General features: G+C 44.6%; 5 protein-coding genes and 2 long non-coding RNA genes across 16 annotated transcripts; 5 read left to right on the top strand and 2 right to left on the bottom strand.

The window, feature by feature from the left end:
- Positions 1-30,870: 30,870 nt before the first annotated feature.
- Positions 30,871-51,945, top strand: LOC133371328 (potassium voltage-gated channel subfamily C member 1-like). 2 transcript variants are annotated; one of them, XM_061598630.1, is made up of 3 exons: positions 30,871-31,064; positions 40,596-41,109; positions 42,500-51,945. In XM_061598630.1, the coding sequence occupies exons 2-3, from the start codon at positions 40,618-40,620 to the stop codon at positions 43,283-43,285; spliced, it is 1,278 nt and encodes a 425-aa protein (XP_061454614.1). In that variant the 5' UTR covers positions 30,871-31,064; positions 40,596-40,617; the 3' UTR covers positions 43,286-51,945. The 2 variants fall into 2 exon arrangements, with proteins under 2 accessions (XP_061454614.1, XP_061454616.1); XM_061598632.1 differs by lacking the exon at positions 30,871-31,064 and adding an exon at positions 31,077-31,752.
- An 11,991-nt stretch (positions 51,946-63,936) lies between these two features.
- Positions 63,937-117,188, bottom strand: LOC133371271 (uncharacterized). Of its 4 annotated transcripts, XR_009759294.1 has the most exons (8): positions 117,064-117,188; positions 110,103-110,299; positions 106,106-106,323; positions 105,774-105,856; positions 101,467-101,567; positions 99,956-100,111; positions 70,286-70,346; positions 63,937-68,956 (listed from the first exon to the last, which is right to left on the bottom strand). It is a non-coding gene; the product is annotated as an uncharacterized LOC133371271 (long non-coding RNA). The 4 variants fall into 4 exon arrangements; XR_009759293.1 differs by lacking the exons at positions 110,103-110,299; positions 117,064-117,188 and adding an exon at positions 109,041-109,860 and having other exon boundaries at positions 63,938-68,956; XR_009759291.1 differs by lacking the exons at positions 110,103-110,299; positions 117,064-117,188 and having other exon boundaries at positions 106,106-108,915.
- On the top strand, positions 63,982-75,328 carry LOC133371270 (potassium voltage-gated channel subfamily C member 3-like). The gene is made up of 3 exons (XM_061598492.1): positions 63,982-64,223; positions 66,277-66,809; positions 71,490-75,328. Exons 2-3 carry the CDS (start codon positions 66,318-66,320, stop codon positions 72,306-72,308), a joined length of 1,311 nt encoding a protein of 436 aa, XP_061454476.1. The 5' UTR covers positions 63,982-64,223; positions 66,277-66,317; the 3' UTR covers positions 72,309-75,328.
- Positions 117,189-144,231: 27,043 nt separating the features above from the next.
- On the top strand, positions 144,232-230,903 carry MSN (moesin). 3 transcript variants are annotated; one of them, XM_061598491.1, is made up of 13 exons: positions 144,232-144,450; positions 190,311-190,394; positions 210,735-210,830; positions 211,273-211,547; positions 214,037-214,120; positions 214,892-215,038; positions 217,000-217,096; positions 218,837-219,000; positions 220,699-220,829; positions 220,979-221,139; positions 224,263-224,355; positions 225,928-226,161; positions 227,584-230,903. In XM_061598491.1, the coding sequence occupies exons 1-13, from the start codon at positions 144,247-144,249 to the stop codon at positions 227,746-227,748; spliced, it is 1,935 nt and encodes a 644-aa protein (XP_061454475.1). In that variant the 5' UTR covers positions 144,232-144,246; the 3' UTR covers positions 227,749-230,903. The 3 variants fall into 3 exon arrangements, with proteins under 3 accessions (XP_061454475.1, XP_061454474.1, XP_061454473.1); XM_061598490.1 differs by having other exon boundaries at positions 144,237-144,473; XM_061598489.1 differs by lacking the exon at positions 144,232-144,450 and adding an exon at positions 144,852-145,115.
- A 14,561-nt stretch (positions 230,904-245,464) lies between these two features.
- LOC133371251 (adrenodoxin, mitochondrial-like) lies at positions 245,465-257,247 on the top strand. 2 transcript variants are annotated; one of them, XM_061598460.1, is made up of 4 exons: positions 245,465-245,744; positions 253,637-253,761; positions 254,632-254,761; positions 256,413-257,247. In XM_061598460.1, the coding sequence occupies exons 1-4, from the start codon at positions 245,569-245,571 to the stop codon at positions 256,531-256,533; spliced, it is 552 nt and encodes a 183-aa protein (XP_061454444.1). In that variant the 5' UTR covers positions 245,465-245,568; the 3' UTR covers positions 256,534-257,247. The 2 variants fall into 2 exon arrangements, with proteins under 2 accessions (XP_061454444.1, XP_061454445.1); XM_061598461.1 differs by lacking the exon at positions 245,465-245,744 and adding an exon at positions 249,117-249,336.
- Positions 257,248-264,253: 7,006 nt separating this feature from the next.
- Positions 264,254-375,792, bottom strand: LOC133371346 (rho GTPase-activating protein 20-like). Of its 3 annotated transcripts, none has more exons than XM_061598667.1 (15): positions 375,472-375,792; positions 333,578-333,660; positions 324,775-324,948; positions 308,251-308,400; positions 306,059-306,100; positions 304,460-304,544; positions 302,085-302,162; positions 301,497-301,563; positions 280,576-280,764; positions 279,499-279,671; positions 277,784-277,945; positions 273,298-273,407; positions 270,493-270,682; positions 269,349-269,466; positions 264,254-268,823 (listed from the first exon to the last, which is right to left on the bottom strand). In XM_061598667.1, the coding sequence occupies exons 1-15, from the start codon at positions 375,559-375,561 to the stop codon at positions 267,169-267,171; spliced, it is 3,366 nt and encodes a 1,121-aa protein (XP_061454651.1). In that variant the 5' UTR covers positions 375,562-375,792; the 3' UTR covers positions 264,254-267,168. The 3 variants fall into 3 exon arrangements, with proteins under 3 accessions (XP_061454651.1, XP_061454652.1, XP_061454654.1); XM_061598668.1 differs by having other exon boundaries at positions 324,775-324,945; XM_061598670.1 differs by lacking the exon at positions 375,472-375,792 and adding an exon at positions 337,492-337,568.
- A 172,144-nt stretch (positions 375,793-547,936) lies between these two features.
- LOC133371326 (uncharacterized) lies at positions 547,937-569,806 on the top strand. Its single transcript, XR_009759302.1, has 3 exons — positions 547,937-547,996; positions 569,207-569,303; positions 569,735-569,806. It is a non-coding gene; the product is annotated as an uncharacterized LOC133371326 (long non-coding RNA).
- The last annotated feature ends 6,910 nt before the right edge of the window (positions 569,807-576,716 follow it).

Raw genomic sequence — 576,716 nt, 5'->3', positions numbered from 1 at the left:
TGGTCTTCCCATTCATACTCATTTTCTATTCCTAAAAACATTGTTTACATGCTTATTGCAACAAAAGGATAATGACCCCAAACCTAACTGCTTTTCAGGCCAAAGTGTTGATGGTTCTGTCTTCCCTGGGATCACAATAACCTGAAACAATTAGCAACGTAGCACTTCAAACAAACTCAGTTGTTTACATGTCAGGCAATAAGATTCTTTTTCCCACTGTGGAAGAAGGAAGTAGACTGGTTGACATGAATATCCTCTTTCTGAAAGTGTGTTTTAATTTATTGCTCATAAACCTTGGTTACTGACAGCATGGACTTCAGCCAACAGGATACATGCAGGAGTTGAGCAACCTTCAGACCCACACAATAGCACTGCTGAATCACAGCAATCCTGGCCAGAAATAACCTCTGCTGTTCCATTCATCACCCCGTTCCAGTCTTCCAACCCAATGCAGCCATCTGCTATGCAAGGGAAATGGGCAATATCATGTGCAACAGCTCTTGTGTGTTGCAGAGCATATTGATTTAGTACAAGAAGTCTGGATGGTGCAAATGAGACCACTTCATGCATTCCATAAAAGCAGCCAGAGGGAAAGTGTGAATGACTTCCACTTCCTCTCCTCACACTTCTGGGTCCTCTGTGAAAAATAGGTATGGGCGTATCTCACATAACTTAGATGTTTTCCCCTTCTGTATTATTCCCATTACATGGCACCCAGAAGCAAAGGGAGGGGGAGCGTAAATAATTCTCTAGGATGGCTGAGGTCTTGCACTCATGGCCCCAGAGAGAGGTGAGGGAGGAAGCTCACCCCCCCACACTATGAGTCCTCTGTGGTTACTTGAAGGAAAATCACTTTTTGCATATAACATAACTGAATCACAAATGAAATTAAATGGAGGCTGCAATCCTAAGCATGCTGAATTGAAAGTTAACTTCATCATAATCAATAGCACTTGCTTGGCAGAAAATATGTTGAGGATGGCAGTGTTAATTTGGAATCTATAGTCCAGCTCCGCTTCCTCTTCCCTCCTGGGCCATCAGCTGTCTCTTCTTCATATGAGCTGGGCTGCCTGAGTTTCATTCTTCAAGAGGAGGCAATTGCTGCAGGGCTGTAGCTCAGTAGGAAGAGCACCTGCTGAAGATCCTCCGCATCTCTAGGTCAGTAGTGGAGTGGCAAATTCAGAAGTACAGGGTCCCTTCATAATAGACAGAGCCATACCTACAGCTATACAACCTTCTAAGATTACAGAATAATCTGGCCAGGCTCGAATGCTGCTTTCTGCTTCTCTGTCACTGTCACTATAGACTGTCCTTTCTCGCTGTCAAGAGATATTGCTTGAATTGCTGAACTCTGTGTCTACACGTTTATCTCCTGCTGCTGTCAAACTGCTTGAAGATGTAAATGCGATGCTATCATCAGGATTTCATGTCTCTTCTGCAATTATGGAATTCTCTCCACAACTTGTTTTGGCTTTTTGAAGTAGCAACTAATAAAGGGTTACTTGCAATTGACACTCAATGGTACTCTTCTCAGTGCCACACACACATCCTTTTCATGCTGGCTGCATTGTAAGATACTGGAGACGTAGGGACCCTGCTGGGACCCTGACTCCCCAAAAAGAAAGGGGTCTAAGACTCCCTGGAACCCTGGATGACTATGCCCTGTTCTAGCTTAGTCTTGAAAAACTCCTGTCTTGAAACCCTTGGAGAGTTGTGGTCAGTTAGTGTAGACAGAGATGAGCTATGTAGATCACACTTGCTGGAGTCTGAGGCAGCCCAATAGTAGAGGCTGTGGGCACATGCAGGGCCACCGCCAAAAGGTGGGCAGGTCGGGTCCTGGCCAAGGGCCCCTGCAGCCAGAGGGGCCCCTCATACAGGTGGGAGAGTAGTGCTCCCCTGCCACAATCCACAGCAAAGTCCCTGCCGCAGATTGCAGGGAGGGAGCTTCTAGGGCATCCGCCCATTCACTCACTCCACCTACCTCTATCTTCTGTCTTTTGCTGCTGCTCGTGCTGTGCACACAGGGCTGCCATCAACCAAGATGGTGATGGAGACTTCTTTAAGGGACTGATACCCCTACCGCCATCCTGGTTGATGGCAGACATGTGCACGCACACGTAGCGTACGGGCATGTGTGCCATCAACCAAGATGGTGGCGGGGGCATCAGCCCCTTAGAGAAGCCTCTGCCACCATCTTGGTTGATGCAGCCCTGCGCGCGCAATGTGGACAGCAGTAGGAGACTGGGGAGAGGTAGGTGGAACCGGCAGGAGCCATGTGCCCAGACAGGCTGGTGTCCAAGGGCCCAGTAATACCTGGTGCCAGCCCTGGGCACACAAGTTGCTTCAAAAGCAGTAAGAATGGTTTTTCTGGCTGCGTTTAGAAGCGACTCTGCCTTCGACCGGACGCACCTCACTGCTGACTTCAGATCCTTCAGGACCACCCACAGCAAAACGCTGGGCCAATCACTATCTCTGCCTGAGCCTACTGTAAAGCGTTTCCATTGGCCACACCTGGAAGGCAAATGGATTGATCTACCAATCAGCTGCAAAATCTGCCTTGAGCTGAATTTTTTTTAAAAGCTCACTTGAGCTGATCCTATCAGGTTTTAGAGTAAAAAGGGGTGGTGTTTGACTACTGTCATGTGCCCCCATCTTCAGAAAACAGAGATGGAGACACACTGGAACCAGCCCAACAGTAAGTATGCCTCTACTCTCTGTCTACGAAACAAGGCAAGCTTGCAAGGGGGTCAGTTGAGTAATGTGTGAGTTCTGCATCAAGTCAACTACCCTCTTTTTTATCTTACAAATCCCAACTTTCCTGATAAACAAGCCCAATAAATAAAGAAAAACAAAAGTGGCCATGAAGGGAGAAAGCCAAGAGGGGTGTGGGAGCTATCCAGGGTGTTGCGTAGTGTCAGACATACAATGTTCTGCCCGCTGGACACAACTCTTGGTTCTTGGGTAATAAGAGTGCTTCCTTGAGGCCATGGTAGCTGCTCTGGAGAAGCTGAGAGATGCCGAGAGGTCTCTGGCAGCAGTGTTTAGGGCATGGTCTCAGCGTCCCACGCCCAGGGTGATGGAGATGAGGGTCTCTGGGAAAGCAAGCATCACTTTGACAGTGTTAACTTACATGCAACTCTCAGCACATGGATTTCGAAGCAACACATCACATTATTAGAATGTTCACGTTATTATACAGCCACGAGAGTGTATTGTGTATTGTATTTACATCCACTTGTATTTTAACCTGTTTTATTATGCTGTACACCGCCCTGGGAGCTTATTGCTATAGGGCGGTCTAAAAATGTAATAAAATAAATAAATAAATAAATAATAGTCAGTAGGGATTTTTCGCGTTCTACCATGTTAAATGAAAGTACCCCCCCACACCCCTTTCTGGTGCTTTGTATAGTCCCAATTCAAAACACAAACTTACAAGGCTTACACTGTTGGATTAAGAATCGCTTGCTCTACAACTCTGGAAGTTTTCTTGGTGATACACAACCCCCCCACGGAGAATCCACAGGTTAAAGTGAAAAACGGGAGGAAAAAAAACTAGAAGCCGTTTGGACTTTTTTCCCTTGAAATTGACATAATCTGTTGTCCTTGATTACTACTCAGAGATGACTCTAACGTATCCCTAATCAATTGCCCGAGCTTGCCCCAAACACTGTACTTCATCTGAAGTAGGTTTCAATTTAAAAAACGGCATGGTTTACTTTTAATTAAGTGATTAAAAAATGCCTTAGAGTGGGTTATAACGTACCGCATGCGCAAAAGAAAGACTTCTTTCGTCTTACTCTTCCTCCCCCTCCCCTTCCAGTTACTTGGAGGAAGCAGGGGAAGTCTGCTCCTGTGATTGGTGGGCAATAGACATGTGACTCACACTGGCCTTCTGCTGAACTTGCTCTGTGTGATTAAGCAAGAGAGAGAGAGAGAGAGAGAGAAAATGGCAGAAAATGAAGGGAGAAAGCAGCAGGAGATGGGAGGTGAGTGGGAAAGAGTTAAAAAATGGGGGAAGGACTGTCTTTCTGTTCTTCTCCAGTCCTGTTTTAAAGCAATTAGGCAGGGCTTACTTAGGTATTACAGTTTTTTATTATGTAGGAAACTAATACTGATTTGTTTAAAATTAATACTGATTTTTTGCAATGACCAAGTTGTTTAACAATAAAGTATTATATGGGCTGTATGTATTTATACATCTGCAGTGTGTGTGTGTAGTCTTTCTAACAACTCTGTGATTGGGTTGGTGATTGGAAACCAAGACAACTCACAACAAGAAATAAATCCCTGTAAAATCCAACAACCAAAAAGCAAGAATAAACAGTTGGAAAACTGCCTAAAGAGGCATGATTCTGAATTTTGGGTTGGGTGAATGAAGTTTATTTATTATTTGATTTATATCCTGCCCTTCCTCCCAGTAGGAGCCCAGGACGGGAAACAAAAGTACTAAAAGCACTTTAAAACATCATAAAAAACAGACTTTAAAATCTATTAAAACATCTTTGAAAACATTTTTAAAAAGCTTTAAAAATATTTTTTTAAAAAAAGAAAAGGCTTAAAAAAGCAATTCCAGCACAGACTCAGACTGGGATAAGGTCTCAGCTTAAAAGGCTTGTTGAAAGAACAAGTTCCTTATCACTTGAGGCTGTAGTTCTCTGCACACTTCCCAGTTTAGTAAGCCCCATTGAATACATTGGGACTTGCTTCTGAGTAAACAAACATTGGATTGCACTATAAATATCTTTACAGATTGTGTAATTAATAAACATATTTGATAGTCATGTTTATATAAATATTTCTTCATACTGCGTCCCAATAAGTATTTGATTTCACACTATGGTTGTAGATGATTTTTTCTCTACATTTTAAGTGTGCCCTTCTTCTTTGGGGTGGTCATGGTACTCTGTTGTTTTCATCTTGAGGGGAGGATAGGCTGAGACATGGTGAGTAGCACATGGTCACCCAGTATACTTTATAGCTCATTTCCATTTTGAAAAATTAATTAAAACGATTTACATGCAGGCAAAGTTGATTAAGTAGATCAACACATTTAAAGCACATCCAACTCACATTTAAAGCCCATGACTTCGCCTAAAGAATCCTGGGAAGTGTAGTTTCCCCCTCACAGTTATAGTTCTCACCACCCTTAACAAATGAAAATTCCCATGATTCTGTGGTGGGATTCATATGCTTCAAATGGGTGTTGAATGTACTATAAATAAATGTTGTAGGTATGATGTGCATTCAAGAGTGAATTGCAAAGAAAATTTTTAAAAGATACTTTTTTGAACAGGGGGAGGGTTGTAGCTCATCGTTAGGGCATATGCTTTGCATACAAGGTCCAAAATTCAATTCCTAGAAAAGACTATTGCCTGGAATCCTGGAGAACCAATGCTAGTCCATGTCATGAGTACTGAGTTAGATGGTACAAAATGGCCTGAGTCAGTATGAGGAAGATTCCTTGGTTCCTAAAAGTGAGAAGAGACTCAAGGGCCACAGCGACTCTAACATTTATTGATGTATTTTTATTTGCAACATTTATATACCGCTTTAGTGTAAAAAATCTCAAAGGTGTTTACAGAAAGACTTAAATCAATAAAATTATTGGAAAAAGCGTTAAGGACAGATATTTTAAAAAGTTCAAAATAATAAAACCAACAATGAGTTAAAAACAGATTTAAAAACACAATAGCTTCTACATGCCTGGAGAGGCTTGCCTCAAGAAAACTGATTTTAGCAGGCGCTGAAAAGAGGCGTCTGCCTAATGTCAGTAGGCAAGGAGTTCCAAAGCATAGGTGCTGCCACTTTACAGGACTGATTTCGTACAAGAGCAGAACAAGTACTATGTGGCACCCATAACATGGAAAGCACAGCTTGAACTTGGCCTGGTAGCAAATCAGCAACCAATGCCGATTTCAGAGCAGAGGTGTAATGTGCTGATAGGATCTCACTCATGTCAGCAATCGTACTGCAGCATTCTGCGTTAACTGAAGTCCCCAGGTCAGGTTGTGCTGCATGGGGATTTCTGTGACCTTGGCTGACTGGCTGCTAGGATTTTTTTAGTTTGGGTTCTTGGTTATGAATCCTGACTGGTTGTGGGATGCTGAGTTTTCTGCCTTATTCATAGGAATCTTGTTGTGGTTGGTATGGTATTGCATTTAGGAAAGTGTTACTGGCTTTTGTGTTGTTGTTTTTTCTATTTGCATTTCACTTATCTTTAACCTCACTCTGTTACAGCCATAGAAGCAACAGCAGTGGTTCCATGTGCTCAAGACAACCCCCTTAAACCCACTGGTGATGCACCTTGTTGGTTGCATGACAGTTTGCCCAATAGTGGTAAAAGAGAATTCATATATTTGGAAGTGTGGCTGCAACTGTTGTTCCCAAGCTGCTGCTCATGAAAGTAGACAAAACCATGTGTGTTTTCTCTCTGTCCATTATTGCTCACTGGAACTGGGTTGGCTGTCAAAGTGAGTTTATAGCAGTCCACAGGGTAGACAGAAAGGGTAGAGAAGCTTCTTACTCTTACTCATTTCTCAGACCTCTTTCTGAAGGGTCAAATCTGTTAAGAATTTTGGAGCAGCCATGTTAAAAGATACGGGCAGGGCACTGCAGGCAGGGGGTTGCCAACCCTGTTTGGATATGGATGTCTTTGCAGAGGATCCATAGTCAAGGTTTACCAACATCACAAGCCATACTATATCTACTCAGAAGTAAGTCTTGTTGAGTTCTGTGGTGCTTAGTCCATTAGTAAGTGTGTTTAGAATTGCTGCCTTTGGGGACATCCATCTTTACTCCTGAGTGTTCCCATCTAACATCTCCACAACACTAGGCTCCTTTCTTCCTACAATGGCCTTCTGGTGACTGGCCTGGGGGCACTTAAACCCTTCTTGGCGAAAGCAAATGGGCTAGATTAAATGTTCCCTACCCGGGCTTCATATTTTAGCTAAGATTTCTGTCTTAATTTTCAATCAGAAAAATGTTTTTTTCATTGTATGCTCTACACAACTGTGATTGATGCTTAATGTATCATGCTTAATGGCAACACTAGGGCCCATCCCTGTGACATCACTCAGGAGTAGCTCCTCTGGCCCACCCCTGACATTTCAGGGTTTGGGATGCTTCTGACCTGGCAACCCTAATTCCCGCCTTCCATTGTTCTTAGCCAATGAGAGACACCACAGTTGTCCTGGAAAAATGAAGAATTTTAGTCTGCTTGCGTGCTGCATCTGCAGAATCTAGCAGGTTAGAAAACTGCACATGCCCACTTGATCAACACATGCAGCTGCTCCACCCCTTAGCCATACACTTTCTGGTTGCGTCAGCAAGGAGAAGCAGCTTTCATCTCAGTTGCCTGTTTCTCAGGATATGTGTCTTAAGTGGTGAATGCAATGGGAGGGTCTGCCTGTCATCATGGAGGGTGGAATAAAAGGGTTTACTTCCACTAAACACTCCCTCCCGTGAACAGATACAAGAAATAAAAGCAAACCTCTCTGTAGAAAAGGCAGTGATACTAGCATTTGCATTTTTCAGCCCTGTACCCACCTTGTTAAATGGTGGTTACTCCTAAGTAAAGTTGCATTGGAATGCAGCCTCGCTCACCCTGTTGCGTGACAGAGCCTCTGTTCAGCAATTCAGAAAAGGCTAAAAAGTATTTTTTGATACATACCCTTCTTCAAAATGACTGGCAGGCATCTCTCCACCAAAGATCACCCTACTTCCATCTCCCCAGGGATGGATATGTGTGTGTGTGTGTGTGTGTGCATGTATACCTATACGCATGTGTATATATATACATACACACAGAGTCGCTCCCTCTCTCTATGTATATATTCAATGCAGTGGGGGTGTAACCTTCCCCCCCTTAAGGCATGGAACAGCTACCCTGTCTAATGCTACCATAGCTTGCCGGGTCTCTAGAATTCACTGCATTTTTATTTTCTTTTTAAAAAAGAGGTGCCATCACCCAGGTCTCCATCATGTTCTAGCCTTTATCATAGAAGGCTCCATTTCCCCCCTCTCTGATCGGATATGTGAGAATCGGTGTACTAAAGACACTTCTTACATGCTCAGACATGCTCCCTTTAGATAAGATGATTGACAGAGCTGATAATATTGAAATCTTGATTTCTATTTGCATTAAAAGTTGTATGGTTTTTATAGTGCTGCATTGACTTGTTTTATGTTTGTTGTTTTTATTGTTTTTATGTTTGTAAGCTGCCCTGAACTCCGTTTTTAACAGTGGAAAGGCAGGATATAAATCCTCTTAATAAATAAATGTTCCATAATAGGCATTTAAGTTTGAAAATGAAGGATTTTTTTAAATCTTCAAATACTCCCCCAGTTTTTGGTGGTAATTGCTAGGCACAAAACAAAACTGGACAATGCAACTTTTAATATGATTAATTTGCCTAATCAGGACATTATTTGCATACTATGCAAATTATGCAACTAATTTATAATTTGCATAATATGCAAATCAGCCTGCCCGGATTTGTGGAATTGGAATAAGCAGCCCTACATGTGACTCACACTGGCCTTCTGGTCAGCGTTGCTCTTCCCCCGTGCTCTGTGTAAGGAAGCACGAGGGAGGAAATGGACAGCCAGACAGTTAGGAGAGAGAGAAAGAGAAAAATGGATGGTGGAGGGAGAAAGGCACAGGGCAAGGATGATGGAGAAGGCAGCAGCAGAATGGAGGTGAGTGACAGTGATGTGTGTGTGTGTGTTCCCACCCCCGCTGTCTCCCGCAGCCTGCTCTTTCCTCTGGCTCAGTCGCCCTGCCACCCCCACCTCCTATCCATAAATGGGTTTATAAATGACAAAAGCTCAAATACTTTTTGTTTGCAGTGTGTGGCTGTTTGACCTGTGCTCATAACATTGTTGTAGTTATTTTGAGATTGTATGAGACTCTTTGTTTGTAACACTTTAATCCTGAATTTAGCTCTTGGATCTCTCTCTCTCTCTCTCTCTCTCTCACTCACTCACTCACACACACACACACACACACACACACACGTGCGCGCGGATAGTGGAGCAGTGGGGAGGGGTGGATATAGTGCTGGAGAATGCATAGGTTGGGTTAGGTTTTATTATTATTGTTGAGATTTTTAATGTTTTAATATATTTGTATGTTTTTATTTTGTACATCACCCAGAGTGTCTGGACAGCCAGCCAGATGGGCGACTAATAAATTTAATAAATAAATAAATAAATAGGTTACAGCAGCCATGTTACAGCAACCCTGCAAAGTAGCCTGGTATGGCTGTACAGATATGGGGGGGGGCTGAGAGGGAGTTGTGTATGTCAACCCTGAAGTGTAGTCCAGTGTTGTTCAGTCTCTTGGTTTTGTGTTTTTTCTTTTTCTTTTTTGAAAAGAACTTTTAAATTGACTGTAGCAGCAGAATTATTTCTTTAATTTCTTTAATTTATATCCCACCATTCCTCCTAGAAGGAGCCCAGGGCGGCAATGGGTGGAGGGATCATTGCTTTCCCACTCATGGGAGAAAAGTAGAGGCTTCTTTTGTTTGGGTTGATGCTGGTGGTATAAATCCTTAAATGGGTTTATAAATGACAAACGCCCAAATGCTTTTTGTTTGCAGTGTGTGTGGCTGTTTGACCTGTGCTCATAGCATTGCTGTAGTTATTTTGAGATTGTATGAGACTTTTTGTTTGTAACACTTTAATCTTGAATTTAGCTCTTGGTTGTTTAATCTTAAATCTCTTTCACTCACTCACTATCTGAAATTAGTCCTGTGTTGAAGCCCCCATCTGAAACTAGTGGTGTGTTGGCCACTACTTTCCACTTTTGTGAAAGCCTTTGGTGTATAGGGAAGAGGCATTTTCATTTTCATCTTTTGCAGAGAACAGAAGGTCTTCATCAAACATTTGCAGTTAGTGTCACACCATATTACACTAATGAGGTGGCCAAGTGGTTTTTCTGTTTGTGACCAGTAGTGCAGTAGCAAATTAAAAAGTGCAGCGTCTCTTCATGATAGTCACAGCCATGCCCCTCCTTCTTTTTTTGCTGCTGGGTTGAGAATAAGATCCTTTTTAATGCCTTCTCCTATAACAACAGACGTCCCTAGCTCAGTGCTGACTGACAAGATTTCAGTTAAGGATCTCTCCCAGCCCTTATTGGAGACGCTGGGTATTGAATGTGGGGACTTTTGCATGCAAAGCATGTTCTCTGCCACTAAGCCATGACCCTCTTGTAAAGATAAAGGCATTCTTGATGGTAATATAACATTTAAAATACACTGCTGAACTATTTCTGTTACTGCTGGTGCTAATTTGCACAGGATCCCATCTCTTACCTCCCGGATTAAAAAGCAGGGAAATTCACTAAGAGGTAAAAAACCTTGCGGTTTAAGAATGTACCTATAGCCCACAGCTATTTCTATCAAACTTTAAAAAGCAGGGAAATTGGGCAGCTATAGTGAATGCACCAGGGGAGCAGGAGACCTGAACTCCTCTCTGAGATATTGGACTGCCCTACAAATTGGTCAAAATGCAAACACCATTTGGGTTGGTCTTTCACAGTCCAATCCACTTCCTGTGTAGCTTGGAAGAATTTGGTAACATGTGCCTCTGAGCATATGGTGAGTGGTGGCAACACCTGCAATCAGCCCAAATAACAGAAACAAGACATGTGCTGTGCTGATCTTGTTTTAGCAGGGAGGAAGCAACATTATTCAGACAGTTGATATCGTTCAGATGGTCACTTTGAATATGTCTGATTTCCTTTGCAATTTTAGTGAAGTTTCCTATAGGAAATCATTTTCTTTTGTTTCTATTTCTGCAAATATGTGAAGTACAGCCACACTTTGCAAAATTTACACTAAAAAAACTACAAACATAATAATGGCACTGACTTCTGCAGAATAGTCTCCAGTGGACCTCAGGAGTGTCTCAGTTTGCACAAGATAAAACAGTGGGAGGTGAAATATATTCTAACAAAATGCTAGGTGTGCTCTATGTTTTTAATTGACCGTGCCCACCTTGCCTTAAATTAAGTGGTTTAAACATAGCAGGCTGAAGACATGCATCCTCTTTTCCCCAACAGCTAGAGTCACTGCTGAAGTAGCAACATATTAGAATTAGTCTGATTTTACATCAAACTACAGTTTCAGATTCAACTATTAAAGCACCCAAAATAGAAATAGAAATTAACCTCCAATTTGAAACACAAAAGGCTCTCTTCACCATCATATGACACTGATCACTAAAAAGGCTTTGAAATTAATAAAGATAAATTTGACACAGGTTTCTGGGATGAATAATGAGGAAAATAAAATGTTCTAGTTTAGATTCTCTGTACAAATAGTAGTAACACAGAAAAGAAGCAAAGTAAGAAGAACAGCAACAAACATAGAAAAATATAATTCTCTATCTTTGGAGATGGCAGGTGTTGCTACCACTCACCATATGCTCAGAGGCACATGTTACCAAATTCTTCCAAGCTACACAGGAAGTGGATTGGACTGTGAAAGACCAACCGAAATGGTGTCTGCATTTTGACCAATTTGTAGGGCAGTCCAATATCTCAGAGAGGAGGTCAGGTCTCGTGCTCCCCTGGTGCATTCACTATAGCTGCCCAATTTCCCTGCTTTTTAAAGTTTGATAGAAATAGCTGTGGGCTATAGGTACATTCTTAAACCGCAAGGTGAATTATTAGTGAATTATTTATGGGGGAGTTATTTTCTCACTGTGAATTTGCCCTTTCAACTCTCCTGACCAGCGCTCAAGGGAAATAAAATGCTGTCACCTGATAAAAGAAAATCTTACCTGATGATGAATTGTATTTATGAAATCACCCCTCAAATCAATCAAAGTTTCCAAAGGCAAGAAAAGGTAATTAATCATTAAATAATGTTAGGATAAGCTGTAATTAAAATGAAATAAAATTCCAATGAAACCAACTGACAGAAAGGAATAAACTGTACAGCAGCCAATAAAGTCGTGGAAGCACATCGGTGCATGACGATCAACACACACACACAATCTTGACAGAAAAAGGCTTTGATCCAATGGCATGGATACCACGACAATTGGAAGTCTTTTATCTGCTGCAGCCTTCATCCGCCTTCACAGCCCTTGTAACATACACATTGGTACACTCCAGAATTGGCCTCCACAGTTACTGTTAAAGACCTTACCCTGGAAGACAATCATACTCGGTCATGAGTGATCGCCAATTAATGGAAGCGCATACCCCACAGAAAATCTGCATAAAAAGACTTCCACTATTTCACTACTGCCAGGCCTGTTCATTGAGAACAGTGCCATCTTAACCAGTTTATTCATCCTCACACAGCCCATTCCCAGCTCCAGACAAACATCCCAGGATGACTTGGCCACACCCACTTGTGATGAAAAGAGAAACCTGAGCTAGGTGGCAGCAGCATCTTGAGTGCAACCCCAGGGCTTTCATGTAGATGTCAAATAGCATGGGGGCAGCATGGGACCCTGGAGAGCCCCGCAAGGGGGACTCCAATCGAAGGAGCAACCCTCCCCCAGCACCAGCACCAGGAATCTCCCAGCATGGTATGCAGGAGCAGAATCATCACAGCGTGGTGCTCCCAGTCCTACAGCCACTCTGGAAGAAAATTAGGGTCAACCGAGCATCCCTCTGTCTCTCCCAGCAAAGGTCATCTGCAGTCTCCAGGCCAAACTGCAGCCCAAAGCCAAGTAGAAATCCCACCATTACTGCCCATCCTCAAATTACTCATTCAAAACCTGCAGAGATTTGTCAAGACTAGAAACCATAGCTTTGAAGAAAAAGTCATGGCTACGTCACCCCTCAGCTTGAAATTTGGGAAGGGGGGAGCACCCCTACACCTCTTTTAACCACTGCCTCTTTCACAGCAGCTGTGGTGACTGCCATTTCCCCCAGAGGTCCCCTTAGAGGAGGGTTGGCTAACTCTTTTGGGCCCTGGCCACTTCTCCAATGGACACTCTCATGCACCCCACACACCATGCAACTCCCCACTGCAGATCTCCCCCTCTCCACTCATCAAATGGTCCATCTAATGATTGGGGAGGGACAGTGTGCTGGGCTGGGTGGAGAGAGATTAAATGTTGTGTCCCTTTATTCTTCACCTTTTTGCCACTGGCCAGGGGTATGGGGATGTTTGGTTGGGGATCATGTCAGGCCCCCAGACCAGAGGTTAGCCACCTGTCTTAGAACAATCCTGGGTGATCATCATATAGTGTAATGCAGAGGGAACTTTGCCTCTGCCGCCGAGATTGCCGCACTTTCATTACCAGCCCCAGGAATCCCCAAAATTTGCCACCTGTGAATGAGGTGGCAAAACAGGGAGCAGCATTTTTGCTCACCCATCAAAAAGAAGCAGTTTCTTGGTTTTGGATGATGCATACGTCAGGACCAGACTTCGTCTTCAAAGAGGTGTTTCCCCCTCTGTGATGCTGAAGGGGCCTCCTGCTTAAGGTCAGGCCAAAGGGGGCCCATCTAGTCCAGCATCCTGTTCTCACAGTGGCCAGCCAGATGCACAAGGGAAGCAGGACCTGAGTGCAACAGCAATGCTCTGCCCACCTGAGATTCCAGGAACTGGTATTCAGAGGCATCCTGTCTCTGACAGTGGAGGTAGACTATAGTCGATGTCATCATAGCTAGGAGCCACTGAGAGCCCTGTCCTCTAAGAATTTGTCTAATTCTCTCTTAAAGTCATCCAGATTGGTAACCATCACTGCATCTTTGCGGGAGCAAATTCCATAGTTTAACTATGTGCTGTGTGAAAAAGAAAATTCTTTAATCTCCCCTGAATTTTCCCTCATTCAACCCAAATTGAGAGGGAGAAAAAAATTATCTCTATCCACTTTCTTCATACTCCTCGATTATACCCCTCTTGCTCACCCTTTTCTTCTCAACTGATGCCTGTGAACTGTAGGGTTTAATAAGAACTCATGCTGAACATTTTATTTTTTAAAAAATCTGCTGCCTGGTTAATTTTTGGAGTCTCTTTTTAATAGTTTAAATGGTTTTTAATCACTGATTATTCAACAAACGCTGCATCCCGACCACAATACCTGTTCTGCTAGAGCAGAATCATCCCCACAACTTCTTCTGTTCAAAAGTGTTTTAGGTTCTAAACCTCAAAACCTGTTTAGTTGGAGGTGAGCATCTTCTCCAGCGCTACTTCCAAGGCACACAGAACTTCTGTTCCTCTTGTGCTGTAGCAAGCCACCCTCTGCTGGATAAGGAGAATAATCTCATCTAAATTATCAATTTGCATAAAAACAGCTGGGAGAAGGAACTATCAAGCAATTGCAGGTCACAACATTTCATGCTCATGCACATTGGGGAACTGGGGTGGAGGCAGGGTTAATTTTGCCTCTCATCTTTGACCTTGAAGTATCCCTCAGCACATACAGGCAATTATATATTACGTGAAAAGAACTGCCTGGCAATAAACTTGCTCAGTCATCCTCTCTCCGTTGACATCAGACAACCCTTTTCCATCCATCCCTTTTGGAAAACAATTTACTAGGGCATACACTTTCATGGAGCATGGTTCAATGCATGCGCGTGCACACACACACACACAGAGCAAATCTGTTGAAGGTATTTTAGTCTCTTTGTTTTTTGTTGCAACAGGCTGTCACAGCTACCCCTCTGCTATAGTTGAACACATCTGTGGCGGCAGCAGAGACTGTGGGCTTATCCACACTGGAGCCTAACTTTGTACTAAAGAAGCTTATTTTACCATTGCAATAGCTTGTCAGGGTCCACACTTGTTGCTAACTTCACTGCTGCCACCAAGTGGATATCTTTATTTTTCTCTGGCCGCCTCCACTTAAAAGCCCTTTAACCTTCTCATCTTTAAGTGAGTCAACCTACCCCAACCGATGGGGCAGAGTGGTACAACACTCAGACCAAATCCAAACTATGCTTTTACTTAAAGTTTTCCATGAGGCAACAGGTTAAACAATTTTTGAGAAAATAATTTTAGGTGGGAAAGCCTATTTTACCCCTAAGAGCAAATAAAACCAAACAGAGATAAACATATCCAGCTGCACTCTTCTGCACTATTTCCCTGACTGAGCCAATACTTATCCATTTGCATTCCTCAGTTCAGCTTGTGGGTCCTCCCCGACTTGTTCCAGCTGCACTGTAACCCTTTTCAGTGCTCCAGCTCTCTTCAAGCATCCCCCATCACAGGAGTCTCTTAACAACTCTCAGCAACCTTAAAAAACTACAGTTCCCAGGATTCATAGAATCATAGAATAGTAGAGTTGGAAGGGGCCTATAAGACCTTCGAGTCCAACCCCCTGCTGAATGCAGGAATCCAAATCAAAGCATTCCCGACAGATGGCTGTCCAGCTGACTCTTGAATGCCTCCAGAGTCGGAGAGCCCACTACCTCTCTAGTAATTGGTTCCATTGTCGCATGGCTCTAACAGTTAGGTTTTCCTGATGTCCAGTTGAAATCTGGCTTCCTGCAGCTTGAGCCCATTATTCCGTGTACTGCACTCTCGGACGATTGAGAAGAGATCCCAACTCTCCTCTATGTGACAACCTTTCATGTACTTGAAGAGTGCTATCATATCTCCCCTCAGTCTTCTCTTCTTCAGGCTAAACATGCCCAGTTCTTTCAGTCTCTCCTCATAGGGCTTGGTTTCCAGTCCCCCGATCATCTTTGTTGCTCTCCTCTGAATCTGTTCCAGTTTGTCTGCATCCCTCTTGAAGTGCGGAGACCAGAACTGGATGCAGTATTCAAGATGAGGCCTAACCAGTGCCAAATAGAGAGGACCTAGTACTTCACACGATTTGGAAACTATATAGTTCTGTTAATGCAGCCTAATATAGCATTTGCCTTTTTTCCAGCCACATCACACTGTTGGCTCATATTCAGCTTGTGATCAATGACAATTCCAAGATCCTTCTCACATGTCGTACTACTGAGCCAAGTATCCCCCATCTTATAACTGTGCATTTGGTTTCTTTTTCCTAAGTGTAGAACTTTGCATTTATCCTTGTTGAATTTCATTCTGTTGTTTTCAGCCCAATGCTCCAGCCTATCAAGGTCCCTTTGAATTTTGTTTCTGTCTTCCACGGTATTAGTTATGCCCCCCAATTTTGTATCAATTGCAATTTTGATAAGCATGCTCTGTACTTCCTCATCCAAGTCATTAATAAAAATGTTGAAGAGCACTGGGCCCAGGACCGAGCCCTGTGGTACCCCACTCGTTACTTCCACCCAGTTTGAGAAGGAACCATTTATAACCACTCTTTGAGTATGATTCTGGAGCCAGCTGTGGATCCACCTGAAAGTTGTTCCATCCAGCCCACATTTAGCTAGCTTGCTTATCAGAATATCATGGGGCAGTTTGTCAAACGCTTTGCTGAAGTCGAGATATATTATGTCCACAGCATTCCCACAGTCTACAAGGGAGGTTACCCAATCAAAAAATGAGATGAGATTAGTTTGGCAGGATTTGTTCTTCATAAATCCATGTTGGCTCCTAGTAATCACTGCATTGCTTTCAAGGTGCTTACAGATTGACTACTTTATCATCTGCTCCAGAATTTTTCCAGGGATTGATGTTAGGCTGACTGGTCTGTAGTTTCCCAGTTCCTTCTTCTTGCCCTTTTTGAAGATAGGGACAACATTAGCTTTCCTCCAATCATTCGGCATTTCACCGGTCCTCCATGATTTCGCAAAGATAATAGACAGTGGTTCTGAGAGTTCTTCAGCCAGTTCCTTCAATACTCTAGGATGCAGTTTATCGGGCCCTTGAGATTTGAACTCGTTCAAAGTGATTAGGTATTCCTTGACCATTTGTCTATCAATCTCAAGCTCCAATCCTGCCCCTTCTACTTCATGTTTCCCGGAGGGGTCATAGACCCTTTTTTGGGAGAAGACTGAGCCAAATTGAGCACTTCTGCCTTTTCTTTGTCATCTGTTATAATTTTGCCATCCTCATTGAGTAGCTGCACCACCATTTCTTTTCTGTGTCTTTTACTATAGACATACCTGAAGAAAGCCTTTTTGTTGCTTTTAGCATCCCTCGCTAACCTCAGCTCATTCTCAGCTGTAGCCTCCTGACACCATCCCTGCAATTCTGTAATACCTGTCTGTACTCTTCATTCGTGGCCTGGCCTTCTTTCTATTTCCTGTATGTGTCCTTTTTTGTTTTCAGGTCATCTCTAAGCTTTTGTGAAGCCACATTGGCTTCTTCTGCTGTTTCCCCCCTTTTTTCCTTGTTGGAATTGCTTGCCATTGCACTTTTAGAATTTCCTTTTTTAGAAACTCCCATCCATCTTGGACTCCTTTTCTCATTCGGGTGGCTTGCCATGGAACGGTACTTACAATTGTTCTGAGTTTATTATAATCAGCTTTCCTGAAGTCCAGGGTGCGCATATGGCTTCTCTCAGCTTTTGCTTCTGTTAAAATCAAGAATTCAAGTATGGTGTGGTCACTTTCCCCCAGAGTTCCCGTAACTGCCACTTCATCCACCAAATCATCCCTATTGGTTAGAATCAAGTCCAGGATAGCTGATCCTCTGGTTGCTTCCTCCACTTTCTGTAGGAGAAAGTTATCTCCAACACAAGTCAGAAATTTCTTGGAGGGGCCGTGTTTGGCAGAATTTGTCTCCCAACAGATATATCAGGATAATTGAAATCCCCCATTACTGCTACATCATGCCTCCTCGAAACATTGGCAATTTGCTTTTCAAAAGTTAAACTCTCGTCCTCTCCATGATTGGATGGTCAGTAGTAGACTCCAAGCACCACATTCCTTTTATTATTTGCCCCATTAATTTTAATCCAGATAACTCTCGGTGGAGCTACCAAGCTCATCTTCCTGTATTTCTGTGCAGGGATATATCTTTTTAACATATAGTGCAACTCCACCTCCCTTTTTATTCCTTCTGTTCTTCTTGAACAAGTTATATCCTTCAATGGCTGTATTCCAGTCATGGGAGTCATCCCACCAAGTTCCAGTTATACCTATCAAGTCGTAATTGCCCTCCTGTATTAAGAGTTCAAGTTTGTCCTGCTTGTTTCCCATGCTCTGTGCATTAGTATACAGACATCGAAGACCATGTGATTTATGGCTTGGCTTCCTTACTACATTTTTCTGAGGACTGTGACTGGGCCCTATTAGAGCCGAACTCTCTGGTCCTTCTACTGTGCATAAGCCTTCATCAGTCATTACCACCAAGTTTACGTCTCCTTCCCCTTTAGGATTCAGTTTAAAGCCCTCCTGATGAACTTCTCCATGCTGTGGCCAAACACATTCTTCCCAGTCCTTGTGAGATGCAGCCCATCACTTGCCAGCAGTCCATCTTCCTGGAACCATAGCCCATGGTCCCAGAATCCAAATCTCTCACGTCTGCACCACCTTCGTAGCCATTCATTCACACAGAGTATTTTTCTTTCCCTTTCTACTCCTCTTCTAAGTACTGGAAGGATGGATGAAAAAACTATCTGGGCCTCAAAGTCCTTGAGTTTCCTTCCCAGAGCTTCAAAGTCTGATGTGCTTTCTTCATAGCTCCATTTGGCAGTATCATTTGTTCCCATATGGATGAGGAGAAAGGGATACCTGTCGGTGGGCTTGATGAGTGATGGCAACCTTTCCGTCACATCTCTAATCCGTCCTCCTGGTAGACAGCATACCTGGCGAGTCCTTGGGGGAAAGCCATGACTGTTTACTAGTGGAATGAATGTGGCCCCAATGCGTGGCAGCTGTGAAAAAGGCAAATTCCATTCTTGGGATCATTAGGAAAGGTATTGAAAATAAAACTCCCAGAGGAGGCACGATGACTATGCTCTTTTTCCATGGTCAGAGACAATCTGCTTCTGAATACCAGTTGCTGGAAACCGCCGGAGGAGAAAGTGCTCTTGCACGCAGGTCCTGCTTGTGGGCTTCCCGTTGGGACATCAGGTTGGCCACTGTGAGAACAGGACACTGGACTAGATTGTCTCCTTCTGGCCTGATCCAGCAGGCTGTTCTTACGTGAGTCATGGCAAGATCCTGGAGGGCAGCAGTAAGTTATGTGGCCTGCCCTGTGCCCCCTAAGCCAGCCTCCTGGTCTCAGGTACAGTGAAAGGCATTGCCCCATTACCAGGGTTCAAGTAAGGTGCAGCTGCCAGTTTGGCCAGCGTCAGTACTTGGAATAGGATGGGGGCACCATCCTGTTCTTTGCCTCAGGTGGCAACATATCTTGGGCTGACTGGCCTGGCATTGTGTGAATTTTATCCTCACAACAGTCTGGCAGAGGCAGCTAAGATGAGAGGCAGTAATGTCTGTGATTTGGTCTTTGACTACTCAATAAATCAAATGAGAATGACTGGTTTCAGTCAAAATGATTATACGATTGTGATGTTCCTCTGACCAGCACATAATTGGTTGCTTCTGACATTATTGCATAATCATATAACCTCTTCTTCCATTCAGATATGTGTGGAATTGTCTATGTAAGTGTAAGTGTACTGCCTTCAAGTCAATTCCGACTTACGGCTACCCTATGAATAAGGTGTTCATGAGGCTGAGAGGCAGTGACTGGCCCAAGGTCACCCAGTGAGCTTCATGGCTATGTGGGGATTTGAACCCTGGTCTCCCAGGTGATAGTCCAGCACCTTAACCACTACACCACACTCGCTCTCGGAACTGTCTATATTATCTAATTCACTAATAGGCAAAAAACCTTGCAGTTTAAGGATGTACCTATAGCCCACAGCCAGAGCTTGGAAGATTACTTTTAAAAAGTAATAAATTACAGTTACAGTTACATGGCCCAAAAAGTAGTAATTACCGTTACAATTACAATTGCTCTGAAAGTAACTGATTACTTTACTTTTCCTCCAAAGTAATCACTACAATTACATTTCAGTTACTTTAAAAAAAACGCCTACAAGGTGCTGGCCTTGGCTGCTACACATCTGAGTAGCCTAAAACAACATTAAAAATAAACAAACACATACAGAGGTAGTAGAATAATTATTTTTATTCATAAGATAGCAATGGTGGTCTCTCCGCTGGTAAGGGTGGTGGGGAGGGAGGCTGAGGCCAGTACTCAGATCTTTGCACGCCAAACCAAGTGCAACCCCCCCACTCAGCCAGCCAGCATAATCTCTCTCACTCAGCCAACTCCCGGACCCTGCCCTGCCACCAACTAAGGAACACTCACCCAAGCAAACATTTTCCCCTGAGATGCAAAAAAGTTAAAATACTGCAAATGCAGCACAGTAGCCAGACAGGGTGGTGGAGGCCACTTTGTGTGCCAAGTGCAAACACAGTATGCGCTCTCTCTCTCTCTCTCTCTCACACACACACACACACGCACGCACGCACACACACACACACTGTCATCTTTCACCTCCACAGTTCTTTATCTCCATTCTGCTGCGGCCTCCTTCTCCTCCTTTATCCATGTTCTTGACCTCCGGTTCCTTTTTCCTTCCACTCCATTCTTCACCACCACCATCCGTTTTTTTTAAATAATTGTTTTCGCTACTCCACCCCGTCTCACTCTCTGCCTCCTCCCTCATTGCCTCCTGCCCATCCACAGAGCATGAGGAAAGAGCGACAATGCACAGAAGCCCAGTTTGAGGCACATGATTTTCATCCACAAATCAGAGGAGCAGAAGACTTCCCCTGCTCCCCCCCAAGTAATGCCCAAAAGTAATTCTGGAAACGTTACAATTACTCCACAAAAGTAGTAAAATTACTCCTAGTTCTATTACAATCAAAATGTAAAGGAATTACCCACTCGTTATTCAAAAAAGTAATGAATTACAAGTAATTCGTTGCTTGTAACTAGTTACTTCCAAGCTCTGCCCACAGCTATTTCTATCAAACTTTAAAAAGCAGGGAAATTGGGCAGCTATAGTGAATGCACCAGGGGAGCAGGAGACCTGACCTCCTCTCTGAGATATTGGACTGCCCTACAAATTGGTCAAAATGCAAACACCATTTGGGTTGGTCTTTCACAGTCCAATCCACTTCCTGTGTAGCTTGGAAGAATTTGGTAACATGTGCCTCTGAGCATATGGTGAGTGGTAGCAACACCTGCCATCTCCAAACATAATTATATTTTTCTATGTTTGTTGGTGTTTTTCTTACTTTGCTTCTTTCCTGTGTCACTAATGTTTCTACAGAGAATGTGAACTAGAAAATTTTATTTCCCTCACTGTTCATCCCAGAAATCTGTGTCAAATTTATCTTTATTAATTTCAAAGCCTTTTTAGTGATCAGTGTCATATGATGGTGAAGAGAGCCTTTTGTGTTTCAAATTGGAGGTTATGTCCTATTTCTATTTTGGGTGCATTAACAGTTGAATCTGAAACTGCAGTTTTATGTAAAATCAGATTGATTCCAATATGTTGCTACTTCAGCAATGACTCTAGCTGTTGGAAAAAAGAGGATGCATGTTTTCAGCCTGCTATGTTTAAACCATTTCATTTAAGGCAAGGTGGGCACGGTCAATTAAAAACATTTTGCTAGAATATATTTTACCTCCCACTGTTTTATCTTGTGCAAATTGAGACACTCCTGAGGTCCACTGGAGACTATTCTGTGGAAGTCAGTGCCCTTATTCCACAATTATGTTTGGAGTATTTTTAGTGTAAATTTTGCAAAATGTTGCTGTACTTCACATATTCACAGAAATAGAAACAAAAGAAGATGATTTCCTATAGGAAATGTCACTAAAATTGCAAAGGAAATCAGACATATTCAAAGTGACCATGTGAACTATATCAACTGTCTTAATAATGTTGCTTCCTCCCTGTTAAAACAAGATCAGCTCAGCACATGTCTTGTTTCTGTTATTTGGGCTGATTACAGGTGTTGCCACCACTCACCATATGCTCAGAGGCACATGTTACCAAATTCTTCCAAGCTACACAGGAAGTGGATTGGACTGTGAAAGACCAACCCCAATAGTGTTTGCATTTTGACCAATTTGTAGGGCAGTCCAATATCTCAGAGAGGAGTTCAGGTCTCCTGCTCCCCTGGTGCATTCACTATAGCTGCCCAATTTCCCTGCTTTCTAAAGTTTGATAGAAATAGCTGTGGGCTATAGGTACATTGTTAAACCACAAGTTTTTTTGCCTATTAGTGAATTTCCCTGCTTTTTAATCCAGGAGGTAAGAAATGGGATCCTGTCCTGTGCAAGTTTGCTGAGAATGGATTGATCATTTGCATGTTTATTGAGTTCAGTGGGATTTGCTCCCCTGCAATCATGCTTAAGATAGGTGAAACGGACCACAGAGGATGGAGAGGGAAGGAGGAGGGAGGGGACGAAACACAGAGGGGAGGAGGGGGTGGGAGCAGGCAGGAGGGGGAGAGGTGGAGGACAGGTTTGATCATTTGCATGTTTATTGAATTCAGTGTGATTTACTCCCATGCAATCATGTTTAGGATAGGTAAACTGACCAGGTGGGGAGGGAGGGAGGGCTGGAGTGGGCAGGGGAGAAGGAAGAAGGAGGAGGGGATGGGAGGGGGAAGGGAGAGGGGAAGGAGAGGAAAAGCAGGTCTGATCATTTGCATGCTTATTATTTTATTATTTATTATTATTATTATTATTATTTTGTTCAATTTATATACTGCCCACAGCCCGAAGGCTCTCAGGGCAGTGTACAACATAGCTTATTGAGTTCAATGGGATTTACTCCTATGCAATCATGGTTAGGATAAGAAAAACTGACCATGGGGAAAAAGGGGGGGAAAGGAGTATATTGGAGGGGGGCAAAGGAAGGGGGAGAGGAGGGCAGGTTTGATAATTTGCATGCTTATAGAGTTCAATGGTATTTACTTCCATGCAATCATGCGTAAGATAGGTAAAACTGACCATGGGAAGAAGGGGAGGGGGAGGAGGGGATTGGAAGGGGATGGGAATGGGGAGGGAGGGGCAAAGAAGGAAGAGGGAGAGGATAGGAGGGAGGAGAAGGGAGGTTGGGTTTGATCATTTGCATACTTCTTGAGTTCAGTGGGATTTATTTCTATGCAATCATATTTGAAAATGGAAATGGACTGCCTTCAAGTCGACCAGACTTATGGTGACCCTTTGAACAGGGTTTTCATGGTAAATGGTATTCAGAGGTGGTTTTAGCATTGCCTTCCTCTGACGCTGAGAGGCAGTGACTGGCCCAAGGTCACCCAGTCAACTTCATGGCTGTGTGGGGATTCGAACCCTGGTCTCCCAGGTCATAGTCCAACACTGACCCAGGGGAGGGGCAGGGAGGGGAAGAGGAGGGGGAGGGGGGATATTAGGTGGGTGGGCACTGGGCAGAGGGGAACCCCCTTTCCTTTCCAAATGGAAAACCTTGGGGAAACCTTGTGAATACCATGGAAGACAAACAAAGGGACCTTGATAGGCTGGAGCATTGGGCTGAAAACAACAGAATGAAATTCAACCAGGATAAATGCAAAGTTCTACACTTGGGAAAAAGAAATCAAATGCACAGTTATAAGATGGGGGATACTTGCAAGAAGGATCTTGGAATTGTCATTGATCACAAGTGGAATATGAGCCAATAGTATGATGTGGCTGCAAAATACGCAAATGCAGTTTTAGGCTGCATTAACAGAAGTATAGTTTCCAAATCCCGTGAAGTATTAGTTCCCCTCTATTGAGCACCGGTTACACCTCATCTTGAATACTGCATCCAGTTCTGGTCTCCGCACTTCAAGAAGGATGCAGACAAACTGGAACATTCATTACATTCATTACATGCCACAGGGGGTTTGGAGCAAGTTTAAAGCAGACTTTTTGGAATCTATTTGTGGCGCTATCCTGAAGAGCAGGTGTTTAACAAGCAACAGTAAGAGTCACATGATGACACACTGAACATTTAACAGACATACATTTTATAATATTTATTGATAAATCACCTAGTATTTAAAGGAAAGGACTGAATTTAGAAGTTAAAGGCTGTAATTCTATGTTCACTTTCACTTCAGGAGTAAGCTGCAATAAACTCAGTGGAACTTACTTCTGGTGGTGTGTGTGTGTGTGTATGTGTTCCCACCCCTGCTGTCTCCCACAGCCGGCCCTTTCCATTGGCTCAATCGCCTTGCCCCCACCCGCAGTCTCTCCCACTGCCTGCCTTCCCCACTCACTGAATCTAGCTTGAGGGAAGGAAAGAGTCAAAAAATGGGGAGGGGGAGCTTTGAAGGACTCCTCAATTTTTTAAAAGTCTATTCAGAAGCTCTGCTCCACTTACCTGGGAGTAAGCCCCACTGCATTCAATGGGACTTACTTCTGAGTAGACTTTTTAAAAAATGCAGAGTCCTTCAAAGCTCCCCCCCATTTTTTGACTCTTTCCCACTCACCTCCATTCTGCTGCTGCTTTCACCCTCCATCGGCCATTTTCTCTCTCTCTCTCAGCAGAAGGCCAGTGTGAGTCACATGTCTCTTGCCCACCAATCACAGGAGCAGACTTCCCCTGCTTCCTCCAAGTAACTGGAAGGGGAGGGGGAGGGAGAGTGAAACAAAGAACTCTTTCTTCTGCACATGCGGTACATTATAACCCACTATAAGGCATTTTTTAATAAATTAATTAAAAATAAACCATGCCATTTTTTAAATTTAAACCTACTACAGATGACATACTGTGTATGGGGCAAGCTCAGGGATTTGATTAGGGATACCTTACAGTAATCTCTGGTTTTTAATGAATTTCAACAGATTATTTCAATTTCTCAAAAAAAAGTCCAAATGGCTTCTAGGTTTTTTTCCTCCCATTTTTCACTTTAACCTGTGGATTCTCCGTGGGGGGGTTGTGTATCACCAAGAAAACTTCCAGAGTTGTAGAACAAGCGATTCTGAATCCAACAGTATAAGACTTGTAAGTTTTTGTTTTGAATTGGGACTATACAAAGCACCAGAAAGGGGCATGGGGGGTATTTTCATTTAACATGGTAGAACGCGAAAAATCCCTGCTGACTATAGTATACAGCCACTCTTGTGGTTGTATAATATATCTGGGCCACCATAACCATCATGTGCAATATTATCTCAATATCTGTTAATGGAAGCGGCTTCTTCCCTGCTCCACAGATCGCCGAAGCTCCCCTCTTTCCTCCATGGGTTGCCAAAACTCCCCCTTCCTCCTCACAGGTCACCAAGGCTCCCCCTTATCCCCCCTTGAGTTGCCATGGACCACCGAAGCTCCTTCTTCCCCCCTCCAGGCTGCCAAAGTTCCCCCTGTCCCATGGGCCAATGAAGCTCTCCCTACCACCCATGGGCTACCAAAACTCCCCCCTACTCCCCATGGGCCACCAAATGCCCCCTTACCCCCTACAGGTCACCATGGGCAGCCAAACCTCTCCTGCCCCCTCACAGGCTGCTGAAGCTCCCCCCACCCCCCACTGGTTGACAAAGCTGCCCCATGCATCAACAAACCTGCCACCCAGTCTCCATGCTGGTGCTCCTGCCACCGCCACTCAGCCTTTCACTCAGCCTCCTGCCTAGGCTGCTGAGGTGTAGGCCATGGCCACCGAAGCACAGGCTGCGTAGCTTGACAGTTTGCCCCGCCCCCACCTCCAGGATGTGACGTCATGATGGTGTGAACACTTGCATTTACATTATACAGCCACAAGAGTGGCTGTATACTATAGCCAGTGTGGATTTTTCGCATTCCGCAATGTGTTGCTGTACTTGACATCTTCACAGAAACAGAAACAAAAGAAAATGATTTCCTATAGGAAACTTCACTAAGATTGCAAAGGAAATCAGACATATTCAAAGTGACCATCTCAACGATATCAACTGTCTGAATAATGTTGCTTCCTCCCTGCTAAAACAAGATCAGCACAGCACATGTCTTCTTTCTATTATTTGGGCTGGTTGCAGGTGTTGCCACCACTCACCATATGCTCAGAGGCATGTTACCAAATTCTTCCAAGCTACACAGGAAGTGGATTGGACTGTGAAAGACCAACCCAAATTGTATTTGCATTTTGACCAATTTGTAGGGCAGTACAATATCTCAGAGAGGAGTTCAGGTCTGCTGCTCCCCTGGTGCATTCACTATAGCTGCCCAATTTCCCTGCTTTTTAAAGTTTGATAGAAATATCTGTTGGCTATAGGTATGTTCTTAAACTGCAAGATTTTTTGCCTATTAGTGAATATATATATAGTAGGTTTTGAGTGTAAATTGTGCACAGTGTTGCTGTAATTCACATATTCATAGAATCATAGAGTTGGAAGGGGCCTTGTAGGCCTGTCTACCCTTCAGGTTCTTGTTTGCATTACCAGATGAGATGCAGACGTCAGGTTTGCTTACAAAGAGTTAAAATTTATTGAGTTCACTTACAAAGCATACAGCCAAGTATTCCCAATAAAAGTGGATCAACCACACAGCTCTGCAGTAGCTGGTGTCAGACTGAACACTCATACTGGGCACAAGAGACACTTTTATAGCATAAAAGTTGGCATACAAACTGATATGATTACATACATGAGTGATGACTTTAAGGCATCAAAACATTACATCATGGCACCTGCTACATATAATTGGCTATTCTGACCTTTAACAGGACACCTTCAAAAGCAGACTAATTGCTAGAGAACTATATTATCTTAACATAGATAACAAACATCCTGGCATCCTCCCTTGGCAAACTATTTGCCTACCTTATCTTTATCTCTATCTTTGCTAACAAGCACACCTATACTATCTCATCATTGACCGTCCCTTGACCCATCCACCTGCTTAGGAATATGACATATTCCTAAGTCAAGTTACATCATACAACATAACAACAACTGATAGGCACAACCTCTAATTGCCTAACGGGGCATTAACTACTCCAAAACCTACGTTATCTTAGTTAACAAGGTACCTTCCCAGCATCACCCTTGGCAGGGCATCACACCGAATGCTCATTAGGAACCCTAGATTAGACTCCAGGTGGCTCTGAGCTAATTCTCTAAGATGGTTAAGAATGCTGGGGCCTTAAAGGGGATACAAACCTTTAGGCTAACAACAAATTTACTGGCTATATTGGCTAAAAGCTATACTTTATATATTTTGCTGACACAGGGTATAAATTGCCATCGAGTCCAACCCCCTGCTCACAGCAGGAAATCCACAGCTAGAGCATCTCCTGCAGATAGCTGTCCAGCCTCTGCTTGAAGACATCCAGCGAAGGGGATCCCACCACCTCCCTAGGCAGTTGGTTCCATTGACGAACTGCCCTTACTGTCAACAAGTTCCTTCTAATGTCCAATCTGAATCTACGCTCCTGCAACTTAAAACCATTAGACCTAGTCCTACCCTCTGGGGCAGCAGTGAACAAATCTGTACCCTCCTCTATGTGACAGCCCTTCAGGTACTTAAAGAGTGCAATCATGTCACCCCTCAGCCTTCTCTTCACCAGACTGAACATGCCAAGTTCCTTCAACCTTTCCTCATAAGACTTGTTCTCCATACCGGCTATCATCCTCATCGCCCTCTTCTGAACCCGCTCCAACTTGTCTATATCTTTCTTAAAATGAGGCGCCCAGAACTGAACGCAGTATTCCAGATGAGGCCTGGCTAATGCAGAATATAGTGGGACTATTATTTCCCTCGACCTGGAAACTATAGTTCTGTTTATGGAGCCCAAAACCACATTTGCCTTTTTTGCCGCAGCATCACACTGCTGGGTCATGTTCAACTTGCAATCCACTACAATTCCAAGGTCCTTCTCACACGCACTACTGCTAAGCCGGGTATTTCGCATCCTGTACCCATGCATTTTGTTTTTGTGGCCTAAATGCAAAATCCTGCATTTGTCTTTATTGAGTGTCATTTTATTAATTTCAGCCCAATTTCCTAGTCTATCCAGGTCCTTTCGGATTTTATTCCTGTCTCCCATTGTGTTAGCTATCCCTCCCAGTTTCGTATCATCCGCAAACTTCATAAGGCTTCCCTCAACCCCATCATCTAAGTCATTGATAAAAATGTTGAAGAGTATCGGCCCCAGGACAGAAACAGAAGCAAAAGAAAAGAAATTACCATAGGAAACCACGAAAATTGCGAAGTAAATCAAACATATTTAAAGTGAATATCTGAACTACATCAATTGCCTTAATATTGTTGCCTCTTCCCCTTTTTTATTGTTGCTGAATAAGAGCAACATATCACATGGCTTGTTTCTGTTATTTGGGCTCATTGCAGATGTTACTACCACTCACCATATGCTCAACCATATGCTCAGAGGTACGTGTTACCAAATTCTTCCAGCTTCACAGGAAGTGGATTGGACTATGAAAGACCAACCCAAATTCAGTTTGCATTTTTACATAGGTATAGGAAAGTACAATCTCTAGAGAGGAGGTCAGGTCTCATGCTCCCCTGGTGCATTTACTATAGCTGCCCAATTTCCCTGCTTTTTAAAAAGTTGGATAGAAATATGTTTATTTATTTATTATTTGATTTATATCCCGCCCTTCCTCCCAGCAGGAGCCCAGGGCGTCAAACAGAAAAGCTAAAAACACTCTAAAACATCATAAAAAGACCTTAAAATACATTAAAACGAAACAACGTTAAAACCATTTCAAAAAAGCTTTAAAAACATCTCTAAAAACAAAAAAAGAGTTAAAAACATATTATTAAAGAAAACATATTAAAAGCAATTCTAACACAGACACAGACTAGGATAGGTCTCAACCTAAAAGGCTTGTTGAAAGAAGAAAGGCTTCGCGCCTGCCTAATATTTACGTGGAGGGAATTCCACAGGGTAGGTGCAGCCACCCTAAAGGTCCGTTTCCGATATTGTGCGGAATGGACCTCCGGATACGATGGTATCTGCAGGAGGCCCTCACCTGCAGAGCACAGTGATCGACTGGGTATATAAGGGGTAAGATGGTCTTTCAGGTATCCTGGTCCCAAGCTGTATAGGGTTTGTATACCAAAACTAGAACCTTGAACTTGGCCCAGTAACAAATGGGCAGCCAGTGCAATTATTTCAGCAGCGGGGTGATATGTTGGCGATACCCTGCCCTAGTGAGCAGTCTCGCCGCTGCATTTTGCACCAGCTGCAGCTTCTGGACCAACCTCAAGGGCAGCCCCACATAGAGCACATTACAGTAATCCAGCCTGGAGGTTACCAGCGCATGGACAACAGTGGTCAGGCTATCCCAGTCCAGAAATGGCCACATCTGTCTTACCAGCTGCAGCTGGTAAAAGCCAGTCCTAGCCAGGGAGGTCACCTGGGCCTCTAGCGACAAAGATGGATCCAGGAGCACCCCCAGACTATGGACCTGTTCTTTCAGAGGGAGTACAACCCCATCCAAAGCAGGCAACTGACCAATTATCTGAACTCGGGAACCACCAGCCCACAGTGCCTCCATCTTGCTAAGATTCAGACTCAGTTTATTGGCCCTCATCCAGCCCACCACATAGTCTAGGCAGCGGTACAGGGCTTGCACGGCCTCTCCTGATTCAGATGTTATGGAGAAATAGAACTGGGTATCATCAGCATATTGCTGACACCTTGCCCCAAGTCTCCTGATGACTGCTCCCAGGGGCTTCATATAGATGTTAAACAGCATGGGGGACAAGATGGTACCCCGCGGCACCCCACAGCACAACTGCCAGGGGACCAAAAGATAGTCACCCAATGCTATTCTCTGAGAGCGACCTTGGAGATGTGTTGGCTATAGGTATGTTCTTAAACTGCGAAGTTTTTGGGTTTTTTGCTTATTAGTGAATTATACTGCTGAAATGAGGAAACCATGAGGTAACCAGGAGTGGATTTTTGTGTGCAAGATCTGTGAGCTCAGTATTGGTACTCAAAATAAACTCCCAGGCTCAGAATTGTTTAATAATTCTAAAGCCCTTTTAGGTGTTCAAAAACAATGCGGGGGGGGGGAAGCAAGCATTAGCCCTGAATTGAGTGCAAAAGTCAAAAGAGAGGTTCTAAGTAAACCTTGTCATCAGATAAGAAGATCCTAATTAAGTTCAGCTGAACACACTGCTGAGATTCCCACTTCTGACTTTAACTCTCACCATGGCAAGGTTAGAAATGGAGCCAGCCAATATATGCAGGGAGATTGAGGACAGGGCTCGTGCATGCAACATCCTGACTCCTCTCCCCAAATTTAAGTCTTTCTCAGAACACCTGAATAGGGCTTAAGTGTGTATCTTCTGGCCCAGGCTCAGGTTTTTTGGTCTTGAGGTTCTAGGAAAAATCAAACCAGATTCCACAAGGCTGAAGCCTGCCCAGCCCTGCCCTGGCAGCAGACCACAACAACCCAGTGCTGTGGGGCTGTATGGACTCAGTGGGCCACCAGTTATGATGCTGACCTGTTTGAGGCCTTGCACCCAGCTCCTGGCTCTCCACAGGGTCATCACATTGACAACCAACTGCAATCAATGGCCCAACTGGAAAGGTTCACAGAATCTCATGTATGTTTTTCCCACCCCTAAATATATTTTATGGAGACAGTAGTGATGCTTATTTTAATTTGATTGCCATGTGGGGGGGGGGTCTGAAGTCCTCTTCTCATAACTGCAAACAGAACACAAAGTACAGCCATTGCAACAGATAATTCCCAGGGTGGCTTGTCACTGACGGGAAAATAAAAAGAATGTAGTGGAGGGCGGGGTGTGTGTGTGTGTGTATGTTGCTTAACATTGGCCTGAAAGAAAGCAGCCACAAAAGAAAGCAAACTTCCACCCTTTTTTCTGTATTTTTTTCTTTCTGTCTTCTATTGCATAACATTCTAGCACTCAGGTCTGCCAAGAACATGTGAACCCCGCATATTTCCAAAGCACCACTGGCCTTTGAGGATCTAGTGGGAACAATGGGTGGCACTGCAGAGGGACAGAATATGCTGTTCAAAGCCCATCTGGCCTGTTGCTCACCATCACACCCGAGTGCTATTCACCAGTAAATGGGGGTTGACTGTTTATAGGACGAGGGGAGGGGAGGGACAGCTCCTGTGGTGTTTCTGTTTTATAGGCTAGCTTTGTTTTCTGGCATCCATGAGCCACAAGCTTGGATTTAAGCCACAGAACATCCTGTTTTCCCTTCTACTTGTCTCTTCTCTTGCTGACTGGTCCTTCTCAGGGTCCTACAAAACTGCCTTACGAAACGCAAGGTAAGAATGAAAACTATTGCTTCTTGAGCAGGTGAAAATGTGCAGAGTAGGATGTGGACTGTGCAAAGCTAGTGACTTCTAAAAGAGACAGGCACAGATGAGAGTTCAAGGTGGGGCATTTTATCAGTGCAGGGGAGCAGCTTTCACTAGGTGCAGGTATGCAAAACTGTTTGGGGTTTGCAAGAGTTGCAGTAACACAAGCATGCAACAGCCCCAGTGGGAAGTGAGCGAGGAGGAACCTGCTGCTTGGGAGGGTAGTGTCAGAAAAGGATCCATTATGGATCCCTTTTTTGTTTATGTAGGACAGGACAGGACAAATATCTTCCTCATTTATATTATTAATGAAAACCTTTTACACTCAGGTGAAGAATTTGCCATCTCAGATATTGGATGAGGTTATTTGTTTACCTGTTCACAGTCCACACACCTGTATTTTTATGTTTAGGCTACTTTTAAAATTAGGATCCACACTGCAAAGTTTGTGATGGTGAACCATGAATCTGTTTTATTTGATCATTATATGTGCAATGAATGTGCTTTTTCTGTAAGGAGGATACCTTTCTTACATCTCTCTACTTGTAATTTTTTGTGTTCCTTCCGGAATGGCAATGGCCTTTGGACAAAGCAATGAATAATACTGCTGTCGCTGGGAGTCTCTGTTACAAGAACACATTATTTAACACAAAGCGTGAGTGATCCAAGATCCAGGCACAACACTTTACTTCTGGAATTCCATTTCTAATTCAGTGTTTCTATTTGGTCATGAATTCATTCACTTTACAGATGCAGTTCTTCCCCTACAATGTAATAATTGCTCAAAATTTTGGAATAAAATTATGTAGTTGGTTTAACAGAAAGAGGGGGAGACTGAAAATGAGGGGTTTGGGATGGGGAGAAGAACTGGCAATTGTGTTTTTTTTAAAAAAAATCTCAACAAGAATTTAAGTAACTAGTGAATAATTATTTAGTGAAAATGATTAATAAATTGGTTTAATTTGTATCTTCTTTTCTGAATGATTGTACTGACTGTTTTCTGGATGGGAATCTGGAAGGGAGACCATGGTACAATCCAGTTAAACAAGAGTATAAAAAAAGGAATTTCTTTACATAAAATTTGCATATGTTAATAAATATGACAAGATGCCAACTTAGCAATAATTACGATAATTTAAATAGGAATATACTCCATCTTGCCACAGTAGAGAAGCCTGCTTAAAAGCCCTGCTGCTCCCGCTTCCTGGGGTTTTTGATTTTTAAACTAGACTTGGACTGGACTGCCCTGCAAACAGAGGACTCTCCTCTGTCTAATAGGGCACATGGCCACCCTAATGGGACAGCCCATCTGGATAGCTCCAGTGCTGCACTGGAGTGGAAGTACATTCAGGGTTAAGAGTGCAGCAGCACAGTGCAACAGTTAGAGTCTTTGAGGAGGACCTGGGAGCCTTTAGTTGAAATCCCAGGTCAGCCATGGAGGTCAGTAGGGAACTGTCTCTCTGTCTAGCCTCCCTCATAGTGTTGCTGTGATAAAAATGGGGGGGGGGAGTGCCAGCCCTGTAGCCAGCCTGCTTGTTAGACTGGGCAGCCACATTTCTAGGTGGGGCATTTTGAGGAGGGAGGCATATAGCTTCAGCCAATCTCCCCCCTTGCTGATGGAGAGGATGTGAGCACCAGGGGAAGGGGAAGGTGTCGGGCCTGCTAACTTACATATAAGGTCACGTTAACAGAAAATAGTATGAACACCAGGAATTAAATGATTGGCATATTTTTCTGTTTCATAAGAAAAAAGGATGTTAAGGATATCGTGAACTAGGGAATACCAAAAGGTATAAAACAAACAAAATAGCTTATGCTACAACTAAGAAGTTTAAAACTAGTGGGGAGCTTGTTTTCTCAAACAGTTTTAACCTTGTATAATGACGACACCAACACAAAAACAAGATTTAGAAACAGACTGAGAGCACATTGCAGTGCAACCATAGTCGAGCAGTTCGGGCAAGTGGTGTTGAGAACAATATGCATAATTTTCTTGTTGAAGTCAAGGAGATCAAGTCCTTAACTGTGTAAAATGTTTGCTGCATAATAGACGGGCAGAGCAATCCAACTCATGGGGAGCCGGCTGAAGGGGGGCTGGTGGAGGAGGAACTGGTCAGAAAGTCCGCGGCATCCATTTTTTCATTCGGGAGCTGCTGGGCCAGCTGAACATGGGCTCCACCCAGACCTGCTTGCAGGGACCGGAAAGCAAAAGCCGGCTCTCACAAATATCCCTACCGAGTCGTAAGCCCTCTCCACAGACTTCCATTGAAATTATTTTCTTAGACCAACCTTTTCCCAGAGTAATTTTGGCCCAGATCGGGACCTGCAGGAGTACTCTGAATGGGAGTTGGGTGTTGCTTAAGCCCCCCCTTGGCCCCGCCTCCAACATGGTGCCAGAACATCCCTTTTCCGGGCCTTATGCCGGCTTACACCAGCACCCTTCCCCAGATGATCCCTGGCTCAGCTAGTATGGTTCTGGCTCCACAGCAGCTGAGCGGGGCTTCTGCCAGTGGAGCCTGGCAGAGCTAAGACTCTGCCGGCTTAGCTAGAGGTCTGCCATATCCAACTCCCCTCAGTAAATATGTGTTGGACTGTGTCCTTCATTTCATAAACTTATAAAAATGCTTGATAACAATGCGTTCTGAGTGGTAGATTCACAATACGCCTTTTTAGAAAAATGCATAGCACCTAAAAATCATATTTTAGAACAGTTGCAGCTTTTGGTTTTTCCTAGAATTAAAGTAATGTAATTTTTTTGGGGGGGTCAAAATTAAGGTTAGCTGTCCTTCCTTTTTCAAATGGGGGTACCTACCCCAAAATCTGCTCTGGGCCAGGACAACTCATATACCCCAGGAAAGGGGAGGGTGTCCTCTATGAGATGCCATTGCGTTCCGCCTGACCCAGAGCTTCTGTTGGGCGCAGGGCATGGAGGTGGGCATCTATGCAAAACCAAAGCAGAGAAAAATACACATGAAAAAATAAGTAACTGGGTGTGTCCCAGAGCTTGGAAAAGTTACTTTTTTGAACTACAGCTCCCATCAGCCTAATCCAGTGGCCATGTTGCCTAGGGCTGATGGGAGTTGTAGTTCAAAAAAGTAACTTTTCCAAGCTCTGGTGTGTCCACCCCAAGATCTGCTCTGGGCCAGGACAAATCATACAGCCCAGGAAAGGGGAGGGTGTCCTCTATGAGATGCCACTGTGCCCGGTCTGGCCCAGAACTTCTACTGGGTGCAGGGCACGGAGGAGGGCATCTACATGAAACCAAAATAGAGAAAACCAGGAAGGGAAAAATAAGTAACTGGGGGTGCCCACCCCAAAATCTGCTCTCGGCCAGGACAAATCATATACCTCAGGGAAGGGAGGGTGTCCTCTATGAGATGCCAGTGCATCCCATCCGGCCCAGAGCTTCTGCTGGGCACCAGGCACACATGGATGTATCAATGCAAAATCAAAATGGACAAAAACACGCAGAAAACAATAAGTAACTGGGGTACCTACCCCAAAATCTGCTCTGGGCCAGGACAAATCATGCACTCCAGGAAAGGGGAGGGTGTCCTCTATAACATAACAGTGCATCCTCCCTGGCCCAGAGCTTCTGCGGGGCGTGGGGCGCGGATGGGGGCATCTATGCACGCCCAAAATGGACAAAAATGGACAAAAACATCATCTATGAGAATCCATGGCTTCCTGACTGGCCCAGAGTTTCTTGTGGGTAGAAGGAGTAGATCTGAGCAACTATACACATCAAGATATTTAAATAAGGTGGGGGGGAAAGGATCTGGTGGTGCCCACCCCAAAACTTTCTTTGAAGTACCATAAATCATACACATATTCATACAGGAGAAGGTCCTCTGCAAGATGGCACTGGTTCCAACCCAGTTACCCAGGTCAGACCTTCTTGTTCAGTCATGGCACAGACAAGATCTTTATCATTTCTGATTTTAGAGTGTTTTTAACTGTATTGAATTATGCATTTTTAAACTTTTGTGATCCACCCGGGAACGTTTTAGTTAACGGCAGGGAATAAATCTAAACAACACCAACAACATTAATTTATGTATCAGAAGAATTGCCAAAATATATAGGAAAGATTATAAGGAACTTGGATGCCCATCCCAAAATATGATTCGGGGCACCACAAATCATAATTCCACACATCAGGGATACTGTCTTCTATTAGATGTGGTCCATGCATAGTTTAGAGTCTCATCTATGAAATTACATCTTTATGCTTCTTGAGTGAATCATTGTCTGGTGATCTGGCCAAGTTTCCTTCTGCCATGGCACCAGATAACACACAGTCATACTTTGAGAAGAATTGTTGTGCATTTGATTTATTATATCTCTAAATAACTTACTACATATATATATTATATTTCTCCAACAGGTAACAACCAAGTATACAAATGAACACGTAAACAAGTGCAGACTTAATTATTTTAAAAAAGAAATAAGGAAGTCATTCTCAGAACTGGTAAAACAGTAAAAAACTTTTTTCTTAGAAATATATTAGAACATTTTTGCAGTTTACAAAATCAACACCATTCCACATGGGCTGGAATTAAACAATTTCACCCATTCGAAATAATCTCCTGGTTTTCAATCATCTCTGAAATAGTAGGAGATTTAGAAGAGCACCTTCTAAATTGCACATTGCACATCATCGTTATTATTTGCTCTTTTATAGCCTCATTGCTACAATATGACTTGGATTACTATTTTTCTTTGTGAAGTCTTGGAACAACTCATCTGTTGCACAAACATCGCTACATCCTGTGTTCTGAAGTTCCCTAATTCCATCGTAGAAGTTCCAATCACTTGCATTTCCCAGATTGTGGAAAGAAACAAAGTGATTTCCAGTGTTGAAAGTTATCCTTACCACTTTGTACCTGGAAATCTCCGGCATCTCACAGAGGACACCCTCCCCTTTCCTGGGGTATATGATTTGTCCTGGCCCAGAGCAGATTTTGGGGTAGGCACCCCCAGTTACTTATTTTCCCTTCCTGTTTTTCTCTATTTTGGTTTTGCGTAGATGCCCTCCTCCGTGCCCTGCGCCCAGTAGTTCTGGGCCAGATGGGCACAGTGGCATCTTGTAGAGGACACCCTCCCCTTTCCTGGGGTATATGATTTGTCCTGGCCCAGAGCAGAGTTTGGGGTGGGCACACCCAGTTACTTATTTTTTTCCTGTATATTTTTCTCTTCTTTGGTTTTACATAGATGCCCTCATCCATGCCCTGCGCCCAACAGAAGCTTTGGCAAGGTGGGACACAGTGGTATCTCGTAGAGGACACCCTCCCCTTTCATGGGGTGTATGATTTGTCCTGGCCCAGAGCAGATTTTGGGGTGGGCACCCCGAGTTACTTATTTTTTATGATTTTATGACATCATTATGTATTTATGATAATATCAGAAGCCTGATTATTTTGATTGCATAAGTATATTGTTATTCTTGATGGGGAGAGTCCCCCGATCACAGTGATATATCATACAGGGTACCCCAACATATATTTTGGGGTTCAGAGACATGTGAAGTTTGACTTGAAGTTGCTGTAGCTGTCAACTTTTCTTCTTTTTTAGTGTTTTGAACTTTCAAGCAAATAAGGAGCTGGGAACTAGGAACCAACTTCAGCAACGTGACGTACACACTAGGTGGCCAGCCAGCTAACCATAGTGTGCACAGCAGTGTTTCTATTCCTCTAGGGCTGTTTTCATCCTTTGCCAAATACTCAAGGGAAAAAAAATACCCACTATGATTATGAGCATAGTGAGAGCTTTAAAAGAGTAAAGAGTCACTTAGATATTTTTTTCAGATCGCATTAAGTTATGTCTTTATTTTACCCTTTAGTAATAAGCACCCAATCTTGCTCTGTTCATCATAATAACTGTAGAATAAATAAAATCTTACAGCAGGCAAACTAACATGGTTCTTTATTGCTGTCTGTGACTTGTGAGCTGAACTCCAGTTTAAAGACGAAGCTTTTTCCATCGCGATGGGAGTTTAAAGATCACACTTCCTACCTTCCAATCGCTGTTTTCCGTTCACACTGAAGGGAAAGTGTCAATCACACAGCTTCCTAATGACCACACCCTCTTAAGGTCAAACTATCACTTCCTCTGATTACCTTGGCAACTGAGCATGCTCAGTTTGTTCCAGAGTAAGTTTCATAAAAAAAGAAAAAATCCTCAAGTGCAAGTATTTGCAATTTCAGAATCCAGCAGAAATACAAGTATTTGTTTGAACAATGTTATGCTTTCTTTTGCACAACTTAGGAGGGAAAGGGAAAAAAACACAATTTGCAGCAGGCTTGCAGAATGGGAGCCAGCAGGAAATGACATAACAAGGGGAGGAGGAGGGAGCAGGCGCGGACTCACAAAAGCATCGCAGCTAAGCATCTACAAGCTCCTAGAGATGCGAACCACAGACGGTTTTTCCTTCCCTTTTCGGATAAAGCTTGGATTTATTTGCTGCGGATTAAAAGCTAAAAGCAGTGGGAAGCCTTCCCTTTGCCTCCTATGCCATGTGATCGCTGCGAATTAAACTGGCATGCAAGTAGAACCCATCTCACATTAAATTGCCATGTGAACCGGCCCTAACTCTAGCCCATAATACACAATTATCATATTTAACTCTTCAAGGGTCACATTACTATACTGGTTGTGTGTTTTTTCAAGATCACTTAAGTAATTGTAGAGTGATTGCGATCATGAAAAATCCACCCTCAGTCAGGGAAAGTCTTGAGTGAGCAAACTTTGGGGGGCTTTTTCAGATGAGGCTTTTGTTGTGCACCTGCCCTGCCTTATTCGCTGAATTTTTCAGAGGGTCCTATTCCTAATTTGCTCCTTTTCTTCAAACAAGCTGTAATTCCTTAAAAGGAGGCTGTTATTGTCTGTCATGTCACAAATTAGAAAGACAGTTGTATTGGCAATGGAATATGTTTATTTTGAAAATTAATTTTAACAATTAAAAAAGAAAGACAATTTCTCAAAACAAATCCTGGGGGAGACAGAGGACAACTCTAGGGGGGTGCCCCCATTTGCCACCCCCCCCCATGGCCACAGGGCTGGGACATGCATGTTGCCTTGAGGGAAAGTGGGAAATAATTGTAATTAGGCATTAATAAACAGGGCGGTGAAGTCCTTGTCGGGGGGCAAGTGCTCAGATCCTAAACGCCCCGAAGCCCTGAGTGGTTGCAACTGTCTGGCATCCTCCACAGGTCCTGACTCCTCCTCTGTCCCCAAGGGCAGAGGCTCTTTAACTAAGAACAACAAAAGGAGAAGAGTTTGCTACACAGCAGGGAGGGCAGATGTGGGAGAGGGCCAGTGAAGGGACACGCAGGAGGCTGAGCAGCTGCAGTCAATCCGATGGTGCAAGCTTCTGAGGCGAAAATGCACATCTGCAAAGTCACAAACTTCCGCACTCTGGTCGCCTGGTTGCTGGTGCTTTGCAAAATTAATGTCTGCACATTTTTCTTTCGAGCCCTGTTGTGAACAGAACTGAAAGAAAAACAACCAGAGATGCCTTCAGGATCAAGGCAAGAACAGGAGGTCAAACTGTGGATTCATGGAGGCAGTGCAGCCCACTGATCAGAGCGCTGAACTCTCAGACCTCTGGATCCAATTTTTTATTTCCAGCGTTTATATGATGCCTTTCAGGAGACTCACATGAAAACATAAAATACAAATACACATATAAATATGATGGCAAAACTAAAAGCAGCCACTGAAAGCAATACAAACCCAGCACAACACTTAAGTTAAAACAGGAGAGAGTCAAAGCAGACTAGGGATGTGCTAGAATTCCACCCAGTTCAGACTGGTACCAATTTTTCCATTAATTTGCTTATTTGCTAGTGTTGCAGACCGGAGTTTTATGTCTTGGTTTTCAACAGATATTTTTGGATTTTTTTAAAAAAGAAAAATCTGCATCTAAAATATTGATATTAAATAGATATTTTTGTTGATATTTCCTTCAATTTATTGACATTTCCTTTAACAATATTGCTATTTCCTTTAAAAAACATCGATAGTAATATCAGATTTTTTCCAAAGAGAAAAAAACGGATTGCTTAAAGCAAACTCAAATCAATACCAGCCTGTTAGGTCAACGGAATGCTTTGGAAAGCTTTTGAACTGGCAGCGGCCAATGGATCCCAACGCTAAAGCAGACACAATTCAAACAAATATAAACCAACCGTCCTTTTCTTCTTCATATTTTATAGCACTTTGATCCCTCTTGTTGTCTTGCATCTCTCTTTGCACTTCCACTATCAACTGATTCTGTCCTCTGTACCCCAACTCTGGTGTCCATTCATCAGTCCCTCAACTCGCCTTCTCTCATAGTTCCATTGTTTGTTTGCAAATCTTTCCAATGTAAGCCACATCCTTCTGCATTCAGTGCCTGATGTGGGGGTCACATCATCCATGCTTTCCATGGCTCTGGCTTGGTCCTGACGGCGATATGAGTTCTGAACTCTCTCTACCCAGGGCGGGCCAGTAAAAGACCCTTCCTCTCCCCCAAGGGAGGCATCCCTCTTTCACCAGGCGGACAAATGCACAATTCAAGGCTTACTTCTGCCATAGAATCATTGGCCATAATGACAAATCTTCATGAGGTATACTTAACTCTGTGTTCAATTATGTCCTTAATGGTTAGAGCGGGGTGGCAGACAATCTGCTGCCCTGCAGACATTCTGGACAAAAGTCAGCCCCTGGGACATCTGCAGAGGGCCAGGTTGGTAAAGGTTGGGTTAGAGCAGGGTTGGGGAACCTGTCTCAGCCCAAGGGCCACATTCCCTTTTGGGCAGCCTCCTGGGGGCCACATGCCAGAGGCAAAACTGGGCAGAGAGACAACTGTAGATTTTACCTTTGTACCGCAGCTAGTCCCGTCCCTCAATGCACCAAGATCTCAGGAGGATCTTGGAATACTCCAGGATGGCTACCCTCTGATAGATACTCTCCTTGTCAATCATATATTCCACCCCCGTAGGTCACAGGAGGTCATGACTGGTCCAGGCTGGGATGTGACTTTCCACATCCGCAATGGTGGTTGCACTGACTTGATAGCTGTGCCCCCAGGACAGGTTATGTGATCAGCTGATTTAGGCAGGTCAACTCTATAATCCTCAGTGAACAAACAGGTAAAAACCTGCACCCCCATACTATCCCAGTACTCCATAGAAAGTTCCAATCCACATTAACAGTCCAGGACTGCGAAGTCTAATTCCTTCATGGAGGGCCACATTTGACTCCCGTGCCTGAGGATAGAGTAAGCCTAGAGAGACCCAGGTTCAACCCTCCCTTCTCCCCATCATCTATTTGGCTCACGGGGGGGGGGTTCTTGGGCCAGTTGCTGTCTTGCACGCCTAACCTAACTTACAATAGGATATGTAATCCAACCTATCTTGTCCAAAACACTGGCTTCTAAAACAGTATGGTTTTTAAATGACTACACCTTGTCACTTCCCCCTCCTGACAGATTGATATGTGTTTTTTTGCCAGGCTATCACAAGGGGCCTGAAATATGAAAGCCACCAGAGAAAAGATCACCTTGAACATTGGGGGAGTCCGATATGAGACTTACCTCAGCACTCTCCAAGCCTTCCCTGGAACCAAACTATGCCGCCTCACAGAGCCCCAGGCTTGTACCATGTTTGAATACGATCCCAACATCAAGGAATTCTTCTTTGACAGAAACGCCCATCTCTTTGATGAGGTGCTGAACTATTACAGGACCAAACACCTCCACTGTCCTCAGGATATCTGCCAGTCTGTCTTTGAGGAGGAGCTGGTGTTTTGGGAGATCAGCGATGCGGTCCTAGCTCCCTGTTGCTGGCAGAAGCTGAGTGACATGGAAAGCCAACAGGAAGACTACATCCTCTGGGATGACAAGAAAGACACAGACAACCAGGGCCTCTTGGTCCAGGGAGAAAGAAGAAATAATAGCTGTAGGGCCCGATGGCAGCCTAAGATCTGGGCCCTCTTTGAAAAGCCTTTGTCCAGTTTAAGTGCAAAGGTAAGCACAAGTGCATTTATTTCAAACAGGGGGGGGAACCTGAGGTCCTCCCAACAGTGGTGGGCTTCAACTCCCTGCCCAATGGATATGTTGGCTGATGGGGGTTGGAGTCCAACAGCATCTGGAGGGCCAGAGGGTTCTTATCTCTGGTTTAAAACAAAGATACAGAGAGGCAGAGGTGGCATGTTGCAAAATGGCTCCACTGTTAATCATATGTTGCATTATGGGTGGTCTTTGATACCTACAGAGGTGGCGTGTTGCAAAATTGCTCCACTATTAACCATATGTTGCATTATGGGTGGCCTTTGATACCTGCAGGAGTAGGTGTTCAAGGTGTTCAAGAAGTTCAGTCAGTGCTGCTTTTCCTGGCATTGGCATGCAGTGATGACATTTACCTGTTGAATTTTTTGCCTGTCATGCAATCACTAAAAGGATAGGAACACTACCAAAAAACAGGGGGACCACCACGGCACTTTGGGGATTCTGCGCATTTTGCTTGTCTCTCAGAGTCAGCACTCCTTGCCGTGACATTTCTGGTTTCAGCAAGACAACAAGAATCAGAGTCATCCATCTCTTCACCCACATTGCTTTTTGGGAAACACCTAGATAGCACAGTGGACAGGATGTCAGACTTTAGCAGAAGTTCATCGGACACAAGCTTGTTAGCCAGGTTTGGGCAACATGGACTTCTCGCCTCAGTTCCCCTTTCTCTAAAATTGGGCATAGCAATGAACTTTCAGGTTTGTTGTGAATATAATCAGAAACACAGAGAGTAAATAGTTTAGCCAGTTAAAAATGTTATATAAGCGATTGCTGAGAATATTAACGATCTGGAGGTTGTCTTGCTCCTACCTCTTAGATAAAATTCTTCTGATTCTCCTACCAGACGGGAGAAGAAAAGAAGCTGTTTGGAACACAACAGACACACACAAACACCAATAGCCTGCTTGCCCCCATCTCAGTTCAGAACTTTTGCTGAAGACTATACTCAGAGCCCAGGGTGCTGAACTCTGCACCAGACATCAGATCATGAGCTTGCACTATGCAATCATACAGCCCTGTCCTTAACTTGGAGCACCTTTGTGGCCCTCAGGGAGTTAAGGTGACAGATGGAGCAGTTCCTTCTTGGTGGGAATCTAGGACAGCCTTTCCCAACATGGTGCCCTCGAGATATTTTGGACCAGCTGCAGCCAGCACAACAGTATGACCCTGAGGTTCATGGGAGCACGGCCACCCTGGCTGGAGCGGGTAACAGTTTTTAGCCCTAAATATCTAGAGGGCACCAGGTTGGGGAAGGCTGTCCTAGTGTGTGAACGGGGTGGAAATGGGGTTCTGCCTGCATGCAATGCTCACAAACCAACTTGGTGACAGCTGCACTTTCTCTCTGCAGTTCCTGGCTGCTGTTTCCCTGCTCTTCAATATTGGGATATGCATCCTTTTCATAGGGAAGACGTACAGAGAAACAGAATTCTTTCACACCATAGATGTTTATCATAGCAACAGTAACACCACCTATCTCCGTGAGGCCAAATTTTTGTTTCACAAAAGGTTCCCTTACTTCCTCTATCTGGAACTTTTCTGTGTCCTCTGGTTCCTGTTTGAATTTTCCTCACGACTCACGTTCTGCCCAGAAAAAAAGAAATTCTTGAGGAACCCTCTGAATGTAGTTGATTTCCTTTCCCTATTTCCAGTTTTCATTGAGCTTTGCTCACCTGAACACACCTGGCTAGGTTTATTCCGTGTGCTGTATATCCTTAAACTCCTGAAGATGCTTAAGATCATTGAAACCCCTTTGATGTTCAGAGTCCTGTCCTACACATCCAGGTCCATCCTGAGAGAGGTCTTCATCTTCATGACGATTTTTGTCTTTGAAGTTCTTTTCTTTGGTGTCCTCATTTTTTATTCAGAGCTGATTGAAAACAGTGCAGAAACATACTTTGATAGCATTGGTGCTTCCATTTGGTGGGCAGTCATCACTTTAACCACTGTCGGCTACGGAGACATGTACCCTGTTGGTGGATTCTCCAAAGTGATAGGAGCCTGTACAGCCCTATGTGGAGTGCTAACCATTATTGTCCCAATCCCAATCTTTTTCAGCAAGTTCAAGGGCTACTATGATGCTGCCATAATCAAGGAGAAGATGAAGAGGAAACAAGCACCAACACAACCATCCTGAGAACTCTAGAGTGCCATGTTTCCAAGTTGTTTGTGGGAAGAAGGAACAGGCTTCCAAATAGCTCACACAACATTGCAGACGCTTCCGCTTACTCCATGCAAAGTATAGCTTCCCATTTGAGCAGCTCATTCCTCTGCGCCAGCACTCCAGCGGCTGACCCGCATTTTCAAAGAATGTCTCCAGCCTACAAGGTCTTCATTCTCATGATGTTTATTGACTTCAAGCCCTTTTGAAATCTTTTGAAAGTTTCTTGCCACCTTCAAACTCAGGCTGTCTCACAACCTCATTTTCTCCCCCCCCCCGCTGCCGCAAATGTCCACAGTTGAGGCCAGAGGTGGGAAGCCCAGGTGCTGCTGGCCTCTCGCCCATCCTTTGGGATTCTGTCCAGGCCATCACACCCCCTGCCAAAGCCCTGCTCCATGCCCTCCTTCCCCTGGCCAGAATGTGCCCCTGAACTGTGACAATGGCTCTTGCTTGCCTAGACTGAGCGCTGAAGATGCACGAGTTCCTCTCTGTCGGTGTTCTAGGCCTGAGCATTCTGATCAAGTGCACGGTTATTAATGCTGTCACTTCAGCCCGGGGGGGGGCGAGACTTAAGAGTTGCCAGCCATATTTTATAGTTATGTATTTGAGTAAGCATACACTGCTTTCTTTCTCCAAAGAAAGAAAACCTACAGTGGCTAACAATACAAGCAAAACACAACTATTTTAATAATATCGGGGGGGAATTGAGGGGGGGACATTCAACAGGATATAATGGTAGCTGCTGCTGCTGCTGCTGCTGCTGCTGCAACGATTAAACAATGCAATCCTAGACATGACTACTCAGATGCAAATCCCACTGGTTCAGTGAAGCTTCTTCCCAGTGGATATAGGATTGAAGCCTAAGACACATGAAATGTAAATCCAGAAACTACACCCACAAATTCCTATGGCAGGCAAATAGTAAGTTGGCAGTATATTACTTGCCTGAAACCCAAATACATCCATACTTTCAGCCCCCACAACTCAAATGCAAAATACAGAGGAAGGAGAGCTTAAACCCATCATTTCAAGGTGGCCTCCTAAACTATTACAGTGCCTTGCAAAAGTATTCAGACCCCTGACCAATGCTCTCATATTGCTGAATTACAAATGGTACACTGTAATTTCATTCTGTAGGATATTTTAGTTTGAAACACTGAAACTCAGAATCAATTATTGTAAGATGACATTGATTTTATGTTGGGAAATGTTTGTAAGAAACATAAAAGACTGAAACATGTTACTTGCATAAGTATTCAACCCCCACACATTAATATTTGGTAGAGCCACCTTTTGTTACACCAACACTTTAAGTCTTTTGGGGTAGGTATGTACCAGCTTTGCACACAATGTCAGAGGGATTTTGGCCCATTCTTCTTGGCAGATTTGCTCCAGGTCTTTCAGGTTGGTTGGATGTCGCTTGTGGACCACAATTTTCAAAGAGCACCACAGATTCTCAATGGGATTGAGATCAGGACTTTGGGCCACTGTAGGACATTCACCTCTTTGTTCTTGAGCCACTCCAGTGTTTCTTTGGCCTTGTGCTTGAGAACATTGTCCTGCTGAAAAGTGAATTTCCTCCCAAGCTTCAGGTTTTTAGTGTACTGAAGCAGGTTCTCTTGCAGTATTTCCCTGTATTTTCCTCCATCAATTTTTCCTTCAATTTTAACAAGATGCCCAGTCCCTCCTGATGACAAGCATCCCCACAGCATGATGCTGCGACCACCATACTTCACCATAGGGATGGTGTGTCTTGAGGCATGGGCAGTGTTAGGTTTGTGTCACTCATAGCACTTTGAGTTTGGGCCAAAAAGCTCTATCTTGGTCTCATCTGACCACAAAACCTTTTCCCACATCGCAGCTGGGGTACTCTCATGCTTTCTGGCAAACTACAGACATGCTTTGAGGTGGTACTTCTTGAGTAATGGCTTCTTTCTTGCCACCCTCCCATATAGCCCAGTGTTATGCAGAGCTCTTGATATGGCTGACTGGTACACCATTACTCCACTCCCAGCCACTGAACTCAAAGTGATTGTTGGCCTCCCTGTGGCTTCTCTCACAAGTCTCCTCCTTGTTCGAGCACTGAGTTTTGATGGACAGCCTTTTCTTGGCAGTGCCTGGGTGGTGTGATGCAGCTTCCACTTCCTGATTATTGATCCAGCTGTACTCACTGGGATATCCAAACATTTGAATATTATTTTGTACCCTTTTCCTAATCTATGCTTTTGTATTGCATTATCTCTCACTTCTGTAGAATGCTCTTTGGTCTTCATTTTCCTTCAGACCCACAGCCTGACCAATGATCTTTCAACGGTGGGGCTTTATCCAGGGTTGTGGAGTCGGTACGCCAAACCTTCGACTCTGACTCCTCTATTTTTCTACTGTCCGACTCCAACTCCAACTCCACCCAAAATTGCTTCCAACTCCACAGCCCTGGAAAGGGCTGTAAATGTCTTTTTAAATTGGAAGCTCTCATAGGAGCATTTTTATCGCTGCCTGAATATGCGCTGATCTTGGCATCACAGCATTTGTCTTCATCTGGGTCCTGTGTCATACACTGACACACAAAATGTTTTCCATCTTGAGTTATGGTGAAATGCTCAACTACAGCTGACTTCATGGGAAGCTTCTTTGACATTTGGAATTTATATTTTAAAAAATGTGTCAATCAAAATTTATTTTGAAGCCAGAGTTGGAGTCGGTACAATTCTACCGACTCCAACTCCACCCAAAATTGCTTCCGACTCTGACTCCACGAATCTGACTGTTGCCATTTTTTTTTGTTTCTTACAAACATTTCCCAACATAAAACCAGTGTCACCTTACAATAATTGATGTTGAGTTTCAGTGTTTCAAAATAAAATATCCAACAGAACAAAATTACAATGTACCATTTGTAATTCATTAAAATGAGAGCATTGGTCAGGGGTCGAAGTACTTTTGCCAGGCACTGTAGTTCATTCTCTGAGACTGAAACCTCTGCCATCTAACTGGAGAGGAGCAAATAGAAGACCCACATCTGAAAAGGAGTGATTCCCACTCCAGGTTGGGTATCAAATGATGTCTAATGGGTGGCCCTCTCCTCATTCAACCCACCAAGGCACAACATGAAAAGAGCTAGTGTTAGATTCTCAGTGTTTAACCTCTTGTGTTAACAGAAAACAGTAGAAATATTATTTTTAAATTTTTATTTTAATTGAAAGATGATTCTACATGTACACATGCTTAAAAAGACTACCGCAGGCTCCAGGAAGCCTCAGATTTATTTATTTTAGGGAACAAATTATATTCCAAAAATAACATTTGTAGCATGAACAAATCTAAAGAGTATATCCATAAATATATAAAAATGCATGATAACATCTGATCCCAGGTGCAGGTGAAGAGGAGGATTTCTATGGTATATTTTTGTGTTTTTCTGGCATTTAGGCCATTTCTCAACTCTGGATTGCTGTCACCTTACTTGAATAAACCGTTTATGAGTCCCATGTCTGTGTATACCTGGCTGGGACTTGTGTCTCACCGTCTTTCCGATTTAACAAAAGAAATGAAGTTGCTCCAGGTTGTTGAGAAAGAGGGTAGAAATTGACTCCCATTCCAGTGCATGTACACCTCTCTCTTCTGAAAACGGGCAGAAGACACTAGTCAAACTCTGCCCCCTTTTTACTGGTGGGATCAGCTTGAGTGGGGTTTTTTAAATTCAATTTTAATTAATTTTTAATTTTGCAACTGGTCAGCAGATCAACCCATTCCCCCTCCTGGTGTGGCCAATGGAAACACTTTGATCTGGAGAGTAGTGTGTTTATAGCCTGAGTCTGTTGCGTTTGGGCTTCTTAGTGTCTTAAAGTGGCACCTTGGTTTCTCTGTTTTTGGTGTACCTGCTCTGGATGTTCAGTCCCAAAGCATTTTTCCAGTGCTGTGTGATAATCAAAGATGTTGCCACAAACATAAACCTAATCCCTTTGAAGGTGCTTCCACATCTTCACCAAAGAAATCTGGATAACAAGCACAGGCCGGGGTTTTTAACCATGGTGTGGCAGATAACGATGCTCATCTCAGCAATAACATCCTCCCAAAACATATCTGCCAGACGACATTGCCACCACAGATGGAAGTAGCCACATTCTCTCCAGCAGTCTGCTGATCCCCCTCCCCAGATGCAATCCACGTGCATTGGGAAGAGTACCAACATAAGCCTCCGGCTTGCTGTCAGATGTTTGCTGGGTTCTTGTCTTGAATTTGGTGCTTTACACTGAATAGTGTCCCTCCAGGGAGCCACAATTGGACCCAAAGGCCTGGTTTGTAGGTAATGATATGCCATGCACTAAAGCTTCCTGTTAATGGGCAGCTTGCACCAGCTCCTCTCCTCCTGGGGCTCCAGCAGAGAAAACAAGCCAGAGCATGACTTTAGCAATATGTGCATTCCAAAGAAACCATGAGGTGCATCAGGTGCATTACAACCATGAGTCTCAAGGGAGTGGGGGTTTGTGGGATACCAGCCAGGGAAGCACAAAGGATTGTGGGTATTTTACTGGCAAATCATAGGAGGTGACACCATCAAGGTTCTGGGCCAGCTACATGTGAAAAAGCTCAGCATTAAGCAAGTTTCTTTTTTAAAAAAGGTGCTTGACGTAATGCTTAGTTTGATCCTCAACACTTAAAAAAATGTGGATCACACCAAGACCTCTAGGTACTGAAACCTCCGTTTGGGAGAAGATGACTACATACTTATAGGGAAAAGCAGAGGTTTGAATAATTAAACCATAAAAGATATGTTGTATTTTGCTTTCACGCTACACTATATTAAAAGTAATAATATTTGTCCATTGCAAACGTCTGCAATAAATTTTGCTTCACATATCTCAGGGCCAATCTAGATAACATTAATTGAATAAACGCAATTAACATTCAGGGTTTTGTTGTTGCTGTTTAGTGAAGAAGTAAATGAGGGTTTGGGAGGGGGAATTCAACACTTTCTCTCCCTGCCATGCCCCTTACAAAAGCCACCTCTCTGCAAACCAGCTATTTTCATTTCAAGGCAAACCTTCCGTGGCACCACCAGACCTGGCACTTTATAGAGCCACACAAATGACAGAAACAGCTCCCTGCCCCAGTCAGCCTACCATCTAAGAAGAAAACTAGAGGTAACGGCTGGCATGACCCTGGAGACCAGCAGTGACCAGGATGCTGACTCAGAGCCACAGAGTCATGGACTAAGGAGCCCTACCAGATTTCTGGCTCTGAGCCTGGTGCTGGTGATCAGGGGGCCACTGAACCAGAGGGTGGTAGGCAGGAGCCCAGTACACCGGGGCCAGGACCCTCAAGCCAGAGCACCTTTCTCTAGGAGGGGAACCTTTGGGGCCCAGTGGGCCAGGTCCTTATGGGCTGTGATTGACAGGTGAGTTGTCCTGTCCAGCTGTCAAAATCCCTTGTGCAGCACTTCCCAAGCACCCAGTGAACAGCCAGTTGGTTGTCAGGTGCTTGGAAACCGCAGCGCAAGGTCTTTTCCAGCCATATGCTTAGTGCTTGGAAGCCAGGGCAGGCAAAGCACTTCCCAGTGTGCTTGAACTCACCATCTGTTGGCTGATGGCTGCTGAATTCAATCAGTAGCAGGAAGCGGTTTGCTAGAAACCCGTGCTAAAGCAGTGTGTGTGTGTGTGGGGGGGGAATTGCACTTTAGCCACAGTTTCAGTGCAAACCACTTCATGCTGTTGGAGCAAGGCACACTCTTTCCACTCATCGGGACAGGCAGTGGAAGAGGGCCTGGCTCCAGCAAAAGAACTGGGAGCTCCCTGTGAGTACCTATGTCACTACCTCCCCCACATCTGACATCCAATATGACATTGGGTGGGGGGCAGATAGGCATTGTTTGGGGGAAACAGACTCCCAGACCAAACTGAGACCCTGGTGGGCAACGTTGGCTCGGGGGCTGGAGGCCCAAGGATTGCACGACCTTCCCACAGAACCTTTCCAGTCCAACAGCAGAGGAAGTGCACCGCGTGAGGTGTGTGTGTGTCATGAATTCAGGTGGGCTGGAGGGAGAGGCTCAAAGGGTCTCATTTCATTTCCAGCCCTTGTGGAAGCGCATTGCTCACTAGGCGCTCTAGATGGCGCTGCATTGCCCTGCGGGCTCCTCCATGGGACCAGAAGAAGACAATGGCAGGAGCAGCCACGTTCCCCCCCCCATGCGGAGGTCGGGGTCTCATTGTTATTTACATTAAAAGCATGGACTGAGTAGAGCTGAACCCTCCCCCTCACCCACCCGCATCACTTTTCTCCTCACTTAGCTTGGATGATGGAAGCAGGGGTCAAGGGTCTGAAGTGATGGAACATGGGAGAGAGCAGGCTGTCTGCATGACTGCGGCAGAAGGATGAACAAATAAACATGGCCGTCACTGCCCTGTGTAGGGTTGCCAGGTCAGAAGCATCCCAAACCCTGAGATTTCAGGGGTGAACCTAAATGATGTCATAGGGGCAGGCCTAAGTGATGTCACGGGGGCAGGCCCAAGTGATGTCATTAAGCATGATACATTAAGCATCAACCACAGATGCTTGGAACATACAATTCAAACAAAAACATGTCTCTGATTGGAAATTAAGATAGAAATCTTAGCTAAAAGATGGAGCCTGAGTAGGGAACATTTAATCTAGCCTACTTGCTTCTGGCAAAAAGGGTTTAAGTGCCTTCAGGCCAGGCCAGTCACCAGAAGGCCGCTGTAGAAAGAAAGGAGCCTAATGTTGTGGAGATGTTAGATGGGAGTGTTGGGGGGGAAAATGACTTAAGGAAGAAATAAAGTTGATTTCGGTTTATTTGCCCCTGACCTGAGCCAAATCCCAAGAAGCTTTGCAGAAAGCTGAATCCACACTTTCCCATGTTCATTGAGCTTTAACAGGAATGTGTCAAAGGATGAATGCCATTTTACCCCAGAAGAATGTGGATTGTATTTGTTGTTGATCTCTGTCTTTGTTTAGATGTTCTCTTCTTAGTTGTTTTAAACATCCTGGCACCAGCTCTTATCTCAAGGCTGTAGCTGTATGCAAACCTGATTTACAAAGGGGGCAACATGTCCCTGGTATATTTCTCACCTCCTCCTTTTGCTCCTTCCCCTCTTCTGACCTCTATACTGCCATGGAGTGTTCTTTATGTTTTATGACGTTTACTCCCCTGACCTGTAACCTCTCTGTGAAGGTATATAATCTGGACTCTTTCAGTAAACGGGGTTCCCATCTCTGGAAAGCATCTTGCTGGATGGATTGGGTCCCCTTTGCAAAGGTACTTGTTGTCGTGTAAATTCCTGGCCTCTGGCAGCGGGTTATGATTTCTCAGCTCCGCAGTCTTCCTGGGGTGAACGAGAGGTGAGTAAGGTTGTGGACAGCTTGTGGTTGGGTTTGGACCTAACAGGAGCATTCGGGAGTAAAGATGGATACCCCTGAAGGCTGCAATTCTAAACACACATACTAAGGGACTAAGCCCCATAGAACTCAATAGGACTTACTTCTGAGAAGATATAGTTTGGATTGTGCTGTTGGTAAAGCTTGACTAGGGATCCTTTGCAAAGAGATCCATATCCAAGCAGGGTTGGCAACCCCCTGCCTGGAATGTCCTGCCCTTATCTTTTAACATGGATGCTCCAAACTTCTTTACAGATTTGACCCTTCATTTCAGAAACAGGTTTGAGAAATGAGTAAAAGTAAGAAGATTCTCTGCCCTTTTCTGTCTACCCTGTGGGCTGCTATAAACTCACTTTGACAGCCAACCCAATTCCAGTGAGCAATCATTGACAGACAGAAAACACACTTGGTTTGGTCTACCTTCACAGGCAGTAGATTGGGAACAACAATTGTAGCCACACTTCCAAATATGTGAATTCTCTTTTACCACTATTGGGCAAGAAACAAACTGCCATGCAACCAACAAGGTGCATCATCATCAGGTTTAAGGGGATTGAGCTGAGAACATGGAAACACTGTTGTTGCTTCTATGGATGAAAGGGAGTGTAGTTAAAGATAAATGAAATGCAAATAGAAAAGAAAAACAAAACACAGTGATGATTTCCTAAATGTAATACCATACCAACCACAAGATTCCTATGAGTGAGGCAGAAAACTCAGCATCCAGAACTAGTCAGGATTCCTAAACAAACACAAAAGCAAAAAAAATTCTGGCAGCCAGTCTGCCAAGGTCACAGAAATCCCCATGCAGCACAACCTGACCCCAGGGCTGCAGTTAGCGCAGAATGCTATGGCACGATTGCTGACATGAGTGAGATGCTGTCAGCGCATAATATCTCTGCTCTGAAATCAGCACTGGTTGCTGATTTGCTACCAGGCCAAGGTCAAGCTGTGCTTTCCATGTTACGGGTGCCACATAGTACTTGTTCTGCTCTTGTAAGAAATCAGTTCTTTAGTGTGGCAGCACCTGCGCTTTGGAACTCCCTGCCTATTGACATTAGGCAGACACCTTCATTGTACTCTTTTTGGCACCTGCTAAAAATATTATTGTTTAGGCAAGCCTACCCAGGAATGTAGAAGCTATTGTGTTTTTAATCTGTTTTGAACTCATTGTTGGTTTTATTATTTTGAATGTTTTTAAATACGTCTTTAACTGTTTTTGCCAATAATTGTATTGTTTTAATTCTTTCTGTAAACCGCTTTGAGATTTTTTACAATAAAGCAGTATATAACTGTTATAAATAAAATACATAAATAAATTCTGGAGTCACTGTGACCCTCGAGTCTCTTTCCACGTTTAGGAACAAAGGAACAATTGTTCAATATGCAGATATAGAGAAATTACTAGGAGAGATGAGACCTACCACTTGCCCACTTGACCCTTGTCCATCGTGGCTTGTAAAACAAGCAAGAGGGACTTTGGCTACTTGGGTCTGCGGAATAGTTAATGCCTCCTTGCAACAGGGTTTCTTCCCAAGTTGCCTTAAAGAGGCATGTGTAAGACCTTTATTGAAAAAACCCTCCCTAGACCCTTTATGTTTGAACAATTATCGGCCAGTCTCCAATCTGCCATTTCTGGGTAAAATAGTGAAGCGTGTGCTGGCTACTCAACTCCAACGGTTTCTAATCAAAACGGACTACCTTGACCCATTCCAATCTGGTTTCAGGCCTGGCCACGGGACTGAAATGGCTTTGGTCGCCTTGGTTGATGACCTTCAGAGAGAACTAGACAGGGGGAGTGTGTCCCTGTTGGTTCTCTTGGATCTTTCTGCGGCCTTTGGTACCATCGACCATGGTATCCTTCTGGACCGTCTATCCAGGTTAGGACTGGAGGGTACTGTTTTGTGCTGGCTTCGCTCCTTCCTGGAGGACCGGTCCCAGAGAGTAAGACTAGGAGATTCCTGTTCACCCCCTTGGCCTTTGACCTGTGGGGTTCCACAGGGTTCTGTCCTATCTCCACTGTTATTTAATATCTATGTAAAGCCGCTGGGTGATGTCATCCGGGGATATGGAGTTCGTTATCACCAATATGCTGATGACACTCAGCTTTATTTCTCCTTCCCGCCTGATGCCAAGGAAGCCGTCCTTCCCCTGAACCAATGTCTGTCTGCAGTGATGGATTGGTTGAAGGCAAACAAGTTGAAATTAAATCCAGATAAGACAGAAATGCTCTATGTCAATCGTGGGACTAATCTGGCAATGGGGAATTTACCTATGTTGGATGGGGTTACACTCCCCCTGAAGACCCAGGTTCACAGCTTGGGGGTGCTCCTGGACTCTGCCTTGAATCTGGAAGCCCAGGTCTCGGCGGTCTCCAGAAGCGCCTTCGCCCAGCTAAGGCTGGTCCGCCAGCTGCGTCCATTTCTGGAGATGCCTGAATTGACTAAGGTGGCACACGCCCTGGTTACATCCCGGATGGACTACTGCAACGCACTCTATGTTGGGCTGCCCTTGAAGACTGTTCGGAAGCTAAAATTGGTTCAACGTGCTACAGCTAGGTTGCTGACCAGGGCTAGTTTTCGTGTTCACAGGACTCCCCCGTTACAGCAACTTCATTGGTTGCCGATTTGCTTCCGGACCCAATTCAAGGTGCTGGTGATGTCCTTTAAAGCCCTTCACGGCTTGGGCCCTGTCTATCTGTCCGATCGATTGTCTGTTTACAACCCCCCCGTCCTTTGAGATCCGCTAATGATTTTCTTCTTACAATTCCGCCAGTTTCACTAGTTTGTCTTTCAGGGACTAGAGACAGAGCATTCTCAGCTGTCGCTCCTAGACTCTGGAACTCGTTACCTGTAGACATACGTTCTGCCTCTTCGCTTTTGTCATTTCGCCGCCTGGTTGAAACGTTTTTATTCCAGATTGCATTTAATTTAAATGAATAATTAGAGTTTTTAAGTATTGGATTGGGCTTACTGTGACCTCTAAATATAGAGATTGTAATTTTATTGCTGTATTTGTGCTTTTATCTACATGTTTTATTATATTGTTCGTCGCTCTGAGTTTCTGTGAAAATAGAGCGGCTTATAAATATTTTTAATAAATAAATAAATAATTATACCAAGTCAGGCCATTTGGTACCATCTAGCTCAGTACATGGACTACCATTAAGTCTCCAGGCTTCCCGGCAATAGTCTTTTCCAGAGATTGAATTTTGGACCTTTGCATGCAAAGCATATGCCCTACCACTGAGCTACAGCCCTTACCCTGTTTAAAAAAGTATCTTTTAAAATTGTTCTTTTCAATTCACTCTTGAATGCACATCATACCTAGGGCAGATCCACACCATTCATTTAACACACATTTGAAGCACATGAATCATACCACAGTATCATGGAAACTGTAGTTGTTAAAACCAGTTGGTCATTGAGAACTATAACTGTGAGTCGGAAACTACATTTCCCAGGATTCTTTAGGGGAAGTCATGCGCTTCAAATGCGAGTTGGATATGCTTTAAATGTATTGTGTGGATCTACTTCATAAACTTTGCCTGCATGTAAATCATTTTAATTATTTTTTTCAAAACGGAAATGAGCTATAAAGTGTACTGAGTGACCATGGGCTACTCACCATCTCTCAGCCTATCTGCCCCTCAAGATGAAAACAACAGAAGGGAACCATGAACATCCCAAGGAAGAAGGGCACACTGAAAATGTAGAGGTAATAATGTACTACCATAGTGTGAAATCAGATACTTATGGGAACATAGCATGAAGAAATATTTATATAAGCATGACTGTCAAAGATGTTTATTATTTACACAATCTATAAAGATATTTATATGGTAATCATATGTTTGTTTACTCAGAAGCAAGTCCCGATGTATTCAATGGGGCTTACTCAAACAGGGAAGCGTTTGAACTGCAAACTCATGTGATAAGAAACTTCATTCACCCAAACCAAAATTCAGAATCATGCCACTTTAAGCTGTTTTGGAACTATTTATACTGGTTTTTATGGTTATTGGATATTAAAGGGATTATTTCTTAGTGGGAGCTGCCTTGGTTTCCAATCACCAACCCTACCTCACAGAGTTGTTGGAAAGACTCCATATACATACACACACTGCAGATGTAAAAATACATACACACCCCATATAATAGTTTATTGTCAAACCAGTTAGTCATTGCAGAACATTTTTTAAAAAACCAGTATTAGTTTCCTAGATAATAAAAACTGTGCTACCTAAGTAAGCCCCACCTAATTGCTTTAAAAAATAGGATTGGATAGGGAAAGATTTACAACACAAACACAATTCTTTGCTATGTTCACTCAAAAATCACATTAATTTACTAACCATGTCTACTCAAAAATAACTCCTACTGAATTCAGTAGGGTTTAATCCGGGTATGTGGGATTAGCATTGCAGCATTACTCCCAGAAACACAAGTTTTGGATTAAAGCTTCATCTTGGGAAGGTTTTCAAAACAGTGCCCTCTTCAACAGCCCAGGAAAATTTAAACTTACTTGACTCCTGCACACAAGAGAAAAAAAGTGAACACTATATACTTATCCAATTTATAAGATTTTCAAATAGGCAAGACAAAACAACCATTTTCTAGCATTGCCATGCTACTAGCTACTAGTCTAGCTCTAGCAGCTGCCTGGAGGTCAACAATCCCTTGTCAATCACTTATTCCCTGACTTCACTTATTGGCTACAAACCAGAAAGGGCGGGATTAGAGCAGCCAGCTATGAGCTGATTTAACCGAAGTTGCGGAGGGGGGGACAGCTGACATTTTGGTGTATATCTCTTGAGCCAGATCATCATCACCATCATCATCAAACAAAATTCAAATAGTCAAACAGTAAGTTAAAGAAAACATATCATTAAGAAATATATAATAAATTGAAACAATACCCTTACAATTCATAATAAGCTCTTTGTTTTGAGTTGTCCCAAAACTACCTATTTGGTAGTTTTACCCAAAAGGTCCACCTATTACAGATTTCTTGGATTTTGCTTTTCTAGCCAGAACTATGGCACATTTCATTAAACGTCTCCATACTACATTTTAAACAAGACCAGGCACCCATATTGCTTATGCTAGCTATTCTCAATAGGACCAATGAATTTGATGCTTTAAGTAGCGAAAAGGCAAAGTGAAAGTGACAGAAAACTCTGACCTTGTTTCTACAAACACTTGCAGCTTCAAAGTGGTAAGCCACACTAGTCAGATGTGCAGCGCCTACACACAAGTGAAATGGTAGCCTGTCTTCAGTCCTACTGTGCTAGGGCCCGGGCCTAGCATTTGGCTACAAGCAGTAAGAAAAGACACTGGCATTGCCTAAAAATAATCAAAACAGAAAAAGTTATCTGAAAGGGAATGGTGTGTTTTAATGAGAGGTTGTGTACACACAGCTCTTTTGTTTTGACACAACTCTGCCAAGAGATTACCAGCTACTTTCTGTAGTTGTGAAAACCAGGAGTAAGGATTTTGTGTCGTCACAGGTAGATTCAGTTCAGCAAAACTGCGCCTTATAGTAAGAGGCATTTTCAAAGCATCCTATGAAAGGCAACTAGCACTTTCTATTTATTTATTTATTTATTAAACTGTATACCGCCCCATAGCTGAAGCTCTCTGGGCGGTTTACAATAACTAAAAACAAATATCATTTAAAATACATCTTTTAAAAACAATTTAAAACACACTTTAATTTTTTTTAAAAAAAAACAATTAAAAAAAACACATGCTAAAATGCCTGGGAGAAGAGGAAAGTCTTGACCTGGTGTCGAAAAGATAACAGTGTTGGCGCCAGGCGCACCTCGTCACCAATATATTTCCATAATTTGGGGGCCACCACTGAGAAGGCCCTCTCCCTTGTTGCCATTCTCCAAGCTTCCCTCAGAGTAGGCACCCGGAGAAGGGCCTTTTATCTTGAATGTAGTGTACCGGTGGGTTCGTATCGGGAGAGGTGTTCCATCAGGTATTGTGGTCCCAAGACGTGTAAGGCTTTATAGGTCAATACCAGCACCTTGAATCAAGCTCAGAAACATACAGGCAGCCAGTGCAAGCGGGCCAGAATCAGTTTTATATGTTCGGACCGTCTGGTCCCTGTTACCAATCTGGCCGCTGCATTTTGCACAACCTGCAGTTTCCAAACCGTCTTCAAAAGAAGCCCCACGTAGAGTGCATTGCAGTAATCTAATTTGGAGGTTACCAGAGCATGGACAACTGAAGCCAGGTTATCCCTGTCCAGATAGGGACGTAGTTGGGCCACCAACCAAAGTTGGTAGAAGGCACTCCGTGCCACCGAGGCTACCTGAGCCTCAAGTGACAGAGATGATTCTAGGAGAACCCCCAAGCTATGAACCTGCTCCGTCAGGGGGAGTGCAACCCCATCCAGGACAGGTTAGACATCCACCATCCGGTCAGAAGAACCACCCACTAGCAGCATCTCAGTCTTGTCTGGATTGAGCCTCACTTTATTAGCCCTCATCCAGTCCATTGTCGCAGCCAGGCACCGGTTCAGCACATTAACAGCCTCACCTGAAGAAGATGAAAAGGAGAAACAGAGCTGCGTGTCATCAGCATCCTGATGGCAACGCACTCCAAAGCTCCGGATGACCCAACGGTTTCATGCAGATGTTGAACAGCATGGGGGACAGAACTGACCCCTGCGGAACCCCATACTGGAGAGTCCAGGGTGCCGAGTAATGTTCCCCAAGCACCACTTTCTGGAGGCGACCTGCCAAGTAGGAGCGGAACCACTGCAATGCAGTACCTCCCACTCCCAACTCAGCCAGTCTCCCCAGAAGGATACCATGGTCGATGGTATCGAAAGCCACTGAGAGATCAAGGAGAATCAACAGAGTCACACTCCCCCTGTCTTTCTCCTGGCAAAGGTCATCATACAGGGCGACCAAGGCTGTTTCCGTGCCAAAACCAGGCCTGAAACCCAACTGAAATGGATCCAGATAATCAGTCTCATCCAAGACTGTCTGGAGCTGGCCTGCAACCACTCGTTCCAGGACCTTGCCCAGGAATGGAACATTTGCTACCTGCCTATATTTATTAAGGTTTTCTGGGTCCAGGGAGGGGCTCTTCAGGAGTGGTCTCACTACTGCCTCTTTCAGGCAGCCAGGGACCACCCCCTCTCGCAGAGAGGCATTAATAACCTCTCTGGCCCAGCCGGCTGTTCCATCCCTGCTAGCTTTTATTAGCCAAGAAGGGCAAGGATCCAGCACAGAAGTGGTTGCACAAACCTGTCCAAGCACCTTGTCAACGTCCTCAAGCTGCACCAACTGAAACTCATCCAAGAAATCAGGACAAGGCTGTGCTCTGGATACCTCGCTTGATTCACCTGCTATAACACTGGAGTCTAAGTCCTGGCGGATGCTAGAGATTTTATCAGAGCTTGGAAAAGTTACTTTTTTAAACTACAGCTCCCATCAGCCCCAGCCAGCATGGCCACTGGATTGGGCTGATGGGAGTTGTAGTTCAAAAAAGTAACTTTTCCAAGCTCTGGATTTTATCCTGGAAGTGCCTAGCAAATTCATTACAGCAGGCCTCAGATGGTTCTACCATGTCCCTGGGGCCAGAGTGTAATAGCCCCCGGACAATTCTGAAGAACTCCGCTGGATGGCATATTGATAATTTGATAGTGGCCTGAAGAACTCCGCTGGATGGCATATTGATAATTTGATAGTGGCAGCAAAATATTGTTTTTTTTCTGCCCTCACTGCCCCTAAATACAGCTTAGCATAGGCACTTACCAGTGTATAATTGCATCCACTAGGAGTTCGTCTCCATCTGCACTCAAGCCGTCTCCTATATTGTTTCATCGCTCTCAGCTCTGGGATATACCATGGAGCCGTATGAGCTCTACACAAGAGCAATTTTCAGGAGCAATCATGTCAACCACCTGGGTCATTTCTGTATTCCACAGCTCGACCAGGGTTTCGACAGGAGCGCCAGCCCTATCAGCTGGAAAACTCCCCAGAGCCCTTTGGAAACCATCCGGATCCATTAGTCTCTGGGGGCGGACCAACTTAATAGGTCCCCCACCCTTGCAGAGGGGGAAAGCCACTGTAAGTCTAAACTTCAGCAAGCAGTGATCTGTCCATGACAGAGGGACCGATGTAAGGCCCCCCACATTCAGATCACCAACTCCATGTCCAGTTGCAAAAACCAAATCTAGAGTATGCCCTGCTACATGTGTTGGGCCAATGGCATGTTGCAACAGTCCCATGGTTGTCATGGAGACCATGAAATCCTGAGCCGCCCCGGATAAGGTGGCCTCGGCATGGATGTTGACATCCCCCAGAACCAACAGTCTGGGGGATCTCAACAGTACACCTGAGACCACCTCCATCAGCTTAGCTAGGAAGTATGTTGGGCAGCTGGATGGGCGGTACACCAACAGAATCCCCAGTCTGTCCCGCTGACCCCACATAAGGGGCAAACACTCCAGACCAGTAGCCACATGGACAGGGTGCTTACAGAGGGAGATTGAGCTCCTATAGACCACAGCAATCCCCCTCCCCGACCCTCAGGTCTACCCTGATGCTGAACCAGGTACCCTGGTGGGCATAGCTGGGAGAGACTGACTCCTCCCTGCTTACCCACCCAGGTCTCGGTTATACATGCCAGATCGGCTGCCTCATCCACAATTAAATCATGAATGAGGGAGATCTTATGCACCGATCTGGCATTTAGGAGCAGCATCCGGAGGCCTGAGAGCTGGCTGATAGGGCAACCAACAAACCTGCGGGTGTGGGGAGGACCGGAACAAGGCACAGTCGTTAACTGCCTGGGCTGTGTTCCCCTTACCTGGCAAGTCCTCCTCACAAAGCCATATCACTACACTAATTGGGCCCCCCTCAAATCTCCCCACTTGGCTCTGAGTCCTTCTGACATCCTTCCCCAGCACCACCAGTGAAGCTCTCACTTGTGGCTACCAGCAGACAGGAACGTCAGGTTTTCTTCTTACCCCTTTACAGCTCTAGCACAGATCTCACTAGATCTCACTGCTAGGCAGCACCACCAGTCACTTTCTGTAACCCAAACTCCCGAAGACTTTGCCTAAGTCTCTCTATAGCTTGTTACTTTGTGACTGTGTGCCTATGCTGTTCCCAACCCCCTTGTATCTTTACATTTAAAGCGTACAACTCTGGGTTGCTCTGGATACTTGACTTGTTACAATCTCTCTCCTCACCACTGCCACCATTAGATACAGTTTCTGTTCAGCCTTGGTAATTACCTTGCCCTCCCTTCTGGTCTGTATATTCCCCCAGCCAAGGATCAGGCCTTTGGTATACCAAATAAGTATTTATTAAATATCAGAAATAACAAGATTACTTAAGGAATGTTTCACAAGCATATGGTTTCACCTATATTCTGTTAGGTACTTGACTTTTTACTAATTGCCTCAGAACTCCGACTCACTCTCAACACCACCACCTCCAAACCTCCAACCTCTCTCTCAGCCTCTCTCAAAGACACCCCCTCAACCACAACTGTCATTCTTCCATTTATACTCCCAGCCATTCAAACGCTCAGCCAATCATCCAGCATTCTATTGCTCGTGTTCTCCCCCCTCCTCTTTCACTCTACTTACCATATATCTTCTATTTAAACAGCACCATATTTACAATATAAGCAGGAACATCACAGTCCTCTCTCCCAGGCACATGACTCAAGATCTATAGCGCTCTTAAGCAGTCCACACCACACTATTACACTTAGTACAAAATCACCTAGAAACTTAATTTTAAAAAAAATCAAAGCAGAGAGTCCAGTAATTAAAATGACTCACCTGGAGAACCTGGAGAGGACCCCCAAAATCCAGAGTCTCTGGGTGAAAACCAGAGACCTAGCAACCCTAGCTCTGTGCCATGGAGTGCAAGACTGACAAGAGAAGTCAAGCCAAGCATCTTCTGGGAAAGCAGAGTCAGACCCAATAGAGGTCAGTGCTGCCAGGACTTTGGGTCAGCTCTTAGAGGGGGCTACAGAGGGATGGTGTCTCAGCAGACCTGAAACCATCTGAAGCCTTATGTAGGCTGACAAGGCCCATGCTACATTTGGCCCATCTCCCTGGAGGAACGGACTGTTTTTATTAAAGAGCTCTTGGCAATTTTGACTCTGGAGCAAGGCTGGGGAATGGGGAAGTGGATTTTCTGTTGGGGATGCATCTCCTGAATCTGAAGACAAGGTTTGGGCCATACCTTCTGTGATCAGGAGCTAGTGACTACTGCCCCATGTGGTGAGCCCTGTCACTGCAGGCTCTCAGTAAAATGCCAGGAATTGCAGACCACTGTCCCATCTGGCAAGTTATGTCTTCTGGGCTGGCTCTGTCCAGGCTGGCCATTGGTTCCTCCTGGGTAGAAAGGACTACCCAGAAAAGACTGGGTAGAATCCTGGGTAGAGGATTTCCTGTGTCAGCAGAACTTTACTGTAGTAATAAGGTCTAACTATGCTCTAGTGCAAAGGAATAGAGTTCTTCCTATCAATGAATGTGGTGTCCACAGCACAGTCTTGTCCTGATTTCCTGGATGAGTTTCAGTTGGTACAGCTTGAGGACATTGACAAGGTGCTTGGACTGGTGCGTGCAACCACTTCTAGGTTGGATCCTTGCCCTTCTTGGCTAATAAAAGCTAGCAGATCTGGAACAGCCGGCTGGGCCAGGGAAGTGATTAATGCCTCATTGTGAGAGGGAGTGGTCCCTGGCCACCTGAAAGAGGCGGCAGTAAGACCACTTCTGAAGAAACCGTCCCTGGACCCAGAAAATTTTAACAATTATAGGCCGGTAGCTAATGTCACATTCCTGGGCAAGGTCCTGGAACGAGTGGTTGCCAGCCAGCTCCAGACACTCTTGGATGAAACTGATTATCTGGATCCATTTCAGTCGGGCTTTAGACCCGGTTTTGGCACGGAGACAGCCTTGGTCGCCCTGTACGATGACCTTTGTCGGGAGACAGACAGGGGGAGTGTGACCCTGCTGATCCTCCTTGACCTCTCAGCGGCTTTTGATACCATCGACCATGGTATCCTTCTGGGATGACTCACTGATCTAGGAGTAGGTGGTACTGCTTGGCAGTGGTTCTGCTCCTACTTGGCGGGCTGTCTCCAGAGGGTAGTGCTTGGGGAGCATTGCTCGGCACCCTGGGACCTCCAGTATGGAGTTCCGCAGGGGTCAATTCTGTCCCCCATGCTTTTTAATATCTATATGAAGCCGCTGGGTGCGGTCATCAGGAGCTTTGGAGTGCGTTCCCATCAGTATGCTGATGACACGCAGCTCTATTTCTCCTTTTCATCTTTCTCAGGTGAGTCTGTCGATGTGCTAAACCGATGCCTGGCTGCAACACTGGACTGGATGAGAGCTAACAAACTGAGGCTTAATCCAGACAAGACTGAGATGCTGCTGGTGGGTGGTTCTCCTGACCGGATGGTGGATGTTCGACCTGTTCAGGATGGGGTGGCACTCCCCTGAAAGAGCAGGTTCGTAGCTTGGGAGTCCTTTTAGAACCATCCCTATCACTTGAGGCTCAGGTAGCCTCGGTGCCACGGAGTGCTTTTTACCAACTCCGGCTGGTGGCCCAGTTACAACCCTATCTGGACAGAGAGAGCCTCGCTTCAGTAGTTCATGCCCTGGTAACCTGTAAACTAGATTACTGCAATGCACTCTACGTGGGGCTGCCTTTGAAGACGGTTCGGAAACTACAGCTCGTGCAGAATGCAGCGGCCAGACTGTTAACGGGGACCAGACGGTCCGAACATATAACACCAATTCTTGTCCGCTTGCATTGGTTGCCTATATGTTTCCGGGCCCGGTTCAAAGTGCTGGTTCTAACCTACAAAGCCTTACACAGCACAGGACCACAATACCTGATGGAACGCCTTCCCCGATATGAACCTACCTGTACACTATGCTCAACATCGAAGACCCTCCTCCGAGTTCCTACTCATAGGGAAGCTCGGAGGGTGGCAACAAGAAAAAGGACTTTTTCAGTGGTGGCCCCCGTCTTATGGAACAATCTCCCTGAGGGGATACGCCTGGCGCCAACACTTTTATCTTTCCGGCCCCAGGTTAAAACTTTCCTCTTCGCCCAGGCATTTTAATATGTTTTAGCATGTGTTGGAATTGTTTTTTACCTCTTAAATTTTTTAAAACTTTTTAATGTGTTTTAAATTGTTATTATGTGTTTATTGTATTTTTGATGTTAGTCTTGTGAACCGCCCAGAGAGCTTTGGCTATGGGGCGGTATATAAGTTTAATAAATAAATAAAATAAATAAATAAACGGTGCAGAGAGCATGCCAAGTGGGAGGCCACAAGGAAGGTGAAGAAGTGTTTGTCTTCAGGCCAGGAGGAGGGCTTGGCCCTTTAGAACCACCATCTTCAGGCCAAGTGGTGGAATTTGGAAGAGGTGGACTGGAGAAAGAGTCCAGAGCAAGTTGCTTGCTTACAGCTGTCCATGGTGCCCACAACCACCAGCCTAGCCTGTCTTGCCGCCTTGACCCCTGGGTGCCTGATCCAGATGGGCCAGGAGGATACAGGGGATGCATTGGAGCACGTAGCGGAGGATCTTTCCTGCGTGGAGCAGTCCAGGCCTGTGATTTGGGGGAGGAGGGCAGAGAGAGAGAGAGGTAGCAATCCGTATGTGCTCTGGGCAGCATAAAAGGCCACAAGGGATAATGAAGAGTTGTTTGAGGGAGCAGAATGCAGAGTGGTGGATCCACAGGGAAAAAGCAGAGGGCAGAGAGGAATGGCTCTAAACAGTGAGAAAAGGGAGTTTGCACTGGCTGCAGAAGGCATATATTCCACCTTCCCTCCAAGGAGCTCGAGATGGGCTCTGTGATCCCCCCTTCCCCGTGTTTTCCTCACAACAAGCCTGTGAGGTGGGTTAGGGTCAGGGTGGCTGGCCCAAGGTCACCCAGTGAGCTGTGTTAGGCTCACACCTGAACGCCACTCATATGGGAAACATATGCTTTACTTCCATATTTGAAATCCAGGGCACCTCAGAGCCAGTTTTAAAACTTTGGATGTGAAAATGCCCTGATTTTTCCATCTTTACCCAGGAGCTGTCAGAGAAAGGCCACAAAGTTGGGCAGAAAAGACAAGAACAAAACAACTTGTTCTTGCTTGGTTCCCCCCCACCCCCACCACTTATTGCATAACAAATCTAATTTGAAGGGAGCCAAGAATGTGAACTCTGTCGATTTCCAAGAGGCCAGCGCTCTTTGAGGAGCCGTGGGTGGCAAGGAAGTTACTGGCTTGTTTAAAGAGGTCCTCTAAAGAATAGTCAGTTGTTGCTGATAGGAAAGTATGTGGGGGGAGCCAGGGGGGCTCAAACAGCTTTTCTGTTGGATTGGCTGGCTTTGTTTCCTGGCATCCAACGGCTCCACACTTGGAACTGGGCCCCCAAACATCCTGTTTTCCATGCCACTGGCTTCCTCCCTTGCTGTCTGCCTGTTCTTCCCTTTCTCCCTCTGGCCACCCACTGCTGCCTCAGGAGTGTAAAGGTAAGGACTGACGCTGCTGCTTTCCCTCTCAGGTTCTTCCCATGCTTGTGTGGGGCTTGGGTGCCGTGTGCTGTGGTACAACGGTGGCATTTTGCACTTTCAAGCAGATCAGAGAAAAGGGGGTGATGACAGGCGAATTTTTGGTTTGGAGGGGTGGTGAGAGAGACAGATAAGAATGAGGCAAAATTTGCAGTGATGGCATCTGCTGAATTCTGAGGGCTGTCTCAGTTGTTCGTCTGGTATGACCACTGCAGGCACAACTTTTTTGACACATATGTCCATGTGCCAAGGGATGCACTCAGGCCTATACTGGCTTTCCTGTTCATGAAAAAGAAATATATGCAGTCTTCAAGTGTGACCATAATCATTTATTGATTTACATTATGTATATACTGGAAGGCCAAATGAGATGGATTGATTCCATAAAGGAAGCCACAGACCTGAACTTACAAGATCTGAACAGGGTGGTTCACAAAAGAAGCTATTGGAGGTTGTTGATTCATAGGGTCGCCGTAAGTTGTAATCAACTTGAAGGCACGTCTCTCTCACACACAGAGAGACACAGACAAACACACACACGGAAAGGTCGCTGGATGGCGTACAATAAAAGGTTTTTTTTAAAAAAATACAAAAGTCCATAAAATCTTTAACCAGCTTCCATGCATCTTCCTACACAGAGGAGTGTTCTGTGCACTTTCCACATAAGAAACACTTCTGGACTACAAAACTCTTAAATCTGTGCAGACCTTTGACGTTTGCAAAGCAAAAGATGCAATCATTTTCACTGTTGGTTCCATGTGCTGAATGCCGAGTGCTGTTTCAGAAGCATGTAAACAGTTGGTCACCTGGTATGCTGATTGGGCTGTAGATGTGCCACCGATGCACCCAGGCCAACTGTAGCTTCCTGGTGCATGCACACACCGTGGAATGGTATACAAAAGATGCAGAACCCATTTTGACTGCTGGACAGGAGAAAGCTTTTGTGCTTCACAGGCAGAAATCAGAAGGCTGTATCAAAGTTGCGATTTCCACTGAAATTTTGCCAAAGTGGAAAAGACAAATTTTACTTTTCCTCCTCAGGCAAAACATCTGCAGGAATTTCCAAGGAAACAGCAAAAGCCACCAATGATGATGCTACCAATATTTTCAAAGAGGATTCAGTGTGCATCCTTAAGTAGCAACTACATTTAATCCAGAATGAAAGAAACGGAGGCACCTGCTCACGCCATTTTTTTAAAAGCCCAGGGTTTCTACATAAAGGTGCTGTTTGCAGTAAGCAGCACATTTAGGGGCAAATAACAGCTGGTGGGAAGGGGGGTTGTCAGGAAACTGGCCCAAATCAGAAGCATTTTCTGAAACAGAAGTCTGGACCTGCTGTTTCTTCAGAATAAAAGTGGCCAGTTGTAGCAGACTTTTTAAAAAATGTGAGCGACATAACTGGTAGGTTAGAGCATCCAACAGGGAAATCTCCAGTTGGGCTCTCACCTCTGCCATGAACTGACCAGGTCCTCTTAGGCAAGCTGCATTCTCTCTGCCGCAGCTCTCCCATCTGTGGTAACACCGATCTACCTTAGAGGGCTTTTGTAAGCTTTGCCCCTAGATAACATGTATCCAGCGTGTTTCAGTCCATGCATTGTTGTGGAAGGTGCAAATTTGGTAGGTTCACCTTTAAATGCAAACTGAATCAAATTTCTCCCCCCTTCCCTAAATGAATCCCACTAAAATCACTGGGACTTACTTTTGAGTAAACATGAATAGAATTGGATGCACTTTTGAGGTGCATTTAACAGTTTGGAAGCTGTTGCCAGCAAAAGAAGATTATAATGTATTCTGCCTGGGAGGTGGCTGTTGTTAAACCATGCCAGGCAGGCATTTGAAGGTGCACCGCGGCATTATGTGGCTGGGAAAGTTACCCCCAGACCACCAGCAACAACTGGCAGAACTGTGTGTGTGTGTAGTTCTCTGAAAAGTTATTGTATTCAAAATGATAATTAAACGACTGAAACTTGACACTGAACTTCCCTTCTGTTTGGCTCTTTCTGTTTTTTCCCAGATCCCTAAGAGGGGCCAGCTGGTTCATCATCCAACTGACAAATGGAGGCATCCACAGGAAAGATCGTTTTGAATGTTGGAGGCGTTCGCTACAAAACGTACCCCAGCACGCTGCAGGCCTTCCCAGGGACTAAGCTGTGCAGTCTCACAGAGCCCCAGGCCAGCACAAAGTTTGACTACAACCCCAACACCAAGGAGTTCTTCTTTGACAGAAGTGGCAGCCTGTTTGGGCAGGTGCTCAACTACTACAGGACCAAGCATCTCCATTGCCCCACAGATGTCTGTAGGTCGGTCTTCGAGGAAGAGCTGGCATTCTGGGAAATCCCAGGCCCCCAGCTGGCCCCCTGTTGCTGGAGGAAGCTAAGTACGAGAGAGGGCCAAGAGGAAGACTTTGATGTGGGCGATGTCAGTGAGCAAGAGGCAGGCCAGGGCCTCCTGGGCCAAGCGGATAGAAGGAATGGCCGGCGGTGGACTTGGTGGCGGCCCAGGTTATGGGATCTCTTTGAAAAGCCTTATTCCTCTCGATGGGCAATGGTAATAACATTTGTTCCAAGATGGGCTCTGTGGGGGGGGGGGGGAATGTTAGGTGCGGCCAGAGGGAAAAGTGGGTGAGGTCATAGTTGGGAGGGAACTCTTCCCTTTGCACAGCAGGCCACATTTGACTGACATGCACAAGTCAAAGGGTTCCCTCCTCAGAGCCGCCAAGGAAGTGACACCATCACAGTTGCCACACATTCCAGCTCAGCAGAAACACTCAGGGGGGGCGTGGTCTAGGGCTGAACTGGTCTTCGGCCCCCATCCCCGCTGTAAGAGGAAGATGCACGCGTAGCTTCGCCTCCCCTAGTTTTGTCCACACAACAATCCTCTGAGGTAGGTGAGGCTGAGTGCTATCAGTTGCACCCATTCTGACTCTCTCATGCTAGGAGTTATTTTCTACAAGTAGTACTAGGCAATAAGTGAATGCTAAAGAATCGCCCTCCCCCACCCCCAGGAAAATGTGAAAACTTTGCAAAGAGGGTTAGGCCTGTCTCCTGCTTTGCAGGAGCTGAAGACCAGGGGCCCATTAAGAATTCACTGTATAGTTAGCTTAAGGTGCAATGGTATACATTACTCAGAAGTAAGACTCTTTGTGCTTAATGGGGCTTACTTCCAGGTAAGTGGGTACGGGATAGCAGTCTAGGCTTTGGATTTGGGCTGGCATTGGGAAAATCAGGGTTCTTGTGCCTATAATAGGTGCATGGCAGGCAAAAATTCAGTAGGTTAAGCCTTTTCCAGTATGGAAATACAATTATGGGGGAAAGCTCCACCAAGCCTGGACTCTTTCTAATTTTGTGTTATGCCACACACCCCATGGCAGCCATTTTGTGACTGGCACCCACAGCACTCTCTCACGTACCCACTGGGCCATATGATTGTGGCTCTTGCTATGGAAGCAGCCTCAGGGTTGACACGGTGGGGCCTGTGAGCTGGCTCCTTTCACAGAGCCATAAGCAGGATGCAGAATCAACCACAGGAAGCTGGGAGCTGACTGACTGCCCTCCACAGACTGGACTTCCTTGTTGTCCCACGAGCACCACAGATAGCATCAGTCTCTCTCGCTATCTCATTGAAGGCCATGCCATCATTTCAAGGCAGGGCACACGATGAAACAAAGTAAAAGAATAAACTACAAAATTCACATTAAGGGTTCAACCAAAAATTAACAGAAAAACAAAAAAATAGAAAACAGAAAAGTACAATAATAGGATCATAGAATCAGAAGGGGCCTCTAAGGCCATCGAGTCCAACCTCCTGCTCGATGCAGGAATCCAAATTAAAGCATCCCCCAACAGGTGGCTGTCCAGCTGCCTCTTGAAGGCCCCAGTGTTGGAGACGCCACCACCTCCCTCAGTAATTGGTTCCACTGTCGTACCGCTCTAACAGTTAGGCAGTTTTTCCTGATGTTCAATTGAAATCTGGCTTCCTGTAACTTGAGCCCATTATTCTGTGTCCTGCACACTGGGACGATTGAGAAGAGTTCCTGGCCCTCCTCTTCCTCCAGTCTTCTCTTCTTAAGGCTAAACATGCCCCGTTCTTTCAGTCTCTCCTCATAGGGAGCACTGATTCCATGATGCTTAAAAGCCAAGTCCAGAGCAGACTTACATGGTCCAAGGCAGAGCTTGGAAAAGTTACTTTTTTTGAACTACAATTCCCATCAGCCCCAGCCAGTATGGCCACTGGATTGGGCTGATGGGAGTTGTAGTTCAAAAAAGTAACTTTTCCAAGCTCTGGTCCAAGGTATGGACTTCCTGCCCTTGTGGGATCGCCAATGTGCCCTCTAAGCAGCTTTCGCCATTCTGGTGACCTCCAGTCTCAGCATCATGAGGTGCAAACATGGCTGCCTGCACTACTAGCACAGTAGAACACTGGTCTTCTCAAAACAAGTGTTCAAACAATATGTGTCATTAAGGTGCCAGGGGTTCTGTGAGCCTCTGAGTAACATGAGGGACCACGTTCCTGGTGGGATGCCTTTGAGAATGTCTAGAAACAAACAGCCAATCTAGAATGATGAAGGCGAGGCTTTGCCTGGAGTGCTCTTTTCTCTGTACTTTTACTGGTTTAAGGTGTATTTATTTCCAGGCTCAATTCAAAGTGCTGGTTATTACCTATGAAGTCCTAAAAATGGTTTAGGGTTAGGATATCTGAAATGGAAAGGCAGGAGAATTAGAATGAAGGTGATGGGTTTGCTTCTCACAAGCTCTTCTCATAGCCAGTCCCACCCTCCCCCTGTTCCAAAAGGTTCTACTGCAAAGGGGAAGAGGAGGGGGTTGGTGGAAGCAGCAGAAATCTCTTCTTAAGGTTGGGAGGGTCACACTTATCGGAATTTAATTTTAGGAGACTTTTAATTAGGCAGCAGAACTTTGATCTGGAAGCACCTACAAAGCTTCCTTATCAAGGACTTTCTCTGGTCCTTAATGGGATTAAAGAACGGGAAAGAATGAACCAAGCTAGCAGCATTCAGTTTTACATGCTTCTCACCACAAAGGATTGAATCAGAAGCTTTCAGAAACTATGGGCAGAGACACGCTTACTGTTGTGCTGGCTCCAGTGTGTCCCCACCTCTCTTTTCTGAAAACAGGGGCACATAACGCTAGTCAAACTTGGCCCCTTTTTACTCTACAACCTGGTTGGATCAGCTCCAGTGGATTTTTTTTTTTTTAAAAGCAGCTTCAGGCAGATTTTGCAACTGATTGGTAGATCAACCCATTTGTCTTCCAAGTGTGGCCAATGGAAACAGTCTGCTACAGGCTCAGGCAGAGACAGTGATTGGCCCAACATGTTGCTGTGGGCGGTCCTGAAAGGTCTGAAGTCAGCAGACGGGAAGGGAGGTGCTTCCAGTCGAGGGCAGAGTTGCTTCAAAACACAGCCAGAAAAGCCACTCTCACTGCTTTTGAAGCGACTAGAGGGCCCACAACCTATATTTCCCATGCTGCCAAGAGGTAATGGATTGCTACTACTTGCCCTCAATCACACATGCACATGAATACCCACACATGCGTAGGTGTACTTGGCAGACATACACAATGAGGTCTTAAGATCAGAGTCACGTGCATCATAGGGAGATTTGGGCAGATCCACATCATATATTTAAAGCATATCCAATGTACATTTAAAGCACATGACGTCCCCCAAAGAATCCTGGGAACTGGTGGTTTCCCCACACAGAGCAACAAATTCCCAGCACCTAACAAACTACAGTTCCCATAATTCTTTGGGGCAAACATCATGTGCTTTAAATGTGTGTTGGATGTGCTTTAAATGTATGGTGTAGACCAGCCCTAAACACTGCACAGTAGTCTGCTGGGGAATTAGTGCCGAGACAGACCAGATAAACAGTTTTATTACAAATTGGGATATTGATTAATATGCAGGTTACAGAATCCAAAAGGATGAACCAAGCAAGCAGGATTCAGATCAGACCAGCAGCTTACTTATAGGTGCACCAGTCTGAGATTAGAGGAATTACTCACCAAAGTTGGGACAATGCAGGGAGTGTTGCTGACACTAGCCAGACCACTGAGCTTCATGGATCTAAGGAGGGGAATTAGATAAGGACACGTCAAGTGGCAGCAAGTGTGGCTAAACTTAGAAATAGGGGAAAGAGAGTAACAGCAGCAGTGGCATCAGAAAGAGAAGCTCCAGCTGTGGCTAAGAAGAGCCCAGTGGCTGGACCAGGCCAAAGGGGCCCCAGCTAGTCCAGCATCCGGTTCTCACAGTGGCCAACCAGATGCCTCTTCTGGGCAGCCCCCAAGCAGGACCGGAGTGCAACAGCAGCAACTCTCCCCACTTCTGAGGACAGAAAGACATTCCCTGTTCTGCCGGTTCCAATGTGTCTCCATCTCTCTCTCCTGAAAACAGGGCCACGCGGCGACACTAGTCAAACCCCACCCCTTTTTACTCAAAAACCTGGGCTCCTGCTGGGAGGAAGGGCGGGATACAAATTAAATAAATAAATAAATAAATAAATAAAAAACTGGCCAGAGCAGCTTGAGTGCATTTAAAAAAAACAAAAACCCCAGCGTCAAAGGGATTTCAAAACTGATTAGCAGATCAACCCTTTCCCCCTCCAGGTGTGGCTCATGGGCAGGCAACTGGTGTGTCCACCACAGCCTGTCTCTCCTAGAACCTGAGAAAATGGGGGGGGATGCTGTGTCCTGCAACCAGCCTTGGCTTCAGTCCCCAGGCTGGTTGCACTGGGGAGGTGGAGCTGGCACAGCACATGTCCCTGTCATTGGCGGCATTGAGAGGCTTTCTTGAGAGGGGAAACTTCCCTGAGATTCTCAATGACATTTGGGAAAGGGAAAAACAATTACAAAGCAAGCTGGGGATGTGGGGGCAGCTTGCCCATCAGTGCATGAAACAAGAGCTGGAAAGAAGGACCCGGCTCAGCACCTGGTTGTGCCCCTTTCCCTGGGGGTCCATCGGCACCCCTCCTTCAACTAGGTCGGGAAGACTCTGAGGATGTCAGAGGTGCCACCATGGGAAGGAAGGACCTCCCTCTTTGGGCCTACTGCCAGAGTGGCTCTTGTGGGCTATGCCATAACCACAGGTCAGAATCGTGTATGTGAACCTCAGGAAAGTGAAGGTGAGAGGAGATGGTGGCTGGAAAGGGGGAGGGGCTTTGGTGTTGGATGGTCCCCACCAGCGACAATCAGTCCTCCTCTTTCTTTGCAGGGTCTGGCAGCCACTTCCCTGCTGTCCACTGTCACTATCATCATCCTTCTTTGCGTGGAATCCAAGGCATTTGACCATTTCATCATCCAAAACCACACTGATGGAGATGGCCACTACTACCATCACTACCACCACGTTTCCAGTGTGTCCTCATACAAAGTGGCCCCTTACTTCCTCCACCTGGAGCTTTTCTTCATCCTCTGGTTTATGTTTGAGTTTTTCATACGACTCACATCCTGCTCAGACATAAAGAAATTCCTGAAGAACCCCCTGAATGTGGCTGATTTCATCTCCCTGTTCCCGGTCTTCATCGAGCTCTTCTCACTGGGACATTCCCATGAGGAGGGTTTTCTAGTATGGTGGCTGGGCTTGTTCCGGGTGGTGTATATCGTCAAACTCCTGAAGATACTCAAGTTTGTGGAGACCCCCCTGATGCTGAGAGCCCTGCCCTACACGTTCAGGGCTATCCTGAGAGAGATTCTCATCCTCATGATCATTTTTGCCTTGGAAATCCTTTTCTTTGGTGCCCTCTGTTACTATGGAGAGCTCCTAGGCGACAATCTAGACATGCAATTTCATAACATTGACTCTTCCTTTTGGTGGTCAGTGAATACTTTGACTACTGTAGGGTATGGAGACATTCTTCCTATCAGTGTATTTGGCCGAGTGATCGGAGCCTGCACAGCCCTGTGTGGAGTGCTAACCATTATTGTCCCAATCCCAATCTTTCTGATCAAGTTCAAGAGCTATTATGATGCTGCCCTAATCAAGGAGAAAAGGAAGAGGATGAGGAAACAGGCACCAGCATTGCCATCGTGAGACCACCACGGCCCCAGAGGGGAAGTGGAAACACGCTCCCAAATAGTTCACTCCACATTACAGAAGCTTCAGCTTATTTGATGCAAAATATGTACAGTATATTCCCAATCGAGCAGCTCAGTGCCTCTGCTTGTAGGGAATGGCACTCAATCTGCCTGCACAACTAACTGAAGAAATCTGCTGTAGAATAAATCCCAGCCTTTTCTGCTTTGTAATCAGAACAATAGATTTGCTGGATCACGGACATTTTCAGCTCTTGTTGCCAAGAAATGTCCTATGAAGCAGCCAGTGAGTGTTGTCAACAACAATGTAAAGCCACCCTGGGCCAAATCTGAAATGGATCCATCTATATCCAAGCGGCCCAACAATATCTTAACGAGAGCCGTGCTGATTTTTTAATTAACTATTTGTTAGGCAAGGGGGAGCAAATGAAACATTCCTATCAGTTTTGCGTGTGTGTGTGTGTGTGTGTGTGTGTGAGAGAGAGAGAGAGAGAGAGAGAAAGAGAGAGAGATCCAATTATTTTGGGAGGGGATTGCCGCTTACTTACTTAACCTTGCAACAGGGGTGGGGTGCCTGTGTTGTCCAGATGTTGCTGGACTACAATTCCCATCATCCCAGACCATTAGCTATGCAGGCTGGGATTGATCTGAACTCTAGCACCACTCCCCTGTTCTAGGATTTTTTTCTATCTGTCAAAAAAAGTATTGTGTGGTTCACAGTGGTGCAGTGGCTGCTGGTGGCTCCGTGTCAGTGGGGTAGTGGAATCCACACCAGGTTTTAGTCTGAACCAAGGAGCTGTCCAAGGTTTTTCAGCTTCAGCAGCTTGGACAGGTCCTAGAAAGTTTAGACTAAAACCTGGAGTGGATTCCATTGGCCCAGTGACATGGTTCAAAGCTCTCTCTCTGCCTTGGTTGGGAGCGACATCGCATCAGATTGCATTGTGCTATTCCCAACATGGCATTACAAGAAGTGTGCTGGTGGGAAGTAGCATGAACCCCTCTCCACAGCTACCTGCCAGTAAAGATGGGGCAGAAACTGGATTCAGTTCACATTTAAAGCTGTTTGTAAAGTTCACAGCAATCCTTTGAAAGTCACACTTATCTGAAGTTTGCAATGCAGTTCTCCAATCAAACAATGCTTACAAAAATGCATATATTAGGGGAAAGTGATTATAAAAATGAATATATCAGTGAAAATAACATACAAGAATAAACTATATTAGGAGAAATTGCTTGCAAAAATCTGTACATTAGTGAAAACTGCATGCAAAAATGTGTTTAGTAGGAGAAATTCTAACTAAAATGCTCAGAATTTTAATGATTAAGAAAAAATCACAAATTGCTGCAGAAATGTGGAGAACTAAATTTAAGATTAGAAAAATGAGAAACTGTGAGAGCCAAAATGGGCAGAACCTTCTATCCCTCCCTACCAGCCACAGCAAGATAAGTGCAGCCTCCTCCAGAAAATTCCAGAGAAATTTATCCCCTCCCCCCATAATGCAGCAGATATCCCACACAGAGACATATTTTACATGAGGGAGATGATTTTGGGAGGTGATTTTGGCTCAGCCTTAATCTTAACCATGGTGTGGTAGAAAAGTTTTGTTCACATTTTCATTCATGAGGATAACCAAAGAATTTTAAAGTAGAAAGTGACAGAGCAACTCTACATTTTAATGTTGTTTCTCTTTGGAGTTTGTATGTAAGGGCCCAGACTTGCCTGAGCACATGCGTTTCCGTAACTTTTAACTCTTGCTGCAGGTGATGCTGACTTTGCTTAAGTTCAGGCCAACCCCAATGAACGGTTTTGGGGACCAAATGCACTTGCAATCCCAGGGACCCAGGCCATTATATCCACTAAAGGGAAGGGAAAATGCGTTGCAAAACTACTATACAGAAATTACAGTGATGCAGATCTGGGGATCTTCCCATGATCTGGCCCAGAGGCAGCAAGGCAGCAGGGGAGGGGAAGAATTACTGGTACCAGGATGGTCACTGCCTGATGGGAGCACCACAGAGTCTCCACCCCTGCCCAGCAGTCAGGAGGTGCAGTTCAGCCACATCTGGAGGGCCACTGATCTGGAGGTTCACCTTGCACAAGATGCTTAGGCAATGACAAGTCAATCATGCTAATGTAAGATATGCAGGTTGTGACAAGTTTCCCTGCACAATGGAGACATGCAATATGTAATTGCCTCAAAGTTAACATGAGAACAAACCAAACACACGCATTTTCCCAGCCTAATAAGGCCCAGTTAAGGTTGTTGCCTTGAGGTGGGGGTGGGGGTTTCAGTTACCTTGCTTATGAAACATCTGAAACTTGGACATAAATCTTAAACAATCTTTCTTTTTCTGATCAAGAAGCTAGCAGATATGCACTTGTTTCACTCAAGGTGTTGGGCCAGTAGTATGCCATAATTAGCTCATTTCATGGATATATAGAAAACAGAAAATACATTAATTATTATGTCATGATACTGTTTTATTGTTATGTTGTGTTTTTGTACACTGCTTAGAGATTTTTAAATATTAAGCAGTTTAGAAATGCTTTTAAATAAACTGTTAATTTGGCCTTGGTACCCTGATCTTGTTAAGATTAAAATATGATGCATGCATTTTGTTTCCAAGCTTGCGTTTTTAAAAAATGATAGTTGTCTGATGGGTATTCAATTTATTTCAATATATTTAGCAGGATTTATGTTACTCTGAAATAACTTTTGATTAAACATAGCAATTTTTATATCAATTGTCAATTAATTTAGAACATGAGAGAGATGTGTAATGTATGTAATTAACAGAACATTACATGAGATATGTTTCAAAAGTATATAAAAAGACAAGCTGTTGATATTAAAACCTGGAGTTTTCTTGTGGAACGTTCACTACTCTATTTGCTTATGGAGATCTGGTCAGACACATTTATATTACAAGCTTTGCTTACATCTCTGTTAGGATTGCATGCATTTTTGTGTTAACATCACGATTAGGCTTTTTTCTGCAACAGGATTAAGATTTTGCTAGTAAAGAGAAATACTTTTAAACTGGCTTGTCTCAGAAAGAATACTTCTGTGTGCCTAAGTATTTTTATTTGGAGATAGCTGTATGTAGTGACTTTTTGCAATTTGTTTACTGTGCAACCCAGAGCTTGCTAACTACAAGGATGTATTAAAAGGGGGGATCCTCATATAGGGCCTGATCTGTCACAGGATATACTATGGGCGGGTTCACATGTGCATTGCATACCCATCCCCTGGTGGCTATAAGGCCTAGCAATGTTGAAACAAATACATATCCATAAACATAACTTTCACATCACCGCAATGCTTTCAGTGGAATCTGTTGACACATTCAGATGCCACTCATCTGGCATGCATGTTCATTCCTCCATTACTGTAATGCTTGGCATGTGTGAATGGACCATGATAGACATCCTAATACTCACACACTGATAGAACTTTCATATCGCCACATGAGAGTGGCATCTGATTGGCCACTGAGAGAACAGGATGCTGGGCCAGGTGGGCCTTTGGCCGGATCCAGCACCTGGGCTCCCTTATGAGACAGCATCACTGGTATCTGTTCATATATTCCTTTGCCAATCATCAGAGCTCCTGGCACAAATTTCCTCTCTGCACAGATCAAAGACATGAAGAGAGAAATCTGACTGCATGCTGCTGCTTCTCCTGTTGGAAGTGTTGGGATGCAACTCAGACTTGGCGGGCTTGCATGAGGTTAAAGATAGAGTGGGAACCTCCAAGATTCCTAGGCTGTCTCACTGTCCTTTGATCTCCATGCTGACCTGATTAGAAGACTGATACTCCCAGGGCTGCTGACCACATTTCCAGTTTCTTTCTTCTTCTTCTTCTTGGGAGAGGAGATGTATTCCTTTTGCCTCTCACCAGCAGCATGGAAGCAAAGATCGAGCATGGCTCTTTGCATCTCCAGCTTAGATGGTTAGTACTAGGAAGTCTTTTCTTACAAGTAAAACAAGCTTTCTAATTTTCCCTAAGCCTAGAGTCTCAGTGTGATTCTATCCAGGGAGAGGTGTGCTACTTCAGGTAAAGATTTGCGCACACACTGCTCAGCTATTGGTGCTGTCAAACTACTCTGCCTAACATCCTCTTCCATGTATTTACTCTAAATGTGGAGACAGTCTGACATGACCTCACATGTATAACAAATACGTGTAGAGGAGACTTGAGATACATCCATGCATTTGTGAAGCTGTCAGGAGAGATTATGGCTCAAACTGGGTGCCTTTGGATTTGTGTGTGGCTGCCCCATGTGGTGGTCCACAGCACTGCACATTGCATCATCTATTTGCTTCAGCCCATCCAGACTGGTCATTGGATCCTCCTAGACAGAAAGATGTCTAAGAGGGCTTCCTGCTCCAGCTGAACCTTGCTTGAGTGACATGATCTCCCTGGGCTCTGAAGTCTTCCTGTATCCTTCGGGTTTTCTCCAGTCCCAACTTCTGGCTTGCTTCTTGATCCTGCCTCCAAGGTGACTCACTTTCTCTCCACAGTCTTGATAACTGGCTTGTCCAAGGCCTCCCTATTCCTGGCTTGTCACCACAGCCTCTGTCCATGGCGCAGACCCAACAACAAGCAGTCTCAGGGGGCGGGGTGTACTTTGCACACCAGGGAGTGAGACCCTCCCGTCCTCTGTTCAACCCATAATGAACAAACCCAGATTTACCTCCTGGATTCTGGGGCTGCTCAAAAGAACACAGTTAAGGTACAACATAAAATTATAAATTATATAAACATAGATTTTTAATTTTCCATAGACTAAAATGAACAGTGTGAATAAATATAAGGAAAGCGCTTCTTTATTCCACTTGTAGGCTACTGCCAATTAAAAATAAGTGCTCCTAAAAACATAATGAATGTTTTTATTTTTAATTGCCAGTAGCCTATAAGTGGCATAAAGAAGTGCTATTCATTTTAGTCTATGGAAAAAATTCAAACATTCTGTTGATATAATTTAAAATTGTATTTGTATTTGTTTCAGGGTTGTGAACTTTTTTTCCTTTGTGTGCATTTCTGGGCTGCTCCAGAGCACAACAGGGCCCTTTCCCAAAGCCAAGGGAGCACCCAAGGGGGCAGCTCTTCTCCCGTCTCTCTCATGTCAAGCTGGGCAATTGGCTGGACCTCAATGAGGAGAAGCATTTTCCCAAAGCTGCCTTCCACAAAGACCAGAGGAAATGGAGACTGAAAGAAGGTCCATCAGGCACACTTGGAGAAGGGAACCTGCTATCCCATTCCCAAGCAGACTCCTGCCTCAGAGCTGCCAGGCAGCAGGGGAAGAGCCTGGCCACAGACGGGAGAGTTGCTGAGCACAGAGGAGGGCAGGAGAGGCTACACAGTGCCCCTCCAGATGTGCTTAGACTCCAGCTCCTGTACTCCCCAGCTGATATGGCCAATGGGCAGGAATGATGGGACTTGTCATCCAGCAACATCTAGAGGGCCACAGATTAGCTCTACTGGCTACTGGTAAAAACCCTACAGAATGCCTGAAAGCAAGAGAGAAGCCACAGCATGGTGGCCAGGGGGGATGCGAGGCAGGCCCACAATTGTGCCCTGCTGTGGTTCAGAGGGGGGGATTATTCCGCTTGCTTCCTCTTTCAAGGCCAAAGGTACTCACCCGAAACAAACGCCTGGCTAACAGCACATCTTGTCCCTCTTAGCAATGTGTGTCTGTTCACAAATATGTGAACACTTCTGTTTACAGAAAGCGTCCCTGTAGATAACCCCCCCACTTCTGAGATTTGATCGTTCACACTCCAGTTCTCTTAGACGAAATCTGCAGTACAGACAATTTCTCAGAATGAGACAATTGTTCTTCAGAAAAAAACTTTTTTCCAGAATCCACAATATTAAGCAATCAAATCTTTGAGAGAGACCTAAAGAAGTGGTAAACAGCGGCCTCAAGAGGGCAGCTGAGATGATAACATGCAATTATCTTTTAGTAAAAGGCCAAGAGAAATCTTCCAATTGCCTAAATTGTAGTTTGACTTTCATTTATGTAGCCAATATTTTGCAGAGGAGCATCCGGAGATTTTCTAAGGGATATCAGGATGTAAAAAAAAAATGATCTAATTCAAAAGAACTAAAAATATGAGTTAACACTCACTTTAAGGAAAAAGGATTTCATGCATCAACAGGTTTTACCTGGAGCTACCAGAGCCGGTGTGGTGGTTAAGGTGTCGGACTACGACCTCGGAGACCAGGGTTCACATCCCCACACAGCCATGAAGCTCACTAGATGACCTTGGGCCAGTCACTGCCTCTCAGCCTCATGAAAACCCTATTCATAGGGTAGCCATAAGTCAGAATCGACTTGAAGGCAGTACATTGACATTCACCAGTCCAGTAAGTTGCAATTCATGTGGCCATTATGACTGACGCAAATATTCACTAATAGGCAAAAAACCCCTTGGGGTTTAAGAACCCCAAGAAGGGTTTGCCTATAGCTAACAGATATTTCTAACTTTAAAAAGCAGGGAAATTGGGCAGCTATAGTGAACGCACCAGGGGAACAGGAGACCTGACCTCCTCTCTGAGATATTGTACTGCCCTACAAATTTGTCAAAATGCAAACACAATTGGGGTTGGTCTTTCACAGTCCAATCTACTTCCTATGTAGCTTGGAAGAATTTGGTAAAATGTGCCTCTTTTAAATTTGTAGGGCAGTCCAATATCTCTGAGAGAAGGTCAGGCCCCCTGCTCCCCTGATGCATTCGCTATTGCTGCCCACTTTCCCTGCTTTTTAAAGTTGGATAGAAATATCTGTTGGCTATAGGTATGTTCTTAAACCCTAGGATTTTATTTGCCTATTAGTGAATTTCTCTGGTTTTTAATCTGGGAGATAAGAAATGGGATCCTGTGCAAGTTTGCTGAGAAGGGATTGATCATTTGCATGCTTATTGAATTCAGTGGGATTTACTCCCATGCAATCATGCTTAGGATAGGTAAAACTGACCATGGGAGGGGGGAGGTAGGGGACAGGAGAGGAAAGGAGGAGGGGAGGGAAAGGAGGAGGGGAGGGGATTGGAAGGAGAGGGGGAAGGACGGGCAAAGGAAAGGGTTGGGAAGGAAAACATTGTGAACAGATTTTCTCAGGGTTCCCCCCACCTTTTTATTCTACAGCAGGCACATGTAGCCTCCCACCAAATTTAAACCAAAGCTGTCCCTGGCCACATCAATACCAGACTGTTATTTCACTTTAGGCAGTCATGGCTTCTCACAAAGAATCCTGGGAAGTGTAGTTAGTGAAGGGTGCTGAGAGTTGCTAGGAGATGTTCTATTTCCCTCACAGAGCTACAGTCAGAGCTGCTGACTATTAAACCACTTTGCCCACTAGAGCTGTCAGAAATAGAAGTCTCCATTCAGCACCCTTCACAAACTACACTTCCCAGGATTCTTTGGGGGAAGCCATGACTGTCTCAATTGAAATAATGTCTGGCATGGGTGTGGCCCCGATTAGCCAAGCCAAACAGCTGTCAGTCTGGCTTTTAGAACACTGATAGTCAGTTCTTACTGAGCATGCCCAGCGCTATAATACATGTTAATGTTAAATTTCTTAAATTAAAAATCAGCCAGGCATTTTTAAACTTTTAAACTTCAGAAGATGAAGGTCAGAGTATGGGGCAAGGTCAGTAATAGGATTACAGCTACTTTGTGAACATGGCTGATTTTTAATTAATCTCAAAAAATCATGACAGAAAAATGTCCAATAGGGGGTCTGGATTTCCCCCCCTCTTGTTTCACATTTTGAACTCTGGATTCTCTCTGACTGTTTTGTGTATCACCATGAACATTTAGAGGGTTGTTAAGCAAGCACTTCTGAGTTCAGGACTGTAAGTTTTGTACGGTTTTGTTTTGAAATGAGCTTATAGGAAGCAGCAGAATGGCATGGGGAATATTTTCAATTTAAGATTGCAGAATGCAACAAATTCATGCTGGCTATAGTATACAGCCACTCATGGCTGTTTAATACACATAAAACGACAGGTTTCTGAACAACAGGTGGTACCCTATAAGGTCATTTCCTACATGACATCAGGGGATGGCATGGTAGGGTTGTGCTATTCCCCTGAGCTCTGTCCAGCTGAGTCTCTGCTGAGTGTCTGCAAGGACACCCCAGTATGTACATGCTCGTGGATCCAATCTGGCACTCCTGCCAGCATGTTTGGGCCAGTTGGCATCACCACCACCTCCCCCTCTCTGTCCTGGTATGCTGCAGTGATTCAGGGGAACAGCACCCCCACCCCTCTCTGTGGCACCACAACCAAAGGAGCTGACATCCCCATAAGATATTTTATGGGGATAAAACATCCAGGATGCTAACAAGAAGACTAGGAGAATGCCTTTGCAATATAAGGTTCAAGGACAGGCAGAGGATGATTGGTGCCCTCCAGTTAGCCACTTCTGAGACAGCAGGATTACAGTTCTGGGTGGCTAGGAAAGCCAATCAAGCAAATGATTTCTTGTTACTTAAAAAAAGAGAAGTAGTGGATTTTGAAAATCATAGCCCCGCGAGATCTGAATGAAGTATTAGATTCCCCCTGCCCCATGTTAATAATTTTTAAGACTATGTCAGGTAGAAGAGTTGTAAGATAATACTTCATAGGAAATTGGGAGTTCAGTTTTTACTGCAAAACTGCAGTTTTTACCTAGAGCAAATTATATAATTGGCTATGTAGTGATGTTCCCTAACCTTTTTACTAATGATGATATTTGAGTTTTTTGCCTAAAGTATTCATTCGTGCATTTTGCTGTGTTTCCCCTAGTTTTGTCTTGCAATGACGTTAAAATGGATGGTTTTAAGCTGTTTGCAAGGAAACAGGTTAGTTATTGTGTCTGTTACTGTATATGGAAAAAGCAACATTGTCAGAGTTACTGTCAAGAGTCTTTATGAGAATGACGTTAATAATGGAAAGATAATGAGGATTGTATAAATATGTGACTTTTGAGATTGCATTTTAAAGGTTTTCTTCAATGTTTTAACTACAGTTTATTAATTGTAGTTTTGTCTTTTTTTCTGGAATGGCCCTTTTGGCCCAAAGCACATTGGGCATAAATAAAAAATGTTGCTCTTCAGCATCTTGGAGACTGATTCTCCTGCTTTGAAATTTCCATCGGATGCTTCCTGTTTCCTCCTTTTCATGGGGAATCCATTTAACAATGTTTATTATTAAGCTTCTTTGTGCAAGCCACTGACGACGCACAATTGAGTCTACATGGCTGTTTCCCCAAAAGATGCATGAACTTCTGCTAATTTGTGACCTCCTCATCCAACCAGGCTTTTCCCACCCATTGATCTAAAAGTAGCCTTTGCCAACCTGGTACCCTCCAGAAGTTTTGAACCAATTCCCATCAGCCCCAGCCAGCATGAGTTAGGGCTGATGGGAGTTGTAATCCAAAGCATTTAGACTACACCAGGTTGGTGGAAGGTGTTTTGACATCAAGGACCCAAAAGACAGAATGACCAGATGTTCAGGCAGACAGTAGCAAGAAGGCAATATGCTGGAAGTTCAGTCACCTACTAGTGATAGACCCTGCTGGCCTCCCTGAGTGACAACGTTGTCTGAACAGAGGGATGGCAACCTGAAACCAGGAGCTTTATAGCTGATGGTGGAACCAGATTGGCCCTTTGGCATTGTCTGACTTTCCTCCCTAGCCAGGAGTAATTGCTTGTAGCTCCCACCTCTGGCCAGCCAGCCTAGACGCACAGGAAGAGGGGAACTCAGGGCCTTATCTGCAGGACTCCTGGTTTGAACCTCATAATAACCAGCAATGGACAACTGCTGCGAGCAACCAGACTGTATATGAAGAAAAGGTTGTCTGACTCGGTCGCCAAGAGCAAGTGAACATGGTGCATGTCCAGCACAAAATTCCTCTGTATGAGCTGAGAGGCAGAATGAACCACATGGACACCTGACATTACAAGGAGGCAAAGGGCTGGCTCCAGCAGGTGGGAGGAACGGGGATCCCCTTGGGCCCCAAGACCAACAAAAACTCCACCCCCTCCATGCTCCAATAGCACAGACCACCCATGAAAGCCAGAGGCACCCTAAGAACATAAGAAGAGCCTGCTGGATCAGGCCAGTGGCCCATCTAGTCCAGCATCCTGTTCTCACAGTGGCCAACCAGGTGCCTGGGGGAAGCCCGCAAGCAGGACCCGAGTGCAAGAACACTCTCCCCTCCTGAGGCTTCCGGCAACTGGTTTTCAGAAGCATGCTGCCTCTGACTAGGGTGGCAGAGCACAGCCATCATGGCTAGTAGCCATTGATAGCCCTGTCCTCCATGAATTTGTCTAATCTTCTTTTAAAGCCATCCAAGCTGGTGGCCATTACTGCATCTTGTGGGAGCAAATTCCATAGTTTAACTATGCGCTGAGTAAAGAAGTACTTCCTTTTGTCTGTCCTGAATCTTCCAACATTCAGCTTCTTTGAATGTCCATGAGTTCTAGTATTATGAGGGAGAAGAACTTTTCTCTATCCACTTTCTCAATGCCATGCATAATTTTATACACTTCTATCATGTCTCCTCTGACCCGCCTTTTCTCTAAACTAAAAAGCCCCAAATGCTGCAACCTTTCCTCGTAAGGGAGTCGCTCCATCCCCTTGATCATTCTGGTTGCCCTCTTCTGAACCTTTTCCAACTCTAGAATATCCTTTTTGAGATGAGGCGACCAGAACTGTACACAGTATTCCAAATGCGGCCGCATTTGTTCTTCTTATGTTCTTATCCCTATTCCCTGATTCGCCTTACGACTGACCAGGAGCACCTCTGTCTTGTCTGGATTAAGCTTCAATTTGTTCACCCTCATCCAGTCCACCACTGATGCCAGACACTGGTTTAAAACCAAGACAGCTTCCTTGGAATTAGGTGGAAAGGAGACATAGAGTTGGGTGTCATCAGCATACTGATGACACCGAACCCCAAACCCCCGGACAACCTCTCCCAGCGGTTTCATGTAGATGTTAAATAGCATAGGGGATAAAACTGAGCCCTGAGGGACCCCACAGGTCAATGGCCAAGGGGTTGAACAGGAATCCCCCAGCACCACTTTCTGGGTTCGTCCCTCCAGGAAGGAATGGAGCCACTGCAAAACAGTGCCCCTAAGTCCCATCCCAGCAATGCGGCCCAGAAGAATACTATGGTCGATGGTATCAAAAACCGCTGAGAGGTCCAGCAGAACGAACAGGGATACACTCCCCCTGTCCAGTTCTCTGCGTAGGTCGTCCACCAAGGCGACCAAAGCCATCTCCGTCCCATAACCAGGCCTGAAACCAGATTGAAATGGATCCAGATAATCTGTTTCATCCAAGAATCCCTGGAGCTGGGAGGCCACCACACGCTCTATTACCTTACCCAAAAATGGAATATTGGACACTGGCCGGTAATTATCCATTATGGAGGGGTCCAGGGAGGGCTTTTTTTAACAAAGGCCTTACAACTGCCTCCTTTAGGCAACCTGGAACTCTGCCTTGGTGTAAGGAGGCATTAACCACTCCCCCCACCCACTCAGCCAGTCCCTCTCTGGCACTTTTTATAAGCCAGGAAGGGCAAGGGTCTAGCAGACATGTGGTGGCTCTCACCTCTCCAAGGATCTTGTCCACATTCTCGGGCTGTACAAATTGAAAAGAATCCATCATTACTGGACAGACAGGAGCCAAAGTTACATCCCCTGAGACTGTATCAATTATAGCGTCTAAGTCGGAATGAATCTGAGCGACTTTATCTGCAAAGTGCTGTGCAAACTCTTGACAGCGGGCATTTGCCACTTTCCAGTCCTCAGGCACGGAGGAGGACCTGAGGGACAAGTTACATATTTTAGTTAGCAGATCAGCAATTTCACATCTGAGTTCTTTGAGAACTCTCGGGTGGATGCCATCCGGGCCCGGTGATTCGTCAGTTTTTATATTGTCCATTAAGCCTAGAACTTCCTCTCTCATTACCACTATTTGTCTCAGTTCCTCAGAATCCCTTCCTGCAAATGTTGGTTCAGGTTCAGGGATCTGCCCTATATCTTCCACTGTGAAGACAGATGCAAAGAATTCATTTAGCTTCTCTGCAATCTCCTTATCGTTCTTTAGTACACCTTTGACTCCCTTATCATCCAAGGGTCCAATCGCCTCCCTAGATGGTCTCCTGCTTTGAATGTATTTATAGAATTTTTTGTTGTTGGTTTTTATGTTCTTAGCAATGTGCTCCTCAAATTCTTTTTTAGCATCCCTTATTGTCTTCTTGAATTTCTTTTGCCAGAGTTTGTGTTCCTTTTTATTTTGTTCATTCGGACAAGACTTCCATTTTCTGAAGGTAGGCTTTTTGCCTCTAAGAGCTTCCTTGACTTTGCTCGTTAACCATGCTGGCATCTTCTTGGCCCTGGCAGTACCTTTTCTGATCTGCGGTATGCACTCCAGTTGAGCTTCTAATATAGTGTTTTTAAACAACTTCCAAGCATTTTTGAGTGATGTGACCCTCTGGACTTTGTTTTTCAGCTTTCTTTTTACCAATCCCCTCATTTCTGTGAAGCACCTGTTCATGGAGCTTAAAGTAGCTGTACCTGAAATGATTAATTCAAGGGCAGGAAGAGAAGACAATAGAGATAACAGGCTTTCATGGCAGGGTCAGAGGAAATGAAAGGGGAAAAAGTAAAGATCTAATAATCCCATCTATTTACAGTGACTGCTACTGACTCATTCTATTTCCCACATAGACAAGACAGTTTTTTGAACTACATCATAAAGCTGCCTTCATGCAACAATTTATAAAGGCTGACATCAACTGTCCCATAGTTGGGAGGGATTTATTGGATTCCCCCCCACCTTTTAAAAAAAATAATAAAGTAACTATGCTACCCCCATCATTTTGGGAGAAGCTGAGAGATGTGGTCGAGCCCCCAAACAGACCTACAATACCTGCTCAGAAGGCAGGTATCATCTTGCTAGGCATAGTAAATTTAGTTTGGAACCAAGTTCGATGGTCCTTCAATTCATAGTTGCTTTTGGTTCAGTGTGGAGAGTTGCAACATTCCTTGCTACGTTAAATAGAGGCGTTCACCAGGTGCAGGAATCATAATGGCTAGGCAAGAATCTTTCGACTTGAGAGTCCTATCATTTAATGTCAGTGGTCTTGGCAATGTTGTGAAACAGGCCTGAATAGAAGCGCTGCTTAAACGAAAACGACCAGACGTGCTGCTACTGCTAGAAACCCATCAACATTGCAAGCCTAAAGTTAAATTGCTCAAGAGCTCTTGGCTAGGCAACCAGTATTATGCTCAGGTACCTCCAAGGCACGAGGTGTAGCTATACTGTTGGCCAAAACGTGCCCTCTTTGGCAGATCTCTTTGGCAGATCCACAAGGGCGCTACCTATTTGTCAGAAGCTCACTTGGTCTGCTTCAGCTAATGTTAGGCTCAATTTATGGCCCCAAAACAGAGCAAGAACAATTTATAAAAGATGCTGTCTCTCAACTATTTCATCAAGGAGCAATCATCCTAGGAGGTGATTTGAATGCATGCCTCGATAAAACCATTGCTAGGAGCACCCCTATAGCGAAACCCACAAAACAAGGATCAAGACTAAAAAACTCTTTAGCAATCATGGCCTGATAGATACATGGAAGGAGAAACATCCTACCACACATGACTACACATTCTTCTCTTTCAGGTATCAGTCTTTTTCATGCATCAATTACCTATTCGCATCAACAGATTTATGATCTCACAATTGGCCATCGATACCATCACAGTGTCTGATCACGTGCCAGTTTTGCTAGACTTTGGCTGGGCAGATTGTACCAAGAGATCTTGAAGATGGTACTTCCCAACGGAGATACTTGCTGATGCAGTATCTCGAGCCAACATTAAACAGGTGATACAGCATTACTTCCAGGAGAATGACACACCAGGCATGGGAACACATGTACTATGGGATGCAATGAAGTCAGTGGCACGTGGCCATAGCAATAATGAGAGAGTCAGATTGAGAAAAATACGAGAAAGCAAAACAGAAGTATTAATAAAATATATAGGTATTCTTGATGACATTTTAAAAAAACATTGTCTAAGAAGGTCTATAGTCAATTAGTAGCAAAAAGCACAGAATTACAATGCCTGGAGACAGGGAAAATTTACACTCGAATGGCTCACACCAGAAGTAAGTGCTATGAGTTTGGGGATAAGTCCTCTAAACTGTTGACCCATGCACTCAAAAGGAAGCACTCAAGAAACATATGTAGCATATACAATAAAAGGGGGGATCTGCTCTCAAACCCTAGAGACATTATGCAGGAGTTCATGAACTTTTATACCTCCCTGTACTCCTCAGATAGACCTGATGTCACTGCTATACAAAAATATCTAAATGCTACTAAGATAAGCCGACTGCCAGAGGAGCACAGGGAATTCTTGCAAGGTCTAGTGTCTGAAGATGAAGTGAGAGGCATTAAAAACAACAACTCAAGACTGGGAAGTCTCCGGGGCCTGACGGCTTCTCAGGAGAATTTTACAAAGCCTTCAGTAATGAGTTAATACCTTGGCTCACTAAACTGCTCAATGTCATATTATCAGGGGGCAGGATACCAGAAACATGGCAGCACTCCAGGCTTGCAGTGGTATTGAAACCAGGCAAAGACCCCACTATAGTAGGCTCGTATAGACTGACATCCTAATCAACATAGACACAAAATTATTGTCTGCAGTTATGGTAGCTCGTTTAAATGTGTTTATTGGGAACTATATCTCCCCAGACCAGATGGGTTTCATTCCGCAATGTAACATAGTGGACTCCATTCAAAGGGTGTTATTAAACATAGTCCATGAGATTACCAATAAGAAAATGAAGGCAGCCCTGATATCGCTATATGCTTTTAAGGCCTTTGATAGGATAGAATGGAGCTTCCTAGAATGTTATATGACATGAATTTTGGGGAGAAATGTTTACATCTCATCCACCAGTGTTATTCAGAGTCAAAGGTGATAATAGGCATCAATGGGCTAGACTCCTCAAGTATTAAGCTTTGTAGAGGCACAAACAAGGGGTGCCCATTGTCACCCCTGCTGTTTGCACTTGTTATTGAAGTACTGGCAAATAATATTAGATCCCATACGGAAATAAACTGAGTGTTAGGGGAGTAGAGCACAGAATTAATTTATTCACCGACGACATGCTCTTAATGCTGAGAGACCCACTGAAGGCTCTATCACCGTTAAAGACAGTCCTAGAAGATTTCCATAAAGTGGCAGGCCTGGAAATTAATTATTCTAAGTTGCCAGTCCTCCCTCTAAATATGCCTAAATGGGAGAGATATCAAATTTTTGGACCATCCATTGGGGTTCCATGCTATATTTTCGTTACCTTGGAGTAATTATTCCAAAAGACCTCAACCAATAGCATGGAAGAAATTTTGGTAATATTTACAATTAAATGAGTTATATTCTTGGAAATGCCTTAATCTCTCCTGGTTAGGAAGGATAGCGGCGGTCAAGATGTCTATTCTTCCAAAATATTTTTGTTCCAAACCCTGCCTATCCACATAAAAGACAAAAGTATAAACACCTGGCAAATGCTACTCAATGATTTTGTTCATTGTGGAAAGTGTAGCAGACTTCTTAAATCTGCATTATATAGACCGAAACAAAGGTGGTTTAGCTATGCCTAATCTACAGCTATACTATGATGCATTTCAATTAAACCAAATGATACATATCATCAATGGAAATATATCCTGTGGGTTCAAATCAAATTAATTCCAAGACAGCCCCCTCTCCAAGAAGTTCCCTTTTTACATCTGTCATGGGCAGCCATTCATAAAATAGTAACCCAAGCAAACATTTTCCCCTGAGATGCAAAAAAGTTAAAATACTGCAAATGCAGCACAGTAGCCAGACAGGGTGGTGGAGGCCACTTTGTGTGCCAAGTGCAAACACAGTATGCGCTCTCTCTCTCTCTCTCTCTCACACACACACACACACGCACGCACGCACACACACACACACTGTCATCTTTCACCTCCACAGTTCTTTATCTCCATTCTGCTGCGGCCTCCTTCTCCTCCTTTATCCATGTTCTTGACCTCCGGTTCCTTTTTCCTTCCACTCCATTCTTCACCACCACCATCCGTTTTTTTTAAATAATTGTTTTCGCTACTCCACCCCGTCTCACTCTCTGCCTCCTCCCTCATTGCCTCCTGCCCATCCACAGAGCATGAGGAAAGAGCGACAATGCACAGAAGCCCAGTTTGAGGCACATGATTTTCATCCACAAATCAGAGGAGCAGAAGACTTCCCCTGCTCCCCCCCAAGTAATGCCCAAAAGTAATTCTGGAAACGTTACAATTACTCCACAAAAGTAGTAAAATTACTCCTAGTTCTATTACAATCAAAATGTAAAGGAATTACCCACTCGTTATTCAAAAAAGTAATGAATTACAAGTAATTCGTTGCTTGTAACTAGTTACTTCCAAGCTCTGCCCACAGCTATTTCTATCAAACTTTAAAAAGCAGGGAAATTGGGCAGCTATAGTGAATGCACCAGGGGAGCAGGAGATCTGAACTCCTCTCTGGGATATCGGACTGCCCTACAAATTGGTCAAAATGCAAACACCATTTGGGTTGGTCTTTCACAGTCCAATCCACTTCCTGTGTAGCTTGGAAGAATTTGGTAACATGTGCCTCTGAGCATATGGTGAGTGGTGGCAACACCTGCAATCTCCAAAGACAGAGAATTATATTTTTATATGTTTGTTGGTGTTCTTCTTACTTTGCTTCTTGTCTGTGTTACTACTGTTTGTACAGAGAATCTAAACTAGAACATTTTATTTTCCTCATTATTCATCCCAGAAATCTGTGTCAAATTTATCTTTATTAATTTCAAAGCCTTTTTAGTGATCAGTGTCATATGATGGTGAAGAGAGCCTTTTGTGTTTCAAATTGGAGGTTATGTTCTATTTCTATTTTGGGTGCTTTAACAGTTGAATCTGAAACTGTAGCTTGATGTAAAATCAGACTAATTCTAATATGTTGCTACTTCAGCAGTGACTCTAGCTGTTGGGGAAAAGAGGATGCATGTTTTCAGCCTGCTATGTTTAAACCACTTCATTTAAGGCAAGGTGGGCACGGTCAATTAAAAACATAGAGCACACCTAGCATTTTGTTAGAATATATTTCACCTCCCACTGTTTTATCTTGTGCAAACTGAGACACTCCTGAGGTCCACTGGAGACTATTCTGCAGAAGTCAGTGCCATTATTGTTTGTAGTTTTTTTAGTGTAAATTTTGCAAAGTGTGGCTGTACTTCACATATTTGCAGAAATAGAAACAAAAGAAAATGATTTCCTATAGGAAACTTCACTAAAATTGCAAAGGAAATCAGACATATTCAAAGTGACCATCTCAACGGTATCAACTGTCTGAATAATGTTGCTTCCTCCCTGCTAAAACAAGATCAGCACAGCACATGTCTTGTTTCTGTTATTTGGGCTGATTGCAGGTGTTGCCACCACTCACCATATGCTCAGAGGGACATTACCAAATTCTTCCAAGCTACACAGGAAGTGGATTGGACTGTGAAAGACCAACCCAAATGGTGTTTGCATTTTGACCAATTTGTAGGGCAGTCCAATATCTCAGAGAGGAGGTCAGGTCTCCTGCTCCCCTGGTGCATTCACTATAGCTGCCCAATTTCCCTGCTTTTTAAAGTTTGATAGAAATAGCTGTGGGCTATAGGTACATTCTTAAACCGCAAGGTTTTTTTCCTCTTAGTGAATTTCCCTGCTTTTTAATCCGGGAGGTAAGAGATGGGATCCTGTGCAAATTAGCACCAGCAGTAACAGAAATAGTTCAGCAGTGTATTTTAAATGTTATATTACCATCAAGAATGCCTTTATCTTTACAAGAGGGTCATGGCTTAGTGGTAGAGAACATGCTTTGCATGCAAAAGTCCCCACATTCAATACCCAGCTTCTCCAATAAGGGCTGGGAGAGATCCTTAACTGAAATCTTGTCAGTCAGCACTGAGCTAGGGACGTCTGTTGTTATAGGAGAAGGCATTAAAAAGGATCTTATTCTCAACCCAGCAGCAAAAAAAGAAGGAGGGGCATGGCTGTGACTATCATGAAGAGACCCTGCACTTTTTAATTTGCTACTGCACTACTGGTCACAAACAGAAAAACCACTTGGCCACCTCATTAGTGTAATATGATATTACACTAACTGCAAATATTTGATGCCCCTGCATCATCAATGGGTTTAAGGGGGTTGTCCTGTGCACATGGAACCACTGCTGTTGCTTCTATGGCTGTAACAGAGTGAGGTTAAAGATAAGTGAAATGCAAATAGAAAAAACAACAACACAAAAGCCAGTAACACTTTCCTAAATGCAATACCATACCAACCACAACAAGATTCCTATGAATAAGGCAGAAAACTCTGCATCCCACAACCAGTCAGGATTCATAACCAAGAACCCAAACTAAAAAAAACCTAGCAGCCAGTCAGCCAAGGTCACAGAAATCCCCATGCAGCACAACCTGACCTGGGGACTGCAGTTAACGCAGAATGCTGCAGCACAATTGCTAACATGAGTGAGATCCTATCAGCACATACCGTATATTCCGGCGTATAAGATGACTTTTTAACCCAGGAAAATCTTCTCAAAAGTCGGGTGTCGTCTTATACGCCGGGTGTCGTCTTATAAGGCGGGTGCTGAAACTTCCAAGCCTTTTGCACGATTGGGCTCAGCAAACAAGGGAAAGAATGAGCCGCAGCTGCGGGCTCTAAAGGCAGTTGCGGTAGGCTTAAGATGCCGCAGACGAGCCAGGGGAGGCGGAGCAACCCCCCCAGATAGGGGCTCTGACACAGAGCCGCAGCTGCAGACTCTGGAGCTGCCGTGAAAAAGGTAAAGTGGCAGCAATACTGAGAGCAGCAGCCGCAAGCTCTCAGTTAATTCTAGGTGGCTTGCTGAGGGGGGGGAGAACCGCAGCCGCAGTCTCCCGTAACGTCACTGAGCTTCAGGAGGCAAAGGAAGCCGTATGCACAGGCTTTTTATGTAGGGATGGGAGAGCCACAGCCGCGGTCTCCCGTAACGTCACTGAGCTTCAGGAGGCAAAGGAAGCCGTATGTACAGGCTCCTTATGTAAGTAAGCCGAAGAAGTCAGGAAAAAATGCCGCGGAGCGGGCCAGGAAGCCGCGATCGCAAGCTCCTGATTAGAGCTCCATCAGCCGCCAGAGAACAAAAGGAGCCGCAGCCGCAGCCTCCCTGAAAGCCGTAGGCAATTTACTGGGGGAAAAAACGAAAGGAGCCGCAGCCGCGGTCTCCCTGAGAGCCGTTAGGGAATTTCCTTCCTTTCAGCTTTAGAGTGAATTAGGAAAAGTTTAATCCACTTGCACTGTTTTATGTTTACATGTTTGATGACAAACAGCCTTATGTTTGTAAGTGACAGTTTTCCTGCTAAGTACCTGCATGTCATAAGCAGGGGTAGTCTTATACGGCGAGTATATCCCAAACTCTATATTTTAACTGGAAAAGTTGGGGGTCGTCTTATACGCCCAGTCGTCTTATACGCCGGAATATACGGTAATAACTCTGCTCTGAAATCGGCATTGGTTGCTGATTTGCTAAAAGGACAAGTTCAAGCTGTGCTTTCCATGTTATGGGTGCCACATAGTACTTGTTCTGCCCTTGTAAGAAATCAGTCCTGTAAAGTGGCAGCACCTATGCTTTGGAACTCCTTGCCTATTGACATTAGGCAGACGCCTCTTTTCAGCACCTGCTAAAATCAGTTTTCTTGAGGCAAGCCTCGCCAGGCATGTAGAAGCTATTGTGTTTTTAAATCTGTTTTTAACTCATTGTTGGTTTTATTATTTTGAACTTTTTAAAATATCTGTCCTTAACGCTTTTGCCAATAATTTTATTGTTTTAAGTCTTTCTGTAAACACCTTTGAGATTTTTTACACTAAAGCGGTATATAAATGTTGTAAATAAAAATACATCAATAAATGTTGGGGTCACTGTGGCCCTTGAGTCTCTTCCAAATTTTAGGAACCAAGGAATCTTCCTTATACTGACTCAGGCCACTTTGTACCATCTAACTCAGTACTCATGACATGGACTAATATTGGCTGTCCAGGATTCCAGGCAATAGTCTTTTCCAGGAATTGAATTTTGGACCTTGTATTTATTTATTTATTAAATTTATATACCGCCCCATAGCCGAAGCTCTCTGGGCAGTTTACAACAAACAAAACCAGTAACATACAATTAAAAACCACATATCAATTAAAATAAGTTAATTATACAAATGTTAAGACATAATTAAACACATATTTTTTTTTTTCAATAATTTTTATTCAGATTTTCATAAAACATACAAGACGAAATCATAAAACATTCGAAGACAAAAAACAAAATCAAAAATAGTTAAACAAAAAGAAAAAAAGAAAAAAAAAACAAAAATAAAAAATAAAGAGTAAAATATTGACTTCCCATTTGTCAAAGATCAAATCAGTTATAAGTCTATAATATATAACAATCCTGTCTCTTAAGTCATATTATAAAATCACTTTCCTCCAGTAGTTATCTTACTTAATCATCAAATCTCATAAACATTACTTTATTCTTTCCACAAAAAGTCAAAGAGAGGTTTCAATTCTTTAAGAAATATATCTATCAATTTTTTTTTCCAGATAATTAAACACATATTAAATGCATATTAAATACTAAAATGCAGAAATGCAGAAATGCTAGAATGCTAAAAAGCTAAAATACTAAAATGCCTGGGAGAAGAGGAAGGTTTTTACCTGGCGCCGGAAAGATAATAATGTTGGCACCAGGCGCATGTAATCAGGAAGAGTATTCCATAATTCGGGGGCCACCACTGAGAAGGCCCTTTTTCTTGTCGTCACCTTCCGGGCTTCTCTCTGAGTAGGCACCCGGAGGAGGGCCTTCGATGCTGAGCGCAGTGTACGAGTAGGTTCATATCGGGAGAGGCGTTGCATCAGGTATTGTGGTCCCATGCCATACAAGGCTAAGCATATGCCCTAACTATGAGCTACAACCCTCCCCCTGTTCAAAAAAGTATCTTTTAAAAATTTTCTTTGCAATTCACTCTTGAATGCACATCATACCTACAACATTTATTTATAGTACATTCAACACCCATTTGAAGCATATGAATCCCACCACAGAATCATGGGAATTTTCATTTGTTAAGGGTGGTGAGAACTATAACTGTGAGGGGGAAACTACACTTCCCAGGATTCTTTAGGCGAAGTCATGGGCTTTAAATGTGAGTTGGATGTGCTTTAAATGTGTTGATCTACTTAATCAACTTTGCCTGCATGTAAATCGTTTTAATTAATTTTTCAAAATGGAAATGAGCTATAATAATAATAATAATAATAATAATAATAATTTAATTTTTGTGTCGCCTATCTGGCCAAAGCCACTCTAGGCGACGTACACAATTAAATTCCAGTAAAATACAATTTAAAATACAATTTAAAATACATAGCAATACAATACAGTCGACAATAAAGGATTAAATTACAGCATAAAACAGTATGTAAACAACGGGCGTTCAGTAATAGTGATAAAAGCTTAGCCCACCCCGGAGGTCCCGAAGGCCTGTCCAAAGAGCCAGGTTTTTAATGCTCGGCGGAATGCATCCAGGGAAGGGGCATGTCGAAGATCGAACGGGAGGGAGTTCCAGAGAGTGGGGGCCGCCACTGAAAATGCCCTCTCCCTAGTTCCCACCAACCTAGCTGTTTTCGTTGGTGGTACTGAGAGAAGGCCCTGCGTGGCTGATCTAGTCAGGCGGCTAAGTTGGTGGTACTGGAGGTGCTCCTTCAGGTAAACTGGGCCGAGACCGTATAGGGCTTTAAAGGTTAATACCAACACCTTGAATTGGGCCCGGAAAGCAACTGGAAGCCAGTGTAGATGAACTAACACCGGCGTAATGTGATCACGGCGGCGGCTATTTGTAAGCAAATGGGCCGCCGCATTTTGTACCAGCTGTAGTTTCCGGGTCGTTTTCAAGGGTAGCCCCACGTAGAGCGCATTGCAGTAGTCCAGTCGAGAGGTGACCAGTGCATGCACTACCAGTGGGAGCTGATGAGCAGGGAGGTAGGGTTGCAGCCTCCGTATCAGGTGTAACTGATACCAAGCTGCCCGGCTCACTGCCGAAATCTGAGCCTCCATGGACAGCTTGGAATCAAGAATAACCCCGAGGCTGCGGACCTGATCCTTCAGGGGCAATCTTACCCCATTGAGTTCCAGGTCAACAATACCCAACTTTCCCGTCACCCACAAGCAGTACCTCGGTTTTATCAGGATTGAGCTTCAGCCTGTTTCTTCCCATCCATCCACTCACGGATTCCAGGCACTTGGACAAGGTCTCCACAGCCAACTCCGGTGAAGATTTAAACGAGAGATAGAGCTGCGTGTCATCAGCATATTGGTGACACTGCAGCCCAAATCTCCTGATGATGCCACCCAGCGGTTTTAAATAGATGTTAAATAGCATGGGAGAGAGAATAGAACCCTGTGGCACTCCACAAGTGAGAGACCAAGGGTCTGAAATCTCATCCCCCAATGCTACCTGTTGATGCCTGTCAGAGAGAAAGGAACGGAACCACTGTAAAACAGTGCCTCCTATTCCCAACCCTCCCAGGCGATCTAACAGGATACCGTGGTCAACGGTATCAAAAGCCGCTGAGAGATCCAGGAGGACAAGGAAGGTGAATTCTCCCCTATCCATAGCCCTCCTCATATCATCAACCAAAGCGACCAAGGCTGTTTCAGTACCATGTCCAGTCCTGAAACCCGATTGGTATGGATCCAAATAATCCGTTTCCTCCAAGTGTGCTGACAGCTGATTTGCCACCACTCGCTCAATGATCTTGCCCAAGAATGGTAAATTCGAAATAGGGCGAAAGTTGTTCAAAACTTGGGGATCCAAGGAGGATTTTTTCAAGATAGGTCTTACAATTGCCTCCTTGAGGGCCGGTGGCATTACACCCTCCTTCAAGGATGCATTTACCACCACCCTAATCCATTCGCCCAATCTTTCTTTACAGTTCACAAGGAACCATGATGGGCCAGGATCAATCAGACAGGTGGTAGGCTTTACAGTTGAAAGTACCTTGTCCACATCCTCAGAAGGAAGAGGCCGAAACAGATCCCATAAAACCGGATTGCAGCTGGCCAACTCAGGATCATCTACCGCATCCACGGCGTATGGAATCGAGTTCTTTAGATGTTCGACTTTATCCGCAAAGTGCTTTGCCAATTTGTCACAGGAAGCCTTAGAATGTTCCAGGGGTTCCTGAGCGACTGGACCGACCAGGCTTCGGACCACCTGGAACAGCTTCCTGGGACAGCACTCTGCGGATGCAATAGAGGCAGCAAAGAAATCCTTCTTTGTTGCCTTTATTGCCACCTGGTAGGCAGCTATTGCTGCTCTAACCTGTGTTCGGACATCTTCAGAATGGGATTTCCGCAACTGGCGTTCTAGTCGTCTGACCTCCTGTCCCAGACTACGCAACCGGGGTGTGTACCACGGTGCTGTCTGAGTTCTATTCAGGGGGAGAGGACGTTTCGGAGCCACCCGGTCTAATGCACTGGTGATTCCCTCATTCCATCACCAGTGTTTCGACCAGGCGACCTTCAGCAGGTTCCAATTCCCCAAGGGCAGTCAGGAATCCATCAGGCGCCTGGGGCGGACCATTTTAATAAGTCATTTACCCCTGCAGAGGGTGTGTGGCATTGAGAGAACAAAGTTCACCAGATAGTGGTCTGACCATGACATGGGGGTCGAAGAAATAGCCCCCAACTTCAGACCACTCCCCTCCACTCCCAGGACAAATACGAGGTTGACAGCATGACCGGCTACATGTGTGGGCTCAGTATTACTAAGGCACAGTTCCCAAGAAGCCATGGTTTCTAGGAAATCCCGAGGGGCTCCAATGAGAGTGGTCTCGGCATGCACGTTGAAGTCTCCCAATACTAACAATTCTGGGGACAGCGTTCGTACATCCAAGACCACCTCAAGCACCTCGGTCAGGGAGTCTGCCGTGCAGCGGGGCAGGCGGTACACAAGCAGGATCCCTAAACTGCCCTTCGGGCCCAACCTCCAGTACATGCAGTCAACAAACTTGGTCCTTGGGAGCGGAGGCCTGGTGAAGACCAGAGACTCCTGGTAGATGACTGCCACACCCCCTCCCCGCCTTCCGACCCTCGGTTGCTGCGCATAATGGAAACCTGGTGGACACATGGCCCCAAGAATGGGTGCTGAGGCCTCGTCCAACCAGGTTTCTGTGATACACACCAGGTCTGCACACTCATCCAGAATCATATCATGGATGATAGATTTTTTTGCGTTACAGACCTGGCATTACACAGCAGCAGTCGAAGGTCGGTAGGAATCCTGCGTCCCCCAGTTGACTTCTGGGTTTGGGCAGACCCGGAACAGGGGATGGATATTACGCATCTATCCCTTGTTCCTCTAACCTGACGTGGTCCTCCCCTAGCATCAATCCAGTGCCTGCTGCCCAACCTTGGTATGACTTGGTCCCCATCCTTCTCTGACACCTCCCCCCTTGGTTTACACATGCCCCTATCCCTGTTGCCTGGAGGACAGGCCTACCCTACTAATAACAAAAACAAAAAACAAAATCCACCACAAACCCCCGGAGACTGCTCGCTGCTCTATTAAGAATGCAGCACTAAAAATTCAAATCCCAAAATTCTCCACATCCATACATTCCAGTATTTAAATGTGAATCAAAATTATTCACACTCATACAATCAACCTAATGTATTACTACACAATCATACATCAATCACCCAGCACACTATTTAATTTTATGGCTATACTAATAACAGATGGTATCAGTGCCATGCAGATAGCCGTTGTGATGATAAAACCCCAATAATGCCAATGCGAGATGGTATATGCATCCAAAGCCAGCCAGCAAAACAGACAGCAACGGCCAGCAGGGGGCAACAACAGCAACAATGGCTGTGTTGGTGACGCAAGGTCGTGATGAAGATGATCCGGGTGGCGACACGACCCACAAGATGGGGCAGTGGCGACGACAGTGACGGGATGACGATAAGGCCCCGACGTCTCGAACAGCGGCAAAGCCAGCCCATAGATAGTACAAAGTCACAGCGATGGCACCCAGCAGCGACACAGTCCGTAATAACAGCTGCAGCGTCTGCAGCTCTCACATAAACAAGTGGGCGGCGACGACGACAGCACACCCGGCGAAGGGGCGGAGTCCTAGGTAGCGACGAAGCACACCAGCGGGCAGATGGCAACAGCGGCAGCCCAAGGTTGCACAATAGTCTTCCGTAAGCGGCCGTAAGCACAGCAACACCCGCGGCGGCGACGACACAGCCCACAATGGCGACCGCGGCAACGAGAAGCACCCGCACACAAGCAGTGATGTCCACGGGTAACATTCACACGCAAGCGGCAGGCGGCGGCTGCAGTGGCAGCACGAGGCCGTAGTGATGATGATCCTCCGGGTAGCGGCACAGCCCGTAACGGCGGCCGCGGTGCCGGGCAACGTCCGCACGCAAGCGGCAGGCGGCAAGAAGCAGCGCCAGCAATGTAGAGCCGCAACAATACCCCAGCAGTAACACGGCAGTAGGGTCGCGACGGCACCAGGTAACAGCAATAACAGGGGCGACAGCAATTAGATGATAATAAGAGGCGGTGGCATAAAGTTGTTTAGGTCTTTTCTGCTTTCTTTCTTAGAAGAATTGCGGAGCTCCCAACTGAGCGTCCGTCTCAGCCGCCATTTTCCTAGGCAGTATAAAGTATACTGGGTGACCATGTGCTACTCACCATCTCTCAGCCTATCCTCCCCTCAAGATGAAAACAACAGAGTACCATGACCACCCCAAGGAAGAGGGCACACTTAAAATGTAGAGAAAAAATCATCTACAACCATAGTGTGAAATCAAATACTCATTGGGACGCAGTATGAAGAAATATTTATATAAACATGACTATCAAATATGTTTATTAATTACACAATCTGTAATTGATATTTACAGTGCAATCCAATGTTTGTTTACTCAGAAGCAAGTCCCAATGTATTCAATGGGGCTTACTAAACTGGGAAGTGTGCAGAGAACTACAGCCTCAAGTGATAAAGAACTTGTTCTCTCAACAAGCCTTTTAAGCTGAGACCTTATCCCAGTCTGAGTCTGTGTTGGAATTGCTTTTTAATATGTTTTAAGCCTTTTCTTTTTTTAAAAAAATGTTTTTAAAGCTTTTAAAAATGTTTTCAAAGATGTTTTAATAGATTTTAAAGTCTGTTTTTATGATGTTTTAAAGTGCTTTTAGTACTTTTGTTTCCTGTCCTAGGCTCCTACTGGGAGGAAGGGCAGGATATAAATCAAATAATAAATAAACTTCATTCACCCAACCCAAAATTCAGAATCATGCCTCTTTAGGCTGTTTTCCAACTGCTTATTCTTGCTTTATGGTTACTGGATTTTAAAGGGATTTATTTCTTGTTGTGAGTTGCCTTGGTTTCCAATCATCAACACAATCACAGACTTATTGGAAAGACTCCATACACACACTGCAGATGTATAAATACATACAGCCCATATAATACTGTTAGGTTATAAATTCAAATGTGCATTTAACATCATAGCTATGCCTTGCCTCTTGTTCACGATAACACGGGAAACATTAAGGAGCAGCACCAAGGTGGCCTTAACTCGACTTGAGCCTAAGATGTCGGTTTATTTCCCTATGACACAACCCTTTTGGCATTCCAGTGGCTCACAGAATAAAAGCCAGTTTAAGCTGGAAACTTCCCCTCCCCACTCTTCCCGTTTACTCCTGTTTCACATTGAAGTTTATTGCTTCGCTTATAGTTGCAAAAATAACATGTATTATACTGTTTAAGTTCTCCTGTTACCCCACAATCCGCTACATGCAAGTCTAGCAATATTAATTTGTCGTCATTCGAGAAGCGCCCGGTTAATCGCTAAGGGCTCCAGCTCAGCATTTCTTTCCCTTTCTTAGAGCGCTTATCTCAAGGGCATGAGAAATACGCATACCCATATTCTGAAAGATGTTTTGATGTTTCTACTTATTGTTCTCCCTCTGCAACCCTTCACCTCCGGTACATGTTTTTCAGTTATGATGACAATCAAATGTTTCTTTGTAGTTCATGACGCTTCTCCCCATACTGTAACTTTCGGGGTAAAATCTATATATTCTCTGACCTATCAAATAAACGGGTTCCCAAGCTGACCTGCCTTTGGGCTAGTAAGTATTGGGTTCCCCTTTGCAAAGGAATTGTGTCTTGCTTGCTTGATCTCTGATAGTGGGGTAAATTGCTCACTGCTCCGCACCCCTCCCAGGTGAATGCGAGTTGAGGAGACAGAGATGCCTCGCGTGTTGGGTTTGTGCCGAACAATACTTTATTGTCAAACCACTTGGTCATTGCAAAAAATCAGTATTAATTTTAAACAAATCAGTATTAGTTTCCTACATAATAAAAAACTGTAATACCTAAGTAAGCCCTGCCTAATTGCTTTAAAACAGGACTGGAGAACAACAGAAAGAAAGTCCCCCCCCCATTTTTTAACTCTTTCCCACTCACCTCCCACCTGCTGCTGCTTTCTCCCTCCATTTTCAGCCATTTTCTCTCTCTCTCTCTCGGTTCCTCAAAGAGATTCAAGCTCAGCAGGCCAGTGTGAGTCACATGTCTGTTGCCCACCAATCACAGCAGCAGACTTCCCCTGCTTCTTCCAAGTAACTGGAAGGGGAGGGGAAGAAAGAGTGAAACAAAAGAAGTCTTTCTTCTGCGCATGTGGTACGTTATAACCCACTATAAGGCATTTTTTAATCACTTAATTAAAAATAAACCATGCCCTTTTTTAATTGAAACCTATTTCAGATGAAGTACTGTGTATGGGGCAAGCTCAGGGATTTGATTAGGGATACCTTACAGTCATCTCTGAGTTGTAATCAACGACAACAGATTATGTCAATTTCAAGAAAAAAAGTCCAAATGGCTTCTAGGTTTTTTTCCTCCCGTTTTTCACTTTAACCTGTGGATTCTCCGTGGGGGGGTTGTGTATCACCAAGAAAACTTCCAGAGTTGTAGAGCAAGCGATTCTGAATCCAACAGTATAAGACTTGTAAGTGTTTGTTTTGAACTGGGACTATACAAAGCACCAGAAAGGAGTGGGGGGGGGGTATTTTCATTTAACATGGTAGAATGCGAAAAAGCCCTGCTGACTATAGTATACAGCCACTCTCGTGGCTGTATAATACTTGTTGAAGATAAAACGGAAAACATTGATACCTTTTGTTGGGCTTGGGAAGATTTTATTTATTTATTGTATTTGTATACCGCCCCATAGCCGAAGCTCTCTGGGCGGTTTACAGCAACTAAATATGACCTAAACATTTGAATAGAAGAAGCTAAATGGAATAATCTATGGTCATCTCCCCCCCCCCCCGAAAACAACATCCGCCCGAATACAAGAGGCAACAATTAAAACACTATTAAGATGGAACTGGACCCTAGTAAGACTCTTTCACATCACAGGTCATGTGTCACCTTTATGTTGGAGGGGATGCAGTGAACGAGGAACATTAATGCATTTATGGTGGCACTGAGGGGTGGTGTCTGAATTTTGGATGCGTATCTTCACTGATGTATCCCAAGTGACACTTCAGAATGTAGTTAAAGATCCATCGTTGGCACTGATATCTTTAAAAAGTGATTTGAATTCTAAGGTAAAACATAGGGAGCTGATTGCTTTATTGTTTACTGCAGCCCATATGGCAATAGTAAAGCGCTGGAGGGATCCTATGGGGGCCTCACATTCAGGCTGGTTAGAAAGAGTGTGGGAGATTGCACTGTCGGAACTCTTTACTCAGTATAGAAGGGTGGTCTGTGGTTTAACAAAAAATGACAAGTTTGAGAAAATATGGTCTCCCTTCATCAACTTTGTTAACAAAAAAGAAGGGGCCATTCGTCCGCGATGTACACATGGGACTATGTGGAGAGGTTATGAACATACATTCTAATGAAAATGTTGGTGTTAGTAAGATGTTCCAATATGAGTGCTGTTCTCCAACAAATTTATTTAATAACCTTACCTCTTTAAAGAACCACACTGCATAAGTTTATCCTTTATGTTTGGTTGTTTATTCGAGAAACGCATGTACAAGATAAAATAATTTGCTGTATGTTGTTCATCCTGAAAATAAAAATATTTGGAAAAAAATACTGTGTGAATTTCTCCTAATATAAACATTTTACAATTTAATTTCCCCTAATATAATGCATTTTTGTAATATATTTATACGGACACTGTACCCTAGTTATGTGCATTTTTGTAAGCATTACTTGACTGGAGAACTGCATTGCAAAATTCAGAGAACTGTTGTATTTCAGTCTGCGTATAGTTTCAAGAAGTGATAATTTCAGGGCTTCACCTTTAAATGCCAACCAAAACAAATTTCTCCCCACAGCAATTGCCTCACAGCCACTGGCATGGACAGAACACAGCAGGATGAATACACAAAAAAACAGCCAAGTCCCCAATAGCGTGGTGAGTCGTTTGCGGTATACTTGGCGGTTACAGTGGATGCACAATGATTTACTAGCACCAACAGTGGGAGCCCTCCACCCCTCTGGAAGCAGCTGCCATTGGGCTTTCAGCCCCTGCCGCTTGGTACATGGCCACTTTTGCCCAGCAGAGGATGCTCTCTGACAGCCTAGGAAAGCTCACTCTGCTATTTCTTGCTGGAGGGGGGAGGCGGCAGGCAGAGACCCTGGCCCTTCTCCCGTGCACTCCTATTGCAGCCTGGAGGCCTCCAGATGTTTTGGACTGCAGCTCCCATCAGCCCCATCACCACATGGCCACAGCAGCCAGGGTCAATGGGAACTCTAGGTTGGGGAAGAAGGCTGCAGCTGCTCCATGATTTCAAGGAAAATGTGATTTATATTGGTGCTCGATTTCCCTGTGTCTCAAACTAGTGCCACAGGTAGTGCCATTTATATGAGGGTTATCAGTCACTTAAGGATTTCTAGAGCAGCCTTTCCCAACCAGTGTGCCTCCAGATGTTGTTGGACCACAACTCCCACCAGCCTCAGCCAGCATTGCCAATGGTCAGGAAGATGGGAGTTGTGGTCCAACAACATCTGGAGGCACACTGGTTGGGAAAGGCTGTTCTAGAGGCTTAGTCATCTACCTTTAAACTGATCAATTTAAATAAATTTGCATATTACTAAAATCTCTATTGGTGCTTTTTGTGGCTATTGTAAAAGGATTTGAGAACTCACAGTTCCTTTCTGCTGCTCGTTGTTAGTGACAAAGACTGTCACTGGGCTGCCACCCTTAACACACTCACTAGAGATTAAGCTCTAGCAGGCACAGCAAGACTTACTTCCGTGTAAACTTGCACAGGATTCTGCTGCACGTTTTCTTTGTCATTCCTGTAGCCCAGAGTGGCTAATCCATGTCCCTCCAGAGTTTGAACTGCACCTTCCATCAGCCCCAGCCAGCATGGACAACGGCAAGGGTCCAGTAACAGCTGGAGGGCCCTAGAGCTTTCTCTCACATCAGCACCCAGAAAAGTACTCATCTGTGCCCAAGGGGTTTCCAGCACTCCTGCTGGCCTCATGACCAACAGCTGGTAGAGCACAATCATTTAGGGCACTTTGAAATTTCACCTCCTTGTCCTGGCTGGAACATCTAGATAGCCAATCTATGTCAGGATAGTTGAAGTCACTCGTTGCTATATTTCCTAGTTTTCTGATGCTTCCACAGTTTCATTTTCCATCTCAAGATCTCCCTTGGCATTCTGATCAGGGGCTTGGGGTGCGGTAACACCACCAGCCACAATGATTCTTTGGAGGATTCTGCCTTTTTGGAGGTTTATGGCTTGCTGAATTCAATGCCCTCCTTTACGTATAGAGCAACACCATCTCCAACACGTTCTTCCCTGTCCTTGCAATTTAGTTTTTATCCAGGGATAACTGTGCCCCTCTGGTTTTCTCTGTTCCACCAGGTTTCCATCATGCTCACTCTATCAATGCTAGACCAAGCACTCCATCTTGGCACATAGGCTCCCATCATGCACTCTGTCCTCCATGCATGTGCAGCCACGTACAGGCCAACAAAACTTTGTGCACATTGAATGCCACCACATTGCTGTGAAGAGCTGAAAAGCCTCCCCACAACCAGGGCTGTGGAGTCAGTACGCCAGACCTTCGACTCTGACTCCTCTATTTTTCTACTGTCCGACTCCGACTCCTTCATAAATGGCAAATGTATATTAACTAGTAATAACAAATTTACTGTAGTAAAATGGTAGCACAAGGCATTTCATCACCACCACGTGAATCATCAGGCTAGATTGATAGAACATAAAATATATTTGATTAAAATTTCTGAACAAGAAAACTTTCCTAAATTCCTATGAAAGTTTTTATTTTGAAGCCGGAGTCGGAACATTTCTACTGACTCCCGACTCCACCCAAAATTGCTTCCGACTCCGACTCCACAGCCCTGCCCACAACAGCATGCTAAATGTCAACACACTCAGCACGTGCCATCTACAAATGGGTGAAATACTCCTTACTTCCTGTTCACTGCTGTTGCCCGTTTACCTGAAGGAAACTATTTATTTATTTGATTTATATCCCGCCCGTCCTCCCAGTAGGAGCCCAGGGCGGCAACTTCATTCTATTATCCTCTCCCAAATGCTGGCTTTTGAAAATATCATCAACCAACAGCAATTGCTTCCTGTCCTGACTAGATTTCCATCTCATCCATAGTTTGTTTGTTTGTATTTTAAAAAAGATGGATTTGCACAGGCTCCTCATTGCTACTTCCCGGGTTTTATCCATGGCTGAAGCTCAGTTGGTCAGCATGAGAAAGTTATCAAATGCCTTCCCCCGCAGGATCCATTTGGCCCTCTCCTTTTACTGTTTCGATGACCCATTAGAACTTTCCTGTTCCACGTAGCAAGAGAACTGGCTTGTTACCAGATAAATTTAGAGGCGTGCACCACCCACAAGATTCAACTTGTACCTGTAGTTTTGGGAAACAGCCCAGTCAGTTTTGGAGCCACTCTAACTTTCCAATTTGACTTGTTATTCTGGAGGACTGAATTAGATTTGTAAAACACAAAGCTGTTTTTCCCTTATTCATTATAATGGGGGATCTAAAAACAGCTAAAAGTGCTTGTCATTTGCAGATATGAAAATTTCAGGCATAGCAGCCCCTCCAGAGCAGATGAAGCCTTCCATATTGTAGACAGTTAGATTAGGGGTTTTCACAGAGCGCACCTTGAAAGTTTGATTTGTTTAAAACAAAGGAAAAGTCAATTAACTTTTTCATTTTCAGTTGGAATTTGATGCAATTTGCAGGCAGTGTCCCCACTTCTGAGAGGAGGAAGTCCGCCAAATTTCAAAGTGATCTCTGTGCCGGTTCTCTCAAAAGGAAAGGCTGCCATTTTGAGGTGGGGGAAATAGAAATCGTAACAGGGTGAGAATGGTGGAAAGAGGGAGGGATCCTAGGGGCAGACCCAGCACCAGCAGGCAGCCAGGGGCCCCTCCTTAGTGTGGGAGGGTGAGACTCCTGCTCGGTGATCTGCAGGGCCTTGGCTCATGCGACCCCACACTGCCACAGAGTGCAGAGCAGGAGCTCCCAGGCACACGCACCATACAAGAGGCGCAGGCTTAAATAAGACCGCCCTCCCCACCTACCTATCGCATTAGCTGTGTGCACATTCCTGACATCACCCTCAGGGATTGATGCCCCCGCCACCATCTTGGATGATGGCAGACATGCATGTGCAGCACACACGGCCTGCACACTGACCCAGGAAGGAGTGTTGGGGTGTATGGTGCTTTGGGCCTGGGGCAGGTTGATGCCAAAGCCCAGGAGAGCCTGAGGTGGAAGGAAGGTCACCTTCTCTGCAGCAACTCTTTTGTCCCAAGGATCATTGGGGGGGGCTGTTCCTCCCCAGTCCCCACAGACCATTGGGTCTTGTCCCTGTGGGAGTGCTCTCCATTGATTGGCACAGGGAAAGGTGTGGGATGGGGCAAAAGAGACCCTGGGTCAGCAGGAATGATTGGGGTGGGGAAAATGTCACCCTACCTGCACGGGCCCTCTTAATCCAAGGGTCTTTGGTGGGGAATGGGCTGCTGCTCCACCACCACCCTTCAATGACTTGCATTGGAACAGGCATCGATCAATGTGAAGAACAAGCTGTTTTTATTCCCTCTCCCAAATCCCAAATGTGGTGTAGTTGTTTGAGTGTTGGAGTATGACCTGGGAGACCAGGGTTCGAATCCTCCCACAGCCATGAAGTGCACTGGATGACCTCGGGCCAGTCACTGCCTCTCAGCCTCGGAGGGAGGCAATGGTAAACCCCCTCTGGATACCACTTACCATGAAAACCCTATTCGTAGGGTCGCCATAAGTTGGAATTGACTGGAAGGCAGTCCGTTTCCCAAATCACTGATTGAACTGTCCTGGAAAAATAAGTCCCTGTGATTAAAAGCCAGACCTGTCAGTCACATAAAGATCTCTCTTCTTCTTCGCTAAACAAAGCACTCTGGTTTTTAATTTGCTCATTAGCTTAAATCCATACTTTATTTCCATTGTGTTCAGCAGAGGTATCTTTGAAGATACTTAGGCTCGTTTACAAGCCTAGTTTCGAGCTTCTGGCTTTATCCACCATTGGTGTTTTATTCTTTGTTGATTATTATCTTTATTTTTACCTTCTGTTGATGTTTATTTTTATTCTTTTCTTTCGGCAAGCATTTGTCTTGCTGAACACATCATTTGTCTGCAGTAGACCATCATTTGAAGATGCTTTTAAACTGCTCTGTCTGTTTCCGGTTGTGTGCTGTTGATTTATTCATTATGGACGGCTTAGTTTTTAATTGCTGTAAACCAGAGAGATGCAAATGCCTTGGAAGGGAGGAGTAAAAGTTTTCTAAACAAACAAGCAAACAAAGAGATGGTTACTGCAAAGGAGGCTTGTTAAAACATCACCAAAATATAGCTGGGCATGAATATTGCACCTGACCGTTTCAAGTCTTCCATATTCCATTTCATGAACTAGAGTTGTGTTCTTAATCCTGCGTCCCTGGACAGTGAGAAGTTCTGGTTCTAGAGAGATTGCTTTCCTTTGGATGACAGAACATGTTAGAGACATATGCCTGCGGTAGGCTCTCTCATGCAAAGGAAAGTAGCGCATCCGTTGTCATGCTTTATTTACAAATACAGCACTTGGAGACAGATGCAAGCAAACAGCACGGCTACCACCTTGCATCAGGTCCCCCAATGTAACCACGAGATGGATCAACGTCAGCCTTGATGCAACTCAACCCTCTCTCCCTGGGTTTCTATTTATTTATTTAAACTGCAGCTGGCTCCCACTTACTTCTTGACTTCTCTCTCCAAATGCTGCAGAGAAGCTGCAAGATACCTAAAGACCATATCGTCTCATTAGTTTCCATTACTGAATCATCAACTGATCATTTCTTGTGCTACTTTTGCTTGTATGGGAAATTTGTTCCATGTGAAGGAGCCATGCAGCATGTCAAACTGCAGGTGGCGACAATGTATTGGAATGGAAAAATGCTCCCGCACATGAAAAACAAACGCACGCATTTAAGAGAGGGAGTTTCCAACAAGGCCCTTCCCTTGGTGTGCTAGTTAATATTATTGTGCAGGGAGGTTTATATATATCTCATACAGTAGAGCAAATAAATACGTGATCATCTCCTGCGGTCTGAAATTGTACAGCTTCGCAGGAGTGGCACTGTTGGTTGTGCTCTGCCAGAGGAATTGTGCGTGGAAGCTGACAGGGTTGTTGTCAGGTGGGGATGGTCCCAGTTCTGCTTCCAGAGCCAGCTCCCTCTGGATCTCTTGATCTGGTGACATTTCATGCTTCCGAAGACCACCATGACTGTGGGGTGTTGTTGAGGGGCTTCTGTTTGGGTAAAAGTTTAATTTCTGATGGTTGGGTTTTTGTTTTGCTGTTATTGGGATTATGCTTTTGTATTTTATTGTTGGATTTTATCAGAAATTGTAAGGATGTATCATTTTATTGTATGTTTTAATGATGTTTTTGTTAACTTATTTACCATTTGAATTTATTTCTTACAGCGAGTTGTGTAATTTTTTTTCTGTTCATGTTGTGAGCTGCCTTGTGCATAAACTGTTATGGAAAGGCGGCATACAAATAAACTATTGTTATTATTATTATTATTATTCCAAGATGTCCCCTCCTCCTCTCTCAGACACATGAGCTGGAGAAATCCTCCCCTCAGCCTCTCTTTGCACGGCAGCCAATGAACTGGAAGCATCACGTCTACTGCAAGAGAGAAAGAAGTCTGGGCAAGTTCTAGCCTACAGATACAAACATTAATTTGTATTAATGTAAGGGCTGACAGACAAATGCTCAGAGCAAAATTGGAACCCAGTGATGCAAATCTAAGTGCATGAGTTTAGTGTGCAATACGTAGAGAACAGTTCCTTGTTCCAGCTCTATTTAAAATGTACTAGATAACACACTCTGCTAGGTCTAGAACATACATTGCCTCTCCCCAGGAAACTGCTCCTCTCAGTTCATCCCAGGTCTCCTTTGATCATGCCCAAACAATTCCACCGTTTCACACCCACCCGCAGTATTGAAGAAGTGATTTTTGCCAAAGCAGCCGCAGGGAGGGGCAAGGGGGAAAAACCTCTCTCCACCTGCTGCAGACCCAGCCCTGATTGCCTCCCCACCAGTAGTATAGTAAAGCCCTTAACGGCATCGGACCGCAATACCTGGCGGAACGCCTCTCCCGCTATGTACCTACCCGGTCGCTGCGCTCAACGTCGAAGGCCCTTCTCCGTGTCCCAACGCATAGGGAGGCACGGAGAACGATAACTAGAACTAGGGCCTTCTCAGTGGTGGCCCCCGAACTATGGAACGCCCTCCCTGATGAGATACGCCTGGCGCCTTCTTTGTTATCTTTTCGGCGCCAGGTAAAGACCTACCTCTTCACCCAGGCATTTTAAAAAAATTTAAATTTGAATTGAAAATTGAAAATTTTTAATTATGTTTTACTGTGTATTGTATTTACATCCACTTTTATTTTAACCTGTTTTATTATGCTGTACACCGCCCTGGGAGCTTATTGCTATAGGGCGGTCTAAAAATGTAATAAAATAAATAAATAAATAAAATAGTGGCAATTCAGACGTGCACAGCCCCTTCATGTTAGTTACAGCAACGCCCCCCCCCAATTTTTTGCTGTTGGGTTGAGAATGAGATCCTTGTTAATGTCTTCTCCCACAAGGACAGATGTCCCTAGGAACCAATAAGTGTGAAAGGGGAGTGTTAGCTGCCAAGAAGAGTCTTCTCAATGACTTACCTCCTTTCACTGTGATTGGCTCCAATCAGCAGGAAAAGGCAAGGAAGCATGCTATAAGACTCTTCACAGTGGCTAACACACTCCCCTTTCATGCTGATTGGCTCATAGGATGCTGAAAAGTCAGGGACTCTTGCTCCCAGAAAAGTGAAGGGTCCAAGCCCCCCCCCAGACACCCTAGATGACTACACCCCTGCCCCCACCCTCCCCCAGCACCAGGCCCTTGCAACTAGACATGCATGATATGAAATCACAAAGCCGGGTATAACTTTTTTAAAAAAGTAAATACATATCTATCAACACGGCTTGCAGTTGGGTCCTCTATTCTCCAACTATGTCCTGTCGAGTTGCGCCACACAAGGACGACGTCGGCCTTGCCAAATGAAGGCCCCAGCTCGGATGCCTCTGGCCCTCCTTGCCAGCGGGCGGGTGGAGGGCCCTCTTCAGCCCCGAAGCCCGGCTGGGCATCCCCCGCCCACCGAAGGACAGGCGCACTCACGCCGCGTGGGGGAGCCCCGCGCTCCCATCTGCCGTGGGGACAGCCCGGCTCTCTCCAGCCCTGCACTTCCTCGCCGGCCCGCCCTGATGCCTCCGCGCGCTCCTGCCCTCCCCGCAGAAGGCATCCCGCGGCAGCTGGAAGAGGCGTCAGTGGCGGGGCCGCTCGCCCTCCCAGCCGAGCAACGCGCCGGCGGCAGATACAGCCACGCCGCGGGCGGCGCTTCCACGCTCGGTGGCCCCGTCCGCTTCCCTTCCCTTGGCCGGCCCCCAAAGGCCCCCCGCAGCAAGGGACGCCGCCACGTTGGGGAGGAAGCGGGAACCGTCCGCCGCGCCCTTCTGCCGTCGCGGAGCTCTCCGCCTGCCCCGAGGAGCAATGGGGCCGGCAGGGCCGGGACATCCTCCAGGGCGGCACCTCTCCCTACCCTTCCGCGAGGCGGCCCCGAAGCGCGGCCCGCCGGGGCGACAGCGGCAGGCAGTTGCGCCGCGGGGAGGGGGAAGGGCGGGAGAGGCGCACTTTGGGGCAGCCCCCCCCATTTCAGGGGCGCGTCACGACGGGCCGGCAGAGAAAGCGCGGGAAAGGGCGTGGCCTCGGCCTGGAGCCCCCCCCCCCGTGAGGAGGGAAGGGAGGCTCCCGGGCCCGGCGCCCACTCCACACAGCCGGAGCAAGGGGAGGGGGTGTGCTCAGGCGCTGGGTTGCCCTTTTGTTTGGATGAAAGGAAAGCAGAAAACGAAGGAAAGGCAATGTCAGAAGAAAGGAAATGAAAATATTAAAGATACCAAAAAATAAAGAAAAACGTCTGGCTCCTAGCAACAACAATAACTCGCCATCCGTTTACCTTACGGCTACACTAACCATCACTGCAAGCATCTGGAGCGGAGCCGATGCGGAGCCCTCCATGCAGAATCGACGTCTGTAGGAAACATGTTCAGATGTCATCAGGGCACCGATGCCTTTCCAGGCTCAAAGTATAAGTCTCTTATCCACCGTAAGGGCTCACAAAATGCCCTTTTGTTGTCCTGCTGTAAATCCCCATACTACAGGAATGTGATCTAAAAGTGCACAAACATCTGCAAACATCAAGGACTTCGCCAGTACAAAATTAATATGGATACCAATTTCAGAGCAGAAAGAACATGTCACTAGACAAGCCCACATCATAAGCCTCAACGAGGCATTCTCGGCATTACACCCACAACATCTGTCTGGACTGATCAGTGCCTTCCTCTGCAAATGTCCTGCTGTTCAATATACTTATTTTTTGTTGAATCAATCTCAGCTGCAGATCCAAGGAAACATTCCATATAGATTCTAAAGCAACTTTCCATTTATAAACAACTGTTACGGGTTTCACTTCCTGTAAAAATCTAGTAATTACCTCCAGTAATTTAGGAGATGTCAAAGCACTCAGCGCAGATGGGCCTTAAACAGATACTAGCAAATGTTGCAATTGAAGATGTTGCCATTCCACAGTCATTGGAAACTGATGTTTAAGTTGTAAACTAGGAAATGACAAAAATTCTCCATCGGAGCCTATCAGCTGATCTAATGTATATATCCCACATTCAACCCATTTCTTCCACAAAAATGCTCAGGCCCTCGGCTGCCATTTAAACCCCCTACAATGACCCAGACCTGTCTTTGCACGGAGGCAGTGTGGGAAATTAAGATGGCAGCCCTGATGCTCTCGACTCTCACGGAAGCTCACCAGAGCCCACTGATGGGGGAGGGGTTCCACCAGAGAGCAGTATGCTTTCAAGCCTGAATTCTGTTCGTTCCTTATAACACAGAATTTTCATGTGGAAAGAAAAAAATGCAGATTGATGTGCAATAAGACAGAACAAATTTAAAAATGTACACATGCAAAAAACCACAAAATACACAGAAGAAGTCACTACCCAAATTTGCAAAGGAAAATGAAAAGCACTGTGCCAAGCAGCTGAAATGAAAACTAGCAACACAATGAAAACTAGCAAAATGACTCTGAATCACAGAATAGATAAATATATTGAGAGGCCCAAAACGTGGGACCTGAACCAACATGTGACAATACAAAATGCCACAGGGAATACAGTAACATGAAAAAATACACAAAGATGACAGGCAATGGAAAACAACACAATAATACAAATATGACAGTTATTCTGGATTGTTAAACTGTTTCAATGCTTCTTCACACATTCATAATATTCAAATTTCATAAGAACATAAGAAGAGCCTGCTGGAAAAGGCCAGTGGCCCATCTAGTCCAGCATCCTGTTCTCACAGTGGCCAACCAGGTGCCTGGGGGAACCCCGCAAGCAGGACCCGAGTGCAAGGACACTCTCCCCTCCTGAGGCTTCCGGCAACTGGTTTTCAGAAGCATGCTGCCTCTGACTAGGGTGGCAGAGCACAGCCATCACGGCTAGTAGCCATTGATAGCCCTGTCCTCCATGAATTTGTCTAATCTTCTTTTAAAGCCATCCAAGCTGGTGGCCATTACTGCATCTTGTGGGAGCAAATTCCATAGTTTAACTATGCGCTGAGTAAAGAAGTACTTCCTTTTGTCTGTCCTGAATCTTCCAACATTCAGCTTCTTTGAATGTCCACGAGTTCTAGTATTATGAGAGAGGGAGAAGAACTTTTCTCTATCCACTTTCTCAATGCCATGCATAATTTTATACACTTCTATCATGTCTCCTCTGACCCGCCTTTTCTCTAAACTAAAAAGCCCCAAATGCTGCAACCTTTCCTCGTAAGGGAGTCGCTCCATCCCCTTGATCATTCTGGTTGCCCTCTTCTGAACCTTTTCCAACTCTATAATATCCTTTTTGAGATGAGGCGACCAGAACTGTACACAGTATTCCAAATGCGGCCGCACCATAGATTTATACAACGGCATTATGATATCGGCTGTTTTATTTTCAATACCTTTCCTAATTATCGCTAGCATGGAATTTGCCTTTTTCACAGCTGCCGCACACTGGGTCGACATTTTCATCGTGCTGTCCCCTACAACCCCGAGGTCTCTCTCCTGGTCAGTCACCACCAGTTCAGACCCCATGAGCGTATATGTGAAATTCAGATTTTTTGCTGCAATATGCATAATTTTACATTTGTTTATATTGAATTGCATTTGCCATTTTTCCGCCCATTCACTCAGTTTGGAGAGGTCTTTTTGGAGCTTTTCGCAATCCCTTTTTGTTTTAACAACCCTGAACAATTTAGTGCCGTCAGCAAACTTGGCCACTTCACTGCTCACTCCTAATTCTAGGTCATTAATGAACAAGTTGAAAAGTACAGGTCCCAATACCGAACCTTGAGGGACTCCACTTTCTACAGCCCTCCATTGGGAGAACTGTCCGTTTATTCCTACTCTCTGCTTCTTAACCAATTCCTTATCCACAAGAGGACCTCTCCTCTTATTCCATGACTGCTAAGCTTCCTCAGAAGTCTTTGGTGAGGTACCTTGTCAAAAGCTTTTTGAAAGTCTAAGTACACTATGTCCACTGGATCACCTCTATCTATATGCTTGTTGACACTCAAAGAATTCTAATAGGTTACTGAGACAGGACTTTCCCTTGCAGAAGCCATGCTGGCTCTGCTTCAGCAAGGCTTGTTCTTCTATGTGCTTAGTTAATCTAGCTTTAATAATACTTTCTACCAGTTTTCCAGGGACAGAAGTTAAGCTAACTGGCCTGTAATTTCCGGGATCCCCTCTGGATCCCTTTTTGAAGATTGGCGTTACATTTGCCACTTTCCAGTCCTCAGGCACGGAGGAGGACCCGAGGGACAAGTTACATATTTTAGTTAGCAGATCAGCAATTTCACATCTGAGTTCTTTGACAACTCTCGGGTGGATGCCATCCGGGCCCGGTGATTTGTCAGTTTTTATATTGTCTATTAAGCCTAGAACTTCCTCTCTTGTTGCCACTATTTGTCTCAGTTCCTCAGAATCCCTTCCTGCAAATGTTGGTTCAGGTTCAAGGATCTGCCCTATATCTTCCACTGTGAAGACAGATGCAAAAAATTCATTTAGCTTCTCTGCAATCTCCTTATCGTTCTTTAGTACACCTTTGACTCCCTTATCATCCAAGGGTCCAATCGCCTCCCTAGATGGTCTCCTGCTTTGAATGTATTTATAGAATTTTTTGTTGTTGGTTTTTATGTTCTTAGCAATGTGCTCCTCAAATTCTTTTTTAGCATCCCTTATTGTCTTCTTGCATTTCTTTTGCCAGAGTTTGTGTTCCTTTTTATTTTCTTCATTTGGACAAGACTTCCATTTTCTGAAGGAAGACTTTTTGCCTCTAAGAGCTTCCTTGACTTTGCTCATTAACCATGCTGGCATCTTCTTGGCCCTGGTGGTACCTTTTCTGATCTGCGGTATGCACTCCAGTTGAGCTTCTAATATAGTGTTTTTAAACAGCTTCCAAGCATTTTCGAGTGATGTGACCCTCTGGACTTTGTTTTTCAGCTTTCTTTTTACCAATCCTCTCATTTTTGTGAAGTTTCCTCTTTTGAAGTCAAATGTGACCGTGTTGGATTTTCTTGGCAATTGGCCATTTACATGTATGTTTAATTTAATAGCACTGTGGTCACTGCTCCCAATCGGTTCAACAACACTTACATCTTGCACCAGGTCCCGGTCCCCACTGAGGATTAAGTCCAGGGTTGCCGTCCCTCTGGTCGGTTCCATGACCAACTGGTCTAGGGAATAGTCATTTAGAATATCTAGAAACTTTGCTTCTTTGTCATGAGTGGAACACATATGCGGCCAGTCTATGTCTGGGTAGTTGAAGTCACCCATTACTACCACATTTCCTAGTTTGGATGCTTCCTCAATTTCATATCTCATCTCAAGGTCTCCCTGAGCATTTTGATCAGGGGGACGATAGATCGTTCCCAGTATTAAATCCCTCCTGGGGCATGGTATCACCACCCACAATGATTCTGTGGAGGAGTCCGCCTCTTTGGGGGTTTTGAGCTTGCTGGATTCAATGCCTTCTTTCACATATAGAGCGACTCCGCCACCAATACATCCTTCCGATATAGTTTATATCCAGGGATAACCGTATCCCACTGGTTTTCTCCATTCCACCAGGTCTCCGTTATGCTCACTATATCAATGCTCTTCTCTAAGACCAAGCACTCCAGTTCTCCCATCTTGGTTTGGAGGCTCCTAGCATTAGCGTACAGGCACTTGTAAGCAGTGTCTCTCTTCAAGTGTCTTTGGCACTTGTGGTTTGGCCTGTGGTAATTTTGCTCTTCTGAATTTATATCCTGTGCCCCTGCTCTCACAATGCCTACTTCTAGGCCTACCCCTTTTAAAATTTCATCATTTCTTTCGTTTTTATCCCAGGGGGGAGGTTTATTCCGAACCGGACCTTCCTCAGCTCCTGTTGGGTTTCCCCCCTCAGTCAGTTTAAAAGCTGCTCTGCTACCTTTTTAATTTTAAGTGCCAGCAGTCTGGTTCCATTCTGGTTCAAGTGGAGCCCGTCCCTTTTGTACAGGCCCGGCTTGTCCCAAAATGTTCCCCAGTGCCTAACAAATCCAAACCCTTCCACCCGACACCATCGTCTCATCCACGCATTGAGACTGCAAAGCTGGGCCTGTCTGGCTGGTCCTGCGCGTGGAACCGGTAACATTTCAGAGAAAGCCACCTTGGAGGTCCTGGCTTTCAGCATCCTACCTAGCAACCTAAATTTTGCTTCCAGGACCTCACGGCTGCATTTCCCCATGTCGTTGGTGCCAACGTGCACCACGACCACTGACTCCTCCCCAGCACTGTCTACCAAACTATCTAAATGACGGGCGATATCCGCAACCTTCGCACCAGGCAGGCAAAACACCTTGCGGTCTACACGCCCATCACACACCCCACTGTCTATGTTCCTAATGATCGAATCACCCACTACAAGGATCCCTCCACCCCCTGGAGATATATCCTCGTTACGAGAGGATAGCTGCTCATCCCCCAAGGAATGGGTCCCTTCTAAGGGATTGTTTCCCTCTTCCTCAGCTGGATCCTCTCCTTTCCGAGACTATCATTCTCCATGATAGCAGGAGAGCTATCATCGTTGGAGTGGGACACAGCTATAACATCCTGAAGGCCTCCTCCACACACCTCTCTGCCTGTCTCCGCTTTTCCAGGTCCGCTACCTTGGCCTCAAGGAAATGAAGTCATTCCCGGAGAGCCAGGAGCTCATTGCACCGAGAGCACACCCACGACTTCTGTCCAACAGGCAGATAGTCGTACATGCTGCAGGCGGTGCAAAACACTGGAAAGCCCCCACACCCCTGTTGGCTTCTTACCTGCATAGTTTTGTTTAAGGTTTATTACGTCAATGGGTTGGAGACTGCGGTTTAGTTGAGGTTAGGGAACAGACGGGCAGAGTGGGGGGCCCTGCCGTCCTCGTTCTGCTGCCGAACTCGCTCTGCTGCTTAACTGGCCTTGACGCTTTGTCAGCTGGGGCTCCCTCTAGCTCGTGGAGCAGGCTCCCTCGCTAGGGTGCTCTGACTTTATATGTGTGGCTGGTTCCTCCCAGCTACTGCTGCCAGCCAATGATGTGTTACTTGAGGCTGATGGCTCAACTATCAGCTGGGGCTTAACTCTTTAGGATTATCTCAGGGTTCCTTCCTTTGAAGGCAGGAAGGCAGGCTTCCTTCCTGAGCGAGGGGCGGGGCTGTTTAAGCTTTTGGCTGCTTTTAATCTAAGCAAGGGGCTGCGACTTCCAGGCAAGTCTTTTTTGTTTGTTGTTTTCCCACCTAGAACAGCCTGACCTTTCTTTAACCTAGGGAAACAGAGCTTGTGGTTGTGTTTCAGGAAGGCTAAAGCTGCCCTTTTTAGCAAGGATTGAGCTGACTCTCTCCCTGTATGTATCGGTGGAGCTTCCTTTTCCCCCTTCTCTCCAACTGGAATTTAGCCTTGTTTACAGTGTCCCCTGAAGCTTTCCTGCTAGGGTGGTGTTGAACACTAGCTTTCTATAGGCTTCCTTCTCCTAGGATCTGTCTCCTAAGATATAGGTTCTTTCAGGATTTGGCTCCTAGCTCAGGATGACCTTACGCTGCCCTTATTGCTTATTGCTCTGAGCTGTTTTAATTCAATTAAATAATGGAATAAATGGGAGCTACTTACCCTCTTTTCGCTCTGCTGCTTAACTCGCCTTGATGCTTCGTCAGCTGGGGCTCCCTCTAGCTCGTGGAGCAGGCTCCCTCGTTAGGGTGCTCTGACTTTATATGTGTAGCTGGTTCCTCCCAGCTACTGCTGCCAGCCAATGATGTGTTACTTGAGGCTGATGGCTCAACTATCAGCTGGGGCTTAACTCTTTAGGATTATCTCAGGCTTCCTTCCTTTGAAGGCAGGAAGGCAGGCTTCCTTCCTGAGCAAGGGGCGGGGCTGTTTAAGCTTTTGGCTGCTTTTAATCTAAGCAAGGGGCTGGGACTTCCAGGCAAGTCTTTTTTGTTTGTTGTTTTCCCACCTAGAACAGCCTGACCTTTCTTTAACCTAGGGAAACCGAGCTTGTGGTTGTGTTTCAGGAAGGCTTTTTAGCAAGGACTGAGCTGACTCTCTCCCTATATGTATCGGTGGAGTTTCCTTTTCCCCCTTCTCTCCGACTGGAATTTAGCCTTGTTTACAGTGTCCCCTGAAGCTTTCCTGCAAGGGTGGTGTTGAAAACTAGCTTTCTATAAGCTTCCTTCTCCTAGGATCTGTCTCCTAAGATATAGATTCTTTCAGGATTTGGCTCCTAGCTCAGGGTGACCTTACGCTGCCCTTATTACTTATTGCTCTGAGCTGTTTTACTTCAATTAAATAATGGAATAAATGGGAGCTACTTACCCTCTTTTCGCTCTGCTGCTTAAGTTGCCTTGACGCTTTGTCAGCTGGGGCCTTGATACTTCGTCAGCTGGGGCTCCCTCTAGCTCGTGGAGCAGGCTTCTAGCAGCCAGCCTTGAGTCTCCCACAAATATCTGTTAAAAATGTGAGAAATTTTACCCACATATAAGTATATGAACAGTAAAGGTATTCAAACAGCAACATATTCAAAGTGAAAGTATATAAATACTTCCACTGAAGAGAATGCAATGTATATAAGTTGCCAATACTGTAACTCAATCACTGTCTTCTTGTGGAGGCAATTTGCCCTACAATTACATAAATAATTAAATATAAAGAAGCCAATCAATAAAACAACTAATTGTATGTGTGATAAAACATCTAACCATTTACATACCTCATGGAGAAAATAACCACTTCTAATCGGGAGAGAAGCAAACCCTGCTCTGAACCAAGCTGAGATCTCGGCTGTAATTATGGTATAATCAAGGTCAGCTACTGGCAACAGTGAAAGAGAGCAGGTAAATACTACTGGTGTAGATGATTATAACAGGAACCCAAATGAATGTATGCGAGGAAAAACAAGCCACATTACACTGGTCCAACTGCAGTGTTGAACCATGATAAGAACATGAGACACTGCAATAACTTGAAAAATGCAATTTGCCCAAAAGAATTATTTTAACAATACAATATGAGAATTTAAAAATATTTTAACAATATACATATAGTATGAAAATTTAAAGGACGAAATACTGGCAAGTACACAATTTACAGAAGCACAGACAAATCCAAGCAATCATTGAGACTCCCAGGAAATAGGAATTTGTATATCCAGAAGGCCTCTCGTTTAAGTAAGATGTCTGTGAGTGAAACCCTTTTATAGAGAGAAGGTTGCACCCGTTCCAAAGCCAAAAATCTTAACTCTTTAGGTGAATGTTGATATTGATGGAAATGCATAGTAAGCGGAGCTTCCAAAAAGTTGGGTTTTAGGCCTCGTTTTGGCACAGAAACAGCCTTGGTTGCCCTGCATGATGACCTTTGTCAGGAGAGAGACAGGGTGTGTGACTCTGTTGATTCTCCTTGATCTCTCAGCGGCTTTCGATACCATCGACCATGGTATTCTTCTGGGAAGACTGGCTGAGTTGGGAGTGGGAGGTACTGCATTGCAGTGGTTCCGCTCCTACTTGGCAGGTCAGCTCCAGAAGGTGGTGCTTGGGGAACATTGCTCGGCACCCTGGATTCTCCAGTATGGGGTTCCACAGGGGTCAGTTCTGTCCCCCATGCTGTTCAACATCTACATGAAACCATTGGGTGCGGTCATCCGGAGCTTTGGCGTGCGTTGCCATCAGTACGCTGATGACACACAACTCTATTTCTCCTTTTCATCTTCTTCAGGTGAGACTGTCAATGTGCTGAACCGGTGCCTGACTGTGACAATGGACTGGATGAGGGCTAATAAACTGAGGCTCAATCCAGACAAGACAGATGCTGCTAGTGGGTGGTTCTTCTGACCAGATGGTGGATGTCCAACCTGTCCTGGATGGGGTTGCACTCCCCCTGAGGGAGCAGGTTTGTAGCTTGGGGGTTCTCCTAGAACCATCTGTGTCACTTGAGGCTCAAGTAGCCTCGGTGGCACGGAGTGCCTTCTACCAACTTTGGTTGGTGGCCCAGCTGCACCCCTATCTGGACAGGGATAACCTGGCTTCAGTTGTCCATGCTCTGGTAACCTCCAAGTTAAATTACTGCAATGTGCTCTACGTGGGGCTGCCTTTGAAGATGGTTCGGAAACTGCAGGTTGTGCAAAATGCAGCGGCCAGATTGGTAACAGGGACCAGACAGTTCAAAAATATAAAAATGATTCTAGCCCACTTGCATTGGCTGCCTGTATGTTTCCGAGCTCGATTCAAGGTGCTGGTTCTAACCTATAAAGCCTTACACGGCTTGGGACCACAATACCTGATGGAACACCTCTCCCGACATGAACCCACCCATACACTACGCTCAACATCCAAGGCCCTCCTCCGGGTGCCAACTCCGAGGGAAGCTGGGAGTCTGGCAACAAGAGAGAGGGCCTTCTCAGTGGTGGCCCCCAAATTATGGAATGATCTTTTTGACGAGGTGCGCCTGTCGCCATCACTGTTATCTTTTTGGTGCCAGGTCAAGACTTTCCTCTTCTCCCAGGCATTTTAGCATGTGTTTCTAAATTGTTTTAAATTTTTAAAATTGTGTTTTAAATTTTTTTTAAAAGATGTGTTTTAAATTTGTATATTTGTTTTTAATGTTTTTAGTTACTGTAAACCACCCAGAGAGCTTCAGCTATGGGGCGGTATACAAATATAATAAATAAATAAATAAATAAACAAACAACAGATTTAAGAATGTACACATGCAAAAAACGACATAGAGAAAATGGACTCAGAAGCAAATCTGATTGAATCCAAGGGGCTATTTCCTAGTGCACCCGTCACCAGCCAGATGCCTTCCAGATGTTTTGGATCTCCCAGCATCATGCAGCCATGCTAGCTGGGGCTGATGGGAGCTATGGTCCAAAACAGTCCTGGAGGGTGCCAGGTTGGCAAAAGCTGCAATAGTGCATTGGATTGCACTGCTGGCCTGCCAATGCTAAAGTGAAGAGGACTTCCATTCAAATATTACAAGCTGCTCCTATACAAAGAGCACCAAAACTTTTAATTATGTTTTACTACTTTTTATGGACTTTGTTTTAATAGTGGGAAGCAATATATAAATGTAATAAACCCAACCTTGAAAATGGATAGCCCATTTCTCCCACTTCCCGCTCTTTCACACACATCTGCACCTCCCATCCACCAACGCTTGCTTTCCATTCAGCTTTCTATCCCCCTCCCCCCTTCACACATGTTCCCCAGTCAGGATTGGGCAAGGACAGAGGGATCTTTTTCATTGGTGATCACTCGTGGCCAAGTAAGGTTGTCTTCCAAGATAAGATCTCTAACAGTGGGTCCGTAAGTGACTGTGGAGGCCAATTCTGGATCCGCACAGCCTCCCACAGTGAGGACATAGGTTTCCAGATGGAAGATGGTCGCGATGAGGATTTGTTTGACGTGCCTTCTGCTTAGCTCATTTGTCCCGTTTGCCCTGTACTCGTGCTTCTTCAAAGTCCATAGAACCTTTGATAATAGCCAACCTCCATTTGGGACGCTCATGGGCCAAGGCTTCCCAGTTCTCGATGTTCATGTTATATTTTTTTAGATTCGCTTTAAGAACATCTTTAAACCTCTTTTGCTGTCCACCGATATTCCATTTTCCATCCTTAAGTTGGGAGTAAAGTAGCTGCTTTGGAAGACGGTGATCAGGCATTCGAACAACATGGCCAGTCCAGCAAAGTTGATGTTGAAGGGTCATTGTTTCAATGCTGGTAGTCTTTGCTTTTTCCAAAAACACTAACATTAGTCTGTCTGTCTTCCCAAGTAATTTGCAGAATTTTCCGGAGACAGCATTGGTGGAATCTTTCAAGAAGCTGGGAGTGGCGTTTATAGATGGTCCATGTTTCACAGGCGTACAGTAAGGTCGGTAGTACAATGGCTTTGTAAATAAGCATTTTGGTCTCCCTGCAAATATCCCGATCCTCGAACACTCTATGCTTCATTAGGGAGAATGCGGCACTCACAGAACTCAGACCATGTTGAATTTCAGCATCGATGTCAGCTTTTACAGAGAGATGGCTGCCAAGATAGGGGAAGTGATCAACGTTCTCCAGTGTCACACCATTAAGCTGCATTGATGGTGCTACAGAGGGACTAGTTCACACCTTTTGATTAAACATATTGGTTTGTTTGATATTCAGTGAGAGCCCAAGCTTTCCATATGCTTCTGCAAAGACATTTAGGGTAGTTTGAAGATCTTTCTCTGAATGTGCGGAGACCACATTATCATCGGCATATTGAAGTTCTACGGCAGAGGTTGACATTACCTTACTTTTTGCTTTCAGCCTACTGAGATTAAAAAGCTTTCCCTCTGTTCGATATATGATTTCCACACCAGTAGGAAGTTGCCCCTCAGTAAGGTGTAGAATCATAGCAATGAAGATAGCAAATAAGGTAGGAGCAATGATGCATCCCTGTTTTACCCCTGATCCAACTCTGAATGGATCACTCTGAAAGCCATTGTTATCCAAAACTGTTGCTGTCACGTTGTCATGAAGGAGTCACAAAATATTCACAAATTTATCAGCGCATCCAGTTTTCAGAAGGATGGTCCAGAGAGCGGTTCGATTCACAGTATCAAAGCCTTTGTCAGATCAATAAATGCCATATATAAAGGTCGATTCTGCTCCTGGCATTTTTCTTGAAGCTGTTGTGCAGTGAAGATCATGTCCACTGTCCCCCTGGAAGGCCAGAAACTATTTTGAGATTCTGGGAGAACATCCTCTGAGATCGGTAAGAGGCGATTTGAAAGGATCCTTGCAAGGATTTTACCTGCGGTAGCAAAAGCAGAGATACCTCGATAGTTCCCACAATCTGTTCTATCACCCTTCTTAAAAAGGGTGATAATTATGGCATCCCTAAAGTCTTCCGGGATCTCCTCTCTCATCTAGATTTTTTCGATGAGCTTATGAAGTTGTTTTGTGTAAATTCAGGCCCACTTTCTTTAAAGATTTCAGCAGGAATCCCATCAGGTCCACTAGCATTGTTATTCTTCATTTGATTGATGGCTCTACTGACTTCATCTAAATTAGGGGATACTGCAAGTTCGTCTCTAGTTTGTTGTTGTGGAATTTGCGAGAAGACCTCACCAGCCACAACAGAGTAACGATTAAGGAGGTCATGGTAATGCTCTTTCCAGCGCTGTGCAATAGACTCTTTATCCTTAAGAAATTTGGTACCATCCATTGAACGTAAGGGATTTATACCATGATTTGTCGGTCCATAGATGGCCTTTGTGGTATTAAAAAAGCCCACGCATTGTGAGCATCTGCAAAGTGCTGGATTTCTTGAGCTTTCTTTATCCACCAGGCGTTCTTAAGTTCTCTAGTTCTTCTTTGGACCTCAGCCTTTGCACTGGCATAGATTTTTTTCTTAGCAGCACAGTTAATGCCTTTCTGCCATGTCTGGAAGGCTTTCCTTTTCTTGTCGATGATATGTTCAATCTCACTCTTATTCTCATCAAACCAGTCCTGATGTTTCTTAGTTTGGTATCCAATAGTTTGTTCACATGCTGCAATAGAATCATAGAATCATAGGGTTGGAAGGGGCCTTGTAGGCCATCGAGTTCAACCCCCTGCTCACAGCAGGAAATCCACAGCTAGAGCATCTCCCGCAGATAGCTGTCCAGCCTCTGCTTGAAGACATCCAGCGAAGGGGATCCCACCACCTCCCTAGGCAGTCGGTTCCATTGCCGAACTACCCTTACTGTCAAGAAGTTCCTTCTAATGTCCAATCTGAATCTGCGCTCCTGCAACTTAAAACCATTAGACCTAGTCCTACCCTCTGGGGCAGCAGAGAACAAATCTGTACCCTCCTCTATGTGACAGCCCTTCAGATACTTAAAGAGTGCAATCATGTCACCCCTCAGCCTTCTCTTCACCAGACTGAACATGCCAAGTTCCTTCAACCTTTCCTCATAAGACTTGTTCTCCATACTGGCTATCATCCTCGTCGCCCTCTTCTGAACCCGCTCTAACTTGTCTATATCTTTCTTAAAATGAGGCGCCCAGAACTGAACACAGTATTCCAGATGAGGCCTGACTAATGCAGAATATAGTGGGACTATTACTTCCCTCGACCTAGAAACTATAGCTCTGTTTATGTAGCCCAAAACCGCGTTTGCCTTTTTTGCCGCAGCATCACACTGCTGGGTCATGTTCAACTTGCGATCCACTACAATTCCAAGGTCCTTCTCACACGCACTACTGCTAAGCCGGGTATTTCCCATCCTGTACCCGTGCATTTTGTTTTTGTGGCCTAAATGCAGAATCTTGCATTTGTCTTTATTGAATTTCATTTTATTAATTTCAGCCCAATTTTCTAGTCTATCTCGGTCCCTTTGGATTTTATTCCTGTCTTCCATTGTGTTAGCTATCCCTCCCAGTTTTGTATCATCCGCAAACTTCATAAGGCTTCCCTCCACCCCATCATCTAAGTCATTATAAAAATGTTGAAGAGTATCGGCCCCAGGACAGAACCCTGTGGCACTCCACTCGAAACCTCCTTCCAGTCCGAAGCAGAGCCACCGACGACCACTCTTTGAGTACGGTTTTCCAACCAGTTGTGAATCCACCTGACAGTATTTCCATCTAGTCCGCATTTGACCAGTTTGCTAATCAAAAGGTCGTGGGGGACTTTGTCAAACGCTTTGCTGAAATCCAGATAGATGACATCTACAGCATTTCCACCATCTACTAAGCTAGTGACCCGATCAAAAAAAGAGATGAGATTAGTTTGACAGGACTTTTTCTTGACAAACCCATGCTGACTCCTACTAATCACAGCATTGTCATCTAGATAGTTGCCAATGGACTCTTTTATTATCCGTTCTAATATCTTTCCCGGTATTGAAGTCAGACTGACCGGCCTGTAATTCCCCGGATCTTCTTTTTTACCCTTTTTAAAGAGCGGGACGACGTTTGCCCATCTCCAATCCTCCGGCACCTCTCCCGTTCTCCAGGATTTCTCAAAGATGATGGCAAGAGGTTCCGAGAGTACATCTGCAAGTTCCTTCAATACTCTGGGATGCAGTTCATCAGGCCCTGGAGATTTGAACTCATTTAGGTTAACTAGGTATTTCCTGACTATCTCCTTATCAATCTTGAACTGCAATCCCGACCCCTTACTGAGATTGCTACCGATGCAAGGTTGCACACTGTTCCCTTTTGGGGAGAAAACGGAGGCAAAATAGGCGTTGAGCAGTTCTGCCTTTTCCTTGTTATCTGTCAACATTTTGCCATCCTCATTGAGCAGCAGTCCCACCATTTCCTTGGTCTTTCTCTTGCTTCAAACATATCTGAAAATCCCCTTTTTGTTGTTCCTCGCTTCCCTCACCAGCCTCAGCTCATTCTGGGTTTTAGCTTTCCTTACGCTATTCCTGCAAGCCCGAGCCGCTCGTTGGTACTCTTCCTTGGTGATGCGTCCTTCCTTCCATTCTTTATACATGCTCTTTTTTATTTTTACCTCCTCCACCAGTCTTCCGTGTAGCCACATTGGCTTTTTCCAATGTCTTCCGTTTTTCTTCCTCTTTGGAATTGTTTGCGATTGCGCTTTTTGTAATATGTTCTTCATGAACTCCCATGCGTCTTGGGCTCCCTTTTTCTTTAGTTTATCTAGCCACGGGATCCTACCCATCATTTCCCTGAGCTTGCTAAAATTGACTTTCCTGAAATCCAAGGTCCATATTTGACTATATTCTTCTTTGGCTTTTCCCAGAATCACGAATTCCAGCATTACATGGTCACTTTCCCCCAAGGTACCAACCGCTTTAATTCCCGTGACCAATTCGTCCCTGTTAGTTAAGATCAGGTCCAGGATTACCGATCCCCTTGTTCCTTCTTCTACTTTTTGAAAGAGGAAATTATCAGCAAGGCCCATCAGGAATTTGTTGGAGGCGTTGTGCTTCGCAGAGTCTGTCTCCCAGCAGATATCCGGGTAGTTGAAGTCCCCCATCACTACTACTTCTTGCCTCCTTGAGATTTCAGAGATTTGTTTGAGAAAGACCTCGTCTACCACCTCTTCTTGGCCAGGGGGTCTGTAGTAGACACCTACTACCATGTCGGTTTTATTTGTTTCTCCATTTATTTTTACCCAAATGGTCTCTATCGGACCACTTTGTTCGCTCTCTTGGATTTCCATAGAGGTGTATTTGTCTTTGACGTATAACGCTACTCCCCCTCCTTTTCTGTTGCTTCTATTCTTTCTGTAGAGTTTATATCCTTGAATGGCTATTGTTATGAGCATGGGGGGGAGCTGGAATGGATGATTTCTGTGGGTCACCTTTCCAGCCTCTGATTTGGAATCCTATGCCTGGGAGGCTGGCTCTGCTAGCCAGATGAATCTCCTTTGTTAATCAAATAGAGTGGCCAGGTAGTTAATGGGCCTGTTTAATTGCCCTGGCAACTGGTGAAAGGGCTAGGAAGATCCTTTTGTCATTTTAAACTCTACTGGAGGAGAGTCTCTCCCCCCCACTCCTGGGCGGGCAGAAGTGTGTTTGTAGTTGGTAGTGTGTGTTCGGGACAGAACTAGGGCTGCAGGCATGCGGAGAGGCTGGCTCCCTGCATCGTGGCGATAGGATGCCCCTGCACCTAGATGGAAAAGCTGGATATTAGACTGCTGATGCCTTGAACCCCTCCATCCTAAGCTCAGGTTGGAATGTGTGTAAATAAATAAACCATATTTCATAAAGACACCGCAGTCTCCGCTGACCTTCTTCCCAAAGGAAACCAAACCCTGGATGGGCACAGGGACCCCCTGAAATCTCACTGCTCGGAGATTGGGGGAGGCGCACAACACTATATTCCAATCATGGGAGTCATCCCACCAAGTTTCTGTTATCCCTATGAAGTCATATTTGCCTTGATGCACTAAGACTTCAAGCTCCTCTTGCTTGTTTCCCAAGCTCCGTGCGTTGGTATATAGACACCAGAAGTCTCTTTTGTCCTGATTGGGTTCCTCCATTAATATACCGTGAGCTTTGCCATGCATCCCTTTCTCTCTCCCAGTGTCTCCTGTACCCTTCAAATCCTTGCGTTTACAACCCGCTGTCTTTGGATCGGTCTTTAAGCTATCATCTCCATCCCCCAGAGGCTTTAGTTTAAAGCCCTCTTGATGAGTTTTGCCATACTTCTGCCAAAGAGATTCTTCCCAGTCCTTGTGAGGTGAATCCCATCTCTTGCCAACAGTCCCCCCTCCAAGAAGCTTAGACCATGGTCCCAGAATCCAAACCTCTCCCGTCAACACCATCTGCGTAACCAGCTGTCCTTCAACAAAGGGGAAAGGTATGGGGAGCTGCCACCATTGCCGACTTCACAGCCCCCCATGTCTGCTGCCTGAAATTGCCTCCTCACTCTACCCAATTAATGGCAGGGGCATCAGAAGGGCTATGGGGGGCCCATCTAGTCCAGCATTCTGTTATCTCAGTGGCCAGCCAGATGCCCCAATGCGAAGCCCACAAGCAAGGCCGGAGTGCCACAGCAGCACTCCCCCCACTTGTGCTGCCACGCAACTGGCATTCAGAAGCATGCTGCCTCCATGAATGCACTTCCACACAGAAGCCACCCAAGCTGGTGGCCGCCACTGTTATCTTGTGGGAGTGAATTCCACAACTATGCAACTATGTGGAGAACAGGGTTACCAGGTGTCTGGTTTTTGGCTGGAGTTTCTGGCTTTTCAGGGTCCCCTCTGGGTCTCCAGGTAACTCACCTTAATCTCCAGACTCTCAGCTTCAATTTAAAAAAAATTAAGTTTCTAGGTTGCCAATAAATGAAGCCAGGGTTGTGATTTGTTGACCCAGGCAGAGCCTACTTAATTGCAACATCAGGAAATGGTGGCTTTGAGATCTTCAGTTTCAGTAAGAATATGGCTTAAAGTTTTTTTTTCTCTTGTGTGCAAGAGTCAGACCCTGGGCTGTTGGAGAGGGCAGTGCTTTGAAAACCTTGGCAATATGAAAGTATTTAATCCAATACTTGCTTTTCTGGGAGTAAAGCAATGCTAATCCCATGTACCCCATTGAATTCATTAGGACTTACTTTTGAGTAGACATGGTTAGGATTGTGCTGTAAATTAATGGGACATTTGAGTAAATATAGCAAAGAATTGTATTTGTGTTGTAAATCTTTCCCTCTCCCTCCAATCCTATTTTTAAAGCAATTAGGCAGGGTTCACCTAGATATCACATTTTTTATTATGTAGGAAACTAATACTGATTTTTTAAAAAATGTTCTACAATGACCAACTGGTTTGACAATAAACTATTGTATGGGGTGTATTTTTACGTGTGTATGTGTGTATGGAGTCTTTCCAACAACCCTGTGAGGTAGGGTTGGTGATTGGAAACCAAGGCAGCTCACAATAAGAAATAAATCCCTTTAAAAACCAGTAACCATAAAACAAGTATAAACAGTTGCAAAACAGCTTGAAGTGGCATGATTCTGAATTTTTGGGTTGGGTGAATGAAGTTTATTTATTTATTTTTATTTATTGTTTGATTTATATCCCTCCCTTCCTCTCAGTAGGAGCCCCGGGCAGCAAAGAAAAGCACTAAAAACACTTTAAAAATCATAAAAACAGACTTTAAAATATATTTAAACAAAACTTCTTTAAAAACATGTCTTAAAACTTTAAACACTTTTTTTAAAAAAAAGAAAGAAAAGGTTTAAAAACATTAAAAAGCAATTCCAACACAGACATAGACTGGGATAAGGTCTCAACTTAAAAGGCTTGTTAAAAGAACAAGTTCCTTATCACTTGAGGCTGCAGTTTTCCCTGGTTGAATAAGCCCCATTGAATACATTGTGACTTGCTTCTGACTAAACAATCATAGGATTGCACTATAAATATCTCTACAGGTTGTGTAAATAATAAACATATTTGATGCTAGTCCATGTCATCAGTACTGAGCTATGTGGTACCAAATTGGCCTGAGTCCGTATAAGGCAGATTCCTTTGTTCCTAAAAGTGGGAAGAGACTCAAGGGCCACAGTGACTCCAAAATTTATTTATGTATTTTATTTACAACAGTTATATACTGCTTTATTGTAAAAAAAATTCAAAGTGGTTTACAGAAAGAAAACAATAAGACATGTATTTAAAAATATTCAAAATAATAAAACCAACAATGAGTTAAAAACAGATTTAAAAACACAATAGGTTTTACATGCCTGAATAGGCTTGCCTAAACAAATATGATTTTAGCATGTGCTGAAAAGAGGCGTCCACCTAATGTCAACAGGCAAGGAGTTCTAAAGCGTAGATACTGCCACTTTGTTGTTGTTATGTGCCTTCAAGTCGATTTCGACTTATGGCGGCCCTATGAATCAGTGACCTCCAATAGCATCTGTCATGAACCACCCTGCTCAGATCTTGTAAGTTCAGGTCTGTGGCTTCCTTTATGTCTTTTCTAATGAATCATGTCTTCTCATTATGTGTCCAAAGTATATGTGTCCAAAGTCAGAGGAAGGCAATGGTAAACCACCTCTGAATACCTCTTACCACGAAAACCCTATGAACAGAGTATCCAAAATGCTGCCACTTTACAGGACTGATTTCTTACAAGAGCAGAACAAGTACTATGTGGCACCCATAACATGGAAAGCACAGCTTGAACTTGGCCTGGTAGCAAATCAGCAACCAATGCAGATTTCAGAGCAGAGGTATTATGTGCTGACAGGGTCTCACTCATGTCAGCAAACATGCCGCAGCATTCTGCATTAACTGACTGGATGCCAGGATTTTTTTAGTTTTGGTTTTCGGTTATGAATCCTGACTGGTTGTGGGATGCTAAGTTGTCTGCCTTACTCATAGGAATCTTGTTGTGGTTGGTATGGTATTGCATTTAGGAAAGCATCACTGTCTTTTTTCTTTTTCTGTTTGCATTTCGTTTACCTTTAACCTCACTCCCTTACATCCATAGAAGCAACAGCAGTGGTTGCATGCGCTCAGCTCAATCCGCTTAAACCCATTGATGATGCACCTTGTTGGATGCATGGCAGTTTGTTTCTTGCAAAAAAATTCACATATTTGAAAGTGTGGCTGCAGTTGTTGTTCCCAAGCTGCTGCCTATGAAGGTAGGCAAAAACCATGTGCGTTTTCTCTCTGTCAATTGTTACTCACTAGAATTGGGTTGGCTGTCAAAATGAGTTTATAGCAGCCCACAGGGTAGACAGAAAGGGTAGAGAAACTCTTAGTCATCTCTCAGACCTCTTTCTGAAGTGAAGGGTCAAATCTTTAAAGAAGTTTGGAGCAGCCACGTTAAAAGGGCAGGGCATTCCAGGCAGGGGGTTGCCAACCCTGCTTGGATATGGATGTCTTTGCAGAGGATCCCTAGTCAAGCTTTGTCAACAGAACAATCCAAAATATATCTACTAAGAAGTAAGTCTTGTCGAGTTCTATGGGGCTTAGTCCCTCTTAGTAAGTGGGTTTAGAATTGAAGCCTTCAGGGGCATCCATCTTTACTCCCGAATGCTCCCATCTAACATTTCCACAACACTAGGCTCCTTTCTTCCTACAGCTGCCTTCTGGTGACAGGCCTGGCCTTAAGGCACTTAAACCCTTTTTGCCGAAAGCAAGTAGGCTAGATTAAATGTTCCCTATATACCAGAGCTTGGAAAAGTTACTTTTTTGAACTACAACTCCCAACAGCCCCAGCCAGCATGGTCACTGGATTGGGCTGATGGGAGTTGTAGTTCAAAAAAGTAACTTTTCCAAGCTCTGCTATATACTAGGGTTGCCAGGTTCATGAACTGAGACTGATCCTGTATCTTTAGGAGAAGAGAAAGTCAGCCAAATGCAGGTGTTCTTCCAACAGTGTAATGGGAAAAACCACAAGGTGGAATTCTCCCTTCCCCCTGCACAACTTTTAAACATACAGAAGACCTCTTGGCTGCCAGGCCTGGCCTCCAAGATTTTTCCCATTACAGTGTTGCAAGAACACCTGCACTTGGCTGACTTTCTCTTCTCCTAAAGATACAAGATCAGTCTCAGGGATTGAACCTGGCAACCCTATTCCCTACCCAGGCTCCATCTTTTAGCTAAGATTTCTAGCTTAATTTCCAATCAGATATTTTTTTTAATTGTATGCTCCAGGCAACTGTGATTGATGCTTAATGTATCATGCTTAATGACATCACTCGGGCCCGCCCCTAAAATCTCAGGTTTTAGGATGCTTCTGACCTGACAACCCTAGTGGAGAAGCCCCTGCCTTTTTTTGGTCTGGAGACTTCCACCACTTGCCTTCACTGGATGCCCCCCTTCAGTTCTGGTGCCATGAGAGAGGGCCTGCCAGCAGGATTCAGCCTTGAATCTGCCTGCGTGCCAGAACTGCTGGAACGAAGAGCAAGAAACCCTCTTTAGGGAGCGAGGACTGAGCTACTGCTCATACGCACTCTGCCAGGATTCCCAAATTGCCCTCCTTTGCTGGGGTCTTAATTCGTGACCATCCCACCTGCTTCTTTCCCATCCAGAAGAGGGCCCAGCTTCCTCCCCCCACCCCTTGCCACACAGGGCCTTAGCTAGCCTTCTGTTCTGCCCAAGAGTTCACTAGGGCAGCAGTGCCAGGATTTGTTCCAAGACAGCCTTCAGGCGTTTCTTTTGCTGCTTTCTTAAGAGGAGCCAGAGAATCCGGCTTGGCCTGGCTGTCTTAGAATCCCAAAGGCAAAATGACCCCCAGGAGAAAACAATGGCCTGCCTCTAGAGATAAAAGGACCTTCTCTCCAGCCCTCATTCTCGCATGCAGTTCAGACTGAGCAACTCCCCTCTGCAGAAGGCCGGGTGGAACTGTTCCAGCAAGGCCAACTCCTCTGTCAGGGCGAGCCTTTCTGCAGGAAATTATGTAAGGGTGACCAGGCATGGTGTTTGTGCAGCACATGCTGGCCTGCAAATGATTTAATTTGTGCAAATGTCCCAGGGTGGGTGAGGAGGAACTGCAGCTCTTTTCAAAAACCGATACAGACCCTTAGGCAGTAGGAACACCTGCCCCTAGCCAAGTACTGTGTGTTGAGATCAAAGCAATCAACTCACAACTGAAGGCTTCAACTGAAGCACAAAAGGATCTGTGCTGCAGCTTATTAAATTAAGACTGATCATAATTAGTATCTATCTGTGTATCAGTTACTGAGTGTTCAAACCGCTTCATATGCATTATGTTTGCAATCATTACAGCAGCCTCCTAAGGTAGGCTAGTATTGTTTCTCCCCAGAGGCTGAAGCAGAGTGTTGCCTGAAGCCACCTGGGAGGGAAACATGTGAAACTCCAGGGCACAGGGCTTACGCTCACAATCACTGCACTCCACCAGCTCGCTACGACGGACAGCCTTCATCAAAGAACAGGACTTAGTACGCACAAACACCATATAAGGAGGCAGACCTGTCTCTGGAATGTACTGCTTCAGACTGAAGGTGGTGACTCACATGACTGAATGTGCTTCCAAACGGAAATTCCCCATACACAGAAAACTAGCATTTCAGGGAGAAGACTGCCTTTCCCATAATATGCTAATATTTAATATGTAGGCATTTTATTTTATTTTTGTAGGAGAAGCATTCTGTCATCCACCTGCAAACTGAAGTAGTGCCATTCAAAAGCACGGTTTCCACCTCACTGGCTTCTTTGTGAGAGCTGGGCCTTAGCTGGGCACTGCAGTCCATATATTGCTGCTTACATTCGCTTCATATCACACAACAAAAGGAAGATCCCCACATTATTATTGCAGATTGTCCCCTTCTTGTTATGTTGTAGCATTTGGAGGGCATCTGCACATCCAAAAACAAGGAGTATATAATATGCACCTCTGCCAGAGTGATCAAAAAGATGGCATGGGGCATGGAGGTGATAGGCTGGAACGAGCTTGCCTTTCCCATAACATGTGGAGCAGCCCTCAGGCTGGTTTTGCATTTCCTGTCCACACTGCACCCAATTATATCACAGAAGCAGACACTACTTATTTGGACATGAACAAATTGGCACTCATTGTAGTGCCACACCCTCTGTAATGAAGATGGGTCACGTGTGCACAAGTGTTTCTCTAGTGAAGGCCACCACCTTAGGTGCTTTCCCATTTCTGCACTGCAGCACACCGACGTCCCATCACTGCTGCAAGCAAGTATGTAGATACAAGGCAATCTGCAAAGGGATTACCTCTCAGCTCTCTGAATGGGAGAAAGATGATTGCATTTTGCATAACTGAGTCCAGTGTAGAAGACGTTGTTTCAACACGTAAAAAGAACTTTAACTGCAAGAACTAGTGTCTGAACTTCTGTTTTTTCTTCTCCCTCCCCATCCCTTTTCCCTTATGTGTCATGTCTTTGAGATTGTAAGCCTGGAGGGCAGGGATGATCTTGCTATTGATCTTTGTAAACTGCTCCAGGAGCTGTTTTGAGTTTGCTTCAATAAACAGATAAATGTCTCCCTTCTATATACAGCTTTGTAGAGCCTCCTTTTGGATCCTTGGCAAATATCTGGGTTTCTTATCTCTATTTAGAGTGCTCCAGGGCAGGGCATTGTCCTTTACCACATTATCATTCACTCTTGATTATGCCATAATCTAGAGCAAATAGTGCGGTGCTGGAACTGAATGAGAGTCAACAAACAAAGGATAATAACTGGCTGTGATTCCTGCTCTCCGCTTTGTTGATTTTCCCTAACCACAGCCAAACAGGGGAAGGGAAACGCGCACACACAGCCCAAAGATAAGACTTTTTTCTCTGGGCACCTGCCTGCCGCAAGGATTTTTCAATTATTGTCACCAAATTAGCGCAAACCCAGAAGCCCCAAGCTGCTTCCATAAACATTTGATTTTAAGTTCTTACATTTATATCCTGCCTTTGCTTGTTATGGGAGCTGGTGGGGGTAGTTCCAAAGGGTCTCCCATTGAGGAATTGGCCAGATCAAGACCTGCTGAGCTTCGGCAAGGTGGGGCCCTCATCTGCCTTCAGGGCATTTGCTGGAAAAAGTTCAGAACATGCTCCTAAACACGATGCCTATGTGGGCAGTACATATATGGGCATGCACTCCTCATAACCCTTTCTAAGAGTACCTTACTACACGAGGAGAGGGTGGCCCTCCAGAGGCTGTTGAGATTCCATATCCCATCAGCCCCAGCCAGAATGTCCAGTAGTCAGGATGATGGGAGTTGTAGTCCAAGAACATCTGGACGATGCCGTACCTTATGAATGCTCTTTATTTGTATCTTACAACTTGCCAATGTCTGTAGTACTAATAATAAAAATAAAATGCAAGTGATTGTCATTTACTTTTGGATTTGGAATGGCTCTGTCTGTGACTCTGGACTTTGCATGTGTTGGACCCAGTCTAGGGTCCAAATCCTAACTTTCAGAACATCCCTATACTCCAGGGATGCTGGGGGAGATGTTGTTGCTATGCTGGCAGAAGAGTCTCCCTATCCCTCGGGGAGGAGGAGGGGAGCATCCACAGGAAAACTGTCCAAGGCCACCAGTCCGGGACTGCACCAGTGAAAACACCCAGATACAACCTACACATAGAGAGAGCCGCTGAACTCAGGGCAATGCTGCCATTTTCCTAGCACACGTCCCTGCTTCACAACATGTAAGTGGTTCTGGAACCCCCTGCCCCCTCAGCCCTCGTGACCCACAGTCAGCAAGAACCTGCTATGGGCAGCAGAGGTCCCATGCTCTTCACCACCACAATATTGGTACATCACAAACAAAGAGAAGGATGGATTGCCTACACAACACAGCACCCACAGAGCTCCCTCTGTGGCACCTCTGCTAAAACATCTTCACTGGCTGCCCATGTGCCACCGGGGCAAGCAACTCAATGTGTACTGATATGCAAAGTCCTCAACATGTTGGGTCCAGGATACCTTAAGGTCCGCCTGAGCCCTTATATCCCAGCCCCATCACCGAGATCATCCAGAGGAGCGCTCTTCATTGTCCCGTGTTGACTTACCTCCACTAGAAGTCAGGCATTTAGTGTCACTAGTCACATGCTCTTCCAGCAGAGATTCGGCAAGCATCCTCACTGCTAGCCTTCAGACAGCTCCTGAAGACTTTTTTACGTTGACAAAGCTGTTCAGTTGTTTAAACTTTGAAAAACTTTTTATTATTCTGTATTGTTTTTATGGTATTTTATGCTTTTTGCACTTGTAAATGTTGTACACTGATATTTTACACTAGGGGTTGTGCCCCCACTTGCTCCACTAGCCAAGTCACAGCTGCCATGGTAACCCTTTGCATTTCCCTTTCCCATCCCTTGCAACCACTAAGCTCTCTTTTCACCTTCCCGACCCCATTTCTGAACCCACTTCTCTTTTCTTCTATTCTGCAGCCCCACTTTCACCCATTTTCACCCCCAATCCCAAGCCTCCCCTCCCCCCTTTTCTGCAACCCCTCTTGCACACAGACCACCCACATAGCAACCTCTGCCTCCTACCACCCATTGCAACACTAATTCTTTTCACTTTCTGCCCAATTAGGAAGCTTCTGTTCTTCAGCCCCTTGTATGCCTCTTTTCATGGTCACCCTCATCCCCATGCCGCCTCCTCCCTCCTTTCTGGCAACCCCCTTTGCTCCTCCTTTCTACCTTAACCCGCATTTCCTCCCTCCTCCCCCTCAGACTACCCGTTTCCTTGCCTTCTCCCCCTCCTACTCTGCAGTCCCCTTTGCACACATGCCCCATTTTAAACAAGGGCAGGGATAAGAACAAAGCAGGGATGGAGAAACACTGAGGAGAAAAAACTTAATTTTTAACAATGCAAGATGGGAGCTGGGAAAGGCTATGTTATGTTAGCTTCTGCACCGTACTCACCTCCACTATTTCTCCTTGTTAAAACTTATTTTATATATAAAAAACACTCCTCCATGTTCCTTCCTTCCCTCTCCTGTTGTTTTAAAGCACCACTTCCGCCCCCTTATTGTCTCTCTCTGTCCTCACTGCTTTGCCAGGATCTCAGTACTGGTGGAGGATGCACAGACATGGTCTGGAGGCCGCATCTCTGCTTTGCTTTGCTTTGCTCCTACCCCTCCATCACTACGACATTCTTACGCACACAGAGTATAGGAAATAAGGGGTGGTCTATAAATATTTTAAAATAAATGAATAATCACATATAACAAAAGGGGACACAGAGGGGCGTTTAGTGGCATAGCACATGCTTTGCATGCAAAAGGCCCCAGTTCCGTTTCCAGCATGTCCCAAGTGGGGCCCAGAAAAGACTCCAGGCTGAAATCCTGGGGAAGTCTATGCCAGCCAGCCTAGACCAAGATGAGCTGACTTGGTATAATGCAGCTTCTCCTCCCACGCTTCCCTAAGTGGAATATGCTGTTGTTGGGGTGAATGTTGCTGTTGTGTTTCTGTCGGGAATCCTAAATGAGATAATGCATGCTGGAGTTCAGGCAGAGAAGAATTAGCAATGTGTTGATGTCAAGTGCCACAGTGCCTCCGTAGCTTCCCCTCATGAGCTATAAGTGTGCATGACAGAGGCAGAGAAATATAGCTCCATGCTACACACGGGGCGGGGGGGGCTATATACTGGTGCGACATTTTTGGTTGCTGACTTACACCATGTGCTATGCTGTCATGCAGCAGTTGCTGATTTTAATTCCCACCCTTCCTATTGTACTCAGCGGAAGGGGAAATCTTCCTACCATGGTTGGGTCCTGGAGGAGTACAGGATATGGTGCTAAGTGTGCCTTGCACTCTCCTGTCCCGCCCCATCCCGAACGCCACCCTCTTTTAGCTGTTCTGCTGGTTATCTGTCATGGCGCCAGTGCATTGCGCACTCCCCTGGCACAGCCATATCCTAAAGCCCATCAGCTGGTGGAGTTCAAACAGAGGATTTCTCTGTTAATCAAGGATTTCAGTTGAGTGGGTCAATTGGATAAATTACTGCCCCTGTGCCACAATTTCCACCTGTAATATGGGAATAATTACAATCTACTCCCAGGTTTGTTGCGGAGATGGAATGTATTAAAGATGACAAAAGCACTCTGCACTATTAAAGGCTTATTATAAATGATAAACCATAATAGAATGGTGATGTTTGAGATCCCCCATTTAATGCACCCTGGGTTATTCCTAGTCCTCCTTCTTGCCTATAGTAAATTAGTCCTGGCAGTAGTTCATTTACCATCAATTCCAGGTTGGCAATGACTGAAATCACCAAGTATGGCCTAATGCATGTGGAATTGCTCTATGGGGTCCAGCTGAACAGTGGGCTAAACACTGGCTGCTCTCAGTTACCTCCATGATGCAGCTGGAAGGGACTGGAGTTGAGCCTTTCTCTCACAAGATGGCCTCTTTATCTGTCACTTCCGTTTGGCTCAATGGACATCTTTTTATGGAAAAACGGTTGGAATTTGCAGAAGCCAAAGGGTTCATTTTTGAAAAATGTGCTCCAAAAGTCTTTTTCTGTCTCTCACTGAATGTAACTGGCAACTCCCAAGTTATTTTTAACTTTCTAAAAATAGACTCTCAAGTCTCAGACATAATGAATGGAGACAAACGTTTGGATGGGAATAAGCAGGAAGGGATGACGTGCATCTGTAGGTAGTGATTAATGGCAGCAGAGTCAAACCACTGCAAATGTGACCACCTCGGGGAAAAGCCTACTTTTAATTTTTTAATCTTTGGACCTTTAAATCCAGTCTGATTCAGTCATTGTGCTGAATCTCAGTGCAATCTACTATGGCACTTGTGCTTTGGCTAACTGCTCTTATAGTTAGAAAGATATTCCTAATGTTTGGCCTAAATCTCGAAACAGGAAATATACTTTAAAACTTCGGCAGTGTGGATAGAGGGTTTGACTTGGATGGGAAAAAAATCTAGATTCAAATACTTTCTAAGCCATAAAGCTCACTGGGTGATCTTGGGCTAGTCATCACCTCATTCAGCCTGTCCTACTTCACAGGACTGTTGTGAGGATAATGGCAGAGGCAAAGACCCATATATGCCTTCCTGAATTTCTTGGGAGTGGAGATGGGCTAATAATGGAATAGAATGAAGGATCCATGTGAACACTGGCTCTAATATTGTTTCTTATGTTGCCCCCTTTTTTCCTGACACAGCTCCTGTGCCTTTTAATAGCTGTATGCCACACAAAATGTCATCAGGTGTTGCTTTCCCCCTGCAGGAGGAGTTTAATTTCTGCCTGTTAAAGGTGCAGAAGCCAAGGGAGAAGGCTCCCGCACCCACTTTCTTCCAGGGCTCAAGGGTGTTTGTTTTTGTTTTTTGTTTCCACTACAACACTGAAAAGCATTCCCAACCTTTCACCTATTTATTTATTTATTTGCTCAAAGGGAGCTACAAACAAGCTGCTTACCTTTTTTAAGGTTAAAGGTGCATTGGTGTTACCCAGTCATCCCTGGAAGGTCCCTAATGGAATATAAGTCAATCTCTTTTCAAAGACCAATGCCTTAAAAGCCAATTGTTTTGATTCCCAGGCAATGTTATTTAATCTGCATCACCTACTTGAGAGATGTCACTCAAAGGTGGCCTCAGCAAGCCAGCTGTAAAGAAGTGCAGCTTTTTATTTTGCAGTTTGAAGACAACTGCAGGACCCGGCCTCCAGCTCCTGCAGAATCCACCCAGGGACAAGCACAATATCACAGACGGCCATTCAGAAAGAGGCACTCAGCACCAGACGGAGCAGAATTCCTTCTCTGTGCCCCCTGAGCTGCAGAGGCTGGGGCATCATTGGGATGCTTTGCTGCTGCTAATTGCCCTGTTTTCTGCTAAGGACATGAGCATAGCATAGGTGCTGAGAGACTGGTTCAAACAACCAGTCCAGTGACACAAAGATATCATGACGTAAGTTTTCACCACTCATTGTCCACCCCCCTGGTGAAATTCACTATTTCCAGGGGGGGCAACTTGTTAAAATCCCCCTTTACATTCCTGTTCACTGGAGTCTAGTGCAGCCCAGTACCTGATTCACAGCAGCCCTCCTAGCCTAACTGATTGCAGCAGACGTTGTGGTTCCAAAAGTGAGCATGCTTGCAAGAGAGCCCAGCTCTGCTCCTGTGAGGGGAGCCTCTGCGGACCAGCATCTCAGCCCCGACATCAAAGCACTGAGGTAAGCAGCGAAACAAGCAGTTAGCACTGTTGTTAGCTTAGCAACAGAGCGAGGAGACCTGGGCTGTAAACCTTCCCCTGCCCAACCCCATTTTTCCATAACTCAACTTTCTAAAATAACAACAAAAATTATGGAGATTGAAAGCCGGGGGGACACATGGGACGGACTATTAACTGTATGTCTGACCATTTAACTGCTGGATGAAAGTCATGAGTTTGGAATGAGTGAAGTGCTACATTTTATTCTCTTTTTATGAATCAATACATTCCAAGCATATAATAGTAAGATAAGAAAAAAAGGAGAAACTTACTAACAGACTTATTCCGCTTGCAACTTTAAACAACGACTGTATGTTGTTAAGCAAAAACTTCAAGCAACAAATGCGTTTCTTGTTTTCCCATTCCTTCTAAGAACAGCAAATCCCTACCCCCAAAACACCCCATTTTGGGGGGGGTCCTCCTGACTACCACTGGGCTGGCATGGATACTGCTGGTGGCAGCTGCCACCTGCCTGTGATTTGGGGGGGGTGCATTGGGGTGCTCCTTGCCAGTGGGCTCTCCTGATGGGGATGGGGCTCCTCCACCAGCAGAGGGAAGCCGTCCCTGCACCGAAATGCCCTCAACCCCAGCACAAGTTAAGCTCTACTCAGTCACATGACCCCTGATTTGAGCAGCAACCCAGTCCCAGCGAAAGAGGTTGCAGAGGCACCAGCTACGGAGCCAGGCCAAGTTCAGGGCTTTGAATTAGCTGCTGGAGATCAGACTGCTGCACCTGTGGGTGCTAGACAGGCCTCAATCCTCCCCCCACAGAGCTCCCCACACCACCGGGACCTGTGGGGTATCTTCCTCCAGCGCCCCATTGCTCCTGCTGTGCAGGGCATGCTGTGGGCGGGGAGCCCATGGAATGGAGAAGGAATGCTAGTCTTCAGGCCCTTTAAAAATATGATGGCTTCACAGGGGAGCAGAGCCTAGACAAAAGCTTAAAAGATCTCACTCTGCTCTCGTCCTCTGTAGGAAAAAGCAGCGTACTTGGGCCTGCAACGCCTGCAGACTCCGACCTCGCACTTGAATGTGACAATTGGGGTGTTACTCTTGGAGGAAGAAGGGTGGTGGCACGCACTAGCCTCCCTGCCCAGCACTAGCCTCCTCCAGCACCAGCCCTCCTTCTGTTGAGCAGAAAGCTCTGAAGGAGGGCTCTCCAGGCCTGGGGGTGCACGTGTTTCAGCACCTCCTCACGACTGGGAAGCCTGTCCGCTCAGGGCTCCTGGTCATGCAAACGTTTCTCAGCATGTTCAGTTGAATACGTGAAGAATCCACTTCAGATCTTTCTGCTCAAAGTGGGAAGGCCAGGGGTGGAGCCAGTGTGCACAGGGACCTGGGGAGTGGGGCTAGCCAGTTATCTCAGTAGGGCTTTCTTCTTAGTGTGATCAGACTTCCTATGTCTGGAGCAGTTATGGGGGGGGGAATAGTAAGAAAATGTCAGCTAGAACACAAAGAGGACTCTGGTGTTTCAGTACAGTATTACGAAACCAACTGAAGTATACAAAGACATGACAGGAATGTAGCTACCTTGGTGACTGACAGTGGGCAAACTCTGCCCAGGGAAATTCCAGCACTCAATGGAGAGCAAGCCTAGTGGAATGGCCTAGCTCAAGGCTGCAGTCCTAAATGTACCTACTTGGACAGCCTTTGCCAGCCTGGCACCCACCACACTTTGGGGGCATGTTCTGGCCATGCTGGCTGTGTGAAGAGGCCTGGGCAGGAATCTGAGTTGTAGTCCAACACTTCTGGAGGGCACCAGACTGGGGACAGCTGTACTAGAGAGAGGCCCATTGAACTCAATTCTGAACACGCATGTTTAGGAGCATGTTGTCAGAGACTAAGGTCTAAGTTGCAGGCAAATGTCAGTAGCCTGGTGAGCTCTTTAAATGCAAGAAAGCTGCCTGAAAGTGCAAGGACAGGGGTAACCTTTCCTCAATCAAAATTGCCCCCAAAGTGGCCTGCCCTGCAAGGGGATTTAGATTGGGTAAATACACATCTAATCGCCTCCGCCTGCTCTCAAGAGTGAGTTGAGAATCTTCAGTTCAAATATTGCCCAATTATGAACTCACCAGGTGCCCCAAGCAAAGCATCCCCTCTTGGCCTTCGCCCCTTGCTTCCAGTGTGGGGCAATAATCCTGACACATCATACATACAGTGATGCTGTATGAATTACAGAGCACTCTGAAAATCTAAGTGGCATTATTATAAGAGGTCATTATAATAAGAAGTGTATCTCTAGGGAATTGTTCATATATGTCCAACAGCAGGCACTTATTTTAAAATGTTAATTTAAATGCATACATAATAAATTTCACATTTGCTGCTCATTGCTGAGCTCATTAGAAATAACCTTCAGATTTAAAACAGGTTAGCGACTGTAGAGCCAAACATCCACCCTGCAGGGCATCAGCTTAGGCAGTGCTTGAATTCGAGGTGAGAAAATAATGTTTCCTTTCACCAATGTATATTCACAACGCACTTTTGCTACCTGAAAGTTCTAGTGACTTAAAAGTGTCTGTATATGAACTTGGCTGCATGTACAATTTGTTAGTGGAGAGGGGGATCCTCTTGGGGTCCTCAGCAGACAGCGAGTATGCTGAGTGGGGCATTCTTAGTGGCGGTGTCCAAATTAGGGCTGTGCTGAAACCTGCTCTCCAATTTCTCAAAATTGTTTTTCACTTGCCACAGAATTTCTTTAGAAGATTTGTGGGTGTGGGGTTGACCTTATTTTATTATTTTTATTTTTAATTACATTTCTATCCCACCTTGCCTCCAAGAAGCTTCTGGTAGCACAAACAGTTTCCTGAGTGGGGATTTGAACCCTGGCCTTCCAAGTTTTAGTCTAGCACACTAACCATTGCACCACATTGGCTTACTTATTGTTCCAAGGTGGCTGTGAATGGTGTGCACCCATTAAACATTTCTCCAGAGTGCTTCTGTGTCCCTGACTGCCTGTGCTTCCTGATCCAAAAAACCCATGGGAGCAGTTCCCTTGTTATGTCTTCCTACTGAAGTGTGGGAAATTGGGGGAGGGTAGCTTCCAATTGCCCGGGATCAGTGTGCTTAACCGATTTTGTTTTTAGGATAAGTCCTTCCTTTTACAAAAATCTGCACACATCTATTGAAAAATAGAAAAGGCCACTTAAAAATTAAGTATGCAGAATCCCTATCTTCTGCACTTACAGACAAGCCCGGCCGGAGACATTTTGGCCAGGAACATGAGGAGCTGGCCTTACACTGTGTCTGACCATTCTCCTAGTTTTCAGGTGGCATGGGCACCTGGGGAAGTTGCAGAGTACAGACCATCAGAGATACGATTTGGGCACTCTCAAGCGTGGGAAAGCTAAGTACCCCCCTACACACAAACAAATCCTGTGCCCCACATGATAATTTATTCAAAAAATTCTCTCCCCTTTGATATTTTTCATGTGCAATTTATTTTCTCTTTAATTGATGGTGAATGGCTGGGGAAAATGCAGATTTTGTTGGCATGCCACAAGCCCAAACAGTGGAATTCTTTACTCCACTGACATTCTAACCCAGTTTCCCTGTTATGCTATCCATGTGATTAAGATCATGTGGTGAATGAGGCAGCATGTGCTGGCATCACCCCGGCAGCACACCCACGCTGCCTACATCATGTCTGGGTCCTGAATGAGAATCATGGGCGTAGGGGTAGCAGAGGACAGAATGGCTGGGACAGGACAAGGGTATAGAGCCACATTCTCTCTCCATGCAAGCTTAATGGTGTGTAAGAAATACTGCCCAAATAGGTCTCCTTGCTACTTCTAAGTAATCCCTCAAACAAGTCCTATTCAGGTGGGCATTTCATCAGGGTACTCCCTGAAGCAACTTGAAAAGGTTCTGACTTATGCTGTTGTTTTTAGATGCATTTATAGTGTTTTGCTGTATTTGAGGCTGTCTTATTTTGTAATGGTTGTTAGCAGATATGTGTTTTTAATAACTAAGGCTGCAATCCTAACCCTGATTACCTGGGAGTAAGCCTCACTGAATTCAATATGACTTCCTTCTGAGTAGACATGGTTAGGATTGTGCTATAACTAAGTAACATTTGCCCTCTTGGGCTTATAATACCCAAGACTGTTGTTATGGAGTACAACTCACTCCTTGTGTTGGGTAAATCATGCAGAGCATTTGCATGCATGGGATCCCTGTTAATAGCATTCGCTGGCAGAGTGCAGAAACTCAGTTAGTGCTGGCCCCAATTCACCGGGATGCCAATCCCTGTAGTGAGTATACCACAGCTCTTGATGACAAGAAAGAGGGCAGAGGGATTGCCACTGTAGGACACACGTGGAAGTACAGCCCTGCTCTGCTGTGACATTGCATTGTAACAGTAGTATTTCCGTGTTATTAGGTAATGCAATCATATGCAATGTAATCATAGTGTGGGGAAGGGGTTGCTCGATGGGCTGTTTGCTCATGAGTAGTCCAACCACTAATCAGCCAGGATGGTCTGCAGGGGGGGCCGATGAAAGGCTGCATGTTTCCAGACTGCTCTGGAAGGTTTATGAGCCAAAGAGTGGGGAAGTAAAGAAACAGGTGCAGGCCACTGCAGGGAGGCCAGTGGAATAGATGGGGAGTGGTAGACTGCCCCCCCCTTTGCCCTCTGCATGGCTGCTCTGGCCTGATGGGAAGCCAGAGAAAGGAGCAAGGAGCAGTTAACCTAACCTCTGTGACACACAAAGCATTATTGCATTGCACTCACTGCAGAACATTGCCCTGATTTTAGAAGAGAGGGTACCGTTAGGGCCTGGGCAGCAAAGCAGGCAGAAGATACTGATAATTTCCCCAGCACTGTCCAGGAAGGGTATGTCTCTGCTTCAGAGGAAGCCTAAATACAGAAATGAGGAATTTGCATCTCTCTGAAGCAAAATGGTTCTTGCCCAAAGCAGGCTGAAGTGAAGCGGCCCCCAATCTGAAATACCAAAATGAGTTTTTTTCCTGGGCACAACTTTATTGTCATGCAAGTGGAGGATGACCTAACTAGAGATGTAGAATTTCTGAAAATGTTGAAGCCATGAAACAATACTGGGATTTCCCCCCTCAAAAATAAACGGAAATGTTGGGAAAACTTGAAATATATGCAGTTCTTAAATTTCTTGTCAGTTCTGAACTTCACTACTTTAGGTACATAAAATGCATTAGAGATATCTTAGTACATAAAACTGTTACATTTATAAAAAATATATAAATGATTTACCTCATGGTTCTATCTACACATGTCTGCCTAGAAGTCCCACAGAGTTCAGTGAGACTAATTCCAGAGAAATGTCTTTAGGGTTGCAACCTTAGTTTTATGCAAACATACCTTGCTGGATCTTAAAGTACCCAACATCTCCTGGTTTCTGTCACTTGGGAAAATGGTTGTTTAAAAAGGTTATTCCCTGTTGTCGCCATTATTGCCACTGGTTTGTGTGCCACTTTTCCATAGTAAATCATGTTCTGAACAGTGATAATTATCTGGACAGTGGAAGGCACCAAATTTAGTTGTATGGAGTAAAAATCTATGACGCTGAGGTAGTGGAGGTCTTAGCATGGGACTTGGGGGGGAGATGTTCACAGCCACACCAGGAGCAGAAGGGCCCCAAATGCAGCAAGGCTGGCTCACCACATTTTGAAGATGCACCTAAACAAGTCTCTTTGCCCCCCCTCCCCTGGTTAGGTCATTAAGTGCAGAGTTTAAAATTATCTAACTGTATCACTGAACTGAGGGAGTCACACTTCTGGATGAAGTGGACTCTAATTCACAAAAGCTGATGCCACAATACATTTGTTGGTCTCCAGTTTTTGTATTTTCTAGCCGTGTGTTTCTCTCCCCCACTTCCCAGGGCTGGGCACACATTGGGTGCACCCCACTGCATGGTGGGGAACCATCTCCCCTCCTCACCCCAGAATGCAGGGTGCAAGCAGAAGGCAGGACAAGGGGGCTGATACAGTAACCAAGGTCTCCTGAGTACAGGGGCGCTTCAGCCGGAGGTACTGACCGGAAAGGGCCCTTTGGGGGGGCAGGGATTAACATTTGTTCTAAAACTTTTTTCCATTTAAAGGTCATTGCATTTATATATATTTATAAGCCGCCCTGAGTTCCAGTTTCGAAAAAGGACGGGGTAAAAATAAAGTTTCATTCATTCATATAGGTGTGTTTGCCAATGGAAATGGAAATGAACTGCCTCCAAGTCAATTCCGACTTATGGCGACCCTACAAATAGGGTTTTCATGGTAAGCATATCCAGAGGGGGTTTACCATTGCCTCCCTCTGACTGGCCCAAGGTCATCCAGTGCGCTTCATGGCTGTGGTCGTAGTCCAGCCCCTTAACCACTAGGCCACACCCGAATAAAATGCGTTTTCGCGGAAACGGAGATTTTTTTAAAAGCCCCAGGGCCCATGGGTGAAGCAGAGGGATGGAGACGGGACCGGGGGAGTGTCAGATGGGGCTGGTGCGACCCAAGTTCAAGGCCCCACTTGCCCATGAGGCGCAGTGGGGTAGCCTCAGTCTCCCTGCTCAACCTACCTCGCAGGCTTGTTGTGAGGATACAATGGAGAGGGGACAAGCCGTGTGCCGCTTCTTGGGAAAAGCGAGATGTAAATGTAAGATACGTCGTTCCGTTCAAGTAAGCAGGATTTGCTTTAGTGGAGGGGAAACTACCGAAGCAGGGCGGGAAACTGAAGAGGAGGATTTCGGAGGAAGTGCCCAGGGAAAAGGCCCCCGCCCCGCGGGGCTCTGGCCTGGTGCTTCCTGGCCGTTAAGGAGAACAGGAAGGCAGGTAAACTGCTTCTGAGTAGGGAGGCTTCATTTAGCAGGCGTGGCTAGCAGCCCTTGCCCGGCCTGTTCTTCCTCAAGAATCGGGTTTACTCGCCGGTTGGAGCCGCCTAAGCCAGCGGCCGCGGCCCCCCTCCTGAAGCCCGGCTGGGGAAGGCGGCCTTTCCGTCGGGCGCGTCCCCCTGAAGCCTCCCCTCCGCACGCCCCGGCTCCCTCTCCCCTGCCCCCCCCCGCGCAGGCAGGGATGAGGTGGGCGGGGGCCGCGTGGCGCCGGGAGGGAGGAGAGGGAGGGAGAGAGAGCAGGCGGCGGGGCGGGGGCTGCGCTGCGCCAGCCCCGAATAAAGGCGGCGCGCTTGGCGGGCCCAGGAGGCTGCCGGGCGGGGGAGACGCCCAGTCATTCGAGCCCGTTAGCAGGAAGCGCCCAGCAGCCGCAGTCGCCGCCCCGAGGGAAGCCCGCCGAACCGCCCAGCCTGCCGGCACCATGCCGAAAACGGTACGTGGCGCCCGCGGAGAGCGCTCGGGGTTCCTCCTGTGGCGTCTGTCTCGGGGGCGGGTCGCCCCTTCTCCGCCGAGGGCCCTTCCCAGTTCAACCCCACCCCCCGGCCGGACCCGCTGCCGCTTCGCCTTGCCTGCCGTCGCCGCTCCCTTGGCTAGCTGTGGGGCGAACGGGCGGGGAGCCGGGCGGGGAGCCGGGCGGGGGCTCAAGCCAAGGTGGCGGATTCGGCGACTGGGCGGGGGCACTCTCTCGGGGTCAGGGGGCTCCGCCTGCTGCAGGGTCGCCTTGAGCGCCCTCGCCGGCCCGCGCGCCCGCCCTCCGATCTGCTGCGGCGCCCGCGCCGTGGCGGACAGGAGCGGCCCCGACTGCCTCGGGCAGGCGGTGGAGGCTTCGGACCACGCCCAGCTCGGGCCTCGGCTCGGCAAGTGCTCCGCCGCGCGCGGCTTGTGGAGGATGCGCTGGCGCGGGGCTTCTTTGTCGCCTCCTCCCCCCGGGGAGATGTGGGGCTCCTTTCCTCGGGGAAGCCTCCCGCCCCAGGGGCCCTCCTCCCGCCGAGGGTCGCGCCTCGCTTTGCTACTGCCCGCCTGGAGGTGGGCGCGGCGTGGACAGGGCAGGGCAGCTGACAGTGGGCAGAGCCTGCGGCGGCAGGAGTGAAGCGAATGGCCACTGCTGCTGCAGCGACACGCTTACCCAGACCCATTTCCTGGAAAGCGAAGTAGCAAGGCTCAGAGAGAATTACCTTTCCTGAAAAACCGAGGACAGGCTGCAAACCTATGCCTGCTTCCCTAGGACTAAACCCCGAAGGCCTCGTGAAATATTTCCTCTGAGGAGACCTGCGCAGAGGAGTACTCCGCATATCCTGTCAATAATACTCATTATTTTGGTGGCTGGAGGCAAAACGGGACAGGTACCTCTTGCACTTGAGCTGTGAAGAAGAGCACCTTGGGCAGGTGCACCTTTTCTTCACAGCCATTATAGTTGCAGGAGCCACATATTCTGTTCTGCATCTGGCCACCCTCATACACACAATTCTTGCTTTTATTTCTCTCTTCTCCCTCCTAAAACTTCAATCTTATGCATGTTTGTATGATGGCTGCATTGAAGTCAGTGGGACCTATTCTGAATAGACACAAGTAGCACATCCGGCTGTGCAAAATTCTATGAAACGTAGATGTGCTTAAGCCCCGACCGAATCAAGGGAGCTGAGGTTGCAGTCCTATATGCACTGAGAAGTATCCCATTGAACACAGGCGGACTTCTGACCTGAGTAAACACCCTAAGATCGCATTCTTTATTGCTAGGTCAATGCCAATTTCCATGTAAGTTAAGCACACATCTCCCTTTCAGTGGATTGCATCCAGTGATAATATTGCAAGATGTTAAAACCATTGATAATGCTGCATGATACTCATTTGCAACTAGATGATCTTCTACAGTGGCATTAGCTGTGCTTTGGAACTCCCGGCCTGTAGACGTTAGGTAGGCACCCTGGCTATTCTGTTGTAGATGCCTGCTGAAAATCTTAGTTTCAGAAAGCAATTTAAGTGTCCATATTTGTTTTTTAAAGTTTTGCTTATTTCATCTGTATTCTATCAATTATTTCATTATATATATGGCTTAGAGAGTTTTCTGATGAAGTGGTCTATAAATCTTTCTAAAGAAAAAATAAAATGAGACATTTTCTTGGGGAGACAGCAACCTATTCAGAGATGAAAGAGCAAACTCCTCCCCAAGATGCAGAAGGATCCTCATTTTGCAGTTAAGTAAACGTTTGGATACAAATCCAGTTCTAAGAATGCACTTTCAGATACAAATGACATATTCTTCTAAAATGCAAAACAGAAACATCAGAATATATTAAAGGAATAAGTTCACTTAAGGCCCCTAAATTCTACTGAGAAGAATATACACAGATCCATCAACATGAGAAATTCAGCAAAAACAAGCAGTTATAAATTCATCTTTTTAAGCAGGCACACAAAATAAAGAGACGAACCCAGTCTTTACGTATGGATTATGATATTCTCTCCCCACTTCATGATTCTAAGACTTTTTTAGGAAATACACATTTATTTTATAAAATAGTGCTCTCCCTTCACCTTTCTCTTTTTAAAATTTTCTGATCCAAGACAGTTATTTACAAATGAGAAAAGGGGGTGGCAGGGTTTAGTAGAGGTGCTGCCCCTATCTTAAGTGTGGCATGAAACAATGGCTGTGCTTTAATATCCTCTAAGCAGGAACAAAACATGGATGGTTGGTTCATAATTTATACCAAGAATACCAACTGCAGACATACAGTTGCAAGCAATCTCTTACTCACTAGGCTTTAACAATTAACTCAAACTGGTCACAATAATAATTTCTGTTCTCTCTATCCTCTTCCCTTTGAGGATATAAGCAAATTTCTTAAAATTCTGCAAGTTTGGGTGGAGTCGGAGTCGGTAGAAATGTACCAACTCCGGCTTCAAAATAAATTTTGATTGACACATTTTTTAAAATATAAATTCCAAATGTCAAAGAAGCTTCCCATGAAGTCAGCTGTAGTTGAGCATTTCACCATAACTCAAGATGGAAAACATTTTGTGTGTCAGTGTATGACACAGGACCCAGATGAAGACAAACGCTGTGATGCCAAGATCAGCGCATATTCAGGCAGCGATAAAAATGCTTCTATGAGAGCTTCCAATTTAAAAAGACATTTACAGCCCTTTCCAGGGCTGTGGAGTTGGAAGCAATTTTGGGTGGAGTCGGAGAGTAGAAAAATAGAGGAGTTGGAGTCGAAGGTTTGGCGTACCGACTCCACAGCCCTGGCTGGAGCTGGCTTTTTAAAAAATCCTACAATCCCACTCTGGCCTTAGATCGTTTGGGAGAACTTCTAATCTCACTCAGTTGCATTGGGAGACCTGAGGGTGGGGCCTGCCATGTCTGAACCCTACTCTCTGTCCATTGGGATGCACTGTTTCTAGGCCAGTGGGCTTTGGGAATGGCCAGTCAGTTTGCCAGCAGAGAATATTGGGGAGCACGGTCCTCCAAGGGGGGAAGCCAAAGAGCTTTAGGTCTAGCCTTGGGCTGCTGCATGGGGTTTGAGTGAAGGAGCCTCATTCCTCCAGGGTTGAAGCTTTTAGGGATCTTTATTTCAAGACCAGTCAAGCTTTTTTTTTTTTTAAAGGATAAATGAAGGTTTTTCATTTTGTGTGCGTCCAAGTGACACCCCAGGGTGTCCCTTGCATTGGGCTCGGGAAGCAGGAGTGGAGATGTGGGTGGTGTGGACCTGGGTTGGTATATGGCGTTGGAAAGGGCTGCGGCTCGCTTGCCTGGAAAGGAAGAGCCACTGTTTCTTTCTGAATGAAGTTTCAGAAAATTATGTGACTGAAATTAATTTGTCAGTTATAAAATGCATCTTTGCAGCTACCAGTAAAATAGGCTTTTGTTGCTAAAGTCTTGTGTGGGTCTTCTCATTTTCTTGTAATTCATAATTCATTTCTCTTTTTTGAGTTGCTGCAGAGCTTTGCCTCAGCTTGACTCAAAAGTATTTCTTGGCTAAGGAGGGTCCCTGTGCCTGAAATGCTGAGTTTGTCAAGTCCAGGCTTGACTTCATTCTGAAAGTGGGTTGCTAGATGTGTCTGAGGAAAGGGCCTCTTGGGGTAAAAAATAAAAAGTTTCTATTACAAGAAACATTGTAGTCTGTTGATATTTAGTTTCAGTTAAAAAACATCTGGGGAAACAAAATGGTTAGAAACCCTAAGGCAGTTTTTTAAATAAGCTTGTAGCATAGGAGAGTAAGATTTTTTTAGAAGTAGAAACGATGTGGTGCATATATCTTTAAAATAATGAATGCATTGTGAATTAGTTGCACCTGACTTCTGGGAAAGATCTGTTTGATTCTTTCATCTGAGGTTGCCTTGATTGTACAATAGGTTCTTTAAAAAGGGGCTGCTATTTGATACTTTTTTTCTGATGGCATATAACCTTTGCAATGAGATCAATATACGATTCCTTCAATCCCCTTAAGAAAAATTGTTGCCAGTTTGGCAAACAAAAAAACCAAAAAGAGAAAAAGAGAGTAGCTTCATTCTTTCAACAGCGGGCCTTTTCTCTATGTCCTTTCTTAGCAACAAGTAATTTTTAGAACTTGCATCACCCAGTGACTAGGAACGCACTCCTGGAGTTGTTGCTAGTTATGGCAACTGTCTCTAGACATCCAGCGATTCAGATGAATGTTGGAACAAGGTGTCACTTCCTGTTTCACTTGAGAGGAACACCTGGTTGCTCCTCCCCTCCTTAGGTGCTTGTGCTCAGAGACAGCTTTGTCACAGGTAAGAATTTAAGTAGCTACATATGGATGTTGGAGGTGGATTTAGGAGCCAGATGCTCATACATGTGGACATGTAAATTGGATTAAATATTTAGCTTTTTGGAATGAGTTCATGACCTGCTACCCAAATTCCTTCTTTTGTGTACCCAGATTCCCCCTTTTTCTTTCTTAAGACATTGTATTGGGAGATCACTTTTAGATAACTGTGTGGAACCCAGTAAACCTGTATGATGTAGTTGTTAAAGGGGGTTGCTAGACAGCATCCTGGGAGCCTAGATTTAAAATGGATGCTGGCACCCAGGTCAGAAATGCTTTTCTAGACTTGTCGTTACATGCAGTGACTGTATGGATGTTGCATCCAGTTGAGCTGGGCTAATCGTGGCCTGCTGTATAATTAGAATTCCTATCATCTACTCCCTAGTTTCATTTTACGTATGGAAGCGGGACTATCTTCCTTAGAGACACGAATCTGGTGCTTGAGAATTAGTACTTGGCTTAAGCTAATATTTAGTCCTATTGGCCTGGCTCTGCATATTTTGCAGGATAGATTTCATTCTTCATGGGAAGTGATGCTTATTAATAAAATAACATCCTTGGGGTTCTCAATCCCTGCAATTCTAATCATGGGCTTTTCAAAAGCGAAAGAGCAAATTCTACAACGTGTCAAAGATCTGGATCTTCAACAACATCTGGTTCTCATTAACAAACACTTATTCAATCCTAACCCCCAATTCCCAATTAAATCTTTTTAATTTATCTATACCGAAGTATAGGAAGGCATTTATGTGGGCAAGGTTAAACTGCCTTCCAAACGCGATTTTGATGGGCAGATACAACAAAACACCTTATAGTGATCGGTTGTGCCCTTGTAATGCTGGGGAGGTTGAATCACTAAACCATGTCTTTTTGCATTGCTCTTTTTACCATGAAATTAGAAACCTTTTGATTAAGCCTCTAATTATTTCCCTGCCAGGAAGAAATGAGGCTTTTTACATTAAATATCTTCTTGCTGGCCAATCTGCTCATATCACTGAGTCTGTAGCCAAATTTTGTGCCATAAGCATTTCCATCAGGAAAAGTCTATACCCGTTCTCTTAACAGAATCGAATACTGATCGGTTCCACCTTATATATTGCGAAGCGTTATATATTATATACTAGTTATCTCCATAAGTAACTGGCTATTGAACATTGTAACTAATCTTGTCTTATTACCTTTATATAATAATTTTTAAACTTATATTTTAATTGTTTTAACATTTTGTGTGTTTGTATGCATTTTTACTGGTCTTTGACCGTAATAAACACTACTACTACTACCTATCATCTACTACAACTATTATATGTCTGGTGGTCATGAGTGTGCAGTTTTATTTAAGAATTCAAGAACTATGTTGCTGATTCACGTAATCCATCTGCAAGAGTCCCAGAAACCAACAGAATACAAGGTGGACTGCCATGTCGCTTTCTGACCACCCATGGTTTATATAGGTGACTTAAGCTTAGCTATGAGAGTTGGCCTAAATATGTGTGGTCATTACTTGATTTATCTATAGTTGAGCCTGCTTCAGTCTCATAGGGGGTAAAATGTGTGGGGAGAAGAGCGGCCTTGTGGTGACAGGCCCCAACCCAATCTAGTGCATTCACTTTGCCCCACATGACAAAGGCTTTGGCAGAATGTGTGACTTACCCAGCATGTTAGGTGTGTGATGGTGCATTCATGTGCAGCCTGGCAAAGGCAGTGTTTTAGATGCTTATGAACTGGCATGGATGGATTAACCCTCTTTAATGATTAGAGCAGCATTTCTCTTAACAGTGGGCTGAGGACTACCAGTAGGCCTCAGGCTGCCTTCAGGTGGCCCTCAATGCTGCAGCCGACTCTGTGCCTTCTCACTCATCCACCACTCTTCCTGGCCGTGGTGTAGCCTTCTGGCTTGTATGTATGTGCGCGCGCACACACACACACACACACACACCTCCTGCCCTTCCTCCCAGTATCCTGCCCTTCCTCCCAGTAGCCAGCACCAGCAGCTCCCCATGTGCTAAATGCAGGTGGCTGGAAGAAAAGGAAGTCTCCCTCCTCTAAGAGGAAAGGACCAGGACAAGTGTTGAAGGAAACTGGAGAAATAAAAGGTTAATTTTTATAATACTGTGGTAGGGAATTGAAAGGGAGGATATGAGAGAGAAAAAGCTGGTCTAGGAGGAAAAAGTGAATGTAAAAGTTGAGGGGAGGAGGAAGGAAAGAAATGCTTTGTGAGGGAATAGAATATAAATTAAGTGTGAAAGGGGAAGGGAAGATGAAATGTCAGGGGATGGGTATTTTCAGTGAGAAAATATAAAATTGAGTGCCTTCTCCACTTAGAGGCTCTAGCAAATTCTGCCTGAAATGGAGAAGCTGAGTCACTTCCAGAGCCAAAACTTGTACTTAGCTTGAAGAAAGCTGATCTATGGAACTTTGCTTCCTTACCGTAAGTAAATTGCTGTTGCAGAGAATGTGGCAATTTCCAATGAGGGATTAGTTATCAATAAAAATGATGTCACTAATTGCCACCTGGTTAGTTCATGCTCCAGGTGGAGCAAACTGTGAGTTTTGTATAGTCCCATCTCTTGCCGAAGATACAGCAAACATGGGATTTTATCAAACTCTACTCTTAAAAACCAAAACAAACCATCACTGATGGCATTGTGGATACTCCTTTTAAATGTAAGCACAGCATCTTGGCCAGCTTCATCCCCGGGCCTTCACAAGGTAAAAGGGAGAAATGGTTCTTTCAAACCTGTCAGGTGATGTTGATTTGTATGTGTCTAAATCCAACAGCATGTCTTTCTGTAGTTGGTATGGGTCCAAATATACACGCCTACATAGTCTAGCATCCCACCCCCCAGATCAACACAGCCAAGAGTTCGTGCTTACATCTGGGCTGTGTGAGAGTACAAATTTCAGATGCATGCATCTTAACACCTGCAGTGTGCAGCTGGTGGCAGGAAATACACATTTTTGTGGCTTTAATAAAGTCTAAACCCTGAAATTAAATCTTAGTCAATTGACTAACTTAACATATGAGTAAAAACAATAATTCTTAAGTGAGTAGCATATTGCTAGTGGTATCACTTTTGTTTTTAGGTCATGCATGCTTGTGTCATCACAGGAAGATAAATTCCCTCCTTTCTGTGTGTTTGCGTGGGAAGAATACCTCTTAAAGGGGTGCTTGTCACCTGATCTTCTTTTACAAGTAATTGTATTAAAATGTTAATTAAAAGTCTGCTAAATTTTATCTGATTGATCTAACATTGCAGCTGTAATAGCTCTATAAATATGCTTCTGCAATCCTCCCTCTGAACTGCTTGTTAATAAATACTGGATTAGAGGCTCCTTGTTGCTTATCCTAAGGTGCAAGCCTAAGAGGGCTGCCTGCCTTTTTTTTTCTATGGGGCAACTCTGTAGCTGTCCGGAGGCTTGCTTCTGTAGTTTCCAGAGAATGGCGGGAGCAGAGACACCCTGGAAAACAGCCGATAGGCAGCCATGCACTGGCATACCTTAGGCATGCAAAGTGTTGTGGGGAGATACAGCCAAGGAGCACACATGACTGACTCCTGCATGACTTGACTGAGAGGGGCTGTTTTGCTGGCTGAAAAAGTGGGTGTGTTCTTGTGCACAAGTACAGTAGAGGAGATTTCTTTCCAAGTTCAAGTGAATACAGCCTTTGTTTATGTGGTGGTGCTTCTGGCTGATTGCTATTAAAGCAGTAATGTGTTGTGCTGTGTATGACTTTAGAGTCTTATCGTATGCATATTTTGTCACAAAGAAGTCCCGCTAAATGTACCTAGGACTGGAATCTTTTCAGCTGCAGAATTGTGTCACATTTGCAGATGATGATGGTGTGTTCTTAGAATTTCCAGTTCTGATCTTGCTCCATTTGTAGCTCCGCCATGCATGCAGTGTATCCTTATTTGGCCTCTCTTCTTGACTTCTTTAGTTTGGGACAGGCACATAAGAGAAATGCAACAAGCTTCTTTTTAGCCACAAACAATGGCGTAGTTCACATCATACTAAGCCACAGTTTGTTCAACATAACTATGGTTTGAATGTGCAAACTCAAACCAGCAGACTAACTGTGGTTTGTTTTCTGCCAACATAATATGAAGCCATGGTTTCGTGTTAGCTTATGAACCATAACTTGTTTTAACTGGTTTGGCATGGTTGAACCCAGCAGCCTTGTTTAACCATAATATGTTTGCCCCCTTTGCCCCCAATGCTTACCAAGCTACAAGGGTATGAGATGAGAGCTGCTGGAGAACAAATCAAGCTTTGAAGAAACAAGCCATGACTTGTTTGTTCATCTGTGAGATAACTCGTGGTTTGTTGAAAAAACCATAGTTAATCCATCATCATCACTGTTTATTTGCATGCTGCCTTTCCATAGCAATCTATGCTCATGGCGGCTCACAACATGAAAAAGAAGTTATACAATTCACTGTTAGAAAATAAATTCAAATAGTCAATAAGGTAAGAAAAACATCTTTAAAAACTTACAATAAATTGATACACCCTTATAATGCCTAATAAGATCCAACAATAAAATACAGAAGCATAATCCCAATAACAGCAAAACAAAAAACTGACCAGCAGAATTAAATTTTTCCCTAAACAGAAGCCCCTAAGCAACACCCCACAGTCAAGGTGGTCTCTGGCATCTTAGGTTAGTGATACCTTTTGTAGCTGCAGTCAGCCAAGGCCCCATCCTGCCAGGCAAGGTGGAAAGAGGCCAGCAAGCAGGAAGAGGGTCTTGCAGTCAAAGTGGTCTCTCCAGACACAGTGTCTTTGTGTTAAGTGTCACTGCAGACTCTGTGGGCCTTTCCAGGCTGCAGTTCTTGATGCAATAACTGCATCTGTTAACAAGGAACCCAGGCATGTTCACTCAAGGTAGCGCTGTGATTGCAGGGACATTGAGCCTTCCCAACGCAATCCTAGCACAATATCTTTCTTCATTGACTGTTCAGATGATCATATTTGTATATAAATTAAATAAATAAATAAATAAATATCTCTGCTGAATAAGCCAAAATATGAACAAGCCTTTTGCCTGTGAATGCAGCCTCTTTGCCCTTCTCTTTGTGTGAGCCAGTCAACGATTTCTATTAATGGTAGTTTCCTGTTTTGTCCAAACTGAGAAACTATGGTCAACAGCTTGAGAAGGAAGGGTGGCATATAAGAACAATTTAAAAAATAAGTAAGTAAAACTGAGTTTCAAGATTTGGCTGAAATGGGGAAATGGAAGACTTCCATAAACTTCAAATTGTAATAGAATAAAATGCAATATATAAGATAAAAGAAGCAATGAAATTATAACGAAAAATCAATATTGAATATTTAACGTAGGCATGCCATGGACCACCTGAATGAAGCTTGCGGACCACTGGTGGTCTGTGGATCACAGTTTGGAAACCTGTGGGATAGTTCATATCTCTGCTTAGTCAGTCAAAGACCTACTCTTTTTAACAGTTCCTAAGTTTGGAAGAGCTGGCATGTTTTAACATTTTACCTTAAAAGATGTTAGAAGGCAGATTTGCCAAAGTTCCTAGTAAGGACAAGTGTTGTCCATGTAATCAACTGAAACTTGAAATAGTTTCCCATGTGTTTTTTTACTGTAGATTTTATCAAGTGGTCAGAGAACATAAAATCTAGCCCCTTATGAAGCAGTTTCCCAATCGATCCTTAGAGAGATTTTCTTTGAGGGATTCAATAAATTCATTACTGAACCGGTAGCAATATTTCTGAATGCAGTCATATCTCTTAGACATTCAGTGACTGTAAACTCTTAAATCCTCACCTTTGTTCTTTTGATTTTATAATTATGTATTTATCCAGTTGTGTACTTTTTAATGGTTAGCTAACCACTATAAAGTTGTTGTTAAGCCAAGGTTTGATCATCCAAACATTCCACTTTCTCCCCCAGACCTGGCCATCTAAAATACCCATGTAACAATGAATGCTGGGTGGCTGCATGAGTGTTGAAGGTGTCTACTCTAAGGGTGAGCTGCATGCAGCAGGTCCTCAGTTTACATCTCTTTCTACTTTTATTCTCTACCATTAGTAGGGCTGGAACATTTTCAGTTTCTAAAAGTATACTTTTTTGGGATGCTGGTAGTAAAATGTGCATTAATGAATGCTATTGAGTTGTCATATTGCAAAATACTGACAAATACCCCCAAAAAGTTTCCACATAAAGCTTAGAATTTGTTTGAATATGTCACTTAAAGTGCTCTTTATGACTCTCACGTTTGCTTCCTCCACCCTTTTAAGTGTTCCATTTCAGCTCTCTCTGTGTGTGGTTGAAACTTTTGCCAGAAAACATTCTGATTCAGAATTTTCTGGAAAAACACATTATGATCCTAATGTGAGCTTATTAAGTCATACTGCTGTATCTCTGCAGCCATAGCCCTTTATCTGTCTGCTTTACGGGGATAACCCTGAACAACTCAGCAGCATAGTGTTGGCCAACACTCGAAAGAGCTACAAGTAGCTTTGTAATGCCGCTAAAGTGGGAGAATGTCTGTGGCTAGTGATGCAGCACCTTCCCATGCATGGAACACTGGCCATGACAGTGCACCTGTGACTTCTATTTCCAAAATGCTTATTTATTATTTATTTTGAGTATTTTAACCCAATCTTCATCTGGAAAGGTTCCCAGAACAGTTTTTAATGCAGGGCTGTGGAGTCGGTACGCCAAACCTTCGACTCCGACTCCTCTATTTTTCTACTCTCCGACTCCACCCAAAATTGCTTCCAACTCCACAGCCCTGGAAAGGGCTGTAAATGTCTTTTTAAATCGGAAGCTCTCATAGGAGCATTTTTATCGCTGCCTGAATATGCGCTGATCTTGGCATCACAGCATGTGTCTTCATCTGGGTCCTGTGTCATACACTGACACACAAAATGTTTTCCATCTTGAGTTATGGTGAAATGCTCAACTACAGCTGACTTCATGGGAAGCTTCTTTGACATTTTGAATTTATATTTTTAAAAATTTGTCAATCAAAATTTATTTTGAAGCCGGAGTTGGTACATTTCTACCGACTCCACCCAAAATTGCTTCCGACTCCACGATTCCGACTCCACAGCCCTGTTTTAATGTACAGTCAAATTAGAAAGTTGTTAATGTTTTGGGCCAAGGTCAAATGATGTCTTAAGACAGTTCTGCTAATGTTCTTCCCGTTTGGTTTACAGCATGTGGCCAGCATCTATTCTGTATTGACTCTGGCAAGTTACTATTGGTACACGTATCTGGAGGTGGATGAATGGGGCATTGAACGTAGTCCATACATAACTGCCTTTTTATTATAATTCTGTAATGAGAATGTGGTGATGGAGTCATAGCTTAGTGTTGGGAAATGTGCTGTTTTGCGTTAAGAGTCCAGGTAGAAGGAGCTGTGTAGGTTGGCAAAGAGATGTCTGCCTGGGACCAGTTTGAGCTACTGCCTGTAGAAGTAAATCAGGGTTAGCCAAGGTGGCTTCCTCTAGGTATTTTCTATGTTTATTTATTTAGACAATTTATATACCCCTTATATTTAAATGAAACTCTAAGCAGTGTACAACATAAGTTGAACATTTTAAACAGCAAATACACCCCACACACACACACACACTACACAATCTATAAAATACAGTTGCTACCTCCAAATCCCATCGGCCCAACCTGGCACGGCCAGTGGTCGGGGGTGGTGGGAGCAGCAGCCCAGCAGCATCTTCTGGAGGGTACCGTGGTGGTGCCCCGATGTAGATGGCACTGCTTCCAGGGATCACTGGTCTGAAGCGTGGTATGAAGCTGTATGGCAATTTCATGTGGTTTCTCAGGCTTTCTCAAATGCCTGGTCAGGGCTATTGAGAACTGAATTTGTTTGGGGCCATTTTTGAGTGAAATCAGCATCCTGAATTCAATTGCCTTCTGATATGTTTGGCATTTTGCAACTCGGCTGTGGAAGCCTGAGTCTCCGGACATTACCCCATCAGCCCCCCCCCTTCTTGTGGCAGTTTTAGGAACCTGACCAGTTCTGACTCTGGAACTCTCCTGCCCGGTCATGCTGATTTCTCTCTCCCATTTGAATCTTGTCGGGTTCCTCACACAGAGGAGTGTCATTCGGCCTGTCAATGGATGAAGCGGAGCAGTAGCCTTGGTTCGCTGGCCTGCCCCTTCCCCTTGGCAGGAAATGAGGCAGCTGCCTCAAGAGGAAGGTCTGCGCTTCAGACGTGTCGCATGAAGCTGCACTGCTGCTCAGCTTGCAGCAGCTTGTCTCTCCCATGTGCTTGACAGGAAGTGGGAGCTCTTCAGCCAAAACTTTGCGCGCTTTTAAGTGCTTAGTCAGTTGATTTGTGCCTCACAGTTTCTCTTCTCCTTTTTTAAATATCCCAACCCTTTTGTGGTTTGATGATCTCTGCTCCATACTGCAAATCCGCAGGCAGCTTGGAGACTCCCTCTGGCCCCCGTCCAGAGTTTGAAGGGAAACTGGTGACTAAGTGCTTCCTCTGAATGACGTAGGGTCCTGGACCTTTCCCTGACTTGGTACAGCTCAAAAAAGGCCTTATTTGGCTGATTTGTTCTCTGCCCGTTCAGCTAGGCCCTCCCTGGATTTGCACAATAGAGCTGCTGTTATCGGCACTGAATCATCATCACCTTCAGGTTGGAGCCGCAAGGCCTCCTTTGAGAAGAGCTCTTGAGTTCCCCACAACTTTATTCCATTACAGGCTCTGCTCTCCCTAATGCCAAGAGCCGTGTTGGATAAGACTGAAGGCCTCTCTGGTCCAGCACCCTGTTGCACACAGCAGCTAACCAGGTGCCTTCTGGGAAACAGCAGCGCCTAAGGAGGAAGCACTTCCCATGATCACCCTCTTCATAAGCTACCACTGCGATTTAAAAGAGAATCCTGCATTTATGTATTATTTTTCACTTACTCTACAGCCACCTTGGAGGCTTGTTATCAAGCAGAAAGGTGGAATTGAAATGTTTTAATAGTGGCTCTCCAGCAGGGCCTGGTCTCAGTATGCTGCCTAGATCCTCTTAACTGAAGGGGCATACTTTTTTTTTTTTTAAAAAGTTAAAAGTATGCACTTGGTAAAATACTTCAGCAGGCTCAAAACAGATTCCCATTCCTATGCTTGATATTCCCTTACATTCTTCTTCAAAGGCCAGGGGTTTCTTTTCTCTCTGGCCCAGCTGTGCCTCTGTCCTGCAATGTCACTTTTGAGAACAAGGGCAATAACCAATATAGCTCTTGCAAAACTGCAGCCTAGTAGGTCTTTTGGTGTCTTTGTAAAATGAGTTCACAGTGATAACTTTTTAATTTATGTATGTTTATAGGCCACTCAGTAACAGAGTTCTTTCAGTGGCTCACATAAGAAAAATTCTCAACAAACACAGTAAAACAAAAACAACACCAAATATGATCGGAGAGATCAAAGGAAATGAAGAGCAGAAGATTAGAAATATTCAGCAGAGCTAAAGCCTAGTTTGAGAGAAGTGATAGAATTGGAAATTTGAGATCTTGGTAGAAAGTACCTGGTACAAGGAAACCCCCACCTCTCTGAATTTTCTGACTTGTCATTTCATTCTTGTTTCTTAATAAAACAAGCTCCCCTTTTTTTCCAGTGGCTTAATGAGATGAGAGTGCTAAAATCTAGGTGCTGTTTCAACAGAGAATATAGGCTGTGGGCTAACTTGTGAGGCTGAAGTAGAACTTACTAGCAGACAACACTTTTTAGCTAAGATAGATGCTTGTATCTACGTGCACCTCTTTACAAATTATACTTGAAGGAAAAAGTAAACTAACTTTATTGTGTTTCCCTACCTGATTACCTGGAAGCTATTTGAATATGTCTTAGGTGAGCAGCTGTGTTGTTTTGCACTTAAGGATGCATTAAACCCTTCTTCATCTCTTCTGGTCTCAGTGTGCAAACTCTGCTTTCTTGCTAGTTTTGAATAGTTGCAGCTTGAAAAAGAGCTGCATTCTAATTTGTGGCTAAGCCGCCTGTTTGACCAAAAGTGGCTTCTCCCTGGTTCATTGTGGGTCATCCATAGCTCCTTGTGTTCAGAGTTCTGTAGTGTCCTATTCAACACATGGAAGTACCACCACACACTATGCAAGGGCAATATTTGACTGTCAAAAGCAACTTGCCGCCTTGTCTCTAGCAGTGTAGTTAAAAGTAACCTGGCTCTGTTTCTGCCTCTTGTTGATATGAAGCAAAAGGTCTTGAAGATAACCATTCTGAAGATAACAATGAGGTGACTAATGTCAGTGAGATAACTTCTCCATTCTTCTGTAGAGTGCTGTCTTGGACAGTCACAAAGGGTAAACATGCTGGTTTTAGTTTCCTCAAGGCTGCTTTCAAAGGTGATGCAATTAATCCTATTATCCCCCAATAAAAAGTTGGGCATTACAGCAGCGGTGGGAAAATGTGCATCAGAAAAGGCTTCTTAAATTCTGCAAGCATAAGAACCATTCTCTGCAACCAGCTTCATGTTGCAATCTTGCAGGTTTGTGTCTGACTTGCGAAGTAGGAGAAGTTGCTTTCTGATGGCTACAGTCTCGGTTGTTGGATGAGGTTCAGCATTGCGAACCCTCATGAGACCTGAAACAAAACAACTGTTAATACCTTTGATTTGCACATTACCTAAACTACCTTCTTCTTGTTGTTGTTATGTGCCTTCAAGTCGATTACGACTTATGGCGACCCTATGAATCAGCAACCTCCAAGAGCATTCACTTGTTGCGCGCAGAAATCCAAGGTTCTTCTAGATTATAGTTCTTAATTGGAGGGAAATAGTGAAAACTGATATGTATAAAAGTGTTAATTGTAGCAGCACAGACATTAGGAATAGGAATCACAAGGTCTGTTTTCAGGGCCTGTCTGGGCATGTGCACAAGGATTACAGGCTGCATGAAGACTCCACAGCTTCCCTAGGTGGAAAGCAGAGCTACTTGAGTAAGAAGACAGATTTCTTTTCTGGAGGTACTGCATCCTGCACTTGTGTGGTAGTAAACCATAGCTGTAGTGTTTAGACCCTGCCTCCATGGAATGCTTATTCCTCCTACCTTGCAGGTGATGAACTCTTGTCATGTTCAAACTCCCCTGGGGAAGCTTCTCTTCCATTGTGGATCTCTTCTCTCTGAGGATCCCTGGATAAACTTCCAGAGTTCCCCAGAGCATTGTTCTGAGAGAGAGAAAATGCTGAACATGAGACAGCAATAGAACACTTTCCAGGCAGACATGATCTGTCTTGGGGCATTAGTAACTACTGTACTTGTTGTCCCAAAGCAGGGTACATTATCAATAAAGTGACATAACATGAGACTATCAGTAAAGCGATATAAATAAAACATTTGCACACCCATGCAGCAAATCAGCTACATTCAAAAGCTTGCGTGAATATGGTGCTATAGGAGATGGCTAAAGTATGAGTGGCTGGCCTGTGGTAGAGGAAGAAGACACATGCAGTACTCCAGAACCAGAGGAAGGTGGGCTGCGGATGGTGTAGTCAGGCCTGAACGTCCGTCTGCTTGCCCTGTTGCTATGCTGCTGTTTTGTCCCCACTCAGTAGACTAGAAGCAGCCTTTGCCAGCCTGGTGCCCCCCAGATGTTTGGATTACAAACATCCCACACAGTTGGCCACACTGGCTGGGGCTGATGGGAGCTGGAGACCATAAACAACTGGAGGGCACCATGTTGGCTACTCCTGGGGTAAAGGAACTCACCTGGCAGGGGAGATACCTTGACCACGAAAGAGGTTTTTTCCCAGGATGAGGCTCATCCATTGCACTCCGGGTGCACCGACCCCTGCGATTTCATGCTGGTGAGGAGGCGGGGAAAGCAAAGAGTGCGCCTACGGGCACCGTTGAGAGTGATGGCTAAACTTGCCTGTGGGTGGACTAGCTTCTGGTCTGTAGGGTGATATGCTGAGCTTTGGTCCTTCCCAAATTGCATGGTTTTGGTTTATCACTCCTGGTTTGTTCACGCCATGTCTTGTTTCTCAGTAGTGCAGTCACAGCTGGAGTTGGGGAGGTGCAAAACACCCACATTCACATTCACATTTAAACTATAGTTTAGGTTAATGATTGTTCAAAGTGATGAGTGAACCTGGCTTGAAAGTCCTCCTTATTTCGGTGGGATAGTGAAGTGTGCACTTTTAATTTGCTCACTGAAATAACTGGGTCTTAACAGTGCTTAGACTTAACTCCAGCTTGGACATTTTGTATGGGGTCTAGATGCTGTGCAGATGCTGCACCCTCAACTCTACCTGCTCCAGTTGCAGCCCATTTACTCTCCTTAGTACAACAGTGAGGCACTGAAGGCTGAGCCGTTCCCTCCTTGCATTTTCCCTCTACCCTGGGGTTCCCGTTCTTAGTGTGTGGAAACTCTGGGAGCCAACTGTAACACCTGATGAAGGTACAGCATTCATAAGTGCCCACGTCCCTGTGCTCCAGGTATGTCTCTAGCCCAGTAGGCTCCTTTCAGTGCCAGTCCAGAAGCATCAGGTGACACAACCAGGTGCTTTGGTGCTTTCCTTTCTCATCCATCACTGGCACTGCTGCCACCTCCATTTCCTCTGGCAGTGCCACCAGTGCCATGTCCTCCTTCTCCCCCCTCCCCATTGTTTGCAGAGAGGATGCCACTCTTGTGGGGCAGGAGGATGAGAGGCAGAGAATCCCATGGGGAGGGGAGAGCATCTGAAGTGGCAGGTGGGCCTGTTCAAACAGGAAGCTGACCCTATTTCAATGCACATTTTAAAAATATGAAATGCTGAGAAGGAGCACCTTCCAGGCACTTATGGCAGAGGGTGGCCTGTGAAGGTGTTAAGAAAGTGAACTGTCAGGCCTGAAACTTCTAGCATTTCTGCCCCCAACACAGCAGAGATCTACAGCAGCCCAGCAAAAAGGATGGACCCAGGTGTCCTCTTTTTAAACATCACTATCTGAGGGTGCAGAACAGATTTAAGTGGGTGATGTTTGCATAAGCTTTGTAGGGGCCCAGGAAAAACTGTTTGAGTTTGTGAGTCCCCCCACCCTTGTGTGTGGTCTACATTGAGGTGGTTTAATTGGAGGTGGTGGCTTAATTGGAAATCTGCCTGCTCAAACAGTCCTGGTTGCTATAGCTTCTGTTGGCACGAGTAATGCTCAGTGCCCCTCTCTTCCCCTTCCCCGCCTTTGTGAATAATAGAGAATCAGGTTCATCTGTGACCGGATGAAAGACTGAAGCAGAGACTTGTAAATCACTTGTTTAAATACTGAGCTAATAAATCTCCCAAAGCCTCTGTTCTCCATTATGAAATTTCTAGAACTGGGTAATGTTGCGACCCTGCAGTTATATGACTTGTTGTTTCTATCAGTGAAGCTGAGAAGTGTCCCTCCTCCCATAAATGAACATTGCACTTCTAAAGGGAATATTGTGAAGCATAAACCATGCTGGATATTCCCCGGTTCCAATAACTTTGGGTTGATAAGAGAGTCCTTTCCCACCAGCTCAACCCTCCAAACTTGGTGCAGATATTTATCCCCACCCCACCCTCAGTCCTGGTGCCATCATGTCCCTGGCTGCGGCTTTTCTCCTTTCTGGATCAGTTGCATGTGTGATCCCAGCCAGTTAACTGGAGTCCTTCGTGTCCAGACAGACTTTAATAGAGTGGCACCACTAAGCCGGAAGGGGTTTAGTTGTGGACATCTGGAATTTGGTCATTTAGTGCCTGAGGTGTCTTGTGTGCACCGCCCGTCTAAAACTTGGTTGTTAGAGTGAAATGGTGGACAAACTGCACCTTGACTAAACCCTGGTAGGGCTTCTTTGTTGTTTACCGAAAACATTTTTACCCTCCTCTTCAGCTGAAAAAGGCTCCCAGAGTGGCATACAGATCAGTTAAAGTGATGGGAAGGGAGTAGGAAAAGAAGCAATCTTGCTTATCCATTCTTCAAAGGCACAGGGTTCTTGCAACCCCCTGCTGGGATGGGCTGAAGTTAGTAGCTGGTCTCTTGAGCAGAGCTGATGGAGAGCCTCTGCTTCCCATTTCTCCCTCTGCTGGTGAGGGTGGAGGGAGGAGCCCAAGAAGCCGACGGAGTGGCCCTGCTTTTCGTCTTCTCCCTCACTGCAGCCTGGTTGCCAGGGACCAGCTGACAGTGCTGTACAAGGCTGGATGTGGCCCAGTGACCACCAGTTGGCTGTCCTGTCGTCATCTGCCCCTCGCATCTCACCTAAGTAAAAATTAAAGAAGTGCAGAGGTGTTCATGATGGTTGGTGAGATGTTTGTCCCCTTGGTAAACCCTGACTCCTCTCAGCCTTGGGCAGACACTCTTGCATCAGCTAGCTTTTTTGTCATGACAGTTCAGCATTTAACTGGGGGTGTCTGTAGCCTAGCTGGGCTGATGTCTGCTTGGTGTGCCCCTCCTTGCTCTTATTTCTGACACTCTGGAAAGGCCTTGTGCTCTGATCACTCCCGACTGAGTGGTATTCTGTCCCCCTGTGGTGCAAAACCTGCAGAAAGCAAAGTACTGGAGCTAGTTGCATTGTATAGCTGGAAACTAAGCATTTAACCTGATCTGATTTATTAGTCTCATATATCGCTTTATACTGAAGAGTCTCAAAGTGATTTACAGCATATTAAAACAGTGACTAATAGCAATACAATAAAAATTCTAAAAACACATACTAAAGCCTGGACTGAGTGACTGTAATAACAATATATTTAAACCCGCCTGTATGCCCAGGAGAATAAAAATGTTTTTACCTGGCATTGACATGATGGTAAATTTGGTGCCAAGTGTGCCTTCCTGGGGAGATTGTTGAAGAGAAGGCCTATTCTCTGGCCACGGCCATCTGTGCTCCATTTGGAATTGAGACACAGAGAAGGGTCTCAGATGATGAATGCAGTGCCCAGGGAGGTTCATATGGGAGGTGGTCCTTTAAGTATAGGGTCCCAAGCTGTGTAGGGCTTTAAAGGTCAAAATCTGCACTTTGGAATTGAGCCTGGAAATGCAATGGCAACCAATGCATTTGGGCCAGAACTGGTGCTGTACGTTCACTTGTTTTTGTTAACTGTCTACCTGCTGTACTTTGTACTTGCTCTGCACTAGCGGAAGTTTCTGAACAACCTTCAAAGGCAGCTTCATGTACAGCACCTTGCAGTAATTCAGCCCAGGATTTACCACAGCATATGCAACTAAAGCAAAATTATCGCCATCCTGGTAAGGCCAAAGCCGAGTTGATGCTGGATCCAAGAGTACTCTGAAGCTGCTTATCTGCTCCTGTGGGGTTGGGGAGAGTGTGACCCCATCCAAAACAGAATGCATCCAAGGGAACCACAGTGTCTCAGTCTTGTTTGGACTGAGTTTCAGTTTACTGGCTGCTGTCCAGTCCTTTATGGAGGCCAGCCACCAGTTCAGCACATCCACTGTGATTGCTGCTTTAGCTTTAAAGGAGAAACAGTTCCGCCCCCCAAACCTTTTGCCTTTTGTATCTTCAAATTAGGGTGCAGGGTGAAAGGCTCAAGAGCCTCAATCCACAGTTGGGAAATACTCTTATTAGGAACAATGACAATGTCACAAAATAGTGAACAAGCTTTTTTAAAATTCTGCAGAAGACTTCATCAGGCTGAATGTTAAGCAAAGCAGCAGGGAGAGGGTAGGGAAACAACAACAATAAAACCCCTCAAATTGGCTTGATCAAGGTGTAAGATCTGCATTTAGACTTGGTCTGAAGATGGAGATTGCAGACTTCTGTTGGATTCACCTCTGCTTGGTGTTGCAGGTCTCAGGTTGCACTTAGGATTCTCAGCAAAAGAAGCAAATGGCTGACCCCATATTGCAAACTAAGTTCAGCATTTACCCAGAGATGGATTAGTATGAGGGAGGGGAGAATCCAGAATCCACAGTTGCCCTTAAACCTTTGCCTTTCAGGTTCCTCAGTGGCCACCATCCTAGGTGGGTGGGAAGCAAATGGATACGACACAACCACTTCTTGCTACCTACCCTACCTACCCTCCTTCTCTTCCCAGTAGAATTTTTTCCAGGCTAATGTCGATATCATATTTGTATGGAAATCCTCAAATAGCAAGTAGGCAACAGTTGTGTTTAACTTGATAAGTGTTTGACTTTATTTTTAATTTGCTCAGCCTTTCCCTTTTTGGTTGGACTTCTGTGATGCAAGTCTGAAAACAGGTGCGTAAAAGCTGACACAAGAACTCTTAACAGTGATTATAAAAATGGTATTTCTGACCATTGCCAGGAGAAATTGTCACTCTTCAAACTTCCAGCTGGATAAATTGTCTTTTGTTTTCACAGTGATTACTGAAGCACACTGCTTAGTATATGGGTTGAGTTCTCCAACATAGAATGTGGCTCTAATCTTCTGTAGAAAGCTTGCTTTGCCACAGTGTCTAGATTACTGGCTTGATACTGGCATATGTGTCACTTTGTCTAAATATGCCAAGGAAGAAATTTACTCTTGTTTCAGGTAGCCTTCATTAAAAAAAAAATGAACTGTGCAATTCACAAATTTGTCTCACTCTAGCTTGCTAGGACCAGCGTGTGGGGTGTCACTCCTTTACTGTCCTGATCAAGGCCTCTAGGTGGGCAACAATTAAAAATAATACAAAACAACATTGAATTGTACCATCTGAAGGGTTCTGGCATTCATGATGGGCAGCCCAACACAGTTAGCTTCGGCTGAAGTTGGCTTGCAGCAGGGTCAGTACAAGCTAAAAGCAGGTCATGTAGCACAGAACTAAGCCATGGAATTCACAGCACAAAATAGTAGCCACGACCATGTACTTAGATAGCCTTCCAAAAGGACTGGACAAATTCTGATGCCAGCTGTTAACCAATAACAGCTTGGTAAACCCTCTTGTCTTCAGTGGCAGCATATATCTTAAGCAACAGATGTAGGGGTAAATGGAAAGGTAATGACCTTAATCCATTCGTTAAGTTTCCAAAAGCATCTGGCTGGACATTGCTGGGAATTATCTGATTCAGCATGTTGTTGTTTTAACTATTACTGTATACTGTATAGCAGGTTATGCTGGTCTTGTTCAGAGAAAAAGTGATACCTAAGTTTTAAGCAATTCTTGTCTTTTGAATATAAGCAGAGTCTGCTGCGGAGTTATGCCAGTGGCCCATCTAGTCCATCCTCCTGTTCTCACAGCGGCCAATCAGATGCCCCAAAGTCCTGAGTGCAACAGCAACTCTCTCCACTTGCATTTCCCTGCTACTGGTATTCAGAATTCTGCTTTCTCCAATGGGGGAGGCAGAGCAGAGCTGTCATGGCTAGTAGCCATTCATTTTGCCTGAGGGAATGAGTGGATTGTTGCGACTTGAAGATTTTTGGGGTGCCAACTGTAACCTCAAACTTCTGAGAATCTCTGGATTGTGAATGTGTTGAGCTTTCCTGCCAGTGCAATTTCTTCTCTCTAAATGTGCTGGATTCACACAGGTGCTTCACTGATTTGCACAAGCACATGAAGCAGTGTGAATTATGTGAGGCAATCTTCTCATGGTTTCTGACATGGAGGCCATTCACTGCATATGTGAGCCTGGATTAAAGTGGCTTGTGATGTGACCCCACTTTTAGGGGAGTGGAGGATTATGGTGGTAGATCAAGTTTTGTAAGATGGAGAACCACGATAGAATGCTTGAACTCCTGCTTTACATGGGATGAAAATGAAGAAGTAATGCCTGTGGTTTGCTCTGAACTGGAGTCTTGCCCCACTCCTAGATTTGCTTACACTTGCGCACACACACGCACACCCAACCCAGAGCAATATAGCTTACTCTCTCCCTTTCCAGAGCTGCTTGTAGGAAGCATTTAGGGCATGTTCAGTGTGTGGAAGTGGAATCATAGCAAGGAATTGTAGGCAAAAGAAGACTTCATTAAACCCCTGAAATGTAAACTTTCTTAGGCATTCAGAGTACATTGCTGTATGGATGTCTGCATGAAGCCAATGCAGGGCAGAAAGGGTGTGTGGTAAAATAAACTGAAGACTCAAAAGAGAGCTCTTCTGCTTCAGAGCACCTCAGAGAGCTGTGGGCCACATGCTTGAATGTGGCAGTTGCCTCTGACTATGGTAGAAGTGAGAAGTACTGGGTCAAGTACATGTCTCAAGTAGCCAAGGCTGTGGGTGGGTGTAACTTTGGTGCAGGATTACACCCTATGCCACATCATACCACTCTTTTCCTGGCTACACTTCCCATGCTTTGACTGTCCCAAAATACCACACAGGAATGTAGACAGCTTCTGATTGCAGAAGGTGGTCTGGCAGAACACTTCCTCTTTCCAGAAAATGCATTGCCCCTCCCAGGTAGCCGCCAGGGCTCTTCCGGCTTGCAAAGTTTTGTACTGTATGCTTGATTGTATATGAGTCTCCCTTCCTTTCTTAAAAAGGAAAATTTGGAACTGTAAATGCTAGAAGAGTCTGGGAAAGAGACTTCTCTGGTATAACAATTTCTGGCTAAAGATATATTTGGAGGTGGACCTCATAGTCTGGGCAGGCCAGTGAGTAACTGTTAGTTATATCCAGGCAGTCTGGCTGTAGGGCAGTTACTCAGCAGAAGGAATGAGCCAGCCCCAGGCTACCCCGCCCTGGTCTTTGTCTTTTCTATGGGACATTTTAAGCTTGGCCTGAGAGCTGTTTTGTGGCTGTCAGTTCATCTAAGAACCCTTGTGTTAGAACAAATGACTCTGAAAACATTGACTTCTTTTTCTTTTCAGTTTTCAAAAATGGTTCCCTTTTTTTATTTGGTTGCATTTATATTCCGCCCTTCCGCAGAAAGGTGAGTCTCCTTTTAACAGACCTGTGAATTTTAAGGTCTTAACAGATCTGTAACATCTTTCTCTTAACCTGGTGCTGTCCTCCATTTTGGGACTGCAGTTCTCATCATCCCTGAACATTGACTGTTGCAGCTGGGGCTGATGGGAGTTGGAGCCCCAAAACATCTGGAGGACATCAGGTTGGGGAAGACTGGTCTGTAGCACTGCAGGGATATTTCCAGTCCAGCTGCCAGTTCCTTGTAATATCCCAAGTCTTCACTTGTAAATGTATGAAGTTGTTCTTCCAGACTGATGCTGTTGATAGGGATGTTGCTAAATCCTGTTTCTGTGGGGAGGAGGATACCAAGGGGAAAATTAGTATAGGCTTCCATCATTGCTATTTGTCCAAGTATGCATGCCTGTGCAGTCTCGCATCCATTTTGGACTTTCACAAGGATAAAAGCTGACCAAGAAGCGGTTCTTGCACTTGAAGGAGTGTGTGTATAAAAGGGTGGGCTCAGTGATGGGGGATCTCTGTCCTGTGCAGCAAAAGCTTTCTTTCTTTGCAATATGTGTGATGGGGTCTTTCCATAAAGATGCAACTATGCAGACTTTACTCATGACAGTCCTACTGACCTGAGCAAGTCTTACCTGCACCGTCTGGGCTACATGAGAGTGTCTCCTAGTTGATTTGCAGACTTCCAGGTGAATATAACCCCCCTCTTGCAGTATGTATCCCAAAGTTAAATATTTTGACCCTACTGAAGACCCTACACTTTAACATTTTTATTAATGACTTGGATGAGGAGGTACAAAGCATGCTTATCAAATTTGCAGATGATACAAAATTGGGGGGCATAGCTAATACTGTGGAAGACAGAAAGAAAATTCAAAGGGACCTCGATAGGCTGGAGCATTGGGCTGAAAACAACAGAATGACATTCAACAGGGATAAATGCAAAGTTCTACACTTAGGAAAAAGAAACCAAATGCACAGTTATGAAATGGGGGATACTTGGCTCAGCAGTACGACATGTGAGAAGGATCTTGGAATTGTCATTGATCACAAGCTGAATATGAGCCAACAGTGTGATGTGGCTGCAAAACAGGCAAATGCTATATTAGGTTGCATTAACAGAAGTATAGTTTCCAAATCGTGTGAAGTACTAGTTCCCCTCTATTCAGCACTGGTTAGGCCTCATCTTGAATACTGCATCCAGTTCTGGTCTCCGCATTTCAAGAAGGATGCAGACAAACTGGAACAGGTTCAGAGGAGGGCAACAAAGATGATCAGGGGACTGGAAACCAAGCTCCATGAGGAGAGACTGAAAGAACTGGGCATGTTTAGCCTTGAGAAGAGAAGAATGAGGGGAGATATGATAGTACTCTTCAAGTACATGAAAGGTTGTCACATAGAGGAGGGATGGATCTCTTCTCAATCGTGCCAGAGTGCAGGACATGGAATAATGGGCTCAAGTTGCAGGAAGCCAGATTTTGACTGGACATCAGGAAAAACTTCCTAACTGTTAGAGCCATACGACAATGGAACCAATTACCTAGAGAGGTAGTGGGCTCCGACACTGGAGGCATTGAAGAGGCAGCTGGACAGCCATCTGTCGGGAATGCTTTGATTTGGATTCCTGCATTGAGCAGGGGGTTGGACTTGATGGCCTTATAGGCCCCTTCCAACTCTACTATTCTGTGATTCTATGAAAGATTGTTGCTTGTGGTTCTGGGAGCTGCTAAACCAGAGGCGGGGAACCTGTGGCCCTCCAGATGAACTCGTAACTCGCATCAGCCAGCCTGTTCAATAGTCAGGGATGATGGGAGCTGAAGTCCAGCAAGATCCATTGGGCTGCAGGGTTCTTATCCCTGTGCTAAAGAAAATGCATGCATGAAAATGAAGTGTGCTTCCTACTTCAGACAAACTCGGACATTAAGTCAATGATCTTAGAGCAGCCTTCACCAGCTGAGTGCCTTCAAGATGTCTTGGACTACAACTCCCATCAAAAACATCTGGAGGCACCAGGTTGGGCAAGGCTGATTCAGAGCTTAACCTGGATTCCTGACTTGATCAGGGGGTTGGACTCGATGGCCTTATAGGCCCCTTCCAACATTTGATTCTATGGTTCCCAGAGCACATTGCTTACTTCACCTATTTCCCCATGCAAAGCCCTTAAGAGTTTTATTTGTTCTTCCTTGCCCCATCACTCTGTTTTTAACTCTGTCTTGGCCAACATTGCACCCTCCAGATGTTTTAGACTACAACATCCATCTGGCCCAGCCTGCACAGATATGTTTGTCACCAGGCTAGCAAAGGCTACTCTGAAAAGTCTTCCCAGGATCATTTTAATTCCTACTTTTGTTCCTGTTTCTCTTGGCTTATATGATCTTAACTCATCATTGCTACATTTTAGGCAGTGATGTGGAATGGATTTATCCAAGGAAACATTTCTGTTTCATAAGTTCACTCGTAATGATGAAATTGATGCCAACTGCAAATACAATATTGGGTGAACTTGGCAGTTCCAAAATGCTTGCCTTGTTTATTAAATGCAAGTAAAATAAACATGCTAAATTGCATCACTCGCTAGGACATCAGAAAAATTTCCAATGAAAACTGAAAATTTCACAGTACAAATTATCCTGTTCAAATTAGGTTAATTTGCTTAGGAAAATTTATTTATTTATTATTGCATTTACATTCCACCTTTCCTCCACAGAGCTCAAGGTGGCATGCATGTTTCTCCCCTGTTTTATCCTCACTACAACCCTGTGATGTAGGTTAGGCAGAGAGGGAGGGACTGGCCCAAGTCACCCAAGTGAACTTCATGGACGAGTGGGGATTTGAACCTTGGCCTCCCAGGTTGTAGTCCAACACTCTAACCATTTTGCCCCAGTGGCTCTCTGTGTGTCTGGGAAATTCTCCAGAAAACCTGCATTGCTTTTTTTAGGGCTTAATTAGGCTTCTCAGTGAGTGTTCAGCTCCATCTTTTGCTGAGGACAGACATATGGGGTTGGGGGAAGATGGTGGGCAGGAAGTGTGCTTTGTTTCCTCTTTCCTCCAGGCCCTGCTTTTCCTTTACATGACATGTAGGTTAGACCTTGCATCAAGCCTGGCCTCCTTCTGTTGCATTCCAAGATGAAGTAACCAGGCCAAGACTTGTGGCTTTTATCAAGACTGTTGCACGCCTCCACTAAATGTCAGCACTGAGTGAATCTTGCTTGGGTCTCTTACTTGGCAGAAACTTCCGTGGGACATGAAGGGGCTGCCTGGTACGGCAAGAGGACACATGCCATGTCATTTTGTTTTCCTACCCTCTCATCATGGGTCTGTGCCACCAGAGAGTCTTTCATCTTCTGAATCCACAAAAGAAACCATCTTCACCTGAACTTGTTCCCTTAACTTGGTGGGAAATGTTGCGCATGAACCTGAAGGCTGTGCTGAGGTTTGGCATACAGAATTGGACTATGAAGTTGTTTTGTCTGAGGGTGAATTGGAACGTCTCTGATGAAAGGCAGTTTGACACCTCTTCCTTAAATATTCTAGGGGGGTTGTTGATCTTTCTAATGGTGCTTAAATGATGGCTTATTCTGCAGGGAACCCCCTGAGAAGCTACCAGTCTCTTCCTTTCACATTAAGAATTTTCAAACTGCTGTGTAGGACGGCAGTCTGGTGTGACAGGAGTCCATCAGTGCTACTGAAACCAGATTGAAATAATTCCCTGATGTTTCAAGGGCACTCTATATTCAAGCTGGGGCATGGGGAATAGAACAAAGATTATTTCGCACTTCAGGCTGGCCTATTGCAGATGGGCTTGTCCCATATAGAAGATACAAAATGGCTTGCTATGACATTTTATCTTACCCATATTTTAGGATTTCCAGCTTCTCCAGTCCCATAGTTCTACGAGAAGCTGTAGTAGAAGGGCAGCATGGAAGAGGCATTATCTAGAGGAGGATTTGGTGGACTAGTCTGTATGCTGATGCTCTGTGCCAACTGCTGCTTGTCAAAATTGAAACGTGGCTTGCAGCTGTATCAGTTTTAGTGTCCATCCCTTAGGAAAGTACTGCAGGGGAAACGGCTATCTGGAGTTACACTTAATGTCGTGTGAAGCAGTCACAAAGTCAGCAGAGTGACTTTGGCCCATGTGTGTGAGCTCTGCACAACTGGCTCCAAAATAGCTGCCTGTGATCCCTTCTTGGATCTAGGGACTGGATATTCCTGAGGGTTCACTAATGCAGCTTTTTTTAAAGAGAACATGATTTGGGAGTTTTGTTTTCCTCACTTGGTGGGACCAGGAGCTGGAGACAAGTTTGTGACTGGACCTGGACCTCAGCTGTAGTGTGAGTTTTTTGGTTTGTCAACTTGTATGAAAGACATGCATACCAGCAGGTAGCACAGGAGAGAGGCTGAAGCAGTGGTCTTAACTACTTGAAGCAGCATGTGGATGCTTATTTCTTATCTATTCAACTTGCACTTGATTAAAAAAAACCAGTGGGGGCATACCTCTTAATTTTTTTTAAAGCAAGGCCAAGGATAGAAATTCTAAAAAAAGTCTTAAGAATTGCTCTGAGGATGGAGGAGGTGGAGGTGTTTGGGGTGGCTTGAGCGCTTGCTTTTTTGCACCTTTATAGGTGACATTTCCCCAGTTCAAATTGAACCATGCTACATGTTGCCAGAACCAATTTTTTTGTAGCTTGCCCTGGAAGTGTAAAAATGTGGTGAAGATGGTAGAATTTAATGAATCATGTTCTGTTTTTGCTCTTGAGTTTTCTGAATTTGGTAGTTGTGCAGCTTTGAGGCAAGATGAGAGGATCCCAAGGAATTGCTTGTCAATTTAAAGAGCTGCTTTCTTTTCTTTTCCTCTGTGTTAACCAAAATGTCATGCTCAACCTGACTTTTTCAAGCCGTTCTTTTAAATGTCTGAGTTTATATATATACTCCAAGCCCAAAGCGTCTGTAATCAGCAATGTTATCTCTTGAAACAGTGACAGGAAAGCAAGGGGAGGATGCTTGAATATTCTATTTGTGCAAAAGGAAATGGCAAAAATAGAGGAATTGGATCCTTACACAAGTTCATGAATAAGTGTTGCAATAAGCAGCGCCATAAATACTGTATATGAACTCAAGTGTCGCAGAGTACACCCTTAGCTGGGATAACCATGCTGCACCTTCTGGTTTTACGGTGCCCCTCCTGGCCAGCAGCAGCAGCATGATGAAAAGCAAAGCAAGAATGGTGGATGTTTCCATAATCCACAAAGTAAATTTACCCAGGATATGCTCAGTGAATCTGAGGCTTGAGAATTCTGAAGGGAGGGGGCTAAAGAGGCTATTTTCTAGGGTTGTACAAGCTCCTCCCCAATCCAGTTCAGGGCACAATTTGTCCTGGATCAATCCAGACCTGATCCATGATTCAGAAATCCAGATCTTGAGTACTCACATTCACTTGCATTGGGAAACCAAAACTGCTTTTTGTCTTTTTCATGTAGGTGCATGAAATTTGGAGGCATAATACCCTGGGGAAGGGATTAACCCTGCCAGGGTTTTTTAGCCACCTTAAAGTTTGCTTTTTTTAAGCACTGTGATTGGAGAGTGTTGAGTGAGATTCTAGCTCTGGATTGATAGCAAGAGCTATCAATTGGCGAAGTCCAGCTCCCCTCCCTACCCTGGTGTTCTCCTTATGTTGTAATTAACAATTTCAACTGTTAGGAGACAGGCTGTCTGACTTTCTTGGAGAGTATTGAGTGGACCCAGCTCACTCCAGAGCTGCCTGAACCTGATCTGGAGTGGCTTTGAATTGGCCCGATTCAGTTTGTGATTTGACTGGATTGGTTGCGCAGCCCTAGTAGTTCCCTGTGACTGGTGGCCAAACTTTTTTGGGGGGGGGGCAAGAGTTTCACCATAGCGCACCTTGCATGCATGGCAGCCTCCCATTCATCATGGAGTATTTTTGTCTCCTAGCCTGCTGAACCAGAGAGCCGGCAGCACAACAGAGGCCGAGAGTCATGCCGAGCCATGGGAGGGGCGCCATCTTGTGCTGCGTAGTGGCTGCAGGATGTCTGCTCATGCCCTAAGTATGGCTTGCAAAGCGTCTGGTCCCAACTGCTTAGTTAAACACAGGATTGTGGGATGCTGAAATCTGTACCAGATACTTGTGTGGTATTCATTGTAGAACACAGGACTCTCCACACTGGACTCTTCTGCACTCTTCCTCATGTTGCTTGATTCAGGTGTGTTTGTTTCTCTCTTTCTCATACCCCCCCCCCAAAGAGTCATGTCATTCTCTTTTTATCCTCTCCCCTCCAGTGGAGGTGGGCTACAGTAATTTTGTGCTGATGATCGGGGCGCTATGCTGACATTTCTTTCTTTGTGTCTAGTCCCATTTGCATGGGGTGCAACTGGAGACTCAGGCAGTTTTTGGACAATGCAACATAAATACTTGGGAGGCATGTCGCTGTAATAGGTTTGGGGAGTAAAGCCCCTGGTGTCCTCATGAATAAAATGCTAAAAATGTAATAACAGCACCCGATATCCATATTGACTTTTTCATTCTTCTGACAGTCAGAAGGCACCTCTTAACAGGATGTGTCTTGCTTCCTGTTTAGTGAGCAGGCTTTGCTGGCCCCTTAACCACATGGCTCTGTGCCGAGTGGAGATGGGCCAGGCATACATCAGACAAGTGGAACAAATGTTGCAAAAAGAGAGAACAGAACAAAAAAGCAAGCCAGCCCAGCAACAAACTAACAAATGCAATTTCCTTTTAGTTTGTGATGTACCCCTTTGTTTCCACCGCTAATATCCTTTGAAGCAACAGCAGTGAATAGTGGTGGTGTATGTTGCATTTATGTAGAAGGTCAGTGGTGAGGCATCTCTGCTTCATTTGGTCTTCTGAAGGGCTGGAGGTGTCCAAAGCCAGGACAGTCCTGTCTGATGGTTTTAGAGAGGTATCATAATATACCTGGAATTCCTTGACCCCTCTGAATCTTTCTGCTGGCTCTGCAAATGCAGAACTAACCTGTATCCCTTGTGGGTGAAAACAGAAGCATTTCTAGCCTCCCTTTTCATCATAAGCCACCTTGGGAGTTAAACAGACGATTTAAAAACAAATGTAAAACAAACAAAAATTGTGTATTCAGTCAAAACGAGCAGTTTCAAATAAAAGTTTGAGAAATGATCCAAACCAGCATTATTTTTACATATGTACATCTTTATCCCCTGTCATTTGTTCAAGGGTTACAATATTAAAATACAAAAATGAGTCAGAAGTTTAAAAATGCAAGACACCGTTCATTTTTTTTTAAAAAAAAACACTACCCCTCTATCTGTCACTATCTCTGTATAGGTCAGTTTCTCTCAAATATTCAAAGGGTCTGGAGGAAAATGAAGGTCCCAAACAATGGAAAGGTGCTGAGCATGTGTTTTTGCTGGGTGAGAGACTGGTTGGTGTGCAGCTTGTGTGTTCGATGGCTGTGATTAGAGGTGGGTTAAAGGGATTGTGTGTCTGGGCCAGGCATAGGGGAGTGGGACTGCCATCCCTCTGAGGGTGGGGAGAGGGAGATACGGTGGTAGATGAAAGTTGGCAGGGGGCAGGAGAAGGGCTAGTGACATCCAAGCCCTCGCCCTCTCTGCTTCACACACCATATCTCAGAATCTGGCCTTGTGGTGGTTTTGTTGCTAAATGCCAGGTCTCTCCAGAATAAAACATCTATCATCCAAAATTGGATTGTGGATGAAAGGTCCAACCTGGCATGTATAACCGAGACCTGCCCTTTGCTAACCCAGCTGTGTCTGCCTGGGTACTTGATGCAGCATCAGTCTAGTTCAGAGGGGTGGAATGTGTGGGTCTCACTGCATCTGAGCTCAAGGAACTGTTTGTGGTATTGGGCCAGAGAGTCAGGATGGTGATGTTGTTAGCGTACTGTTCACCCCGCTGCACTGAAACTTCCCTGACGAAGCTGGCAGAGGCAATCTCAGAGGTGGTGTCAGAGAACCCTTTCACAGCGGTGTTGGGGGACTTCAATATCCATGCTGAAGCTCCCTCAAATGGGCCAGCTCAGGACTTCATGGCCTCTATGACAACCATGGGGCTGTCTCGGTACATCACTGGTCCGACACATGTAGCCGGACATACCTTCGACCTGGTCTTTGCTGCAGAATGAATTGCTAATACTCCATCAATTGGGGGCTCATTGTGAGTCCACTCTCATGGATGGATCATTCCCTTGTGAGGTTTCGGCTGAATGCTTGACCTCATGCAGCAAGCAGGGGTGGGGTGGAGGGTCATTGAGATGGTCTGCCCTTGGAGACTTATGGAATCTGATGGACTCCTGAATGCTGGGGGAGATTTTCCAGATGTCATGGTTAGTGCTCCTGTCAAGGCTCTTGTCACACTAGAATGGTGAGATGTGTAGAGCCATCAACACGATCACTCCTGAGGGCCCCCACAGTCATTGTGGAACATGTAGGTCACCTTGGTACTATAATGACCTGTGTGCAATGAAACAGGAGGGTACATGGCTAGAGCGCAGGTGGCGCAAATGTCTGTCTGAACCTCTGAGCATGTGTGAGGTAACATTATCATACTTACCATGTGGCAGTGGCAAAGAAAGCCTACATCTGTTACTGCTGCATCCGCAAGGAGCTGCCCAGCAGAGCTTTTCTGAGTGGTGAATGGGCTTTTGCCATCTTGCCAAGAGACCATTGTTGTGATATCCTCAGACACCTGCTGCAGCAACTTTGTGAGGCACTTTAGGGACAAAATTGCTCAGATTCAGACTGAGTTAGAGCAAGTCTGGTGAAGGCACTGTGCACTGTCTGTCCCATCTGTTCTGGATCAGTTTCGATCACTGCGGCCTGAGGATGTGGGCAAGCCGCTTGAAGAAGTGCAGCTGACCATCTGCCCCCTTAACCCTTGCCTGTCTAGTCATAGGGAGCTGACTGGGTGGGTCCAGAGAGTGACCGATGCTTCACTGGAGGAGAGGAGAGTACCATCCATCTTAAAGGAAACATTGGTGCGTCTGCTCCTTAAGAAGACCTACTTGAATTCAGAAGTGTTAAATAACTATTGCCTAGAGGCAAATATCCCTTTTTTGAGCAAAGTTCTTATGAAGGTACTAGTGGTCCAACTTCAGGCATGCTTGGAGGAGACTGAATATCTGGATCCATTTCATGGCACTGAAACAGCCTTGTTTGCCCTGGTTGATGACATTTGTTGAGAGAGAGATGGGGGGAGTGCAACCATGCTTCTTCTTAAGAACTTAAGAAGAGCCTGCTGGATCAGGCCAGTGGCCAGTGGCCAACCAGGTGCCTGGGAGAAGCCCGCAAGCAGGACCCGAGTGCAAGAACACTCTCCACTCCGGAGGCTTCCGGCAACTGGCATTGCACAGCCATCACGGCTAGTAGCCATTGATAGCCCTGTCCTCCATGAATTTGTCTAATCTTCTTTTAAAGCCATCCAAGCTGGTGGCCATTACTGCATCTTGCGGGAGCAAATTCCATAGTTTAACTATGCGCTGAGTAAAGAAGTACTTCCTTTTGTCTGTCCTGAATCTTCCAACATTCAGCTTCTTTGAATGTCCACGAGTTCTAGTATTATGAGAGAGGGAGAAGAACTTTTCTCTATCCACTTTCTCAATGCCATGCATAATTTTGTACACTTCTATCATGTCTCCTCTGACCCGCCTTTTCTCTAAACTAAAAAGCCCCAAATGCTGCAACCTTTCCTCATAAGGGAGTCGCTCCATCCCCTTGATCATTTTGGGTGCCCTCTTCTGAACCTTTTCCAACTCTATAATATCCTTTTTGAGATGAGGCGACCAGAACTGTACACAGTATTCCAAATGTGGCCACACCATAGATGTATACAACGGCATTATGATATCGGCTGTTTTATTTTTAATACCTTTCCTAATTATCCCTAGCATGAAATTTGCCTTTTTCACAGCTGCCGCACACTGGGTTTTGACATTTTCATCGTGCTGTCCACTACAACCCCGAGGTATCTCTCCTGGTCGGTCACCGCCAGTTCAGACCCCATGAGTTTATATGTGAAATTAAGATTTTTTGCTCCAATATGCATAATTTTACACTTGTTTATATTGAATTGCATTTGCCATTTTTCCACCCATTTACTCAGTTTGGAGAGGTCTTTTTGGAGCTCTTCGCAATCCCTTTTTGTTTTAACAATCCTGAACAGTTTAGTATCGTCAGCAAACTTGGCCACTTCACTGCTCACTCCTAATTCTAGGTCATTAATGAACAAGTTGAAAAGTACAGGTCCCAATACCGATCCTTGAGAGACTCCACTTTCTACAGCCCTCCATTGGGAGAACTGTCCGTTGATTCCTACTCTCTGCTTTCTGCTTCTTAACCAATTCCTTATCCACAAGAAGACCTCTCCTCTTATTCCATGATTGCTAAGCTTCCTCAGAAGTCTTTGATGAGGTACCTTGTCAAACGCTTTTTGAAAGTCTAAGTACACTATGTCCACTGAATCACCTCTTTCTATATGCTGCTTGACACTCTCAAATAATTCCAATAGGTTACTGAGACAGGACTTCCCCTTGCAGAAGCCATGCTGGCTCTGCTTCAACAAGGCTTGTTCTTCTATGTGCTTAGTTAATCTAGCTTTAATAATACTTTCTACCATTTTTCCATTTTAACTGGCCTGTAATTTCCGGGATCCCCCCCGGATCCCATTTTGAAGATTGGCGTTACATTTGCCACTTTCCAGTCCTCAGGCACGGAGGAGGACCTGAGGGGCAAGTTACATATTTTAGTTAGCAGATCAACAATTTCACCTTTGAGTTCTTTGAGAACTCTCGGGTGGATGCCATCCGGGCCCGGTGATTTGTCAGTTTTTATATTGTCCATTAAGCTTAGAACTTCCTCTCTCGTTACCACTATTTGTCTCAGTTCCTCAGAATCCCTTCCCGCAAATGTTGGTTCAGGTTCAGGGATCTGCCCTATATCTTCCACTGTGAAGACAGATGCAAATAATTCATTTAGCTTCTCTGCAATCTCCTTATCGTTCTTTAGTACACCTTTGACTCCCTTATCATCGAAGGGTCCATTCGCCTCCTTAGATGGTCTCCTGCTTTGAATGTATTTATAGAATTTTTTTCTTCTTCGTGATGTCTCAGTGGCTTTTGATACCATTGACCATGGTATCCTTCTAGAATGGCGCTGGGTGGTGGTGGTGGAAGCACTGTACTTCATTGGTTCTGCTTCTACCTCCAAGGACATTTCCAGAAAGTGTTTATGGGAGACCTCTGTTCAATAGCATGGGAGCTTGGCTGTGGTGGCCTCAAAGGATCCATCTTGTCCCCTGCACTATTTAACATCCGTATGAAGCCGCTGGGAATGGTTGTCAGGAGTTTTGGAGTGAAATGTCACCAATACTTGGATAACACTCAGCTCTGCCTCTGTTCCATCTGAATTGGGAGAGGCGGTTGAGGTGCTGAACAGGTGTCTGGAGGCAGTGATGGGCTGAAAGTGGGCCAACAAATTGTCCTGAAAGGACAGAGATGTTATGTGTTCCATGTTTTCAAGTTCAGAAGATGGGAAGGTGGCCTGTTCTGGATGGGGTTGCACTCCCCCAGAAGGAGCAGATTCATAGCTTGGGGGTACTCCTGGATCCAACATTGTCACTGGAGGCTCGGGTGGCCTTGTTGACTAGGAGTGTCTATTTCCAGCTCTGGCTGGTTCACCAGCTATTACTCCTTTTGAACAAAGATGACTTCGCCACAGCACTCCATGTGCTGGTAACTCCCAGATTGGGTTATTGCAATACGCTCTTTGTGCGGCTGCCCTTGGAGATGATTTGGACACTTTAACTGGTGCAAAATTCAGTAGCCAGATTACTGATTGGGGTCCCCTTTAGAACTCATATAACCCCTGTTCTAAAACAGTTGCATTGGTTGCCAGTTCATTTCCAGACCCAATTCAAGGAGCTATGTTAGTGTTTACAGCACTAAACTACTTAGGCCCCATATATCTCAGAGATTGCCTTCTTCCCTGTTAAGAACAGCAGAGTGGTTTTTAGTAGTTTTAGTAGTTCTGCCACCTTCAGAAGCTCATGGGATGATGGCCCAGGAGAGGGCTTTCTATGTGGCAGCCATTAAGTTCCTTCTCTACAGAGGTGCATCTGGTACCTTCACTGTACAGTTTTTAGCAAAAGCTAGACAGACCTCTTTACCCTAGACTGCAGCATTTGAGATGGATGTTTTCAGGACCTCCCCTATTCCTGTGTATGTAATCGTTTTGATTGTTTTTAATACTGTATTTTAAATTTCTGTAACCCACCCTGGGACCCACTGTAGGATGCTAGTGGATCAGACTACCAAAGTTTCAAGGAGTGATTCTCATGTTCTAAAAGAAAGTTCAAAAGCATCTCTGGAATGAAGCTTCTAAAAGTTCTCTACTTCTGAAGTGTCTTTTGAAGTCCCTACTTGCATGTTCTGCTCCATTATAAAATTCCAAGGTGTGTGATTATTTCATTTTTTTCAGTGAACATGTCTACTTGGATGTAAGCCCCACTGGATTCAATGGGATGTAGGATTGCAGCCATAATGTGGCTTCCAGCTGCGTGGGATAGTTGCCCCAAATGACTGGCAGCAATAGCCAAGAAAAACTGAACATATTTATTTATTTATATCCCGCCCTTCCTCCCAGCAGGAGCCCAAGGTGACAAACAGAAATGCTAAAAACACTTTAAAACATCATAAAAACATTTTAAAAGCTTTAAAAACATATTTTAAAAAAGGGTAAAAACATATTTTAAAAAATATGTTAAGCAATTCTAACACACATGCAGACTGGGATAGATCTCAACTTAAAAGGCTTGTTGAAAGAGGAAAGTCTTCAAAAGGCCCCGAAAGATAGCAGAGATGGTGCCTACCTAATATTCAAGGGGTGGGAATTCCACAGGGTAGGTGCTGCCACCCTAAAGGTCCGTTTCCTATATTGTGCGGAACGGACCTTCTGATAAGATGGTATCTGCAGGAGGCCCTCACCTCCAGAGTGCAGTGATTGACTGGGTATATAAGGGGTTAGATGGTCTTTCAGGTATCCTGGTCCTAAGCTGTATAGAGCTTTGTATACCAAAACTAGAACCTTGAACTTGGCCCGGTAGCAAATGGGCAGCCAGTGCAATTCTTTCAGCAGCAAGGTGACATGTTGGTAATACCCTGTCCCAGTGAGCAGTCTCGCTGCCACATTTTGCACCAGCTGCAGCTTCCGGACCAACCTCAAGGGCAGCCCCACATTACAGTAATCCAGCCTGGAGATTACCAGTGTGTGGACAACAGTGGTCAGGTTATCCCTGTCAAGAAACGGCTGCAGCTGTCTTATCAGCTGAAGCTGGTAAAAGGCGCTCCTAGCCACAGAGGTCACCTGGGCCTCTAGCAACAAAGATGGATCCAGGAGCACCCCCAGACTACGGGCCTGCTCTTTCAGAGGGAGTACGACCCCATCCAAAGCAGGCAACTGACCAATTTTCCGAACTTGGGAACCACCAACTCACAGTGCCTCCATCTTGCTATGATTCATACTCAGTTTATTGGCCCTCATCCAGCCCACCACCAAGTCCAGGCAGCGGTCCAGGGCTTGCATGGCCTCTCCTGATTCAGATGTTACAGAGAAATAGAACTGGGTATCATCAGCATACTGCTGACACCTCTCCCCAAATCTCCTGATGACTGCTCCCAAGGGCTTCATATAGATGTTAAACAGCATGGTGGATAAGATGGTACCCCACAGCACAACTGTCAGGGGGCTGAAAGACAGTCACCCAATGTTATTCTCTGAGAGCGACCCTGGAGATAGGATCAGAACCACTCTAAAACAGTGCCTCCAATACCCATCTCACCAAGTCAGCCCAGAAGGGTACCATGGTCAATGGTATCAAAAGCCGCTAAGAAATCAAGTAAGAATAACAGGGTCGCACTCTCCCTGTCCTCCTGATAAAGGTCATTGTGACGTCCTTCCCTGGTTCTCCCTGTCAGGTTCCCACCTGTTTGTGGCTACTGCCTTTCACTAGGCACCACCAGGGACACTACCAGTCAGGACCGTCCTTTATATGTTTTCTCCACTCCGCTCTAGCACAGATCTCACTAGATCCCACTGCTAGGCAACACCACCAGTCACGTCCTGTAACCAATACTCCCAGAGACTTTGCCTAAGTCTCTCTATAGCATGTTACTTTGTGACTGTGTGCCTATGCTGTTCCCAACCCCCTTTATCTTTATATATAAAGCATACAACTCTGGGTTGCTCTGGATACTTGACTTGTTACAATCTCTCCCTTCACCACTGCCACCATTAGATACAGTTTCTGTTCAGCCTTGGTAATTACCTTGCCCTCCCTTCTGGTCTGTATATTCCCCCAGCCAAGGATCAGGCCTTTGGTAAACCAAATACGTATTTATTTACTAACAACAGGAAATAACAAGATTACTTTAGGAATGTTTCACAAGCGTATAGTTTCATATATGGTTACTCTTTATGTTTCTGTTCATATATATACTCTTTAAATATCAGCCAAATACAATCCAAACTTCCCTCAGAACTCTGCTAACCAACCCTCACCAAACGACCTCACTCCAACCAACTCAACAACTTCCCCTCCAACTCTCATCCTCATGTTTATACCTTCAGCCAGCCAGCCACTCAGCCAATCATCATCCAACATACTTCACCTTCTAACCCATGTACTCCCCCTTTCTCTCTCAGTCAATTACCATACATCACCTAATATACCTGCACTTACCATATTTACAGATGCTTAACCTACAGGAACATCACAGTCATCCATCAGGGCAACCAAGGCTGATTCAGTCCCATAACCAGGCCTGAACCCAGACTGGGATGGGTAAAGAAAAGCTGTTTCATCCAAGAGTACCTGCAATTGCTGCGCCACAACCCTCTCAATCACCTTCCATAAGAAGGGGATATTTGCGACCGGTTGGTAGTTGTCACAAACCAATGGGTCCAGGGTGGGCTTTTTCAGGAGTGGTCGGATCATTGCCTCTTTCAAGGTGGCTGGAACTGCTCCCTCCCGCAATGATGTGTTGACCAGACCCCCTCGGCAAGCTTTAATAAGCCAAGAAGGGCAAGGGTCGAGAAGACACGTTGCTGGCCTCATCATCGCAAATGATTCTCATTGGCATATTGATGCTGAAAGAGTATTGGCAGGATTAGGACAGTGGTGCAAGTTAAGGAATTTTTAGATACTTAATGGTCTTACAGGGAAGGAGCCATGTATGTTACTTTAGCTGTGAAGCACATAATCAACATTTCTTCCCTCCTGTCATTTCATGCTTTGCAACTGTTTTCTGTGTTCCTGATGTATCAAAAAACAAACAAATTAATCAATGATAATGATGATAATAAAATATATTCTGAGCATTTGCAATTTAGCATTTTAAACTAGCACCCTTCCTGAGTGAGCTCTCTCCTGCTTTCCATGCAGCTGAAGGAAACGGTGGCTGTCAAATGAAGCTGGTCTGGAGATGCTTCCCAGGTGGCCTAGTAGTGGCTTGAGCATGTTTTCTGCTGGTTGCAACAGGTCATGCTTGGAACCCTAGAAGGGCCTTCTGTCTCCTGATTAGCTTAGGGATAAGAAAAGCCCCCCTTCAGTGGAGGTTTGGTTTAATTAAGTGTAATCCCTTCAGCAATTGCAAGCACTTTCATATGACCTATGTCCAGGCTTTCTTTCTTGACACACAAAATACCAAGGAGAGTTGTGGAGAAGGGAAACGGCTGTCTCTGGACAAGGGGCCAGATGTCTGTAAGTATTCCCAGAGTTCCCAATCTGGGTGGGCAGGCCTTTCCCCTTTTTGGAAGGCTGGAAGGTCTTGGGGGAACTGGGTGTCATTGCACTTCCCCCATCAGAAGCATGCAAGGAAATGATTCTGGGGCGGGAGTCCATCCCTGAGTGGCTCTTCAGAGCTCTGCTGGCTTCATGAGACATATTGTCTGTGGAGGGGAGAGTCCTACCAAGCAGACTTTGGGTGTGCCTTGAGTTTGGGCAAATGTGGTTCTGGCTGCGAAATGAGTTCCATCTCTATCTATTTAATGGAGGCTGCGACTGTAAGCCACATAACCACATGAGCCTCTAGCTATTTGAAATTGTTCTCCGAGTGTTGTGTTTTCAGTGTTCCTGTTGTGAGCAGGAACGAGTATTTTACATGCACTCCTCTCTACATACAGGGGATTCCCGTGCTGTGGCCTGGATCAGACCAGTGGCAGGGGTGGGGGTGGGTCCATCTGGCCCTGGGCCTGTTTTCCTGGGGTAGCCAGTGAGGTGCTTCAGTGCCAGTGAGCAAGGTTGGAAGGCTAGCCCTGGGCTCCCACTGGAGGAAGGGTGGGATATAAATATAATAAATAAATAAATAAAATAATAGTCTCCTTCTCTCAAATATCTAGTGTTTAGAGCCAGTGTGGTGTAGTGTCAGACTAGGCCTGGGAGACCAGGGTTCAAATCCCCACTTCACCATGAAGCTCACTGGGTGACCTTAGGCCAGGCACTATCTCTAAGCTTAATCTACCTCACAGGGCTGTTGTGAGAATAAAAATGGGATAGGGAGAACTGTGTTTACATGCCACCTTGAGCTCCTTTGAGGAAAGGTGGGTTATAAATGTAATAAAAATATAGAACGCACTTCCTCCGTACATGGAGGTTCTGTCATAGCTAATAGTTCTTTATGGACTTAATCTCTGTGTATTTAAAATTATGCTAGAAGCCATCACCAGCTAGTGTGAAACACAGTCCATCCTAAACCTACTCTCCACCGGTTTCATGGGGTGACCAGAGTTTTACAATTAGGGGACAGAGAAATGGAAGCTCTTATGTTATTGTGAAGCACGGAGTGGGTTTCTGTCCTCTTGGGGATTTCCAAACAATGCACAATGTCATAGAACTTCCATCATGTGCACCTTTCTACCCCCCCCCCAGCTCTCTAGGGTTTATTGGCCTGCGCTCATTCACTTTGTTGCAGCTGTGCCATCCACCATGGAGGCTTGCTCAGCGCTTGCCTGGAAGGTGAGGCGCTGCTGCAGCGACACCCGTGTGATGTGGGAGAAGCTGAGGAGGCCCTTTGCTGGCTCTGCTGGGTTTTAGGATTGGCAGGCACTCTTTTTGGGCCATGCAGGGCTCTTTCCAGAAACCTCACAACCCTTAATATACCACTGCAGGAGCAAGGGGAAGAGGACAGTTTGGACAGGCCAGCTCCCACTCACCTCCTGCCCAGAGGGCCATCAAGATGACCTGCCTTTTATATGAATGGGGCTTGGCTAGCTGTTGCTGTTTTGCTGCCTGCCTTCTCTCTCCCCCTCTTCCCCCTCCCCCAAATAGTTTGAGAGTCAGTTCCCATTTGTCTTTGCTGTTTGTGGCTTAAGCGCCAGCAGCTGTGTATGTGTGGCAGGTGGGTGTGGAAAGCATATGGGGAATGCAGGCATTTTTTTGCAGGCCCCGCACCAAATAGACTTAGCAGATAGTGGTACCAGGCACCATGCAGCACCCGCTCTCCAGTTAGATACTGCTAGGAGGCTGTGGGGAGGGGGAAATGCTGGGGTGGGCATGGTACCTCACACAACTTTGCAAGGCTGCACATTCGGAAGCAATGCTTTATGCCCCTGTGTCATGTCCCATCTAGGGTGGGCACTCAAGGCTGTGTAGAAGGCCCGGTTCTCAGCATGGTGATGTCCTTGGCTGCACAAAGCTCTGAATAGCCTATTGCAGAAGCAATAGACTCACCCCTTGCCCCTCCCTGCCCTACAAGGGACATGAATGACGTTACAGTTGCTCACCAGGAGGACTGCAGGAGGAGTCCTTGTTTCCTTCCCTTTGGGTGTGCATTCAGAGTTGCTTTGGCTGGTGATAATTATTTGTTCCTCTCCTTGCCTTGAGACTTGATGATGCTCTGAATGAGGGATTGTTCCCTGCCCCATTTTCTCTTCTGGTCAACAGATTTTGCACACTTTATATTGTTAAAGGACTTGCTGGCTCAGAAAGAAGTGCTGTGTACCCCTGTGAATCGTTAACTAGTTTAAATGACAGCAGGTAAGACTGCTAGACTACTATGGAACAATTTTTACTTTCTGCATTACAGTAAACTATAAATGTGTTAACACTACCAGAATAAAAAAAACACTGTTCCTTCCCTGAATTCAGGCTCTTTTAGGTTTCTTTGTACTTTTTTTAAAAAGTTGCTATGGTTTGGGGGATAGTGCAGAAAATGGGAGACAAGAGCTTGCCTTTAAAAGTGCCAGATGATAAAACTTCTAGCTGGTGACTTCAGTGTCCCAGCCTTTGCTTCCTGTACGAGTCCATATGAAAAAAGTAAACTAATAGACAAATGCGTGTACTGTATGGATTCATACAGTACTCTCTGCTTTCTAGCTTATAATGCTTTAATGAACCTTTGAGACTTCCAGAAGGACAGAGGTTTTGAAATGGGATCTCATGTTGCAGATATACCTGTCCAGCATTATGCTTCTTGGCTGCACTGTCGAAAGAAGTCGGAGAGGCAGGAATGATATTTGTGGAAGGTTTGTGGCCCTCCAGGTGTTGTTGGACTCTAGCTCCCATCAGCCCCAGCCAGCATAGCTGACAATCAGGGATGATGGGAACTGTAGTCTAGCAACAACTGGGGGGGCCACAGGTTAGCTATTCCTGTGCTGAAATGATTGTTAAATGCTTTTGATGATGTCTGCTGTTATAAAAAGTATGGTCTAGAATCTCCAGGAGATATTAAAGAGCTTTGAACACTATTGTTATAACCGTGTAAGGTAGACCCATATTTTGAGGGGGGGGCGGAATCACCAAGGCCACTTACTGAGTTACTGGCAAAGTCCAGAAGTGAATCATGGGCCCTCCCATATTGTAGTTCAGTCTCTTGGCTGCTGCAATGTACTTATGCTCCTTAAGATGTGTTTTAAATTCCTGAGGCAGGATTGCAAAGTATCCATTGCCAAAATACTTGCTGTGTCTTGGTATACTTGAGCTGATTCTTAAATACCCTAAACACCAGGATGTTTTTATAGCGACAGTATTTTTGTCACAATATCTGCAAATTTAATTCAAGTATAAGCACACTGCATTTGCCCATAACTGCATTTGCTTTGTTGTAACTATGGTCATCTTACAGATGAGCAAACCAACCATGAATATATAGCTGTCTGGTATGGGGTGGTCAAAAAGACAATGGAAAAGCAAGGTTTTTGGGGTTTGACATAATGCTAAACCATAGTTTGATCATGGTTCATAAGACAACAACAAACTTCATGACATCATACTGTGTTGTGTTGGTAGAAAGCAAACCATGGTTAGCCCTCTAGGCTGGGTTTGCATGTTCAAATAAACCACAGTTAGGCTAAACAAACCATGGCTTAGTGTTGTGTGTGAACTATTATGTGTTAACATTTCTGCAGTAGGGGCACAAAAAGGTGTATGTCCAGTAATGACTGGCATCTGGGCTGCTGCAGAGTTTGGGAGGGAAACTTCTCCTATTCTGACCCCCATTTTTTTTGTGCACTTTTCTTCTTTTCTGTGTATGATTGATCTCTGGCATAGCAGCCCCTTCTTTTAACTTGCGTGATTCTTGCAGCTTCTCATCAGTAAGGCCTGTTCTGCTGCCAAAGTGTGTTCCGTTGAATGGAGAGCGAGACCAGCTTGAGTGTGGCAAGGTTTGCTTCTGCAAAGACGTTGGTGGGTCAGAGGGACTCATGTGATACAGGACTCTTACTGTTGTTGAAAGTGCATAGTAGGTCTCCCTATGGAAGGCTGGGCAGGTGCCAAAGGTGGCTGGAGCCCTTCTCAGGGTGAGCCAAGGACTGGATGCCAATTTTTGTGTTGCTTTCCAATCTATCTCTTTCCCCTGAAAGCTCTTTGCTCCAAGCATGCTGTGAGCTCATGTAACAGTTTTGCTCACGTTGAACAGCAGGTGCCAATTTGCAACAAGAGTTATTTCTCAGTGTTGAACTGAGAGAGGCAGAGATATTTTTCATTTATTGCCACGGGTGTCCCAAAAGAGTCAGTGTTGAGAATCTCTTGGCTTTGAAATTCTCAGGAGTTCTTCTGGTAGTCGAGCTTAAGACAATGTTGCATGCAATAAGATAACATTAAGCCTGCAATAATAATACTGTTAATGGCTGGTCTGGGTAACCCAACACTTGTTTTTATTGCCTGTATTGTGTCACATATATTAGTGTAGGCTGGCTCTCTGAAAAGCAACTTTGATTTCATTCTCTTTAGAAACAATAAAGTTTCTGTCTTGGGCACAAAGCATATTGGAGGTGAGGTTCCACAAGCGTAGATTCTAAATCGTATAAACCTTGGTGTAGCCCTCAGTTCTAATGGGATACTCTTGTGGCTGATCTCTTACAAACCCAGCCACAATGGTCAATCCAACTTCTTATGGAATGTCTGTGAAGAAACTGACTAGCATAAAGCAACCTTCCCTGGGTATGTGAAATTGAAAAGTGATTCACGAATCGTATTGGACAGTATCCCCCCTGCAAGAACAGCCTGTGGGTAGGAGAGCTCTAGAAGGGGTATTTGAAGGGAAGTGGGTGTCGTCCTGAAACTTCAGAAACGCTCTATATAGTTTTGCATGCCTCTTTGCTCATGTTGAAAGTCGGGTTGCATCTCTTTTGGCAACTGCCCAGGGCCGCCTAGGGAGGCCTACCTTGCCACATTAGCCAGAGGTGGAGTCCTACATCAGCTGGATGCCCTTGACCCACTGACAGCTTTGCAGTAACTTAATTGATCTTGTAGTACTGAGCTGCAGCTTGAAAAACCACTGAAATACACTCCTGTATTTGATGGGAGTGTTTTGCTTCTTTTACTCTTATTATTATTATTATTATTATTAACTTTATTTATACCCTGCCGTTTTTCCAAATTGGAACTCACGGCAGCTTCCAGATAAAAAACAGATACAATTACAACCTACCAAAGTTAAAAGCATATAATACATAAGTAAATAAATATAGACAGATATAATTAAAAAATGAACTCTAATTTAAAATAGCATTAAACTGTTTCTGATATTAAAAACCATAATCATAAAATCAGAATAATTAAAAAATAAACTGGCAAGAACAATATAACATTCTTTTGGGCCTATCCTTGGCCGCCTTTGGAATCAAAGGCTTGCTGAAATAAGAAAGTTTTTAACTGTCGGCGAAAGGACTGCAGGGAAGGCGTCAATCTTATCTCACTAGGGAGGGAATTCCAAAGCCTAGGGGCCACCACTGAGAAGGCCCTATCTTGTATTCCCACTAGTTGTACTTCTGCGGATGTAGGTATTGAAAGAAGGGCCTCTCCTGAAGATCTCAGGGTCCGGGCAGGCACATAGAGGGCGATGCGATCTGACAAATAGCCTGGACCCAAGCCGTATAGGGCTTTATAGGTCAGCACCAGCACTTTGAATTGTGTCTGGAAACAAACTGGCAGCCCGTGGAGCTTTTTTAACAGGGGAGTTGTATGGTGCCTGTAATCAGCCCCAGTTAACATTCTGGCTGCAGCACATTGTACCAACTGAAGTTTCCGAACAGTCTTCAGAGGCAGCCCCACGTAGAGCGCGTTACAGTAATCTAAACGGGATGTGACTAAGGCATGTGTCACCGTGGTCAAATCGGACGGGTCAAGGAATGGGCGCAGTTGGCACACTAATCTCAAATGTGCAAAAGCCCTCCTGGCCACTGCAGAAACCTGGGAATCCAAATTTAAAGCTGAGTCCAGGAGCACACCCAAACTGCGAACCTGTGTCTTCAGGGGGGGTTATTTTCTCATTTTTGCAGGTTTATTTTCTCATTCTTTGAAGTGCTTTCATTTAGTGCAGCATTCCCCAACCTGGTGCCCTCCAGATGTTTTGGTCATGGTGGCTGGGGCTGATGGGAGATGCAATCCAGAACATCTTGGGGGGCACCAGGTTGGGGGAAGCTGATCTAGTGCATCATCAGATGTATCTCTGAGATGATGGGCTTCAGTCTTCCAATAAAGAAGGTATTTTGGCTAATGCTGTTAGATTAACGCTAATGGATTTTGTGAGGTGTCCTAGATTTTAATTCCATCCTCACCTTTATATTCCAGATTAGTGTGCGAGTTACCACCATGGATGCTGAGCTGGAGTTTGCCATCCAGCCCAACACAACAGGGAAGCAACTGTTCGACCAGGTAAGATGAGCAGCCAGAACTGTATCCACTGAAACATTTTTTTTGGTGTGTGAAGTTGATATTGGTTGATGGGGAATTTTACAAAGTGACGGATATAATGTGTGGACCATCCTTTGGTATTAAGACTACAACTCCCATCCCAATGGCCAAGGAAGATGGGGGTGGTAATCTCAGCAACATCTGAGGACCCAAGGTTGAAGAATGGTGGCCTGGTAGGCAGGGGGCTTGAATACCCACCTTTGGGCAGCCAGTCACAACATGCATGGTGAGGTGCAAGGTAACATTCAGCAATATGACTGGAGACCATGAAAGACTATTTTTGGTACTCTGAAGAACATGTGAGACCTGGTTTTCACATAATACTTTTTTCCGTCACAGAGACTAATCCTTGGGCTGGATTCAGTGCTAGTCCTACTCAGAGTAAACCCATTGAAGTTAATAGGCATGACTAATTTGGGTTCATTAATTTCAGTGGGTCTACTGTAAGTAGGACTTAATGGCATACAACCCCTTATTTCAGAAACCAGCATTGAGTACATCATTAGCCCTCAGCTGCTGGGTTGGCACCTGATCTGAGTTGATCAGGATGAAGTGGGTGAGCAGATGGAAAGTGAGTTTGCACTGGGTCAGCTTTCATCCTTTCATAACACCTGAAGCAGCGCCTGCCAAAGCTCCCTCTTACACAGCTGTTAAAAACACAAGAAGCTGTCCTCTTTTGAGGGGTGTGCAGGAGCCATAGCTTTGTGGAGCTGCGTGTGAGTTGTGTGCAGAAGGTCCAAGGTTAGTCACCACCATCTCCTGCCAAAAGCAAGATGGCAAGTGATGAAGGAGATCATTCCCTGCCTGAGACCAGTCACTGCAGACACTACTGGCCTGGATGGATTTACAGGCTGACCTAGTGCGAGGCAGCTTTCTGTGTCCCTTAAATGTTTAATGTTCTGATCAAAAGTGGATCTCATAGAGCAGGCCTAGGTTAAGGTGGGTCTCAAGTCTGAGAAGCTTACAGCCCCTACGATATACCATGTCCCCCTTGCCTGCTAAGTGCAATCAGTTCTTCTTCCAAGCAAAGGTGGCAGGCTGTGTGCACATATAAACTTACTTTTGTTTTTATTTTTGTTCTGCTCTTCCTTCAGGAAGTTCAGGGCAGCTTACATGGATCTCCTCCAACCCATTTTGCCCTCAGAGCAACCCTGTAATATTAGGGTGAGAGATGGTGACTGGCCCATGGTCACCCAGTGGGCTTTATGACTGGGTACAGATTTGAACTCAGGTCTCCCTGGTCTTCGTCCGACATGCTAACCACCACCACCACCATGCTGTGGCTCTAGAACTTAAGTTTAAATCCATAGATAAATCAACAAATGGAGGTCCCTGAGTCAAACGATCTTATGGAGGAATCCCACCCTTAGCTACTGGCATATAGGCAATCCCTCACATGCCCCCCAATCCAACAACAACAAGGAGTGGCATGTGCTGCATTCTGACTAGCCAGCAGGCATCTTTGAGAGGGCAGCTTGGGGCAGCTGGCTAAGGTCCTTCCATTCCCAAGTGGCCCCCCCAGCAAAACACGTTGTTAACCAGCAATGAGATCAGACAGGGGACCCTCATTCCGTGTGAATGTTGCTGGACTTCAGTTCCCATCATCCCACCCAATGACCCAGCTGGCTGGAGCTGATGGCTGTTGTAGTCCAAAATGTCTAGAGGGCACCAGTTAGAAACAATTAGGCATCCTACCATGATGGCAAACTCCCCCGTCTGTCTTAAAGGTCTGGCCGAGTGGCTTCTCCTGATATGATGTATAAAATGGGTGTGACTCACAAGGAAGCCTTAAGACTCCTCAGAGCTTTTCTTTTCTTTTCTTTTCTTTTGATATTCTGGTTTGTGAGGAAATAAGTTCATTGTGGTTAATCTACTCATAAAACAAACTCTTATTTGGGGCTAGTAATGCTTTTAATTCTTGGACCTCAAGCTTTGCTCTCAAACGCTAGCCCAGGATAGTGCACTAGTGCAGTATGGTAATATTCCAGCAGAGCTGGTTCCTGCATGTTTAGTCATAGAACTGAACGTGTGAACCAAATGAAAAGCACACTAGTATTTCTAAGGTGAGGTTGACAACCCCTGTGTGTGGGGTGACCTAGATGTGATTGGGATGTGAGTATTCATGTCTTTGCGCATTTTTGCACCACTTTTATTCCACTATGGAACTGAGGGTGATTCATGGGGTTCCCATCCATGTGCTGACCAGACCCTTCCCAACTTAGCTTCAGCAAGGTGTCTTCCCCAAGTGTGTCAGACCATCCCCTAAGTCTTAAAAAAAATTTTTTTTTAAAAAAAGTTTTTTAATACATGCAATAACAAACACTAAATTCGTACATATACAGTGTTTAAAGAGACAGGGAGAGTATCTCCTGAATCAAAAGTGCCTAAGTCTTTAGTCCATACTCATGAATGAATACATACATTGCTGCTATAGTGTTTGTTATTGCATGTATTACAGAACTTTTTCTAAAAAAACTTTTTAAATTTTTTTTGCATAAATTGGAATTGTAATGACCACATACCCTAACTTTCTGTAAGACACAGTTTTTATTTTATTTATTTCATTCCATTTCTATACCGCCCTTAGCCAATGGCTCTCTGGGCGGTTCACAGCAAGGAATAAAATACAATATTCAACATCTGTTACGGTTGATTTTGAACTTCAGATCCTAACATTCAGACCATCCCCTAAGACCATATAAAGCGGGGTTGGGCACCCGCAACTCTCTAGCTGTCACTGGACTACAAGTCCCACCGGCCCCAGCAAGATTGGCCAATGGGTGAGGGGATGGGCATGGTAGCTCAGCAATGTATGGAGGGCTACATGTTCCCCATACCTGACACACAGTCTCTCTCGGTCTTATCAGAAGGGAACAGGTAGGGAGCTTCCTCTCCTTGCTTCTCTAATAAAGAAGACTTGGATCCACCTGTCCGACCTCCTTCCACAAACACAGTTGCCCCACATCATGTGTGCAGGTCATCAAGTGACCAGTGTACGTTTGTCTAGTCATTCTAGTCTCCCCAAATGGTTTGACTTGCCAAGAGGCAGGAGAAAAATACTTAATAAGACTTCTAGGTTGTCTCAACACACAAATTAAAGCAGAATTTACAAGTTCAAAACAAGTCCACAAACCATTTAAAAAATAAAAATAAAAAGTTAAATTACAACAGCAGTAGCAGTAGATAGCAGATGCCGACCGTGAAAGGCCTGGGTGAAGAGGCTTGTTTTGTTGAGGTGCGCTATGAGTGTCCTTAGGGTGGGACTGGCAGTGCGATTGGGTCCTGGTTTTGACAGATGAAGGAGAATGAAGACAACCTTCCCCAACCTGATGCTCTCCAGAAGTCTTGGGCTGCAGCTTCCACGGGTGCAGCCAGCACAGCTGTTCTGACCAGGATTGACAGGAGTTGCAGTGCAAAACATCTGGAGGGCACCAGATTGTGGAACGCTGATCCAATCATTCAAAAGGATGGATAGCCAAAACCTTTGTTCTGTGCAAAGGTTATCAGTGGGCAGAGGCTTCACACAACTTTTGAGTGTTGTTCTGAGTTCATTGTCTGAATAAAATCTTCATGTGAAAATAAATATTGGGCCTTCCTGCATAAAAATGTATGTTCTTGGGTTTTATTTTTCCGTCCTTTTGTGTCCTATTTACACACAGCTGTAGCAATATTGTCTCTTCCCTAATATTTTCTCCTTGCATCTGTCTAAACAGAGGCTTGCTTTCAGATAGGGATTATCTATGATGTGATCTGACAGTTCTTTAAAGTGTCCTTAAGTGGGCCAAGAAGGTTCCCACTCCTGCTCTAAAGTAAACTGTTTCAAGTGTGTAGAGACCCAAGCATGCCTCTACCTCAGCTGTCAGAATGCTTGCCTTGGCCCTAAGAAAAGTCTTGCATTTTGTCTGGAATGTTTGCAGCGTTCAGGCCACTTTACCCTGCACTGTCTAAATGGCTGTCCTTTCTGTATAGGAAATCCATGTTAAGCACAGGTGGTGGAATGAGGAGCTGCACGCTAGTATATTTCCTCCTACCCATGATGAAGCCACTGTAATGGTGCCTCTTACAAGGTGTGCATAATTGTTGCCAGCTTCAGATCTCACCTTCTTTGAGAAGAAGCTGGTTTGCTTCCAAAGTGATTGACATGAGGCCACATGATTTCACTGCTAAAGGAAAAGATAAGAGAACTACTGGCAGAAATTCTGTTTGGAGCCAGGGATGCACAAGAGAGAGTCTCGCTGCTTTCCAGCAACATTCACTGCTATCAGTCTGAGATGCGCTTAAGGGGCTATCAATCTTTAGGGCATGAAACCACATGGCGCTTGATGATGATAATGGATTGTATCATGTGCCCTGACTGTTGAAAGTGCTTCACATAGCACAGTTGTGTAAAACTGGCCAGAACTGGCCCTGGATTGTGAAGGGGTGGGGACTGAAACTGTCTTGGCCAAGGCCAGCTTGAGTTTGTCGCTTCGGTGTGACCTGGACAAGGGACTCCTTTGTTCATGCCTCACATAGCCACAACTGTCAAGGTCTTTAAAACCCTGGGTTGCCTACCAGAGTTTCCAGGAAAGGGTTTGACCTGGCTGCAGTGGTGCCTGCCAAAAGAGGCCTCAGGTGAAGGGAGTGTAGCATAGGTTCTCCAGGGCGAGAATTGTTGGGCCCTTGAGGCATTGGTGTTGGTGGGCTGATGTCTCATGTATGGCCCATGAGCTTGCCTTTCTCTAGGGGTGGGAGGTGGGGAATCCAGCAAGCTGCTCTTACACCAGTGCCTTGATAAAGAATCTAGTCTGTCTTTTTTCTAATGCTTCCCTGGAATTCAGCAACTGTCTCTGGACAATTGCAAGTGAAGGAAGTTGATTTGTAAAGGAAATACCCCATTCAGCTCTGGCCACAATGGGAAATAAAACTGATTGTTCCATACTTTATTTTTGCTGCCTGACTGAATGTTCTAGCATGCCCAGGCTGCCCTGTGGCAGTAAAAGAAACATAAAAACAGTTTGACTAACAAACTCTTCTTTTCTCTCTCCATCGCAGCATTGTTGGAACCCTCTTTTTAATTCTGCAACTCTGCAAGACACACTGTAAAATTTGACTTCCACATTAATATAATGCAGGACTGAACTAAAATTATGCTGCTGGAAGCCGCAGATTTTGTGTCTTCCAGGCAATAAAATGGGCGTCTTTCCCACTTTTGTGTCAGGCTTGTGGCAGTACTCAACCCTCTACCAGTTGTGCTACAACTTATCTTAAGTAAAGGGGGTGGTGAAATATGGCAACCGGGTAGCTCTGTGCTTAAAATCCTTCGGCCTTGATTCAATGTCAGTGCTATTAAAATGGCTAACCGGCTGTTGCTGTTGGCTTGTGGTTTTGAAATATTGCTGTGAAATTGGTTTGAATAGAGGATCTATTTCTGTTCCAGATCAGTGAGGCTTTCAGAAAGTAGTAAGTCAACAAGAGTGCTACAATCAAAGTGAATGGCTCACTTTGAGTGATATTCTGTGTGAACCATGTGTATGTATGTGTGAATGGAAACCCTAGAATTGTCAGGCCCAGTTCATTCAACGAGGCTTTGGAACTTTACAGTGTTGCGATTTCTTCCCTACTGGGCTGGCTATTGTCTTGAAGGGTGCAAGCAATAGTTTCCCAGAAAAAAAGTTCCAGGTATCAGAAGCATGTGTTTCAAATGGACATCTTCATGGGGACAGGAAAGATGCTAAATCTCAAAATGAGTACCCCAAAACTGTGATCTGATACATGTATACTTCCTGGTGCAGTGATGATAAAAATCCTTGGGGGCATTTACACTAATGAAATTTAAATACTAACAAATATAAAGTGCTGAAGCAAATTAACATCTGACCTCAACTCAAATGTATAGTACCATTTGCAGAAACATAAAAAATGAATGTAATGAATGCCAGTTTTTAATCAGAAATCCAGTTATTACTGGGGACAATTCTGGGAAGCTAGAAGGAAATGGTTTGACAAGGGAGGATGAGGTGCTGAGTCCAGAATAGCCTTCCTTAATTTGGTGCCCCCTAGATGTCTTGGAGTGCCAACCCCCATCAGCTGTAAAGCAAAGCATGTGAATGTGATCATTACAAAGCAAATCATGCAAAGCAAGCAGAAGAAGAGGCAGGCTTCCAACAGTTTAGGAGTGGGAATGGGGGGGGGTTTTCCCTCAACTCCAAATCAGCAACTCCAGCCCTGCCAAGAGCCTTACATGATTGTTTACTAGGACTGGGCTCCACTTGCACTTGGACTGGTCTGGGGAAAAATGGCAGGAGGGTACTGCAGCAACATTACGGGTGGCAATAGCCACTCTCCTCTGTCTGGCAGGTGCTCCGGGAGATGCTTTGTTGTTCAAGCACCTGTGCAAGGATATATACACACAAGATTGCAAGCCAGTTGAGAACTCTTCCAGTGGGCAAGAATGCTCAGAGGGCACTCGCTACTTGTGACTCAAAGTCCATGCTAGGGATGATTAGGAAAGGAATTGAAAATAACACTGCCAATATCATCAAGCAAATCTGTGGTGCAACCACATTTGGAATACTGTGAGCTGTTTTGGTCACCTCACTTCAAAAAGGATATTGTAGAGCTGGAAAAGGTTCCGCTTGCAGCATTTGGGGCTTTTCAGTTGTAGAGAAAAGGCAAGTAAGAGGTGACATGATAGAAGTGTATGCAACTAAGCCAGGCATGGAGAAAGCGGATAGAGAAAACTTTTTCTCTCTCTCTCATAACATTAGAACTCCTGGATATCCAGTGAAGATGGATGTTGGAAGATCCAGGACAGACAAAAGAAAAGCAATTCTTCAGACAGTGCATGGTTGAACTATGGAATTCACTTCCAGAGGAGGCAGCGATGGCCGTGACCAACTTGGATGGCTTTAAAAAAGGATTAGACAAATTCATGGAGGAAAAGGCTCTCAGTGGCTGCCAGCCATGATGGCTGGAGGCAGTATGGCTCTGAATACTAATTACTGGCAACTGCATGAGGGGAAAGTGTTGTGGCATGCAGGTCCTACTTGTGGGCTTCCCAATGTCACTGTTGACCACAATGGGAACAGATGCTGGATGAGATGGGCCGCTGGACTGATCCAGCCGCAGGGCTCTTCAACTGACTGACTGAGATACTGCTAGTGGGTGGTTCTTCTGACCGGATGGTGTATGTCCAACCTGTCCTTAATAATAATAATAATAATAATAATAATAATAAACAACTTTATTTCTACCCCGCCCTTTTTCCAATAGGACTCAGAGCAGCTTACAACTAAAAACAACACCATTGAAACATACAGAAATATACAATTAAAATAGAATTAAACTATGAGAAAAATTAAAAACCATAAAATATATACATTAAAACAGCAGACAATTTAAAATAATAAAATCATATACTGTAGACACCAATCTTATGACATTTAATCTTGGTCGTTCTCTATCCCAAATGCCCGTTGAATAAAACAGTCTTTACTTGTCACCGGAAAGACGGCAAGGAGGGAGCTAATCACACCTCACTCGGAAGGGAGTTCCATAGCCTAGGGGCGGCCACCAAGAAGGCCCTATCTTGTGTCCGCATCATATGTACTTGCGAAGGTGTGGGGAGCACAAGAAGGGCCTCACCTGAAGATTTCAAATCCCGGACAGGTTCATGTAGGGAGATACGATCTGTCAAATAGCCTGGACCTGAGCCATATAGGGCTTTGTAGGTCAAAACCAGCACTTTGAATTGTGACCGGAAACAAATTGGCAGCCAGTGGAGCTGCTGTAACAGGGGAGTTGTATGGTCCCTGTAACCAGCCCCGGTTAGCACTCTGGCTGCAGCTCTTTGTACCAATTTAAGTTTCCGAACAGTCTTCAAAGGCAGCCCCACGTAGAGCGCGTTACAGTAGTCTAAGCGGGATCTAACCAAGGCATGCATCACCCTAGTCAGATCAGGCAGCTCCAGGAATGGGCGCAGCTGGCGCACCAGTTTTAATTGGGCAAAGGCGCTCCTGGATACAGCAGTAATCTGGGCCTCCAAATTCAAAGCTGAGTCCAAGAGTACACCCAAACTGCGAACCTGAGACTTCAGGGGGAGTGCAACCCCATCCAGCACCGGTTGAATCCCTATTCCCTGATCTGCCCTCCGACTGACCAGGAGTACCTCTGTTTTATCAGGATTTAATCTCAACTTGTTTGCCCTCATCCAGTCCATCACTGATGCCAGACACTGATTTAGGACCTGTATGGCTTCCTTGGCTTCAGGTGGAAAAGAGAAATAGAGTTGAGTGTCATCAGCATACTGATGGCACCGAACCCCAAAACCCCGGACAACCTCTCCCAGCGGTTTCATGTAGATGTTAAATAACATGGGGGACAAAACTGAACCCTGAGGGACCCCATAGGTCAATGGCCAGGAGGTCGAGCAGGAGTCCCCCAGTACCACCTTCTGGGTTCGGTCCTCCAGGAAGGACTGGAGCCACTGTAACACAGTGCCCCCAAGTCCCATCTCAGCAAGGCGGCCCAGAAGGATACCATGATCGATGGTATTGAAAGCCGCTGAGAGGTCCAGTAGAACCAACAGGGACACACTCCCCCTGTCCAGTTCTCTGCGTAGGTCATCCACCAAGGTGACCAAAGCCATCTCTGTCCCATAGCCAGGCCTGAAACCAGATTGAAATGGATCCAGATAATCTGTATCATCCAGGAATCTCTGGAGTTGGGCGACCACCACACACTCTATTATCTTGCTTAAAAATGGAATATTGGAGACTGGCCGGTAGTTACCCAGTAAAGAGGGATCCAGGGAGGGCTTTTTCAGCAGTGGTCTTATAACTGCCTCCTTTAAGCATGATGGAATTCTGCCTTGTAAAGAGGCATTAACTACTCCCCTGACCCAATCGACCAGTCCCCCTCTGGTACTTCTAATGAGCCAGGAAGGGCAAGGGTCCAGTACACAAGTGGTGGCACGTGCCGCTCCAAGGATCTTGTCCACATCCTCAGGCAGGACAAGTTGAAAAGAATCCATTTTAATTGGACAAACAGGCACCAAAGTTACATCCTCAGACGGTATCAATTTTAGCATCCAAGTCAGAGCGAATCTGAGCGACTTTGTTTGCAAAGTGCCGTGCAAATTCTTGACAGCGGTCTGCTGAGTGGTCAGAATTACCCTCATGGGGGCTGGAACTTAAAAAACCCCTAACCACTCGAAACAGTTCTGCTGGACGGCTCCCAGCAGATGCAATGGAGGCTGAGAAGAAAGATTTCTTCTTAGCCCGTACTGCCTCGGAGTAGGCCTTCAAATAGACTCTAGCCCGAGATAGATCAGCTTCGCTCTGAGTCTTCCACCAACGTCGCTCTAGTCCATGTCTGACACGTTTCATCACCACCAGCTCCTTGGAAAACCATGGGGCTGGTTTGGCTCCACTCCGAAAGAGGGGACGCTCGGGAGCGATCGTGTCCACCGCCCTGGCCATTTCTCTATTCCAGAGGTCAGCCAGGGTTTCGACAGGATCACCTGCCAGGGTGACAGGAAAATCTCCAAGAGCCGTCAGGAAACCATCCGGATCCATCAGCCTCCTGGGACGGACCATTCTAATCGGTCCCCCACCCCTGCAGAGGTTCTGAGTCCCAGTGAGTCTAAACCCAACCAGGTAGTGATCTGTCCATGACAACGGAACCACCGCGAGTTCTTCCACACCAAGATCACCGTCATCCCGACCAACACAGAAAACAAGGTTGAGGGTGTGACCAGCACATGAGTGGGGCCAGATACTACTTGGGACAGACCCATGGTTGTCATGGAGGCCATGAAGTCCTGAGCCACTCCCAACAGAGCAGTCTCAGCATGGATGTTGAAGTCACCCAGTACCACAAGCCAAGGGGACTCTAACACCAACCCCGAGACTACCCCGGCTAGCTCAGGTAGGGAGACTGTGGAGCAGCGGGGTGGGCGGTACACCAACAGAATCCCTATTCTGTCCTGGCCACCTAACTTCAAATACACACACTCGAACCCTGAGAACTGTGGGAGAGGGCACCTGGTCAGGGGGATGGTATCACAATAGACCACTGCAACCCCACCTCCCAGTCCCCCAGGTCTCGGCTGCTGCTGTACTGAAAAACCAGGTGACAAAGCTGGGAGAGATTAACCCCCCCCCCCAGCTTCATTCAACCAGGTTTCCGTAATACAGGCCAGGTCAGCATGCTCATCGAGGACCAAATCCTGGATGAGCATCGATTTTCCGTTCACCGACCTGGCATTCAGCAGCAGCAGTTTTAACCCAGGGGCACTGTCACCGAGACCATCCAGGTTGTTTGAGCAGGAGGACAGCTTGGGGGGTTATCAACAATTGGTTACACTCTACCCTCCCTTGATAGTATGGCTGTCTCCCTACTTCGTATCTCCCTCTGCCTTCAACAACATTAATGGCAGCCCCTGAAGGAGCAGGTTCGTAGCTTGGGGGTTCTCCTAGAACCATCTCTGTCACTTGAGGCTCAGGTAGCCTCAGTGGCACGGAGTGCCTTCTACCAACTTTGGTTGGTGGCCCAGCTGCACCCCTATCTGGACAGGGATAACCTGGCTTCAGTTGTCCATGCTCTGGTAACCTCCAAATTAGATTACTGCAATGCGCTCTACGTGGGGCTGCCTTTGAAGATGGTTCGGAAACTGCAGCTTGTGCAAAATGCAGCAGCTAGATTGGTAACAGGGACCAGATGCTTCAAACATATAAAACTGATTCTAGCCCACTTGCATTGGCTGCCTGTATGTTTCCGAGCTCAATTCAAGGTGCTGGTTTTAACCTATAAAGCCTTACACGGCTTGGGACCACAATAACTGATGGAACGCCTGTCCCGACATACACTATGCTCAACATCCAAGGCCCTCCTCCTGGTGGCCCCCAAATTATGGAATGATTTCCTTGATGAGGTGCGCCTGGCACCAACACTGTTATCTTTCCGGTGCCAGGTCAAGACTTTCCTCTTCTCCCAGGCATTTTAGCATGTGTTTTTAAATTGTTTTTTTTTTAAAGAAATTGTGTTTTTAAATTGTTTTTTGTATTTTAAAAGTTCTATATTTGTTTTTATTGTTTTTAATTGCTGTAAACTGCCCAGAGAGCTTCAGCTATGGGGCGGTATATAAATGTAATAAATAAATAAAACAAATACCAACACAGGCACAGACTGGGATACGGTCTCTTCTTTAAAAGCTTGTTGAAAGAGTAAGGTTGTCAGTAGGTGCCAAAAAGATAACAGAGATGGTCCCTGTTTAACGTTTAAGGGGAGGGAATTCCAAAGGGTTGGTGCCACTACACTAAAGGTCCATTTCCTATGTTGTGTGGAATGCACCTCCTGATAAGATGGCATCTGCAGGAGGCCCTCACCTGTAGAGCCCAGTGATTGCCTTGAGTATTCAAAATCAAATCCTTTATTGGCATTAGCCCAAGCTATTGCAATTGAAATATATACAGTGAAAACTAAAAAGCAGATATACAGCTTAATCAAATTTTCCTGCTAAAATTCTAACATTTATGTAGGATACCAATAAATAAAATCGATATATCCAAAATCCATCAACGTAAGAGAAATGAACAAGTAAAACTTTCAACTAAAATAGGTGTTGTATCAGATTAAAACTCAAGGTACTGTTATCTTCTTTCTCCAAACTCCACGAAAAGGAACAATGTAAAATTACAAATAAATTAGCTAAGCTACAGCAAAAGCTGATCCAAATACAGCAGCGCTGTCCACAAAATATAGGGAGAACTGCTGCTTTTCAAGCAACTCCTGCTATAAAGTCATCTCACCTAAATGCATAGTTAAAAGAGAAGCTAACCATGGAAATTCAGACTTGTAGATGCAGATTTACAAACTCAACCTTCTTTGGAACTTGGTTCAGTCAGTTACAAACTAGACAGTATGACCTCTAACCATTGGTTGAGTTATCGAGCTCTAACTCCATCTGAGTTAGCCAACCCTTCATTAGAAATTGGAAACAGCATAGATACCTTGGAAAGGAAGGTTCCTATTATAAAGAATGGGTGTGTTTTTTAAACAAGACAGGATCTCTGAGCAAGGTGGAGGCCGAGCCTTAAATAATGTAGGATTAAAACTGCTCTCATGGAATATAGCAGGATGGCATTGAAAACAGCATGACAAACAACTTGTGGATTTTATAAACTGTTTTGATGTTATACTTTTACAAGAAACATGGCACAATGAAACTATATTGCTTAATGGTTACAGATGTTAGTCTTTGGCAGCCACTTCTGTTAAGGGTGGGAGGGACAGCAGAGGTTTAGCTTGTTTTATTTCAGCTAACATGAAGGTAGTAATAACAGCTTTAACTCCTTTGCAGCTGCGGTTCTTATGGTACTTTCTGAAATCTGCCTAATACTGGTTAATGTTTAAATACCACCCTGCTCAAAAAAATCTAATGGATAACATTTGGGAAAAATTAGACAATTACATAGATTCTTTGGAATCCCTACATCCCACCACAGTATTCTTCATTGCAGGAGATTTCAATGCACGGATGGGAGTCGACGATGTAAATTTATATACCTACTACAATCAGATATTGGAATCAGATGCCTATCCTGATTGTGGTAGCTCGACTTTCCAAAGATCATAAATGCAACTATGCAGGATTCTGTTTGGCCCAACTAGTTAGGCGGAGGGACTTGCTAATACTAAACGGTGTGGCAGAATACACTCATTACTCCAGATTTGGAGGTAGTGTAATTGATTATATAGATATCTCACGAGTTATATTTAAGTATGTCATCCATTTTGAGGTAGGTTCCAGTGTAGAAGTGATCATCTACCATTAATTATGACATTGGCAGGTCCAATAAATAAGAACCTCTGCCTTCAATCTCAATTCAGTCTTAACACAGATTTATGTGCAACATCCAGTAGGAGAATTAAGTAGTCATCAGAAGTTGACTTAGCCTTGACTTATCTCTTATATACTGAGGATTTTTTAGCCATACACGCCACTATCTTGTCAGCCAAATCAGCTACTGAGGTTATGGACTTATTGAAAACTTTGATGGGTAAATTACAGGATCATTTAATCAATAAAGTTGTGAATACTACTCTAAGGAAAGCTTCAGTAACATCTAGCTGGTTTGATGGAGAATGCAAACAGGCTAAAAGCCAGCTGAGGAGGATCTATTGTAAATATAGGAACACTAATTCTGGTTCTTTGCTTATTGAGTATGTTTCACATAGGCAAAAGTATAAACTATTGATAAAGGGGGGAAAACAGCAATCTGAAAAACTTGCCTGGCAAACCCTAACAAAGGCTTCTAATGATGGGGATACTTTCCTTTTTTGGCATCCAATATCAGGTTTTTTTAGAGAACAGTTGTACAGCCCCATTGTGTGTTACTGGTCCCAATGAATGAAAGCAGTACTATCAATTAGTATTCCTCATCCACAGAATTAAGGGGGAAATTTACCGGATTGGCCGCCAGTTTCTGTAACCGATGTCAAGAACCTTATCTCACAGCTAAAGAACAATAAAGTGCCAGGCATTGACTTGTTTCCACCAGAATTTTTAAAATCTAACAATGACTGGTGGGCTCCTATGCTGGCAGTTACGGTACATTTTCATTTTTTAACTCAACAGGGCTAATGCCCAAGGATTGGGGTACTGCCATAATTGATCCTATATTTAAAAAAGGATCCAAATCTGACCCAGCCGATCAGTTTGTTATGTGTAATTAGTAAACTCTATGCAAAACATCTTCATAATAAATTAACTGATTGGATAACTGAGGAAGCTATTTTGGCTGATGAACAAGCGGGATTCAGGCAGGGCAGATCTACTATAGATCATTGCTTTGTTCTTAACCATTTAATTGATAACTATGCAAAAAGGAAATGAGGTGGCATATTATATGCAGCATTTATTGACTTGAAGGCAGCATTCGATTCAATCTCTCGTACAAGACTCTGGAAAAAATTACCCCTCTCATCTATAGATAAAAGATTCCTCTTTTACTTGGCTGAAGGTGCGATGTACTATAGACGGACATCTTACAGATTCTGTCTCGGTGACAAAAGGGGTTAAACAAGGCTGCCTTTTGGGCCCTGTATTGTTTAATTTGTGTATTAATGACATAGTTGAGCATTTAACATCTCCAGCCTTTCATGACCCCAAACTGGCTGTCTCTGTCTTATTGTATGCAGACGATGCTGTCCTTCTTTCTCAAACAAGAGTGGGCTTGAAAAGGCTGATGGGGGCATTCTCATTATTGCCAAAAAGAATACTTAGTGGTTAATTATAACAAAACTAAGGTTATGGCATTCTGTAAACGTCATAGCCCCCATAGATGGTTTCTGGACAACCAGCCAATTGAACAAGTTAGAGTTTTTAAATACCTGGGCGTAGTTTTTCAATTAATGGGCATGGCTACCCAACAGAAATATGTAAGTGAAAAAGCCCTACAGAGTAGTAAAGTCTTAATGTGTGTTTTTTTGCACAAAAGATGGCAATTTCATACCTCCAGTACTTGAGGTTTTTAAGGCTAGCACAATTACTGTACGGGATTCAAAACTGGGCTGACTGGAAGTTGTTCAGTCTAAATTTCTTAGACAATTTTTTTCTGTTCCATGCTGTGCTCCTAATTTCAAATGGAAGCTGGTCTTCCCTCTATTACTTTGCAGGCCTGGCTGAGAACGTTCAATTATTGGCTGCAGCTAAATTTAACTCCAACCGATCTGACTTCTCGAAATCTATATGACTCTCATGAGAGCAGCTGGATGAAGGCTGTCACCTTAAGGCTTTGCTCTTACGGTTATTCTCCACAGCAATTGCTAATCTTAGGACTGGCAAAGCAATAGCTCTAATTAAAAAGCGCCTCTGTTCTGCCCATGGTATAACAGCTTCCTGCTTACTTACCTTAATTCACCGGCACCTTATTTACAAAATCTAATAATCCTTAAGTATAGAAGAGCTTTTACTAAGCAAGATTGAACATAGTACCATCAGCCGTATTAGAGGGGTGTTTTAAACGAATTCCACTGGAAAAACGTTTATGCTTGTGCAGAGATGGTAGTGTTGAATAGCATGTTATGCTATTCTGCTCTTTCTATAGAGATTTGAGAAGTGAGCTGATTACCCCATTGCTGTTATCTTTCTCAGGGCGTTCAACTAACTTCTGTGTGGTTTTTCTTCTTGCAGACCAAGAACAGAGGGTGACAGAAATGTCTGCAAAATTTTTAGCAGGTGCCATTAGAACAAGACTTGGGTATATAAGGGGTAAGATGGTCTTTCAGGTATCCTGGTCCCAAGCTATACAGGGCTTTGTACCCCAAAACCGGAACCTTGAATTTAGCCTGGTACCTCATGGGCAGCCAGTGCAATTCTTTCACCAGCGGGGTGACATGTTGGCCAGTGAGCTGTCTCGCAGCCACATTTTGCACCAGCTGCAGCTTCCGGACCAACCTCAAGGGCAGCCCCACATTACAGTAATCCAGCCTGGAGGTTACCAGTGCATGGACAACAGTGGTCAGGCTATCCCTGTCCAGAAACAGCCGAAGCTGGTAAAATGCACTCCTAGCCACTGAGGAGCACCTGTAATTGCAGGATCAGCAGAAGGGCCCCATTCCTCAAGCCGCCAGGGCAGCACGCCAGCCTTTCCTGACCAGTGAAGTTGGCAGTGAAAGCTTCAAACCCTGTAGCTCCTCCCCATGCATTCTGTCTTACTCTATTACATTTATCTCCTCCCTTTTCAAGGAGATGTGATGTACATCATCCTTCCCATCTCCACTGTGTTCTCACAGGAGCCCTGTGGAAGATAGTAGCTCGGCCAAGGTCACCCAGTGAGCTTCGTGACTGAGCGGGATTTGAAGATGGGATTTCCAGATCCTAGTCCGTTGACCAACAACGTGGGAAGGGTTTGTAGCTTGGTGGAGGAGTGCCTGCAAGAGGTCCCAGATTCAGCTCCAGGCAGGGTTGGGCGAGGCTCCTGTCTGAACTCCTGGAGAGCTGCTGCCGGTCAGTGTCTAGACCAGCCTTTCCCAACCAGTGTGCCTCCAGATGTTGTTGGACCACAACTCCCATCAGCCTCAGCCAGCATTGCCAATGGCCAGGATAGATGGGAGTTGTGGTCCAACAACATCTGGAGGCACACTGGTTGGGAAAGACTGGTCTAGACACTGACTAGATGGACTAAGGGCCTGACGTGGCAAAAGGCAATTTCCTTAGTTTCGAATGTGAGGTAGAAATCCCACGTATGCGCTCCCTGCCATCTCCCACTCATGATTACCTCGGGGAGAAATCCCTTGTCCTGCGGAGATCCTAACTGAAATGGATGGGATTTCATTTTGTTAGATTATTGTTAATTGATATCCCATCTTTCCTCTAAGGAGCTCAAGGTGGCTTACATGCTCCTCCATTTATCCTCGCAACAACCCAGGTTAGGCTGAGAGACAGTGACTGGCCCAAGGTCACCTAGTGGGCTTCATGTCTGAGTGGGGATTTGCACCCTAGTTGAACATTCTAACCGCTACACCATGCTGGCTTTCAATGGGGCTTATGGAAGAGAACTTCCGGTGGATCGTGCTCTGTGGCCAGCTCCACACACTCTGTCCCTTAATGGGACCCACATTCTTCCCACCTGAGGGAGCCTCTTTACCTCGCCGCCTCGTGCTCCCTTGGTCTACGTGGGATAAGAGTCCTTCTGGGCTGCAGCCTCCAGCTGGGTGGCTGCTTCTGAAGCAGGGACACCTCCAGAAGCCACTGGCCTGAGGGAGGCCAGAGGCTGTTGGTGTGAGCAAATGTCCCCATTCAGATGGAAATGCTGCCTTGAGGACAGTGTGTCATCTTAGTCCTTTTGATCAGACCATTTGCCGCCCACCCCACGTGTCGCAGTCTGTCTCCAGCCATCATGCTCCAGCAAAAAGCTGATGCACTGACAGGCATTCCTGACTTCTGAATGTCAGACGAAACCTTTTCCTTCTGTGTGTGCATTCAGAATGACCTCCTCCCAGTCAGGACTGTAGAGCAGACCCCAAAATTATGTGCTGCAGGATGAAAATGTTGCATGCGAGACATTTTGTTAAAGGTCCAAGTATGGATTGAGAGAGGGAAATGTTTACAATAACTTAATGGTCTGGTCCAAGAGTGGAGCCCTAATATTCATCATTCATAGGAGTATATTCACTAATAGGCAAAAAACCTGCGTTTTAAGAATGTATCTATAGCCAGCAGATATTTCTATCTAACTTTAAAAAGCAGGGAAATCGGGCAGCTATAGTGAATGCACCAGGGGAGCAGGAGACCTGCCCTCCTCTCTGAGATACTATATTGCCCTACACATTTGTCAAAATGCAAATACAATTTGGGTTGGTCTTTCACAGTCTAATCCACTTCTGGTGTAGCTTGGAAGAATTTGGTAACGTGCCTCTGAGCACATGGTGACCTGCAATCAGCCAAAATAACAGAAACAAGACATGTGCTGCGCTGATCTTGTTTTCATTAAAACAGTTGATATAGTTCAGATTGTCATTTTAAATATGTTTGATTTACTTTGCAATTTTAGTGAAGCTTTGTACAGTAAATCATTTTCTTGGGCCTTCTCAATGTGATCCCCACTAATGAAACACTTTCTCCAGGGAGGTGTGCCGGACACCATCATTAGCTATTTTTAGGCACCAGGCAAAAATATTTCTGCTGAGGGAATGTATCCTGTGTGTTTTCATTAATCATGTGGGTATGTCTAATTAATCTTGTTGTGTTACCAGATCAAGACATGAGTTAGTCTTCAACTAAAACAGTGTCTATATGAAATGGTTGCCTTTTGGTATGAAAACATTCATTCTTTTGAACCTGGTTTTAAGGGAATTTGGAGGCACATTAGAAATACTCTTTTTGTAAACTGCCCTAGGAATAGGATTTGAAGGACATACTTTATGGTGAAAGGGCAGTGTAAAAATACGTGTCATCCTAGTAGTCTTAAAAATCATAGATTCTGGGACGGTCAGGGCAATAACCAGTAAAGTTAATGAGATATAATGCTGGATTTTCCATTTTTAGTTTGCCAGGTGATCCTGGGAAAATGGGCATGCCTGCCAGGATGACATTCCTTGGTTTTTCTCTTGACTGTGTTCTACTTTAATTATTTCTTTAAGAGATGGATTAGTTGCTCTTCAAAATAAAATCTTCCCATGGCAACTTACAACGCTAAAAAATATAATAAAAACTATACAGAACAAGCATGGCTGAAGTGTAACTCCCAGCAGGCACGGATGATGGCCAGAGATGATGGGAATTATAGTTTAGCAACAGAGGGCCAAAGTTTCCCTGTACCTGATACAGAATATCGAACAGAATACAATGTAATCATAACAGCAACAGTGTATTAAAAATCTAAATAATCATAACTGGGTGTTCTACAGTTGAACTAACAGACAGAGGCCACTACCCGTTACAGCCCTCGCCAAACGTAGTCCTCAACAGAGATGTTCTTAGAGCCTGCCCTTTACTATTTCAAGGAAAGTGGCGAGTGCACTGTGTGATTCGTCTCAGGAATTCAAGTGCAGCAAAATTGGACCCTGTGACAGCCATGCAAGTAAAGCAGCTGTCATGGGGCTCTTTGCTGCTATCGTAGCTTGTTTGGGGGCATCCTGCTTCCCTTGCGGTGGTTTGCCCATGAAGGCCCCATTATTGGCCAACTCGCAGGTATAAAGGGCTTTGTCTGGGCATCTGTGTTGAAGTGGAGAGCAAGAATATTGATGACTTGCGCTGCGAGCATAGGATAGTGCAGGACACAGAAAATCCAAATTCAGATCCGGAGGGCAGGACACGGAATAATGGGCTGAAGTTACCAAAAGTCAGATTTTGACTGCATATCAGGAAAAACTTCCTATTATTGCGGTATGACAATGGAACCGATGACCTAGGGATGTGGTGGGCTCTCCAACACCTCTTGGCATTCAAGAGGCAGCTGGACAGCCACCTGTCGGGGATGCTTTGATTTGGATTCCTACAATGAACAGGGAGTTGGACTCCATGGGCTTATAGGCCCCTTCCAACTCTATTATTCTATGATAGTGTGAACTGTGGGTGCTTGGTTTGCAGCTGAGATTTGTTTTTGTTTAGCTACGGGTAGCCAGGGGTGTAGTGGAACAGAAAAGAAACCACTTAATTTCCACAGCAGGGATGATGGGCATCATCTCCTGGGGTGCTATTTGCCAATGTTATGCATGCCAAAGAAAACGCTAACAGTTATCAAAGATAAAGCCACCAAATAAGTAGAGGGAAGTGGTAGGTTACATTAGCACGCACTGCTAAGGATTAAGCTGCCACTTCTACTTTTAAATATCTAATATGACGTGGGTGTGTGTGTAAAAGGAGAGAGTGCTGCATGGCTATGGGGGCTGTCATGAAAGGCGCCTGCACCTAAGAATTACCACCACCCCACTGTAATCTAGTACTAGCACTATTCACATAAAAAACAGTTATGAAGAGTTGGTCCTGTTGGGTTGTATTCAGCCAAGTCCTACTCAGAGGAGACCCACTGAAATTGATGAACATAAGTTAGTCATGTCTGTTAACTTCAATGGGTCTACTCTTAGGACTAAAATTGAGTACCACCCTATGCATTCAGTCTGCCTGCCTGTTCTTCTCCGCTCATGTAAATTGGGACTGCCAATCAGGGCTCCCAAATGCGTGAGAGGGCTGTATTCCCTTGTGAACAGCTGCCCGGAGGCTAGGGTCGGATTACTCTACCATAAAACCCGATTTCAGAATGCTGCCTTATTTGGAAGCAGGCCATTAACCTATCTAGCTCAGGCTTGACCTGCTGCCTGTGATCCTTTTAACGGGGAGTGCCTGGGACTGAGCTTCCTCTGCACTAAGCGTGTGCCCCACTGGCGAGCTATTGGCCTTCTCCTTAGACACCATCCTTTGCTTTGTAAACCGATGTCCTCACTGTGGGAGGCTGTGTGGATCCAGAATTGGCCTCCACAGTCACTTATGGACCCACCGTTAAAGACCTTATCTTCGAAGACAATCTTACTCTGCCACGAGTGATCACCAATGAATGAATAGTTGTTCTGGAAGGAGAAGAAAGAAAAGATCAGTGTCATTGTTGCTTGTAAACTCTTCCCCCTGAACTCTTAACACGGGTTTTGCTTATCAGCGCTTTTGCTCCCTGCTTTGCTGAATTTGCCTTTTCTTGTTTTAAAGCAATTGTATCTACCTGAAGGTAAGTCACCCCCTTCCTAGGTCACACTGAGCCCAAATCCAATCCCCTGTAATTGTTGTTAACGTGTGTGTTCCTCTGTGGTTTCCCCGAACAGGTTGTGAAAACAATAGGCCTGAGGGAGGTCTGGTTCTTTGGACTCCAGTACCAGGATACGAAGGGCTTCTCAACATGGCTGAAACTGAACAAAAAGGTACTGGTGTCTACATAGATCACCCTCTTATAGTCACACTTCTTTTCTTGCTGCCTTCCCCAAAAAGATGGATTCCTGCACTCTTGAGCTGTGGCCAGTTTAAGCATTTTTGCCTTTTTTTAGTACTCTCTGGATTGTGCTGAGCCTTGCACAACAGTAGGAGAGACCCCAGCACGAAAAGCCATTTGTGCTGTACAGAGAAATTGCTCCCTTAAACTCTTAAAAGTTGCCCTCTCAGGCTAAATACCCGGACTTCATAAAACAGTTTTGTGTTCATTTCTTTCTCGCAATGCAGTGTTTTCCACTCTTCTGTTTTAGTGTTTATCCATAGCAATTCAGCTAGATTGAACTCTGTGCTCTCATTGTAAATGGCAAATGTTCTTGTTCCAAACAGTTGTGGATGCAACCGTGTAATCTAGGTTGTGCTACCAATTCACTGCAGGTAACGGCACAGGATGTCCGCAAAGAGAGTCCGTTGCTTTTCAAATTCCGTGCCAAATTCTTCCCAGAGGATGTGGCGGAGGAGCTGATTCAGGACATCACGCAACGCCTGTTCTTCCTCCAAGTGAAGGAGGGTATCTTGAATGACGATATCTATTGCCCCCCAGAGACTGCCGTCCTGCTGGCTTCTTATGCCGTCCAGTCCAAATACGGTGACTTCAATAAAGAGGTGCACAATCCTGGCTACCTTGCCGGAGACAAACTGCTTCCTCAAAGGTACATCAAAGTAGTTAAAACCGAGGCTGTGTCACTTCATCGTGCCTTTTGCCATTAATACTTCTCCAGTGAGTTTAAACAGCAGTAAAGGTTGAGTTCAATAATAGTTCATAAAAATGCAGCCGGTGATCTTGGACAGGCTGCTCCTGACTAGGAGTCTGTCCACCCCTCACCCAGGGTTTTCTTAAGTGGACTCCGACTAGGGGTGGATCAGTCTGCTTGTTTCCTGTCTGTGCCACGTTCATATTTTTACCTATAATTCCCTTTTCTTACCTTGTGTGTGTGGAAACAGAAGATGCCTGTTTAAATCCAGGGATGATAAGAAGAGCCCTGCTGGACCAGACCCAAAGCCCATCTAGTCTAGTGTTCTGTTTATCAGTCACCAGGTGCCATTGGGAAGCCCGCAAGGGGCACACGAATGCAACAACGCTCTCCCACTCATGTTCCCCCGCCACAGCACATGGTCTCCAACAGTGGAGGTATTACACATCCAAATACAAGCTTACTGGCTGACCCTTTCTTGATCCGTGCTGCCAGTTCCTCACCCCCACCTCTCTGGCCGTGTGCAGAAAAGGCTGGGTTTCTCTTAATTGGTGCTGCAGCATGTAGGTTGGCATGTAGGGTGCTGGTGGGGAAACCAACAACCTCTGGGTGGCATCCAGTGCTAGTCCTACTTAGAGTAGACCCACTGAAATGAATGAAGCTAAGTTAGTCACAGCTGTTGAGTAGGACCAATACTGGATGCAACCCTCAGGCAAGCATGGAAGGTTCATGGGAAGGATTTGGCACCCCTCACTTGCTCACTGTTTCTTTTCCAAACCAAATTACTGCCTGAGTAGGAGGTTGCCTGTTGAGAGTCTCTCTCACCAGGGGGCTCTTGGTGAAGTGGATTGTCTAAATGTAACCAAAACATGGATTTTAAACTGCCAAGAACTGCTGCAACATTCAGAGAAGTGTAAAATCTGTTGGATTGCTATCTTGCAGTCAGCATATTAGTCCAAGGGGTACGGGTCAGGTCATTTCATACAGGAATTTGCAAAGATTGAATTCCTCAAGCATCCCAGCATATATCTTACTTCAAAAATACTTCTATGTTCGCCACCTTGTTCACTTCATAATATTGTCCCTCTGTGTACTGCTAGTAGTACAGGCTGGCACCTGAGGTCTTCTATCTGACTGCCTCACCCTAAAGCTCTTCATGAATTGTCTTCGGAGATTTATCTTAAGAATAATAGAGGAGAATGCAAATATGATGGATTGCGGTATTGCAAATATATGAAGGAGAACCATCCATTCTTTTAAGGATGCCTGTTGAGGGTTGTGTCCAGTGATGTTGCTTGTGCTGAATGAAGCCTCTTTAAGACTTAAGTCAGCAGAACAGGGAAGGAGGTGATTTTTGCTGATGCCCCTTGTATCACATCCTACGCAGTTCTGAAGGACCCCCAGCACTCCGAAGCGTGTTCTGGAGGTGCAGAGGGACTGCAGAGGAGAGGGCGATTTGACAAAAATGGCCTTCCTCCTGGTCCACTGATGGAAATGTCAGCTGGATGATGGGATGCAATTCTGGGTCACTATGTGAAAGGGAAAGATCCTCCGTGGCGCAGAGTGGTAAGCGGCGGTAATGCAGCTGAAGCTCTGCTCACGGCCGGAGTTTGATTCCAATGGAAGGAGGAAGTCAAATCTCCGGTAAAAGGGGTCGAGGTCCACTCAGTCTTCCATCCATCTGTCGTTGGTAAAATGAGTACCCGGCATATGCTGGGGGGTAAAGAAAGGCTGGGGAAGGAACTGGCAATCCCACCCCATATATATGGTCTGCCTAGTAAACGTCGCAAGACATCACCCTAAGAGTTGGAAATGACTCGCACTACAAGTGCGGGGACACCTTTACCTTTTTATGTGAAAGGGAACTGCAAACGTACATCACATGATTGAGATTCTGAAATGTGCTACAATGGGAAATGTTAGATCAGGGGTGGGGAACTTTGATCCTTGGGCCTAATTTGGCCCACGTGGTCTTTATCACACGTAAAGTGCTACGTGGCATCAGATCAGGGGCAGGTGGAGAAACAGCTCCCGATACACACCTTGGGAGTCTTAAAGTGCACTCCTAGTTGCATATTGGCAAGAGAGGCTGACTCTCGCCACCAGTCAGCTGGGATAGAGCACACTGCTAGGTTCTCACGGGGAACTTCATGGTGCAGCCGATCCCAGGGAGCTTGAAGTCAAAAGCATATCAGTGCATGTGACTGACTGATGGGCGACCCCCACCTGCCTGTCAAATTTGGCCTGCAAGAGGTAGAAGAGATACAAGAAGTCTGGCAATGTGGGCCTGGGGCACTTTTCTTATGTGAAGATAATCACTCTGCAAGGTGGTTTTTGTTGTTGTTGTTGAAACAATAGATCAGCCCACATGCTGATTTTGCCACAGTTTCACTTGTATGGAAGCGGCTTGTCACCTAACATGTTACTTGTTGCTGTTTGCTTGCTAGAGTTTTGGAACAACACAAACTCAATAAGGATCAGTGGGAAGAAAGGATCCAGGTGTGGCATGAAGAACACCGAGGAATGCTCAGGTAAGGTGGAAGTTACAGCAGTTCTTGGCTTGTGTTGCTGTGTAGACTGTCTTCAGTTTGTAACTGTAATATAGCTTCATTTTTAAATGGTCAAAGTACTTTGTGTAAATCCCTTCAATAATGATTTGACCAGGGAAGTCTAACCTGTGGCCTTCCAGATGTTGGTGGATTACAACGTGCATCAAGCAGGGGGTTGGACTCAGTGGCCTAATAGGCCCCTTCCAACTCTAATATTCTGTGAACTCCCAGCTCACCTAACAAACACATTGGCTGTGCTGGCTGGGAGTCCCAACAACGTCTGGAAGATAGCAAGTTGAGGAAGGCTGCAATAAACAAACCTTACAGGCTGTCTTTTCTCAAATCGAAGATATGGTGGATATAGGCAACTTGGTAACTCACTGTAGCTTGAACCACTTTCAAACTCTATTGAGTTTTGTAAGGATTATATTCCTAGAAGATCAATACAGAGAGAACTAAGCTTCTACATTCTCTTCTGTAAGCAAGTTGGGAGCAAAGAACTGAAGCCTTGTCAGAATTGCAAGCATTTGCCCCATTTAATTCTCTATTTCATCTATGAAGCATAATTTCAACAAGCCTTTTAAGTAGAGGCCTTTATCCCAGTCTGCATCTGTATTAGATTTTTTTTCAGATGTTTTTATTGCTTGTTGCTAACTCCCCTAGGCTACTTTGGGAAGAAGGAAGGGATATAAATTGAATAAATAATATTTGTTGAGCATTAAAGTTAAAATCTGTCTTCTTGTGTACGTTTAGAGAAGATGCCATCCTGGAATATCTGAAAATTGCGCAAGATCTGGAGATGTATGGGGTGAACTACTTCAGTATTAAGAATAAGAAAGGCTCAGAACTCTGGTTGGGTGTCGATGCCCTTGGACTCAATATTTATGAGCAGAATGACAGGTAACAAGATGATCCGCCAATCTTCCATGGGGGGGGGAGTCTTTTGGGTCAGACCAAGGCACGTCCACTCATCCAGCTGTCTTCCATCACTTGCCAGCTGACTGACTAGCAAGCTGACATCATAGCTTAGGTCCCAAAGATCTGAAATTATCCTTCCATACAGACCCTCTCAGGTGTTGAGATCAGCAGGGGGGTCCCTTTGGGTAGTTCCACCCCCTCGGAAGTTCAGGGGGTCGTGGCCGGGAGAGGGAATTCTCTGTGGTGGCCCCTAAACTGGGATACTTCCTCCCCACTGAGGTGTGTCTGGCAACTTCATTGTATAACTTTTAGCGAATGCTGAAGATGCACCTCTTTACCCTGGCCTTCCACATCTGAGATGTATATTTTTAGGACCCACCTTATTTTCTGTGATGTTTTTAACTGTTTTAATTATGTGTTTTAAAATTGTTGTAACTCATTTTATTAATTAATAATAAACAGTTTTTCATGTTTGTTCTCATTCTCTGGAATTCTTTACCTTGTTCGCCTTGGAACATGGAGATTATATTTAGGTATTATAGCTAATAGTCTTTGCTAGATCTACCAAGGGCGAGGTAAAGGTAAAGGTGTCCCTGCACTTATAGTGCGAGTCGTTTCCGACTCTTAGGGTGCCGTCTTGCAACGTTTACTAGGCAGACTGTTTATATGGGGTGGGATTGCCAGTTCCTTCCCCGGCCTTTCTTTACCCCCCAGCATATGCCGGGTACTCATTTTACCGACCACGGATGGATGGAAGGCTGAGTGGGCGAGATAGGTAGCTGCAAATCCTTTCTTGCCTTGGTAGAGTCTTTATTCAAACTGGAGAGAGAATGCTGTGTGGTCTACCAGTGATAACCTTGATCTGTCATTTGTTGGTTGTATAGCCCTGATAAATCCCTCTGAACTGGCTTAACAGGATATCCCAAGTATATTTACTTCCCTGCAAATGTGTTTAGGATTGCAACCTGAGACAAGGCTGGGAATCCTTTGCAGTTGGAGTACTATCATGTACTATCAGCTCCAGCCAGCATGCCCAGTGGTTAGGGATGATAGGAGTTGTAGTCCAACAACATCAGTGCTCAGTGATTATGACTTCCATATCCAGATCCAACCAATCCTTTGAATTTAAGCAAGTAATTTTATCAGGTTACATAGGCTTGTGATCCCAGAAAAAGAGTGAAGTGGGATATGTGTGTTCTGTAACAGCTTATCTGCTGGAGTCCTTCTGAGACCTCCTGATGTGACCCACATCTTCCGAACTAGCCCCTCTGTGCCTGTGCTTCACTGGCAATTGTTGTCCTATGCACTTCTGATCTCATGTGCCAGTATATTTCCTGTGGGCATGGATTTCAATTAATAGTACTATTCCTATTAGAGTAGGGACTACAGACACACACACCCAAATCCTTGTAACTTGTGCACATAACTGGTACACGCCCAGACTGTCTTGCTGGGTGTTGCTCTCTGGACTGTAACATTAAGTGCACAGTGTGAACATGACAGTACCGCATCCGCCAAAGCCTCCAGTCGTCGATTGGTAGTACTGTGTGTCTTTGTACCAGTACATGGAGAAATGCATTTGAACAAGATGGGAATCATGTGGAAAGGGTCTGCACTCTCCCTGTGGCCTTTGTTGCATTTTTAATGTGTATATTTTTCTCCTGACTCCAGATCCTATCCTTTTATTGAAACTGGAGATTGAATATATTGCTTCTGGCAATGCAGATAGCCACTGTGTTTGCATTTCACTGAGTACAAATTTAACATAAATTTTGTATCTGATTTTGTAAATTCTGAGCAGCATTGCTTTCCTCTATTTAGATCCACATTGATCACTTCAAATCTCTCACTGGAGTCAAACAGTTTGTACTATGTGAATGTAGGTAGGTTGTTGGACTGCTACAAATGGTGTAATTGACACAGCTTTCTTCCATCTTTTGCAGGTTAACACCAAAAATAGGATTCCCTTGGAGCGAGATCAGAAATATCTCATTCAATGATAAGAAGTTTGTTATCAAGCCCATTGACAAAAAAGCACCAGTAAGATAACATTCATAAATGTTAAATATTTTAGTAGAGCATCTATAAAAGTATGTAACTGAAAATCAGTAATTCAGGATAGTTCTGTTTTGCTCTACTTAATATATCCAAAATGCCAGTTGGTTATGATGGAAAATCCATTGATGCTGAAGCTAACATTAGTCTTCCCACAGTGGGGAAGGCTGCCTTAATCATCACATATTGGGTGTACAGCTAGCTTGATGGAGACACTTATGGTTGAAGAGCATTTTAAACAATCATCTGTGAAGAGTTTTCCACTTTTGGATTGTTGATAGACATTCCCACACACACAAGTCCATTGTGTTAGTTAAGTGTTTTCCTCCCTCCAAAGACCAGGTAAATTCACAGGATGTCTGAAACAAAAGTTAGAGAAGTGGTGTGTGTGTGTTTGCATCTGTAGGGCTGAATGAACAGCTAACTCTGAAATTCTGTTTGCTTTGATACTATTCAAATCTCTGGATTGCTGTTTACTGTTTAGTTGCAGAGAAGAATTGTGACTGCTCTGGTAGCAGAAATACTTTAGCGACATTTAGCTTATCCAAGCCTATGGCTCCTGAACCATCTGCTTTGCTTTTCTGGGTCAACAGCTATGCCAAAAAATAAAATACAGTCCCCTTGTTTTCAAAGAGCAGTTTCCCTGTGGCGAGGCATTTCACTCTGGAAGAGATGCCATAAATCTCTGTAAACCTTTGCAGTGATAGAGCTGAAAAGATGACTAGTTCCTGGTACTTGAGTGCCCTGTTGGATTGTAGGGAATCCACAAGGCCAAAATATTCAGGACTTGGGACTGAAGCCTTTGATTGGAGTTCTGGATGTCTCTGTGCTGCAGAGCTGAATATATTCCCTGCTCCTCTTGGGGATTTTGTATCTGTCAAATTATCCCTTTTTGGAGGGTATAGCCCACTGTTGGGGTGGGGGGCTGTGTTTGGAAGATTGCTCAGAAGCTGAAGAATGTTTGTAGCAGGCCTTTTTGATGAGATGAGTTGCAGAGAGCATAGCGTTCCCAGTCTAGTTTGCCTGCACTGCTTGTTTGCCTCCAGACCCGAGTTTAAAGTGCTAGTGGTGACCTTCCAGTTCTGAGGCTGTGTATGTGTACGCGCTCCTTATTCACACCCCTCTTTCCTTCTGCGTGTGATCGAAGCTCTACTGAGCATCCAATCTTTTTCAGAGGCAAGAACTGTGAAGTTGTGAACTATTTTCTCCCTGGTGGCACCAATAGTACAGCCTTTTTTTGGTGATGTGAAAGCCTGATCCCCCTTAAAGTTCTGTTTGATGATTAATTAGGGGTTCCGCTTCTGCTGCTGCTTAGATCTGATAATGACTGTGCTTTTTTAAATGGATGATAGGATAGCTTATTGTGTGTGTTAATGTTCAGTTTTTAGATGGTAATTAAAGTTGGTTGCATACAGCCATTCAGCAGAAGCATGGTCTAGGTATGGTTCAATGAGTGAGAAGGTTTGAAGGCCATCTATGATACTTTAATTTTAGACCAGCTTTCCAGTTTTGTCACCGTCTCAACTCATCAAAGCTAAGAATTCTTGGACAGCCCATTTAGCTTCTTTTTTTTTGTGCTTGGGGAAAACTTAGTTGAGGAAAATGCTTTATGAAATGGGGGTTATTGTGGATATACTTGGGGCATCAGCTACTTCTGAAGAAGAAAGGGAAGTGGCGTGGGTGCATTCATGATTCATTCTGTGCTTTCCCCTCCTTTCTGCAAAGGACTTTGTATTCTATGCCCCTCGGCTAAGGATTAACAAGCGCATCCTGGCTCTTTGCATGGGGAACCATGAGCTCTACATGCGTAGGCGTAAGCCAGACACGATTGAGGTGCAGCAGATGAAGGCTCAAGCCCGGGAGGAAAAGCATCAAAAACAGATGGAGAGGTGTGTACACCTGAGTGCAAATGTCTTTCTCAAGAGGAGCAGAGTGCCCCATGTTGTCAAACTGGTCCCTGAATGCTGGTTCAGTGCTGGGCTGGGGCACATGTTCTTTCCACATGCAAATTCTGCAGTGGAGATACAGTTAAGATCCCCCGGCGTGGCCCTCCAGTAGTCAGCTTGGAGGTCAGTGACTGAGAGGAGCATTTTCAGTCAGACCTGTTTTAGGAAATGTGGATAGAGACAGTGGCCCACCACCCCTCATTTCCTTCTCAAAGTGGGCCTGCAAGGAAGCTAGTTGCTAACCATTCAACTACATGGTGCAGATGCCTGACAGCATGCATGAGTAGTAGCTTAATGTGAAGTTAAGTATAGGAACGGGCTGGTAGGCAACAAAAAGCTTGGCTTGTATTTTTATGGTGCTGTGTTCCGTGGTCATCTTATTTCCAAGATTTTTGGCTACTCAAGGTTCATGGGGGATGGAAAAGAATACTTATGCTTACTGTGTAAACTTGGGTCTGTCCTACAATTTATCTCATAGGGATTTCCAAAGTCTGTGCTGGGACTCACTAGTGCATCTTCTCTGAGGGCCCAAAGTGTGCAGTGACAGAATAAGTTGCCATCTTGAATGCACCCACTACTTTCTGTTCCTGTGCACGCTGTTTCTCTTCCTTCTCCCACCATAACCTCAGCCAATAATATCGGCTGTGATATCACCCCAAAGGTTTAAGGGTGCATTGGGATTCCCTGATGCAGCCTGTGCTACTACAGATGATGGGGGGTGAATGCCACATCGTCATGGATCATTCCTAGCCCTAACTGGTGGAGGGAACGGCAAGAGACTACTGCAAACAGCATTACCCTGTAGCTGCAGGGAGGATGCCTGTAGGGGTGCAGAAGCTCCAACCTATGGGTCAAATTAGGCCCAGTATGGGTCACAAGTCTGTTTTTCCCCAACTACTCACATCTGCCCCACACCTGATGTCATATGTGGCATCAGGTGTGGGACAGGTAAGAGGCAAGTGCAAAGGAACAATTGGAAGCCTTAAAGTGTGCTCTTGATTGTCCCTTAGCAAGCAAGTCTCGCTGCCAGTGCTGACCAGCTGATTGGCAGTGACAGCAAGCCCCAGTGGTGTCAGCTGTGCTACGCAGCATAGCTGATCCCTGCATAAAGTGGGGCTTGCTGTCAGCCCTGACCAGCAATTTGGATTGGCTGTGCTGTGGTGTTCCCAACTGGAAATTCTACAGCATAGCCAATTCCTGCCCAAAGCAGGTTTGCTGTAAGCATCAGTCAGCTGATTAGTGCTTACAGCAAGTTCCACAGTGGGGCTTACTATAAGTCCAGTATTCCTTTGCATTGGATGCTGCTCTGCTGGCGTAGCGTGAACTGTGTCCACAAAGGAAAAATGTTATTTTTTGTGATGTCAGGTGATTGACAGGTGGGTGGCTCCCCTCACCTGCAAAATAGCCTGCATGGAAAAATAGCCCCGCCCCTCTTAGAGCTGCTTGAGAAAATGAGTGAAATGTGCCTCCCATTTCAATCCAGCATTAAAAGTTTGGGGAACACTTCCCCCCCCAATTTGCTCCAAGGTAAAATGTCTAATTACAAGCAAACTCCAACCCAGACGTTGTAACGGAGCAATCAGGCATGTCGGCCAGATGGGTTGGCCTTTGTATTCTCACTTGCATTTCCTCCCTGCTTAGAGCCCTGCTGGAGAATGAGAAGAAAAAGAGGGAGCTGGCGGAGAAGGAGAAGGAGAAGATTGAGCGCGAGAAGGAAGAGCTGATGGAACGGCTCAGGCAAATTGAGGAGCAGACGAAAAAAGCTCAGGAAGGTAGGGGGTGAGAGGACCTTGCTGGGCACTTGGGGACCCGCAGCAGCCTTGGGGACGGGCCTGCCTGCATGCCTGCCTGCCTGCCTACCTACCTACCTTGGAGGGGAGCTGTGGGCTGAGCTGCCACCTTCTTGCCTCCCTCTCTTTAGAACTGGAGGAGCAGACCCGCAAGGCACTGGAGCTGGAGCAGGAACGGAAGTGGGCTCAGGAGGAAGCAGAGAAGTTGGCGAAGCAGCGCCAGGAAGCTGAGGAGGCCAAGGAAGCCTTGCTGAAGGCATCCCACGATCAGAAAAAGACCCAGGAGCAGCTGGTAAGCCGGCTCCAGAGCTCAGCCCAAGTGGGCCACTCTGAGGAGATGACGCCAGACTGGATGGGCCAGTGGGCTGATCCAGCATCCAGGCCCTCCTTGAGTGTCTCCAGTGTGTGCCGCTTCCCCACACAAACGTGCCCCGAGTAGCTCACAATACAACAAACACAAAATATATTGATACGTCATTACTGAACAACAGGCTAAAAACCAATTCATTTCAAAACACAATATGGGAACCCCAATGAAGTATTTATTTTGATAACTAACATAATCATATTTTAAATTCATTAGAAAATAGGCACCACTGATCATTAAAACCCATATCAACTGATGTTATTTATGTTAAAAAACTATAAACCAGAGTCATATACGCTAAAACTTTCCACTGCAAAGGACATAACTAGCAGCTGGTTCCTCAGAAGGGCAGGAAATGACAACCAGATTCGGAGCATGCAGCAGCAGGAGATGATCTCTCACATGCACCACCCCCCTCGTACTCTGTTGCTGTTGGAGCCGTTAAGTACAGCACCAGTGGTGGTGGTGGGGACTTATGTTTTAGTCCTTTCCCTTGCACTCTGGATGTTCCTTTTTCTTCTCCCTCATTGTCCAAGTTTCCTTTTTTGGAGCTCTGCTTCATACAAAACCCCAACCTATGTGGCATTTGAGAGTAGCAGAACAAGGGACAGGACCAGTGCCCTTTGGAGCTTGCAGTCCAAATGGTGGTGATTTGGGAAGGAAAAGAGATCATGGGTTACTAGAAGAGGGGCATGAGTAAATGCAAGGGCCCTTTGTTTGGGAATGAGGGCTAAGGGTCTTTGTGAAAGGAAAAGGCGGGAAGATGCTTTATAGGACATGCATTGACCAAATGTGGGGTTGCGAGGAAAACCCACAGCCAAATCATGGTTGCAGTCATGTGGGGGAAAGAGGAAGCTGTACTTTATATTGAGCCAGAGTGGCTGTTGCTCTATTAAGCTGTTGGCTCTCTGGGCTGTGGGTTTGGCTATTCCCTTCCCCCTCCTGCTAATGAAGAGCCGTTAACTCAAGGCCCTGGGAACTGAGCAGAAGCAAGCGGGTGATCCATCACTCTGCTTCAACCCACCTTAGTCTGATGTTCAGGCCTCCAAGCTAACAGACATGCTGTTGAGGTTAGGCCAGTGTGTCAACACACCCATTGAGGTGGCTTCCTTGTTACAACAATCTGAAGTCTTCTGCATAGGACCTGTTAACCCCCCCCCCACCCATAAGCTAGCTAGGCTGGGGGTTTAAAACTTTTTTCACCTCAATGAATGGAAATAATCTTGAGCAGAAACTCGCCTCTGATTGAATGTTGGGGTAAGACTTGTAAGAGAACTAATGCTCTTCTACAACAATCTTCACCAACCTGGCACCCGCCAGATATTTTGGACTGCAACACCCATCAGTCTCACCCAGCACAGCCATGTTAGGGCTGATGGGAGTTGTAGTCCAAAACGTCTGGAGGGCACCAGGTTGGGGAAGGCTGTTCTACATATAGGCTTGTGCTAATGACATGTCCTTAAGTTAGAGCAATGATGTTGCTAGCTTGTGGGGGGCAGGGGACCGTTCTGCATTCCAAATAGCTCTGCCCTCATAATGTGCAGTCTGCTGGTTTCTGCCACTGGGAATAGTCAAGTCAATTTATTTACACATGCACAGCGTGATTCACAGATAATAAGTAGTCCGTGTGTGTTATGTGCCTTCAAGTCAATTATGACTTGTGGCGACCCTATGAATCGGCGACCTCCAACAGCATCTGTCGTGAACCACCCTGTTCAGATCTTGTAAGTTCAGGTCTGTGGCTTCCTTTATGGAATCAATCCATCTCTTGTTTGGCCTTCCTCTTTTTCTACCCCTTTCTGTTTTCCCAGCATTATTGTCTTTTCTAGTGAATCATGTCTTCTCATGATGTGTCCAAAGTATAACCTGAGTTTCATCATTTTAGCTTCTAGTGACAGTTCTGGTTTAATTTGTTGTAACACCCAATTATTTGTTTTTTTCACAGTCCATGGTATCCGCAAAGCTCTCCTCCAACACCACATTTCAAATGAGTTTATTTTTCTCTTATCCACTTTTTTCACTGTCCAACTTTCACATCCATACATAGAGATCGGGAACACCATGGTATGAATGATCCTGACTTTAGTGTTCAGCGATACATCTTTGCATTTGAGGACCTTTTCTAGTTCTCTCATAGCTGCCCTCCCCAGTCCTAGCCTTCTTCTGAATTCTTGACTAGTGTCTCCATTTTGGTCAATGACTGTGCCGAGGTGATCCTTGTAGTCAAGGTTGATAATCCTTGACTAGGTTCAGTGTCCTTGTTGATAACTTTAAAGTCCATAATAACGCATAATAAGAATACATATAAAAGTTATGATATCACCATGACAATAATGCTAGCAACAATTAACAATTCATTTCAAATGCACCGAAAGGTGAGCCTAAAGGTGCCAATTAACAATATTTAATGCCTTCATATTTTATGCATTCGCATTCTGACAGGCCAGAAAACCTCTTGGAAGGTTCCTAGGGCTGGAGGGTGGGGTAAAGTAGGTGAAAGCAGCCACCCATCGCTGGGAGACGCAAAGAGTCTTTCCCCGCTCTCGCAGTTCTTATTCTGGAATTGGCTTCTGCACTCCATCAGTGGTTGCTGTACTTCGGCAGCTGGTTGTCTGTATTAGCATGGAAAGCAGATATTCTGCCTCTGTAAGATCCTTTTGTATCTAGAAATCACTTCAACAGCCTCCCCTAACCTGGAGGTGGGCTGATGGGAGTTATAGTCCAAGCTATCTAGAGGGCAACAGGTTTGGGAAGGCTGTGCTGTAGGCTTAAACTGGCTTAATAATCATTCCCTCCCCAAGGAAATCCTGGGAATTGTAGTTCTGTTAGGGCTGTGTCGTGCTGTGGATCTCGGGGAGCCTTCTGCACTTCTGTTCCAGTTTGGCCAGATATAAAACTGTTAATTTTTTTTTATAATGTAACCCAAGATTATGATATGCTGTGTGCACGACAGCTGAGCAAGGACCAAACTGGAGAGCAGGGGACTGATCTAGCACTTTAGGAGCCTGATTGTGTTGGTCACTGACGGTGTTCTGTCAACTTCTGCAGGCTTCTGAAATGATGGAGCTCACCAACAGGATCTTGCAGCTGGAACTGGCTCGTCAGAAGAAAGAGAGCGAGGCCATGCAGTGGCAGCAGAAAGTGAGTGGGGCTTCTTGCTGTCATCTTGAACCTTTGTCCCTTCTCTGGGCTATGAGTACTGCATCACTCCCCTTGCCCAACAATGTCATTAAGAAAAAGAGGAGTGAACCCTTTAGTCTGAGAGTCAGGAAATCCAGCACCTGTGTACAAGGTGTGTGTACCCTGTTTTCACAATGGCTAGTTGTTAGTGCTGTGTTGAGGATGCATTTGCAATTGCAAGGTGCATGTGGTACTCTCCAGCTATTCAGTGGCATGTTCACTTCTTGCTCTAGAACAGCGTTGGGGAACCTTCAGCCTGGAGGACTGATTAGGCCCACCAGGCTGTTTCAACCATGCCACACCCATCTGTCCCACACCTGATTTGGTATATGATGTCAGGTGTAGGGCAGGTAAAGAGAGCTGTGAGCCGAAAGGGGGTTTGCAGGCACAGTTAATCAGCTGTCAGACTTGTGCCCCAGTGATCAGCTGATCATCAGGATTTGCAAAGCCTTCCCCCGCATAATTCAGCTTCAAACCACGTGGATAAAAATGGGTGACCTGACATCATTGTGACATCAGGTGATTGACAGGTGGGCAGCTGTGCTCGCCTCTCAAACTTGGCTTGGGGTGGGTCGGTGGGTGGAAGAGAGGGATTAGGCCTGAGTTGTTCTGAACATGCCCTGTAATGTGTGACAAGAATCCCCATGTGCTGAACACCATATTGTGTTTGGTTGGCAGTCTCACCAAAAAGTCCACAAAAATTTACCAGCCTACAAAAACTTAAGTAGTCCATCCACTCACACTTCTAGGCTAGTCCTTTGTGGCACATTCATTCACAGCCTAAAGGAAACAACAGAACCAACATTAATCATATTTCTAAAGATGCCCTTGTCTGATCACCTGTGGATAGTTCTTACCTGATGTAGGCCATTAGCCACATAGCTGTTTACAAGCCTGGGTTTTGGAAAGAGTCCCTGAGTGGCCAAGCTATATAAAAATACGATGCAGGCAAACTACTTCTGTGCTTGAAGCGATAACCTGTGTGTATGTGTGTGCAGGCTCCTATCAGGCAGCTTTCTGACTTGGTTCTTCGAAAGCAGGAATAGGGAACTGAGGATGCAACTCCTCACTTTGTACAGAAGGCCAGCCTTCCACCACACACAAGTCCACGCTTCTGCAAGCTCACCTATCCGTCTCTTCCTCCAGGCAAGCAGGAGGCACGATTGTGGTTCAAGGGACATTTCTAGCCAGGCAAAAGCCCTCAAGGGTCAGGTGCAGCACAGGGCTGGTGAGAGGCATGGCCTGAGGGCTGGATAGGCCTGGAGAACTCAGACCGTGAGCCTGAGGCTCTCTGCTCTTGTCCTAAAGGATACCAGTGATGTACAGTGGGCAATTTCTTGAAGGTGTTCCTTCAAAAGTTGTACTTCTGGCTTGGCGTGCTCAGCCAAGGCATTTCAGGTGAATATTTTAAAGTCACCACCCAAAAATATGTTCTGTACCATTAAAGTCTGGGCAGACGAAGTGGGCAAGACGGCTTCCTGCATGGGCTCTTCCTTGGTCACTCACCAGTTGGGGGGTGATACTCTCCTCCAGGCCCAGATGGTCCAGGAAGACCTAGAAAAGACTAAAGAGGAGCTGAAGTCAGCCACCAGCACCCCGCATGTCCCAGAACCAATGCAGTCCGAGAATGAACACGATGACGAGCAGGACGAAAGCGCCGCTGAGGCCAGCGCTGAGCTGAGGGCACACGCCTCTGTCAAGGACCGCAGTGAGGAGCAGCGGACCACAGAGGCAGAGAAGAATGAGCGGGTTCAGAAGCACCTGAAGGTAACGTGGGACTGGCTCTGCCTTGAGGGGAGGGGCTGGCGGGCAGGGGCACAGAGCTCCCACCCTGGTGCAAGGTGCTGTTCCAGATGGCACAAGAGTGGAGCGCTGCTGCCCTCATGTCCTTCCTACAAATGAGGGAGTAAAGGCCGTGTCATTGGCAGGTTTGGCTTCCCCCACCCTTGGGAGTAGCAGCCGACACAGTAGATGGGCCAGGACGTTTGAACTGGGGTTATGTATCTGCATCCCCAAACATGTTGTTAGACATTGTGGGAAAGAGCAATAGAGTGTCCAGGCTGCTAAGTTGGCAGGAGGCAACCTGTCTCTTGTAACATCGAGCGTGACCCAAAGGCACTTAGGTTCCTTCTTCGTTCCCAGAAGTAAATGTTTTCTGGCCTCAGGTTGCCTTCACAAATAAATCACAGAAGGGCCAGTGGAGGTGGAAATGTGTGTCCCTTTGGCCAACTGAATTGCCCCTTACTCTGCTACCAAAATGCTGTTTTTGGTTCTGCCACAACAAAGCTGAAGGATTCACTCCAGTCCCCAGTTTTTTATCTTCTTTATAATAAAAGATTTACTGAAAAATCTACTGAAAAGATTTACTGAAAAGATTACTCTTCAGTAAAACTTCCAGGGTAGTTTCCAGTAAAAAGCAAAATTCAGCAAAAAGAATCGAGACGGTACTGTCAATGTGGGACTGAAATAGTCAGCTACGCAAAGTGGAGTGTAAACTTTGGAGCTTCGGGAAGGATTCTGGATTTTGAGAGGATCAGAACTCTGAATGCTGTTGTTGGCAAAGACAGCCTGTTGCCTGCCTGGCTGTTGGATTTCTAGCCTCCGACATCCTGAGGTCCAGAGTGTGTTTCAGCTCCTACCTCAGTAAAAAATAAGTTCAGTTCCCAGAGCCTTGCTGGATCATACTACAGGCCCATGGACTCCATTTTAATGGGGCTCACTATTTCAAATGAAGCGAGCACTTGCTCTCATACCATACCATAAATAGACCAAAAAAACTTGCAGGTTAAGAATGCACCTATAGCGCACAGATATTTCTATTAAACTTTCAAAAGCAGGGAAACTGGGCAGCTAGAGTGAATGCACCAGGGGAGCAGGAGACCTGACCTCCTCTCTGAGATATAGGACTGCCCTACAAATTGGTCAAAATGCAAACACAATTTGGGTTGGTCTTTCACAGTACAATCCACTTGCTGTGTAGCTTGGAAGAATTTGGTAACATGTGCCTCTGAACTTAGGGTGATGATTGTATGAATGGGCTCCACTGAAAAGCAATGTGTGTATGAGGTGTCATCGAGTGAATGGAATATACATGTGTGAAGCAACCTCTCCAACATCTGGGCCCATGTCCTCTGGATTCTACTTGTACCAAATGTCCAATGTCTCTTTTTCTTCTGCTTGCATCTACAGGCTCTTACATCTGAACTGGCCAATGCTCGTGATGAAACTAAGAAGACAGCCAATGATATGATCCATGCTGAGAACATGAGGCTGGGCCGTGACAAGTACAAGACCCTCCGCCAGATTCGGCAGGGCAACACCAAGCAGCGTATTGATGAATTTGAGTCCATGTAATCATTCCTGTGCCTGCTGCCTCTGCTCTCTCCTTTCCTCCCCCTTTTTCTATGTGTAACCGCATTGTGCTGGAACCGCTACAGAAGAGTGACCACAGTCTGTTGTAGAGTTGTGGGCAGATGCTGCCAATTCAATGTAGGACCAAACCGGATAAAAAATGTGCCTTAATGCAAATTTCTGGTGGCAGTGCCCCATCTTCTTTGCTTAACCTGGGTTGAAGACGGAAACCTCTGTTCCATGAGGCTTTATATTGCTTATTGCTACAGCATCAATTTGTAGCACAAGCAACTGACAAGCCCCCTTCTCACCACTAACCTCACTAGCCAATGTTTGAAGAGACCTGCGTGTTGGAATCCTCACTTTGAAAGCCAGTCTGGTCTTGATAACGTGTGACTAGAAGAATTGTTTCGAGGGGAAGTGGATTAGAGCAGAATTCAACATTTTGTGCCTTACATGGACACACCAAAGTTTTTCATGATTCCCAGAGGTTTAGGAGACCATATGGATCACTCCAACCTTTTTTAGCATTTTGCATATGCCACTACCTGGAAGGTTGAAAGAAGCTGGATTCCATAATTATTGTGAAATGAGTTGATTTGGTTATAACTTGCCACAGGATAGCTTTTGTCATATCCAGTAACGGGTGGCTACCTTGTGGCCCTCCAAATGTGGTTGGACCAGGGCTCATCAGCCTCAGCCAACATCCCAGTGGCCAGAAATTATGGGAGTCCACCAACATCTGGAAGGTGACAACTTCCTTAACTCTGTCTAATAAGAAGCGGGGTTTTTTGTGACATATCCCATTCATATTAGTCAGAGTAGTCAGAGTTAAGTGTTCAAAAGAGCATGTGTTTGCTATAAATGCTAGAGAGGGAGGTACAAAAATATGCAGCTAGCCTTTTCAGGGTAGATCTCCAGCACACACACCACACTGTATGGTGCCTTATGACACTTTCATTCCCTTTTCCGTTGGTGTAAGGTTTTTAATAGAGTTTTCTTGTTTACAGGTGATGAGCATGTAACACCAAAAGCCAAAACGGAAGCACTCCCTCTCCTCCCCAGCACCAGGCACTTGTATAGCTATAAAACCTGTCTTTGACTTTACAAAAGGGTTGGGTGGAATTCAGCTAAGTCCTGCTCAGAGTAAACCCATAGAAATGAATGAACCTGTTAGTCCTGTCCATTAACTTCAGTGGGTTTACTCTGAGTAGGACTAGCACTGAATACCACCCATTCAGTTTCTGTTACATTAGTTGTTGGGAAGCGGCAGGCTGCCCTCCCTCCCAAATCTCTTGGCCTTGGAGTTCCTTTTGCTCTTCAGATTTAAAAAAGACAACTTGCCTTACTTTGGAGCTTGTGCCGGTCTACCTCTTCTAAGTCCAAGCAGAGCCTTCTGCTTTGGTGTCAATCTTTCAACAGTGCTTCCTTTCTCAAGAGAGTTTGGTAGTTGCTCCTGCCTGTGCTGTGACCTGGGATCGATGCCATAGTGGTGGAAGCAGCAGGTATGGATGGGGGGACCTTCTGTCTACTCTCCCCAGGCGAGGAAGCTTTTTTTTTCCAATTGTTTTATCTGCAGAGAAGTTCCTCTGCTCTTCCGGCCCTTGACAGAGCATCTTTCAGCTCCTGCACTGCAGTGTCTTATCTGTTCAGCCCTGCTGGGGTTTTCCTGACTTTTCTCTCTCCCCCCCCCCTTTCTCCAAGGCATGTTAATACCAACAGTGCTTCTGTGGACAGAAATGAAAGGAGACGGAGGAGGGCTGCAGCTCCAAGTTGCATGTAGAATGAAGGCAGGGGCTCCAGCTCTCCAGAAGTTGCTGAACTACAGTTCCCATCAGCCCCCGCCAGCATGGCTGATGGCCAGGAATGATGGGAGTTGTCATCCAGCAACATGTAAAGGGACGCAGGGTCCCCATCTGTGGTCCAGTTGGTTCCAATGACGACAGTGAAAAAGTTCCCTGAAAAATTGCCTCAAAACCATCTTAATCTGGTTTTGGGGTAGCTTGATGTTGCCCATACCAGTTGCATGGAGATTTGTCAGGACTTGGCTCTGCAAAGGTCACACTCTAAATATCCTGTGTGTGTCTTTTCATTTATATGCACCCTTTGTTCCCCTCTCCCTTTCTAGACGCCTTGTGCCTTTAGGAAGTGAGGTGTGGAGATGTGAAGTGGCAGCTCCTCCTCTTCCTGAAAATATGCAACCTCGTGCTTTGAACATTTTTTTTAAAAAGCTTCCAGTTTAATGTCTCAGAACTGATTTACTCCCCTTGACTGAAATATTTGTGGCTTCTCTTCTCATTACTTAGTCACTGTTAAAACCCCTGGTGCTTAAAATGCAGTTTGTACTCATTCCTGGCACACTTGGATGCAAACCCATCCTTCTAGTTCCTCATGAGAGAATGCCAGAGCCTCCCAGATCTGTCTTGAACTAATGAAGTTGCGGACCTCCTTTGCATTGTCCTGGGTCACGGAGCTCTGTCAACCTCTTCAGCTGGCGCCCCGGCTCTCCTGCCCACTCACTGCTGGAACAGGAAGAAGCTAGCTTGTGCCAGGGAGTCTAACTCCTCATGTAGTCGGTTCACTTCTCCCCTGATCTTGCCAGTATTATGTATTCCAGTGGTATCTAATGGTATTGATTTCATTCTCTTTTTCTAGCTATGCACGATTAGAAAATATTAACCTTGGAAGTGTTGAGTGGGAGGGAAGAGTTCCCCCTTTTCCATGGAAAATGTATACTGTATTATAAAGAGATGATATTTTGCAGGAAATTAATGTAAGAAGCATTCAGTATTACGATGAGATTTCTAGACTTTTTTTTTAATTATTTGTTAGAATTCATGGAAGTTTCCCCTGCCCTGCTTCCCCATATGTTTACTGCTATTACTAGGATATATGCTATCCTGGGGGTGGGGCTACCCTATTAAGCATTTTTGTCTGGCTTTATATTTGTGGTTTGGATTATTGTTTTTTTTGCTGTAAATTATGTCTACTTTTTTGACCAACCTTTTTACATGTTTTGTTAAAACACCTGTTTTCCCAAGGGGGCTGTAAGGGATCTTTGTGAATCAGCCATTCAGATGCCTTGTGTTCAACGAGGTTTTGTTAAAGTCCACAGCCTGTTCTCTTCATTCAGTGCCAATAAAGTTTAGACCAACTGACTCCTTGGTGTGTGTCTGCATTACTCTGGTGATGATTTCCTGAATCTCCCTCTCCCAGAATTCACTCCATTTAGTGACCTGCACATATTCAATTATTCTCAGAACTCAACCTTTCAACATAGATGGAAGCTGGTTGTATACAATGGCCAGCATACTTTTCAAGGTGGTAAGGATTTCATGAAAAGAAAGGCTGGGTATAAATGTAATAAAATAATAAATAAAATAAGGTAAAGTGTGGGGGACAAGATGGACCTAGAACTGGGGGGGGTGAGTTGAGAGAGAGAGAGAGAAATATGCCCTAGTGCTAAACACTTGGCCAGAGTGCTGTTACAGTTTAGGAAATTTTTCTAGAACAATGATCTGCACTATAGCAAAAAGGCTATTTGCTACCACAGCAAGGATTGGGTCACTGGACGAAAGCTGTAATTGAGATGTTGAAACTTAGGTCCCATCTGAAACAGTCATGGCTTCCCCCAAAGAATCCTGGGAATTGTAGTTTAAGGGTGCTGAGAGTTATTAGGAGATCCCTATTCCCCTCACAGAGCTACAGTTCTCAGAGTGGTGTAACAGTCAATCCCTCTTCCCAGGGACCTCTGGTAGCTCTGTGGTCAGAATAGGGGTTAACTCTCAGCATCTTTGACAAACTACAGTTACCAAGATTTTGGGGTGAAGCCATAACTGTTTCAAGTGAGATGATGCTGTTTAAATGCATAGTGCAGATGGAATCTTACAATCATACAGTTGGAAGAGACCTCTGAAATCACCACGCCCATCTCAGGGCAAGGTCTTCAGTGCAGGCTGCATCTGCAGCTTCCCTGTCTGATGGACATCCAGCCCCTGCTAACATACTGTCAATGAGGGAAAGCCCACCACTTCAAGAGGCAGTCAGTTCCACTGCTAAACACCTCATGCTCTTGGGAAGTTTAAAGTTTAGCTGAAACCTTTCCTTGCAATTTCCACCTATTGGTTATAGAGCTGCCCTCTGGAGTAAGAGAACAAACTGCTGTGCTCCATCCTCATGACAGCCCGTTCTTTCAGTTAATTCTCACTGATCTTTGTTTTCAGGCCCTTCCCTGCCCTGATTCACTCGGGTGGGAAACCTTTTTCAACCGGAGGCCACACTCTATTCTGGGTAGCCTTCTGAGGACCACTTGCCAATGGTGGCTGGGGCTAGAGCTGGGCGGAGCAGCAAATGTAAGTTTTACCTTTGCACAGCATAGTGAGTTTCCGTACCCGCTCCTCTCCCACCCAGTCAAGCCAGGAGGCTTTATTGGAGTCCAAGGGCACATTTCAGCGAGGCAAAGGCTCCCGAGGAGGGTGCGAAGCCGAGCAGGTGATATGTGGGGCCCAGAGAAATCCAAAGAGCCAGGCAGAGAGGTCTGGGCGGTTGGGCTTTGCCCTGGACTCCTTTTGTCTTCCTTTACTATGTGGCACCCAGAACTGAGCGTGGTACACCAGATGTGGCCTGTCCAGTGCGGAAGAGGGCAGGCCTGTTTACTTCCTGTGGCCCGGATACTCTACTGCTGTGAGTGCAGCCTCACATTTGCTTAGCTATTTTAGCAGCAGCATCACATTGCTGGCTCACACTCTCGATCAGTGAAGATCCTTCTCATGTGCTTCTGCCAAGTCAGGCCTTCCCTGTTGTAGACGTCCACCTTTTGAGTTTTACATTTTATCTCCTTTCCTCTCCCTGCTCAAGTGCTGTACAGCACGGGACCTATTATGGAGAGAGCCCAATGGTGCTTCTCATGAGACGTCTCCGAGGTTGATGCAGCACATTTAATGATGAGCGCTCACTGGATATGGGTTGTTCCAACCAACTCATATTTTATTGTCAACAAGGCTATCATGGAAGACTGTCAAATGTTTTGCTAAAATCAAGTTGATGCTACATCCATGGCATTCCCATGATCTACCTGTCTAGTCATTAAAAAAAGAAAAAATAGGGTTGATCTGGCATGACAATCCTGATAAATCCATGCTGGCTCCTAAGCAATGCATTATTTTCTAAATGCTCACAACTGAGCGTAATGATCAGTTGAGAATTGACCAGTATCCATATTTAACTATAATTTCCCAGATCCATCTTTAAAGGTAGGAATATAACAGTGATTAATTGTATGTGTATTGTAATTTCCAAAGCATTAAACAGCAATATACCATAAATCAACATAATCAATGCTTCTACCATTTTATAATCATGCAATTCTCATCCTGTCTGATTTTTTTTGTGTAACTCCTAATCCCTCTTTTTTACATTTTGATACCGATTTATTTTGTTTCTAGCACGAAACAAACTTTAATTAATCTCCCCCTTTTTAATTGCCCCTCTTGAAATATAAAATCATATGCATACGTTTTTCCTCTGGACTCCCAATGACAATTTCAACTGTTTTGTGCTCTGGTGAACCACTAGAGGGCCTCGTAAAACAGCCTATAAATGAGATATTCTGTACAGCGGGCTGCTGACTACTGGGGCTGTGTCTTATTGGGAAGGAATTGTAGGGCCGTCGCTAACCAGCAGAGCACGTGTTTCCCACAAGAAATTGTCAGGTGAAGAGGAATGAACAAGATAATCCAAAGCAAAATGCATGAAATGTTTAAAGACACATTTTTTTGCTTCCTCTCCAACAAACATTTCATGGGGGGAGGGGGAAAAGTGTTTTACGAGTCATACGAACATTGAAAATCCTTCTTGTAACCAGAATGAAATCTCTCACAAGTGAACAGCCAAGTGCACCAACGAGATTCAGTTCCCAAAACTCATTAGCGTCAGAGCCACACTAATCGCTGTGGGAAGAGTATCCCACTGTTGGGATGCCATGACTGAGAAGGCCCTGCCCTACGTAATGGACATCCGGACTTCCCTGAGTGACTGCATGGCTAGAAGGGCCTCTCCAGTGGATCACACCTCATGGTCATGACAGCGTGAGGGGAGGCGTTTCTTCGAATAACTGGGTCCAGGTGACTCAGCTGACAGAGGTGCAACACACTGTAGCCTATGAGCCCCGCATGCTTCCAGAGGCTCTTGGGCATCCTCTCTGCTGTTGTCTATCACCAACTGCCATCTCAGCAGCTTTCACTCAACTTTCACTTGGAACTCCTTGCTGTACTTGATGATGATGATGATTTCTTCACTGGATTTGCGCATAAAATGAATGTAAATGTAAATTTTAAAAATAACAGAGAAAAATGTTAAATGAGTCTCCATTTCCCTTCTTGCAGTCCTATCAGTGTGCTGTATACATTGTTTGGTGACATGGACATGGCCTTCTCTGTGGTGGAGCCCTGGCTGTAAAACTCCTCCCTGGGGTGTGGGTGTCTCCTTCCCTCCCTACTAACTTCATCATCAGCTAAAAATGCATCTCTTTATAGGAGGGTGAAGCCTGATAAGGGCATTTCTGTTTCTCCTGGGAATTGTTCAGTGGTCATTTCTCTGTATTGTTCTTCAGTTGTTTTTATTTATTCCATGTCCTGCACTCTGAGACAATCGAGAAGAGATCCCGGCCCTCCTTTTTTGTGTTTGTGTTTGTGTGTTTGTGTGTGTGTGTCCCACCCTTCTTCCCAGCAGGAGCCCATGGTGGCACAGTTCTTTCAGTCTCTCCTCACAGGGCTTTGTTTCCAGTCCCCTGATCATCCTCGTTGCCTTCCTCTGAACCCGTTCCAGTTTGTCTGCCTCTTTCTTAAAGTGTGGTGCCCAGAACTGGGCGCAGCACTCAAGATGAGGCCTAACCAATGCCAAATAGAGGGGAAATAGTACTTCACACGATTTGGAAACAATACTTCATTTCGCAATTTGCCTTTTTTGCAGCCACATGTTTGCTCATGTTCAGCTTGTGATCAACAACAATTCCAAGATCCTACTTGCATGTAGTATTGCCAATCTTATAACTGTGCATTCAATTATGTAGAATTTTGCATTTATCTCTGTTAAAACCATTATGTTGTTTTCAGCCCAATGCTCCAGCCTATCAAGATCCCTTTGAATTTTCTTTCTGTCTATGAGGATATTTATTTATTTATTATTTATTTATTTATTGCACTTGTATACCACCCCATAGCCGAAGCTCTCTGGGCGGTTTACAGCAATCAAAAACATTAAAACAAATATACAATTTAAAAACATACTTTAAAAACAATTTAAAACACAATTTTAAAATGTAAAACAATATAAAAACAATTTAAAACACATGCTAAAATGCCAGGGAGAAGAGGAAAGTCTTGACCTGGCGCCGAAAAGGTAACAGTGTTGGTGCCAGGCGCACCTCGTCAATTACTTCATTCCATAATTTGGGGGCCACCACTGAGAAGGCCCTCTCCCTTATTGCCACCCTCCGAGCGTAGGTACCTGGAGGAGGGCCTTTGATCTTGAACGTAGTGTACGGGTGGGTTCGTATTGGGAGAGGTGTTCCATCAGGTATTGTGGTCCCAAGCCGTGTAAGGCTTTATAGGTCAAAAGCAGCACCTTGAATCGAGCTCGGAAACATACAGGCAGCCAATGCAAGTGGGCCAGAATCATTTTTATATGTTCGGACCGTCTGGTCCCTGTTACCAATCTGGCCGCTGCATTTTGCACAAGCTGCAGTTTCCGAACCGTGTTCAAAGGCAGCCCCACATAGAGTGCATTGCAGTAATCTAATTTGGAGGTTACCAGAGCATGGACAACTGAAGCCAGGTTATCCCTGTCCAGATAGGGACGTAGTTGGGCCGCCAACCGAAGTTGATAGAAGGTACTCCGTGCCACCAAGGCTCCCACCCATCTTGGACTCCTTTTTTCATTAGGGTCGCTTGCCAGGGAACCTTACTTACCATTGTTCTGAGTTTATTAAAATCAGCTTTCCTGAAGTCTCAGCTTTTGCTTCCTTTAAGATCAAGAACTCAAATATAATATGGTCATATCATGACTCCATGAAATGTTGGCAATTTGCTTTGCAAAAGTTTAATCCTCGTCTCCTCCTTGATTGGGTAGTCATTAGTGTTCCTTTTATTCCTTGCCCCACTTAATTCACATACTCTCATTGGAGCTACCAAGCTCATGCTCCTGTAATTCTGTGCAGAGATATATATTTTTAACATATAACACAACTCAGTCTCCCTTTCTAGCCCTTCTGTTCTTTTTGAACAAGTTATATCCTTGAATCACTGAATTCCAGTCATGGGAGTCATCCCACCAGGTTTCAGTTATACTTATCAAGTTGCATTTACTGTCCTGTATTAAGAGTTCAAGTTTGTCCTGCTTGTTTCCCAGACTCTGGGCATTAGTATTCAGACATTGAAGACCATGTAATTTATGGCCTGGCTTCCTTCCTACATTTTTATGAAGTCTGACATGATTTCTTTGTAGCTCTGCTTGGCAGTATAATTCATTCCCATGTGGATGAGAAGAAAGAGATATCTGCCGCGGGCTTTATGAGCGATGGCAACCCTTCCATCACATCTCTAATCCATTCTCCAAGGAGGCAGCATACTTGGTGAGTCCATGGATCTTCTCGGCATACTTGGATGTCGATCCCTTGCAATAGGGAGTCTCCTACCACTACTACTCTTCACTTCTTCTTGTCATGGTGCATTGTTTCTTTGCCACTGCTTGACTGAGCTTCAGCCTCTTGCTCGCTGTTGCATGGGGTCTCCTGTAATTCTTCCTCTGCAGACTGTCCTCTGGTCTCATCCTCAAGTGCCTGGAAGTGATTCCATAGTTCCACAGGTGAAGGGTGTCTTCTAACCTTTCTGCTCCTGTCACTCTTTTCCACGGAGTTTCCTCCACTTCATTGTTGCTCTCCACAACAGTCTCCTCTTCTGCTTCAAGATGCTGCTGTTCTTCCACCTCCTGGCCTTCTCTTTGATGTTGTTTTCCAGCATTCTATCTAAGAATTCATCTTCTCTTATACTCTTCAGTGTGGCCACCTGCCATTCCAGGCCCCTCACTTTTTCTTCCAACAAGCACCACCAGCTTTGCACTTGATGCATGTGCACATCATATTGTTCTCAGGCAAGAAAACAAACATTGCACACACCTTGCAGGTCACCACCACTGGAGTGTCCTTCCCGTCCATAGTCTCCACTGCCTTTTGTTTCTTTCTACTTGTGTTGGAATGGCCTGTGCTTTGTCCTGTCCTCCTTCAGGGTAAATAAATGCTGTACAAGAAAAAAATTGTTTTAGGGACCTCCCCTTTGACCTCCCCCAGCAAACTCCTCTGCTAAATTCCTGTTAGCTCTCCCTGTTCACTCTCCTGTTTGCTCGCTCTCTGAAAGCTGGCTCGCTTGTATATTCTCTGGACCAGCTGACATAGTTCCCTCTGCTCTGTTCAGTCAGGAGTCAGGAAACAGTAAGGATGTCACGCTTTGGCAGAAGCCTGCTGGAGACAGGGTCAGCTGGACCTCCCTGGACAAGGAGTTCTAGAGCGAAAAAGTATGTCTCCCACATCCTAGTTTGGGATTCCCTTTGGGACACACAAGAGGGCCTCTGTTGATGAACTTAATCATTAAGACTTGGGCAGGCTCATATTGGAAGAGGTGGTCCTTCAGGTATCTGGTTCCAAACTGTAGATGGCTTTGAGGGCCATAACCAGCTGGAGCTGATGCAGCTGCTTCAGCCATGGTGTAATATGCTCCCACTTTCTGGCTCCAGTCAATATCCTAGCTGCTGCATTTTGAACAACATGTTGGAAACTTCTCAGAGGCAGCCCCACATAGACTGCATTGCAGTAGTCCAGATGTGATGTAATCATGATATGTTATTTATTTATTTATTAGATTTATATCCTGCCCTTCCTCCCAGTAGGAGCCCAGGGCATGTATTGACACGTATTGTGGTGGCTGGATCTGCTTTCTCTAGGACTGGTGCACTAGTCTAACTTTGGCAAAGGCACACCTAGCCACGGCCATTCCCTAGGACAGGGGTAGTCAATGTGGCGCCCTTCAGATGATGTTGATTCCCACTCTGGTCATCCCATTGGCCATGCCATTGGCTATGCTGAGTACAGCTGATGGAGTCCAACAACATCTGGAGGGTACCAGGTTGTCTACCTCTGACCTAGACATTTGGAGTCAAGGCCAGGTCCACAAACACTCCCAAACTACGAGTCTGTGATTTCAAGGGGAGCAGCACCCCATCTAGCACAGCACACGGGACTGCGTTCTGGCTTGGTTGGTCTCTGCGCTTTCTGCCAATGATGATTTATGTTGACTTATATTGACTTACATTGCCTGTTACATTGTGGCAATGACTGGACTGAATAAGGAGCTATAAGGAGTGATTCCCTGTGTTCTGGGAGAACTTGAGAAGAGGGAATCAGTGCTGGCACTTTTGAGCTTCTGCAGCGTATGACAGCTTTTCAAGTACTGCCCTTTGGTCTTCCTGCTTTCCCCTTTGCAAACACACCCACAGAAAGGGACAACATTGCCCGCTTGTACAGCTATTCAGTAGGATGAACCTGCCCACATGCTCGGTATATACAGGAGCAGTCTTCTCTGTGCACACACCAGTCCGGCAATGGAACGTTAAGCTGCCCAGATCCCATGCCAGGGCTTTGGTCCATCCAGCCCAACTGGGTTTACTCTGAGTGGCAGTGTCTCTGCAGGGAATGGGACAGGGTCTTTGCCATCCCTGCCACGTGATCTCCTTTAACTAATGGGAGATGCTAGGTTGAACATGAGATCTTGAGGCCTCATCTTGAATACTGCATCCAGTTCTGGTCTCCGCACTTCAAGAAGGATGCAGACAAACTGGAACAGGTTCAGAGGAGGGCAACAAAGATGATCAGGGGACTGGAAACAAAGCCCAATGAGGACAGACTGAAAGAACTGGGCATGTTTAGCTTTGAGAAGAGAAGACTGAGGGGAGATAGGATAGCACTCTTCAAGTACATGAAAGGTTGTCACATAGAGGAGGGCCGGGATCTCTTCTCGATCATCCTGGAGTGCAGGACACGGAATAATGGGCTAAAGTTACAGGAAGCCAGATTTCCACTGGACATCAGGAAAAACTTCCTAACTGTTAGAGCCATATGACAATGGAACCAATTACCTAGAGGGTAGTGGGCTCCGACACTGGAGGCATTCAAGAGGCAGCTGGACAGCCATCTGTTGGGAATGCTTTGATTTGGATTCCTGCATTGAGCAGGGGGTTGGACTTGATGGCCTTATAGGCCCCTTCCAACTCTACTATTCTATGATTCTATGATCTTCTGCTGGCAATGTCTGTTCCCAGTGCTATTCATGTTCTCTGCCCTCTGTCTTAGAGAAGTAGCTGCTCTTACCTCAGGTGAAGGTTAAGAATAAAAACACATTTTTTGTACTGCATGCCCATATGTCTGCCTTGTGTGTCTTGTCATTGACATGCAGCACACAAGTTTGCTCTCAGAGGGAGTCACGGCTGCTATTCTAGGGTCTGTGTGACGGTCCTTCCCTGGCTGTCCCTGTCAGGTTCCTACCTGCTCGTGGTTACTGCCTGTCACTAGGCACCACCAGGGACTCCACCAGTCCGGATTGTCCTTTTTTATGGTTTCTCTCCCTGCTCTAGCACAGATCTCAACAGATCCCCCTGCTAGGCAGCACCACCAGTCACGTTCTATAACCAGTATTCCCAGAGACTCTGCCTGAGTCTCTCTATCAGGTTACCTCTGTGACTGCATGCTTAAGCTGTCCCAATCCCTTTAAGAACATAAGAACATAAGAAGAGCCTGCTGGATCAGGCCAGTGGCCCATCTAGTCCAGCATCCTGTTCTCACAGTGGCCAACCAGGTGCCTGCCTTCTGGTCTGTGAAACCCCAGCCAAGGATCAGGCCTTCGGTAAACCAAATATAGATTTTATTAAATATAACAAAGATAACAAGATTTCTTTATAAAGGCACTTAAGCATATGGTTTCATCTATTCCTGAGGTACTGGTCTTAGTATTAATCTGAACTCCACCCTCTCCTCACATCCACCAACTCTCCACACAATCTCCTCTCAAAACCCACCAAAACAACCCACTAACATCCACCCAGATTTACCTGACATCCTTCCATTTATACTGTCAGCCATTTTTAAACATTCAGCCAATCATCCAGCATTCTACTGCCCATTCACTCCCCCTTCCTCTTTCATTCCACTTACCATGTATCTCCTATACAAACAGCACTTACCATATTTACACTAACAGAGGAACATCACAGTCTGTGCCTTGCTTCCTTGTCAGAATGGCCTGTCTCCAAGCAACCAATCAGGAATCTTGGGCTTCTGAACCTGGCCCCCCGCACTGTACGGAGAGGGTACCGGTCACTCACTCCCAGTTCTGTCTTGGAACATGGCCATTGCAGAGGCCAGGAGAATGTGTCCAAGTGGCTCAGAGAAGCCCTTTCTTAAAATTTACAGCAGCAAATACTTCTTAGGCAACTCAAGGATTCCACAGGAATGTGGAACAATTTCAGCTGCAGCACATGGCAAGTGAACAACCTTCACCGAAACCTTCTGGCCCTCAGCTCAGTATCCTCCCCTCTCCCTCTCCCTAGCTGTCTTCTTCTATCTCCCTGGCTTGTTTGCCTCAAAGCATCAGGATCTGAAATAGGAAGAGTGATGGAAGCCTGGAGTTTTCCATGCACTAGCTAACTGGATTCGCTTGCCAAACCTTCCATTCAATACACACACACACACACACACACACACACACACTGTGGACCCCCAAACGCTCACACACCCCCAAACACGTAGACACCCCAGGCACACACACACACTCAGAAATGCTCCCCCCAGGCACTTGCCACCCCTCAGGTAGCCCACTCCCCTCGCCAGACCCCTTGCAAGTCCCCCAGTGCCTCCAGGCACCAGCATGTGCCAGCCACCCTGGGCCTGCTCACCCTGGGCCTGTCCTGCTTCTGCGCAGCATCACTGCCCTGCCCCACGGCTGCCCCCTTGACAAATGGCATTGCCATGCAGCTCTGCACAGTGCGCCTGGCCGCCTCCCCACCCAAGGCATTCACGCATCCAACCCAGACTGCTGCCACTTGCCCCCCAGCCACTCATCCTCCCCCTGGCCGCTTGCCTGCTCGCTCCACACTGGCCCACTAGCCTTGCTCACTGCCCCCCCACTTGCCTCGCTTGCCCTACACCCAGCTGCCTCACTTACCCGGTCGCCCACCCTCTCGCCAGCCACCCTGGCTTCCCTCACGCCTTTGCCTTACTTGCCACATTCCTGCCGCCCCCATGCCACGTGACAGCTTAGAAACCTATGTCATTTTTGCATGATATCTCATACAGAACATGTAACAAATCTATTTAATTCAAGGAAACTACATAAAGTGCTACATCCACCACTTACCACCCTGAGCCAAACTATGGACTGCCTTCAAGTCGATTCCAACTCAGGGTTTTCATGGTAAGCGGTATTCAGAGGGGGTTTACCATTGCCTTCCTCTGAGGCTGAGAGGCAATGACTGGCCCAAGGTCACCCAGTGACCTTCACGGCTGTGGGAGGATTCGAACCCTGGTTTCCCACGTCACAGTCCAGCACTCTAACCACTACGCCACACCGGCTCTAACTAAACCAAACTAAAGGGATTCAAAGGGATACAAAAACTCAAACCATCTCTCAACTCTCATGTGATGTTACTTATTCCAGGTCTGAGAAAACACTCCATGTTTCTGTTTGGTGTTTTAAAAATATAAGGTGAAATAGGAACTAAGTTTTGTGGTCCTATTTCTTAGCAGAGATATAAAAATTCAAGCAGCAGAGTGAGATAAACCAGTCCCACCTTTCCTATGCACAAATAACAAACACAATCTTCTTAGGTAAAAGATAAAGAATATTTACTCATGACCTTTCATATGTTCAGAAACATAGGATCTAGCTTAGATGAAAGAAAAATAGAAGTCTCAGTCCATCTTAGTATTTAGTAGTGATGCTCTCAGAAGAGAGCATCTGCCATGCAGCCTCTCCCAGAGGTAAAAAGATAAGCAATGGAGAATATTCAAAAATCTCCAGGACAAAGGAGGAGGAAGCCAGGTAACTAATCCCACCCATTAGGAAGTTACATCATAGTAAACAGGTACATGGGATATTTCCCCAAATATCCCTTAAAGTGAACATGTAAGTTTGTTTATTCTTACAGTTTCATGCATATGCCTCCTCTGATGTGCACAAGGCAAGTGAGTTTCAAACATGTTGGCAGGGGCCTCACTCAACTTCCCATGACAGCATAGTTGGTGTGCTGCTGCTTTTGTGCAACGAGATCAACAGCCGAACTGCCACGACTCCAGGGCAGGTGGACCTCAACACAACCTCTCCTTTGGGAAGAGGCGGTAGCTGGGAGGTGGAGCCCCTGCTTTGCGCAGAAGGCTGCTGGTTCAGATCCAGGCATCCCCAGGCAGGGCTGGAAGAGGCCCTGGAGAGCCGCTGGCAGTCAGGGGTAGGGGGCTGCCTGGGGAATCTGGACCCTCTAGGTGTTGCTGGACTGCCCCTCTTCCCTGCCGATTGGACATGCTGGCTGGTGCTGGAGGAAGTCAGAGTCCAACAGTGTCTGGAGAGCAATAGGTCCCCTACACCTGGCGCAGTCAGCGCTGAATTGGAGGGAACAATTGCCAGCTCCCTATATTGTAGCAGGATATCCCCACCTCCGCAGGTGGGGGGCTGACAGAAAGAGCCCTTTCCCTTCTCCTTCCCAAATATCCCTTTACCGCAGCCTTTGCCAAGGTGGCGCCCTCCACCTGAAGCTACAAAAAAGCCCACGTGGGCGGCGGCGGGGGATTCCATGTACACAACAGGGATACAATGCAATACATAAAAAATGGACTCCACAGCAGCCCCATGGCTGTCCTTCCCAGTTCCTCTTGCCTTGTCATGTCATCTTGCAACCCACCGCTGACTGGCTATCAATCAGTTGACCGAGGGGAGGTCACTGTCGGTCCTGTGGCTGGGTGTCCTTCGCACGAGGGCTGCTGCTAGACATCCATCTCCCATATCTCCATATCTTTCAGTTCAAGGCCCACTGGTGAGATAAGCAGCCCTCCTGTGTCCCTGGGGGCTCCCACCCTGAGGCACAGCACCCGGCTTCTGCTCAGGGACCTGGAGGAGGGTCTCATCTTTCAAACCTCAGCCGGTGCAACATGTGCAACACCTACTGACTCTTACTTAGCTAAATTTATATCCCATCTTTCCACGCAATGGGGGGCAAGCCAGCTGACAACAAGTAAGATCAAATGCAATGGGGGGGGGAAATCCTATAAAATATGAAACAGCCTGTTCAGCATCTCCAGGAATTTCAAAGTGCAAAACCTAAAATATTTAACACATATTTGGGGATATATGAAAGGAGCAGGAATTTTTGTGCTCGTGGTTCTGCCTATTCCCTTTTTATACTTATTTTACCCTTTAAAATATTTGTTTAAAATAGAGACCAGAATTATATCACATGAACAAAGAAATCCAGATCACTTCAAGTCAAGTTCTTCCACCTTCTGTACATAACAACATGGAAAACCCTCCCTTCTCTCCTTAAATCACAAGTTGACAATTCTGTTTCCTATATTTCCTACTAACACCTTTTTGGAAATTGCATGATTCTCACAAAGCTGAACCTCTATTGAAGCACAATATTCACAATCATTTAAAAAGGTAATTAAGTTTCAGGCTGTGTGATCGGTTTGTTCAATGGGTGTGCGTGTGTGTGTGAGAGAGAGAGAGTATAAACTTCAAAGGAGGATGTGTGCGACCCAAGGGCGTTGGATGTGGCAGAGCCCCGGCTGAGCTAGCAGAAGCCCTTCATCGTGGGTCAGCTGCGGCTGAGCCAGGACCCTGCTGGCTCAGCCAGGGGTCTGCCGGGGAAGCCTGAGGAAGGGGCATTCTGGGGGGTGTCGGAGGAGTGGGGGCTCACTCCACACCCAATTCCCATTTGGAGCTCTCCTGCGGTTGGTCTAAGAAAATAAGTATAATGGAAGTCTGTGGCGAGCACTTACTCACTGGCAGGGGCATTGTGAGCGCTGGCCTTTCCTTTTGTGTTCATGTACACAGCCCATCTGAGCTGATTCCGCCAGCCCTGAATGGCAAATGGAGCTTCCCACCGGCTCCTCTCCCACCAGCTTCCTGAGTGAGATTGCTCTGTTACTCTCCTGTTGCTAGACTAAGATACCCTTATTGCTTTTTGATTAGCTTTTCTATTTCTTAACCTTTTTGCTAATTTGACTTCCTGTTTTGCATGTTACTATTTGCATTTGAAAGCATATGAGTGGAGAGGGGCTGGAATGGGGCCTTTTTTGCAGTACTTTAACAACCCTGAGAGCACATGTGTCAACTGTGCTTATGTGAACTTACTCCTATGTGCATGATGTGGAAAGGAAAAGTGTGAGCATATTTTAGAGCTTCCAAGCCATAAATTTCTGCTAGAAGCCCTACGGTGAAGGAATTTGACCTTCTGTTGCTGTGTCATTTAAGCAACAAGGTTGCTCTTAAATTTTGCCTGTCAGAGCAGATGGAGCCCTCTTTCATCAAAGAAGCAGTCTCAGCCAGAACAGAGAAATTGCCCCCTCTTCCCCACCCATCTCCAGTTTTACAGCTCAGAGATGGCGAGCAATCTCCCAGTTGTCATTCTGTTCTACTTAACTCATGTTCCTGCTGAGAGACCATGTGGCAGAGTGGGCAGGCCTGGGTTTGAAACCCCACCCACACAGAACTCCCTGGTCTGTTGCACACACCCTTTTAGCTTCATCTGCTTCACAAGGTTGTCAGGCAGGACTCAAGCACATTCAGTCCTAGCATTGCTGACTTTTCTAACTTTGGTAGAATAGAATTCTATTATTTATTTACTTACTTATTTAAGATGTATTATTTGCTCAGATTTATATATCTCCCATCTTCCATCATGGAAATTGCACCTAACACTTTGGGCTAGACCAATGGTCTGACTTAGTCCATATAAGGACTTCCTGTGTTCCTGGGATGGTGCTATTGTCAAGTGCACAACAGATCACAATACATGACTGACAAGCTGCATTTAAGAGGTCACAATCTGTGTAGACTTTGGCTAGAATATCTATGCATCTTATTTTTAAATGGTGGCTCTGTTTTTAACTAACAAGGAACATCACCCACGTGCCTCTTTCCAGACAGGAAAGCACCCTAAACACCAACATAAAAATTTCACTTAGTTGTGTTTGGAGCTGACTGACTGTGGTTGAAGGATTGGACTCTGCTTATGTTCAGAGGCGCTCTTCAACCAGCCAAAGGCAAAATATCATGGCCAATTCATTGTAGTAGTAGTAGTCGTAGTAGTCGTAGTAGTAGTTGTTATATTACCTGCCCTCCTTCAGTAAGTCCCAGGGCCTACAACAATATAAAATACATTATTCAAAACAGTTTTAAAAAACAGTAATCAGTGTGCAAGGCTGAATCAGCCTTCCTATGTAAGAGGGGGATCCAGCCCTTCTCTCCCTGAGGGGTGTGGCATTCATGCTGACACCGTTCCCAATAAGTCTATCAGGGCTTCCTGGCCAGCCGGCCGGCCTGTGAGTCCCCTTGCTTTCCCTGGTGGGATGGGCTGGAGGGGTGGTGCTGTCCCTCCCCCTTCCCAGGGAGGCTGTCCCAGCCCATTCCCCTCACTCACTCCTCCATCCTTATATCCCTCCAGGAGCTCCAAGCTCCAGCTCTGCAGCCCTTGAAAAACCGGGAGACGTCAAGGTGAGCCAGCAGCGAGATGGCTCCGCATATCTCTGGCTTCCTCCGTCTTGGACTGGCTGCGTGCAGGAGCAGAAGGCAGGCTCTCCTTGGGACAGCGGATCGCAGCCAGGCACTGGCCAGCCTGCAGCTTCTGGGGCGATGTTTCACTGCCACCCCCCACAGGCTTGAAGATATCCCTGGTGGGAACACAGGGTAAGAATCCCATTGAAACGTTTTCCCCATAGGTCCCACTAGAGGAGAGGGATGTCTGGTAGGCTGCAACCCCATACCTGGGTGTAAATCTTACTGAATTCAATAGGGCTCCTGTCTGAGTAGCTACGCATAGGATTGCACTGTCAGTCAGTCTTTTCAGGTCTTAGGACAGTGTGCCTTTGCCCCAGCTGCAAACAAGGCACAAGAATCTCTGAATGCCTTTCTTGGGAGAAAACTGTGAATGTAGCCGTAGAAAAGGGGAGGCCATTCAGTTAGAGAATCTCACTCAGTCGCAGCTCATGATTTCTTTATTTAAAAAAAATAAACTCCATAAAACTGTCGTGCCTTTCTGTCATACTGGCTTCACTGTACCTACCCATTCAAAGTGTTGGTTTGTTTAATGAAAAATCTGCCTTATAAATATTTAAATAAAAAAGAATTAAAACCAATATAAAATACCACAAAGTACCCCTCCCCCACTTAACCAAAATAAGCAGCAATTAAAACAGTTCAAGAATTCTTGTCTGTGGCCTTCGGAGGCTTGGGGAAGAGTCTGAAGCTGGTGCCTGAAAGAGAACAATGCCAGGCAAGAGGCTGTGGCAGGGCCCGGAGAGTGAGCGCCTCAGCCACGGCAGCAGCACTACAGCAAAGACAGCATCCTGCAGGCAGACTCATGTGGGAGCTGAAGGGGGCCCTTTGCGGCCAATGACACATGATGCCATGTTTGACCCCCTGGCCTCAGGCATAGCCTTGTGAATGGATGCGTCAGAAGGTCTGGGATTTCGGGAACTCCCATATCTTGGGGAAGAACTTTACATCTCTCTCTCTCTCTTCAAATCTCTTTTCAAAATCCACCTTTTCTGTGGAGTCTTGAGTTAACCCTTCAGCCCCAGCTGAAGCGTGTACAACTGCCCTGAGTCACATTCATCCTTTTTTTTTACAAATTCCTCCATTTCTGCCCTTTTGACTTATGAAAACACCCTTGTGCACTAGGGAGGGGCAAGAATTGTGATTCAGTTTGCAATTCAATCCGAATTTATCAAATTCACACTTTCTGAAATACTATGAGAACCGAAACCAGGCATCCTTCGAAATTCACACTTATTCATATTTTGCAATGCAGTTCGCTAACCAAACAGTGTGTACAAAAATGCATACATTAAGGGAAAGTGTGCATAAAAATGAATATATGAGTGAAAATAACATGCAAAAATGCTGGAGAATTTTCATGAGGATTTAAAAAAAAATAAGAATTGCAAATTGCTGCAAAACTGAATTTAACACTAGAAAAATTAAAAACAAAGAGAACTGAAATTGACATCTTTCCATCCCTATCAGTGCTTTGCTATTCTGAAAGGGGTTGCACGCCCCCTGAAGGAGCCAGTGTGCAGCTTGGAGGTGCTCCTGGACCCACTGCTGTCACCAGAGGCACAAGAGTACCTTCTATTATGTTCAGCTGTGACTCAGTGATAGTTTAGTTTCAGTTATCAGTTGGTGACTTCTAGGTTAGATTACTGCAATGTGTTATATGTGGTGATGACTGATGATGAAGCCTCCTTTGAAGATGGCAGAAACTGCACCTTGTGAAGAATTCAGCAACCAGCTTGTTGACTGGGACAAAAAGATGTGAGCATGTTACACTAATTCTGGTCTGGTTGCACTGGCCACTGATTGGTTTCCAGGCTCATTCAAAGTAATATGTACAACTATACAAAGTGATCTATGTTGTAGGTCAAGACCCCAATACCTCAACCACTGCGTCCTCCCCTGTGACCCAGCTTGGGCCCTCTGCTGTACATCCCAGACCCTTCTCCATGTCCCTCCTCCAAGGGAGGTGTGGAGGGTGGCAACACTCAAGCAGCCTTGTCCCATGATGCCCCCCGTTTGCAGAATGCTCTCCCCAAGGACACATGCCAAGCACCATCACTGTCAGTTTTCAGATGTCAGGCTAAGACATTTTTATTTGCCCAAGCTTTTGCTTTTAATGTTTTAAAAATCATACTTGTGTATGATTTTGGCTTTTACTGTGGAGCTCATCTTTCGGTGAGGTAAGATTTGTCCCTTTTTTAAAGATTTGCCCTTTTTATAGTATTGTTGGGTAGCAGAAAATTCATTTTTGTATGCTGTTTTCTTTTTTCTTTCTTTTCTGGGTTTAATTGATGTTTTGTATGTTATCTTGTTAAGTTTCTTTGAGACATCCTTTTGTATAAATGCAATCGAGAACCAAAGCAAGAACAACAAGGGCAGCAGGGTTGCGCAACAACTCACGGCCCCCAAATGCCTTCAAGGGCCCAACACGCCTCCTTTGCTCTCTGTCGGAAACTGCCAAAACAGGGTTTGTCCAGACCCTTCCGAAGAGGCGGCAAGCATTTGGCATTTGGCAGGGCAACTTACAGACCATTCGGGGCTATTCATTGCAGGGTGTCTCCCAGGAGGGGCTGGAAGTGCTTCTGCTGTCACAGCTTCTGAGCAGGGAGGCGCCGTCTTGGCATGCATCTCCAAGGTTACGCTGGAACGTGGGGGGACAGAGCATCCAGGATGCGCCAAGGCTGTAAGATTAATTTTGGAAAACAAACCTTGTAGGGAATCACCCTGGAGGCAGCTTGCTGCTGCATGTTTTAAGTCACACACTTCAGATTTCCACTTTGTCAAATGAATTGCATTTATTTATTTATTTATTAAGGATACTTAATTCAATGAAGGATACTCCTTCATCCTAAAATTGCTAGGGTGGGGTGCAGCAATTTAAAGCAAAATGGCTCCAGTACAGTTAAATGAACATTACAATGCAAAAAAGATTGTCAGATTGTGTAGCTGCATGTATGATCCTGAGTGTGTCACCTGCAGCACTGTGAGGCTTTTAAAAAAATTAGTGTAGGTGTCTCCTTTGAATTGTGCTTGCAAAGTGTGGATGCGGAGGCTTAACCCTTCTGCCCATCCATAATCCCAACAAAAATCACACCTGTGCTGCAATGTGGCAGAAGAAAAGGGGCCGGAGACCACGGTTATTGTCAAGCAGTGGTATGATCATTTAAGAATAGAGGAACTTCCTAAACAGGGAGTTGTTCAGGGGATCCCTGTTCCCCTCACAGAGATACAACTTTCTGTGTGATTTCTCACTCAGGCCCTCTTCCCAAGGAACTCTGGGAACCGTCGCTCTGTGTGGGGAAGGGGGCTCTCCTAGTCACGCTCCGCACCCTTAACAAACTACACTTCCCAGGATGCTTTGGGGGAGGCCATTGGGTCAAGTGGTGTGAGACTGCATGAACTCCACAGTGCAGACGGGGCCGCTTCGGGAGAGGAATCCGGCCCCCACAAACAACAGGGAAGGGCGCTGACGCCTGCAAGGTGGGACTCCCGGGCCGGAACGCCCCGCCAGACCCGCCCTGAACAGAAGCTGTCCTCGGTTGCCCCTTCCTACAAGCCTGCCCCATTTCCCGCCAGCCCCCGGTGGCCTCCCGATACGCGCGTCCCGTCGCCCCTCCCAGCCTGGACCAATGGCCACCCTGGCTGCGGTGGACGGAACTGGGCGGTCAGCAACAGCCGGAGGCTCCCCCGTCAGCCCGCCCGCGACCATCACGCAATTGTCACAGTGGGAGAGCGGAAGGGAGCAGGCGCATTGCCACCACAGGGGGAAGCGCGGAAGATCGGGGTTTCTGGCTGGCAGGGGCAGCGCTGCTTGTCCCGCTCCCTCCTGATCTGTCAGGAGAGTGGGAAGCTGCCTTAGACGGTGTCGGGCCAGGTCCTCCTGGGCTGCTTCAGGGGTGTCTGCCCTGACTGGCAGTGCTTTCCCTGCCCCACCCGGAGATGCCTTTGGGACTGGACCGGGGAGCTTTTGCAGGCACGCCGGGTGCTCCGGCACTGAGCGGCAGAGCTTCCCGGCGCTCCTGCCCAAGAAGTTCCCCAACTGTTGAAGCATCTCTGCACGTTTGTGCTTTCCAGGGTTCCCCGGCTATACCCTGGCCGACTTTTATTCGCTGACTGAAGCTGCAGCTGGTTTCTCGGAGGGAAGGATGATGAGCTAGTGCAGATTTCCCTGCTAAGGAAACGCTCCTCCCATTCTCAAGGCTCACAAAACATTTTGCTTTTGCAAGAAATGACGGCTCAAGGCCACCGCTCAGCAGCGTGCGATTGCATGACGCAGCTGCGCATCTCAAGTTGCGCTCCTGAGCATCGAGGGTCGTTTTGGGAGAGTAGCTTATGAATTTGCCTGTGAAGCTGTCTAGAATTCCCCTTTCCCTTCCATGGCAATTAGGCTGTGAAACCAATTAGGTACATCCACAGCCAGGTTGGAAAATGTTTTCAATGTCAAGGGCTACATCTTCCCCACAAGGGAGGTCTCTTGGGAGCTGCCTGCCGGAGCTGGTCAGCAGGGTTGGACTTGGCAATGAGAGGAGCCAAAGAGAAAAGGGAGCCATCCCTCCCCCCTTTCTCCCTCTCCCCAATTTTCTAAAACAGCATTGCTACATTGGAGGATATCTGTGGGTAATGTCGTGTGAGGAGGGGTGGGGGTTAACCCTTCTCTCTTCTCACTAGTCCCCCTCCCACTATTCCCCTGCATGGTAACTGGGCTTGGAAAAACAGCTCTCAGGTGAGCCAGAGGGAGATCCCTTCTGAGCCCACAGCCAGACCCAAAAGTGTTCCGGCCTGGGCTCTGGCAGCAGCTCTCACATGGACGTTTCTAGCAAAAGATGCAGGACAGATGAGTCAGGCATTCTGCAGTCTGAAGAGGGGGAAATGAGCATCTACAGGAAAGGTAAAAAATAAAAAATGTGCATGGCGAGTGCACTGCAAGGAGCATGCCCTGCATCCCTATTTGACACTTTAGCGCTATGGAGAGTAGGAAGAAGCAAGCATGCCTGTGGTTTGGGGCATGTGGCAAAGCCCCATCAGATTGCCCCACACACAAGGGCCATTGGCCACCAGAGGAGCTGCACTGTTGGTGGGCCGCACTGCCGGAGTTCAGGGAAGGCCTTCTTGGCAGGAGATGGGGCACCGTGGGCAGAGGGAGCTTGCTCCGTTCTATAGTGACTGATCATACCAACCCAGCTGGAACGTGGAGGTAATGGGGGAGGTCCAGACCTTTGTGGTTATTACTCTGTTAATGAACACACTTGAACAGGTTCCTTCGTCATATTTTAAAAGGTTTCTTAATGGAGCTTCTGAGATGAAGTCCTGAGCTTTTCACGTTTTGCAGCTATTTTTGTATGCCAGACAGCTACCAGAGGATGAACAGCTGCTGGAGTTTGCCAGCTTTTCTTCTGGCTCTACTTCTCTGCTTTTAAAAAGCAAGCCAACATGTTATGTTATATTATAGTTTATTTCTGTGCCGCCTTTTGGCCAAACAGACCCCCAAGGCAGCTCACAAAGAATATGCACAAATACAAAATACCAGTAAGAAAAAAAAATACAAATTACAAAAATTTGAGGCAATGAAAACTTGACATTAAAAAAAAACACCTCTAGGAGTCAAATAAATTCATCTTCCTGGCAAAGCACAGTCCCCAGAAAGATGTCAGAAAGAGCAGGGGTGAGGTTGCAAGGCAGGTGGAAATGCTTGCCCCTTGATGGTGCCAGCACAGTCTCAACCCTGTAAAGAGGTAGACACTTTTCCTAGGATACAGGTAAAGTGATGGGGAAAGGCTTGCTCGCTTAAAATGCCTGTTTCATAAAGCATGCAGAGGCTCCCCTCCTCCGTGCAGAAAAAATGTTAAGGGGGATGCTGGACTGTGCCCAGCTGCACTGCCCCCAACTTGTGTGCCTCCCACCTCCATCCCAGTGCCTGTGCATTGAGGCCACAGAGGAAGGAGAGGGGAAATGAAGAAGCAGGAAAATGATGCAATTATGTCAGCTGCAAATAATTAAGCTGAAGATAATTAAGCCGTTTGGCACAGCTCTGTCTCGGCATCCCAGCCAAAGTACCTGAGCGGCTGTTGGATGCAGCGTTGCAATGAGTAGAACAGGTCAGGGGCAGAAGGAGAGAACTGGGGGTCACTTTGGGAGGGATGGGACAATTTAGGTTTCTCTCATGTCCTCATTTTTCCGGTCTTAAGTTTAATTTTCCACCTTTCTATATCACTGTGCAATTTTTTTTAAAAAAAAAGTCCTCTGGCAAATTCATCAGTACTTTTGTGTCATTTTCTCCTAACTGTACATACTTTATATGCAAGTTTGCAATTTTCTCTTATTTTCACTGATATATGCATTTCTATGCACACTTTAGCATATTGAATGAATTTTTGTTCATGTGGTTAGTTGAACTGCTTTGTGAATTCGGCAAAGTGCAAATTTCAAATGATAGCAGTGTTTAGCTTGGCTTGTTCTAGAAAACACAAATTTGGCAAGTTTGGATTTAAATATGAACTGAAATGAATTTCTCTCATCCCTACTGTCACCTGGAAACAGGTGGGGGCAGTTGTGGGATGTGATGAAGTTAGAAACGTATAGCGAGAGAATGGCAGAAGGCCGTGTACAGAGCCTTGAGGGACAGAGCAAGCAAGCAGCAAAACACATTCCTACACAGGTAGGAAGAGAATCAGCTGAGGAAAAATTTGCAGAGCCAGAAGGCAAGAAAGAATCAAGCAAGCAAGAATGATCACTTGCATCAAAGGCAGGCAAGGACGGTGGGAACTGAGTAGACCTTGGGGCATGTCAGTATCAGTAAGGAGATCATCCCGGGTTTTGGTGAAGGCACTTTCAGGGGAGCTTTGGGAATCAAAATATTCTCACTGATTTTAGCTTTCATTAAATGTTTGTCTCTAGGTTCTATCACCATTCTTTTCAGAGATATTGGTCTCAGTCAGGTGGCAGTTTTCACCTGCCGTATTGAAGCAGAGTTGCCATCTTGAAAGCAAGCCACATCATTTCCCCAAACCATGAATCAGGCAAAGAACAGCTCTAAAATAATTTCTGTACACTGCTTCTTTCTTCTAGACTGTTATATAAATATGTACAAACATCTTTTCTTACATGGACTGTGCCACTATCACTCACTCTGCCACTCCCCTGGTCTACCATTTGGAGAGGGTTGGCATCATTGCAATGTGGATTCAGGCAAGGGTGTACCACTTCAATGCATCAGAGTCCTGACTTGACCAAAAAACCATCCAGTGGGTACATATCCCAAAGTTCTATGCATTGATATTCCAGCCTGTGGATGTTTCAGGTCTCTAGGCCCAGATTCTAGTCTTTGGGTCTCAAGAGGGCCCCACAATTTCCTCAGGGTGGAGATTGAAGGTGAATGAATGTCCCACAGTCCCCTATGACTCTGGTCCCTAAACTTTTATTTTTGCCACAGACCACTTGAAACTTGCTGAGGGTCTTGGCAATCCTCTCCATGATTTTTCTGGCTGTTGTAGTGATTGTGATGCCCTGTGCTAGATGCTGTTTGTTTTTGAATTGTGTTTTTATTGCTGCTTTTATTTCTCATAATTGTGGCTTATAGTATTAGTATTTGATTTCCATAGAAATAGACGTGGATAAGTGTGTTCTTACATTTATCCCCACAATGGGCCACCTAAATGATGCTGGTGAATCACTGGAGGTCCACTGACCACACTTTGGAACCCCTGCCCTACAGCATCAGAGGGGAATTTGAATAATACAGTCTTTTCTTAGGGCTTGGCAAGGCTGGGGAGGCCACTTATCCACTCTAGTTTGGCTGGGCCGCTGGGCCCCATGCAAAGGAAAATGAGCCAAGATCAACTGTCAGCTTGTGGGCCTCTTGGTATCTTCAAGGCCCCAGCAACTGCTTGACCGGCTGTCCTTTGGATCGGGGCACATTTGGGAATGTGTCAAACTTCCAAATAGTCTGGAGTGATAATTTCTTGCATGCAAATTGCTTGAGTGTCTGGAAGGGCACCTAATGCCTTGTGCTGTCACCCTCTTTCCAGTTCTACTGACAAAGTGAGGCTACATTTTATTAACCGGGATGGAGAGAAATACTCAGTCACAGCTAAAGAAGGAGAAAGCTTCTTGGAGGTGGTAATGAATCAAAATGTCAACATTGACGGTTTTGGTAAGTGGTGGGACCCATTCTCTATTCCCTCAGCCTTAGTTACTAGTCAGGACTGAAGCACCCCACTTGTGTGATTAAATATACATGACACCCCTTTATCAGGCAGCCAGCAGCCCATGTGACAAACTTTCAAAATAAGTCCAAGAAATGGAGGCCACTGTTGCTCCACCTTTCCTCTTCATCCTCACTCCTGCTCACTTTTCCGGGGATGAGCAATGCTTGTGTGGTTCTAGCTTTCAGTCAGAAGAACCAAGGTCCAAGTGCCATGCGATTACTCAGTTTCTTTTACTTCCTCTTGGCTCAGACTTGGGCCTCTTATCTGGATGCCTTTATGGCCTCCTGCCCTCCCCCCCCACAAACACACACATGGCCAAAGTATTTATTCAAGTAAAGAAACAAAAAAATGGCACAAGCAAAGTCCACAAAGTTATTTTACAAATTCACAGCTTTCCAGTGTCTCCCAAAGTCTTGCCGTGCCAATGTAACATTATGTTACACACAAGTAATCCAGTTATGCAGTCTCCTGATCAGAGGATATAAAAAGGAAATGAGTATGTTGTGATAAAGTGGATCCAGCAGGTGGGCAGCACACCTTACCCCAAAGGTAAGCTAAGTTCAGTAGCTGAAAGGAGGACCATTCCAATGGGGAATTGCTGCCCACCTGTTCTCTTAGTGGGTATCAATATTTTTTGTACTTTGTGAAGACCAAGTTAAAGTTTCCTTGCTCTGTAATATTTTAGCTGCTGCCAATTTAATTATTTGCATGTTGTTATTGTTTACTTTTTCAATTGAGGCTGTGGAAGGGCAGAATATAAATTATTGCAGCAAATAACTCAAAGCAATAAACGGCATTCCTACTTTCTCACGAAGGTGCATGCGAGGGCACGCTGGCTTGCTCCACTTGCCATCTCATCTTCAAGGAGAATGCATTCCGACAACTAGGCCCCATTAGTGATGATGAACTAGATATGCTGGACCTGGCCTATGGACTTACTGAGACGTAAGTAGCAGTGACCTGTTTCTGACCCCTGCATATTCGCTGATTCTGAATTAAACTGCACAGGATCAAAACTGGAAATGGGTGCAGAATTCAGCATCCTCAGAATCTTATTTCTAGCAAGTTTTTTTTTTTTTTTAATAACAAATGCAAGTTTCTTGCCCTTATGATTGGCCCTTAAAACTGGGGGAAAGGTGCCTGGTGAAATTTTAGAAGTAGTTGGAGTACTTAGTTGGCTTTCCAGCAGCCAGGGAAGTATGGTTTGAATGCTTGTGTGGTCCCTTGAACCACATAACAGCTAGTGGAAGCAAACTTAATAATGGAAAGTGAGGATTCCAGGTGTTTAACTTGCAGAAATAATGCAGGTTGCAGAATTCAGCATCTTGTACAAAGTTTCAAAATGATTAGTTTTTTTTTTAGCATGGAATAATTCCTTCCTATTAGCCCAGGAAGGATGCATCTCCAAAAGTGTCTGGCCAGGTGAATCTAAATCTCCCCATTGATCAGGGGTGCAGCTGGGTGAGGAGAGTCACCCCAGCTGTTGCCTATGACCCGCCAGCCCCCCTGCCCCAATTTCCTTGAGTCCCCTTGGATGTTTTTTCTCTTCAGCCTCAGGGAACAGATCAGAGTGGAGGGGCGGGGTCTTCAAGAGACTCTGCTTCCAGCTCAGTGCCACACTGAGGAAATTGGAAGAAAAAATGAGAAAAGGCTCCATGCTCAGCCCCCCCCAGCCCCCCCCGGTAGTGCTTGATCAAGGAGAGAGGACCACACTGGGAAGCATTTTGTTGTGTGAATATCTGTGCAGTGGTGATGATTGTCATTAGAAAGCTGGCTTTTAGGGGTCCATTTGGCAGATGCCAGAAAATTCAGACTGGTCTCCAGGGCTGGCATTTTTGGACACCCACCAAGGCCCATCAGGGGGCTCACTGCAAACCCATTACAGTAGGGCCCCGCTTATACAGTGGGTTAGGGACCAGGCCCCCGTCGTAAAGCAGAAATCACCATAAAGTGGAACCCATAGACTATAATGGGGCTGTTGTGCAAAAATGACGCGAAAATGTCGCAAAATGCCGCAACATCGGCTTTAAAAGGGGGAATTTCCAGCCACTGCATTAGCGGAACGCCGGAATGCGAAGCGCCGATAAGCGGGGCCCTACTGTATTATTATTATTATTATTATTATTATATAACAACAATAATAATAAAATACTTTACATCCCGCCCTTTTACTTGAAGGAGCCCTACTTTCTATCCTGCTCACTGTTACTGCCTGTTCACTTCTCTCCCCTCTTAATAAAAGAAGGGGGGGGAGGATCAGCAGCCTCTGCTTGCCTCAGGGCCCAAAGGGTGGGGCAAGGAAAAGGGCAGTGGGTGGGCATCATCGTCTGCACGGCAATGAGGAGGGCGAGCCCATCTAGGGATGAGGCCCACTAAGGAAATCTTGCACAAGAGCTCCCCAAACGCTGGGGGTGGCACTGCTCAGAACCTTGACAATTGCAGTCACTTTTCTCTCCCAAAACCTGTCCTATGCCAAGGGTGTGCCCGCTGGTTTTTGTGTTAGTGAGGCACTGTCTCCCTGTCACTGCCCTACATCACTAACTCGGTGCTAAGAAAGCAACACAACCAACTGAGCTGTTTGGGTCTGGTTTTTAAGGTCTCGTCTAGGCTGCCAGGTCCATGTCAAGCAGTGGATGGATGGCCTAACAGTCCACGTCCCCATGGAGGTATCCGACATCAGGAAAGAACTGGAAGTAGAGAAGCAAAGCAAACAATAGGTGACACCATTTTCTGCAGAATGCTCTTTCCACTTACGGTGTTCAGACTTCTTAATTGTTTGTTATTATTGTGGTTTCCTTGGGAGATGCATTCTGTATTCGAAAACCTGTCCTGCATTCTGAAAAAAATATTTGGGATGAAATATTTGGGGACTCTGTAGTTTACCTCTGAAATTTAAATACTGAGTCTGTGACACACACACACCCCGGCTGGTCTTTAAACCTGCTGAACTCTGTAGCATAACTTACTGAGAATTGGATGCAACATTCCAATAACAACGCTAATTATTACTACCGTGAGCAGTGTGGTAACATGTAGCAAAAACCATCAACCACTGTGATACATTTCCCATTAGTTTGGGGCCCTGTCTTGTTTCAGCCAGTTCACAAGATCCTCCGCTCTTTTACTAATCAGGTACATTTTGGCTGTGTTGCAGAAGAAGTCAAGATATTGCTCCACTCAACACCACAGTCTTAATTCATTTCTTCTCTTTTTTAAGCAGGTGATCTTTGGAAATTTTTCTGCTGCTTGTAGCAATGACTAGTGCTGTCCTTTGGTTTTTTTGTACCGTTTTAGTGATTTTTATAGTGTATTGTAATCTGTTTTATTCTCTAGTTTGATTATTTTCCCTTTTATCATTAGCTATCTTGAGCAATACTATTGGAAAGGTGGGATGTAAATGTTCTTAAAATATAATAAACAACCAACCAGTAACGTGTGAAACGTGTGAAAACCATTCTTTTACCCCAAAGGCCTTCAGCTTTTGATTCCCTGCCCCCGCAACATGAACAAAGAGAGAGACAAGCAGCGCAGACCCCTCCACATGCATGCACCTGTCTCTCTGTCATCTTGTGTCTATGTGTGTGTGCATGAGTGCTAATGTGTGTTTGAGTGGTGCAAGACTGTGTGTGCGTGTCTGAGTACATATGTGAATGAGTGATGCTGTGTGTGAATTAATGTTCGGAGTGAGTGTGCACAACATGCTTGTGTGCAGAGGGCTGTGGTTGCCTCTGGCCATACGGAGTGCATGAAACCCTCAGTCCCCCAATTCATCTCCGCACATGGCCCCTGGGCCCACAAAACAACCCACTCTGTGTTCAACCTAGTGGGGTCTGGAGGACGCTTCTCTGGTGATTCAGATGCCATTGGAGAGTGTTGCAGACCACCTGACCTGCTCTGCATTTCCTATTCAGTGAGCACTCCTGCATAGGTCACCCAGTTGTATGTAGACCATCTGGCATGCTAACATCTTACATTCACATAACTTTTCAAGGGACTATCATGGCTACAGCTAGAGAATTTCGCATCCTGGACTTAAAGATCTTACCCGTGCTGTGGAGAATAGAGAGAAGGGCTTTATACAACCCTGTATGTTCCTTCAGTTGTGAAGCACACAATATTTCTCTCCCCCCCCCAACTGACATTCCATGCTTTACAACTGCTTCTACATTCCTGATATGTGAGAGAAAAAATTGTTTGGTTTTTTTAAAAAAAAAAATACAAAACTCTGAGCATGTGCAGTTTTGCATTTTAAACTCATTTAAATCATAGCACCATCATGATTACAGGTAAAAATGAGGCTTGTTTCCGCTGCCCTGATGCTACACGTTTACTAAGGGCTTATCCAAACGGAGCGGGATAATCCACCATTTCCATATCCGGTTTGTCAGCTGACAGTCTTCACTTTTCGCCTTTTTGTTTCTCATTGTTTCTCAATGAAAAAAAATGTCCCAATGAAATTCCAGATTTCAAACAGCAAATCGCATTTTTGCCGGTATTGGAAGGAGCAGATTTAACCCGCAAAAATGCGTGACACCGCACAACGTCATTTGGACGACTGAAAAATAATAAGCACACATAGTGTGCGTGTCACACATTTTGCAGTCGTCTGGATGAGCCCTAAGCTTCATTTTGTTGTAGAAAAGGATAACATATTTTTAAAGTAAAAATAATTAAAGGAGCATCTATAAGCATGGGCATGCCCAGTTGTTGCTAGCACCCTGACTTTAAAAGGTGGGGGGGGCTTGACCTTGGCCCCAAATTCCATACCTGCCTGTACCATTGACTGCAGGATTAAAGGGGGGTCCTTCTGCCCCCCTGGGGCTAAAGAACATTTACTTGGGACTCCTGTAGGTATCCAATTGTTGTTGAAAGATTTATGGTATTTTTAACACGAGTTGTTAGGTGCTCTGCTGGCACTTGAAAAGAGTGGAGGCTTAAGCCTTTAAATGTGTCTTGTCTCTGAGGCCAACGAAAGGACACAATGGAGAGAGACAAGAATGTTCTTTAAAACTTGGAGCCAGTGTTTCCCTAACGTTTGACACTTTTTTCTGGTTAAAAACTAGAGGCCCACTCTAATTACTCTCACAAAACATGCACTTTCTGAGCCAGCTCCTGGAACAAGAGCAGCCGGGGGCAGCCGGTATTACCTAGTAATATGAATGCTGCTGATAACCCTGGATCAAGGAGTGAGGGAATGAGCTGGGAAGACACAATGTTCAGCAGGGAGTGCAAGTTCCAAGCTCCAGATGCCAATTGAAACGGCCTGAGAGAGTCATTGCAAGCTCCAAGGAGGGGCTGGAAAACTGCTTTTTCAGAAAATATGTTTATATTTTAATAATCACATTATGGCAATAAGCATAAGCTTAATGTACAGAGAAAGACAAGGGCCAGTCATTTAATGTGGAGCCAGCCTGCCTAATTTCCCACCAATGAGCAACCTTTTGTCTCCTTACAATCCTCTGCAAGACATAAACCTCCAAACCTCTTGCATGCTTTTCATAGCCACTAGCTCTGGCTTATTGCAACTCCCTTTTCAGACTTACGACTTCAAAGCTAACTCTTTCAATCTGTTCCTGAGAGTTGTCAACACCCTTTAGGCCACATTTGAAGCAAACCAGTCCAGAGGGTGAAAGAAAGATTACACTGGTGGGTGAGAAGGCCTAAATGATTTGTCACATTCTTTACTCACATGTCACATCTTGGTTCCTTTTCCTGCTAATTGTCCTTGGAGGCAACAGGCCAACCCTTCCCCAACCAGGAGCCCTCCAGCTGTTTTGGCCTACAATTTCCCTCAGCCATCATGTGGAGGCACCAGGCAGGGAAGGCTGGAATATATTGTTGAGGTGGGGAAAGTGGAAGTCAATGGCTGCTCCTGTTGCATTTCTGCCTCTCAGTCAAGGGTTAAAGGCACAATCGTACTTAACATTTGCAGAGTGTTTGCAAATGTTTGAACTGCTTCACATGCATTATTTAGCTGTAACCCTGACAAAACTGGATAAATGATCCATATTATCCCCCATACTGCAGATTGGGATGAAGGGGGGATTGACCAGGATGTGTAAGGAAGTTGCTCACCTCTTAGTGATATTTAAAGGGGGGTATTTGTGTGGTGTAGTGGTTAAGGTGTTGGACTATGACCTGGGAGACCGGGGTTTGAATCCCCATATAGCCATGAAGCTCACTGGGTGACCTTAGGCCACTCATTGCCTCTCAGCCTCATGAAAACACTATTCATGGGGTCGCCATAAGTTAGAATCAACTTGAAGGCAGTACACACACACACATTTACACATTATTCTATACCCAGGCACAAGCCCCCTGTACCTGGGTTCAGCTGCTCTTGAGAAAAAATCTGCACGTAGTGATTTTTTAAATCACCATGTGTGCCGGTCTCCTGAAGAAAGAGGTCTTTTTTCACATGTTGAGCCTCCCTGCATGCTGTCCTCATGAGCAATGAGTTTTCCTCCCTAGGGAGAGCCTGAGGCTTTATTCTAGCAGCAGCTGTTGCTGCCAGTCAGAAATAAACTCAAGGAAATGTAAATTGCTGGAGCCAGGGAGTGGGAAAGAGGAATAAGGCTAAAATGGAGGCAAGGGCAAGAAAGAGGGAAAGGAGACCAGCCTGAAGCAGAGCAGGAAGGAGACAAAAAAAAAGGGGGGGGGAGCTTTGAAGGATTCACACTGCAATTTTTAAACAAAAGTTCAGTGGGGTGTACCCTCAGGTAAGTGGAGTTAGGAGTGCCTGAAAATATGAGAGACTCTGTCAGGGAAGCTAGAGCAAGGCATGGACTGTCTAAATAAGAGTTCAAGCCTCTTGTGGGCTCTGACAAGGGACAATTGCTGCCCTGAGAGAAGGCAAAAGGAGGCAGGGAAGGCCGAACCCGGAGGAGGGGGCAGCTTCTGAGGGCTCACACTGGAACTCTGAAAATGTCACTCGGAAGTAAGTCCCACTTCCTTCAATGGGGCTTACTCACAGGTAAGTGGAGTTAGAATTGCCTAGAAAAAGTGATCCCTGTCAGGGAAGCTAGAGTTAGGCACAAATGACCTAAATTGTTAGGTTTTTTAAAAAATTAAGTTTGGTTTGCATTCACAGTGCAATCCTAACATGCCTACTCCAAAGTAAATCCTATTTGGGTCAGTGGGATTTACTCTCAGGTAAGAAGGATTAGGATTCTAGCCCCATAGAAGAAACAGTTTGGGGGGCAGAGAAAGGGAGGGGAGAGAGTTTGTCTGCTTACAGTACAGTCCTAGCCATGTTTACTTAGAAGTAAGTATGAGGTAAGGGGTTGGGATAGGATTGCAGCATCACTTTGAGGGGAATGTAGGAAGAGGTGAAAGGACAGAGAGGTAACGAAGAGAGAAAAGGCAGACGGGGGGATCCTAAGACTCTGAAGCAGAGCATATGCGGCCCCTATGGGCTCAGACAAATGAAAATTAGGTGGGAGGATGTACCAGTATTCTAGTAAAGGGGGTGGGAAGAAAGACTAGGAATCTGAAGTCACAGTGCAATCCTAATCATGTCTACTCAGTAGTAAGTTCCACTGAGTTTAATGGGGCTGACTCCTGAAGTGAAACTGAACATAGAATTGCACCCTTTAACATTTAAATTCAGTTCTTTTCTTTAAATACTAGGTGATTTATCAATAAATATTATACAATTTATAATAAGTCTGTTAAATGCCATCATGCGGCTCTTGTTGCTTGCTACGGAGTAGCACAGCTACTTTTTAGGTTTGTGCCACAAATAGATTCAAAAAAGTGTGGTATAAACATGCTCCAAACCCCTGTGGCATGTAATGAATAATAGTTGCAGTGACAACTGCAATAATAAAATAACTTAATGGCTAAGTAACATATTGCTCAGAAATGATAGTTACCAATAAATAATAGAAACTTTGGGTATTAGTTATCCCTTGTGTCTTAACAACATAATCTCAAGCAGGTTTACTCAAAAGTAACTTTCACTGTTCAGTGGAGCTTACTCTCAAAGTAAATGTGCATAGGATTATATCCTTAATTTTATTTAATGCCTTATTTCCTTTATGTCCCAACTTTCCTGCAAAGAGCTCAGTGTAGCATACATGGGCCTGCACCTCCCCAATATATCCTCAGAATATCCATAAAGACTGAGAAGGTGACTAGCCCAAAGGTCACCCAGTGAGTGAGGATTTGAACCCAGGTCAAATGAGGATTTGAACCCAGGTCTCTCAGACCCTAGCCCAATAGTCTTATCATTACACCACACTGGCTTTTGCAGAACCTGCACACTACAGTGCCTCTATAAATCACAATATAAATTCCCCCACTACACTTTTTTCTTGGTCTTTTAAAACCTGTTGAAAGCAATGGAATGTACATTCTCTTGTGTGCTTTATATTTCCTCCTAAAGTTCAAGAGAGAGAAATATAGCCAGGACTCTTCCAATTGTTTGACTTGGGGGCCAGTATGGCAGTGGCACTGAGATGAGCTCACGGTCTTTCCACACATAGGTCTATTCCTACTTTCCACAAGTATTCTTAATTTTACTTGTCAAATTTCCAAATGGCTGTGTGTCCTTTCGTTTCTGTTGCTAAACAACTGGAAGCCAGAAGTGCTTGCCAATTGACTACAAATCTTCCAGGGATCTACCAATACATTATAGTCTACCTGCTGGCCACCCATGCACTAAATCATTTGTATAGGCCTGTATGCCTACCTTGCAAGATTGTTGTAGCATGGTTCAAAGGAGTGCTTCCAAGAATGAAACTCTTCAAAACATTGCCAAAGAAGGCATTCTCAAAAAAACAGTGCCACCTTTCTACTGTGTACCAAGAAACTGAGAAGAAAAAAAAATGTGGATTTGCTCATATCTGTGTAGCTCTCATCTTCTGTGTCAAATGTGATGCATCAAAAGTAGACACACCTGATGGTCAAACACATGATAATGGCTGCCTCCATTAGAAACTGCTGCCAGAAGTAGCTGCATTACATGGTTTTATAGTAACACAAACCTGCCTTGTAGGGTTGTAATACTCTAGATCAGGATGGTTAGACTTAAGGTTTTTGGTACTGATTCTTTTTTATCATTATTATTATTAATACAAAACCCAAGTTCCACCAACCAGAGCAAGGTACAAAATATATACACTTAGAATTAAATAATCTTAGCCCAGGGATTTGTTTTGAGTTCCAGCATTGAACTGAGCTCACAGTATTTCCATACAAAAAACCACTCCTGATTACCAACCCCAGTGAGGACATTTTGACATGGATCATAAAGAGATACTGATGATCACTTTTTGATACTGAGCTACAAACATTTCCACTGAAAAACCATAAAAACCACAGCCCAGAGCTTTCCTGTTTCTGAATGCCAGGAAAGGCTTTCCAGGGGACAGAGTATCTTGCAGTGGGAGCAGCAGGATGGAAAGCCCAACTGATAAATAATTTCCCCCATGTTTATATTTTGAGGTAGTTCTGTGGATTAAAACACATGATATCCTCAAGAAAGAATCAAGTGTACCATGTTGGAAGAAACATTTCAGTTCACATTCTTTTAAGCTGCTTGTTTTTGTTGCAGCCCCTCCTCTTCAAAATATTTTCATATACTGTATAAACATTCAACAGATTTATCTATGAGTAAGTCCTATTGAACTCTATAGGACTTATATCTCAGTGCTACAGGAATCCCAGAAGCCTTTAAAGCCTCCTCTGCTTTATTGGCCTTCTCTTAAGTACTTTTTATTGGCAAGAATGTGGCTGTTACTGATTGTACCATGTTTTAGTGCCCCTTTTTGTCTTTTGATTATTGATTAATTGGCTGGGTTTTATTCTTTGTATTGTTGGCTTTCTTTTATGTTTTGTTTTTTGTTGTTGTAACCCACTTTGTTGGTCATTGTTGCAAGCTATTTTGGCAGCGAAAAATATTTTAAAATAAATAAATTCTGCTCAGTAGTTATAATCATACAGTATGCATGATCCATAATTCCAGAAGTTATTTTAAAAAATTATGATATATCTATATCACCAAAAATCTGTTGCATTGCACCTTTTCATACGCAAAGCTTAATCATGAACATAGAGTTCCTAATACTGTATTTTAAAATAATCCAGTATGTTAAAAAAGGTATCTCGCTGATCTGCTCATTCACCTGCCATGATTTTAAAATAATCCAGTATGTTAAAAAAGGTATCTCGCTGATCTGCTCATTCAATAAGCTTTTTATTTACCATTTTTTGTGTTGATGAAATCCCCATCTAGATTGGTGAATCTCTATTGCTCCTCAATTGGCAAAACCTCCACTCCTATGAAGTGCAGAAACACAACGGAGATTCTTTCTAACCCAGCAATTCAACTGTGCCTCCAGGATTTTTGCATGAACAAAATGACTGCTAAATGATAGCATCTTTCACTAAACACCAGACAAAAATGAGTAGGCAGTTGACAAATAAAACCATGTTTCTTTTATTGAGTTATTTACAATCACTTATGAAATGTAAAGAGAAGAAGACTGTCTCTTTATAAGTTTTTATGTGCAAGACAAATTGACAGTAGAGGGTTTATGCTTGTCCTCACACAACAGCCACCAACCAACATGAGGCAGAAATAATGGTGATAATATGATTTTTAAAAATGATCACTGATTGGCAGGGATAATCTTTTTCTTCCAGTTTAAAACTTGGTTGGGAAAATGTAAAGTGATTTCCATCCTATATTTGTTTTTAGATGCAATGAAAAATGTTCAAGAGTAGCTCATGAGCACCATTAAAGCTTCTTCAACCAGCAATGAAAGCAAATTAAAAAGTAGTCCATCTTTCTTTCCAATGTGGTCCAGTCTGAAAACCTTCCACACCTTTTGAACTCTGTTTGTGCTACCCTTTTTCTCTCTTTTTTCTGTCTGTCTGTCTGTCTCTCTCTCTCTCTCTCTCTCTTTTCTGTCTGTCTTTCCACTACACACATCTGGCTTTCCTCTTTTGCCGAAAGATGTGCCCCACCCAGCACTCTGAAACCTGGAATCCTATGCAGCCTTGTTCACTTGGAGCATGCATAGGATCACACAGATATGCAGCAGTGTGGCATGATTTCAACTGAGGGAGTCAGTTCCCCTGGCAGTGCACCCACCCCCGGGCACATTCTGACAGCAGCCACTTCTGTTTTCCCTGAAATTGTGTTTTGGGGCTCAGCACAACCCACAGCAGAGCATGCCTATTGAAAAACACTCAGAGGTATGCCAGACCTATTGACTTGGATTCCTGTATTGAGCAGGGGGTTGGACTTGATGGCGTTAGAGGCCCCTTTCAACTCTACTATCCTAGGATTCTATTTGCCATTTGTTACCATTTCATTTCAGATTGCCCGTGTTGCTTTTGTACATTTTTCTACAGATATATTTCCTCTTGCCTGGACTGTGAGTTCTAGATTATGGACTGTAGATACAACCAAATTAGTTTCTCGGCCCAGTTCAAGGTGCTTGTTTTAACCTATGCAGCCTTATATGGCTTAGGACCCCAATCCTGTACCGAGCCTGCCATGATATCTTCTCTGGGAGTCCCACCAGCAGCAGTCCAGGCGGTGGCAACATGAGAATGGGCCTTTTTAGTAGTGACTCTGTCTATGGAATGCTCTCCCCAGGGAGACTTGCCTGGCACTGACGCTGACACCTTTTTGGCACAGGATAAAGAGAATTCTTTTATCTCAGGCATCCCCTTTCAGGGGTGGGAGTGTGGCTTTTTCTGGTGGTCAGACCTATGCTGGGGGGAGGAGCAGGCAGAGGGATTGTTTTTACAGTTTGATTACCTTGTGTTGTATATTAGTTTTAAACATTTTGTTCTGTATATTTTACTATCATTTGTAAGTCACTTTGAGACATTATAAATGACAATAATCATAACCACCAGTAACTTTGATGCAGCAAAGTTTAAAAACAGCTGGAATAGGAGGGACCTTGAGATATTTCTACAGGACTGTGAAGTACCTAGAGTTGTAGAAAGGCATAAACAACTCCTTTGTTCCCTTCACCGTATAAATAAATTAGCACAAAAATATATCAAGTTGTCAGTGCTGAACTAGGGACTTGAGGGGTAAAGGAAAGTAGCAAGGTGGTCAAAGGAGAGGCATTCAGAGACATTTGTCCAAACTTTTAAAAGGCCACGTTAGTGCAAAACCTTAGACAGAACTAAGGTTTATGTATATGAAGCAAATCAGCATCAGAGCAAGCTGAAACATGGAGGGCACTTCCCATTCACGGTGTTCCAAGGTATGTACTATAAGCCACATGAAATCTGGCCAGTCTGGAATACCTTAAGAGAGCTTCAATAGGCCTTCGCTAAGTAGAAAGCAGCCAACTGACAATTCCAAAATTAGCAGACCAACACACCTCTTGCTTTGTCACATACTCATCTGCCTGGCGTAACAACTTCCGCAGGTTCTTTGGACATAATGCAAACCCAAACCAATCTAGATCCTTAAAAAAGTGACAGAAGTTTGTTTGAATCCTTAGCCCAGCAAAGACAATGCTGAAATGTCACCATCCTCCCCCCCCCCATTGAATGGTTCCCTCATTAAGGCCCCAACTGGAATAAATATGTCTTATGGAGAAAGGAAGGGAGCACAGCAACAGTTACAATAGGGATGAGACTGGTTGAAGGTTCTGAGGAAGTCTGATGCTCAGTTCATAATTAAAGTCAGTGAGTGTCCAGGTTTTTTTAGATTCTTTTGGAAATCATCACTAAAAATGAAGAGGGCTGTGACCCTACAAACGCCTACTTGGATGTACATTCCACAGGAAATCAAGGAGGCTCTGCTTCCATACAAAGGCGTAATTCATTTTTGTATCCCATCTCTCATCCTTCTGTCTCTATATTTCGCTCTAATACGGGCCCATGGCAGGTTTTACAAATTCAATAAAACTAGAGAACAGTGCAAAATGTAAAAGCTTGCAATAGCAAGGAAGGAGAAACGGAGAACTGAAGGGAATGAAGGAAGACTTGGAGCAAAATTTCTGTGGCATTTTTCAATGTGCCTGAACAGGTCATCTTAGGTTCTTGTGGGTTCTGCACTGTGACGTTTGCATGGAGCTGAACAAACACTTTCCTTTGAGGGCTCCAACTCCTTCCTTCCCGCCCTCCTCTCTGGGCACTGGAGCTGGAAGGGAGCCCAACACCTTTTGCACAAAGCCTCAAGCTAGCAGACATCTGTGGCTGTTCTTTCTTTTGGGCACAAGACAAAAGCTATGAATGAGCACATTGGATGTTGCTTTACACCAGCCTGGTAAAATTCTTCACATCTCAGCAAGTATTTTACAGGACCCTTTTACAGGATCAATCCTCCCTACATTTGAGGAAAACCAAAACCAGCACGTGAAGGTGTGAGTGCTCTACACAAACGTTTCTTCCGCATACATCAGTTTCCTGTGCTCCTCGGCCAGGGGGCTGGGGCAGCGCTGGATTCCAAGCCACTCCACCCTGCTCCAGATAAGCTCGTTCTCCACCGTTTCGGCAGCTCCTGCCGTGCAGTGGCCCTTAGAGCTCTCCCGACTAAAGTACTCCCGGACAGTGTTGCGGACGGTGGCCGGGAGGACAATCCGGAAGGTGTGGCTGAAGGTGCTCCTGCTGTCCTTATTGTGTCTTCCTCCTTGCTGAACGGGATGCCCTAGCTCCTCTGCCACGAGTGGAGTGGTTTGGGGGGCCACCACAGATTCATGGTGGAATCTCCTTGAGACAGACTGGAGGACCAGAGGAGTGTTTTGCCCATAAAACACCGTCTGTGGAATATGAACTCTTACACTTTGTAGGCTTTTGGGGACACTTTGGTGGCTGTTGCCATCTGAGTGGGTGCCCCCGTTGCTTCCTGGAGCTACATCCTCCTCATCTTGCCCCACAGGAGATGCTCTTGGACTCCTCTCTTTTGGGACCATGTATACTGTGATCTTGGTGCGCTTCAAGCTTCCTTGACTGCGAATTGCAGCTTCAGGACATTTTATCTCAATGTGCTTCACAGATGTCTCCCTCTGTGCTTGCTGGCTCAGCAGAGCGGAACGCTCTGTGTTAGGGACACAGTCCCTGGAGTCTGGCTTGACAGGAGCATGACAGAGCATCTCAGAGTATCTTGCCTCTGTCTTGCCTTCATCCCAGCTGTCCTCATCAAGTGAGCTTCCCATGGCATGGACAGGCATGAAGACCCTCCCTGCCCCGCTGCTGCAGCGGCTGTCTTGGCCCTGCCCCTGGTTCTCAGGGCAAATGTCTACACTGCAAGGGCCTGGTGGCAAAGGAGAGGTCAGGGGTTTGTGCCGTTCTTTCAAGGACCTCTTTGCTATCTTGGGGGACAAGGCATGGAGCCTAGTGGATGTGCCAAACATGAATGGCAGGGTGGAGACATCAGTGGGGCTGAAGGCAGACGATTCAGAGCAGTAGGAGAAAGCACTGTCCAAGGAGCTTAACGAAGAGGCTGAAGGGGATGTGGTGGTGGAGGACAGGCTGGAGAAACTGGACCTGCTGGACAAGCATGTCTTCTGAAGGCCAAGCTGTCTTGCCACGCTGCTGCTTGGAGGAGGTCTCCAGAGACTCCTCTGCCTTGCTCTGTTCAGACCAGGGCTCAACCCTTCGTCAATCAGCTTCTGACTCTCCAGCTGCAGCTGCTTGAGCCTTCGGATGTAATCTCCATGGCTGTGCACGATGGTGGCGTCACAGCTGGACTGCCGGACCACTGGCTCATGGTCCTGGGTGGGATGCTGAGAGCTCAGGCAGACGCTGGGCTCAGAGGAGCACCGATTCCTTGCAGGGCTCAGTGAGCAGAAGGAGCCTTCCTCTCCCAGGAGGCCGTAACTGCCAGAGCTGGCAAGACCCCTGGTTTTGCTTTGGTAGCAAGCAGTGATCTCACTAAACAAATCCCAGTTCTCTTGCTCTGTGCTAAGCAGCAGCCCCTCAGATGGGCTGAACAGGCTGTCATCCGCTTCCAGCATATAATGCTGCTTTGCTCGTTCCCGGTGAGGTGCGGCATATTCCATTTCATCCGAGGAATCATTCTGCTGACCTGGAAGGGAGAAGAAGCGCATCTTCTCAAGAACGCAAGGCTTCTTGCAGCACCCACACAACCTTGCTATCATCAGAACACCAGCCCTATCTCCTGCCCCCAACCTCTTTATTTACTCTTTCTGAGCAAGATGCAGCAAGTAAAGAAAACTTGTTGCCAACAACACATTTGTGGTATCTCAATGATCTGTTTACAATGTCAAGACCTCATCTGGAAGCACCCTTGGGTCCTACTGAAATCAATGGCACAAGTTAGTTTGGGGGGGTTAATTGCAAAATCAGCTTCCTTGTGGCTTGGGACCCTTCTCTCTGTGTGTCACACGCACACACACAGCACAGAAGCTGCTTCTGCATGCTGTTGGACTGGGCGGCACGTGTGAACACAGGCACTATGTGGGCAGAGCCAATCATGTGATTCTTTCCTATTCCATTTTATTGCCCCCCTCCCCCAGCTGCCTGTGAGCGGCCTTGAACACCCTAGATATAAACTCTTCCAAATAAATAAGTATCTCCATCATGGCCTTACCCAGCAAGTCATCCACACTCTTGGACGTCTCTTTATCTGGTGGCTCGAACAATGTAGCTATGTCCCCTCCAAAAACTTCAGCTGAATTTTCAATCAGGAACTGCACCAGCCTGGCCACCTGTATCAAGTACAGCACCTGTATCAACCTGGCCTCCTGCATCCAGCACCAGTATCCCTTGCCAAGGCAGAATGTGCTCTGGCTGACTCTGATAAAACGATGCTGTCGACTACAACATGAAATTATTTCAGCCTCTCTTCCACGGGGTGAAGGAGGGCTGAAACACGCCATCAGCACTACAACCCACCTTCCTATCTGATATGCATGGAGGAGTTTGCTCAGGCAGCAAAGGGTCCTGCTGCTCCCCTGTTAACATATAAAGCAAAGGACAAGATTCCTCCCTGTCCCTTTCCACGAGTTAGATGCATCCATCCCTGGGATCAGCAGCTCCGGGTACACGCCACTCTGTCCTGATTCTCCAGCACTGGCAGCTCCTCACTCTGCCTAACTGTAAGTCCACTCCTGGCTAGCCGTGCACACAAATATCCTGTGGCCTGTACGACTGAACCAGCCCAGCCCAGCCCAGGATGCATCTGGCAACTTTAATGAATACCAAAGGTAGAAATAATATTTATATAAATTTGTGGACAAGGACAATGTGTTAAAAGCATTAATTGCAATAATTCATTGGATACTGAATTATATTTGATTCATGTTGTGAGCCAGTTTTATAGCCATTGAAAAAGACATTTTGTGTCGAAACGCGTCTGGCTGGACCATCTTGAAAACATCCTCACCACATTAGAATTTGATTTCTCCTACTAATCTTGTTCCATATCAGAAACAATATTCATATTTATATATTGTTTTTGACATATATTTTTGTAAAAAACTTTTCATGTTTGAATTTAGATATATTCTGTTATATTGATGCATTCTTGGTTTATTTCACTTTATTATAATAAATATTTTCAGGATTTATACTGCTACATTCACCTTAATTTTTTATTTTTTATTTTTGCATCTGGCAACTGCCATGTGTGATGTGTTCAGCTCTGAGAAAGGGGACTATAAAGATAACCTTGATTTTGTGCAGTATTGGAGCCCCTGGAAGGGAAGTGGGTGGAAACCCAAAGCAGAGGTTACCTTCTTCGTAGCTTTGCTTTCCTCCTCAGGGCCTGTTGGGCTGGGAAGCCAGAGCATGTTGGGAGCTATGCAGAGAGCCAAGTTGAAGGCATTCATCTGGTTCTCGACGGCATTTTGCTCAATGTGATACAGGACTCCAAACAGGTGTCTGAGCAAAATGAGGTTAGCTTCTGGGAGTTGATTCACTAAACTGGCAAAAGGAGACAAAGAAGGTGAATCTGCTCCCTGGAGGGAGCACATCAGATGAAATGTTCATGGCATAACTGCAACTTAGCACAGGGGAAAAATACACCAAATGGTTTTGTATTGCATTCACACATCAGTTGACACTTGAAAGGACTATTTGTAAAGAGTGAACATTTGCAACACTTCAACTTCTTAAATAGCTTGCTGCTTGGGTTTGACCCTTGGCAACTGCAGGGTTGGGCTATAGATTTCATTTCCCCTGTGAAACTGATGGGAAATGAAGAATAAGCATGCAATCAAGGGGCCTCATCTGCAACCTCTTTAGCCAGCTGATGGGTCTGGAATGATTTCCCTTTGTGGTACACTGCTTGTCAGCTATAAAACAAATGACAGAATTTGCAAAAACTGAAACGCAGGCTGACTGCAAAGGATTCTCATCACAGATGCATCCTTATCAGGATTTGAACCTCGAGCATTTCTACATCTAAAATTCCATCCCAAATTATGAACTTGTTATATTGCTTGTGTATGAAGCCCATGGGAAGCCATCAAAAACAGAAAGAAGGGAGAACTGCTGGCATAAACTAGAAGGGTGGCTTTTAAATGTGCTCAAGGGAATCTTTGACGTTTGCTTGCTTGCTCATTGGTTGTGTTTTCAATCTGTTCTCCCTTCGCAATTTAATCCTCACAACAACTGTGTGAGGCTAGGACACAGGAAGCTGCCTCAGACCAGACCAGACCATTTGGCTCAGTGTTGTCAACACTGACTTGCCAGTACTCCTCCAAGGATCCAGGCAGGGTTCTTCTCCATCGCCTGATCCTGTTAAGTGGAGAAACCAGGGATTTGATCTGGGATATTTTTTTGTAAAGCATGTGGTCTACTGCTGAGCAATGGTCCTTCTTTTGAGGTTAGGCTGACAGGAATCAGAAAAGGTCTACATTTCCATGCTTTCCACCCTAGTAGTGGACCAAATAACAGTTATTTCCATCTCCCTTCTTTTGCGTGCTTAAAATTCTCCATCTTGCTAGAATGTGGTTTATTGAACTATTTTATCTAAAGGATCCCAATCTTAGTCTGACCCTCACATCACAACACACAGTGATATGATCAATCAGATCAGTAATGGTGGGCAAGCTCCCTCACTGTGGGGCAGCATCCAGTGTGCAACTGCAGGAGAGTCTCCAGGCTGTATTTTACTTCCATGGCCGTTATTTATTTATTTATTACATTTATATATCGCCCCATAGCCAAAGCTCTCTGGACAGTTTACAGCAATTGAAAACAATAAAAACAAATATGCAAATTTTAAAACACAAAAGGCCATGAGGATACAGGGGCAGTTGCCTGATGAGATCAAGCATGTTGACAGTAAGGACCCAACATGACTGTCCAGTGCCCCATGTCAACTGAACATGCACTAGTGCTGTGCTGAACATGTCTCCTGCATGTTTTTCCCAACAATTAGTGACAAAAGAAATTGCATTCAAAGATTATCAAGGAGGTGGGGTGGGGAGAAACATCAGTGAAATCTTCATAAGGGGGTGCAGGGCTTTTATTGTGCTTTCCTTACTTTTGAAGTGGCCAAGGACTGTATGTGGCTGTCTTTCATTCTGCAAATCTTCTCACTGGTGCTCTGCACTCAGCAGCCTTCACAGGTGCCCATGCTGCATCAAAACCCCATGGCTTCCATAGGTGGACATAGGAAGGTGGGGAGATTGCCTACTGTGTGCCTGGAAAGTGTTCCTTTTTTAAAAAGCGAAGTCTTTTTACTTTTAAAGAAATCAGCATGGATTTTTGTGTGTGTAAGGACTCCCCTTCAAAATAAAACCAGTCAGCAGACTGATCTTAGGTGCTTGGTGGGCAGGCTTCATCGACTTCCCATGCCTCAATTAAAACTCAGGAGAAGACATTGTTCAGCAACTCTTCCCATGGGGCTTTTCAGATTGGGAAGCGCAGACAGCTGGGGCTAGGGATCGATGCATCAGGCCATTTCAGTTTGTTTCTATTGCTAATGTTTCCAGCCTTCAGTTCACCCCATTTTCATATCAATTAGTGACTTTTTCTTCTTAAAAACAAATGCACATTTATCCTAATATATACATTTTCTATGAATTTTTGCCTAAAACACACATTTTTGTGAACAATTTCCCTTAATATAATATAGTTTTATGCAAAAGCTTTGGTTGGAGAACTCCATCACAGAATTCAGAGAAGTGTGAATTTCAAAGGATTCCTGTGTTTCAGTTTGCTTATTATTTCAACAAGTGCAAATCAAATCAGTTCACAGAAAAAAGAAAGCACCTTTCACAGAAGAAAACTTTCAAGAAATCTTAGGACCTGTTTCAGCACAGCATGCACCCTTGAGCATGTCCCAATATCCTCTGCAGTGTGCATGGGGCTCCTTTGCAGGTTAGGGTATGTGCAAAGGATTTCCTGACCCCCCAGCTATGGGCCTGACATGACATCACTGAGCTCAGTAGACAATGGAAGTAGAGCTTGGAAACATGGTGACATCATGCCATGCATTTCTGGAAGATGGCACAGGTTGGCAGCAGCACTCCCCCCCCCAATGATTGGGCGCTCAGTCTCAAAGCAAGCAGATTGTTCCAGTTACAAACCTCTTGAGTGCTTCAATCTTATGTGCCTGGTTTTCCTTATCCATGGCTTCCATCCACAGGCTGTGCATGTCTGAGGACAGAACACTGTCAGGTATATTTCGCAGAAAATCCTAAATTGAATATACACATACAGAGTGATTTGGTCAGTCATTCAGAGTGATTGAGTCAGCTCTGAGCTTTGTCCTATAATAAAGCATAAGGCACTCATTTTTGTTCTTTTGAAAAGCTCATAGTTTAGAACAGGGGCGGGAACTGGAACTGGCTGATGGCCCAGCTGTCAGTCACATGGCAGCCCAATGACATCAGGTAGCCTGGTGGAGAGCTTGGCTTCAAAGACCATAAGACCATCAGCTGCCAGCCAGCCGACTGGTGGTGCTGACAAACCCCTTTCGGCAGAGCCAGGCCTTTACCTGTCTCCACTTGACAGTGGGCCAGAGGCTCCCCACCTTTGCGTAGAAGGAGCAACACATCACAAATGGGCCCCCTGCACTTCAGTCCTACAGCCTTATGGGCAGAGCTGTGCCGATGGAAGCATATTGCTGCTGTGTCACCCTTGCTTTCGTTTGCCAGGACGTTGCGGAGCGCACCCACAAGAGGTCCCAAATAACAGGACACCAGCTCCCATCTGAGAGACAATACCATAACTCTCACTGTTTGCAGGCAAAATTAAGGCCATTAATACCTCCATAAGAAGAGTTTGCACTATCATGGGAGCAGGGGCTGTAAAGTCTTTAATAATCTCCATAAGAATGGTACACTTAATGCCTCTAATCTTTCTACACAGATTCTCTTCCCACTGCTGCCCCTTCACACTTCTTAACCGCAATAAAAGATACTGTTATCTCAGGTCTGCACAACTTACAATCATAGAATCCTAGAGTTGGAAGGGGCCAATAAGGCCATCGAGTCCGACCCCTTGCTTAATGGAGGAATCCAAATGAAAGCATACCTGACAGGTGTCTGTCCAGCTGCCTCTTGAATGCCTACAGCGTTGGAGAGCCCACCACCTCCTGAGGTCATTGGCTTCATTGTCATACCGCTCTAACAGTTAAGCAGTTTTTCCTGATGTTCAGTCGAAAACTGGCTTCCTGTACCTTAAGCCCACATCAGTGGTACATGCTCTGGTAACCTCACGTTTGGACTACTGTAATGCGCTTTACGTAGGGCTACCTTTGAAGACAGTTCGGAAGCTACAGCTAGTGCAAAATGCGGCGGCCAGATTGCTGACAAGGACCAAGCGGTCCGAGCATATAACACCTGTTCTGGCCCGCTTGCACTGGTTGCCAATATGTTTCCGGGCCAGATTCAAAGTGTTGGTATTGACCTATAAAGCCTTATACGGTGCGGGACCACGATACCTTGCGGAACGCCTCTTCCGATATGAACCGGCCCGTACACTACGTTCTGCTATGAAGGCCCTCCTCCGGGTTCCAACTCACAGGGAGGCCCGGAGGGTGGTGACAAGATCTAGGGCCTTCTCAGTGGTGGCCCCCGAACTATGGAATGGTCTCCCCGAGGAAGTACGCCTGGCGCTGACTTTCCTGTCTTTTCGGCGCCAGGTCAAAACCTTCCTATTCTCTGAAGCATTTTAAGCTAAATTGATTTACTTTAAAAATGTTATTGTATTTGATTTTTGACTGTATTACTAGTATTATTCTGTTATTTATTGTATTTTTATGCTATTTTATGTTCACCGCCCAGAGAGCTATCGCTAGTCGGGCGGTATATAAATCTAATAAATAATAATAATAATAAATAATAATTATTATTATTCCATATCCTGCACTCTGGGATGATCAAGAAGAGATCCTGGCCCTCCTCTGTGTGGCAACCTTTCAAGTACTTGAAGAGTGCTGTCATATCTCCCCTCAGTCTTCTCTTCTCCAGGCTAAACAGGCCCAGTTCTTTTGGGCTCTCCTCACAGGGCTTTGTTTCCAGTCCCCTGATCATCCTCGTTGCCCTTCTTTGAACCCGTTCCAGTTTGTCTGCATCCTTCTTGAAGTGTGGTGTCCAGAACTGGACACAGTACTCAAGATGAGGCCTAACTAGTGCCGAATAGAGGGGAACCAATGCTTCACACGATTTGGAAACTATACTTCTGTTAATGCAGCCTAAAACAGCATTTGCCATCTAGCCTATCAAGATATCTTTGAACTTTGTTTCTGTCTTCCAAGGTATTAGCTATCCCTCCCAATTTTGTATCATCTGCAAATCTGATAAGCGTTCCCTGCACCTCCTCATCCAAGTCATGAATAAAAATGTTGAAGAGCACTGGGCCCAGGACCGAGACCTGCAGTACCCCACTCATTACCTCCCCTCATTTGAGAAGGAACCACTGATAACCCTAACCATTGATTGAGTACAATTCTGTAGCCAACTGTAGTTCCTCTAATAGTTGTTCCATCCAGCTCACATTTAGCTAGTTTGCTAATCAGAATACCATGCGGCACTTTGTCAAAAGATTTGCTGAAGTCAACATATAGCATTCCCACAGTCTATGAGAGAAGTTACCCAATCAAAACATGACGTAACAGGCCCTGGGCAGCATGTACAGCAGCCTCCCAATGGCTTGATAAATCTCCTGGTTTTGCTGCCTGCCAGAGACATTCCGAATGGAGAGAGGGAGACTGTCAAGCACTAAGCAGGAGAATATATAAGAGGACTAGTGGGCTGCAATTGACTTGGCAGGTTAAAACTTGCATAATCCTGTATTATCTCCTGGCGTCACTCTGACTTCTCTTGAGACCGCCTCTCCCCCTTCCTTATCCATCCACTTGTACGACATTGCTAAGGCCTGTCACTTCTTATTTAGCATCTCAAGATAGTCAACATCTACTCTGGTCTTTCTGCTACCCCCCAGTCCAGATCCTCCTCTGTGCTCTGCCCTCTCCTGCCACACCAGGACGAAGCCACACCATACTCTGATCCAAGTTTTAGGGTCAGCCCTTCCAGACTTCCTGCCACCCTCTGGACCTGAGCTCAGTCCAGCTGGCTTTTGGCAAATGTCGCTCTCTGAATATCAGTCCCACAAGCTGCCGCTGGGCCAGGCCCACAAACAGGGATGTGCTGAATCTGCTCTGAGAAATTTCACTTATCATATGGAAATCTGATTTTAGGGATGGAATTTTCTGAAAATCTAGATGTCGAGATTGTCCTCACAGATTTTTTTCTAATTCCCACCTTGCTTCTTGATTTCAGTGAGAAGCTAGTTATTTTTATATCAGTTCCACTAAAAATATGAACAATTCTCACATATTGCATTATGCAGGAGCCCAGGAGGAAGGGTGGGATATAAATAATAATAATAATAATAATAATAATATACATTTACACTCTATGTTTCCTAAAGTAACCAGTACATTAACAGATCCATACAACAATGCACAAAAATACTTGCATATGAATACTTGTAAAATTATGCTGCAGAAATATAGTATTATATGGGGCTTTACTCTTAAAGTAAAATGTGTATTATACATATAATGCTTGTGCATAATTTTGCATATAATTAGTATTTTTAAAAACAACAACAATGCATTGAGTGGCTCAGAAATAAGAAGGTGCTCAATGCAAAAGGTGCTCTGATACAGGGAAACTTTAATCAGATCAGAATTCTCTGTACACTATAAATCCATTTGAATCAGATTCCTCCTCCATCTTTAGACATTTTGCCAAATGTTCAAAATTTCACTTCAGAGGAATGTTGGTGGCAGTCTAGGAATATATGAAGCCTTCCTCCACCCAAACGTCCTGGGCCAAGAAGTGTTGCTAATATTATAGAAACTCTTTTTTAAAAGTTTTCCTTGAGATTCCCCAAATCATTCACCCAAGGGAGAACATCCAATTTTGCCTGAAAATCTTGGTTTACTCTGAATTTCATACAACGGCCTTACCATGTGCTGACATATCTGGAAATGAGCATAGGCTGATTTGTAACTGTGGTTGTCACTGGCTGAGAGTGTCATGCGAAACAACTTTCATCAGTTCTGAATTCAGGTTCCCCATACTAAGTCTCAGCTGGTATAGCACAGTGGGGAGGAGAGCCTGGCTGGGAGTCCAGATTCGGTGAGTTCAAATCCCTGCTCGTGTCTCCTGGGTGTCAAGGGCCAGCTAAAGATCACCCCCCCCCCCAGTGAGTGGCTCAGGGGTTACGTACCCTGCCACCTGTGCAGCCGTGGGCAAGCTGCATAGTCCCAAGGAGCCCAGTTGCCCCCCAGCTGAAAGTTGTGCAGCTGTGGCAAGCTGAGCAGGCCCTGGCCAGCTGGGGAGGACTAGCCTCAGAGGGAGGCAATGGTAACCCCCCTCTGAATACCACTTACCACGAAATCTCTATTCACGGGGTAGCCATAAGTCAGGATCAGCTTGAAGGCAGTCCGTTTCCATTTTTTTTCATACTAAGTCTCAGAAGCAGCTCCCTGTTACTCTGCACAGCAACTTAAACATCCTAGTCCTTAAATTTAAGTGCTTGTGATATGGCCTGACTTACCGTTATGACTGCTGCCGCCACAAAGACAGATTCACCATCCACCTGAACATCATCTCCAGTGTTGAGTTTCTCTTTCAGCTCTTTGCAAATCTTGGCATTGGCTGAACGCCTGAAGATGCCTCTTGTGGATGGACCTTCATGGTACAGCAGTTGTAGAATATCCTGAATGGGAGTGGGGAAGTCACAACGTCTGTTATATGATCACCAAGGATAATTATCAGATTTAATTTGTGTTTTAGACAAATCAGAGGGAATATACCTCATCATTAACTGTTAACTGTTATCAAGGAAGCCTAGATGATGGAAAAGATATTGAGTCAGTTCATTTGGGGCTATTCTAGTACTTGAACTGTGAACCAATATAAGACTTGACTACAAAGGACAGTCTTAACTCAGGAGATGGCATCAGAAGGCATTGGCCTCAGATGAGGAAGTAGTCTGAGGTGAGATATTTGGACTGCCTTGGAATCTAAAGAGAACTCGCATTCAAAATAGTCAGATGAAGTGGCTCTGAGGCTCTGGAACCACTTTGGAACCTCTGGAGAGCTTCTGAGGGTTTTTTATTTAACTATCCTTGTTGTAATCTTCCTGGAGCTTTGCATAAATGGAAAACACCAGGCAGAAAGGAGAGGAGGTGTATAGTAAAGAGGTGTGGGACAGACAGTTCTAGTTTTCCGTCAGGGAGTTACTTAGCTGGAACACTCCTTTGACTTCCAGTCACAATGCTTTCAAGGGGGATGTAGAAACAATATATCAGACATTGCATCAATGTGCAGAAAACAAAATAATTATTAACGCCTCAATACTGGTTCTTGTTCATAACGCCCTAACCACTGCGCCCATCCTTCTGAAATTTTCCCAAGAACTTACCTAGGAGCACCTCTGCATTAGACTGACAGCTTTCTTTATGGAGAGTCTCACCTGTAATTGGAGGGCCCTGCCCCCAGTGCTACCTGGTGAGATCTGTGTGACATGTTTGTGGTGGGAAAAGCTGGCCGGACATCCAAGGCACACTCACTCCTCTGCAGTGTGCACATGCTCATGACTCCAGGCCGCCCTGCTCCCTGCTCTGGCCACAGACCACTTTGTTGCACCTCCCTTCCTCAGCTGCCTTCATAGTCTACTTCCAGTGCTTCTAAATTGGCATGATGCAGTGAACAAAGAGCAAACAGAGCTGTATTGCAGCAATGCCAGATTCAAAGTGTTGGTTCTTACCTATAAAGCCCTTAATGGCATCGGACCGCAATACCTGGTGGAACGCCTCTCCCGCTATGTATCTACCCGCTCGCTGCGCTTGACGTCGAAGGCCCTTCTCCGGGTTCCAACGCATAGCGAGGCCTGGAGAGCAACAACTAGAACTAGGGCCTTCTCAGTAGTGGCCCCCGAATTATGGAACGACCTCCCTGACGAGATACGCCTGGCGCCTTCTTTGTTATCTTTTCGGCGCCAGGTAAAGACCTACCTCTTTGCCCAGGCATTTTAAATTTAAATTTTAAATTTCAAATGTTAATTTTAATTTCTTTTTGTTGCAATCTTGTTTTCATATATGTTTTTATAGTGTATTGTATTTATACTCACTTGTATTTTAACCTGTTTTTATTGTTGTACACCGCCCTGAGAGCTTATTGCTAAAGGGCGGTATAAAAGCACAATTAATAAATAAAATAATAAATAAATAAATGCCCCTGCAGGACCCCCTTGGATCCCCGTCTTACCAGAATGGGCTTGGGAAGGCTTCCATCAGGACACACAGATGCTAGGGAGAGGCCAAAAAGTTTCCGCGGGCTGCTTGGGGATTGCGATGCTGGGCTGCCAGTTGGTGTGCTGGTACTGCGGCGGACCCAATCAATCAAAGATTTCTTCCTCTTGGTGTGTTTCTGCAAAGTTTCTGAAAGCACAAATTTCCCTTAGGTTTCAGGTTTTATTTTATTTATTTATTATTTTATTTATACCCCGCCCTTCCTTCCAGCAGGAGCCCAAGGCAGCAAGCAGAAACACTAAAAACACTTTAAAACATCATAAAAAGACCTTAAAATACATTAAAACAAAACAACGTTAAAAACCTTTAAAAAAACCTTTAAAAACATCTTTTTTTAAAAAGGGGGTTAAAGAAAAAGGTTCCCTTTGCAAGGCATAGTTCATGTGGTATAAACTAGGTACCATGATGAAAGGGTGGTTTGTAGGGATTCCCAGGGATTAGGAAGTGGGACTTCTGGTCTTCCATGAAATTCCAAATGTCCTTTCCTCACCCTGTCATCCCTCTGCCTGAGCAAACCTTTCCCCCTTTTCAACTTTCTGTCTCCTCTCTCCTTGACACACATCCCTACTCCAACCAGGGGAAATCAGAATAACTTGTGCAAACTAGCAACAGATGTGACAAAACAAATGTGACACAGGAGCCACAATCTGATTGGCCCAACTTTTTTAAAAACTGTAGAGCAGCCATGACGGGGTGTGTGTGTTCTAACTTGATCCGTGTCTGTCAACTGTCTCCGTTAATGATATTTGATGCTGTTGGAATCCAGTGATTTGCTAAAAAACAACAAGGTGTGTAATAAAATTTAAGGCTAATCTTATTGCCTTAAATTCACCAACAACAGTTCTGGGTAAAACCATACCCCTCAAAGGGAAAATCTTAAAAGCTACATTTGCCCAAAAGTCACACAGTTGCATCTGAATTCTGAAACTTTACTGGATTTTGAGTTTGTGAGAAATGTCATGTTAGTACTAAAACTGTTCCCATAATGATACCAATAGGTCACAAGCGGAGTCTTCCCAGCATCTATTTTTACCTGTCTGCACTTGCACTGGAGCATGGGGTCTGGGTTTCAGGATGAACTGACATTGCCTATCCCTGGGGAGCTGATCCAGGAGAGAAGCTTCATAGTCATCAGTCAGGAGCACATTGTTGTTGGTTCCTTGGAGCAGGTCCACAGAGTCGCGGAGGCAGGCAAGAATAATGCTGCAGGGATGCTCATGGCCTGTTGCAACGACAGACAAGAGGCGCCCATCGTTACGGCGTGTGCATGATCCTTGACTAAGCATAGAGTAACTAGACTGATCGAAGTAAATGCATAGAAAGAACTCACCTGTCAACTCAAATGCACAGTGGGTCTTGGGATGTCAGGTGGGGAAGAATCCTGTGCCCACCCCTCCATGTCCAGCCCAAAGAAGGAACAGCAGGAATATCTTTCCTACCAGGCAAGGGAGCCTCCTTACTCACGTTTGGCTACATTTCTCAAATCCTCTAAATGTGTCTGGATCAGCCTTGCTCACCAGGTCAAGCAACTAAGAGGTCTGTTCTTGCCAGCTCCAGCCTGCTCTGGCCCTGCTCCTCAGCCCCACCGTGTCAGGCCTGGCACTTCTTTGGTGTGTGCCCATGCGCCAGGGACAGCCCACCTGGCACCCTCCATATGTAGCTGCTCTGCAGCTCCCATAATCCCTGACCGCCGGCTGGGCTGATGGGAGGTGAAGCCCAAGAACATCAGGCTGGCTACTCCTGCTGTGCAATGTCAGAGGGCAACGTGGACCACCGTTTGCTGCAGCTTTCAACCAGGAATCTGACATCAGCCTGAAGCTGAAGTGGGGAAACCTCCTTTGTTGACTTGACACCCTTATCTGCCTGATTCTTGAAACACCAACAAGAAACCATTTCCTCTGAAGTATACTGAGTTGCTGCAAAGCTGAAACCCCACCTTAATCCTTGCACAAATATTTGTTTATTTATTAGGTATTATTTATTTATTCATTAAATTTATATCCTGCCCTTCCTCCCAAAGGAGCTTTAAATGTACCTCCTGCTGCTCTGAGGTCCCAGAGTAATGGGGACATCCTGTTTGGGGACCCTTTCTGCCTTCCTACAGTGCTGAGCTACATGAACCGCCCCCAGGAAATTGTTTAGGGTGCCAGTGGTCCCTCTCCCCTCCCCAGCCATGGCTGTGCCACTCAGGAGAACTGTCCAGGCCCAGGGATGCTCCTGTGCTGGCGCTTGACTTGGGCACTGCATTCCTGCAGCATAATCACAAGGAAAGCACCTCTTGTTGCACCTGGTCCTATGCAACCCCATCTTCTAGGGCAGGGGCAGAGAATGCTTTTCTGGGCAACCTTCCAAGGGCCACTTGCCAGAGGCAAACATGGGTGGGACAACAAGTGTAAATGTTACCTTTGCACAGCTATGCTAGTTTCTACACATGCTCTCACACACGCCTCTGTCCGCCACGCAGGCAAGGAAGAAGGAGCCTCAGAGCATTCCAGCCAGGCCAGAACAGTTGGAACGTGGAGCAGGCCCAGGGAGGGGTATAGATGCCCTCAAATCTTCATAATCCTATGCAGAGCTTGGAAAAGTTACTTTTTTGAACTACAACTCCCATCAGCCCAGCCAGCATGGCCACTGGATTGGGCTGATGGGAGTTGTAGTTCAAAAAAAGTAACTTTCCAAGCTCTGATCCTATGCTACTAGTCAGTGCTTTACTGGGGGAAAAATGAGGTCCCAGTACTAATATCTTGATAAAAGTACGGTGGGTGCCAGCACAAAATGACTGGCATGGGAGGCACAGGTACTCTGTACTGGTGAGTGTTGTCACACACAAAACAGCCCTGCTAATAAGGGACAAATTACTTTCGTTTGGGGTGTAGTCGTCCGGGGTCTCGGGGGTCTTAGACCCCTTACTTTTTCCCTATGACTCCATCATCCTATGAGCCAATCAGTACTAAACAGGAGTGTGTTAGCCACTGAGAAAAGTCTTCTGATATGCTTCCTTGTCCTTTCCTGCTGGTTGGAGCCAATCAGAGTAAAAGCAGGTGAGTCAGCCACTGAGAAGACTCTTCTCAGCAGCTAACACTCTCTCCTTTCATGCTTATTGGCTGCTACGGACATCTGTTGTTGTGAGAGAAGGCATTAACAAGGATCTAATTCTCAACCCAGCAGCAAAAAAGGGTGGCGGCGGCTGTGACTGTCATGAAGGCACCCTGTACTTCTGGATTTGCCATTACGCTACAGTTTGGGGGTGGGCAGTGTGGCTTAGACTAAACCGTGCTCAGCCCCCCTCCTTTGCCTCAGAGGACAACACAAAGGACGGCCGAGGCCGAGGGCAGGAAGTGCCTCTCGGATCATCTCACCAAAAGGACATTTCTGTTACGGATATTAGACATGAATGTAATTTTTATTAGGAGAATTCTTGGTAAGCCACTCTGAGAGTCTGTCTGGGCTAGACAGTGGGATCCTGGGATTCTTCTGGGAGGAAGGGCGGCACATAAATTAAATAAATTAAAATAAACAGACAGACAGACAGACAGACAGACAGACAGACAGATAGATAGATAGATAGATAGATAGATAGATAGATAGATAGATAGATAGATAGATAGATAGATAGATAGATAGATAGATAGATAGATAGATAGATAGAAATATATAAGCCAACAAACCAACAGCCCTTAAATCCAGTGCAGATGCTAGGAATCCAAAGGGGCTAGGAATCCTAGGAGCTAGGAATCCAAAGGGAAGGAAATCTGAATGAGGTTGAAGGAGTCTGAGAGTCTGGGAGGGGGCACTGGGCCCTCTGTCCCAATCTGTTCAACCTGCTTAAAAGAGCATGGAAAGTTATATCTCCCATGATCAGAAAGAGACACAGTGAGAGGGTTCCTTTGAAGAACTGAAAAGTTCTGAGGAAAAAGGCAGCTTTTGACAACATTCCTGAACAACTCTCATCAAAAGTTCGGCTCTCATTTGGTTCCCATTTTGCCCCAAAAGCCCATCCCTAAATACGATACTGTCATTATGTCACATACAATAATAGAAATCGTTATGAAATACTATGGGAAAAGTTGAAAAGGCATGCCTGGAACTCTCAGCCAAAGTAAATACTCTCTCTAATTTTATATGTACATTTAAACTTGCATTGTTTTCGGGTATGCACCAATGATGCAAAAAGGGATACCTCCCCCCCACACACACTTTTTGCCTTCACGGGGGATTATTTAATGATTGCCTTCAGTTTAAAGGAAAATATTTTGTTAATTGTATTTCCCTCTTGCTGTTTCTGAAATCAACCCCTATCACCAGAAATTTAGCCTCAGTTCTGAAGCCCAAACCTTTACCCGGTTCCTTATGGGCAGCCCATTGCTACTTATGAGCTAAATGGATTTGTTTTGTTTTGTAACCAAGATGCCTGGCTGACTGGTCTGTAGTTCCCAGGTTTCTCCTTTTTGCCCTTTTTGAAGAGAAGGACAACATTAGCCTTCCTCCAGTCATCTAACACTTCACCCATCCTCCACGATGTTGCAAAGATAATAAACAGATTCTGAGAGTTCTTCAGCCAGTTCCTTCAATACTCTAGGATACAGCTCATCAGGCCCTGCAGATTTGAACTCTTTCAATTAATAAAGAATTAATAATAATAATAATAATATATAATATAATAATAATAATAATTAATAATAAGAATTAATAAAGAATATTCCCTGGTCCGACAAACCTATAAAATATTTGGGGATATGGATTATTCAAGATTTGATACCATTGGCTAATATTTATTATGATACATTGCACCAAGAATTGTAGTCTGAATCTCAATATTGGAAAACATTACCAATTTCCTGGATGGGGTGAATATCGATTGTAAAAATGAATATTTTACCAAGATGACTATCTCTATGTCATTACGGGTCTTACCGCTTATTTTTCAAACTTGGCATAGGTTTATTTTGGACCCTTTTGGGGGGAAAACCCTCAATGTGTTGCAGCAAATGGTTTATATAAAAAATTGGAACAGGGAAGAATGGGGGTTCCTCATGTAGAAAATTATTATGCCACAAGATTAGCAGACATTTAAAATTGGTACGAAATGGGTCTAGTTACACAAGCAGAAAATCATATATTAAAAACACAATCAAAGGCGATGTTACGGTTCCAAGAGGGTGATTGGATACAAATTGCAATTAAGGTTACATCTCTTTGTGTTGGATTGACAATCTGGTATAAATTAAGAGAAAAAATGTCACAGGTCTCTCACCTCACATCATCATTTTATACCAAATTTATAGCACAGGTAAATGGGATGCTTGGAGACCTATCGTTGTGGAATCAAGCAAATCTAGACTGTGTAAAAGATTTTGCTTCTAAACATGGAATTAAATCATACATAGATATAACTAGCTTAATGGGGAGGGTCAAAGACCACATTTATATCAGTATTTTCAAAAAGGAGAGACAATAGCATGCCTATAAGGAAGCATACTTGCTTATAGGAAGTATCGACCATTAGAGAAGAGACTATTTGAAATTTTGTTAAGATAAAAAAACAGTAAAGGATAAATTGGCAAAATTTATAATTATAAAATTTAAAAATAAATTTTTGAATTTATGAAGAAATGGGCAAAATACATTCAACAAGAAATAAAGAATGGGAATGGATTTGGTCTAAAATACCACCTTTGTTGATATCAACAGATCTGAAGGAAAACTTTTATATTTGATATGACTAAGATGGCTGTGCTCTGCCACCCTAGTCAGAGGCAGCATGCTTCTGAAAACCAGTTGCTGGAAGCCTCAGGAGGGGAGAGTGTTCTTGCACTCGGGTCCTTCTTGCGGGCTTCCCCCAGGCACCTGGTTGGCCACTGTGAGAACAGGATGCTGGACTAGATGGGCCACTGGCCTGATCCAGCAGGCTCTTCTTATGTTCTTATGTTTAAAGTGATCAGGTATTCCTTGACCATTTGTCAATCTACCTCAAGCTCCATTCCTGCCCCTTCAGTTTCCCAGGAGGGTCACAGACCCTTTGGGAGAAGACTGAGCCAAAGTAGGAATTGAGCACTTCTGCCTTTTCTTTGTCATCTGTTACCATTTTGCCATCCTCACTGAATAGCTGTGCCACCATTTCTTTTCTCTCTCTTTTCCTATGAAATCTTTTTTTGTTGCTTTTAGCATCTCTCAGCTAATTCTCAGCTTTAGCTTTCCTGACACCATCCCTGCAATTCCGCACTACCTTCCTTTGTGGTCTGGCCTTCCATTTTCTGTATATGTCCTTTTTTGTTTTCAGGTCATTTCTAAGCTTTCTGTGGAGCCACATTGGCTTCTTCTACTGTCTTCCCTCTTTTTTTTCTTGATGGAATTGTTTGCCACTGTGCCTTTAGAGTTTCCTCTTTTAGAAACTCCCACCCATCTTGGACTCCTTTTCTCACTAGGGTACCTTGCCACAGAACCTTACTTACCATTGTTCTGAGTTTATTAAAATTGGCTTTCCTGAAGTCCAGGGCATGCCTATGGCTACTCTCAGCTTTTGCTTCCTTTAAAATCAAGAACTCAAGTATAGTGTGGTCACTTTCCCCCAGAGTTCCCGTAACTGCCACTTCATCTACCAAATCATCTCTGTTGGTTAGAATCAAGTCAAGGATAGCTGCCAGTTGCTTCCTCCACTTTCTGTAGGAGAAAGGTGTCTCCCACATAAGACAGGAATTTTTTGGAGGGCTGTGTTTGGCAGAATTTGTCTCCCAGCAGGTATTGGGGTAATTGAAGTCCCCCATTACTACTGCATCCTTGAAAGTTTTGCAACTTGCTTTTCAAAAGTTTCGTCTTCATCTTCTCCTTGATTGGGTGGTTGGTAGTAGATTCCAACCACTATGTTCCTTTTATTCCTTGTCCCATTAATTTTAATCCATATACTCCCGGTGTAGTCTAGGCATTTAAGGCTGGAAGGTAAATTAAAAAAAAAAAGATTCCTCACATCTTCCCCCAGTTTTGGGGAGGGAGGGGTGAAGGAAGGGGAGGGAAGGGGCAAAAGGGGGGATAGGAGGGAGGAGGTGGGGAGGGCAGGTTTGATCATTTGTATTCTTTTTGAGTTCACTGGGATTTACTCCTGTACTATCATGCTTAGGATAGGTGAAACTGATCTTGGGGATGGGGAGGGAGGGGAGAGTAGAGAAGGGGAGGAAGGGGAAGGATAGGTAGAAAGGAGGAGTGGAGGAAATTGCATGGGTGGGCACTGGGCAGAGGGGAAGCCCCTTTCCTTTCCAAAAGGAAAACATTGGGAACAGTATCATTGCTTTTCAGCCTTTCCCCACCTTTTTATTCTACAGCAGGCACATGTAGCCTCCCACCCAAATTTAAACCAAAGCTGTCCCTGGCCACATCCACACCAGGCCTTTAGTTCACTTTGGAGAGTCATGGCTTCTCCCAAAGAATACTGAGAAGTATAATTTGTGAAGAGGGCAGAGATGCCCTATTCCCCTCACAGAACTACAATCTAGATACAACTAGAGGTATCCTGTATTGTTTTACTGTTTGATTACATTATTCTTAAATTGGTTTTAGGTATTTTTAGGTGATGTTTAATTGTTTTAATGTGTAATGAGTTTAATTCTATTTTAAATGTAGATTTTTATATGTCCAAATTATATGTACCCATTTTTAGGTGTAAGCCACCCTGAGTTCCAGTTTTGGAAAAAGGGCGGGGTATAAATAAAGATAATAATAATAATAATAATCCCCAGAAGAGGGGCTGACTATTAAACCCCTCTTGCTGCTGGAGCTCTGTCAGGGGAAGAGGAGTCTCTTAGCAACTCCTAGCAGCCTTCACAAACTACACTTCCCAGGATTCTTTGGGGGAAGCCATGACTGTTTGGAGAGGAAAAAAAGCCTGGTAAGGGTGTGGCCCCGATTAGCCAAGCGAAGCAGCTGTGGCTCTGGCTTGTAGAACACTGACGGTTCTTACTGAGCATGCCCTGTGCTATCGTAGAATCCAATGTTACATTTCTTAAATTAATTAAAAATCAGCTAGGCATTTTTTAAACTTTGAATCTGCAGAAGATAAAGGGGTAAGATCAGTAATAGGATTACAGGTGCTCTGTGAACATGGGTGATTTTAATAAATTTCAAGAAATTATGGGACCACTGACCGAAAAAAAGTTCAACAGGGGTCTGGATTTTTACCTCTCTTGTTTTACACTATGAACTCTCTGTTAACGTAAGAACATAAGAACATAAGAAGAGCCTGCTGGATCAGGCCAGTGGCCCATCTAGTCCAGCATCCTGTTCTCACAGTGGCCAACCAGGTGCCTGGGGGAAGCCCGCAAGCAGGACCCGAGTGCAAGAACACTCTCCCCTCCTGAGGCTTCTGGCAACTGGTTTTCAGAAGCATGCTGCCTCTGACTAGGGTGGCACAGCACAGCCATCATGGCTAGTAGCCATTGATAGCCCTGTCCTCCATGAATTTGTCTAATTATCGCTAGCATGGAATTTCCCTTTTTCACAGCTGCCGCACACTGGGTCGACATTTTCATTGTGCTGTCCACTACAACCCCGAGGTCTCTCTCCTGGTCGGTCACCACCAGTTCAGACCCCATGAGTGTATATGTGAAATTAAGATTTTTTGCTCCAATATGCATAATTTTACACTTGTTTATATTGAATTGCATTTGCCATTTTCCCGCCCATTCACTCAGTTTGGAGAGGTCTTTTTGGAGCTCTTTGCAATCCCTTTTTGTTTTAACAACCCTGAACAATGTAGTGTCGTCAGCAAACTTGGCCACTTCACTGCTCACTCCTAATTCTAGGTCATTAATGAACAAGTTGAAAAGTACAGGTCCCAATACCGATCCTTGAGGGACTCCACTTTCTACAGCCCTCCATTGGGAGAACTGTCCGTTGATTCCTACTCTCTGCTTTCTGCTTCTTAACCAATTCCTTATCCACAAGAGGACCTCTCCTCTTATTCCATGACTGCTAAGCTTCCTCAGAAGCCTTTGGTGAGGTACCTTGTCAAACGCTTTTTGAAAGTCTAAGTACACTATGTCCACTGGATCACCTCTATCTATATGCTTGTTGACACTCTCAAAGAATTCTAATAGGTTACTGAGACAGGACTTTCCCTTGCAGAAGCCATGCTGGCTCTGCTTCAGCAAGGCTTGTTCTTTTATGTGCTGAGTTAATCTAGCTTTAATCATACTTTCTACCAGTTTTCCAGGGACAGAAGTTAAGCTAACTGGCCTGTAATTTCCGGGATCCCCTCTGGATCCCTTTTTGAAGATTGGCGTTACATTTGCCACTTTCCAGTCCTCAGGCACGGAGGAGGACCCAAGGGACAAGTTACATATTTTAGTTAGCAGATCAGCAATTTCACCTTTGAGTTCTTTGAGAACTCTCGGGTGGATGCCATCCGGGCCCGGTGATCTGTCAGTTTTTATATTGTCCATTAAGCTTAGAACTTCCTCTCTCGTTACCACTATTTGTCTCAGTTCCTCAGAATCCCTTCCTGCAAATGTTAGTTCAGGTTCAGGGATCTGCCCTATATCTTCCACTGTGAAGACAGATGCAAAGAATTCATTTAGCTTCTCTGCAATCTCCTTATCGTTCTTTAGTACACCTTTGACTCCCTTATCATCCAAGGGTCCAATTGTCTCCCTAGATGGTCTCCTGCTTTGAATGTATTTATAGAATTTTTTGTTGTTGGTTTTTATGTTCTTAGCAATGTGCTCCTCAAATTCTTTTTTAGCATCCCTTATTGTCTTCTTGCATTTCTTTTGCCAGAGTTTGTGTTCTTTTTTATTTTCTTCATTCGGACAAGACTTCCATTTTCTGAAGGAAGACTTTTTGCCTTTAAGAGCTTCCTTGACTTTGCTCGTTAACCATGCTGGCATCTTCTTGGCCCTGGCGGTACCTTTTCTGATCTGCGGTATGCACTCCAGTTGAGCTTCTAATATAGTGTTTTTAAACAACTTCCAAGCATTTTCGAGTGATGTGACCCTCTGGACTTTGTTTTTCAGCTTTCTTTTTACCAATCCCCTCATTTTTGTGAAGTTTCCTCTTTTGAAGTCAAATGTGACCGTGTTGGATTTTCTTGGCAATTGGCCAGTTACATGTATGTTTAATTTAATAGCACTGTGGTCACTGCTCCCAATCGGTTCAACAACACTTACATCTCGCACCAGGTCCCGGTCCCCACTGAGGATTAAGTCCAGGGTTGCCGTCCCTCTGGTCGGTTCCATGACCAACTGATCTAGGGAATAGTCATATAGAATATCTAGAAACTTTGCTTCTTTGTCATGACTGGAACACATATGCAGCCAGTCTATGTCCGGGTAGTTGAAGTCACCCATTACTACCACCTTTCCTAGTTTGGATGCTTCCTCAATTTCATATCTCATCTCAAGGTCTCCCTGAGCATGTTGATCAGGGGGACGATAGATCGTTCCCAGTATTAAGTCCCTCCTGGGGCACGGTATCACCACCCACAATGATTCTGTGGAGGAGTCTGCCTCTTTTGGGGTTTCAAGCTTGCTGGATTCAATGCCTTCTTTCACGTATAGAGCGACTCCGCCACCAATATGTCCTTCCCTGTCCTTCCGATATAGTTTATATCCAGGGATAACCGTATCCCACTGGTTTTCTCCATTCCACCAGGTCTCCGTTATGCTCACTATATCAATGCTCTCCTCTAAGACCAAGCACTCCAGTTCTCCCATCTTGGTTCGCAGGCTCCTAGCATTAGCGTACAGGCACTTGTAAGCAGTGTCTCTCTTCAAGTGTCTTTGGCACTTGTGGTTAGGCCTGTGGTAATTTTGCTCTTCTGAATTTATATGCTGTGCCCCTGCTCTCACAATGCCTACTTCTAGGCCTACCCCTTTTAAAATTTCATCATTTCTTTTGTTTTTATCCCAGGGGGGAGGTTTATTGCAAACCGGACCTTTCTCAGCTCCTGTCGGGTTTTCCCCCTCAGTCAGTTTAAAAGCTGCTCTGCTACCTTTTTAATTTTAAGTGCCAGCAGTCTGGTTCCATTCTGGTTCAAGTGGAGCTGAACAGTAAGTTCTCTCTTACTGTTTTCTATATCGCCATGAAAATTTAGAAGGCTGTTAAGCAAGAGTTTCTAAGTTCAGGACTATAGGTTTGGTAAGATTTTGTTTTGAAATGAGCTTATGGGAAGCAACAGAATGGCATGCGGAGTATTTCCAATTTACCATTGTGGAATGCGAAAAATCCATGCTGGCTATAGTATACAGCCACTCTGGTGGCTCTATAATATCCGCTCCTTCTTGTCTTGTGTGTGTGTAGCATTGAGGATGCAATCCTAGCCCCTTACCCCATTGAATTCAATGGGTCCTACCTCTGAGTAGAAATGTTTAGGAGTGAAACTTGTGCTACTAAGACTCTTCCAGCCACCCCCACCACTACCATCAGCCAGGCCGGGTTACATAATCTACTTTGAAAAGACCATCCCACAATATACACACTGTGCAGAAGCAGGAAATGCTTGCAGACCCAGTGCCTGCAGGAGAAAGGGGAACGCCACCACCCCTTCCAGGGAAAGAGAGCCGTTTGCTGCTGCTGTCTGCCTGCCTGCTTGCTGCTGCTGCTGCTCGGCTACCACCACCACGACCCTTTCCCGGTTGGACTTCTGCTCTGCGGGGGCCACACCTTGCAGGACCAGGCCCCACGTACTCAGCCAGCTGTGGCTGATTTTTTCCACCTGTCCCTTCTCTGGAGGGGACACATAAGCCGGCTGGCTGAGGTGGCTCCTGCTTTGTCTGCCTTTTCTTTTTCTTTCTTTTTCTGGGTCTTGAGTCATGTGCCTGGGAGAGAGGACTCAGAGCCAAGTGGGGAGATTTGAGGGGGCCCCATTTAGTGTAGTGACGGGTCGAGGGAGATATGGCGTTGTGAGGCGGACTTGCCAGGTAAGGGGAACGCGGCCCAGGCAGTTAATGGCTGTGCCTTGTTCCGGTCCTCCCCACACCTGCAGGTTTGTTGGTTGCCCTATCAGCCAGCTCTCAGGCCTCCGGATAATACTGCTAAATGCCAGATCTGTGCATAATAAGATCTCCCTCATTCATTATTTAATTGTGGATGTGACAGCCGATCTGGCATGTATAACCGAGACCTGGGTGAACGAGCAGGGAGGAGTCAGTCTCTCCCAGCTATGTCTACCAGGGTACCTGGTCCAGCATCAGGGTAGACCTGAGGGTCGGGAAGGGGGGTTGCTGTGGTCTATATGAGCTCGATCTTCCTCTGCAAGCACCCTGTCCATGTGACTACTGGTCTGGAGTGTTTGCAGCGGAGCAGACTGGGGATTCTGTTGGTGTACCGCCCACCCCGCTGCCCAACAGACTCCCTTGCTGAGCTGATGGTGGTCTTGGGTGTACTGTTGAGATCCCCCAGACTGTTGGTTCTGGGAGATGTGAACATTCATGCCGAGGCCACCTTATCCAGGGCAGCTCAGGATTTCATGGTCTCCATGACAACAATGGGACTGTCTCAATATGCCATTGGCTCAACACATGTAGCAGGGCATACTCTAGATTTGGTTTTTGCATCTGGACATGTAGTTCGTGATCTGAATGTGGGGAGCCTTACATCAGTGCCTCTGTCATGGACAGATCACTGCTTGCTGAAGTTTAGACTTACAGTGGCTTTTCCCCTCTGCAAGGGTGGGGGACCTATTAAGTTGGTCTGCCCCAGAGACTAATGGATCCGGATGGTTTCCAAAGGGCTCTGGGGAGTTTTCCGGCTGATAGGGCTGGCGCTCCTGTCGAAACCCTGGTTGAACTGTGGGATACAGAAATGACCCGGGCGGTTCACATGATTGCTCCTTCAGTACCCTCTCCTGTGTAGAGCTCGTACGGCTCCATGGTATACCCCAGAGCTGAGAGCGATGAAACAATATCGGAGACGGCTTCAGTGCAGATGGAGGCAAACTCCTAGTGGATGCAATTATACACTGGTAAGTGCCTATGGTAAGCTGTATTTAGAGGCAGTAAGGGCAGCAAAAAAACAATATTTTGCTGCCACTATCGAATCATCAATCTGCCGGCCAGTGGAGCTCTTACACTCTGGCCCCAGGGACATGGTAGAACCATCTGAGGCCTGCTGTAATGAATTTGCTAGGCACTTCCAGGATAAAATCTTTAGCATCCGCCAGGACTTAGACTCCAGTGTTATAGCAGGTGAATCAAGCGAGGTATCCAGAGCACAGCCTTGTCCCGATTTCTTGGATGAGTTTCAGTTGGTGCAGCTTGAGGACGTTCACAAGGTGCTTGGACAGGTTCGTGCAACCACTTCTGTGCTGGATCCTTGCCCTTCTTGGCTAATAAAAGCTGGCAGGGATGGAACAGCTGGCTGGACCAGGGAAGTGATTAATGCCTCTGTGCGAGAGGGGGTGGTCCCTGGATGACTGAAAGAGGCAGTAGTGAGACCACTGCTGAAGAGGCTCTCCCTGGACCCAGAAAATCTTAATAACTATAGGCTGGTAGCAAATGTTCCATTCCTGGGCAAGGTCCTGGAACGAGTGGTTGCAAGCCAGCTCCAGACACTCTTGGATGAGACCAGTTATCTGGATCCATTTCAGTTGGGTTTCAGGTCTGGTTTTGGCATGGAAACAGCCTTGGTTGCCCTATAGAGAGAGAGACAGGGGGAGTGTGACTCTGTTGATTCTCCTTGATCTCTCAGCGGCTTTCGATACCATTGACCATGGTATCCTTCTGGGGAGACTGGCTGAGTTGGGAGTGGGAGGTACTGCATGGTGGTGGTTCCACTCCTACTTGGCAGGTCGCCTCCAGAAGGTGGTGCTTGGGGAACATTACTCGGCACCCTGGACTCTCCAGTATGGGGTTCCGCAGGGGTCAGTTCTGTCCCCCATGCTGTTCAACATCTACATGAAACCGTTGGGTGCGGTCATCTGGAGCTTTGGAGTGCGTTGCCATCAGTATGCTGATGACACACAGCTCTATTTCTCCTTTTCATCCTCTTCAGATGAGGCTGTCAATGTGCTGAACCGGTGCCTGGCTGCGACAATGGACTGGATGAGAGCTAATAAAGTGAGGCTCAATCCAGACAAGACTGAGATGCTGCTAGTGGGTGGTTCTTCTGACCAGATGGTGGATGTCCAACCTGTCCTGGATGGGGTTGCACTCCCCCTGAAGGAGCAGGTTCGTAGACTGGGGGTTCTCCTAGAACCATCTCTGTCACTTGAGGCTCAGGTAGCCTCGGTGGCACGGAGTGCCTTCTACCAACTTCGGTTGGTGACCCAACTATGTCCCTATCTTAACAGGGATAACCTGGCTTCAGTTGTCCATGCTCTGGTAACCTCCAAATTAGATTACTACAATGCACTCTACGTGGGGCTGCCTTTGAAGACGGTTCAGAAATTGAACCCACCCGTACACTACATTCAAGATCAAAGGCCCTCCTCCGGGTGCCTACTCCAAGGGAAGCTCGGAGGATGGCAACAAGGGAGAGGGCCTTTTCAGTGGTGGCCCCCAAATGATGGAATAATCTGTATGACGAGGTGTGTCTGGCGCCAACACTGTTATCTTTCTGGTGCCAGGTCAAGACTTTCCTCTTCTCCCAGGCATTTTAGGATGTGTTTTTAAATTGTTTTTATATTGTTTTGATTTTTAAAATTGTGTTTTAAATTGTTTTTTTTAAAAAATGTGTTTTAAATTGTATATTTGTTTTAATGTTTTTGTTTTTTGTAAACCGCCCAGATACTAAGCTAAAATAGGGGTGGGTGATGGATTGCAGGAGCCCACAAACAATACTGGTGCACTCAATCTGTCTCTGGCTTCAGGAATGTTATAGTTAATATGTAACTTTTTAAATTTAAAATATTTATATGCTGTCTTCATGCCTGTAAAATACCTTCTTCCCACACCTTTGGGATGTTTCTGTTGAAAAAATATCTTTTCTCCAGTCTTTTAATACTTCTGTTAAATTGGCTCCTCAGATGCCCAAGAGGTTATCCTAAGGCAGGAATGTTTAAAACATCTAAAAATAATGTAAAACATCTTAATTGCTGTAAACCGCCCAGAGAGCTTCGGCTATGGGGCGGTATATAAATGTAATAAATCAAATGAATAAATCAATCAGAGAGCTTCGGCTATGAGGCGGTATACAAGTGCAATAAATAAATAAATAAATAAATAAAGTGAAATCATGTCATGAACACAGAGAAATATGTAAAATTCCACCCAAAGATGACAGCAAGATGTAAACGAGGAACATTCCAAATAATCAGCTCTGGTTACGGTGAACACATGGCGGAACAGACAGTGCTAACTTTGTCCGTCCCTGCTCAGAAGGCATTATTTTTCTTGCAAGTTTCAACTCCACAGAGCTATCATCCAAGGTGTCGCAATGAAAGCATAGAAGGTTTGGGTACAATTTGATCTTCCTTCACTTAATTAGAAAGTTGGGCCTAGTTTTCACTGACGAGGAAAACCTGTACCTGGGCTGTAGCCCTTCAGACTCCAATTGGAGCTGGTGGTGGATTTGTATGAGGGCCAATAAACTGAGTCTGAATCCTAGCAAGACGGAGGCGCTGTGGGTTGGTGGTTCCCGAGTTTGGATATTTGGTCCGTTGCCTGCTTTGGATGGGGTTGTACTCCCTCTGAAAGAGCAGGCCCATAGTCTGGTGGTGCTTCTGGATCCATCTTTGTTGCTAGAGGCCCAGGTGACCTCCGTGGCTAGGACTGCCTTTTACCAGCTTCGGCTGGTGAGAAAGCTGCGTCTGTTTCTGGACCGGGATGACCTGACCACTGTTGTCCATGCACTGGTGACCTCCAGGCTGTATTACTATAATGCACTCTATGTGGGACTGCCCTTGAAGTTGGTCCAGAAGCTGCAGCTGATGCAAAATGTGGCACCGAGACTACTCACTGGGGCAGGGTATCGGCAACATGTCATCCCACTGCTGAAAGAATTGCACTGGCTGCCCGTTTACTACCAGGCTAAGTTCAATGTTCTAGTTTTGGTATACAAAGCCCTGTACAGCTTGGGACCAGTCTTATTCCTTATATACCCAGTCGATCGCTGCACTCTGCAGGTGAGGGCCTCCTGCAGATACCATCTTATCAGGAGGTCCATTCTGCACAACATAGGAAGCGGACTTTTAGTGTGGTGGCACCTACCCTGTGGAACACCCTACCCTTAAATATTAGACAGGCACAATCTCTGTTATCTTTTTGGTGCCTACTGAAGACCTTCCTCTTTCAACAAGCCTTTTAAGTTTCAAGTATCAAATACTTTATTTGCTTCTAGCGATTGGCCATCGCAAAACACATTTAAAACACAACAGTAAAATTTGTACAATAAAATGCGATATGTTCTGTCTTGGATAATCATGGCTGCTCGGCTTTGTTTGAATTGTCTTTCACTGTTTGAGCTCTTAATCTCTTCGCTGCCATGGCAAAGTTTGTAACCGCAATGGTCACCTCCTTAAAATTGTCTGCCAATAAATCCGTGAGTATAAATTCATGAGATAGGCCCTCCCTAGGTTTTAGGAAGGAATCTAAAATTTTTTGTCTCGGGGAATTGTAGAGAGGACAGTAGAGCATGTAATGGGAAAGGTCCTTGATCAACTTATTCCCACATATACAGGAACATTGGTTTCTTGGCACTCCCTTATACCTTCCCTCTAAGACCGCTGTGGGCATTGTCTGAAACCTTATTTCTGTAAATGCTCTGCGTTTCTGTGGACAGGAAAGGGTGGAAAAATAAGTGGCGGGAGTGTGGTTTATTTTGAAGAGAGGGAACCAGGTCGAAAACTGGGAACTCGTCAATCGGTATCTGTATTGGGACTCATCAAAATTGAGGACCCAGTTGTTCAGCTCTTTTGGGGTGAATAATTTAAGATCATAGGCTGCTAGATTGTAGTGCTCGATTAAGAGTTTCGTAGATTGTGCCCACCCTCCTTTTTGTATTTGTTCCTGCCAGCAACCTTTAACTAATGCGGAATCGTCCAGTAATAGGATTTTCCTCCAGAATCTTAATGCTACCAGGTCAATTTTTGCAGATAATGAGTGGATTCCCAATTCCGTCCTTACATGTGCTGAAGGGGAGCTGCGGGGGAGGCCCAAGATCTGTTTTAGAAAAGAGTTTTGTAAAGGCTCTAAAGTACGTTTGAGGGCATGGCCCCACAGTTCTGCCCCATATAGTAATTTAGGTATTACTGAAGTTCTATATATTTTTAGGAGGGGAAGAATTAATTGGCCTCCTCTCGTGTAATAGAACCTTTTTAATTGGCCACACGTTTTAGCACTGGTTAGTTTAATGGCTTCCTCTTGCGCTTTCCAGGTGAGTGTATTGGTAAAGACTATGCCAAGATACTTGAAGGACTTCACTTGTTCAAGGCAGCGTCCATTTAAAGTCCAAGTGTTTTTTGTCATCCTGTATCTACCGCAGACCATAATTTTTGATTTTGCCTGGTTTACTTGGAGGTGGTGTGTTTGGCAATATTCTTCCAAACCGAGGAGTAATCTTTTTATACCTATTTTGTTCATGGACATTAAGACCAGGTCGTCCGGATATAATAATGCCGAAATTTTTTGAGAACCTACAGCTGGGGGAAAAAACTTGGGTGCGGACAGTGCAGGAATTATATCATTTATAAAAAAAATTAAAAAGGAAGGGCACCAATATGCACCCTAGTTTCACCCCTTTCATTATAGGGATGTCACAAGATAGGGTGCCATTCCTTCCTAAACGAATTCTTGCCAAGTTGGATTGGTGTAGAGATTTTATGAGCCACACCAGACGCTTGTCCGCATTTGAACGGTCCAGCTTTTGCCACAGAATCACCCTATCCACCGAATCAAAAGCTGCCGCAAAATCTATAAAGGCAATATAGAGCGATAGATTCCGCCCTTTAACGGCCTTGTTTATTAGGTGTTGTAAGATGAATGTTTGGTCCTTTGTGGATCTTCCCTTTCTAAATCCAGCTTGTTCCTGGTGGATAATTGAGAACTTTGCATCCCATTCCACTAGTTTGTTGAGCAGGAAGCGTCCATAGAGTTTTGCCGCTATGTCAAGTAGACTAATTGGCCTATAATTTCAGGGGTCAGCTGGATCCCCTTTTTTAAAAATAGGTACAATGATGCTGGTACGCCAGCCTTTTGGAAACTCGCCTACGGTGTTAATGTGGGTAAATAAGGCCGCAAGTAAGGGACACCACCATGACATTTTGGCCAGGAAGATCTCCGGTGGCATCATGTCTTCTCCCGGTGCTTTATTTTTGCGTAGCATCAGGATCAGGTCTCCTATCTCAGAGTTTGATACTGGGGGCCAGTAGGGCAAATCTGGTGGCATTTCAATGTCGTGTGGAAGAGATAGTGGGACCGAGCCAAAAATAACTCTAAAATGAGACACCCACGTTTCGGGTAAAATTGGGGGGATTGGGACATTTTCCCATTGGTGATTACCCCATTGGACAAGTTTCCAAAAAAGTGTGTCCTTTCCTTGGAGATGTGCCTGCTCTATCTCACGCCAATTGTTTACGAAAAATTTTTGTTTTTTGTCCTTTAGAAGTTTTTTGTAAGCTCTCTTCATTAAGAGTAGGCGATGGATAGCCTCCTTGGGACGACTTCTTTTTAGCTTTTTGATTTGGGTAGCTAACTCTCTCTTCTTAATTTTGCACTCCTGGTCAAACCAGGAATTACTCCTCCCCGTCGGTCTTTTAGGGGTAATGGTAGATACCTGGGATTCCAGAGAGTCAATCACCTTTTCATATAAGCCCACAATATCCCCCTTTGCCGATGTGGCCTGATTTCGTAATTCTACCAGTAGGGGTGATTCTAATATTTGTTTTACTGCGGATTCGATATCCCATGACCATTTAATACTTCTAGGACCGGTTTGTTTGTTTGTTTGTTTCATTTATAGACCGCCCATAGCGAGTGGCTCTCTGGGCGGTGTACAAAAAGGTTAAAATACAAAATATCAACAATAAAATCAGACAACAAACAATAAACACAAGCAGCAACAAAATAAAAAAAATAAAAATAAAAAATTTAAATTATAACATAAACGCTTAAAATGCCTGGAAGCATAGCCAGGTCTTAACCTGGCGCCGAAAAGATAGAAGCGTAGGCGCCAGCCATACTTCTTCGGGGAGGCTGTTCCACAGTTCGGGGGCTGTCCAGAAATGGTTTGAAAGTAATTGGGCATATAAATGGGCAAGGATCATGTAAGATTAAGCATAGCGGAAGGTGGTCATTATCCGCTCTGCTTATTATCCTCAGCTCTTTGACTAGGGGCATTAAAGAAGAGGATCCTAAGAAGTAGTCTACCACGCTTACGCCTCTAGATGAGATGAAAGTGTAGAAGCCATGAGAAGAGTCTAGGTATGTTCCGTTTATGCAGATGAGCTGATGGTTAATCAAGAATCGGAACAAACATTTCCCATTTTGATTTATAACCTTGTCCCTTGATTCTCTAGGGAGAATTGTATACTCATCAGAGGATACTCCCGCTAGGTCCCCTACTAGAGGAAAATTTTGTCCTAGTCTTGCATTTAAATTGCCGCAGATTAACATCGAGTGCGACGGATAAATGCAAGCCAGTTTCTCCAAATAGTTCTCTAATATCCTCCATCTACCTGCTCTGGTCTGGGGGTCCGACGGAGAAAAGTAAACATTCAGACATATTATGTAAAAGTTATGCGAAAATGCGATTATTAATGCCAAACAAAGGTCCGGCGGCTGTTCAATTGGCACTGTTACCCGGACGTCCAATGACGTGGCTATTGAGGTTGCAATACCCCCACAGCCTCTCCCTCTCCTTGCTGGCTTAGTGGCCGGTCTAACCCAGGTTTTGTAGCCTTGAAGAGAAAGAACCTCCTGTGCTGTTAGCCAGGTCTCTTGAAAACAAAGTAGGTCGAAATATTGAGTGAACTTTGTAAAATCTGCATCCCTGGCCTTGCTGTTCCATCCTGAGATATTCCAAGATAAACAGGTTAAAGTGGAAGAGGATTGCTTCTCACGCGATAAGGAAGTATAATCTGGCGCCCGAACTTCATAGTGATGTCGTGTATGTAATTCATGATAGTGTCAGTTCTTCCTAGTGGGTGATGGTAAAGATTCAATACAGTCTGGGATTATACCTTTTAAGTTGACACTTTATCAGAAGTCTGCTTCTGTGTTGGAATTGCTTTTTAATATGCTTTTAAACCTTTTTTTTAAACAATACGTTTTTTAACTTTTTAAAAAAAATGTCTTCAAAGCTTTTTAAAAAATGTTTTTAAAGTTGCTTTGTTTTAATGTATTTTAAAGTCTGTTTTTATGATGTTTTAAAGTGTTTTTAGTGCTTTTGTTTGTCGCCCTGGGCTCTTGCTGGGGGGAAGGGCAGGATATAAATCAAATAATAAACAAACAAACAAATAAAGAAATTGGAGCTCACATGATGGTGTGATTCTTCAGACCAAAAAAATCCCTGGACACAGAATGCTCACATGTCAGGGAGAAGACTAAGATGGAACTTCCAGCCACCTACTTTTCTCTGTGTAGGGAATTTTAACATAGTGGCGTTTTGTTTGTTTGTTTGCTGTATGGAGAAGCATCTGTTCAGAGGAGGCAGCTTTACCTCTTCAGTGGGAAACATTTTTGGTAGGATCAATCCTACCATTTTTGAAGGCTTTTTTTTGTGTGTGTGGGACTTCAGAGACAGCAATAGGTGATGGATGAGTGTGAAAAGGGAATGCTTGTGGGGTAGTGGCAACATGAATTTAAAGGTGGTTTGAGTTGATGTTACAGCATTGTCTGTGAGTGTGTGTAGAATTAATGGTAGAATTAAGAGACTCTCGGTGCAGGTGAAAAGTTGCAAGAGGAAGTTTAAAGGATGAAAGGAAGTGCAGACCATTGTCTGGAACAGCAAACAGAAGGGAAAGAATCAGGGCTGCTATAATTAGAGATAATCTTTTGCCCTGGCAATTCTCTGCTAGATTTCCTGCTATTGGTTTAATAAGGGATTCTGCATAAGTTTCTTATTTTGAAGATTTTTATATAGTCTGAGCAAGCTCTCAATTTAAAGGGCCAGACCCAGACAGTGTGCAGCAATAGATGTTATCTGGAAGAAATCTAACCTGTCTGAAGTCTTGATGCCATTGCCTTACTTATGGTACTTTGAGAGTCACAAAACTGTCACCAGAAATTCCCAGCAAGAAGTGTATGAGGCAAGTAATTTCCCTTTCTGCCAGAGTGATAGATATCAATGGGAAATGTTTCTGCATTTTGTTTGTGTTGGTAGTGCAGCTAAACAATGAGTCCTCACTTAACTTTCAGGCCACATATGGATGTAAATAACCTCAGTTTGTGTTGTCACACTGCACCATGTAGAAGCAGTAGCTCCAGTGCATTGCGCTCCTATGTGCAGTGCATTATCAGTTTCGCAGTCTTAATAAGGCTGCACAAACAAGAATGTGTTGGTCGCAAGAACTCAGAGTAGCTCTGTTGAAAGCAATGTGGATTCAAATAAATCTGCCCCACCCTGCCTTATCAGAATCACCCATTCCACTGAAACTCCTTCACACCTCGGCCAGTGTAACACTTTCCTCTAAAGGGCATGCTTTTTGAGTAATTGCATGGGAGAATACAAGCAGCTAGCAGTATCGTGATCACATTCTCCTGCCTCCATAGACTTTATTCCAAAGCATTATACTGGCAGAGTGTATTTTATCAGAAATACCCTTCTGCAGCGAGCCAATTTGATGATGGATGAAAATAGCTATAGATGGATGAGTGTGAAAAGGGAATGCTTGTCAACCTGTTTCTTGGATTACCACATAGTTAAAGGCAGATTCTACTCTAAGATATGTTGTTAGCTCAGACTGTGCACAATCTCATTCCACGGAAATGAAAGGCTAAACTGCCATTCGCATGGGAAGGTTTCACAAATATTTCTTTTGAAATTGACACTGAACTCTCCATATTCACTCTCCAAGAAAGTAAGAGCTCTTACCAATGAGAGGGTAGGCAGGATTGTCCCTTCCTGATATTACCCAGAGGTGATAGTCTCTTGGTCGGCCCTGTGAATTGAGAAACAGAAAGAGGGTAGAATCAGGGTCTGAAAAGAAGGACCAGAGCAGAACAGCTGGCCGCAGCCGGCCGCAGAAGAATGGGAGGCTATGGCAGCCCATCAGGAGAGTCAGGAAATCCGGGACTGCAGATCTGGTGCAGAGCAACCGAGTGACGTTCAGCTGAGGGTAGGGGAGGGAAAGCAGCCAGAAAGACACATGGCAAAGCTAAAACTTTATGGCAGCCTTCTCCAACCTGGTGCCCTCCAGATGCTTTGGACTACAGTTCCCATCAGACCCAGATTGCTGGCAAATAATTGCTGTTAGGATATATGTGGGGCAATCATTCCTTTTTTCCTGATGCCTTTCAACAAGGATGTAAAAGCACAGGGCCCAGCTCCCGCCTTCATGGGCATGAGTGCTCACTACCAAATTGGGCCATTTGATCTCTTGCCTCAGCTACACCTGGGAATGTACACAAGTGACCAAGTGTCACTGAGCCATCTCAAACAGGATATAAAATTTACACTTACAGGAAGTCTCAGCTGTTGAGTTGTCCTCTTGATGACACACTCTGTTGTTTCTGTGGTGGAGACATTTATTGCAGTACTCTTGATACAAAGAAGAAAGACATATTTGAATGCTACAGAGGTAGCCCGTAGTTAAAGCAAACATGAGCTCATAAGCCAGCAACAAACTATGGCTTCAAATTGTGGCTTGTTGGCAGTTAAAAAAACAAACAAGCCAACTGGGCAGAGCTCAAACAAGCCATGGTTTAACAAATCACAGTTTAACAGTAAACTGTGGCTTAGTGTAATGTGGAAACTAGGTTTCATCACCTTGTCCATTTCTTCTTCTTGTTATTTGTGGAGTGTACACATTTTGCTACTCTTCGGGCAAGGTTCAAAAATTAACAGACCCCCAAGACAGGGTGTGGGTTGAACGAGGCCACAACATTATTGATTACTGCAGGTAATTGGAATCGGCATGGCATTGGAGGCAGGATCGACGTTCCCTCAAGCAACACACCTGCTGCTTGGCAACTGATGGGGTGGCCAGCATGAAACAGACCCATTGTGGTACTTGGCAGGCATCTGGTGTCCTGCCGGCAAGCAGAGTTATTCAGCTTCAGATCAGCCCCCCCCCCTTGCTCAGGGCACAGTCTGAGAGCCATCCCCGGATCCCTTACGGGGATTGCCCTTCTGTTAACTGTTCTGTCCATTGCCATATCCACCCTTACAAAAGTTGTGAGGAATTATGTATAGTGCCTAACAATTCTAGCCGTTTGCTGAGAGAGAGGCAAAAGCAACCCCCCATTTGGGAAGGGAAAAAATCCTTTCTGGCCCTGTTAACCAGACACTCAGTGGGCGCTCTATCCCAAGGTTGGGTGGGCTGGGTGAAGACTGCAAGGAAGGGAATCCAGGGGGCTGAGGTGGTACCATGCCAGGCTTCTTAAAGGCTGAGGCACTGCCCATCCATGAGATCCAGTAGGATCTCGTGAGAGCGCTGGTGCTCTTGCAAGACTCAGCAGGATCTTCCCCTCCCTCATCAGGGCTGGTCATGCAACCCACAACTGGTCTCTGTGTGCAGCTGCACCTGGAACTTGGTTTACAGAGAAACATAAGCCAAAGAGATGCCTTCACTATGAAGTCTGCAACCTAAATTTTGTCAAAGTGGGGAAATTACAGGTGGTGGCAGATACCAGTCCAAGGTAGTGGGAGAATATATGCAAATATTCGTAGGCTTCTTTTGCGGAGGGGGGGACAACTGAGGCTTGTGGCACTTTAGAGACTTAATGATTTTTATTGTGGCATAATCTCCCAACTTCCTCAGATGCAAGGGCATAAAAACGTAAAGGATGGGATGGGAGTTTTTTCATGCTTCCTGTCCCTCAAATCACCAGCCCGCTTCTCAATATGTGAAAATCATTGGAATTGAAATGGGTTAAATGGTTTGTAAATTACTTTTCTCCAGTTAACAAACAGGACGATTATCCCAATCACCAAAGCATGAGTTACCAAGTACTGCTGCATAGTGTCTAGTATAAGAAACCATGGAGCCAAGACACAGGTGCGAAAACAGTTGGATGAAAGTGAGACTGAATTGTAGTCAAGTAACTTTAACTCAGTGTAGACCCATTGAAATTAATGGGACTAAGTCATGGTCATTCATTTCAATAGCTCTATTCTGAGTAAAAGTTAGTTGAATACAACCCATGGCCACTAAATCCCAAAGTAAGGCATGAATTGAACTTGAAGGTCCTTTCCAGTCTGGCTCAATTGCACTGCAGAACAACGATGGCCAGGTTGTGGCCCATGGACCAGATGTAGCAAAATACAGCTCTGGCTCCCAGGAAGTCTTTGGAGAAAAGTGTAGCTCTGTGAATACAGATGTTAGACATCTCTCTTCTGGAAGTGGAGTTAATATTTCTTTTTCCTGGTGACATCTGAATCGGAACAGGCTGTGCAAGTCCTGGACTGGTGTCTGGACTTGGTGGTGGGCTGGATGAGGACCAGTAGACCGAGTCTGAATCCTAGCAAAACAGAGGCGCTGTGGGTTGGTGGTTCCTGAGTTCAGATAATTGGTCAATTGCCTGCTTTGGATGGGGTTGTACTCCCTCTGAAAGAGCAGGTCTGTAGTCTGGGGGTGCTCCTGGATCCATTTTTAAAGATGTTTAAAAATGCCTTAAAAAGGCATTTTTAATGTTTTTATTTGCTGCCCTGGGTTCCTTCTGCGAGGAAGGGCAGGATATTAATATTAATATCAATATTAATAATAATAATAATAACAATATCTTTCTTTTCTGTGTGTGTTTTCAAAGAGCTAGAGTAAGGCAATGGGATATCCCCTGGTTCCTTTTATGCTCCCCCACATTTCTATACAGTTGTTATTTTTCACTGTTACTCACGGAAGAGCTGTTGTCACCGTCTATCAAGAAAATCTGCATGGATAGACGTTTTGGATACTCATCCTGCTTTATTTCATTGATGTGCCTGTAATTCATAAATTTATTGTCAGAAAATAAATCACAAGGTGCAGAACTACTGGGGTGGTGGAGAAGGGCATTAAAAATGGACTGTACTAACTTTCATAGAATAGTAGCATCGGAAGGGGCCTATATGGCCATTGAGTCCAACCCCCTGCTCAATGCAGGAATCCAAATTAAAGCACACCTGACAGGTGCCTGCCCAGCTACCTCTTGAAGGCCTCCAGTGCTGAAGAGCCCACCACTTCCCTAAGTAATTGGTTTCACTGTCATACCGCTCTAATAGTCAGGAGGTTTTTCCTGATGTTCAGCCTAAATCTGGCTTCCTGTAACCTGAGCCCATTATTCCGTGTCCTGCACTCTGGGATGATGGAGAAGAGATCCTGGCCCTCCTCTGTGTGGCAACCTTTCATGTACTTAAACAGTGTTATCATAGCTCCCTTCAGTCTTCTCTTCTCAAAACTAAACATGCCCAGTTCTTTCAGTCTCTCCTCAATGGGCTTTGTTTTCAGCCCCCTGATCATCCTCGTTGCCCTCCTCTGAACCCGTCGCAGTTTGTCTGCATCCTTCTTAAAGTGCAGTGTTCAGAACTGGACACAGTACTCAAGACGAAGCCTAACCAGGGCTGAATAGAGGGGAACTAGTACTTTATGCAAACTTTCTAGGGGTTCTTTGCTTTCACCCAAGGACTGCAATGTCATTTAAGTCCTGTGTACAGCCAGGAGCTCCCTACAGATGTTCTAATGCAGCAGCGTGGAAACGCAGACACTCAGGACCCTCCTCAACCCCCCTGGCTCGCCAGTCCTGCTCAGCAGATTCCACCAGGGATTTTGCCTGGCTAGACTGGGATCATGCCTCTTGCCTGGATGAAGGGGGGGTCTGTGTGTGTGTGCACGTGTGCATGCGTTGATGTTTTTGTGGCAGGAGAGTAGTCTATGTCCAAAGGTAAAAGCCACATCCATTGCTCCACCCACTGGACATGCCCATCACTGGCCTGCAGCCCTTGGAAGGCCCCCAACAACAGCATGCAGCTTTCAGACTCCCTAAAAGGGCCCCCACCCATTTTCATGGCTGTGGCGCCTGTCCCTGCAATGCTTCCCTTTCTGCGCAGTGTGGTGCCCTCCCAATGTTGTTGAACTACAGCTCCCATCATCCCTGAGCCCTGGCCTTCTTGGGGTCTGATGGGAATTCCAGCATCATTTGCAGGTTGCCCCATTGGCTGCCACAGCAAACGACAACCTGAAAAGGCTCCAAGCAGAACGACAACGGTCAATCCGTTGACACCCAAAGCATCCCAGGGTAGTGCCCAGGGAGGGGCATCCCCTCCTCTCACCTCCCCCCCCAGCAGGAATCAGGCCAGGCGGTGGCAAGCGATGCTGGGAAGCCACCACAGGCCTCTGGGCCCAGGCAGGCCACCATGCCCAGTCCCACCCCAGCTCCAATTCCTATGCCTGGAGTGGCATCCCTGCTGCAGAGTGGGGCGCATGACAGGGCGGAGAAGCACAGGAGCACACATCTTACCACAGCAGTGTCGACAGCCACCGCTCCTTCACTTCAGGGGAGCTGAAAATGAGAAGGGAACAGTGAGCAAGGACAGGGTCAAGCGGAGCTCAGGCCCGGGGCCCAAATGGACTTTCCCTTGCCCAGGCCCCACATCCCCCTAATGGGTCCTCGAACTGTGAAAATGTCTCGCTTGCCTGGATGATGAGATATGTGCTTGTATGGAGAAACCTCTGGGTTTTGCACAGCTGGAAAGCAGCCTCCTGTGCAAGGGTCAGAGTCACCCACTTTCATCTCTGGCCCCACTCATCCCTGGCATGCGGCCCAAGGAAGGTTCCCCACCCCTTTGTCAAGACTCTCAGGGCTCACATACAGATTTCACAGTAAACCTCAACTCCCTCTGGCCAGGGCCTCTTCCTGCTCTGTTCTATTTTAGTGGGGGGAAATCTTGTGTTCTTGAGCTCAGTTGCCTGGCAAGGTTCGGCCTTCCACATTTGGCAATGGCCTTTCATCAATCGTTTGCTTCTCCCGCTTTCCATGCCTCGCAATTCTTAGAAACCATTTCCCTGGCAGCATCTGACTCTGAGGAAACGGAACCATGCCAAGGTTTGCACAAACATATATTGACGGTAAAGGTCAAGAGACTTCAGTCAGTCAGTCAGTCAAGGATCCTGCAATGACAGCAGAGGAAAGTTGATGGAAGTCTCCTAAAAGGGCCCAAATAGCCAACAGGAGCTTAATTTCCAGATGAGATGAGAAACAAGAGTTCATATCCTTGGCTGTCATCAAGGAAGGTATTTCAGATAGTGCCCAGGTAAATTATGGCAGCAGGTAACTGGCACACTTTGTTTGCTGAGGCAGGAATGAATAGTGACTGAATGACTGAAATACATTTCTTTTCTGAAATAAGACCATAAGAAGAGTCCTACAGCTGGATAAGGCCAAAGGCCCATCTAGTCCAGCATCCTGTTCTCACAACGGCCATGAGGGTTGCCAGGTCAGAAGCATCCCTAACCCTGAAATGTCAGGGGTAGGTGCTACTGATGTCACGGAGCAGGCTCTTGGAGCTGACTGCATCCCATTGGGGGGAGGAGGAACTTGTTCTCACACCCTGATGGGATGCAGCCAGCTCCTAAGTTGGGTAGTGGGTCAACAGGCTTAAACCTCCTTTTCCCAGAGTCTTCCCAGTCCCTGGACTCCAGGGATTGCTTGTGGCCACAGCAGTGGTTGTAAGTGGCAACAGGTGGTGGAACATGCACAGCTGGGCGGCCAAAACATGCATGCACGGTTGAGCAGCCAACCAGAAAACCAGAGATTGGGGTGACTCACCAGCAGACCAGGGAAGACACCCCCAAAAACGGAGACTTGGCAATGCTAATGGCCACCCAGATGTCTATGGGAAAGTCACAAGCAAAACCGGAGCACACCACCACTCTCTACACTTGTGATTCATGCTCCCTCCAACAGTGGAGGCAGAACATAACTGTCATGGCCAGTAGCTATTAGTAGCCTTATAATCTATGAATTAGTCTAAACCCCTTTTAAAGCCCTCCAAGTTGGTGAACATCGACATGTCTTGTGGTAGCAAATCCCGCCACTGTACTATGTGAGCCTGTGTTCAGATGAAGGCCATGTACAGTTGGGTACTTTGCGGAGAGTAATTCCTGCGTGATTTTTACTATGCCAGTTCAGAATTTTACTTATGTTTTAAGTCATGTTCTTTGTATGTTTCTATGGATAAAATCAATAATAAATAAATAAAAAGGGGAGTTGAATTTGGGGGTTCTCCTCAGGCAAGATATCTCAGCCATTTCAAAGGAAGTCAAACAGGTCTTCAGTCCTTAAGGAGCTGCCATGTTAAGACTGTTTCACCTTGATGTTGTTGCCTCTTTTTTATTGTTTCAATTGTAGTTTTGATATGGTGCTCTTGACCTGATTTTGTTTTGTTGATTAGTTACATAGTCTGTTGTTTAAAGTTCTTGTGAGCCGCTTTGGGTGCAAATCTTTGTGGGAGGGCAGGAAATAACTGTAAACAAATTAGCAAAATAAAGTAAGGTTGGCAAATATTCTTAGTGAGCAGCGTGGAGGTCACTCTGTACATCCACATGTGGTCATTGGATTTTGACTAAGTAAAACCTGAGGTGAGATTGGAGAGTCAAGGGAGAGGAATTTTGAGGGGAACCAACAGATTTTAGACCACAATGTGTTTTTACCTGTAAGTGACAACATAGTTGATGGTGGGCCAGCCAATCACAAAGGAAGTCTCAGGGCTCATCTTTTTCTCTGACACTTCACTGAGACAGGAGCCTGTCCACACCTCACTCAGGTGCACCTGCTTTTTCAGTTTCAAGCTCGAGGAAGACCTGGATGCCAAGCAAGGGAGAGGTTGTGTTAAGCATGTTGGCAAGAGAAAGATACTTGGTGTGCTTCTTTGTGATGTGACTCATTGTGCATCCCGACCACACATCTCCTCATTATAGATCTTCACTTTTCCTAAATTATAACCACTGTTGGACCACACTTACAGATGGGGAAGAAATTCGATTCAGTTCTCATTTAAAGGTGAATTTTCCTAATTTGCACTGCCTGAAATGTGTGAACCAAAACACAGTCATTCTTCAAAATTTGCACTTCTCCAGATTTTGTGACGCAGTTCTCCAACAAAATAATGTATATACAAATAAATATAGTAATGGAAAGTGTGTAAATGCATATATTAGTGGCTGCTTTCACACTGCACTTTATTCCATTATTCTTACAATTTCTTACCTGGTAATTTGTGCATTATATTTGATCTTTCACCTGACGTACAAGCTAGTGCAATATAGTGCAAGTTTAGCACTAATTTTCATGATAAATAATACCAGAAATAATCCGTTTGCAAGGCTGGGAACCCAGAAAATTGCAAGCATCCCAGCATGCAGTGCGTTCCTGTCCTTTAGGCATGCACTTTTTTTGTCTGATAAAATTTTTACTGGTATTCCAGTGTAAGCGTGGCTAGCAGTTGCATTTCCCACACACACCCCTGTGTCTATACAAGTATGTATGTATGAAAAATTTGAATAAAAATTAATGATAAAAAAAACAAGTATGTATGTATGTCAGATGCTAAATGGAGAGGGGTTGCATGGCGATGGGATGAGCTCTTAGACCTCCTGCACAGTGAGTGGGGGACTACAGGATGCATGTGTATAATGGGTGAGGGACGTTCATTACAACTGTGTGAAAGACAGTTGCGTGAAGGGGCAGCCTATTGGCTGAAAATTCTACTGCTCCTTCACACAACTGCAGTATGAAAGGAATTGTAGAGATCGGGACAGAAGTGCTACCATTTTAATCCATCAAATTTACACAATAAGCTTCATGTCTGAAAGCAGCCAGTGAAAATAACATACAAAATGCATTACATTAGGGGGAACTGCTTGTAAAAATTGCTTACAAAATGTGTATATTAGGAGAAGTCACACTAAAAGGTTGATGGAGTTTTATGACTTTAGAAAAATTGGAAACTGATGTGGAAATGTAGAGGACTGAACTTAAAATTGGATAACTGAGAAAATAGGCAGATTTCCCCTCCCCAGCACACATTCATTGATGAATTGTTCAGTATTATAAAAATACACACAGAAATAGGAACTGATTTGGTTGGTCCTATTTCTTAGCAGAGTTGTAAAAATACAAGCAGCAGAATGAGAATAAACCAGCCCTACCTTTCTCTATATAAATAACAACAGACATAATCCTTTAGGTAAAAGAAAAAGAATGTTTACTTATGACCTCATATGTGAGGAACATAGGCTCTATAGCTTAGATGAAAGAAAAATAGTCTCAGTCCATCTTGGTCTTTAGTATTGATGCACTCAGCAGAGAGCATCTTGCCATGCAGCCTCTCTCAAAGGTAGGAAGATCAGCAATGGAGGATATTCAAAAATCCCCCAGGACAAAGGAGAAGGAAGTCAGGTAACTAAACCCCACCCATTAGGAAGTTACATCATGGTAAACAGGTACATGGGATATTCCCCAAATATCCCTTAAAGTGACCATGCAATATTTGTTTACTCCAACACTCCTCGAATTTGCATGCATTAATCTAACAAGCCCATTTTGACACGAAGTCTCTGGAAACAGTCTCTTGGTAATGGCTTTGTCAAGATGTCAGCTGTCATCTCTGCAGTTGGACAGTAGTTCATCTTGATGAATCCTTTCTCTGTCAACTCATGTACAATATGGTATTTTACAGCTATATGTTTAGTACGTGGAGTGATTCTCTCAGTCTGAGAAAATCTAATACAACTTTGGTTGTCTTCCATCATCTGGCATTGTCTTTAAGAAAGTCTGTTGCCATAGGCGTTGCTACAGGATAGGCATCCTTGAGTTTTAGAGTCTCTAAAAGATCAACAATCTTTTGTTTTTGGTTGAGTAGGTAGGAGCCATCTGCTTCCCTTTCAATCTGGACGCCTAATGTTGCAGTGCCTAGCTCTTTGATTTCAACTTCTTTGTTCAAATGATGTACAACTTCTCTGTAGTCTTGATCTCTTTGAGTCTCCACGATCAAGTCATTGACATAAATCAGAATATATGTCAAATGTCCATCTTTGCTTCTGGTGTACAGGCATTGGTATACATCACCTTGCTTGAAGCCTAGCTCCTTGAGCATTTATCCAGTTTCTCGTTCCAGGCCCTTGCAGCTTGCTTGAGTCCATACAGGCCCTTTTTAAGCTTGCATACAAGATGTGCTTGCTTCTGGTTCACGAAACCTGGAGGTTGCTGCATGTACAACTCCTCTGTTATTTCTCCATGCAGAAAGGCAGTCTTGACATTGAGGTGTCTGACGTGCATCTGCTTGGAGGCTGCCACACTTAGTAGCATTCTTATTGTGCTGTGTTGGACAATAGGAGCAAAAGTAGCATCATAGTCCTCTCCATATTTCTGCAGGAAACCTTTGGCAACTAGTCTTGCCTTGTAGCGTTCAATTTCTCCTCCTGCATCTTGCTTCACCTTTGTCAGCTCTGCACCGAGACAGCAGTGCCGGTGGGGGCTGGAAATTCCTGGGTATTTACCAGGGCGGGAAAGTCCTTAGCTGGCAGCTTGGTCGTAAATCTGCCAGGCTAACAAGGATGAAGCGTGATAAGGGCAAGGCCCTTTCCAAGCTTAAGTGCCAAGCCAGAAGTCCAGAAGCGAGGTCAGTAGAGGTCCGGGTTCAATTGCCAGGGGGTCAGTCCATGATAAGGTTCAGGGAATCTGGAAACACACGAAACCATGCCTGACATTGTAGTCAGCAACAAGCTGAAGCCAAGGTTTGTCTTTTAAGGAGCAGGTTTGTCAGCAGGTGTGAGCCATCAGCGTTTTGGTCTTAAGTGGACAGGCCTGCCCCTCTTCTGCCTGACCTTCTGCTGTCTGCATTCTGCAGGTGAGGGGGAGTATCCTGTTCACTGCCTGCGTCTGGCTGAAGGGCTTCAGCTGTGTCTGGGGTGCTCTGCAGCTGAGGGGGAGAAGGAGCTGGGTTCTCAGGAGTTTCCTCCGTTTCTCCTTCTGGGTCTGCTGCTGTTACTCCTGAGTCATCCTCGTCTGATGAGTCCTCTGACGGGGCCATGACAACCTTGAAGACCCATCTGCATCCTATGGCTTTCTTGCCTGGTGGAAGTTCTGTCAGAGTCCAAGTCTTATTCTTGTGCAGTGCATCCATCTCCTCCTGAGCGGCTTTTCTCCACTGAGCGCCCTCAGATGCTGGCATCTGCTTGATCTCCTCCCAAGTTGATGGTTGTCTGGGTAGCGCCGACCTTGCGAGGTAGAACAGGCATAGAGGTGGTACACCTTTGTTGGTTTGCGATGAGGATCTGGGAGCTTGTTCTGGGATCTGGTCTAGCTCTGCAGCATCTTCCAGTCCAGTCATCTCATCATTCTCATCTGCGTCTGTACCTCTCTCAGCCTCATCATCACTTTCTGCAATCTCTGCCTCTTCCTCTTGTTTAAGGTTTGGATCAGGTTGTGCAGATATCTGTGATGTCACTGGTATTTCGTATGTGGGTACTGGAATATCTGTAAGAGATTGGACGTGGTGTCCTTGCTCTTCTGAGAGCACAGTCCCTCTTTTGTCAGTTCTGCTTCGTTCATCGAAGTAGACAACGTGTCTTGTGCTGACTTCACCTGTCTTTGGGTTCATAACTCTGTAGCCTTTGCTACCAGAAGCATATCCTATCAAAATAATCTGTTCTGTTCTAGCATCTAGCTTCTGCCTCTTTTGTTTTGCTATGTAGGCAAAAGCAATGCTTCCAAACACTCTGATATGTGCCAAGTTTGGAATCCTGCCATGCCACAATTGAAATGGGGTGTGCCCTTGGTTGGCAATCTGTTCTGGATATATGGTGCAGCCATGATCGTGTCATCCCACAGCCTTTTGGGTAGATCAGCGTCAGCAAGCATGCATTTTGTCATTTCTAGAAGAGATCTAAGTCTCCTTTCAGAAATCCCATTCTGCTCTGGAGTATGTGTGTGCAAAATGTCCTCCTGTGCAAAATGCCTTGTTCTTCCAGGAAACTTTGTGTTTGGTGCGATATAAACTCACCACTATTGTCCGTCTGTAGAGATTTCGGCCTCCTTTCAAACTTTGTGCTCACCATGGAGATGTATTTCTTCAGCATCTCATGCATTTGACTCTTGTCCTTCAATAAGTAAGTCACACAGTACCTTGAAAAATCATCCACAAAAATTAGAACATATCTATTCTGCCCAAGTGAGGGTACATTAAATGGTCCACAGAGGTCACTGTGTATGAGACCTTGCACCTGGTGCTTCTCTTTTCAGTCCTTGGTGGAAATGAGGGCCTAACACCTTTTTCCTCAATGCAATTTATGCACCTGCTTGCTTTATCATGGTTCTGTTGATTTACCTTGATACCTGTGGCAAGGTTCTGCTTTTGTAGCTGTAGGATCACCTTTGGATCACGATGTCCCAGCTGCCTGTGCCAAAGTTCTAGGCTGGTCTCTTCCTTGTCTGCCATGGCTGTGTTTGCTTGTTCAGCTGTAAGACTCAGTTCATAAACACCATCATTTTCATAAGCTAGTGCAAGCAATTCATCATCTTTGGTCACTGTACACTTTCCATCCTGGAAATGTATTGCAAATCCTTTCTCGTCTAAAGCTGAGACGCTCAGCATATTGCAATTTAAGTGTAGGACATATAAAACATGATCTGCCACATTTACTATGGTTTGATCGGATACCTTGCACCTAAGCGCAATGGATCCAGATCCATTAATGTTCATATATTGACCATTGGCAGTCTGGATTCTTCCTTCGGTATCACTGTTTATTTCATCAAATAAATTTTCATTATAACAACTGTGGTTTGTACATCCACTGTCTAAAACCCAATTGTTTGATTTTTGTTTGTAATTATTTGCCACAAGACCTTTGTGCGTTAAAAGGAAATTTCTTCCTTTGGATCCCTCTCTCTGAGGTGCCTGCTTACCCTTAAATGAAGCATGCTGCCTTTGTTCTCTTTGTTTAAAATTGGGAGAGCTGCCATTGGCTGTTGAGCTTTTGGGTGAGTCACAGTCCCTAGCCAGGTGACCACACCTCCCACATGAAAAACAGCATTGTGATTGGCTCTTGGGAGTGGCTTTTCCCTTCCCTTTATCCCTGCTAGCCATGTAATTTGATCCATTATCATTTAAGTCTCTTTGAATCACACATTCTTCTCTCAATTTTGCAACAGCTTGTTCAAACAGGATCCCGGGATCATGGTTTAAAAAGGAAATAAAAGGATCAAATCTCTTTCCAAGAGATCTCAAAAGAAAACCCAATTTCTGTTGATCATTAAAATCAAGTCCAGCCAATTTCAATTTGTTAAAAATAAGCAACAAGGAAGTGATGTGTCTTTCACAATTTTCCTTTGTGTGCAATTTTAAATTCACTGTCTCTTTAATCAACATGGTTTGGCATCTAAAGCTTTGAAATCCGAAAGCTGTTTCAAGTTTCTGTAGCATCTCTTTGGCACTTTTACAGTCACTCAGATAAACAAGCTGACCATCCTTCAGAGAATCAAATATTATAACTTTTGCAAGAGAATCTTTGTCTTGCCAAATGCTTATTTGTTCAGGATCTTCCTCTTCTGGTTTAGGATTTTCAATACAGCAAGTAGCTTTCTCTGCCGCTAAAATAATCATGATTCTACTCTTCCACTGGTCAAAATTATTAGCAGATAGTTCAGGCATTCTCCTTGAAAAGCCTCTATTGCCTTGCTGATACATGCTTCCTGGTCTGAGAAGAGCTTTTGTTGTGCTAAAAACAACTCAAGGAAGTAACAGCAGTAAAAATAGTCTCTTCTAAAGTTGGTGCCTGATACAGAGCAAAGGGGGAAACAAAACACGCAAAAAATACTTAAAATAAAACCAGAAAAATCTGGTTTAATTCTCAACTATTTCTGGGCAACATAGCCTGTTCGGTATTATAAAAATACACACAGAAATAGGAACTAATTTGGTTGGTCCTGTTTCTTAGCAGAGTTGTAAAAATACAAGCAGCAGAATGAGAATAAACCAGCCCCACCTTTCTCTATATAAATAACAACAGACATAATCCTTTAGGTAAAAGAAAAAGAATGTTTACTTATGACCTCATATGTGAGGAACATAGGCTCTATAGCTTAGATGAAAGAAAAATAGTCTCAGTCCATCTTGGTCTTTAGTATTGATGCACTCAGCAGAGAGCATCTTGCCATGCAGCCTCTCTCAAAGGTAGGAAGATCAGCAATGGAAGATATTCAAAAATCCCCCAGAACAAAGGAGAAGGAAGTCAGGTAACTAAACCCCACCCATTAGGAAGTTACATCATGGTAAACAGGTACATGAGATATTCCCCAAATACCCTTAAAATGACCATGCAATAATTGTTTACTCCAACAGAATTCACACTCTTTGTTCTACAAGGAGAGCTCCACAAATTCATGAGGGAAGTGAGAGAGGTGATAATCTCTCTCAATTTAGCCCCAGTTCAAATGCTAGGAAAGGGGTCAAGATTTAAGGCCAGAAACATCCTCTGTACGTCACAGAAAAGTCAAGGCACCGGCCTGCCCAGTAGGCAGTGAAAACTGTTTTCTTCCAGCATGATTTTAATTAATATGTAATTTGCAAAGTTTAATTTGCTGCTGTTTAAATAGTGAATTATCTGCTTATTTTTGCATTTTTGCTGCTTTATTGTACACTTTGTGACTTTCTGCAGAATGGTGAGATATGAATTACTGTAACAAATAAAATCAACAATAAAATAGTCACAACATACACCACTAAAATCTTGCCTTGGGAGCACCTAATAGTGTCAAGTCTCCTGGTCCCTCAGAGGTCTGGCATTTCACAAAAGAGGCATCAACCTTATTTGTGTTTTTACTTAGGACAAGCAAAGCTCATTTGGCTAAATATTGCAGAATGTTTTTCATTCCACACACACCCCTCCCCACTGCTGTCATCCTGTCCCCTTCCTGTTCTACTTCTATCTGAATATTTAATTTTAAACTTGGTCTATTAAAAAATCAGTATGTGCTCCTCAACAGGATTTTACTAACTGTATTTATTTATTCTATAGTGCATTTTATGCTGCTTTTCCATTTTGCAAAGTGCCCAAGGCAGCTAACACCATGTCAGAAAACATTTTTTTAAAATAATTAAAACCTAAAAGATGACAATATTATCATAAAATCAACTGCTGAGATTTGGCATGATCCAGCAAATGGGTCATTCAGATATCACAAACAAAGCTTTGGCAATATTTCATTTTTTAAAAAAAAAAAAACTTGTCAGTTTTTCCATGTAAAGGGTAAACCCTGATTCAATGTGCCATCTTTACCTATAGGCTGTCATTTTGATGCTGATGAACATCCAGACCAGACCTTTATTCCACTTCAAACAGTCATGGCTTCCCCCAAATCAAATCAAATCAAATCAAACAATTTATTCGACCATGTGGTCAGTAAGACATATTGAAAGTTAAACGTAACAGTTATACATTGATAACAATTTTAGTAAAACCCGTAGAGTAAAGTTTTTTTTAAATACAAATCAGTTAAAATAATGCAGATAGATTGTATTTCATAGTATTATTCATCCTGTTAAAACATATATTCAGCTAGGAGAGCTTTTTAAAATATTGGATATAAGTTTTTGAACAGCAGCACTATATTTTGCAACTTGAGTTGTTATAGTGGAAGATGTGTCATCTAGAAGATATTGCAACCAAAGGTATTCAGATTTTTGTTGAGATGCAGATAGAAGGGAAATAATCAGTTGATGCCTTAAAGAGTTATAAAAGGGGCAATAAAAAAGTACATGTATATTATTTTCAGGTATATCTTCCCCACAAGGACATACTCGATTTTTATATGGAGTTTTAGTGAACCTGCCCTCCATGACAGCCGAAGGTAAAACATCCAATCTAATCTGGGAGAAAGCTTTACGGTATTTGGGTATTTCTAATCTTAATAGATATGGCATTGGGGTAAAAAATGCGGAGTTGTGTCTTTGGTTTTTGATTAATAGCAAATGTTGTTGGTGATCAATATCTTTCAAGTGTTGGCGTATGTTACTTATAGCTGATTGAAATCCCATGGTGAAGATAAGTTGGGGTGAAAAGCCTATCGTTGTAAGTGTATTTACCACGAGATCCGCCCATAAGGATTTAAAATTATCGTTTAGAATATCTGGAGCAAAACCAGTGGGATTAAAGTTAAGCTTTAGCCAAACATTGATTCTTGAAAGCCATATTCTGGTTTCAATTGATTGTGCTCCAGCTTCCAATCTGAGAATATTGTTGGAAACACATGTTGGAATTGCCATTATCGATCTCAAGAAAGTGGTCTGAATCGTTTCAAACTCTTTAAAGTTGAGATTCTTATTTACCTGAGAGCCATAAATTAATTGTGCTATTATTTTAGCATTAAAAATTTTAATGGCCGGTAAAAAGGATTGTCCGCCAGTGGAGAAATAGAAAGCAAGTAATGCTTTCATCGTTCTCTTAGCATTGGAAATCATAAGTTTGTTATGCATGTGACAGTTACCTGACATTTGTATGACATATCCCAAGTATTTAAAGGAGTTGACTTGTTCGATTTCATTTCCTTGTATTTGCCAATGGTGTTTGGTTTTTTTCCTGGTGAAAGCTATTATTTTAGTCTTTTGGTAATTTATCGTCAGTGACTCCATCTGACAATAGGTTGCTAATTTAGCAAGAAGTCGCTTCAGATCGATTGGGGTTCTCGATATTAGAGCAATGTCGTCTGCATATAGAAGGATGTTTCTCTGTTTCTTAGCTAATATGGGAGGGTGTGTAGCTGCTGTTGAAAGATTATGTACAATATCATTAATATATATATTAAACAATACTGGAGCTAACACACAACCCTGTTTGACCCCTTTAAATGTTGGAACAGGGTTGGTTAAGTGTCCTTTAGTATTGCATCTTATTTGCATAAAAGTATTGTTATAGAGGCCCTGTATTAAGGTAATAAGGCGATTATCCATGCCTAAGTGGTTTAGCTTTGACCAGAGACGAGGGCGGGATATTGAATCAAATGCTGCCTTCAGGTCTATGAATGCTGCATAAAGGGTTCCTCCTTTTCTAGCTGCATATTTATCAATTAAGTGTTGGAGCACAAGTATATGATCAAATATTGATCTTTTCGGTGGAAACCCAGCTTGTTCATCCACTAAAATATTGTTCTGTTCGATCCAATCATGTAATTTAATATGGAGATGGGCTGCATATAGTTTACTGATTATGTTCAGTAAGCTAATCGGTCTATAGTTAGATGGATCATTTACCGAACCTTTTTTATAGATAGGTACAATTGTAGCCAATCCCCAATCTTTTGGTATCGTTAATGTAGAATCGATATATGTGAACAATGAAGCCAGAACGGGAGCCCACCAGTTTACATTCGTTTTAAAAACCTCTGGGGGAATGTTGTCTGGTCCAGGGGCTTTGTTAGACCTCAGTTTAGAGATCAAATAAACTATTTCCTGTTTGGAAACTGGGGGCCACTTCTGTAAGGACTCATTTGCTGGATAAAGTGATGGATTTAGGTCAATTTGGTCCAAGTATAAATTGTAGAAATATGATTCCCAGACAGATGCTGGTATATTTATGGAATTGCGATTTTGAGATTTTGGCCAATAAGATGTAACTAAACGCCAAAAAATACTGGTGTTATTTTGATTAGCAGCTTCAAATAGTTTTTTCCAAGCATTATTTCTGTCTTGCTGTTTTTTATTCTTAATTAATAATTTATATTTTTTCTTTATTTTACAGTATGCATGTAAATCTTCATGAGTCCCTGTGGCACTAGCTTTCCGGTAAGTATCTCTCATTTGACGGTTGACTGTTACACATTCGCTGTCAAACCATATCTTAGATCTTAAGCAATGGTTAATGGGATAAGGGCATGATGTGTTTATGATAGTCGTTTGTAATTTTGTCATAAGTAGTTGGAAAATACGAAGTGTATCAGTTGTAGAATTGGGTTCTAATAGTTCATCTTTAATTTTATTAATGGTCGGGGAAGTTAATAGGTTAGATATCTCATCACACAACCTTGGTAGCCATTTAACCCTAGTTGTACAGATTTCTATCTCATTACTAGCAAATGTTCTATTAGAGAAGTGGAAGTCCGTTACATTAGGATTAAATTTAGTAATGGTTGGTAGATGATCACTTTCTCGACGGTTTTCGATGTAGAATTTGTTTATCAAGGAGTAGTAATCTATTGAGACAAAAACAAAATCAATTTGGGATGAACCATTGAATAAATAATAAGTAAGTTTCCCTGGAGTATCTCCCTTAGTTCGACCATTTAGCAATATTAAATTAGCTTCTATACACATTTTCATTAATAACAATCCTGCATAGTTTGTAACATTGTCCTTAGAGGAGCGAGGGGGTATCTTAATAATCTCCATTGAAAGCAGAGGTAATTGATGATATTTTTGGAATAGTGCTGCATCTGAGTTACCAATTCGGGCATTAAAATCCCCATGTAGAATCAGTTTTTTTTCTGGATTTTCAGTCGTTAACTTAGTAATAAAAGCTTCAAATAAAGAAATCCTTTTGCTGATTATATTATTACTACGTGTGGGGGATAAATATACATTAATTAGTATCAGTGAAGTTTTAGGAAATTTTCAAATAAGAGCAATGGCTAAGTCTTTAAAAGTCCCAGCAATTGTAGTTTCAACTTTTAAAGAAGTTGAAATAAAAGTACAGATTCCTCCTTTGGGTCTGCCGCCCCTGTCACTAGGAGTTGCTTGGAGATGATAAGATGTAAAACCATCAAGGATTGGTTCAGTCAAGGACCAGGTTTCCTGAAGTGATATTATATCATGAGAGGAGATATCGTGTCCTGATTAATAGAGTTATTATTCCATCCAGCAATATTCCATGAAAGTAAGTTTAGTTCTTTTGCTCTTGGGTTGTATTCCAGTCAATTAGATGAAAAATGACTAGTTGGGAATTGGCGTGTCGTATTCCCTCCTTGCTCGTTTTCAATGACTTTGGAAGAGTGTAGTCGGGAAGTTGCGGAGTCCTTTAGAGATCTCGATGTAAGTTGTAAGGTATTAGTTGATAGAGATAAGTTGGAAAGCTCATTATGTATTAGTTGTGATTCAGTCAAATCTTGTGTTAAAGATAATTTATCCAATATGTTTAACGGTGTTAAGGTTTTCTGTGTTTCAAGTGGTGAAGTTAGCTTCTTTGTATTCTCTAAAGACTGTAGTAGATCTTTCAGTCTGTTAATAGTCTCAAGTTGTTCATTAGGGTTGAGGTCAGGATATAGGTCAAGAAGCAGCTGTTCTTCCGGAAGTTTCAATATTGGGTGTTGATTTTCTTGATCCATAAGGGAATTGGAGTCCTTCTCCTTTCGTCAAGAGTTTGTCATTGATTGTAAATGGTTAGATAAATTCGGATAAGACGGAGCAGTTTTAAGAAGACTTTGCGGTGTTGCGTAATTTTCGAAGTATCGTGTAACCCATAGGTGGCTGGAGGCAAGTATCTCTTTAAAAGTATAAAGAAGATGGACTTCCGGGAAGGGTGACTTAGCCTGTGCCTGCTTTTGAGACGGGCTCCTGCCTCAAAAGAAGCTTATTCAGATATATCAGTCAGTTTTTTCTTTTTTCTTTGACTGATTAAACTTCTCCCGGGTAGGGAGAAACGAAGAGATTAACCTCAAAGCCTATTTTTGTTGGGACGACCAGATCTCATTAATTTATGGGACGAGGTCCAGCCGACGAAGGTGGGACGGATTTTCAACAGCAAGCTCTATCTGATAAAGCGAACGTTCACCTTATCTTCTAAGAGAGAACGCACTAACAGGCAAGCACCCTTCTTTCTATATTTTTCTTTTACTTGACTTAAATTGTTGCTGTTTAAAAGAGATTTGCCAGATTGATCGGTTTTTGACATCTCACTGGGGAGCCGTAACTTCTCTCTGCTACGCACTAATTAATAGCTTATCTCTGTTTTTGTTGCAAAAAGCTGTCCTGGATTTGCATTCTAAAGATATACACAGAAGAGGGATTTCTATTCCAGATTTTTATTTTGAAAAATATTATACTGTTTTGAGACTACTCTCTTTTTGGTCTATTTTATTTTGACGAATCTGTTTCTTGACGATTGCCATTAATTGTTTCGATCCTGGGAACTGCATTTTGTTTACTTAACTATTGGAGAGATAAGGCTGTCTGCACTGTTTATACTGTGATGTCACCAAGTTTGGAGTATTAACCCAATTGTTGCTGAAATAAGAAGTGGTTTTCCTATATTTTTCTTTTAAAATGGCAATTAAGAAAGTGGCTGAAAATCTGGAAATAACTATGTTTCAGAAAATAATGGATGAGATTGAGATAACGAAAATTGAATTGAGTAAAATGAAGCAGGAGATTAAAGATATAAGGGTCCCTGTGAGAGAGGTGACCCTGGAAGGGGTCCCTGTGAGAGAGGAGACCCCGGAGATTGGAACAGGGGTCCCTGTGAGAGAGGAGACCCTGGAGACTGGAATAGGGGTCCCTGTGAGAGAGGAGATCCCGGAGATTGGAACCAACGTGGAACAGGAACAAGATTTGGAGTCTATGGATTTTAGAAATAAAATCTATTGTTTGGAACTCAATGTTATCTCTGAAGAAATGAATGAAGATTCTAGAGATAAAGTTATCAATGGCATGGATAATCTTCTGGACTGGAATGATGTGATGGAGCCCAATATAGAGAAAATCTATGGAATTAACTGCAGCCATGTGACAATGGAAAAACTTTTAAGAGATGACCCAGTGCATTTTGAAAAAAAGAACAGAGATATGATTTTACAGCAGTATTTCAGCAACCTATTCAGAATGGATGGCAAGAAAATATTTGGGATAGAGGTAATTCCCATCAGACTCTTACTATATGACTATGGCTTTGACAGCAAGATTATTATGGAATACTGATAATGGAAGATTGGATATTGAAATTACTGGACTTAACAAGACTACTGAAGATGGAAGATGGAAAATGGAACTAATAGAGATAATAGAACAATGGCTACTGAAATTATTGAACCTAACAGATTCTGATGTGATGGATTAATTGAAATGTTTATTTTGACTATGGTTATGACAATAAGATTATCATAATTAGTAATGAGATGGATTAATCGATATGCTTATCTGGAAAAAAAAATTGATAGATATATTTCTTAAAGAATTGAAACCTCTCTTTGACTTTTTGTGGAAAGAATAAAGTAATGTTTATGAGATTTGATGATTAAGTAAGATAACTACTGGAGGAAAGTGATTTTATAATATGACTTAAGAGACAGGATTGTTATATATTATAGACTTATAACTGATTTGATCTTTGACAAATGGGAAGTCAATATTTTACTCTTTATTTTTTCTTTTTGTTTTTTTTTTTCTTTTTTTCTTTTTGTTTAATTTTTTTTGATTTTGTTTTTTGTCTTTGAATGTTTTATGATTTTGTCTTGTATGTTTTATGAAAATCTGAATAAAAATTATTGAAAAAAAAAAAAAAATAAAAGTATAAAGAAGATATGCATTCCTTATATCATGAAAGGTAATAATTGCTCTGGCTGTAACATAGTTATAAAAAAGGTATTCTACCGATGAGATTGAGTTTATATTAATGATGCCGGGGATTATTTCCTCAAGAAGTTCACATAGGTGCCATTTGCGTTCCCTCTGAGAAAGCCATCCCTTGGCTTTAGGGAAGTTCAGAAGTACTAACTTTCTTGGGTTTAGAACTAGTTCCCAGTATCGATTCTGAGTTTGGTTTGATGTCATTGTCTTATTATTTTTATGTTGGGTTTGGATATGGTGAAGTTCCTTATAAGGTTCATTATAAGTCAACTTTGATGTCTTCTGGGTTGTGATCTCTTGGAATGAGTTTTGGATTAGTGAAGCAGTGTTTGGCTCTCGAGGGAGTTCAAGTTCTCGTACTTCCTGGTAGAGCTCCTTTCCGGCAGTTCCTTTTTCTTTTTGTTTTTCTTTTTCTTTTCCTTCTTTTTTGAAACTCGTCGTGGCAGATCTAATAGTTTGTATAATTTCTTGAAGTTCATGTGGGACTTCCTTGTTAATTTGTAGTTTTTTGTGTTCTTGCTTTTTTTTCTTTTGTTGGGTTATTTGAGAATTCATATTAGTCTTGTTCTTTAAAGACAGTTTCCAGTCTTTTGTCCTAGTTTGAGTAGCTTGCGATCTATTTATAAAATCAGCTTTTAGTGAGCTGTTTATAGAGTCAACATTTAATGAGCTGGTTTGAGAATCTATTTTTTTAGTGAGCTCAATGTTGTTAACAGAGGACTTAATTGGGTAACATATGTAACAATTTGAGAGAAATATTGCGTAGATGCTGAGATCCATTTGGTCATTGTTGTGTTCGTCTCATTGTTATCATGTGTTGTGTGAGATTTAGGTCCTTCTTGAAATTTAGGCAGTTCAGGAATATCAGGTTCTCTTTGCTCATTATGTGAAACATTGTTAAGTTTGATAAGGTCATAAAAGTTGTAATCTGTATGTGAATTTGAGTTTGTTTTTGACGAAGATGGCAAAGATGGTGTTAAAGTTCCTATGCTTTTAATAGATTGTCATTCAGGTGTTACCTCACTGTAAGATGATTCAAGTGGGGGCATAGAGCTGGATGTAGATAAGTTGATTGGAAAGTCTGTCAGATATGGGTCCGAGAAAGGGATAAAGGAGTCATTTTGCTCAGCCCATTTTAGCTCTTCGGCTAAGTTAGGACAGGATGAGTCCTCCCACTTGGAGGCTAATATTTCTGTGTTGCTTAAAGAAATATCAAGGATGTTCCCATTCGTCCCACCTCTGGGGGAAGCATGTAAGTTTTATGTTAATATTTCATTACTTTCTTTCCTTCCCACTTTGCTGTTTTTTACTTTATAATACTGTGTAATCTCCATCTGCTTGTGATTGTGAGAAGTTTTTTGAAAATTAGTTGATAAAGCTTCCGGTGTGGGGGAGATACCCAGCATTTTGCAGGCATTTCTAGTGAGAACCATCACAGTTTAGTTTGAATTAGTATATTATTTTGTTGGCTTGATCACTGTAGAATGGATAAATTAAATTTAAATAGTCTCATAGATAAGCTTCACGTTTTTGCTTACTTACAGTTAGGAAATAAGCTCCAAGCACGGGGTCTGTTGTTTCTCGGTTGATTATAGAGCGTGCATAGTGCAGGGAATAGCCAGAGAACAGGGAGTAATCAGCAGATAAAAGCAAACATCCGAAGCACATAATAATACTGTGTAGACCTTGAAGTAATTAGGCAGTTTTAGGCATTAATAAGGAGTTTAGTTCAGTTATCTGGAGAGAGTTCGAACGAATTAACATCCTCCTAAGTCGCCATCTTCTTTATGCCATGGCTTCCCCCAAAGAATCCTGGGATGTGTAGTTTGTGAAGGGAGACTTTTCCCTCCTCATAGAGCTACAATTCTCTGAGTTCTCTGGGAAGAGGGACTGACTGTTAAACCACTCTGGGTAGCTCTGTGTGGGGAATAGACGTCTCCTAGCCCCCTTCACAAACTACACTTCCCAGGATTCTTTGGGGGAAGCCATGACTGTTTAAAGTAGAATAAAGGTGTGATGTGGATGAGGTCACTGTGTGGATCTTGCAAAAAAACCCAAACAACTTGCATGCATGAACAGCACCAACTCCACACAATAAACACTCAGCTGGAAGCACCCCTGGTTTCAACATACTATTTACTCAACCTCCCCTCTGCCATCCATCTAACCTGGCACCTTCTAGATGCTGTTGGGCTTCAGCACTCCATCATTCCCCGCCAATATGGCCAGCAGGAAGGGGTGATAGGAATTGTAGTCCAGCAACATCTGGAGGGCACAACATTGGCTACCAATTGAAATGGGGAACTCTTTTTTTAAAAAAAGGTCCCAGGCTATGGTCTGAAGGCACATAAGGCCAGCTCCCTAAGCAGGGTCAGGTCTGGTCAGCGCCTGGATGGGAGACCGCCTGGGAACCATCTGTAAGCCGCCTTGGGTTTCTATCATGAAAAGAAAGGTGGGATATAAATGTAATAAATAATAAATAAAAAAGAAAGAAAGGCTGCAAATGGGCCACACTCAAGGAATGTCCCCATGACTGTATGGGCACTTGGACCAGTAACCTAAACCTGAGCAACTCTTAGACTTAACCAACAGCCTTGTGAATAAAATCTGAACTTGCACTTACTTGGACTTGGCAATGAGTAACATATCACTGAAGAGAAACAAATGTCTCTCTTGCGTCTGTAGGCCCGTGGTTAGCTGTACACGTTCATCCAAGATGAAAATGGAATTTGGGTTACCAAAGGCACCTGTTGGGAGCCCATTAGCTGGGTGGGATGATGAAAATATAATTTCCCTGCTGAAAAAAAGAATAAATTATCAAATCACTTGTGATAGTAGCATTATTTTTGCTAAGAAATTATCTTAATTACCGTATATTCCGGCGTATAAGACGACTTTTTAACCCAGGAAAATCTTCACAAAAGTTGGGTGTCGTCTTATACGCCGGGTGTCGTCTTATACGCCGGAATATAGTATTTCTCCTGCTTGCAGCCTGGCCCTGCGTCCCCTCCCCTGAGGGGAATCCCCATTGCTCCTCCGTCCCTGCCATCTCTTGCGCGGCCTCCTCCGCCGCAAAATGGCAGCCGGGGCGGGGAGCAGCAGCAGCAGCCTCCCCGCGTCCTTCTCCTCCGTGGCGGCCTCGCCTGCGCCGCCTCCCGCCGCCGCTGCTGCTCCTCCGCCCGCGGCTGCTCAGGCGAGCGACGGGGCCACGGCGGCGGTGGCTGCTCCTCCTCGGGCGGCCAATGGCGGGCCGCTTTCATTGTTCTCGCCGCCGCAGGCCGCGCCGGCGCCTCCGCCGACGCACAACCACCGGGTGGCGGCAGCAGCAGCAGCAGCCTCCCCGCGTCCTTCTCCTCCGTGGCGGCCTCGCCTGCGCCGCCTCCCGCCGCTGCTACTGCTCCTCCGCCCGCGGCTGCTCAGGCGAGCGACGGGGCCACGGCCACGGCGGCTGCTCCTCCTCGGGCGGCCAACGGCGGGCCGCTTTCGCTGCTCTTGCCGCCGCAGGCCGCGCCGGCACCTCCGCTGATGCACAACCACCGGGCGGCGGCAGCAGCAGCGGGAGGCGGCGGAGGCGGGAACCCGCTGCCGACAGCTGCCCCTGCGGCCTCCTCCTCGGCGGCCTCCACCGCCGCCGCTGCCTCCGGCCTGCTGGCGCCGTGGGAGCTGGCCAACAACTGGCAGGCGACGAAGCCGACGGTGCAGGAGCGCTTCGCCTTCCTCTTCAAGAACGAGGTGCTCAGCGACATCCACTTCTTGGTGGGCAAAGGTCGGTGCGGGCTATGGGGCGAGGGGGCGCTGGCCACGCAGGGAAGAAAGGGGAGAGGGACGCTGGCTTTTTAAACGGGGATCAGGGTCTTTCTTGCGGCTGGGGGCAGGTTGCTATGGGGGCAAGCGGGTTGAAGAGTTGTGGCTGTGGTTGGGGGGCTGTTATTCCGGCGTATAAGATGACTTTTTAACCCAGGAAAATCTTCTCAAAAGTTGGGGGTCGTCTTATACGCCCAGTCGTCTTATACACCGGAATATACGGTAATTAGGCAGTCTCAAGTTTTTTTTAACTAATCTCTAACTGAAATGATGGCACTCACTCTAGAGGAAACTGAAATTACTATTACAATTAAAATAACTAATTTCTGCACTTTGTTCTGAATGAACCGCTCAAAATATGCTTGCTTCCAGGCAGTAAGCAATTACCGTATATTCCGGCGTATAAGACGACTGGGCGTATAAGACGACCCCCAACTTTTGAGAAGATTTTCCTGGGTTAAAAAGTCATCTTATACGCCGGAATAACAGCCCCCCAACCACAGCCACAACTCTTCAACCCGCTTGCCCCCATAGCAACCTGCCCCCAGCCGCAAGAAAGACCCTGATCCCTGTTTAAAAAGCCAGCGTCCCTCTCCCCTTTGTTCCCTGCGTGGCCAGCACCCCCTCGCCCCATAGCCCGCACCGACCTTTGCCCACCAAGAAGTGGATGTCGCTGAGCACCTCGTTCTTGAAGAGGAAGGCGAAGCGCTCCTGCACCGTCGGCTTCATCGCCTGCCAGTTGTAGGCTGGCTCCCGTGGCGCCAGCAGGCCGGAGGCAGCGGCGGCAGTGGAGGGCGCCGAGGAGGAGGCCGCAGGGGCAGCTGTCGGCAGCGGGTTTCCGCCTCTGCCGCCTCCCGCTGCTGCTGCCGCCGCCCGGTGGTTGTGCGCCAGCGGAGGCGCCGGCGCGGCCTGCGGCGGCAAGAGCAGCGAAAGCGGCCCGCCGTTGGCCGCCCGAGGAGGAGCAGCCACCGTGGCCGCGGCCCCGTCGCTCGCCTGAGCAGCCGCGGGCGGAGGAGCAGCAGCAGCGGCGGGAGGCGGCGCAGGCGAGGCTGCCACGGAGGAGAAGGACGCGGGGAGGCTGCTGCTGCTGCTGCCACCGCCCGGTGGTTGTGCATCAGCGGAGGCGCCGGCGCGGCCTGCGGTGGCGAGAACAACGAAAGCGGCCCGCTGTTGGCCACCCGAGGAGGAGCAGCCACCGCCGCCGCGGCCCCGTCGCTCGCCTGAGCAGCCGCGGGCGGAGGAGCAGCAGCGGCGGCGGGAGGCGGCGCAGGCAAGGCCACCACGGAGGAGAAGAATGCGGGGAGGCTGCTGCTGCTGCTCCCCGCCCCGGCCGCCATTTTGCGGCGGAGGAGGCCGCGCAGGAGATGGCGGGGACGGAGGAGCAATGGGGATTCCCCTCAGGGGAGGGGACGCCGGGCCAGGCTGCAAGCAGGAGAAATACTATATTCCGGCGTATAAGACGACACCCGGCGTATAAGACGACCCCCAACTTTTGTGAAGATTTTCCTGGGTTAAAAAGTCGTCTTATACGCCGGAATATACGGTATATTATACTAAATGGGTTAATTAAGGAAGCATCATCACCCATAAAGAACTGATGCACAAGGTTAGTGTTTTCTAGAGTCTGGGCCCCCAAAGTCTCTGCCCGTCCCCCTCTCTTCAACCCTTCAAAATCTGGCTTCTTCAAGGAGCCTTTGCCTTAACCACTCACTCCCTATCTCTCCCTGCACCCAGAGTCTATGTAAATGTATTACACGATGCATGCACACAAGCACACTGTGCCCTTGTCTGTCTCTTTGTTTGAGTCTCCTGACTTCAAAATTTAGACTCCTAAGGGCAAAGACCTGTCTCTTTTTGAGTAAGTTAAGCAGAATGCACACAGATGACATTTTATAAATAAAACAATTGAGACAGCAGTGGTGTAATGCTGGAAGAGCAGTTCAACTAGGGTGGCCAGATATCCTCTTGTAAACCAGACTGTCCTCTTTTTAAACTGCTTTCCAAGGAGACCCATCCAATGTTGTCTAAAACCCTCTGTTCTGAATGCTGTGCACTGCACAAGTATGAAAGTCTGTTCCTGTGGACTTTTTTAATCTGACTGCCAAGGTGCCGCAGGCTGGCTGCTCACTTTTGTGAATGGAATGGAAGGGGTGGCATTTAGGCACCTCTTGTGTCATGTTCATCCGATGCCAGATCCCATGGAGGGTGAGGCATGTCGAAGGTTGAGCGCAGGCGGAGGCCTTTATGCCTCTGTCTCCAGACTCCCTACTCCCCTTGAGAGAGCTCCAGAGCCTCAAAGGGCCAACCCTCTGGCATGAAGGTGGGAACTCCCCTGCCCCTGGCCTCCCTCCTGTCCCGCCGTACTGGCAATGTGTGGTGGACAGCATCTGGTTCTTCAGGCTCAGGGGAAGTCTCCGACAGGGAGGGTCCATGCTCTGGGAGTATAGGCCCTGGAGCTGTGGGAGGTTTCCCTGGGAGTTCCTGTCCAACAACCTCAGGTGCAATGGTCAGCTCTGAGCCCTAACCCTGATCCGGCTCCTCCTCCAGTGTCCCTTGCAGTCTCCAACACTGTGTCCAGATCACTGCTGGATACAGGAGTCAAGACATCTTTGCACCTAGGGGCAGAGGGAGGAGGAGGAGGAGGAGGCACCATCTCAGAGCAAACTGCTGGCTTAAGCAATGCTTTCTCTCTTTGCTGCACAGAACAGGAGGATCCCTGGGCCCCTTTTCTTATTCATCCCTCGAGAACCCTGTGGAAAGTAAGGATCTGTTCCTACACAGCCTCCCTCCTGACGATCTTTAACATCCCAGCTAATTTTGGAGTTGCACTAAAACTGAAACTGCACACAGACTCTCCCCTCCCCTTCCCCTCTTCTCTCCCCTCCTCCTCCCTCCTTCTCCTCTTCCCCCTGTGGTCAGTTTCAGTTCTCAGTTTTTTAATCCAGGAGGTAAGAAATGGGATCCTGTGCAAGTTTGCTGAGAATGGATTGAAGTAAATCCCACTGAACTCAATAAACATGCAAATGATCAAATCTGATGGCACCGAACCCCAAACCCCCGGACAACCTCTCCCAGCGGTTTCATGTAGATGTTAAATAGCATAGGGGACAAAACTGAGCCCTGAGGGACCCCACAGGCCAGTGGCCAAGGGGTCGAACAGGAATCCCCCAGCACCACTTTCTGGGTTCGTCCCTCCAGGAAGGAATGGAGCCACTGCAAAACAGTGCCCCCAAGTCCCATCCCAGAAGAATACCATGGTCGATGGTATCAAAAGCCGCTGAGAGGTCCAGCAGAACCAACAGGGACACACTCCCCCTGTCCAGTTCTCTGCATAGGTCGTCCATAACCAGGCAAAAAAACCCTTCCAGTTTAAGAATGTATCTATAGCCAACAGATTTTTCTATCAAATTTTTAAAAGCAGGAAATTGGGCAGCTATAGTGAATGCACCAGGGGGGCAGGTGACTTGACCTCCTCTCTGAGATATTGTACTGCCCTACAAATTTGTTAAAATGCAAACAAAATTTGGGTTGGTCTTTCACAGTCCAATCCACTTCCTGTGTAGCTTGGAAGAATTTGGTAATGTGCCTCTGATAATATGGTGAGTGGTGGCAACACCTGCAATCAGCCCAAATAACAGAAAGAAGACATTTGCTGTGCTGATCTTGTTTTAGCAGGGTGGAAGCAATAATATTAAAACAGTTGATATAGTTCAGATAGTCACTTTAAATATGTTTGATTCACTTGGCAATTTTAGTGAAGTTTCCTATAGTAAATCATTTTCTTTTGCTTCTGTTTCTGTGAATATGTGAACTATAGCAACACTTTGCATAATTTACACTAAAAGACCTCCAGAAATAATTGTGGGATAACAGTACTGCGTATTCTTCAGAATAGTTTCCAGTGGACATGAGGAGTGTCTCAGTTTGCATAAGATAAAACAGTGGGAGGTGAAATATATTCTCGCAAAATTCTAGGAGTGCTCTATGTTTTAATTGGCCATGCCCACCCTTCCTTAACTGGAGTAGGTTAAGCATAGCAGGCTGAAAACATGCATCCTGGGCAGGCCAAGTTTATTTTTTCCAATAGCTAGAGTCATTGCTTAAATCAGCCTTTCCCAACCTTTGGGTCCCCAGAGGTTGCTGGACTATAGTTCCCATAATTCCTGTCCATTGGCCATGCTGGCTGGGGTTGATGGGAGCTGTGGTCTAGCAACATCTGGGGACCCAAATGTTGGGAAATCTGGCTTAAGTAGCAACATATTGTAATCAGTCTGATTTTACATCAAACTCCAGTTTCAGATTCAACTGTTAATACGCCCAAAATTGAAATAGAGCATAACTTCCAGCTTGAAACACAAAAGGCAGTCTTTACCATCATATGACATTGACCAATAAAAAGGCTATGAAATTAATAAAAGTAAATTTGACACAGTTCTAGGATGAATAATGAGAGAAATATAATTTTCTAGGTTAGATTCTCTGTAGAAATTGTAGTAACAGGAAAAAAGTAGAGTAAGAAGAACCCCCCCCAAAAAGTAATTCTCCATCTTTGGACATGGCAGGTGTTACCACCACTCACCATATGCTCAGAGGCACATGCAACCAAATTCTACACAGGAAGTGGATTGGACTTTGAAAGACCAACCCAAATTGTGTTTGCATTTTTACAGTTTTGTAGGAGAGTCCAATATCTCAGAGAGGAGGTCAGGTCTCCTGCTCCCCTGGTGCATTCACTATAGCTGCCCAATTTCCCTTTTTAAAATTTGATAGAAATATCTGTGGGCTATAGGTACATTCTTAAACTGCAAAGTTTTTTTTGCCTATTAGTGATTTATTTCTAAACTGGCATCCAACACCAGCATTATGGCTCTTTGCTCCAGTAATTGTGCAAATTGTGGATATCTATCTAATACTGGGACTACCATTTTGTCCTTGTTTTTCTGCAAAATATGCAGCACCACTATTAACAAGACCTGAAAATCACCAGTGATGTAGTAACAAGTCCCCAGGGTCAAGCCAACATGGGAAATGTTAAGTCCCCCTCCTAGAGTGCAAGAAGTAGTTTTTCTCTGCAACCAAATAAAGCCAAGGATTTGTTTCTCTTGTTTGAGTCACTTGCAGAAAATGGGGAAAATCTGTTAGAGGGAAGGGCTTTTCAGGGGCAGGAGATGGAAGAATTCCATTTCTCTCATTTAAAACCACTGGAACCTGTACAAATCATTCCTCCTAAGCAGAGGAGTTGAGGATGGCTTAAATGAAAAATTGTGTTCCCATAAAGGTTGTTTGGCTCTAAATGTAAATCATCGGAGTTTTTTTTATCTTTGCTTGAAAAAAAATATTTATTTCAATTAAATAAATGGACAGGAAATATTATTTGTGAGGGTATTTTTGGAACCAGGCCGACAGAGAGCATGCCCTTCCAATATCCATGAATCTCATTGTAGGGGGTGGGGGGAGTCTTTAAACTCTAATAGCTTATCACAGAGTTAGTCCCTGTTAAAGAGATGGTGGGCTGGGCACTTGATCTTCAGAAAAACCAGAATACTGAGGTGATGGTAGCATGAACCAGGCATTACTTTCTTTCTCAGGATTAGGGTGTGTGGGGGCACACTGCCCGGCCCGGCCCCCTCTAGAGGTGCACCACCAGAGCTGCCCAGCGCCAGCCGCCTTGTCACTCTCCTTCGCTATAAGCAGCTGCTGGGAGGGTCAAGTGCCACGCCACTCCTGCTTCCTGCCCACACTCCTAGGCACATCATCACTGGAGGCCAAACATCTGCAGTGGAGAGCCCACTGTATTTTATTTTATTTATTAAGAATTTGAATACCACTCTCTGCCAAAAGGCCGCAGGCTGTTTTGCAACATAGTAAGTTCCATATAACACAAAAACGTAAAACAATTGTTTCAATACAACTTGTAATACAAGCAGCGGTGTGAAAACATTTCATGCATTCATTCTGCCACAGCTCACCTAATCGGAAAGCCTGCCAGAAGAGGCGTGTCTTTACCTGTTTCCTAAATGAAACCAGTTATGTGGCTAGGCCCACCTCAGTTGGGGAAGTGATCCATAGATGTAGAGCCACCCCCCCAAAGGCCCTTGCATGGGCCCCAGCACTAAGCACTTGTTGCACAGAGACGGAACGATGGGCATCGACTAATCTTAAAATGCGGGCAACTTGCTGTGGGATGAGAGAGGGCATTCTCTTTGATATTTGGGACACAAGCCATTCAGGGTTTTAAACATATGTGCAAGCACCTTGAATTAGACCTGGAAAGCAATTGGCAACCATTGAATTTTATGTGCTTGGCCTGCTATACCCATAAGCACTCTAGCTGTCATATTTTGCACCAGTTGAAATTTCCAGAATGTCTTCAAGGGCAGCCTCATGTAGACCGTGTTACAGTAGTCCAACTTTGGTGTTACCAGAGCATGGATAGCTGACCCAGGTTGTCCCTGTCCAGGAAAGGCCATTGGTGTTGAACCAGGCAAAACTGCGCATAGACACTCCTAGCCACTGAAGCCACCTGGGCCTCAAGTGACAATGATGGTTCAAGCAATACCCCCAAAACTACATAGGTGCTCCTTCAAGCAGAATGCAACCCCCATCAAGAATAGGCTATTCTGCCAATTCCTACCCCCACTATTCAGACTAGGGTCCTTGCACTGGCTATTCACTAAAAAAACACCTCTGGTATTAAAGACAGCCCAGCGTTGAGTGTGTTACAGTAATCAAACCTCGGTGTCACCAATGCATGTGTCACTGTGGCCGGGTCTACTGCTTCCAGGAATGGGCGCAGCTGGTAGCCCAGTCTGAGTTGGCCAAAAGCAGTCCTGGCTGCCATAGCCACCTTATATTCAAGCAGCAGGGCAGGATCCAGGAATGCTCCCAAACTGCAGACCTGCTCCTTCAAGGGGAGTGCAACCCCATCCAGAACAGGTTGCAACCCGGTCCCTGGTGCAGCTGTTCCCTTGACCAGCAACACTTCTGTCTTGTCTAGATTAAGTTTCAGTTTGTTAGCCTACATCCAGCCCTGCACAGCCTCTGGACACCAGTTTAAGATGAGCACTCCCTCCCTGCAATCAGGTGGTAGGGAGAGACAGAGTTGTGTGTCATCAGCATATTGATGACATTGTATACCAAATCTCCAGATGACCTCTCCCAGCAATTTCATATAGATGGGGTGAAAGTGTAGGGGTTTGGAGGTGGTGTCAGTAGGCACAATCCAGACTTCATATTCCCCAAGTGATCATTTGCCTTGGATCTGTCATCTGCACAGGGCTGTAGAGAGGAAGAATGCCCTGTCTTCAATAGTTGCATTTCTTTGACTGGCATCCTACAAACATTTGGATGATAAAATGCCACCATCTTTTCTTTAGGAGAAATTTGGTAATTTCAGGCCCCTTCACTCTAGAGCAGCCTTTGCCAACCCAGTGCCCTAATCTAGATGTTTTAGACTAAAACTCCCATCGAACTAAGCTAGCATGACCATGTGATGCTGTGTCTTATGGGAGTTGTCGCCCACAACATCTGGACTCAGAGCACCAGGTTTGCAAAGGCTGATCTAGGCTAGAAAACCAAAGGATACCACCATGCTGTGAAGGAATTCCAAATGAATTGCTCACCTGGAGTGACATTTGGACTTGCTGAGTGCTTTGCTTAGTGCAGCTGAAGTTGAGCGCCTCCGTTGTACGATGGGCTTCATTATCTGTGAAGGACAAAAACTGCTGGTTAGAGAAGTATGTCAGCAACTCTCTTGTTTCTCGGGGCTCAGGACTGAACTATGGTGGCAGGAAAAGGGCATGGCACAGTCCCTCTTGGACTAAGGGCTCATCCAGACGACTGCAAAATGTGTGACACGCCCGCTATGTGTGTTCATTATTTTTCGGTCGTCCAAATGACGTCTCGTGCTGTTACGCATTTTCACGGGTTAAATCCGCTCCTTGCAATACTGGCAAAAATGCGATTTGCTGTTTAAAATCGGGAATCATCCGCTGTACCTTCAGGAGTTAGGATGCAATACTGTGGACTTTACAGCTGATGGGCGGTTCTTGGGCGTTTCCCCTTGCCCCTTCTCCTCATTCCAGCCAATCACGTATCTGCACTTTTGCGCATGTGCGAGAATAAGCCTGGGAAAATTGAACCAATCATCGCAATGGTGGGGTGTTGGGGGGGTCTGCAACTACTGCGCAGATGCATTTTATTTTTTGCCAGCCTGCAAACTGGGCGGCCGCTCTGGGTGAGATCTGCAATGCACAGCAAGCGAGAAAGGGGTGGTGGTCGGTTTCAGCCTGCCTCCGAAAGCTTTGTCAATTTCATTCTACTTGCTGGGGGGTTTGCTTCAAATCAGAAAAGCATACATTCGTTTAAGTGTAATATTGCAAATGCAAACAAGAAAAAGGCTTCTGGTTGGTTTCAAGCCTGCTCCAGAAAGCTTTGTCAATTTCATTCTCTGTGGGAAGGAAAGGGAGAAGGAGGGGGGATTGACACATTTCTTGCTTTTTTGGAGAAATAAGTGCAATTGCCAGAGTGTGTATCTCCTTAAATATTGATAAAGGCAGAAAAGCATACATTCATTTAAGCATAATATCGCAAATACAAACAAGAAAAGTGCTTCTGGTCGGTTTCAAGCCTGCTCCCAATGCTTTATCAATTTCATTCTTGTGGGAAGGCAGGCGTGAAACCAACCAGCAGCCTTTCCTTCAGAGGCAGAACTCCTTTACAGCCATATTGTGCTTCGTTGCAAAGGGGGAGAGGAGCATAAGTAATTTTTTTGCTGACCAATTGGTTGATAGGGGGAGGTTTTAGAGGCGGAGCTTGGAAAAAGCGAAAAGAATGTAGGGGTCTTACTGCTGCGTGTGCGGGTGCAAAAAATAGTTTTTTTTAATTGGGAAAGAACGAACTAGAAGGCAAAGTGAGGACTATCAGATGACAAACCGAATATGGAAACCGTGGATTATCCTGCTCCATTTGGATAAGCCCTAAGACACCTCAGAATTAGGGTGCCAATGTGCCCTACTTTATAGAGGACAGTCCTCTATTTGAAGGGCCATTTGGTCCATGTCTGGTTTAATGGTCAAGAACCATAAGAATGTATTCTTATGGTCTTCGTAAGAAGAAGGACTTCAAACAGTTGCCCAGCCATTGTTAGAGACTGGACAGCAGAGAGGTCATCTGGTTCCTGTCTTCCCACAATGTTGAAATGTGTAGTATTTCTACTGAAATTATAGGAATTATTTCTGAATGCATGTTTATATGCACAAACTAGCATATGTAGATTTTATGCAGATCTCTGTCCTCCTTTGTATCCTTTTTTGATAATGTGCAAGTGACCACCTTGGATATAGGATGGATGAGACTGGACATCAGTCATGCACATCAGATTATACCTTTCACTAATCAGATTCCCCTTGATCAATGAAATCTCTGCAATGGTCTGGCTTTACTCTGTGGGGAAAAATAGTGTTCACAGGGTCATGGCTGTTCTGCACTGGAACCTATCTTCCTGCCACTCTCTTGATTCCTCATTCACCACACAGGAAGGCCCCGATCCAGCTCTAGCCGTGTGCAACAGCTCCGGCCCCCAAATGCCAATTTCATCCAGATTAATTTGATACAGCTGTGGCTCCACATATCCAGATTCACCTTGGTGTCTGCAGAGTGCTTCTTCTGCATGCAAATTTCCCCTTGCAGATTGGGTAAGACTGAGCAAGGTCTGTGTGACAGAAAGCCTGTTTTATGTGTACCTAGATGAGCAGACATGGCCTCATATTACTCTTCTCTTCTCAATCTCAAAGGCTCCGGGACAAACTAGATGAAACTTTATTCATGTCGCTAGCCCCTTTAAACATAAACAGCATAGCTTCCTTTCTATTGCAAAGAGCAAGTGTGGTGGTCCCAATTCCATTTGGGACCATGTCGGGGCAAAGGGCTAATGCTCACCTTCCTGCACACCATGGGCCAAATCTGCCTCCCCCATCACCACCTACCATTATTTATTTATTTATTTCATTTATACCCCGTCTTTCTTTTCACGATAGAAACCCAAGGCGGCTTACATATGGTTCCCAGGTGGTCTCCCATCCAGGCACTGACCACACCTGACCCTGCTTAGCTTCAGCAGGGTGCTAGCCTCATGTGCCTTCAGACCTGGGTCCATTATGCAAGGATTAACAATGTGAAGAATGCACAGACACTTTGGGCTTTACAAAAGTCTTTCTCCAAGGAGTTGGGGAATGAACTTGAATAGTGGTTGGCTAAGGTAGACCCTGGAACTGGAGCGCAGCCTCACCTAACATGGTGCACTCCAGATGTTTGGACACTAACTCCCTTCAGCCTCTGCTGCCTTGGGGCTGATGCAAGCTGCAGGCCAAAACACCTGGAGGTTGGCAAAGGCTCCTCTACAAGCTCCAATTTGATTGTCTTATTCTAGCTCTGGCCTGGTGCTTCTTGGTTCTATTTTCTGCTTGTAAAAAACACACCTAAATGATAAACTGCCAGGAATTCAGACCAGTGTTCTGTTGGCTTCAGTGCCACGAAAGCCAAAGAATAAACATTAATAGGAAAAAAATAATCCAAAATCTGGAAGAGAATACAGAATGAGATGCTGAAGCTTTGCCAAAGGTAGATCAAGCCAGGCAAACCTGATATCTTTATGGGATATCTGTTTAAACTGCTGTTTTATCCTATCTTTCCTTGGAAAACCATAGAGTGGAATGTGTGAGTTGTTACTCTAGGATAGACACTTACACATTGCCATAAAAACAGGAAGTGCATCACCAAAACAAGAGGGAGGATGCTAATAGTTACACATACATGGATGTAAATTTTCAAAATTATTACTGTCATTTAAATAGGAATACAATATGTCTCTCGACCATAGTGGGTAAGACTGTGACCAGGTGACAGGTGCACCTGCTCAGTTTGCTACCCAGGTGCTGTGGATGGGCAACTTCCAGGCCACCCCATGCTCTCCCTTCTTAGGGTCCTTTAAAATGGACCTGACAGATCTTCAAAGGACACCTTTAAACAGAATATCTTCTGACAGCCATGTTCTCCGTAAGATGGGAGACATGGCCACCCTAGATGAGAGCTGAAAGGTCAGCACTGTACTCAGGCCCCTTGTGTGGCCCAGGGAGTGTGATCCTGACATGTGGGGATGATGGGTTCAGGACCACACTCAGTGAACCTCTGACTTAACCACTGCCACACCTAGCATCCATGTGTTCAAGGTTCTGTCTGAATAGGGGCCTGTGCATATACAGTACCTTCAAAAGTACTCCGACCCCTGACCAATGCTGTCATATTACTGAATTACAAATGGTACATTGTAATTTTGTTCTGTAGGATATTTTATTTGAAACACTGAAACTCAAAATCAATTATTATAAGGTGACATTGGTTTTATGTTGGGAAATGTTTGTAAGAAACATAAAAAATGGAAACATGTTACTTGCATAAGTATTCAACCCCTGCACTGTGGAAGCTCCCAGTTTACACAGATGAAAGAAAGTGCATGTTGAAGACACAATGACCTTACCATTGGCCTCCACCTGTGAACCATTCAAGTTGCTGTCACATTGTCAGGATAAAACCCACACTGTTGAAGGATCATTGGTCAGGCTGTGGATCTGAAGGAAAATGAAGACCAAAGAGCATTCTACACAAGTGAGAGATAATGCAATACAAATGCATAGATTAGGAAAAGGGTACAAAATAATATCCAAGTGTTTGGATATCCCAGTGAGTACAGTTGGATCAATAATCAGGAAGTGGAAGCTGCATCACACCACCCAGGCACTGCCAAGAAAAGGCTGTCCATCAAAACTCAGCACTCAAACAAGGAGGAGACTTGTGAGAGAAGCCCCAGAGAGGCCTACAATCACTTGGAAGGAGCTACAGAGTTCAGTGGCTGGGAGTGGAGCAATGATGCACCAGTCAACCATATCAAGAGCTCTGCATAACACTGGCCATGGGAGAGTGGCAAGAAAGAAGCATTTACTCAAGAAGTACCATCTGAAAGCATGTCTGGAGTTTGCCAGAAAGCATGAGCGTGCCCCAGTTGCAATGTGGGAAAAGGTGTGGTCAGAAGTGACCAAGATAGAGCTTTTTGGCCAAAACTCAAAGTGCTATGTGTGGCACAAACCTAACACTGCCCATGCCTCAAGACACACCATCCCTACAGTGAAGTATGGTGGTCGCAGCATCATGCTGTGGGGATGCTTCTCTGGGCATCTTGTTAAAATAGAAGGAAGAATCGATGGAACAAAATTCAGGGAAATACTGCAAGAGAACCTGCTGCAGTCCACTAAAAACCTGAAGCTTGGGAGGAAATTCACTTTTCAGGAGGACAATGTTCTCAAGCACAAGGCCAAAGAAACACTGGAGTGGCTCAAGAACAAAAAGGTGAATGTCCTACAGTGGACCAGTCAAAGTCCTGATCTCAATCCCATTGAGAATCTGTGGCGCTCTTTGAAAATTGCGGTCCACAAGTGACATCCAACCAACCTGAAAAACCTGGAGCGAATCTGCCAACGTATGGGCCAAAATCCCTCCGACACTGTGTGCAAAGCTGGTACATACCTACCCCAAAACTTAAAGCTGTTATTGCTGCAAAAGGTGGCTCTACCAAATATTAATGTGTGGGGGTTGAATACTTACGCAAGCAACATGTTTCAGTTTTTTACATTTCTTACAAATGTTTCCCAACATAAAACCAGTGTCACCTTACAATAATTGATTTTGAGTTTCAGTGTTTCAAAATAAAATATCCTACAAAACAAAATTACAGTGTACCATTTGTAGTTCAGTAATAGGAGAGCATTGGTCAGGGGCCGGAGTACTTTTGCAAGGCACTGTATACCTTACCAAGCCATGTAAGTCAAATGTGCCGCTGTTGGGTGCAGTGGGCATGATCCCAGCCAACAGTACCATGCATGCAGCTTCTGCACGCATCTGCATAGGAATTCTGTGGTTTGTCCAGAGTAACCCAGTATTCACCTTAACTGAGCAGACATTTGGACCCATTGCTCCCTATCAAAGCCCCCAGCTACTCTTTCTGCTACACAAGACTGGCTTTCAAGTGCTCTGTGTACTGGCTGAGAATTAACTTTATCACTCCCACCCCAGGTGACAATTCTACCACTGGACAATAACTCTTTACACTGGGAAACGTGGGCATCAATACGAACATCATAAAATGGAAAGTGTGGAGATGAGAAAGGGCTGAGCTCAAAGGAAAACCTTCAATGAGCTTGGCTTGCTATTAGCCTTCTGTGCAAGATCACGGAAAGAAGTTTCTCAGCATATGCATTTAATAAGGCAATGGGTGTTTGGTTTTCTTCCTGCAGGGACAAGTTGGGTATGGAACCATTTTAAAACACCACAGGCTATATTTTGACCACTACTCATTTATAGGGGGTGCCAACCTTGCTGCTGCAGTCCTCCAAAGAATATGAAGAAAAAACGTCTAATTTCTTGTATGCTCTCCTCATGAAATACTGCTGTTTGCCATTAATTCTCTTGTTTTGCACAACATCATTGCATCAGAAGAAGGATTATGGCACACTTGAAATAAGCCAATTCCATTCTAGCTCAGACTCAAGAGCTACAAATGATTAGGACCAGATCAGGGCCATAGATAGTTGAGTGTGACTATGGTTTTTTTAAAAGAGTTCCCAGGAAAGAGGATTGGGAGGGGTGCAATTACACCATAACCACGTAAACAACATATTCCTACTCCAACTCTGTCCCCAGAGAAAATATTTATAGCATTTTACCTGCCATGCTGCCACCTAACATACCATCTCCAGCTGCAGCCAGGGAAAATGATCAAACTCAGTCAACAGATTAGTAGTTTTCAAGCTTTCTACCTTCAGGGAATCCTTTCTGACTAGTTTTCTGCCAAGGAGCCCCTCAGTATTGGAAGGGGCTCCTATGTGTTGAGCATTGCAAGGGCGATCAGTTCACCAGGTAAATCCAGCATCCATTGTTTGGGTGTGTCATGGGAACCCAGAGAAGGGTTAAGACTATTGACAAGCCTATTAAATTGCAGGATGCAGAGAGTGTGGTTGTATACAGGAACAGGGTAGGCTGCCCCCACGTGACCCCCAACAAGGAAATGATCCGAAAAATGAAAATACATTTATATTATTATTATTGTTGTTGTTGTTATTATTATTATTGTTGTTGTTGTTGTTGTTATTATTATTATTATTATTATTATTATTATTATTATTATTATTATTATTATTATTATTATTATTTGGTAGCCTGGGCCAGCTGGGGGGAGGGGACTAAAACCCCATGAAGAGGAATTGCTTGTCTTCTGCAACATAGCAAGTCGACTTTCTCCAGGAGTTCTGCATCTGGCCCGCTGTTTCGATTGGTTAGAAGTTGGCCATTCATTGTTGTTGTTTAAAGCGAAATGGAATTGTGGAGATACATTTGAAGATGGTATAACACAGCATCAGAGAAAGGCCAGACTTTGGTAGGGAAGAGGGCTAATTGTGTGTTTGTCTGGGTAGACACTATTAGCCCCAAATATACCAATAATCATAAGCATGCTGTCTGGGCATTCTCATGCAAAGTAGCAAATGTACCCAGATATTTGTTATTTCTCTGTTTTATCTTTAGCACAGCCTTTGGGTATTATCTCTAGTGCTGAACTGTAAATGATGCCCGGTGGTTACAACAGGACAGAGTTTGGCTCCCATCCTGTCCATGCCTATTTGGGTTATATTTGCAGAGCACCCATTTTGGCATTGAGAGAAGGGCCTGCCTTAGTAAATGCCATAAATCATGACCATAATAAATGAGAACTGAAACCCTGCCTGATTGCTAAAGCAGAAATTTGCCTAGAAATGTTTGCTGGTCTTTGTCTATTAGAAATGTCCTGTCCCTATATGGCAAGTGACCAGGTCAGGCAAACCTACGGATTGTGCCAGGTGCATCCATCCCCTCATTTCATGACCCCCACTGCTGCCTGCAGAGGGACAGGAGTGATTGTTCTGGAGGAAGCTCTCCCAGTTCATATTCCCGGAGCTTTTGCAGAGATGCAGCTCACTCGCCTGCTTGCTGCATTCCATTGCCATGGCGACAGATCCACGTTTACTCAAACATACTTCCAAAGTGCTTGAAAACTTGCAACACTCCACACTGTGTTTGTACATTACTCATCCTAAAGCTGCCAATTCCAGCTTTCTATTTCTTGGCACGGGGAAACTTGAGAGTCTAATAGCCTCATTCCAAACCCATGTATGGCCTGCCGCTATCAATGTGGCCTGGCAATGTGGGCCAGGATTCCTTCTGAGCTGTGATCTTGGCATGGTCTCTGGCGTTATTATCCAGAGCATTAACTTAAGACAGAGCACAAAAACACCCCAACACACCTGCCCTGCTCAGAAGAGCGAAGAACATTTTCCTTCTGACATTATAGGGACAGAACAGACGTCAAGCAAGGCTTGCAGAAAGCCTGGACTTTGTTAGCACATTCTTGGTTAGTCCAGGAACTCAGAGAAACAAGCATTGCTTGGTGGAAGATCTTTGCATATAAAAGGGCCCTGGTCTAGTCACGGGCATTTCCAACTTCAACAGGTCGCAAAACTTAAGAATTCCCTTGCTGGATCTAATCAAAGGCCCACCTAGCCCAGCCTTCTGTTCTCACAGTGGCCAACCAGATGCCCCAATGGGAAGCCCCAAGCAGACCTGAACGCAACAGCACTCTGCCATTCATCATGATACCCAGCAACTGGTAATCAGAGGCAAATGTCCTCTCTGATACTGGAACCAACAGCCTTATCCTTCATGGTTTTGTCTAATCCTCCTCTAAAGCCATCCAAGTCGGTGGCCACCAGTACATCTGCAAATTCCTCCTTTTGTCTGGCCTGAATCTCCCAACATTCAGCTTCAATGGATGACCCCGTTGGGCACTCGAGGGAGGGAGAAAGACTTTTCTCCACACCAGGCACAATTGTGTATACATCTCTATCATGTCCTTCTGTACTCAGCTTTTTTCAAAACGAAAAAAAGCACCCCAATTTATTCCAAATGTTAAAACCTTTCTTTACAGGTGAGTTGTTCTGGTCCTATAATCATTTTGGCCAACCGTTTGTTCAACTTATCCAGCTCTACAATTTCCCTTTTGAGGTAAAGTGACCAGAGCTGTTCACAGTATTCCAAGGGCAGATGCAACATAGGTGCATATAACAGGCATTATGATATTGGCAGTTTTAGTTTCAGACTTTTTCTTGATGAACCCTAACAAAAAATCTAACTTTTCACAGTTGAGACCATCTGGCAAAAGGATTGGTGGTAGCAGTGTGTGTGTGTGTGTGTGTGTGTGTGTGTGTGTGTGTGTGCGAATAGAGCAAAACTTGAAACAGGCCATTACAATATTTTAATTAAATAGGCTTATTTTAATTAACTTTACGGATAGCCCAGATGTGTTAAACATTTTTTATTATAGATTGAAAAATGACAGTGGATTTTAACCATGCCAGTCTAACCCTTCAAAAACAAACTGTTGCCTCTGCTGACATTGTTAGAAGGCGCTTGGGATGGAAGGCTCTGCGCATTCTGGCTCCCTCGATTTCTCATTTTTCCAGTCTTAAATTCAGTAATGCACATTTATGCAGCAATTCAGGATATATATCTTTTAAATCCTCATGAAAATTCTTCAGCATTTTAGGGTGTATTTCTCCAGGTTTTGACTAACGTGCACATTTTTGCAAGCCATTTCTCATCATTTCATGCGTTTTTGCATGTTATTTTCACTCATGAATTTATTTTATGCACATTTCCCCCTAATATCTGCATTTTTATAAATGTTGTTTAGTTGGCGAACTGCATCCCAAAATTCTAATAAATGCGAATTTCGAAGGATGGCTGTGTTTCGGTTCTCATATGGTTTTGGAAAGTGAGAAATTGATAGATTTGGCTTGAAATGTGAACGGAATCGAAATTCTCATGCATCCCTAGAAGGCACACAATCATGTGGGCAGCCACTCCTGCACGGAGCAGCTCACTGAAGGGGTCCCCTTCATTTTGCCGTAATGTAAGCCAGACAGTGAAAAGACAGTTGTTTTGTTCGACTCGGCATGGTCAGGCAAAGGAGGAAGTTCAGGGACAGCTTCCCCCTCCCACATTTGCACAACTAAATCTGTTCCATAAAAAGATCAAACACTCAGTGTTCAATGAACTGTCTCCTGCACCCACCCATGTTGATCCAGAGGGCCACATGGCTGTGGTGGATGCACTTTGATTTAAAATCACATCTCCTGACACTTGAAAGACCAACAAATTTATTACAACAGAAGCTTTCATGGACTAAAGTTGTTTCATCTTTAAAGTGCCACCAGGCTCCTTGTTGTTTTCCCACGCAATATGTAGTTAAGCCATCAGAACAAATATGTTGGCAGCTTTGTATTATGGAATCATGCCCTTGTATTCTATCTGTGCTGGGCAGGTCACTGTACCCCCTCCCCCTGGGACGTGGTTCTTAAGGAGAACAGATATGAATGGAAAAGTGAGTTTCATACAACCTGTTTCCAAATAATCACAGCTGGTTCCTGCTCTTGCTTCCTCACTTTAATCTCATATCCTTCCAGGCTCAGTCACTATGTGCAAATCCTGACATGGTCCCAGCTGCCAAGAGGTCATGAGATACTAGTGGTCTCATTTGCCACTGCAGTTTCATCTCAGGGCCATGGAATGACTGATTCCAAGAAGGAGTCCCCTGCTTGTGCAAAGGTTTAAAAAATGCTGTCCATCTGCACACTTCCCTTGTTGGCAGGGTTGCCTCCTTAGGAGCCAGGGCTTTTAATCTCCTTTGCAGTGTCTCCAAGGGAAGAAGAGAAATCTCCGGGTGAGAGGCAGGCTGGCTTGAACTTGGCTCGAGAGGTTTTGCCATCCAATCCCCCACAGCAGGCACCAGCAGGTGGTATCCCTTAGCTATCAAGTCTTGCAGCTCAGGGCCTGAGGCTCAGGAAACCAGCCATCCTTGCTCGAGGATGAGCCCGAGAGCCAGGGCTAGATTCATGGACCATGGCCAACAAGGCAATTACGCCTATGACCACATGGCTGGAGCATGGCATTCATTTATGGCTCAATGCGTTGCTTCCCATGTGACATGCATTGCAGATACCTTGAACAGATTCTGTGTGGGTCTTCACTTACGATCTCTACCCTGAGGCGCCTTGCTGAGAAAGATGAGTTGTGTGAACAGACTCAAATCGAAGGGCAAACTTGAGACAGTACATTAAACTTAGGATAGCCAAGGGGAAATGAAATTGTACATCAGCAGCAAGACTGGCCATTGGGCAGACTGAGGCAGTAGCCTCAGGTAACAGATGCCAGGGGCAGCAGCTGCCCCCTCCCCACCATTGTGCTAGTCAGCAATAGTGAAGTGGGAGAAATTTGATTCAATTCACATTTAAAGCTGAATCTATCAAATTTGCACCTCTCCAAACCATCATCTTTTGAAATTCACATATCTGAATTTTGCAGTGCAATTCCCCAGCCAACTAGTGTTTATAGAAATGCAAATATTAGGGGACATTGTGCATAAAAATGACTATATGAGTGAAAATAACATGCAAAAATGCATTATATTAGTAGAAATTGCTTGCAAAGATGTGTACATTAGTAAAAACTGCAAACAAAAATGTGTTTATTAGGAAAAATTCACACTAAAATGCTGAAGAATTTTCATGAGAATTTTTAAAAGAAAAATTCGCAAATTTCTGCAGAAATGTGGAGAATTAAATTTAAGATTGGAAAAGAGGCCCATTGTGAATTGTTTGCAAGGCACTTTGAGTGGAAATTTGCTTGTCTTGATGCCCTGTCCATATCTACTTCAGTTCCCAGTGAGATGTCCAGTGCAATGTCTGCTGCAACTTCTTGGGGTCAGTATCAGTTGACGTGCCTGATGATGTGGACAATTGATTTATGGGCTGTTTTTTTTTTTTAAGTGAATTGTATCTTATGTTTTAATTTTGTCTGCTTTGCTACGTGGAACACCATCTTTTGGCAAAACAAATGGGATAAATAAAGAAATATACTCAAATAAAGAAATAAAGAAATAAAAACATACTCCACCTGGCAGCAATTCTGCTGCCTAGAGATGGAAGGATCTGTCCATTTTAGTTCTCAGTTTCTCATTTTCCCAAACATCAGTTCTCCACGTTTCTGCAGCAATTTGCATTAAAAAAATCTTCATGAAAATTCTTCAGTATTTTAGTGCACATTTCTTCTAATAAACACATTTTTGTATACAGTTTTGACTAATGTACACATTTTTACAAGTTATCCTAATACTCCTGCTGGGAGGGGTGGGATATAAATCAAATAATAAATAAATAATATAACACATTTTGTATTTTTTTTACTAGCATATTGATGTTTGTGCACAATTTCCTCTAATATATGCATTTTGGTAAACATCCTTTGGTTGGCAAACTGCATTGCAAAATTCAAGTAAGACCAAGTTTCAAAGGATCACTGTGTTTTGGCACTCATAATATTTCAGAAAATGCAAATCTGATAGATTTGGCTTTAAATGCAAACTGAATCAAATTTATCTCCCATCTGCACTGCTATCTGATGCTGGGGATTGAGCCTGAGCCTTTTTCATGCAAAGGATGTTCTTTTCCAGAGCACCACCCCTTCCCCAAAGGGATATAGAGATGGGAGGAGACGGTGACAGGAGTGCCCTGTGCCTGGAAAGTCTCCTCTGCAATCAGCCCCTCCCCCTCCCCCCACCCTCTTATCCTTTGCTGGAGTGTCTTCTGGTTTCAGAACTCTGCCCCCTCCTCCTCCCTGCAAGTGTTCCCATCAAGCCCCCTTCATTAGCATGGGGAACACTGAATTTCTGTCACAATGTCAAGATCTATCTTTCTGGTTGTGTTTTTTTTAACCACAATTGCATGCTGTGTTTTGGTTACAAAACTGCACATTTTCCAATGTTGCCACTCAAACCTTGACATTAAAAATTCAAATTTCCATTTTGAATGTGAAATTTTTACCTTAATAGTCAAAATTCAAGGGCTTTGTTGTCATCTGTAATCTTAATGAACTGTCAGCTGTCAAATACTAACACAATGCACCTCATCACTAAGATGCTGCCAAGTACTAAATATCACACACACAGGGATGTCCAACTTCTTACTGCATATCCGTGACAACCATGCAATGCTATGAGATACTAACACCAATGCATACCAGCTATTAAATACTGTCAAAGGCTAAATGCCAATGAACACTCAATTATCAAACATTATCAGCTACGATTGCGCCTCATGCATCAAACACTGTCAGTTACCTGGCAAACTACCTATTTACTATAAAGTAAATGTAAGTTATTAAATACTTATATAAATGTCAACCGTGAGCATAAAGTCCCAAAATTAATGTAATACACAAATAACACCAAATACTTGGAAAACGTTTGAGGAAACATTCAAGCAAATATCTTGTAAAATATTCACCAACAAACTCACAGAGGAAAATTCTTGGGACAGTTTCTGGAGTGAGTTTGTTTCAGCTCTATTAATGGGCTGTGAGCATCAACATGCTTTTTCCCCAGTATAAGGATGCGGCTCAATCACACGATTCTACATATTGCCAAAGAAGATTTGTAAGCTTAATAAAGGATGCCACTGTATTCATCTTCGTACTCACCTGGAAGTTAGCCCTGTTGAATACAGTGGAGCTTGCTTCTGAGTAAAGATGCACAGGGAATTGGTCTGATCTTCAAATAGGTGGTAGGACATCTATTTCATAATGTATTAAAACTAAGTGGAACAAAAGTGACTACTGTAATGGTAGGGGTGTGTGTGTGTGTGTGTGTGTGTGTAAGGGGGGACTATGTAGAAGCTGGGAGGGAAAGTGAAATGGATTTCTGTGTATAAAGAATCATCTTTAGGCCAAGGTAAATTGTGAAATGAGGTGTTTTTTTTAAGAAAGCAAACAAGTATTTCATTGGACTGAGATTCAGCAAAATGAACATTTTTGTATAGCAGCCAGTCTTGAGGGCTGGAAGAATGTAGCACATTCCTTGGGGCCTTTAGACAGAGAGCAGCCCATTTTCGTCCTGTTCGCACAACCTTTTCAGCTGTGACCATTTTAAAGGCCAGAAAAACATTACATGGATCCAGAGGATTATTTTGCACTGTCGTGTGTCGGTCTGAATGTGGAAGAGCCACAGTTGCTGACACGAAAGTCAGGGAATCTTTTGCATCTTGGGGTGACTACCAGGGGAGCTTTGGTCATCTCTGGCAGACAAGGGTGTAGTTGTCTGGGGTTTCGGGGGGTCTTAAACCCCTTACTTTTTTGGCACCAGGGTCCCAACAGGGTCCCTATGTCTCCAGCATCCTATGAGCCAATCAGCATGAAAGGGGAGTTTGTTAGCCACTGAGAAGACTCCTCTAGCTTGCCTCCTTGTCTTTTCCTGGTGATTGAAGCCATTTTTTGGGTAAGACAAGGAAAGCAAAGAATCAATGAGTTTGAACAAGAATAGAAATGAAGAAGTATTGAAATTCTTAAGCTGGGGTGACAGGTTATAATTCCTCTCCTATGTCATAAGTGTTGTGACTAACCGAACTTTTCCTCATATACTTTTCTTTTGATTTTAATTAATAATAAGCATTGCAATTTGAACATACAAACCATATAACATAATCCAAACAAAACATATATATTTTGACCACTCCCAAGAAAAAAGCCCAAAGCTTATTGGGTAAAGCAATGCAAAGATAAAAAAAAAAATAGAGTATTAAAATAAGACTTATTAAGGCAATCTACTTCCATATCAAGGACAGAGAAACCAGATCCCCTGCCACATCCCAAAAGATGCACATGTGCCATCAGAGAAGGACAGCCATGCTGAACATTATTGGTGAAAACAATGACATCCTGCCATACCTTTGCAAAAGTGTCTTTTTCTCATCCTTGGTCTTGTGCTACTTTATCTTTTTGAGTGAGCTTTTCTAAAAGAGCTAGTTGCCATACCGTCTGGTACCAGACAGCAAGAGAGAAATGATCACAATCCTTCCAGTGCTGAGCAATCTTACTTCTTGCAGCCACCAAGAGGTAGGATATTAGATCTTTCCATGATACATCCAAATCAGATCAATGGAACAAATTCAAAAGTGCAAGATGAGAGGAGGGGTGAACCCATTGACCAGTTATTGAGCTCATTTCTCGAAAGTCCTGGGTCCAGAATGTCTTGAGCTTCTGGAAATCCCACCACATGTGGAGGTAACCAAACTAACCAAACTAAGGTAACTTTATAATTAAGGTTATGATTATGATTGATCTGAGTATGAATAGCCCTAATATTTGTATGATCGGTATGGTCCACATTATTTATCTTTCTATTTAGTTAGTTATCTATTTATTTATAGGTTTATGTATGCATATTGGTCTTTTCCAGGATTATGTACATGTCAGATCTTTAAAGCCCTATACAACCCAGGACCACAATATGTCAAAGACCCCCACATCTGCACTAGCCTGGACCCTGTGGTCCTCTTCACAGGTGGAATGCTCTGTCTTTAGGCAGGAGGCTAAGACCTTTCTGTTCACCCAGGCAGCCTTTGGTCAAGGTTCCTCATACACTGCGCTCCTTTTTTAGTGAGGTGGGCAGGGCCTGGTACTTATTAACATATTGCTGGATGAGCATTTTATGGATTTTGTTTTGTCATTTAAAAAAAATTATGGTTTTAAGTTATTTTTATCTATTAAATTTTATTTTGTCCAGTCACTTTGAGACTTGTTTATTGTACAAAGCAACTGACAAATGAAATTATTATTAATAATAATAATAAAATTTGTATGTTTCCCTTTTTCATAATAAAAATTAAAATAAATTTTAAAAGCAGTGCTTGAGATGGCTTTCCTGCAGATCCCAGATGCCTGTGGTGTGCAAGCATTTCAGCTTGTAAGAGATATGGTCAAAATTGTAGATTTGGCAACATTTTCATGCTGATTAAATCATTTCATTTGCAGCTTGGCAGTGGAAAAGAGCTTTCAGCCAGGCAACTTTCTGCATCTGGTTTTCATTAGAGCAGAACATTAATCCCTTTATGCTTTATAAGCACCACACAACGACATAGTGCTGATTTGCTAAACAGCATTCGAAGAGGTCGCTGGTGGAAAAAACAGACTAATCAGCCACTTAACAGCAGCACACATGCCATGCAAAGCAGCCTCAGATGTCTTACCTGCCTGCCAAACTAGGGACATTGTGAACAATGAAGAAGAGGTTCCATCTAGCCCTCCCTTGCATGTTCCAAAAGGAGGAAGGATTCATATTAACCAATGTGTTTCCTGTCTGCCCCCTCCAGTTTTAAGAACCCTCATGCAAAAGAGGTTTCCCTTTTTTTTTCTAGTGCCCTGTATAGTTTCTTTTTCCTGCACAGAAATACAGGAAGATGAGCTTGGTAGTTCCACTGAGAGTATCTGGATTAAAATTAATGGGGCAAGTAATAAAAGGAATGTGGTGCTTGGAGTCTATTACCGACCATCCAATCAAGGAGAAGACGAGGATGTAACTTTTGAAAAGCAAATTGCCAGTGTTTTGAGGAGCCATGAGGTAGTAGTAATGGGGGATTTCAATTATCCCGATATCTGTTGGGAGACAAATTCTGCCAAACATGACCCCACCAAGAAATTCCTGGCTTGTGTTGGAGATAACTTTCTCCTACGGAAAGTGGAGGATGCAACCAGAGGATCAGCTTTCCTGGACTTGATTCTAACCAATAGAGATGATTTGGTGGATGAAGTAGCAGTTATGGGAACTCTGGGGGAAAGTGACCACACCATACTTGAATTCTTGATTGTAACAGAAGCAAAAGCTGAGAGCAGCCATATGCATACCCTGGACTTCAGGAAAGCTGATTTTAATGAACTCAGAACAATTGTAAGTACAGTTCCATGGTAAGCCACCCTAATGAGAAAAGGAGTCGAAGATGGATGGGAGTTTCTAAAAAAGAAAATTCTAAAAGTGCAATGGCAAGCAATTCCAACAAGGAAAAAAGAGGGGAAACAGCAGAAAAAGCCAATGTGGCTTCACAAAAAGCTTAGAGAGGACCTGAAGGAAGTGGAAAGAAGGCCAGGCCACAAAGGAAGAGTACAGGCAGGTAGCATGGAATTGCAGGGATGGTGTCAGGAAGGCTAAAGCTGAGAATGAGCTGAGGTTAGCGAGGGATGCTAAAAGCAACAAAAAAGTTTTCTTCAGGTATGTCCATAGTAAAAGACAGAGAAAAGAAATGGTGGCACAGCTACTCAGTGAGGATGGCAAAATGATAACAGATGACAAAGAAAAGGCAGAAGTGCTCAATTCCTACTTTGGCTCAGTCTTCTCCTGAAAAAGGGTCTATGACCATTCCAGGAAACATGAAGTGGAAGGGGCAGGAGTGGAGCTTGAGATTGATAGACAAATGGTCAAGGAATACCTAATTACTTCGACTGAGTTCATATCTGCAGGGCCCGATGAACTGCATCCTAGAGTATTGAAGTAACTGGCTGAAGAACTCTCAGAACCACTGTCTAAATTCTTTGCAAAATCGTGGGGATGGGTGAAGTGTCGTCAATTGGAGCCTAATGTTGTCCCTCTCTTAAAAAAGGGCAAAAGGAGGAACCTGGGAACTATCGACCACTCAGCCTGACATCAATTCCTGGGAAAATTCTCAAGCAGATTATAAAATGGTCAGTCTGTAAGCACCTTGAAAACAATGCAGTGATTTCTAGAAGCCAACATGGATTTATCAAGAACAAATCCTGCCAAACTAATCTTATCTCATTTTTTGATCGGGTAACCTCCCTTGTAGACTGTGGGAATGCTGTAGACATAATATATCTCGACTTCAGCAAAGCTTTTAACAAAGTGCCCCATGGTATTCTGATTAGCAAGCTAGCTAAATGTGGGCTGGATGAAACAACTGTCAGGTGGATCTACAGTTGGCTCCAGAATCATACTCAAAGAGTGCTTATAAATGGTTCCTTCTCAAACTGGGTGGAAGTAACGAGTGGGGTACCACAGGGCTCGGTCCTGGGCCCAGTGCTCTTCAACATTTTTATTAATAACTTGGATGAGGAGGTACAGAGCATGCTTATCAAAATTGCAATTGATACAAAATTGGGGGACATAGCTAATACTGTGGAAGACAGAAACAAAATTCAAAGGGACCTTGATAGGCTGGAGCATTGGGCTGAAAACAACAGAATGACATTCAACAGGGATAAATGCAAAGTTCTGCACTTAGGAAAAAGAAACCAAATGCACAGTTATAACTTGGTTGATACTTGGCTCAGCAATACAACATGTGAGAAGGATCTTGGAATTGTCGTTGATCACAAGCTGAATATAAGCCAACAGTGTGATGTGGCTGCAAAACAGGCAAATGCTATATTGGGCTGCATTAACAGAAGTATAGTTTCCAAATTGCATGAAGTATTAGTTCCCCTCTATTCAGCACTGGTTAGGCCTCATCTTGAGTGCTGCGTCCAGTTCTGGTCTCTGCACTTCAAGAAGGATGCAGACAAACTGGAATGGCTTCAGAGGAGGGCAACAAGGATGATCAATGGACTGGAAACCAAGCCCTATGAGGAGAGTCTGAAAGAACTGGGCATGTTTAGCCTGGAGAAGAGAAGAATGAGGGGAGATATGATAGCACTCTTCGAGTACATGAAAGGTTGTCACATAGAGGAGAGTCAGGATCTCTTCTCAATGAATAGCTTTATTTGTAAGCCGGCCTGAGTTCCAGTTCCAGTTCGGAAATAACGAAATACCCTTGTAGCAGTGCCCAGCAGGCCACCAGCTTTGGCTTGGTGGGTGAAGATGAGGTTGTGAAAGTCTACCTTGAGCATTTTTGTTCATGACTTCTAATTATTCCAATTTACTACATTTTGAAGGTTACATCCCCTCCAACCACTAGATAATACTGCACAATTTGACTTAAATTGACTGTTCTACCTAGTATGGTCTCCAAATTTAATCCCTGTCTTTGCGAATCTAAAGGCTGCCATTTCCCTCTTTACCTTTCTGCCAAATCTGTAACTTGTGTGTGTTTTCTGATCTTCAGTTCTCCAGATTTCTGCAGTAATTTGCAAGTTTTTCTTTAACAAATCTTTATACAATTTGCTGAGAATTTCTCTTAATAAACACATTTTTGTAGGCAGTTTGATTAATGCACACATTATTGCAAGCAATATTTCATCCTTTATTTATCTATCTATCTATTATTTGATTTATATCCCGCCCTTCCTCCCAGCAGGAGCCCAGGGCGGCAAACAAAAGCACTAAAAACACTTTAAAACACCATAAAAACAGACATTAAAATACATTAAAACAAAACAACTTTAAAAACATATTTTTAAAGCTTTGAAGACTTTAAAAAAAAGGTTAAAAAGCATATTGTTTAAAGAAAAAAAGGTTTAAAAGCATATTAAAAAGCAATTCCATCCCAGAGTACTTGCAATTGCTGCGCCACAACCCTCTTAATCACCTTCCCTAAAAAGGGAGTATTTGTGACCAGTCGGTAATTGTTGCAGACCAATGGGTCCAGGGTGGCCTTTATCAGGAGCGGTCAGATCACTGCTTCTTTCAGGACAGCTGGAACCACTCTCTCCCGTAACAATGCGTTCACCACACCCTGGATCCACTCAGTCAAACCCCCTCAGCAAGCTTTAATAAGCCAAGAAGGGCAAGGGTCAAGAGGACATGTTGCTGGCTGCATCATCGCAAGCACCTTATCTACGTCAACAGGCCGCATCAACTGAAACCATTCTCAAGAAGTTGCAGCAGATGTTGCACTGGTCACCTCACTGGGGACTACACTAGATGTGGGTGGGGTATCAAGAATGCTACGGAGGTGAGCAACTTTACCCTCAAGGTGCCTTGCAAACAACTCACAGTGGGCTTCCGAAGGGCCTAAGACTCTGTGTCCTGGAGTTGATGTCAACAGACCCCTAACAATACGGAAAAGCTCCACCGGATGGCTACTTATAATGCATTTTTGTATGTTATTTTCACTCATTCATTTTTATGCACGTTTTCGCCTAGCATATGCATTTTTGTAAACATTGGTTGATTGGCAAACTGCATTGCACAATTTGAATAAGTGTGATTTCTGAAGATTGGCTGTGTTTCAGTTTTCATAATGTTTTGAAAAGAATAAATTAGATAGATTCGGCTTGAAATGTGAACTGAATCAAATTTCTTGCCTATCCATACTTACAGCTGGGTTTTATGTTTTCAAAAATGGGGAGCAGCCATTGCTTCTTTATATCTGTGTAGTGGCAAATTTAGAAGTGCAGGCCATACCATGCCATGCCCTCTTGCACTCTCTCTCTCTCTCTCTCTCTCTCACTCACTCACTCACTCACTCACACATACACACACCATTGATTTCCCGGTGTTGTGATTTGTCCCCCTACCACAGAGAAGGAGACAGGGGAGGAGAGCCCCCTTGACCGAATGATAAAGCGCCTGGAGGGATGCAAATCCCAAGAAGCCCTGAGCAGTCATAATGCTGCTGCTACTCCCTTGGGGAGGGATGGGGGAGAGACACAGAGGGGACAGGTGCGCCAGGTGTACCAAGTGCACAACAAGGCAGCCCCCTCATCCTTCACCAGAGGAGATTCCCCACCAGATACACTCTCTGGCTGCCTGCCTCACCCTCTCATGCATGCTTGTCATGTCTTGGTTGGTGCTGCCACCATCGCTTTGGGATCAGATATGGGCAGGAGCAAGTGGCATGGGTGGCAAGTAGTGATGGAAAATTGTGTCAGTTTTGGTTTTCTCAGTTTCTCACTTGTCTAATGTTAAATTCAGTCCTCTACATTTCTGCAGCAATCTGCAATTTTTTTTGGTGACTTCCAGGAAGGGTTGCTTTGTCTGTGCTGCTTCTGAGTCAGCTCTCGTCTCAGAAGAAGCTTTTTCAGCTTTAAAATCAGTCAGAACGCTCTTTTTGACTGATAAAGATCTTCTTCCGGTCAGGGAGAAACGTAAGAGATTAACCACAAAGCCTGTTTTTGTGGGGAGGACTGGATTTCATTTATTTATGAGAGAAGGTTCAAACTGCAATGCCGGACGGACTTTCATCAAGCTCTAGCTGATTATAGCGACACGTTTCATCTTTTCTTCAAAGGAAAACGCACTTTAACAGGCAAATAAGCATCCTTCTTTCTATTTTCTTTTTTCATTTGGTTTAAATTGGTGCAGCTAAAAAGAGATTTGTCAATGAATCAGCTGTGAAGAACTCCTAGGAGAGGTATGGCTTTTCTCTTTCACTTACGAAATTAAGGTGGAAAGAAATCGAAAAAGCTTATCTTTGTTTTTATAGCAAAAAGCTGTCCTGGAGGTGCATTCTAAAGATATCAACGGAAGAGGGATTTCTATTTCGAGGAGGGGGAAAAAAAAATTTTTTTTGGTTTATTTCATTTTGACGAATCTGCTTGTTCACGACGCCACTAATTGTTTTGATGTTGGGAACTAAGTTTGTTTTGTATTCCTGAACTCATAGAGATAAGGCAGGCTGTACTGTCTACACTGATATCAGCAAGCCTCGAATATTAACCCAATTGTGGCTGAAATAATTTTTGTTTCTGTGATTTTAAGAATGACAACCAGGAAAGTGATTGAGACCATGGAAGAAATTATGTTTCAGAAAATAATGGGTGAGATTGAGATAACGAAACAAACCCTGAGACAGGGTAGACAGGAGATGAAAATTGAACTTAACAAAATGATGCAGGAGCTTAAAGAAATAGTGGATTCTGTGAGAGAGGAGTTTGATGGGATAGGGAAGCTACAAGACCTGGAGATTGGAACAAACGTGAAATTTGAAAAAGATTTGGATGTTATGGATGTTAGAAATAAAGTTGACTGTTTGGAATTCAACGTTGTCTCTGAAGAAATTAATGAAGATTTTGGTGGTAAAGTTATCAATGTCTTGGATAATTTTCTGGATTGGAATGATGTGATGGAGTTTGACATAGAAAAAATCTATGGAGTTGGCTACAGATATGTGACAGTGGAGAAACTCTTAAGAGATGAGCCAGTGCATTTTGTAAAAAAGAAGAACAGAGATATGACTTTGCAGCAATACTTCAGCAACATATTCAGAATTTTTGACTGGAATGATGTGATGGGGGTTGACATGGAAAAAATTTATGGAATTAACTACAAATATGTGACAGAGCAGAGATGCACCCAGAGCAGAGATGTGACTTTACAACAATATTTCAACAACATATTCAGAATTGATGGCAAAGACATATTTGTGATGGGGGAAATTCCCATCAGACTCTTGTTATATGACTATGGCTACGACAGCAAGTTCATCATGGGATACTGATAATGGACGAATGGATACTGAAACCACTGGATTTAACAGGACTATTGAAGATGGAAGATGGAATTAATATTGATAATGGAAGAATGGTTATGGAAATTATTGGACTTAACAGATTTGACGAGATGGATTAATTGATATGTTTATTTGGACTATGGCTATGACAACAAGATTATTATGGGATATTAATAACAGAAGAATGGCTATTGAAATTACTGGATTTAACAGGATTATTGAAGATGGAAGATGGAGTTAATATAGATAATGGAAGAATGGCTATTGAAATTATTGGGCCTAACAGATTTGAATTAGATGGATTAAGCGATATGTTTATTTGGGGAAAAATTGAAAGATATACCTTTCAAGGAATTGAAACCTCTCTTTGACTTTTTGTGGAAAGAATAAAATAATGTTTATGAGATTTGATGATTAATTAAGATAACTGCTGGAGGAAAGTGATTTTATAATATAATTTTAGAGATAGGACTGTTATATATTCTAGACTTATAACTGATCTGCGACAAATCGGAAGTCGACATTTTATTTTATTGTTTAATTGTTTTTGTTTTGTTTTGTTTTTTGTCTTTGAAAATTTGAATAAAAATTAATGATAAAAAAAAACAAAAGAAATCCAGCAATGAGACCTAGGTGTGATATAGTGGGCAACATGCTGAACTTTATTCTTGGTTCAAATCCTTGGTCAACCATGAAACTCACTGGGTTGCTTTGAGCCAGGTACTCTCTCTCTTTTATTTATTTATTAATATAAATTAAAAGGTCAAGCAATTTCACTGAAAAAAAAAAGAAAGAAAGTGAGAATTTGGTAAATTCTGCTTGAAATGTGAACTAAATTGAAATTCTCACCCATCCCTAGTGGCAAGTGAGGGAGACGCTCCCACAGGCAGACATGCACATATCCATGGCAGCAGCAGGCAGAGGCCACAGCAGTAGCCTCCCCAGAAGTACCAGACTGCAGAGGAGGAAGAGGAGCTGGAAGAGGAGGGCAAGAAGGGTGGCCGAATACCTGCTTCATTCCAAACCCCCACCTGTCTCTTGGCCTGCACTGTGGTGCCTCCTGTTCCTGGTCCTCCTCTGCAGTCTGTGCTTCGTATCTCTAGGGCTTGTAGATGCTTAGCTCCAATGCTTTTGTTAGTCCACACCCACTCCCTCCTCCTCCTTTTGTTATGTCATTTCCTGCTGGCTCCCGTTCTGCAAGCCTGCTGCAAATGGTGCTTTTTCCCCTTTCCCCCCTAACTTGTGCAAAAAAGTATAACACTGTTCAAACAAATATTTGTATTTCTGCTGGATTCTGAAAATACAAATAATTAAACTTGAGGACCTTTAGAACAAGCTGAGCATGTTTGGTTGCCAAGGTAACCAGAGGAAGGCTCCGCTGTATCATTTGGCCTGGGCGGCCTCCTCCTCTCCTGCCTCCTTCTTCTCCATGAGGGAGGAGGCGGAGAGTGAGACGGGGTGGAGTGGAGAAAACATTTTAAAAAACAGATAGTGGTGGTGAAGAATGGAGTGGAGGGGGAAAGGATCTAGAGGTCAAGAACATGGATAAAGGAGGAGGAGGCAGCAGCAGAATGGAGATAAAGAACTGGAGGTGAAAGATGACAACATGTGTGTGTGTGTGTGTGTGTGTGTGTGTGAGAGAGAGAGAGAGAGAGAGAGAGAGAGAAAATATTGTGTTTGCAGGTGGCACATACAGTGGCCTCCACCACCCTCTCTGGCTACTGTGCTGCATTTGCAGTATTTTAACTTTTTTGCATCTCAGGGGGAAATGTTTGCTTGAGTGAGTGTCCCTTAGTTGGTGGCAGGGCAGGGTCCGGGAGTTGGTTGAGTGAGAGAGATTATGCTGGCTGGCTGAGTGGGGGGGTTGCACTTGGTTTGACGTGCAAAGATCTGAGCAGTGGCCTCTGCCTCCCTCCCCACCTCCCTTACCAGCGGAGAGACCACCATTGCTATCTTATGAATAAAAATAATCATTCTACTACCTCTGTATGTGTTTGTTTATTTTTAATGTTGTTTTAGGTTACTTAGATGTGCAGCAGCCAAGGCCAGCACCTTGTAGGTGTTTTTTTTAAAGTAACGGAAATGTAATTGTAGTGATTACTTTTGAGTAAAAGTAAAGTAATCAGTTGCTTTAAGAGCAATTGTAATTGTAATGGTAATTACTACTTTTTTGGGCCATGTAACTGTAACTGTAATTTGTTACTTTTTAAAAGTAATCTTCCAAGCTCTGATTTTCAGTTCTATTGCTGTTATTGCTATCTCAAAGATAGCTTATGCTATTTAAAACTAAAAATATGGCAAACTTACAAAATGTCAAATTAAAAAATCCCTAACTGAGGGCCCATCCAGACTGCTGTTTTATTGTGGGTTTGTGCAGCAACATGTTTTTGATGCATTATTAGTGCATTTGAAGTGGATTTATACTGGACTGTCCACAAATCAACCCATTTTATAAATTGTTCTGCAAGGCTTCTCCAGTGTTCCCACATTATAGCACCCACACTTTAATCCTGCCCATTCCATTTTCCACATTCCCATTACACCACCCCCTTTCCCCCCTGAGTGCAAGTTAGTAGCACTATGACACCACCATACTTTCATTTTTATACTTTTAAAAGTTTTTATGTCCAGGTTGTGATTGCTGGGCTAAACTATTGCTCATTTCCACACAAAACCTCCCACAGGAATGCCAGCCAGTATCCAGTATCAACAGAAAGTGGGTGGGAGTGGCTACGTCAGAAAGAATGGGGTATGCTTGAACCCATTGCCAAGGCATTCTTGTGCTGCAATGCATTAAAAGTGGGAGTAAAACAAGAAGACCTGGAACCGTTGTAGCATAAAAAAGTGACAGGATATGAGTAGGGCTCCTTCGGGAAGGAAAGGCGGGATATAAATTTAATAAATAAATTTATTAACGGGACATGCACCAATTGCTGCTGAAGTAGTTCATCTGTCCTGAAGTGTTTGCAAGCACAAATGGTACTGAAAGTACAATCACGTACAACTGCTCTGAGAGCATAATGAGTCCAAAGCATTATTAGTGAACCATCCAAAGGATGTCTGGAGGGGCCCCTGAGCCCTCCAAGGAACGATCTAAGACTTGCAAGCAAGCAACCCTCCTCTCGTTGGAAAGGAAACAACGTTCTTTCACTCACCCAGCATCTGCCCACTCTGCCTTGCCTTTGCCCCTCTTTCCTCTCTCTCCTTTTTCTGATAACAACATCAGCAGCAGTAGCTCTGGAAACAGAACAGCCCCCCCTCCCAACATATTCCTCGCGATGGGAAACATATCGCCTTTTTTGTGCATCATGGGGGTGGGGGGAATGACATCCTGTTTTCTTTTGCATGCTGTCTATTGGTAGTGCTGCAAGCTTAACCCCACCCTGCCTGCTTTTTGGAGGAACTAATTATTTTGGGCATTGGATTTGGAAAGTTTTCCTGTCATTTTTGTCCGCCCTATCCGAGTGTTTATTTCCTATCAGCCCACTTATTTCCAACAAAGATTTAAAAGAGGGAGGCTGTTGCAGGACTGAAAGTGGAACTGGAGTAGAATGTCTTCTAAGTATTCTTTGTGGAGGAATGCCAAACTGCAAATACAGTCACCAAAATTCAGGGGAGGGGGAGGGGGCAAGGATCCAAATGGACATACTGTGTGGCTAGAGGGAAAAGCTTGTATCTCAGACTCCTAACACTTGTTTGGGGGAGGGTGGGAAAATGATAGACAATAAATTCAGGGGACTCTGTGTGTGTGTGTGTGTGTGTGTGTATGTGTACTGCTTCAATCTGTGCATAATAGAATTTGCTGCCATAAGATGTGTTGATTCCTGCTGGCCTAGATGGTGTTTGCAGAACTAGATCTATTGATTTCTCTTAAGGACAAAAGCAAAATGGAATGTCTAATTAAGGATGGAAAGTTATGTCAATTTCTGCAGCAATTTGCGATCTTTACAAAAAAAAATCTTCATGAAAACTCTCCAGCATTTTAGTGTGAATTTCTCCTAACACATTTTTGTAGGCACGTTTGAGTGCACTGTCTGGCTCCACATTGTTGCAAGCAATTTCTTGTCATGTAATGCATTTTATGTGTATTTTCACTCATATATTCATTTTTGTGCACAGTGTCCCCTAACATGCATTTTTAAAAGCTGGTTGGCAAACTGCATTGCAAAATTCAAGTAAGTGAGAATTTGAAAGGATGCCTGTGTTTCGGTTCTCATGTTGTTTTGAAAAGTGCAAATTTGATAGATTCAGCTTCAAATGCAAACTGAATTGGATTTCTCATTCATCCCTAGTTTATGTGCAAAGATCCTACAGAAATACTGAGTCCAGAACTTCATGCTAGACATGTGGTGAAAACAGCATCCCCCATTAAGTTCTTGCATCCATAACTTGTAGGAACCAATGAGAGCCCATCATCAGGCTGCTATATGCCTCACGGACACAGCAGTGAAGAAGGGGGTGTTGTGTATTTGCACTGAGATAAAGGTTCTTCCAGATTCACTCTAGGTATAAAAGAAGTATGAACCAGAAACTTAACTTAGCAGGTTTGCCACCTGTTTCAAATAACAACTCCTGGTTTGTATATAAATAAATAAGCCATCCCAAGCAGCTCAGCCTCTGGCAGCCACTGGCAGCTGATTGTAATGTTTGCCTTAAGGGGCCCCCGTGTTGAAAAGGTCTTGTGTGTTACAGGAAGTAGCCTTATTTAAAACATGCTGCAGCCATTCTTTTAAAGCTGGAGATAGACAATAGCCTCTTAAGTCAGTTGAAAGTGGTTTAGGAGAGACATCGCTTTCCATGGTTTACAGAGATATTTCCTTTCTCTTGCTGGCACATCTACTCAAACAGCATGTTTTTGAATCAATGCAAAACCCTGCAGAACGTGTTGGAGCAGAGGTGAAAGAGAGATGAATGTCCACACCAGAGGCAGCAGCCTCTCTTTAAAAACCCCTTCAGCTCTGAAAAAAGCTGTCATCTCCCTCCAAACTCTTCTTCTGAAAGAGTCAGTATGAACTTAGACTCAGGGTGCTGCAGACAGGGGATGTAAATGGGTCACTGGCTACAGATTTTTTGAACTTATCAGATTCCGCCTTCCCCAAAATGGTAAATTCTGTTTAAAGGAGGAAAAAATCCTGTTTAAAGGAGGGAAAAAATACAGGCTGGCATTTTGATATCTTTGGCATCAAAATGCCAGCTACATCATGGGAGCACTGCAAAAAATGCACAGGCATGATGAGCACCAATCCTACAGTAAGCACACATCTGGACTCTCCTGTTCAACAAAGAGTAAAGTGTCATTCTCAGTTACTTATAAATGAGAACACCAAAGAACAGCTCACAAATTTCCTATGTCATCCTGGGCTCCTATTGGGAGGAAGGGCTTAGCTTAACAAACAAACAAACAAACAAACAAACAAACAAACAAATTTCACCCAGAATCATTGCACATGAGGCTCCCCATTGTTTTTTTTAAAAAAGTTAGCTCCCCTTTTCCTCTGAGCAAAGTTCTGGCTATACCAAGTCTTGGTGTTCAAGATCACCAAAGCTGGCAAAAATAATAGTGCAGAATAGCTGCTTGGGAGGCTGTTGGGCCAGCTGTGTCCATTTTTTGGAGAAGTCACTATGACACACAATTTAGTTTCATCAAGACTGGATAACTGCAATGTGCTCTCCATGGGGCTGCCTTTGAAGACTATCTAGAGATCTTGCTTCTGCCAAGAACCCACCAAGTGTCCTTAGATTAGGGAGATGCCTTTCCTTTGATGTTCCTCTGGTTCACCTCCTCCAGAATTCTTCGCTACCTAGGAGAATTTCTAAAATCAAGGGCAGGGAGAGGAATGCCACAATATTGCAGATGTGCACATTGGTAAAAAAACATTGTTTCCTCCTGCAAAGTAAGAAGCACTCTTGCTGTGTTAGTTTTATGGATGCATGCCCTTTGTCAGGCTGGTTGTATGCTGGTCTCTTTATGGGAGCTGACTTTTAAAAGATGGTTGTCTTGATGCTGAAAATGGTGTGGAATGTTCTGAATGGGGAACTCCATCAGAGCCAGGAGACAGTGACTCATTTCCATCTTCCCACCAGCTGAGGGAGATCTTCAGAAATGTACGCCAGAACATTTTGGACAGTAGCATAGTGGCAAATTCAGAAGTGCAGAGTCCCTTCATGATAGTCCCACTATGCCCCCTCACAGCCACACCCCCAGGAGTCACTGAAATTACAGAATTTGTTGTTGTTATGTGCCTTCAAGTCGATTACTACTTATGGCGACCCTATGAATCAGCAACCTCCAGTAGTATCTGTTTTAAACTGGATCTTATAAGTTCAGGTCTGTGGCTTCCTTGATGGAATCAATCCATCTCTTGTTTGGCCTTCCTCTTTTTCTACTCCCTTCTGTTTTTCCCAGCATTATTGTCTTTTCTAGTGAATCATGTCTTCTCATTATGCGACCAAAGTATATAGAACCAGAATAAAACTGTTGTGTGTAGAGGCTTCCCCCGACTCAATCGCTCTCTCTCTGGGGGCTAAATGTTGCCAGAAACATTTTGATTTTAAGAATTCTGAAATGAAGCCAAGTGTGGGACTAGGCTTTGGGAAGCCAAGATACTTTGCCATGAAGCTCACTTCTAGCTTACCCTAGGAGCCAATCAGGATGAAAGGGAAGGTGTGTGTTAGCTATTGATTGAGTCTTCTCCGTGACTCACCTTTTTTCACTCTTATTGGCTCCAATCAGCATGAAAGGACAAGGAAGCAGATTGTTAGACAAGTGAGAAAACACACTCCCTTTTCATGCTGATTGGCTCATACATGGAGACTTTGCTTGGACTCTGCTCCTCAAAAGGTAAGAGGTCTGTGACCCCCCACAACCCTAGATAACTACACCCCTTATTTTGATGCAGAGGAAAAAAGCAGGCTTGGGGACAGTGAGAACAAAAGCATCCCCACTCCCCTGCAGTTTGAGGATGTGAAACAAAGAGAAGAGTGTGTGGAGCCTGAAGGTTGGAAAGCACCTTGGGGTGGGGGGAGTACCTCTCTCAAAAAATTGGATGTGGGACAGTGGAGTTTTTGGAGGGCCAGGAGCAGTTGGCTAGGTGGGGCCGAGCTGCTCTTCTAAGCTTCTTGGCCGGTGGGGCGCTGTTGCTCACCAGGCCCACATCCACACCAGACATTTATTCCACTATTATCCCATTTTAAACAGTCATGGCTTCCCCCAAAGAATCCTGGGAAAGATAGTTTGTGAAGGGTGCTGTTAGGAGATCCCGACTCCCCTCATAAAGCTAAAATTCTCAGAGTTCTCTGGGAAGAGGGACCGACTGTGAAACAATCTGACCATTGTAGCAACAATGTACGAGGACATCAATATTCTTCTTATGCAGTGCTTTGCGGATGCCCAGATATGTTTTTGGACATTAGTAAAACACAATGCCAAAAGAATCTTGATAAAATAGTGGCGCAGAGTGATAAGCGGCGGTAATGTAGCTGAAGCTCTGCTCACGGCTGGAGTTCGATTCCAACGAAAGGAGGAAGTCGAATCTCCGGTAAAAGGGGTCGAGGTCCACTCAGCCTTCCATCCATCCATGGTTGGTAAAATTAGTACCCGGCATATGCTGGGGGGGGGGTAAAGAAAGGCCGGGGATGGAACTGGCAATCCCACCCCATATATAAGGTCTGCCTAGTAAACGTCACAAGACGTCACCCTAAGAGTCGGAAACGACTCGCACTACAAGTGCGGGGACACCTTTACCTTTACTCATGTCAAGTTTACTTTTCTGTCGTGTTTGATCAATGCACAGAAGAGTGCATGCACATTTGTAACCCTTAAAACCTGTGTAAAAAGAAACATAGAATCACAGAATCATAGAGCTGGAAAGGTCCTATAAGGCCATTAAGTCCAACCCCCTGCTCAATGCAGGAATCCAACTTAAGCATTCATGGCAGGTGTCTGTCCAGCTGACTCTTGAATGCCTCCAGCATTGGAGAACCCGCCATCTCCCTAGGTAATTGGTTTCATTGTCAAATTGCTCTAACAGAGGAAGTTTTTTCTGATGTTCAGCTGAAATCTGGCTTGCTGTAACTCAATCCCATTTTTTTGTGTTCTGAACTCTGAGATGATCGAGAAGAGATCCTGACCCTCCTCTGGTTGCAACCTTTCAAGTACTTGAAGAGTGTGATCCTATCTGCCCTCAGTCTTCTCTTCTCAAGGCTAGATATGCCCAGTTCTTTCAGTCTCTCCTCACAGGGCTTTGTTTCCAGTTTTCTGATCATCCTCGTTGCCTTCCTCTGATCCTGTTCCAGTTTGTCTGCATCCTTCTTAAAGTGTGGTGTCCAGAACTGGATGCAGTACTCAAGATGAGGCCTAACCAGTGCCGAATAGAGGGGAACCAATACTTCATGCAATTTGGAAATGATACTTCTGTTAATGCAGCCTAAAATAGCATTTGCCTTTTTTGCAGCCACATCACACTGTTGACTCATATTCAGCTTGTGATCAACAACAAAACCCAAGATCCTTCTCACATTTAGTATTGCTGAGCCTAGTATCTCCCATCTTATAACTGTGCATTTAGTTTCTTTTTTCTAGATGTAGAATTTTGCACTTATCTCTGTTAAATTTCATTCTGTTGTTTTCAGCCCAATGCTCCAGCCTATCAAGATCCCTTTGAATTTTGTTTCTCTTTCCATGGTATTAGCTATCCCTCCCAATTTTGTATCATCTGCAAATCTGAAAAGTATTCCCTTCAACCTCCTCATCCAAGTCATTAATAAAAATGCTGAAGAGCTCTGGGCCCACTCGTTACCTCAGCACAGTTTGAGAAGGAATCATTGATAAGCGCACTTTGAGTACAATTCTGTAGCCAACTGTGGATCCACCTGATAGTTGTTCCATCCAGCCCACATGTAGCTAGCTTGCTAATCAGAATATCATGGGGCACTTTGTTAAAAGCTTTGCAGTTGAAATTTATTATGTCTACAGCATTCCCACAGTCTACAAGGGAGGTTACCCAATCAAAAAATGAGATCAGTCTGGCCGGATTTGTTCTTGATAAATCCATGTTGGCTTCTAGAAATCACTGCATTGTTTTCAAGGTGCTTACAGACTGACCATTTTATAATCTGCTTGAGAATTTTCCCAGGAATTGATGTCAGGCTGAGTGGTCGGTAGTTCCCAGGTTCCTCCTATTTGCCCTTTTTGAAGAGAGGCAAATCCCCACAATTTTGCAAAGAGAGTAGACAGCGGTTCTGAGAGTTCTTCAGCCAGTTCCTTCAATACTCTAGGATGCAGTTCATCGGGCCCTGCAGATATGAACTCATTCAAAGTAATTAGGTGTTCTTTGACCATTTGTCAATCATCCTCAAGCTGCAATCCTGCCCCTTCAACTTCATGTTTCTCAGGAGGATCATAGACCCTCTTTTGGGAGAAGACTGAGCCAAAGTAGGAATTGAGCACTTCTGTCTTTCCTTTGTCATCTGTTATCATTTTGCCATCCTCATTGAGTAGCTGTGCCACCGTTTCTTTTCTCTCTCTTTTACTACGGATGTACCTGAAGAAAGCTTCTTCGTTGCTTTTAGCATCCCTTGCTTAACCTCAGCTCATTCTCAGCTTTAGCCCTCCTGGCACCATCCCTGCAATTCCATGCTACCTGTCTGTTCCCTCCCTTTGTGGCCTGGCCTCCCTTCCACTTTCTGTGTCTTTTTTTGTTTTCAGGTCATGTCTAAGCTTTCTGTGAAGCCACACTGGCTGCTTCTGCTGTCTTCCCCTCTTTTCCGTGACAGAATTGTTTGCCATTGTGCCTTTAGAGTTTCCTCTTTTAGAAACTCCCACCCATCTTGGACTCCTTTTCTCACTAAGGTACCTTGCCACAGAACCTTAGTTATTAAAATTGGGTTTATTAAAATTGGCTTTCCTGAAGTCCAGGGTATGCCTATGGCTACTCTCAGGTTTTGCTTCCTTTAAAATCAAGAACTCTAGCATAGCGTGGTCACTTTCCCCCAGAGTTCCCGTAACTGCCACTTCATCCACCAAGCCATCTCTGTTGGTTAGACTCAAATCAAGGATAGCTGATCCTCTAGTTGCTTCCTCCACTTTCTGTAGGAGAAAGTCAGGAATTTCTTGGAGGGGCCCTGTTTGGCAGAATTTGTCTCTCAATAGATATTGGGGTAATTGAAGTTCCCCGTTACTATTACATCATGCCTCTTTGAAACATTGGCAATTTGCTTTGCAAAAGTTTCATCCTTGTCTTCTCCTTGATTGGGTGGTTGGTAGTAGACTCCAACCATCATGCTCCTTTTATTTCTTGTCCCATTAATTTTAATCCAGATACTCTTGGTGGAACTACCAAGATCATCCTCCTATATGCTGTGCAGTGATATATATTTTTAACATATAGCATGACACCGCCTCCCTTTCTATTCCTTCTGTTCTTTTTGAGCAAGTTATATCCTATTGGAGGTCGCTGATTCATAGGGTCACCATAAGTCGTAGTCAACTTGAAGGCACATAACTACAACAACATATCCTTTAATCTCTATATTCCAGTCATGGGAGTCATCCCACCAAGTTTCAGTTATACCTATCAAGTCACATTTACTCTATTGTATTACGAATTCATGTTCATCCTGTTTGTTTCCCATACTCTGGGCATTAGTATTCAAACATTGAAGACCATGTGATTTATGGCTTGGCTTTCTTACTACATGTTTATGAAGACTATTACTGGGCCCCATTAGAGCCGTTCCCTCTGTTTCTCTTATGGTGCACAAGCCTTTGTTAGTCATTACTGCCAGGTTTACATGTCTCTTCTCCTTAGGATTCAGTTTAAAGCTGTCCTGATTAATTTCTTCATGCTGTGGCCAAACACATTCTTCCCTGTCCTTGTGAGGTGCAACCCATCACTTGCCAGCAGTCCATCTTCCAGGAAGCATAGCCCGTGGTCCCAGAATCCCAATCTCTTGCGTTGGCACCACCTTCGTAGCCCTTCATTCACCCGGAGTATTTTTCTTTCCCTTTCCACTCCTCTTCTAAGCACCAGAAGGATGGATGAGAAAACTATCAGGGCCCCAAAGTCCTTGAGTTTGCTTCCCAGAGCTTCAAAGTCTGACATGATTTCTTTGTAGCTCTGCTTGGCAGTATAATTCATTCCCATGTGGATGAAAAGAAAGAGATATCTGTCGCTTTATGAGCGATGGCAACCCTTCCATCACATCTCTAATCCATCCTCCAGGGAGGCAGCAAACCTGGTGAGTCCATGGATCTTCACAGCATACTTGGGTGTCAATCCCATGCAGGAGGGAGTCTCCCACCACTAATATGCTTCTCTTCTTGTCATGGCGCATTGTTTCTTTGTCTCTACTTGACTGAGCTTCAGCCTCTTGCTCGCTGTTGCATGGGGTCTCCTGTAATTCTTCCTCTGCAGACTGTCCTCCAGTCTCATCCTCAAGTGCCTGGAAGTGATTCCATAGTTCCACAGGTGAAGGGTGTCTTCTAACCTTTCTGCTCCTGTCACTCTTTTCCACGGAGTTTCCTCCACTTCATTGTTGCTCTCCACAACAGTCTCCTCTTCTGCTTCAAGATGCTGCTGTTCTTCCACCTCCTGCCCTTCTCTTTGCTGTTGTTGTTCCAGTGTTCTATCTAAGAACTCTCCGTCTTCTCTTATACTTCTTCTGTGTGGCCACCCTGCCATTCCAGGCCCCTCACTTTTTCTTCCAACAAGCACCACCAGCTTGAACTTGTTGGACATGTACGCCATGTTGTTCTCAGGCAAGAAAACAAACATTTCACATATCTTGCAGGTCATCACTACTGGAGTGCCCTTCCCGTCCATAGTCTCTACTGCCTTTTGTTCCTATCTTTCTTCTTGCATTGGAATGGCCTGTGCTTTGTCATGTCCTCCTTCAGGGTAAATAGGAGAGTCTCACTGTTATGTGGTGTGCCGTACAAGGGAAAACCTTTTTAGGGACCTCCCCTTTGACCTCCGCCACCAAACTCCTCTGCCAAATGTTGATGTAATCATGCACATGATTTCATCAACACCGCTTTTTAAAAATGTTTTATCACTACAAAATGTAGCGGGGAGGGAGACATACAAAGGAACTGAAAGCAAGCTCTGTACAAAATTCAGAAATGGGAAAAAAGGAATGCCAAATTCTTAATGCACACCTCCACTTCAGACGCAAGATCAGGTAAATTGGAATTCCAAGATCTGGGAACAAGTTCAGATGAAGAGAATTTTGGAAGCACCCCCACCTTAGGGAAGCCAGTCAGTCTCACCCCCTTATTTGCAAGATGATACTGACCCACCTTTCAGGATTGTTGTAAGATGTAAGTGCTTTGAACATCTGAAAGCTACATATAAGTGCTAAATAGTGGTATTATTAAGAAGGAATTTGGGCAGGCGCAGGCTTGAGAAAAACCACACCCCATTGTCTTCCTTTCCCTCTGGCCAGTCCACATATGTGCTTTGACAAAGGGAGGCCAACTGAATGGGCAAAACTGGATTGGCCTGCTCTTGATGTGCAGAAACCAACAGATGAAGCTTTTCACAGCAAGGGGATAAACAACAAGCCACCATTGAAAATCACAGCAGGGAGGCTGACTGTGAAGCTGACAGCTATTTGGAGGGATGTCTCAGAATATGAGCATCAGCACAATGGACCCTAAAACAGGGGTGGCTTACCCAGATGATGTTGGACAGCAACTCCCATCCATCCCAACCAGTGTGGCTAAAAGTCAGGGTTGGCTGATGGAAGCTGGAATCCCACAATGCTTGGAGGGCAGCAGGTTCCCCACCCTTCCTAAAATATTGGGAAGACAAAGGCCTCTTGGAAATCAGGTCACCTCAGCTGCTACCCGCTTATGCAATGAGCTACCTAGGAATCATGCAGCACACGAGAACCTGGCAGCTCCTCATGAAGCCTGATGTGCGTGCATGTGTGTGTGTGTGTATGGGGGGGCACTTGGGAGATGCCAAAGCAGCAGCCAGACTAGGAACAGCCCTGGAATTGTATGCTGGAGATCTTAAGTAAAGAGGGAGGACCCTGCACAGCAAGAACCTCACAAAAGGACAGACAAAAGGAAGTACTTCTTTACTCAGCGCATAGTTAAACTATGGAATTTGCTCCCACAAGATGCAGTAATGGCCACCAGCTTGGATGGCTTTAAAAGAAGATTAGACAAATTCATGGAGGACAGGGCTATCAATGGCTACTAGCCATGATGGCTGTGCTCTGCCACCCTAGTCAGAGGCAGCATGCTTCTGAAAACCAGTTGCCGGAAGCCTCAGGAGGGGAGAGTGTTCTTGCACTCGGGTCCTGCTTGCGGGCTTCCCCCAGGCACCTGGTTGGCCACTGTGAGAACAGGATGCTGGACTAGATGGGCCACTGGCCTGATCCAGCAGGCTCTTCTTATGTTCTTATGTTCTCACGGTAGGGATGGACAAATCCGTCTAGTTCAGCTCCTCATTTTTCCAGTCTGCCACATTTCTGAAGGTTTGCAATTTTTTTTAAGTTCTAACAAAAATTTATCAGCATTTTAGTATGCAGTTTTGCCTAATGCACATATTTTGCCAGCAGTTTCCCTCTGTTATAATACATTTTATATGCTATTTTCACTAATATATGCACTTTCATGGACATACATGAGTTTTCTGAAAAAAGTGTAAATTTCAAAGGATAGCTGTGCTTTGGTTCACATATTGTTTTGGGAGCTCAAATTAGGGTAGGTTTGGGAAATGAGCTGAATTTCTAGCCACTCCTTACCCCCTAGAGGCCAACAATTGCAGCAAACTATAGATGACAGGGAAGAAAAAACACAGCTTGCTGAAGGTCGGGGGGGCAGGGAGAGGACTGCTGGTAAAAAGCATAACTGGACTGCTGCTCTGCCTTCAGCAATACTTTGATCCACAGAAATCAGCCACAGGAGGTGAAGGTTTTCACAGCATTGAGATAAACATGATCAGCTGTTAAATTCTGCACACTAAGCTTTTCTGAAAAGGACAGCTACAAAAAGCTAGTTGCCATCTTATTTTCCTGTGCCCTTGAATAACTGAAACAGGCAAACCTAGCAAAGTGCTGTTTTTCCCTAGCATAGATGCCATGAAAGGCTGATGATGCACCAGATGGATTTCTGCCTACTATGCACACAGAGTATCTCTTGGCAGGCAATTCTGTGTTTAGGAAAGTGAAGGTTCTTTTTCCTTTAAGGAGCAGGAGGCGGCTTCTTCTAATCCAGCATTTCAACCTTTGGGTCCCCAGATGAACTCTCCTCCTTGCCTCACTCCTTAGCCAATGGTCAGGGATGGTAGGAGGTGCCATCCAACATCTGGGGACCCAAAGGTGGAAGGACACTGTTCTGTTAAACTGCTAGGGATTTGCTGCATCCTAACCTTCCAAGAGAAAATTGCCCAGATGCCCACCAAGGCTATGTTCTCCTGAAGGTGGTCAGTCCTCCGGGGGGGGGTCAGACTCAATGACCTTATGGGCCCCTTCCAACTGTACTATTTTATTATTCTATAGGCTGTATGATATCAGGCTGCAGATCTTCTAATCATGGACTGCTTCTCCATGCAAACAATTTCCCTGCACAAAGAAAAATGGGGGAAAGAGCTCTACCGAACACCTGGCTTTCTATGCACAGGGAATGTTTTTGTATTGATGTTTTTGCATTAAGTGGCCTGAGTGCCTCCCCCTGATGTGTCATTGCTCAGACACAGGATCCCCCTCCCCATTGTTCCCTGTGGCCAGGGACAGTCTAGATTTTCAGGTTCCTGTCCAGAGAACCAGACACTACAGCTGAAAAACAAAGAAAACTCAGCAAAAGTGGAAAACAGGTAAGGAAAGGGAACTTCCTGGGAGGAGGGGATTAGCACCTGAGGAAATGCAGAAAGGCATCCTCTCACCTTTCAGGGCATTTCAGCCCCTCTGGGCTTGGATTTGTGTTCTTGTCAAGCTCAGCAAGAGAGAGACAAGCTGGAGGGGGCAGCTGGTGCTAGTCTGCTGCCACCACAGGAGCTGCATCCAGCAAGCCAAGCATGTGCAACTTCTGTCTGGCTCTGGCGGGCCTCCTCCTGCAATGCAGCAGCTGTGTTGTGAAAGCCAGCCTGCTGCTCAGAGCCAAATACACACAGCTCCATGGCAGAGGACCTGCCGGGCATGCAAAAAGGTCGCAGGTTCAATCCCAGCATCTCCAGGGAGGGTCCTGTCTGAGACCCAACCTGATGAGCCGCTGCTGGTCCATGAAGGCAACCCTGAGCTGGGTGGCCGGACTCAGTGGGAGGCAACTTCCTCTCCGGTTCCCTGAACAGAGGAAGCAGCACAAGGACTGTGTACACCAGGAATGAGGGAGAAATTATAATATAATAATAAAATTTTATGTATTAGTCGCCCATCTGTCCGACTTAACGGACACTCTGGGCGACGTACACAATATAAAATACAATATCAACATATTCATAACAATCACAGTATTAATATCATATCATCTAAAAAACCATCCTACACTGATACAGTATAAAACCTAACCCACCCCAGAGATCCCATAGGCCTGCCTGAAAAGCCAGGTTTTTAAGGCGCGGCGAAAGGTCATCAGGGAGGGGGCATGCCGAAGGTCAAAGGGAAGCAAGTTCCAGAGGGTGGGGGCCACGATCGAAAAAGCCCTCTCCCTGGTCCGCACCAGCCTAGCTGTTTTCACCAGTGGGACCGAGAGAAGGTCTTGTGAGGCTGATCTCGTTTGGCGGCATATTTGGTGATACTGGAGGCGTTCCTTCAGATAAACTGGGCCAGAACCGTATAGGGTTTTAATACCAACACCTTGAATTGGGCCCGGTATACAACTGGCAACCAGTGTAACTCAATCAGCACTGGGGTGATATGGTCCCGGCGACGGGTCTGCTTTATTAAGCGTGCTGCCGCATTTTGTACCAGCTGGAGTTTCCGGACCGTCTTCAAGGGTAACCCCACATAGAGCGCATTACAGCAGTCTAATCGAGAGGAGACCAGGGCATGTATTACTCATGGGAGCAGTTGTATAGGAAGATAGGGTCGCAGCCTCGTACCAGGTGAAGTTGGTACCAGGCTGCCCGGCTCACTGCAGAAATCTGCACCTCCATAGACAGCTGGGAGTCCAAAATGACCCCGAGACTGCGGACCTGGTCCTTCAATCCAGTTCACATTTAAAGGCAAATTTATCAAATCCACACTTTCCGAAACAGTATGAGAATCAAAACCAGCCATCCTTCCAAATTTGCACTTATCTGAATTTTGCAATGTAGTTCACCAACCAAGCAATGTTTACAAAAATGTATGTATTAGGGGGATGTGGGCATAAAAATGAATATATTAGTGAAAATAACATATAAAAATGTATTGTATCAGGAGAAATTGCTTGGAAAAATCTGTACATTAGTCAAAACTGCTTACAAAAATGAGTTTAGTAGGACAAACTTGCACTAAAATGCTGAGAATTTTCATGAGGATTTTTTAAAAGAAACAAAAACAATTTGCAACTTCCTGCAGAAATGTGGAGCACCAGACTGGAAAAATGAGAAATGTGGAGAACTGAAATGGACAGATCCTTCCATCCCTAGCGCACACCACCCAGCCTGTTTCCCTCGGTTCTAATCTGCCACTGTGTCTAAAGGTGTTTGGGGGACATCTGTAACCATGGATATCCCCGAGTGGTCACCCCTGACTCATTTTTTTTAAACAGGAAGAAGGAAGGAAGGACACTGTAGGGACCAGCATCAGCCACGGTGCCCATCCCCCCTGGGCGAGCCCATGCCCGCCCAGATGCCAACATGTTTGCTACATCATCTGCCACACTCTGGGTGACCATTTGTGGCCCCTTGGTGTGGCCGAGCTCTACAGCCAAGGGACACAGAGCTTTCTTTTTTTTGTAGAGTTTTTTGCACCTCTTGTTTGACAGCAACAGAGTCTGTGTGAAAACTCCAGTCACCTGCAGCAAAGTGTTTCCCTTGACCACACCTGGAGGGGGAAACGGGTTGATCTGCTGATCAGTTGTAAAATCTCTTTGAAGCTGAATTTGAAAGACACACACACACACTCAAGCTGCTCCCCTTTACAATAAAAAGGGGCAGGGTTTGACTAGTGCCATGTGATCCCATTTTCAGAAGAGAGGGGTGGAGGCGCATTAGAACTGGCAGAATGGCGAGTGTGCCTCTACCCAGATGCTACTCACCTCCTTTGCCTTCTGACGGCCGCCCTCCCCCCTGAATGACAGCCACCAGACAGGGAATGGTGGCCCGGGGGGTGTTTCTCTGTGGCAGCCCCTAACTGGCAGCCCCTTAATATATCCTCTGCCATATACTGATGATGCACCTCTTTAACCTGGCCTTGGACATCTGTGAGATATATTTTGGGGACCCACCCTATTCTTCTGACTGTAAGGGGAAAAGAAAAATAAAGACAGCCAACAGCCACTATTTGCCAAGATGAATGGATTGCATGGGGCTAGTGAGGTTTGTCCGCACCTAGTCATGAATTTTGCACCCTTCTGAAAGGTCACCAGAATGGGTTGCAATAATGGGGGTCGGTGGGATTTCATAATGGCAGGAATGTAAACTCTGCCAGACCAGTCCTTGTTCACTCAAGTGAAGGGATGTTTTCCCACTGACCTCTATGGAACCTGGATAACACCTACTGTTTTTAGTGAGGGACTTTCACACATGTACCTGGTGGAGGAATGGAGGCAAATGCAAACAATGGGATTCAGCTGAAGGATCACCAAGCTCCCCTTTCATGCAAGGCCTCAACATTTCCGAAGTGTCTTATTTGGCCACGATAGGAGCATCTGGTGGACCAGCCAACCTCAAGCTGCAGACATACTTGAGGGTCCTTGCAGAAAGGAGATGCCCTGTGTGGGCAGCACAGGGTTGCCACAGAGAGCCATGCAGGGAAGTTCCTCTTCCCATCCACCGCTTCAGTCACTGGTCACCTGTTCTAAGTGCAGCCATTCTCTAGTACCTATCAGTCAGTGTGGTATAACGGTCAGAGTGCTGGACTAGCACCTGGAAGACCTGAGTTCAAATCCTCATTCAGCCATGAACCTCACTAGGTGACCCTGGGCCACTCTCAGCTTAGCCTACCTCACAAGGTTGTTGTGAGGATAATTCAGATGGGGGAAAGCCATGTACATCACCTTGAGCTCCTTGAAGGAAAGGTAAGGTGTAAATGAAGTAAATAAATAAATAAACACATATCTGAAAGAGTTATTTAACCTTATATGTTACTATAGTTGGCAGTTGGACCTTCTGGCATTTGAAATGGCACCAGCTAAGAGAAAACATCATTGCTGCCCTGGGCTCCTTTGGGAGGGAGGATGGGATACTAATTAATGAATTGATAATTTGTCCTGCAAGAATACCTGTTTCCCCCATGCCTGCTACAGGATTCAGTTCTGGAACAGTAGAGAGGAAAAACAGATAAACAGCATCATAGTCATATAACGGGGCAGCCTGCCTCAGTTGCCAATCATTCACCTCACCTGAAATGCAGCCTCCTCTGGAAGTGCTGGAGCATGTCTACCTGCACTTTCTTCAAGGTACATGTAAGCAACCATTCTAAGGTGCCTGAGCACCTTCTTTGCTGAGCATTTCATACCCAGCTGATGTAGAGTGGCCGTTGATGCATCACCAAAAGAAGACACCAATTTCCATATGCTGATTTATATTTGCAGTGCAAACTTTGAAATGATTACTGTAATTACCTAGCCTGTGGAATTCCCTCCCCTTAAATATTAGACAGGCTCCATCGCTGTTATCTTTTGGGGGCCTACTGAAGACCTTCCTCTTTCAACAAGCCTTTTAAGTTGAGACTTTATCCCAGTCTTTGTCTGTGTTGGAATTGCTTTTTAAGATGTTTTTAAACCTTTTTTAAAAAATGTTTTGAAAGCTTTTTAAAAAATTGTTTTTAAAGATGTTTTGTTTTACTGTATTTTAAAGTCTGTTTTTATGATGTTTTAAAGTGCTTTTAGTGCTTTTGTATGCTGCCCTGGGCTCCTGCTGGGAGGAAGGGCAGGATATAAATCCAACAATAAATAAATTTAAATGGAAATGCCATGCCTCTCCCTGTAGACTCGGGGACCCATGTGCCTGCTCAGTCTGCTGTTTGGGTGCAAACTGATGGTGAACAATCTGCTCCCCCTTTCTTCAGGTTCTTTATTTTTACACTGGATTTTGACCAGGAAACCCTTCGAACAGAGGACTATTTTCTGGGGCATAAGATCCATGGCCACCCTAAGCAGGTGTCTCTTTGAAACATTTGGGATTGTCCCTTTTAAATCCAAATAGATTAAATGCATGGTCTAAATCATCCAGGTGAGTGACAGCGTTCCCAACTTCTTCATCCTGAAGGTCTCTTCCCACACTGCATTTTCAGATGTGTGCTTTAGAGTGTCAATGTGACATGGGGCAGGTGCTTTAAAATATGCATTTTGGACAGATAACACTCTTTCAAGAGTAGAGAATTGACTGTGAGTTGAATATAAATTTGGCATTAATCCTGGGTAATGTGCAAAACAGCCCTGAGATTTTAAGTCAAGAACCAGCCCACAAAGATACTGTTTCATGTCAGTACACAACTTATTTATGGAATTCTGCCTGTTGGGTGTGCCTAGCGAATATTGTCTAACGGATACAAAACTGCAGACCCATCTGTTTTAGCTTAGGAGCAAGATATACAAAATAAGAGCACACAGAGAACTATTGTATAAACATGCGCCATGTGCTGCGTGTGCAGATGTGAGAGCTCCAGAGAGGAAAGTGTGTCAGGCATGTCTAGTGGTTGCACACTGTCTGGCTAGCACGGAAAGTTAAATCTGGGGAGTGGAAAAAATATCCAACGGGTTGGAGGGAGCAGCTGCAACTCCAGCAAATTCTGCGGTATGACAAAAGTATAAGGCAACAAGCATGGATTCAAAACAGATCCTCCAGGGAAGCTGGCTGAGAATGAGGACCCAAGCAATCAAGAGAAGGCAGAGGAAGGAAAACAAGCTGGAAAAAGTGAAGCAGCTGGGAAGGAATGCAGAGAGGAGCTCCAGCCTGGAGAGAGAGGGAGTCTCTTGAAAGAGACAGAACTGCCCGCCAGCCGCAGCTCTGAGCCAGCCCCAGCCTCCTGTCACACACCAGCCAGGTACTTGCCTTGCCCCACTCCTGGGTGAGAGGCCGCTCTCCTCGCAAATCCTGCTCACTCCGCCCTTGTGGCAGGCTGGCTTTCTGCTGGGGAGTCATCCTGGGGACCGGTGGGGGTCAGGGCTCTTCCCATATGCAGGTTAACCACAGCCCCCCATGTCCATCCACCATCAGGGAAAGGCTGGAGAAGGCATTGCAAGCGTTCCAGCAGTCCAGATGACTCTGTAAATCCTTGGGCAGGGCTGGAGAGGTGGGGTGGAGCCCTTGGACTCCCAGGCCCAGGGCTCGAGGCTGACTGAGCGACTGGAGCAACTCAGCATTGCCTGCCTGCTTTTCCTCATCAGCCAAGAGAGGAAAGGGGGTGCACAGGCTGAGTGGCTCCTCCTTGTATTGCCTAAATAAGGACATGTACTCATAGTCAGCTATGCTGTGTTCCATTCTGAAGCACTAACTGTGAAGAAGCTGTCTCCACAGGGCAAAGTGAGCACAGAGATGGCCACCGAGCTGGACCACCATCCTCATGGCGAAGGCTTCTAGGAACTGAAATAAATCAGGCCAGAGATCCAGAGCCAAAGAAACCCAAATAACCACACAGGCAACCCCAAACAGCAGCTGCTTGGAGGAGACAGCACATTGATAGAACTGTCAAGGAAGTAGCACATTATCCACGAGATACACCCAAGGATCATGGAGGATACCGGTGTATGTCTGCACCATTTTGTGACCTTCTTATTGTTGTTTGTTTTATTAAAAAGTTTTGGGCTTTGTTTTAGTTTTTTGAACATTTCCAGTGACCCTACTGGACCTCTCTTTGTAGGGCAACTGAAAAGGACCTCACCCCCCCCCCCACGGGGAGTATAGCTCCATTATCATTGGAAATGAAATGCTAGACTTGACAGATTTTGGGATGTCCCAGCAAAGGCTCTCACATGTCCTTTGACATGGGTGAAGCGTTAGGGACAGAGCAGTGAATCAGGAGGTCCATGAGTCAAACCTTGCGTCTGTCACGTATTCACTAAGTGGGCTGATGCTTGCCTCAGCTCCCGATCTGCAACATGGGAATAATGACAGTGACCTACCTTACAGGGTTGTTGTAAGGATTACTGCAACAATGAATGTGAAGCATCTGGATAGTCTAAATGACTTTGTAAACACTGGACAAGAAGGAAAACCCACAAGGCTTTTTTCTTACACCTCTCCCAGCAAACATTTTAATTGCTAATTACATGTTTGTGTCATCCTTCCCTTAATGAGTTCAGGACAGAGTATGTTACCTTGCTTTTGCCTTTGTCAGAGACTATTGAGCACTGCCTCATATGATGGTGAGCCACATAAACATAGCCTCTCAGTAATGTGCCTTCCAGATTTGGCCTGGCTGCTCCTGGGCAGGATGAAAGGCTTCCACTGAGTCTTGCTTAAGCAGGTGGCATGGCCTTTCTTTCGTATGCTGAGCCTGCCTCCTGGTTGCCTGAGATCCTGGTGGCCTTTTGGCCCTGGCACTCTCCAGAGTGGTGTCTGTAGCCCAGCCCTGACAAACCTGATTCTCACAATAATCTTGTGAGAAAGGTTAAAGTGGAAGGTGGCAAAGTCACCTAGCGAGCCTCACAGCTGGATGGGAATTGCAACCTCTCTCACCGCTCTCCCTGTTGCCCTCCATGGGCGCGCCAGTCTTGTTAACTATGCACATGTTCTCTCCCTGCAGGAAGCCTCTCCTTGGTACCCCGAGGTGGCCTTCAACAGGGGTGGGAAAGAGAGGGCAGTCGTGGCAGTGAATAGTCTCACCACTGCATCATGTGACTCCGAGTCACTTTCTGACCTGGAGAGACATCCTGGCAGCCAAGCTTCCCACTGAAGCTGGTGGGTTTCAGATAAAGCCTTTATCAAAATCCCCAAAGTTTCAAGAGGTTTTCAAAAGCAAAACCCCTCCCTGCCAAGCCCCCTTCCCCCTCAACTTCACCACTGTGCATTTCAGCTCTTAGGAAGGCAACCTGGTCCTCATTAGAAGAATGGAGCCTCCTCCCGCAACAGCAGCCCAGCGCTTCCCTGACACACAGTCCTCTTTCCAGATAAACTCAAGATGTGAAAGTAGAATTTGGGGGGGGGGGAGGAGGAAGAGAAAAAAACATGCTACTGATAAAGCCAAAAAGAACAAGGTGTTTTGCATGGGGGGAGGGGCAGGAAGAGCAGAAGCCCTTGCAGGAAGAAGTGTCTGACTGGGAGCAAAAGAGCCAAGCTGGCCATTCCCTTCTGGAACAGGCACCACATGTGGGTGAAACAGCGGCTGACAGTCAGTAGCTGGACCTCCAGAGCATGAGAGTCAATAGCCAAATGACCCTGGCTTTGTCCATTACGGAAGTAGGGATCTGCAAGGCTGCTGTTGTGTAATTTCATTCATTGTGGTTATATCAAAGATGTCATACATTTCACCCGTGGTCATTTTGTTACTCAAATTTGTTGTCATTTTTTCCCCTTTTCATTCTGGGTTCTGCCTTCGCCTTCAGTGGTGGTGACAGCAAAGATTCCTGTGGCATCAGAGGTGCAACTAGGCAACTTTAAAAAGCAAAAGTAGCCATGCTGGTTCATAACAAGAAAAAACAACTCCTCCAAAATTCACAGTTGGGCAAATTTGTGAGAATTTGGTCGGTCCTAGTAAAGGTAAACACATTGGTGGATTTAGGTCAATGCAGACATGTGATCTCACAGGCCCCTTCTTTAGACAGCTATGTGTGTTACTTCAGTTGTGGAGCACACAACAAACAGTGCTCTTCCCTCTCCCTTCCTCAGGCCATCCCTTGCTTTACAGCTACTTCTGCATTCCTGATACATTGGAGCAAAAAACCCAAACAAATGTTTGCCAACCCTAATTTTAAAAAAAAAGAAATATTCTGAGCATATGCAGTTTTGCATTTTAAAAGCTCCTTTAAATCAATCATTTCTTCATCCACTGAGTCTGAATCCTAGCAAGACAGAGGCGCTGTGGGTTGGTGGTTCCTGAGTTTGGATAATTGGCCAGTTGCCTGCTTTGGATACTCCCTCTGAAAGGCCTGACCACTGTTGTCCATGCACTGGTAACCTGCAGGCTGGATTACGTAATGCGCTCTATGTGGGGCTGCCCTTGTGGTTGGACCAGAAGCTGCAGCTGATGCAAAATGCAGCGGCGAGACTGCTCACTGGGGCAGGGTATCGCCAACATGTCACCCCGCTGCTGAAAGAATTGCACTGGCTGCCCATTTGCTACCGGGCCAAGTTCAAGGTTCTAGTTTTGGTGTACAAAGCCCTATACAGCTCAGGACCAGGATACCTGAAAGACCATCTTACCCCTTATATACCCAGTCGATCACTGCGCTCTGCAGATACCATCTTATCAGGAGGTTTGTTCCGCACAATATAGGAAACGGACCTTTAGTGTGGCGGCACCTACCTTGTGGAATTCTCACCCCTTGAATATTAGGCAGGCACCATCTCTGCTATCTTTTTGGCGCCTTTTGAAAACTTTCCTCTTTCAACAAGCCTTTTAAGTTGAGACCTATCCCAGTCTGCATCTGTGTTAGAATTGCTTTTAATATGTTTTCTTTAATAATATGTTTTTAACCTTTTTTTGTTTTTAAATATGTTTTTAAAGCTTTAAAAATGTTTTTAATGTTGTTTTGTTTTAATGTATTTTAAGGTCTTTTTATGATGTTTTAAAGTATTTTTCGCGTTTCTGTTTGCCACCCTGGGCTCCTGCTGGGAGGAAGGGTGGGATATAAATAAAATAATAAATAAATAAATACAATCCATATATACTTCTCCAGCTGAAGTAAAAGTTGCCATTTTATTCTTGTACAAAGCAAGAATAAAACCTTGTGGTGAAGGGTGGGTAAGAAGAAAGCCAGTTAATAAAATAAAATGAAAGTGTCTGAGCAGGACAGGAAATGTATATTCCTGAGGAACTCCGTTGTACCTATTGCAGTTGGATGGTGGACATTTTTATGTGAAGCTCTTATCAGTTTGTGCTTCACAGAATCATAGAATTGTAGAGTTAGAAGGGGCCAATAAGGCCATCCAGTCCAACCCCTTGCTCAATGCAGGAATCCAACTTAAAACAAGTGGCTGTCCAGCTGCCTCTTGGATGCCTCCAGTGTTGGAGAGCCCACCACCTCCCTAGGTCATGGGTTCCATTGTTGTACTGCTCTAACAGTTAAGAAGTTTTCTCTAATGTTCAGGTGAAAACTGGCTTCCTGAAACTTGAGCCCATTATTCTGTGTCCTGCACTCTGGGACGATAGAGAATATTGTGGGGTACTTTGTCAAAAGCTTTGCTGAAGACAAGATACATTCTGTCTGCAGCACTCCCACCAGGGAAATTACCTGATGAAAAAATGATAAGATGGGTCATGGCAGAATACTGAAAAACACAGCAATTCTCATGGCTGTAACATGAATTTAATTGGCTAGAATATACATGGATCTTTCTCATGTGATCTATCTTGCACAAAACTCCTCTGAAGGCAAAGTAACATAGTAAGGCTCAAAGGCACATTGAAGACCCACCCAAAATCCCATCCCTTGCTGTGGCAAGTGATAAGATTTGGGGCATGTTACCAAGAAAGGCCATAGCTCAGTAGTAGAGACATGCTTTGCATGCATATTAAGGTCCCAGGTTCAGTCTCCTCCAGGTAAGGCTGAAAGAGACTCCCTGTCTGAAATCCTAGAGAGCCATTGCCAGGTGTGTAAACAGTACTGAGAGTGATGGCCCAAGGGTCTGATTTGGTATGCATGAGCTAGGTTTCTAAGTTAGGGTTCCTGAATGGCCAATTTGTCTGCTGGGGTGGGGTGGGGGGAGAGGAAGTAATTTTTCCTGACTTAAATACTCTCTTTCTGTTGCCATTTGTCCTGGTGCGAAAGCTGCAGAGGCTGGTGGAGACTAGACCTACGAGGCCACACAGGTGGAGCTTAGGTGAATCTTTGCAAAGAGCCTATGAGGTCATTCCTTGTGAGGTCCCACTGTCCTCTACATACAAATTTTGGATATAGCAAAAAGGGTGGGGCGGAGAATTGGTGCACTTATTTTTTATATATAGGACTGCATTGCAAACTTTACTGATGGAGACAGAGATCTGAAAATAACACCACAGTTTTTAATTAGGCAAGCCACTATCTTACAGCGTAGGGTTGCCAGGTTCATGGCCTGAGACTGATCCTGTATCTTTAGGAGAAGAGAAAGTCAGCCAAGTGCAGGTGTTTTTGCAACTCTGTAATGGGGAAAACCACAAGGTGGAATCCTCCCTTCCCCCTGCACAACTTTTAAAGATACAGAAGACCTCTTGGTTGCCATACCCTGCCTCCAGTGCGTCTCCACCTCTCTCTTCTGAAAATGGGGGCACATGAACCTAGTCAACCCCCACCCCTTTTTATTGTAAAACCTGGTGGGAGCAGCTGGAGTGCATTTTTAAAAAAATTCCTTTTCAAAGAGATTTAGCAACTGATTGGCAGATCAACCCAGGTGTGGCCAATGGAAACGCTTTGCTGTAGGTGACTAGTGTGCTCCTGCTATGTGTGTTTATTTTTACTGCATTCATGTTTTTCCAAAGAATATAGTTAGCAATACTATATGTTAAAATGTTTTTCAGAATGAAAAATCATTACAGTATTTCAGACCTCCTCTTTCTAGTTATATTTATTTATTTATTTGTGCCATCATAGCAGTTTTGTAACTTTTTAGGAGGGCTAGAGATTTACTTTTTACAAAATTACAATCTAGGGCCCCTGCCCAGTGCATCAGTACCTGCATACTCACCTTTTAGCAGGCCAACACACAAGTGCACCCTGGAATAGAGTTGAGTGAACTTGCTGCTTGAAGGACTTGTCCGGATGGCAACTCCCCATGTGCCAGGTTTGGCACTGGAGCATATAATCATGAACCATTGCACATTCTTTTTCTCCTGTGCCACGCCTGCCATAGAGAAGCCCTGTCAGTCCCCTGTTACTCCTGTGGAAGTTTCAGTTGTGGGTGAAGCTTCTCTTCCTCAGCCCTCCAGGGAAGCATTGGTGTTAATGTCTCAAGGAGGCATGATGTGGTAGTAATGAGAAACTTCAATTACCCCGACATCTGTTGGGAGATGAATTCTGCCACTCCAAGAAATTCCTGACTTGTATTGGCAATAACTTTCTCCTACAGAAAGTGGAGGAAGCAACTAGAGGTTCAGCTATCCTGGACTTGATTCTAACCAGCAGAGATGGCTTGGTGGATGAAGTGGCAGTCATGGGAACTCTGGGGGAAAGTGACTACGCCATACTTGAGTTCTTTATTTTAAAGGAAGCAAAAGCTGGGAGTAGCCATACACGTACCCTGGATTTCAGGAAAGCCAATTTTAATAAACTCAGAACAATGGTAATTGAGGTTCCATGGCAAGCGACCCTAGTGAGAAAAGGAGTCCAAGATGGGTGGGAGTTTCTAAAAGAGGAAATTCTGAAAGGCAGAATGGCAAAAATTCCATCAAGGAAAAAAGGGGGACGACAGCAGAAGAAGCCAATGTGGCTTCACAGAAAGCTTAAAGATGACCTGAAAACAAAAATGGACACATAGAGGAAGTGGAAGGAAGGCCAGGACACAAAGGGAGAGAACAGACAGGTAGCATGGAATTGCAGGGATGGTGCCAGGAGGGCTAAAGCTGAGAATGAGCTGAGGTGAGCGAGAGATGCTAAAAGCAAGAAAAAAGCTTTCTTTAGGTACATCCATAGTAAAAGACAGAGAAAAGAAATAGTGGTATAGCTCAAGGAGGATGGCAAAACGATAACAGATGACAAAGATAAGGCAGAAGTGCTCAATTACTTTGGCTCAGTCTTCTCCCAAAAAAGGGTCTATGACCCTCCTGGGAAACGTGAAGTTGAAGGGGCAGGATTGCAGCTTGAGACTGATAGACAAATGGTCAAAGAATACTTAATCACTTTGAACAGGTTCAAATCTCAAGGGCCTGATGAACTGCATCCTAGAATATTGAAGGAACTGGCTGAAGAACTCTCAGAATCGCTGTCTATTATCTTTGCAAAATCGTGGAGGAAATCGTGGTTCACCCAAAATCATGGGTGAAGTGCTGGATGATTGGAGCAGGACAAACGTTGTCCCTCCCTTCAAAAAGGGCAAAAAGGAGGAACCTGGGAACTACAGACCACTCAGCCTGACATTGATTCCTGGGAAAATTCTCAAGCAGATTATAAAGCAGTCAATCTGTAAGCACCTTGAAAACAATGCAGTGATTACTAGAAGCCAACATGGATTTATCAACAAGAAATCCTGCCAGACTAATCGTATCTCATTTTTTGATTGGGTAACCTCCCTTGTAGACTGTGGGAATGCTGTAGACATAATGTATCTCGACTTCAGCAAAGCTTTTGACAAAGTGCCCCATGATATTCTGATTAGCAAGCTAGCTAAATGTGGGCTGGATGGAACAACTATAAGGTGGATCCACAGCTGGCTACAGAATCATACTCAAAGAGTGCTTATCAATGGTTCCTTCTCAAATTGAGGGGAGGTAACGAGCAGGGTAGCGCAGGGCCCAGTCCTGGGCCCAGTGCTCTTCAACATTTGCATTAATGGCTTGGATGAGGAGGTCCAAGGAATGCTTATCGAATTTGCAGATGATACAAAATTGGGAGGGAATGCCTTGGAAGTCAGAAACAAAATTCAAACGGATCTTGATAGGCTGGAGCATTGGGCTGAAAACAACAGAATGAAATTTAACAGGGATAAGTGCAATGTTCTACACCTAGGAAACAGAAACCAAATGCACAGTTACAATACTACATGCGAAAAGGATATTGGGATTGTTGTTAATAACAAGCTGAATTTGAGCCAACAGTGTGATGTGGCTGCAAAAAAGTCAAATGCTATTTTAGGCTGCATTAACAGAAATATCTTTTCCAAATTGCATGAAGTATTTCCTTCTATTTGGCACTGGTTAGGCCTCATCATGAGTACTGTGTTCCATTCTGAACACATTTTAAGAAGGATGCAGACAAATTGGAACGGGTTCAGAGGAGGGCAATGAGGATGATCAGGGGACTGGAAACAAAGCTCTATGTGGAGAGAGTGAAAGAACTGGGCATGTTTAGCCTTGAGATGAGAAGACTGAAGGGAGATAGGATAGCACTCTTCAAGTACATGAAATGTTGTCACATAGAGGAGAGTCGGGATCTCTTCTCAATCATCCCAGAGTGCAGGACATGGAATAATGGGCTCAAGTTACAGGAAGTCAGATTTTGACTGAACATCAGGAAAAACTGCTTGACTGTTAGAGGGTATGACAGTGGAACCAATTACCTCGGGAGATGGTGGGCTCTCTAACACTGGAGGCCTTCAAGAGGCAGATGGACACCTATCAGGTATGATTTAATTTGGATTCCTCCATTGAACAGGAGATGGGACCCGATGGCCTTATAGGCCTCTTCCAACTCTGTGATTCTATGATTCTATGTGTGGCAATCCACTCTTGATTCAAGACAAAAGCCACTTCAAAGCATTTCCCAAAGTAAATATATAACCACAGAGAGAAGATGGAAAAACATTTAACATTTCCTTCATGGGTGTTAATTACTCTTTAGGCAAGTGCTAGTGGGGAAAAAGCCTCCCTAGAGGAGATTAGTCACAACAGCATAGATTTGAAACAGGAGGCTTGGAAATTAAAAGTGACATGTTAGGCACACCTTTGTGTACACATGCTTTCCTTTTGTGCATCTATCATCAATGGCTAAGTTTGAGGGGATAAATTAATGCCCAAGTCATTTTCAGGAAGATTAGAAGGTCTCAGCTTTCCCTGACCCACATACACGGACTAAGGATGAGGTAGAATTTGATTCAGCTTGCATTTGAAGCAGAATCTATTAAATTTGCACTTTCTGAAACAATATGAGAACCGAAACACAGCCATCCTTTGCAAATCTCACTTATTTAAATTTTGCAGTTCAGTTCTCCAACCAAAGAATATTTACAAAAATGTATGTGATAAGGGAAAGTGTGCATAAAAATGAATATATGAGTGAAAATAACATACAGAAATGCACTATATGCAAGAAATGGCTTGCAAAAATGTGTATGTTAGTCAAATGTTGATTAGGAGAAATTTGCACCAACAGGCTAGAAAATTTTCATGAGGGTGTTCTTTTCTTTAATGTAAATTGCTGCAGAAATATGGAGAACTAAACTTAAGACTGGAATAATGAGAAATGGAGAGAACCCAAATGGGCAGACCTTTCCATCCCTTAGGCACACACAGAGTGATACTGTCCAGCTGTCGGCTCCAGTATTGGCATTTATTTGTTCATAGCAACATTTAGCCTCCTCTCTCCCCCTCCACAGAGTAGTTCTCAACCATTTTTATGCAGCTTCTGTTTTACTTTTCATTTTAATATTTTGGAGTCAGAATGGCTTAGAGCAACATGAACAGGGGTGAGCAAATCTATCCATTTTTGTTTCAGTTTCTCTGTTTTCCAATCTTAAATTCAGTTCATCACATTTGTGTGTCAATTTGTGATTTTAAAAGTCCTCATGAAAGTTAGTCAGCATTATAGGGTGCATTTCTCCTAAGATACACATTTTTACAAGCACGTTTCTCAATTATGATGAATTTTTGTATGTTGTTTTCACAAATATACACATTTTTATGCACTTCCCCCTAATATATGCATTTTGTACACTTTTTTTTGTCCAGAGAACTACATTGCAAAATTTGGAGAAATGCAAATTTTGAAGGAAAGCTGAATTTCAGTTCACATGATGTTTTGGGAAATGTGAGGTAGACACACATTAAAATTTGAACTGAACCAAATTTACCTCCCATTCCTCATCCCAGCTGCACCACAGAAGTGTTCACCACCACTGCAAGGCTACTGTCAGGCTCTGAGATGCTTTTGACCTGGATTTTTCTCTGTATTTTGGGGTTCCATCTTACGTGGTCCTTTTTCTAAAGTGTGGAACTAATGCTTTAGGAATTCTCCACCATGACTTCACTGTTTTATTTTTGAATCCTGCACTATGTACATGTGGCTTGCCAGCTTCTTTCTATTAATTCCTTCTTTCCATTTCTGATGCACATCTTTACATAGCTAAAAAGGGGTGCATCTAGCCTGTGTGTCGTGTAGCTTCTGCTGTGCACTGAATACAGTTAAGGGATTTTATCTTGTGAGATCCACACCTTTGGTTCAATCTATACTGTTCTGTTGTTGTTTTTGAATGGTTTTACAGTTTTACTTAGTTTTTATATCAGTATATTGTATTGCCTTGGGACTTTGTGGTGAAGGGCAGATAAGAACCAAAATAAATAAATAAATACAAATGCTGTCACATAGAATTTAAATTGCAATACGAGAAAATACAGTATAAGAAATAAAAGAAGCAATAAACATACAATTAAAAATCAATATGAATATTTCATAGGATTGATGTGCTGCCACAGATCCACAGACATGCCTTGGACCACATGAAAGAACCTTGTGGACCACATTTTGGGAACCCTTGCACAAGTATATTGGAATGCCGGCGTGTGCCAGTAAAATGCTGCAATCAAACACATCATGATCAGTGGTTGTTGCAGGGATTTATCAGTGCACTCCTGCACATCAGTAGGAAAAAATGTGTCTGCATGTGGGGAATGGATATGGATTGGAAGGCTATGGCAGACTGTGTGTGCTCCAATGCTGGAGTCCATTTTAGAAATTCTCCTGGTGAACCAGAATTCAGGAGACAAGGAGTACAAGGCAGAGTGAACCCACAGATCCATGAAGGATCCTCCCTCCTCAGGTCTAGATCAGCACAGCAACAAGTTACCCAGATCTGGAAGCTTGACAGCAGGGACTTCAGAAGGATCGGCTGTACATTCTCACCTGGATACCAGCTGCTCCTGATGGCGTAGCAGCAGGCCAGAATGTCTGGCAACAAATATTTAATCTTGTTGTAGGAGACAAAGGAGGACCAAAGAAATACCTTTTCTGTTCGATGCTCTGCACACCGAAACATTGTTCTGCTCAATATGTTTAATGACGTTTTACAATACTATCGGCAGGGCTGGATGAAGACATGCTGAGGCCTGTCACGATTCAGAGGCCCCAAACCATCAAAAACTAAAGGGAAAACAAGTTTGGGGGGAAAGTGGCAAGGAGGGGATAAGCAGAGGTGATGCCCGGCATGGCGTTTTAAAGCTTGTTGGTAGGGTGGCTCCCAGGTCTACCTGGGGATGGTGCCAGTAGTCCAGCAGCCCTGGAGGTTGATGGGACTGGAATAGCGGGGTCAGGTTCAGGATTTTGGTGGTGGGTTTTATCTGAAAGGTTATTTAAGCCCAAGCAATTTCAGTTCTAACAATACATTATTGTTCTCTCCATTGTTATATTTAGAGGCCCCTCATAATGTGAGGCTTACTTGGCTTGTTCTCCAATCTGGCACTGACTATCAATATCCTTCTTCTTCCCCCAACCCTGACATGATGTGTGTGAGTGTGAGGCATTGCTTGGCAGTCAGGGCATGTCACATTCACACACCAGCAGGAGGGGACACAGCCAAGGAGGGCTTATAAACCCTGTGCCAGTTCTGTAGTGGTAAATTTTGAGGTGTATCCTCACAGTCCCCATAGCCATACCCCCCAAAATGCAGGCACCTGTGTTGATCCATTATTACATCCCCTTCCTAAAAAAAAGCAATAGTACATAGCATAAAAACCAATTTATTAAGATCAACGTGACTGCAATCTTACATATATTTTCCTGGGGGTAAGCATCATTGAACTCTGTAGTGCTTATTGCTGGCTGCAGAAGCACATCTTGTAAAAGGCATCAGTCTTTAACAAAAGATCCTCAGCCAGCTGAAACACAACTTTTAGCTTTTAATTTGAAACACAATCTGGCAAAGAAGTGTTATTTACCATGAAGTAGGAAACCAATCAAAGAAAAGGGAAGACATATCTAGCCCCTGCTTGATTCTTTCACTCATGTTTTGACTTCCTCTGTGCTAATTTGTGACAAACAAAATTGAAAGCCCCATTTTCACCTCATTCGCTTACTAGAGCAAGAAAAATCCATCAATGACCCTGATGCTCTGACGTAGAATATCATTGCACCTGCTCTGAAGAAAGCTCCAGAGTTGCGTTCCCCCTACATATATTAGACCTACCTGTATCCAAGCCCTAATATCTTTCACACTGGGCTTTGAGTTCTGGAATTAAACTGGGGAGAGAGTGGTGAGATTTCACTGTATTAGGCCAGCTCTTGTTCTGTTTGGCTTGTTTTGGCTTTCATTGTCTGCACCAGGTTTTCAGGAAGGGACAGACTACACATCTAAACCTAAGGACTGCACAGAATTCAGAGGCATGCTGGAACCATGCTGTGATGTCTTCTTGGTGATGTCCAAATGAATCCTTGGATCGTCTTTTGTGATGTGGCCATTCTCAGAAATAAGGGGCATTTCGGAAGCAAGAAACGAAGGACATTTGAGAAATACCTTCAGCCCCACTTACTTTAACTGCTGCTGCTGTCCAGAGCAGCCATAAATCCCGTACACATTTATTTTGCAATTTGGGTGTCTCTTCAATAGTCACTTCCTCTTGGTCCTGTCATCAGGAGAGCACCTTTATGTATCCTGATCAGTTTCGGATGTTTCCAATTGGCTTGCCATTTATGGGAAAGTATGCACTCCTCAGGGAACGTTTACGACAGCAGCTCTAAGTTGCCTTCTTAGTAGTTCCCATGCTGAGTCTTAGAGGTGTGATTTAATACTGAGAATATTCTGCATCATTTTGACGATGGCACCCTGTGTGCACACTAGGAAAGTTGCTGCAGTGCTGAGATCATACATGTGATTTATGGCTTCTGTCACAAGCCCCAAAAACAGGGAACAGGCAGAATATGGAATGGATCCTTTCTTGGCTCAACCTGCTGCTAGGCACTCTTCAAGAAGAGCAACACAAAGCAGTCAACACTCTAGTTATGGGAGGATCCCAGATTCCTAATCCTAAATGTTTATCCCATCCATGAATCACAGCTTTTGCATATACACTCAGTTGTAGCTTTTTATTCAAATGTCTTTGTGCTGAAGATGAAGCACATGAATCCTGTGGAAATGAGGTATAGTTCACAGCTGAATTCAATATCCACTGAAAGTTTTGTGTGCTGGGTTAGCTTGAACCCAGCCACCAGCCACATATCACATCACCAGTTGCTTCAGAAAGCTGGATGAGTAGGGCATTGTATTTGTTTCAGGCATCAAGGCCTGAGAATTGGCCAGCAGCATTGGCAAATGGGCCAATGATGCAAAGAACAGGCATCTGATAGCCAAAGGGGACAGTTGCACCGTCTCTCTGGCCAACCAGTTGCCCAGACTGAGGAAAGGCAGATACCTTCGGAGCTTTAGATCAGATTGTGGCAAGGGATTTGGAATCAACTGGCTCGGGTGGAGCTCAGTGATACTGCATCTGCCTTGCATGCAGCAGGTCCCAGGCTCAATCTCTAGTGCCTCCAGGTAGCATGGAATCCTTCCCCATCGGAAAGCCTGGAGGCCAGAGCTAGTAAGTGTAGACTGGAGTGGTGGTAGAGAGGAACTGGGTCTAGCCAGTGGACCAGATCATTATCTAGCCAAATTTAACAGGTGGGTGGCCCTGCCCACCTATGAATCATGTGATGTCACAATTATGTCAGCTGACCCCTTTTTTGTCAACTTGGTTTGAAATCAAACTGCAGGCAGAGGCAGAGCCTTGCACTTTACAAGCACTGCCAATCAGCTGATCATCAGGGCTGCTGAAGTCCCGGGCACGCACTTTGCAAGCCCCAACAATCAGCTGATTATCTGGGCTTGCAAAGTGCTGTACATGGGACTTTGCACAGGGCTTCACAGGAGCTTTTGACCAGGTGATTGACAGTGGCTGCAAAGCCCTTTTGGCCCAGCCACATTGTACATGCCTGGGAAAGGTGGTTGAGCGGGTGGTGGTGAAGCAGTTGCAAGTGCATTTGGAGGAAGCGGATTATCTGGATCCATTTCAATCAGGCTTCAGGCCTGGACATGTGACTGAAATGGCCTTGGACGCCTTGGTGGATGATATGAGGAGGGAGTTGGATAGGGGCGAATGCACCTTCCTTGTCCTCCTGGATCTCTCAGCGGCTTTTGATACTGTTGACCACGGTATCCTTCTGGACCGTCTGAAGAGGTTAGGCATAGGGGGCACTGTATTGCAGTGGTTCCATTCCTTCCTCTCTGGTAGGTACCAGAGAGTGGCATTGGGGGATGAGGTTTCGGATCCTTGGCCTCTCACTTGTGGGGTGCCACAGGGCTCCATCCTCTCCCCGATGCTGTTCAACATCTATATAAAGCCACTGGGGGCTATCATCAGAAGATTTGGGCTGTAGTGTCACCAGTATGCGGATGACACGCCACTCTATCTCTCATTCAAATCTTCACCGAGGTTGGCTGTAGAAACCCTGTCCAAGTGCCTGGAGTTGGTGAGTGGCTGGATGGGAAGGAATAAGCTGAAGCTGAACCCTGACAAAACCAAGGTACTGTTTGTGGGAAACGAGGGAAGGTTGGGGGATGTTGACTTGGTGCTCAATGGGGTACAATTGCCCCTGAAAGACCAGGTCCACAGCCTGGGGGTCATTCTTGTCTCCCAGCTGTCCATGCAGGCTTAGGCCTCAGCTGTGAGCCGGGCAGTGCTGTATCAACTCCACCTGATACGGAGGCTGCGCCCCTACCTTCCCAACCATCTGTTCCCATCTGTGGTACATGCCCTGGTCTCCTCTCGCCTAGACTACTGTAATGCACTCTATGTGGGGTTACCCTTGAAAATGGTCTGGAAGCTGCAACTGGTACAGAATGCAGTGGCTCACCTGATTAAAGGCAGCCGCCGGTGAGATCACATCAGTCCAGTGCTGAAGGAGTTGCACTGGTTACCGGTTGTTTTCCGGGCCCAATTCAAGGTGTTGGTTCTGACCTTTAAAACCCTATACGGTTTCAGCCCAGTCTATCTGAAGGAGCACCTCCAACATCATCAGGGATGCCGCTCAACAAGATCAGCCTCAAAAGGCCTTCTCTCTATCCCACCAGTTAAAATAGCTAGACTGGTGAGAACTAGGGAGAGGGCTTTTTCAATTGTGGCACCCACGTTGTGGAATTCCCTCCCAAATGATATCCGCCATGCCCCCTCTATAATGAGCTTCCGCCGGGCCTTGAAGACCTGGCTCTTCAGGCAGGCTTTTGGGGTGGGTTAGGTTTTATTACTATTGTTGAGATTTTTAATGTTTTTGTATGTTTTTATTTTGTACGTTGCCCAGAGTGGCTGGACAGCCAGCCAGATGGGCCTCAGGGGAAAACATTAGGCAATCCCCACTGGAAAGAGACAATATCCTGGATTCCTCATAGGAAGCTGCCTTATACCAAGTCAGAAGATTGGTCCACCCAGCTCGGTACACCAGTGGTGGGGAACCTGGGACATACAGGCCTAATCAGGCTTGCCACACACACAGAGACCATTTGACCACACTGCCATGCCCATATGCCCTACATCTGACACAGGGCTGGTGCCAGAGGGCAGCCAGGTCGGGCCCGGGATGAGGGCCCCTGAAGTGCTGCTCCTTAGGGTGGGTGGGTAACGCTCCCTTCCGTCGGCTCCTGACCCTGTCGTGGATCACGAGAGGGAGCTCCCAGACACCCCCTACTTCCACGCAGGCCCGCAACACCTGCCTGCATGCCCCACCTAATTCTCCCTTGATAATAATAATAATTTGTTTATTGCTTAGTCCAAGGACCATTGCAAGAAGGCACTGAATACAAAACATTAAAATATTTAGGGCTTTCATCGATAACAAAAATAAAATAACACGACATCTGATAACATAACACAAAGCATTTTATACACTCATATGTCAGAGTCTCTATGGCAAATTCTCAGGGCCCTCCATACCTAACCGGAAAATCCAAGGTTTCCATAATTGGTTGGTGGCCTCGAGATCTATACATGTCCTGTATGTGGTTGGATTATTGTGAAAATCCAATTATCAAGCATCCATACATGTGGGCTTTCCCCCCCTTTTGTCTAAATTGCTTTAGCATTGGGCAATCCCCCAAGTCCACCCCTTTTCAGTGACTGGTCCATAATGATTGCTTGCTTTTCGTGTACTTTTTTGGAAGAACACAGAAACGTATATCTTTTTTAGAATCCACGTGCATGCACAGGTTTGTGGATGGGTGCAATTGGGTGGAAAAGAGGCAAGGGGCTTGGCAGATGACGGAGGAATGCCCATGGGTCCCTATTGCAGGAAAATCTACAGCATTGCATCTGAGCACATGGGCGTAAACGCGATTGATTATCGGTTTAGGAAACTAGGCAGGTTTTTCAGTTGTGTTTCTAATGCGGATTTGTGAACACAAAAATCCATATTAGCTTGCAACATCATATGGATGATGGTGAATTAATGAGGATACAAAGCTATAACATTGCAGATTATATAGTCGAGTGGATGGGCCTTAGAACAACCTTAGCCAGCCTCTGTATAGGCTCTGATTAACTCTCCTCCCCAAGCAGACTGACACTAGGACTCAACAGTGTGATCTGCATAATTTAGCACTGTAGATTTTTTTGTATCATTGTAGGTTTTTTTTTAATCTTCAGGCTACATGAATTGAGTTAGATATACTGTGTTCTGATGGACCCAGAAGTAACCAGTTTCAAACAACATTTTGATATGGACTGACAGAATGTTTTACAAATGCCTATGCTGCAGGCCCACCTCTAGGATGCACACCTTAACATGGTGAAAACAACAGAATGAAATTCAACAGGGATAAATGCAAAGTTCTACACTTAGGAAAAAGAAACCAAATGCACAGTTATAAGATGGGGGATACTTGGCTCAGCCTTACAACATGTGAGAAGGATCTTGGAATTGTTGTTGATCACAAGCTGAATATGAGCCAACAGTGTGGTGTGGCTGCAAAACAGGCAAATGCTATATTAGGCTGCGTTAACAGAAGTATAGTTTCCAAATTGCATGAAGTACTAGTTCCCTTCTATTCAGTACTGGTTAGGCCTCAACTTGAATAATGTGTCCAGTTCTGGTCTCCGCACTTCAAGAAGGATGCAGACAAACTGGAACGGGTTCAGAGGAGGGCAACAAGGATGATCAGTAGACTGGAAACAAAGCCCTTTGAGGAGAGACTGAAAGAACTGGGCATGTTTAGCCTGGAGAAGAGAAGACTGAGGGGAGATATGATAGCACTCTTCAAGTATTTGAAAGGTTGTCACATAGAAGAGGACCAGGATCACTTCTCAATTGTCCCGGAGTGCAGGACACAGAATAATGGGCTCAAGTTGCAAGAAGCCAGATTTCAACTGGACATCAGGAAAAACTTCCTGTTAGAGCCATACAACAGTGGAATCAATTACCTAGAGAGTTAGTGGGCTCTCCGACACTGGAGACATTCAAGAGGCAGCTGGACAGCCATCTGTCAGGAATGCTGTGATTTGGATTCCTGCATTGAGCAGGAAGTTAGACTTGATGGTCTATTATTCTATGATTCTATGGTGAGGGGTTTGAGAGTGTTGAAGAAGCTGAGAGCAATGCTGTCAGGAGTCTAGACCAAAAGACTAGACTCCTACCAGGGTCACCCAAGGCGGAATGGTTTCCTTGACTGGTCATTGACCGTAAATAAACAAAGTAAAGTTTCAAGGTGGAATGGTCAAAGCTGAGACACCAGACTATAATGGTAAACCACTTCTGAATACCTCTTACCACGAAACCCCTATGAATATAGTATCCAAAATGGAACACGAGATAGTGCTGGAAAATGAGACCCCTAGGTCAGAAGGCACACAATGAGCTACTGGGGAAGAACAAAGGACAAATACGATTAGTGCTGTGACTAATGACGCAGCTGGGTCAAAGCTGAAAGGAAGCCCAGAGGCCGTTGTACACAGATGCAAAAGGAGAGTCCAGAGTTGTACAACGCACACAATAGGAACATGGAATGTGAGAAGCATGAACCAGAGAAAGTTAGAAATTGTCAAGCAAGAAATGGAACGCATCAACATTACAATACTTGGTGTGAGTGAATTAAAATGGACGGGAATGGGACATTTTCAATCAGGCAACTACAAAATATTTTATGCAGGAAATGAGAAATTAAGAAGAAATGGGGTTGCTTTAATAGTGAGAAGTGATGGAGGGAAAATAATTAAGAGCTATAAGGCAAGGTCTCTCTCGCAAGGTCTGAGCGAGTTATATCAATGAGATTTAATGGGAAACCTATTAACATAACCATCATCCAAGTATACCTTCCAACGGCAAATCCAGAAGAAGAATTGGAAAGGTTTTATGCAGAAGTACAGGAAGAAATTGATCACACCAAAACAAAATGTGCTGATAATCATGGGGGACTGGAATGTAAAAGTAGGGAACAGAGAAGAAGTAGGAATTGTGGGAAATGGGGCTTAGGAGATAGAAATGAAGCAGGAGAAAGACTTACCAAATTCTTTGAAGCCAGTAATTTGTTTCTCACAAAGAGTTGCTACTGAAGGGACAACCTGAAGGGACATAACAACAACAAATGCTGCAGGCATCTCTCACACTCTGAAGGTCACCTTGTAATAGGTGTGTTTTGCAACAGCTGGGGAAGAGAACATCTCTACCTTTCGGCTTCCTCCCTTTCACCACCACTGACGTCCAGCCCAAAGTTCCTCCCTCCCTTCTGCCTCCGGAACACCAATTTCTAGCTTTTGATTCTAGCCCTTTCACATCAAAAATGTGCCCAGCCAAGAGAGCCCTTAAAGCTGTGCTGTGCTATGGCAGTGACAAGAGGGTGGTAGAGAGAGTGGAAAGGAAAGGGAGGAAGCAGATCCACTCTGCTGTTTGGCTACTCATTTGGGGCAATCTCTAGTCCTGCGAGGGGAACTAGTGTTTGGCAAAGTACGGCTGTGCTTGGGGCTGAGACCACTTTGAAAAAAGGTTCTGGGCCTTCCTGCCAAAAGCACCATTGTACCACATGCCATGTAGATCACAGGACAACCCTGGCCCAATCTGAGGCTCAGACCCAGAAAACTTGGTTTACCTTCCTCTCTCAAAAGAGAATTATCTATAGAATGAATTATCTATATAAATGAAATAAAATAATAAAATAATAATAAATAAATAACACGATGAAAATAGTATGACTGCCCATCTCCTCTTGTGCTGTATTGATGCTCCCCTGGAGATGCTGCCAGGTTTGATAAGTTCACATGGAAAGAAATCCATGTTTCCTGACAGAACAGGCATTAATATTTTGGCAGCGGCTGCAGGCAAGGTGAGTTGGTGGCAGAGGTTTCCTGGCATGCTGCTTTGATGCTGATGGGCACTTTTTCCTGGTTCAGTGACTGTCCACTGAAGTATTTACCAGCAATGCACAAGAAGGTATTAGGACGATTCGTCTGCTATTACTGTCCCTGATTCAGAGTGGTTCCTACGATAGGAATGGGGGATAATGGCCATCTCAGTAGGTCTTGGAAGCTTCAGAGTCATGAGTTTCATCTGTATATTTCTCGGGGGGGGGGGATAATTAGGGAGATTTTTATATGGGTGTGAACAATATGCAGTGGGATCACATGATGCTTTCTTGATGCTAGTGGGAAATTTGAGAGTGCCACACACCCTTTTCAACGGCAAAAAGGCCAAGAAGACAGAAGCTTTTACCTCGTTGCAAAGTTGCAGAGCCAACTAGCTGGTTTGGTGTAGAGGGTAGTCTGTTGGAGTAGGAGAACCAGGCATGTTCACTCAGCCATAAAACACACTGGGTAACCTTGGGCCAGCTATTCTCAGTCATCCTCACCCACCTCACAGGGCTGTTGTGAGAATAAAATGACGGTGGAAAAACTACGTTTGCTGCCTTAAACTCTATGGAAGAAAGGCAGGGTATATATGTAGTCAAATAAAACTGGCTTACATCTCAACATTAGGTGTTTGCAATGTCAAGGTTATTACAGATGTAAAAGCATCGTGATGAAGTCATTTCCTTGTTTGCATCCTCCCCCCTCCCGCTCCCACCATAAGAACATAAGAACATAAGAAGAGCCTGCTGGATCAGGCCAGTGGCCCATCTAGTCCAGCATCCTGTTCTCACAGTGGCCAACCAGGTGCCTGGGGGAAGCCCGCAAGCAGGACCCGAGTGCAAGAACACTCTCCCCTCCTGAGGCTTCCGGCAACTGGTTTTCAGAAGCATGCTGCCTCTGACTAGGGTGGCAGAGCACAGCCATCATAGCTAGTAGCCATTGATAGCCCTGTCCTCCATGAATTTCTCTAATCTTCTTTTAAAGCCATCCAAGCTGGTGGCCATTACTGCATCTTGTGGGAGCAAATTCCATAGTTTGACTATGCGCTGAGTAAAGAAGTACTTCCTTTTGTCTGTCCTGAATCTTCCAACATTCAGCTTCTTTGAATGTCCACGAGTTCTAGTATTATGAGAGAGGGAGAAGAACTTTTCTCTACCCACTTTCTCAATGCCATGCATAATTTTATACACTTCTATCATGTCTCCTCTGACCCGCCTTTTCTCTAAACTAAAAAGCCCCAAATGCTGCAACCTTTCCTCATAAGGGAGTCGCTCCATCCCCTTGATCATTCTGTTTGCCCTCTTCTGAACCTTTTCCAACTCTATAATATTCTTTTTGAGATGAGGCGACCAGAACTGTACACAGTATTCCAAATGCGGCCACACCATAGATTTATACAACGGCATTATGATATCAGCTGTTTTATTTTCAATACCTTTCCTAATTATCGCTAGCATGGAATTTGCCTTTTTCACAGCTGCCGCACACTGGGTCGACTTTTTCATCGTGCTGTCCACTACAACCCCGAGGTCTCTCTCCTGGTCGGTCACTGTATATGTGAAATTCAGATTTTTTGCTCCAATGTGCATAATTTTACACTTGTTTATGTTGAATTGCATTTGCCATTTTTCAGCCCATTCACTCAGTTTGGAGAGGTCTTTTTGGAGCTCTTCGCAATCCCTTTTTGTTTTAACAACCCTGAACAATTTAGTGTCGTCAGCAAACTTGGCCACTTCACTGCTCATTCCTAATTCTAGGTCATTAATGAACAAGTTGAAAAGTACAGGTCCCTATACCGATCCTTGAGGGACTCCACTTTCTACAGCCCTCCATTGGGAGAACTGTCCGTTTATTCCTACTCTCTGCTTTCTGCTTCTTAACCAATTCCTTATCCACAAGAGGACCTCTCCTCTTATTCCATGACTGCTAAGATTCCTCAGAAGTCTATGGTGAGGTACCTTGTCAAACGCTTTTTGAAAGTCTAAGTACACTATGTCCACTGGATCACCTCTATCTATATGCTTGTTGACACTCTCGAAGAATTCTAACAGGTTACTGAGACAGGACTTTCCCCTGCAGAAGCCATGCTGGCTCTGCTTCAGCAAGGCTTGTTCTTCTATGTGCTTAGTTAATCTAGCTTTAATAATACTTTCTACCAGTTTTCCAGGGACAGAAGTTAAGCTAACTGGCCTGTAATTTCTGGGATCCTCTCTGGATCCCTTTTTGAAGATTGGCGTTACATTTGCCACTTTCCAGTCCTCAGGCACGGAGGAGGACTTGAGGGACAAGTTACATATTTTAGTTAGCAGATCAGCAATTTCACATTTGAGTTCTTTGAGAACTCTCGGGTGGATGCCATCTGGGCCCGGTGATTTGTCAGTTTTTATATTGTCCATGAAGCCTAGAACTTCCTCTCTCGTTACCACTATTTGTCTCAGTTCCTCAGAATCCCTTCCTGCAGATGTTAGTTCAGGTTCAGGGATCTGCCCTATATCTTCCACTGTGAAGACAGATGCAAAGAATTCATTTAGCTTCTCTGCAATCTCCTTATCGTTCTTTAGTACACCTTTGACTCCCTTATCATCCAAGGGTCCAATTGCCTCCCTAGATGGTCTCCTGCTTTGAATGTATTTATAGAATTTTTTGTTGTTGGTTTCTATGTTCTTAGCAATGTGCTCCTCAAATTCTTTTTTAGCATCCCTTATTGTCTTCTTGCATTTCTTTTGCCAGAGTTTGTGTTCTTTTCTATTTTCTTCATTCGGACAAGACTTCCATTTTCTGAAGGAAGACTTTTTGCCTCTAAGAGCTTCCTTGACTTTGCTCGTTAACCATGCTGGCATCTTCTTGGCCCTGGCGGTACCTTTTCTGATCTGTGGTATGCACTCCAGTTGAGCTTCTAATATAGTGTTTTTAAACAACTTCCAAGCATTTTCGAGTGATGTGACCCTCTGGACTTCGTTTTTCAGCTTTCTTTCTTCAGCTTTCAGCTTCTGCTGAACAGCCCTTCAACTTCCTGGCTTTAACTGAGTCAAAATACTCCCGAGATTGGGTAGAATGTCATGGCAAGCAGGTGTGGGGTGAATAACAAGGACGCAGACCCCCCCCTCCCTGACAAGACAGGAACATGGGAAGCGACACCATGCCAGGTCAGACCCTTAGTTCATCCTGCTCAGTATTCCCCACACGGACTGGCAGCAGCTCTCCGGGATTTCAGATGGGGTTCTCTACTAGTGAGAGCCAGTGTGGCATAGTGGTTAGAGTGTTGGACTATGACCTGGGAGACCAGGGTTCAAATCCCCACCCAGCCATGAAGCTCCCTAGGTGACCTTGGGCCAGCCACTGCCTCTCAGCCTCAGAGGGAGGCCATGGGAAACCCCCTCTGAATACTGCTTACCATGGAAACCCTCTTCGCAGGCTCGCCATGAGTCATGATTGACTTGAAGGCAGGCCATTTCCATTTCCATTCTCTCCTAGCATGACCTGGAGAGGTCATGGGGACTGACGCTGGGGCTGTCTGCACGCAAAGCGGATGCTCTGCCACTGAGCCCTTCCCCCAAATGGTGCTTTGGTAAGTCAGTAAGGAAATTCTTCTTTTTTAAAGTGATCTCAGAAAAAAGTTAATTTAACATTTTGAAAAGGTACCTATAAGAGCAAGTAAAAAATAAACAGAGATGAATACATTCAGCTCTATCTATTCTGGGCTATTTCCCTAACCGTCCACTATGGATCAATTTATATATTTTGCGATCTTCTCCAGGCTCCTTCCTGCTGCAGTGCCCGGCAGGACTTTCTAATACTTTTCAAAGTCCCAGCTCTTTTAAAGCGCTTTAGCATTTTCTCTCACCTGCAGCTCTTAAACTGTTTCAGGTTTCTGATTCTACAACCTTCTGACTACCTTGTTTTCTAGCTTGACTTATATACAATATCTTCACTCCCCCCTCAAACATTTAGCCAATCAGGAAGAGAGCAGAGTCTTGGTTAAGTTTCTATTTCTTCTTAATTGCCAGGCTCGCAGGATTAACCTTTGATCTGTGCATAACTTCCTGAGCCAATCATCCCCTTGGAATTTTTACTTTCCTGTGAATTTTTCATATTCCTATTCAGGAGAGCCTTTAAAGGAAAAGGCAACTGTTATACAGACCAAATTGTACAACCAAAAATCTGGCACAAAATGGCCAAAAGTCCTGTTCCTGCACAGAAACCACACAACAACCACAAAAAGCCCACGAACTCCAGCTTCTTGAACATCTCAGCTTCCTTTTCTTTTTTTAAGAAAGCCAGTTTCTAAACATTATGGCTGCAAAAAATTTTGAAACTGTGTGAATGATGAATTAATTCAGATGTAATAGTAGGAAAACATTTTTATTAGATATTGTTAGTAAGGATTGTACTGAGCCACTTTGGAGAGATTCAGGGTGTGTCCAAACTGAAGTAGGTGTCTTCTGAAGTAGCCTGAACCAATTCAAGCTCTTCACAAAGCTTCTGGACTTATCAGAGAAATACACATAGCAGGTTAAAGAAAAACCTGATACATTTTCTGTCATGTCTCCTCTTAGACACCCTTTTCCTAGGCTGAAAATTGCAGCCTTTTAGGGTTGCCAGGTCAGAAGCATCCCAAACCCTGAGATTTCAGGGGTGGGCCCAAGTGATGTCACAGGGGTGGGCCCTAGTGATGTCATTAAGCACAATACATTAAGCATCAACCACAGTTCCTTGGAGCATACAATTCAAACAAAAACATTTATCTAACTGGACGTTAAGACAGAAATCTTAGCTAAAAGATGGAGCCTGGGTAGGGAACATTTAATCTAGCCAATTCACTTCTGGCAAAAAGGGTTTCAGTGCCTTCAGGCCAGCCCAGTCACCAGAAGACCACTGTAGGAAGCCTAGTGTTTTTAGATGGGAGCACTCAGGAGTAAAGATGGATGCCCCTGAAGGCTGCAATTCTAAACACACTTACTAAGCCCCATAGAACTCAACAGGACTTACTTCTGAGTAGATATAGTTTGGATTGTGGTGTTGGTAAAGCTTGACTAGGGATCCTCGGCAACGACGTCCATATCCAGGCAGGGTTGGCAACCCCCTGCCTAGAATGCCCTGCCTGTACCTTTCAACATGGCTGCTCCAAGCTTCTTCACAGATTTGACCTTCATTTCAAAAAGAGGTTTGAGAAATGAGTACTGCTGAGAAGATTCTCTACCCTTTTCTGTCTACCTTGTGGGCTGCTATAAACTCACTTTTGAGTTTGGGCATGAAACAAACCATCAAGGTGCATTATCAGTAGGTTTAAGGGGGTTGAGCTGAGCACCGTTGTTGCTTCTATGGATGTAAGGGAGTGAGGTTAAAGATAAATGAAATGCAAACAGAAGAACAAAAACAAGAGAGTGATGATTTCCTAAATGCGATACCATACCAACCACAACAAAATTCGTACGAGTAAGGCAAAAGACTCAGCATCTTGCAACCAGTTAGGATTCCTAACCAAGCCTAAACTAAAAAAATCCTGGCAGCCAGTCAGCCAAGGTCACAGAAATCCCCATGCAGCACAACCTGACCCAGGGGCTGCAGTCAATGCAAAATACTGTGGCACGATTGCTGACATGAATGAGACCCTGTCAGCACATTACACCTCTGCTCTGATATCTGCACTGGTTGCTGATTTGCTACCAGGCCAAGTTCAAGGTGTCCTTTCCATGTTATGGGTGCCACATAGTACTTGTTCTGCTCTTGTAAGAAATCAGTCCTTTAGTGTGGCAGCACCTGCACTTTGGAATTCCCTGCAGACACCTTCATTGTACTCTCTTCAGCACCTGCTAAAAACATTTTTGTTTCGGCAAGCCTATCCAGGCATGTAGAAGCTATTATATTTTTAATCTGTTTTGAACTCATTGTTGGTTTTATTATTTTGAAAGTTTTTAAATACCTGTCTTTAACTCTTTTTGCCAATAATTGTATTGTTTTAATTCTTTCTGTAAACCGCTTTGAGATTTTTTACAATAAAGCGGTATATAAATGTTGTAAATAAAATACATAAATAAATTCTGGAGTCACTGTGACCCTCAAATCTCTTTCCACTTTTAGGAACAAAGGAATCTACCTTATACCAAGTCAGGCCATTTGGTACCATCTAGCTCAGTACATGGACTAGCATTAGGTCTCCAGGCTTCCCAGCAATAGTATTTCCCAGAGATTAAATTTTGGACATTTGCATACAAGGCATTCACTAGAAAAGACAGTAATGCTGGGGAAAACAGCAGGGAGTAGAAAAAGAGGAAGGCCAAACAAGTGATGGATTGATTCCATCAAGGAAGCCACAGACCTGAACTTACAAGATCTGAACAGCATAGTTCATGACAGATGCTCTTGGTGGTCGCTGATTCATAGGGTCGCCATAAGTCGTAGTCAACTTGAAGGCACATAACAACAAAAGCATGCAAAGTACATGCCCTACCATTGAGCTACAGCCCTTTCCCTATTTAAAAAAGTATATTTTTAAATTGTTCTATTCAATTCACTAATGAATTTATTTATTTAAAATATTTCTATCCCACCCTTCTAATAATGGGGCACTCAGGGCAGCTTACAATAAAATCACACACATACATAATAAAATTATACAGAATAAAAACACAAGACAAAACAGTTAGTTAAAATACAATACAATACAATAAGCATATATATATACAAACAAACTGAGACATCTACATATATATATGAGTACATATATGGGGAAACAATAGTAAGAACCACAGCATACCTAGGGCAGATCCACATAATTCATTTAAAGCACATTAAACACACATTTGAAGCACATGAATCCCACCACAGAATCATGGGAACTGTAGTTTGTTAAGGATGGTGAGAACTATAACTGTGATGGGGAAACTACACTTCCTAGGATTCTTTAGGGGAAGTCATGCACTTTAAATGTGAGTTGGATGTGCTTTAAATGTAGTGTTGCTGACGAGGTGCACCTGGCGCCAACACTGTTACCTTTTTAGCGCCAGGTCAAGACCTTCCTCTTCTCCCAGGCATTTTAACATGTGTTTTTAAATTGTTTTTAAAAATGTGTTTTTAAATTTGTATATTTGTTTTTAATGTTTTTAATTGTTGTAAACCGCCCAGAGAGCTTCGGCTATGGGGCGGTATACAAATGTAATTATTATTATTGTTACTATTATTGTTGTTGCTGTTGTTGTTGTTAATAATAATAATTAGTAATAGTAATAGTAATAGTAATAATAATAGTGTGGATCTACTTCATAAATTTTGCCTGCATGTAAATCATTTTAATAATTTTTAAAAATGGAAATGAGCTATAATGTGTACTGGGTAACCATGGGCTACTCACAATCTCTCAGCCTATCAGGAAGAAAACAACAGAAGGGAACCATGAACACTCCAAGGAAGAAGGGCACACTTAAAACATAGAGGAAGTAAAATGGCAATCCCTTGTGACTGAGTAAGATTGTCTTCCAAAATATAGTCTTTAACAATGGATCCGTCTGAATCTGTATCCACCGCCGATGTACCAGACCATGACTAGGGGCTTCTGGATTTCACAGTCCTGCCCCCGTCGCTGTTTCTCAATCGCCATGGGACTTTTGTTATGGAAGACGCCTGTGCGTGAATTTGTTTTATGTGGGGAGATCAGCACACAACAATCAACACACAATCTTGACAGAAAAAGGCTTTGATCCAATGGCATGGGTACCATGAAGATTGGAAGTCTTTTGTCTGCTGCAGCCTTCATCCGCCTTCACAGCCATTGTAACATACACATTGTTATCCTCTGCCTGTTCTGCCGTTGAGGACATTCTTGGACTGTTCTTTGTCTGGTTCCTCTCCCTTGACCTTACTGCCGTGGGTGACCCTGCTGGGAGTACATGATTCCTGACGGCATCGCTCAGAGTGTTCATTGGAACACATAAGCCCACTCACCACTACAAGGTGACAAAATCACATAAGGTGTGAAATCAAATACTTATCGGGACATAGTTTGAAGAAATATTTATATAAGCATGACTGTCAAAGATGTTTATATTTTACACAACCTGTAAAGATTTTTGATTGCTTACTCAGAAGCAAGTCCCTATGTATTCAATGGGACTTACTCAAACAGGGAAGTGTGCACAGAACTGTAGCCTCAAGTGATAAGGAACACTCACCCAACCCAAAATTCAGAATCATGCCTCTTTAAGCTGTTTTGCTTATACTGTTTATACTTTTTAGAGTTATTGTATTTTAAAGGGATTTATTTCTTGTTGTGAGCTGTCTTGGTTTCCAATCAGCAATCCTACCTCACAGGGTTGTTGGGAAGTGTCCATACACACACACACACGGGAGATGTACAAATACATACACCCCATATAATAGTTTGTGGTCAAAACCAGGTAGTCACTGCAGAATTTTTTTTTTAAAAAAATAAAATCAGTGTTAGTTTCCTACATAATAAAAGCAGTGATACCTGTGTAAGCCCTGCCTAATTGCTTTAAAAATAGGGTTGGAGGGGGAGAGAAAAATTTACAACACAAGCACAATTCTTCAGTATGTTCACTCAAAAGTCCCATTAATTTACAGCACAATCCTAACCATGTCTACTCAAAAGTCCTGTTGAATTCAATGGGGTTTACTCCGTGTATGTGGGATTGGCATTGCAGCTTTACTCCCAGAAAAGCAAGTATTGGATTAAAGCTTCATATTGGGAAGGTTTTCGAAACATTGCCCTCTTCAACAGCCCAGGAAAATTTAAACTCCTTTATTTGACTCCTGCTCATAAGAGAAAAAAAGATTTTTGGTACTGTTGAAAGCTATATACTTACTCAATTTATGAGATTTTCAGATGAACAGGAAAAAACAACAGTTTTCTACCTTTGCGATAGGATCTAGATACTGCCTGAAGGGCCAGAAATCCCTTCGCAATCACAACCCTGACTTCACTTATTGACTACAAACCTGAAAGGATGGGGTTAGAGCAGCCAGCTAGGAGCTTGTTTAACAGACTTTGGGGGGGGCTGTGTATATCTCGCAAACCAGACCACCTAGAAGCTTAATTAAAAAAAAAAATGAAAGCTGAGACTCTGGAGATTAAGCTGACTCACCTGGAGACCTGGCGAGAACCCCAAAAATCTGTAGTCTCTGGGCAAAACCCGGACACCTGGCAATCCTATAGCCTTTTCTCGCATGGGAGTTGTTCCAGCCCCTTGATCATTTTGGTTGTTCTTTAATGTACCTTTCCTAGCTTGACAATATCCTCCTTGAGGTGCTTTCTGAGCACCCCCTGAGCTCACCTTTTTTCACCACCACTCCCATTACTTGGTGACTCTCAACCCACTTACAGGGCCAGCGTGCATCTTCATGATTGGAGGACCCCTGTATGTATGTATGTATGTATGTATGTAAGTATGCATTTGAGGTATTTTTAGATCATCCTTCAATTACGTTTCCAGGATGGTTTATCTTTTTTAAAAGTGTATGTTGAGAGTAAAGCACAACTTGTAACAAGAAACCTGAATTGAGGAGGGGGGATAAAGAGAAAGGCCATCTGTTAGTCCCTTGCTGATTCCCATTCCTTCTTGGGTAACAACAGTTGGTCATTCTGTGATGGGAACTCACTGTTTCCATCTCCCTTTAGATAGTTTGCCTTCATGGATGTTTCCACTGCATTGGCCTCCTAGGTATTCTATATTTCTTGGATCTTTTGTCTCTGACAGAGGAGGCATCTTCCATCTTCTCCCCCTTTCTATTTGGATCCCAAGGTAGTGGGTGATGTCTCCCAGTTGCTTCATATCTATCTCTTAACTCAAGTGATGTATGATTTCCTCACAGGCAGTTAAATCTTCATAGCTTAAGAGCAAGTCATCAACCCACATCGTGCATGGAGTCTAGACCTACTTGAAATCTGGTTCAGCTTCTCATTCCATGCTCTTACTGCTTGTGTCAGATTATATACACTTTTCTGAAGTTTGCATACAAGTGGTTTGTCTCTTGATTTTTCAAATCCAGGAGATTGCTCCACACAGATTTCCTCCTTAGCTTCTGTGTGTAGCATCAGTCTTTATATCTAAGTGTTCAAATTGTATCTTTCTTGATGCTGCTACACTTAAAAGTGTCTGTATTGTGGAATCTTTCACTACACTATATCTCTCGATGTCCCCTTTTGTGTTTTGTATTGCTTTGAAGAATCATATACATCACACAGGCTTTTTGCTTGTTGGTAGTTCTGTGGGTGTCCAATTTTGATTTTTGTGTAGCGTCTCTATTTCCTCTTGTGTAATTTCTTGTGCAATTATTCAACCACAAGTCTTACCAGAGTATTCTTTTCTGCCCTCTGCTGCAATATATACCAAACTCCAATAGTACATACTAGGGATGGGCAAGAATTCTGCCCATTTCAGAGTTTTAGCCAGATTTTTCAATAGTTCACATGCTCGCACTGTGCATAGAGCATGCTGTGAATGCAGCATCTTTTCTGCTGCATCAGATTTGCTCCACAGCATGTTCTACCCATTCTGTAAGATAAGAATAAGAGTCAGATTCCAAATGGAATCATTTGTGCATCTGGAAGGATAGGCAGAACTTTGATGTCAAGAACATGGTCTTGGAGGTGGAGAAGCTTCCTTGGCTGCCCAGCCCAGCCTCTGAGTTCTTTTGTCTATCCTCCAAAGTGTTTGGAAGGGATGGGATATTTATCTGTTTGAAACAAAATCTAACCCTGGTGAACTTTGCACACCCTCCCCAGACGGCTGCAAAGTGGTGCATGTGCTTATGTGTGCATATATGTGTGCACATGTGTGTTTATATTTGTTTTTGGCTTCAGCTGACAACTTTTATATTCAATTTTATGTTAAAAAATAGCTTTGACCCCAAAGCTCACAAGTGGAAAGTTGTGGAGTCAGAACTTTGTGTGTCCTTGTAACCCTCTCTCCCTCACGGACCCCGCCTGCCTCTCATGCCATTTTATTTATTATTTTGTACATTCACTGCCCGAGTGGTTTACAGCCATAAACATATGTATATATAATACACTAAAAACAGAGCTATAACAATCTTAAGAAGAAGTGGAGTCCCTCAAGGATCGGTATTGGGACCTGCACTATTCAACTTGTTCATTAATGACCTAGAATTAGGAGTGAGCAGTGAAGTGGCCAAGTTTGCTGACGATACTAAATTGTTCAGGGTTGTTAAAACAAAAAGGGATTGCGAAGAGCTCCAAAAAGACCTCTCCAAACTGACTGAATGGGTGGAAAAATGGCAAATGCAATTCAATATAAACAAGTGTAAAATTATGCATATTGGAGCAAAAAATCTGAATTTCACATATACGCTCATGGGGTCTGAACAGGCGGTGACCGACCAGCAGAGAGACCTTGGGGTTGTAGTGGACAGCATGATGAAAATGTCGACCCAGTGTGCGGCAGCTGTGAAAAAGGGAAATTCCATGCTAGCGATAATTAGACAAATTCATGGAGGACAGGGCTATCAATGGCTACTAGCCGTGATGGCTGTGCTCTGCCACCCTAGTCAGAGGCAGCATGCTTCTGAAAACCAGTTGCCAGAAGCCTCAGGAGGGGAGAGTGTTCTTGCACTTGGTAAAAAGAAAGCTGAAAAACAAAGTCCAGAGGGTCACATCACTCGAAAATGCTTGGAAGTTGTTTAAAAACACTATATTAGAAGCTCAACTGGAGTGCATACCGCAGACCAGAAAAGGTACTGCCAGGGCCAAGAAGATGCCAGCATGGTTAACAAGCAAAGTCAAGGAAGCTCTTAGAGGCAAAAAGTCTTCCTTCAAAAAATGGAAGTCTTGTCCAAATGAAGAAAATAAAAAAGAACACAAACTCTGGCAAAAGAAATGCAAGAAGACAATAAGGGATGCTAAAAAAGAATTTGAGGAGCACATTGCTAAGAACATAAAAACCAACAACAAAAAATTCTATAAATACATTCAAAGCAGGAGACCATCTAGGGAGGCAATTGGACCCTTGGATGATAAGGGAGTCAAAGGTGTACTAAAGAACGATAAGGAGATTGCAGAGAAGCTAAATGAATTCTTTGCATCTGTCTTCACAGTGGAAGATATAGGGCAGATCCCTGAACCTGAACTAACATTTGCAGGAAGGGATTCTGAGGAACTGAGACAAATAGTGGTAACGAGAGAGGAAGTTCTAAGCTTAATGGACAATATAAAACCTGACAAATCACCGGGCCCGGATGGCATCCACCTGAGAGTTCTCAAAGAACTCAAAGGTGAAATTGCTGATCTGCTAACTAAAATATGTAACTTGTCCCTTGGGTCCTCCTCCGTGCCTGAGGACTGGAAAGTGGCAAATGTAACGCCAATCTTCAAAAAGGGATCCAGAGGGGATCCCGGAAATTACAGGCCAGTTAGCTTAACTTCTGTCCCTGGAAAACTGGTAGAAAGTATTATTAAAGCTAGATTAACTAAACACATAGAAGAACAAGCCTTGCTGAAGCAGAGCCAGCATGGCTTCTGCAAGGGAAAGTCCTGTCTCAGTAACCTACTAGAATTCTTTGAGAGTGTCAACAAGCATATTGATAGAGGTGATCCAGTGGACATAGTGTACTTAGACTTTCAAAAAGTGTTTGACAAGGGACCTCACCAAAGACTTCTGAGGAACCTTAGCAGTCATGGAATAAGAGGAGAGGTCCTCTTGTGGATAAGGAATTGGTTAAGAAGCAGAAAGCAGAGAGTAGGAATCAACGGACAGTTCTCCCAATGGAGGGCTGTAGAAAGTGGAGTCCCTCAAGGATCGGTATTGGGACCTGTACTTTTCAACTTGTTCATTAATGACCTAGAATTAGGAGTGAGCAGTGAAGTGGCCAAGTTTGCTGATGACACTAAATTGTTCAGGGTTGTTAAAACAAAAAGGGATTGCGAAGAGCTCCAAAAAGACCTCTCCAAACTGAGTGAATGGGCGGAAAAATGGCAAATGCAATTCAATATAAACAAGTGTAAAATTATGCATATTGGAGCAAAAAATCTGAATTTCACATATACGCTCATGGGGTCTGAACTGGTGGTGACCAACCAGGAGAGAGACCTCGGGGTTGTAGTGGACAGCACGATGAAAATGTCGATCCAGTGTGTGGCAGCTGTGAAAAAGGCAAATTCCATGCTAGCGATAATTAGGAAAGGTATTGAAAATAAAACAGCCGACATCATAATGCCATTGTATAAATCTTTTTTTTTTAATAATTTTTTATTCAAATTTTTCCAAAAACAAACAAAACAAAGTCAAAAAAACATAACAATACATCAACAAAAATGAAAATAAAATAGTTGACTTCCGATTTGTCGCAGATCAGCTATAAGTATATAATATACATCAAACCTGTCCCTTAATGTATACATACAGAGTCCCTTTTCTCCATAGGCTGTCTTAAATAATCGTCAAATCCCAGTATCATCATTTTATTTTGATCTTTCAACAAAAAGTCTAAGAGAGGCTTCCATTCCTTAAGAAATGTATCTGTCGATTTTTCTCTAAGTAAACATGTCAATTTATCCATTTCTACTAAGTCCATTAATTTCAATAGCCATTCTTCCATTGTTGGTGTTGATTCCATTTTCCACTTTTGTGCATATAATAATCTTGCTGCCGTAATCATATATAATATTATTCTTCCTTATTTCTTTTCTATTTGTTTATCCATAAAACCCAATAAAAAAAATTCTGGTTTTGACTGAATATTTATCTTTAGAATTTTTTGCATCTTCCTACCTATCTGTGCCCAAAATGATTTTGCCTTTTTACATAACCACCACATATGATAAAATGATCCTTCTTGTTGTTTACATTTCCAACAAACATTAGAAACATTACTATACATTTTTGACAACTTTTCTGGAGTCATGTACCAACGGTACATCATTTTATAAAAATTTTCTTTAAGATTATAGCATAGTGTAAATTTCAAACCTTTTTTCCACATATTTTCCCATTGATCCATTTGTATGTTAATGCCATTGTATAAATCTATGGTGCGGCCGCATTTGGAATACTGTGTACAGTTCTGGTCGCCTCATCTCAAAAAGGATATTATAGAGTTGGAAAAGGTTCAGAAGAGGGCAACCAGAATGATCAAGGGGATGGAGCGACTCCCTTACGAGGAAAGGTTGCAGCATTTGGGGCTTTTTAGTTTAGAGAAAAGGCGGGTCAGAGGAGACATGATAGAAGTGTATAAAATTATGCATGGCATTGAGAAAGTGGATAGAGAAAGGTTCTTCTCCCTCTCTCATAATACTAGAACTCGTGGACATTCAAAGAAGCTGAATGTTGGAAGATTCAGGACAGACAAAAGGAAGTACTTCTTTACTCAGCGCATAGTTAAACTATGGAATTTGCTCCCACAAGATGCAGTAATGGCCACCAGCTTGGATGGCTTTAAAAGAAGATTAGAGAAATTCATGGAGGACAGGGCTATCAATGGCTACTAGCCATGATGGCTGTGCTCTGCCACCCTAGTCAGAGGCAGCATGCTTCTGAAAACCAGTTGCCGGAAGCCTCAGGAGGGGAGAGTGTTCTTGCACTCGGGTCCTGCTTGCGGGCTTCCCCCAGGCACCTGGTTGGCCACTGTGAGAACAGGATGCTGGACTAGATGGGCCACTGGCCTGATCCAGCAGGCTCTTCTTATGTTCTTATGTTCTTAAGCAGCTGGGAAAAAATACAGAAATCATAGAATCATAGAATCATAGAGTTGGAAGGGGCCTTGTAGGCCATCGAGTCCAACCCCCTGCTCACAGCAGGAAATCCACAGCTAGAGCATCTCTCGCAGATAGCTGTCCAGCCTCTGCTTGAAGACATCCAGTGAAGGGGATCCCACCACCTCCCTAGGCAGTCGGTTCCATTGACGAACTGCCCTTACTGTCAAGAAGTTCCTTCTAATGTCCAAACTGAATCTACGCTCCTGCAACTTAAAACCATTAGACCTAGTCCTACCCTCTGGGGCAGCAGAGAACAAATCTGTACCCTCCTCTATGTGACAGCCCTTCAGGTACTTAAAGAGTGCAATCATGTCACCCCTCAGCCTTCTCTTCACCAGACTGAACATGTCAAGTTCCTTCAACCTTTCCTCATAAGACTTGTTCTCCATACCGGCTATCATCCTCGTCACCCTCTTCTGGACCCGCTCTAACTTGTCTATATCTTTCTTAAAATGAGGCGCCCAGAACTGAATGCAGTATTCCAGATGAGGCCTGACTAATGCAGAATATAGAGGGACTATTACTTCCCTCGACCTGGAAACTATAGCTCTGTTTATGCAGCCCCAAACCGCATTTGCCTTTTTTGCCACAGGATCACACTGCTGGGTCATGTTCAACTTGCGATCCACTACGATTCCAAGGTCCTTCTCACACGCACTACTGCTAAGCTGGGTATTTCGCATCCTGTACCCATGCATTTTGTTTTTGTGGCCTAAATGCAGAATCCTGCATTTGTCTTTATTGAATGTCATTTTATTAATTTCAGCCCAATTTTCTAGTCTATCCAGGTCCCTTTGGATTTTATTCCTGTCTTCCATTGTGTTAGCTATACCTCCCAGTTTCGTATCATCCGCAAACTTCATAAGGCTTCCCTCCACCCCATCGTCTAAGTCATTGATAAAAATGTTGAAGAGTATCGGCCCCAGGACAGAACCCTGTGGCACTCCACTCGAGACCTCCTTCCAGTCCGAAGCAGAGCCACCGACGACCACTCTTTGAGTACGGTTTTCCAACCAGTTGTGAATCCACCTGACAGTATTTCCATGTAGTCCGCATTTGACCAGTTTGTTAATCAAAAGGTCATGGGGGACTTTGTCAAATGCTTTGCTGAAATCTAGATAGATGACATCTACAGCATTTCCACCATCTACTAAGCTAGTGACCGGATCAAAAAAAGAGATGAGATTAGTTTGACAGGATTTTTTCTTGACAAACCCATGCTGGCTCCTACTAATCACGGCATTGTCATCTAGATAGTTGCCAATGGACTCTTTTATTATCCGTTCTAATATCTTTCCCGGTACTGAAGTCAGACTGACCGGCCTGTAATTCCCCGGATCTTCTTTTTTACCCTTTTTAAAGAGCGGGACGACGTTTGCCCAGTCTCCAATCCTCCGGCACCTCTCCCGTTCTCCAGGATTTCTCAAGATGATGGCAAGAGGTTCCGAGACTACATCCACTAGTTCCTTCCACTTGGTGGCAGCAGTGAGATTGACCAGAAGGAGGGTTTGGCTGCTCTGACGGCTCTCCTTTCCTCTTGCAGTGATGCAGGTTACAGTTCACCCCATCACCATATGCTTTTGTGATGTTGATTTAGCAGAGAAGCTAAGTGAATTCTTTGCATCTGTCTTCACAGTGGAAGATATAGGGCAGATCCCTGAACCTGAACTAACATCTGCAGGAAGGGATTCTGAGGAACTGAGACAAATAGTGGTAACAAGAGAGGAAGTTCTAGGCTTAATGGACAATATAAAAACTGACAAATCACCGGGCCCAGATGGCATCCACCCAAGAGTTCTCAAAGAACTCAAATGTGAAATTGCTGATCTGCTAACTAAAATATGTAACTTGTCCCTCAGGTCTTCCTCCGTGCCTGAGGACTGGAAAGTGGCAAATGTAACGCCAATCTTCAAAAAGGGATCCAGAGGGGATCCCGGGAATTACAGGCCAGTTAGCTTAACCTGTCCCTGAAAAACTGGTAGAAAGTATTATTAAAGCTAGATTAACTAAGCACATAGAAGAACAAGCTTTGCTGAAACAGAGCCAGCATGGCTTCTGCAAGGGAAAGTCCTGTCTCAGTAACCTACTAGAATTCTTTGAGAGTGTCAACAAGCATATTGATAGAGGTGATCCAGTGGACATAGTGTACTTAGACTTTCAAAAAGTGTTTGACAAGGTACCTCACCAAAGACTTCTGAGGAACCTTAGCAGTCATGGAATAAGAGGAGAGGTCCTCTTGTGGATAAGGAATTGGTTAAGAAGCAGAAAGCAGAGAGTAGGAATCAATGGACAGTTCTCCCAATGGAGGGCTGTAGAAAGTGGAGTCCCTCAAGGATCAGTACTGGGACCTGTACTTTTCAACTTGTTCATTAATGACCTAGAATTAGCAGTGAAGTGGCCAAGTTTGCTGATGACACTAAATTGTTCAGGGTTGTTAAAACAAAAAGGGATTGCAAAGAGCTCCAAAAAGACCTCTCCATACTGAGTGAATGGGCTGAAAAATGGCAAATGCAATTCAATATAAACAAGTATAAAATTATGCATATTGGAGCAAAAAAATCTGAATTTCACATATACGGTGACTGACCTGGAGAGAGACCTCAGGGTTGTAGTAGACAGCACGATGAAAAAGTCGACCCAGTGTGCGGCAGCTGTGAAAAAGGCAAATTCCATGCTAGCGATAATTAGGAAAGGTATTGAAAATAAAACAGCCGATATCATAATACCGTTGTATAAATCTATGGTGCGGTCGCATTTGGAATACTGTGTACAGTTCTGGTTGCCTCATCTCAAAAAGGATATTATAGAGTTGGAAAAGGTTCAGAAGAGGGCAACCAGAATGATCAAGGGGATGGAGCGACTCCCTTACGAGGAAAGGTTGCAGTAATTGGGGCTTTTTAGTTTAGAGAAAAGGCGGGTCAGAGGAGACACGATAGAAGTGTATAAAATTATGCATGGCATTGAGAAAGTGGATAGAGAAAAGTTCTTCTCCCTCTCTCATAACACTAGAATCCACGGACATTCAAAGAAGCTGAATGTTGGAAGATTCAGGACAGACAAAAGGAAGTACTTCTTTACTCATGGAATTCTTTACTATGGAATTTGCTCCCACAAGATGCAGTAATGGTCACCAGCTTGGATGGCTTTAAAAGAAGATTAGACAAATTCATGGAGGACAGGGCTATCAATGGCTACTAGCTATGATGGCTGTGCTCTGCCACCCTAGTCAGAGGCAGCATGCTTCTGAAAACCAGTTGCCGGAAGCCTCAGGAGGGGAGAGTGTTCTTGCACTTGGGTCCTGCTTGCGGGCTTCCTCCAGGCACCTGGTTGGCCACTGTGAGAACAGGATGCTGGACTAGATGGGTCACTGGCCTGATCCAGCAGGCTCTTCTTATGTTCTTATGTTCTTATGTCCAGATTATTATTTTTACTTTCAAGTGATTTTAGGTTGCTTTAAAATTGTTTTTAATGTTATATTTTAAAATTGTTGTGACCCCCTTGGGACCTTTGTGTGAAGGGTGGGTAATAAATGATGATGCTAATTTTATTTAAAAGCATTTTTATACTGCTTAATATTTTAAAAATTTCTAGGCAGTGTACGGTCTAACAAACAAGCAATATCTAATTAAAATAAAAGAAAAACGGGACTGATGAGGATTCTGGCTGCCATTCCTTCTAAGCGGGGGAGTCACGGAGGCAGTAGTGAATAGAACTGCTGCAGCAGACAGAGGGGTGTAGCTAGTATGGGGGCAGAGCATCACAGTGACATAGAATAGCTGGATGGGACCATTGCTATGGCTATGACGAATGTAGGGGTATATATATGTCTGTACCCAACCGCCATTTTTTAGTCGAGTTATGTACTTTGCTCCAGTAAAAGCAACGCTTGGAAAAGTTACTTTTTTAAACTACAACTCCCATCAGCCCCAGCCAGCATGGCCACTGGATTGGGCTGATGGGAGTTGTAGTTCAAAAAAGTAACTTTTCCAAGCTCAAAGTGCTTTACTGAATTAACCTTAAAACAGGATTTGGGTTCGTTATTCAGTCTCTTCCAAAAATATCCTAGTCGTGAATCCCACGACAGAACAATTCCTTTTACACACACACTTTTACACACACACTTTTACACACACACACACACACACACACACACACACACACACACGGGACAAATTTTAATTGTTTTGCAGTTTTATGAAAACCTCTCTAATGCATTTTGTTTTTACAATAATTTTTATTCAAATTTTCATAAAACATAGAAAACAAAATCATAAAACATTCAAAGACAAAAAACAAAACAAAACAAAAATGATTAAACAAAAAAAATAAAATGTTGACTTCCCATTTGTCACATATCAAATCAGTTATAGATCTACAATATATAACAATCCTGTCTCTTAAATCATATTATAAAATCACTTTCCTCCAGTAGTTATCTTAATTAATCATCAAATCTCATAAACATTACTTTATTCTTTCCACAAAAAGTCAAAGAGAGGTTTCAATTCTTTAAGAAATATATCTATCAATTTTTCTCCAAATAAACATGTCGATTAATCCATCTCGTTAATAATTATAATAATCTTATTGTCATAACCATAGTCCAAATAAACATTTCGATTAATCCATCTCATCAGAATCTGTTAGGTCCAATAATTTCAATAGCCATTATTCCATTATCCCTATTAGTTCCATCTTCCATCTTCAATAGTCCTGTTAAGTCCAGTAATTTCAGTGTCCAATCTTCCATTATCAGTATTCCATAATAATCTTGCTGTTGTAGCCATAGTCATATAATAAGAGTCTGATGGGAATTTCCTCTATCCCAAATATTTTCTTGCCATCCATTCTGAATAAGTTGCTGAAATACTGTTGTAAAGTCATATCTGTGTTCTTCTTTTTTACAAAATGCACTGGCTCATCTCTTAAGAGTTTTTCCATTGTCACATGGCTGCAGTTAATTCCATAGATTTTCTCTATATCAAGCTCCATCACATCATTCCAGTCCAGAAGATTATCCAAGCCATTGATAACTTTATCTCTAATATCTTCATTAATTTCTTCAGAGATAACGTTAAATTCCAAACAGTAGATTTTATTTCTAAAATCCATAAACTCCAGATCTTTTTCCAATTCCACATTTGTTCCAATCTCCAGGGCTTGTATCTTCCCTTTATTTTTTCTTTTCTCATCTCTGATCTCATTCTCCTCTCTCACAGGATCCCCTATTTCTTTAAGCTCCTGCGTCATTTTGCTCAGTTCAATTTTCAGCTCCTTACTACCCTGTCGCAGGGTTTGTTTCGTTATGTCAATCTCATCCATTATTTTCTGAAACATAGTTACTTCCAGATTCTCAGCCACTTTCTTGATTGCCATTTTTAAAACCACGAAAACAAAGCAAAACAAAAATAAAGAAGAACCACTTCTTATTTCAGCAACAATTGGGTTAATATTCCAGGCTTGATGACATCACAGTATAAACAGAGCAACCTGCCTTATCTCTCTATGTTCAAGAATGCAAAACAAATTTAGTTCCCAGCATCAAAACAGTTAGTGGCGTCGTGAAGAAGCAGATTCGTCAAAATAAAATAGACCAAAAAGAGAATAGTCCCAGACAATATAATATTCCTCGGAATAGAAATCAGGAATAGAAATCCCTCTTCTGTTTATTATCTTTAGAATGCACTTCCAGGACAGCTTTTTGCGACAGAAACAGAGATAAGCTGTTAATTTTGTGAATAACAGAGAAGAGCTATATCTCACCCAGAAGTTGTCCAAAGCCAATCAATCTGACAAATCTCCTTTTGCTGCAACAATTTAAACCAAGTAAAAAAAATAATAGAAAGAAGGGTGCTTGCCTGTTAGTCCGTTCTCTCTTTAAAGAAAAGATAAACGTATCGCTTAAACAGATAGAGCTTGTTAGGAAGTCCGTCCGGCATTGTTGGCTGGACCTTATCTCATAAATTAATGAAATCCAGTCCTCCCAACAAAAACAGGCTTTTGAGGTTGATCTCTACGTTTCTCCCTGCCCGGGAGAAATTTCATCAGTCAAAAAAAAAAAATGTTCTGACTGATTTATATCTGAATAAGCTTCTTTTGAGGCGGGAGCCCGTCCCAAAAGCAGGCACAAGCGAAGTCACCCTTCCCGGAAGTCTCTAATGCATATTTTTAAAAGAATCTTTAAAAGTCAATCTTGCAGCCTCTTGCATGAGCTGTTGGCTGGGTGAAGAGGCATAAAAGCCTGGCTGCTATTGGGTGGAGGGTCTGCCGCCAGCGGGGTCGCCACCAAAGGACATTACCCCTTGGGGAGTCCCTTAGGGAGTCCCGAGGGCAAAGGCACTACCCTCTTCTATTTCTCCTTCTTTTGTTTTTCTAACCAGTTTGGAGGAGTTTGGGTAGTGGGGAGGATGTGTGGCTCATATGTAGTTCCTGCACAGGGTGAGAGCCTAAGTAGTGAACTGAATGATAGGGGAAAGTCGCCAGATGCCTTCAGAGTGAGAGTCTGTAACTGGCAGAAGGCTGGCCCTCCCTGGGTTTGAGACAGAGGGGGAGTAGAAAAATATTAGGTGCGTCTTTCTGTTCCTAATTCTCACAGAGACCTACTGGGATAATTGGCTCAGTAGGTCCATATCAGTTGTTTAGGAGGAGTCTCAGTAAGGAGGGACATGGGTGATGCCACCCCAATTTCGGTGGTCATGGGTAGAGGGAGGTATAGCCATGGGGAGGTGGTGAATTACCATAGAAGATGAGGCAAGGCTATCTACGCCTTGTTCCTTGCTGCCACTCCTCTCATGGATGGGTTCCTCGCTGCTCATCTACTGTGCCTACTGGCCTGTATGTGTTGTTTAACACCGGATCGGTACACAATAAGACCACTCTCATCCATTATTTGATTGTGGATGAAGGTGCTGATTTGGTGTGTATTACTCGTGTATATTTTTTTATTTTTTAAAGAAAATAAAATACAAATAACATAAAAAAAAGAAAAAAAGAAAAAATGCAAAAACAGATGACTTGCGATATATCTTCGATCAGTTATAACAGATACATATAAAGATACCTTGTTTACTAATAAATTACATACTCTCCTTTTTTCTCAATTAAATAATCTAGTTAATCGTCAAAACCCAATATCACCAATTCATTTTCTGTGTCTCGCAAAAAACTCAGAAAGGAATCCCAGTCCTTGAGAAATGTGACTGTTGTTTTTTCTCTCAGTAGACAGGTCAGCTTATCCATTTTTGCCAGGTCCATTAGTTTTAGTAGCCATTCTTCAATTGTTGGTAATGTTGTATTCTTCCATCTTTGTGCATATAGTAATCTCGCTGCAGTAACCATATATTGAATCACTCTTCCATGATTCCTTTCCAATTGTATGTCCATCAAGCCCAACAAAAAGAGTTCTGGTTTAAATTGAATATTAACCTTCAAAATTCTCTGCATTAATTTATATATTTGACTCCAAAACGTTTTTGCTTGTTTACATGTCCACCACATATGGTAGAAAGTCCCTTCCTGTTGCTTACATTTCCAACACTCATTATGATCAGTTTTGTATATTCTTGACAATTTCTCTGGGGTCATATACCAACGATACATCATTTTATAAAAAAATCCTTTGAGATTATAGCACAATGTAAATTTCAGCCCTTTTGCCCACATATTTTCCCATTGATCCATTTGTATGTTATATCCAAAATTCTTAGCCCATTTTATTTATTTATTTATTTATAGAATTTATTAGTCGCCCATCTGGCTGGCTGTCCAGCCACTCTGGGCGACGTACAACACAGGCATATAATACCTAAACATTGAAAATCTAAAAACAATGAAGATAAAATCTAGCCCACCCCAAAAGCCTGCCTGAAGGTCTTCAAGGCCTGGCGGAAACTCATCATAGAAGGGGCATGGCGAAGATCATTTGGAGGGAGTTCCACAGGGTGGGGGCCACAATTGAAAAAGCCCTCTCTCTAGTCCTCACCAGTTTGGCTGTTTTGACTGATGGGATGGAGAGAAGGTCTTTTGAGGCTGATCTTGTTGGGCGGCATAGCTGATGATGCTGGAGGCGCTCCTTTAGATAGACTGGGCCGAAACCGTATAGGGTTTTAAAGGTCAAAACCAACAACTTGAATTGGGCCCGGTAAGCAACTGGTAACCAGTGCAGCTCTTTTAGCACTGGAGTGATATGATCTCGCTGGCGGCTGCCTTTAATCAGGTGTGCCGCCGCGTTCTGTACCAGTTGCAGCTTCCAGACCGTTTTCAAGGGTAGCGCATTACAGTAGTCTAGGCGAGAGGAGACCAGGGCATGTACCACCGATGGGAGCAGATGATTGGGAAGGTAGGGGCATAGCCTCCGTATCAGATGGAGTTGGTACAGCGCTGCCCGGCTCACAGCCGAAACTTGAGCTTCCATGGACAGTTGGGAGTCAAGAATGACCCCGAGGCTACAGACCTAGTCTTTTAGGAGCAATTGTACCCCATTGAGCACCAGGTCCAAATCCTCTAACCTTCCCTTGTCTCCCACAAACAGTACCTCAGTTTTGTCAGGGTTCAGCTTCAGCTTATTCCTTCCCATCCAGCCACTCACCGATTCCAGGCACTTGGACAAGGTTTCTACAGCCAACCTTGGTGAAGATTTAAATGAGAGATAGAGCTGCGTGTCATCAGCATATTGGTGACACTGCAGCCCAAATCTCCTGATGATAGTCCCCAGTGGCTTTATATAGAAGTTAAATAGCATTGGGGAGAGGATGGAGCCCTGTGGCACCCCACAAGTGAGAGGCCAAGGATCCGAAACCTTATCCCCTCTCTTTGGTGCCTATCAGAGAGGAAGGAATGGAACCACTGCAATACAGTGCCCCCTATGCCTAACCCCTCCAGGCGATCCAGAAGGATACCGTGGTCAACGGTATCAAAAGCTGCTAAGAGGTCCAGGAGGACGAGGAAGGTGCACTCACCCCTATCCAACGCTCTCCTCATATCATCCACCAAGGCGAGCAAGGCTGTTTCAGTCCCATATCCAGGCCTGAAGCCCGACTGAAATGGATTCCTCCAAATGCGCTTGCAACTGCTTCGCCGCCACCCGCTCAACCGCCTTGCACAAGAATGGTAAGTTTGAGATTGGGCGAAAGTTGTTCAAATCTTTTACCATACAGTCTTTTACTTTTTCTTCTTCCATTTCAATTTTTAACAAAAGTTTATACATTTTGGCAATTACATGTTCGTCATTTGTACACAAACTCATTTCAAACTCAGATTTTCCTTGTTCAAAATCAAAAATTCTTTTATCAATTTTAAATCTTTCCATCAACTGTAAGTAAGAGAACCAATAAAAACTATAACCCTCCGCTGCCAGCTGTTCCCTCAATTTCATTTTGTATTCGCCTTGTTCCTTTTCCAAGAGATCTTGATAAGTTAGCCATCTTTCTTTCCCTAAAATTTCCATTCTATAAAAAGCTTTCTGCACTGAGATCCATAGTGGCGTTTTAGTGCATAGCCTTGGTTTATATTTATGCCATATTCTCAGCAAAGCACCTCTTATAAAGTGATTTTTAAAATCTACATTAACTTTAACTTTATCATACCACAAATAACCATGCCATCCAAACCTCAGGTCATGCCCTTCTAACTCCAATAACCTTTTATTTCTCAACAGGATCCATTCCTTTGCCCAAACTAAACAACAGGCAGCAAAACACAATTTCAAATTTGGCAATTCCAATTCCCCTCTTTCTTTTACATCTTGTAGTAATTTTAATTTAATTCTTGGTTTTTTCCCTTGCCATACAAACTTAGAAAGATCTTTTTGCCATTGTTTGAAAGGTAAATCATTTGCTATCACAGGTATTGTTTGAAATAGAAACATCATTCTAGGCAATACATTCATTTTTATCACAGAGATTCTTCCCAATAATGACAACTGTAACTTATCCTATCTCATCATATCTTTCTTAATTTTTGTCCATATCTTGACATAGTTATTTTGGAATAACATACGATTCGTATTTGTAATAGTAACACCCAGGTATCTCACCTTTTTCTCCATTGTAAAACCAGTTTTTTCCATTACTGCAATTTGGTCTTGTATACCCATATTTTTTGTTAACATCTTCGTTTTTAAGTTATTAATCTTAAAGCCTGCCAATACCCCGAAATCCTTTAATTTTTTCATTAACACCTCTAATCCTTGCAGAGGTTTTTCCAAAATTATCACCAAATCCTTTGTATTACCAAGACCTGGGTGGGTGAGCTGGGAGGAGTTGATCTGACCCAGCTTTGCCCACCTGAATATTCGGTGCAACACTAGCACAGGATGCAGGAATGGGGGGGAGTTGCTGTGGTCTACAGAACTTCCATCTCTGTCACCAGGAAACCACTCTGTCTTGGAGCTGGCTGTGAGGGCCTGCACCTGGTGTCGGGCCAAGGAGACAGTAAACTAGGGTTGCTGTTGGTATACCGTCCACCCTGCTGCCCGGCGGCTTCTCTGACTGAGCTGGCGGAGGCCGTCTCAGCTGTGGTGTTGGAAGAGCCCAGAATGATAGTGCTGGGTGATTTCAATGTCCATGCTGAGGCTGCCTCTAGGCTTGGGACTTCATGGTCTCCATGATGACCATGGGGTTGTCTCAAGTTGTCACTGGCCCGACGCATAGGGCAGGGCACACCTCAACTTGGTTTTTGCTCCAGATGGAGGAAAGGGTGGTCTGGAGATAGGGGGGTGGATGTCACCCCATTGTCATGGTCAGACCACTTCCTAGTGAAGTTTAGACTTATGGCTCCAATCCTTCCCTGCAGGGGTGGTGGACAGATTAAGATGGTTTGCCCCTGGAGACTAATGGAATCCATAGGATTACTGAATGCCCTTCGGGAGTTCCCAGTAGATAGAGCAGGTGACCCTGTTGAAGCCATTGTCATGCTTTGGAAGAGTGAGGCGTGTCGGGCTCTCGACACAGTTGCCTCCAAGCGCCCTCTCCGGCATTGTGGAGCCCACTTTGCACCTTGGTATACCAGTGAGCTAAGGGCAATGAAACAGGCTGGATGACGGCTAGAGAGCAAGTGGCAAAAGACATGCTGTGAGGCTGATCGGGCACGAGTAAAACATTATAACTGTGCCTACTGTGTGGCGGTGAGGGCAGTGAAAAAGGCCCACTTCTCTGCCTCCATCGCATCCTCAAGTAGCCGTCCGGTGGAGCTTTTCCGTATTGTCAGGGGTCTGTTGACATCAGCTCAAGCAAATGGAGTTTTAGACCCTTCAGAGGCCCACTGTGAATTGTTTGCAAGGCACTTTGAGGGTAAAGTTGCTCACCTCCATAGCAGTCTTGATGCCCCATCCACATCTACTGTAGTCCCCAATGAGGTGTCCAGTGCAATGTCTGCTGCAAAGTCTTGGGAACGGTTTCAGTTGATGCTGCCTAATTACATGGACAAGGTGCTTGTGATGATGTGGCCAGCAATGTGTCCTCTCGACCTTGCCCTTCTTGACTTATTAAAGCTTGCTGAGGGGGTTGACCAAGTGGATCCAGAGTGTGGTCAAAGCATCATTGCAGGAGGGAGCGGTTCTGGGAACCTTGAAAGAGGTGGTGATCCGACCACTCCTGAAAAAGCCCACCCTGGGCCGGATTATCCATTAGGCTTAGTAGGCTGAAGCCTAGGGGCCTGGAGCTCTTGGGGGCCCCTGCATAAGCTAAAAAAAATCCCCCCTGCTTCACTTACCTTTTTCTCCGTTGTTTTTGGCAGTTTGCCATTAATCAAGATGGCGGTCGAGGTTTCCCTAAGGGTCTGAAACCTCTGCCGCCATATTGGCTGATGGCACGCATGCGTGCTACACGCGTGCGTTGCTGCCATCAACCCAGATGGCGGCAGAGGCTTCAGCCCCTTAGGGAAACCTCGGCCACCATCCCGATTGATGGCAAACCTGTGCACACAGTGCGCGCAGCCGCAAAAAAAGCGGAAAGGTAGGTGAAGCGGGGGGATGGGACGGCGGGCGTCTCAGAAGCTCCTGTTCTGCGGTCCCTCCTGTGGCTGTTTCCACGGATCGCAGGGTAAGGGGTTTGAGAAAAATATTGCCTAAGAGGAGAAGGGGGGCCCAAACACCAATCAGCCTAGGGGCCCTCCTCAGCTTAATCCAGCCCTGCCTGGACCCATTGGTCCGACCGGTCGCAAATATCCCCTTCTTAGGGAAGGTGATTGAGAGGGTTGTGGCACAGCAATTGCAAGTACTGTTGGATGAAACAGATTACCTTGACCCATTCCAGTCTGGGTTCAGGCCTGGTTATGGGACTGAATTGGCCTTGGTCACCCTGATGGATGACCTTTATCGGGAGAAGGACAGGAGGAGTGCAACCCTGTTATTCTTACTTGATCTCTTGGCAGCCTTTGATACCACTGACCATGGTATCCTTCTGGGTCAACTTGGTGAGATGTATATTGGAGGCACTGTTTTACAGTGGTTCTGATCCTATCTCCAGGGTCATTTTCAGAGAATAGCATTGGGTGACTGTCTTTCAGCCCCCTGGCAGTTGTGCTGTGGGGTGCCACAGGGTACCATCTTGTCCCCCATGCTGTTTAACATCTATATGAAGCCCTTGGGAGTGGTCATCAGGAGATTTGGGGCAAGGTGTCAGCAGTACACTGATGATACCCAGCTCTATTTCTCTGTAACATCTGAATCAGGAGAGGCCATGCAAGCACTGGACCACTGCCTGGACTTGGTGGTGGGCTGGATGAGGCCCAATAAACTGAGTCTGAATTTGAGACTGAAGGGGCCTTGACTGACTGCAGCTATAAAAGGTATCATTACCTGAAGATGCCAGAGACCACCTTGACTGTGGGGTGTTGTTGAGGCGCTTCTATTTGGATAAAAGTTTAATTTCTGATGGTTGGTTTTTTGTTTTGCTATTATTGTGATTATGCTTCTGTATTTTATTGTTGGATTTTATTAGGAATTATAAGGATGTGTTGATTTATTGTATGTTTTTATGATGTTTTTGTTAACTTATTGACCATTTGAATTTATTTCTTACAGTGAGTTGTGTAACCTTTTTTTCCTGCTCATGTTGTGAGCCACCTCGTGCATAAATTACAGAAAGGCGGCATACAAATAAACAGTGATGATGATGATGATGATGATGATGATGATGATGAATCCTAGAAGATGTGGGTTGGTGGTTCCTGAGTTCGGATAATTGGTCAGTTGCCTGTTTTGGAAGGGGTCGTACTCCCTCTGAAAGAGCAGGTCCGTAGCCTGGGGGTGCTCCTGGATCCATCTTTGTTGCTAGAGGCCCAGGTGACCTCCGTGGCTAGGAGTGCCTTTCACCAGCTTTGGCTGGTAAGACAGCTGTGGCCATTTCTGGACCAGGATAGACTGACTACTGTTGTCCATACATGGGTAACCTCCAGGCTGGATTACTGTAATGTGCTGTATGTGGGCTGCACTTGAGGTTTGTTCAGAAGCTCCAGCTGGTGCAAAATGCAGCGGCGAGACTGCTCAGTGGGGCAAGGTATCACCAGCATGTCACCCCACTGCTGAAAGAATTGCACTGGCTGCCCATTTCCTACCGGGTCAAGTTCAAGGTTCTAGTTTTGGTGTACAAAGCCCTATATAGCTTGGGACCGGATACCTGAAAGACCGTCTTACTCTTTATATACCCAGTAGATCACTGCACTCTGCAGGTGAGGGCCTCCTGCAGATACCATCTCATCAGGTGGTCTGTTCCGCACAACCTACCCTGTGGAACTCCCTCCCCTTAAATACAGTATTAGGCAGGGGCCATCTCTGCTATCTTTTCGGCACCTATTGAAGACCTTCCTCTTTCAACAAGCCTTTTAAGGTGAAACCTTATCCCAGTCTGTGTCTGTGTTGGAATTGCTTTTTAATATGTTTTAAACCTTTTTTTTAAAAAAAAAGCAATGTATTTTTAAGCTTTTTTTAAAAAACATGTCTTGAAAGCTTTTTAAAAATGTTTTTAAAGATGTTTTGTTTTAATGTATTTTAAAGTCTGTTTTTATGATGTTTTAAAGTGATTTTAGTGCTTTGGTTTGCTGCCCTGGGCTGCTGCTGGGAGGAAGGGCGGAATATAAATCAAATAATAAATAAATAAATTAGCTTGAGCCTGAAGAGTCTAGTAGGAGTTGGTAAAGAAACCCAGTGGAGATCCTGAAAGGATGGATCAGTGATCTGGTTCAGTATAAGGTGGGCTCATAAGTTCATGAAACATATAATGCCATCTGGTTTGGGAATCTAAGGCGTTGTCTGGAAAATATAACTAAGGTGGGTGGCAAATTATGATTTTATGAGCAGCTGCAAGAACTGAGATTTTGGTTATGAAGTGGAAAAAAGGGGGGAAGCCTGCAACTGATCCAAACTGAGGGCCACTCTCTCTCCATGGGGGTCCCTGGGAGGGGGTGCTAGACTCTCTAGTGAATTGTTCCCACCATCATCAAATTCTAGTTGAGGGGAGGGTGAGGATCTTTAAACTGGTATAAACTCAATATAAAGCTGTAGTTTGGTTAATTAATTATATACCTTCAAGCTTCTTCTTCAGACATCTAATTCAAGCAACAAAGGTCCAGTTTAAATCTTTCTTTCAGGAAGGCTTCAGTGACTCTTTTCAGAAGGCTTTCCCCCCCCCGTTGTCACTTTTTATGCTGGACACAATTTAATACTTCTATACAGTAGGGCCCTGCTTTACAGCATTCAGCTTTACAGCGCTTCGTTCATGCGGTGGTTTTCAATTAGGGAAAGGCCCCGCTCTTACAGCGCTTGTTCCGCAAATACGCAGGTTTTTTCTGTCGCGCGCCATTTTTATGTCATTTTGATGTCATTTTTGTGCGACGCGGCCTATTATAGTCTATGGGGCCCCACTTTACGGCGATTTCCGCTTTATGGCAGGGGCCTGGTCCCTAACCCGCCGTATTAGTGGGGCCCTACTGTATCACATTTTAATAATTTGTTAGTCTCTTGCTTTGTATTTTATTGTTTATTTTAATAATTATTGTATTTCATTTTGGTGTTTAGTAAATAACTTAGAGCCTGATAATGAAGTAAATGTTTTACATAGTTGTGGCTGAAACAGAATAGATGCTAATTTGAGGCATAAGCTGTCTGTAAAATGCATCCTTGGGAGGCTCAAAGGAAGAGACCTACTTATTGGCTAGACCTGCAGCCCAACTGTAAGGCAATCTAAACCAATCCTGGTAAGGTAAAATTGTTCTTTCTGTCTGGCTAGCAATATAGATAAGGTTTGTCAGGTTGGTTTGTGATTGGCCCAGGCTAACTAGCCCGGGTCACAGGGTTTGTTGTAAGGAGAGAAGGGACAGGGAAGGCTTTAAGGATGGATTCTGTGTCAAAGGAGGTGGCCTCTTCTTGCCACAGAAAGAACTCCAGGTCCACACCGCAGGAAACATTCAAGGAGTAAGTGAGTGAGTGAATACCATCTAAGATTTCCAGGCAAGGTGCCACTGGAGAATAACTTTCTGTGGATGTTACTACAGAGAAAGGCGTCAGAGTGGTGTGAGGTCAGGATGTAAGGGATAAGAGTCGCAGAGAAGGCCAGGAGCTGCAAGCCAGAACCAGAAGACCTGTGAAACTGAGCCCCAAGAAGCAAAAAGAAGCTCTGCCAGAACAGGTTGGGAATTGGGAGGCAATATTCAGGAGAAGCACAGCCCACCCTATTCTCTTCTTCCCATGGAAAAGACAATGAAGATTCTGTTTGATCCCAAGGCACAGAGGAGCTGCAGGCAAGAATTCTCACAAGTAGTCCATGCACACAAAAGTTCTCACATGTGGCCCCCAGCTTTGGACCCACATGCATGGGTCCTTGTAGGGCAGCAGCAGGGCTGCCAACATCACACCTGCACCAGGCCCCATAAATGCTCTGGGTGGCCCTGCAAAGCTGACCGCTGGGGGGTGGGCACCAAAGGCACTATTTATCCTGGGGCCAGCCCTGCTGCTATGTATGTCCATTCAGTTACACTCAGCTTGGGGAGGGGGGCACACTGTGCAGGTGTGTCATTGTGTCACAGCCACAGCAGCTATAGCAGGGTGCAAAACAAAATCACTCTGAACAAATGTTGCCTCTTCCTTCAGCTTTAGCAAGCCAGTTCCCTCCTCAGAGGAGTTGCTATGTGAACTACCTGCAATTCTCATTCTGAGTCACTGCTTCACAATCCCAATGCACATATGTGACATATCTGTGTGCTGGGCCATGGACAGGAAGTGCGGCTTTGCTCACACTTGGAAAAACAATTCAGCAGCATTAGGAAGGCAGGAGTGCCTCTTCTTCCCCAATGATTCTATGAATGCCTTCCCTCCCCCTGTCCCAGGCATTTTTGTTTATATCTCAAATGACGGAAGCAGAGATAATGTGCACAATGTTATGGGTAGAGGGGTTCAGGAAATGTCCTTACTTTAAAGGTATGCAGCATGGTGGCAAGTCCCCTGACTCTCAGGAACTGGGCTGGGTTTCCTCTTGAATTCAAAGTCCTGCTCGTTAAGTCTGTGCCATTTTTTTCCAGCTAGGAAAACATTGGGGAAAAGATCCCTCAGGGCCTAAGAACCCGACCAAAGGGTGCGTGGGGGGGGCAGTGATGAGTACACAATAAACATTTCTGTCTCCCCTCCCCCTCGCCCCATCTCATGCTTTACAACTCCTTCCATTGGCTGGATATGTTACAGCAAGAATTAAAAAATGTCCACCCCCTTGATAAAAAGAGACATACTGTACTCTGAATATGTGGAGTTTCACATGTTAACCTCACTTAAATCATAGCACCATCAGGGCTACAGAGACTGGAATTTGCTTCTGCTGCCTTGATACAAAACACATTGTAGAAAAGGATAACATGTTTTAAAAGTAAAAATAATAAAAGGAGCATCTGTAAACATGTACATGACTGACCAGTCATCCCCAATTCGCGCCGGACTGGGGTGACGCAGCCACGGCGCGCTTCTAGAGGGGACGGGGCATACGAGCTTATATAATTGTGGCACCCGCCCTACCCTCCCTCTGCTGCAGTGTGATTCATTTGGTCACCTCTGGGGCTGAGTAGGAATTTTTGGCTTGCCTGCATTTTAGCCAGCAAGTTTCTTTTGCCTACTCCATACTGTGGTTAGCAGGAAGGGCATTCAGGGTTAGTACGGGTGTTTTTTCTGTGGTTATTAGGTTGATTCCAGACGGCAGTAGTTCGGAATGCACCACAGTTTTTGGTCATTCACCTGGGTGGGAATGACCTTGGCATGTTGAAGGGCAGAGTCCTTATTGAACAGGCAACTGCTGACTTCCGGGCCATTATGCAGCGTTGGCCGGGGGTACACTTGATTTGGTCCGATATTTTACCCCGTAGACACTGGAATTGTATGGGTGACCCTAGGGGGATAAATAGGACCCGCAAAAAAGTAAATAGGCAGCTCCGTCTTGCTCTATTGGACTCTGGTGGTTTTGTCATTCACCATCCAGAGATAAGGCGCAGTAAGGTTGAACTATATCGGTCAGATGGCGTCCATATGACCGATGTAGGTAATGATATCCTTTTAGAAGACCTGCAGAGGGGCTTGAAGGACATCTTGTCTGAATGTGGGGTAAAGGGTGACTAAACAGAGGTTTGTCCCCTTTCTGTGGTGAGGAAGTGCGGGAAAGGTTGAAGGTGAAGGGCAGCTAGGTGACACCTTTAGGCACCTTTGGAGGTGATAGGCGGTTCCGGAGGCCTGCAGCTCCGGGTTTTACAGCCCGAGGGCAGGATACGGGTCACCTTTGGGGCCAACAGGTCTCATCCACCCGGAGTTTCAGGGCACCGGGGGGCGGTGACGCAGGTTGGCCTCCCTACGCACAATTGGAGTGTGGTCAGGGCAAGGGGTTGACAGATTGCACCCCTTTGCCTGACAGGGGTTTGGGTCGCCCGAATAGCTGCAAGCAGGCTTTGCCTGACTCACCAGTTGAATCCCGCACTTATGTTCCCCTTTGCAGGTTCATTATTATAATATGAATTTGGTTTAATAAAGTGGCCCGTTGTTTAACCCATCATATTGTGTCTGCGTCTTATTTCACCCCTGGGTCGCAACCCCGCTTCGCACCTGGGACTTACCGGGTTGCGGGGCGTGTTTGCGGCCCGGGTGAAGCCTGAGCCTCCATGTCTGGAGAGGGCAAGCGCGCCGGACTAGGGTGACGCAGCCACGGCACGCTTCTAGAGGGGGCGGGGCATACGAGCTTATTTAAGCTCGCGCTATCCACCCCCTCTCCCTCTTCATAATTGTGGCACCCGCCCTACCCTCCCTCTGCTGCAGTGTGATTCATTTGGTCGCCTCTGGGGCCGAGTAGGAATTTTTGGCTTGCCTGCGTTTTAGCCGGCAAGTTTCTTTTGCCTACTCCATACTGTGGTTAGCAGGAAGGGCATTCAGGGTTAGTACGGGTGTTTTTTCTGTGGTTATTAGGTTGATTTGGCTGTTTGAATTTAATACTTAATGGTCGCTTTATTGAGGAACTGCGGGAAAGGTTGAAGGTGAAGGGCAGCTAGGTGACACCTTTAGGCACCTTTGGAGGTGATAGGCGGTTCCGGAGGCCTGCAGCTCCGGGTTTTAAAGCCCGAGGGCAGGATACGGGTCGCCTTTGGGGCCAACAGGTCTCATCCACCCGGAGTTTCAGGGCACCGGGGGGCGGTGATGCAGGTTGGCCTCCCTACGCACAATTGGAGTGTGGTCAGGGCAAGGGGTTGACAGATTGCACCCCTTTGCCCGACAGGGGTTTGGGTCACCCGAATAGCTGCAAGCAGGCTTTGCCTGACTCACTCGCATCCCACGGCGGCCCAGCCATTGCACGGTAGCCCACCGGCTAAGCCCAATCTGCGTGCCTACATGCGACTTCGCCGCCCTGCGGCCTGCCCAAAGTACCATACTATGGCCGCAGAGGAGGATGTGCACTCTTTCATCTCCCTTCCAGCGGCCTGTCAAAACAAACAATGGAAACTCATAACAGTGACAGAAACAAGTCACAAACTGGTTTTTGGAACCCCTCGAAAAGGCCGAATATAGGACCTATAGGCTGTAGAACGCCATCTGCCCAGGAACTGTAACTGGCCTTGGGAAAAACCCAAGCAGGCAGCCGTAGACGCTGCGCCAATACGAAAAGAATGTGTCCCAAACGTGTTGGGATCGAGTCCCATATGCCCAAGGGCTAACCTAGTAACCGCCCAAAACTGAAATCTAGAAAGGGGGAGGCCATCCTTATGAACAAATAAGTATCCTGGCTGTTGTCCATGGACTGTTAAGAACTTAGCCAATGCTGTTACAGGGCAAATTTCGTGCCTCTGTGAAGGGGAAAGAACCACCATACGTCCCCTCTTGCGCTGATCAGTCTTTGACCTGGTTTTTTATTTATTTTACCAAGTGCACAGTTTTAAAATGGGGGATACTTGGCTCAGCAATACTACGTGTGAAGGATATATAGGTTGTTGTAGATCACAATCTGAATATGAGTCAACAGTGTGATGGGGCTGCAAAAATGGCAAATGCTATTTTAGGCTGCACTAATAGAAGTAAGAACATAAGAACATAAGAAGAGTCTGCTGGATCAGGCCAGTGGCCCATCTAGTCCAGCATCCTGTTCTCACAGTGGCCAACCAGGTGCCTGGGGGAAGCCCGCAAGCAGGACCCGAGTGCAAGAACACTCTCCCCTCCTGAGGCTTCCGGCAACTGGTTTTCAGAAGCATGCTGCCTCTGACTAGGGTGGCAGAGCACAGCCATCACGGCTAGTAGCCATTGATAGCCCTGTCCTCCATGAATTTGTCTAATCTTCTTTTAAAGCCGTCCGAGCTGGTGGCCATTACTGCATCTTGTGAGAGCAAATTCCATAGTTTAACTATGCGCTGAGTAAAGAAGTACTTCCTTTTGTCTGTTCTGAATCTTCCAACATTCAGCTTCTTTGAATGTCCACGAGTTCTAGTATTATGAGAGAGGGAGAAGAACTTTTCTCTATCCACTTTCTCAATGCCATGCATAATTTTATACACTTCTATCATGTCTCCTCTGACCCGCCTTTTCTCTAAACTAAAAAGCCCCAAATGCTGCAACCTTTCCTCGTAAGGGAGTCGCTCCATCCCCTTGATCATTCTGGTTGCCCTCTTCTGAACCTTTTCCAACTCTATAATATCCTTTTTGAGATGAGGCGACCAGAACTGTACACAGTATTCCAAATGCGGCCGCACCATAGATTTATACAATGGCATTATGATATCGGCTGTTTTATTTTCAATACCTTTCCTAATTATCGCTAGCATGGAATTTGCCTTTTTCACAGCTGCCGCACACTGGGTCGACATTTTCATTGTACTGTCCACTACAACCCCGAGGTCTCTCTCCTGGTCGGTCACCACCAGTTCAGACCCCATGAGCGTATATGTGAAATTCAGATTTTTTGCTCCAATATGCATAATTTTACACTTGTTTATATTGAATTGCATTTGCCATTTTTCTGCCCATTCACTCAGTTTGGAGAGGTCTTTTTGGAGCTCTTCGCAATCCCTTTTTGTTTTAACAACCCTGAACAATTTAGTGTCATCAGCAAACTTGGCCACTTCACTGCTCATTCCTAATTCTAGGTCATTAATGAACAAGTTGAAAAGTACAGGTCCCAATACCGATCCTTGAGGGACTCCACTTTCTACAGCCCTCCATTGGGAGAACTGTCCGTTGATTCCTACTCTCTGCTTTCTGCTTCTTAACCAATTTCTTATCCACAAGAGGACCTCTCCTCTTATTCCATGACTGCTAAGCTTCCTCAGAAGCCTTTGGTGAGGTACCTTGTCAAACGCTTTTTGAAAGTCTAAGTACACTATGTCCACTGGATCACCTCTATCTATATGCTTGTTGACACTCTCAAAGAATTCTCATAGGTTACTGAGACAGGACTTTCCCTTGCAGAAGCCATGCTGGCTCTGCTTCAGCAAGGCTTGTTCTTCTATGTGCTTAGTTAATCTAGCTTTAATAATACTTTCTACCAGTTTTCCAGGGACAGAAGTTAAGCTAACTGGCCTGTAATTTCCGGGATCCCCTCTGGATCCCTTTTTGAAGATTGGCGTTACATTTGCCACTTTCCAGTCCTCAGGCACGGAGGAGGACCCAAGGGACAAGTTACATATTTTAGTTAGCAGATCACCAATTTCACATTTGAGTTCTTTGAGAACTCTCGGGTGGATGCCATCTGGGCCCGGTGATTTGTCAGTTTTTATATTGTCCATTAAGCTTAGAACTTCCTCTCTTGTTACCACTATTTGTCTCAGTTCCTCAGAATTCCTTCCTGCAAATGTTAGTTCAGGTTCAGGGATCTGCCCTATATCTTCCACTGTGAAGACAGATGCAAAGAATTCATTTAGCTTCTCTGCAATCTCCTTATCGTTCTTTAGTACACCTTTGACTCCCTTATCATCCAAGGGTCCAATTGTCTCCCTAGATGGTCTCCTGCTTTGAATGTATTTATAGAATTTTTTGTTGTTGGTTTTTATGTTCTTAGCAATGTGCTCCTCAAATTCTTTTTTAGCATCCCTTATTGTCTTCTTGCATTTCTTTTGCCAGAGTTTGTGTTCTTTTTTATTTTCTTCATTTGGACAAGACTTCCATTTTTTGAAGGAAGACTTTTTGCCTCTAAGAGCTTCCTTGATTTTGCTCGTTAACCATGCTGGCATCTTCTTGGCCCTGGCGGTACCTTTTCTGATCTGCGGTATGCACTCCAGTTGAGCTTCTAATATAGTGTTTTTAAACAGCTTCCAAGCATTTTTGAGTGATGTGACCCTCTGGACTTTGTTTTTCAGCTTTCTTTTTACCAATCCCCTCATTTTTGTGAAGTTTCCTCTTTTGAAGTCAAATGTGACCATGTTGGATTTTCTTGGCAATTGGCCAGTTACATGTATGTTTAATTTAATAGCACTGTGGTCACTGCTCCCAATCGGTTCAACAACACTTACATCTCGCACCAGGTCCCGGTCCCCACTGAGGATTTAGTCCAGGGTTGCCGTCCCTCTGGTCGGTTCCATGACCAACTGGTCTAGGGAATAGTCATTTAGAATATCTAGAAACTTTGCTTCTTTGTCATGACTGGAACACATATGCAGCCAGTCTATGTCCGGGTAGTTGAAGTCACCCATTACTACCACATTTCCTAGTTTGGATGCTTCCTCAATTTCATATCTCATCTCAAGGTCTCCCTGAGCATTTTGATGAGGGGGACGATAGATCGTTCCCAGTATTAAGTCCCTCCTGGGGCATGGTATCACCACCCACAAAGATTCTGTGGAGGAGTCTGCCTCTTTTGGGGTTTCGAGCTTGCTGGATTCAATGCCTTCTTTCACGTATAGAGTGACTCCGCCACCAATATGTCCTTCCCTGTCCTTCCGATATAGTTTATATCCAGGGATAACCGTATCCCACTGGTTTTCTCCATTCCACCAGGTCTCCGTTATGCTCACTATATCAATGCTCTTCTCTAAGACCAAGCACTCCAGTTCTCCCATGTTGGTTCGGAGGCTCCTAGCATTAGCGTACAGGCACTTGTAAGCAGTGTCTCTCTTCAAGTGTCTTTGGCACTTGTGGTTAGGCCTGTGGTAATTTTGCTCTTCTGAATTTATATCCTGTGCCCCTGCTCTCACAATGCCTACTTCTAGGCCTACCCCTTTTAAAATTTCATCATTTCTTTGGTTTTTATCCCAGGGGGGAGGTTTATTCCGAACCGGACCTTTCTCAGCTCCTGTCAGGTTTCCCCCCTCAGTCAGTTTAAAAGCTGCTCTGCCACCTTTTTAATTTTAAGTGCCAGCAGTCTGGTTCCATTCTGGTTCAAGTGGAGCCCGTCCCTTTTGTACAGGCCTGGCTTGTCCCAAAATGTTCCCCAGTGCCTAACAAATCCAAACCCTTCCACCCGACACCATCGTCTCATCCACACATTGAGACTGCAAAGCTGGGCCTGTCTGGCTGGTCCTGCGCGTGGAACCGGTAACATTTCAGAGAAAGCCACCTTGGAGGTCCTGGCTTTCAGCATCCTACCTAGCAACCTAAATTTTGCTTCCAGGACCTCACGGCTGCATTTCCCCATGTCATTGGTGCCAACGTGCATGTATAGTACAGTAGGGCCCTGTTTTACGGCATTCTGCTTTACGGCGCTTCGTTCATGTGGCGGTTTTCAATTAGGGAAAGGCCTTGCTCTTACAGTGCTTGTTTCGCTAATACGGCGGGTTTTTTCCATCACGTATCATTTTGACGTCATTTTGATGTCATTTTCGTGCGACGCGACCCATTATAGTCTATGGGGCCCCGCTTTACAGCGATTTCCGCTTTACGGCGGGGGCCTGGTCCCTAACCCGCCATATTAGCAGGGCCCTACTGTATCCAAATTGTGCAAAGTATTAGTTCCCCTCTATTTGGCACTGGTTAGGCCATATGTTGAGTGTTACATCCAGTTCTGGACACCACACTTTAAGAAAAATGCAGACAAACTGGAACAGGTTCTGAGGAGGGCAACAAGGATGATCAAGGGACTAGAAACAAAGCCCTGTGAGGAAAGATTGAAAGAAATGGGCATGTCTAGCCTGGAGAAGAGAAGACTGAGGGGAGATAGAATAGCACTCTTCAAGTAGGCCCTTCAAAAGGCCCTTAAGGTGGCTTACAAAAAATAAACACAAATATAGAAATACATGTCAATAAAATTTAGAAAAATTAAATAACAAGATGATAACATTATTAAAAAGCAACAATAACTTTCAATAAAAATACAATATTTATTTATTTATTTGTTGCACTTGTATACTGCCCCATAGCCAAAGCTTTCTGGGCGGTTTACAAAAATCAAAAACATTAAAACAAATATACAATTTAAAAAAAAACAATTTAAAACACAATTTTAAAAATCAAAACAATATAAAAACAATTTAAAAACACATGCTAAAATGCTGCATCTTCTTCTCGGCTTTCTTTAGCTTTTGTCTCTGGGGTCCTCTATTTATTTATTTATTTATTGCACTTGTATACCGCCCCATAGCCGAAGCTCTCTGGGCGATTTACAGCAACCAAAAACATTAAAACAAATATACAATTTAAAACACATATTTTAAAAACAATTTAAAATTTAAAACAATTTAAAACACATGCTAAAATGCCTGAGAGAAGAGGAAAGTCTTGACCTGGCACTGAAAAGATAACAGTGTTGGTGCCAGGTGCACCTCGTCAGGGAGATCATTCCATAATTTGAGGGCCACCACTCACAAGGCCCTCTCCCTTGTTGCCACCCTCTGAGCTTCCCTTGGAGTAGGCACCCGGAGGAGGGCCTTTGATCTTGAACGTAGTGTACTGGTGGGTTTGTATCGGGAGAGGCGTTCCATCAGCTATTGTGGTCCCAAGCCATGTAAGGCTTTATAGGTCAAAACCAGCACCTGAAATTGAGCTCGGAAACATACAGGCAGCCAATGCATGCGGGCCAGAATTGGTTTTATATGTTTGGACCGTCTGGTACCTGTTACCAATCTGGCTGCTGCATTTTGCACAAGCTGCAGTTTCTGAACCATCTTCAAAGGCAGCCCCACGTAGAGTGCATTGCAGTAAGTTAATTTGTTGGTTACCAGAGCATGGACAACGGAACCCAGGTTATCCCTGTCCAGAGAGGGATGTAATTGGGCCACCAACCGAAGTTGATAGAAGGCACTCCGTGCCACCGAGGCTACTTGAGCCTCAAGTGACAGAGATGGTTCTAGGAGAACCCCCAAGCTACGAACCTGCTCCTTCAGGGGGAGTGCAACCCCATCCAGAATAGGTTGGACATCCACCATCTGGTCAAAAGAACCACCCACTAGCAGCATCTCAGTCTTGTCTGGATTGAGCCTCACTTTATTAGCCCTCATCCAGTCCATTGTCGCAGCCAGGCACCGGTTCAGCACATTGACAGTCTCACCTGAAGAAGATGAAAAGGAGAAATAGAGCTGTGTGTCATCAGCATCCTGATGGCAACGCACTCCAAAGCTCTGGATGACCACACCCAATGGTTTCATGTAGATGTTGAACAGCATGGGGGACAGAACTGACCCCTGCGGAACCCTATACTGGAGAGTCCAGGGTGCCGAGTAATGTTCCCCAAGCACCACCTTCTGGAGCTGACCTGCCAAGTAGGAGCGGAACCACCGCCATGCAATACCTCCCACTCCCAACTCAGCCAGTCTCCCCAGAAGAATACCATGGTCGATGGTATTGAAAGCCGCTGAGAGATCAAGGAGAATCAACAGAGTCACACTCCCCCTGTCTTTCTCCCGACAAAGGTCATCATACAGGGAGACCAAGGCTGTTTCCGTGCCAAAACCAGGCCTGAAACCCAACTGAAATGGATCCAGATAATCGGTCTCATCCAAGAGTGTCTGGAGCTGGCCTGCAACTACTCGTTCCAGGACCTTGCTCAGGAATGGAACATTTGCTACCGGCCTATATTTATTAAGATTTTCTGGGTCCAGGGAGGGCCTCTTCAGGAGTGGTCTCACTACTGCCTCTTTCAGGCAGCCAGGGACCACCCCCTCTTGCAGAGAGGCATTCATCACTTCCCTGGTCCAGCCGGCTGTTCCATCCCTGCTAGCTTTTATTAGCCCAGAATGGCAAGGATCCAGCACAGAAGTGGTTGCACGAACCTGTCCAAGCACCTTGTCAATGTCCTCAAGCTGCACCAACTGAAACTCATCCAAGAAATCGGGACAAGGCTGTGCTCTGGATACCTTGCTTGATTCACCTGCTATAACACTGGAGTCTAAGTCCTGGCTAAAGATTTTATCCTGGAAGTGCCTAGCAAATTCATTACAGCAGGCCTCAGATGGTTCTACCATGTCCCTGGGGCCAGAGTGTAATAGCCCCCGGAAAATTCTGAAGAGCTCCGCTGGGCGGCAGATTGAAGATTTGATAGTGGCAGCAAAATATTGGTTTTTTGCTGCCCTCACTGCCCCTAAATACAGCTTACCATAGGCACTTACCAGTGTATAATTGCATCCACTAGGAGTTTGCCTCCATCTGCACTCAAGTCGTCTCCGATATTGTTTCAGTGCTCTCAGCTCTGGGGTATACCATGGAGCTGTATGAGCTCTACACAGGAGTGGGCGCTCAGGAGCAATCATGTCAACCGCCCGGGTCATTTCTGTATTCCACAGCTTGACCAGGGTTTCAACAGGAGCGCCAGCCCTATCAGCCAGAAAACTCCCCAGAGCCCTTTGGAAACCATCCGGATCCATTAGTCTCTGGGGGCAGACAAACTTAGTAGGTCCCCCACCCTTGCAGAGGGGAAAAGCCGCTGTAAGTCTAAACTTCAGCAAGCAGTGATCTGTCCATGATAGAGGGACTGATGTAAGGCCCCCCACATTCAGATCACCAACTCCATGTCCAGATGCAAAAACCAAATCTAGTGTTAGGCCAATGGCATATTGGGACAGTCCCATGGTTATCATGGAGAACATGAAATCCTGAGCCACCCCGGATAAGGTGGTCTCGGCATGGATGTTGACATCCCCCAGAGCCAACAGTCGGGGGGATCTCAACAGTACACCCGAGACCACCTCCGTCAGCTCAGCAAGGGAGTCTGTTGGGCAGCAGAGTGGGCGGTACACCAACAGAATCCCCAGTCTGTCCCGCTGACCCAACATAAGGTGCAAACACTCCAGACCAGTAGTCACATGGACAGGGTGCTTGCAGAGGAAGATCGAGCTCCTATAGACCACAGCAACCCCCCCTCCCTGACCCTCAGGTCTACCCTGATGCTGGACCAGGTACCCTGGTGGACATAGCTGGGAGAGACTGACTAACAAATCATACTTTCCTAATAAATTCCTAACAAGTAGACAATGTTTCCTAGTTCTTACATCAATATGCTGACATAAAAACGTGATACCCCTGAGGGCTCCTGCTGGTCCTGCATCTGCCAGTCCTAATACCGAAAAAGGAGCAGGAAAAGTCCAGCTTTTTGCCAACACAGACGATGTCCACGCTAAGCAGTACTTCAACTTGATAACGGGGATGAAGAAGTCGATGTTCCAGCTCTTGTATGTCATTGCAAAGGTGGAAACGACAGCCTCGGAAAGAAAGGAAAGAAATAGAAGCCTGCTCAGCATGGTGGGTCTGCCTGCAGGAGAGATGGAAACGGGCTCTGAGAGGAAAGGGGTGGAGGCCTGCTCGTCATAGATGGGAGGGCAGCAGCAAAAAAAGACGTGGTGGTGAAGATGGGCAGGCAGTGCTTGGTGGCTCTGGGGCTTTCAAAGGTAAAGTGGTGCAAAGTACTTGAACGGTTGTCCCACAGAGGAGGGCCAGGATCTCTTCTCGATCATCCAGAGTGCAGGACATGGAATAATGGGCTCAAACTGCAGGAAGCCAGAACATCAGAAAAAACTTCCTACCTGTCAGAGCCGTATGACAATGGAACCAATGACTTCAGGAGTTGGGAGGCTCTCCAACGCTGGAGGCAGCTGGACAGCCGCCTGTCAGGGATGCTTTAACTTGGATTCCTGCCTTGAGCAGGGGGTTGGACTTGATGGCCTTATAGGCCCCTTCCAACTCTACTATTTCACAATTCTATGATTCACTTAATTAAAGCATTTATATACTGCTTCATCATTTGCATTTCTAAGCGGTGTAAAAGAAGATAGGGTGCTGTGGTGACAGCACCAGCCTTTGTGGGCCCTGGCCCAGGTGCTGATGCCTTCATCATCTGTAGCTCTCTCAGCTACCCTCTGTGTGGGCCCCTCTGTGTCTGCAGGGGCCTGGACTGTGGCCCCAGGTTCTAGGAGAGGGGATGTGGAAGGAACCAGCAGTCCCTCCCATTTCCCTAATGTATACAGGGCAGGCATGGACCCTCTGGTGTCTGTTTCCTGGGTGGAGACCTGGCATCTCTAAGGCAACTTTTTTGCAGATAAGCACACCAGGCATGGCACCCGGTCCACAGCACCCAACATCCTAGAATGAGATGGAACTGAGGCTAATTTTACCATTGGTCCAGGAGTGGAGAGTGTCACAGCTGCCTCCGTGATCTCTATGTTCTACTTTGAAGGCCATGCACACTCCTCACAACACAGCTCTCCACCTCTCAGTCTACCTTGACCTCACTCTCAGTCTCTGCCCTTCTGGGTCCCTCTGATGCAGTTTCTATCCATTGGCCACCTCCCTCTGGCTTCTGTGTGTGGATATGTACACATCCAAAAGGACCATCACAACCAAGATCATTAAAAAAAATTTTTTTTTAAGGTTCAAGCTCTTCCTCACATGGGCTGTGGGCAAATTATTATCTTTCTTTTGTTTTCTTTCTTTGCATAAAAGTCTAGTCTAGTGTAACATGTTCTGCTTCTGCTAGGCATGGGGTTTGTCAAGGGCCTATGCAGGACATCACCTGATCAGCCTGTGCACACAGTAGACTGGTTTAGAAGGCCACTGAGGATTCCACCTCCAGGGGACACATGGCTTGCACACTGTATTCAAACCATGGAATCATACAATCATAGAGTTGGAAGGGGCCTTGTAGGCCATCAAGTCCAACCCCCTGCTCATAGCAGGAAATCCACAGCTAGAGCATCTCCCGCAGATAGCTGTCCAGCCTCTGCTTGAAGACATCCAGCGAAGGGGATCCCACCACCTCCCTAGGCAGTCGGTTCCATTGACAAACTGCCCTTACTGTCAAGAGGTTCCTTCTAATGTCCAATCTGAATCTACACTCCTGCAACTTAAAACCATTAGACCTAGTCCTACCCTGTGGGGCAGCAGAGAACAAATCTGTACCCTCCTCTATGTGACAGCCCTTCAGGTACTTAAAGAGTGCAATCATGTCACCCCTCAGCCTTCTCTTCACCAGACTGAACATGCCAAGTTCCTTCAGTTTACTGCTTTAAAGAAGATAGAGGAGGGGAAGGACTGGGGCTAAAATATTCCGAAAGTGGGAGTTCTGCACTCATGGATTGGACAAATACCACAGTAGTATTTGTGCAGCCAGTCTGACTTACTCACATGTTTACCAGTATGATACATGAGACTGCATGCAAATACTTTAAGTGCACACTTCAAAAATCTTAGGTATGCATTAAAAATATAAGATGTGAAGATGTTCTTTAATCAGTGCTATATCCAAATAAAGGCACATTCCCTTGATTCTATTACTAGTATCCATCCATCTACCCATCCATCTTGCTATTGCCATGTAATAGTCTGCATGCAAGCCTTGGCTACTTGTGTTATAGTAGTTTGGATACTAAATGGGCCTATTTTGAGCTCTGTCAGCAGTAAGCAATAGAGGTTACTGTGGGAATCCGCAGAGTTACAGGCACAGAGTCTGCCAAGAGACTGGGCTGGAGAAAACATGAATGCATTGTGGGTATTGCACAGCCAAGATTTCAGATTTTCCACCCTTTAAAGGATGAAAATGGAAGGGGAGGTGTCAGAAGTCAGTTTGCTTTGGCAAAGGGAGGAAAAAAGTTGGGTAGGAGCCAGAAGTGAGCACTGGACATAGCAGTATTGATGCTGTCAGCTCCAAGAACAGAGCAGGGTTTGTGATAACTTCTTTTTTTAAGTTGCCTGCTGAGGTCTTGGTGCAGCCTAGTAGAAAGGTCATCAGGGCAGAATGGTACATGGTGAGCCTCCCCATTTCTCCCCGCTGCCCCACCTGGGAGTGACCAAAAGAATCAAAAGGAGGAGAGCCCTGGCAAACTCCACTTTCCCTCTCCTCTTGACACAGGCGGGCAGGAATGCTTTGAGGCAGGGAGCGCCAATACATCTTTGCATTTGAGGACCTTTTCTAGTTCTCTCACAGCTGCCCTCCCCAGTCCTAGCCTTCTTCTGATTTCTTGACTATTGTCTCAATTTTAGTTAATGACTGTGCCAAGGTATTGTCCTCCTTGAGAAGTTCAGTGTCCTCATTGTCAAATTTAAAGTTACATAAATCTTCTGTTGTCATTACTTTAGTTTTGTTGACGTTCAGCTGTAGTCCTGCTTTTGTGCTGTCCTCTTTAACTTTCAACAGCATTCGGTTCAGATCATCACTGGTTTCTGCTAGTAGTATAGTATCATCAGCATATCTTAAATTATTGATATTTCTCCCTCCAATTTTCACACCTCCTTCATCTTGATCCAAACCTGCATTCCGTGTGATATGTTCTGCATATGGATTAAACAAATAGAGTGATAAAATACACCCCTGTCTCACACCCTTTCCGATGGGGAACCAATCGTGTTCTCCATATTCTGTCCTTACAGTAGCCTCTTGTGCTGAGTATAAGTTGCACATCAGGATAATCAGATGCTGTGGCACTCCCATTTCTTTTAAAGCATTCCATACTTTTTCATAATCTACACAATCAAAGGCTTTGCTGTAATTTATAAAGCACAGCCTCCTCTAGGATGCACACCTTAAAATGGTGAGGGGGCTTGAGAGTGTTGAAGAAGCTGAGAGCAATGCCATCAGGAGTCTAGACCAAGAGGCTAGGCTGCTAGCAGAGGCACCCAAGGCGAAATGGTCAAAGCTGAGACACCAGACCAAGATGCATCCAAACTCAGAGGAAGGCAGCAGTAAACTGTTCGGTATTATAAAAAATACACACACAGAAATAGGAACTAATTTGGTCGGTCCTATTTCTTAGCAGAGTTGTAAAAATACAAGCAGCGGAATGAGAATGTAAACCAGCCCACCTTTCTCTATATAAATGATAACAGACACAATCCTTTAGGTAAAAGAAAAAGAATGTTTACTCACGACCTTTCATATGTTTAGAAGAACATAGGCTCTAGCTTAGAAGAAAGAAAATATAGGAGTCTCAGTCCATCTTGGTGTTGGGTAATGGATGCTCTCAGAGAGAGAGCATCTTGCCATGCGGCCTCTCTCAAAGGTAGAAGATCAGCAAGTAGGAAAGAATATTCAAAAATCCCCCAGGACAAAGGAGGTCAGGTAACTAAACCCCACCCATTAGGAAGTTACATCATGGTAAACAGGTACATGGGATATTCCCAAATATCCCTTAAAGTGACCATGCAACATTAGCCTATTTCAACATAAACCACCTTTGAATACCTCTTACCACGAAAACCCTATGAACAGAGTATCCACAATGCAACACAAGATAGTGCTGAAAGGTGAGACCCCCAGGTCAGAAGGCACTCAGTTACTGGGGAAGAACAAAGGACAAGTATGAGTAGGAAGCCCGGAGGCTGATGCTCACAGATGCGAAAGGAGAATCCGGTGTTGTATGACATACACAATAAGAACATGGAACATGAGAAGCATGAACCAGGGAAAGTTAGAAATTGTGAAGCAAGAAATGGAATGTATCAGTATTACAATACTTGGAATGAGCAAATTAAAATGGATGGGAATGGGACATTTTCAATCAGGCAACTACAAAATATTTTATGCAGGAAATGAGAAATTAAGAAGAAATGGGGTTGCTTTAATAGTGAGAAGTGAAGTAGCAAAAGCAATTAGGAGCTACAACACAAGGTCTGAGTGAGTGATATTAATGAGATTAAACGGGAAACCTATTCACATAACCATCATCCAAGTCTAAGCTCCAACGGCAAAGGCAGAAGAAGAGGAACTGGAGAGATTTTATGCAGAAGTACAGGAAGAAATTGATCACGCACCAAAACAAGATGTGCTGATAATCAGAGCTTGGAAGATTACTTTTAAAAAGTAATAAATTACAGTTACAATTACTTGGCCCAAAAAAGTAGTAATTACCGGTACAATTACAATTGCTCTGAAAGTAACTGATTACTTTACTTTTCTCAAAAGTAATCACTACAATTACATTTCAGTTACTTTTAAAAAAAAACTCCTACAAGGTGCTGGCCTTGGCTGCTGCACATCTAAGAAGCCTAAAACAATATTAAAAATAAACACACACACACAGGGGGAAGTAGAATAAAAAAAATTATCCATAAGATTAACATAATGGCATAACAGAATCTCACATCCCCCCAAGCAATGAAGATACCCCAACTCTTGAAATCAAATTTTACACTTGAAATGCTTTTATAATATGTTTCTGTTATGTCTCAAAAGAACAAGATGCTCAAAGAGCATGTCAGACAAGGAATGTCTTTTTACAGTCATTACATTGCCACCAGTACTGAACAGGCGTTCTACTGCGCCGCTTGAAGGCATGCCTGTGTTGTGCTGCAAAAAACACCGCAGCACACGTGGAAAGCCATGGAGTGATGACACTTCTCTGTTGGGAGACCTCAGGTACCTCACCAGTTCCTCCTCAGCAGTGTCCACTGCTGACTTCTTGCCCTGGGGCAGAAAGTTAAAGAAGTCATCTGCTAAGTCATCTCCTTCCTGGTCTTTATCTGAAGACTGATCACTGTCCTCATTAAGTACACCCATCTTTATTTCAGCTTTCAGCAAGGCTTCCATTGTGTATCTAAGAAAGAGAGAGGATATGTTAACACATATATGTTAGGAAACCATCATCTGCTCTTCATTTCCTGATGCTTGTCATGTCCCCTGGTTCAGGGTCCAGCCTGAGCCTGTGGATGATGACATGGAAGGTAGGAAGGTGACCAAGTCACCACACTCATGGGGCAGCACAGCAGACCCTTAAGGATTACTTGCAGCAACCCAAGGTTGTGATGAGGAGCCCCAGGAAGAGAAGGCCCAGCCCCTGCCTACCACCTTAAGCCCTCTGATGCCTCCCTTGAGACAACATTTCCCTTGGAGTAATCCACCCAAATGGCTTCCCTAATGTTCTTACTTGTTGGTATGGGTGGTGGCCTGACACGAATCCAGCCAATCTAGTTTGAAGCGAGGGTGTAGGCAGGCTGCCAGAAGAAGCCTCTTGTCCTCCCAGATAGCTGCAAACCACTTTCTTAGGGCTTCGCGCACACCTCTCAGCAGCTGAAAACAGTATGTGTACCTCTCAGGTTTGTTTTCCAGTCCTTCTAACTTGCGGTCCAGATTGCAGAGCGTTGGTAGCAAATACCCCATGAACATGCCGTTCTCCCGTTGCAGGATATCTAGGGACTGGGCTAGTGGCTCCATAATCTCTGTGTATTCCTGTACCACTTCAATCTCGGCAGCTGTGATCCTGGACAAGGAGCAGCGGTCCATTATGGCATGCATTTTTAGTGGCACAGTTGACAGGAGCTCATGTAGTTGCTTCAACGCATCCACCTGGTCTTATTCGGTACCTTCAGATACACACCACATTGCACATGGATATACTCAGCAATCTGGGCTGACTGGTTCTGCTTGGACCACAACTTGCTGCACTTTCCCATCAAGGAATGAAACTGTTTCTTGAAAGGACCAAGAAGACTACTTTTGGAGGAGTCAGAAAGCATGGCCTCTATGTCTTGTGTTGCCACAAGGTTGAGGGTGTGGCTAGCACATCTCTGGTGTGGTGGTAAAACAAAATCCTCTCCTGAGTCTGCAGCTTCTTCCTCTGCCTCAGGTCCTGTGTCCAGGATCTCACAGATAGGCACAAACTCCACCTCAACCTCCTCCTCCTCCTGGTTATCACCATCATCGTCACTGGTGCCTGCAGCTTCCACTGGTTCTTTGGCCATGAAAACTCTGAACGCTTTCACAAAGTTGGAGCCATTGTCTGTAGTAGTGCACATAACTTTGTTGTGGATCCTGTACTGCACATGTACATCATGCAGTGCTTTTGAAAGGACATCGTATGTATGGCGCCCCTTCAGATGCTTACAAGCCAAGGCCCCGACCTCACGTTTCAGGGTAGTTGGGTTGATCCAGTGGGCTGTTAAGAAGTAACTCTTCTTGCCATTGGTCCAACAATCTGCAGTGGTTGCTATATATGCCACAGCACCCATTCGGTTTGCAAGAGTTTCTCTCATGTGGCATGCTCTCTTCTCAATTCTGTCTCTCAGAGTCTTGGCACATATGATGGTGAGATCTTTGGGGAGTCCAATGCGAACCAGATTAATGAATGATGGTTTGTCCACAGTCTGAAGTGGTAATGCCTTCTCTACAATGAAATCAATGATTCTCCTGTCGAGATTGCTCTGGGTGACAGGCTCCCTGCCAGATCCCCACCTCTCAAGGGTTGTCTGCTGCTGCTTCAGCATTTTGGGAGGAGGGGTGTCATGCATTGGTTCAGGAAGGCCACGTCTCCTTGCCTTTATTGCTTCTTCAATTGCTCTCAGCTTCTCAGCGTGTGCCCTCTGAGGAAGAAGAACAAAGCAATGAATCCAAGAAAAAATGGAAGAGGAACTTCACAATTTAAACATAAATAGACAATGGACACTCTTTGAGGACCAGCATGACAAAGGCTTACCTCAAAATGTTTCTTCACATTGGATGAGGGGGAACAGCTGATCTCAGATTTTTGATCCTTGGAAGGCAGTAATTGCATCGTACAACAACATTTTTCCCACTCTGGCTCACAAATGTACAAGCTTTCTCAAAGCCAAACCATGGTACTTGCTGTTCTGCAGATGTGGCTGTGGGCAACTGGCACTGCTTCATGCCCTCCTCCTCCTCGTGCACAGGGCCTCCTTTCTGAACCTCACTTTCTAGTTTTGCCTCCTCAGGATCAACAAGCTGTGACTCAAGTGGCCGCACTAACTGACTGCTGCTCTCAGCAGCAAAACCTGCAACAGGCGTCTCTGTAATAAACAAGAGATAATGCTCCTATATGGGTGAACTTCAGCTGTGATGTGCCCCCATCTCTTCCTCATGCTGCAAGATCCCCCAGTCAGAGTGGAAGTAAGCAGGTCAATAGCACAATTAAAAGAGATCCTATTTGCATCATTTTTGCTCACTAAATAACCCTGCCTGGGCCAGTCTAACTTACTATCTCACAGGGTTGTTGTGAGAACAAAATGAGACTAGGGTTCAAATCCCCACATAGCCATGAAGCTCACTGAGTGACCTTGGGCCAGTCACTGCCTCTCAGCCTCATGAAAACACTATTCATAGGGTCACCATAAGTTGGAATCAACTTGAAGGCGGTACATATATTTTTTATTTTGAATATGATGATTATGATAATAAATATGCAGCATTTCAAATTAATTCTGTATGAGAAGCATTCCATGCCAAGCTTGGAAAACCAAGGATGAGGTATAAAATGTAGACAAAAATACTTTTGACAAAATGCCGTTTATCTTTTATCTTTTATATATATGAGCCTGGGTAGGGAACATTTAATCTAGCCTACTTGCTTTCAGCAAGAAGGGTTAAGTGCCTTCAGGCTAGGGCAGTCACCAGAAGGCCACAGCAGAGACAAAGGAGCCTAGTGTTGTGGAGATGTTAGATGGGAGCTTTGGGGAGTAAAGATGGAGGCTCCTGAAGGCTGCAATTCTAAACACACTTACTAAGGGATTAAGCCCCATAGAACTCAACAGGACTGACTTCTAAGTAGATATAGTTTGGACTGTGCTGTTGGTAAACCTTGACTAGGGTTCTTCTGCAAAGACATCCATATCCAAGCAGGGTTGGCAACCCCCTGCCTGGAATACCCTGCCCTTATCTTTTAATGTGGCTGCTCCAAATGTTTTTACAGATTTGACCCTTTACTTCAGAAAGAGGTCTGAAAAATGAGTAAGAGTAAGAAGTATCTTTTAAAATTGTTCTTTTCAATTCACTCTTGAATGAACATCATACCTAGGGCAGATCCACACCATTCCTTTAAAGCACATTCAACACCCATTTGAAGCACATGAATCCCACCACAGAATCATGGGAACTGCAGTTGGTTAAGAGTGGTGAGAACTATAACTGTGAGGGGGAAATGACACTTCCCAGAATTCTTTAGGGGAAGTCATACGCTTTAAATGCGAGTTGGATGTGCTTTACACATATTGTGTGAATCCGCTTAATAAATTTTGCCTGCATGTAAATTGTTTTAATTAATTTTTCAAAATGAAAATAAGCTATAAAGTGTAGTGGGTGACCATGGGCTACTCACCATTTCTCAGCCTATCTGCCCCTCAGGATGAAAACAATGGAGAACCATGACTACCCCAAGTCATACTTAAAATGTAAAGGAAGTATTGTACAACCATAGTATGCAATTGGATACTTATAGGGACACAGCATGACAAAACTGGGTGGAAGTAAAAGTTCTACACTTAGGAAAAAGAAACCAAATGCACAGTTATAAGATGGGGGATACTTGGCTCAGCAGTACGACATGCAAGAAGGATCTTGGAATTGTTGTTGATCACAAGCTGAATATGAGCCAACAGTGTGATGTGGCTGCAAAAAAGGCAAATGCTATATCAGGCTGCATTAACAGAAGTATAGTTTCCAAATCATGTGAAGTATTAGTTCCCCTCTGTTCAGCACTGGTTAGGCCTCATCTTGAGTGCTGTGTCCAGTTCTGGTCTCTGCACTTTAAGAAGGATGCAGACAAACTGGAACAGGTTCAAAAGAGGGCAACAAGGATGATCAGGGGACTGGAAACAAAGCCCTATGAGGAGAGACTGAAGGAACTGGGCATATTTAACCTGGAGAAGAGAAGACTGAGGGGAGATATGATAGCACTCTTCAAGTACTTGAAAGGTTGCCACACAGAGGAGGGCCGGGATCTCTTCTCAATGATCCCAGAGTGCAGGACACAGAATAATGGGCTCAAGTTGCAAGAAGCCAGATTTCGACTGGACATCAGGAAAAGCTTCCTAACTGTTAGAGCCATACAACAATGGAACTAATTACTATAGAGGTAGTGGGATCTCCGACACTGGAGGCATTCAAGAGGCAGCTGGACAGCCATCTGTCGGGAATGCTTTGATTTGGATTCCTGCATTGAGCAGGGGGTTGGACTTGATGGCCTTATAGGCCCCTTCCAACTCTACTATTCTATGATTCTATGAAAATATTTATATAAGCGTGACTATCAAATATGTTTATTTATATAACCTGTAAAGATATTTATAGTTGTACACCGCCCTGAGATTGTTGTACACCGCCCTGAGAGCTTTCTGCTATAGGGCGGTCTAGAAATGTAATAAAATAAATAAATAAATAAATAAATAAAATAGTGCAATCCTATGTTTGTTTACTCAGAAGCAAGTCCCAATGTATTCAATGGGGCTTACTCAACCAGGGAAAACTGCAGCCTCAAGTGATAAGGAACTTGTTCTTTTAACAAGTCCTTTAAGTTGAGAGCTTATCCCAGTCTGCGTCTGTGTTGAAATTGCTTTTTAATATGTTTTTAAACTTTTTCTTTAAAAAAATATTTTAAAGCTTTTAAAAATGTTTTTAAAGATGTTTTGTTTTAATATATTTTAAAGTCTGTTTTTATGATTTTTAAAGTGTTTTTAGTGCTTTTGTTTGCTGCCCTGGGCTCCTACTGGGAGGAAGGGTGGGATATAAATCAAATAATAAAAATAAATAAATAAATAAACTTCATTCATTTTTTTAACAAATGAGTATTAGTTTCCTACATAATAAAAACTGTGATAAACCCTGCCTAATTTCTTTAAAAATAGGGTTGGAGGGAGAGAGATTTACAACACAAACACAAGTCTGCACTATGTTTACTCACAAGTCCCATTAATTTACAGCACAATCCTAACCATGTCTACTCAAAAGCAAGTCCTAATGGAGTTCAATGGGGTTTACTCCAGGTACATGCTTTACTCCCAGAAATGGCTTTACTCCCAGAAAAGCAGATATTGGATTAAATACTTTCATATTTCATAGCCCAGGGTCTGACTCTTGGACTCTTGGACAGAAGACATTAAGCCATATTACTTACGCAAACTGCAAAAAACTCAAAGCCACCATATTCTGACGTTCAGCCTAGGCATGCCTGGATCAACAAGTCACAACTCTGGCATAATTGGCTACAATCCTGAAAGGGCGGGGTTACAGCCAGAGCTTTGAAAAGTTACTTTTTTAAACTACAACTCCCATCAGCCCCAGCCAGCATGGCCACTGGATTGGGCTGATGGGAGTTGTAGCTAGAGCATGGATCTGTTTAAAAAAAAGTTGTGCGGGGGGGGTTGACGTTTTGGTGTATATCTTGGGAATTAGACCACCTAGAAACTTACTTTTTTTAAAAATTGAAGCTGAGAGTCCGGAGAGTAAGGGGTGGTAGCCAGAGAGCTGGAGGGCCCCCCAAAACCAGAGACTCCAGCTAAAACACACACACCGGAGCGCACACACACACACACACACACACACACAAATCATCGTCACTCACCTCCACAGTCTTCGCCATTCTGCTGCTGCCTTCATTGCCCTGGCTTTTTCCTCCGGCGTCCATTTTTTCCTCTCAGAGTCAGACGGTAGCAGGCCCTGCCTATTCACCTCTTCCCTCGTGCCTCCTAACACAGATCACGAGGGAAGAGAGAGTCTGCGCAGAGGTCCAATCAGTGTGAGGCACATGTCTTGTGTTAACCAATCACAGCCAGGAGCTGACTTCCCCTTGTTCCCGCCCCCAAGTAATGTCCAACCTAACGTGGAAACGTTAAAGTTGCAGCTGAAAAGTAGGGAAATTATTAGTCGTTCCTTTACTTGCCAAATGTAATGGAATTACCCACTCGTTATTTAAAATTGTAACTAATTACAAGTAACTCGTTAAAAATAACGAGTTACTTCCAAGCTCTGCTGATAATCATGGGGGACTGGAATGCAAACGTAGGGAACAGAGAAGAAGTAGGAATTGTGGGAAATGGGCCTTAGGAGATAGAAATAGGAGAAATAGTAGGACAGAAATAAACAGCATATATTGGAAGGTTTTATTTCCCTGCCCTTCCAGTTGTGGATTTGCATGTATTAGAGCTACCACATGGTGGCAGAGGGACATAGTTGCCCACAAAAATGGCTGGGTGGAGGAGGAGCACAAGAGTCAGGCCCGTGGGTAGGTGGCTACACAGCTCCTGCTGTAGTGGAGAATGGACTCCACAACATTGGTGAGGGAGGAAGGCTGCCATTGAGACCTTTGCCAGGACCTCTTTTTTTCAGGAAAGGGAAAAAAGTGTCTGGGTGCTGGAACAGACCAAAGGCGCATCCTACAATGGCCATGAGTAGCCTGCAATCATGATATAACCTCCATTTAAAGAGCCTTACCAGGTAAATCTAATACACAGCACACTTGTCTGAATTTTTCATGCAGATGGAAAATGTTATTTTTGTGACTGTCTGCCAATAATTACTTAGTGGAATTGGAATTCCAAAGCACAGCAACACACCCATGTTAACCCTTTCTATGCAGCCTGCATGCCATGTTGGAAATCACTGCAACCTCCATTTAACTCTGGGTACAGAGTTTTCTAAACACCTGCTCCGCAGCTACTGCATTAATATTTCAGAAGCTCCAAGTTGTGTTTCTGAGAATTAGCCAAAGATGCAGTAAACAGTTGGAGCCCTTTGCCTGCCTGCTACTTCAGTGGGAGTTACAGGGGCAGAGCAATTTCCTTTAAATGAAAAACAACAGAATACTTAGGCAACATGTTTAATTTTGTCCAACGATCTGTGAGCTTTACTGTGGTAGCTGTAGGGTCCTTCCCCTGTCCCCTGCAGAAACATAATGATTTGTGCCATGAAAGAGTAGGATCTTGAAAGGCTGATTCCCAAACAATGTCTCAAGCATCACCATTGAGTGGACAGGTTGCCAGGCTAACTCTAGGGAGCATTAAGGAAACTCTGCACCACCAAGGCCAGTCTTTGAGGTCCAGGGGTGAGACTGGCTTTCACATGATAAAGATTACATTTCTCGGGGGGGGGGAGGGTTCTCCTACATGGGAATAACATTTTCAACCCAGGTTTTAAAAATGCATGAGTACCATTGTGCAGAATATCATTGGCCCTAGAAAAGATATTTTAAAAGCTGTCTTGTTGAATCAGACCAAAGTTTCCATATATCCAGCACACTACCTCCAACTGACCCTGAATCCTTGCAAGTGCATGGTTCCCGAGTTCGTATAATTGGTCAGTTGCCTGCTTTGGATGGGGTCATACTCCCTCTGAAAGAGCAGGTCCGTAGTCTGGGGGTCCTCCTGGACCTTTGTTGCTAGAGGCCCAGGTGACCTCCATGGCCTAGGCTTGCCAGGTCTCTGGCAATCTGCCGGAGACTCCAGCAAAAGGGGGCCGTCTCTGGCCTCCGGCTATACTTCAATTTAAAAGGTGGATCTCCGGCTTTTTATTGGCCCCCTCAGCCACGCATGCGCGATTGACCACGCATACGTTGGGCTGCGGCTGGCCGACTTCCGCTCTTTACAATTTCAGGCAGGCAGGCAGGACTTGAGCAGCACACAGTGAGGGAGGGACTCCTCCAGCAGCAGCCCCTGCCCGCTCCTGCCATCACCCACAGAGAGAACATACAAGTGAGGCCCGGGCCCAGGCGTGTGAGGGTGATCTGATGGCCCATGGGTGGGTGGAGGCGAGCGGTGGCAGCTGAGGCTAGGCTGGGCCTGCCTGGCTCCGTCTTTCTTAGCCCCGGCCGGCCCGGAGCCAGTTCCCCACCCTGGGGCTCAGGCTGCTGAAGTCTCTGGTTGGGGAGGGATCGCGGCCGCTGCCGCTGCCGTGGGTGGACTGAGGCGAGTGGTGGGGTGGCAGTGGAGCCCAGGCTGGGCCAGCTCCCTCTTAGCCCCGGCCAAGACGGGGCCCATGCGGCTTGCGGCCTGCCTGGCAGCCTCAGCGCAGGAGCCGTGGAGGGCAGGTCGGGGCGGCTCCTCCTCCTTAGTCCAGCCGGTTCTCCAGCTCTGGAAAGGGACGGCCGGCCGCTTCACCCCTCCTGCTGTTGGTGCCGCTGGGGGGGCCCATCGTGGCCGCTGCCGACCAGAGGCACCCACAGCAGGAAGGGTGAAGCTGGCGGCCGTCCTTTCCAGAGCAGAGGAACCGGCTCCGGGGCTAAAAAGGAGCCGGCCCGGCCTGTCCTCCATGGCTCCTGCTGAGGCTGACAAGCCGCGTCGGATCCGTCTCCTAGCAACCGCTGCCGACGCGGCCTGCAGGCTCAGCGGGAGGCTCCGGAAAGGACGGCCGCCGGCTTCACCCCTCCTGCTGTGGGTGCCGCTGGGTGGCAGCAGCCGCGATGGGCCCCCCCCAGCGGCGCCAACAGCAGGAGGTGTGAAGCGGCCGGCCGTCCTTTCCGGAGCAGGGAGAACCGGCTGGACTAAGGAGGAGGAGCCGGCCCGGCCTGCCCTCCATGGCTCCTGCTGAGGCTGACAAGCCGCGACGCCCGTCTCCTAGCAACCGCTGCCGATGCGGCGGCCTGCAGGCTCAGCCTGAAGATCTTAAAGCCAGAAACATATTTCACGTAATCACCTATTGTCATTAACTTTCATGAGCATCTTAGCCACAAGTTCAGCACACGCACACAAAGTCAAAATCTTCAGCCACAGCTTTGCAGAGCGTCAATAAAAGGCAACTGACAAAGAGGCAGAGAAAGAGAATATCATATTGACAACGTGGAGCATTTATTTACAGCATTCCCATTTTATTTAGTTAAAATTACTTCTCTACAGTAGCAATGACACTTCACATCAGGGAATTTGAATACAACTGCAGTTGAAGGGTGGCAAGTGGGAAGTTATAAACTGTCCTAAAATGTTCCCCTAAGAACACAGAAGGGTTTCAATTAAGAACTACCATGATAACTGGAAAGGAATTTGGAAAATACTAATTATACTCATTAAGACAACATAGCTTTCTTGTATATCTTTTTCACATGTCCTTCAACTTCACCAGTTCCCCCCTAATTTTAGTATGGGACTGCAGAAATGGGCAAGTACAATTTTTTATTCAATTGCTTTTCAAAACATTTGAAGTTTTGATAAATACAAAACTGATGGTGATATGTCTTCCTTTTATTTATTATTTATTATTTGATTTCTATCCTGCCCTTCCTCCCAGCAGGAGCCCTACTCTTCATAGCTTAACTCAGGCTAGGGAGCTTCTGGTCCTAATCTGACCCACCAGGTCTCCAAATGCGGTCTCTGGAACTCTACTCAGGCCATGTCCCCTTCCCCCTCTTGTGCACCCCTCACCTGCCATGTTCTGCAACCACCTGGCCATGGGAGAAGAGAGCAATCTTTTCTTCCATGGTCAGCTATAAGGAGTTGATGAAGCACAGTGCTCTGTCCCTCCTTCACCACCCTGATTGGCTTCCATACTGGCCATGGAATAAGATAGCGCTCCTCCATCACTAGCTCATTTGGGAATCTCTTCTGCATTGCATTTCCTTTCTGGGCATTGGCAGACAGCTATTTTCTCAGCACACAGTGAGAAATCCAAACTGACAAACTGGAGTGTGTGGTGTATGTAGCCCCGTCCACTTTGCCCTCAGGGAATTTGGCCCAAGTGTAGCTGAAGCTGTACAATGCAGGCACCAGGGACAAGTTTGCACAGCCTCTAAGCTGTTTCACACATTCCAAGAGCAACACCAGGTTGGCCACCAGGTAAAGGTGCTTTTCCTTTGCTTTTGCAAAAGAAAAGCAAAGTTGGAGGAAAAGTTGTCCTTTGAACCAGTAGTACGCTAAGGCCACAATGTGATATACTGGCCACAGCCTAGACCAGTTTGAGTATGGCTGCATCCATGCTAAGCATATGTGTGAATGTTTCATGGGCGTGGTGAAAAACGTTCAATGTTCGTTTGCAGGTGCCCTGTTTATTCACTCTGATTTGTTTGTGGGGAGGTTAGACAATGTGTCATGCAAGCGTTATTCCACTTTCCTTACTGCAAAAAGACTGATCTTTTGGGGAAGCAGGCTTGTTGTGGAAGACCTACAAAACAATTTGCACTGCATAATCTGAGTTTGCCTTGGTGTGATTGGATCCCACCTGAAAACAATGACAATCTGGAAGCATCCCCAGTCCAAGGTTTACCATTAAATGATTATGCTAGTATTTTTTCCCTTCGTATAGCTGTCCCAACCTTTTAGTTGGTGTTAAAACCCAGCCTGCTTTAAACAATTAAAATCATTTACTAGCCCAGTTGTAAAAATCACAAGGATTGACAAGTTGCTGCCATATCAGAGTGTAACTTGAATGACAGCTGTTGGGACAACAGGCTGCTGTAAACCTGTTTTGGCCTAGGTGTATTTAAAAAGCAGACAGAATGTATTAATCAAGCAGTGAGGGAGTGTGAAGCTTTGGGTAGAGTAAGAGGAGCCAGAAGATGATGTGGCTACAAATGATGGGCTTAGGTATTTTGGCAACTCAGTACAACACTGACACCATCACCCTTTTCTTTGGTGTAGTAGCAATTTTTTCCTTAATGAATGGAAACCAAAGGCAAGAAAAGAGCACCTCCTCTGGAATATTCTCCCACAAAAGCAGAATAAAGCCATCTTTGCAATTCCATGCATTTAAAATGGTGTATACTTCTGTGATAGCAGTTTGCTTTTTTCATGTATCCACAATGAGAGTACACATACTACTAGCCACATGTACTTGAAATCAACCCTAATACTCAGGAATGACAGTTCACGTACATTTTGGCATTCAGTTCATAATGTGACACCCACCTGCTTCACAACAAAGTATAACATGATTATGGTGCAGAATGCAACCCTTCAACTCCCCGATTGTTGATCATGCCCCCCCAATGCATACAGAGGTAGAGATGTCTTCCTTTTTTGTATGCAGCATGTCTCAGGTTCAACCCTTCTCATTTCCAGTTAACAGGATTTCAGATGGGAAATACCATTGCCTGAAACCAAACAGAGTTGCTGCCGGTCAGAGTAGATACACTCAGTTTGACTGTGTATAATTCAGCTTCAAACATTAGGGACAATGAGTAAAGATTTGAAGCTTCAGTAAAGGAACACACTATCCTATCTCTTGGCACCAGCTGCAAGTTGCTGTATAAACATTTATCATAGCATTACAGCAAATAAAAAGTATTTATTACTGAAACAATAAGGAGCAAGAGACCAAAACTTATCCCAAAAAGTAATTTTTTTAAAAAAAGAATTACATCCCACCTTTCTTTATAAAATAATCTAAACCAACTAACATATCAATCATCAATCATTTATTATTACTGTCTGGCCATAGGCCTCAAACAGGAAATACATTTAGTACAAACAAATATTTTCAATGTTACATTTAAAATCATAAAAAAAAATTAAAATCAAAATAGCAGGAAGAGTTATCTAACTAGTATATCCTAGCTCCAGTAAACGTTATATACATGTATATGAGACACCTGGCAGCATCTGAAAGTGAATGGATGCATGGAAACTATTAATGAAATAAAATGTTGGCTGTTGAGAAGCTGCCTCTTTCAAAATTGAATATCTATTTTGCCAGGTGCCCTACTTCCTAGTGGAGACTGTTTTCTTTGTACTAACTAAAACCTGAACCACTATTTCTATCAGGAAATGTGATCCTCTTTGGAGAGCCTGATTCTCTTTGAAGTTATCTAATAATCCAATTTACAGAGCATATGTACTTGTGGCTCTGATGTTCTTTTGTCCCTGGAGGTTTGCAGCTCAACTACACCAGACAACTTGATACAAGTTTCTGTGGGACCCATTAAAATGGATGAAGTATCCCTTGTTTCAACATTCCTTTATGGAATCATATGGCTTCATTTATGGAATCAATCCATGTCTTGTTTCGCCTTCCTCTTTTTCTACTCCCTGCTATTTTCCCAAGCATTATAAAAGATTATTCTTATTTCGTATAATCTTTTATAAGATGTTTCATCTTGATGCAATTTAAAACCATTCAATTGCTTCAGCAGGCAAAGCAGTCATTAAGTGGTCTGCCAAGACCCTCAGTAATGCTCAAGTAGTGGTGGTGGTGAGTTTGCAAATCCTTGGTCTATCGCCTTGCTTTCTGGTTGTGAACTTACAGGATGCATTTGACCGGCCAGGGTTGGATGCTGGGTTTGAAGAACATAAGGAGAGCCCTGTCAGTTAATGTAGAATGCTGCAGCACGGTTTCTGACATGAGTGAGATCCTATCAGCACATGATACCTCTGCTCTGAAATCTTGTTGTGGTTGGTATGGTATTGCATTTAGGAAAGCATCACTGTCTTGTTTTTTCATTTTCTGTTTCCATTTCATGTACCTTTGACCCTCCTCCCTTACATCCATAGAAGCAACAACAGTGGTTCCATGTGGTCAACTCAACCCCCTAAAACCCATTGAAAATGTGCCTTGTTGGTTGCATGATGGTTTGTTTTTTGCCCACTAATGGTAAAAGAGAATTCACATATTTGGAAGTGTGGCTGCAGTTGTTGTTCCCAAGCTGCTGCCTGTGAAGGTAGACCAAACCATGGGTGTTTTTTCTCTGTCAATTATTACTCACTGGAATTGGATTGGCTGTCCAAGTGAGTTTATAGCACCCCACAGAGTAGACAGAAAGGCTAGAGAATCTTCTTTCTCTTACACATTTCTCAGACCTCTTTCTGAAATGAAGGGTCAAATCTGTAAAGAAGTTTGGAGCAGCCACATTAAAAGATAAGGGCAGGGCATTCCAGGCAGGGGGTTGTCAACCCTGCTTGGATATGGATGTCTTTGCAGAGGATCCCTAGTCAAGCATTACTAACAGCACAATCCAAACTATCTACTCAGAAGTAAGTCCTGTTGAGTTCTATGGGGCTTAGTTCTTTAATAAGCATGTTTATAATTACTGCCTTCAGGAGCATCCATCTGTGCTCCCATCTAACATCTCTGCAACACTAGGCTCCTTTCTTCCAATAATGGCCTGGCCTGAGGGCACGTAAACCCTTCTTGCCAGAAGCAAGAAAGCTAGATTAAATGTTCCCTAAAGGTGTTGAACTGTGACTTGGGAGACCAGGGTTCAAATCCCCACACAGCCATGAAGCTCACTGGGTGACCTTGGGCCAGTCACTGCCTCTCAGACTCAGAGGAAGGCAATAGTAAACCACCTCTGTCTGAATACTGCTTACCATGAAGACCCTATCTGGGACTAACTTGAAGGCAGTCCATTTCCATTTTGCATCACCCTAAGCTTGTGAGAAAGAATGACCTTATTTTACACCCTATTTTAGGTAAGATTTCTATTTTAATCTCCAGAGAATTTTTTTTGAATGGCATGCTCCAAGCAACTGTGGTTGATACAATGTATCATGCTTAATGATATCACTAGGGCCCGCCCCGTGACATCACCAGGGCCCATCCTGTGACATCACTAGGGCCCGCCCTGTGACATCACTAGGGCCCGCCCTGTGATGTCACTAGGGCCCGCCCCGTGACATCACTAGGGCCCGCCCTGTGACGTCACTAGGGCCCACCCCCATTTTCTCAGGTTTTTGGATGGCTCCGACCTGGCAACCCTACCGTGGCCAGGAGTGCCTTTTACCAGCTTTGGCTGGTAAGACAGCTGTGGCTGTTTCTAGATCAGGATAGCCTGACCACTGTCCATGCGCTGGTAACCTCCACACTAGATTGCTGCAATGTGCTCCCTGTGCTTGATCTGGAAACTGCAGCTGGTGCAAAATGTGACTGTGTGACTGCTCCCTGGACAGGCCTTATGTAAAATCTTTATTACGGTCCAAGACCAGCGATATAATTACAGATCCTCTAAATATCAGAGTGGAGATAGAATACAATACAGTATCAGTGCAGTGAGAAAGCTAAAAAGCTAAAACCAGGTCCACATAGTCATCTAGCTAAAACCTTGATCTAATAGACATCGCACTAGATCCCTCCTGCGAGCCATAGCAGCTGCGTAGAATGAGGCAACCTTAGCAGTGATCCAGATAATCGGTCTCATCCAAGAGTGTCTGGAGCTGGCCTGCAACTACTCGTTCCAGGACCTTGCTCAGGAATGGAACATTTGCTACCGGCCTATATTTATTAAGATTTTCTGGGTCCAGGGAGGGCCTCTTCAGGAGTGGTCTCACTACTGCCTCTTTCAGGCAGCCAGGGACCACCCCCTCTTGCAGAGAGGCATTCATCACTTCCCTGGTCCAGCCGGCTGTTCCATCCCTGCTAGCTTTTATTAGCCAAGAAGGGCAAGGATCCAGCACAGAAGTGGTTGCACGAACCTGTCCAAGCACCTTGTGAACGTCCTCAAGCTGCACCAACTGAAACTCATCCAAGAAATCGGGACAAGGCTGTGCTCTGGATACCTCACTTGATTCACCTGCTATAACACTGGAGTCTAAGTCCTGGCGGATGCTAAAGATTTTATCCTGGAAGTGCCTAGCAAATTCATTACAGCAGGCCTCAGATGGTTCTACCATGTCCCTGGGGCCAGAGTGTAATAGTCCTCGGACAATTCTGAAGAGTTCCGCTGGGCGGCAGATTGCTGGTCAACACTAATTTTATTGCCAATGATGTTTGATCAATTTTAGGGTAACTTTGTGTCGCTGATTCCGAATATGGCATTGGTTTTGCTAGATTGGCTCTAATTTTTGAGATAACAAATTCAAAATATTTAATGGTCAGGCATAGCCTACCCACAAATGACATGGAAACTGTCTCAAATCATACAAATGTAAACACATGAGATACCTAATGGCATTGTATTCAGTATAATAACATTAAAGCAAAGTAAGCTGATTCAGATAATCACAATTAATGCATAGAAAAACGCTGTGTGTATGATTTTCTTTTATGTGGGGCATCAGGACAATCACATTGGAGGCTCCAGCAGTAGTCTGCCATCATGTGTCTGTCCCATCTACCTTGATACCTTTCCTCCATCACCTTTATATCCTGATGGAATCTCTCCCCTTGTTCCTCACTAAAATCACCAAGATTATCCAGAAATCTGTCTAAGTGGCTATGGAAATAGTGTACCTTTATGCTCATATTAGTACCCAAATGTTTAAAGTTAGCGAGCATGTTTTGCACCAATTCTTCATAATTGTCTGCTTTGTGGTTATCCAAGAAGTTCTTGACAACTGAGACATAACTGCACCAGGCAGAAGCTTCAACATCATTCATAAGTTTAGTGAAATTCAAATCATTGATGAGTTTATGAATTTTAGGACCATGAAAGATTCCTGCTTTTAGTTTTTCCATAGTCAGTCCAAGGAACAATCTACAACTGTATTTGAAGCAATCACCATCTTTGTCCAAGGCCTTGACAAATTGCTTCATCAGTCCAAGTTTGATATGGAGTGTTGGGAGAATGATTTTTTCTCTGTCAACCAATGGCTTGTTAATGATGTTCGCTGCACCTACAGTCATGTGTTCCCTTGAAGGCCATGTCACTTTTTTCCAGTGATCTTGCTTTGCCCTACTATCCCTCCTTGATACTTCGTGTATCCACTTTGCTGCCCAAGCAAGAAGTTCACCATCTTTAGATCAACACAAATAGACCACTGGTGCTCATGATAGCAGAGCTTCTGCAAGACCATTTTGATATTTTCATATTATTCTTTAAGTTTGTTGAGTGAGCAATTGGAAGAGATGCATAGCGGTTACCATTGTGCAATAAAACACATTTCAAGTTTCTGGTGGAGCTGTCTATAAAAAGCCGCCAATCTTCTGGTTGATATTCCGGTAGTCCCATTTGGAGAAGAAGTCCAGGAATGTTATTGCAGTATACAAGTTATTTATCTTGGCTGAAGTATGGAAGAAGTCCCTCCTCTCTTATCCAATAAGCTGTTATGTTAGCTTCCATCTGTAAACAGTTCTTTTCCATTAGCCTGGATGCTAAAAGTTCAGATGCTTGCTTTGACAGACTGAGGTCTTGTACCAGATCATTGAGTTCTTTTGGGGAGAACTGCTCAGGTGTTGAAAAGCTTTCTTCATATCCACTTCCAGGGCTACCACCTGTGCTACACTCCACGTCCAGCATTTCTTCAACATCTGACCATGGAAGGTCAGGCAGTGAGGTAAACACTGGTATGGGAACATCTTCGCTGTGTGGCACAGGTGGCCTTGCTGAGTCCAAATCAGGATACTCCCACTTATGTTTCTTGTAGCGATTGAAGCCTTTCACATTCACAACACAAAAATATAATCGTGATGGTTTTGCGGCTCTCTCCACACCATAGGCAAACCAAAGTTTAAACGTTTCCTTTCTCCATTTTTCCACTGTCGTAGGCACTCTACACAGGTTTTGCAAACCTTATGGGGAGCCCAAGACTTATCTTGATCTCCAAGCTTCACTCCAAAATAAGCAAGATATGCTTGTTTTACAAAATCAGTGATGTTTTTTCTTTGTTTTTGCAGAGTGTATTCGCCACAAATGTACAGTAGGGCCCCGCTTACCGGCGCTCCGTTTCCCGGCGTTCTGCTAATGCGGCGGCTTTCGTTTTCAATTTTAAAGCCACTTTTGCTGCTTTTGCCCGCCGTATAAGTGGGGCCCTACTGTAGCAGAATGCATTAGGATTGTTTAAGCAGCCCCTTCGTGACGAACTCATATTCCTCTTCCAAAAAAAAAAAAGTATCAATATGATATTATATGCAATGGATAAACTTGCAAAACAATGTTCGAGAGTAAAAAGACAGACCAAACCCTGCTGCATATGTCAGCAGCTACAGGTTGTATTGGGGTACAATCGTCATTTGAGGGGTATCCATTATCTCAAAAACTAAACCCAATTCGGCAAAACTAATGTCATTTTTGGATTTAGCACCCCCAAAATACCCTATAGTCATTCAAACATCCTTGGCAACTAAAAAAAAAATTTTTTTTTGTTGGGCTGTTAATTTGATTGTGGCAGCAAAATATTGTTTTTTTGCTGCCCTTACTGCCCCTAAATTCAGCTTACCATAGGCACTTACCAGTGTATAATTGCATCCACTAGGAGTTCGTCTCCATCTGCACTCAAGCCATCTCCGATATTGTTTCATCGCTCTCAGCTCTGGGGTATACCATGGAGCCGTATGAGCTCTACACAGGAGAGGGCGCTCAGGAACAATCATGTCAACCACCCGGGTCATTTCTGTATTCCACAGTTCAACCAGGATTTCAACAGGAGAGCCAGCCCTATCCGTCAGAAATCTCCCCAGAGCCCTTTGGAAACCATCCGGATCCATTAGTCTCTGGGAGCGGACCAACTTAATAGGTCCCCCACCCTTGCAGAGGGGAAAAGCTGCTGTAAGTCTAAACTTCAGCAAGCAGTGATCTGTCCATGATAGAGGGACTGATGTAAGGCCCCCCATATTCAGATCACCAACTCCATGTCCAGATGCAAAAACCAAATCTAGAGTATGCCCTGCTACATGTGTTGGGCCAATGGCATATTAGGACAGTCCCATGGTTGTCATGGAGACCATGAAATCCTGAGCCGCCCCGGATAAGGTGGCCTCGGCATGGATGTTGACATCCCCCAGAACCAACAGTCTGGGGGATCTCAACAGTACACCCGAGACCACCTCCGTCAGCTCAGCTAGGGAGTCTGTTGGGCAGTGGGGTGAGTGGTACACCAACAGAATCCCCAGTCTGCCCCGCTGACCCAACATAAGGTGCAAACACTCCAGACCAGTAGTCACATGGACATAGTCTATCCTTCCACATGGGCTGCTTTTTCTTCTCCTTCTTCTCAGTACAAAAACCAATGATCCTGGTGATTCCCTCTCAGCAAGGGATGTAAGAAGGCAGAGATTTCTGTTCCAACTCGTCTTCATCACAATCACCACTGTTTCCAGTCCTCTGCAGCTCAGTTTCTGCCAAATATCATGTTATTCACCTCACTGTCCGCTATTTAACACAATTTGTGCAATTATTTATGTACTTTACAAATGTCGTGTAAATAATGGCATAGCTATTTCCATACTATTCATTTCAATTTCAAAGAAATGTCAAAACTATGTTTTTTTAAAAGTCATTAACTATGTATCGGTCTTTTTTTAAAAAAAGTGAGTGAATACCAATCATATTTGCTAGACTGATTTCCGTTCCAGATCTGGGACGAAAACCTGAACAGCAGCAATTTCTGTTTCCATTTCCAATGGAATTCTCTGGCATCCCAACACTCCTGAAGCAAGGCTTACCTGAACTACACCATCCCCCCCAAGTGGACACTCTCTTCTCCCCCATCACCTGGAACGACCCACATGGGCTCTTCATCTAAGCAGAGGTTTCTATGGAAAGCTCCACAAAGTCCTCCAATGTTTTCTCTCTGTGTGTAAGATTAGAAGGAAACACATTTTACTTGGATGAGGAGGGAAGGTGGGAAGAGCAAGCCTCTGCCCTCTGCTTTGCTTCATAAAGGCCCCCTCCTTCAATTGCACCTGGAGTCCTTTGTAGGATTTATGATCCCTGGAGTCTGAGATGGACAACAGAAGGAAGCAGCATTTTAAAAAAACAACAACCAAAGAATTGGCAGAGCTGGTACAAAAGGCAAAAGAGATTATCTCTGGGGAAAGATTGAAGGAACACACTATCAGGGCCCTTTGGGTGCATATAGGTCCCTTGATCTTGTCGTGCTGGCAGATGAAGGGCTCCCTCTCTGTCTTTCTCATCAGTCCTAGGAGACCTAAGCATGCATGTGCAAAGTGCCTTTCAGTTACTACTGCTGAGTACCCACATCTGCTCTCCTCTTCGCAAATTAAGAGGAAAGTTGCCCTTTTTGGGTCAGAGGAGACACACTGCCCAGAGAAACACTGGCACTTCTCTCCACATTAACTATCAGGCCAAATCAATCTTTTAGCTCTCCTGCAGCCCTGCTCTTGTCACTGTAGAATTCAAAACCTGAAGTATCAGAGAAACTCTCTTCATTCTTGGTCTCATATAGATTTGCTGCAACAGCATAGGACATCACAAGAGGAATGGCACAAATGTTTCTTGTACACTAAAACTGCAGGCAGAAAACATGCACTCTTCCTGGCCTTCCATGTAAAATGAGCCTCTGAATCAACAGTGTAAGTTTCTGCTATCAGCCACGCATAGCCTCAATAGGAAGACCCCACTCTGGCCAATTTGATGTCAGTTTTGAAGTTATATTTATGCATGGCATCACTTAGGGCTGTCACTCCCAGCAGGCTCATAAAGGCATAATGGGCACAGAGGAGGAAGGAAGGAAGGAAACAGCAAAATGTCAAGACTCAAACTTTTTAAAAACTGCATGGTTTAGAACAGAAGTGCATATACCAGAATGACCCCTGGAGTTATACACATTCGAGATCAGACAAGGGCCGGTTCCCACACTTGCTGGAAATCACATACCAGGCCCAATTCTGCAACAGTTGATGAGTTGTTATATAGAGCACTAAACCAAACTGAAGATTTGTAGAGTGCATTTTTTCATAGGTGATGCCAAAAGCATCTGAAAGCTACAAAGCACTTGCAAAGATACCTTCCTTTATGGCTCGCGAACAAATTGGAAACTGGATGTTCATAGCCCCCTTCTCATGTATGCAGAGAAATAAAGAGTTTGAAGCTGCTTTTAGCAGCATGTCTGAAAATGCTTGGAGGGCCCTGCTAGAGAGAGAAATCCAGATCCCCAGACACTGGGCTCAGTTAGGAAATGCTACTGTGCATTGAAGCAGTGGATATGCCAGGAAGAGGGAATAAATCTTCCATATTTTACAAGCCCCTTCTAGAGAAGTTCATTATGCACATACAAAAACAACCTTGATTATAAGAGATTTATCACTGTGTTTAGGAACCTGTAACTGCTTGACATAAATTCCACCCTGAAAGCCCTCAAAGGCAATGTCTAATAAAATTGTTGTTGAGCTAAACAAATGAGAGAAGAGGTCACTGGGAATATGAAACAGGCTCTGCTCCCTACATGCACTCCTGTCTTGGGGAGGAAATAAATCCTCAATGCTGTTTATTGAAGCACTCACAGCTTCAGGCTGGGAATGTAAGTGCAAAATATATCTAATTTGGGATCCTTCCATTTTCATGAATGACCCTAGAGGTGGAAAAAGCAGGTGAAGCAGCAAGAGCCAAGTGGTGGGGATCCGTCTGTCACACGTGCACTCTCATAAATGCATTTCAGAGAGTCCTGGCATGCATCACTGATTGATCGGTTTGAAAAAAACTGTACCCTCCTCCTCTGTGCCATCATCATCATTATCGATGTAGCTTATAATATTACAAAAGAGATGGAGGATGGGAATATGCATTTAAACGTCGCTGCGGCCACTGAGTGTGTGGGTGAGGGGCAACTCCCACTTCCCTGCCCCGATGGTTTTTGCTTCCCCACTGTCAGGGATGATCCATAAACAGCTTTCAAAGCAGAGGCAAGATTTGTTCCAGTTAATCAGTGCCAAAGAACCAAGCCAGGAGGACAAAAGTTGCCCAGGCAAAATCCCAGCCAAAACAAGAAGCCTGTTATTTCTCTTCCTGCCTTAAGGGGGGGCATTGAATGGATGGAGCCAGCCAAGAGCCTCAGAACTCTTTACTCCCCAGGGAGATGCTCCAAACATCAGTCTTAGGAGACATCCGCACCAGAGATTTATTTCACTTTAGACAGCCATGGCTTCCCCCAAAGAATCCTGGGAAGTGTAGTTAGTGAAGGGTGCTGAGTGTTGCCAGGAGATGCCTTGTTCCCCTCACAGACCTTCAATCAGAGCGGCTGACTGTTAAACCTCTCTGGCCACTGGAGCTCTGTCAGGGGAATAGAAGTCTCCTCTCAGCACCCTTCACAAACTATACTTCCCAGGATTCTCTGGAGGAAGCCACGACTTTCTAAAGTGAAATAAAGGTCTGGTGTGGGTGTGGCCTTAGCTGCTTGCCACATGGAGTAGCCATGCAGAGAGCTGAAGGTTCCTAGTGCTAGCCCTGGTGGCTTCTGTCATTCCATCTCGCTGCCTTTGGGGACCCTCCAGAGCTTGGAAAAGTTACTTTTTTGAACTACAACTCCCATCAGCCCCAGCCAGCGTGGCCACTGGATTGGGCTGATGGGAGTTGTAGTTCAAAAAAGTAACTTTTCCAAGCTCTGGGACCCTCAACCTCTGTCCTTGCTTTTCCAAAACTGCACTGTCACTCAGGTGCTTCCCCAGACACTAGACAGACTGCTTCTTTGCTCCCCTCTGTAGGCCCATGTTGACACTTTGCTTCCAGGCTAATACAATGCTCTGTTCCCCATTCCTTATTGAGAGGTGCCTTGATTGCTCTCTAACACTTTCTGTACAGCTGTGGTGAGCTTAGGGATTGTAAGGATGACTGGCAGTGGAGCCTGGCAAGGAGGGCATAGCCCTACCAAGTGAAATATCAAGCAAAATATTTCCCCAAATCTCAAAGCCATACTCTTTCCATTCCCACACATCCTTCCATAATAGGGTTGCCAGATGTCTGGTATTCACCCAGACTCTGGATTTTGAGGGGGTTTGAGACCTCTCTGGGTCTCCAGGTAAATCAGCTTAATCTCTGGACTCTCAGCTTTCATTTTTTTTAAAATTAAGTTTCTAGGTGGTTTGGTTCTTGAGATATACACCAAAACCTCAGCCACCCCCCACAACATCTGTTAAATGAGCTTGTAGCTGGCTGCACCAATAAGTATCAAAACCACATTGAAAGGCCTGATAACTATTGTTTCATAAACTGAATAAGTATATAGTTTTCAGTCTTTTTCTCTCTTGTGTGCAGAAGTCAAACAAGTTTAAATTTTCCTGGGCTGTTGAAGAGGGCAATGTTTTGAAAACCTTCCCACTATGAAGCTTTAGTCGAATACTCACTTTTCTGGGAGTGAAGCTGCAACGCTAATCCCACATACCCAGAGTAAACCCCATTGAATACAATACGACTCACTTTTGAGTAGACATGGTTAGGATTGTGCTGACAATTAATTGGACTTTTGAGTGAACATAGGAAAGAATTGTGTTTGTGTTGTAAATCTTTCTCTCCCCCTCCAATCCTATCTTTTAAAGCAGTTAGGCAGGGCTAACTTAGGTATCATTGCTTTTATTATGTAGGAAACTAATACGGATTTCTTTTTAAAAAAAAATTTTTCAATGACCAACTGGTTTTAACAACAAACTATTATATGAGGTGTATGTATTTTTACATCTCCAGAGAGTGTATGTATGTGTATGCACATGGAGCCTTTCCAACAACCCTGTGAGGTACAGTTGCTGACTGAAAACCAAGGCAGCTCACAATAAGAAATAAATCCCTTTAAAATCCAATAACCGTAAAAACCAGTATAAACAGTTGCAAAACAGCTTATGATTCTGAATTTTGGGTTTGGTGAGTGAAGTTTCTTATCACTTGAGGTTGCAGTTCTGTGCCCACTTCCCTGTTTTACTAAGCCCCATTTAATACATTGGGTCTTGCTTCTGAGTAAACAAACATATGATTGCACTATAAATATATTTACAGGTTGTGTAAATAATAAACATCTTTGACAGTCATGCTTATATAAATATTTCTTCATACTATGTCCCAATAAGTATCTGATTTCACACTATGGTTGTACATTATTATTTATTTATTTATTATTTATTTATTTAATTGCATTTCTAAACCGCCCTATAGCTAACAGCTCCCAGGGCGGTGTACAACATGATAAAACCACAATATTTAAAATACAAGCAAGTGTGTATTACGCATACAATTATAAAACATATTTAAAAACATTATTACCTCCTCTACATTTTAAGGGTACCCTTCTTCCTTGGGGTGTTCATGGTTCCCCTCTATTGTTTTCATCCTGAGGGGCAGATAGGCTGAGAGATGGTGAGTAGCCCATGGTCACCCAGTACACTTTATAGCTTATTTCCATTTTAAAAAAATAATTAAAACAATTTACATGCAGGCAAAGTTTATTAACTAGATCCACACAATAGGTTTAAAGCACAGCCAACTCGCATTTGAAGCGCATGACTTCCCCTAAAGAATCCTGGAAAGTGTAGTTTCCCCCTCACAGTTATAGTTCTCAATGACCCTGGTTTTAACTACAGTTTCCATGATTCTGTGGTATGATTCATGTGCTTCAAATGTGTGTTGAATGTGTTTTAAATGAATGGTGTTGATCTGCCCTAGGTATTATGTGTATTCATTAGTGAACTGAAAAGAACAATTTTAAAAGATACTTTTTTAAATAGGGGAAGGGTTGTAGCTCAGTGTAGGGCATATGCTTTGCATGCAAAGGTCCAAAATTCAATCTTTGGAAAAGGCTATTGCCTGGAATCCTGGAGAACCAGTGCTAGTCCATGTCGTCAGTACTGAGCTATGTGGTACCAAATGGCCTGAGTCAGCATAAGGGAGATTCCTTTGTTCCTAAAATAGGAAAGAGACTCAAGGGCCACAGTGACTCCAAAGATTATGTATGTATTTTATTTACAACATTTATATACCACTTTATTGTAAAAAATCTCAAAGCAGTTTACAGAAGGAATTAAAACAATATAATAATTGGCAAAAACAGTTCAAACAGGCATATAAAAACATTCAAAATAATAAAACCAACATGAGTTCAAAACAGATTTAAAAACACAATAGCTTCTACATGCCTGAATAGGCTTGCCTAAACAAAAAATATTTTAGCAGGTGCTGAAAAGAGGTGGCTGCCTAATGTCAGTAGGCAAGGAGTTCCAAAGCATAGGTGCTGCCACATTACAGGACTGATTTCTTACAAGAGCAGAACAAGTACTATGTGGCACCCATAACATGGAAAGCACAGCTTGAACTTGGCCTGGTAGCAAATCAGCAACCAATGCAGATTTCAGAGCAGAGGTATTATGTGCTGACAGGGTCTCACTCATGTCAGCAATTGTGCCACAGCATTCTGCACTAACTGCAGCTCTGGGGTCAGGTTGTGCTGCATGGGGATTTTTTGGCTGACTGGCTGCCAGGATTTTTTTAGTTTAGGTTTTGGTTAGGAATCCTGATTGGTTGTGGGATGCTGAGTTTTCTGCCTTACTCATAGGAATCTTGTTGTGGTTGGTATGGTATTGCACTTAGGAAATCATCACTCTCTTTTGTTTTTGTTTTTCTGTTTGCACCTTAAGCAACAGCAATGGTTCCATGCACTCAGCTCAACCCCCTTAAACCCAATGATAATGCACCTTGTTGGTTGCATGACAGTTTGTTTCTTGCCCAATACTGGTAAATGAGAATTCACTTATTTGGAAGTGTGGCTGCAATTGTTGTTCCCAAGTTGCTGTCTCTGAAGGTAGACCAAACCATGTGTGTTTTCTCTCTGTCAGTTATTACTCACTGGAATTGGGTTGGCTGTCAATGTGTGTTTATAGCAGCCCACAAGGTAGACAGAAAAGGATAGAGAATCTTCTTAACTCTTACTTATTTCTTAAACCTCTCTCTGCAGTGAAGGGTCAAATCTGTAAAGAAGTTTGGAGCAGCCATGTTACAAGACAGGCAGGGCATTCTCAGCAGGGGATATGGATGTCTTTGCAGAGGATCCCTAGTCAAGCCTTACCAACAGCACAATCCTAACAATATATACTCAGAAGTAAGTCCTGTTGAGTTCTATGGGGGCTTAGTCCCTTAGTACGTGTGTTTAGAATTGCATCCTTCAGGGTATCCATCTGTACTCCTGAGTGCTTCATCTAACATCTCTACAACACTAGGCTTCTTACTTCCAACAGTGGCCTTCTGGTGGCTGGCCTGGCCTGAGGTCACTTAAACCCTTCTTGCCAGAAGCAAGTAGGCTAGATTGAATGTTCCCTACCATGGCTCCCTAAGCAGGTGAGAAGGAAAGATCCCATCACTTCAGCTGGACCTGGGAACACCCTCATTTAGCTACGCTTTCTGTCTTAATTTCCAGTCAGAGAATTTTTTTTATTTGAGTGGAATGCTCTAAGCAACTGTGGTTGATGCTTAATGTATCCTGCTTAATGACATCACTAGGGCCACCCATGATGACATCACTAGGGCCCACACCATGACATCACTAGGGCCTGCCCCTGAAATCTCAGGGTTTGGGATGCTTCTGTCCTGGCAACTCAATGATGTGGCTGTTCATATTTTAGGCAGAAGTTCCTGTTGTGGAATCATCTTATTAAATACAAGTTGAGATTTCTCATTGGGGAGGCAGTTGCACTCTGTGCATGCTCATGCCATTTATTTTGAGGCTCTTAATTCTTAATCATGCCTCCCCAGCCCATGCTCAAGTTAAACCTCTTAGGATGCAAAACACTTTGACTAGGTAGAATATTGCCTGCACACTTTCCTTCTCAGTAAGCCAATTATCAAGAGCCTTGTCCTTACAAATGCCCACCAGAATATCTGGAGGCCTAATTTAAAATTCCTCCTCTCTGCCATAGGCTCGTTGTATGGTACTGTGTACATTATTCTAGTAGACTTTTAATTAGTCATTGCAGTGGCTTACAGCATGAATGGAACAACAGTCCAGCAGCACTTTAAAAGTTAGCAAATGCATTATTGTGTAAGCTTTCACAAATTATCAAGAATGATGCATTTGATGAAGCATACTCTAGCCCAAGACAGCTTATGCCAGAATAGTGGGAGGAAGGGTGGGATAATTGGTTCCACTCAGCAGGAAAGGACAAGGACTCTTCTCAGTGGCTAACATACTCCCTGTTTGTGCATATTGGCTCACACGTAGGGATCTGAATGGGACCCTGCTCCCCCCAAAAGTGACAGGTCTACAACCCCCTGCATCCCCAGACGTCTACACCCCTGGTTGAGATGCTGGAAAGTTAGACCCACATGAATGTGGGAAGATATAAATCTGCAAAGGAAAAGCAAACAAAACAAAACACATTCAAGCTAGCAGTAAAAAGGTAAAAGTAAAGGTGTCTCCGCACTTATAGTGTGAGTTGTTTCCGACTCTTAGGGTGACGTCTTGTGACGTTTACTCGGCAGACCATATATATGGGGTGGGATTGCCAGTTCCTTCCCCGGCCTTTCTTTACCCCAGCTGTACAATAATAAAAAGCCAGCAGCAATAATTCCCTAAATACAAACTTTAATGTATTTTGCTTTGCTTTTACTTGTTGTGTTGCTTTGGTTTTAACTGAGGTTTTGTATACCACATAGACAGGTACTTGCATTACTTTGCGGTATAGCAATGAACCAGCTAAACTAAGCAAGCAAAGAAGTGTAACATAACCGTGATTCCTGCATCTGCCTGGCAAATGCCTTCAGTGTTGGCAGAGACACAGTGTTGTAAGTTGCCTTGTTCCTAGTCAGGCCACTGGTCCATCTGGCTCACTATTGTCTGCGCTGACTTGCAGCAGCTCCCCAGAGCTTTGGGGCAGGGCCTCTCCCAGCCCCATCTGGAGATGCCAGTGAGGGTGGACCCTGGGAAGTTCTGCATGCAAAGTGTGCAGCCACTCAAGCACTGCTTTCAGCAGATGTAAGCTAAAAAGAAAGAAAGAGAAACACCCCCCACATCAGTGGAACTGGCCATACTAAGTGAAGACAGAATTTAGCTAGAATGGCGGCATTGCCTGGATCAGAGCCTGTAGTAAGCTGCATTCCTGAAATGCAGAATCAAAATGCTTTCCAAGGGTTGTTCTTGCCCAGTGATTCAAAGCTTCCAAAGCACACGGACACCCTTCCCTTCGCCTGCGTGTAAAACCAATTATCAACAACATATGAGCATAATGTAACTGCTGTTAAAAATAAAGCCAAGTAGCAGTCTATAAGCAGAGAAAACTTCCCTATGACAGATCAAGCACTTATCTGCAGAGTTTTCCTCTTTCTATTACAATCCACTTTCTTCCTGCTATAGAGTTCCTGACCCTGAACCTCTTTGTTCTAGCAAGATAACAATGTAGATATTTCGTACCATGGACTCCTGTTCTCTGAAATCAGCCTAGTATCTCCCTCCCTGCTTGCCTATTTATAGGTCTCTCTGAGTCAGTTCCCAATATGATATCACACTCCAGCGTGATCAAGAAACAGAAGCCATGATGATGCTACACAGAGGTGGGGGAGAGATTTGATTCTGTTTGCATTCCAAGCCAAATTCACAATTTCCAAACAGTATGAGAACCAAAACACAGCCATCCTTTAAAATTAGTGCTGAAGAATTTTCATGAGGATTTTAAAAAAGTAACAAATTCAGTTCTCCACATTTCTGCAGCCATTTGTGATTTTTTTTAAAAAAAATCCTCATGAAAATTCTCGAGCATTGTAGTGTGGATTTTTCCTTAAACACATTTGTGTAGGCAATTATAACTAATGTACACATTTTTGCAAGCCATTTCATATCCTATCATGCATTTTTGTATCTTATTTTCACTCATATTCATTTTCTGCACACTTTCTCCTAACATATACATTTTTGTAAAATTGGTTGGTTTGTGAACCACATTACAAAATTGAAATAAGTGTGAATTTCAAAGGATGGCTGTGTTTTAGTTCTCATATTGTTTCAGAAAGTGCAAATCTGGTAGATTTGACTTGAAATATGAACTGAATCTAATTTCTCACCCATCCTAACTGAGACAGACAAAGGTTGGATTCTCAATGGCTGTTGGGCTCCCATTAGCAGGAAGAACCCCAACAAAGTCCCCATTTGTTTCAGGTCATCGAATGACCGTGTGTGAAGACTTAAGACATTTTGCTACTCTATTGTTATACTTTGGGGGTTCAGATAGGAATGGATTGATGGGGCCAGAAGCTTTAAGCTCCTTAAGAGGCAGTGGCCAAACATGGCAGGCACATTTGTCATTAGAGAGATTGCAGGTAACTGTCCCCTGTCCCTCAAAGCTAGGAGATGGTTGCAGAAGGTTGCCTCATCCTCATTCCAGGTGGAGGGAGGAGGCAAATTAGGTTTGTGTGTGTGTGTGTGTGTGTCTGTGTGTGTGTGTGTGTGTGTGTGTGTGTGTGTGTGTGTGTGTGTGAGAGAGAGAGAGAGAGAGAGAGAGAGAGAGAGAGAGAGAGGAGGAATGGCTGTCTTTTAGGGAGACAGGCAGAGAAAGTAGCAGAGAGGACAGAACAGAGTTTTCAGTTCCTATGTAGGCTTTGCCAACCTGGTGCCTTCCAGATGTTTTGCATTACAATTCTAGAGCTGATGGAAGCTGTAGTCCAAAACATATGGAGGGCACTGCTTTGGCAAAGCCTGACTAAGAGCATCTCAGGCAGGATTCAGGTGTGTTCCTCTCTCTGGGGATCTGATGCAAGTTTGCTTTCTGCCCCACTCCGAAGGAATGTTTAAGCTGTGTTCCTCCACCTATATTTACCGTGTATATGTGTACATTCCTAAATATTAGAAAACACGGTAAGCCTCCAGTGAATCCTCCTTCCAAAGGGAACCAAAGCCAATAAGTGCTCCTCCTCTGGAATTTCTCTGCTGCGTTAGCAATGCAATGAGTTCCAATTCCTTTTCTCTCTGACACAAGCCCACTGAAGATCAAATAGAGAGAAAAAGCTCAATTTCAAAAAGCCGTCTATAATTTAGCAAGCAGTTTCTGATCCTGATCTCCCCAGCTCTGCTGCATGTGAGTTTCTATAACATTTGCGCTTTGATTTCAAGAAAATATTTTTAGTCTGCCAAATCGTACCCAGAGACAAGTGTTCCCAGAACAGCGCCGTTTTAGGAATAACTCCCCTGACAGGATGAGGCTCTATTTTCCTCCTTTCCATTCCTGCCTGCCACAGAACATCCCAAGAAAGAAATCAGGGGAAGGAATAAATAACAACAAGGACAGAGGAAGCCAGAACATCTGTCAGCCAAATGGCATCTCAAGGGTGACGCCCAAACTTCCAGGCAGCCCTCTTTGCCTCCTGGAAAAGGAAGAGTGAACTGGACCAGCCAAGCTGGAACCGCCAAAAAGGCAGCACAGAGAAAAGTGGGGTTTCTGTGGAATCTTCCATTCCCTCCTGCCTGCTTTCTGCAGCTTTTGAACTGGATGCTGAAGCAGAATGGCTATTCTGGGATGGCCAAAATGGAATGGAAACACCCAGCGTTCTCCATTACCCATGTGGGTAATCTGTGTGGAAGAACTGTCCTGGACTCCTTCTGCAAAAAGGATAGTACAGAAATATATTATTATTATTGTTGTTGTTGTTATAGCTAGAATATGACATGATTTTCAGCAGTGATTCAACATGAATCACAGTGAGTGTGACCCACCTAAGCTAGCAACTTTTACAACTAATTGTTGTAAACCGCCCAGAGAACTTCTGCTATGGGGCGGTATGCAAATGTAATAAATAATAATAAAATAATAAGAAGAACTTTGTATTGATTTGTGCTCATTGTGGTGAGGCAAACAACCCAATATTTTCAGTGGTTATGGCATGTCATACAGTTCCTGAAAACAGCACAGCACTAGATTGTAAACATGTGTTGGAGTATTCAGAAGAGTAGTCCAAACACATCCCAAAATCCACAGGGCGGGGGAATCAATGCATGCAGAGCCAATCACCAAAACCTAAGCTTTTTGCCAACATAGAAGATGTCCACAGCAGAGGTTAGAAAAGTTACTTTTTTGAACTACAACTCTCTTCAGCTCCAGCCAGCATGGCCACTGGATTGGGCTGATGGGAGTTGTAGTTCAAAAAAGTAACTTTTCCAAGCTCTGGTCCATGGTAAGCAGTACTTCAACTTGATCACGGGGATGAAGCAATCGATATTCCAGCCCACAAATGCCCTGCCTGGCTGGCCAGGCTACTTTCATAGGTCATCGTAAAGATGGAAATGAGGGACTTGAAGGGAAAGGAGAGGAAAGAGGTGGAAGTCTGCTCGGCATGGGTGGGTCTGCCCGCAGGAGAGATGGAAATGACGGGCTCTGAGAGGAAAGGAGGGGAAAGAGGTGGATGTGGATGGAGGATTTTTTGTGCAGAACTACTCTTACACAAAATGACTGTATTAAAAATAAAAGTTGCCCTTGCAGGTATGGGAGGCAGAAAAGGAAGTGCCAGCCTCTAATGGGAGTAACTCCAACTCCTTGCCTGGAGTGGAGCCACACACATACTAATTTATTCACTGCCCTGTCGTGCAAATCCAGTATACTGGAAAACTTGCATTTCAAAAATATGTTTTTTAAAATAATAAAAAGGTGTAAGCACTATTCCTGTCAGATATTGAGTATGATCTGTTGCAGCCCACATATAAAAGAAAGCTGGGAAAGGATTTGAGAAACTAGGATCTTACCATATCAGAAACAGAATGGAAATGGATCTTTAAAACAATTTCAAAAATATTAACAGGTATCAACCTAAAAGATTTTTTTTACATCCATTTATCAATAGTAACCTACTCCTCACAAACTGAGTAAGATTATATCATGAGAATCTATGTTGATGAAGAAGTAAAAGGTGAAAGGTGGATCATCTACTTTTTTTGGAGTTGTGCAAAAATAGCAGCATTTTGGAACTTGATTTTAGCAACAGTGCAATAAATTACAGGATATAATATCTCTAAAAATCCAAAAACTATATTTTTATGTATGATAAAAATGGAAGTGGATAATATAGACTTACAAATTATTACCAGCCTGATAAATGGAGCAATTGTCAATTCTAGAGAGAGAGAAAACACGAAAAGAGTGATCAGACAAGAAATTGGGAAATTGCCAAATTAACAAAATTGACTTATCAAAAAAGAATGTCAATTAATCCAGCCACAGGATGGAGAAATTCATCAGGAGAGCTTTAAACTGAATCCTAAGGGGGGGAGAGAGATGTAAACTTGACAGTAATGACTAAGGGCTGGTTCACACGGTGACTTATTTATTTTATTTATTTATTTAATTTCATTTTTAAACCGCCCATAGCGAATAGCTCTCTGGGCGGTGTACAAAAGATTAAAAGTACAGAAATACAAAATATCACAATAAATAAACTGAAAATTCATTTTACTGTGAGATTGGTGCTACTTGCATCCTTGTTTAATTTGCATGGTTCACATGAATTGCAGGCAATCAGCAGCTATCACCCTGTTTTCCCATATCAAACCAATTCAATTTTAATGCAAAAAGGAAAGGAAAAACCACCTCAGGTTCGCTGCACTCCTCCGTGTAGGCACTTTGCCTCAATGTTTTTTTAGTGGGCAGGCTCCCTTGTGCCCCATTGCCAGCTCTCTCTCTCTCTCTGCCACCTGCAAAAGCTGCCTTTCCCTCACTCCCCCCTCTATTCAGTTTCATAGAGTTTAGTGTCAAGCTGGGGGCGGGGAGGCATGCAATTGACAAGAAACAATGAAACTGACCAAAAAAACCCTCTTCCCCTTCTCCATTAGCAATATTGGTACTTCAGATGGAGTAAGATGTAAAATTAGGGGCAGGACCACAAGGAAACAGTGATACTAAACCTTTCTAGAGGAATGCCTACTTGTGTGAAAGATTTGAAGGTAGGAAGTGTGAACCTTGCAAATCTATCGTGATGACAAAAGCTGCATCTTTACTGCAAAGTTCAGCTCCTGTGTGAATGAGCCTTGACAAAGGCTTGTGCACAATAAGAGAAACTAGGGTACAGCTCTAATGTGGCCCAGTAATAGTCTTCATAAAAATGTAGGAAGGAAGCCTGGCTGTAAATCACATGGTCTTCGAGTCTGTATACTTATGCCCGCAGTATGGGAAACAAATAGGACGAACTTGAATTCTTAATGCAGGAGAGTAAATATGACTTGATAGCTATAACTGAAACTTGGTGGGATGACTTCCATGACTGGAATACAGCAATGGAAGGATGTAACCTGTTCAAAAAGAACTGAAGGAATAGAAGGGGAGGTGGAGTTGCAGTCCAGGTTAAAAATATATATTCCTGCATAGAAATACAGGTGGATGAGCTTGGTAGCTCCACCGAGAGTATCTGGATTAAAATTAATGGGACAAGGAATAAAAGGAACATGGTGGTTGGAATTTACTACCGACCACCCAATCAAGGAGAAGACAAGGATGGAACTTTTGCATAGCCAATTGCCAATGTTTCGAGGAAGCATGATGTAGTAGTAATGGGGGACTTCAATTACCCAGATATCTGGTGGGAGACAAATTCTGCCAAATACAAATTCTGCCCTACAAGAAATTCCTGTGTTGGAGATAATTTTCTCCTACAGAAAGTGGAGGAAGCAACTAGAGGATCAGCTATCCTTGACTTGATTCTAACCATCAGAGATGACTTGGTGGATGCAGTTACAGGAACTCTGGGGGACAGTGACCACGTTATACTAGAGTTCTTGATTTTAAAGGAAGCAAAAGCTGAGAGTAGCCATAGGCGTACCCTGGACTTCAGGAAAGCCAATTTTAATAAACTCAGAACAATGGTAAGTACGGTTAAGTGGCAAGCAACCCTACTGAGAAAAGGAGTCCAAGATGGGTGGGAGTTTCTAAAAAAGGAAATTCTAAAAGCACAATGGCACACAATTCCAAGAAGGAAAAAAGGGTGAAGACAGCAGAAGAAGCCAATGTGGCTTCACAGAAAGCTTAAAGATGACCTGAAAACAAAAATGGACACATAGAGGAAGTGGAAGGAAGGCCAGACCACAAAGGAAGAGCACAGACAGCACAAAATTGCAGGGATGGCATCAGGAAGGCTAAAGCTGAGAATGAGCTGAGGCGAGCGATAAATGCTAAAAGCAACAAAAAACCTTTCTTCAGATACATCCGTAGTAAAAGACAGAGAAAAGAAAAGGTGGTATAGCTAATAAGTGAGGATGGCAAAATGATAACAGATGACAAAGGAAAGACAGAAGTGCTCAGTTCCTACTTTGGCTATGACCCTCCTGGGAAATGTGAAGTTGAAGGGGCAGGATTGCAGCTTGAGGTTGACAAACAAATGGTCAAAGAACACCTAATTACTTTGAATGAGTTCAAATCTGCAGGGCCCGATGAACTGCGTCCTAGAGTATTGAAGGAACTGGCTGAAGAACTCTCAAAAACACTGTCTATTATCTTTACAAAATCTTGGAGGATGGGTGAAGTGTCCCTCTCTTTAAAAAAGGGCAAAAAGGAGGAACCTGGGAACTACAGACCAGTCAGCCTGACATCAACCCCTGCAAAAATTTTGGAGCAGATTATAAAGTGGTCAGTCTGTGAACACCTTGAAAACAATGCTGTGATTACTAGATGCCAACATGAATTTATCAAGAACAAATCCTGCCAAACTAATCTTATCTCATTTTTTGATCGGGCATCCTCCTGGTTGACTGTGGGAATGCTGTGGACATAATATATCTCAACTTCCGCAAAGCTTTTGGCAAAGTGCCCCATGATATTCTGATTGACTTGGATGAGGAGGTGCAGGGAATGCTTATCAAATTTGCAGATGATACAAAATTGGGAGGGATAGCTAATGCCTTGGCAGACAGAAACAAAATTCAAAGGGATCTTGATAGGCTGGAGCATGGGGCTGAAAACAACAGAACAAAATTTAATAGGGAAATGACAAAATTCCACACCTAGGAAAAAGAATCCAAATGCACAGTTATAAGAGTTGGAATACTTGGCTCAGCAATACTACATGCGAGAAGGATCTTAGGGTGGTTGTTGATCACTAGCTGAACATGAACAAACAATGTGATGTGGCTGCAAAAAAGGCAAATGCTATATTAGGCTGCATTAACAGAAGTATAGTTTCCAAATCATGTGAAGTATTGCTTTCCCCTCTATTCAGCACTGGTTAGGCCTCATCTTGAGTACTGTGTCCAGTTCTAGACACCACACTTTAAGAAAGATGCAGACAAACAGGAACAGGTTCAGCAGAGGGCAACAAAGATAATCAGCGGACTGGAAACTAAGCCGTATGAGGAGAGTCTGAAAGAACTGGGCATGTGTAGCCTCTGGAAGAAGTCTGAGGGGAGATATGATAGCATGCTTCAAGTCCTTGAAATGTTGCCTCACAGAGGAGGGTCAGGATCTCTTCTTGATCATCCTAGAGTGCAGGACAGAGAATAATGGGCTCAAGTTGCAGGAAGCCAGATTTCAACTGAACATCAGAAAAAACTTCCTAACTGTTAGAGCAGTAAAACAATTGAACCAATGACCTAGGGAGGTGGTGAGCTCTCCAACACTGAAGACCTTCAAGAGGCAGCTGGACAGCTACCTGTTAGGTAGCTTTAAGTTGTATTCCTGCATTGAGCAGGGGGATAGATGTGATAGCCTTATAGGCCCCTTCCACCTCTATGACTATGATTCTAATCAACAATATGATGGCCACTCTTTATTAATTTCTGGAATAGCAAGATCAATGATAATATAATTCCATAAAATTCCTTTTTATTCATATGATCCCTCTCTTAAATTCAGAATTATTTTTTCTTTCCTTTTGTCTAAAAGTAACCAAATAAGGAAAAAAAGAGATTATGATGAATACTGATATTATCTGAAAACTGCATATGCAGAAATTTTTATATAGTTTCTGAGCCTGTAACATTTTTTTAAAAGGTGTAAGCACAGAGGTAAACAAATACATGCATGCATGCCCACAACTGACCCCAGGATGCCTGGATTGATGTGACACATACATTTATTGTTCATTATTATTGTTGTTATTGCTTTTGGTCTTTGTGCAAATCTGGTATACAGGAAAACGTGTATTAAAATTTTTTTTTTTAAAGAGCTTGGACAGGTAAACAAATACCTGTGTACATGTCCAGAATGGATCTCAGGTTTCTGGAAATTATGGTGGGTGGGTGACATGTTCAGGTTCAATGCCAAATGCCCCTGGGGAAAGTGGCAAGGCAAGGTCTGGCAAAGATTGTAAACCAGGGACAACTCCGTGTGCAGAACAAGCTCCAACAAAGGTTGGGAGCAGGATGACTCCTTTATGCCTCTGCCTCCAGACTACCTCCTGCCCCCCTCCTTGAGAGAACACCAGAATCCTAAAGGGCGAACTCTCTGACCTGAAGATGGACATTCCTCCTCTGTTCCCTAACCTTCTTCCTGGACTGGTAACATGTGATGGCAGGCATCTGGTTCTTCATACTCAAGAGAAGGTACCCGTGAGGGACCAGACTCTGGCGATATAGGCCCTGGTCATCTGGGAGTTTCCTCTGGGAGTTCCTGTCCACTAACCCCAGGTGCAAGGGCTCCTCATGGTGCCTCTGCAGTCTCCAAGAATGCATCCAGTTCACTGCTGGATAGAGGGATCATGGCTCATGGCATGGATTGGAAAGTACTAACTGATGGGAGGGGACAACAACACACAGCGTGAATACGTCTCACCAAACACCTTCTACTAGTGTGGATGGGAAACATCAAGATAGATTTCAGAGGAATAAAAGTGAAAGCACTCATGAGCAATGGGAATGGGAACACTGAGGGTGGACACATTCAGCAGAAATGGTGATAGAAGAGATGTGAGCAACACATGCTTTTTATGTTTTGGGGGTCACATGCAAAGATTGATGTGTGCACCCCCAATGGGGAGGGTATTCTCTCAATTCAGGAACAAAACATGCACCTTACCTTTCAAATATGGCCCATAAACCTAGAAAGTAGAACCACACATCTTCCCACATGCTCTGTTTCCAAATATGCAAAGCAGTCTTTGGAAAGAGAGGTCTTCATAGCAGCCAGACTTCACCATTCATGCAAAGTTCCCTTCCTCTCTGGTGCAGCTCAGGACTTCATGACCCCCATGACAAGTGTCTGAGGGTATTTTCAGTCCTATACAGTCTAATCGTCATGCTCTTGGTTTCATATGATGCACCGGACATGGGAGTGGTCCCATGATCTTCCGTGTCCTCCTTGTAATCGAGAGTTTAGTACCTGTGATGACTCAGGGCTAGCGTTTTTAAGAAAAACAAAGAAGGAACTGAATTTTACAAGGCCTAGAGAAGTCACATGCTTTCTTCTGTAGCTTATCAGTAAAATACGTGCTTGGAAACTGCTGTAATGGCTAACTTGGAATGCAGATATGGGTGGAGAAATTAATGTGCTGTGTGCATAAGAAGTGGAGGGTATAGTTAGAAGATCAACCAATGGAAAGGTGACAAGTTGGCACTAAGAGGCCAATTAGAATGTGCCATGAATTTTTGCTTGCAATGTATAAAAGTGTAGCACCCCCACAAGGGGTGTACTTGTTTTGCGAATTATCGCCTTGCACCTCTTTCTGGCCAGAATGAAATTAACTTGTTGGACCCTTCAACCTGGGTGTGGTCATTTGGCTGTACTGCGCACCAGGCAATGAACCCATTTGGGAGACAACAGTTTCTGGCACCCCAGATGGGACGTGACTGAAACAATATACAGCTTTGCCCGGTTCAGCCCTCCGACTTCGGAAGTGGCATGGATTGGACAAAGGCCGAGGTGCCATGGTGAGTTCACTGACGGTCAAGTTCCCTCCAGGCCATGGATGAAGCCGGTGGGTGGCACATTGGCGCAATGCTTGAAGGGCCAACAACTTGGGGAATGGGATGGAAAAAGACTGCTTGTTAAGTAATATTTACATTGTTTCTTCCCTGGAAAAAGTGAAAGGAAGGTATAGTGGGGAAAGTAACAAGTGTCTGTAAAAATCCTACTGTGTAGACGCTGTGGGAGACAAGACTGGGTTCAAGTCCCAAGTCCCCTTAGCCCGTACAGGGACGGGAGCTGAGCAGAGATCGACACTATGGGTACAGGTCAGTCTAAACCCCCTTCTTGCTCTCCGTTGGGATGCATCCTTGCTAATTGGTCTAAGTTTGGAGAGGATCCCCTGACAAAAAAGAAATTGATCATGTTTTGCAATAGATGGTGGGCTCAATATACCCTCGAGGATGGCTCTAGGCTCCTAAAGAATCTTCGGAAAATCTGGGAATTAGCAGAATGTGCCCAGGAGCTGAGCAGCCCAGTAGCCAGTCGCACTCGCTCCAAAGACTCAGAGTGTCCAGCGCTTCAGGCCCCTTTAAGACAAGCTTTGGGAGGAGGGGAGCCAGCCCTCATTTATGTTCCTTTCTCCACTGTGGATCTCTTAAACTGGAAACAATCGATGGGCCCTGTGATGTTCCTGCTTATATTGTAAATATGGTAAGTGCTGTTTATATAGAAGACATATGGTAAGTGGAGTGAAAGAGGAGGGGGGAGTACATGAGCAGTAGAATACTGGATGATTGGCTGAGTGTTTGGATGGCTGAGAGTATAAATGGAAGGATGACAGTTGAATCTGGGTGGTGTTTAGAAGGTGTTTGGAGGTGGTGAATTGAGGGGTGGAGAGAGAGGTTGAGGTGGTGTTTGGAAGTGGTGTTGTTGAGAGTGAGTCGGAGTTCTGAGGCAATTAGTAAGAAGTCAAGTACCTAACAGAATATAGATGAAACCATATGCTTGTGAAACATTCCTTCAGTAATCTTATTATTTCTAATATTAAATAAATACTTATTTGGTTTACCAAAGGCCTGATCCTTGGCTGGGGGAATATACAGACCAGAAGGGAGGGCAAGGTAATTACCAAGGCTGAACAGAAACTGTATCTAATGGTGGCAGCAGTGAAGGGAGAGATTGTAACAAGTCAAGTATCCAGAGCAACCCAGAGTTGTATGCTTTATATATAAAGATACAAGGGGGTTGGGAACAGCATAGGCACACAGTCACAAGGTAACAAGCTTGGGCAAAGGGACTTAGGCAAAGTCTCTGGGAGTTTTGGTTACAGAAAGTGACTGGTGGTGCTGCCTAGCAGTGGGATCTAGTGAGATCTGTGCTAGAGCTGTAAAGGGTAAGAAGAAAACCTGACGTTCCTGTCTGCTGGTAGCCACAAGTGAGAGCTTCACAGGTGGTGCCGGGGGAGGACGTCACAGGCCCCTACAGGGAAAACCCAAAAGAGCTGCACAGACTTATGTCCACAATTTGTCTTACTCATAAGCCAAGTTGGTCAGATATGCAGGCATTACTGAATTCCTTTGTAACTCCCGAGGAAAGGAGAATGATTGTAGCTAAAGCTGTGGAGGAGGCACGGCGGCAACATCCTCGGGAGGAGGTGGAGGAATATTGTCTGGAGAAAGAGCCACCGTGGGATCCTAATGTTAGAATTGAGAGAGAAAGGTTGGAGGAATATAGGGAGCTGATTTTAGAAGGAATTCGAAGTGCAGTTCCGAAGCAGAAAAATTTGGCTAAGTTGTATGAACTCCATCAGGGACCAGAGGAGGATCCTTCCTCATTTTATGGGAGGTTGTGTAAAACTGCCCGACAGTATACTGATCTGAATCCAGAAGAGGAGGATAATCAAAGACTGTTTAACACTTTGACTGATGCAATGACCCAGAATTTACAGAGGATCTTGGTAGGACCTAAAATGCGAACTTTGGGAGAGCAAGCTTCTCGTAGGTGTCTGATATGCTGTCAGAACAATCCAAAGATACAGCCTAAGCCTCCACCGGGGACAGGACAACACGGAACATCAGCTGGAGAATACTGGCAAGTAGATTTTTCAGAATTACCAAGATTTCAACAGTACAAGTACCTATTGGTATTCACGGGCACCTTGACCAGATGGCCAGAAGCTTTTCCTTGTAGAACTAATCAAGCCAGATGGATCATCATCAAATGGATGATGAAGGAAATAATTCCCAGATTTGGAGTGCCAGAAGGACTCGCCTCAGACCGAGGACCTCATTTTGTAGCAGGAGTTACAACCTCTCTAGCTAAAACTTTGGGATTGAGATGGGATTTACACACGTCATGGAGACCCCAATCCAGCGGGCAAGTGGAAAAGATGAATCACACTTTGAAAAGGCAATTGGCAAAGATTTGTCAGGAAGGGAATTTGAAGTGGCCAGATGATTTGCCCTTAGCATTGTTGAGAGTTAAGGTGTCACCAGGGGCCAGGTTAGGAGTTAGCCCATTTGAGCTTTTATATGGCAAACCATATCCAAGGAATCCAGTGGTGATGCAGGGTACCCAAATGCATGTAACAGGGGGGTTGTGGGTACAGCAGTATTTGTCTTCTCTGTCGGCTGTGTTATCTTCTCTCCACAGATACGTTCAAGACCGTTTGCCGTTGCCATTGGAGGCGCCAGTCCATTCCTTTCAGCCGGGAGACCAGTTGTATATCAGGATGTGGAAGGATGAGCCATTAAAGCCGAAGTGGAGGGGGACCAGTGATGGTTTTACTCACCACTTACACAGCGTTGAAGGTACAAGGTGTCAAGCTGTGGATCCACTACACCCGAGTGAAGGCAACCCCACCCGAACGAGAAGGACCCCCTGAGAGTGACGCACCGGAAGCCATCACAAAAGGACAGCGGTGGACAGTAGAGCCTGTGGAGGACCTAAAGTTCCTGTTTAAAAAGCAAGCATGAGCCAAAAGTTTCAGTATGTTGTCTTCTTGGGACTGGTTTGGGGAAACGTTATGGGGTACTTTTATACTCCCTATGAACAAAACCAGAATGTATGGATGTTTTTAGCAAATAATGTTTTGAATACAAGTGTGTTTTGTTTGCAAGGGGGAGGTTCTATGGAAGAGATCTTTAGAACATGTCTGTGGGCGGTGCCTACTAATCCACACATGATTAAGAAATATACTCTGTTCAAAGAGTTTGAGGTGGATACAGGGTTTGACACCATGAGTCAATGGGGTAACCCCATCTATGAGAAAAGTAAGCACATGATTAGACTATGAATTAAAGGAACCACCCCAAATCCAACGGATTGTGTGGTGTTTGTAAATTGCACCTCTAAAGTCCCCCTTTGTCTCAATCTGACTGAATCAAATCACAGGAATGGTCTAAATTGTACCAAGGTACAACAGGGAAGCTTCTTTTATGGACATGTTCCCCTCCCTTCAGGTTGGTTCCTTGTATGTGGAAGTCAAGTGTTTTCTTATATACCAGCAAATTGCACTGGAGGACCCTGTGCTATAGGGAGGCTGTCCCTAGCCTTGCCCACAAAGAAACAAGGAGAGGCTCATAAACAAGAAATACTGACCCTTGAAGAAAAAGGGTGAAGAAAGAGATCAGTAATACAGCTAACCCCAGAATGTAATTCAAATGTTAACTTGAAATCTGATAGTGAAATGATTGCAGCAGCATTCTTTACTCCAGGGGTAGCTGCAGCCATGAATTTTAACATGATCAAGAAAATGGCATGAGCAATGGCCAAAGGTTTGAATTTCACTTTACAAGCACTTAAGGATCTAGCCTCAGATGTTAAAAGCCGTAGAGAAGGGACCCTGGAGAATCGAGCTACAATTGATATTTGTTCCTGAGACTAAACATAGGGTGTGAAGCTGTTAAAGGGATGTGTTGCTTTAATCTGTCTGACCATTCTAAACAAATAGAGGAAGACATTCAAGGGCTACAGCACCTAGTACGGAATATTGGGCAATAAGAAGGAATGGATTTTTCATGGTTAACATCATGGCTTCCCAATTTTACTTGGTTAAGACAAATGTTTGTAATTGTTGTATTTTTAATTATAGTTGGTATAATGATATGTTGTTGTGTACAATGCTTACCCTTTTGCACTGCTGCTTTGCAGATATGTACGCCTAGAAACACGATGAGACAAAAGGTAATGATCTTGCAGCAACTAGCAGAAGGCCCAGTGGAGAGAAATCAAAGAAGCTGAAGCATTCTTACGAATGGGCCAGATAAGTGAGAACTGTGAATCCATTAAATGATGGACTCGAGTCTCAAAGGGGGGATATGATGACTCAGGGCCAATGTTTTTAAGAAAAACAAAGAAGGAACTGAATTTTACAAGGCCTAGAGAAGTCACATGCTTTCTTCTGTAGCTTATCAGTAAAATACGTGCTTGGAAACTGCTGCTGTAATGGCTAACTTGGAATGCAGATATGGGTGGAGAAATTACTGTGCCGTGTGCATACCAAACATGAATCAGGAGTGGTGCTGAGACATGATTGGAGATCAGGAAATCCTATATCCTGATTTATGCTCAGGGCAAATAGTTCATGTTCCAATGAGCTTGCACAGGGTGTTGAAATGAGCAGGAATTCTTCTTTCTCCACTGTCAGGTCACACAAGGGAGAAAAGTTATTATTGTTGTTGTTGTTGTATTATTATTATTATTATTATTATTATGAGTATGAGTATGAGTATGAGTATGTATGAAAGAGAACCAAGATGGCGGCGCCAGAGATGGAGGTGGTAGCAGTGGGTTCTGCATCTGGTCCTGAACGGATCCTTTGGTTTCTCAGGAGCATGATTTCACAGGAGCATGCCAATCCTGCTAATCTCTCACTTTGTATTTGGATGTTAGTTCTTTGTGCTTTGACCCCCCTGCTGGTGCTGTACTCGGAGTGCACGTCTTACCTCCACGCCTTACCCGGTCGCACCCTGCTTCAACAACCTGGCCGAGGATGAGAGTTTCCTGTGCCGTGCTTCAGGCCATCAGCAAGGGACCCCTGGGCACAGCAGCCACTCTGCCAGGACATGTACCCGGAGTTGAGCCAGCCGGCCCCCACTGACCCTGAGCATATCCAGAGTCTCTGTAGCCTCATGGCGGCTAAGGAACCCGAGCGAGAGGCAAACAAGGGGGGCAGAGCGCGGGGGAGGAGGGCACCTCTCAAAGTGCTCACCAGGATGCCTTGCTGATCCATCCGTGAGTTGTTTCATCACCTCTGCTGAGCAACTAGCTGCCCTTGCCCTCTCCGGTAGCCACCATGCAATCAGGCTACCTGCTTTCATTCCAGCTGGTCATGATAAGAACTGTAATTTGAGAACTGGTGCCTGAGTGTGCTTTTTTCCTTGTTCTTCCCTGTCCTTTTTCCCTCATGTGTCGTGCATTTTACATCGTTAGCCTAAGGGCAGTTATTTAACTTTTGTAAATTGTATTTTGTAAATTGTGTTGTTTTATTGATGTATTTTATATTGTATTTTTATAGTTATGTTTTTTGTAAGCCGCCTTGAGAGCCTGACCAAAAGACGGGGTATAAATAAATTATTGTTGTTGTTGTTGTTGTTGTTGTTGCTGTTGTTAGCCTCTGATATTCATTGTATTCATTGCCATTATAAACTGAGACTGGCTAGAATTGGGCAAGAAAAAAGTGTTTTAAAATTGGCTTCACCTCTTCACCTTAGAATCATTATTGTCCCAACAAGACTCATGCTGAAAGTCATCTGAGAATTCAAGGTATTCAACCCCAGGATCTACCCTAGATTTTGTTTTTACAAAAACACAGATAAAAGAGATAAAACCAAGCAAGAATGATAAATCTTCCAGGCAGAAATAAAGTTTCTTTGGAAGTGGGATATATATTGAACGCTTCCAGTCTATGGGCCATTGTTTAGTTTTCCATATTTCTTGACAAATCTTTGTCAAAATTTGGACAGATTCAGTCTCAGTAGCTTGTAGCAACTCTTTTGGTATGCCATCTATTCCTGGTGATTTGTTTCTTCCAAGAATTTTAAGAGCAGCTTTCACCTCACATTCTAAAATTTCTGGTTCTTCATCATATGGTTCCTCCATGAATGAATCTGTCATCTTTGCATCTCTTTTATAGAGTTCTTCAGTGTATTTGTAGGGCAGTACAATATCTCTGAGAGGAGGTCAGGTCTCCTGCTCCCCTGGTACATTCTCTATAGCTGCCGAATTTCCCTGCTTTTTAAAGTTTGATAGAAATATGACCATGGTATCCTTCTGGAGAGGCTTGTGGAATTGGGAGTTGGAGGCACTGCTTGGCAGTGGTTCCGCTCCTACTTAGCGGGTCGTCTCCAGAAGATAGTGCTTGGGGAACATTGCTTGACACCGTAGGTTCTCCAATGTGGGGTCCCGCAGGGTTCGGTTCTGTCTCCCATGCTTTTTAACATTTATATGAAGCCGCTGGGGGCGGTCATCAGGAGTTTTGGAGTGCGTTGTCATCAGTATGCTGATGACACGCAGCTCTACTTCTCCTTTACATCTTCTTCAGGTGAGGCAGTCGACGTGCTGAACCGTTGCCTGGCTGCGACAATGGACTGGATGAGAACTAACAAACTGAGACTCAATCCTGACAAGACTGAGATGCTGTTGGTGGATGGTTTCTCTGATCGGATGGTGGATATATACCCTGTCCTGGATGGGGTTACACTCCCCCTAAAGGAACAGGTGCGTAGTCTGGGAGTCATCTTAGACTCTTCCCTCACACTTGAGGCTCATGTAGCCTCGGTGGCCTGGAATGCGTTCTACCAACTTTGGTTGGTAGCCCAGCTACGTCCTTATCTGAGTAAGGAGGACCTCTCATCAGTGGTACATGCTATGGTAACCTCGCGTCTGGACTACTGCAATGCGCTTTACGTAGGGCTACCTTTGAAGACGATTCGGAAGCTACAGCTAGTGCAAAATGCGGCAGCCAGACTGCTAACAAGAACTAAGCGGTCTGAGCATATAACACCTGTGCTAGCCCGTTTGCACTGGCTTCCAATATGCTTCCGGGCCAGATTCAAAGTGTTGGTACTTACCTATAAAGCCTTATACGGCGCGGGACCACGATATCTGTCGGAACGCCTCTCCCGATATGAACCGGCCCATACACTATGGTCTACTACGAAGGCCCTCCTCCGGGTTCCGACTCATAGGGAAGCCCGGAGAGTGGTGACAAGATCTAGGGCCTTCTCAGTGGTGGCCCCCGAACTATGGAATGGTCTTCCCGAGGAGGTGCGCCTGGCGCCGACACTATCATCTTTTCGGCGCCAGGTTAAAACCTTTCTCTTCTCTGAGGCATTTTAATTCCTGTTAATTGTAAATTATTATATTTTGATTTTAGACTGTACAGTTTTGTGTTATTTTTATTGTATTTTTTAATGTTCACCGCCCAGAGAGCTGTTGATAGTCGGGCGGTATATAAGCTTAATTAAATAAATAAATAAAATGGGATCCTGTCCAGGTTTGCTGAGAATGGATTGATCATTTGCATGCTTTTTGAGTTCAGTGGGATTTACTTCCATGCAATCATGCTTAGGGTAGGTATAACTGACCATGAGGAGGGAGGTCTGGAGTGGACAGGGGAGGAGGAAGAAGGAAGAAGAGAGGGGAGGGGAGGGGAGAAGGAAGGGAAAGGCAGGTCTGATCTTTTGCATGCTTATTGAATTCAGTGGGATTTACTCCCGTGCAATCATGGCTAGGATAGGTAAAACTGACCATGCGGGAGGGGAAGGGGAGAGTAGAGGGAAGGAGGAAGGGGGAGAGAGGAGCAGAAGGAGTGAAAGGGGGGAGAGGGGATTGGAAGGGGAGGGGGAAGGGGGAAGGAAAGGGGAGAGAAGGGGCAAGAGGGAGGTGTTGGGAGGGAGGAGGAGGGGATGACAGGTTTGATCATTTGCATGCTTATTGAGTTTGATGGGATTTACTCCCATGCAATCATGCTTGCAAATGGACTGCCTTCAAGTTGATTCCGACTTATGGCGACCCTATGAATAGGGTTTTCATGGTAAGCCATTGCCTTCCTCTGAGGCTGAGAGGCAGTGACTGGCGCAAGGTCACCCAGTAAGCTTCATGGCTGTGTGGGGATGCGAACCCTGGTCTCCCAGGTCGTAGTCCTAGGATAGGTAAAACTGATTGAGGGGGAGGAGGAGAGGGAGGAGGAGGGTGGAGGAGGGGGAAGGAGGGGATGGGGAGGGGAAGGGAGGGGAGGGGTGAAGGAAGGGGAGGGAAGGGGATAGGAGGGAGGAGGAGGGGAAGGCAGGTTTGATCATTTGCATGCTTTTTGAGTTCAGTGGGATTTACTCCTGTGCAATCATGCTTTGGATAGGTGAAACTGACCTGGGGGAGGGCAGGAAGAGGGCAGGAGACTGGATTCTTCTTCTTGGCGATCACTCGTGACCAAATAAGATTGTCTTCCAAAATATAGTCTTTAACAATGGATCCGTCTGAATCTGTATCCACCGCCGATGTACCAGACCATGACTAGGGGCTTCTGGATTTCACAGTCCTGCCCCCGTCGCCGTTTCTCAATCGCCATGGGACTTTTGTTATGGAAGACGCCTGTGCATGAATTTGTTTTATGTGCGGAGATTGGTGCACCACGATCAACACACAATCTTGACAGAAAAAGGCTTTGATCCAATGGCATGGGTACCATGATGATTGGAAGTCTTTCATCTGCTGCAGCCTCCATCCGCCTTCACAGCTGTTGTAACATACACATTGTTATCCTCCGCCTGTTCTGCTGTTGAGGACTTTCTTGGATCGTTCTTTGTCTGGTTCCTCTCCCTTGACCTTACTGCCATGGGTGAGCCTGCTGGGAGTACATGACTCCCGACAGCATCACTCACAGGGTTCATTGGAACACGGATGCCCACTCAACACTACAAGGTGACAATCCAGCGAGGGGGGAGATTGGATGGGTGGGTGCTGGGTAGAGGGGAAGCCCTTTCCTCATCATCATCATCATCATCATCATCATCATCATCATCATCATAATAAATTTTATTTTTCAGCCGCCTATCTGTCCGGGTTAGGGACACTCTAGGCGACGAACAACAAGAATAAAAGTAATACATATACATCAACATAATCAAATTTTAAGCTAAAGAAACCATCCATTAATTCAATTATAACATAAATTAATCTGTCCCAATCTTGTAGGCCTGCCTGAACAGCCAGGAGGTGACTCCCTCCAAGAGTGGGACTGGGTGGAACAACGGTTTGGAGCCACTTTTCTACTTCTCTAAAGAGTTTTAGAGTGAAAATTTGTAGCTGGAGTTAGCTCAATCAAGAATGCACCCTTATGGGACTGAAAGAGCGAGTGTCTGGCCATTTGCAAGAGGGGCAGGAGAAGAAATACTGTTTTTTAAATCCTAAGAGTTGGAAACTTGCCATCATTGGTCTAACAGGCCGATCTTTCTTTTCCGACAGAAGAGACATTTTGGACGTAACTGTTGAGTCAAATCAAAAGCACTCCCCACCCACCCCTGCAGAGGAACAACATGGACTTTAGGGGATATGGCTAGCTACCTCCAGCTTGTGGCTGGATAACTGCAGGCTGTTTCTCTTTAGCCAAAAGCTGAGCTTCCCTCCTTTGAGCAGCCGTCCCCAACCTGGCACCCTCCTGATGTTTTGGATTACAACTCACATCAGCCCCAGGCAATTGGGGAGCAGCTATCTTAGATGAGTGTTCCTGTGATACCTCTCGACCTGTGCCCTTCTTGGCTTATTAAAGCTTGCCAAGGGAGTTTGACTGAGTGGATCCAGGGTGTGGTCAATGCGTCATTGTAGGAGGGAGTAGTTCCAGCTGCCCTGAAAGAGGCGGTGGTCTGACCACTCCTGAAAAAGCCCACGCTGGACCCATTGGTTTGCGACAATTACCAACTGGTCGCAAATACCCCCTTTTTCGGGAAGGTGATTGAGAGGGTTGTGGCGCAGCAGTGGCAAGTACTCTAGGATTAGGGTTGCCATATTGCCTGGTTAGTCGGGTTTTACCTGGATTCTTTGCATGCCACCCAGCACCCGTTTAGCCCCTTAGGTGGCCCTGATTCTCAGCTTTAATTTTTTTAAAAAAAGTTTCTAGGTGGTCCGGTTCTCGAGATATACACAAAAACATCAGCCTCCCCGACTGTTAAATCTTTTATATAAAAAAAAATCTGTACTTTATAGCGCTTCGTAGCTCAGTCTAACCCCACCCGTTCAGGATTGCAGCCAATCAGTGTGAAGCCAATTTGGTTGACCTGGGCAGTATCTAGAAAACCTCATTGCAAGGCCAGAAAATGGTGGTTTCTCCCCTGGTTTATCTGAAAATCTCATAAATTGGGTAAGTATATACATTTCAGTTTTTTCCTCTCTTGTGTGTAGGAGTCAGATCCTGGGCAGTGTTTTGAAAACCTTCCCAATACTTGCTTTTGTGGGGGTAAAAGCATTGCTAATCCCATATGTCCAGACTAAATCCCACTGAATTCAATAGGACTTACTTTTGAGTAGACATGGTTATGAATGTGCTGAAAATCAATGGGACTTTGGAGTGAATGTAAAAAAGAATTGTGTTTGTGTTCTCTTTCTGCCCCCCCCGTCCTATTTTAAAGCAAGTAGGCAGGGCTTACTTAGGTATTACAGTTTTTATTCTGTAGGAAATTAATACTGATTTTTTAAAAACTAATACTGATTTTTCTGCAATGACCAACTGGTTTGACAATAAACTATTATATGGGCTGTATGTATTTATACATCTGCAGTGTGTGTGTGTGTGTGTGTGTGTGTGTGTGTGTGTGTGTGTGTGTGTGTGTGTGTGTGTGTGTGTAGTCTTTCCAACAACCCTGTGAGGTAGGGTTGGAAACCAAGGCAGCTCACAACAAGAAATAAAGCCATTTAAAATCCAATAACCATAAAAACAAGTATAAACAGTTGCTAAACAGCATAAAGTGGCATGATTCAGAATTTTGGGTTGTGTGAATGAAGTTGCTTATCACTTGAGGTTGCAGTTCTATCCCTGTTTGAGTAAGCCCCACTGAATACACTGGGACTTGCTTCTGAATAAATAAGCCTAGGATTGCACTATAAATATCGTTACAGTTTGTGTAAATAATAAATATATTTGATAGTCATGCTTTTATATAAATATTTCTTCATTTATCATATTTTTCAGTTTTGGTTAGGAATCCTGACTGGTTGTGGGATACTTAGTTTTCTGCCTTACTCATAGGAATCTTGTTGTGGTTGGTATGATTTAAGAAATCATGGTACGAAATGGCCTGAATCAGTATAAGGCAGATTCCTTGGTTCCTAAAAGTGGGAAGAGAGTCAAGGGCCACAGTGACTCCAACATTTATTTATGTATTTTTATTTACAACATTTATATACTTCTTTATTGTAAAAAATCTCAAAGCGGTTTACAGAAAGAGTTAAAACAATAAAATTATTGGCAAAAGCATTAAGGACAGATATTTAAAAACATTCAAAATAATAAAACCAACAATGAGTTAAAAACAGATTTAAAAACACATTAGCTTCTATATGCCTGGAGAGGCTTGCCTCAAGAAAACTGATTTTAGCAGGTGCTGAAAAGAGGCATCTGCCTAATGTCAATAGGCAAGGAGTTCCAAAGCGTAGGTGCTGCCACTTTACAGGACTGATTTCTTACAAGAGCAGAACAAGTACTATGTGGCACCCATAACATGGAAAGCACAGCTTGAACTTGGCCTGGTAGCAAATCAGCAACCAATGCAGATTTCAGAGCAGAGGTATTATGTGCTGATAGGATCTCACTCATGTCAGCAATTGTGCTGCAGCATTCTGCAGTAACTGCAGTCCCCAGGTCAGGTTGTGCTGCATGGGGATTTCTGTGACCTTGGCTGACTGGCTGCTAGGATTTTTTTAGTTTGGGTTTTTGGTTATGAATCCTGACTGGTTGTGGGATGCTGAGTTTTCTGCCTTACTCATAGGAATCTTGTTGTGGTTGGTATGGTATTACATTTAGGAAAGTGTTACTGCCTTTTGTGTTGTTTTTTCCTGTTTGCATGTCACTTATCTTTAACCTCACTCCATTACAGCCATAGAAGCAACAACAGCATATGCAAGATAATTAACTCCCATTAGTGATAAGAGCAAGAACTTATAATTATTATTTTAATTAAAACAAGAGGCTTATCAGTACTTTGAAGAGGACCAGATATTTATTTTCTTTCTGAGCCCAGGACTGGGTCTTTCATGATGCCCGGTTTGGGGTGGAGCAGGAGAGTAGTTGATAAGACAGACATCCTGGCATTGGTAATCTAATTAGCAAGATATGTGTGGGGTTGTTGCACACTTCCAGGCCCAGTTTCATTTTGAGTATGGAGGTGGAACCTGTGTAGATGTGGTTGACCAAAGGGAGAAGAAATTTTGAGTTAAGCAAAGCTCTGCTTTTATAAAACCTAAGAAACATACAGAAATGCAACCTCAAGTGATAAGCAACTTCATTCACACAACCCAAAATTCTGAATCATGCCACTTTACGCTGTTTTGTAACTGTTTATACTTGTTTTTATGGTTATTGGATTTTAAATGGCTTTATTTCTTGTGAGCTGCCTTGGTTTCCAACCCTACCTCACAGGGTTGTTGGAAAGACTACACACACACACACACACACACACACACACACGCACACACACACACACACACACACTGCAGATGTATAAATACATACAGCCCATATAATAGTTTATTGTCAAACCAGTTGGTCATTGCAGAAAAATCAGTATTAGTTTTTAAAAAGTCAGTATTAGTTTCCTACAGAATAAAAACTGTAATACCTAAGTAAGCCCTGCCTACTTGCTTTAAAATAGGGCTGGAGGGGGGGAGGCAGAAAGAGAACACAAACACAATTCTTTTTTACATTCACTCCAAAGTCCCATTGATTTTCAGCACATTCATAACCATGTCTACTCAAAAGTAAATCCTATTGAATTCAATGGGATTTACTCTGGACATATGGGATTAGCAATGCTTTTACCCCCACAAAAGCAAGTATTGGGAAGGTTTTCAAAACACTGCCCAGGATCTGACTCCTACACACAAGAGAGGAAAAAACTGAAATGTATATACTTACCCAATTTATGAGATTTTCAGATAAACAGGAGGGGAAACCACCATTTTCTGGCCTTGCAATGAGGTTTACTAGACACTGCCACAGGTCAACCAAACACTTCACTGATTGGCTGCAATCCTGAATGGGCGGGGTTAAAGCTACAGTAGTTTAAAAAAAAGATTTAACGGGTGGGGGGGCTGACATTTTTATGTATATCTCAAAAACCGGACCACCTAGAAACTTAATTTTTTTTTAATTAAAGCTGAAAATCCAGGCCAGATAAGGGGCTAAACGGGCACTGGGTGGCATGCAAAGAATCTGGGTAAAACCCAGCTAACTGGGCAATATGGCAACCCTACTCTGGGTGACACCCCCCTCTCATGGTGTCACCCTGGTGCGGTCCGCACTTCCCACACCTGGCTAGTGACACTGCTGGCATTGGGTGATTGTCTTTTGGCCCCCTGGCAGTTGTGCTGTGGGGTGCCGCAGGGTACCATCTTGTCCCCCATGCTGTTTAACATCTATATGAAGCCGTTGGGAGCAGTCATCAGGAGAATTGTGTTAGTTTCTGCAAGACCTGCTCCCTGCATTTCTGGCTAATTTCCACCTGGCTTGGAAGGGTGGGTCCCTGTCTCTCTCCAGCTACAAAAGCAGCAACTGCTGAAGGGGCCAGAGACCGTGTGTGTGTACGTGCGTGTGAACCTGCTGCTCAGGATGTTTACAGACTACTGGGGTTAGTTGTTTTTAGTTGTTTTTGGGGTCAAGATTTAATTTTGGAGATCCATTTTTGCTGTTATTTGGACTATAGCATATTTTTGTTAGACACTGTTGTGAAGTGTGTGGGGATTGCTTAATTGTATATTTATTGAGATGTTTTTATTAGTTTGTTGTTTATTATTATTGTTTGGCTACTTATATACTGTGTATATTTATATTTCTCTGTTGTATTATTTCTCTGTTGTACACCGCCCAGAGAGCTATGCTAGTCGGGCGGTATAGAAATTTAACAAATAATAAATAATAATAATAATTCAGGTAAACCCAGCTCTATTTCTCTGTAACATCTGAATCAGGAGAGGCCGTGCAAGCCCTGGACCGCTGCCTGGACTCGGTGGTGGGCTGGATGAGGGTTAATAAACTGAGTCTGAATCATGGCAAGACGGAGGCTTGAAAGCTTTTAAAAATGTTTTAAAAGATTTTTAAAATATATTTTAAAGTCTGTTTTTATGATGTTTTCAAGTGTTTTTAGTGCTTTTGGGTGCCGCCCTGGACTCCTGCTGGAAGGAAGGGCGGGATATAAATCAAATAATAAATAAATAAAATAAATAAATAACACAGATATCCTGGCATTGGTAATCCAATTAGCAGGGCCTGTGTGGGGTTGTTGCACACTTCCGGCTCCAATTTCACTTGGAGTGGGGAGGTGGGACCTGTGTTGATATGGTTGATCAAAAGGAGAAGGAAGTTTGAGTTAAGAAAATTCCTGCTTTAATAAAAAATCTTAGAGAGATTTAAGTATATTTTGTGCAAATGTCTGAGTCCCCACATCAGTGGAGGATCTTGTGGAACTCCCAGCTGCAGTATTGAGAACTGATCATAGGGTGTGAAAGATGCCTTTTTCTAACGTTTTGGCTTCTTGTTTTTCCCCACCTTCCATATCTTTTCCTGTGAGCAATATGAGGCTACATTTGATAGGATTATTCTTATTTTTAAAAAAAGAAATTCTGGAGATCTTTAGGCAATAACTATTATCCCTTCTGAACCAAAGCAAGACACTTTACAGTTTAGTTAGGTGCAATGTGCAAAACTGGAATGCTTAAGTATCTACAATATGTTTGCAAGGATGGAGAGTGAGGAGAAAACAAAAACTTGGCCACTCCCCCATGACCTCATTGGCCACACCCCTGTAGCAAGCAGCCTTACGGAGTCTAGTGGGCACCAGCCACCACTGACAGGGAGATAGAGGTTTGCCCTGAACCTATTCCAGTATTGTCAGATATTGCAAAGATCTACTGAAATATTTGCTGATCTACTGATTCTCTGAAAAATACCTTTGAATGAGAGAAATCTACTGATATACTGATATATATATATATATATATATATTGTATTTTATGTATTTTAATTGTATTTTATGTATTTTAAATTTATTTTAATGTTTTTGTGATTTTACTGTTTACAATTTTATTATGTACGTGTTTGATTTTAATTTTGTAAGCTGCCCCGAGTGCCCTATTATTAGAAGGGCAGGATAGAAATCTTTTAAATAAATAAATAAATATTTGGTCCTTATGTGATGTTAAAAAAAAATCAAGAGCAAAGCAGCAATAAACTCTGGACAAGGTGCAATTGTGCTCAGTGGGTATTTTGCCGTTGGCAGGATATTTGGTCTGCTCTGTTCCCTCTGCCAGAGGATTTTGTACTGTCTACAGAATCAAGTTGTTGCCAACCAATGAAGCCTTTTCAGAGGGTTTCTAGATGGTCTCGCTCAACGTCAGTCCAGGCCTACAGTTGGGCTGGTCAATATGAAAGGCCTGGCTAGGAGACAGAGGAGTTTAGTGAGCAAAACCAAAAGGGGTTTAAAAATCTGTAGTAGTTCCCTCGACCGGCTCACTAATTGGACCGCCTCTACCTCTCATGCCCAGCTGAAGTTCTCTCTCTGCCTTTCCAGAGGGTGGGGTAGGGTGGGAGCAAAATGGCGTGTAGCACTCCAAGAAAGGGGGAGGGGAAGCAAGAGTACTTTATGGATATTTACAAGGTTGCGATGAAGCATTACCTGCCTAAAGATTAAGGTGAAGAGGAGAAGGTTCCAGCCAAAAAGAACAAGGTGTTTTAATATGCTTTGGGCAGTTTGTTTTATGTATGGAAACTGAGTGCACTTTGCCCTTATATAATTATATATATTGTGTCCATGCTGTCCCTGTCACTTGCCTGTCATCTACGTGCTTAATAAACACATACACCTCACATGTCTAGTTTCCTCCCCAATTTTCCAACCGCACATTATCAGTTTTCCAACTGCACAAATTTTTTTTCCAAATGCACATTTTGTGTCCACTCCACCTACCTCTCCTCCCTTTCTGTGAATGCCCTACAAGCTGTGTGTGCAGCTGCCATCAACCAAGATGGCAGCAGAAGCTTCTCTAAGGGGCTGAGGCTCCTACCACTATCTTGATTGATGGCATGCATGTGCACGCATGCATGCTATTAATGAAGATAGCGAGGGGGGTATCAGCCCCTTAGAGAAGCCTCCGCCGCCATCTTGGTTGATGGCAGTGACCTGCGCGCCCAGCATGCAGGGCGTTCACAGAAAAAGAGAAGAGGTAGGTGGAGTAGTCCTGAATGGTCTGTAGGGGGGCTGGGAGCAGGGGGCCCAGGGCAGGCTGGCACCCAAGGACCTAGTCACCTGGCACTGGCCCTGCATTTGATTGCTGGACTTCACAGCACTTCCTGGCACATTGCTGCAGTTATCATTACAACACCCCAAAGGGTGAGTAACAATTATTTGCCACCCACGAAAGAACAGCCGCTTGCCAAAGGCCGAGGTGTTCTCCCAGAGCTGGCATGTGGTTCTTTACTGATTATACTCTTACCAAACACATGGTTTCCCCAAGTTAGAAAATGGTATGCATTTTGCATTTCTAAAATGTTTACCAAATGTTCCTGTAAAAATAGGAGGGGAAAGCCAATTTGACAGGCAATGTGCCAGGGAGCTGACTGATCTTTGGTCACAGCAGATGGCTTGTATATCTTGGCTTCTCTTATCACCTTGCCCAAAGGTCACCTCTTGATTTCAGTGCATGCAACAGTTGCACATTGCACAAGTTTTCTCACAAAAGTGAGTCCCCCCACTCCAGCTGGACAAGAAGGGAGTATTTCCACACGACAAATGTGGAATGTCGTAGATTACCTTTGCTGACACAGGAGAAAGATTCCAGTCAGAACAATGTCAACAAGTGATGAAAGATCTGATGCATCAGGAGAGAAAACTGAGAGAGGGATGGACCGACAGGGAGGAGGTAAAGAGGGTATATAAACCAGAGAGTGAGCAGAAGAGCAGAGAAATACAGACCCTTCAAGGGCAGATAAGGTAAGATGTCAGATTGCAGTTCTTGGGGGATTTAAATTTAAATTTAGGCTGACAGATTGCAGATCTTGGGGGGTTTAAATGTTTAAGCTTTTAATTTTTAATCTCTAATTTTTAGGATTTTGATTATGTTTATATGGAATGTACTTGTGTTTGGTTGTAAGTCGCCCAGAGTGGCAGATTAACCTCTGCCAGATGGGCATCTAACAAATCTCATAAATAAATAAATAAATAAATAAATAAATAAATAAATGTCTATTTCCTTATGCCTTAGGATGAAGGAGATGGCTTTTGAGTAAAGGATCCATTCTCTAATTGGCATGTAAGAGCATAAAGACTTGAAGCTTAGTATTTAGATAAACTGGTTTGTTGATGCTTTCCTGCATTAGAGAGAAATATCTAAACAGAGGCAAGATCCTTCCTAATTTAAGCATTTTAAAGTGCTATTCAATTTACTGCTTAGGTCACTCTGAAGTAAATGAGAACTCAATGTGCTTAAAATTCAGTCCTCCTAAACATGTTTGCTCTGGGAACTCTTCACTGTACTTATTCCCAAAGAAGTATGCATAGGAGTGTAGCCTTACATTAAAAGTCCTGTGCTAACACTTTGTGCCAAAATAATGAGTATGTCTTTCAAAATGTTTTCTACATGCCTCAGTCCAATTGAAGTTAAATTTCATAACTAAGTTCTATAGAAACTGATGGAACTCAAGTTAGTTGCCTCTAACGTGCCATAGTTTTCAATGAGATGGAATTGTGACTTGTCACTAACTTTAGCTAGATTTGGGAGGCAAAATATAAAATGCACAGCACTGAGTTTATATAAGGGGGGATATCATAGAATACAATCATAGAATGCTAGAGTTGGAAGGGGGCCTGCTCAAGACAGGAATCGAAGTTAAAGCATATCTCTGGCAGGTGGCTGACTGTCCAACTACCTCTTGAACACCTCCAGTGTTGGAGAGCCACCACCTCCCTAAGTCATTGGTTCCATTGTCGTACCGCTGTAACAGTTAGGATGTTTTTCCTTATGTTCAGTCACAATCTGGTTCCTGAAACTACAGCACATTATTCTGTATTAGAGGATTCGTTCCTCCACAGAACAAAGTTTGTGTCATGTGAATTCAAAAGCCTGATTGCATATCATTACCCTTGACCTGGGATAAGCCCAGTCTGCAAAGAAGGTCTTTGGAACTTGCAAGCCAAAAGGCTGAACACAGCCAGCTGAATATGTATTGTGGCAAACTGCCTCTGGCTAGCCCCAATTTTGGTGTTTCCACTTTTTATAGAAAGCTTTACCATTTTTAGCCCACTATACAAATATTGATATAGGATTGGGGTGATGGAGAATAAATGGATTTTTTCTATAATTCATACATATATATATATATAATAAAATTAAGCAAAAGGCCGTAGGCCTTGGGATTATAAGAAAAGCAAATTTAGCTTCCAGTATATAGCAGGTAGGCCGGAGTATATGTTTAATTTATGATTGATGATGCATTGTTAATGAGCAAGCATGCATGCTTAGTAGGGAAAAGTAACTTTCCGGGGAAGCTGGTTAAAATAGTAAAAATGAAGATTTTAGTGAAGATTATAGAAAATTCATATATCTTTTTGTTTATATGTTTTGCTTTATATGAAAATGTATTTTTAAGAGAATATATTCAGAGGATTAAAATATCCTAGAAGCTTGGGAAGGAAAATCAGTTAACTGGCAAAGGGTCACAATCACCTGATTTGTGAGTGACTACCCTTAATGAGAATTCTGTTCCAAACAAAGGGCGTGTAGTCCTTTTCTTTAATGCATTCTCCACTATGTAATCTTGGAAAAGCTAGGTTTTTGATCTTGCAACTTCCATCTGCATGACAAAAGAGTTGGCCATGTTGCCCTAGGAACAACTGGCCAGTGATGCTCTTTCAGGAGGGTAGCTCCCCAGCCAGCTGAAGGCCACCTCACCCTAGGCCCAAGAGGTAGCCTTTGTTTTTCAATAGAGCTTGGAAAGATACAGAGGCTGGACTTGCTCTCTGGGCTGAACCCAAAGCTATGCTTTGGGAACTCCCCTGGAAATCTAATGGGGAAGTAGGATCTATTGTAGTGTTAATGCTGTGAGCCCTTCCAACTTATGCTCAGGTTGTATATATGTGTAAATAAACCAAATACCCTAAAGACACCACAGCCTCCAGTAACCTTCATTCCAAGGAAACCAAACCCTGGGTAAGTGCTGGAACCCCTGGAGTCTCTCGCCAATCTGAGATTGGGGTGACCCAATTTATTATTCTTGTTGCCTCCAGGTTAAGAACGGACTGAAACAAAAAATGAAGAAACTCTTGGTGTGCATTTTTGCCATAATGCTATTGTCACAAGGTAAGTTGTTGTTACATGTATAACTGTTACACACTATTGCTTCATTCTGGCCTCTCCAATTGCCCTCACATAACTGACTGTATTCATGTTAGAGCAGAGGTGGATTTGGGAAAACAACTCTCAATCAAACTCAAATATGCTTACAAAAATGTTCTTCTATCTTCTTTCATCAGTGTATAAGGCATACAACCCTGTAAACCAGGAGTAGTTAACCTGTGGCCCTCTAGATGTTGCTAAACTACAGTTCCTATTGGCTATGCTGGCTGGGGCTGATGGGAGTTGCAGATCAGCAACATCTGGAGGGCCACAGGATAGCCACCCTGCCCAAAAACCTGATGGTCTAAACATAACAGTTTGGTTGTTGCTGACTTACGGATCATGTAGGGCAGATATGTCCCCACCCTGCAATCCTTGTAAATGGCTCTGGCTTGGGGAAGAAGCACATCTCTAGAATTAGCCCTTGCATGCTTAAAGAGGTGCCATTTCTTTGGCAGGACAGGAGCACCAGGAATGGGCAGCACATTTTGTAGTTGGGTTTCTACCCCGCTTTGCAGTTCCTTTTGCAGATGCTAAGAAGCCCACTTTAATCTCCTGAACTGTCTCCTGGATTGGGGCAATTGTGTAAATAAAATGATGATACGTTGATAATTAATTTTTTCAAAGACAACTGTTCAAAATCATACAATAAAATGTCAAAACATTTCATCATTCAAATATTCACATTTGAATTCCCAAATTCTGCTGAATTTCAAATTTAATAATGTCACCTTAGAGGAGAAACATTTCCAAATCCCTGAGCAAGTAGTTGTCACAGTTTATGTTAGCTTGCCTCTTTTTCAGTCAGCTAATAGTGTGATCCTCTGCACAGTTGCTCAGATGCCTTAGTTAGGATCCAGGGCCACCGCCAGGGATGACTGGACCCTTTGGCACAAGCTAGCCCCAGGCCTGCAGTGCCATAGCTCACCCCATGCAGGCGGTGTGGGGCTCCCAGGCACCCACACACGCAGCCAGCACAGGCTTCAATATGCCTGCCCAGTGGGTTTTATTTATTCCCAAGGGGAAGTGTGTTGTGCACAAGAATGAATGGCTGCCTCAGTTCACATTTTGCCTCCTTTCTCTTCCAGTGGTGGAGGCCCTGAAGTGTTACCATTGCCCCAATGGAGGGAGATGTTTCAGCACAGCTACATGTGCTTATAATCAGGATCGATGCATCACTTTATTCTTTGCTGGGTTTGGTAAGTAGAACACAGAAAAAAGGAGTCCTATGTTTACTTCAATCAATATACAAAGAAATAACACAACTTCAATAAGATTTCTGTACTCGAGATGAAGAATAAGCCATATATACAAGCAGATATACAAACTTACTAAGTTTGGCTGACTTGCTGACTAGATTGCTAAATTTTAAATCATTATTTATTGAGATTATTATACCACCCCCACAGCAGACTCAACAGACACAACACAAAATTAAAAATAGACATCAACAAAAACACAATATAATATATAATAAATGAAGCTGAAAATGAGCAAAAATAAAATAAATCATATATTGGAACTAAGCATCAGCACATATGTTTTAAGGAGTTGTTGAAATGTCATCAGTGAATGTGCCCACCTCAGTTTGGTGATAAATTATCATCAATGCATTGTTATGAGCACCCTGATCTTGGAGCAGTGAGAAGTTTCAAGGGTTCCAGAGTGTAGTGTACCCTGAGTTGGCTTACTTGTAATGAAGGTCATTGGAGAGTGGTGGCATTTTCTCTGATATATACACACAAACACACAGACACAGATACCTACATGCAGAGCATAAGCTGGAAGGCTCCCAGCATTAACTCTCCCAACAGATCCTGCATCCCATTAGGTTTCTAGAGCAGTCATCAAATCCACAGAGAGTAACTAAGGCTTCTATGCCACTCTCAGCCTCTCTTCCAGGACTGTCTCAGTCCACTGCTCAGTTTCATGCACACAGACACACTTTGATGACATTACGTCCAGTCAGGGAAACGTGGGGGGAGGATGATACGTCCCCTGCTGCTCACATTCCAGCTGGTGGCTTCAGCTGTTTTAGTTTCTGTGGCAACACATCACCTGTGCTTGGGTATTTCTGGCAGCCCATCTCCCAACAAAAGGAAAGGTGCCTGGCAAAACTCTTCCAACCTCTTGAGCAGTCTCTTTTTCCACAGAATTCAACCTTGCAGCTGTAAAGTCACTGAGTTGTAGGGATCTCCAACATTCATTTAGTCCAAACCCCTCATTTCATTACAATATTATCAAGAAATAAGGAGTGGTGAATGAATTCCCCTCATCTTGATTCAGAAGTGGGGAAGGGCCGTGACTCAGTGGTAGAGCATTCACTTTGCATGCAGAAGGCCCCGGATTCGGTTCCCAGCATCTCCTGGTAAGGCTGGGAGAGACCCCTGTATGAGCCCTTGAGAGCCACCACCTGTCCGAGTAGACAACGCTGAAGTAGCTGGACCAGTGGTCTGACTCTGTATAAGATGGCTTCCTCTGTTCCTTCTTTACTGGTTCACTGTTTGGCCATTTGCGTTATCATGCATGGTCCTTCCCCATATATATATCCCCTGTGCTAGCACGGTCCATGTATTCGGTAGGTTGTCTGCAGTGGGCCAGCCTACCAGACATGAGTAGACTGTCCCACTGAGCTAAAACCCTCAAGTTCAATTCCCAGGAGCAGCCTACACTGCAAGCATGGATGGCATTGATATGGGGCAGGGACAGGGTGAGGCTGTGTGGAGCCGGGCTGAACAACCATCTCCGGACCCACATTATGCTAAGTGCGTGTCCTGAATGCTTGAATAGGAAACCAAAATGATCAGAAAATACCTATTGTCCAGTTCCAAAATTTGAACCCTGACTCACTCCTGGCGATACCTGGAGGCTTGAGAGAGGGGTTTAGACTCATCATTCTTGATTATTATGGGTCTGAACACCCACCCACCCAATTACCCTAGCGCCGCTCCCCCTTTCTCTTCCCACCCACCTGGCACGGGCAGTGGGGCAATAGCATTCACTGGGCAACTTCTCTGTGAGGTCTACCCTCTCCCTCTTTTGGCCAACTCAGACTGGACTACCAGCTGCACCTGTTCCTGGAAGAGGTAGACCTGGCCACAGTGACACATGCATTGGTGATACCGAGTCTTGATTACTGTAACACGTTCTATGTGGGGTGGTCTTTGAAAACAGTTCAGAAATTGCAGTTGGTTCAAAATGCAGCAGCCAGAATCTTAACTGGATCACAGCATGAGGATCATATCACCCCTGTGCTTTATTGACTCCACTGGCTCCCAATTTGTTTCCAGGACCAATTCAAAGTGCTCCTCTTGACCTTTAAAGCCCTAAACACCCTTGGACCAATGTACCTGAGGGACCTCTTATGCCTATATGTGTCTGCCCATGATTTAAGATCAGCTGCCTCTGCTCTCCTCTGTGTGCCTGGAATGAAAGATGTCAGACTGGCAGGCACACGAGAAAGGGCCTTTTCAGTCATGGCCCCCAAGCTCTGGAATGCCCTCCCCCAAGAAGCCCACTCTGCTCCCTCCCTGATGGCTTTCTGGAGACTTCTGAAAACCATATTGTTCTGGAGAGCTTTGGGGAGCCTGAAACTGACTTTATTTTCCCCCTTTTTACTTTTTTCTCTTTAGTCCCTTTTCATATCACCCCCATATTATTTAACTGTATTTTATTTTATTTATTTATTTTTATTTTATTATACTTGTATACCGCTCCATAGCCGAAGCTCTCTGGGTGGTTTACAGTAACTAAAAACGTTAAAACAAATACAATTTAAAACAGATCTTATAAAAAACAATTTAAAACACAATTTAAAAATTAAACAGTATAAAACACATGCTAAAATGCCTGGGTGTTTTTATCTGTTTTAGTTTTTTTGTGATTTTATTGTGAGCCACCTTGAGTGCCCTATTGGAGAGTAGAAGGGCAGGATGGAAATATTTCAAATACAAATAATACCAATAATCAGTTGCAAGAGGAAATCCCCATCATAAGATTGTACTCGCCTCACTTAACGAATCCTCCAGGGACAAAGCTCCTTTTAACAAAGGCTTTTTTAAAGGTGCAACAGAAGCTTTGCTTTGCTGTGGATAAACCTTAGAGCCCGTGCCTTAGCTTAAGGTGAAACTGACTATACAATGTCTTTGCTTCCCTATCAATACATTTATAAGCCTGTTTGTTTGCTTTGCATTAAAGAGATATCTTGTTTTCTCCCAGGGCTGGGGAGGGAAGGATCCAATATGATTCAAAGGGGGAGGGCTTGGCAAAGACTTCCCTTTTTTCCAGGCCTTTGTTGGACTGAGTTGATTATGTTTTATGTACTGCCCAAGCTTTGTATGCCTGTTATGTGTGTGTGTGGGGGTATTTTTTGTTCTGTTGTATGAAAGCAGGCTTGTGGCCGGCAGACAGCCCTTCTTAGGCTGAGAGGGTGGAGCTCCCACTCTGCACCAGTGTCAGTTTGCAGGACCCAGTGACCTGACACTGCCGTGAATCGCAGAGCATGAGCTTCCAGGCAGCACCCCTGATACAGGTGGTGAAGACTTACATAAGCCCACCTGCCCCACCTACCTGCTGTGTCAGTGCGTCAGTGCACATGCCCAACATGTTGCATGCGCACACCTACTATCACCCAAAATGACGGCAGGGTGTCCCTAAGGGGTTGATGCCACCACCAACAACTTGCGTGATAGAAGGTGTGCATACACAGTGCGTAGGGTGCACACACTGATGTGGGAGGTAGATAGGGCAGGTGGGTCTGTTTAAGCCCCACCCCACCTGCATCAGGAGGGAGTATTGAGGGGTATGACCTATGGACTCAGTCAGGCCTGGAGCCAGCCCTATATGAAAATGTTAATGTTTTATATTAATTTTCTGCCTGTCCCAATGGTATAAAGTATACCGCCCTGGGCTCCTGCTGGGAGGAAGGGCAGGGTATAAAACAAATAATAAATAAATAAATAAAGTAATTTTTATTGATTTTAAACGTAAATTGCCTGGAGACCTTTTAGGTAACAAGAGATTAATATAAATAATTAATAAATAAGTAAACAATATTACTGTTGTGCATGTCGGTGTTCTAGCTTGTAGACAAGAGAGAAACAGTGACGGTTCACAACTGTAGAAACTGGTGGCGACTGCATAGAGATTTTGCAGACTGACTCCTCTAGATTAGAGCATGTAATGTCTAGTAGCAGGTAAACTGAAGAAAAGGTTATCTGTCCAACAACGTCCAACATGGATGTCTGGGAAAGTAAGTGAACAGATTTGATTCCTCTTCCACTGCCATGACAGCCTCTTTGCTTCCTTGTAGGTGGCGTTCCCCCAAGATATGCCAAGCGGTGTGGCAAACAGTATGAATGTGATGTTGCGAACACAGTGGGAACATCAGCAGGCATGAGCGCCACTTGTTGTGCAACTGACTTGTGCAATGGCTAAATTGTTCCACTTTAGGCAAAGCTGCTGACTTCCTTCTGACTTCACTAGTATAAGCAAAGATCTATTCATCAGTTACCTGTTTTGAATGTGTTGAAATTCATAGTTTCAAGAACAAGTGATTTTAGGAACATATTGTTCCATGGTATTGTGACCATCTGTCAAAAGTAAGTGTCAAAATAAACAAAAGATTAAGCCTAAAACAAGTATTTATGTCTATTTTCAGTGGCATAAATGGGTGCCAGTTATCCCATCATGATAATTGGCATTTAGGTAGTCAGTTCTAAATTCTGCAGCATCTAGATTCCAGAATGCCAGGCTGATACCACAATGTTAGGGGTCACCCTGTGCTCTAGATTAAGAAGGGTTTCCCACAGCCAACCCAAGACAGGGAAAACTTGAGGAAGAGTCGGTAATCATGTGGAAAATGGAAGTCACAGTGGAAGTGGCAATGTGGCAGAATAAGTGTGAGCTAAGCCGTGCCCACATGAGTATGAGCCAGGGGAGTGGTGGTGTCTGAAGGGACTGAGTTGGCGAGAGATAGTTTGGCATCTGGAAGAGAAAAGAACTTGAATCAGCCCACCTGACAACAGAAAAGGGTAGCCTTTTCCACCAGACAAATGAAACATAAGAAGATCCTGAAGATGGATCCCACCAAAGGCCTATCTGTTCCAGCACCCTCTTTCCCTGAGTGTGTGGCCAACCAGATGGCAACAGGAAGCCTGTCGGAAGGGCATGAGGGCCATCAGCTTTTCCCATTCATGATCCCCAGCTACTGGTGTCCAGAGGCTCATTACCTCTTCTTCTGGAGGTAGTATATAGCTAACATCACTGGCAGCCTTATCTCCATGAATTTGTCTTGTCCACTTTTAAATCCACCCAAGTTAGCCATTGAGAGGTGCCTGGGGCACATTTATCTTGAGTCCATATTCTCCAAAGAAAAGAATGGTTGTTATGCATGTCCTTTACTGTACTGGTCTTGAGCTGGTGGATCAGAATTGTGTGTCTCCCTGGGAGAGGTCACATCAGTGACACCTCCTTTTCTTTCATTAGATTTGTATTTTTAAGGGGAAGAAGGGGGAGTGAGCAGGAAAATGGGGAAGGGGTTGCCAGATGCAAAAGGTAGGATGAACACCTCTGCCTTTAATACCTGTGTAGAAGTGGAGGCCAGCAAATGCAGCTTTTCTCACCTCTGCATAACAAGTGGCACCAGCCACACTTCTCAGTCTGTTCTGCACAGGTCAAGACTTCAGCCCTCCTGAGTTCTGGGGAAAATGAAGGTGCGTTGTCACAATTTCAAGCGGTTGCAGGTGGGTTCTCCTGGACCTAAAAAATAAAGCCATCTGATTCAAGGGTTGTTTTGCCTTTGCAAATCTGCAGGGGTTCTTGGTGCATTGATCCCATTTATTTATTTTATTTATTTTGTTACATTTATATACCGCCCTTAGCAAATAGCTCTCAGGGTGGTGAACAGCACAAGATAAAATACATACATCATAATAATAAAATCACAAAACATATATAACATAAAAAGCACAATACAATTAGACAAATATAAGAAAATAAAAAATCAATGTTACAAAAGTTAAACAGATAAAGAGATTAAAATGAATAAAATGATTAGAATGATTAAAATGCCTGGGAGCATAAAAAGGTCTTTACCTGGCGCCGAAAAGATAATACAGTAGGCGCCAGGCGTACCTCTTCGGGGAGGCTGTTCCACAACTCGGGGGCCACCACCGAAAAGGCCCTAGATCTAGTAACCACCCTCTGGGCTTCACAAAAAGTTGGCACCCAGAGGAGGGCCTTAGATGTCGAACAAAGTGAGCGGGTAGGTTCATAGCGGGAGAGGCGTTCCACCAGGTATTGCGGTCCCACGCCATGTAAGGCTTTATAGGTCATGACCAGCACCTTGAATCTCACCCGGAAGCAAATAGGTAGCCAGTGCAGATGAGCCAGAACAGGAGTTATATGCGAAGACCGACTGGTCCGCGTCAATAGTCTGGCTGCTGCATTCTGCAATAGCTGAAGCTTCCGAACTGTCTTCAAGGGCAGCCCTATGTAGAGCGCATTACAGTAATCCAATCTGGAAGTTACCAGAGCATGGACAACTGAGGCGAGGTCGTCGCCGTCCAGATAGGGGCGTAGTTGGGCTACCAAACAAAGATGGTAAAACGCATTCCGTGCCACTGAGGCCACTTGAGCCTCAAGAGACAAGGAAGGGTCAAAAAGAACCCCCAAACTACGAACCTGTTCTTTCAGGGGGAGTGTGACCCCATCCAGGACAGGATGTACATCCACCATCTGAGCGGGGAAGGCGTTCACCAACAGTGTCTCAGTCTTGTCTGGATTAAGTCTCAGTTTATTAGCTCTCATCCAGTTCATTATCGCGGTCAGGCAACGGTTCAGCACATCAACAGACTCACCTGAAGAAGATGAAAAGGAGAAATAGAGTTGCGTGTCATCAGCATACTGATGACAACGCACTCCAAAACTCCTGATGACCGCACCCAGAGGCTTCATGTAGATGTTAAAAAGCATGGGGGACAAAACCGACCCCTGAGGGACTCCACAATGGAGAGTCCAGGGTGTCGAGTAATGTTCCCCAAGCACTACCTTCTGGCGACGATCTGCGAAGTAGAAGCGGAACCACTGCCAAGCAGTACCCCCAACTCCCAACTCCGCGAGTCTCCCCAGAAGGATACCATGGTCGATGGTATCAAACGCCACTGAGAGATCAAGGAGAATCAACAAAGTCACACTCCCCCTGTCCCTCTCCCGACAAAGGTCATCATACAGGGCGACCAAGGCTGTTTCAGTGCCAAAACCGGGCCTAAAACCGGATTGAAATGGATCCAGATAATCGGTTTCATCCAAGAGCACCTGGAGCTGGCTAGCACCCACCCGCTTGAAAACCTTGCCCAAAAAAGGGACATTCGCCACCGGTCTATAGTTGTTCAAATTATCTGGGTCCAGAGAAGGTTTCTTTAAAAGAGGTCGCACTATCGCCTCCTTGAGGCTACTAGGGACTACTCCCTCTCTCAAGGAGGCATTAACCACTTCCCTGGCCCAGCCAGTGGTTCCAGCCCTGCTAGCTTTCACTAGCCAAGATGGGCAAGGGTCCAGAGCAGATGTGGTTGCCCGGACCATTCCAAACACCTTGTCCACTTCCTCGAGCTGCACCAACTGAAACTCATCCAATAATATAGGACAAGGCCGTGCTCCAGACAATTCACTGGATTCATCTGTCACAACATCGGAGTCTAAGTCCCTACAAATGCAAGCAATCTTATTTTGAAAGTGTCCAGCAATTTTGTTGCAGCGGGCTTCAGATGTTTCTCTAATATCGTGAGGGCCAGAGTGTAAGAGCCCCTTCACAACTCTAAAAAGCTCCACTGGTCAGCATAAAGATGACCTAATAGAGGCAGCGAAATAAGATTTTTTCGCTGCCCTCACCGCTTTCATATACAACTTATTGGTGGCACTTACCAAAGCATGGTTACATTCGTTGGGAGTTCGCCTCCATCTGCTCTCCAGCCTCCTCCTCTCTTGCTTCATCACTCTCAGCTCTGGGACATACCACGGATCTGTATGAGCTCTACATTGGAGGGGGCGCGCAGGAGCGATCATGTCAATAGCCCGAGTCATCTCCGTATTCCACAGAGCGACCAGGGCCTCAACAGGAGCACCAGTCTTATCACCTGGAAAATCCCCCAGAGCCCTCTGAAAACCAAGAGGATTCATCAGACTCCGGGAGCGGACCAACCTAATAGGTCCTCCACCTTTGCAGAGGGGAAGAGCCACTGTAAGCCTAAATCTCAGCAAGCGGTGATCTGTCCATGACAATGGGGTAGATGAAAAATGTCCCACCTCCAGATCACCATCTCCATGTCCAGTGGCGAAGATCAGATCAAGAGTATGTCCCGACACATGCGTTGGGCCAGTAGAAAATTGAGACAGCCCCATTGTTGTCATGGAGGCAATGAAGTCCTGAGCTGCACCAGACAAGACAGCCTCGGCGTGAACATTGAAATCCCCCAGTACCAAAAGTCTAGGGGATCTCAATAGTACCCCCGAGACTATCTCCGTCAGCTCAGCTAAGGAAGCTGTTGGGCAGCAAGGTGGACGGTACACCAACAGTATTCCTAGTCTGTCTCCCTGGCCCAATACAAGGTGGAGACACTCCAGACCAGTTGCCACCTGGACAGGGTGCTTAGTGAGAGAGAAAGAACTCCTATAGACCAAAGCAACTCCCCCTTCCCGACCCTCAGATCTACCACAGTGCTGCACCGCATACCCGGGTGGGCAAAGCTGGGAAAGAGCAACTCCTCCCTGATCACCCACCCAGGTCTCGGTTATACATGCCAGATCGGCACCTTCCTCCAGAATTAAATTATGGACAAGAGCAGATTTATTATATACCGACCTGGCATTCAAAAGCAGCACTTGGAGATCTGAGAGCTGGCAGATAGGACAGCCCGCAATCCTGTGGATAAGAGGAGAACCGGAACAAGGCACAGACACAACTTGTCTGGGACGAGTTCCCCTTACCTGGCCAGTTCTCCTCCTAACACCATACCTCCCATTACCCGTCACTACGTTAATTGGGGGCCCTGAAAATCCCCCCCGAAGGATGGAATCCTTTCTCCCAGGCACATAATAAAATTACACAAATACACATACACACACAATCATACAAATCATTCACACCACACTAATCCACACACACACAACACACAAAACAGCAGCCAACGTTACAATTGTTCCTCTTCAGACAAACAAGCAGCATAACAAAGCACTTCCATAGCAGCAGCGGGCAGCGCCACACACCCCCAAGTCATACCGCACCCGGGTACCCCAACAGTGTCAGAGCCAGCACACAAGCAGGCAGGCAGCAGCACGATGGCGATAACAAAACCACAGCAACAACACCCAAGCAGCAGCTACGGCCACACCCACGCGCGAGCGGGCAGGCGACGACGTCGACGATGCAAGGCCAGGGGATAGTCCTCCAATCTACAACAGCAGCCGCGGCAAGGCAGCACCCACACGCGAACGGGCAGGAGGCACGAACGGTGGCAGCGTAAAGCCACACAATGGCATCCGGGCAGTGGCTGCACCACAGCCCGCAACGACAGCCACGGGCAGCAGCAACAGCAACGATGCACGGCAATGGACGTACGCAAGCCGCAGCGATGGAGTCCCAAGCGGCAGCCAAGCTGCACCGAGCAGGCGGGGGTGGTAGAGATAGAAGGCCGCAACGATACCGCAATACCGCGACGCCCCCCCCAAGCAGCAACACAGCAGCTACCGCCGGAGGCACAAGACGCAGCAAGAGGATGAAGCAGCAATAAAAAGCATGAGCCAAGAGGGACGACTCTCACCCGACCTCGGCACCTAGAGGGAGTGGCTCTCACCCATCCTGTTGTGTGCTCAGCCCCTTCGATCTGTACCGCACCACAAGCTGGTTGTGCAACAGACTGGCTCAAGCTCAAGCAGAGGGTCACACATTTTAGGTTTCAGTAAAGGGGACTGCCATGAAGAGCTGGGGAGTGAAGGGTTAAATTGTAAAATGTGTGATTATATTTGTAATCATTTGTTACTCCTGGGGCTCCATGTCCCTGCCTGCCTGCCTGCCTTCCTAAGGGGGGAGGCAGGGAATAGCATATGTTCAACTTTGTTGCAGCTCTGTCTAATATCCTGAAGCAGGACTGACCATTCTGTCTGTGGCACAGGAATGCTCCTCTAAGACAGCTGCTCCCCAACCAGATGGGGCTGATGAGGGTTGTAATCCAAAACATCAGGAGGGTGCCAGGTTGGGTAATGCTGCTCAAAGGAGGGAACCTCAGCTTTTGGCTAAAGAGAAACAGCCTGCAGTTATCCAGCCAAAAGCTGGAGGTAGCTAGCCATGTCCCCTAAAGTCCATGTTGTTCCTCTGCAGGGTTGAGTGGGGAGTACTTTTGATTTGACTCAACAATTACGCCTAGGGTTGCCAGTCTCCAATCTTTGCCCAGAGACTTGAGTTTTGGGGGGGTCCTCTCCGGATGAATCACTACAATCTCCAGAAGCTTAGCTTCCATTTAAAAACAAAATTAAGTTACCATGTGGTATGTTCAAGAGACATACACCAAAATATCGCCCCCACCCTGCAACTTCTGTTAGTACTGGCTGTTCTAATCCCTGCTCTTTCAGGTTTTTAAGCCAGTAAATGAAGTCAGGGTTGTGATTGATAAGGGATTTGTTGACCTTGAGGTAATAGCTAAACCCCACTGCAAATCCTGAAAACAGTTTCCTTTTCCCGCTTGTCTGCACATCAGAAGTTGAGTGATTGTATAACTTTCAGCAGCAGCAAAATTGCCTTTCTACAATAATATAGCAGGAAATATAGAACTGAAGATCACAGCAGGATCTTTGTAAGCATATGCAGTAAACAATTTCAGTTATGTTTATAATAAAAGTATACATGCATGCTTTTTAATTACTTGCAAAAACTCAGCATATTATACATTTTATCTTTCAAATAATTTTTGAACAGAAATGTGAAAAAGTGTGCATACTGCAGCATATGATGCCATTATAATGTGTTACACTTCTCTAATTATAAGGAGCCAAACAAGTTTACATTTTCTTGGGCTGTTGAACAGGGCAGTTTATTTGTTTGATTCATAGCCTGTTTTGAAAACATTCTCAATATAAAGCTTTAATCCTATACTCTCTTTTCTGGGAGTAAAGCTGCAGTCTCAATCCCATATACCAGGGAATAAACCCCAGTGAATTCAGTAGGACTTCCGTTTGAGCAGACATGGTTAGAATTGTGCTGTGAATCAATGACTGAACATAGCAAAGGATTGTGTTGTAAATCTTTCTCTCCCCCTCTAGTCCTTTTTTTTAAAGCAATTAGACAATTAAAGTAATTTGGCAGGGCTTACTCAGGTGTCACTGCTTTTATTTGGTATGAAACCAATACCAATTTTTTTTAAAAAAAAGTTCTACAATGACCAACTGGTTTTGACAATATGGTGTATGTATTGTTACATCTAAAGTGTGTGTGCATAAAGTCTTTCCAAAACCCCTGTGAGGTAGGGTTGCCGATTGGAAACCAAGGCATCTCACAACAAGAAATAAAACATTAAAAATCCAATAACCATAAAACAAGTATAAAACAGTTGCAAAACAGCTTAAAGTGGCATGTTTCTGAATTTTGAGTTGGGTGAGTTATGTTCCTTATCACTTGTCCTGTGCTTGCTACCCTGTTTGAGTAAGCCCCATTAAATAGATTGGGAACTTCTTCTGAGTAAACATGCATAGGATAGCCCTATCAATACCTTTAGAGGTTGTGTAAATAAGAAAAATCTTTGGCAGTCACGCTTATATAAATATTTCTTCATACTATGTCCCAATAAGTATCTGACTTCACACTATGATTGTACATTATCACTTCCTCTACATTTTAAGTGTGCCCTTCATCTTTGGGGTGGCCATGGCTCCTATCTGTTGTTTTCATCCTGCTGCCAGCCACCAGGCCCCTTGCCTCCTCCTCCTCTCCTTCTCAGACATAAAATCTGAGGTTCTGTGGGAGGAAAGAGCATCTCAGAATCAGGTGACCGGTCTGGGATTTAGAGGCAGGCCCCCATAGCCATGCCCCAAGAAGTCTCTCCCTAGCAGAGGGGGATCCCTGGCTTGCTCGCCCAAACCATTTGAAAAGACCACCTTCTCCCATGTGACCCAGCTCCAAATCTGCATCGGGGCCCTCCCCTGGCTGCCCCACCCAGATGGGGATTGAGGATAGGGTCTTGAGAAAGGTGGAAAAGACTTTCCAGACAATGCAGAGGAAAAAAATGTTGGTACAGCTACTTAATGAGGATGGCAAAATGATAACAGATGACAAAGGAAAGACAGAAGTGCTCAATTCCTACTTTGGCTCAGTCTTCTCCCCAAAGAGGGTCTATGACCCTCCTGGAAACCGTGAAGTTGAAGGGACTGGATTGCAGGTTGAGATTGATAGACAAATGGTCAAGGAATACCTAATCACTTTGAATGAGTTCAAATCTGCAGGGTCCGATGAACTGCATCCTAGAGTATTGAAGGAACTGGCTGAAGAACTCTCAGAACCTCTGTCTATTATCTTTGTGAAATCTTGGAGGATGGGTGAAGTGCTGGATGACTGGAGGAGGGCAGAGCTTGGAAAAGTTACTTTTTTGAACTACAACTCCCATCAGCCCAATCCAGTGGCCATGCTAGCTGGGGCTGATGGGAGTTGTAGTTTAAAAAAGTAACTTTTCCAAGCTCTGGAGGAGGGCTAATGTTGTCCCAATCTTTAAAAAGAGCAAAAAGGAGGAACCACGGAACAACGACCAGTCAGCCTGACATCAATCCCTGGGAAAATTCTGGAGCAGATTTTAAAGTGGTAAAGCTGTAAGCACCTTGAAACAATGCAGTGATTACTAGAGGCCAACATGGATTGATCAAGAACAAATCTCAAACTAATCTTATCTCATTTTTTGACTGGGTAACCTCCCTTGTAGACTGTGGGAATGCTGTGGACATAATATATCTCAACTTCAGCAAAGCTTTTGACAAAGTGCCCCATGATATTCTTATTAGCAAGATAGCTAAATGTGGGCTGGATGGAACAACTATCAGGTGGATCCACAGTTGGCTCCACAATCATATTCAAAGAGTGCTTATCAATGGTTCCTTCTCAAACTGGGGGGAGGTAACAAGCATACAAAATTGTGAGGGACAGCTAATAGCCTGGAGGGCAGAAACCAAATTCAAAGGGATCTTGATAGGCTGGAGCATTGGTCTGAAAACAACAGAATGAAATTTAACAAGGAAAAGTGCAACGTTCTACACCTAGGAAAAAGAAACCAAATGCATGTTTATAAGAGGGGGGATACTTGGCTCAGCAATACTACAGGTGAGAAGGATCTTGGGGTTGTTGTTGATTACAAATTGAGTTTGAGCCAACAGTGCCATGTGGCTGCAAAAAAGTCAAATGCTATTGTAGGCTAAATTAACAGAAATATAGTTTCCAAATTGCATGAAGTATTGGTTCCCCTCTATTTGGCACTGGTTAGGCCTCACCTTGAGTACTGCATCCAGTTCTGGACATCACACTTTAAGAAGGATGCAGACAAACTGGAACGGGTTCAGCGGAGGGCAATGAGGATGATCAGGGGACTAGAAATAGGCATGTTTCATCTTAGGAAGAGAAAACTGAGGGTTACCTCACAGAGGAGGGCCAGGATCTCTTCTCGATCGTCCCAGAGTGCAGGACACAGAATAATGGGCTCAAGTTGCAAGAAGCCAGATTTCAGCTGAACATCAGGCAAAACTTCCTGTTAGAGCAGTACGAAAATGGGAGTAATGGCCTAGGAAGATGGTGGGCTCTCCAAAACTGAAGGCCTACAAAAGGCAGCTGGACAGCCACCTGTCGGGGTTGCTTTGTGTAGGATTCCTTCATTGAGCAGGGGGTTGGACTCAATGGCCTTATAGGACCCTTCCATGTCTACTATTCCAGAATTCTATGATTCTATGAACTTCAGCCTGTACCCTCCCTTCAAACCTAAAAATAGGGAGCAGGGCTAACAAGGTGATTGTGCATTTCCCTTACAGATAAGCCAGCATGGTCAGGGATGATGGGAAATGTAGGCCATCCACATCTGGGGACCCAAGGCTGAAGAACAGTGAGATAGAGCACTTCTCTCTTTAGGAAGAAGTCACTGCCCTCCTCCACCTTTCTTGACAAACTACACAAACATTTTTTTACAACTTTCCCCCCTCCCCTCTTTTCCCCACCATTGACACTTAGACACTTAGAATTAAGGAACAATGTGGCTAAGGATGGAAAGTTCTGTTCATTTCATTTCTCTCAGTTTCTCATGTTCCCAGTCTTAAATTCAGTTCTCCACCTTTCTGTAGTAATTTCTGGGTTGTTGTTTTTTTAAAAAATCATCATGAAAATTCTCCAACATTTTTATGCGAATGTATCCAAATAAACACATTTTTGTAGGCAGTTTTGACTAATGTAGTCGTTTTTGCAAACAATTACTTATCATATAGCATGTTTTTGTATGTTATTTTCAGTCATATATTGATTTTTATGTACACTTTCCCCTAATATATATATTTATGTAAACATTGGTTGGGTGGCAAACTGCATTGCAAAATTCAGATAAGTGCAAATTCTGAAAGATGGCTGTGTTTCAGTTCTCATATTGTTTCAGACAGTGTGACTTTAATAAATTTGGCTTCAAATGCAAACTGAATCACATTTCTCACCCATTCCTAGAAGTGGGTGTGAATGAATGTTTAGCCTAGGAATTTGTTTTCAATACCAGAGCTAAATCTGCATTTATCCTACTCTAAATGTAAACGTACTGCCTTCAAGTTGATTCCGACTTATGGTGACCCTATGAGAACTGAGGCTGAGAGGCAGTGACTGGCCCAAGGTCACCCAGTGGGCTTCATGGCTGTGGGGATTCGAACCCTGTTCTCCCAGGTCATAGTCCAACACCTTCACTACACCACACTGGCTCTACACTACACATACATAAAACACTCCTGATTTTCTAGCCAGACAATTTACAAAATAATCTTTCCTTGTTCTTGAAAAACAAATCAATCCATGCCACATACATTTAAAGCACCCCTCCCAAGAATCCTGAGAACTGTAGTTTACCTTCACTGAGCTGCAATTCCAAGCACCCTTAACAAACTACAGTTCCCAGGATTCTTTAGGGGAGGTGGAAATGTCCTTCAATTGTGCTTCAAATGCATGGTGTGTATGCAGCCTGTGTCCCAGGGTAGGGGTGGAAGGGGGGGCTGCAAAGGGTCATCACTAGCTGCTACTGCTGCTGCTGAGCTGCTCACTGGGACCAGGGAGCAAAAGGGATTGTAAAGCTGTGCACATGCACAGGGGAGAGGGGGAGAGACTCCGCTCAACGCCAAGTACCAAAAGAGAAAAATGGTGTTGAAATGCCCCTCCAATCAGGTGGGCAGTATTTGGGAATTATGATGACGTAAGGGGGGAAAGCCCTTGCCTTTAGATAGAGAAGACTTCACCCTTTCCCCTCGTGTAGTTCCCAGCAACTGCAACTCAGGGCATGCTGCCTCCAGCAATGCTGACACAGCACAGCCGTTGTGGTGAGTGGCCATTGATATCGTCCACAAATTTGTCCAATTGTCTTTTAAAGTCTTTCAAGTGGCCATCACTTCTCTAAGTCTTGCAGGAGCAAATTTCAGATGTTAACAATGTGTTCTGTGAAGGAGGTCTTTCTTTTCCTTGTCTTGAATCTTCCAACATTCACCTTTATCCGATGTCCCTGCCGGGTTCTAGTTCTGGGAGAGAGGGAGAAGAGCTCGTTTCCACTTGTTTCACTGAGGAACCACTGTTATCCCCCAGAATGGCCAATCCTTGAATTCTAAATATGAACTCCTCCTGTGAAAGACAGACTGTCCTGTTCAAACTGAAGGAGGAGGAGATATATTCCCAGTGATCGCGATGCCATTCACTGACCCCATCCCTGGTCCTGGCACTGCTGTGCCCACCAGCCATACCTTTCTAACATTCCCACATTTGGCAGAATACCTGAAAGCCCCCCCCCTGACTGTGCCCTGGATGCTCAGTGGTGAGGGGCATGGCTAGCTGCAGACACAGTCCCACTTCCCTTATGCACATGATACAGCAAGTGCATGGGAGGGAGTGACTAGGAAACTGGCCCATACAGGCATCACTAACCCATTGCCTTCAGGCACCTTGGCTCCCACAAAGGACTTCAATGGCATCCTGGCAAGTGGCCCAGAATCTGTGCTTCCATTTATTTATTTATTTTTTAAAAAGAAGTCTCTAGCCCTCCTAGAAGGAAAGTTATAGAGCAAAATGTGCAGGTACTGTTTGGGGAAATGAGCCAGGCTGGCTGTTCCTGCCTATCAGTGCTATTAGCCAATGAATGAAGTCAGAACCGTGATTGATAAGTGAATTGTTTGAACACCAGGCAATTTGAATCCCTGGGGTCCTAAAGAGCTGTTTGGGTGAATCCTCTCCCTCCCCCAAAAAAATGTGAAAACTTTGCAAAGAGGCTTAGGCGTGTTTTCTGCTTTGCAGGAGCTAAAGACCAGGGACTCGTTAAGAATTCATTGTCTAGTTAACTTACAGTACAATGGTATATATGCCTATTCAGAAGTAAGTCTCTTTGTGTTTAATGGGGCTTATCTCCAGGTAAGTGGGTTCAGAATGGTAACCTAGGCTTTGGTTTAGTGTTGGCACTTGGGGGAAAACAGGGTTCTTGTACCTTTAACAGCTGTATTTCAGGCAGGAATTCAACAGGTCAAGTCATTTCTAGTATTGAAATACAATTATGGGAAAAGCTTCACCATAACTACTCTCCAATTTCGTGTTATGCCCGCATTGCAGACATTTTGTGTTATGCCACACACCCATGGTAGCACTCTGTCCAAATCTGAAATGCGCCCTCTGGTCCAAAAAGATTGGGGAACTCTGCCCTTGACTAATATGGGTAATGGCCCCAGGCACTGACAAAATGAAAAGCGCTATATACAGTCTGGATCCTTGTCCCATTCATTGCATTAGATTTCATGTGGCAAGCCGTCGTGGAATCTCTCTGAAGTGCCAACTTTCCAGGATCTACCCAAGAAGACACCTCCCATTCCCTCACCCTATGTGGCTCCTTGGGCTTTGCTCCAACAAGCCAAGGCAAACCTAAATAGGTGGCATTTCTTGCATGAGGGTTTGTTTGTTTGTTTAGGTGAGGGAGTCACTATTAAAAATAAATCTGAAAAGCCCTTCTGCTTTATTTTCAGACTAGGAACGCTTTTCCCTGGGAATTGTGCAATTGCAAAGACCGTTCCCAGGCCTCCGAGCCGATGCTGCTGATTACGGAAAAGACGCTTGGATATATCTCTGGCCATTGTGGATGCAAACTCCTGAAGTACAGCAAGGGAAATGTGAGCGGCTTGACTGGGAGGAAAGGGGTGCACCAAATCCAGATCATAAAAGACTGGCTTTACCGCCCACCTGAGGCAATCTCTGTGGCTTTCTTTCTGTGGAGCCCTCATTGCAAAACAGCACATGCACAGAGCACAGCTGGTTTCTTTTTGCCCATGACAAAGAGGGAGGGAGAATATTGGGCAGTGCCAGTCATTTCCCTTCCACAGCTAAAGCTGCAGTGCCCTCTGGTGGTTGGTAGGGGTAGCTTTACCTGCTACATTTCTCTGTGTTATGTTCTCTGTTGAAGGTGCAAGAGCAGAGCCCCTTAGAGAAGGGGCCGGCCAGGGAAACCTAAAGGCAGCAGCCTGCCCTACTCAGAATTTTCAGCCTTTCTGGAGAAAAAGGTTAAAATTTCAGACAAGCCCGTTTCAGTTGAGTATTAGAAAGAACAGTCGGGACAAAAGGTTCTGTCTGTTTCAGTTCTCACAGTTTCTCATTTTTCCAAACTTATATTCAGCTCTCTACATTTCTGCAGCAATTTGCTTAAAAAAATCCTTATGAACATTCTTCAGCATTTAGTGACCATTTCTCCTAACAAATACATTTTAATTAATGTATATCCTTTTGCAAGCATTTTCTCCTATCATGCATTTTTGTATGTTATTCTCACTAAGCTTGTAAGCCCAGAATTGCTGACTCAGTGGGAGTGCATGACAAACATCCCAAGCCTGGGAGAGCTGGGAAAGGCTCCCATCTGAAACCCTGTTTGGGTTAAATGTGGAAGGAATAAGTAGAGCCAGGCACAAGCGACAAGGCTACAGGGAACAAGGAGCCAGAGGCCTGTGTTGTTTCCAGGAACTGGAAGACTCAAGAAGATGGCCTTATATCCTCAGGTCTCCTCAACCATACCCTAACCACAACTGCTTGCTGTGAAGGAGTATCAGGGATTACTTTGCCATCGCTATTTGGCCTTGACCTGTAGCTTCTGGGGCCAGCAGTCTCAAAACTGTGGGGGCAACTCCACCTCCTCCTCCTGACATTCCAGAGGTTCTTCCGCATGTATCAACCCAGAGCGCCCTCAGGGGGATCTTCCTGTTTGAATTCAGGGGGCCCTGCCTGCTCCTCAAGGTCCCTGACCTGTGTGGTGGTGTCTTCTTCATTCTTTGAGAATGGCACCAGGCCAGGGCTAGCATGATGTAGCACCAGTGCTTGAAAAGTTCATTTTTTAAAGAATCTCCTTCTAGTTCACGTTCATTCTGTCCAAAAAGGAACTAGTTAAAGTTAAAGCTTGTACTTTTACAAAATGTAGTTTGTTCCAAGTTCCTCCAAGTGGACTTAACATCATAAGTGACATTTAACACACACTTCAGTTCATAAAAACTCCATCTGCCAAAAAAAACAGAAAAAATAGCATTCAGAATGTTACAAGCTGCTGTGCTGAAGTATGAAATAGAAATGGATTGCCTTCAAGTCGATCCCAACTTATGGCTACCGTACGTATAGGGTTTTCATGGTAAGCGGTATTCAGAGGGGGTTTACCATTGCCTCCTTCTGAGGCTAGTCCTCACCAGCTGGGCAGGGCCTGCTCAGCTTGCCACAGCTGCACAAGCCAGCCCCTTCCTTGTCTGCACGTGCCAGCTGGGGGGCAACTGGGCTCCTTGGGACTGTGCAGCTTGCCCACGGCTGCACAGGTGGCAGGGCACATCACCCCTGAGCCACTCGCTGTGGAGTGTGATCTTTAGCTGGCCCTTGACACCCAGGAGACATGAGCGGGGATTGGAACTCACAGACTCTGGACTCCCAGCCAGGCTCTCCTTCCCACTGTGCTGTATTGGGTCCCAAAATAAACCAGGGGACACACACTAGTTTTAAGATGTCTGACAGAAAGAACATCAACAGGTGAAGCCTTCTGAATAACAAGCTTGCCTTGTTAAATTTCTTTTTGTCACACAGCTGTTAAAGGCACAAGACATTATTCACTTTGTTTCTGTAACTGTCTTCATGCTTGTAAACTGCTCCTGTTGAAAGAGAGCAAATCTCTTCAGCAGTGAAGGCACAGGAAATGTCTCACATTCCTTCCCTCTGATTGCTTATCTACAGTGATTAAGTGACTAAGGCTGCAATCCAACACACACCTACCTGAGAGCAAGTCCCATTGAACCCAATGATGCTTACTTCTGACTAGACATGTATTTGATCTGCACCCCCTGCTTGATGGTGGTGGTGGTGAGTGTGAAAACGAACTAGACATAGTTCAAAGTTCTACCCCAACATGAATTTAATTCACTTTAGTTCACCCAGCAATTATTAGGTGTCGTTCAGATATTTTAAAACTAGTTCAGTGAACATCATTCAACTGAACTAGTTCATTCCAAGCACTTGATGGCATTCTTGAAATACACTCCCTCTGAAATTAGGTTAGGGCCTCTTTCTCTCTCTCTCTCTCTCTATATATACACACATAATGGTGATTAACAAAACAGAGGTTTTTACTGTAATACCAAAACATGTTGGCTTCCGCCTTCATCAGCTGCTAACATACACATGATGTTACCAAGGTGGCAGTTATAGAGCTTTCAGGATGGAATGCTCAGAGGGGCTTCCTTTGCAGAAGATAAGTAATGCTGGTATTGTACTCCAGGTTAAGGCCATGTGGTGCTCATGTGTCCAGAGAGTATATCCAAAAGTTCTCCCTCTCAGTCAGTGATGCTGGATCTGTTGGTATCTCTATAGCTGTGATAGAAAAGTCCAACAGGCTGTGGCCCTGGTTAAGACCGTGTGGTGCCAAATGGTGGGCGGTTCAAAACTTCGATAAATAAAGAGCCCTCTGTGCCTGCCTCTGCTTCTGCAGCAGTTGAAAAGCATGGAGGCAATTGAGGAAGAGGCTCCCTTGCCACAGCGGATAAAGGCTGATGTAAAGCCCCAACTGTCAGTCTTGAGCAAGATGATCCACCCTCCAGGAGCTGAAAGCTAAGCGGTCAGGCACTTCCCTCTGGCCATGACTCTGCAAGAGAAGGGAACAGTGTCGAAATGTCATCTTGGCAAGGCAAGGCAAGTGGTGGCAAATAAGTGACCCATCTGCTACCTCTTCACAGACAAGAGGAATAAGCTGCCCTGTGACAGATACATGGAGAGCTGCAGAAGGGGCTGATAAGCCGGCCTCTTTTTGTAACCAGCCCCCAAGGAACTTACTTATTTATTAGATTTAGATCCCCTCTTCCGCCCATCAGGAGCCTCACGTACTACACCATGGGTGGGAAAACTCAGGCTTGAGGTGGGGGATGTGGCCCTGCAGGTCTATTGATCTGGCCACCAGGCGTCTCTCCAGACCCCTCCCCTCTCCAGGCCTCAGGCTTGGTCCACACCCTCCTCAAGCGCTTTTGTGTGGCTGGAATTGGTCCTTGTGTTGCGATAATGCCTCTTGCTTCCTGGATGGCAAATGGAGCGGGCCAGGTGCAGGTGTAGAAACCCCCTCAGGTTTTTGTGTGCCTGAAAAGTAGCCTTCTGTGCAGAGGTAAGAGTGGCATCCATTTAACTGCTCGCTTTTCTTCTGGCCTCGTCTACCACTGGACATGTGGCCCCCAGAAGGTTGGCCACAGAGGAATGTGTGCCTTGGGCTCAAAAAGGTTCCCCACTCCTGTCCTATGTAGAAAACAGAGTGAAACAATGGTTAGATCTATAGCTAGAAAACAATCCTTAGCTTGCAATGGATTGCAACAATCCATGCTGGCCATGCTCCTCCTTCAACATGTGAATGCCCTACATATATGCAACACACGGACAGGGCTCAAAGAACACCGAGCAGGGCAGTTGTGGACAGAAGTGTCTGTCATAATAGATGTTCCTGGTGATGCACACTACAATCCAGGGAAAATCTAAACTTTTTTTAAAAAAAACCTTGGTGTCAGCTACCTGTTGTGAATGACCAGTTTATAATATTTAGCTCCTGTCTGGAAGTACTGTGTGTGTGAAAGTATACAATTGTGATGCTGTCTGTAGTACAGGATGCTTTAAAGGTCACCCAAAGGTTGGAACTCCCCTTAACCAAAGACCACAACAGTTAGTTGGAGTTTTCTTATCATGCCCAGCTCATCTGAGAGGCAACTCAAGCTTCACAGTTGCTTTTAAAGAAGAAGCCCAGAACCTAAAGTAAAGATGGCAAGCAATCATCCAGCTGCAATAATATGCTTTGCACATTTGAAAAACAAACATGGAGTTTTCATTGCCTGCTGAAGTCTGAAGACAAGGCAGAAAGAGTTAGGAGGCCCTACAACCCTCGCCTCCACAGACCCACAGATCTGGTTAGACATGGGCTGCAACAAGGGTGCAAATGACTCAATATACAGCTTGTTCAGGCTGCACTGAGTTCCTGGGCCTAATTCTTGCAAACGTCCAATCATGATGATGACAAGGAAGACTCCATTTTGTCAGTTATCAATACCCCAAGTGACTGAGGTGGTAAATGGAGATCTGGATTAGGATGGAAGGATCTGTCAGTTTTGGTTCTCTCAGTTTCTCATTTTTCCAATCTTAAATTCAGTACTCCACATTTCCTTAACAAGTAGCATTTTTTTTAAAAAAAAAATCCTCATGAAAATTCTTCAGCATTTTAGTGCAATTTTCTCCTACTAAATACAAAATTGTATGCAATTTAGACAAGTCTACACATTTTTGCAAGCAATGTCTCCTAATATAATGCAATTTTGTGTTATTTCCATTAATACATAATCATTTTTATGTACACTTTCCCCTAATATATGCATTTTTGTAAACATTGGTAAACAAGTGCAATAAATAAATAATAAACTGCATTGCAAATTTTGGATAAGTGCAAATGTAGATGGATGGCTGTGTTTCATTTCTCATATTGTTTCAGAAAGTGCAATTTGATAGATTTGGCTCTAAATGCGAACTGAATCGAAATTCTCCCCCACCCTAGTCTTTGGACAGGACAGGAAGTCACATGACATCAAGCAGAACATACCCCATGCCTTGACATTACAAAGTGCAGCTTTTTCCTGCTACCAATGGCAGGGCAGCCATGGAAAATATAGAAGGCCATGACATCATCATGAAAGATCTATAAGTCTTCTCGGAATGGAAGGGCTGTACTAGGGTATTTTCAGCAAAAAAGAGGAAAGCAACCAATGCATTTTGAGCTTGACGATTTTGTTCACTAATATTTTCTGAGGGATACTTGAGGGATTCATTCTGCTCAAATTCTAGTACCAAGTGACCTGATCTGAGCATCCTAGACTAATGCACACAGTGAGACTTTATTTTCCACTGTTGCAATTCCTGAATGTTCCAGTGCAGTTTTTGACTCAAAATGTCTTATCAAAATGCATTTAGAAATTCATATTTTGAGAGTTAAATGTGAATTTTCATGTGGGCTTTGAAAACATTTGGCCGTGCTTACTGGCCTGATGGAAGTTCTAGTCCAAAACATTGGGAGGGGACCTGGTTGGGAGTGAGAGGAAGAACACATTTGTTGTGGCTATATTTTTATACTGAGAGCAATGCTATCAGTACAAGCCAGAAGGTCACTTCTTTTTCTTTTCTTTTCTTTTTTAAGCAAAGGGATTTGCATCTTTGGCAACATCTTTAGCCTATGTGTGCCTGGTTTTTTAAAAAGTTAATAGCTAGTGCTGAAGGGACATATCAGGATCATGACACTGCAGGCAGGGGCTTTTAATAATAATAATAATAATAATAAAATTTTATTTTTGAGTCGCCTATCTGGCCGAATGAACGGCCACTCTAGGCGACATACAAATAGCATAAAACACAATATAAAAACAAGGACCGTAATCAATAATTAGTGAAAACACAATTAATAACAACAATTAAAAGACTAACCCACCCCAGAAGTCCCATAGGCCTGCCTGAACAGCCAGATCTTCAAACTGCGGCGGAAACTTGTCAGGGAGGGGGCATGGTGAAGATCAAAAGGGGGAGTTCCAAAGGGTGGGGGCCACGATCGAAAATGCCCTCTCTCTAGTCTGCACCAGCCTAGCTAGTTTAACTGGTGGGACTGAGAGAAGGTCTTGCATGGCTGATCTTGTCAGGCAGCATAATTGGTGATGCTGGAGGCGCTCCTTCAGATAAACTGGGCCGAAACCGTTTAGGGCTTTAAAGGTCAATACCAACACCTTGAATTGGGCCCGGTAAGCAACTGGTAGCCAGTGCAGATCTATTAGCACCGGAGTGATATGATCACGGCGACGGCTGTTCTTACTCAGATGTGCAGCTGCGTTCTGTACCAGTTGTAATTTCCGGACCGTTTTCAAGGGTAACCCCACGTACAGCGCATTACAGTAGTCTAAGCGGGAGGAGACTAGGGCATGTATTACCCGTGGGAGCAGATGGACAGGAAGGTAGGGTTGCAGCCTTTGTATCAGATGCAATTGATACCAAGCTGCCCGGCTCACTGCCAAAACCTGAGCCTCCATGGACAGCTGGGAGTCAAGAATGACCCCGAGGCTGCGGACCTGGTCTTTCAGGGGTAATTTTACCCCATTGAATACCAGGTCTATATCTCCCAACCTTCCTTTGTCTCCCACGAGCAACACCTCAGTCTTATCAGGGTTTAGTTTCAGCCTATTCCTTCCCATCCATTCACTTACTGATTTCAGGCACTTGGACATGGTCTCCACAGCCAACTCTGGTGAGGACTTAAACGAGAGATAGAGCTGAGTGTCATCCGCATATTGGTGACACTGCAACCCAAATCTCCTGATGATGGCCCCCAGCGGCTTTACATAGATGTTGAATAGCATGGGGGAGAGGATAGAACCTGTGGCACTCCACAATTAAGAGGCCAAGGGTCTGAAACCTCATCCCCCAATGCCACCCGTTGACACCTGTCTGAGAGACAGGAACGGAGCCACTGTAAAACAGTGCCCCCTATTCCTAGTCCTCCCAGGTGATCTAAAAGGATACCATGGTCAACAGTATCAAAAGCCGCTGAGAGATCCAGGAGGACAAGGAAGGTATATTCTCCCCTATCCAATGCCCTCCTCATATCATCTACCAGAGCGACCAAGGCCGTTTCAGTTCCATGTCCAGTCCTGAAGCCCGATTGGAATGGATCTAAATAATCTGCTTCATCCAAGTGTGTCTCTGTTTGGCCACCACTCGCTCAATCACCTTGCCCAAGAATGGTAAATTAGAGACTGGGCGAAAGTTGTTCAATTCTTGAGGATCCAAGGAGGACTTTTTCAAGATGGGCTTTATTATTGCCTCCTTAAGGGCTAATGGCATTGCACCCTCTTCCAAGGATGCATTTACCAATGCCTGGATCCATTTGCTCAGCCTCTCTTTGCAGCTCATAATGAGCCATGAAGGGCAAAGATCCAGCAGACAGGTGGTTGGCTTCACAGTAGAGAGCACCTTGTCCACTTCCTCAGAAGAAAGAGGCTGAAATCAATCGCACTGGACTGGAATGCCATTGATCACCTCCGGCTCACTTCCTGTGTCCACGGCGTACGGGATCGTGCTCTTCAGGCATTTGATTTTATCAGCAAAGTGTTTAGCAAATGTGTCACAGGAGGCTTTAGAATGCTCCTTGGGTTCCTGAGCCACTGGACCGACCAGGCTTCGAACCACTTGGAACAACCTCCTGGGACAACACTCTGCTGACGCAATAGAGGCAGCAAAGAAGTCTCTCTTTGTTCCCTTTGTTGCCACCTGGTAGGCAGCTATTGCTGATCTAACCAGTGTCAGATTGTCTTCAGAGCGGGATTTCCGCCACCAGCACTCTAGTCGTCTCACCTCCTGTCTCAGACCCTGCAACCGTGGAGTGTACCAGGGTGCTGTCTGAGCTCTATCCAGGGGGAGAGGACGTTTCGGAGCCACCCGGTCTACCACCCTAGTGATCTCCCTATTCCACTCCATCACCAGGGTTTCAACCGGGTGTCCTTCAGCCGGCTCCAAATCTCCCAGCGCATTTAGGAATCCTTTAGGATCCATCAGGCATCTGGGGCTGACCATCCTAATAGGTTCTTGTCCCCTGCGGAGGGTGTGCGGCATAGAGAGGTCTATATTCACCAGATAATGATCTGACCATGACACGGGGTTAGAAGAAACAGCCCCCATTTTCAGAGCACTAACCTCCCCTCCTGAGACAAACACAAGGTCAAGAGCATGACCGGCTACATGGGTGGGCCCTATATTACTAAGGTGCAGTTCCCAGGAAGTCATGGTTTCCATGAAATCCCGAGGGGCTCCAGTGAGGACGGTCTCGGCACGCACGTTGAAGTCCCCCAGAACCAGTAAGTTGGGGGAGAGCATCCGTACATCTGAGATCACCTTGAGCACCTCGGTCAGGGAGCCAGCTGTGCAGCGGGGTGGGCGGTACACAAGTAGAATCCCTAAACTGCCCTTTGGGCCCAACCTCCAGAACATGCAATCAACAAACTTGGTCTCATGGAGAGGGGGTCTGGCAAAAATCAAAGACTCCCGATAGATGACTGCCACTCCCCCTCCCCGCCTACCAACCCTCGGCTGTTGTGCATATCGGAAACCGGCTGGACACATGGCCTCTATAGGAGTTGAGGCCTCATCCAGACAGGTCTCCGTAATGCACACCAGGTCCACGTTTTCATCCCGAATCATATCATGGATGATTGTTGTTTTTTGTACCAAGGACCTGGCATTACACAACAGCAATTGAAGGTTGGATGGAGTCCTGCGTCCCCCAGTTAACTTCTAGTTATGGACAGGCCCGGAACAGGGGATGGATATTATGCATCTATCCCTTGTTCTCCTAGACTGGCACACCCTGCCACCAGCACCTCTCCAGGATCTGCCGCCTAGCCTTTTGATCTCATGGCTCCCCACTCCTCCAACGGTACCTCCCTCTGGCCTGCACATCCCCCACTCCCTGTCCGCCAGACAGGCAGGCCCTCACCCTCAACTGCACAATCCTCCTTAAATCCGACAGGCAATCCAGTCTCAGCTGTTTTGTTGATGATGACCCGGCCGTTGCCCTCGTTCAGCTATATAGGGTAGGAGGAAGTGCAGGCAGGGTGGTGGTGTGTTGTAAGTCCACTACAGCTCTTGCTCACAGTTCTCAAACTCAACTAAGTTGGCAGGGCGCTGAGCCGTTGCGATGGTCCCAGAACTACGTAAAAATGGTGTTGAAAGGTCCAACACAGTGTGGTGGCAGCAGCGGATGGCACTTGTCATAAGGAAAATCCGTTTTGCACGTCGGCTGTGGGGTCGTATGCGGTGGAAAAAGCAGGGAGCAAAAATCTCCCCGTATAGCAACTCCTCGGTGGTGCACAACGTCTAAAGCAGTATAATGTGCAAAACGCCCCACACTTGATGACACAGAGGGGGGGGACGGCATCAGCACCGTTCAGGTCGGGCGAGCGCACCCCTCCACCTCCTCCACCCCCTCCAGGCCGGCGCCAACGGCAGCTGCAGCGGGGCAGACGAGTCACCGGACAAGGTGCCTTAGCGCCACGGCACCAGCGACAGCGGCAGCGGGGCGGACGAGCCACCGGACAAAGTAAAGCTGTGAGGATGGAGACATTGTGGAAGCAGCTTTCCAGCTTGCCTAGGAGAATGGAGAGGAAGCTGTTGGCTGCCAGTCCATTTGCATCCTGTGTGCTCTGGTCGTAAACCACCACAACTTGGTGCTCTTCAGCCTCTACTGTTGTGCCGGTTCCAGTGCATCTCTCCACCTCTCTCATATGTAACGTTTAGTTCTGTTGTCTCCTTGCTCTTGATTTTGATCATAGGCTTACTGTTTTCTGATCATGTAGGCCAAGGGGCTTGTCCAAAGAGCAGAAATCCACCACTTACTTAACTGCTGCTTACTTAACCCTTTGACCCTCCGCAGTCCTAATCAAAATCAGGGAGCCCATGTCAGCTATTGCTTTTCTCCCATTGTGTAGAGCCAGAATGGGCTGTCCAATTTGGATTGAGCCCATGGTGGATTCAAAAGGTTTAAGTCCCACTCTTCCCCATGCTATGGTCCTGATCTAGATCAGGCCCTCCCATGCTTCTTTTTTGTTTTTTAAACACAAGGGCTAAAGATATAAATAAAATCATGTATAGTTTCACATCTAATACATGGGCCAATTTAATTACTTATGGCGTTAATTGCTTAGCATCTTAATCTAGGACTTCCCTGAATGTTCACCCATTTCTTTTTTCAAGCTAAAAATAGTGATTTTGGGAGAGCCAAAATGGTTCCTGAAACCCCTCTACATTTAAAAAATACCAACTTTGTTCATGTTCATTGCAATGATTTCCTCTTCTTTTTACAACTTCAGTGCCATTTTTTTCTATGTCTTCTTCCTGGAATATTTTTCTTTTCTACATTCATTTTTAAATTTCATATACTACCCTGTATCAATTTATTTCAAGGTGGTTTTTACAGTAGTATGAGCAATCCCAACCAGTCAGGGATCTCAGTACATATTACAATGCTACTTAGTCAATCAGATCTGGCTATGTGACATTGTCACCTAGGCAACGCAAGCCAACCAAGATACTTTCTTGATCAGATCATCCTTGCTTGGGTGAGCACCCTTTCTGGAGCAATCCTGAGGCCTGAGTGGAACACCTGGGTCAAGAAGTGTATGTTTCCAGCTAAGTCAAGCTGAAAAATCCCCTGAAAAATCACAGGAAGGGGTGACATTTTTCATCATTGGCACCATCTTTTGTTTTGGCTCTATAAAACCATTATCAGAAATATTGGAGCTGCTGGGTAGAGGGAATAATCAGAATATAGTGAAGGAAGGTCCATTTCTCTCTCCCTTCACACTGAGCACCTCTAGTTTTGCATTCTTCTTCTCTGTGTGAAAATATGGAAAGGATGGATAAAAAGGTCAGTTCTATTTTCTCTCCATTTCTATTTTTTCTCATCTTAAATTCAGTTTTCCACATTTTCAGATTGCAATTTTTAAAACATTTTTGAATGCTTTTCACCTAATATTTTTATTCTTTTTACACAATTTTGCCTTACATGCATTTTTGCAGACAATTTTTCACCAATAAAATGCAATCTAAGCATTTTTCTGCAATTTTTCATAATTTATGCTTTTTGTATGCAGTTTTTGATTGGAGAACTGCACTGCAAAATTCAGAGAACTGTGAATTTTGAAGGATGGCTGCAGTTTGATTCAGGAAGAGCAAATCAAATAGGTTTACAATAAACCAAATTTAATGTAAAAATCAAACAAATCAAGTTTACAAATCAAACAAATTTCTTCCCCGGTCTTATGTGGATGGGTCAGTCACATGAATATTTCCCATCCAGTCAGCACCCTCCTAGGAGGGAGGTCACCTATGGGCCTTAAAAGATGCACACGATCAACCCTGTCCATGTTCACAACTGGAAAGAAGCACGTGTGAGTGATTTATGAAATGTCCTCTCCAGGGAGGATCTTGCAAAAGACCCCTTTATTATGCTTTTCCTTTTAAGATGTGTTTTATTAGTTTAATCTGCTTGTTATAATTGATGGTCTCACTGCATTTTTTTAAATCTAATTTTTATTATGGTTTTTATTGATGTTTATCTTGTTATTCTCCTTGGGAAACAATTGGTTGAAAGACAATATGAAAAGACATTAAATAAATGAATAAAACACCCTTCCAAATGTGTGTCTCATTTAACTTTCTACTCCTTATTCCATGTTGTTCTTTCTGCAAAGGTTTTCGTTCACATAGACTTCCCTCCTTCTCCAGATAAGTGTTGAATTTGCATACTTGCACAGTTGTAATGGTGCACATTTATCAAGGGGGCAGAGAAGGAACAAAGAAGAGAGCCCCTGAAATGAAGGACAAGGGAAGGCAATAACTGAAAAAGGACCAGGATTCAAGGTTGCATTTGCACCCACCATGCCAAAACAGAAGCAAGTTTTTGCACAATTAAACCAAGAAGTGGAACTCATTTCAAAGGGATGTGTGGCAAACAATCCGCCCTCCTTTTGTAATCACCAGGTCACTTAACAAGGTTCTGGGCTTCATACTGCACTCTTCTCCCCCCCCCCATCCCCAGACCCTCAGGCATAGTAATTCTTCATATTGTACAGCTGCATCACAACGATGATGGTGAATGTGAAAGTACCACAAAGCACCAATATCATTATTATAAGCCACATCCACAGCATACATTTAAAGCACTGTTGTGACACTTTCCCCAAAGAACCCTGGGAAGTATAGTCTGTGAAGGGTGCTGAGAATTGTTAAGAGACTCTTATGCCCCTCATAGAACTAAATTTTCCAGTGTGGTTTAACAATCAATTCCTCTTCCCAGTGGAAGAGTAGAAGCTGACATTCCACATCCCAAAGGATTCAGAGAACTGGTTCACCTGGCTGATGGGAGCATAGGCCTATGGGAGGATGACTGCCTCAGGCAAGCACCAATAGGCAGGCTGGATCAGCTAGGCTGAAGGCCAGTAGATCCATGCCAAGAGAGAGAATGTGGTGGCCTTTCTGAGCAACAAGCTGTCCAGACTGATGCATCTGTCAGCTATATTTCAAACAGTAGCACCACATTGGCCCTTTTGTGTCACCTGACTTCCTAGACCAGGGGAATCATGGGCCAACAATGTGTGGATATCTCAGCTAGAAGAAGCTGAGCATATTCTCCTCCTGTGCTCTTGCACTCAGATCCTGCTTGTGGACTTTCAGTATGCACATGGTTGGCCACTGTGAGAACAGGATGCTGGATTAGGACCTTTGGTCTTGTCCAGAAGATTTCTTCCTATGTTATTATCTGATCAGCAACCATAAGACAATGTTGCTGAATGCCAAAACCTGGTTCCTCAATTTCTCTTGACTCCTCTTCTTTTTACGTGCTTCACTTGGATATAATATAGAACCTTGTCCGTTGCAAACTTTAAAAAGTTTGGCAGGTTGTGAGAGAATCAAACCATTTAACCACATTTCAGTTGTGACTGAAGTTGTCATTCTTTAATCAAATAAAGCTCTAGTAATTTTGCAAATCTCCAGAACAAGTTCAGTTCCCCTTTCCAAGGAAAACCTTTTTAAAATGACATTTTTAAAATGCAAAGTGGGCTGCAGCAAGTCAATGAGTTTACATTGATACAACTGTCAACTATAACCCAGCAGTATTATGAAGCAGGCACGGCAAAGAAAGAAAGTTGGGGAAGAAATTCAATTCAGTTCACATTTAAAGGTGAACTTACCTAATTCACACTTTCCAAAATAACATGCAAACCAAAACACAACCACCTTTCAAAATTCACACTTCTACAAATTTTTCAGTGCAGTTCACCAGCCAATTAATGAGTACAACAATGCATAAACTAATGTTGTGTGCATAAAATGTATATATTAGTGAACATAACATACATACAATAGCAATATTAAAAAGGAAAGAGTCATTTTAGAGTTTTAATTTTTAATATCATGAGAAGCAGATATGATATATAAGTTTTAAACTAAAATATGTCTATATTCGGGAATGTAAACCGAGATGTTATAAATGTTTTTATATGTTGTATGGATCCCTGTGATCGTTAATTAAAATTTCATTTCATTTCATTTCATAACATACATATACATAAATCCATTTTATTACGGGAAATTGCTTTGCAAAAATGTGTCTATTAGTCAAAACTACTTCCAAAAGTACATCCAAAAAAATTAGAGAAATGTGCGCTAAAATGATGATGAATTTTCATGAGGCCTTAGTTAAAAAACTGCAAACAAATGTGAAGGATTGAATTTAAGATTGGAAGAGTGAAAACCTGAGAGGTACCAGAATTGACCAATTTCCCTATCCTGATATAGAAATATATATTCTAGGCCCTCAGGGGGAGCCATAGTTCAGTGACAAAGAATATGCTTTATCTGCAGCTGAAAGGATATAATATGTGAGACAGGAGGAGAATAGATGTGCCCTGTGTGGAAGATATTGTGAGTCTGACTGTTCCCAATTCTCTCAGAGGCCTACTGGGACAATTGGTTCAGGTAGGTTTTGTTGGTGGGCTTTTGTTGGGTCCATATCAGGTGTTTAGGAGGAATCTTAGTAAAGAGGAACATGGGTGATGCCACTCCAATTTCAGTGATCATGGGCAGAGGGAAGTATAGACATGGGGAGGTGGTGAACTACCATAGAAGACAAGGGCAAGGCTATCTACTCCTTGTTCCTCACTCCCAATCCTCCCATAAATGGGTTCCTCATTGCTCATCTGCTGTGCCCACTGGTGTGTTGTTGTTTAATGCCAGATCTACTGTAGTCCCCAGTGAGGTGTCCAGTGCAACATCTTCTGCAACTTTTTGGGAATGGTTTCAGTTGATGCAGCCTGATGATGTGGACAAGGTGCTTGTGATGATGCGGCCAGAAACATGTCCTCTCAACCCTTGCGCTTCTTGCCTTATTGAAGCTTGCCGAGGGGGTTTGACCAAGTGGATCCAGTGTGTGGTCAACACATTGTTGCAGGAGGGAGTGGTTCTGGCCGCCCTGAAAGAGGCGGTGATCCGACCACTCCTCAAAAAGCCCACCCTGGACCCATTGGTTTGCTACAACTACTGACCAGTGGCAAATAGGAAAGATGATTGAGAGGGTTGTGGCGCAGCAATTGCAAGTACTCTTGGATGAAACAGAATATCTTGACCCATTCCAGTCTGAGTTCAGGCCTGGTTATGAGACTGAATCAGCCTTGGTCGCCCTGATGGATGACTTTTATTGGGAGAAGGATGGGGGAGTGCGACCCTGTTACTCTTACTTGATCTCTCAGCAGCTTTTGATACCATTGACCATGGTATCCTTCTTGGTTAACTTGATGAGATGGGTATCGGAGGCACTGTTTTACAGTGGTTCTGATCCTATCTCCAAGGCTGTTCTCAGAGAATAGCATTGGGTGACTGTCTTTCGGCTGCCTGGCAGTTGTGCTGTGGGGTGCCACAGGGTACCATCTTGTCCCCCATGCTGTTTAACATCTATATGAAGCCCTTGACAGTGGTCATAAAGAGATTTGGGGTGAGGTGTCAGCAGTACACTGACGATTCCCAGCTCAATTTCTTTGTAACATCTGAATCGTAACAGGCCGTGTGTCGGAAGGCAGAGCTGGGGTCCCAATCCCGGGGAGCTGGATCCCGGAGAGTTGGGAGAAGAGTATTCTGATGGATGGCAGAGGGAAGGGGGAGGAACTTCCCCCCTTTGGAGCGAAGACGAAACAGAGGAACTGCCAGTGATAAGGTCGCTTAGCAATGGGGAGCCTGAGCCCTCCCTGGACATTCTCATGCCTCCCCCTCTTTCAGGCTCAGAGCAAGGGGGGAAGAGGGAGGGCTGCTCACAGCCGAAAAGCGGGGAGGCAGTTTACCATCAGCTCCTCCCCTATCCCCCATCCTGGAATCGGAAACTTCAGAAGAGGAGGGGGTGATGCTTCCCCCCTCACCGCGCACACGCAGACAGCTGAAAAGACAGGAGAGAAGGGGGGAAGGTGGGCAGTACCTGAGGGGCAGTTAAGGAGGAGCGAAAGATTGCGCGCCCGTTTGGCCCCTTCTTAAAGAACAGGCGGGAAGAAGTCCCTTGCTCTGTCAACTTTCTCCCAATGCCGCAGGACCTGTATCCCTGTATTGATTCATGAGAAAACCCAGTCTTTGTTTGGACATTACCCTAATAAAACACGAATTAACTACAATCGTTGGTCTGGTTCCTGAGTCACATCCTGGGCCTGACAGCTTGACAGAGCCACCTAAATCACCCTCAACGCTCTCTTCACTTGACTGGGACAAGATGTCAAAGGGAGCAGCGGGGGGCACGAACCCCACTTCTGAGATGGAAGAAGTGGAACTCCTGAGGACTAAGGTAGCTGATTTGCAGACGGATGTTCAAGCCCTGCTAGCAGCAGTCAAGGCGCTGAAGACGGATAATCAAACCTTGAAGGCCACGATAGACCATATGCGAACAGCCCCTCCAGCTGCCGTAGTAAAGGTTCCCATTGGATTGCCCCCAAAATACGTGGGACAAAGTGATCAGTTGGCAACCTTCGTGGCTCAATGTGAGTTATATCTGGATGTCAGGCACACGGAATTTCCAGACGATGGGGCTAAAGTAGCTTTCGTGATTAGCCTCCTGGAGGGAGAAGCTGCAAAATGGGTGACTCCGTATCTCGTGAGAAAGGATACTGTCTTAAGAAGGTACAGAGGATTTATACAGGAGATGACCGAGATGTTTCAAGACCCGCAAAGGGCTGAAACAGTAGCGCAGCAACTAGGCACTCTGAAGCAAGCTAAAGGGACTGTTTCCGAGTACACTAACGCTTTTAAAATTCTGTCCCAGGAAACTGGTTACAATGACGCCGCCCTGATGTTTATGTACCGGAGTGGATTAAATGCTGAAATCCTGGATGAGTTGGCCAGGACCTCCCCCCCCGCTGACCTACCAGGGCTCATCCGGCTATGCCTACAGATAGATCACCGGATGGAAGGAAGGTGCCTGGAAAGGAAGCAGGAGGTCCCGAGATACTCAGCCTTGGCATCCCACAACAAGACCCTTCCCACTACAGGGATGGCAGGTAATGCAACTGAGGGACAGGGAGGGGCTAGGCCAAGACTGTCGGAAGAAGAAAAGGAAAGACGACGCCGGGAACGTTTATGCTTTTATTGTTCAAACCGGGCCATGTGGCCAGAGACTGTGGACTGAAAGGGGGGAAAGCCGAGCCATCGGGAAACTAGAACACCCAGTCCACGTGCAGCCCGGTGGACTGGGGGCAGCGTTGTATAAAGGCCCCCCCAACGATCCAACCTCCCTCAAAGGGGGTGTTGGTCTTGCCTATTCGGATTACAACTTCCAGAGGAGTGGTGTTTAATTCCACTGCCTTAATTGACAGTGGAGCCTCCACAAATTTTATTGATGCAAAGTTAGTCAAGCGTCATGGAATTTCCCGGTGGAAACTGGACGCTCCCCTAGCTGTGGAGACTATCGATGGGAGACCCCTGAAGTCAGGAGGGGTGACACAAGCCACGGAGGAAGTGAAACTTCAAATCCCTGGGCACGAAGAGTTCATTTCGCTATACGTGTCAGATCTCTCGAACTTTGAGGTGATTCTGGGAGTGCCCTGGCTAGCAAAGCATGAACCCAAAATAAGTTGGAAGGAGGCGGTGGTGTGGTTCACCTCACAGTATTGCCAGGAGAACTGTCAACCTGAAGGAATCAAGAACACCTTAGCGGGGGCAGTGCAAGAGATCGAGCAAGTGACCCTGCTGCCAAAGTATGAAGAATTCAAAGATGTGTTTGATGAAAAAGAGGCAGAGACTTTACCCCCCCCACCGCCCTTACGACTGTGCGATTGACCTAGTGCCAGGAGCCAGCATCCCATCAGGGAGAATCTACTCTCTCACAGAGAATGAGAGGGAGGCCCTGAAGGAATTCCTGGATAAAAACCTGAGGCAAGGATTCATACACCCCTCACAATCCCCTGCTGGAGCGCCACTATTGTTTGTGAAAAAGAAGGGGGGGAACTCAGACCCTGTAACGACTATCGCGCATTGAACCAGATCACCATCCCCAACAGCTACCCGCTGCCCCTGATCTCAGAGTTGCTGGACCGACTGCGCTCTGCAAAAATCTTCACAAAGTTGGATTTGAGAGGAGCGTACAATCTGATCAGAATGAAGGAGGGAGATGAATGGAAAACAGGATTCTTGACCGCTTACGGACAGTATGAATACCTGGTCATGCCGTTCGGGCTTTGTGGAAGTCCAGGAATTTTTCAAAAATTCATGAACGACGTGTTTAGAGACTTGTTGGACACGTATGTAATCTGTTACTTAGATGATATCCTGGTGTTCTCAAAGAACCAGGAAGACCACGACCAGCATGTGAAGACGGTGTTGAAGAGACTGAGAGAAAATCACCTGTATGCTAAATTAGAGAAATGTGGATTTGACCTCAAGTCTCTAGACTTCCTTGGATATCGAATCTCAGTGGAAGGCGTGGAGATGGACCCAGGGAAAGTAAGCTGCATATTGGACTGAGGCCAACCTGTCACCAAAAAGGATGTACAACGGTTTTTGGGGTTTGCCAATTATTACAGAAAGTTCATTCCAGGGTTTTCCAAATTAACAGCTCCTCTGACTGACTGTTTAAGGGGGAAGAAGAAGTTTCAATGGACAGAGAACACCACCGAGGCCTTTGAGGAGCTGAAGAGAAGGTTTGCTACTGAGCCCATTCTGCGCTTTGCTGATCCGAACCGCCCTTTCGTAGTGGAAGCAGATGCTTCAGATTTTGCCATCGGGGGGGTCCTGCTACAATTAGACCAAGAAGGGAAGGAGCTGCACCCCTGTGCGTACTTCTCTCGGAAGTTAAAGCCTGCAGAGAAGAACTACACAGTTTGGGAGAAGGAGCTGCTGGCCATCAAGGACTCTTTTGAAAACTGGAGACAATACCTAGAGGGGACCTCTCATCGAATTGAAGTGCGCTCCGACCACAAGAATCTTGAAAGCCTCCAAACAGCCAGAAAGCTGAACCAGAGACAGATAAGATGGTCCCAGTTCTTCACTAGGTTTAACTTCCAGATTACTTACCATGCCCAAGCCAAGAACCAGAGAGCGGATGCCTTATCCAGACAGCCACAATACAAAGAAAGTGAATCCGAGGACCAGCTTCAGTACGTAATCCCGCCAGAGAAATTAACGTTGGGAGTATGCCAGCCTTCATGGGAAGAGGAACTCAAAAAGGCACAACAAGAAGATGCAGACATGCTAAAATATCAGCAGGAGACGGGACAAGGTCAAGACTCAGAAGTAACCTTTCACTGGACTGTTATGGTTCAAAACTGCCAGATATGTGCCAGAAGGGGAATTAAGGCTCAGAATCCTACGCCAGTGCCATGATTCCATCACAGCGGGACACTTTGGGATTTACAAGACCATTCAGAATGTGGCCAAGGACTTCTGGTGGCCTAAAATACGTCGGGATATTGAGAGTTATGTAAAGTCCTGCTCTGTCTGTCTGCGGACAAAAACACAAACAGGGACACCAGCAGGACTGTTACAACCGTTGCCTGTCCCACACGAACCCTGGAAGGACCTCTCCATGGATTTTATAACTGATCTACCCAAGTCCCAAGGAATGACAGCCATCTTAGTAGTGGTGGATCTACTTACCAAAATGGCACACTTTCTTCCTTGTGCAGGGGCCTTAGAGGCTAAAGAAATGGCCAAGTTATTCATAAAAGAAGTCTACCGGCTGCATGGATTGCCAAACAGCGTAGTCTCAGACCGAGGAACTCAGTTCACAGCCAAATTTTGGAGAGCAATGTGGAAACAGTTGCAGACGGAATTAAAACTCTCCTCCACCCATCACCCCCAGACAGATGGGCAGACGGAACGCTTGAACGCCGTTTTGGAAAGATATTTACGAAGTTATGTGTCCTATCAACAGACTGACTGGGTATCATATTTGCATTTTGCAGAGTTCGCCTACAACAATTCTCTGCACTCCAGCACTCAACAAACCCCGTTCTTTGCTAATTATGGATTCCATCCTAAAGTCTTTCCAAGCAGCTCAGAAGGAATGCTGGTACCGGCAGCTGAGAACTTCCTTAAGGAATTGCAAGCGGCGCAACAGACACTGAAACAGCAGTTAAACGAAGCCAAAACGGAGTACAAGCGAGTTGCTGACCTGCACAGGAAGGAGGCCCCCCCCTTCAACCGGGAGACCAGGTATGGCTGTCCACCCGCTTCCTTCAGATGCCGGGCAAATGTAGAAAATTACAAGACAAGAGGGTGGGTCCTTTCAAAATAGAAACTCAAATCAATCCCGTGGCGTACCGACTGAAGCTGCCTGACACGTTTAAAATACATCCTGTGTTCCATCAATCCCTCTTAACGAAAGCCGCCCCTCCCAGTGAGTTACGGCCGGAGGAACCTCCCGGAGCTCCACTCCTGGTAAATGAGCAGCTTGAGTTTGAAGTTGAGGAGATCTTAGATTCCAGGATCAGACGCCACAAGCTGCAGTACTTGATTCACTGGAAAGGCTATGGGGTGGCTGACAGATCATGGGAAGATGCAGCTGATGTGCATGCTCCAGAATTGGTAAAACTTTTCCATCAACGTTTTCCCCACCGTCCCAAGCCAGACAAGGGGAGGGGGGCACAGCCTGGGAGGGGGGATGGTGTCGGAAGGCAGAGCTGGGGTCCCAATCCCGGGGAGCTGGATCCCAGAGAGTTGGGAGAAGAGTATTCGGATGGATGGCAGAGGGAAGGGGGAGGAACTTCCCCCCTTTGGAGCAAAGATGAAACAGAGGAACTGCCAGTGATAAGGTCGCTTAGCAACGGGGAGCCTGAGCCCTCCCTGGACATTCTCACGCCTCCCCCTCTTTCAGGCTCAGAGCAAGAGGGGGAAGAGGGAGGGCTGCTCACAGCCGAAAAGCGGGGAGGCAGTTTACCATCAGCCCCTCCCCTATCCCCCATCCTGGAATCGGAAACTTCAGAAGAGGAGGGGGTGATGCTTCCCCCCTCACCGCGCACATGCAGACAGGTGAAAAGACAGGAGAGAAGGGGGGGAAGGCAGGCAGTACCTGAGGGGCAGTTAAGGAGGAGCGAAAGGTTGCGCGCCCGTTTAGCCCCTTCTTAAAGAACAGGCGGGAAGAAGTCCCTTGCTCTGTCAACTTTCTCCCAATGCCGCAGGACCTGTATCCCTGTATTGATTCATGAGAAAACCCAGTCTTTGTTTGGACATTACCCTAATGAAACACGAATTAACTACAATCGTTGGTCTGGTTCCTGAGTCACATCCTGGGCCTGACACCGTGCAAGCCCTGGACCGCTACCTGGACTCAGTGGTTGGCTGGATGAGGGCCAGTAAACTGAGTCTGATTCCTAGGAAGATGGAGGCGCTGTGGGTTGGTGGTTCCCAAGTTCAGGTAATTAGTCAGTTGCCTGCTTTGGATGGGGTCCTACTGCCTCTGAAAGAGCAGGTCCATAGTCTGGGGGTACTCCTGGATCCATCTTTGTCGCTAGAGGCCCAGGTGACCTCAGTGGCTAGGAGTGCCTTTTACCAGCTTCAGCTGGTACTACAGCTGTGGCTGTTTATGGACTGGAATAGCTTGACCACTTATCCATGCACTGGTACCCTCTACACTCTATGTGGGACTACCCTTGAGGTTGGTCTGGAAGCTGCAGCTGGCGAAAAATGCTGCAGCAAGACTGCTCACTGGAGCAGGGTATCGCCAACTCCACTGCTGAAAGAATTGCACTGGCTACCTATTAGCTACCGGGCCAAGTTCAAGTTTCTGGTTTTGGTATACAAAGCCCTATACAGCTTGGGAACAGGGTACATCTTACCCTTAATATACCCAGTTGATCACTGCGCTCTGCAAGTGAGGGCCTCCTGCAGATACCATCTTATCAGGAGGTCTGTTCTGCACAACATAGGAAGTGGACCTTTGGTGTAGTGGCACCTACCCTGTGGAATCTCCTCCCCTCAAATATTAGACAGGCGCCATCTCTGTTATCTTTTCAGCACCTACTGAAGACCTTCCTCTTTCAAGGTAAGACCTTTTAAGGTGAGACCTTGTTGCAGTCTGCATCTGGGTTGGGATTGCTTTTTAATATGTTTTTAATATGTTTTTAAACCTTTTTTAAAAAATAGATGTTTCTAAACCTTTTTAAAAAGATGTTTTTAAAGATGTTTTGTTTTAATATATTTGAATGAATGACTGAATCTTTATTGTTCAAAGCCATAGGCCACCACAATTAAACAGGCATAAAAATATATTTTCAAGTCTGTTTTTATAATGTTTAAAAGTGTTTTTAGTACTTGTTTTCCACCCTGGGCTCCTACTGGGAGGAAGGGCAGGATATCAATCAATCAATCATCAATCAATCAATCAATCAATCAAATAATAAATAAATAAATAAATAAATAAATATTGTTTTTAAATTTTTAAATTTTTAAATTGTGTTTTAAATTGTTTTTTTAAATATGTGTTTTAAATTGTACTTGTTTTTAGTTATTTAGAGAGCTTCGGCTATGGGGTGGTATACAAGTTTAATAAATAAATAAATAAATGCAGAAGTGGGGAAAAACACGACAACCCTCCATCTCGGACCATGGAGAGCTGCTGCCAGAAGGCCAGATGGTCCAAATGCGTTAAACAACAGGAGATGCTAAATGCATTGCTGTCAATCAGACAGTCGCTTCATGGCAAATGCAGAGGGGGAAGGTCCCTTTATGACAGTCATGCCAAACACCCTGTTCCACTTCCCCTGGAGTCTCCCTTGCTCTCCCTTTTGTCTCACAAGTCCACACTCCACTACAACAGACGTCCCAAGGAGCCAATCAGCATGAAAGGGGAGGTTGTAGGTTAGCTACTGAGAAGAGTCTTCTCAGTGGCTGGCTCACCTCCTTTCACTCTGATTGATTCCAATCAGCATGAAAGGACAAGTACTCTTCTCAGTGGCTAACATGCTTTCTTTTCATGCTGACTGGCTCATACATAGGGACCTGGCTGGGACCCTGCTGCAAAAAACTTAATGGAATTTCAACCCCTGGACAACTGCACCCCTGCAATTAGACAAGGGTTTTGTTTGTCTATTGGCACCAGTGGGAGCTTTTTTTGCGATGTCTGTTTGCCATGCAGGGGAAGTGATTCTTTTGTGGAAATTGCAGCTGGGGAGGGAAGTGTAAAACCTCCACAACTTGCATGCTGCAGTCCCGATAAAAGACATGTCCCTTGACTTACTATTAAGTAAACAAAAGCCCTGATGTAATTGGCAGTGCTGAATTGAATAGCACGTGTCCTTAGACAGCCTTCCCCAACCTGGTGCCCTCCAGATGTTTTGAACCACAACTCCTATCAGCCTCAGCTAGCATGGCTGTCCTGGCTCCGGCTGATGGGAGTTGTTGGGGAAGGCTGCTCTTAAGAGAAGAGGCATTTAAAGTGCCTCCCAGAAGGTTGCCCCTTCTCCATGTGGCCATATTTCATTCTGGTTGGGCCAGCGTCTCCCAGCACTTCCTTTTATTTCCCCTTTTTTGTAAGCTGGCAATACGTGTCTTTGTTTCTTGGGGTTCTGTTCAGCTTCAAGTGTTGAGACAATGTTGGTTGGAGATAAACGAAGGAGGCTGATCAGAGTAGCAAATTCCACCTCTCAACGAACACAAGTTCACTAGACCACCGCTCTTCAGCCTTGGATCCCGAGATGTTGTTGGACTACAATTCCCATAGTCCCTTGGCCAGTAGCTTGGGGACCCAAGGTTGAAGAACAGGGCGCTAGCCCACCTGCATGGTCTCTGTGCACATACAGACTGTACATGTGTAGGCACTTTCCACACCATCAGAGGCCATGCCCAACTGCATATACAAACTCTACGTGCACATACAGGGACCATATGGCCTAGGGAATACACAGAGGGCCACTGTGATCTCTCTGTCTCCCTTGTCACTCACTGACTCACACACACACACATGTTCACTGTATGCATTATGATGCATGAAAAATGCAAGAGAATGTCACATAATGGTTTAGGAAAAATTTGTTCTTGTTCAGGAGAAATCTCAGGCTTCTTTCATTTTTTCCTTAGACTTCCTTGTTTGGAGCATCATAATCACCTGTCAAATCACAATTAGCTTTAGCACAGATCCTCACCCACAAATTGTGATACACACTCACACTGCACATATTTGCAGACTTTCCCCTGCAAAGAGGAGGAGGAGGGAGGGGATTTTTTTTTGTTTTTCAACAAATTAAAGTGATACATACTTTATGGCTTGTCTCTTCCTCCTGTCCAGACTATTTTTAAAGAGGCATGATTTTCCCCCATTCCCCTTTTATAAAAGGCTTGAAATGAAAGAGGAAGCCAACAGCAACTGCATCTCCTGAATCTCCTGCTTGTTTGCAGTAGAAGCAATTTGTTTGTAGCTCAGGACGCCTGGAGCCTCAACTTGTGTATGTGTGTGAGAGCACATCTGAGTGCAAGGGGGGGGGACTCTGTAATGATGCTGCCAACATTAAAGGTCTGAGGCAGCCAGTGGCAGCGTTGCTTGGGGCGGGGGATAAGGCAACTCCAGCCTGGCTTTCAACTGAAAAATTAACTAGTAAACAGAAGAGGGAAGCTCACACCTCACTTCAGTGTGCTCTCTCTTCTCTTCATTGACAATAAACATCAGCAGGGAGCCAAGCGTCATCATGGTCCCTCAGTGCTCAAGGGAGATGTTGCTTTACTACCACCACTAGCACTCCAAAAAAAATCCTGACAAGGATTTCAAACAGGAATTCTAACTTCAAGCAGGGAATTATCCATAAACATACATACCAAATTCCCCTGTGGTGTCTCAATGCTCAAGAGAGATGTGGCATTACAGAATTCTCCCATACCCCCCACATATTGCCAGCTTACAAAAAAGGGGGAATGCCAAATAAGCCAGGGCTGAGGCTTACTTATGTACTTACTTAAAACCATGTCTTAACTCCTGCCTGTTCTCGGTGGAGTTGGATATACATTAGCCCCACTGGGTAGGCTTACTGTCTCTAGGGGTGTTGCTCTGCAACATATACTGCCTCACATGTCTGGTTTTCTCATTACATGGTGTTGCACATAGGCAGCTCACGTGCCCTTTTTAGCTGTGCTGCCACATAATGAGGCAGAAAATGTCTGACTTTTGACCAGCATGTGTAGAAGTCCAGATTTTACATGTGGAAACTTCTGCTGTCTGGAGCACTTGTGAACGCAGCATTCCAACCCCTGTCCATGCAGACCTTGGCATGTGCCAGGTGGCAGTCTTGTGGCCTCCTCAGCATTTGCCCAGATTAGGACATCTTGAACTGACTAACACAACACAGCTGCCTGCCATAGGAAGTGACCCCATGTGAAAAACCCAATGCTTATAACATATGCAGAGTTATGTGCTTTAATACAGGATTTTGGCAGCTGCTTAGTGGCAAGCAAACTGCACCTATGCTCCACACCTATACAGGTTTGAAGCCCCATCATCTCTGGCCGAGCCAGAGTCTCCTGAAGCTCAGGCCTTGACGCTTTCGGGGGTGGAGCCTGGAAGCTCGAGGGTGGGCCCTGTGGCAGAAGAAGGCAAGCTTGTCAGCACTTGGTGATGTATTATATTTTTAAAGCAATCCCAAGCCTCGTCTCCTGTTTCACCTTGCACACAGGATAATTGCTGTCTTCTCCATGTTTTGTTAAAATATATTTGTCTGTGTCGAGCCCTTTTGTCCCTTCAAAGCATAGGGTTACTGCAGGGCAGGATTAAGCTGAGGAGGGCCCCTAGGCTGATTCTGATCCACCCTCCATCCTGTCCCATCCCATCCCATCCCCCTGCTTCACCTACCTTTCCATTTTTTGCGGCTGTGTGCACTGCGTACGCAGGTTTGCCACCAATCAAGATGGCAGCCGAGGTTTCGGGGCTGAAGCCTCTGCTGCCATCTTGGTTGATGGCAGCAATGCGCACATGTAGCATGCATGCGTGCCATCAACCAAGATGGCAGCAGAGGCTTCAGCCCCTTAGGGAAACCTCGGCCACCATCTTGATTGATGGCAAACCAGAAAAAACAGTGGAGAAAAAGGTAAGTGAAGCGGAGGGATGGCAGGTGGTTTGGAAGCTCTTGTCCCATGATCCGTGGCTCCTGTCCTACTTCCGTGGATCGCAGGCTCCCAAGAGCTCCGGGCCCCTAGGCTTCAGCCTACTAACCCTAATGGATAATCCGGCCCTGGGTTACTGTAGTATAGAAACACTCTTACTATTCTGCTGGTTCCAGTGCATCTCCACCTCTCTCTTCTGAAAATGGGGGCACACAACGCTAGTCAAACCCCGCCCCTTTTTACTCTAAAGCCTGGTGGGAGCAGCTAGAGAACATTTTTTAAAAAAAATCAATTTCAAAGAGATTTCACAACTGATTGGCAGGGAAAGGAAGATACTGCAGGTCAACGACTGGTTACGCAGATGGTGTCGACGGGAGAGGTTTGGATTCTGGGACCATGGTCTAAGCTTCTTGGAGGGGGGATTGTTGGCAAGAGATGGGCTGCACCTCACGAGGACTGGGAAGAATCTCTTTGGCAGAAGTATGGCAAAACTCATCAAGAGGGCTTTAAACTAAAGCCTCTGGGGGATGGAGATGATAGCTTAAATACCGAACCACAGACAGCGGGCTGTAAACGCAACAATTTGAAGGGTACAGGAGACACTGGGAGAGAGAAAGGGATGCATGGCAAAGCTCACGGTATATTAACGGAGGAATCCAATCGGGACAAAACAGACTTCTGGTGTCTATATACCAACGTGCGGAGCTTGAAGTCTTAGTGCATCAAGGCAAATATGACATCATAGGGATAACAGAAACTTGGTGGGATGACTCCCATGATTGGAATATAGCCATTCAAGGATATAAACTCTACAGAAAGAATAGAAGCAACAGAAAAGGAGGGGGAGTAGCGTTATACGTCAAAGACAAATACACCTCTATGGAAATCCAAGAGAGCAAACAAAGGGGTCCGGTAGAGACCATTTGGGTAAAAATAAATGGAGAAACAAATAAAACCGACATGGTAGTAGGTGTCTACTACAGACCCCCTGGCCAAGAAGAGGTGGTAGACGAGGCCTTTCTCAAACAAATCTCTGAAATCTCAAGGAGGCAAGAAGTAGTAGTGATGGGGGACTTCAACTACCCAGATATCTGCTGGGAGACAAACTCTGCGAAGCACAAAGCCTCCAACAAATTCCTGATGGGCCTTGCTGATAATTTCCTCTTCAAAAAGTAGAAGAAGGAACAAGGGGATCGGCAATCTGGACCTGATCTTAACTAACAGGGACGAATTGGTCACGGGAATTAAAGCCGTCGGTACCTTGGGGGAAAGTGACCATGTAATGCTGGAATTCGGGATTCTGGGAAAAGCCAAAGAAGAATATAGTCAAATATGGACCTTGGATTTCAGGAAAGCCGATTTTAGCAAGCTCAGGGAAATGATGGGTAGGATCCCGTGGCTAGATAGACTAAAGAAAAAAGGAGCCCAAGAAGCATGGGAGTTCATGAAGAACGTATTACAAAAAGTGCAATCACAAACAATTCCAAAGAGGAGGGAAAATGGAAGACATCGGAAAAAGCCAATGTGGCTACACGGAAGACTGGTGGAGAAGTTAAAAGTAAAAAAGAGCTTGTATAAAGAATGGAAGGAAGGACGCATCACCAAGGAAGAGTACCGATGAGCGGCTCGGGCTTGCAGGAATAGCGTAAGGAAAGCTAAAACCCAGAATGAGCTGAGGCTGGCGAGGGAAGCGAGGAACAACAAAAAGGGGTTTTTCAGATATGTTTGAAGCAAGAGAAAGACCAAGGAAATGGTGGGTCTGCTGCACAATGAGGATGGCAAAATGTTGACAGATAACGAGGAAAAAGTAGAACTGCTCAACACCTATTTTGCCTCCCTTTTCTCCCAAAAATGGAACAGTGTGCAACCTTGCATCGGTAGCAATCTCAGTAAGGGGTCGGGATTGCAGTTCAAGATTGATAAGGAGATAGTCAGGAAAGACCTAGTTAACCTAAATGAGTTCAAATATCCAGGGCCTGATGAACTGCATCCCAGAGTATTGAAGGAACTTGCGGATGTACTCTCGGAACCTCTTGCCATCATCTTTGAGAAATCCTGGAGAACGGGAGAGGTGCCAGAGGATTGGAGACGGGCAAACGTCGTCCCGCTCTTTAAAAAGGGTAAAAAAGAAGATCCGGAGAATTACAGGCCGGTCAGTCTGACTTCAATACTGGGAAAGATATTAGAACAGATAATAAAAGAGTCCATTGGCAACTATCTAGATGACAATGCTGTGATTAGAAGGAGCCAGCATGGGTTTGTCAAGAAAAAATCCTGTCAAACTAATCTCATCTCTTTTTTTGATCGGGTCACTAGCTTAGTAGATGGTGGAAATGCTGTAGATGTCATCTATCTAGATTTCAGCAAGGCGTTTGACAAAGTCCCCCACGACCTTTTGATTAGCAAACTAGTCAAATGCGGACTACGTGGAAATACTGTCAGGTGGATTCACAACTGGTTGGAAAACCGTACTCAAAAAGTGGTCGTCGGTGGCTCTGCTTCGGCCTGGAAGGAGGTTTTGAGTGGAGTGCCACAGGGTTCTGTCCTGGGGCCGATACTCTTCAACATTTTTATCTATGACTTAGATGATGGAGTGGAGGGAAGCCTTATGAAGTTTGCGGATGATACGAAACTGGGGGGGATAGCTAACACAATGGAAGACAGGAATAAAATCCAAAGGGACCTGGATAGACTAGAAAATTGGGCTGAAAATAATAAAATGACATTCAATAAAGACAAATGCAGGATTCTGCATTTAGGCCACAAAAACAAAATGCACAGGTACAGGATGGGAAATACCCGGCATAACAGTAGTGCGTGTGATAAGGACCTTGGAATTGTAGTGGATCGCAAGTTGAACACCCAGCAGTGTGATGCTGTGGCATAAAAGGCAAACGCGGTTTTGGGCTGCATAAATAGAGCTATAGTTTCCAGGTCAAGGGAAGTAATAGTCCCACTATATTCTGCATTAATCAGGCCTCATCTGGAATACTGCGTTCAGTTCTGGGCGCCTCATTTTAAGAAAGATATAGACAAGTTAGAGTGGGTTCAGAAGAGGGCGACGAGGATGATAGCCGGTATGGAGAACAAGTCTTATGAGGAAAGGTTGAAGGAACTTGGCATGTTCAGTCTGGTCAAGAGAAGGCTGAGGGGTGACATGATTGCACTCTTTAAGTACCTGGTACTATGTGAGTACCTCCTCACATAGAGGAGGGTACAGATTTGTTCACTGCTGCCCCAGAGGGTAGGACTAGGTCTAATGGTTTTAAGTTGCAGGAGCGTAGATTCAGATTGGACATTAGAAGGAACTTCTTGACAGTAAGGGCAGTTCGGCAATGGAACCGACTGCCTAGGGAGGTGGTGGGATCCCCTTCGCTGGATGTCTTCAAGCAGAGGCTGGACAGCTATCTGCGGGAGATGCTCTAGCTGTGGATTTCCTGCTGTGAGCAGGGGGTTGGACTCGATGGCCTACAAGGCCCCTTCCAACTCTATGATTCTATGATTTTATGAACCAGATCCCCCTCTGGGTGTGGCCAATGGAAATGCTTTGATCTGTCAACTAGTCAGAGCTTGGAAAAGTTACATTTTTGAACTATAACTCCCATCAGCCCAATCCAGTGGCCATGCTGGCTGGGGCTGATGGGAGCTGTAGTTTAAAAGAGTAACTTTTCCAAGCTCTGCAACTAGTGTGTTTACAGTCTTGGTCCCTCCTCTGGAAAGGAGACTAAAAAGCTTCATTTTTGAGTCAAAACCTGAGACCTGTGGTAGGGATAGGGGAAAAACAGAGTTTGCTTCACATTTTAATGCAAATTTCAGACTTCCCAGAACAATACACAAGCTGAACCTAGCTCTCCTTTGAAATTCATGCTTCTCCAAATTTTGCAGGACAGTTCTCCAACCAAATACTGTGCCCAAAATTGCGTATTTTGTGGGACAATGTGCATGAAATGCACATATTAATGAAAACAGCATACCAAGGTGTATATTAGGAGAAATTGCTTGCAAAAAAGTGTGTGTGAGGCAGAATTTCATACAGAGACGTGTATATTAGGAGAATATACACTAAAATTATAATGTACTTTCATGAGGGCTTTTAACAATAAATAAATCACTAACTGACGTGGAAACTTGGAGAACTGAAAAATGGAAAACATGAGTAACTGAGAGAAACAGAAACTGACAGATTTGTCCATCCCTTGAACCTGGGCAAGGTGGTGTCTGTGTTCAGGGCCCTTGGCTGTGAGGCTTATTAGGTGGGACACCTAAAAGTAGCTCTTTTTTCCAAACTTTTCTTTGACTTTAGCTTTGCTGCAAGCTACCCCCTGACTCCCCTCCCTTCACAAATACATTCCACTTTGGAAACCCTCACAACACTGCTTTCATTTATATTACTGTAGACAGCACCTGCAGAAAATCTCTGAAACAAAAGATCTGGGCAACCAAACTGCTTAGTGGTGGTGGCTGAAAGGGAGAGAGGATCTCACATACTCCCAGGTGAGGGTGGAAATCTTCACTCCCCACAAAACGTCCTGAATGGCTTTAAGCCTCCCCACTCCAGTGCCCTCCAGATGTTTTGGACTGAAACCCATCAGCTGCAGCCAGCACAGCTGATGGGAATTCTGGTGCAAAACATCTGGAGGGCACCAGGTTAGGGAAGGCTGCATTAAGCTGCTCCCTGTTGCTCAGGTCAATAGTGGTTTCTGGTGCTCTCAGTCTTTGGACTAAAGAGTGGCTTATAAATATTTGCAGTAAACAAATAAATCATAAACAGAAGTTGTAAAGCATTTTTAAATGCTACCCTGGAAATAGTTTCTGCAGTCCAGCTTGGACAGCCACACACAGAAACCGTTTTTTATGTGTGCATCACTTGACAGATCAGGAAGTCCAGAAGGAAAAGGGATGTGGAGCTTCCCTGTGCAGACATAGTCTATTCACAAGGCATTGCTTTCAATGGGATATGCCTTCAGATTTGCATTCAAACAAACATCCCTCTGCCTGGATGGATGTGACTCTGAGTGCATACCCCGCTGAAAGCAGTGCAGTGGATGCACCCATGCTGCTTGAATGAGCATCTGAATGGGTGAGTGACACCCACACAGAAGTTTCCTTTTGTGTGTGGACCTCCTTAGTTGGATCTCATTGATCAATGTCCGCATTAAAGCGGATTTTGCATCCTGCAGAGGTAAGACGACACTCTCCCCCCCCCAGCTCCTTAAATCCTCCTGCTCATTGTGTTCACCAAAGACAACTTGGCCTGAAATCTGGAAATATAACCAGCCACTGACTCCGCTGATGTTTAAGGCTTCTTTTAGAAGCTAGTTCTTTTAGACCAGCCTGGCAAAAACCATGGCAAAAGGGGTCTCACAAGCTTTGCCAGATTCCTGGGTTTTGGCCCTTTGTCCAAGTTCTCATGTTCCTTTGACCACTCCAGCTATGAGTCCCATGAAGAGGTTCATCAAGGTAACTGACACAAACGTCGCCATCAAGATTTCTGCTGCCAGCCACTCATTCACTATCTCCAGAAGAGCAGAGTGCCAAAGCCTTCTAGAACAACATGAAGTATAACCAAAGCAAGCCAGAAATTCACAGGGCTATGCATGTATGTAAGAATTGCTAAGGACCTAGTCAAGTGAACAACTGAACAAGCAACTTGAGTGGATGCATAGGATAGCAGTGGTTTTAGACTTCCTAAAGTGGCACTGGAATGGGATCCAAATCCAACAGCGATCTCTATTGCTTTCAATGGACATTTTGTCTTGGCTGCAGGATGGCGAGGACATGACTTTGAACAACTGTCCATAATTTGGTGCTGGTAGGAGCAGCTGGAGGTGTTTGAGTTGCCACACAGCTAAGACAAGAAACTGCTGCTTCTGAAGCAGCATTTCTCAACTCTGACATGTTGTCACTTCACATCCAGATATTTCCTGTCATCTAACCTCAGCGTTATCTTCCCCATTTACAGCTTCCTCTTGCAAAGAGGGGAGGCCCCTTCAAAACAGCCCTGTGTCTCCCTGGACTCCATTTGCTCCTCTTGAGAGCTGCTGGACGGGTGATCCTGAGCAGGTGAAGAGGGTCCGGCACCTGCCCACTCTGCAAGGCCACATTGATAGGTAGAGTATGCCTATGTGGGTCAACTCATTTGGGGGCTTCCAGCCTGGGGTGGAGGAGTGGTAATATCACAAACAGGTTGTTGGCAACAGGTGGCAACAGGTTGGCAACATCAGACATACATCCCTGAAAGCTTAAACAAAGATTAAAAGGATTAATATGTTGATGCCAACAGCTGTGAGGATGCTGCAAAAAAACCTCGCTGCACAAGAAGCTAGATGAGCAGGCTCTTCTTATGAGCACCCATCCCACAATTAGTGCCCATCTGGAAGCACCCATTGTTCTTTAAATATGGTGCTACTGGGAAGCAAATGTGATGAGAAAGGGCTTGGCTGCACTTTTAAAGGTTGTACAGAAGGAGAATGCCTTTTCATGCCAGCTGAGGTTCCTTCTTCTACCCTGCTATTAACCCAGCTTCAAGGAGTCCTGTCCATTATTTTTCAGAGAGGTGTGGCTCCTCGTAACTTTGTTGTTGTTGCACCGTTATCAATGATCAAACAGGTTTTTGAAACAACACAAAAACTTACCAAACCTGTTTAACTGAGGTGGTAAATAGGGCAAGAGTCTCCATCCTGAGTAGCAGCACCTCTTCTAAACCACTTTCAGTACTCTGAGGCTGGAAGCAAACCATAGTTTATTTTAGAGAAGTGTAAATGGATTGAAAGAGGGGTTGGCTGGCAGGTCATGAGATGGGTGCTCCATTTTCACCTCTGGGCAACAGGTTTGGCAGGGAATTGCGTTATTTAGAAACCTCCAGAGCCTGTTTGATTGGGATAACAGAAGTGAACACCACTGGGAAGTGATATCTTTCTGAGACAACTTCCATCACCCTTCAAAATTATTCTCAATCTCCAGACTTTAGTGGCTTGGGGACATACCAATTTGGGGAGGGGAGGAAGCAGCAACTTCCATTTGCTTGGTTTGGTTCATAAGATTGCTACCTTTTTTCTGACTCAGCTCCTGTCCCTTCAACAGATGTCCAAGAGGTAGAAATTCAGCCGTTGAAGCCTTTCCCATCAGACTAATTCCATACAGTGGGACAATTGCACCGTTTATTTTCCGCCTAACATGCTGAGCTGCTTACAAGCACAGGAGCCTTACAAGCACCAAAATAAACATTGGTGCTCCTATCCACAGGAGCCAGTGTGCCGTAGTGGTTAGAGTGTTGGACTAAGACCCAGGAGACCAGGGTTTGAATCCCCACCCAGCCATGAAGCTCACTGGGTGACCTTGGGCCAGTCACTGCCTCTCAGCCTCAGAGGAAGGCAATGGTAGATCCCCTCTGAATACAGCTTACCATGATAACTCTATTCATAGGGTCGCCATGAGTCGGGACCGACTTGAAGGCAGTCCGTTTCCATTTTTTCGCTCCTATCCACAAATAACAGAGACTTGAGTGTATTATTCCTTCTCCCTTGTCAAAGGGTTCCCTCCTTTTTCTCTGCTTGTTCATCTTTAATTTTGCTATTAGCTTGTGCTTCAGCTGGACACAGTGTTTCTTTCCCTGTAATTCAGACTCACATGTACGGCTGTCAGCTTTTCAGATGACCCTTGCAAGTGCATTTATCTCTAGCTGCTACTTTTTGTGTGGTTTAGGCATAGCTGCAGAGCTGGTTGAAAAGGTGGCAATGTTCTTTGGATAGAGTAGCCGTTCAGAGACTACTTCGTACTGGCAATCTTCACTTTGGATTATGAAATACCCAATATTTAGGACTGTTAGGAGCAGGTAACATTATTTGATGGAAGGTAAATATAATGAGATAGATTACAGAGAAAATGTGAGGCACTTTGAACTCTTGAAGGTCCTATCAAAATGATATTGTTAACAAAAAATATTACAAACTAGAGGGCTTGGGGTTTGTAAAAAGAATTGTCTAAGACATCTTTGTTCCCTTTTCTTATTTGGAGAAGACTGAATGACTCTTGAGTAAGCATGCTTATATTTGGTTGTGTAAGGATGCAACCCTATGCATCTTTACTAGTTCAGAGTAACTCAGTGGGATGTACTTTTAAGTAGACTTGGCCAATATTGAGTTACACAGGTTGGCGTCTGTATTTTACAGCAAATTGGTCCAAAACCCAGAGGAGTTTTCTCACTTGCTTTGTGTTCCTTGATTTCGGAGACCTGTATGTCTGAGGCCTAAATCCAAAATGTCAGGAAAACTAATTATTTTCTGGCCTTTCCCCAGAAAATTCCTCAGGTCAATGCTGGGATGGATTTTTAAGATTTAGGATGGCATGTTTCTTTCAGAAAAGTCACTGTTTGTTTCAAACTGGGTATTGGAGTGGTGATCATTTTTATTTGCCTTAAAAAAACAAGTAAAAGGAATTGTTACTTTAGTCCTAGTGCTAAGACCCAAAAAAGGATAGAAAGTGAACCCAATCCAGCTGAAATCTATTAAAACCATTAAAGCAGACCTACTAAACTAATGGCCATGACTAACAAACTTTGAGTAGGACTTATTGGCTATAACCTCAAGGCTACAATCACTGGGACTTCTTTGTCAGCAGACACACAGTATGTGGGACAAGGACCTGCGGGACCAGGAGCCAAATCTCCACTCAGTCACGAAGCTCACTGGGCATGGTCTAGTTGTTGTCTCTCAGCTTATCCTACCTTGCAGGGTTGTTATAAGGATGAAAGGGGGGGAGGAGAACCTTGAGTTCCTTGGAGAAAAGGCAGGATATATCATTCATTCATTGGCAATCACTCGTGGCTGAGTAAGATTGTCTTCCAAGATAAGGTCTTTAACAGTGGGTCCGTAAGTGACTGTGGAGGCCAATTCTGGATCCACACAGCCTCCCACAGTGAGGACATAGGTGTCCAGATGGGAGACGGTCGCAATGAAGATTTGTTTGGCGTGCCTTCTGTTTAGCTTGTTTGTCCCATTCTCCCTGTATTCGTGCTTTTTCGAAGTCCACAGCACCCTGAATGTCCTCCCAGAATCTCAAAATGGTTTCTGCCCTTCCAGGGGTAGGTAAGTATAATTTTATTGCAAAGCCAGATGGTTATGGCATGATCCTCCCCAAACTGAATGAATTTGGTGGTTTGATCCTTGAGGAAGGTCTCCTACAGAGGTCCTATTGAACATGATGGGAACTGCACAAAGGCTTGCGTCTCCGCTGGTGGATTGGGCCTCATGTTAACTGGTGACACATGAGTGCCATTTGGAATTTCCGAGCTGTTTAAGTCCAGTCAGTTCCAGGGGGAGAGTACAAGCCCAGAACTTTTTCCTGAAAATCCCAGGAGTGGTAAGTCTCATTTTTTTCTGCACTTTGCAGTAAAGTGGACATGATCTGATAATCCTGAATCCTTTTCGGTTTCAATCCCACTTCTCCCAGGTGACATCTAAAACTATAATTTGATCTTTATTGGACAAATTTCTATTTTTATTTTAAAGTGGTTGTTTGTTGCCCACCCTGAAGCTCATGGAAAGGGGACTCCAACATCTGTCACTAAATTGGTTGCATCATTGTGGCATAGGACTTGTGGTATCCCTTGGTCTGAGTTCTGTTACTTACCCCTTTAGCATGGAGGTGATGATGATTACTCATCCAATGTTAAAACTTCCCTGTCATTCTGTAAGAGGCATGTCTTTTTTGGGAATCTGTAAATTTGTTTGGTGCTTTACATTATTGCTTTCAGAAGAGCCTGTGGTTCTCAAACCATTTTATTTCAGAGTAGTCTTATTCAAAGCAGTGGGGCTTCTCTAGCAAATGAAGTGACAAAATATGCTCTTGCAATTCCACTGAACATTCCTTACCATGCAGGGGCCCCAGGTCCAACACCCAGGCAGGGCAGAGAAAGACCCATAGTCTGCCCATCTGACGTCCTGGACAACTACTGCCACTCGGGATAGACAGCACTGAACTAGATGGGTCAATAGTCTGGCTCCAGCCTGAGGACTGGAAAGTGGCAAATGTAACGCCAATCTTCAAAAAGGGATCCAGAGGGGATCCCGGAAATTACAGGCCAGTTAGCTTAACTTCTGTCCCTGGAAAACTGGTAGAAAGTATTATTAAAGCTAGATTAACTAAGCACATAGAAGAACAAGCCTTGCTGAAGCAGAGCCAGCATGGCTTCTGCAAGGGAAAGTCCTGTCTCAGTAACCTATTAGAATTCTTTGAGAGTGTCAACAAGCATATAGATAGAGGTGATCCAGTGGACATAGTGTACTTAGACTTTCAAAAAGCTTTTGACAAGGTACCTCACCAAAGACTTCTGAGGAAGCTTAGCAGTCATGGAATAAGAGGAGAGGTCCTCTTGTGGATAAGGAATTGGTTGAGAAGCAGAGAGTAGGAATAAAAGGACAGTTCTCCCAATGGAGGGCTATAGAAAGTGGAGTCCCTCAAGGTTCGGTATTGGGACCTGTACTTTTCAACTTGTTCATTAATGACCTAGAATTAGGAGTGAGCAGTGAAGTGGCCAAGTTTGCTGACGACACTAAATTGTTCAGGGTTGTTAAAACAAAAAGGGATTGCGAAAAGCTCCAAAAAGACCTCTCCAAACTGAGTGAATGGGCGGAAAAATGGCAAATGCAATTCAATATAAACAACTGTAAAATTATGCATATTGGAGCAAAAAATCTGAATTTCACATATACGCTCATGGGGTCTGAACTGGCGGTGACCGACCAGGAGAGAGACCTCGGGGTTGTAGTGGACAGCACGATGAAAATGTCAACCCAGTGTGCGGCAGCTGTGAAAAAGGCAAATTCCATGCTAGGGATAATTAGGAAAGGTGTTGAAAATAAAACAGCTGATATCATAATACCGTTGTATAAATCTATGGTGCGGCCGCATTTGGAATACTGTGTACAGTTCTGGTCGCCTCATCTCAAAAAGGATATTATAGAGTTGGAAAAGGTTCAGAAGAGGGCAACCAGAATGATCAAGGGGATGGAGCGACTCCCTTATGAGGAAAGGTTGCAGCATTTGGGGCTTTTTAGTTTAGAGAAAAGGCAGGTCAGAGGAGACATGATGGAAGTGTATAAAATTATGCATGGCATTGAGCAAGTGGATAGAGAAAAGTTTTTCTCCCTCTCTCATAATTCTAGAACTCATGGACATTCAAAGAAGCTGAATGTTGGAAGATTCAGGACAGACAAAAGGAAGTACTTCTTTACTCAGCGCATAGTTAAACTATGGAATTTGCTCCCACAAGATGCAGTAATGGCCACCAGCTTGGATGGCTTTAAAAGAAGATTAGACAAATTCATGGAGGACAGGGCTATCAATGGCTACTAGCCATGATGGCTGTGCTCTGCCACCCTAGTCAGAGGCAGCATGCTTCTGAAAACCAGTTGCCGGAAACCTCAGGAGGGGAGAGTGTTCTTGCACTCGGGTCCTGCTTGCGGGCTTCCCCCAGGCCCCTGGTTGGCCACTGTGAGAACAGGATGCTGGACTAGATGGGCCACTGGCCTGATCCAGCAGGCTCTTCTTATGTTCTTATGTTCTAACCATGTTGCTATTTGCACTTCCATGTGAAGCAGGCCCTCTAGATGTTGCTGAACTACAACTCCCATCAGCTCCATCAAGCATAGTCAATGGCAAGGGGTGATGGGAGTTGTAGTTCAGCAATATCTGGAGAGCCAAAGGTTCCCCACACCTGATGTAAAGTCAAGTGCGGTATGATCCAATGCATGTTGACTCAGAAGTAAGTCCCACAGTATTCAGCAAGGCTTACCCCCTAGCAAGTGTGTTTGTCCTGGAAATGTCTGGAAATATTTCATGGTTATTAACAAACAGCCAGACTGCTGCATGCACCTTTTTCAGTTGTGGGTGTGTGTTTGTGTTTAACCTTTTGATAGCATATGAATGTTGTCCATCTGCAGCGTATGGTTCACTTTGGCTCTTTGCTTGCAAGGACACTTTGTTAGTGTGACAAGGGCAACAGAGGGCAGGACTCCTTTTACATTTGCGTAAAAGAGGCAAGTGTGGAAAGCGTCGCTTTTCTGCCCCCTGGTGCTCTGCACTTCCACAAGCATAGAGTCCTAGCAAGCACACTGGAGCTTCAGCAAACATCATACTTGGCTGGGCAATGTTAAAGGGACATTTGAGTGTAGTCATGGCCTCTGCAGTTCAGTTTGGGCCTCTGAGGGGGCACCCTGCTACACTATGTAAAAGGCTGGATGCTCCATTCTCTCATTGGGAGGGTGAAATGAAAAAGGAGGGTGAACAGAGCCAATGTGTTTCATTTGTTACTCATCACAAAAGAAATTCGTTTAGAACTGGTAGATCTATTAATTCATTTTAATTTATCATATCAACTGTCAGGTCATCTTTAATGTTGCAGAGAAAAGGAGGGAGAGAGGGGGAGAATTTTCTGCTTGTATTTTTTTAATGGAAGAACAGGTGCATTTATTTGCTGTCCAATTTCTATGTTTTAAATCAAGTTAGCATGAAATGTGCAGGCATTCTATTATCCTCTGTAACACACAAGACAACAAATTTGAGAATGAAAGGAAAAAGGGCACCCCTTTTATAGACTACAGTATTAGTCACATTTAAAAGTTCAAGGCTTAGACAGCAGACATGGAAAAAGATACTTAAATAAAAATCCAATATCACTTTTAAGGCTGAAGGGATGATGCTCCTAAACTTTGGAACAGAAACTATGTAACCTTGCACCTTTCTCTCTAAGCAAGATCTTTAACAAAAATTAACTCAGCCTGAGAGAATAAAATATTATTTGCAAAGTCAACTCTCCCCACAGTCTTTCCCTGACCTCCGAAGGCTACGGGAGATTTGTTTGAGGCAAGCAAGACTCCCTTCCCCCAATAATGGCTCAGGTGTTTAGTGCACTGCAAATTGGAGGATCAGGACACCCAAGGCATCTGGAAACATTTCCCTCAGGTGCCAAGGATGGAACTTGCCACAGGACTGCAATATTGAGGAGGGAGGGTGAGGCAGTGAGAGCCTGATGGGACCTGTGCATCACCCAATGATGCACCAAGAGCAAGCACTTAGCCTCAACACTTTGCAAAGTGTAGCAGAGGTCTGCTTCTGTGATTCCTCCTTCCTGTACTTATAGCTCAAGGGCATTCTGAGGTGCATCAAAATAAGCTTCTCTGGTCTTTTCTTCCTTAACATTAGGATGCCTGCCTGCCAAAGTGGCGCAACCATATTCCACGACCACTTGCAGTGCTGCTCTCCGTGTATTTGATGAGCTGAGTTCGACACTCAGTGTGGCAGAGTGTCAGTTTGTCAAATATACAAAGTGCGGCATTTGCCCAGCAACGTTGAGCACTTGTCAAGACAACAGGACCTCTCATCTCACATCTACAGAGCAGGAGTCGCCGCCAATAGAAAAGGGTGCCGACAACTCTTTGAACTGCCAAGTTGTGTGTTTTGTCTTGTGGCTGCCAGCTCTCCGCTCCTGCTATGGCATCTTCAGAGGTTCTGTCATCTCCCTAAGGATTCTGTGCCCAAATGCCTGAGGCAGGTGTGAGGAACCTTTGGCTCTCCAGATGTCGCTGGACTCCACCTCCCATCAGCCCCAGCCAGTATGGCCAATGGTCAGGGATGAGGGGAGCTGTAGTCCAACCACATCTGGACAGCCAAAGGTTCTCCAAACCCAACACAAGTGAAGTAGACCATAAAGACATCTGGTTCAGTTGGCTTCATATCAACAAATCTGGCCAAGGGTGGTTAGCCTGTGGCCCTCCAAATGTTGTTGGACTACACCTCCATCTTCCCTGACCATGGGAACATGTTGGATGGGAGTTGGACCTCAGTGCCCTCTGGACAGCACCACGTTGACCTCACCCAGCTTCAACTGTAGGGCCACAACATGCTTTTCAGTGTCCTTGGCTAAACACTCACCTACAAGATGTCCTCTCAGAAGTCCTCTGAGTCTCTCAGGAATAGGATTGCCCCTTTAAAATACCTCTTGTCTCCAGTCCTTTTTCACACACCACCAGAAAAACAACAGCAACATGAGCAGTGCTGAACCCCAGGAGTCCCCATTGCTCCTTTCTCTCCTTGTTCTCAGCTGAGAGGGGAATCCAGCCTAACCCTAACTCCCCCACATGGGACAAAAATTCCTCAGGTCTAGTCTTCTCTCCTTCTGCCTGGCTTACTAGTGTCCTCTGTGCAGAAATCCTTGTGCAGGAGAGGACATTCCATCATGTGACCCTTCACCTGCAGGCTGCAGGGACACAGTCTAGACTACTGTTGGGAGGATAGAGGATGTCTCATTTTAGGTCTGACCCAGCTGCTGCTATTAGCATGGCAGAACTGTGACAGACCTGCTGGTCCAGAGGGGGGAAGGAGGGCCTCAGGGGTAGACCAGGTATCCTCTCCTGACCGCTAATAAAGCACTGATAGGACAGCCCTCGCAGTACCAAAGCTGACTCAGGTTTTTCCATTATACAGGCTAGCAACCAGCTCTGCTGATGCAAACCTGAGCAAGCTGAAACACACTGACCATAAGAATCCCCCTGCTGGAGCCGCTTAAATCTAGTCCACTACCCAGCTTCCCACCATTGCCAGCTAAATGCCTGTGGGAAGCCCACAGGCAGGGCTTGAAGAGCATAGTCTCTTCTGCTGCCTTTCCCAGCTGTTGGCATTCATCAGCATACTGGCCCTGAACTGGGAAGCTCTGTGCAGCCCACATGGCTAGTAGCCATTGGTGGCCCTATCCTACATGAATTTATCCAGCCCTCTTTTAAAGCTATCTGAGCAGAAAGGCATCACTACACCTGTGAATTCGGTAAGTGAAGTACTTGCACTGTGTGAAGAAACCCCTCTTTTTCTCTGTCCTGAATGTGCCACAATTCAGTTTTATTAGATGACTTCAGGTTCTCATGGTCTGGGAGAGGGTGAAGAAACATCTCCATGGGGGAGTGCCCCAACTTTTAAAGAAAATTATGCAAACTCTCACTGAAGCTCACATCCTGCTGTTTTGACACATTGTTGTGTGGGGGTGGGAGGAAGGGGAATTAGATTTTAATATGAGCTTAGTGCTTATTGTCTTCATGCTGTTTTATTTTTGTGACTGTTCTTTTATTTTTTAAAAATACTGCATACCCATTTTGTATATTTCTGTGGAATAGTAGCATCCTGAAATAAAAATAAATTGCTGCAATTGAACAATTGTGAGCTGAATGACTGGTGTATCCCTGGGGAGAAAATAACATTGGACTCAAAATCCCATCAGCTGCACTTAGCACGGCCAACAGTCAGGGATGATCAGAGGTGATGTCCAACAACATCTGGAGGGCACCCTGTTGGCTACTGTGAAGTATATGCTCAAGCTCTGTGGGGGCAAATAAAAAACTCCCCTTTAAGTTTAAAAACTCCCCCATGGCACATCCAAAATCAGTATTAGAAACCTTTACTTTGCTGACATTCAGATCTGGTTCACAGAGGGGGGCTTCAGAAAGATGAGCCCCTGAGAACTACAAAGGAGGACTTGTTCTATGTGCCATTTCTTACACAGCTGCAACATGAATTTGCCTCCTTGGAAGATCCACCTGGCCATCCCCTTGGCCAGTTCCCACCTGCTGCTATGCAGGAGAATCTTCACTGGGGCAAAGAGATATGAGGGACCCAGAAAGCCTCCACCCTTCGTGTTGTTGTTGACTGCTTCCTCAAACCTTATTTATTTATTTATTTATGATGGATTCGCACACCCTCTGATTGCAACAGCAATGAAAAGATAATAAAGCTAAAAGAACTGTCAGGAATCTGGGTTCATCAGGTAGAATGGAGAGCCCAAAATCCACCCTTTCCCCTCACAACTCAGGATAGAGAAACAATGTTATGCCAGTTCCAGTGTGTCTCCACCTCTCTTTTCTGAAAATGGGGGCACAAGACGCTAATCAAACTCTGCCCCTTTTTACTCTAAAACCTGGTTGGATTAGTCAAGTGCATTTAAAAGAAAATTCAGCTGCAGGCAGATTTTGCAACTAATTGGTAGATCAACCCGTTTGCCTTCCAGGTGTGGCCAATGGAAACTCTTTGCTGCAGACTCAGGCAGAGACAGCGATTGGCCAACACTTTGCCGTGGGTGGTCCTGAAAGGCCTGAAGTCAGCAGTGGGGAAGGGAGGTGTGTCCAGCTGGGGGCAGTCACTTCTGAATGCAGCCAGAAAAGCCATTCTCGCTGCTTTTGCAGTGACTAGTTGGCCCATAACCTCAGTCTGAAGCAGGTAATAGATTCCTTCTTGCTGCTACCACCAATGGCAGGCTGAGGTGGGAGGGTAGCACTCATCATCAGCTCCTCCCCATTCTTTTTCCTGGCCCCACCTCTCCACTACTGGTTCTTCTGGTTGCAATACTCTTCCAGGCAGCCAGAGAACCACTTTGCCAGGTTCCATCCCTTCTGCTTCTTTTCTGCAGGCAGATACTGCTGGCAGTCACTGTGGCCAAAATTTGCTGCAGAGATTGTTGGAGCCAGGAAACTTCAAGGGGAAGTGGCCACAGCTCAGTGGTAGAGCATCTGCTTTGCATGCAGAAGGGCCCAAGTTCAATCCCTGAGTCTCCAGTTTGGGCTAGGAGATTTTCTGCCTGCAAACCTAAAGCGCCACCACCAGTCAGCCACTGTAGGAGGAAAGGAGCCTAGTGTTGCAGAGATGTTAGATGGGAGCACTCAGGAGTACAGATGGATGCCCCTGAAGGCTGCAATTCTAACCATGCTTACTAAGGAACTAAGCCCCATGGAACTCAATAGGACTTACTTCTGAGTGGATATGGTTGCAGCCATGTTAAGGACAAGGGAAGGCATTCTAGAGAAGCAGCTGGCAACTAGAAAAGTGGAGTTAGGTTTGCATCCTTAGGCTGCTGTGATGCGTCCTTCCCTGGCTCTCCCTGTCAGGTTCCTACCTGCTCGTGGTTACTGCCTGTCTCTAGGCACCACCAGGGACTCCACCAGTCCGGACCGCTCTCTCTTATGGTTTCTCTCCCCGCTCTAGCACAGATCTCAACAGATCCCCCTGCTAGGCAACCACCAGTAACGTCCCAATACTAGTATTCCCAGAGACTCTGAATACTGGTATTGTTATTCTCTTCACCGCTGCCACCATTTGTTACAGTTCTCCTTCAGCCTTGGTCATTACCTTACCCTCCCTTCTGGTCTGTGAAACCCCAGCCAAGGATCAGGCCTTTGGTAAACCAAATTAAGTATTTATTACAGATAACAAAGCTAACAAGATTAACAAGATTTCTTCTTAAGGCACATAAGCATATGGTTTTACTCAATACTAATCCGAACTCCACCTCCCTCCTGGCAAACAACTCTCTAAACCCCACCAACCAACCCACTCAGTTCTCTTCTCCCCCCCCATTCCACTCTCACTCTTCCTTTTATACATTCAGCCATTTTAAACACTCAGCCAATCATCTCGCATTCTACTGCCCATTCACTCCCCCTCCTCTTTCACTCCACTTACCATGTATCTTCTAAAACAACAACACTTACCATATATACATTAATATAGGAACATCACAGCTGCCCTCCCACTTACTTGGCAAAAAGCCCCATTCAAGTCAATGAGACTTACTTCTGACCAGACATGTATGGGATTACACAGTCACTTTTGATTGCTTTGCAAATCTCACTGCATGTAATGGAACATAATAAGTGTGTTTAGGATTGAAGCTGGGTCATTGGATTAATTAGATGCTGTGCAGTTTTTAGGTTGTGTTACTGAATGTAGTAGGAATATGCTGAAGCCAGCATGCATAGGATCAGGCTAACTGGTGAGAGTTCTGTCATCATAGTAATACTTTTAAAAACTCACCACAGTGCTCTTGGCTGTGCTTCACAAGTCAAATAAATGATGTTCCCTACTTCTTACAGACTTGATCCTTCACTGCAGAGAGAGGTTTCAGAAATGAGTAATAGTTAAGAAGATTCTCTGCCCTTTTCTGTCTACCCTGTGGGCTACTATAAACTCACTTTGACAGCCAACCCAAATCCAGTGAGTAATAGTTGACAGAGAAAAAACACATGGTTTGGTCTACCTTCACAGGCAGTAGCTTGGGAAAAATAGCGACTGAAGCCACATTTTCCAGTGTGTGACTTCTCTTTTACCACTATTAGGCAAGAAACAAACCATCATGCAACCAACAAGGTGCATCATCAGTAGGTGTAAGGGAGTTGAGCTGAGTGTATGGGACCACTGTTATTGCTTCTATGGATATGAGGTCAGAGGTAAATGAAATGCAAATAAAAAGAAAACCAAAAGCAGTGATGATTTCCTAAATGCAATGCCATACCAACCACAACAAAATTCCTATGAGTAAGACGGAAAGCTCAACATCCCACAGTACTGGAAGCCAGTCAGCCAAGGTAACAGCAATTGTCATGCAGCACAACTGGTGACATGAGTGAGACTGCCAGCATTTGACCTTTCCATGGTAAGCATATGCCCTACCACTGACCTACAGCCCTTCCCCGGTTTAAGAAGTGTATTTTAACATTGTTCTTTTCAGTTCACTAATGAATAAACAGCATACCTAGGGCAGATCCATAGTATGCATTTAATGTACATTCAACACACATTTGAAGCACATGAATCCCACCACAGAATCATGGGAACTATAGTTTGTCATAGGTGACAAGAACTCTAACTGGAGAGGGAAACTTTCTAGGATTCTTTGGGGGAAATTGTGTGCTTTAAATGTGAGTTGGATGTGTTTTAAATGTATTGTATGGATCTGCATTACTTCTTGTTGTAAACTGCCTTTGTTTCCTCTGGAAGCTAACAAATGGGGCCTCAGCACCAAAACAAAAAAAATAAAATTAAAACATGGATGGAATACACCAAGTATGGGGAACCTTATGGTTCTGATCCTGAGTCCTGGGGAGTTGCAATTCAGAACCATCCAGAAGGCCTTAAAAAAAAGCAACCCCCCCCTTTTTAAGAAAAATAGAAATAAAAGAAGGTAAGGTTGCCAGAGGTAAACTTACCAGAGCCCAAACCACAAAAGGTTTAAAGGAATTTATACACCTACACACCTGATCTTTCTGCAATGAGCACACACAAAACTACTTTAAAAAACAATAACTAAGAAATACTTAAGACCCTCTTATTACTTATCCTGGGATAAAAAAGAGGAGTCCCTGGTAGAGATTAGGGACTATTTAAACCTTTGACCCACCCCCTGAATGTGTAAACAATTCATTAGCTAGTTAGTTCAAAGCTTGTGAGTAAACTGCAATCAAATACACACTTACCTGGGAGTAAGTCCCATTGAACCCAATGGACCTTACTTCAGAGTAGACATGTATTGGATTGTAGCCTTATTCACAAGAAGTGGGGGTGATTATACTGGATGGCAGCAGTGAAAGCAGCCCTTAATCCTCTGCTGAAGCTTTCCTGTTTGTAGCTGCTTTTCATGTTTGTTTATTTAAGGCATTTATACCCCACCCTTTAGCCAAAAAGGCTGGGAGACAGTTACTTGCATCTGCTGCATAATGGCCAAGGGTGTTGCTAGGTTCTTGGGTGAAAATCTCTGGGTGAAAATCTGCATAAACGTATAGACTGCTTCTGGGCACATTAAAATAGTGAGTGTACACACAGTACATTTCAAACACATTTCTCCTTCCCCAAAGAATCCTGGGAAGGGTGCTGGAAATTTTAGCTCGGTGAGGGGTAGACTATAGTTCCCATGATTCTTTGTGGGAAGCCTTGCACTTTAAATGTATGGTGTGTATACAGCCTGGGGTCTCACTGGCACTACAGTTTGCTGCCCTTTGAGCAAAATAAAAACAAGCATGTGTTTTAAAAGGGAGAGGAGCAGCAGATCTGGGTCTAACACAATTTAAAGACCTACAGCTCAACCTCCCCTGATAATGCCCTTAGCTATTACAGTTTATTATAAATAATAAATACAGAGTATGGCAAGCAAAAAGATGGGTCTCTGCCCTGAGGTGTTTATAATTGAAAAATAAGATGAAGTCTTTTCTGGTTGACCCAATACATTTTAGAGGAAAAGAGTCTAAAGTCCAATCCCAAACTTAGTTACTCCAAAGTAATCCCCATGAAATTCAGTGGGATTTCTACCAACTAAGCGTGTTTAGTCTTCATCCTGGAGAAAGAACAAGCTTACCTGCAAGTAACTACCATGGGAAGGTTCCCAAAGCGGGCACAAGTAAATGGATACTTGGAAATGGAAATGGACTGCCTTCAAGTCAATTCCAACTTATGGTGACCCCATGAATAGGGTTTTCATGGTAAGGGGTATTCAGAGAGGGTTACAATTGCCTTCCTCTGAGGTTGAGAGGCAGTGACTGGCCCAAGGTCACCCAGTGAATTTCATGGCTGTGTGGGGATTCGAACCTTGGTCTTCCAGGTTCTAGTCCAACACTCTAACCACTACTCCACATTGGCTGTCAATGAATACTTACAGAAGTGAAAAAAAGAAAGAGAGATGGAGAGTGATTTCTTGTTTCACCAGCCCAGGTATCTCTACCCCAAGCCAGAGAATGAGTCTGCTGCAGCCACTGCTTGGGAAAAGGAAAAAATGTGGGGCGGGGAAGAGAGTGACTGCGTGGTGCTTCTTGCGAGAAGGAGTCCTTTCCCAAGTGCTGCATATACTCAACATTTCGGCTTGGGACTCCATCTCCCAGTGGTCTGGGGGCGGTCAGCTCCAGCTTCCCTTTGCATTGCTGCTTGGAGCCCTTCTTAGAAGTCTGCAGCCAAGGCGCCTCCAGCTGTGGTTATGGATGGTGGTGTATGCATGGCCACGCCAGAAAACTGGAGATCCAGGAACAGGGGGGTGATTTGCCCAGAGATCCAGAGGGCACCCCTGAAAGCCAGAGACTCCGACTGAAAGCTGGAAGTCTGGTAACCCTATGTCCTGGGCAAAGGGATCAGGACCATCCCATTCTCTAACACAGCCTTTCCCAACCAGTGTGCCTCCAGATGTTGTTGGACCACAATTCCCATCTTTCCTGACCATTTGCAATGCTGGCTGAGGCTGACGGGAGTTGTGGTCCAACAACATCTGGAGGCACACTGGTTGGGAATGGCTGCTCTAACAGATCATTCAGTAGCAACCTGGTAGGTTGTATCCTTCGGATATTTGAGGGTAAAGGAGCTAGATAGACATCAAGCCACTTTGGTGGCACTGCAGCAAATCAGATTCAAGTGTCAGCTTAAAACGGGCACTCTACATTTTCAAGAGAAAATGGGTGGCATCCATATTGCAGCCTTGTCCAACCTGGGAGTTGCAGTTCAAAACATGTGGAGATCATCAGGTTGAGGAAGGTTGCCATTGCACCATGAACAGTGAGTTGGGGCCTATTGCTGAATTCAAGGAATATTGCAAAAGAATTCAGGAACAGGAAACTAGTAGAGGGCACTGAAGAAAATATAAAACAAGGGAAATGAGTTGTTTTTTCTTCTGGGTCCAAGGCTGGGATCTCCTTATCAGGCTGGACAAAGGCATTTCTTTAACATATCTCATTGCATGAATAAAAGTTTGTTTTTAATGCCGTACACCACCACAATACAAATACAGCAACCAGTTATTTTATCATATTTAGCAAACAAATATACATAGAAAAAGAAACTGAAAAATGATACTTCTCCTCCCTTAAGTTGCACATTGCACAGCAACAGGACAAGATCACATCCCACCTGCCTACCCAAGTTTTCTGTGGGGCAGCTTGTGTTTGCTTAGTTGCCACTGTAAAATTTGTTACTTCAGTGGTGGCAAATATGTCTTTGTCTACAAGCATTGTACCTATCTGGTCCAGGAGAGGTTTGTTTGACAGGGACCAAAGGGCGCTGGTAAGAAAGGTGTGTCTAGGGTGCTCATATAAGGCTATAGTCTGAAGGCACCTAAGGCCAGCTCCTTGCTGAAGCTAAGCAGGGTCAGGTCTGGTCAATGCCTGGATGAAGGACCGCCTGGGAACCATATGTAAGCTGCCTTGGGTTTCATGAAAAGAAAGGCAGGGTATAAATGTAATACATAAATAAATATAAGGGGAAACTTTTATTTATTTATTATTTATTATTAAATTTGTTAGTCGCCCATCTGGCTGGTTGTCCAGCCACTCTGGGTGATGTACAAGATAAAACAGTACATAAACAGTTAAATTTTTTAAAAAACAGTAAAAACTAATCCATCCCAAAAGCTTGCCTAAAAAACCAGGTCTTCAGGGTCCGGCGGAAGCTTAGTAAATAATGAGAGACATCCTCGACCTCATGTGACTCTTTGGTGAGATACAAATATATGAAGTCTTTGGTGGTTGGAATGTTTTTAGACTTCCCATCCAAGATGGTAGAGAGTGCACACTAGAGACATAAGGCAAGGAATGATTTTCTTAAAGCATGCAGTTACTCTCCAAGCCAAATGTCATTCTGTATAATGGATACCAAGAGAAATTTGTGCAACTGAATGCCAATCCTACCACTTGGAATAGAATTGGATTCTCTCTTTAAACATTTATGGGCTCCTAGTGGGACAAAGGATGGGATATAAATCTAATAAATAAATAATCAATAAATATTTGCTTGATTCTACTGGAAGGTAAAATTGGCAAACCCAGTATTAATCAGAGCTTGGAAAAGTTACTATTTTAAACTACAGCTCCCATCAGCCCCAGCCAGCATGGCCACAGGATTGGGCTGATGGGAGCTGTAGTTCAAAAAAGTAACTTTTCCAAGCTATGGACTATTAATCCTATAACCACGTGGGGTAGTTCTGACAGAATTTACCCAAGACCTTTGGGATGAAGTTTGCAGTTGTTCTTGAAAGGATTTTTTTCTTCACATTTTTCCTGCAAGCAAGCATCAACCAATGTAAGACAAGCACAACATGAGCACAAATTTCAATAGAAATCAGTCCAATTTTTATCCCTAAAAGAGAAACAGATGTATCTTGCCAGGTTGTTAATTCTGCAACCTTTTCTTGACACAGCAACATCTTGAGGGCCACAGGTTCCAACGCCCTGGTCTCCCCAATGAAAGGGCTGGGACAGATGCCTGCAGCATTAAGGAAAGGCAAGGCAGCTGTGAATGAGGGCAGCCAGCCATTCCACGAGATGCAATGGAGTTCTTCAATGCCCTGTTGGAAGAGGGACCTTGTCAGGAGCCTGATGATGCTGACCCCTGAAGCCAGTCGGATGGGCTAGCGGGCTGGGGCTCAAGTCACCGAGAGCTCACAGCAGAACCCTCTGCAGGTTCACACAGAAAGAGGTGGTGCTGCGCTCAGTGGAGCTGCCTCCCAGGAAAGGATGCATTGGATGGTAACCTTGCAGAGCTACACTGGCTCCCCCCTTTTCCAAGCACAGTGTTTTTTGCTGCAGGAATGCCCCAAAATGACCCTTTTCTGCCTTTGAAATTTGAGAGGGTCTCTTTCGATTAGCATTGGGGCAGCCAGTCACTCTGCAGCCCCAATGACTTTCTTGCAGAGGCAGAAATTTTCCAGATCCATTTTACTTGGGCCATTATATTGAAGGACTTTCCATATTGTCAGTTACGAAAAGGAATGACACCTCATGTGTTGTGAAGAAGGTTGCTTGCTCTTCAGAGAAACAGCAAAATAGGAACCTGCTGAGGAAGCGGCCTTATACCAAGTCAGTGTTGTCTGCACTGAAAGGCAGGCGCTCTCCAGGATTTCACACCGGGTCTTTCTTTCCCAGCCCTACCTGGAGATGCCGGGGATTGAACCCGGGCCTTTTGCCAGCCAAACAGCTGCTCTGCCCCTGAGCTATAGCCCTTGGAGGTTTCCACTGTCTGTGAAGGGAGTTGGGATGGTCTCCATTTAGAAATGTCACTTAATGGAGAAGAACTGGACTGATTGCTAAAGAGAGATACAGAAAAGAGGAGAGATGATGTCAGCTGGCAGACAGAAAAGGGCCCTCCAGGTTGGGAAGACACATCCAGGCTCAGGAGGAGCCATGCCCCTGCCAGGGCAGGTGGGTTGCCCAGGTCCCGGTGACATCTCTTGTGACATCTCTTGCTGCTGCTTTAAAAGCCCCCAAGCAGAGGTGCCCGGCGTGGGCTGTAGTGGAGGAGGTAGGTAGAGGAGAGGAGGAAAGAGAGGCAGGCGTTGGTTGTTGGTTTCACTTTAGGTATTATTTTCATTTCATTTAGTTGTTTATTTTTATCTTTTCTTTTTCTTTTTCTTTTCCTTTCCTTTTATTTGTTTTTGTTTCTTTTCATTTATTTTTACTTTTTACTTTCCTTTTTGTTTCTATTTAATTTTTCTTTTCCTTTTTTATTTATTTTTGGGGAGGGCTTGGGTTAGAGTTGGGAGTTAGCGTTTAGGGTCTGGTTAGGGTCAGACTCAGGTTCAGGCTCAGATTGTTTGGGAAAGGCTCAGATGTTTGGGAAAGGTGGCTGCTATTCAAGAGCCGTGTAAGTTCTTCTGCTTTTATTTCTATCCTGGGGGGAGGGCCCGGGGTCCCCTACATGGCCTTCGCCCGGACTTCTCTTCATGGTCCGCAGGAGGATTGCCTTCACCGCCTCCTGAGCTGCAGAGACCAGGACGACTCTCCTCTGAAGTCCCTCCCTTCTCCTTCCCCCTCCTTCTCTTTCTCTCTCTCCTCCATTTTTCATCTCTCCATCAGTCAGGCTCACAACAGACACTCTCCACCTGCCAGCCAGTCCCTCGGGCTCCAGCCAAGGTTCCAGCACACACCTCTGCTGCCCAACATTCTGTCCTTCATTCTTGTCACACACCTGGAACTGAATCCAGGCCAGATGAGGCTGCTGGTGTGAGCAGGTATCCTGTTTTTGTGGGGAGGAAGAAGTTTAGGATGTTCAGAGTGTATGATGATGGCGACCCAGGTCTTAGGCTTCCCACATAAGAAGAGGCCTGCAAGTTCAGACCAAGGGCTGATTCATACAGAAGGTAAACTTTGGATTAAAGACGCAGCCTTTCCCTTCATGGTAAATTTGCAAAATTCACACTACCTTCCAATCCACTGTTTTCCATTCACATTGAGTATTGCTGTTTCCTTGTGGCCCCGCCCCCAAATTTACATGTTTACTCCCTCCAGAGTATTGCTAATGGAGAAGGGGAGGGGTTTTGTTTCATTGTTTCTTGTCAATTGCATGCTGAAGCAGGAGCATGTAGGGGGTGCAATTGACACAAAAAACTTTTTCTGTCAGTTTCATTTCCTCCTGACATTTTTATAGCAACCCCCCTTTTTTATTATGAAACACAATTTTTAGTGGAAGCGCATATGTGTGTGTGCGTGCGTGCGCGCACGCGCCCCTTCTGTCACATTGGTAACTGGGTGATAGAACAATATTGGGAGGGAGATTCCATTGACCATCATGCAGGGGACTGTTACATAACACACACACACTCATGATGTGGTTGGAAGAAGAGACTGTGGAACTCAGAATGGGGGGGGTGCAATCCCCATGATTGTTCGGGCTTCAAGGCTGAAGCGGGGAGAATGCTTCAGTGTGAAATTGACATGACACTAACTAGACCTCCCTCCTATTCCTAGTAAAACCCTTGCTTCCTTTTTCTTTTTTAGTTGGAGACAGGTTTTGTGTGTGAGAGAGAAAGAGACTACAATGATGCTGCAATGAAAAGTAGATGCCACTGCCGCCCACACATGCTTCACAGCCCAACATTCCCTTCCTTCCTTCAGATTGGCAGCGCTGTGTGGGAAAGACACGGGGGTAGTTCAGCTTCACTTTTGCAAAGCCCAAGGGTGGAAAGAGTTCGAACCGTGCTGAAGTTTTTAAAAAAGAAAGAAAGAAAGAACAGGAATGAAGGAAGGCAGTTTACTGGGGGGGAGGGGTGAAAGAAAGGTGGGCTGCAGCAGTTCAGGAGCAGTCAGTCGGAAGTTGCTTGTTGAGCCACCAGAAATAAAATGGAGAGTTTAGTGGGCGGAGAAAGGGGAGTATCTGAAAGTGATGGTCCACCCCCAAGCAAAAAACATCAGAGCAAAGTGCCTACATGGGAGGAGCACAGCAAAGTGGAAAAGTTTTTTTCTTCAGTTTTTGCATTTTCAGTGGGTAGGTTTAATTCAGATTTAAAGGGGAAAGCAGCTGCACACTTCCCTTTGCCTCCAGCATCATGTTGTTGTTGTTATGTGCCTTCAAGTCGATTATGACTTGTCCTATTGTCTTTTCTAGTGAATCTAGTCCAAAGTACGATAACCTTAGTTTCATCATTTTAGCTTCTAATGACAATTCTGGTTTAATTTGTTCTAACACTCAATTATTTGTCTTTTTCACAGTCTCTCCACCATCACCACATTTCAAATGAGTTGATTTTTCTCTTATCAGCTTTTTTCACTGTGCAACTTTCATATCCATACATAGAGATCAAGAATACCATGGTCTGAATTATTCTGCCTTTAGTGTTCAGTGATACATCTTTGCATTTGAGGACCCTTTCTAGTTCTCTCATAGCTGCCCTCCCCAGTCCTAGCCTTCTAATTTCTTGACTATGGTCTCCATTTTGGTTAATGACTGTGCCAAGGTATTGATAATCCTTGACAAGTTCAGTGTCCTCATTGTGAACTTTAAAGTTACATAAAGCTTGTTGTCATTACTTTAGTCTTGTTGAAAGCTGAAATAAAGATGGGTGCACTTAATGAGGACAGTGATCAGTCTTCAGACAAAGACCAGGAAGGAGAAGATTTGGAAAATGACTTCTTTAACATTCAGCCCCAGGGCAAGAAGTCAGCAATGGACACTTGTCCATTGGATTCCTTGTCTGAGCATATTGTTCTTTTTGTTTATAACAGAAATGTATTGTAAAAGCAGCATTTCAAGTGTAAAAATTGATTTCAAGTGTTGGGGTATCATCATTGCTGGGGGGAATGTGAGATTCTGTTATGCCATTCTGTTAATCTTATGGATAAAAAAATATTCTATTACCTTCTGTGTGTGTGTGTGTTTATTTTTAATGTTGTTTTAGGCTACTTAAATGTAATTGTAGTTATTACTTTTGAGAAAAAGTAATCAGTTACTTTCAGAGCAATTGTAATTGTAATGGTAATTACTACTTTTTTGGGCCATGTAATTATAACTGCAATTTATTACTTTTTAAAAGTAATCTTCCAAGCTCTGGGCAGAGGGAGCAGCAGACACCAGCCCAGGTCCCAGCTGTCCCCTCAACATCTCAGTCTGAGTCACAGCCAAGGCTTCTTCTGGGAGGTGGCATAATATCAGTAGACAAAGTTGTAAGAGCGGCAAGAAGGGGGCTCGGGATTCCCAAAACCCCTAGGGATTGCCCATGGGTCTTTGGAGAACTCTATCTCATCCTTTCTCTTCTATCCTGCCAGCTTCATGAAACCTCCTTGGGGATGGAGAACTGACCTCATCAAGATGGCATTTTGTGTCACTTACAAGATGAGAGATCTTGGTGAAGATGACAAAGGGGTAAATTCTTCTTTGCTGTGATCATCATTCTTCTGTTTTGACATCTATTCAATTGATCTCCTGAAAGTTTCACTTCTTTTTTCCATTTCTTACTGATTTGACAGTGAGAGAGTAAGCAGGGTGACAGCAGTTTTGGTTTCACTGCTTTCCAGCTCTTATATACAGTGATTTTTAAAGGGCCTTCCAATCTGTAATTTAATTTTAATTTAGCAGAGTTTGTAAAGAAACCACACCTCTAACTGATTTACAAGAAATATAAGAACTATCATTAAAGACAGTTAAAAACACGGAATTCAAAACATTTGATGGTCTGGCCCCTCTCTCTATTCAACCAGTTTGCTTCAGTGTCATATTTCCATCGCTAAAAATCTGATGTCTGTTTTCCCCCGTCTCCACTCCATCTCCTGCCCTGAATCTACGGATCTACCTAGATGAAAATGGTCTTCATCATCAGGACTTCAAAGAGACATTTCTGCTGATGTTGAAGGGCCTCTTTGCAGAGGCCCCAAACATTTCAACCCTCTCCTGCTTCTTTGAAGTAAGTGTGTTATGGTCTGGGGGTATGTTTCACATACGCAGAGCCTGGCAGGGAGGCCTCAACCCTCCCTCTTGGGGGTACACATTTAGTTGGCCCACTCATGAGCTGGAGCCCCTCAGGCACTTCCCCTCTTGGCAGGCAAGCTGAATACCCTGCAGCACCATCCCATATCTCTGGTAACATGCTGCTGAGTATCCTTGAGCATGATGTACAACTCCAGGCATCACACCTTCCTTTACTTTGTTTTATTACTGCATTTATACCCCACTTTTCCTCCAAGGAGCTGAAAGTCGTGTATGCCATTCCCTCCCTCCCCATTTTGTCCTCACAACAACCCTGTGAGGTAGGTTATGCTGAAAGAGACAGTAACTGGCTCAAGGTCACCCAATGTATAAGTGGGGATTCGAACCCTGGTCTCCCAGGTCCTAGTCTAACATGCTAACTATTCCACCACACTGTTTCTATTGACCAGACAGAACACCAAACCCAAAGTCTTGGTGTCTCCCTTTCCTGCTGGGGAAGGGCACTACACTCAGACAAGGGGCCACATACAGATTTGGGGCTGGGTCATGTGGGAGAAGGTGGTCTTTTCAAACGGTTTGGGTGAGCAAGGCAGGGATCCCCCTCTGCTAGGGGGAAAGACTCCTTGGCGAGGGGGTGGCGGCCTGCCTTGATAGCCCAGACCGGTCCTCTGATTCTGAGGTGCTCTTTTCTCCCACAGAACCTCAGCTTTTGCATCTTAGCAGGAGAGGAGGAGGAGGAGGAAACGGACCTGGTGACCAGCAGCCTCTGATGTAGCAATGCCAGGTCTCCGGCAAAAGGCCGTACACTCCCGCCCCGCCCTTGCTTTTCTCACCTCCGGCCAGAATTGCCCCCATGTTGTTTAATCTCCGGTTTTCGGCTGGAGTCTCCGGTTTTTGGTGGGCCCCTCCGGCTCTCCGGCTAGCACCCCTTAATCTCCGGACTCTCAGCTTCAATTTAAAAAAAAAGTTTCTAGGTGGTCTGGTTCCCGAGATATACACCAAAACATCAAAAAAAAACCCCACAACTGTTTTTTACAGACCTTTAGAACAATTCCTTGCTCTGGGTACAACTCCCATCAGCCCAATCCAGTGGTCATGCTGGCTGGGGCTGATGGGAGTTGTAGTTTTAAAAAGTAACTTTTCAAAGCTCTGGCTGTAACCCCGCCCTTTCAGGATTGTAGCCAATGAAGCCAGGGTTGTGACTTGTTGATCCAGGCATGCCTAGGCTTAATTTCAACGTCAGAAAATGGTGGCTTTAAGATTTTTGCAGTCTGCGTAAGTAATATGGCTTAACGGTTTTTTTCCTCTTCTGTGCAAGAGGCAGACCCTGGGCTATGAAATATGAAAGTATTTAATCCAATACCTGCTTTTCTGGGAGTAAAGCAATTCTAATAATCCCATGTACCTTGAGTAAACCCCATTGAACCCCATTAGGACTTACTTTTGAGTAGACATGGTTAGGATTGTGCTGTAAATTAATGGGACTTCTGAGTAAACATAGCGCAGACTTGTGTTGGTGTTGTAAATCTTTCCCCCTCCAACCCTATTTTTAAAGAAATTAGGCAGGGTTTATCAAAGTTTTTATTATGTAGGAAACTAATACTGATTTTTTTAAAAAATGAATGAAGTTTATTTATTTATTTTTATTTATTTATTATTTGATTTATATCCTGCCCTTCTTCCCAGTAGGAGCCCAGGGCGGCAAACAAAAGCACTAAAAACACTTTAAAAATCATAAAACAGACTTTAAAATATATTAAAACAAAACATCTTTAAAAACATTTTTTAAAGCTTTAAAAACATTTTTTTTTAAGAAAAGGTTTAAAAACATATTAAAAAGCATTCCAACACAGATGCAGACTGGGATAAGGTCTCAATTTAAAAGACTTGTTAAAAGAACAAGTTCCTTATCACTTCAGGGTACAGGTTTCCCTGGTTGAGTAAGCCTCATTGAATACATTTGGGACTTGCTTCTGAATAAACAAACATAGGATTGCACTATAAATATCTTTACAGGTTGTATAAATAATAAACATATTTGATAGTCATGCTTATATAATTTTTTTAATGGAATCATAGAATAGTAGAGTTGGAAGGGGCCTATAAGGCCATCAAGTCCAACCCCCTGCGCAATGCAGGAATCCAAATCATTTCCGACAGATGGCTGTCCAGTTGCCTCTTGAATGCCTCCAGTGTTGGAGAGCCCACTACCTCTCTAGTAATTGGTTCCATTGTCGTATAGCTCTAACGGTTAGGATGCTTTTCCTGATGTCCAGTCGAAATCTGGCTTCTTGCAACTTGAGCCCATTATTCTGTGTCCTGCACTCTGGGACAATCGAGAAGAGATCCCGGGCCTCCTCTGTGTGGCAACCTTTCAAGTACTTGAAGAGTGCTATCATATCTCCCCTCAGTCTTCTCTTTTCCAGGCTAAACATGCCCAGTTCTTTCACTCTCTCCTCATAGGGCTTTGTTTCCAGTCCCCTGATCATCCTTGTTGCCCTCCTCTGAACCTGTTCCAGTTTGTCTGCATCCTTCTTGAAGTGCAGAGACCAGAACTGGACGCAGCAAAGTTGAGGCCTAACCAGTGCTGAATAGAGGGGAACTAATACTTCACGTGATTTGGAAACTATACTTCTGTTAATGCAGCCTAATATAGCATTTGCCTTTCTTGCAGCCACATCACACAGCTTGTGATCAACGACAATTCCAAGATCCTTCTCACATGTCATACTGCTGAGCCAAGTATCCCCCATTTTATAACTGTGCATTTGGTTTCTTTTTCCTAAGTGTAGAACTTTGCATTTATCCCTGTTAAATTTCATTCTGTTGTTTTCAGCCCAATGCTCCAGCCTATCAAGGTCCCTTTGAATTTTCTTTCTGTCTTCCACAGTATTAGCTATGCCCCCCAATTTTGTATCATCTGCAAATTTGATAAGCATGCTCTGTACCTCCTCATCCAAGTAGTTAATGAAAAATGTTGAAGAGCACTGGGCCCAGGACGGAGCCCTGTGGTACCCCACTCATTACTTCCGCCCAGTTTTGTCATGCTGTGTCCCTATAAGTATCCGATTTCATACTATGGTTGTAAAATACTTCCTTTACATTTTAAGTATGCCTTGGGGTAGTCATGGTTCTCCATTGTTTTCATCCTGAGGGGCAGATAGGCTGAGAGATGGTGAGTAGCCCATGGTCACCCATTACAGTTTATAGCTCATTTCCATTTTGAAAAATTAATTTAAACAATTTACATGCAGGCAAAATTTATTAAGTGGATTCACACAATACGTGTAAAGCATATCCAACTCGCATTTAAAGCGCATGACTTCCCCTAAAGAATTCTGGGAAGTGTCATTTCCCCCTCACAGTTATAGTTCTCACCACTCTTAACCAACTGCAGTTCCCATGATTCTGTGGTGGGATTCATGTGCTTCAAATGGGTGTTGAATGTGCTTTAAAGGAATTGTGTGGATCTGCCCTAGGTATGATGTTCATTCAAGAATGAATTGAAAAGAACAATTTTAAAAGATACTTCTTACTCTTACTCATTTCTCAGACCTCTTTCTGAAGGGTCAAATCTGTAAAAAAGATTGGAGCAGCCACGTTAAAAGATAAGGGCAGGGTATTCCAGGCAGGGGGTTGCCAACCCTGCTTGGATATGGATGTCTTTGCAGAAGAACCCTCGTCAAGCTTTACCAACAGCACAATCCAAACTATATCTACTTAGAAGTCAGTCCTGTTGAGTTCTATGGGGCTTAATCCCTTAGTAAGTGTGTTTAGAATTGCAGCCTTCAGGAGCATCCATCTTTACTCCCCAAAGCTCCCATCTAACATCTCCACAACACTAGGCTCCTTTGTCCCTGCAGTGGCCTTCTGGTGACTGCCCTGGCCTGAAGGCACTTAACCCTTCTTGCTGAAAGCAAGTAGGCTAGATTAAATGTTCCCTACCCAGGCTCCTCTTTTAGCTAAGATTTCTATCTTAATTTCCAATGAGATTTTTTTTTAATTGTATGCTCCAGGCAACTGTGATTGATGCTTAATTTGTCATGATTAATGACATCACTGGGGCCCACCCTGTGGCATCACTAGGGTCCGTGTAAAGACTGTGCCCTATAGAATGGTAATTAAAGTATACTATTCTTGTTAAAGAATCAAGATGTGTTTATTGTGAAATACAACACATTATATGGTGTCAGAAGTCCAAAATGGACTCATTTCGGCCTCCACCTCTTCTGGTATTGCAAGGTAATCTGGCTGAGACATGGAAGCGATGGGATCAAGCTTTTATTTTATATCTTTCTGCAGCTGGAGTTGATAATGTTGCTAAGAATCGACAAATTGCTATTTTATTACATTGTGTTGGAGAGGAAGCATTGGCAGTTTACAACACTTTTGATTTACCTGAAGAGGGGCCACAAGACATAGAAGAAGTTCTTGAACAATTTAGGATATATTGTACTCCTCGTAAAAATGTGATATTTGAACGCTATGCTTTTTGGAACCACTCTCAGAGATATCAAGAAACTAGTGAACAGTCTGTGACTGAGCTTAAGCTTAAGGCTAGTAAGTGTGAGTTTGGTGCAACAGTTAATGATATGATACGAGATAAGATTGTGTTCAGCGTTAAAGACGAAAAATGGAAGAAAAGATTGATTGTGGAACCTGAGCTTACTTTGGAGAAAGCGATTGAAATATGTCGTTTAGAGGAAATAACAAGAGTTCAACTACAAGCTATGTCAACTCCCTCAAGAGATGGTCAAGAGCTATATACAGTATCTGTGATTGATAACACCCATGGGAAAAGTCCAGTACAGGCTTTTGGATCTGATAAGTTTCAATCTAAAGATAAATATGAGCAGATTAAATATAGTAGATGCTCCTGTAAGTATCTCACCTTCATTCATTGATTTAGAATTCTTTTAGACTCTGGTTCATGACCCAAGAGGCTCTCGAAGCAGCTTTAAAAATATGATCTCATTCGAGTCCTCTCTCAGAGATAGAAGTAACAGGGTCTCCCTGTGGGGCCAGGATAATTAAGCAGGCGGCCTTCTCTGCCTCTCTTCTTTGGCCTGCCCTTTGCCCTCTGCCCACTAGGCCGCAAAGCCCTCAGAGGTCCTCTCAGGTAAGGGGGTGGGGTTGAGCAGCTGCAGCTCACTTAGTCCTGCTTTGGGCTTCTCTTGTTCCCACACTTTGGTTCTGGGATCAAGAAAAGGACCTGATCCAGCATTTTTTCCCCTCTCTCTACAGCTTGAGTCTGTAAAAAAAGGTGGTCCCTCCGGAGCTATCTTGGCTGTGTGAAGGTAAGCAGAGGTGATCCCAGAGGCCTCACCTTCCACATCAAAGCCGTCACTAAAGCCCAACCTCTTAGCTTTAGCATCCCTGCCTCAGGTTGATCTCTTGGGTTGTGGGGTCCTGGAATCCCAGCCCTCCTGCACCGTCGCCGCAAACATGGGGTGGGGTGGAGAGTGGCAATTGACAGCTGCTGTGTTTATGCCGGCCCCAAACACTGGGGACCGATGACTGCACCAGGAGGAGGACCAAGGGGTGTGCCAAGGGTATTGATGATGGGGGTGGGTGGCAGGCAACCGCACTGGGCCCAGCCAGGGCATGGTCATCCATCGACTACCTAAGGATTTCAGCGGCTGTGTCTGGACCTGGCAAATTACCCAGCCGTAATTAAGACTCACTTCTGTTCCCTTCTTTTCCATCCAGAACTTCAGATGGAAGATCTGGACTAATCGACGACAGCGATGGAGGGATCTTTGTTTGTTGGTGTGTTTCTTGTTTGAGGAATTTTTATTATTTTTTCCTAAATTTTTCATATTTCAATAAAAGTTTTGCCTGACCTTGCATTTGTCTTTATGATACATGGTGCATCAAATGACTTTTACCACAAAGCTGTGGTTTGGGGCATTTTTATGGGGAACAGAAAGAGAGCAGGCACTAGAAACGTCTGAGGGTGATTTAGGTCACAGAAAGGGTTTGGGAGGAAAGAGTTTAATGCCCACTCCACCTATCTCTCCTCCCTTTCTCTGAATGCCTTGAGCACAGCACCCGCAGTTGCCATCAAAGAAGATGGTAGCAACCTGCATGCACAGCATGCAAGTCATTCACAGAAAGAGAAAAGGTAAGTGGAGCAGTCCCGCACAGTCTGGGGGGGCTGGGAGCAGGGGGCCTGGGGCAGGCTGGCCCCCAAGGGCCCAGTCACACCTGGTGCCAGCCCTGTTGGTGAGAGGTGTGGTGGTAAGCTACTCTAAAAGCAATTTGGTTTCTTCATGGGCCAGGTGGCCCCTATTGATTATAACGGCTTGGGAAGGGAGAGGAGATTTTTCTTGGTGGCAAACTGTCCCCAAATATGTTTGGCTGAGATCATAAGGAATCGTGGTGGGGATCTTGCTTCTTCATGGGCCAAACTGGCCTTTTCATTGTCAGGGTGGGGGAAGAGGAGATTATTGGGGGAAACTGTTCCCCCAAATGTTTGGATGTCATCGTTAGTATTTGTGTGTGCATGGAGAGAATCTTTTATTTGCATGAACTGGAACTGATGTGGACCTTTTTTATTGTCAGGTTGGGACAGCAGGAAGATTTTTGGAGGCAAACTGCCCCAAGAATGGACTGTGTTGGACTGGACCTTATTTGTTTATTGTTATGTATTTAAAGTATCTGAAAATTTTCACAGGGCACATGTGTGGTTGTTGCACACTTCCAGCTCCAATTTCACTTGGAATGGGGAGGTGGGACCTGTGTCAATGTGGGTGATCAAAAGCAGAAGGAATTTAAGTTAAGAAAATCTCTGCTTTTATTAAAAAAATCCAAAGGGGGCTATACTCTGTGTGAATGTCTGAGTCCTCACAC

The sequence above is a fragment of the Rhineura floridana genome, chromosome 16 (assembly GCF_030035675.1).
Source record: "Rhineura floridana isolate rRhiFlo1 chromosome 16, rRhiFlo1.hap2, whole genome shotgun sequence".
Lineage (NCBI taxonomy): Eukaryota > Metazoa > Chordata > Lepidosauria > Squamata > Rhineuridae > Rhineura > Rhineura floridana.
The sequence above is the reverse complement of the archived record's forward strand: the minus strand, read 5'-3'. Positions and strand labels throughout refer to the sequence as shown.

Excerpts from the sequence above, each read along its gene's own strand:
- LOC133371328 (XM_061598630.1), top strand. The coding sequence starts at position 40,618 with ATGAAAGCCACCAGAGAAAAGATCACCTTGAACATTGGGGGAGTCCGA. Across the intron at positions 41,110-42,499 it reads TGTCCAGTTTAAGTGCAAAG|TTCCTGGCTGCTGTTTCCCT; the intron begins GTAAGCACAAGT and ends TTCTCTCTGCAG.
- LOC133371251 (XM_061598460.1), top strand. The coding sequence starts at position 245,569 with ATGGCTCCGCATATCTCTGGCTTCCTCCGTCTTGGACTGGCTGCGTGC. Across the intron at positions 245,745-253,636 it reads ATCCCTGGTGGGAACACAGG|TTCTACTGACAAAGTGAGGC; the intron begins GTAAGAATCCCA and ends CCCTCTTTCCAG. Across the intron at positions 253,762-254,631 it reads TGTCAACATTGACGGTTTTG|GTGCATGCGAGGGCACGCTG; the intron begins GTAAGTGGTGGG and ends TTTCTCACGAAG.
- LOC133371346 (XM_061598667.1), bottom strand. The coding sequence starts at position 375,561 with ATGACTCCCCAGCAGAAAGCCAGCCTGCCACAAGGGCGGAGTGAGCAG. Across the intron at positions 301,564-302,084 it reads CTCAACAGCTGAGACTTCCT|GGCCGACCAAGAGACTATCA; the intron begins GTAAGTGTAAAT and ends CTCAATTCACAG. Across the intron at positions 280,765-301,496 it reads TCCTGCCTACCCTCTCATTG|GCCATGAGCATCCCTGCAGC; the intron begins GTAAGAGCTCTT and ends TCGTTGCAACAG.
- LOC133371270 (XM_061598492.1), top strand. The coding sequence starts at position 66,318 with ATGGAGGCATCCACAGGAAAGATCGTTTTGAATGTTGGAGGCGTTCGC. Across the intron at positions 66,810-71,489 it reads ATTCCTCTCGATGGGCAATG|GGTCTGGCAGCCACTTCCCT; the intron begins GTAATAACATTT and ends CTTTCTTTGCAG.
- MSN (XM_061598489.1), top strand. The coding sequence starts at position 144,867 with ATGAGGTGGGCGGGGGCCGCGTGGCGCCGGGAGGGAGGAGAGGGAGGG. Across the intron at positions 211,548-214,036 it reads GACAAACTGCTTCCTCAAAG|AGTTTTGGAACAACACAAAC; the intron begins GTACATCAAAGT and ends TTTGCTTGCTAG. Across the intron at positions 220,830-220,978 it reads GACGAAAAAAGCTCAGGAAG|AACTGGAGGAGCAGACCCGC; the intron begins GTAGGGGGTGAG and ends CCCTCTCTTTAG.